Raw genomic sequence first — 412,321 nt, forward strand, 5'->3', positions numbered from 1 at the left:
AAAGGATACCTTTATGAAATTTCAATTTTTTACCCATTCATATACTTGGAAAAGAGACAGCCGCAAGGTGCACCATCAACACAATGCACTGCAGCAACTCACCAAGTTTGCTTTGATGGCACCTTCCAAACTCACAAAATTGGACTCCCTACAACAACAGAGGTTATAGATACGTGGAAATACCCAGCACCTGTGAGATCCCCTCACTCGATTGTGAAAATCTGGAAACACTCTTCCGAAAGCATTGTGGATGGACTTACACCACACGGACTGCATGACTCAGGAAGTTGGCTCATCACCACATTCTCAAGTGCAATTAGAGACGAACAGTAAGTGCTGCTCTTGCTCACAACACTCATCCGAAGGGTGAATTTTAAAAAGTTGCTCATATCCCAAAAGCTCCTCGATTTTTTAACATTCGTTCTTTCGTAAGATGTTAGTGTTCCCCACAAGACCAGCATGAATTGTCCCTATCTCTGTTGTTTGTTAATAGCTTTGATATTGCCTACAAAATTTTTATTCACTCATGGGACCTGGATTTCACTGCTTGGCCAGCATTTACTGACCACCATCGAGCTGCTCAGGAAGGTGTGCTACTAATCTATCATTTTCTTCCTTCAAAGCAGAGATTTGAATAAAAACCTAACTTTCTTTTCCAATAGCTGCCAAATGACCAAAGGGATGCTCACAAATTTTCTCTTCAGTATTATTGCTTTCAAATCTATTGCTGAAGTTATGTTCTTACAATGGGATTTTGACAAAAGGATTTACTTTGCGAACTGCTAATTGAGATGAATCAGTAGGAATACAGCTTTCAAGCATTAAAGTCAAATTGATTGATGGGGCTCACACTTCAAAACAAATGAAGATTCAAATTAACCAAGAACCAAAAGAACTGCGGATGCTATAAATTTCAGGAAAGCTCAGCAGGTCTGGCAGCATCTGTGGAGGAGAAAACAGAGTTTATCTTTCGGGTCTGGTGATCTTTTCCCAGAACTGAGGAAGTTCCCAGTTCTGAGGAAGGGTCACCGGACCCGAAACATTAACTGTGTTTTCTCCTCCACGGATGCTGCCAGGCCTGCTGAGCTTTTCCAGCAACTTTGTTTTTGTTCCATTCAAATTAATCATCGTGGAACCTCTAATTCCCAGGAGTCATCAAAAATCTATTGGCTTGTTCCCATCTCAACAGCACATGCTTGTTGAAACCACGGTAACCATCTCACAAATGAATAAAGCAGCCTCAGTCCACACAACCAATAGTCCTGAAGGCTCAAGTCAGAGAAAAGTAATCAATAACCTTTTCTGAGCATTTCTGTAGGGGCCACGTTCACACCTCCCCTCTCATGCACACAGTGGGCAAACGCGTTCTACTGCACAAAGTTGTGATTTGATTTGGTTTTAATACTATTGCCTTGAATGTTATCCAGAGAAACCATACCTCATCTAAGTACATCAGGATAATTAAACAGAATGTAGAAAAGGGTGTTACAGCTCCAGAGAAGGGGCAGAAAAAGGTGAACTTTAATATGTGAGCGGTCCGTTCACTTGTCTGATAACAGTGGGGAAGAAGCTGCTCTTAAATCCGTTGGCGCGTGTTTTCAAACTTTAGTATTTTCTATCCAATGGAAGAGAGTATAACCAGTGTAGGAGGGGCCTTTGTTGGCAGCTTTTCCAAGGCAGCATGAAGTGTAGGCAGAGTCAGTAGATGGAACGCTGGTTTCTGTGATTGATTAGGCTGGGGTTGCTGGCTTGCTTGCCGAGCTGGCTGGTTATCATCAAGACGGTTTGTCACCATGATAGGTAAGATCATCAGTATGGCCTCCAATGAAGCAAATTTGATCAACTCCACTTGGAATTTAAATGATCCGGTCTGTTAAGTTGGTTTGTGTCATTTTTGGTTCTGTTCTGCGGTGGTTTTGTATACAAGATCTAAACCCACATGTTTGTTGATTGCAGTATAGGTTGAAAACCAGGCCTCTAGGAATTCCCATGCATGACTGTGGTTGGCTACAGCTGAGATGTTCACATTGTACCAGTTATATTGATGGTCTTCATTGCCCGAGTGCACTGAGATGAAGGAAAGTTTGTCGTATCATTTTGTTGCGAGCTGATGTCCATGTATCTTCATGGCTAGTTTGGCCGATGTAATGTTTGTTACAGTCATTGCAAGGCATTTTGTAAACTATGTTGGCCCTGCATATCACGGGTATTGGGTCTTTGGCTCTTGTGAGTGTTTGTCGTAGAGCGTCTGTGGGTTTGTGTGCTACCGTGATTCCTAGTGGTTGTAGGAATCTCGTTGTCAATTCTGACATGTTCTTGATGTTGGGTAGTGTGGCCACTGTATTGGGACTTACTGTGTTCTTTTTAGGGTTGCCTATCCAATAAGCACCTGCAGATAAAGTTGTTGGGATATCCATTGTTAGCAAAGACCTTGTTTAGGTGTTCTTCCTCCTTCCTGCATCATTCTGGCATGTTGCAGTGAGTTGCAGCCTATTTGAAGAGTGTCCTAACACAGCTTTGTTAGTGGACATTGGAATGATTGCTGTGGAAATTGAGGACTTGGTCAGTGTGGGTTGCCTTCCATATAATGTGATTTGGAACTCCCTGTTGGTCATTCGTTCTGCCCTGACATGTAGAAACAGAAGTTGATTGTTGTCTTCATGTTCTCTTGTAAATTTGATCACTGTGAAAACATTGTTGATGAGTTAATGTGTCTCTTCTAACTTGGTGCGTTTAATGATGACAAATATGTCATCCACGTAGCGAATCCACATTTTTGGCTCTCTGGGGGTTGGGTTAAGTGCGTTCAAGTTTGTACATGACTGTCTCTGCAGTAAGCCCTGAGATGGGTGTCCCCACTGGTGTGCTATTGATTTGTTTGTAAGTTTGGCCATCAAAGATGGAGTATGTGGGAAGGCATAGGCCCAGTAGTCTGAGTATGTTGTCTTTGCTGATGGAGCTTTTTGGAATCAGCGTTTCTGCTGCATCCAGTAATGTGGCAAGCGTTTCTTTGGCTAGTGGTATATCAATGGGCCTGACATCAAAGGATACTATAATCTCATCACCATTGATTTTAGTGTTTTTGAGGTTGTTAAGGAATTTCTGGGTTGAGTGGTTGGAGTGGGGTGATCTGTTGACAAAATACTTTGCAATGACTGCAACAAACATTACATTGGCCTGACTGGAAGGAAACTAGCCATCAGGATACATGAACCCTAGCTAGCAGCAAAATGATATGACAAACATTCCCTCATCTCAGTGCACTGAACTAGTGAAGGCCATCAATTTAACTGGGACAACGTGACCACCCTCAGCCAACTGGAGACACACATGGGAATTCCTAGAGGCCTGGTTTTCAAACCGTAATGCAATCAACAAACATGTGAATGTAGACCCCGTATACAAACCCATGCAGAACAGAACTGGAAATGACACAACCCAACTCAAACAAACTGGATCATATAAATGCCAAGCAGAGTAGAACAACATTGCTTCATTGGAGGCCATACTGATGATGTTACCTGGCATGGTGACAAAACTTCTGTACAATAACCAACAGCTCAATGTTCCAGTGAATCTCTGTGTAAGATGTAAGAACAGCATCTCATTTTCCACTTGAGTAACCTGTAGCCTTCTGGACTCAATATTGAGTTCAATAACTTCAGGGCTTGAGCTCTCCCATGTCCTTAGCCCAGTATATCAGGCCTGTTATCACACAGTCTGCTATTACATATAATCCATTGTTAGGCACTAACAGCCCCCATTGATAGTTACTCACTCTCCTAGCCAGATTGATATCTACTCTTTTGTCTCTCCAACTATTCTTATCTCTCTTTGAGCTCTATCCCCACCCATCATTTACTCTTTACCCCCTCCCCGTACCCTATCTTCTGCATATAAACCAACATTTTCCTAGCTACCATCAGATCTGAGTAACGGTCACTCACCCTGAAATGTCAACTCTGATTTCTCTCCACAAATTCTGCCAGATCTGCTGAGCTTTTCCAGCAAATTCTGTGTTTGTTTCTGATGTACAACATCTGCACTTCTTTCCATTTTTATTTGCCAAAACCGTTACCTAGTTTGCACAAGCCACGTAGCTCGAATCTCAAAACTAACAGAATTTCTTTGGATGGAAACAAGCTGATTACTGCATGCTTGTGCTAGTTCTGTGTAAGAACTATCCAAATGCCCCCTTGCCCCTGCTGTTTCCATCCATGCAAAGTGCGGGGATGTGTAGTCAAGGTAACTGTGGGAGTCAGTCGGTTTGTCGTGGCCAGCCTATCCCCAGGAATGGAAACAGAGATGTGTAGTAAGGGAAAGGAGGAGTCTATCCAACTGTTCTTCTCTCTGTTTGGGCTCTATCACCATCTATCTTACTCCTTACATCCTCTCCCCCCCCACCCCATCTTCTCAATAAAAACCCACATTTCCCAGCCTTCAGCAGTTCAGTGGAAGCCTCATCACTGGGCCTGAAATGTTAAGTTTGGCTCCTCTCAACAAATGCTGCCAGATCTGCTGAACTTTTTCTGCAATTTCCGCTTTTGTGTCTGGTTTCAAGAATCTGCAGCTCTTTCGGTTTTCATTAGAGAACTAGTTGTGAGGAGGTTGCAAGCAGCCTTCAAGAAGTAAATGAAATATAATGCGATTAAGTGTGAAGCTACTCATGCTCGTGGAACAAAAAATTAGAACATGTTTTAAATGGTGAGAGGTTGGGAAATGTGGTGTTCAAAGGAATCTAGGTGTCTGTCCATGACTCACTAAAAGCTGGCATGTTGATGCAGCAAGCAATTAGAAAGACGAACAATATGTTGCAAATATCCATTTCAAGGGGATTTGAGTACAAAAGCAAAGATATCTTGCTGCATCAGAGATAATGGGAACTGCAGATGCTGGAGAATCTGAGATGTCAAAGTGTGAAGCTGGATGAACAAGGCAGGCCAAGCAGCATCTTAGGAGCACAAAAGCTGACCTTTTGGGCCAAGACCCTTCATCAGAACATTTCTGTTGTGTAGAGCCTCAGTGAGACTTCACTTGGATTAAGTCCATAAGACATAGGACAATAAGACATAGATTATTGTGCAGATTACATGTCTTCATTTTAAGAAGAAGATACTTACCTTAGAGGAGTTCAACTGAGGTTCCCCAGATTAATCTTTGTGAAAATGGGATTGTTTTTCAAGGAGAGTTTGAGGACACTGGTTCTGCATTCTCTATAGTTTTAAAGAATGAGGGGTGATCTCACAGAAACTTACAAAATTCTTAGAGTCTGACAGGTTGAATATAAATGGATGATAGTCTGCAAATGTCTGATTTTGGAAGCTAAGCAGAATTGGGCCTGGTTAGTACTTTGATGGGAGACTGCCTGGGATTATCAAGTGTGATAGTCTCAATGGACTCTCTTGTGGCACAGTGGTAGTAACCCTACCTCTGGACTGGGAAGGCTAGGTTCAAGTCCCACAATGTGTAATAACATCGTTGAACAGGTTGATTTGTAAAATAGGTTAAATTTTTTAAAAAAAGGATATCTTTTCCTGGCTGGTAACTGTGGACCCCAGGGACTAGGTTCTAAATTCAAGAAATAGATCATTGGCTTCTGGAGGTCAATGAATTAAGGATTATAAAGCCATAAGACATAGAAGACAAAATGGGCAATTCAACCCATTGAGTCTTTCCATGATTCAATAGGCTAATGGCTGATTTGATGATCCTCAACTCCACATTCCTGCCTTTTCGTTATTACCCTTGATGACCTTCCAGAACAGCTTTCCGTGGTAAAGAATTCAACAGATTCACTACTCCCAAAAGAAGAATTCCTCCTCATCCCTGAGGTAAATGTGCAAGCCCTTATTTGGACATTATATCCTCTGGCCCTGGACTCTCCCACAAAGGGAAACAACTTTTATGGATCTACCATGTCACATTCTCAAAGAGTCTTGTATGTTTGAATAAGATCCTCTCTCATTCATCTGAACCCCAATGAGTGCACCTTCTTTGGAGTGCCTTTAATAGTAGAGTATACTTGCTTAGGTAAGGGGACTAAAACTATCCACAGTATTCTATCTATTGTCTCACTAATGCCTAATGTAGTTTGAGTGAGACCTCCAAATTCTTAAACTCCATTCCCTACTTTAAGAGCCTTGACATGAAGCCAGTGTGGGCTCCTGGCCTCAGCACAGACTCCTAGCCTCAAAATGAATCCAGAATGGATCCCTGAAACTCTCAGCCTCAAGGCCTTTGTGGTGAAGCCAAGTCTGGTCTGGAGGCTGGGGCTGGCACAGACTGGAGGCAAGGCCCGGCACTGTCTGGAGGTGCAGACTCGAAGGACTGTTTTTCTGAATTAACAAATTTCTTCATTTTTCAAATTTATTCCTATGATTTTGTACTTTTGTACCTTCCATGGCACGAAGATGGTCTAGTAAGTGGCTACTTGTAAATTTTTTGCTGTACTCAGACCAATAAAGCTAATTCTAATTCTAATTTTTTGAAATAAAGGCCAACATTCCATTTGTTTTCCCTATTACCTGTTGAATTTTGATGGTGGCTTTCTATGATTTAGGCATGAAGATTCCCAAATCTCTCTTTACTGCAGCATTCTGTAGTTTTTGCACATACTCCTAACTGGACTGCTCCAGTTGGACTAACTGGATTCCTCTGCAGACTGTGTCATCCTCACTACTTGCCTTCCCATCTATTTTTGTGTCATCTACAAACTTGATTATTCACAAACTTGTTCTGAGGAAGGGTCATTAGACCCAAAACATTAACTCTGTTTTTACCTCCACAGATAAATGTTGCCAGACCTGCTGAGCTTTTCCAGCAACTTTGCTTTTGTTCTTGATTATGGTAGACTCACTTTCCTCATCTAACTCATTCATATGTTTATGGTGTGCGAAAATGGCATCGAGAAGCTGATGAGCCATGATCTAAAATGGCATGGGAGCTTGAAGAGCTGAATGGCCTAATCCTGTTTCTTCTAAGATGATTTATGCTCTGGTCTGCATGTAGTTTTGGCTGGGGGAGGAAAGCAACAGTGACTCAGTGGTATCTTCTGCCTCCCTTCCCAGTGATAATTAAGCAGTAGGGCATTCTGCCTGGGACAAAAAGGCAGAAGCCAGAGTGGCAACCAGGAATGAAACTACTGGCTTCATGGATGTGCTGCTGCACTCCAGTTTTGACCAAATTTCCAGTGCAAGGCTCTGCCATTGCTAATGGGCTAGGACTGATTTCTTGATGGTTGCAGGGCACCATGGGTACCCTGCACCCTCTCTTTCCCCAATGTGGGAGGAAAGAAATTCAGCCCAGTTTATGTTCAATGAACGCCATACATTTGCAGTGTCAACTGTGGCTTGTGGTAGACCTCTTTGAGTCTGATGATTGTGGTAAACTCAACATTATAAATACAAGTCTATCACTGAAACAACAAATGTCAGTTTTATTAGGCTGCATGTACTTTGAACAGTGGCCCTGACTGCAGCGTAGGCCCTTCAATATATAGCCTTAACTCCTGAAATTTCACCCCTTCCAGACCTTCCGCTGGTCTGTGTAAATCCTTTATACTGTTAGAAAATGCAAATACAATGCGAGCGATCTCTGAGAGTTTGGAATAATTATCGAATGATAAAAATTGTTCATTGTCCAGAACTCTGAATGCAGTAATTAACATTTTAATTGAACTTTTTGTCAGCCTCCCCTGTAGCAGAGTCTGGCTCACACCAAATGTCAGACACAACAGATGACAGAGAGTTATGTGCCTGTGCCTCACGAAGGGGTAATTCTGAGATTGCCTGTGTAGTTTGGATGTTGTCTCACAAAACTGAATTTCATTTGAAAATTCAGAATCTGAAATTAAGATGTTGAATGAGAATTACTACACAAAAACTAATTTAAAAATATTCTTAATGCTTTTTCGACATAACTTTGAGGTACCATGGGATCTTTATGATGTTAAAATTGCCTAATAGCCATCAGCTTTTGTTATGTTAGCCACTAGGGAATAATTAGTCAGCATCTTGTTCAAATTTAACTCAATTGTTTGGTATTTCCTCAAGCAATTTTCTCCTTATTAGCTCTATTTCCTCCTTTTTTTTTAAACTTCCCACAGGTGATTACCGAGCTACATAGGCTGTTGGTTTACAGGGAAGGTGTTGAGCAGAATGGGAGCAGCAGAGCAGGGAAGTCAAGTCATGATACTCCAGGCTCCAGTAGTCCAGTTTCCGGCTGATTTTTGGCTGCCCATTAGTTTGCCATAGTGGCATGTTGCAATCTTTTCCAGTTACCTGCAAGGCTTCCTCTTTTAACCATGACCAGGAAATCACCCGTGTTCTCCAATTGATTAATCTATGTGCAAAGTCCATTAAGGGCAAAGCAGGCCAGCAAACATGAGGGTGAGTTGGGGTTGGGTGACTAAATCAAAATGGAATTGGAAGGGAAGATAAAGCACTCTACCCCCTGCCATGCCCACCTCTCTTTAAAGACAGTGACAATATTCATGAACGTGGCATGCTGCAATGCCTTTGACCAAACATAATTGTGAAAAGGGACAGACAGTCAGCAAATGTGACACCCTCCACAGCCCTTTGCCTGAATCTGTAAATAGTCAACTTAGTGAGGCTAAAGAGCCGACCTGTGAGGAGGTCTACTGACTTGCCCATATCCCTCTGCACCAATGCCCAAAGATCAAGAGATTGGGACTGAGGTGCAACCAAAAGCACAACAAGAGATTTTTTCAAGTAACTAAAAAGGAAGTGCAATCGCCCACAATGAATGTATACATGATCCACAAATTCCGCAGTGCCAAAAATAAATAGTTAGGCTGGGAACCCGTGAACCTCCACAATCAGTACTTTCACGTGATGCTCCTGCATAGATAACCCTCCACAGGGGCGCCCCCTGCCAGTTGTAAAACAGCATGCTAATGTATATCCAGGCAACAAATGAAGGAGTCGAAGTGGATGGTATGCAGCAGCAGCCTGTACAAAAAGCACCTCTGCTCCAGGCAGAAGGACACATCGAGCTTTCCCATGAGGTGGCTCAGGCTAGCAGTGGGGGGGGCCAAAGCTGAGGGCGTGACCAGAGTTGGGGGACATGCTGGATGGCGGGGGCCTGTAGGAAATTCAGGAACTCAGGGCCGCTGTGAAACTCCATTCAAGTAGGAGTACACGCAGATGCACACCTGAGCATCCTCCAATTGGTGCACAACATTGGATCTGAGCACTACAATTTTTGAAACGACAGATGGCATCAGGCACAAGCTGGACATCTGCACTATTTACCAATTGCTGTGGCAGCATTCAACACAGGCCTCCGCCATCCAGCATGTCCTCAATCTGGTCAGCCCCATGGCTTTGCCCTTCCCTACCGCCTGCCACTCAAACCTGCAATAATACAGATACAGATTCCTGAGGAGCAGCTCTCTAACAATAGCCCCTACTCCTGGCAGTGAGAAGACTTGGGACTAGTCAACCATGTTCCAGATATTATAACAGAGAACAGTGCAGCACAAGAATAGGCCCGTTGGCCTACCATGTCTGTACTCATTATGATGCCATTTTAAACTAATCCGACACATGGGATTCCCTATCTGTTTCAGGATACCGAAGGAGGTGAGGGAGGAGATTGCTGGAGCCAAAGCAGAGATCTTTGTATCATCTTTAGCCACAGGTGACGTCTCAGTAGACTGGAGAATAGCCAACGTTGTTACTTTGTTTATGGAGGGCAACAGAGATAATACAGGAAATTGTAGGTTGGGGATCCTTGTATCAGTGGTGGAGAAATTATTCGAAGGGAGAGAAGTATTTGCATTTGAACAAGAATGGACTTACTATGGATAGGTGGCATGGCTTTGTGCAGCGGAGATTTTGTCTCACACATCTGATGGTGTATTTTGAGGAAGTGATGAGGATAACTGATGAGGTCAGGGCAATGGATGTTGCGCACATGAACTTTACAAGGTCCCTGATGTTAGGCTGGTCCAGAAAATTAAGTTGCATGAGATCCATGGTAAGTTGTTAAGGTGGGTACAAAATTGACTTGGTGACAGAAGACAGAACATTTCTCCTCAGCGTTCACGGAAGAGAGAATCATGGATGCGAAGTAAGTAAGGGAAACAAGTGGGTGTATGCACCACACATTACAAGAGAGAAAGTGTTTGCAGCCTTAAAGTGCATTATGGCGGGTAAATCCCCTGGGCCTGATCAAGTCCATCCTGAGACATTGTGGGAGGTGAGGGAAGAAATTGCGGAGGCCCTTGCAGGGATTTTTCCTTCATCTTTAGCCACTGGTGAGGTTCCGAAAGACTGAAAGGTGGCTAATGGTGTTCTGTTGTTTAAGAAAGGTTGCAAAGACAAGCCAGGGAACTACAGGCCAATGAGCCTGACATCAGTGGTAGGCAAGTTCATACATCACCTATAAAATCCCTACGGTGTAGAAACAGGACCTTTGGCCCAACAAGTCCACACTGACTGTCAGAGCATCTAACCAAGACCCATCCCCCTATAATCCACCTCATCGACACATCCCTGAACATTATGGGCAATTTAGCATGGCCAGCCCATCTAGCCTGCACATCTTTGGACTGTGGGGGGAAACCGGAGCACCCGGACAAAACCCCTGCAGACATGGGTAGAAAGTGCAAACTCCACACAGACAGTTGCCCGAGGCTGGAATCAAACCCAGGTTCTTGGCACTGTGAAGCAGCAGTGCTAACCACTGAGCCACTGTGCCAGCCCCAAAGCTATTGGAAAGGATACTGAGGGACAGGATTAACCAACATTTGGATAGTCAAGGTCTGACTGGGGACAGTCAGCAAAGATTTGTTCATGGGAAGTCATGTCTGACAAATCTTTTCGAGTTTTTTGAAGAGGTAACTAAGTGGGTAGATGAGGGTAAGGCAGTCGATATTGTTTATCTGGACTTCAGTGAGACCTTTGACAAGGTCCCGCAATGCAGATTAATCATGAAGGTTCAATTGCATGGGATCTAGGGAGAGCTCACTAATTGGATTCAAAATTGGCTCAATAGTAAGAAGCCGAGGGTGATGGTTGAAGGTTGTTTCTCGGACTGGAGGGCTGTGACTAATGGAGTTCCACAGGGGCCGTTGCTAGAGCCTATGTTATTTGTTACATACATAAATGATCTGGATGTGAAAGTATAACGGGTGATTAGTAAGTTTGTGGATGATCCAAAATTCGGAGGTGTTGTTGACAGCAAGGAAGGTTATCAAAAATTACAGAGGGATCTTGATCAGATGGAGAAATAGGCTGAGGATTGGCAAATGCAATTCAAGATAAGTGTGACATGTTGCACTTTGGGAAGTCCAACCAAGTATACAATAAATGGTAAGACCTGAGGAGTGTTGTGGAACAGAAGGAACGATGACTACAAGAACATAGTTCATTGAAAGCAGTGTCACAGGTAGACAGGGTGGTGAAGAAGGCATTTAGGATACTGGCCTTCATTGGTCGAGCCATTGAGTGTAGGAGTTGGGACATTATGTTATAGTTTTATAAGTCTTTGGTGAGGCCGCACTTGGAGTGTTGTCTACAGTTTTGGCCACCCAGTTGTTGGAAAGACACAGTTAAACTGTGCGAAAGTGTGAAAAGAAGATTTAAGAAGATGTTGCCAGGAATAGTAGGCCTGAGTTACAAGGAAAGGTTGGCCAGGAAAGGACTACATTCCTTGGAATGTAAGAGAATGAGGGGTGACCTTATTGATGTGTATAAAATCATGAGGGGCATAGTTAGGATGAATGCGTATAATCTTTTTTTCAGGGATGGAGAATTGACGACTCAAGAGTTTAAGGTGAGAGGGGAAAGATTTAAGAAGGACCTGAGGGGCAACTTCTTCACGCAGAGAGTGGTGCAGAAATGGGCTGCCAGAAAAAGTGGTTAAGGCAGATACAACAGCAATTAAAAAAAAAATTTGGAAGGACACACGGATGAGAAGGGTTTAAAGGGATATGGACCAAATGTGAGCAATTGGAACGAACTGAGTGGGCACCATGGTCAGCATGGACCAGTTTGGGCAAAGGGCCTGTTTCCAATCTGTATTACTCAATGATACTGTGGGTTTATAAAATAATAAGGGGTATAGATAGAGTCAATGGCTATGACTCTCTGACAGCGGGTAGTTGTGGAGAGGTGTTTTTCTGATTGGGGCTTTATGACTAGTGGCATTTTGCAAGGTTTAGTGCTGGTACCGCTGTTGTTTGTAACATATACAAGTGATTTGGATGACAATGTAGGTGTTCTAATTAGTACGTTTGCAGATGATATGAAAATTGGTGGAGTTGATGATAGTGAGGAAAGTTATCAAAGGGCACATCAGGCTATAGATTAGTTGGAAAGTTGGGCACAGAAATGGCAAATGAAATTTAATCTGGACAAGTGTAAGGTGGTGCATTTTGGGAGATCAAATGCAAGTGGAAAGTATACAGTAAATGGAAGGACCAAGAGGAGTTTTGAATTACAGAAGGATCTAGCGGAGCTATCCATAGCTCCCTGAAAGTGTAAATCAAGTGGATATGGTGGTTAAGAAGATCAATGGTATGCTTGCCTTTATTGGTTATGGTATTGTGCATAAAAGTTGGTTAGTCATGTAGCTGTATAAAGCTTTAGTTAGGCCACATTTGAAAAATTGTGTGCAGTGGGTAGGCGATGGTCTTACAGAGTTATCGCTGGGCTGTTAACCTGGAGACTCAGGTAGTTCTGGGGCCCGGGGTTTGAATCCTTACCTATCTGGCCTACATGTGGCTCCGGACCCATAGCAATGTGATTAACTCATAACTGCCCTCGGGCAATTAGGGATGGGCAATAAATGCTGCCTCGCCAGTGCTACCCAACATCTAGTCAATGAATAAAGAGAAAAAACACTGGTCACCACACTATAGGAAGGACGTAGAGGCTTTGGAGAGGTTTATCAGAATGTTGCCTGGATTGGAGTATATTAGCTATAAAGCCTAAGACCATAAAATGTAGGAGCAGAATTACGCAGTGCCATTTGGCCCATTGAGTCTGCTCCAGCATTCAATCATGGCAGATATGTTTCTCAACCCCATTCTTCAGCCTTCCTTCCCTAATTCTTGATCCCCTTACTCTATAAGCACCTAACTACTCTGTCTTAAATACATTCACTGATTTGGTCTTAAATACATTCACTGATTTGGCCTCCACACATCTGCATTCCACAGATTAACCATCCTCTGGCTGAAGAAATTCCTCTTCAAAGGTTTGTCCTCTCACTCTGAGGCTATGCCCTCTGGTTTTTGTCTCTCCTACTAGTGGAAATATCTTCTCCACATCCACTCTATCCAGGCCCGTCAGTATTCTGTAAGTTTCCATGAGATCCCCTCCATCGTTCTAAACTCCATCAAGTACAGTCCCAGAGTCCTCAACTGCTCCTCATGTGATAAGTCCTTTCCACCTGATCATTCTTGAAAGTCTCCTCTGCACCCCTCCAGTGCCAGCACAACATTCCTTAGATATGGGGCCCAAAACTATATTTGAAATGCAGTCTAACCAGTGCTTCAACAGTACGTGTCTGCTCTTGCATCTCAGCTATCTTGAAATGAATGCCAAAATTGCATTTGCCTTCTTAACTGCCAAATGAAAGTATATGTTAATCCTAAAAGAATTCTGAATTAGGACTCCCAAGTCTCTTTGTGCTTCATATTTCTGAAGCCTAATCCTATTGAGATAATCGTCTGTGCCTCCATTCATTCCTACCAAAGTACATAACTTCACACTTTCCCACACTCCACTTGGTCCTCAACCTCATCCTTCACTGATCCCTGGAACATCTGAACAACAACCACACCTACGTCAGACTTCTGCTCATTGACTATATTTCCGCCTTCAACACCATGATCCCTTCCAGGCAGATCTCAAAACTGCGTGATCTTGACCTCGGCTCCGCCCTCTGCAACTGGATCCTTAGCTTTCTGACCCATCGGCTACAATCAGTGAGGAAGGATCCACCTTCTTCCACAACAGTGCTCAACACTGGAACCCCCCAAGGATGCGTCCTCAGCCCTCTATTGTACTCCCTGTACACCTATCACTGTGTTGCCAAATTCAGAACAAATGTCATCTACAAGTTTGCTCTCGACACCATCTCATTGGGACGGATATCTAACAAGAACAAGTCAAAATATAGAAGGGAGATAGCGAGCCTGTGACATGGTGCATTGAAAACAAGCTGTCTCTCAATGTCGGCAACATTAAAGAACTGATCATCGATTTCAGAAAGAATGGGGAAGAACATGGGGTAGCGTGGTGGCTCAGTGGTTAGCACTGCTGCCTCACAGCACCAGGGACCTGGGTTTGATTCCAGCCATGACTGCCTGTGTGGAGTGTGCACATTCCCCGTGTCTACATTGGTAACCTTTGGGTGCTCTGGTTTCCTCCCACAGTTGGAAGATGTGCAAGTTAGGTTGGATTGGCCATGCTAAATTGCCAAGGGTGGGAAATGAAAGGATAGGGTATGGGATGGGTCTCGGTGGGATGTTCTTCAGAGGGTTAGTGTGGAATTGATGGGTCGAATGACCTGCTTCCACATTTTAGGGATTCTATGAAACACAACCCTATTTACATCAATGGAAGTGAGGTTGAGAGAGTGAAGAGCATCAGTTCCTTGGAGTGACAATAGCTGACGTCCTGTCCTGGACTTCCCACGTAAATGTGACAGTCAAGAAGATACAGCAATGCCTCTTCTTCGTCAGGTGGTTCAGGAAGGTTGGCATTCCAGAAGGCCCCTCACTAACTTCTACAGATGCACCACTGAAAGCATATTGTCCGGGTGCATAACAGCCTGGTACGACAACTGCTTTGCCCTGCACCATAAAAAACTACAGAAGGTGGTGTGCACAGCCTGGACCATCGAGGAAGCCAACCTTCCACCCATGGACTCTATTTACATGGCTCACTGCCATGGAAAAGTGGCCAACATCATCAAAGACCCATCGCACCCTGGTAATGATCCCCTACAACCTCTTCCATCAGCAGCTGGTATCGAAACCTGAACACATGCACAAGCTCGTAAACAAAGCTTTTCATTGTCTGGTATTGAAGTGGAGCTGGAGTCAACGAGCAGGAATCTGATGTAGGTGCCCTTGTTGTCCAGCTGTTCCAGGGATGAGTGCAGGGCTCAGGATATCATTCCTCTGTGAACCAGTTATGTCGGTAAGCAAACTGTAGGGGATCAAGGCAGGCTGGGAGACTGGAGTCGATGTGGGTCATGACCAGCCTCTTGAAGCACTTCATTATTGTTGAAGTCAGAGCTATTGTGCTTCATCATTAAGGCACACTGGATGTGTTTTCTTGGGTACAGGAATAATGGTGGTCTTCTTAAAGAAGTTTCCAATGTTTAGCAGCCACCTGCTCCTATTTTGTAGCTTCATCAGGTTGTGGCCTCATTTTTAGGTGTGCCTCATTGCTGGTCTTGACATGCTCTCCTGCACTTCATCACATGGACTGAAGCAGTTGAAGAAGGCATTTCACCAGTACCTTCTCAAGGGTATTTATGAATGAGTAATAATTACTAGCCTCACCAGCAATGCCTATGAAGGAATTTTATAAAAGTCTGCTTGAGCCAAGGTTTGTGTCCAACCTTTATGCTATTGGTAGAGTGAGGAATATGCAGGGCTGTTAGTTTACAGTTGTTACTGCTGATGACTTCAAAGATGTTCAGCTTTGACAGTCATAAGACCTGTCCTGAAATGTGAAGACAGGACTTCTTCTCTGCACACGCTGTGTGGTCGTCACTCCCTCAAATACTGTCATGGGCAGATGCATTCAAGAGAGGGAGATTGGTGAAGAGGAGAACAAGTAGTAAGTTCTATGTTTTAAGATTTACCTTCTTGTTGATTCCCTCACCATTTCCTACAGACCCAGTCTGAAACTGTTCATCAGGACACTTTTTAAATTCTTTCTTGGCATGAGGACATCACAGCATTATTACCTGTCCTTTGTTGCTTTTGAGAAGATGGAGACAAGCTGCCTTCTTGAGCTGCTGTAGTCCCTGTGCACCTCCCCAAGGGTGGTGATGGCCTCATGGTATTATTGCTGAACTCTTAATCTGGAGACCCAGGTAATATTCTGGGGGCCTGGTTCAAACCTTCCCATGATGGTGGAATTTGACAGCAATAAATATCTGGAATAATGAGTCTACTGATGGCTATGAACCTGTTGCCAATTGTCATGAAAAGCCCATCTAGTTCACAAATGTTCTTTAGGGAAGGAAACTGCTGTGAAGGAAACTATGTGCTTATCTGGTCTGGCCTACATGTGAGTCCAGACCCACAGCAATGTCATTGACTTTTAGCTCTCCTCTGGACAATTAGGGATGGGCAGTAAATGTTGGCCTAGACAGTGACATCCTCATCCTGTGAATGAACAAAAAAGCAACGATATCATTATGAAGTGAATTTCCAGGATTTTGACCCAATGGCACTGAAGGGACAACAATGTATTTCCAAGTCAGGATTGTGAGTGGCTTGAAGGGAAGTTTGCAAGTGCCCCTGTTCCCATGTATCTGTTGGCTTTGTCCTTCAAGATAGAAGTGGTCGTTGGTTTGGAAGGTGCTGTCTGAGGAGCCTCAGTGAATTTCTGCATTGCATCTTACATAGAACATTACAGCACAGTGCAGGCCCTTCGGTCCTCGATGTTGTGCTGACCTGTCATACCAATCTCAAGCCCATCTAACCTACACTATTCCATGTACGTCCATATGCTTGTCCAATGATGACTTAAATGTACCTAGAGTTGGCGAATCTACTACCGTTGCAGGCAAAGCATTCCATTCCCTTCCGACTCTCTGAGTAAAGAAACCACCTCTGACATCTGTCCTATATCTTTCACCCCTCCATTTAAAGCTATGCCCCCTCGTGCTCACCGTCACCATCCTCAGAAAAAGGCTCTCCCTATCCACCCTATCTAACCCTCTGATTATTTTATATGTTTCAATTAAGTCACCTCTCAACCTTCTTCTATCTAATGAAAACAGCCTCAAGTCCCTCAGCCTGTCATTGTAAGACCTTCCCTCCATACCAGGCAACATCCTCGTGAATCTCCTCAGCACCCTTTCCAAAGCTTCCACATCCTTCTTATAATGCGGTGACCAGAACTGTACACAATACTCCAACTGTGGCCGCACCAGAGTTTTGTACAGCTTCACCATAACCTCTTGGTTCCGGAGCTCGATCCCTCTATTAATAAAAGCGAAAACACTGTATGCCTTCTTAACAGCCTTGTCAACCTGGGTGGCAACTTTCATCTTGTAGATGGTACACACTGCTCTACTGAGCGTCAGTTTTGAAGGGAGTGAATATTTAGGGATGTGGTGCCAATCAAGGGGGCTACTTTATCCTGGATGTCTGAGGGCAACTAAGAGTTAATCCAAAGCTTCTAAAGAGGGATACAGGACTTGAGTGTAGTCCTGCATGGTGGTAGGCATTTAAATAACCTGGTTAACTCTTTTTAGAACGTAGAACATAGAACATAGAACAATACATCACAGCACAGGTCCTTTGGCCCTCGATGTTGCACCGACCTGTGAACTAATCTAAGCCCATCCCCCTTTTTTCTCCCCAAAGATTCTGCCAGATCTGCTGAGTTTCGACAGCAATTTCTGTTTTTGTTTGTTTCTGGTCTCCAGCATCTGCAGTTCTTTGTTTTATTATGTCAGAATTAATCATATTTGTATTGGGCTGGAATCACATTCAGATAAGCGTGGCAGATTTCCTTCCCTACAGAACATTTGTGAATATCAAGGGATATTGATGGTGGTGTTTGGCACGTTGATTATAAGTTATGATTCACTGAGTAAAATGCCAGATTTTTCCTTGATTCAGCTACACTGGGACAAGTCCCCAGAGGTCAATGAAAAGGACATTACAGGATTGATAGGAAGTGCCTTTGTCATTTCTGGTGTCCCAGTAAACAGCAAGGTGGTCTTTTCACTTTTATGCAACAGTTTGATCTACCTGGAATGAATCATGAGCTATTTCAGAGGGGAGGTCAGTGGCAGTCATATTATTATGGATCTGGAGGGAAACAACGGAAAGAGAACAGATTTCCTTCCCTAAAGGACATGATTGTACCAGATGGGCTTTTGCAACAATCCGGTAGTTTCATGATCCGAGATTAGATTTTTAATTCCAGATTTATTAGTTAAATTTAAATTCTACCAGCTGCTGCAGAAGGATTTGAACTCATCCTGTAGATCATTAGATCATACCTCTATCTTAGAAGTCCAGGAATATTACCATGCCTGCTACCCCAAGCCTCCCCTTCAGTCTTCACTGATACCGCACACAGATCTCCCACAAGTTTTTCTTGTGCAGAATCACTGGACTGTTGAGGGCCAGGAGAATAGCCCTTGCTGTGTGACAGTAGAACCTCCAATTTTCCTTTACGATATCAGTGTGCTGTGCCACACTTGCTGCCTAGCACTTACTCTTAAATGCCCATTCTCTGCCCAGTATCTATATCATCTGCTGGATCAGCTTCTCCCATCCCATTCTGAAATGCTGTGGTATGCAATTGATGCCCAAAGACTGATAGATGCTTCAGAATGCTACCAGGGTCATCTCAAATGTCCTCAATGACTTCAAATCACAAGAAACATTGAAAATAGGAGCAGAAATAGGCCAGTTGGCTCAATACTCTGTCCCACTTTCACCCTGTGTACTCTGATCCCTTTAGTCCTGGAACGAATTCTAATTCCTTCTTTGTCTCAGTTTTGGCCTTAATTGCTTTCTGTGACAGAGAATTCCACAGGCTCACCACTCCCTGGGTGAAGAAAACTCTTCTCATCTAATTCCTACATGATATACAGATGCTGGTGTTGGACTGGGGTGGACAAGGTCAGAAATCACACAACACTAGGTTATCATCCAACGGGTTTGAGAGGGTTGGATAATGAGGACAGAGTGAGTAGACTGGGATTATACTCATTGGACTTCAGAAGAATGAGGGGAGATCTTATGGAAATGTATAAGATTATGAAGGGAATAGGTAAGGTGGAGGCAGGGAGGTTGTTCCTGCTAGCAGGTGAAACTAGGGCATCGGGCATTGCCTCAAAATAAAGGGAAGCGGATGTAGGACTGAGGTCAGGAGGAACTTCTTCACCCAAAGGGTTGTGAATCTGTGGAATTCCCTGCCCAGTGAAATGGTTGAAGCTCCCTTGCTTAATGTTTTCAAGGCAAGCCTAGATAATTTTTTGAACAGTAAAGGAATTAAGGGTTGTGGTGAGTGGGCGGGTAAGTGGAGCTGAGTCTCAAATTTCAGCCATGATCTTCTTCAATGGCGGGGCAGGCTCGAGGGGCTGGATGGCCTACACCTGCTCCTAGTTCTTATGTTTATTTGAAATCAGAAGCTTTCGGAGTGCTGCTTTTTTGTCAGGTGAAGGAGCAGTGTTCTGAAAGCTTGTGATATCACATCAGCCTGTTGGATTATAACATGGTGCAGTGTAACCTCTGACCTCATTCCTTTATGGCCTATCCTGTATATTTAAACTGTGACCCCAGGTTCTAGACTGCAATGGATAGTGGGAACTGCCACTGCTGGAGAATCTGAGATAACAAGGTGTAGAACTGGATGAACACAGTGGGCCAAGTAGCAGCATCAGAGGAGCAGGAAAGCTGACATTTTGGGTCTGGACCCTTTTTCATTTCTGAAGAAGGGTCCAGACCTGAAACGTCAGCTTTCCCTCTCCTCTGATGCTGCTGCTTGGCTTGCTGTGTTCATCCAGTTCTACACCTTGTTATCTCTCTTCCTATATTTACCCTGCCTGATCATGTGAGAATTTCATAGGTCTCTACGAGATCTCTCCTCATTTCTCTGAACTCCAGTGGCTATATTCCTAACCGAGATAATAAAATGTGAGGCTGGATGAACACAGCAGGCCAAGCAGCATCTCAGGAGCACAAAAGCTGACGTTTCGGGCCTAGACCCTTCATCAGAGAGGGGGATGGGGAGAGGGAACTGGAATAAATAGGGAGAGAGGAGGAGGCGGACTGAAGATGGAGAGTAAAGAAGATAGGTGGAGAGAGTATAGGTGGGGAGGTAGGGAGGGGATAGGTCAGTCCAGGGAAGACAGACAGGTCAAGGAGGTGGGATGAGGTTAGTAGGTAGATGGGGGTGCGGCTTGGGGTGGGAGGAAGGGATGGGTGAGAGGAAGAACAGGTTAGGGAGGCAGAGACAGGTTGGACTGGTTTTGGGATGCAGTGGGTGGGGGGAAGAGCTGGGCTGGTTGTGTGGTGCAGTGGGGGGGAGGGGACAAACTGGGCTGGTTTAGGGATGCAGTTGGGGAAGGGGAGATTTTGAAACTGGTGAAGTCCACATTGATACCATTAGGCTGCAGGGTTCCCAGGCGGAATATGAGTTGCTGTTCCTGCAACCTTCGGGTGGCATCATTGTGGCAGTGCAGGAGGCCCACGATGGACATGTCATCGAAAGAATGGGAGGGGGAGTGGAAATGGTTGGCGACTGGGAGGTGCAGTTGTTTGTTGCGAACTGAGCGGAGGTGTTCTTCAAAGCTGTCTCCAAGACTCCGCTTGGTTTCCCCAATGTAGAGGAAGCCACACCAGGTACAGTGGATGCAGTATACCACATTGGCAGATGTGCAGGTGAACCTCTGCTTAATGTGGAATGTCATCTTGGGGCCTGGGATAGGGGTGAGGGGGGAGGTGTGGGGGCAAGTGTAGCATTTCCTGCGGTTGCAGGTGAAGGTGCCGGGTGTGGTGGGGTTGGAGGGCAGTGTGGAGCGAACAAGGGAGTCACGGAGAGAGTGGTCTCTCCGGAAAGCAGACAGGGGTGGGGATGGAAAAATGTCTTGGGTGGTGGGGTCGGATTGTAGATGGCGGAAGTGTCGGAGGATGATGCATTGTATCCGGAGGTTGGTAGGGTGGTGTGTGAGAACGAGGGGGATTCTCTTTGGGTGGTTGTGGCGGGGACAGGGTGTGAGGGATGTGTTGCAGGAAATACGGGAGACGTGGTCAAGGGCGTTCTCGATCACTGTGGGGGGAAAGTTGCGGTCCTTGAAGAACTTGGACATCTGGGATGTGCGGGAGTGGAATGTCTTATCGTGGGAGCAGATGCGGCGGAGGCAGAGGAATTGGGAATAGGGGATGGAATTTTTGCAGGAGGGTGGGTGGGAGGAGGTGTATTCTAGGTAGCTAAACCAGCATGCCCATCATGGGCCTCCTGCAGTGCCACAATGATGCCACCCGAAGGTTGCAGGAACGGCAACTCATATTCCGCCTGGGAACCCTGCAGCCTAATGGTATCAATGCGGACTTCACCAGTTTCAAAATCTCCCCTTCCCCAACTGCATCCCTCAACCAGCCCAGTTCGTTCCCTCCCCCCACTGCACCACACAACCAGCCCAGCTCTTCCCCCCCACCCACTGCATCCCAAAACCAGTCCAACCTGTCTCTGCCTCCCTAACCTGTTCTTCCTCTCACCCATCCCTTCCTCCCACCCCAAGCCGCACCCCCATCTACCTACTAACCTCATCCCACCTCCTTGACCTGTTCGTCTTCCCTGGGCTGACCTATCCCCTCCCTACCTCCCCACCCATACTCTCTCCACCTATCTTCTTTACTCTCCATCTTCGGTCCGCCTCCCCCTCTCTCCCTATTTATTCCAGTTCCCTCTCCCCATCCCCCTCTCTGATGAAGGGTCTAGGCCCGAAATGTCAGCTTTTGTGCTCCTGAGATGCTGCTTGGCCTGCTGTGTTCATCCAGCCTCACATTTTATTATCTTGGAATTCTCCAGCATCTGCAGTTCCCATTATCTCTGATACTATATTCCTAACTGATTTGGTCTCTCTTCATTCATCAGACCTGCCAACCCAGGATTCAGACTGATAAAACTTCATTGCATTCCACTGATAGCTAGAACATCCTTCCACATATAAGGAGACCAAAATGCACACCAATGTCTCACCAAGGCCTGTACAATTACAAGAAAATAGGACACTCCCAGCCATTGTGTATCATCTGCACTACCAGCCTCAACAAAAACAAAAACAACAACAAAGTTACTGTCTCTCATAAAATTTCCCAAGGTGCTTTTCAAGAACATTACTACACAAAAGTTGACAAAGTGCAAGTGCAACTGATGTTATGCACCTACAATGCAGAAGAAACACAAATGGATATTGCCGGTAAAATGATACCACCATTGAGTCAATTGGTGTCCTCCCAATCACATAAATGAGTAATGTAGTCGATGAATTTCTGTGACGGGTAATGCCTGGGTTTGAGTACCTGGTGGATTGTACCAAAGAGTACAGAGATGGTGGTGCTGTGGTAATAAAGTCACTAGAATCCGAACCTCATCCTAATGTTCTGGAGACAGTTTTAAATTCTGATGTAAATCCCATCATGGCAGATGATGAAATTTGAATTCAATGAAACCTGGAATTAAAAGTTAGCCTAATGCCAACCCTGAAATCATTGCAGAATGTCATTAAAACCCATCTGATTCATTAATGATCTTCAGTCCGGCCTACAAGTGATTTCCAGCAGTTCAGTACCACTTGGAAGAAGCATCGAGGATAGTAAGGATGCAGAATGTACCTTTATTGGGAGACTTTAATGTCCATCATTAAGAAGGCTTCAGCAGCTGCATTAATGACATCAGTCGTGGAATTCTATTCAACCATAAACTGTAACTCATAGTCTGGCATGTCTTCCACTCTGCCAACATCATCAAGCCATGAAATCAACCCAAGTTCAATGAAGAAAGCAGGGGAGCATGCGAGAAACAATACCATGCATCCAAAAAATAAAGTGTCAATTTACAATACAGCAGCCTTGTCTTTTACAGTTAAAAATTGTTCCCTTTGAAGTTTAGTATTATTGCATCTGTCCTGATGAGTGCAGAATGAAAAGCTCCAACAGCACATCTGTTTTCTTTCAGTAATGCTCTGTAGCTCTCTGTTGCTGCTTGTGTTGAGAAGATGTAACTAAACTTAGTTCAATACGGCAGCTTGTGGTTGAGCATGTGTTAGTCAATGGTAACACAACTATGTGGAGGAGATGGAATTTATTTTACATTTGATTTGAGAGTTTAAACACTGAAGAATAAGGGGCCATATTTTTTCAAAGTACAAGAGTTGATTTTAAGAAATTTGAAGTGATTTGGAAGATTGTGTATATTCAGTTATACCATGAGTCAGCAAGCTACATAATTTTTAAAATAAATTTGGATTTTCAGAAGGCTTTTGATAATGTGCCATGTATTAGGCTACTTGATAAGATAAAGGCCCATGGTATTAGAGTTTGTAGATTCGCATGGATAGAGGATTGGCTAACTAATAGAAGATAGTGCAGTGCCACAGGGATCAGTAGTGGGGGTCACAATTTTTTACAATGTATGTTAATGACTTCTATGAGGAAAGTGAATCTATAGCCAAGTTTCACAAAATTAGTTTGGAAGGCAACTCAAAGATTCTATAGCAGGATGTAAAACAAAGACAGAGAATGTTGCAGATACACAGCAGGCCTGGCAGAATCTGTGCAGACAGAAACAGAGTTAACATTTTGAGTCCAAAGTTGTGAGTTCTGCAGGGACTAAATCAATAGTGGATCTGCACATGCTGCTGCAGATGGGTGGGGTACTGTTTGAAGAAAGAGGTATGTTTTTTGCATCAGAAATAACAGGAACTACAGGTGCTGGAGAATCTGAGATAGAAGGGTCTAGGTCCGAAACGTCAGCCTTCCTGCTCCTCTGATGCTGCTTGGCCTGCTCTGTTCATCCAGCTCTACACCTTGTTATCTCATGTTTTTTGCATGATCTTTGCAATGTACCTCTCTCTCTCCGATACATACTGTTCATTCTTTCTTCTCAGACTCTAGCACATGGCAACTGACATCACTGTTACATCATATATATATACAATATATATGTAGATAGCGAGTTTTGAGAAGATTTGTAGCTCAGGTTGAGGTTCTGGATGTGAGTTTGCTCGCTGAGCTGGAAGTTTAGTTTTCAGACGTTTCGTCACCATTCTAGGTAACATCATCAGTGAGCCTCCGACGAAGTGCTGGTGTTATGTCCCGCTTTCTATTTATCTGGTTAGGTTTCCTTGGGTTGGTGATGTCATTTCGTGTTCTTTTTCTCAGGGGATGGTAGATTGGCTCCAAATCAATGTGTTTGTTGATGGAGTTCAGGTTGGAATGCCATGCCTCCAGGAATTCTCGTGCATGTCTCTGTTTGGCTTGTCCTAGGATGGATGTGTTGTCCCAATCAAAGTGGTGTCCTTCCTTATCTGTATGTAAGGATACGAGTGATAGTGGGTCATGTCGTTTTGTGGCTAGTTGATGTTCATGTATCCTGGTGGCTAGCTTTCTGCCAGTTTGTCCAATGTAGTGTTTGTCACAGTTCTTGCAAGGTATTTTGTAGGTGACATTCGTTTTATTTGTTGTCTGTATAGGGTCTTTTAGAAATAGAAAGCGGGACATAACACCAGCGCTTCGTCGGAGGCTCACTGATGATGTTACCTAGAATGGTGACGAAACGTCTGAAAACTAACCTTCCAGCTCAGCGAGCAAACTCACATCCATATATGTAGATATACATATTTATACTAGCTCTTTCTTCTACATAACTTTCAGCTACCCGCTACATTTCTTGATCTCAGGACAACACAAAGCACTTTACAATCAATATAGGATCTTTCTTACACGTTGAGTCATGTGTAGCTGTCAATGCAGGAAACTTGGCAGTAAAGTCATACACAGCAAGGTTGTTCAAATAGCAATATAATAAACAACCAGATAATTTGATTTTATAATGTTGTTTCTGGGAAAAGTAATCACACAGACACCAAGATGAATTCCCCATTTTTAAAAATTTTGTTATGGTGTTATGACCAAGATGAGAGTCATGTAGTTTCTTTCTCTGGCCCCAGTGCTCCATGGGTCATAAATAAAATGAAGCATTTACTCATTTCCCAATACGGGCAATCATATACTTTGGTTATATTGGACTTGAAATGAAAAGATCAACTAGCTTTTTTAATAAATACAAAACGTTAATTTATTATTTAAAAAACCCATTCAAGGAAGACGCAGAATTGATCAACACACACAACTTTCATTGTGAAAGTATAGATATTTACCTCTGTAAATAACCCAAAACATGCATTTTCAGATGGCAATGATAATGGTGTTCTCCCTTGTATAGATGGGTGTCACCAAACATAAGCACTTGTGCCTGGGATCTTGGCAGGTGCAGATTACTCGAAAGCATCGTACTGAGAAGTCTTCCTATCACTCTTCAAGAGGACAATCATGTTTCCAACTGAATTCATGATAAACTTGCTTCAGAAGCATCCTACATTTCTTGTAGCTTTCGTTTTTCTGCGGCAGGCTTCCCTGAACTGAAAATCCAAAAAAATGCCAAATAGCTGTTCAAATAGAACAGTCATAAAAATATCCAGGTAATTTCCCTGTGAGTTATAGAACATAGAACATAGAACATAGAACATTACAGCACAGTACAGGCCCTTCGGCCCTCGATGTTGTGCCGACTTGTCATACCGACCTGAAGCCCATCTAACTTACGCTATTCCATGTACGTCCATATGCTTACCCATTGACGGCTTAAATGTATCTAAAGTTGGCGAATCTACTACCGTTGCAGGCAAAGTGTTCCATTCCCTTACTACTCTCTGAGTAAAGAAACTACCTCTGACATCTGTCCTATATCTTTCACCCCTCAATTTAAAGCTATGCCCCCTCGTGCTTGCCATTACCATCCTAGGAAAAACGTTCTCCCTATCCACCCTATCTAACCCTCTGATTATTTTATATGTTTCAATTAAGTCACCTCTCAACCTTCTTCTCTCTAATGAAAACAGCCTCAAGTCCCTCAGCCTTTCCTCGTAAAGCCTGAAGTCACTCAGCCTTTCCTCGTAACCTCAAGTCCCTCAGCCCTTCCTCGTAATGACCATATCCAAAAAGAGAGAATCCAGCTCTTGCTTCCTGACCATCAATGTCATTACTATGTCCCTGATTTGCCCCTCAGTCAACATCCTGGAGGTTATCATTGATCAGAAACTGAACTGGCTCAGCCATATAAATACTGTGACTACAAGAGCAGGTCAGAGACAAGAGACTCCAAGACGACAAAGCGTGGATCAAGGAAACAAAATCAGATATTTTTTCATTGACTAGTTGTAAAAATAAAATCCAGACATTGACAATCGATTGAACTCAGTTCACAAAAATTATTTAATATGATGCCATCACAACAACAGAAGTGGATGTCACTGGTGAACCCATCACTAAATTCTGTTGAGAAGATGGTGGTGAGCTACCTTCTTGAACTGCAGTTATGTCACAGGATCTTTTCCATCCACACACGATGGGGCGTTATCTTTAACTTTACAACTATAATTCAGCAAATCAGACAGTGCACCACTTTTCATGCTGCTCTGAAGTATCAATCTAAATTGTATGTATCGGTCTCAGGAGTGGGGCATACAATACCCACAATATTATAACACAGAGGCAGGATTGCTACCAGTGAGCCATGGCTATTACTCTAACCCATTGTTGCTTTTTGTTTCCAATGCATCATACATACCTTGCATTTTCATGAAATCCTACAAAAACTTGTTTAATTATCTGAGGGTGGTGAGATGCTTGTGATACACTTCAGGAAAGATAAATCCTTCTGAGGTTTCAAGTTTCATCCCAATTTGAAGATTGGACCCTGACTTGAAATGTTAACTTAGCTTCACTCACCATACAAGCTGTCAAACTCCCTGAATATTTGAAGCATTTTTGTTTTATTCTGTGCAAATTTGGAATACCTGCAGTATTTTGATTTTGCAATATTCAACCCTAAGAAATTGTAGTCTGCAAAATATGTGATTGCAGTAAGTTTGAATATTTGATTATGACTTTTTGAATTCTTGCCCAGAGCCTTCAATTCTATCTGAACTAGGTATTTATCCACATGTATTTTTTTAGATTAATCAGTATGGCACTGTTTTGAATGAAAGCCTGCCCAATATCTGTTATATAAAAATATCTGTAGATAAAAATAATCCTCTAATCTCAGATCAGACTGACTAGTTTCCCATATCCAATAATCCCATGATCCCAGTTAATGCCAACTTTACATGACCTGAGTACTTTCACTGTAGGCTTACTCAGCAGTCCTAAATTCTTTTGGGTCTTCACTTTGCCAGTGGCCACCCATGCACTGCATGCATGTTTCCTTAACTAAATGTTGAATACTGGTAAATTTTAATCAGAGCACAGAAAGCCCTGAACCATGCCAGCAGTGATATGTATCAGAATTCAGGAGCATGCCACCTAATGATTTTGATGCATGGAGCACTGTCATGAATGTACATTGGAAAATATGAGTAGAAAAATTTCAGCGGCTAAAGTAGTTAAAGGAAAGGCTCTTCTTTTTTATGGTCCAGTGCTTGTCTAGATATTAGAGTCAATAAAGACTATCTCCAGTTCATGAGTGGTTAGGGCCAGCCAATGAGAGTAATATCAAATACTGAATCTGAAAAATCTCATAGTACCATAGTCATCTAATATTTCTGTGGGATCAAGAGGAATATTAAGGATGATTTTAGTGTTTTGAAAGTAATCTATGAGGAGCAAATCATTCTGTCACATAAAGAAATAATTTCTAGGAGCCCCAGGAAAAATAGAAACAGAAAGAGCCAGAAAAAAAGTATACAAGTATTTTATGAACATATTCAACATTGTGAAAGGTTTTAATAAGGCACATAAGAAATTTCTTCCATTGGTAGGTGGGTCAATAACCACAGATTGAAGACAATTGGCAAAAGGAAAGATCCAGGGATTATTTTAACACAAGTCCTTGTGATCTGGAATGCACTGACTGAAATCGTGCAAACAGGATGAATGTTAAATTTCACAAGAGAATTGAATACATATTTGCAGAGGAATAATTTGTATGCCATGAGGAAAGAGCAGGGAAGTGGGGGTCATTGCGTGGATCTTTCATAAATCCAACACAGACACAATGGCTGAATTTTCCTGGGCTATTGAGAGGGGTTTAGAGGTGGACAGGGGGCTGGAAAAGTAATGGGAAACCCTTTCAAGATAGAACAGCATTCCAGGTCCATCTCTAGCTATCTTTCCCAGAGGCAGGTTACTCTAGAGAATTGGCAAGACATTCCAAAAGCTTGGCAGGCAATTACAACAGTTAAGGCCCCAATTAAGAGCTATATTCTACAACAGCAGAACAACTTTATCAGTGTCACCTGCTCCCCCTTAACTAAACAAGTATGATAGATCTGAACCCTCTCTGTATCAGTGATAATGCAAACTGCAGATGCTGGAGAATCCAAGATAATAAAATGTGAGGCTGGATGAACACAGCAGGCCCAGCAGCATCTCAGGAGCACAGAACCCTCTGTATCACCTGGTTTTACATGGCCCAGCTGATTCCTGGAAAGATAGGTTTGGTGAAAGGCCAAGTGAACAACATGAAAATCGTAGTTGAGACTTCACAGTTCAAGTCTAAGTTAAACTGGTTTATTCACATCCAACTCAAAGACTCTCCACCAAGTTACTTAGTCCTGGCTTTTATACATAAAATACAGTGACATGTCCTAATATGGGTAGACAACCTACCACGAGCCTTGGAGCAAGTCACATGTCCGAACTGCAAATTTAATGTTTAAACCTGGCAATTCAGAGTCTGAATAGCCTTATACATAATACAGCTTTACCCCAGTTAAGCAGGATAAACTTATTCAAAGCTAAGTATATGTTCCCTGAAGGCAATAAAAAGTTAACACATTATTTTTGTGTGTTGAATTGCAGTCTAATGCCTACCATTTTGATTAGCTGTCACTCAGTGACACACAGTATTGTGAATGGTTAGAACATGCAAGCCCAACCCCTTGCTTCAGGAATTTGACCTCAGAGATACCCCAGTCAGTGTTGTGGAAATCTCCTGAGGTCAGTTGATTGGCACTGACAGGTTTTGAGTTGTATTGAAACCATGTGCAGACCCCACGTTATCTCTGTTCCTAAGCGTGTCTATATCCACAGACCGTAAACTCAGAGATTCCTTTTCCTTCTGACTGATAAGCTCATCTCTCAGTTGTGGAAGGCCTCTGCAGTTTCTCAATGGGAGAGGGTACTTCTTTGTGTCTTCCATTTCCTGCTCTTGGTCACTTGTAATTATGTGTAGATGCAATCTCTTGGTAGTTTTTCATGCTCCAGGCTATTCTACCTTTCTGACTTTGTGATCCTTCATGATGCTCAGCTATTCTTATCTTTTATTTTACTTTATTTCCACTTCTGTGGGGTGATGCCTGTGAAATTCCAGCCTTTATATCCATAAACCTTTAACTTCCAAACATGCCATTTATTGCCCCAGGTTTCCATTATTGTTGACAATAACAGCATTATGCACATACTATCAATATCCTGGGATTAGTATCGACCAGAAAATGAACTGGTTAGTAATATAAATTCTGTGGCTCCAACAGCAGTCAGTAAATAAGAATCCTGCAGGGAATAACTCACCTCCTGACTCTATAACCCCTGTTCACAAGTGTAGGAATGTGATGGATTACTCCCATATGTCTGGGTGAGTGCAGCTCCAACAACACTCAAGAAGCTTCCAGGATAAAACAGTCTGTTTACTTCGCACTGTCTCCAAAAATATTCACTCACTGTATCACCGACACTGAGTTACCAACAGTGTGTACCATCTGCAAGAAATGGCCATATTTAAAAGGCATCTGGATGGGTACATGAATAGGACGGGTTTAGAGGGATATGGGCCAAATGCTGGCAAATGGGATGAGATCAATTTAGAATATCTGGTTAGCGTGGATGAGTTGGACCAAAGGGTCTGTTTCCATGCTGTGTAGTTCTATGACTCTTTAAGCACTGCAGAAATTCACCAATACTCCTTCGGCAGCACCTACCAAACCCATGAACATTACCACACAGCACAATAAGGGCAACAGGTATTTGGCTACACCTCCACTGGCAAGTTACCTCTCCCCCACCCCCAGGCATTCACTCTCTTGGTTTGGAAATATATCACTGTTCTTTCAGAGTTGCTGGGTCAAAATCCCTCCCTTATGGCATTGTGTGTCTATCTACAGCACATGGACTGCAGCGATTCAAGAAGGCAGCTCACTATTATCTTCTTAAGGACAACTACGGACAGGCAATAAATGCTGGCTCAGCCAAAGAGCCTGTATTTCAGGAACGGATTTTTAAAAAAAACCTCCAATGTGGAAACCTGGGCTTAAGTTCACCAACCTATTTCTCACACTCCACGTGTTCACATGCATGCCCTGTTAACCAATTTACAGAATCTGTATTCCTTCCTATGCTGGCATCCACCTAATGCCTCATCTTTTCTTACTTTGCCACCATCCCTTTGTTTCAATTCTTGTAACCTCGTTTCTCCAATGCACATTTGTCATCCACGCATTTAATTAGCTTCATGGAAGATCAAGTAGATTTCAAATTACAGACCATCGTTTGAAAACCACACCGTCTTCACATGATATAATAAAATGTGGAGCTGGATGAACACAGCAGGCCAAGCAGCATCTCAGGAGCACAAAAGCTGACGTTTCGGGCCTGGAGCCTTCATCTCTTTCACAGCTTTAGAGGATTACAGGCTTGCTCGGAAGGAGCTCAAAAGTGGACTGAGGAGGGTCAGGAGGGGGCACGAGAAAGGCTTGGCAGGAAGGATTAGGGAGAACCCGAAGGCATTTTACTCATACATGAGGAATAAGAGAATGATCAGGGAGAAAGTAGGACCGATCAGGGATAGCGTAGGGAACTTGTGTGTGGAGTCTGAGCAAATAGGGGAAGCCCGAAATGAGTTTTTTTGCTTCAGTTTTCACAAAGTAAAAGGACCTTGTTGTGTGTGAGAACTTTGAGGAGCAGGAAAACAGGCTTGAATGGATCAAGATTGAGAAAGTTGATGTGCTGGAAATTTTGACAAACATTAAGATTGATAAGTCCCCAGGGCCAGACCAGATTTATCCAAGGTTGCTCCGGGAAGTGAGAAAGGAGGTTGCTAAGCTGCTGGCGAAGATCTTTGCTTCCTCACTCTCCACGGGAGTCGTACCGGAAGATTGGAAGGAGGCAAATGTTGTTCCTCTTTTCAAGAAAGGGAATAGGGAAATCCCTGGAAATTACAGACCAATCAGTCTTACATATGTGGTCAGCAAGGTTTTGGAAAGAATTCTGAGGGATAGGTTTATGACTATTTGGAAAAGCAGAGTGTGATTAAAGGGAGTCAGCATGGCTTTGTGAGGGGCAGGTCATGCCTTACAAATCTTATTGAGTTCTTTGAGGAGGTCACGAACCAGGTTGACGAGGGTCGAGCAGTGGATGTGGTGTACATGGACTTCAGCAAGGCATTTGATAAGGTTCTCCATGGCAGGCTCATTCATAAAGTCAGGAGATATGGGATACAGGATGATTTGGCTGTCTGGATTCAGAATTGGTTGGCTGACAGGAGGCAGAGAGTGGTTGTAGATGGTAAGTGTTCTGCCTGGAGGTCAGTGCTGAGTGGTGTCCCACAGGGCTCTATTCTTGGGCCTCTGCTCTTTGTAGTTTTCATAAATGACTTGGATGACGAGGTTGAGGGGTGGGTTAGTATGTTTGCTGATGACACAAAGGTTGGAGGTGCCGTTGATAGTATCAAGGGCTATTGCAGGCTTCAGCGAGACATTGACAGAATGCAGAGCTGGGCTGAGAAATGGCAGATGGAGTTCAACCTGGATAAATGCGAAGTGATGCATTTTGGAAGGTCGAACTTAAATGCTGAATATAGGATTAAAGGCAGGATTCTCGGCAGTGTGGAGGAACAGCGGGATCTTGGTGTTCAAGTGCATAGCTCCCTCAAAGTTGCCACCCAGGTGGATAAGGTTGTTAAGAAAGCATATGGTGTTTTGGCTTTCATTAACAGGGGGATCGAGTTTAAGTGCCGTGAGGTTATGCTGCAGCTCTACAAAACCCTGGTGAGACCACACTTGGAATATTGTGTCCAGTTCTGGTCGCCCTATTGTAGGAAAGATGTGGAGGCTTTGGAGAGTGTGCAAAGGAGGTTTACCAGGATGCTGCCTGGACTGGAGGGCTTGTCTTATGAGGAGAGGTTGACTGAGCTCAGACATTTCTCTCTGGAGAGAAGGAGGAAGAGAGGTGACCTGATTGAGGTGTACAAGGTCATGAGAGGCACGGATAGAGTCGAAAGCCAGAGACTTTTCCCCAGGTCAGGATTGACTGCCACGAGGGGTCATAGCTTTAAGGTGTTAGGAGGAAGGTATAAAGGAGACGTCAGAGGGAGGTTCTTCACCCAGAGAGTTGTGAGTGCATGGAATAGTTTACCAGTGGTAGTCGTGGAAGCGGAGTCATTAGTGACATTTAAGCGACTGCTGGACATGCACATGGACAGCAGTGAATTGAGGGGAATGTAGGTTAGGTTATGTTATTTTTGGATTAGGATTATTCCACGGCACAACATCGTGGGCCGAAGGGCCTGTACTGTGCTGTACTTTTCTATGTTCTATCCTCTAGGCCTGAAACATCAGCTTTTGTGCTCCTGAGATGCTGCTTGGCCTGCTGTGTTCATCCAGCTCCACACTTTATTGTCTTGGATTCTCCAACATCTGCAGTTCCCACTATCTCCGTCTTCACACAATGTTTCCCTTGTGGTATTGATACAATTGTCAGGTGTTGTTTTCTCCGTTCACAGTGTTCTCAGAATGTATGATTCTGTGCCTTTTCTGATGAGATAAGAAACGTCTTAGGCATTGTGCTAAATTTTATCAAAAAATTTGCTGAGTCAATTTCATGAACTTTTGCGGCAGGTTCCTCTGTGCATTGTCACATGTTTTCTCATGCAGTTCTCTGCTACTCACCTCCTAATCTATATTGCACACCTCTGTGGTAGCATTCTCACAACAGCTTGCATGCACAGTGACAGAAGTACTTGCTATTGTCAGTACTTTCCGGAATTTCTGCTGTTGGTGTCATTTTTAAATTCCAGCTGTGCCGCAGGTCAAAAGCTACAAGTCAGGGACTGCCATTCACAATGCATGGCTGCACTATTCTCAAGAACATGGTCACTAAAGGAAAATTGGTATCTCCTTAGCTGACAGGGGCTTGGACATCCTGGTAGGTGAGTGTTGGACAGGAGGGCTGTCTTTTCCTTTAGGACCACCAGAGGAGACCATGGCACCAAGTTCTGCTAGCCTGGTCTGAAGTTGTCATCAGGGTTGTGCAGTATCCACAGTTTGGAGGAGAGCCCAGAAATACAGGAAGTTCATGACCTTCTTCATGACCCTCAAGTGTAAGTGTTGCCACCTTTTCTCTGCTACCTCACATGCACTCTAAATCTGCCATTGCACCCACCTCCTACCAAGGCTCATGGTCTACCACTCTCACTATTGTAGCAGTCTCCCTCAAGCACATTCACCTACCCTACACAACTCACATAACTAACCCTGCATGCCCTCTGTACTTCCTATTCATTAACATTAACCTCACCACCTTTCCCAGATTGTACCAACATTCACAGCTGTGCCAGCCAAATTCATCTCACTCAGTTACTCCCTTTGTCTCATCTGAGCGAAAACAGCCTACAATTAGGCAGAAATAAACCAAGGCAGAGAGTGGGCTGCCTGGCCTTTGCCACCTCATTCCTTGCTCACCCACCCACCCACCAATGAGGAGGGAATCCTCACCTTAACAGGGGATGACAGAGGCTGCTCATCTGGTAATGTTAAGACATCCAGAACCTGGCAACCCAATTACATTCATTGTAAGCTGTTCACTACTCTGCCATTACCAGCTCCATGAATGCATTCTTAACATGGCCAAACCGATCAGTACTGCTCAGCTCAAAGATAATGGGGACTGCAGATGCTGGAGAATCCAAGATAACAAAGTATGAAGCTGGATGAACACAGCAGGCCAAGCAGCATCTCAGGAGCACAAAAGCTGACATTTCGGGCCTAGACCCTTCATCAGAGCTCTCTGATGATGGGTCTAGGCCTGAAATGTTAGCTTTTGTGCTCCTGAGATGCTGCTTGGCCAGCTGTGTTCGTCCAGCTTCACACTTTGTTATCCAGTATTTCTCAGCTCATTCCCTTTTTTGCTTCTGGCAGCTACAAGCAGTATCAGCACAGTCTGTACAGTTCAGACCCGAAGAACATCACCATCTACCGCTAAGGAATTAAAGACACTGATCCCTCAGAGGAAGTACCAGCAAAGCTGTCTGCTGTGCCTGCAAAAACCCAGGTATGGTCACTTTGGTTGCATACACCAATACTATTATTGCTGGACTGTTAATCCAGATTCCCAGGTGATGAGCTGAGGACCTGGGTTCAAATCCTGCCACAGCAGATGGTGGAATTTGAATTCAATATAATACATGGAATTGGTCTCTTATGATGGCCTTGAATTAATTGCCAGTTGTCGGAAAAACCCATCTGGTTCACTAATATCATTTACGGATGGAAATTGCTAACCTTACCTTGTCTGGCATCCATGTGACTCCAGACCTGCAGCAACGTGGTTGACTTATAACTGCCTTCTGGACAATTGGGGATGTGCAATAAATACTGGCCTAATGAGCGATGGCCTCATCCCATGAATGAATTAAAAACAAATAAATTCTGATGAGCACAATACTGCCATGACTCTGAAGCTGGCTGAGAAAGAAGCACCCACAGCTGCTGGTTCTTTTCAGAATTGTCCTGCTCATCCCCAGGCACAAGAGGATCCCATATTGTTGGCTATTAATAAGTTCATTTTAAAACACAAACTGACACACAGGAGCAACAGGCACATTTGTCGGAAACACTCTGGAAACTAGATTGAAGTTTTGCAGGACTCCATCAATGCTATCTGTATGATGCTCCCTTCAATATGTACATATTTGGTTGGTAGCTGCCACAGAAACCCGGATCAAACACACTCTGTGTATGCCAGACATACTTACAGAGCTAATGGGAACTGCAGATGCTGGAGAATCCAAGATAACAAAAAACACAAAAGCTGACGTTTCGGGCCTAGACCCTTCATCGGAAAAGGGGGATGGGGAGAGGATTCTGAAATAAACAGGGAGAGAGGGGGAGGCGGATCGAAGATGGATAGAGGAGAAGATAGGTGGAGAGGAAAGTATAGGTGGGGAGGTAGGGAGGGGATAGGTCAGTCTGAGGAGGATGGACGGGTCAAGGGGGCGGGATGAGGTTAGTCAGCAGGAAATGGAGGTGCGGCTTGAGCTGGGAGGATGGGGTAGGTGAGAAGAACAGGTTAGGGAGGTGGGGACGAGCTGGGCTGGTTTTGGGATGCAGTAGGGGAAGGGGAGATTTTGAAGCTTGTGAAATCCACATTGATACCATTGGGCTGCAGGGTTCCCAAGCGGAATATGAGTTGCTGTTCCTGCAACCTACGGGTGGCATCATTGTGGCACTGCAGGAGGCCCATGATGGACATGTCGTCTAAGGAATGGGAGGGGGAGTTTCATCCCATTGTTCTAGCCATTGACAGGGAGAAAAAGGACATTGACTTTAATCCAAATGATCCTTCCTGAAAAAACAGACGGGGTGCTGCTAGTAGGCAGTCAGCTGGATCTGGCAGCACAGGCTGGCCCCTAGAAGTCTTGTCTCACAAGTCTTCAAATGTGCCCTGGGCCCCACCACCTGTAACCTGCACCAACCCTGTGGGAGCTCATGCCTAAGTCAGTGTGTACCCACATCTAGTCAGGAAACTTTCAAAAGTCTGAATCCCGTAGGGCCCATAGCACCATTATAGGGCAGGGTCCTTCCATCCAGCTGCAGATCCTTCCAGAGTGTCGCTGGACACACAGGGTAAGAAAGGTAAAAGAAACATGGCACGGTGGCTCAGTGGGTAGTCCCGCTACCTCACAGCACCAGGGACCCAGCCTTGATTCCAGTATTGGGTTTGTATCCGCTGGTTGGCCTGTCTCCTCACACCAATAAATTCTGTGACGGTGTGGTCTTTTCTCTCAATTCACCCGAAGAAAGGGCAGCCCTCTGAAAACTTGTGATTTCAAATACACCAGTTGGACTCTAAGCTGGTGACTTCAAACTTTATTAAGTCACAGTCATGAAGAAAATAATTGCAGCACAGAATGACAAATCCTATAGACCTGATGACTTCCAACCCAAAGATTTAACGGGTGTAAGAGACAATATTGCAAACAAAAGGTGGAGGATGGGAACAAGCATTTGTTGTAAGGAAATTCCTGAAGTATATCATGTAAATTATGGTGACGCATTATAAATTTTCAGCTGATTGAAGTCAACGAACGAGGATTTGTAAAGAAAAACCGAAAGAACTGCAGAGGCTGTAAATCAGGGACAAAAACAAAGTTGCTGGAAAAACTCAGCAGGTCTGGCAGCATCTGTGAAGGTAAAAACAGTTAATGTTTCATGTCCGGAGACCCTTCCTCAGAACTGCTGTTGTTGATGATTTCTAAAGGGCGGGTTTTATGAAGTGGTGACCAGAGTGGACAGAGGAAAATCTATGGCAATCAGTAAGATGGATTTCCAGGAGGCATTTGATGTGGCCCTTCTTATCAGACTGTTGACTAATGTTGAAGCTCAAGAAATTAAAGGCAAATTATCAGGGTGGCTCAGTGGTTAGCACTGCTGCCTCACAGTGCCTGGTTCAATTCCCCCCGTGGGCAACTGTCTGTATGGAGTTTGCACACTCTCCCAGTGTCTGTTTGGGTTTCCTCTGGGTGCATTGGTTTCTTCCCACAGCCAAAAGTTGTGCAGGAAGGGTGGATTGGCCATGCTAAATTGTTCAGGGATGTGTAGGTTGGGGTGATGGGTCTGGGTGGGATTCTCTGAGGTTTGGTGTGGGCTTGTTGGGCTGAAGGGCCAACAGGGAGAATGTGCAAACTCCACACAGACAGTCGCCTGAGGCTGGAATCAAACCTGCATCCCTCATGCTGTGCAAACCACTGAGTTACTATGTGGGTTGAAATGACTTGATTGAAATTTTAATGGGGGATAATGATAGTGTACAGATTGCTATATGCTTTTTGGAAAGACTATAATTAGATAATGCAGCCTTAAACAATTGGCATCAGATCTTTCAGGAGTTAAATTTGGAAACTGTATTAGCTGGGTTCAGTTGGTAGCAGTGGCAGGCATTCCCCCTAATCACAAAGTTCTGATGCGGGATCTCGTAGAGGCAACAGAAAGCTGGGTTCAGTTGGCAAGTTCTGCATGTCACATCTTTTTGAGAGGTTGTGCCACATCTTGTGGCAATCAGGCTATTAACAGGTCAGTGGTGGACATGCCCCGGCAACAATGACGCTGGGGAAGAAAGTCCCTCCCATTGAGAGGTGATGGTCAATCAGAGGCGAACAGCTCTTCCTGTTCAACATTTGTGGGAGGTAGTGCATATTACACCCACCCAAAGGGGGAACCCAGGTACAGTCAAGTGATGGTGCTCTGTAAGCATGTGGGGGCATAGGTCATCGGGAGCGATTGTAAGTGCTTCAGCAGCAAGGGCAAGGCGTTAGATATCAGTGTGAAGTTAGTCTCGATTAATCCAGTACACTAACCCATTGATATAATTTGTAAATAGAACTAAAAATAAAATTGTTTGAAAATACGGCTTATGCTCTTGCTAACTTGTAAATTTGGATCCTTTGAGTTAAATATTTATTGATCAATGAGTTGTCAACTGAATGTGATATATAAACCTTACCAGAAAGAAATATTCACGTCAATCATTTAGATCCATAACTCTTGGAATACTAAAAATAAATAAATAATAATTGTGCAGGAAAGAAACAGCCACTTAATCTAAAGCTCCACCCATGGCTTCCTTGCCATCTAAAAATAGATTTTGCTCACACAGCAGCGTACTGTTCACTAACGAATGAAGAGTCTGAAAAAACTGGCAACCACTGGTTCTGTACAGCCTATCTTCAGGACCTTCCAAACTAATCTTACAACTAACATTATACGTAACGTTAAAGCCATTTCATTGTTTTGAGGTGCATAGATTGCATTGTTCATCTGTTCACAAGTTTAAAAATCAGTATGGAGAAGGTCATTAGGTCCATTTTGATTGCTCGACTCAGAATCAGATTGCAATTCATCGAAAGAAAATTCTAAATCTTCAAAAATTGATGAGTGTCACCTGGTTGAGAAATGCATATGTATATCTAAAATCTCATACGCAAACCACCTCGAACCCGTGTATTTTTTGGTTCTAAAGGTTTCAGGCAGAAAGCTGGGAGATCACACCGTTTGAGGGAAGTAGGTCTGGTACTGAAAGGAGGCTGAGTGACTCATTTTGTCAGAACTTCTACATTTCACCAATTGCATCTGGGTTTTCCAGGGAAAGAGGTTAGAAGGGCTGGATTCATCAAGTAAGCCGTTGTAGCATTGCTGTTGGGCCAGGAGAGATGAGAGTGTTTCCTTGTAATTAATCATTCAAATTACTCCCACTGTCTGATCCACCCATGGCTGTGGTCTTCACTCATCTCCAGTCAGCTTGTTCCATATCATATATTAGATTCCCCTCTCTCCCCCACCCGTAACATTAACCCACAACCAATTTCCACGTCTCAAACAATATGTCATTCCTGGAATCTTTCCAATCCCACATCGGGGATCTCTTCCAACGTGCTGTTCTGCTGCACTCCTGCTGCTGCCTTTTCTACGCAATAGGGAACCAGCCTGCCAATCTGCTGTTAGATTGGAAGCCTGGAGGGGGATAAAAAGCTGACATACTTTAATAACATAAAAGTTGCAAGATATTCTGGAAATTTGCACTTCCATGTTTCATGTCCACAAGTCTCTCTCTCTGCAGTAAAAGCATCTCAGTGATGATATCATCAGCCCAAGTACTTGATGGCTATTTTTTTGACTATTCTTCTGTGTGGCTATCTTTTGAAGATCTTATTTTGAAAATGCATTGTGAGTGTCTTGCATTTTCTAAGTTTTTAGACAGAAATGGTAGGATATTCATGACACTGTTGCAGTGTTATCAGATAGACACTATTTTCAGTCTGGATGTTTTTAATAAATAATAACATATAATCATGTAAAGGTTGATCTTATTGTTAGGGCAAAAACAAAATAAAAACTGTGAGGAATATATTCAAAAGTTAGTAATAGCCACTTTACACTCCTGCCCAGATATAACATATCCTTTATCATTGACACTCTTATTCTTCCCTTCTTTTCTCTTTCTGTGTGTTAGGGCTGTCCATTGTTCTTAGTTACAATAAAATGGCTGCCAATGGTTTTTAATTGTCAAAAAAGTGGTCAAAGAAGATTGTTAACTGAAGCAGCAACATGCATGGTCAGATCATGGCCTGTGTACTCATAGCAACACGATATAACGCAACTCTTAAAAATCACACAATTGGACCTTATTAAGAAGAAGCAAAAATGTAGCCATGGAGATAATTTTGATAACGGACATCCTTGAGGAGCACAGACTGAATTAGCTTGAAAGAGGGGATTTGAAGTTTGCTATTTACTGTGGGGTAGAAGGAGAAAAGCTTGACTCGCTTTAGTTAAGATCATTTAAGTGACTAATCACATGTACATATAAACATACATATAGATAAGAACATAGGAATTAGGAGGAGAGTAGACAGTTCAGCCAATAAGCATGATCATGGCTAATCTTATCCTGGTCTCAACTCCACTTTCCTGAATGCTTCCTATTGCCATTTTATGTCAGAAACATATCTATTTCTTTCATGAATTTGTTGATTGAATCTGGCTCCACTGCACTCTGGAGGTATAATTAATAGAGTTTTAAATGTAACAGACATTAAGGGATATAACTGAATTTCTGTGGACTGACAGCCTCAGTTAGAAGGGAGAAGCCCCCAGCCTGTTAGCAGACAGGATTGAATAACACGGTGTAGAAGTCAACAGTATTGGAATGTCGTTAAACAAGGTGCATTGTAAAAGCTCAAGGACAGCTGATAAAGGTGTTTGATAAATAGCATGAGATCACAGCAAGACCTATATCTGACCATCAGCTGATCACAGTCACATGATTGACCTGAATGGATGTGTATGTAATCAATCAATAACACAATAGTTTGCAATTGGTTTGTAAGGTGGGCTGAAAACAAATGTGCAAAAGTTTCTCTTCCCTTTGTTCAATGAAGACAAGTCAGGAGTGTGATGGAATACTCCCCACTTGCCAGGATAGGTGTAGCTCCAAAAACACTCAAGATGCTTGACAGTTTAGAGGGGTTTTGAGGGGGAAAAACACCCAGAGAGTTGTGGGTATCTGGAACTCACTGCCTAAAAGGGTGATAAAGAAGGGAACCCTCAAGACATTTAAGAATTATTTAGATAAAACATTAAAGGCCACAGCATACAAGGCTATAGGCTGGAAAATATGATTCGAATAGATGGATGTTTGATGACTGGTGTAGACAATGAGGTGCCGAAGGGCCACTTTGCATGCTGTAAAATCTCAACAACCAGCAGAAAATTCTTCCTGGATGCCATTGGCTACAGTTTTGTTCAGGATCACAGGACTTCTCTTGTCGCACATCTTGCCATGGCGCATGCTGTTCAGACCCTGTGTCCAATTTTGGGCCCCACACCTCAGGAAGGACATACTGGCACTGAAGCGAGTTCAGCGGAGATTCACACGGATGATCCCTGGAATGGTAGGCCTAACATATGATGAACGGGTGAGGATCCTGCAATTGTATTCATTCAAGTTTAGAAGGTTGAGGGGAGATCTAATAGAAACTTACAAGATAATGCATGGCTTAGAAAGGATGGATGCTGGGAGGTTGTTTCTGTTAGGCGAGGAGACTAGGACCCGTGGGCACAGCCTTAGAATTAGAGGGGGTAAATTTAAAACGGAAATGAGGAGACATTTCTTCAGACAGAGAGTGGTGGGCCTGTGGAATTCATTGCCATGGAGCGTAGTGGAGGCCGGGACGTTAAATGTCTTCAAGACAGAGATTGATAAATTCTTAATCTCACAAAGAATTAAGGGCTACGGGGAGACTGCGGGTAAGTGGAGTTGAAATGCCCATCAGTCGTGACTAAATGGTGGAGTGGACTTGATGGGCCAAATGGCCTTACTTCCACTTCTATGTCTTATGGTCTTATGGAGCCATTTCCTGAACCACTGCAAAATGATTAAGTGATTCTATCCTTGGGCACATATTGAATAATATTCTAATGTCCAAATTGCGCATGATCTAATATAAATTTTGCAAAGCATGATGAAGAATGTAGGACCAAGATATGTATTTTCAACGAAAGATACAGTAAAACCATGATGACGATGCAAAATAAAGAAGATATTTTTCAGAGCACAAACTTAAGCTAATCAACCTGGACTTGTTTTCTTGGGGGTTAGGGGTTCATGAAAGTTGGACTTAATTCTCATATCGAGTTGGTTTTGTTACAACTTAACCCTTAGACTGTTGTCAATGCAGACTGTTTAATGGTAAAATATGATATGGGGTCCCTGTGCATTGTATAGTTAATCATTAAAATGTTTACATCATGAAAATTTGTTTTTTGAAATAGTGGTGTTAAGAAATGCATTTCTGAAACATATCTTCATTTTGTTACAAGGGTGCTTTCATTATTCATATTTTCTTGAGGGCTCCTGTTTAAAAAATTGTGAAAACTGGTTCATTTGCAAGACTGTAGAATGCCTGGCCAAATTACTGGAAGATCAACTTGGACTTTTTCTCCACCTGCTGGAAGAGATCATTCAGCTAAGCAAACAGCTGGAGCTTTACAAACAATGGAAGATCTTGGTATTGTTTACAGAGAAGTCATATGTCTAGATTTATGGTGCCAGGAGTTTTCAATAATTTGGATGGATTTTTTGGGGTGTGGTTTGCCAAGAGAGAAGCGACCAACTCATTTCCCAGAAATCATGGGAACTGCAGATGCTGGAGAATCCAAGATAACAAAAAGCACAAAAGCTGACATTTCGGGCCTAGATCCTTCATCAGAAAAGGGGGATGGGGAGAGGATTCTGAAATAAATAGGGAGAAAGGGGGAGGCGGACTGAAGATGGATAGAGGAGAAGATACGTGGACAGGAGAGTATGGGTGGGGAGGTAGGGAGGGGATAGGTCAGTCTGGGAAGGACGGACAGGTCAAGGGGGCGGGATGAGATTAGTAGGTACGAAATGGAGGTGCGGCTTGAGGTGGGAGGAGAGTGAGAGGAAGAACAAGTTAGGCAGGCTGGGACGAGCTGGGCTGGTTTCGGGATGCAGTGGGAGGAGGGGAGATTTTGAAGCTGGTGAAATTCACATTGATATCATTGGGCTGCAGGGTTCCCAAGCGAAATATGAGTTGCTGTTCCTGCAACCTATGGGTGGCATCGATGTGGCACTGCAGGAGGCCCAGGATGGACATGTCGTCTCAGGAATGGGAGGGGGAGTTGAAGTGGTTTGCAACTGGGAGGTGCAGTTGTTTACTGCGAACCGAGTGTAGGCATTCTGCAAAGTGGTCCCCAAGTCTCGGCTTGGTTTCCCCAATGTAGAGGAAGCCACACCGTGTACAGCGGATACAGTATTCCCCACCATTTTTAACAAATCATTTTGGAGAGTCCAGCGTGAGGCCTGACGAAACTGAAGTCTTCCACCTGGGAAGCTTCTTGAAGGCATCCCCTCAATATCACCTGATCAAACTGCTTCTGAAAAAAATCTCAGCAACAAATGTATGAATCTCATCTATGTGTGCAAAGGTGTGAAACTGAAAGCTATCTTATCCTTGTTAAAATATTTTGTTTCTCTTTTTCTAACTGGTAGATGCATTTCCTTAAATAAAAACAGAAGGAACTACAGGTGCTGTAAATCAGAAACAAAAACACAAATTGCTGGAAAAGCTCAGCTGGTCTGCAGCATCTGTGAAGAGAAATCGGAGTCAATATTTCATGTCTGGTGACCCTTCCTCTGAACTGTTGGTAGCTATGAAAATGTTGGTTTATCTGCAGAAGATATGGTAGCCGGAGTGGGTAAGGAGTACACGATATGTGGGGTTAGAATTCAAGGAGAACAATAGTTCGACAGATAAAGGAATGGATACCGATCTGGCTGGGAGAATGACTGGAGACTGTCGGTGGCTAACAATAGGTAATGTGTAAGGCAGAATATGGGATAACAAGGTCTGGTGTGTGGAGTTGGAGGCTAGGACATGGGAGAGTTCAGGCCCTAAAATTATTCAATGAGATATCGAGTCCGGAGGGCTGCAGGGTTTCCAAGGATGAAATGAGGTGCTGTTTTCCCATCTTGTGCTGAGCTTTGCTGGAATACTGCAGCAAGCCTGAGACAGTGAGATTCCAGGGTATAAGATGTTGTGTTAAAATGGCAAGCAACTGGAAGTTCAGGTTCTTCTTTGTCGGCAGAATATAGGTGTCCTTTGAAGCAGTCCCCAGTTTTTGCTTCATTTCTCCAATGTAGAGGTGACTAAATTGTGAGCAGCAAATGCAGTAGAGCAAATGGTGTACAGTTAAAGTGCTGCTTCATTTGGAAGGTATGTTTGGGCCCTTGGATACAGAGGAGGGAGGAAGTAAATGGGCAGGTGTTACACCTTCGGCTAAGGTGCGTTGGGGCTTGTTGGGAGTGAAGGAAAAGTGGATCAGGGCGATCTGGAGGGAACGGTCCCTGCAGAAGGCAGAGGGAGAGGAGAGGAATATGTGTCTTGTGGTAGCATCCCACTGGAGGTGGCGGAAATGGCAGGTGATGCTCTTCTGGATGTGGATGCTGTTGGGATGGTAAATAAGGACAAGTGGAACTCCAACGCTTTTGTGGGAGAGCAGAGAGAGAGTGAGGGTTGAGTGCGGGAGATGGGTTGGACACAGTTGACAGCTGGGGAACCCTCAGTTGAGTTAGAAGGCAGACAGTTTGGAGGCTCCCTTGTCGAAGTTGGCCTCATTAGAACATATGTGGTGGAGACAGAGGAACTGATGAATGGATAGGAGTCTTTACAAGAAGCAGGGTGCAAGGATGTATAGTCCAGGTAGCTGTGAGAGTCGGTAGGTTTATAGTGGATATTAGTGGCCAGTTTATCCTGAGAAATGGAAACAGAGATGTCGAGGAAGGGAAGGGAGGAGTCAGAAATGGACCAGATGAAAGTGAGGGCACAGTGGAAATTCGAAGCAAAATCGATGAACCTTTCCAGTTCTGGATGAGAGTGGAAAGTGGCACCAATGATATCATCGATATATCAGAGAAAGAGTTGTGGGTGGCGTGCCAGAATAGGAATGGGACTGTGTGTTTTCTTAGTTGTTCAGAAGGATAATATTTATGCTTTCATAGTTCTAATTTCACACTTCAAAAGTATGTAAATCATCTTTGCATCTTTTAAAAAAGAACTGCAGAATCTAGAGTGCCAAAACTAACAAAAACAGAAATTGCTGGAGAAACTTCAGAGAAGTCTCTGCACTCAAATTATAAAAATTTGCCTTGTCTCCATAGACACTGCGAGACCTGCTCAGCTGCTTCCACAATCTCTATTACCTCTGCATCTTCATTGAATAAGTTTGGCTTTGGTAATAAATCAATACCTTTGTTTACTAACACACCTGGTTGATTTTTTTTGCCTTCTGAAATGAACACGGATGAAGTACATAATAAAACAAAGAACTGCAATGAAGTGCAGTATATGATTCTGAGGAAGGGTCATCGGGCCCGAAACGTTAACTGTTTTCTCCTCCACAGATGCTGCCAGACCTGCTGAGCTTTTCCAGCAACTTTGTTTTTGTTGCAGTATATGATTGCCCATGTGAGCTCTTGTGGTGCGGTGGACTGTCCCTAACTCGGGGTCAAAAGACACGGATGCAAGTTCCATCTGCTCCAGAGGTGTGTCAGGACATGTCTGCACAGATCGATAACTAGACAAATTGGTAACAAGGTAAAACAGTGCAGATTACGTCGCAATCAGGAGCGCGATGCAAGAAAAGAGGCTGTGCAGTCCTCCAATCTGTGTCGTAACTATTTTGAGTGGTACGGTGGTGACGTTCAACTTGAAGAGTACTCAACTATAAAACAAATCCACTCGACAGAAAGCAGAAGGGCATATTGTTAATGTCCCAAATCCACCCTCCGTCCCGGTTTTACTAGGACCCCCCCACTCGCCAAAGGGAGACACAAATCACGTTCCAGATGACGGGCGTGAGGAGGCGGGGCAAAAAGGGGTGGCCTCGACCATGTTCAGAAACGCTGGTGGAGGGGGTGGAACGTTGATTGTTTCAGGGCTTCGAAACATTAAAATCAGCGTCAGAATCCTTTATTTTCTCTCAAAAGTAGAACTGCAGTCTCAGATTCACAGTCACCGCAAAAGAAAACGTAAAGCGGAGGGAACCCGAGTTGGCGTACATTTCAGGAAAGCTGCCCACCTCCCCCGATCTTTCCCCATTCCTCGCGGTTGGTTTCTGCGCGATTGCCATTCACGATGAAGTGCCGGTGATGGCTCCCGCTGCGTGATTACCTCCTCCTCGATTATCTCTTCCTTGCACCACGCCTACCATTCAGCTAGACGACGATAACAACGGCAACAAAAACAGGGGCAAAGAAAAAGGCCGACCTCTGCCACAGGCACAGATTCGCAAACAAAAAAAAAATATATAAAGCAGAAAAGGACTCGCAATGTTATCGATGCTCCAAGAGGCTTCGGTGGGGAAGGCGCGGCCGATGCCTGGCTGGAGGAGCGTGCGGTCTGAAACTTTCAGCCCGTTTGTCAGGTACAGCGAGCGGCCGTTAACGTGACGCGATTCAAATATTCAAACGCTGGGGGCTCGTGCCCGCGGTGGCGAGGCGTTGGTGACCGTTAGCGGGCACCGGATTGCCGCAGCCCGATCATCTTTAAACCCAGGGCGCCTGGCAATTTATGCTGCAGAAATAACCATGTCTATAAGCACATCCTGGCCTTTTAGAATGATATTCGGTTTTTTTTGGCGTTGGTCTTTTTAAAAATTGTGTTCCTTCTGGTCGGAGATAAAACAAAACAAAAAACCACTTCTCCGGTTTTGTTCCAGTCAGATCCAAGCCCTTGCTCACTTGGCTGTCTCCAGTCATTGCATTGATGTGACATTCTCTTTGTATGGAAGTGGTTTTTCTCTTTCGTTCTGCCTTAGCGTTTCTTTTCAGAGCTGGAGGGAGATTATGTGTCATCTCTGTCGTTTCTTCCCACCCCATGAGATTTGGTGCCCATTCGCGGCTCTCCTGCATCTCCTCACGACTGTGGTCATCCTACTGTGCCCCTCTCCACATGCCTCCGGGCACCTTTTCGGCTCTTCGTCCCCTCTCTTTCCTCATCCTGACTCTGGTCACCTGGCAACTCCCTTCCTGCCATTTTCTCCACCACCCTCCCCCTTCTCTTGGTCTTTCTGTGATTTAGGTGGCAACCCTTTATTATGGCCTCTGGCCCTGGGCTTTCCCACAAGAGGAAACAAACTTTCCACATTTATCCTGTCAAGTCCCCTGTAAAGCGTGTGTGTTTCAGTAAGATTCATTCTTCTACACCCCAGTATTACATGCCCAACCTACTGAGCCTTTCCTTCCATACCTGGGATCAGCAAAGTTGAAGCTTCTGTGTACTGCCTCCAGTGCCAGTAAATCTTTTCTTACATAAGGGTACCAAAACTGCTTTGGTGGTTTGACTACTGCCTTGTGTAGTTTCAGAAAGACTTTGCTACATTAAATTAGATTCTTTTGAAACAGAAGCTAACATTCTATGTAAGCAGAGATAATGGGAACTGCAGATGCTGGAGAATCCAAGATAACAAAGCGCGGAGGTGGATGAACACAGCAGGCTAAGTAGCTGCTGTGTTTGTCCAGCTCCGCGCTTTGTTATCTCTAACGTTCTATGTACCCTCCCTCGTACCTGCCGAACCTAGATGCTGGATTTTTAAAATTTGCTGCAGCTTTTTGCAGTCTTTCTCCATTTAAATAATATTCAGCCCTTCTCTTCCTGTCACAGTGCCTTACCTCACATTTTCCTCCATTAAGTCTACTCACTACAGCGTGAAAAATGATATATGGAACTCAATGAAACACTGGTATTTGATAGCCTGTCAAAATAGTCACAAGATATGTAGGATATGATTTCTCTTGGTTGTTAGCTGATGGCAACCTCGGAGCACCAATACCCTCTTTTGTTTTTGACAAGTATCTATTTGTATTGCTGGCTGCCATCTTTGCTTATATGCAGCATTTAGTAACAAAATAAGTTCAAATCTGTAAAATACACCAGCTAATTATATGTTTAACATGGTCTGTTTTAAATGTGGCTTTGAACCTTCTGTTATATTTTCTATATTTAAGCTGTTGAGGCCTGAGGCACTGTGTGATTAGAGACTTGAAGACTAAGTCAAAAGAAAAATCAGGGCTTTCGTGTATTGAAAGGAATGATGCTGGTTGTCCTGAAGAAGTATTATACCCAAAAAGTTGACTTCTCTTTTCCTCTAGACGCTGCCTGGCTTGCAGTGTTCTTGCAGCCTGTAGTTTGTCTGCCTTGCATTCCAGCGTCTGCAGTTATTTTTCTCTCTAACTTTGTGAATTTTTTTTTGTCAGATGTCTTTGCTAATCAGGGTGAAAAATATTCCTGGGAATAGCAACTATGAGATAGCAAGGACTGCAGATGCTGGAAGCCAGAGTTGTTAAAATGTGGAGCTGGAGGAGCACAGCATCTGAGTAGGAAAGTCAACATTTGGGTCAAGTCCTTTCATTAGGCTTGGGGAGGGGGAAGGGAGATAAATGGGAGGAAATAAGTTGGGGGGTGCGTGGAGCTGGCAGAAGATAGGTGAGATGGTGATAGGTGGATGCCAGTAGGGGGTTGTGAATGGGAAGGATGGGGTGGATAGGTGAGAAGAAAGATGGACAGGTTGTGTCAGGTCAAGGAGGTAGGGATGAGTGGGACATGTGGAGCTTGGGGTAGGGAGAATTTGAAGCTGGTGAAGTTTGTGTTGAGGCCATTGGGCTGTAAGCTCCCAAGGCGGAATATTCGGTGGTATTCCTCCAGTTTGTGTATGGCCATATTATGACAATGGAGAAGGCCCAGGATGGACGTTCCACCAAGGAAGTAGGAGGGGAGTTGAAATGGCTGACAGTTGGAGTGTACAGATGGCAGATTCTCCCTGAATTAGTCACTGAGGAGACCACATCGGGAGCAACAGATGCAGTAAACCGGATTAGAAGATGTACAGGTGAATTTCTGTTGGATATGGAATGATTATTTGGCACCTTGGATGGAGGTGAGAGTGGTGGCACAGGGGCAGGTGTAGCACTTCCTGTGCTTGCAGGGAAAGGTGCCGGGTGTGGTGGTAAGGAGTGTGGAGCTGATGAGGGAATCGCGGAGTGAGTGGTCCTTGTGGTAAGAAGGTAAGGGTGGGGAAGGAAATATCTTTTTGGTGATGGGGTCTGATCACAGATGTCAAAAATGATGAAGGATGATGCATTGGATTTGGAAATTCGGTGGGGTGGCATGTGAGGACCAGGGGCCCGATATCCTTGTTGGGGGTGTGGGGGCAGATGTACGGGTTGAGGGCAGGATGAATCACTGGAGAAGGGGGTTATGGCCTTGAAGTAGGAGTACATGTGGGATGTACAGGAATGAAACGCTTCGTCCTGGGAGCAGATGGCATGGAGGCAGAGGAATTGGGAGTATGGCACAGTAATCTTGCAAGGGTGAGATGAGGTGTCGTTGAAGTAGCTGTGGGAATGGGTGTTTGAAATGGATGCCTGTGCTGAGTCGGTTGCTGGAGACACAAGTGGAGAGGTTCAGGAAGGGGAGGGAGGTGTCGGAAATGGTCCAGGTGAATTTTAGGTTGGGGAGAAAGGAATTGGTGAAATGGATGAATTGTTAGAGTTCCTCATGGGAGCACAAGGCAGCACTGAATCAGTCATCAGTGGAAGAGGTGAGGGATAGTGTCAGTGGAAGAGGGACTGTTCACGTATCCTACAAACAGCTCAATGGCCTCAACGTAGAGTTCACCAGCTTCAAAATCTTTCTACCCCCAGCCTCATCCCATGTCTGGCTCTCCCCCTCATCTCCACCTCCTTGATCTGACACAATCTGTACCACTTCGTTCTCACCTGTTGCTCTATCCTTCCCATTGACCAATCACTACAGCCTCCTACCTGCATCCATTTATCAGCATCCCACCTACCTTCCCTCTCTTTATTTCTGAGCTCCCTTCCCCCTCCCCAGTCCTGTCCCAAAATGTTGACATTGTTATTCCTTTGCTGTCTGACTTGCTGTGCTTCTCTATCTCCATGTTTTGTTGGAAAAAGTTGCCTGCCTGTCTCCAACTCCAGTATTTCCCTTCATTTTGATCCTGCAACATGTGATTAAAAAGGAGCAATGTGAGCCATGTTGGAGCATGTGCAGTTTTTAAACAAATCCTTTGCCCACATTGTTTAACCGTGAACGGCTTAGCCAACTACAGCCCGCTGAGTCGAAGGTTTATTTTGCAAATTATCTTAATTAATAAAAAATCTTTCATACTGTTTAAGTGTGCAACTGAAACAAGCCAGAATAGAACTTGATGATTATTCTCAGTTTTTTTCCTGACTTCTTTTGAGTTTTTAATAGTCTTTTCTTATGTTATTTAATAGTCTTTTCTTATGTTAGACAAGACCAAATCCCCTCAAAATATATTAGGGAGATAGCCTAGACCCTAATTTGTTCTTCTTTTAATGTGAAGTGAAAGGCATTGTGTTCCAGATGCAATTCGATTTGTCAAACTACTTGACTTTAAGCAAAACACACTTTGTTATGTCTGTTTTTTAACTGCATTGTGAAAATAAAAAGAATTGGCTTAACTTTAACTATTGAAATGCTTAACAACATAATATATTAACTAGCTAGTTAATAGTTCCAATATAGTAACATTGCATAGACATAGCCTTGGCAAACACAAATTCAGTAAAGTGGATTATCTCTCATGCACCTCTCTTCCCGCTGTCGGAACCCAAGGTTTAAGTTGTAACAGAGGAATAAGAGCTTTCACATCCAATTTCAAGACCCAAACAACTGCTGAAAGCTAAGACTGAAAATCTTAGTACTGTCTGACTCCACGCGTTCAGGCTGGTTGCATTGTTCCAATGATTCTTAAAGAAAAGCCCAGGTCTCTCAAGCTGTTTACTTGATTGGCTTTGACCAGACTGCCCGCTACCTTTGTCTCATATTATCGTCACAATAAGCATTGCTGGATGCAGTGGTGTATGTCCATAATTTGGTAGGTTTAATGTACAATGAATGGCTAAGGATCCTGGGATTGTATTCATTAGAGTTTAGAAGGTTGGAGGAAGATCTAGTAGAAACTTAGAAGATAATGTATGGTTCAGAAAGGGTGGACGCTGGTGAGTTGTTTCCATTAGGTGGGGAGACTAGTACCAGTGAGCACAGCCTTAGAATTAGAGGGGGTAAATTTTAGAACGGACATGAGGAGACACTTCTTCAGCCAGAGAGTGGTGGGCCTGTGGAATTCATTGCCATGGAGCGCAGTAGAGGCTGGGACTCGATGGGCCGAATGTCCTTCCACTCCTATGTATTATGGTCTTGCGTTCAGGTGCCATCTTGAAACAGAGTATAATACAAGATTTTAATGCAATCGAGTTTGTTGTCTTGTTCCTCCATCACTGCTCCTCCAATCACTGCTTGACATTGGTTGGAATGACAGAAATGGGTTCCTGAGTCTCTAATGAGCTCTGGGTTTTCAGTTACAGGCCTCTGCCATTCCCGTGATTGATGTGTCTGAGCTGGAGCCATGGCTCTGGTGATTCATGGGTTCCATCCCACTAAAGTTACCAAGCGATGTTGATAGGTTGGGTGAATGGGTAAATCTGGCAGATAGATAACCTCACGCTTGCTTATATTTGACTCTATTTTGGACCAAAAAATTATAAATCAGTGGGTTTTCTAGATGGTATATTGATGGAGTAGATGTCCAAAGAGACTTGGGGCCTCAGGTGCTTTGACTTTTAAAATGCCAGAAATGGGTACAGGGCAAAAAAACAAAACTGATGGAATGCTGGCCTTTCTATCGAGAAAACTGGGGTGTAAGAATGTAATAAGTTATGCTGCAGTCAGACAAAAACACTGATTTAGTCTCTTATTGGAGTACTGAGAGTAGATCTGGGCACCACACGTTAGGAAGGATAAATTGGCTTTCGAGATATGAAAAAGGCATTTAGTATGTTTGCCTTTATTGGTCAGTGCATCGAGTATAGGAGTTGGGATGACATGTTGTGGCTGTACAGGACATTGGTTAGGCCATTTAAAATATTGCATTCAGTTCTGTTCTGCTTGCCATAAGAAAGATGTTCCTGGGCAAAAAAGTGCAAGAAAAGTTTACAAGGATGTTGCCATGATTGAAGGCTTTGAGCTACAGGTAAAGGCTGAATAGACTGAGGCTATTTTGTTTAGCGCATCGGAGGCTGAGGGCTGGTCTTATGGAGGTTTATAAAATCATGAGAGGAATAGAAAGATCAAATGGCCAAGACCTTTTTCCCAGGTTTCAGGAGTCCAAAACTAGCGTGTGAGGCGTTTTAAGGTGAGAGGTGAAAGATGTAAAATGAACCTGACCGGCAACATTTTCATGCAGAGGGTGGTGGTTGTATGGAATGAGCTGCCAGAGGAAGTGGTGGAGGCTAATACACTTAGAACATTTAAAAGGCATTTGGATGGGTATATGAATAGGAAGGGTTTAGAGGGATAATGGGCCACTTGCTGGTAAGTGGGACTAGATTAATTTAGGATATCTGTTTAGTGTGGATAAGTTGGACCAGAGGGTCTTTTTCCATTTTGTACAGCTGTATGACTTAATCCTTAAATATGAATGCACATGTATCTCCACAGTCACTTTGCCAAACCTATATTACATCTTTTCTGAAGACTCCAAACAATATCTTATACAGATGGTCATAAGCATTCTTGGGCACTTAACAATCCTGTATACGAAAGGCAAGAGAAGTTGGAATTATTTTCCTGCATTGGTTGGTTATCAAAAAAACCCATGTAGTTCACTAATGTCTTTTAGGGCAGCAAATCTGCCTTCTTTACTTGTTGGGGCCTGCATGGGAATATGAGCCATTCAGTTGAAGGGCAGTTAGGAATAGACAAATTCTGACCCAGCCAGCAACACCCAAACATTAGACTAGAGTTTGCGCACACATGTGCTTGATAGAAAGGAAATTAATGACATTGGTTGGGGCCAGGGGGAGAGCAAGGAACAGGGAGTGGGCGCAGCTGAACACGTGGCTACGCAGCTGGTGTAGGAGGGAGGGCTTCAGATATGTAGATAATTGGGATGCCTTCTGGGGAAGGTGGGACCTGTACAAGAAGGACGGGTTGCATCTGAACTGGAAGGGGACCCATGTCCTGGGTGGAAGGTTTGCTCGAGTAGTTCGAGAGGGTTTAAACTAGTATGGCAGGGGGGTGGGAACCTGAGCTGTATACCAGAAGTGAGAGTTGATGCAGGTGAGGCAGTAGCAAGAGGTAGACCAGCTAGTGGGAAGGAACCAAGGGATCGGTTAAAGTGTGTTTGCTTTAATGCAAGGAGTATCAGGAATAAAAGTGATGAACTTACAGCATGGATCAGTACCTGGTGCTATGATGTTGTGGCCATAACAGAGACATGGGTTTCTCATGGGCAGGAATGGTTGCTGGATGTTCCAGGGTTTAGAACATTTAAAAAGAATAGGGAGCGGGGAAAAAAGAGGGGGTGTAGCACTACTAATCAGAGAGGGTATCACAGCTACAGAGGCTTCCATTGTCGAGGAAGATCTGCCTACCGAGTCTGTATGGGTGGAAATTAGGAACAGCAAGGGAGCAGTCACCTCGTTAGGGGTTTACTGCAGGCCCCCCAATAGCAGCAGGGAGATTGAAGAAAGCGTAGTTCGACAGATTTTGGAAAAGTGTGGGCGCAGTAGGGTTGTTGTAATGGGTGACTTTAACTTTCCTAATATTGATTGGAACCTGCTTCGAGCAGAAGATTTGAATGGAGCTGTTTTTGTAAGGTGTGTTCAGGAGGGTTTCCTAACGCAGTACGTTGACAGGCCGACGAGGGGAGAGGCCATTCTAGACTTGGTACTCGGAAACGAGCTGGGGCAGGTATCAGATCTTGCGGTGGGAGAGCATTTTAGTGATAGTGACCAGAACTTCCTCACATTATGCATAGCTATGGAGAAGGAGAGGATTAGGCAAAATGGGAGGATATTTAATTGGGGAAGAGGAAACTATGACGCGATTAGACATGAGTTAGGAAGCATGGACTGGGAGCAATTGTTCCATGGTAAGGAATGTGTTGTGCTGATGTGCTGAAAATTTTGTCAAACATTAAGATTGACAAGTCGCCAGTCACCAGATTTATCCTCGGCCGCTTTGGGAAGCGAGAAATGAAATTGCTTCGCTACTTGTGAAGATCTTTGCATCCTCGCTCTCCACTGGAGTCGTACCTGAGGACTGGAGAGAGGCAAATGTAATTCCTCTCTTCAAGAAAGGAAATAGGGAAATCCCCAGCAATTACAGACCAGTAAGTCTCACGTCTGTCGTCTGCAAGGTGATAGAAAGGATTCTGAGGGATAGGATTTATGACCATCTGGAAGAGCATGGCTTGATCAAATACAGTCAACACGGCTTTGTGAGGGGTAGGACATGCCTCACAAACCTTATCCAGTTTTTTGAGGATGTGACTAGAAAAGTTGATGAGGGTCGAGCTGTGGATGTGGTGTATATGGACTTCAGTAAGGCATTTGATAAGGTTCCCCATGGTAGGCTCATTCAGAAGGTCAGGAGGAATGGGATACAGGGGAACTCAGCTGCTTGGATACAGAATTGGCTGGCCAACAGAAGACAGCGAGTGGCAGTAGAAGGAAAACATTCTGCCTGGAAGTCAGTGGTGAGTGGGGTTCCACAGGGCTCTGTCCTTGGGCCTCCACTGTTTGTAATTTTTATTAATGACTTGGATGAGGGGATTGAAGGATGGGTCAGCAAGCTTGCAGACGACACAAAGGTCGGAGGTGTCGTTGACAGTATAGAGGGCTGTTGTAGGCTGCAGCGGGACATTGACAGGATGCAGAGATGGGCTGAGAGGTGGCAGATGGAGTTCAACCTGGATAAATGCGAGGTGATGCATTTTGGAAGGTCGAATTTGAAAGCTGAGTACAGGATTAAGGATGGGATTCTTGGCAGTGTGGAGGAACAGAGGGATCTTGGTGTGCAGATACATAGATCCCTTAAAATGGCCACCTAAGTGGACAGGGTTGTTAAGAAAGCATATGGTGTTTTGACTTTCATTAAGAGGGGAATTGAGTTTAAGAGTCATGAGATCTTGTTGCAACTCTGTAAAACTTTGGTTAGACCGCACTTGGAATACTGCGTCCAGTTCTGGTCACCCTATTATAGGAAAGATGTGGATGCTTTGGAGAGGGTTCAGAGGAGGTTTACCAGGATGCTGCCTGGTCTGGAGGGCTTATCTTATGAAGAGAGGTTGACTGAGCTTGGTCTCTTTTCATTGGAGAAAAGGAGGAGGCGGGGGACCTAATTGAGGTATACAAGATAATGAGAGGCATAGATAGAGTTGATAGCCAGAGACTATTTCCCAGGGCGGAAATGGCTAGCACGAGCGGTCATAGTTTTAAGCTGGTTGGAGGAAAGTATAGAGGGGATGTCAGAGGCGGGTTCTTTACACCGAGAGTTGAGAGCATGGAATGCGTTGCCAGCAGCAGTTGTGGAAGCAAGGTCATTGGGGTCATTTAAGGGGCTGCTGGACATGCATATGGTCACAGAAATTTGAGGGTGCGTACATGAGGATCAATGGTCGGCACAACATTGTGGGCTGAAGGGCCTGTTCTGTGCTGTACTGTTCTGTTCTATGTTCTAAAAGCTACCTTGACTTACTCAAAATTATCTCTAATTGACAGCAGTATGAACATAGAAAATCAGCATTCACAAGCTGTCACACCCTTCTCAACAAAAAGCACTATGAAGCAACTTAAAAGCATTCAGTTTTTTTGCCAGCAGTATGTTAGGGTTGGAGCATGATTTAGCATACCAGACCATGTGCACACTTGGAAAGATCTGTGCATCATGATATCTAACTAAATGCATCGTAACACTACGCAGTTGAAATGCATCATTTAAATTACATAATTGTGATATGATTTATATATGTACGAATTTGGATTTTAAAGAACAGATGAATGGACTTTTGATTTTAGTTCTGCAAAGGATAAATACAAAGCGGGACATAACACCAGCGCTTCGTCGGAGGTTCACTGATGATGTTACCTAGAATGGTGACGAAACGTCTGAAAACTAACCTTCCAGCTCAGCGAGCAATTTCACATCCATTTCTCTAATGTCAGATGGTCATTTTTGAACAGTGAGTCCAAAAACTTATGCCTTAAGCTAAATGACTCAGCACATAAGGTTCTTGAGCCTCTTCCACCATTCAGTGAGATCATAGCTGACCTGTGGCCCAACTCTACATAGCTGCCTTTGGCCCATATCTCTTGAACCTCAGGTAATTTTAAGTCTGAGGCTGCCTAACAAAAAATTAACAACTGATCTCGCATCCACTGCTGTTGATGGATGAGAGAGCTAAACATCTTACCACCCTGTGTGCATGGAAGTGCTTCCAAACCCCTCTCCTGAATGGTCTGGCCCTAAATCTCAGACGATTGCCTCTCGTTCTTGAATCTTCAACCAATGGGAAAGTTTCTGCTTATTCACCCTGACTTTTCCATTTTAATATCTTGAAGAATTTCGTTCAGATTATCTCTTAACCTTCTAAATGCTAGAGAAAACAGGCCAGACTTATATAATCACTCCTCATTACTTAACCCCTGAAATGGTTCAGTTTATTTAGCATCAGACCCCACAACCCTACTATGAAGTGTACAAGTCCTGCCCTGGTTTTCTTTTTCAAAATGCAGCAGCTCACGTTTTATCAAATTTAAAATCCATCTGCCACACCTCAGCCCATCAACCCATCTGATCAAGGCCCTGTTGTATTCTGTAGTAACCCTGATTGTCACTACATCACCGATTTTGGTGTCCTGTGCAAACATACTAACCATAACTCCTGTATTCATGTCCAAATCGTTTATATAAATGACAAAAAGCAGTGGACCCAGCACTGATCCTTGTGGCGCACCGCTGTTCACAGCCACCCAGTCTGAGAAGCAGCGCTCCACCACCACCCCCGTCTCGTACCTTTTCAGCCAGTTATGTATCCGGGTGTCTAGTTCTCCCTGTGTTTCATGTGATCTGACCTTGTTAACCAGTCTACCACGTGGAATCTTATCGTCTAACTGAAATCTATATAGACCGCATTCATTAGTCTGCCTTCAATAATCCTTCATTAAACTGTCAAGTTAGTGAGACATGATTTCGCATCCACAAAGCCAAGTTGACAATCTATAATCAGTCCTTGCCTTTTCTAAGCGCTGAGAAAGGGTCACTGGACCCGAAACATTAACTCTTTTTAACTTCATAGATTCTGCCAGACCTGCTGAGCTTTTCCAGCAACCTTGTTTTTGACTCTCATACCGTAAATGAACATTTTAAAAAAAAAGCACAAAGTTTGAGGTTGCATATTTGAAATGAAAATTTAAGCTGGGATATGTGAAGAAGAGCTTTTGCAGGCAATGGTGATGATATGGAATTTGCTGTCTGACAGCAGTGAAATTAGACATGCTAAGTTTTTACAAAGGAAAATAGCATCGGCACTTTGGGGAAATAGACTTGTGGGGATGCTGCAGTGTGTTGGGACTGACAACTGCTCTACAATGCGATGGCATTCATTTGATGGGCTAAACATAGCTTCCTGTGTTGTAGTAACTCGAAGAAAACATCGTTGAAATGAAACTTCGACTTGAAACGAACAGAATAGGTTTTAATGAGTATACAAAATGTGGCAAGGCCAAAGAGTGAAATGCTTGTTCCATGGATCAGAGATTTTTGTTTTATAACATTTGGAGGCTGAATTGGATTACAGATTTTCTGTTGTGTTTTCTTCTCTGTTTTGAATTGTACAGCTTTCTAAAATGAAATTTGTGGCTTTCATGCAACGTGAGTTAATCTTTGCCACAAGAAATAGATGTAGCAACTTAAAATATATTTGGAGTTGAATATGCAAACCATGCAAAGTCAGATATGTCAAATAACTGCCATGTCTAAGAGGATGGAATGTTTGTGTTGCCATGGTTGGGGTGAAAGCAGCATATTCGGATTTATTTCCATTCTGTTGTGAACCACTTATTGTTTAACATGATAATCTGCTGATGACCTGCATGTTGCCTGTAATTTCAGTGAAATGTTATTGGACTAGTCACTGGATAGAGACCGTGATTTAGTTTCACACAATGCTGCACATTGTTCTGTGGTGAGAAAGAGTATTCTGAAGGATTCTGAATTCAATGCAAGTATCATACTACATTTTACAATTTGTGTAATCCGGTTTCAAGTCGTGACTGCAACTTGTTCCATCCTGCTATAATCCCTTTTTTCAGGAACTTTGGTAGACATTATCAATTGAATTGAGGAACAAAATCCTCTCTCAATTTGTTAATAATGTCTGATTGGAAAAAAAGTGTTAAGAAGATGTCTGACAAGCAAAATCGAAAACCTCTGCAGATGTTGGCTGTTCCATCCTTTTTAATTTCGATTAATTTTGCAGTCTTGATTTTTGGGGGCGGTGATGGCCTAGTGGTATTATCGCTGGACTATTAATCCAGAGACCCAGATAATGTTTTGGGGACGTGGGATTGAATCCTGCCATCGCAGAGGGTGGAATTTGAATCTAATACATGTCTGGAACTTCATGATTTTGAATCTATTGTCGATTGTTGGAAAAACCCACCTGGCTCACTCATGCCCTTTTGGGAAGGAAACCATCCTTACCTTGTCTGGCCTACATGTGACTCCAGACCCACAACAATGTGGTTGACTCTGAACTGCCAGATGGGCAGTTAAGGATGGGCAGTAAATGCTGCCAAGCCGGCAACACCCATGAGTAAATTTTAACTAAACTGTATGCTGTAAAAGTATTTTGGAATTTGCTTGAAGAAATTGAACAGTGATAGGTGAAAGGAGGTTCTTGCAAGTTAAAATGGCAGTGAAGTTTGGGATAACCACAGCTTTTCAGGGAGAAGGATGCAGGAGATCAGCCAGTATGTTAGAATAGTTAAGATTTAAAGATAACAAAATAAGCTGTGTTTTGAATCAGTCTTGAGAGACTGTAATAAAGTCAGAGCAAGAGCGGACCAGCTGTGCAGCAGATCACCAAGATGTGACAGAAGTAAGATTATAGTTGTATAGGATTTCACATTGACTAACATTAGTGCTAAAGGATCAGATTGTGTGGTGTTTTTAAAGTGCGTCCAAAAGATCTTTTTGTGCCAGTCCTTCATAGTAGAAATGAGCTCGTGCTAGACATGAACCTTGAAAGTGAAACCATCAGAACTCCTAAACAGTAACTTGGAGACAGATGCTGGAAGCTAGAGTCAAAATGTAGAGCTGGTCAGATAGCATCTGAGAATAGGAACGTTAGTGTTTTGGGCTGAAACCCTTCATCAGGATGGTCGATTGGCAACACTGACTTCCCTGCTTGGATGCTGTTTGACCTGCTTGCCTTTCCAGCTCCACATTTATTGACTCCGAAACAGTAATCTGCTTTGTCTCCACAGACACTGCCAGACTTGCTGAATTCTTTTTTTCCTGCTAATTTTTGTGTGGTTTCTGATTTCCAGTGCCTGTAGTTCTGTTTTTATACTAGGAAATGAAGCTGCTCAAGTGGTTAAAGTTTCAATGGGCGAACATTTTGGGTATAAGTGACAGTCACTGCAAGTTTTAAAATCATTGTGGAAAGGAATAAGGATAGTGCAGAGGTTGTGTCCCAACTGGGGAAGGCCAATTTCCATATTGAGACAGGATCTGGCAAACATAGATGTGGAGTAGCTGGAAGAGAGAAGAAAGAAAATTACAGCACAGGAACAGGCCCTTCGGCCCTCCAAGCCTGTGCCGATCCGGATCTTCTATCTAAACCTGTCGTCTATTTTCCAAGGATCTGTATCCCTCTGCTCCGTGCCCATTCGTGCATCTGTTGAGATACATCTTAAATGATGCTATCGTGCCCAGCTCTGCCAGCAACGCATTCCAGGCACCCACAACCCTCTGCATGAAGAACTTTGCATGTGTATCTCCCTTAAACCCTTAAACTCCCCCCCCCCCCCCTCCCCCAACCTTGAAATCGTGACCCCTCGTAAATGATTCCCTCACTCTTGGTTTGCGGGGGGGGGGGGCGGAGGGAGGAGAAGAAAAGCTTCTTGCTATCCACCCTGTCTGCACCCCTCAGATTTTGTAGATCTCAATCAGGTGCTCCCTCAACCTCTGTCTTTCTAATATAAATAAAATCCTAATCTACTGAACCTCTCTTCATAGCTAGCACCCTTCATACCAGGCTACATCGTGGTGAACCTCCTCTGCACCCTCTCCAAAGCATCCACATCGTTTTGGTAATGTCGTGACCAGAACTGTACACAGTATTCCAAATGTGGTCAAACCCAAGTCCTATACAACTGTAACATGACCTGTCAACTCTTGTACTCGATGCCCCGTCCGAGGAATGAAAGCATGCCATTTGCCTTCTTGACCGCTCTATCAACTTGTGCTGCCACCTTCAGGGAACCACGGACCCAAACATGCAGATCTGTATGCATCAATGGCTTTTCCATTTACTGTATAGTTCACTCTCTTGAATTAGATCTTCCAAAATGCATCACCTCGCATTTGCCTGGATTGAACTCCATCTGCCATTTCTCTGCCCAACTGTCCAATCTATCTATATTCTGCATTTTCCAACAGTGCCCTCCACCAATCTTAGTGTCGTATGCAAACTTGCTAATCAGACCCTCTATACCTTTCTCCAGATGATTTATGTCGATCACAAACAACAATGGCCCCAACTCGGATCCCTGTGGAACACCATTGGTCACAGTTCTCCACTTTGAGAAACTCCCTTCCACGACAACTCTGTCTCCTGTTGCCCAGCCAGTTCTCTATCCATCTAGCTAGTACATCCTGGACTCCATGCGACTTCACTTTGCCCATCAGCCTACCATGGGAAACCTTATTAAATGCCTTGCTGAAGCTCACGTATATGACATCTGCAACCCTTCCCTCATGTATCAACTTTGTCACGTCCTCAAAGAATTCTATCAAGTTGGTAAGACATGACCTTCCCTACTCAAAACCATGCTGCCTATCACTAATCGGCCCACTTTCTTCCAAATGTAAATAGATTCTATTCCTCAGCATCTTCTCCAGCAGCTTCCCCACCACTGACGTCAGGCTCACCAGTCGATAATTTACCTGGATTATCCTTGCTACTCTTCTTAAACAAGGGGATAACATTAGCAATTCTCCAGTCCTCCAGGACCTTGCCTGTGCTCAAGGATGCTGCAATGATATCTGTTAAGGCCCCAGCTATAATTCCCCCTCAGACACCTGGGGACTTGCCCACCCTAATGCCTTTTAGAATACTCAACACTTCTTCCTTCTCCACCCCCGCCCCCATGCCAGCTTGACCAAGCGTAATGAAACATCTATCCCTAACCTCAGCATCTGTCATGGCCCTCTCCTCTGTGAATACCTACTTGCAGGTCAGGCTATGTTTGGAAATTGGAAGTTGTTTAAAAGTAGTATAGTGAAAATTCAGGGCTGACATGTTCCTCAGAGTGAAAGGCACGGGCAGCAAGTCCAGGGGACCTTGAATGTCAAAGAATATTGAATTTTGACTTTTTAAAAAAAGGGAGGGAGTATATGTCAGGTGCAGCACATTAAAACAGAGGTTGTCTTTGAAAGGTGTAGAGAGTTTAGGGAACACTGAAAAGAAATACGGAAAGCAAAGAAGGGCTACAAAATACCTTCTGGCGGATATGGTTAAAGACAACCCCAAGGCTACTATGTTAAGTATATTAAAAATAAAGAATGGCGCTTAATAGAGACCAAAGAGGCAATCTGTGCCTGTAGCCAGTGGATGTGGGTGAGTTCTTAAATGAGCATTGCTCACCTGCGTTCACAAGAAAGTCAAACCATGTTGCCATGGATTTCAGGAGGGATGTTGAGGTTAGAGTACAAGCTAAAATTCAAAATGGAATTATTTGATGTTTTAATGACCATGTTGTGGCATAAATCCCCAGACCTGATTGTATGTATCACAGACTGCTGTGGGCGGCAAGGAATGAGATTGCTGGGGTCCTGGCAGAGATATTAAATACTTAACTGGTTACATGTGAAATTCCAGATGAATGGAAGACAGCTAACGTGGTTCCTTCATGCAAGAATAGGCCAGGTAATTACAGACCAATTAATCTGCCATTCAGTGAGGGGGAAATTATTAGAAATGGAGAACAGCATTAGACAACACTTGAAAAGATGGGGATTGAACAGGGATAGGCAAGAGTGGACATTGCCAGCCTCGTTTTTCAGTGATCCAAAGTGGTAATGGGAGCAAAGAAATAGCGGATGAACTAAATAGGTGTTTTGCATCAGTTTTCATTGTGAAAGACACCAGTTGCGTGCAAGAACATCAGGAAAGTTGGGGTACATAGGTGAGTGTAGTGACCATCACAAAGGAGAAGGTGTTGGGGAAGCTGAGACATCTAAAGGTGGATAAATCGCTTGAGCTCTGAAGCAGATAGCTGAGGAGATTGTGGGGGTATTGGTAATGATCTTTCAAGAATCACTGGAATCAGGGGAGGGTCCCGGGGACTGGAAAGGATTGTGGAGTACTTGGAAGTGGATGGTAAAATAGGGCTGAGTCAGCATGGCTTCAAGAATGGGAGATCATACCTGGCAAATGTATGAGAATTCTTTTGAGGTAACAAGCAGGTTAAACAAAGGAGAGCCAATGGATGTGATTTGTTTGGATTTCCAGAAGACCTTTTGACAAGGTACTGCACAGCAGCTTGTTAAATAAGCTGACCACTGGTGTTAGGGGTAAAGTACTGGTATGTATGTGTGGTAGGGCATGGCTTAAGAGCATAAGTATTTGGGAGTTTTCGTGCATGAATCGCAATCGCTAGCATTCCAGTTCACCGGTAAGAAAGAAAGCAAATGGAATATTGACCGTGTTTCAAAAGGAGTATAAAAGTAGAGGTTTTGCTAAAACTAAACGAGGTAGTAGTCTGACCACAGGGAGAGTACTGTGAATAGTTTTGGGCTCTTATATGAGGGAAAAATGTACCGATATTGAAGTTAGTCCAGAGAACGTTTGCTAAGCTGAAGCTTGATATCGAGGGCCCATCTGTTGAGATGAGGCTCAGTAGGTTGGACCTGTACTTGTTGAGGCTTAGAGGTAGAGGTGATCTTACTGAAACAAGATTCTTGGGGAAATAAACAGACATGTACAACTGTAAATTCTGGAAACCTGGAAAAAACAGTCCATCTTTAGAATCCAGTGACTCTTTGTCTGAAACTTTGTTTTTCTCTCAACAAATACTGCCATACCTGTTAGGTTCTCTAGGAAACTTTTTTTTTTCCTCCCTGTTTCAGATTCTTGGACTTGACAGAAGCAACCTTTTCTATTTCTGTCCTATGTTGATTGTAATGAGGTCAGCCGGCTGGACTTCACAGAAAATGAATTCCCTGGTTAGGGCTCTTAATCTGGTCTAGTCAAGGAACCTTGCCTGACATAAAAAAGGAAGTGTTAGAGATTCTGATACTCTAGCACCTAGGTCTGAATGAGGCAATACTAAAGTCAAGGACTGTTCTTGTGGGAATACAGGGTACCTTGGTGATGGTGTACTGTCCTTCATGGATTTATCAGTGACGACTTGGTGTGCAGATACACAGATCCCTTAAAATGGCCACCCAAGTGGACAGGGTTGTTAAGAAAGCATATGGTATTTTGGCTTTCATTTAACAGTGGGATTGAGTTTAAGAGTCATGAGATCTTGTTGCAGCTCTATAAAACTTTGGTTGGATCGCGCTTGGAATACTGCGTCCAGTTCTGGTCGCCCTATTGTAGGAAAGATGTGGATGCTTTGGAGAGGGTTCAGAGGAGGTTTACCAGATGCTGCCTGGACTGGAGCGCTTATCTTATGAAGAGAGGTTGACTGAGCTCTGACTCTTTTCATTGGAGAAAAGGAGGAGGAGGGGGACCTAATTGAGGTATACAAGATAATGAGAGGCATAGATAGAGTTGATAGCCAGAGACTATTTCCCAGGGCAGAAATGGCTAGCACGAGGGGTCATAGTTTTAAGCTGGTTGGAGGAAAGTATAGAGGGGATGTCAGAGGCGGGTTCTTTACAGAGAGAGTTGTGAGAGCATGGAATGCGTTGCCAGCAGCAGTTGTGGAAGCAAGGTCATTGCGGTCATTTAAAGAGACTGCTGGACATGCATATGGTCACAGAAATTTGAGGGTGCGTACATGAGGATCAATGGTCGGCACAACATCGTGGGCTGAAGGGCCTGTTCTGTGCTGTACTGTTCTATGTTCTATCAATGCAAAAGATAAGAATAAAGCATTCGCAGCAGTCTTCTGCCAGAAGTGCCAAGTGGGTGATCCATCTCCTCTGCCTCCAGTGGTCCCCAGCATTAGTGATACCAGTCTTTAGCCAATTTTATTCACTCCATGTGATATCGAGAAACAGTTGTAGACGCTGGATACTACAAAGGCTATGGGCTCTGACAGCATTCCGGCAATAGTACTGAAGACTTGTGCTCCAGAACTTGCTACTTGGTTGGCCAAGCTGTTCCAGTACAGTTACAACACTGGTATCTACCTCGTAATGTGGAAAATTGCCTGAGTATGTCCTGTACACACACAGCAGGACAAATTCAACCCAGCCATTATCGCTCATTAGTCCACTCTTGATCATCAGGAAAGTGATGGAAGGTGTCATCAAAAATGCTCTCAAGCAGCACTTGCTCAGCAATAACCTGCTCAGTGATCTCAGTTTGGGTTCCGCCAGGTCCACTCAGCTCCTGACGTCATTGCAGCCTTGGTTCAAACATAGACAAAAGAGCTGAATTCCAGACATGAGGTGAGAGTGATACCCTTGCAATCAAAGCTGCGTTTGACTGGGTGTGACATCAAGGAACTTTAGCAAAATTGGAATCGAAGGGTATTGGGGCAATCTCTCCGATGGCTGGAGCCATACCTGACGTAGGAAGATGGTCGTGGTTGTTGGTCAGTCATCTCAGCTCCAGGACATGTCTGCAGGCGTTCCTCAGGGCAGTGTCCTAGGCCCAACCATCTTCAGTTTCATCAAGACCTTCTCTCCATCATAAGGTCAGAAGTGGGGACGTTTGCCAATGATTACCCGGTCTTCACCATTCTCCTCAAATACTGAAGCGGTCCATGTTCAAATGCAACAAGATCTGGACAATATCCAGGCTTGGACTGACAAGTGGCAAATAACATTTGTGCTACACAAATGTCAGGCTATGACCATCACCAATAAGAGACCATTTAAGCACCACCCCTTGATGTTCAAGTGTTGCCATCACTGAATCTCCTACTATCAAAATCCCGGGAATTATCATTGACTCCTGTACCACTATGTTTACGTAATAAGTCCACTTGAGTTTCTGATCAATCAGAAGCAAGGAATACTGTGGTGAGGAACTTGTCTGTTGACTTCTCCAAAGACTGTCCACCATCTACAAGTCAGGAGTGTGCTGGCATATTCTCCAGTTGCCTGGGTGAGTGCATCACCAACAACTCAAGAATTTTTTTCTTTATTCATTCATGGATTGAGGGCATTGTTGGCCAAGCAGCATTTATTGCCCATCCCTAATTGCCCCGAGGGCGATTTGAGCATCAAACACATTGTTGTGGGTCTAGAATCAGGTAAGAATGGTAGTTTCCTTCCCTAAAGATCGTGAACAAGCCACAGAACAAGTCTTTTTGAATGTGTTTGGGCCAGCTGAAAGACTTTGTTTTCTGAAGACTGAACTGAAGTGAAGCAATTGTGCAGAAGTGCACCCTTCGGTTCACCAACAAATCAGTGGAGCTCAGGTGGATTAAAGCTGTGGTCAGGTTTTGTGCTGAGGTTTTCTTTTCTGCGTAAGAGGAGTTAACTGCTCTTCACGAAGTGATACTTCTGAAAGGTGTTCAGGACTTAGATGCTGGGGAAACAGTCTGTATGTCTGAGATGGTCTTTGTTGAAGTATTGTTCATGTGTTCCATTAAATACAGTTTGCCTGGTAATCCACGTTTGTATATTGGTTTGCCTGTTTTATAGTCAAGGTTTCAAAGAGTGAAATTTTGTTTGGTGTTTTCTAACATTTGAGAGCTTCATTTCTGTTTGCTGGTTTCCATGGGGATTGTAACATACCATTTTAGACCGCACCTTGAAGCTTCTAACATATTTACAATGATAGAAAGCAAGTACAGAATTGCGTGTACTTCTTTGTGTGTTATTATTGATAGTTTATGGGCTCTAGAATACTTTTTTTGAAGAATTGCCACAGGTTAAGACTTGACAGAGACACAACGAAATAGTTTGCAAGATGACTCAATATTTAAATTTCTGATAATTTTCAAAGCATTTGATGCCTAAACTTTGTTTAACTTTGGCTTGTCCTCGTGTATGGCTTTGATAGTTACTTGTAGGTTTTGTGACTGTTGAATACTAAATCATTAAGTAGTATTTTTTGTTTTTTTTTCTGTGCAGCTGCAGTCGTCTTCGACAAGTTCAAGCAATTCTACGTTACAGCAGCAAATCAAAATCTGATGGAATTCTCTGTATTCTGGGTATGTCTGCTTCTGAGTGTTCTGTCTTGAAGTTTTGACCGCAATGATTTATCTCCAACTGCAAGCAATTTGACTAAAACATCTGCTTCCCTTGGCATATGCATGTCAAAAGAAGGTAGCTTGATAGTGAAGCCTCAGAGCACCTCTGTAGATTTATTAGAGGCAACCTTTTGCCCTTGGCCACCATTAAGTTGAAATTAAAAAAATTATAAGTGGAATATCTCTTCCACTAACATTAAAATGAGAAGATCATGGAAATGAGCAGGTGGTATTTTTGGTATAACAAGGTGTAGAGCTGGATGAACACAGCAGGCCAAGCAGCATCAGAGGAGCAGGAAAGCTGACGTTTCGGGCCTAGACCCGAAATGTCAGCTTTCCTGCTGCTTGGCCTGCTGTGTTCATCCAGCTCTATACCTAGTTTTCACGGATTCTACAGTTCTTACTATCTCTGAAACTATTATTTGGTATGAGCTTTGGTGCCAACTTGGATTCATCAAGCTGAGAAGTTTTTTTGAGCAAAATCATCATTTTTGCCCTTGGTGAAATCTGACTAGTATCCAAGTTTTTTTTTTTGGAGGGATTTTTTGCCTTGGGATTTCTTGCTGTATCTTAAACTCTCACTGTATTACCTCTCTGGGCATGACTAATTCTTGCCCCATCTTGCCCCAGCCACTCCAGAAGAACTAGACATTGAGCTAACATTTGGCAGCTGTGCACCCCAACTTCTTCCCCTCCCCCCTCCAGATAATCATGTTGTGCCTGCCTTGAATGCCTCAATTGAACCTGCATCCTTCATAATTCAAAAACTGCGTTCTATACTCTGACTACTGAGTGAAAAATGTGAAGACATATTCAATCATGTCTGACAAATAATTAGATTTCTTTGAGGAGGGAGCAAGCAAGATAAGTGAAATAGAAAGAGTGGAAATAATATTTGGATTTTTAGAAGGCATTTGATGAGGTGTCATGCATATTAGGCAATTTAATTCTTGTTGTACACATAGGTGGTGAGAGGTAGTAGTTGAGGAAATGGGGAGACTGCAGCAGGACTTGGGCAGATTAGCAGAATGGATGGAATACAGTGTGTGAAAATCTAAGTTTATGTGAGGTAAAGAATACAGGAATGGACTTTTGTTTTCTAAATGGGGTAAGGCTTCAAAAATCTGAAATACCAAGGGACTCGACTCCTAGTTCAGGATTCTCAAGGTTGACATCAAAGCTGAACTGGTAGTTAGGAATGCTCCTGAAGCTGTATAAAACTCTGCTCACAGTATTCCAATATGTGCTGAACCTTTTCATCTAATATCTACATAAGGATGTGCTGGTATTGGAGGGTATCCAGAGGAGGTTTGAGAGTGATCTTGGGGATCAAGGGCTTGCCACATGAGAAGCGATTGAAGACTCTGGTTTTGTATTTGATGGAGGTTAGATGCATGAGGGGGAGGGAATCTCATTGAAACGTATAAGAGACTGGATAGAGTGGACATGGCTAAGATGTTTCCACCAGTAGGAGAGACTTGATCCTGAGGCCACAGTCTGAATGAAGGGATGAGACGACATTTACAGAAATGAGACGACTTTTCTTCAGCCAGAGAGTGGTGGGCTTGTAGAATGGATTGCCACGGAGTGCAGTGGAGGCCGGGGCGTTAGATGCCTTCAAGGCAGAGATGGACAAATTCTTGATCTCACAAGGAATCAAGGGCCGTGGGGAGAGTGCAGGGAAGTGGAGTTGAAATGCCCATCAGCCATAACCTAAATGGCGGAGTGGCCTTGATGGGCCGAATGGCCTTACTTCCACTCCTAGGTCTTATCCTTGAGAATTGAAATAAGGGGGAATTTCTTCAGCCAGTGGGTGATGCATCTATGGTACTCATTGTGTCAGAGAGCTGTGGGTGAAGCTTCAGCACAGGGTTTTTGTGGTCCTGATGCACAAAATATCCTAGTTCAGTGGGTAATGTAGAAGGCAAACAAACTGGCATTTATTTCAAAGGGACTGAAGTACTAGAGAGTGAGAGAGAAATCTTGCTAATACAAATTACAAGGTAGGTCACACCTCGGATATTGTGAATAGCTTTGGAACTCTTATCTGAGGACAAGAGAAACAGGAGTAGGCTGTCGTTGTTTAGTACGGTCATGCTTTTTGCACAATCTCTATGGATGTAACACTGTATTTTGCACTCTGTTCTGCAACCCTGATGCACTTGTGACAATACTATAGCTTTCAGAGGTGCTTTTTGTTCTGGTTTCTTTCAGATAGAGATTGGAGAGAAAAGTGACAAGCAGTCTGAAAAGATAAAGGACTTCTGTTTTTTAGATGTTGGAACAATAGAAGCAGCCTACGTGGGTATGGTCAAGCGTGCTCAGATCCAGGATTTTTAGTTAGCTTTCGGCAGTTGTTCCTGCGGTTTCAGCAGGGTTGGGAGGCAGCCAATCTCTCCTGTCTACTGTACTGCTTTTACGTTTTTCTCTCAGAATTTGTCTTTTGATGTTCGTTCTTCCTGAATGTGGGATAGTCTGTTTTCTGACCTGTTCTTTTTGCCAAGGGTGTGTTTACGCGTTGTTAATGTATTGGAGCAGTTAATTAGTATTAGTTATTGTATCTGTTGTTGTAAGTTTTCTAATAGAATTGTTATTCCAAGTTCCTCTTTGCTGTATTTTAACTACGGTGTTTGAATAAATTGTGTTTGTCTTTAAGTTGCATGGTTTGACCCATCTAATTGCATCAGGAAAACAGCACCTCACATTGACCTTTTAAAATAATAAAAAGTTAGGATCTAGGCTGCCTCCGTTGATACATTTTTGAGGAGGTCAGGTCCATAACACACTCTCTGTATGGTATGATCTGCTTGTTTAAGCACATTAAAAAGAAACACTTCTCACTATCTTCTGGAGTGTGTTCAGCGGAGATTGAGAGAGATGATCCCTGGAATGGTAGGCCTAACATATGATGAATGGCTGAGGATCCTGGGATTGTATTCATTCGAGCTTAGAAGGTTGAGGGGTGATCTAATAGAAACTTACAAGACAATGTATGGCTTAGAAAGGGTAGATGCTGGTAAGTTGCTTCCATTAGGTAGAGAGACTAGGACCTGTGAGCACAGCCTTAGAATTAGAGGTGCTAAATTTAGAACGGACATGAGGAGACATTTCTTCAGCCAGAGTGGTGGGCCTGTGGAATTCATTGCCACGGAGCGCAGTGGAGGCCGGGACGTTAAATGTTTTCAAGGCAGAGATGGATAATTTCTTGATCTCCCAAGGAATTAAGTTTCTGGGGAGAGTGCGGGTAAGTGGAATTGAAATGCCCATCAGCCATGATTAATGGCAGAGTGGACTCCGATGGGCCAAATGGCCTTAATTCCATTCCTATGTCTTATGGTCTTTCTTGGTGCAAGCGACAACAATAAATCAAATTTAAACTGCCCTAGAATTCCAAAGATCAGCCCCCCCCCCCCCCCCCCCCCACCCCCACCCCCATAAAGAAGAATCCTAACCTTTTTCTTAAATAGCATCTTCCTTGTGGTTCTGGACTCTGCAACAGCGGAACATCTTGCCTGTATCTACCCTATCTGTCCCTTGAAGTACTTGGTAGATTTCCATGAGATTGATATAACACTTCAACTCCAATACTCCAATTCTCAAACAGTGATGACTGAAGTTTCATTAGCTTTTCTAATTGTTTACTGCACTCACTTGTGAGCATTCAGTGCTCTTATTGACAAGGGAACACAGTGTCTTTGGACATGTAACTTTCCAACCCCCTAACGTTTAAGGAATATTTTGCACATCTGTTTCTCCCGACAAAGCAGATAACCTCATTTTGTGCTGCCATGCTAGTTGGACTTGCTCTGCCACTAGAACAGGACATGATGGGTCTGGTGATTTATGGTGTCTAGGGCATTGACTACAAGGTATAATTCTGTTAGTATGACTGTGTCAGGCTTTCGCTTGACTGATCTGTGAGACAAACTCTTCCAAGTTTGGCAGTGGTCCCCAGACATTGTTAACAGCATTTTGCAGGTTGACTGGGCAAAAATCTGGTGCCTTGGTTGATGCTGGGGAGCAGTTTTGTTTCCTGTCTTTTTGACACCTTTTTCCTAGCAATTTGCTACAACTGCATGGCTTGCTACGCCATTTCAGAGGGTATTTAAGAGTCGGTCAAATTGCTGTGGATCTAGAGTTGCATGTAGGTCAGAATGGCAGTTTCTTACCCCAAAAGGAGGCATTAGTGAATCAGGTGGATTTTTCTGACAACTATTTCAGAGCCATCGTTACATTTTTAATTCCAAATCTTTATTGAATTCAAATTCCATTATTCAAAGATAACAAAGTGTGGAGCTGGATGAACACAGCAGGCCAATTTAGGAGCACAAGATGGTTCGCGACTGGGAGGTACAGTTGTTTATTGCGAACCGAGCGGAGGTGTTCCTCTACATTGGGGAAACCAAGCGGAGGCTTGGGGACTGCTTTGTACAAGAACACCTCAGCTCAGTTTGCAATAAACAATTGCACCTCCCAGCCGCGAACAATTTTAACTCCCCCTCCCTTTCCTTAGACGACATGTCCATCCTGGGCTTCGCTGTGCCACAATGGTGCCCCATGAAGGTTGCAGGAACAGCAACTCAAATTCCGCTTGGGAACCCTGCAGCCCAATGGTATCAATGTGGACTTGACAAGCTTCAAAATCTCCCCCTCCCGCCACTGCATCCCAAGACCAGCCCAGCTCGTCCCTGCCTCCCTAACCTGTTCTTCCTCTCACCTATACCCTTCTCCCACCTCAAGCCGCACCTCCACTTCGTACCCACTAACCTCATCCCTCCCCCTTGACCTGTCCGTCCTCCTCGGACTGACCTATCTCCTCTCTACCTGCCCACCTATACTCTCCTCTCCATCTATCGTCTTCTTTTCTCTCCATCTTCAGTCTGCCTCCCCCCTTTCCCTATGTATTTCAGAACCCTCTCCCCAGCCCCCTCTCTGAAGGCACTAGGCCCGAAACGTCAGCATTTGTGCTCCTGAGATGCTGCCTGGCCTGCTGTGTTCATCCAGCTCCACACTTTATCTCGGATTCTCCAGCATCTGCAGTTCCCGTTATCTCCATTATTCAAACCTGGGTCTAGGTCAGAAATGTCAGCCTTCCTGCTCCTCTGATGCTGCTTGGCCTGCTGTGTTCATCCAGTTTTACACCTTGTTATCTCTGCATCCCCATGTCTGTAGATTAATAGTTGGCGATTAATGCCACAAAGCCACCACCTCCCCCTATAGATTCCTGGATGCTGAACAGCGCATGCCAGCAGCTGAACTTTCAGCTTCATTTACTTTCTTTGTAATGCAAATTTTGTCTGTTCCTTGTTATGGCTAGTCAATTTGTTTTCTAATCCTGGGAATTTGTGTTTTCCTTCATGAAAACAGACACCTTTTAAGTGTTTAACTTCTCTATTTAAAATTTCTGTGCTGTCCGCTGTGAATTCTCTTGACTCTGTCTCCAATAGATCCGCACTTCTGAAAGCCAGACGTTTCTGTTTAAGGCACCTGTAGAATTATTATAAATCATTTTTGCCTTTTAACATTGTGTTCTTCTTCTCCTATTTCTTGGTCCTTATGTATTGAAAAAAACTTTTGTTATAGGTCACATTAGATTCCCTCAAAATATTTTAAGGTAGCCGAGACTCTGACTATGTTAAAAAGAAATATAAAGTGTCCATTCCAAGTGAATTGTTCATACAATAAAATCCCTACAGTGTGGAAACAGGCCCTTCGGCTGAACAAGTCCACATGACACTCGGAGCATCCCACTCAGACCCATCCCCCTATTCTCCACATCACTGAAGACTGTGTACAATTTAGCATGGCCAATCCACCTAGCCTGCACATCTTTGGACTGGGAGGAAACCCTCGCAGACAAGGGGAGAATGCACATACTCCTCACAGACAGTCGCCAAAGGCTGGAATCGAACCTGGGTACCTGGTTCTGTGAGGCAGCAGTGCTAGCCACTGTGCTGACTGGTCAAAGTGCTTGATTAAGTAAAACATCTTTTATTTAAACACTATAAGACCATATGACATAGGAGTGGAAGTAAGGCCATTCGTCCCATTGAGTCCACTCTGCCATTTAAATCATGGTTGATGGGCATTTCAACTCCACTTACCTGCACTCTCCCCGTAGCCCTTGATTCCTTGAGATCAAGAATTTATCAATCTTTGCCTTGAAGGCATTTAATGCCCTGGCCTCCACTGCGCTCTGTGGCAATGAATTCCACAGGCCTGCCACTCTCTGGCTGAAGAAATGTCTCCTCATTTCCATTTTAAATTTACCCCCTCTAATTCTAAGGCTGCGCACATAGGTCCTAGTCTCTCCGGCTAACGGAAACAACTTACCAGCTTTTAGATCTCCCCTCAACCTTCTAAGCTGTAATGAATACTATCCCAGGATCATTAGCTGTTCATTGTATGTTAAACCTACCATTCCAGGGATCATCTGTGTGAATCTCGACTGAATACGCTCCAGCGCCAGGAGCTGAGGTGTGTGGGGCCCAAAATTGGACACTGTATTCTAAATGGGGCCTAACCAGAGCTTTATGAAGTCTCAGAAGCAAATCATTGCTCTTATATTCCAACTCTCTTGAGATAAACGACAACATTACATTGGCTTTCTAAATCATGGACTCTACCTGCAAGTTAACCTTTGGAGAATCCTGGACCAACACTCCCTGATCCCTTTGTACTTCTGCTTTACGAATTTTCTCACCATTTAGAAAATGGTCCATGCCTGTGTTCTTTTTTCCAAAGTGCAAAACCTCGCATTTGCTCACATTGAATTTTATCAGCCATTTCCTGGACCAGACTCGTAAACTGTCAATCTTTCTCCTGCCTCCCCACCTCCTCAGTACTACCTGCCTGTCCACCTATCTTCGTTTCATCGGCAAACTTTGCCAGAATGCCCCCAGTCCCTTCATCCAGATCATTAATATACAAGGTGAACAACTGCGGCCCCAACACTGAACCCTGTGGGACACCACTTGTCACCGGTTGCCATTCTGAGAAAAGAGCCTTTTATCCCAACTGTCTGCCTTCTGTCAGACAGCCAATCCTCTGTCCAAGCCAGTAGCTCACCTCGAATACCATGGGCCCTCACCTTACTCAGCAGCCTCCCGTGAGGCACCTTAGCAAAGGCCTTTTGCAAGTCTAGATAGGTAACATGCACTGGGTTTCTCTGGTCTAACCTACTTCTTATCTCTTCAAAGAATTCTAACAGGTTTGCCAGTCACAATCTCCCCTTATTAAATGCATGCTGACTTGCTCTAACCAAACCTTGCACTTCCAAGGATTTAGAAATCCCATCCTTATCAATGAATTCTAGATTTTTACCAACAACCGAGGTTAGGCTAATCGACCTATAATTTTCCATCTTTTGTCTTGATCCTTTCTTAAACAAGGGAGTTACAACAGCAATTTTCCAATCGTCTGGGACCTTCCCTGACTCCAGTGACTTTTGAAAGATCACGACCAAAGCCTCCGCTATTTCCTCAGCCACCTCGCTCGGAACTCTAGGATGTAGCCCATCGGGGCCAGGAGATTTATCAATTTTTAGACCTTTCAGCTTTTCGAGCACTTTGTCTTCTGTAATGCTTACCATACTCAATTCTGCCCCCTGACTATCCTTAGTTGTTGGGACACTACTCACGTCTTCCACTGTGAAGACTGACGCAAAGTATTATTAAGTTCTTCAGCTATTTCCTTATCTCCCATCTCTATCCTTCCAGCATCAATATGGAGCGGCCCAATATCTTCTTTTGCCCCTTGTTTGTTTCTTGTGTATTGAAAGAAATTTTTACTATCATTTCTAATATTACTGGCTAGCCTACCTTCATCCTACCTTCATATTTGATCCTCTCCTGCCTAACTTCTCTCTTTGCTATCCTCTGTTTTTGTAGCCTTCCCAATCTTCTGATTTCCCAGTCCTCTTGGCCACTTTATAGGCTGTCTCTTTTTCTTTGATACATTTCCTGACTTCATATGTCAGCCATAACTGTCTAATCCCACCCCGGATAATCTTTCTTTTAAGATTAAGTTAGCACTAGTGAACATACAACCAAAGAAAGAAGAGTATATAATGAAGACTGTATAGGAAACTTAACAGGATTGTAGATATAATAACTATTACAAAATAGACCCTTGAGAAAAAGGAAAATTCAGAAAGGGATTCTCACATGCAGCTTTCCAATCCAGGAGGAAATGCCATTAAGAGAAAATTTAGAGAAAGTAGCAGCCAAGAGGCATTCACAAAAGCTTCCAATAGCTGCTGCTTAAAGCTAAAGCTTAAAAACAAGAAAGCCTGGCCACACCCAGACAGTTTTCATTGTTTCAGAGATAGTAGGAACTGCAGGTGCTGGAGAATTTGAGATAACAAGGTGTAGAGCTGGATGAACACAGCAGGCCGATTTGGGTCAAGACCCTTCTTCAGAAATGGGCCATCCAGCTCTGCACCTTGTTATCTCAGCTTTCACTGTTCCAGTTTTTTAAAAAGACACACCTCAAGGTGCCTCAAGTTGTTTCTTCAAGTAGTCTTCAGTAGCATTACTTAGGGCCTACAACCTCTCCAAAAATAACCAGGACCAAACAATCTTGTGAAAGCCACAGCATCGTCATACTTTGCAATTCTCAGATTTATGACGATTTCTGAAAGTTGAATAAGGCTTTTCTTTTCATGTTGTATAATCCATAACTTCCTATGTCAGCTGCACATGACTGACCTATTTTTGAGCTATTGCATCTCTCAGAATGTTTGTAGCAGTTGCAACCTATGCAATACTACTTTAAAGACTGCCTGTTGCCTCGGTACAGTTATGCTTTTTAGTGTATTCTCCCAACCAGTTTAGCCAACTTGTATTTCGTACTTCAATAATTTTCCTTGTTCAAATGTAACACATTTTCTTCGGATTCCACCATCCCTCTCTCAGACATAATGCAGAATTCAGTCATTGTGGTCACTCATCCTTTAAAGGCTCTTCTGCATGATATTGTTATTGAGCTTTTTCCATACATAACACTAGATCTAAAATAACCCAACTATTGTCTTCTAACCATGCGCTCTAGAAAGCATACCCTAGACATTCCAGAAATAGTTCATCTATAGCTTTTTTCCCATTTAGTTTACCCAGTCTGTATGCAGTTTGAAACACCCATGATTATAATGGTGTCCATGCTACAACCTTCGCTTGTCTCTTGATTAATGTCCTGCTCCATACTCTCATTATTTTTGCTGACCTGTAAAGAACTTCAGCCAATGCCTGTCCCCGTTGCTGTTTCTTACTTTCCCGAATAAGATTCTGCATATTGTTCGTATTAATGTACTGATGACATCCTTTATCATCACATTTCCATTTCCTTTTCTCTCTTTAATGTTGAATATCCTTCAATAATCATAGGAACAGGAGGAGACCATTTAGTCTCTTAAACCTCTTCAAATGTTTGGTAAGAGCATGATTGATTTGTGCTCTGCCTTTGCCCACATCCCTTAATACCCTTTGCTGAACAGAAATTGATCTAGCTGAGATTTAACATTATTTTTTCTCCACTGTCATTTGTGGAAGAGAGTTGCAAACAGGTACCGACCTTTTGTGTGTATAAGTGTTTTCTAACATCTCCCCTGAAACGTTTGGCCCCAATTTCTTGACTGTGCCCCATGGTTTCAAAATGCTGAGCTAGTGGAAATACTTTATCTGCCCTGTTTTTTTTCCTGTTAATATCCTGCAAACTTTGATCAGAGCACCTTTTTGACTTGTAAATTTTGGAGAAAACAGGCCTAATTTGTGTCATCCCTTCTCTTAACTTAACCTCCTGAAGATGAGGTATCATTCTTGTAAGCTGATGTTGTAGTCAGTCCAAGGCCAACGTATCCTTCCTAAGTTGTGGTGCTCACCCGTACCCAGCCCTGGTTTGCTCGGCAGTCATGTTTGTGCAATGGCAATTGTATCATAACTATTTCCCTGCATTTGTTCTTTTTTAGGTTAGCTATCTTACTGGTAATACTACATGCAGTCAAATAGTGTGTCCTTGACTTTGTCTTTATGACATCATTCCACATTTGAGGCTTTCCTGATGCTACGCTTAGTTTCTCCTGTTGTCTGTTTTTTCCTCATGCCTTTTCCACTTCCTGTCACCAATCTTTCTTCCTTCCAATTTGGGTTTGCCCTTAGGTTCCTGTCTTCCTGACCGGGAACCTGCAGCCTTGTGGACTTAGTATTGACGCCAATAACATTAGGGCTTGAGGTCTCCTATGCCCTTAACTGAACCCCCACAAACCAGGTCTTGTTATTACTCAAGATAATTAAAATGTGAGGGTGGATGAACACAGCAGGCCAAGCAGCATCTCAGGAGCACAAAAGCTGACGTTTCGGGCCTAGACCCTCCATCAGAGAGGGGGATGGGGTGAGGGTTCTGGAATAAATAGGGAGAGAGGGGGAGGCAGACCGAAGATGGAGAGAAAAGAAGATAGGTGGAGAGAGTATAGGTAGGGAGGGGATAGGTCAGTCCAGGGAAGACGGACAGGTCAAGGAGGTGGGATGAGGTTAGTAGGTAGGAGATGGGGGTGCGGCTTGGGGTGGGAGGAAGGGATGGGTGAGAGGAAGAACAGGTTAGGGAGGCTGAGACAGGTTGGACTGGTTTTGGGATGCAGTGGGTGGAGGGGAAGAGCTGGGCTGATTGTGTGGTGCGGTGGGGGAAGGGGAGATTTTGAAGCTGGTGAAGTCCACATTGACACCATTAGGCTGCAGGGTTCCCAAGGGGAATATGAGTTGCTGTTCCTGCAACCTTCGGGTGGCATCATTGTGGCAGTGCAGGAGGCCCATGATGGACATGCCATCTAAAGAATGGGAGGGGGAGTGGAAATGGTTTGCGACTGGGAGGTGCAGTTGTTTGTTGCGAACCGAGCGGAGGTGTTCCGCAAAGCGGTCCCCAAGCCTCCGCTTGGTTTCCCCAATGTAGAGGAAGCCACACCGGGTACAGTGGATGCAGTATACCACATTGGCAGATGTGCAGGTGAACCTCTGCTGAATGTGGAATGTCATCTTGGGGCCTGGGATAGGGGTGAGGGAGGAGGTGTGGGAGCAAGTGTAGCATTTCCTGCGGTTGCAGGGGAAGGTGCTGGGTGTGGTGGGGTTGGAGGGCAGTGTGGAGCGAACAAGGGAGTCACGGAGAGAGTGGTCTCTCCGGAAAGCAAACAGGGGTGGGGATAGAAAAATGTCTTGGGTGGTGGGGTCGGATTGTAGATGGCGGAAGTGTCGGAGGATGATGCGTTGTATCCGGAGGTTGGTGGGGTGGTGTGTGAGAATGAGGGGGTCCTCTTTGGGCGGTTGTGGCGGGGGCGGGGTGTGAGGGATGTGTTGCGGGAAATGCGGGAGACGCGGTCGAGGGCGTTCTCGATCACTGTGGGGGGGAAAAGTTGCGGTCCTTGAAGAACTTGGACATCTGGGATATACGGGAGTGGAATGCCTCATCGTGGGAGCAGATGCGGCGGTGGCGGAGGAATTGGGAATAGGGGATGGAATTTTTGCAGGAGGGTGTGTGGGAGGAGGTGTATTCTAGGTAGCTGTGGGAGTCGGTGGGCTTGAAAAGGACATCAGTTACAAGCTGGTTGCCTGAGATGGAGACTGAGAGATCCAGGAAGGTGAGGGATGTGCTGGAGATGGCCCAGGTGAACTGAAGGTTGGGGTGGAAGGTGTTGGTGAAGTGGATGAACTGTTTGAGCTCCTCTGGGGAGCAAGAGGCGGCGCCGATACAGTCATCAATGTAACGGAGGAAGAGGTGGGGTTTGGGGCCTGTGTAGGTGCGGAAGCGGGACTGTTCCAGAGGCACCCATAGCTGGGGCCCATGTGGGTGCCCATGGCCACCCCCTTAGTCTGTAGGAAGTGGGTGGGATCGAAAGAGAAGTTGTTGAGGGTGAGGACGAGTTCGGCTAGGCGGATGAGGGTGTCGGTGGAGGGGGACTGGTCGGGCCTGCGGGACAGGAAGAAGTGGAGGGCCTTGAGGCCATCTGCATGCGGAATGCAGGTGTATAGGGACTGGACGTCCATGGTGTTGATGATGTGTTGGGGGCCAGGGAATTGTAAGTCCTGGAGGAGGTGGAGGGCGTGGGTGGTGTCACGGACATAGGTAGGAGCTCCTGGACCAAAAGGGAGAAAATGGAGTCCAGATAGGTGGAGATGAGTTCGGTGGGGCAGGAACAGGCTGAGACGATGGGTCGACCAGGCCAGGCAGGTTTGTGGATTTTGGGAAGGAGATAGAAACGGGCCGTGTGGGGTTGGGGAACAATGAGGTGGGAGGTCCCCTTAGGTGATGAGGTCATGAATGGTGTTGGAGATGAAGGTTTGGTGCTCGGGTGTGGGGTCATGATCGAGGGGGCGGCAGGAGGTGGTGTCGGAGAGTTGGCGTCTGGCCTTGGTGATGTAGAGGTCAGTGTGCCATACTACCACTGCGCCACCCTTGTCTGCGGGCTTGATGGTGAGGTTGGGGTTGGAACGGAGGGCTGCCCGTTCTGCGGGGGAGAGGTTGGAGTCGGTGAGAGGGGTGGAGAGGTTGAGGCGGTTAATGTCTTGACGGCAGTTGGAGATGAAGAGGTCGAGGGAAGGTAGGAGGCCTGGGGGTGGTGTCCAGGAGGAGGACTTGTGTTGGAAGCGGGTGAAGGGGTCAGTGGAGGGAGGGTTAGGCTCCCGGGTGAAGAAGTCGGCGTGGAGGCGAAGGCGGCGGAAAAACTGTTCTGTGTCCAATCGTGACTGGTATTCGTTGATGTGTAGTTGTCAGGGGACAAAGGTGAGCCCCTTACTAAGGACTGACCGTCCGTCCTCAGTCAGTGCAAGGTCTGGGGGGATGGTGAAGATGCGGCAGGGTTCAGTGCGGCTCTCTTCTCTGGGGTTGCTGGCTGTGGAGGTTGTGGGCAGAGCGATGAGGGCGTCGGCCGTGGGCGGGGTTCCGTCGGCGTTTCAGTCTGCTTTACGCACCACCCAGTGTTAGCCACTAACAGTCTCCATGAATAGCTATTCACCATCCTAGCCAGATCATTATCCACTCCTTTGTCTGTCGAATTGCACTTGTCTTTTAGGGCTCTATCCCTACCGATCGTTTTTTTTATCCCTTATCCCCTCCCTCACCCTATCTTCTGCATATTTGACACTTTCCAAACTACCAGCAGTTGTGAAGAAGGATCGTTTGACCCGAAACATTAACTCTGATTTCTGTCCACGGATACTGCCAGACCTGCTGAGCTTTTCCAGCAATACCTGTTGGGTTAATTTAAACCAACAGTGTTGGCAAATGTTAATAGAGAAATGGTACTGGTAAAATTGTTGGGATTGAAGACCAATTAAATTCCCAGGGCCTGATAATCTACATCCCAGAGTACTTAGGGAAGTAGATCTGCAAGAAGTGGATGCCTTGGGGGTCATTTTCCTGGATTCTCTACACTCTGGAGCAGAACCTGCAGATTGGCGGGTGGCTAATATCACCTCAGTACTCAAAAAGGGAGGCAGAGAGAAAATGGAGTTATAGACCGGCGAGCTTAACATCAGTTATGGGGAACATTCTCGAATCCATTATCAAGGGTTTTTAAGCAGAGCATTTAGAAAGCAGTGGCAGGATCAGACAGAGTCAGCATGGATTTATGAAAGGGAAATCATGCTTGACAAATCTGTTGGAATTCTAAGATGATGTCAACTCTACTGGTTACAAGGGGGAACCTGTTGATGTAATATATTTGGACTTTCAGAAAGCGTTTGATATAGTCCCTCATCAGACATTAACGTACAAGATTAAAGTACATGGGACTGGGTAAAGTGTATTGAGATGGATAAGAAACTGGTTGGCAGAGAGGAAACAGTAGGACCTTCACTTGTGAGAAATGGTCATTTGACCTTTTCAAATTGGCACGTAGCAACTAGTGGGGTGCCACAGGTATCCTTGCTGGAACCCCAGCGATTCTCAAAATGTTTATGATTGGATCAGGGAGCAAAGTGTAACATCTCTAAGTTTGCAGATGATATCAAGTTGGTTTGAGGGTGAACTGTGGCAAGAATGCAGAGATCCTTCAGTTTGGTCTCAACAGGTTGGGTCAGTGGGCACATCAATGGCAGATGCAGTATAATTTGGATAAATGTGAGGTTATTCACTTTGGGAGCAAAACCAAGAAGGCAGATTACTACTTGAAAAGCTGTAAATTGGGAGAGGGGAGTGTGCAGCGGGACCTGGGTGCCCTTGTACACCAGTTGCTGAAGGTAAGCAAATAGGTGCAGCAGGTGGTAAAGAAGGCAAAAGAAAATTATGTTTCTAGGCTTGCTACTTTTAGATGAGGTTGGTCTTCGTTGTGAGAGATTTTAAGCACAGGAGCAGGGATGTGTTGTTGCAGTTATACAGGGCCTTGGTGAGACCACACCTGGAATATTGTGTGCAGCTTTGGTCTCCTTTTCCGAGGAAGGATCTTCTTGCTCTCCGGAGTGCGGTGAAGGTTTACCAGGCTGATTCTGGGAATGACAGGACTAACTTGAGGAAAGATTGGGATTGTGTTCTCTAGAGTTCAGGCAAATGAGGGGGCATCTTGTAGGGACTTAAGAAATTCTAACAGGCCTGTACAATGTAGAAGCAGAGAGGATGTCCCCAATGGTGGTGTGTCCAGAACAGGGGTCAGAAACTTGAGGTTTCGGTCTAGACTATTTAGGACAGAGATTGAGGTATTTCTTTACCCAAAGAGTGCTGAGCGTGTGGAATTCATTACCATGGGAAGTAGTTGATGCCAAAACATTGAGTGTATTCAAGAGGTGACTAGAAGTAGCACCTGGGGCGAATGGGACCTCAGATTATGGGGAGAAAATAGAATTAGGCTATTGAGTTAGATGATCAGCTGCAATCGTAAAGAATGGCAGAGCAGGTGCATGAACTCCTACTGGTATCTTCTATATTTCTATCTCCCAGCAAGAGTGAGTTGCAGTCCTGCTAAAATATAGACTGTCCAGCTACTTCAGGTCCCACCTGTCCCAGAACTGCTCCCAGTGCCTCAAATCAGTTCTCCAGCCACATGTTCAATTGTTTAATCTTTATTTTCTAATTCTAATTAGCACGTGGCATTGGGACTAATCCTGTCACTGCTGCTCCTGATGACCTGCTTTTGAATTTCCTTGCTAACCCATAGAGAGCTGCTGTTGTGACCTCATCCCTGTTCTTACCTATGTTGTTGGTCCAATGTGGCTCATGAATTCTAGATGATCGCCCCAAAGGATGGCCTGCAGTTTGTTTATTGTTATCCATAACACCAGCATCAGGGAAGTAACATACCATCCTGAAGTCATGTTTCCTGCTGCTGAAAAGCTTGTCTGATGCTCTTAATTTTAATCTCCCAATTGCTATTACTCTTCCATTCTTCTTTCTCCCCTCCTGTGCAACTGAGATGTCCATTAACCTCTGTGGCTGCATTCCCCTGGGGAGCTATTCCCTTTTGTAGTTTCCAAAATGGAATATTGATCCTCAAGCATAGACTGAGGAGACTGCTGCACTACCTGTCTGGTAGTTATACATTCCCCCTCTGCTTGTGCTCATCCAATCTGCAGTGTGACCATATCTGTATATATGCTGTCCATGTCATCCTCTGCCTCTTGAATGAACAACAGTATTCAAGCTGCTGCTCAAGTTCAGAGGTCAAGCTTGAGCAGCCGTGATACTTTCTGAAGATGCGTTTGTCTAGGATGCATGCAGCATAATATTGTCATGCCACTTGAGCCAATTGACTTGGCCCCCATGACTCTGAGCTGTTTATTCTCCTAGAATAAGTAGATATAGTGGCTGTGGAGGCAATCCAGAGAGGGTTCACTGTTTTGATTCTGGGGTATGGGTAGATTTTCTGACGAGGATTGTGTAAGTTGGCACTGTAGGTGGGCCTGTTACATTGGAGTTTAAAACAGCGAAGGATGACCTTAATATTTTTAGGGTGCTTAAACAGGGTTGATGTGGCGAGATTGTTTGTTGTTGGTTAGTGTAGGATCATAAGGGCATAATATGACTAATGGGTTACCATATTGAAACTGATGAGATTTGTTCTCTGAGGGTAATGAATTGCTGGAATTCTTTACAGCAGAGGGCTGTTGAGGCTGCGTTGTTTGTACATTTACACCTGAGATGGATGCAATTTTATTCACTGATGTATTGAAGGGTTGTTGGGAAAAGGCAGCGAAGTGGCTGAGGATTACCAAATCAGCCACCATGTCATTGAATGGTGGAGCAGACTTGATGGACTCTAAGGCCTATTTCTGCTCATACATTTTATGGTCAGTGTCCAGTTTTCAAAAGAGATGAATCGAAATATTTGGACTGCTTGTTTGTTGCTCACTTGGCACACAAGTCTATCTTTATCTTTATTTTTCGAAGGACTTCCCTTGGTTTCAAAGATCGGCTTGTATTCTGTGATGTACGTACATAATTTGCAGTAACTGTCCTTTTTCCCCCCCCAATGTTGGGTCTTTCTGCCTTTGGCTAAAATTGCATTTTTTAAAAATCATCTGTGTGTTTTTAATTTCCTTAGAGGCCACGCTAAAACGTCTGTTTGAATTTATTGCCTGACTGTTGGTTTGCATTGTTCTGATGTGACCTGCAAGCTTGCTTGTTTATGCCTTCATCTTTGGCAGTTTGCCAAGTTTCTTGGAGACTGATGTGAAGTTCCTCTTTGTTTCTGTCACAACTGCAAATTGGGCTTGCATGTACACTACCTCTGCTATAGTATTTTGTTTCTTTGCTGTTTGAGAGATTTTCCTGATTCAGTTGGGAATTCATTGCTATGCGTTCATTTCTCTATTGTCTTCTTTCATGGAATGCAAGCATGCACAGAAAACCTGCATTTAATTTCCCAAGAAATGATTGACTTTACAGGCGGCCGGGAGTCCCATTTAGGGCAAACTAAACGTTCCCTAAATGGAGATAATGGGAACTGCAGATGCTGGAGAATCCAAGATAATAAAATGTGAGGCTGGATGAACACAGCAGGCCAAGCAGCATCTCGGGAGCACAAAAGCTGACGTTTCGGGCCTAGACCCTTCATCAGAGAGCTCTCTGATGAAGGGTCTAGGCCCAAAATGTCAGCTTTTGTGCTCCTGAGATGCTGCTTGGCCTGCTGGGTTCCCTAAATGGAGACCAGCCAATGAAGTGGCTTTTTATGACAAAGATTTGATAATTGCATTGCTGAGACTAGCTTTATGTTCCAGTTATATTTTTGGGAATTGCATAACATGAAGAATATGGCCTCTGTTATTCCCTTTCCCCTTTCTCTTCCCCAGCGCTCTCTGCTCTGCTGCAGCCCGTATCCTCGGTCACATGTAATATGCAGTTAAAATTTCAACCCTGAATACGCAGAACATTTAATGTGGGATAATGGATTGTGGGATAATAGTTTGTGTTTAGCTACTACTGATGGTACATGTTGCTGTTTTCCTTTGACTTCTTCGTCGGTTGATAATTCTTGTTCATCCGTTTCCTCATGAAGTTCTTTTTCTTTTTGCCGAGCAAGACAAAATACTCAGCCTTCAAGAGCTGCATCTTTGATTTCATCTGTTCCCGCTGTAAAAAGGAGCAACTTGAAATACGAGTTTGCTTTTGTGTCACCAGTGAAAATTATGTTTCTAGGCTTGCTACTTTTAGATGAGGTTCCATTTTCAACGTGAACATTCTCATAAAAACGTAAATAAAAATAGATGCGTGCCTTTTGCACCACGTTCCCAGGGGGCTTGTTGCTTGTTTTCATTGCCTTTAGATGAAATGTTAGTTTAATTTCAGCTGTTTACTGTTCAAACCACACGGAAATTGAAATTTAGCATACAATACTGCTCTGCCAGAATGACATGCTGCAGGTGGCCTTAACAAACTGAAAGTGTCTTTGAGCACCAAATCTGATTGGCTAGCTGTTCTTGAAGTCTCAGCAATGCCAGAACACTTAATTGGGTTCAAGAAGTATCGTCAATGTTGGAGACCAGTCAGTTTTGTCTTTTTTATGGCCAAGTGGGGAGTCACAAAATGGTACAACTTTGGAGGAGAGCATCTGTTGAGTGCAAGCTTTGTCCCTCCCACATCTGACTGGGCAAAGAATGTAGCCCCTTTTTCTGCCTTTTGACCGACTTGGATGTAAAGTGACATTTTGACTATCCCCCACTGTCCAACACATTATGGCACTGTTCAAGCATTGTGCGCCTCAAGTCAGCAATAATTGGCCACTTCATGGTCTGATACATATGAAGGTTGGTGGGCAGGTTAGCTTGTGCCTTTTCCACCCCTGGAATATGGATCTGGATTGGGTGTAGGTAGGAGTGCAATGGGTTTGGACCAACACCACCCGAACATAGATTTGATGGCAGAAATGATGGATTATGATCGTTTGCATATAGAGGGTGATTGGGGTGAAACTTGTGGGAGGGAAGGGAAGGAACAAGGGAAAACTGCAGCAAATAAGTCAGACAGGATATCTGTAATATTGCTTTGTGCGATGCCTGTACCAGAGAACTTTTCTTTCCTGTGGAAATTCAGATCAGAATTCCAAGGTGTTCACCCCCACGTGTCCATGCTGAAACCATCCAAAATGAACTGAATTTTGTCCTATAAGGATTCAGTACTTTTTGCTGCAGTACTCCTTTCTGCCACATTGTTTTGAGCTCCAGCAGTAACTGACAGGAAATTCTAATCAGGAGTTCTGACAGACCAATAAACTGAAGCTCTGTTTCGATCTTCAGAGATTCTGCCTGACCTGAGTATTTCTAACATTTTTTTAAGGGTCTTTCAGTTTTACCACTGTTCAAGTGTATGTCTGATTTTGCAAGCCACCTCTTTCAGATAATCTGTTGTTTGCATCTCATTCTTCCTTCAAAAATACATTACTTGACACTTTTCACCTTAAATTACATCTGCATGGGTTAGACTGTTTCCCCAGTTAGTCTTTCACGTTGAGATCTGTTAGTCCAAGCTCTGTCATTAGCCACCTTTTGAAAATTAGTTAGTTTGTACCCATTCCATGTTACTAATGTACAGTAAAGCAGAACAGAAACTGTTTGACATGTTTTCTTCACCAGGTTTCTAACTTACTACTTTACTTTTATAGGTATTGATAGCAGATATAATGAAGGGTGCAGAGAATTGGCAAATTATCTGCTCTTTGACCTGTATAACCTGACAAACATTGATTCTGATGTGACTGACTTGCCAGAAGAAGTGCTTGATGGTAATTATGTAATCTTTAATCTAATTTCACAGACCAAATGACTGAATAATTGAATTCTCAAGGCATTCTTTTTGCACTTTCGATGTATAATTTTGTGACTATTGTGATTTAGGTGTGATACTTGTAGGTACAGCATTTCAATTAGTTCAGAAAACTTTGCATTTTGTGTACCCAATTTGGTATTTCATGAGTCGTTTTGGATGATAAGTGAAGGAGCGCCATGTCTTCGACACACAACAGTTAGAGCGTTCTTAGTTTAAGATTTCTATTCAGGGGTGTATTTGTTTTTGGAATGGCTGAAAGCTTTTGAGATTCATTTTAGGATCCTTGCAGGCAGATGACATGAACTTCAAGGGTTTGACAGGCTGAATTTAAATCCTGGTCCCAAAAGTGAACAGTTTAGATCTAATCTTACACAGGTATAGGAGGATTTGGTTGTGCTTGATGTATATCAACTTATCGACTCCCACAGTCTCTCTCTCGATATACTGTTGTCTTTGTGCAGGATTACTTTCACAGGTCTTATTGTTGATTTCTGGCATGTCAGAGTCACACTGACATTTGGATTAAATGGCACCAATTCTGGCAGACAACAGAGAGGTGCCTAGTACACTGAATTCTGTGTTTTTCAGTTGAATTGTTAAAGTTTGCATCTGGCTCATGCTCTTGGATGGTAAAAGAAAAAAAAACTGAAAGGACGTTGTTGCAGACAATTACGTTTTCTTGCAGCCGTTTGAAGGGAGAAGCTAAACCGGAGACTGATACCAGGGACAGAAGGTGTTTCGTCTGTTTGCAAGTGACAGGAATTTGTTAATCTCAGCCTTGTTTTTTCCTTTTTTAAAAGGAGAGATGCAAAAGAGAAAACTGCCCTGAATCAGCATCAACATCTAGCCCTGGAAGATATCTGATATCACTAAACCATGACACATTTTGAATGTGTGCTGGGCTAGAGCTGGCTTTTGTTGCACTAAGTGCATGAAAATTCCGTTTCAAAATGGAGGGAGAGAGAAAATGGGATATTGTAGGCTGTGCCCAGCACTAACATCAGGCTAAGCAATGTTGGAGTTAACTGCTAAGGATGTAATGACTGAGCATTTGGCAAGTGGTGACTGAGCCGGTCCAAGTCAACATAGATTCACTAAAGGTAAATCATGCTTGACAAATCTTCTGGATTTATTGAATTATTGAGGATGTGACCAGTAGCATGGACAAAGATGAATCAGTAGATGTGTATCTGGACTTTGAAAAGGTTTTTGACAAGTGTTGCGAAGTTGGGTCGAGCACTAGTGCATTGGGAGGCAATTGCCTGGTGGTGTTGTGGCTGAACTGTTGAGAGACTCTGGTCTTTGGGCGGCATGGTGGCTCAGTGATTAGCACTGCAGCCTCACAGTGCCAGGGACCCGGGTTCGATTCCAGCCTCGCGTGACTGTCTGTGCGGAGTTTGCACCTTCTCCCCATGTCTGTGTGGGTTTCCTCCGGGTACTCCGATTTCCTCCCACAGTCCAAAGATGTGCAGTCTAGGTGGATTGGCCAAACTAAATTGCCCATAGTGTTCAGGGGTGTGTTGGTTATAGGGCGATGGGTCTGAGTGGGATGCCTCAAGTGGTGCTGTGGACTTATTGGGCTGAAGGGCCTGTTTCCACACTGTAGGGAATCTGATCTAATCTAATGTCCTGGGGACCTGGGTTTGAATCCTGCCATGACAGGCGATGAAATTTGAATTCAATAAATATCTGGAATTCAGAGTCAAATCATGACCATAAATTCATTATCAATTGTCAGGAAAAAAACTTACCTAATGTCCTTTTAAGGAAGGGAACTGCCTTTCCTACATCATCAGACAGACGTGTGACTCCAGGGACTTTAGAAAATTATAATCCTATGATGAAACAATGATTTGTTTCCAAAACAAATACAGAAGTTACTGTTCCTGAGTGCTTTCAGCCTTCTTTCTTGATGGTACAGATGGTAGAAAAATTCTGAAGGTTTTGCCATGCATACTTGCAGTGTATTGTACATTGAAGCTATAATGCATCAAAGATAAGAGATTGGATATTTGAGGCGATGGCTGGGCAGCTGACGACGTGGCCTATTTTTTTCTGGGCATTTGGATTGCTTGAGTGTTGTTGTCGCTGACCCTTAGTATTTAAGGTATTGGATGGTATTTACCGCAGAACTAATTTGCGCCTTGTAAGTGATGGAGAGGTCTTGGAAAGTCAGGACTGAGTCACATGTTGTCAGGGTTCTCGGCCTGTCATCTGCTGTAGTATATACGGCTTGTCTAGTAGAGCTTCTGCTTGTTGATATCTCTTTGGTCATTGTGGTGAAGGAATTGATATGAATATTGTGATTAAAGTTACTGGGAGGTACTTGTTTGTTAGAGCCTGGGACTGTATTCGAAATAATAATTCTACTTGCAATGCCAAGTCTGGATGTTGTCTCGGTCTTGGCTGTAAGTGGATCCAGATTTCTTTCTTGATTTGAGCAATTGTCAGCTGAATGCTGTACAGGCATCAATTATGATTTTTGTGATGGAGGAAGACTCAGAGCAACTTCGATGCTGGGACACTGCACTATCCATTGAAGTTTCTGTTCCTTCCAATCTCAATCATGAAATTTGAAACATAGAATCAAATGTGATATTGGGACGTCTTTCTCTTCATCTTTAGCTGCTGCAAAGGTAAGAAGTTAGCAAGGTTCTATTTTGATTAAATCAGGCAACTGTGTTCTTTAACTCAATTTGACAAGTTTCTCTTTTGTGATGTGACTTTAGATTTTTGAACTCTGCAAAAGAACTGTTGCATAGCACAGAATGTTTTAAATTTTTAAAATATCTGTGCTTGCTGTGTTTAATCAAGATTATTCCAGTGGAAATTTAATCGGAAAACTCCGATCCAAATTTGACAACAGGAGTAAATCAAAATACTGCAGGTATTGAAAAACACAGAACATCTGGCAGAACTTGACCTCTGAAGAAGTCATACCAGACTTGAAATGTTAGCTGTATTGCTGTTCACAAATGGTGCCAGACCTGCTGAGTTTCTCTGTATCCTCATTTGACGTCAGGAGTATCTAGTTAATCAGTGACTCCCGATTGTTAAAATCTCTGTGCTAACATGATATTTTTCTGAGACTGTTTTGTGATCTAGTGTTTCGACTTCACAAGATCACTATCATTTACTGCTATTTGCCAACTTTCTGAAGTCGTTATCCAATGCGACTGTATTTGATAACTAATGATATAGTTGTAATAGCTGCTTCATGTTATTGCATAATTATTAAGGCTTGTCTGGTGTTACAGGACTTGAGCATTGTTTAGGAAAAAAAGAGATTTTGTCAAAGCTTTCATTTTGCACGCTTAGCAGGAAATCAATTCAGGGGTGAAACCACATTTATGCTGCAGTTACTTGTAATAAACCTGTTCAGAAATGTTATTACACACTTGTGGAACAAGTGGGACTTGAATGCAGGCTTCCTGGCTCAGAGCTAGGGACGTTACTGCAGTATCACGAGAGCACCCTGGGCCGAACAGTTATAATACATGAGAAGAGTGCTGATTGAGTGGCAAAGGGGCTCTGGTAGAAATGTTGTCATGGCAAATGCACTAACTAATGCTGATTGACAATTAACTGCCAGCTTTTGTTTACAATTTTGTTTTTTTAAAATTTTCCCTGATTTTTCTCGTCAACCTGCTCAGAGATGTTGTTACACACCTCTGGAGGGGGTGAGACTTGAACCCGGCATCTTGGCCTAAGGGTCTGGACACTGTGACTGGGCCACAAGAGGATCCACTTTGTTGACATTTTAAACTAGGTAGGTTTACTCTAGTCGAGGCATTGCCTTGAAAAATCAAGCAAAGAATGCTGTTAGCTGTCTTCGTGGGCTGTTGAGAAACAAGTGCCATGTATGTATGTTGTCTTACTGCCCTCTTCTTTGCAGACAGAGTTTATTGCGTGCGCCGGCCAGTCAGCACTGTTCCCTCATCTAGCACAGATGCTAGTTTTCTTTTTCTGAATTTGTATTCTTGCCACTTGTCCTGATGAGTGCAAACAGAAATGAATAGCAAAATGACTTTTTTTTCGAAATAAGCATCATTCTTTAGAATTATTACAAAAAGATTAGTTTCTCTGATTTCTTGTGATACACCTTAGCAAGCTTTTATTTATTATTTGCATACCTGGAAGCTCATTTGATCCCATGTACTTTCTGGTAGAGGTTTACAAAGTGGTGGTTAACTTTTGACGGTTGCTAAATGTCAGCTGATCATGGTTTTTTTTTGGTAGCCCCAAATGAAATGCTGATAATGTAACAAATTGTTATTCTATTCTTTTTCTATTTCAGATGTTATACTGTTAATCAAGCCAGAGAGCGTTCATTTGTACTGCAACCCTGTGAACTATAACTATCTTCTGCCTTATGTAGCATACTGGAGAAACCTACACTTGCACTGTTTGACTGAAAAAGAAGTAAGTTTTCAAGCTAAAGCAGAGCCAAGCATTGCAGTTGCTGGAAATCTGAAAAAAACAATTTACTAGTTAAACTCAAGGCCGAGGAGCATCTGAGGAGAGAAAGCAGATGTTAATGTTTTGGGTCCAGAAAGTTGTGAAGAAAGGTCACTGGACTTGAAATGTTAACTCTGCTTTCTCTCTGTAGATGTTGCCAGACCTGCTGAGTTTATCTAGCAATTTCTGTTAGTAAGCAGTAAATTTGTTGGATACCGTAATATTTTTGCTGAGCAAGTATACAAGGTTCATCAATGTTTTCTGATTTAGCAATTTTTTTTATGATTGATCTGGAAATCTAACTGGAAGAGGACAAATAACATTGAAATCCAACTCTGTATTTCTGTATCCAGAATATATGTACAAAAAATTATAGAACATTTGTAAGTTTGCTGCTTACATATTATAGGTACTGTACTCCCTTGCTGTTGTCTTAATTTGGGTCATCTCCTCCAACACTGCATTACACCACCCTGGTTTTTGCCCTTCCTATTGGCAAGTGGCAACTTGAAAGAAGTGAGACAAGAGTTCTTGAATGAGAATAGTAATAAGTGTACTTCCCATGTGAAGATATGTATAAAATAGATCCAAGTTGGGAGTGAGATGGTTTTAGAAGAACATGAAGGTATGGAGATGAGTTTGGGTTGTGGGAACAGATAGTCAGCAAAGGTGAGAATGCTTTTGTCATCTTGTGGCACAGTGGTAGTGTTGCTATCTCTGAGCCTGGAGGCCCAGGTTCAAGTTTCATTTGCTTTGGCGAGGTTTTACCAGCGCTGAGCAAGGTGATTCAAAATATATCTGCCCCGAGGAACTAGCGGAAATATTAAGCTAAACTCAAATAAATATTAAGCAGCTCTGAGTATAATATTTCTGAAACCGCTGTTGAATTACCTGCCACAGATTAAAGAAAACATTTCCAAATCCACCCATCTGGTTTGAACATTTCAGATTTAAATTTTCTGCCCTTTTTTAAATATTCTTTTTGGCTAGGTTTTTTTTTCTGGGCTAGTTACTGAATTTTCTTAAAATTTGTTATGAACAAACTGCAACAATAGAACATGGCTTTTCATCAAAAGAACAGCCAGCTTCAAATGCTGTTCAGATTTTATCAATATGCTCATAGATCACTCTGTTACTGTTACTGGTGAATAGAAATAATCTCACTTCTGGAAGGATGAAATATGAGCATTTACTATTCAGAGCATCCTTCAATACTCTTCAACTGAAGTGTAATTGTTGTACATTGTGGAAACTTTTTCTCTGTTCTTTGCAATGAAATGTATGTAAAATGTGTAATTTTATAACAATTCAAATTCCAAGAAAAAAGCCAAATATCAGAGAGTCATATGTTACTTTAAATTATGATGGTCACTGGTTTGGGAGTTCCATCAACTTGTTCATGTAAACGGCAATGTCTTTTGTCTTGAAAAGATTTTGTACTTGGCAATTCATTGATCTTCAATTTACTTCCTTAGTATGAAGATGAAGAAGCAGCAGAGGAGTTCAAAATTACCAGCTTTGTCGATATGGTGCGAGATTGTTACCGCATTAGAGTTCCATATAGCTTTCAGGGTAAAGACCAAGTTTATTTTCCAATGTGATGAACATAGCACAAAATTAGAAACAATTAAGCAAGCTGCACAAGCATTTCACTTTTTAACAAAGTGTGGAGCTGGTTAAATACAGCAGGCCAAGCCAGGATGCTGCTTGGCCTGCTGTGTTTATTCAGCTCCACACTTCGTTATCTCAGATTCTCCAGCATCTGCAGTTCCCATTATCTCTGATACATTTCTCTTTTTAGTCTGTTGTATTACTCTTGATCTTTAAAGTCCTTTTTTTTGATACCCTGCGAGATAAAATGTTTTGAGTAAAGATGTTTAGGCTACGGGGTTAAACAAATTGTTATTAGCTTTCTTTAGGCGTTAGCTTGTACATATTCCATCTCTACTGTTGGTCAAGAAATTGCTGTAAATCTGACCCTTTTGGAATTCTAGATGAATTTTTGATGAATGCTGGCTTTCCCGCAGTTCAGATTTTTAATCTGTTTTGCTGAGCCTCACTTTCTTGATCCAGATGACTATCTTAAATTTGTATAGTTTTGATTTTCCATGAAGCAATTATATTGCTTAGTTGGTACTTCATACTTGAATAAATTGATGTTTATGTGAGAATTTAAAGTTGAATGTAAGAACTAGTGTCACTTGAGCTTACTGTGCAATTTGATGATGGCTGATCTCATCTCTGCCTCAATTTCATTTTTCTCCCTGATCTCCCGAAACCCTTTAACATGTTGCTAAATAAAAATCAGTTTAAATCCTCCGTAAATTTATTCAGTGACCCAGCGTCCACTGCCGTCTGGCGTAGTGAATCCACATTTTCATGATCCTCTGAGGCAACAATTTGTTCTCTGAGATAGTGGGAACTGTTGAAGGTGGAGAATGTGAGATAACAAGATGTAGAGCTGGATGAACACAGCAGGCCAAGCAGCGTCGTAGGAGCAGGAAAGCTGACGTTTTGGGCCGAGACCCTTCTTCAGACATGGGGGAAGGGAAGGAAATTCAGAAATCAATAGAGAGACGGGGAGGCTGATACAAGATGGATAAAGGAACAGATAGGTTGAGAGGAGACAGACAGATCAGCGAGGCGGGGATAGAGCCAGTAAAGGTGAGTGTAGGTGGGCAGTTAGGGTGGGGATAGGTCAATCCAGGGAGGACGGACAGGTCAAGGAGGCGAGATGGGGCTAGTAGGTTGGAGATAGTGGTGGGGCTTGAGGTGGGAGGAGTGGATAAATGGGAGGAAGGACGGACAGGTTATGGAGGCACCGTTGTAGAATGATGCATTGACCTCTACGTTGCCGAGACCAGGCGCCAGCTCCGTGACACCACCTCTGACCACCTCCTTGATCATGACCCCACCACCGATCACCAAAACATCATCTCCAAAACCATTCACAACTTCATCACTTCAGGTGACCTCCCACTCACAGCCTCCAACCTCATCGTTCCCTAACCCCGCACCACCCATTTTTATCTCCTTCCCAAAATCCACAGACCTGACTGCCCTGATCAACCAATTGTCTCCGCCTGGTCCTGCCCCAACGAACTCATCTCCACTTAGCTTGACTCCATTTTCTCCCTTTTGGTCCAGGAATTCCTAACCTATGCCCGTGACACCACCCACGCCCTCCACCTCCTCCAGAACTTCAGATTTCCTGGTCCCCAACACCTCATCTTTAACAATGACATCCAGCCCCTATACACTTGCATTCCCCATGCAGGTGGCCTAAAGGCCCTCCGCTTCTTTCTGTCCTGCAGGCCTGACCAGTCCCCCTCCATTGACATCCTCATCCACTTAGCTGAACTCGTCCCCACCCTCGACAATTTCTTTTTCAATTCCTCCCGATTCCTACAGACAAAGTGGGTGGCCATGGGGACCTGTATGGGTCCAAACTATGCCTACCGCTGTAGGATACATGGAACAAACCCTCTTCCGAAGCTACACTTGCCCTCTTCCTCCGTTACATCAATGACTATGTCGGCACTGCTTCATGCTCCCAGAAGGAGTTTGAACAGGTCATCCACTTGACTAATACCTTCCATGCCAACCTTAAGTTCACGTGGACCATCTCCAATACCCCTCTCTCCTTCCTGGGCCCCTCTGTTTCCATCTCTGGCAACCACCTGGAAACTGGTATTCATTTCAAGCCTACCGACTCCCACAGCCACCTAGAATACACCTCCTCTCACCCACCTTCCTGCAAAAAGGCCATCCCCTATTCGCAACTCCTTTGCCGCATCTGCTCCCGAGATGAGGCATTCCACTGCCAGACATCCCAGATTTCCTTGTTTTTCAAGGACTGCAACTTCCCCTCCACAGTGGTTGAAAACACCCTCCACCATGTCTCTCGCATTTCCCGCAACTCATCCCTCACACCCTGTCCCTGCAATAACACCAAAACAGAATCCCCCTCATCCTCACATACCATCCCAGCAACCTCCAGATACAATGCAGCATCCTCCAACACTTCTGCCATCTGCATCTGACCCCACCACCAAAGACACTTTTCCTTCCCCACCCTTGTCTACCTTCCAGAGGGACCACTATCTCCATTACTCCGTTGTCTGCTCCACACTCCCCACAAGTCCCACCACTCCTGGCACTTTTCCCTGCAACTGCAGGAAGTGCTACACCTGCCCCTTCACCTCCCCCCTCACCCCCGTCCCAGACCATAAGAAAACCTTCCACATCAAACAGATGTTCACCTGCACATCTGCTAATGTGGTGTACTGTATCCACTGTACTCGTGGGCCCCTCTACATCGGGGAAACCAAGCGGAGGCTTGGGAACCGCCTTGTCAAACACCTACGCTTAGTGCGCAACAAACAACTGCACCTCCCAGTCGTGAACCATTTCACCACCTTCTCTCACTCTTTGGATGACATGTCCATCATGGGCCTCCTGCAGTGCCACAATGATGCCACCCGAAGGTTGCAGGAACAGCAACTCATATTCCACTTGGGAACCCTGCAGCCCAATGGTATCAATGTGGACTTCACAAGCTTCAAAATCTCCCCTTCCCCCCACTGCATCCCAAAATCAGCCCAGCTCGTCCCCTCCCCCCACTGCATCCCAAAACCAGCCTAGCTTGTCCCCGCTTCCCTAACCTGTTCTTCCTCCCACCTATCCCTTCCTCCCACCTCAAGCCCCACCCCCATCTCCTACCTACTAGCCTCATCCTTCCTCCTTGACCTGTCCGTCCTCCCTGGACCAACCTATCCCCTCCCAAACTCCTCACCTAGAATCACTGTTACTGGATCCCAACCCCACCTCTTTGACCTGTCTATGTCCTCTTCACCTATCTCTTCCCTTACTCATCTTCTGTCCGCCTCTTCCCCTCTCCCGTATTTCAGAATCCCCTTCCCCCATTTCTGAAGGGTCTGAAATTCAGCTTTCCTGCTCCTCTGATAGTCCTTGTCCAATTTGTTCTCCTCTGTTTTCAACCTGCTCCTCCTTCAGCCTAAGACTGACCTCTTGTTGTAGATTACCCACAAGAGGAAGCACCTCTCCACACCTACTTTTATATTGCAGAACCATGATTAAATGACTTTGGGTAAATGTTGCTATCTGGACTGTCCAATTCAAAATGAGTTCCGTGACCTTTGGTTAATAGAAAAGTGGATAAACCTGGCAGGTTTTTGTTTTCATTTGCGGTTGCATGTAATTGTCAGATGTTGAAAGCTACTCGAGTAAAAACAAATATAGATCTGTACTCCTTGGGTTTTGTTACATCTGGAAACATTACTTTCTTGTGTGATTTGCTATGCATGCTAATGAAATAGATATTTTCTTCACTTAATGAATCTGTAATTCTGTTTTACACTCACCTCATGCTTATTGTTATATACCCATTACTATTTTTAGGCCATGTTCAGAAGTTTGACATGTTCATTGTTGAGAAGTGGCCCATTGTACAAGCATTTGCGCTGGAAGGAATTGGAGGAGGGGAATTTTTTACTATGAAACATGAGGTATTTAATCTTCATGTGCGTGTTGTGCAAAATTATCTATATTAAAGTTCACAAATTTGAAAGGCATGTATGACATTTCTCCAAATTGAGATAAGCAGGCGAAAGTCATGGAGGTTTGACAAATGATTTAAATGTTACACGTTAACTATCAACAATGGGTCATAATAGATGGATGCTGAAGGGTGACCTTATTAAATCATGAGTGGCATGGATAGGATAAATATGCAAGGTCTTTTCTCCAGGATAGGGGACCCCAAAATGGGAGGGCATATGTTTAAGGTGAGAGGCAAAAGATTTAAAAGGGACCTAAAGGGCAACTTTTCATGCAGAGATGGTGCATATGTTGAATGATTTGTTAGAGGAAGTGCTGGAGGCTGGCGTGTTTCCAACATCTAAAAGGTATCTGGAGGGAGGAGCGAATAGGAAGGGTGTAGAGGGATATGGGCCACATGCTGGCAAATGGGATGAGTTTAATTTAGAATATCTGGTTGGCATGGATGAGTTGGACCAAAGGATCTGTTTTTGTGCTGTACAGCTCTATGACTCTTAAGTTCGTTTGAATTTTTTGAGGCACTGGAAACGACCATGCGATTGACTCGAAGTGGGTTAAGCATGTTAGGCTAATCTTGAGCTGCCTCATTCTCTCCTTGGTTTTTTTTTCACTGTCAGTAAATGTCAGGTTATGCACGTTGGTAGATAGCTTAGAGGAACTGACTGCTATTTAAATGGGGGAAAAATTGCAGGAAGCTGTATCATAGAGGGATTTGGGGTCCTTGTGCAGAAAGCTAGATCCAAACTGACTGGGTTCTAGGGAAAGCAAATGACCTTTTTTTTCCCCAAGGGAATAGAGTTCAAAACCTTCGACCTGTACAATGCTTTAGTCAGACCATATGTGTAATACTGAACAGTTTTGGATCCCCCACTGGCATTGGAAGCAGTCCAGAAAAGGCTGACTGATTAATTCTGTAAATGGAGGGATTATTTTATGAAGAGACATTGAGTAGATTGGGTCTGTACTTGTAATATAGAGGAACGAGAAGAAACCGTACAGAAACATACAGGATTCTTAGATGACTTGGCAGGATAGATGTGGAAAAGTTATTTCCTGTTGTGGAGAATGTATGATCGGGAATATAATCTCAGGGTAACTGGTCACCCTTTTGAGATCAAGATGAGCACTTTCTTCCCGAAGGGTAGTGAATCTGTGGAATTCTTTGCCTCGGCAGCCCTCTGTAATAATGTTCTTAGGTATATTCAAGGTTGAGATGGACAGATTAGGCAAATTCTTAAACTGGAAATGAATTGAGTGTTATAGGCTAAAGGCAGGAAAGAGGAGTTGCAGATTTTCAGATCAACTGTGATGGTATTGAATGGAACAGCAGGCTGAAACATGAGAGATTGGTTGGATCCTGAAGGTATTTTTCCTCATGAATCCGGAATAAAAAGAGTATTATTGTGGCTCTTGGTAACTAAGTTTCTGTGTTGCTTCAAGAAAAACATTAATAATAGGTCTACTTTTTATTATATTGCCTGTCAATTTCTTTCATTTGTAGTTGTTTGATGCTAGTGAGGAGCTGTGGCAGACTTACAACAAATTGGATCCAGTCTCTTTGGAAGTCTTGATTACTGAGGTAATTCTTAAGAAATTCTTGTGTTATAATGTTTAATTTAATTTCTAAATCTTAATTGGAGCTGCTTTGAAATGAGGGATGCTATTGGTGGAATTTCGAAAACCAAGGTGTTTAAGAGTAGGGTGAATTGTTGCATTCTTTGAGTAGTGCAGGCTAAAGTTGCATTTCATAAGTTACATAACAGGTCATCTTTCAGAATATTATCCTATGTTTGTTTTAATTGGATGGGAAATGAGTTTATGGATGTAAGTTTGCTCGCTGAGCTGGAAGGTTCGTTTTTAGATGTTTCGTCACCATTCTGGGTAACGTCATCAGTGAGCCTCCGGTGAAGCGCTGGTGTTATGTCCCACTTTCTATTTATCTGTTTAGGATTCCTTGGGTTGGTGAAGTCATTTCCTGTTCTTTTTCTCAGGGGATGGTAGATGGGCTCCAAATCAGTGTGTTTGTCGATGGAGTTCCGGTTGGAATGCCATGCTTCTAGGAATTCTCGTGTATCTCTCTGTTCGGCTTGCCCTATGATGGATGTGTTGTCCCAATCAAAGTGGTGTTCTTCCTCATCTGTATGTAAGGATACTATCGATAGTGGGTCATGTCTTCTTGTGGCTAGTTGATGTTCATCCATCCTGGGACAAGCCAAACAGAGACACGCACGAGAAATCCTAGAAGCATGGCATTCCAACCGGAACTCCATCGACAAACACATTGATTTGGGGCCCATCTACTACCCTCTGAGAAAAGAACAGGAAATGACATCACCAACCCAAGGAAACCTAAACAGATAAATAGAAAGCAAGACATAACACCAGCGCTTCACTGGAGGCTCATTGATGATGTTATCGAGAATGGTGACGAAATGTCTAAAAATGAACCTTCCAGCTCAGTGAGCAAGCTTACATCCAGAACCTCAACCTGAGCTACAAATCTTCTCAAAACTCGCTAAATGAGTTTATACCTAAAGTAGAAATATTTCTACTTCTGTGATACCTTTAGTGAAAATGGAAAATGCTGCTATTGGAAAACTGAATTATAGGAGCTTAACTTTTGTTTGCTGTATACATTTTTGGTTCATTTTGAATTTTTCAGGATTTGATGGCATTTGACAGACAATGGGCAAGCTTTTTTTCCAACTTTGACATTGAGGCCTCTTCGTCATTGCTGGAACTTTCAGAGGCACAGGCTGGAGAGGTGGGGAATACATAATTATTAAAGTATTTCTTATCCCATGAGCATTTATCCTTGAACTTGAATTACAGTTCCTCTGTTTAAAAATGATAAGCAAAAAATTGCCTGTGTTCTAAAATAGGCAATTAATTAGAAAGAAGGATTTCAATTCACAGAGCTGAATTTCTAATTCTGTGGACTGTCTGACCAAAAGTTGTTCTTATAAATTAAATGGTTTTGGAGCTGAGTAGAAGATAAATTTTGATCTGAGACAGGTGGTGCAATGCTTTGGGTTAAATCCACAATGCTCAGAGTTCTCATTGTTCTTTTAAAGGTTGATTTACATGGTTTTGGTTGTGATAGTTCCAAATGTTGTTTTGCATTAAACTGTTTTCCTGTTTTATTTTCCCTGAATTCTTTTACACTGCCCCTTTCACAGCCACTTGCCTCCACATATACTACTTTTAGCTGGAAGAGCAGACAAATGGGCTGCAAGCTACTCCATGGCTTTCAAAACCAATGCTCTTCCATGGATCAACTAATGAGAGGCATGATGGTAAGGGGTATGAAATTCAAAATGTCTTTTAAACCCTGCAGGGGATGCTGCAGTTGATTCCACTTGCTGCATTGTAGAAGCAGCTGCAAATGATGACAACTATTGTAGTTGAGTGTCAGCTGCTTATGTTTTATGGGATGCAAATTTTACAATTTAAATAAGATACTTCTTTGCCACCTCTACTGAACAAAACCAATGTTGAATTTAAAAATAACTTCCCAGCCTGACCACGTTATTTTGAGGAGGAGGGAGGTAAAGTGTGATAAAGTTGGTCGATCCACTTCCTTTGACATCCCCGCCACCCCACAGACACACTTGCACACTCATAGACATATGCACTAAGGTCGAAATTAGACAGCCACAATCGTATTGAATGGTGGCACAGGTTAAAATGATTGAATTGCCTAGTCCGTCTAGTTCTGGCACATAAGTGCATGGGAATTGATTTTTGGAAAGGAGACAAAAATGGTTCAATATTTAACAGTAATCACTGTTGTCTTCCTGCAAGTGTGTTGGAAGGCAAATAATTCTATGCAAGTACTTAAGTTTGATACAATTTCTGTGCTTCAGAGATGTGTCACTTACCGCGGATCAGCCTCTTAATTTAGTCTAACAGAAGGTGTAAAACATATTGATTATTTTGAGGCAGGTTGGCATTGATGAACTTAGTATTCCTTTGCTGCAGATGTTTATTCCCATCTATGTCAAACATTTTGTTTCCTTTTTCAGCCATTTCGAACTTACTTTAGTCATGGGTTGATCACCAGTCAAATTACAGAGAAAAGGTAAATGTGTATGTGTGCTATATTTTTATTTTGGTATTTTGTACAGCATCTTAGTTTTAATCTGTTATAATCGTTAAAGTATAACTGAGTTGGGAGATGATACATGACTTGCCAACTTATGTACTCAATGCCCAAATGTACTCAATGACCAAACATCATCTTTATTGTGCTAACAGTTTCAGGGATCTGTGGACTTCGACCCTGCGATCTCTCTGGACATCAGTGCTCCAAAGGGTCCTGCCATTTACTTATACCTCCCTGATAACAAAATGTGGAGCTGGATGAACACAGCAGGCCAAGCAGCATCTCAGGAGCACAAAAGCTGACGTTTCGGGCCTAGACCCTTCTGACTCTCTGATGAAGGGTCTCGGCCCGAAACGTCAGCTTTTGTGCTCCTGAGATGCTGCTTGGCCTGCTGTGTTCATCCAGCTCCACACTTTGTTATCTTGGATTCTCCAGCATCTGCCGTTCCCATTATTATTTATACCTCCCTCTTGTGTTTGACCCCCAGTTCTCCATCTAACTTTACAACTCTTTGATATCCTGCTGCATCCTTTGACAAACTTGCTCTGAGTTCACAACTTGACCAGTTTTTGTCATCTGCAAACTCACTATTCAGATGTTTGTTTTCATCCAAATCATCCATCTATATATGAGATATATATTACAAACAACAAATCCTAGCACTGATCCTTGCAGACATCACTGCTCACAGATCTCCAGTCTCCACAACTAATCCCTGTTTTGTATGACCAAGTAAGTTTTGGATCTAACTTAACAACTTGCTGTGGACCCCATATGACTTAATCTTCTGGATTGGCCTACCACAAGAGACCTTGTCAAATGCTTCAGGACAGTCCATGTGGATAACATCCACTGCCCTTCCCTCATCAATCATCTCTATTGCATCCTCAAAACTCCAAATCTGTAACGCAAGACCTTGCTCACACAAAACCGTGCTGACTATCCCTAATAAGTCCCATTCTTCTTCGAATATGAGTAAACCCTTTTCCTAAGAATCTTCAGTGATTTCCCGACCACTGGTGTGACACTCTCACTGGTCTGATTTTTCTTGATTCACCCTGTTGCCCTTCTGAAACAAGCAAACAAATAAGCTAGAACAGTACAACACAGCATAGGCCCTTTGGCCCATGATGTTATGCTGACCTATTATCCTACTAAGATCAAACTACTCTGCATACCCTACATTCAACTATCGCCCATGTGCCTATCCAGAAGTTGCTTCAATGTCCCCAATGTATCTGACTCCTACCACTGCTAGCAATGAATTCCATGCACCCACCACTCTCTGTGAAGAACCTACCTCTGATATCTCCCCTATAACTTCCTCCAATCACCTTAAAATTATTCCCCCTCTAAATGTCAGTTCTGCCCTGGGAAAATATCTCTGGCTATCTACACTATTTGTGCCCCATCATCTTGCACACCTCTATCCAGTTACCTCTCATCCTTCTTCACTTCAATGAGAAAAGCCCTAGCTCCCTCACCTTTCCTCATAGACCTGTCCTCCATTCCGGGCAGTAACCTGTTAAATCTCCTCTGCACCCTCTCCAAAACTCTCATATCCTTCCTATAATGAGGTAACCAGACCTGAACACAATATTCCAAGTGTGGTCTGACCAGGGTTTTATGGAGCTGCAGCATAACCTTAAACTGACTTCCCCTGCCAATGAAAGCTAACGCACCATACGCCTCCTTAGCAACCCTTTTAACTTCGGTGGCAACTTCGAGGGATCTATGGACGTAGATTGCAAGAACCCTCTGTTCCTCCACACTATCGAGAATCCTACCACTAACCCTGTATTCTGCATTCAAATTCGACTTCCCAAAATGAGTCACTTCATACTTACCTGGGGTGAATTCCATCTACCACTTCTTTGCCCGGCTCTTCATCCTGTCAATGTCCAATTACAACCTACATCAGCCCTCCGTGCTGTCCACAATGCCACCAACCTTCGTGTAATTGGCAAACTTACTAACCCACCCTTCCATTTCCTCATCCAAGTCGTTTATAAAGATCACAAAGAGATGTCCCAGAACACATCCCTGTGGAACACGACCGGTCACCAAGCTTCAGGTGGATAACTTTCCATCTGTTGCCATCCTCTGTCTTCTATTGGACAGCCAAGTTTCCCTGAATCCCATGCCTCCTTACTATGTGAATGAGCTTACCATGGCGAACCTTATCAAATGCCTTGCTAAAATCTACATACCCCATATCCACTGTGCTACCTTCATCAGTGTGTTTTTTTACATCCTCAAAGAGGCCAGTAAGGCTTGTGAAGCATCACCTGTCCCCCTCAAAGCCATGCTGACTATTTCTAATCAAACTGTGCTTTTCCAAATAATCATAAATACGATCTTTCAGAATTCCCTTCAATAATTTTCCCACCACAGAAGAAAGACTGACTGGTCTGTAATTCTCAGGATTATTTCTGTTCCCTTTCTTGAACAAGGGAATGACATTTGCCATCCTCCAATTATCTGGTACTCCTCCAGTGGACAGTGAGGACACAAACATTATTGCCAAAAGGGCAGCAATCTCTTCCCTCACTTCCTGTGGCAACTTTGGGTATATCCCGTCTGACCCAGGTGACCTAGCCATCCTCATGTTTTTCAAAATTTCTAGCACAGCCTCCTTCCGAGCATCAACCTGTAACTTCGGCAAATAGCCAATGTCTTTTGCCTGTGGCTAAAAAGGGTACGCAATACTTTGTCAAGGGCCCAGCAATTTGCTCCCTTGCCCCCCATCCTGGGATAGATCCCATCGACCTCTTGTGACTTATCTACCTGAATGTTTTTCAAGACACCCAACACCATTTTCTCCTCAATATTGACATGCCCTGAATATCAATTTTTCCTCTCCAATATTACTATCATCATGGCCTTCTCCAAGATGAGTACCAATGTCAAGTAGAGATAATGGGAACTGCAGATGCTGGAGGATCCAAGATAATAAAGCGTGAAGCTGGATGAACACAGCAGGCCAAGCAGCATCTCAGGAGCACAAAAGCGGACATGTCGGGCGGAGACCCTTCTTCAGAGAGGAGTATGGCGAGAGGGTTCTGGAATAAATAGGGAGAGAGGGGGAGGCAGACCGATGATGGAGAGAGAAGAAGATAGGTGGAGAGGAGAGTATAGGTAAGGAGGTAGGGAGGGGATAGGTCAGTCCAGGGAAGATGGACAGGTCAAGGAGGTGGGATGAGATTAGTAGGTAGGAAATGGAGGTGCGGCTTGAGGTGGGAGGAAGGGATGGGTGAGAGGAAGAACAGGTTAGGGAGGCAGAGACAGGCTGGGCTGGTTTTGGGATGCAGTGGGGGGAAGAGGATGAGCTGGGCTGGTTGTGTGATACAGTGGGGGGAGGGGATGAACTGGGTTGGTTTTGGGATGCGGTGGGGGAAGGGGAGATTTTGAAGCTGGTGAAGTTCACATTGATACCATTGGGCTGCAGGGTTCCCAAGCTAGCTGGACTCCATTTTCTCCCCTTTCGCCCAGGAGCTCCCTAACTACGTCCGTGACACCACCCACGCCCTCCACCTCCTCCAGAACTTCCAATTCCCTGGTCCCAAACACCTCATTTTCACCATGGACGTCCAATCGCTATACACCTGTATTCCTCATGCAGATGGCCTCAAGGCCCTCCACTTCTTTCTGTCCCTCAGGCCCGACCAGCTCCCCTCCTCCTCCGACACCCTCATCCGCCCAGCCGAACTCGTCCTCATCCTCCCACTTGCTATAGACAAAGGGGGTGGCCATGGGTACCCGCATGCCTGCCTCTTTGTAGGTTACGTGGAACAGTCCCTCTTCCGCACCTACACAGGCGCCAAACCCCACCTCTTCCTCGGTTACATTGATGACTGTATCGGCGCCGCCTCTTGCTCCCCAGAGGAGCTCAAACAGTTCATCCACTTCACCAACACCTTCCACCCCAACCTCAAGTTCACCTGGGCCATCTCCAACACATCCCTCACCTTCCTGGACCTCTCAGTCTCCATCTCAGGTAACCAGCTAGAAACTGACATCCATTTCAAGCCCACTGACTCCCACAGCTACCTAGAATACACCTCCTACCACCCACCCTCCTGCAAAAATTCCAATTCCTCTGCCTCCACCGCATGTGCTCCCAGGATGAGGCATTCCACTCCCGCACATCCCAGATGTCCAAGTTCTTCAAGGACTGCAGCTTTCCCCCTGCAGTGGTCGAGAAGGCCCTTGACCACATTTCCCGCAACACATCCCTCACATCCCGCCCCCGCCACAACCGCCCCAAGAGGATCCCACTCGTTCTCACAAACCGCCCCACCAACCTCTGGATACAATGCATCATCCTCTGACACTTCTGCCATCTACAATCCGTCCCAACCACCCAAGACATTTTCCATCCCCACCCTTGTCTGTCTTCTGGAGAGACCACTCTCTCCGTGACTCCCTTGTTCGCCCCACACTCCCCTCTAACCCCACCACACCCGGCACCTTCCCCTGCAACCGCAGGAAGTGCTACACTTGCCCCCACACCACCTCCCTCACCCCCATCCCAGGCCCCAAGATGACTTTCCATATTAAGCAGATGTTCACCTGCACATCTGCCAATGTGGTATACTGTATCCATTGTACCCGGTGTGGCTACCTCTCCACAGGGGAAGCCAAGTGGAGGCTTGGGGACCGCTTTGCAGAACACCTCCGCTCAGTTCGCAATAGACAACTGCACCTCCCAGTCGTGAACCATTTGAACACCCCCTCCCAATCTTTAGATGACATGTCCATCATGGCCTCCTGCAGTGCCACAATGATGCCACCCGAAAGTTCAAGAAACAGCAACTCGTATTCTGCTTGGGAACCCTGCAGCCCAATGGTATCAATGTGGACTTCACCAGCTTCAAAATCTCCCCTTCCCCCACTGCATCCCAAAACCAAGATAATAATGTGTGAAGCTGGATGAACACAGCAGGCCAAACAGCATCTCAGGAGCACAAAAGCTTAAACAGCCCAGTTCTTCCCTTCCCCCCACTGTATCACACAACCAGCCCAGCTCATCCCCTCCTCCCACTGCATCCCAAAACCAGCCCAGCCTGTCTCTTCTTCCCTGACCTGTTCTTCCTCTCACCCATCCCTTCCTCCCACCTCAAACCGCACCTCCATTTCCTATCTACTCACCTCATCCCACCTCCTTGACCTGCCCGTCTTCCCTGGACTGTCTTATCCCATCCCTACCTCCCTACCTATACTGTCCTCTCCACCTATCTTCTTTTCTCTCCATCTTCGGTCCATCTCCCCCTCTCTTCCTATTTATTTCAGAACCCTGTCCCCATTCCCCTCTCTGATGAAGGGTCTAGGCCCGAAACGTCAGCTTTTGTGCTCCTGAGAAGCTGCTTGGCCTGCTGTGTTCATCCAGCTTCACACTTTATTACCAACGTGAAGTATTCATTCAGAACCTCTCCCAGTTACTCAGGCTCCAGACACTAATTTCTTCCCGTGTTCGTGAGTGATCCTATTCTTACCTAGCTACCTTCTTGCTCCTTCTATGCATACGCCATACTCTGGGGTTCTTCTTTATCCTACTTGTTAATGACATCAACACTTCTAAATACTTCCTTAAGTTTCTTTGTTCTGCTCCCTTTCTGTTCTTCAAAGGCTTTGATTTCTGTTTCTTAAACCTTACAGCTGCTTGCTTTTTTTTTTGAGTAATCCTTCAATAACTCTTGTCATTCAGGTTTGTCTTCCCAAATCTTCCCATCCTCCCACTCCCCCTCCCCCTACCTCTCCCCCCTCGCTTACTGGTTCTGAACTCTGATCAATTGGCACTTAAAAGACTCCCGCATGTCAGATGTGGAATTATAGGGGAGTCGTTGGCATAGTGGTATGGTTATATGGTTTATGGCTAGACATTAATTCAGAGATGTCGGTTATGTTCTGGGGACCCAGGTGGAAATCGCATTCAATGAAGAAAACTATCTGGAATCAAGAATCTCATGACCACGAATCCGTTGTTTACTGTCAGCAAAACCCATGTTGTTCATTGCCATCTTGACTTGGTTTGGCCTAAATGTGACTTTGGACCCTCAGCATCGTGGTTAACTCTCAGTTCAGAATGGAAATAAATTCTGGCCCAGCCATTTTGTGAATGAAAAAAAAAACCCTCAAACAGCTACCCCCAATCTAATTTCCCCAGTGCTTGCCTAATATTGTTGTGATTGGCCTTGCCCAATCCAGCACTATTACCTGAGAATCAGTTTTATCCTTTCCTGTAACTGTCTTGAAGCTTAATGAATTGTGAACACCGTTCCCAAAATTTTCCCCACTGAAATTTTGATCACCTAGTTATGCTCATTTCCCAATATTGGGTCTCGTATGGCCCCTTACCTAGTTGGACTGTTGAAATATTGTCTCAAGAAACCCTCCTTTTTGTGCACTTGTGGGATTTGGACATTGCTGGATGGCTGTCATTTTTATTGCCTGTTTCTAGTTGCCCTTGAGAAGGTGTTGATGCACTGTCGTCTTGAACTGCTGTCGTCCGTATGCACTATGTTAATCCACACTGCCCTTGCGGGGAGAATTCCAGGATTTTGACCCAGCGGCAGTGAAGGAATGGAGAGTGGCTTGGAAAGGAACTTGCAGGTTGTGGTTTTCCCATGTATCTGCTGCTCTGTCCTCCTAGATGGAAACGATTGAGAGTTTGAAAGATGGTGCCAAAGGATCTTCGGTGAAGATCTTCAGTGTATCTTGTAGATAATACATATTGCTGCATCGGAACATTGCTAGTGGAGAGAGTGGATGCTTGTAGATGTGGTGCCACTGTGGGCTGCTTTGTCCTGGATGTTGTCATGTTTCCTGAGTGTTGTGGAGCTGCAGCTATCCAGGCAACTGAGGAATATTCCATCGACTTCCTGACTTGTGCCTTGTAGTTGGTGGGCAGGATTTGGGGAATCAGGAAGTGAGTTACTAACTGCAGTGTTTCTAGCCTTCTGGCAAGAATTACTGTAATTCCAAGGATGTTGGTAGTGGTGGGGGGAGGGGGGAGGGGGAGGTGGTTTCGTGATGGTAGCAGCATTGAATGTCAAGGGGCAGTGATTGTTTCTTTTGGAGATGATCATTGCCTGGCATTTTTTTGGCGTGAATGTTACATGGCAATTGACAGCCCAAACTTTGGTATTACTCAGATTTTGTTGCATTTGAACATAACTGCTCAGATCCTGAAGCAGTATGTGAATGGTGGTCAACATTGTCCAATCATCAGTGAACATTCCTGCTCCTGACCTTTACGATTTAAGATGGTCATTGATGAAGCATGTTTGGGCCTCAGACCATGAGCCTGAGGAACACCTGCAGAGATGCCCTGAAGCTGAGATGACTGACTTGCGACAACCACAACCATCTTCCTAAATGTGAGGTGTGACTCTAACCAGCAGAGAGTTTGCCCCGATTCCCTTTGATTCTGGTTTTACTAGGGCTCCTTGATGCCAAACTCTGTCAAATGCGGCCTTGATATCAAGGGCTACCACTCTTACCTCACATCTGGAATTTAGCTTTTTTTGGTCCATGTTTGAACCAAGGCTGTAATGAGGTCAGGAGCTGAGTGGCTCTGGCAGAATCCAAACTCGAGCCACTGGGCAGTTTATTGGAGCAAGCATATGCTACTTGATGGCACTGTTGATAACACCTTCCCTCACTTCACTAATGGTCGAGAGTAGACCTATGGGGCGTTAACTGACCAAGTTGGATTCGCGTGCTTTATGCGTACAGGCTGACCCACATTGTCAGGTCGATGTCAGTGTTGTCGCAACACTGGAACAGCTTGGCTAGTGGAGTGGCAAGTTTGGGAGCATAGGTCTTTCATTGCTGGAATGTTGTTAGGGCCTGTAGCCTTTGCTGCCTGTCATGCCTGCAACCATTTCTTGATGTTATGTGGAGTGAATCACATTGACTGAAGACTGGTATCTGTGATGGTGAGGACCACTAGAGGAGGCCGAGATTGAACACCCACTTGGCACTTCTGGCTGAGGATTGCCATAAATGCGTCAGCCTATATTCTGTAATTTGTGTGTTGGGCTCTTCCATCAGTTGAAGTTGCTGATTTTATGGAACTTCCTCTCCAATATGTTGTTTAATGATCCACCATCATTCATGACTGGATGAGGCAGGACTGCAGATCTTAGATCTGATTCGTTGGTTGAGGGATCTCTTAGCTCTGTCTATCCCTTGACACTTATGCTGGTTAGCACGCAAATTGTTCCATTTGGTAGTTTCATTAGGTTGACACCTTATTTACAGGTATGGTCCTGCTCCTGGCATGTCCTTTTACGCTCAGTGGTGAACTAGGGTTGATTAGCTGGCTGGATGGTAATAGTTGAGTCGGGGATGTATCAGGCCAAGAAGCAAGAGATTGTTCTGAAGTACAATTCTGTTGCTGTTGATGGCCACAGTCTTGAGTTGCTAGAGCTGTTTGAAGTCTGTCCCATTTAACATGGTGATCATGTCACACTACATGAGGGAGGTTATTCTCAATCTAAAGATGGGACATTGTCTCCACGAGGTCTATGCGGTCATGATTCTTACCAATACCATCATGGACAGATGCATCTGTAGCTGGCAGTTTGGTGAGGATGAGGTCAGGTATGTTTTTCTCTGTTTTGCTTTGGTTCCCTTACCACCTGCTGCAGACTCGGTCTGGCAGCTATGTTCTTTTGGACCCAACCAGCTCGATTAGTCATATGCTGCCAAGCCCCTCTTGGTGGTAGACATTGAAATCTCCCACTGAGAGTACATTTTGCACCCTTGTCACTCTATGCTTTCTCCAATTTTGCTCAACAGAGAGAATCACTGATCTGTCATGTAACGGAGGATGGTACGTGGTAATCGGCAGGAGGTATCCTTGCCCATGTTTAACCTGAAGTTGAGACTTCGTGGGTCCAGAGTCAATGTTGTGGACTCCCAGCATAACTCCATTCTGATGGTATACCATTACCAGTGTTATAGGATGTGCCCAAGGATGGTTAATGCTGTCAGGTATGATTCTATGACTGTGTCAGGCTGTTGCTTGACTCACGCCAGACAGTTGTCCCAATTTTGGCACCTAGTCCCCAGATGTTAGTGTGGAGGACATTGCAGAGTCAAGAGGTGTATTTCTTCCATTGTCGTTCCCAGTGCCAGAACTGATGCAAGCTGGTCCGGCCAGTTTCATCTCTTTCTTGAGGTGTAGCAATTGTGATAACTGAATCAGCCTTGTGATTCTGGTGTCAAATATAGGCTAGACTAACTAAAGTCTAGTAAGGACATTAATGAGCCAGATGGATTTTTCCGACCATTGACAATGCGTTCATGGTCTTCAGTAGATTCTTAATTCCGGATATTTTGTGTTGAATTCAAATTCCACCATTTGCTGTGGCAAGATTTGAATCCAGGTCCCCAGAACGTTAGCTGAGTTTCTGGATGAATAGTCTGGTGAAAATACCACTCTGCCTCCTAGGCACACCTAACAAATTGTGGCCCATCCAAGTCTATGGAACAAATGGAATCCCAGTCAGTGTTGGGAATGTTAAAATCCCCAATACAACAACCCTGTGATTTTGCATCTTTCTGTGATCTGTTCCTCCATCTCCCGCAGGCTGTTGGGAGGCCTATAGTGGAACCTGTCACACCGATTGCAGATAAGCTGCAGAGCTGGGCTGAGAGGTGGCAAATGGAGTTTAATGCAGACAAGTGTGAGGTGATGCACTTTGGTCGGAGTAACCAGAAGGCAAAGTACAGGGCTAATGGTAAGATTCTTAGTAGTGTAGATGAGCAGAGAGATCTCGGTGTCCACGTACACAGATCCTTGAAAGTTGCCACCCAGGTTGACAGGGCTGTTAAGAAGGCATACAGTGTTTTAGCTTTTATTAATAGAGGGATCGAGTTCCGGAACCAAGAGGTTATGGTGAAGCTGTACAAAACTCTGGTGCGGCCGCACTTGGAGTATTGTGTACAGTTCTGGTCACCGCATTATAGGAAGGATGTGGAAGCTTTGGAAAGGGTGCAGAGGAGATTTACTAGGATGTTGCCTGGTATGGAGGGAAGGTCTTACGAGGAAAGGCTGAGGGACTTGAGGCTGTTTTCATTAGAGAGAAGAAGGTTGAGAGGTGACTTAATTGAAACATTTAAAATAATGAGAGGGTTAGATAGGGTGGATAAGGAGAGCCTTTTCCCTAGGATGGTGACGGCGAGCACGAGGGGGCATAGCTTTAAATTGAGGGGTGAAAGATATAGGACAGATGTCAGAGGTATTTTCTTTACTCAGAGCGTAGTAAGGGAATGGAACGCTTTGCCTGCAACGGTTGTAGATTCGCCAACTTTAGGTACATTTAAGTCGTCATTGGACAAGCTTATGGACGTACGTGGAATAGTGTAGGTTAGAAGGGCTTGAGATCGGTATGACAGGTCGGCACAACATCGAGTGCCGAAGGGCCTGTACTGTGCTGTTCTATGTTTTTTATTCCTGAATTCTACCCGTAGAGCCTTGCTGGATGATGCCTCAAAGATGGCCTGTCTTAATGGAGCTGTGACATTCTCCTTAATCATTAATCCAAAACTTCCAGCTTTCTTCTACCCCTTTGTATCACGCCTGAAACATTCTAAACCTTTGAATGTTGACATACCAGTCTTGCTCATCTGTCAACTACGTTTCTGTCATATCTACCACATTGTAGTTCTGTGTGTTGATCCAGGCTCTAAGCTCGTCTGCCTTACCTGTTATATTCCTTGCTTTGAAGTTAATACGCTTCAGACTGCCAGTCCCACTGTTCATTTACCTGGCTGTGTGGATTCTTCCTAATAGACTGGATTTGATCTTTGCCTTCTCTTCAGTTACTCCACTTGCTGATAGCTTTCCTTTTTCTGATTGAATGATGAGCTGGCATCTGGTGGTAGAGCTGTTTTTCTTGAATTTGCTTATAAAAATTTATCTTTCTCAGATGTAATGTTAACAACTGCTCTTTGTGGAAATGCATTCCAAATCTCTAATGCTTTGTGTGTAAAAGTGCTTCCTAAGGTTTGATAGTTGCTCTTGGGAGGAGTTAAGCTGGTGTAGCAAGGGACAGGCACAAGAGCACTAGATCAGCAAGTAAACTGACCAAAGAAGAGACTGAGATGAAGGTCATCAAGGCTATGAGGAAGAACAGACACTTGGAAGCGACAGAACACAGAAGGGCTGGTGGCCTGAATTCGCTTTAATGCGAGGCGTATGACATGTAAAGCAGAAGAACTCAAAAGTTGGAATTTTATGTACGCTTATGATGTTGCAGCTATTATAATGTTGTCGAGACTTGGTTGATAGAGACGTAAGAGAAAGTTCTTTTCCCTAAAGTGAGGGAGGTCAAAACTAGGGGCCATATTTTTCAGTTGGCAAGAGAAAAATTTTAAAACGACGTGGGGGCAACTATTTCTCCACAGAGCAGTTAGTGTGTTCGCTGAACTGCCAGAGGAAGTGCTGGATACAGGTGGTCGGGAAGGCAATGGCCAAGTGGTATTGTTGCTAGACTGGTAATCTAGAGACCAGATAACGTTCTGGGAACTTGGGTTCGAATCCCACCATGACAGATAATGGGATTTGAATTCAGTAAAAATTAATCTGGAATTAAGAGTCTACTGATGACCATGAAATCATTGTCGATCGTCAGGAAAAACTTACCTGGTTCACAAATGCCCTTCTGCGAAGGGAAATCTGCCATCCTCACCTGATTTGACCTACATGTGACTCCAGACCCACAGCATTATGCTTGACTGTCAGTTGCCCTCTGATTGTAGGGATTGGTACAGAGTCGCAAAGAAATGAAATCTGATGGATCACCTGGCATTGTTCTAGGCACTGGAAAAGACAATGGCACAAACAGCCCTATCGACCCTGTAAAGTCCTCCTTGCTATCATTCGGCAGCCAGTGCCAAAATTAGGAGAGCTGCTTCACAGACTAGTCAAGCAACAGCCTGACAATCATACTCATGGAATCATACCTCACAGACAATGTCCCAAATACCACTATCACCATCCCTGTAAGTTTTCCGTCCCACTGGACGGACAAACCCAGCAGAGATGGCGGCACAGTGGTATGCAGTTGGGAGGGAGTTGCCCTGGGAGTCCTCAAACTGGACTGCTTGCATGCCAAACCACATAAGCATCAAGTGATAGACAGAGCTAAGCAAGCCCACAACCAGCGGATTAGATGTAAGCCCCGCAGTCCTGCCACATCCAGTCGTTAATGGTGTTCGATGATTAAACAACTCACTGGAGGAGGAGGCTCCACAAACACTCTCATCCTCAATGATGGAAGAGCCTAGCACAGTAGTGCAAAAGATATGGCTAAAGCTCTCGCAGCAGGAAATACTGAGTGGATGATCTGCCTCGGTCTCCTCCTCTGGTCTGCAACATTACAGATACCTGCCTTCAGCCAATTTGATTCACTCCAGTGGTTGGAGTCATGCCTGACACATAGGAAGATGGGTGTACTTGTTAGAGATCAGTCATCTCACCTTCAGCACACCTCTGCAGGAATTCCTCAAGGCAGTGTCCCTGGTCCTACCATCTTCAGCTGCTTCATCGATGACTTTCTTGCCATTGTAAAGTCAGAAGTTGGATAATTGCGCAATATTTGACTGGGTAAGGTGGTCAAGAAGGGTGGCACGGTGGCTCAGTGGTTAGCACTGCTGCCTCACAGCTCCAGGGACCCAGGTTCGATTCCAGCCTTTGGTGACTGTCTGTCAAATTTTCACATTTTCCCCACGTCTGTATATGTTTCCTGTGTATACTCCAGTTTCCTCTCGCAGTTCCAAGATGTGCAGTTTTGGTGGATTGGCCATGCTAAATTGCCAGTAGTGCCCACGGATGTGCAGTCCTGGTGGGTTAGCCAAGGGAAGTGCAGGGTAATAGGGATGGGGGGGTGGGGGGTGTCTCTGGGAGGGATGCACGTCGGATGGTTGGTGTGGACTCGATGGACTAAAGGGTTTGCTTCTACACCGTTGAGATTCTGTGAGGGCATATTGCATGCTCGCCTTCAGTGGCTGGGGCATGAAGTTTAAAACTCGCAAGTCATGTTGCAGCTGTATAGAACTTTGGTTCGACCGTATCTGGAATACTGTATACAGCTCTGGCCACCACGCAACCAGAAGGATGTGGAAGCTCTGGAGAAGGTGCAGAAATAGATTGCTAGTTTCTTGGTTTCAAAGTTATGATCTATGAGGAGAGATTGGACAAACATGGTTTGTTTTCACTTCAATATCAAAGATGAGGGGCGACCTGATAAAACTTTATAAAATTTATGAGAATCATGGATAGAACAGATGGTTGAAGTGTTTTTCCCAGGGTGGAAATGTGAATTACTAGACTCAAGGGCCTGTTCCTGTGCTGTATTGTTCTTTGCTCCAGCACTAGTCCTGAATTGCCTCACCCTAATTTCTGGATTGTGCACCTTCATTCTCCAACCGGCGAAAGTAAGTTGTCTTTATCTACCCTGTGTTTTCCTGTTATTATCTTGAAGACTTCAGCAGATGATCCCTTAACCTTCTATATTTTAGAAAAAACAGGCATAATTTACATAATCTCCTCTCAAAACCCAACCCTGATGTCTGGGTATTATTCTTGTAGATGTACTATCCTTAATGACCCAGTCTCTACAATCTTCTGTCATAAAGAATTCCACAGATTTACTGGTCTTTGATAGAAATTCCAGTTCATCTGTGTTGTTGAAGGGTTGACCCCTTTTACTGCCTTCAATACCAGTATGTTTTTCCTTAGATCAGAGGATCAGGGGAAAAAACCTCCACCTGGCAGGGAAGTTGTTCATTTTATGTCAATTGATTCTATGTTAAATAATGGCTTGGTAGTACTGAATCTGGGTAGTATTAGCATGTTTTGTCAAAGGTTTTTATTTTAAACTCATCAGGACAATCACATGAAAACCAAACATGACCGTAGCAACTTTTTATACTGCATGAGAGAAGTGTGCTGTTTGGTTTGCAGGCGAACTTCAGTCGAGGCGTTGTCATGGCGAATTTACTGTTTATGATGACTGAAAGCTCACTGCCAGACCTTCAAACGAGGCACATTGACACTGAATGGTCTGAGAAATGAACCAATTGGCACTGACTTCTCCTTCAGTATAAAGATTTTTGTTACCCTTGGTATTCTTGCAGAATGTCTTGAATCCGTACTGTAAATAGATTAGCTTTTGAATTAACATTGTTTTCATTGCAATTGAATTTCTTTTAGTATTTGAACGACCTAAGCAGGTTTTATAGCATTTAAATGAAAGAGTTTTCATGTGGATGGCAATTTAATAGTCAGTTTCAACTCTACTGAATGTCCAAGGATAGTAAAAGGAATAGCATATTTGTCAAGATAATGTTGCAATAAAATAGATCAAAATAGAATAGAAAATACCGAAGTAATGATGGCTTTCTGCTCAATTAGGATCAGTCCTGAATAGTCAGAAACTAGCTTAAGTCTTTCGATTTCAAGTCAAGTAAATACTGAGGTTTAGTTTTGGAACATGTAGAATGCATATTTTGTGCACGTACGATATCAAGACTACGAGGCTAGTGCATTGGAAATCAAGTCCTGCTATTCCTGGAGTTGTCACAAAACTTAACAGCTTTTAAAGTAACAACACAAAGTTTCCCAAATTACCTTATTTTTCAGCCCCAGATCGATCGCACAAACCGTGTACTTAAGAAGACTTGCTATTTATTTCATGTAATTAGACTGTAGCAAAGGTAAAAACTGAAAGAACTGTGGATGCTGAAAATTGGGAACAAAAACAGAAGTTTCTGGAAAAGCTGAACAGGTCTGGCAGCATCTGTGAAGAAAATATCAGAGTTAATGTTTTGGGACCGGTGACCCTTCCTCAGAACTGTTGAGCTATTCCAGCAACTTCTGTTCTTGTAGCCACAAGTAAACTGTTTTAAACCATTGATGTATAATACTATAAATTAATTCCCTTTTAAACTCAGTGTTTCCCACACACAAACACGGACAGGGAATGATATGTTCTGGTTCGAGGCTGTTCAGAAGTTCCTACTCGCGAGCAGTTGAGATGATCCTGTTGTCTTCATTTTTAAACAATCAACTGCTGGAGATGATATAGGCTTTATCATCGTCTTATTGGATCATTGCAAGGAGAAATCTGACCTCACCAAAGCTAAACTCTCTGAAGCGTTCAGAAAAGTTGATTATACTGTTAACATATAATCAGCCATATTCCAGTCCTCCTCCAAAGACAACACAAAACAGATGCCCCTGTTATGTTATAGCTTAATGTGTTTAGGTCTCTTTCACCCAAACAGGGAGTGAACAGTAAATCATCATCTTTGTAGAGCATGGAAGAGACCCTTCCACTCGTTGAATCTGTGCCAACGTATTTTTACTAATTCCACTAGCCGTCACTTGGCCAATAGCTTTGAATGTTGTGACACTTCAAGTGCTCATCCACGTTACCTTTTAAAGATGGTGAGGTTTCCCATTTCTACCACCCTTTCTGTGTCTCCAGATACTCATTACCCTGTGGGTGAAAATGTCTTCTTTTTTCCCTCAAATTCTCTCTCAACTTCCTGCCTTTCACATTAAACTTATGCCCCTTTGTTATTAACTTGTCAACTCAGAGAAAGAGCTGCTTCCGATCCACTCTGAACCTGTCATCGTCTTAGGTACTGGAATAGCTGTCTCTCAACCTCTCCAAAGCCTATTCAGCCTCTCTTCACAGTTGAAATGCTCCATCCCAGGCAATAGCCTACTAAATCTCTTCTGCATCCCCTCCACTGCAGTTGCATCCTGCCCTCCATGTTGCTGTCTTCTTTCATTCTCAATGTCCGTCCTACTCTGTTGCTTGTCCAGGGCCTTAGAGTGTTTTAATTAACGTTGTCTTCTGATTACACAGATGTATATAGAAATCCTGTTGATTTTAGCCTCTCAGTTGCTTTTAATATGAAGGTATCGTTCATCCCTTTATTGTCTAAAATCTAAATTTCCCCAAACGATCCTTAGAATTCTTGTACTTGCCAGAAAGTGCTCCGAGTCGCTTTTCTCTGGATGCTTTCACTTGTTTACAATGAACTCAAGGTGACTGGTCGCTTATAAAAGATCACTTGTAAAAGTTACAGCTTACAAGAAGTGCAGAAGGAAATGTGAACTAGTTTTCTTAAGGTTTAAAATTGATTTTGATTGCAGAGAGCTGAGAGAGAGCTTTTGATCTGGTAGAGATCAAAACCCTTCTCCATCAGGCCCAAGTGGCTCAGTCAAGCAAAAAACTTCCATCATTGATGAACTGGCTCCTGTTGCTACCCAGCTACATTTATCACAGAATCAGCTGTCTGTAAACACATGAATTACTGCTTGTTCACATGGCAGTTTACATTTTGCTTACCCCAAATGACAGGTTACTTGCTTTTCAAAACACGTGGCAATTTTTTTACAATACTAGTATTAAAACTGTTCTTCCCCATTTCTTCCACAATCTTTAAAAATAAAAGAAAGTTTTTTACAATGGTTGGGGGGCTTATCTGTTGTGGACTACGTTACAAAATACAGGGACGTTGTCTAAATGATCTTTGCAAAGATTTTGATAAGTTTTAAGTAGCTGTATCAATATTTGTAAGTGATTACTGTAGGATTGAAAATTAGGATAATACTTTTATTTTCCCTGAATTCTTTTCCATTTTAGCTATCTGCAAGTACAGAAATGCTTTTCAATTTTATGTGAATATGAAAACTGATTTCTGAATTGAGGAATTTAGGACCAGGTTCTGCTTAGATGTTTACAATATTTGGAATTAGATTTATTTTAAGGGGAATTAGAAATGTTGACTGACCTAAATGTTGGCTAAGTATAAATGTAAATTATTATTGAATTCACGATTTCAACTGAATGTCTCAGGTAATCAGACCTGTGCTAATGACCAGGATATCCTTTATTATTTATTAAATACTTAATTGAGTTGCAGGGTGGAATTTAGTTTGTGCAGCAGAGGTGCCTCCCACTGAACATAGAACATAGAACATAGAACAGTACAGCACAGAACAGGCCCTTCAGCCCACAATGTTGTGCCGACCATTGATCCTCATGTATGCACCCTCAAATTTCTGTGACCATATACATGTCCAGCAGTCTCTTAAATGACCCCAATGACCTTGCTTCCACAACTGCTGCTGGCAACGCATTCCATGCTCTCACAACTCTCTGCGTAAAGAACCTGCCTCTGACATCCCCTCTATACTTTCCACCAACCAGCTTAAAACTATGACCCCTCGTGCTAGCCATTTCTGCCCTGGGAAATAGTCTCTGGCTATCAACTCTATCTATGCCTCTCATTATCTTGTATACCTCAATTAGGTCCCCTCTCCTCCTCCTTTTCTCCAATGAAAAGAGACCGAGCTCAGTCAACCTCTCTTCATAAGATAAGCCCTCCAGTCCAGGCAGCATCCTGGTAAACCTCCTCTGAACCCTCTCCAAAGCATCCACATCTTTCCTATAATAGGGCGCCCAGAACTGGACGCAGTATTCCAAGTGCGGTCTAACCAAAGTTTTATAGAGCTGCAACAAGATCTCACGACTCTTAAACTCAATCCCCCTGTTAATGAAAGCCAAAACACCATATGCTTTCTTAACAACCCTGTCCACTTGGGTGGCCATTTTAAGGGATCTATGTATCTGCACACCAAGATCCCTCTGTTCCTCCACGCTGCCAAGAATCCTATCCTTAATCCTGTACTCAGCTTTCAAATTGGAGAATCAGTAGATTGGAGAGTCAGTAGAGAGTCAGGTTGGAGAATCAGTAGATCCAGTGTTGTATTGCCAGTGGACAGAAAGGCACTTTTACAAAGTACTATCTGGACAGTGTTGACCCCCCACCTGTTCAAGTCCTCAATATATACATAGATAAACAAGTAAAAGGAGTAGGCCACTTGGCCTTTTTGAACCTGCTCTGCCATTTAAATAGATCCGGCCGATTTAATTGTAGCCGCTACTCCATATTCCCACTGACTCCGATAATATTTCAGAGTCAACCATGTTGCTGTGGGTCTTGGAGTCATGTGTAGGCCAGCCCTTCCCTCAAGGGCATTCATGAACCAGATGGATTTTTCCGACCATCAGCTGTGGATTCATGATCATCATTAGACTCTTAATTCCAGATATATTACGGAATTTGAATTCCACCATTTGCTTCTGCAGGATTTGAACCTGGGTTCCCAGAATGTTATTTGGGTCTCTGGATTAACAGTCTGACAATAATATCACTAGGCCATCACCATTCCTCATTTCCTCCAAAAGGCATTGGAAGCAGACTTCCAAAGACTTAGGGCACTTTGTTGCAGACAAAATTCTCATCTGTCTTAAGTGGACAACCCCTTATTTAAAACAATGACCCCTTGTATATCCTCTCAAAAGAGGAGACATAGTTTCCACATCTATCCTGTCATGCCCATTTGGGATCTTGTACATTTCCGTCAAGTGACCTCTTATTGTCCTAAAATCCAGCAGATACAAGCTGAGCTTTGTCCAACCTTTCCTTATGTGAGAAGTCACATGTTAGTCTAGTAAACACTCTCTGAACTGTTTTGCAAAATGTTTACATCTTTCCTTTCGTAAGGAGATGAATGCTGTATACACTACTCCATCAGCCTGTTGATGAGGTAAAAAAGATCTCTTGCTAGTTTTTCAAAGAAGAGCAGCAGATTGATCCCTGCTGCCCTGGTCTGATTTTATCCCTCAATCAGCATCACAAACAAAGGTTTATCTGGTCATTGTCCCATTTCTGCTTGTGGCAGCTTGCTGTGCATATACTGGCTTCCCTGTTTTGTATCTTGGAATAATGACTACAATTTGGAAAGCCTTTTTAGTTGGAAACTGCTTTGAGATGTCTGCAATAATATACAAGTCTTTTGCTTCTTTGGAGGGATGTGCCCAATTTCATGGAAGTGACTTTTTGTTTTTGATTTTTCTTACTCCTTATTCAGCACTGATAGGCAACCTTTTGTTCTTTTTGGTTGTCACTCAACAAAAGAAAACTTAAACTCGTACAGCTTTACTTTTCCATCCGAGGGCCACCTTGTTCGAAACACAAACAACAGAGGAGGCACTGCCAGGCATATGGTAATTTGTTTTTCCCACTTCATATTTTTATACATTTGGTTATGCTTGCTGGTTTTTTTAATCGAAGTTGCTGTTAATTTCCTAACTGAAATGCTTTGTATCTCTGTCATTGGATACAAACAGAATTTATTCCTCAAGTCTGTTCATTTGGACTGTTCATTCTACTTGTTGTTGAAAGCTGAAGTTTCAGATGACAAAATACATTTATTGTTTAACACTGTTTAGAAATTCATGAATTTATTGGTAAAGTACAGCTGCTAATTGGTTTACGTTCGAGTCGCTTTGCAAAATACATCCCATAAAATTTGTTTTGTATCCAAGACTGACAGGCAAAGTGTTGTTTTAAATTAACCAACAAGACTGGCGGCAAGGTTTTTAAGCTTTTACAGGCTCATCGAAGATTTCTTCCATTGATCTAGACCTAACTTAAACTTGGTGTTTTATTAGATGGTTCGTTTTTCATTTTATGGGATAACATTTGCACCTCTGCCTTAATATTGATCACCTGGATTAAAAAGGAGCTTACATCAGTGTTTTGCAACACATAGTACAAGAAATAGGCTTGTCAAATTGTCAGGAAAATCCATTTATTGCAACAGGGAAGTATAAAAAGCTGGTAGCTGGCTTTGGACACCTTCCAGTTAATGGAGTTGTTCAATATTGGGCTATTGAAGACACCATAAGACCATAAGACATAGGAGTGGAAGTAGGGCCATTCGGCCCATCAACTCCACTCCGCCATTTAAATCATGGCTGATGGGCATTTCAACACCACTTCCCTGTACTCTCCCCGTAGCCCTTGATTCCTTCTGAGATCAAGAATTTGTCGATCTCTGCCTTGAAGGCATCCAACGTCCTGGCCTCCACTGCACTCTGTGGCAATGAATTCCACAAGCTCACCACTCTCTGGCTGAAGAAATGTCATCTCATTTCAGTGTTAAATTTATCCCCTCTAATTTTAAGGCTGTGCCCACGGGTCCTAGTCTCTCCGCCTAACGGAAACAACTTCCTAGTGTCCACCCCTTCTAAACCATACATTATCTTGTAAGTTTCTATTAGATCTCCTCTCAACCTTCTAAACTTGAATGAGTACAATCCCAGGATCCTTAGTCGTTCATTATGTGTTAAACCTACCATTCCAGGGATCATCCGTGTGAATCTCCGCTGGACACACCCCAGGGCTAGTATGTCCTTCCTGAGGTGTGGGGCCCAAAATTGGACGCAGTATTCTAAATGGTGCCGAACTAGAGCCTTATAAAGCCTGAGAAGCACATCGCTGCTTTGAAATTCCAACCCTCTTGAGATAAAAGACAACATTACATTTGCTTTCTTAATTACGGACGCTACCTGCAAGTTAACCTTTAGAGATTCCTGGACCAACACTCCCAGATCCCCTTTGCACTTCTGATTTGCGAATTTTCTCACCGTTTAGAAAATAGTCCATGCCTGTATTCTTTTTTCCAAAGTGCAAAACCTCACATTTACTCACGTTGAATTTCATCAGCCATTTCCTGGACTACTCTCCTAAACGGTCTAAATCTTTCTGCAGCTTCCCCACCTCCTCAGTACTACCTGCCTGTCCACCTATCTTCGTATCATCGGCAAACTTCACCAGAATGCCCCCAGTCCCTTCATCCAGATCATTAATATATAAGGTGAACAGCTGTGGCCCCAACACTGAACCCTGCAGGACACCACTCGTCACTGGTTGCCATTCCGAGAAAGAGCCTTTTATCCCAACTCTCTGCCTTCTGTCAGATAGCCAATCCTCAATCCAAGCCAATAGCTCACCTTGAACAGCATGGGCCCTCACCTCCCGTGGGGCACTGTATCAAAGGCCTTTTAGAAGTCTAGATAGATAACATCTACTGGGTTTCCCTGCTCTAACATATTTGTACCTCATCAAAGAATTCAAACAGGTTTGTCAGGCACGATCTCCCCTTACTAAATCCGTGCTGACTTGTTCTAATTGGACCCTGTACTTCCAGGAATTTAGAAATCTCATCCTTGACAATGGATTCTAGAATTTTACCAACTACCGAGGTTAGGCTAATCGGCCTATAATTTTCCATCTTTTGCCTTGATCCTTTCTTAAACAAGGGAGTGACAACAGCAATTTTCCAATCAGCTGGGACTTTCCCTGACTCCAGTGACTTTTGAAAGATCACGACCAAAGCCTCCGCTATTTCCTCAGCCACCTCCCTCAGAACTCTAGGATGTAGCCCATCGGGGCCAGGAGATTTATCAGTTTTTAGACCCTTTAGCTTTTCTAGCACTTCCTGTTTTGTAATGCCTACTGCACTCAACTCTGCCCCCTGGCTCTCCCTAATTGTTGGCATACTACTCATGTCTTCCACTGTGAAGACTGAGGCAAAGTACTTAAGTTTTTCAGCTATTTTCTTATCTCCCATCACTAACCTTCCAGCATCAGTTTGGAGCAGCCCAGTATCTACTTTTGCCCCTCGTTTGTTTCTTATGTATTGAAAGAAGCTTTTAATATTACTGGCTCGCCTGCCTTCATATTTGATCCTCTCCTTCCTTATTGCTCTCTTTGTTATCCTCTGCCTGTTTTTGTAGCCTTCCCAATCTTCTGATTTCCCAGTGCTCTTGGCCACTTTATAGGCTGTCTCTTTTTCTTTGATATATTTCCTGACTTCCTTTGTCAGCCATGGCTGTCTAATCCCACCCCGGATAATCTTTCTTTTCTTTGGGATGAACCTCTGTACTGTGTCCTCAATTACACCCAGAAACTCCTGCCATTGTTGCTGTCCTGTCTTCCCCGCTAGGCTCTGCTTCCAGTCGATTTTTGTCAATTCCTCTCTCATGCCCCTGTAATTACCTTTATTTAACTGTAACACCATTACATCTGATTTTGCCTTCTCTCTTTCAAACTGCAGACTGAAGTCTACCATGTTATGATCGCTGCCTCCTAAGTGTTCCCTTAATTTCAGGTCTTTTATAAAGTCTGGCCCGTTACATAGCACGAAGTCCAGAATAGCCTGCTCCCTAGTGGGCTCCATCACAAGCTGTTCCAAAAAACCATCCTGTAAACATTCCATGAATTCCCTTTCTTTGGATCCACCGGCAACATTATTCACCCAATCCACCTGCATGTTGAAGTCCCCCATGATCACCGTGAACTTGCCTTTCTGACATGCCCTATTTATTTCTCGGTGCATCTTGTGCCCCTGGTCCTGATCACTATTAGGAGGTCTGTACATAACTCCCATTATAGTTTTTTTGCCTTTGTGGTTCCTCGACTCCACCCACACAGACTCCACATCTTCTGACCCTGTGTCATTTAGTGCTGTAGATTTAATTCCATTCTTAACTAACAAGGCAACGCCACCCCCTCTGCCCACCTCTCTGTCTTTTCGATATGTTGTGAATCCTTGGATGTTTAACTGGCAGTCCTGAACTCCCTGCAACCATGTCTCTGTGATGCCTACCACATCATAATCATTCAAGAGGATTTGAGCAGTTAATTCATCTACTTTGTTGCGAATACTACGAGCATTTAGACAAAGTGTCTTAATGCTAGCTTTCTTATCATTATTAGAGAGGTTGGAAATCTCAAGATGTCCGAAGTTATCCTTCCTTTTTGCTGTATTCCTAGTCTGCCTTGAGCTTAAATCCACCTGTACACATGCTATCCTATTGCTTAGCTTTCCATTTAACTCCATACTCCCTGTCTCTTTCACTTTCCCTTCCCACTGACTCACTTGTTTAAAATCCTACTGACCACCCTATTTATCCTTTTCACTAGAACACTGGTTCCAGATCGGTTCAGGTGGAGACCGTCCCAAAGGTACAGATCCCCCTGGTTCCAAAACTGATGCCAGTGCCCCATGAAATGGAATCCCTCTTTCCCACACCAATCCCTTAGCCACGTGTTTACTGTTGTTTGTGATATATGTAAATCGTCCGGAGGAAGGTGTACGTGGTCTGATCAGCAAGTTTGCTGATGATACTAAGATTGGTTGAGTAGCTGATCGTGAAGGGGACTGTCAGAAATTACAGCAGAATACAGATCGACTGGAGAGTTGGGCAGATAAATGGCAGATGGAGTTCAATCTGGGCAAATGCGAGGTGATGCATTTTGGAAGATCAAATTCAAGGACAAACTATACAGTAAATGGAAAAATCCTAGGGAAAATTGATGAAGAGAGATCTGGGTGTTCAGGTCCATTGTTCCCTGAAGGTGACAACGCAGGTCAATAGGGTGGTCAAGAAGGCATATGCATACTTTCCTTCATTGGGCGGCGTATTGAGTACAAGAGTTGGCAGGTCATGTTGCAGTTGTATAGGACTTTGGTTCGGCCACATTTGGAGTACTGTGTGCAGTTCTGGTTGCCTCATTACCAAAAGGATGTGGATGCTTTGGAGAGGGTGCAGAGGAGGTTCACCAGGATGTTGCCTGCTATGGAGGACGCTAGCTATGAAGAGAAGTTGAGTAGATTAGGATTATTTTCATTAGAAAGACGGAGATTGAGGGGGCCCCTGATTGAGGTCTACAAAATCATGAGGGGTATAGACAGGGTGGATTTTTCCCAGAGTGTGGGACTCCATTACTAGGGGTCATGAGTTCAAAGTGAGAGGAGGAAAGTTTAAGGGAGATATGCATGGAAAGTTCTTTATGCAGAGGGTGGTGGGCGCCTGGAACGCGTTGTCAGCGGAGGGAGTAGACGCAGACACATTAGCGTTTTTTAAGATATATTTGGATAGGTACATGGATGGGCAGGGAGCAAATGGACACAGACCGTTAGAAAATAGATGACAGGTTAGACGGAGGATCTTGATTGGCGCAGGCTTGAAGGGCCGAAGGGCCTGTTCCTGTGATGTAGGTTTCCCTAATTTTCTTTTCCCTGTGCCAATTGGCACGTGGCTCCGGCAGTAATCCGGAGATTATGACCCTTGAGGACCTGTACTTCAATTTCTTTCCTAGTGCTTCATAATCCCTGAACATGTCCTCTACCCTAGCCTTGCCTATGTTGTTAGCCCCACATGGACCACAACAACTGGATCCACCCCCTCCCGCTCCAATATCCTTTCAACCCGGTCGGAGATGTCCTGCACCCTGGCACCGGGCAGGCAACACACCATGCGGGACTCCCGATCCGGCTTGCATAGGATACTATCTGTCCCTCTAATTATAGAATCCCCTGTAACAACTACCTGTCTTTTTGCTTCCTCCCTCTTGAATGACCTTCTGCGCCACGGTGCCGTGGTCAGCTGGCTCATCCTGTCCACAGTCCTTTACCTCAACCGTACAGGGAGCAAGAGTCTCATACCTGTTGCTCAAGGTCAAGGCCTGAGGCTCCTGCACTCCTGAACTCTGAATCCCTCTACCTGCCTCACTTACAGTCACACCTTGTCCCTGAACACTTATTGAATTTGAGTTATTTAATCTACCGGGTGTGACTGCCTCCTGAAACAAAGTGTCCAGGTAACACTTCCCCTCCCGGGTGTGCCGCAGAGTTTGAATCTCAGATTCCAGATCATTTACTCTGATCCGGAGTTCTTCCAGCAACCAACACTTGCTGCAGATGTGGTTGCTGCCGTTCACAATGGGATCAGTCAGCTCCCACATCATACAGCTACAGCCCATCACCTGTCCAGCTGTTACTACTTATTTAGTTAACTTTTACAACTTATGTATTAAATGCCTTCTAGTACTTCTCTGCTGCACTCTTTTTCAATTAAGCAATTAAACTTTTAATAAATTACACAATACACAAGGATAGAAATTGAAAAGCCTTACCTTAACAACAGACGAGAGTCCTCCTCGGTTAGAGCTCCCGCTCTTTGTGCTGCTGGAACAGGAATGGAGGGCTCCGACGGTCAAAGTAGGTATTTGCTAATCTTTAAAGCAGACTCACCCACCTGTAGGCCTCTGATCAACGCTCCCACTCTTCCTGCTGCGAGTCTGTGGACTTTTAATTAGGTTAGAGGAGGAGGGCGGGAGGCCCTACTGTGTAGGACCTGGGGCTTCGAGGTAAGTGTTTAAATAACGGTCGCTTACCTTCCCAACTGCCTCTCGGCTCCGACTTCACTTCCGCCCGGTTCCCGCCGCTCTCCGCTGAAGAAAAGACGCAGGCAATATCGCGTTGTTATCTAGTCATCTTGGAAACCAATAGACATTTTTCCTGTTTAAAGGAAAGGACGAAGGGCTAGCCGTAAGAACTACAGGCAAAATATCTGACTTTAGACTCTGCCAGTACTCATTGCAGCCATCGGTTCTCAAGACTGGTATGTTTTGTCAGTTATACTGAACTGGTATCCAATTTTAGCTTAGTAGAAAATAAATGGTTTCATCAAATCCCTCCAGTACAGATTTCAGCCATTTTACCCATCCAAACCTCCAAAGGGCATGTCACCCTATCCCTGTGACCCCATGTTTACCATAGTTAACCCACATAGCCTGCACATCCCTTAACAATATGGGGCAATTGCACGGGCCCAATCCACCTAATGTGCTCATCTGTTGGACTCTGGGAGGAAACTGGAGCATCTGGTGGAAAGCCACGCAGAAATGAGGGGAATGAGCAAATTCCCACATCATTGCCTAAGGCTGGAATTGAATCCGCACTCTTGGTGCTGTGAGGCAGCAGTGCCAACCATACACAGTTCAATTCTCGTAGTCCGGACATTAAGTATTTTTCTCTGTGTTCTGTCTCCAGAATATAGAATGTACAGCAGCCATTGATTTGATACTTACACTTCACAACAGTCTCTTGTTGTATGCATGGAAATTTTATAGTATTTTAATTTAAAATCTAAAGCATAATAAATGAGAATTGTTGCATTTTAACATTGAGAAAATTTGCTTTATCCACACTCCTAGTGGAATTTGTCCAAAATTACATGTTGACTTTTACTGCTATTACTCGGTATACAGCAGTTAACTGCATGCTTATTTCTCAGTCAGATGCTAAATAAGTTACTGTACTTGGCAAAGAGGTCAATTGCTTCACAGATGTTGCCAGATCTGCCAAGCTTTTCCAGCAACTTTGTTTTTGTTCCTTATTTACAGCATCCGCAGTTCTTTGGGTTTTTATTTCGCATTTAACTCACTTCTTTTGGCATGCCCAACTTGAAGTTCTCCCATGGGATTTCCATTCCAATTTCAACTCTTTGTCCAACTTCTCTTCAATCTTTTTAGGCTCTGTCCTATCGTTTATTCCCTACCCCATTCCCCCTCCCTATTTTGTGCATATAAACTGATGTTTTCCAGCCACCATTAGTTCTGAGGAAGGGTCACCAGACCTGAAATGTTAACTCTGGTTTTTCCTTCACAGATGCTGCCGGATCTGAGCTTTTTGAGCAACTTTTGTTTTTGTTTCTGATTTACGGCATCCGCAGTTCTTTAGGTTTTTATTCAGTTGATATTTTATCTTCAACATTGAAAACATTGTCAATAATTCTTTGAAAAGTTTCGATATATGAAGCTGTTTTTGTCACATGGATTTGGGTTCTTAATGTAGTTGTCCACACAAGATTCAGTAGGAATTGTGACAAAAATGCATGATGTGGAAAATACTATGAATCTGCACTCTCATACTTACGGTGTTTTTTTAATGGCCATGCTTGATTTGTTGTTAATTCTGAATCTTAAGTTATATTTTGCTTTTGTCTGAAAATGTGGAGAATCACTGTTTACCTGTTTGATTTCAAGATTGCCAGGTTTAGATGGAATAATAAAATACAATAACTTCTAGGTTGTGCAGTGCACATCTCCAAGAGGGCCTTTAGGATGCTCAAGGACGTACTTCTTTGGAAATTCACATGTACCTTATACAGGTAAGCTTAAATATTTAATTTAGACAGGATACTTATATATTTAATATGTTTCTATAATTCTAATGATTTCCAGAAATTAAGTGAGTGCCTATTTTAATTCTATTCTTACAGGCAAAGACAACAATCAACAGAAAAATAATGAACTGTTGTAAGTTTTACTGAGTTTCAATGTGATCTTTTAAAATAAAAACATGAATAATAGGCCAGGACCAATGTTAGCTGTGATGGCTATTAAAATTTCTTTTTTGTAATGAATCTCTGAAAAATGCTGTAAAATAATTAATAGAAATAGAATTTAAAAATATTAGGTTTTAATTGGAAACCAGTATTGCAAGGAGATAGTAAGAACTGCCAATGCTGGAGTCGGAGATAACAGTGTGGAGCTGGCAAAACGCAGCAGGCTAGGCAGCATCAGTGGAGCAGGAAAGTTGACGAAATCTTTCATCAACTTTCCTGCTCCTCTGATGCCGCCTGACTTGCTGTGTTCCTCCAGCTCCACAGTGTTACAACCAGCATTGCAAGTTATTTATATACTTTTCAACAGAGTACATTGGCCACTGCCCATGTCCAGTTCAACTTTGCACCAGTGGTATTGCATATTAGTGGCAAATTTAAACTTTCGTGGGAGAAAATATGCCTTAGTTGTTCTTTAACACCGATTATTTATCAAATGGCTTTTTCCATGGGATGGCCATAGACCTGGAGCTGAACTTGACAGCCATACACAGTCAACCCTCATAATCTGCGAGGGACAGGACACAGGAAAAAAAACATGGAAACTACTGTTGTGTACTGTTAAGGACCAGACAATGTTTACTGAAGCAGACCAGATGAGACACTGGGGAAAGTAAAAGATGGGACCTCGGGCTGATGTTGTGAGAGTGCTGATCTGTGGGTAGTGAATCACTGGATAATTAAGACTCAGTGTAATAACTGTAGCAACAAGAGCACGTTAGAGGCTGAGTGTTTTGTGGTGAGTAACTCCTTGATGCCCCAAAACCTGTCCACCGTCTCCAAGGTACAAGTCAGGGTGATGACAGATATTCTCCACTTGCCTGGACTAGTGCAGCATCAAAAACATAGAGCCTGTTCCTGTTTTCCACTCTTCGACCTACAATATCTGTGCTGACCGTGATGCTATTCTAATCTGCTTGCACGTGGTCCATATCGCTCTATTCTTACCTGTTCATGTGTCTGCCTGACTGCTTCTTAAACTTTGCTATCAGATCTGCTTCTACCACCTTTCCTGGAAACGTGTTTTTGTACCTACCATCCAGTGTTTAAAACAAAAACTTGCCTCGCACATCTCCTTTGAAGCTTTTGCCATCTCAGCTTAAACGTGTGTGCCCTGGTATTTGACAGTTTCCACTATGACAAAGAGACTATACACCCTGTCTCTGCCTCTCAGTTTTATGTACATCCGTCAGGCTAACCTCAGCCTCCGACACTTTAGCGAAAATAATCCAAATTTGTTCACCCCCTCCTTACAGCTAATACACACCAATCCAGGCAACGTCCTGGTAAACCTTTTCTGCGTCCTCTCCAAAGCTTCCACATCCCTTCAAATGGTGTGGTGACCAGAACTGCGCACAGTACTCCAAATGTGGCCTTACCAAAGTCTCTTACGTTGGAAAATAGCTTGCCAATTTTTATACTTTGTGCACTGACTGATTAAGGCAAGCATGTTGTATCCCTTCTTTCAGAGATGGTAGGAACTGCAGATGCTAGAGAATCTGAGATAACAAAGTGTAGAGCTGGCTGAACACAGCAAGCCAAGTAGCAGCATCAGAGGAGCAGGAAGGCTGACGTTTCGGGCCTAGACCCTTCAGAAGAAGGGTCTAGGCCGGAAACGTCAGCCTTCCTCCCCCTCTGCTGCTTAGCCTGCTGTGTTCATCCAGCTGTACACCTTGTTATTTCTGTATCCCTTCTTTATCACCTTATCCACTTGCGTTTGCACTTGTGGGGAGCTATAAACTTAAAACTCAAGATCTTTGTACTTCAGTACTCTGAAGGGCCTGGCCATTTACAATAGACCTTCCTCTTGGATTTGACCTGTCAAAATGCATAACCTCACGTTTGTCTCGATTACTATCTATTTGCTCTATCTGCGTCCAACAGATGAATATCCTGCTGCATCCTTTCATGTCCTTCCTCACTATCCACAACTCCAATCAATTCTCATGTCATCTGCAAATTTAGAATCCAACCACTGCCACTTTCATGCAAACCGATTATAAACAACAGAGGTCCCGTTGATGATCCTGTTGCCCACAGACTTCCAGTCAGAGAAATGCTCTTTTGCACAGCTATCTTCTGTCTTCTCTGGCCAAGCCAATTTTGTACCCAACTACTGGCTTATGGATTCCACGTGATTTGATCTTCTAGGTCAGTGTACCATGATGACCCTTGCCAAATGTTTTGGTACAGCCCATGTAGATAACATCCACTGCCTTTTCCTCATCAGTCATCTTTGTTACTTCCTCAAAAAAACTCAATCAAGTTTTACTCACTCATTTAGCACCCAGATGTTATTTAGATTTTTGTTTGTCAAGCAATAAATTATTGATAGTATTGTCAATTCATTTGTACTTTTTGCAAAAGAAGAGGGAAAAGACTGATTTTTAAAATCAGAAAGTTTAGCTTTAATTAATATCTGCTTTTGCACAGTGCAGATGGAGTGATGATATTTTAACTTCTGATTGTGTAAACTCTTATCAACTCATGATGTCAATCATCCAGGCAAATGGAGCACGTTCTATTACACTCGTGACTTGTGCCTTTGAATAGTGGAAATGCTTTGGCAAGACAAGGGTATACATTGCTCAACGCAGAATCCTCAGCCTCTGATCTGCTGTTCCAGGCACAATAATCATGTGGCTAGTCCAGTTCAGTTTCTGGTCTGTGGTAACCTTCATATTGCAGCCAGGAACAGCCACATGGTGTTACACAAGTATCAATTTGCTGCAAAGTGGAGCAGGTGATCTCGGATTGGCCACTTTGTTAAAAAGAAATTCAGTTAGGTATCTTGCAAGGCAGCTGATCTGATATCAACAGTTTGCTTTCATCAGCAGAGTTTAAACCTTCCCCTTGGGAGTGTTTGGTTGCAGAACTTTATACTACTGTTGCATCCATTTAATGTGAATTTGTTGAATGTGCTGTACTTCAGAGGGCTACAAAGTACCTAACTGAAAGAAGGGCTTCTATTCCTTCAACTGATATCGAGCACAGAGTCATAGTCATATAGTACAAAATCAAACTCTTCAGCCCAACTCGCCCATGCTGCCAAGGTTTCCTCAACTGAACCAGTCCCATTTTCCTGCACTTGGTCCATATGCCCCTAAACCTTTTCTATCCATGTACCTGTCCAGATGTCTTTGCAATGTTGTTCTAACTATACTGGCCTTGTCTGTTTGCTCTGGCAGCTCATTCCATGTATGTGCCATCCTCTATGTAAGAAAGTTGCCCATCAGGTCCCTTTTTAAATCTTTCCCCTCTCACCTTAAACCTGTGCCCTGTAGTTTTTAAACTTGCCTACCATGAGGAATAGACCTTGGCTGTTCACCTTTAGGCTATGCCCCTCATGATTCCAAAAGTCTGGGAGGTCAAAGACAAAGGCCATAATAAGTGAAGGTGAGAATTAAAATGACAGGAGATCAGAAACTCATAGTCATGATTACAGGCAGAGCTGAAGCTAATTCACAAAGTAGTCACTCAACCAGTATTTATCATAGAATCCCTACAGCGGGGAAACAGGCCATTTGGCCTATCAAGTCCACACTGACCCTCTGAAGAACATCCCAGCCAGACACAACCCCCTACCCTATCCCTACATTTTCCATGGGTAATCTACCCAGCTTGCACATCCTTGAACACAATGGGGCAATTTAGTATGGCACTTAACCTGCACATCTTCAGACTGAGAGGAAACTGAAACACCTGGCAGAAACCCATGCAAACATGGTGAGAATGTGCAAACTCCACTCAGATAGTTGTCCAAGGGTGGAATTGAACCTGGGCCCCTGATGCTCTGAGGCATCAGTGCTAACCACCAAGCCACTGTGTTGCCCCAAATTTAGTCTGTCCACTGTAGAGAAGGCTGCATCGTGGGATGAAAATATGGTGAACACAATTGGAACAAGAGCATTTAAATTGCTGTGGTACTTGGAAGGAACCTTTGGACCCTGGATAATGGGCAAGGGGATGGAAAAGGGCAAGTTTTGCACTTCTTTTGCTTGTATGAGAAGGGGTGACTGAAGGGAAGGAGTATCCATTTACTTAACGTCTTCCATTCAGTAACCAAATAACAAGGCACCTGTCGCAATAGAAAAACACTCACTCTGCTTTTCCTGTTACCACTTAATCAAAAACAGACGAAAGCATATGCATAGATATTACGTGCAATTGTGACTAATGCATGACCATGTTAGAGGCCTTTTACTCATTTCTAACTTTAATCAGAAATGTCAAGAACTTCATGTGGCTTGTGGATGAAATATTGGCAAACTCTGTGCTGAGCTGCATTGTGAATGAGTGTCTAAGTCTTTGATCTTTATTTCATAGGGTGTTGCCACAGATTTATGTAGCTGTAATAGAAGCAGTGCTGGCTAGCATCCGATGCTACGTGGAAACATCCAGCTCAAAAAGTGTAAGTGTCATTCATAAGATGGAATATAAACTGTTAAATAAAGGTTGACTTTTATTTTGGGGATACAGTCCGTAACAAACATGATGAGGCAAGTCAGAGGTAATGTCATAATACCCTGGCAAAAGAATTGCATCTTTGCAGCATCTGCCAAGTGGGTGAAGGAGAAATAATATGGTCGTTGGATTTTGACAGCTTTGAGTGCACAAGGGATATTCTTGCTCCATTTGTATTTTGGAAGCTTTCAGCACAGTGCTGTGAAATACATGAAAATATTGGCTAAATCAGTTGCTGATAATACCAGCAGACCCTAAAAAATAATAACAGAAGGATATCATTCTGGTGCCATGAGCCTGCTCCATCATTCGACAGAATCATGGCTCATCTGACATTACTCATGCCCACCTTCTTGCCCTTTCCCCATAATCATTGATTTGCCTACTGTTTAAGAATCTATTTCAACCTTAAATAAACACAAGGATTCTGCCCCCACAGCTGTCTGTGGCAAGGAGTTCCGAAGACACTCAACCCTCAACACATATTCATCCTCATCTCGGTCTTAAATTGGCACTCCTTAATTCTGAGACAATGCTGTCTGGCCTGGGTCTCTCCCTTAATGAGGGGAACCATCTTTTCATCATTTACCCTGTCAAGCCCTTTAAGAATCCTGTATATTTGCATGTGATCACCTTTCTCTCGTTTTTCTAAACTCCAATGAATGAAGTCATACAATCATAAAATCACATAGACAATCTCATAGACTGAGATAATCAGTGTGAAAACAGAACATTCAATCCAACAAGACCACACCAACCCCTCGAGCATTCCACTCAGACTCACTGCCCTACTCTATCCCTGTAAATCTGCGTTTCCTATGGCTAATCCACCTAGCTTGCACATCGCTAGAAGGTACAGAACAATTTAGCATAGCCAATCCACCTAACCTGCACATCTTTGGACTGTGGGAGGAAGCTGGAGCATTCAGAGGAAACCCATGCAGACGCAGGGAGAACGTGCACACTCAATACAGGCAGTCACCCATGGGTGGAAATGAATTTGGATCCCTGGTGCTGTGAGGCAGCAATGCCAACTGTTGAGCCTTCATGCCACCCAGATGAGTCCCAACCTGTTGAGCCTTTGATGATAAAATAATCCTTCCATACCATAGATCATGCTCATTAACCTTTTCTGAGCTGCCTTGAGTAAAATAATACCTTGCCTTAAATAAGGGGGCCAAAACTCTCCACAGTACTTCACAGTGGTCTCCTGATGACATGCACCCTTGTGCACCTTGGTTATTAGTACTTTGTATTTCAACTTTTAATCAAAGGAGTGTCTGAGATAATGTCGTAATATAAAGAAGCCTTATCTGTGTCCTGCTTTAAGACATTTATATTCAATCTTGTAACTATAGCCCCCTCATTCTTAACTCCCCGAATAGTGGGAACCCGTAATTCTATCCATTTAGAAATAATTCCGGAAATGGTTATATTGAAGAAAGAACTTTGATTAATAGGGCTTTTTTTTTACCTTATGGATGTCCCAAAATGCACTGCAGCCAATCAAGTACTTCTCAAATATTTTATTGTGATAGGGGACATTGTGCACACACAGTTCTGCATACAGGAATAAGAATTATGACCATATAATCTGCTTTGTGATGTTGACTGACACACTTGGATCAGAGACAAGTGCTTGAATATATATAGTACCTTTTTAGGATAGCAAAACATCAGAGTGCTAAACAAAATTTTGGCTTGAGATCTCTCAAGGAAATATATGGACAGGACGAGCTCAGTTGTAAACAGAAGTAGCTTGCGAGGGAATTTCAGAATTTATGGCCTAGACATGTGAAAAAATTGTAGTTTTGGAGGGAGTTAGGGGATGGATAAGCCTAAAGAGATTTGAAAATGTGCATGAGAATATTGGCTGGACCTAAGCCAATACAGCTTAGAAAGCTCAGGATTGCTGGTTAAAGGGACTTTTTCAAAAAAAAATTGGGATAATGCAACAATGTTTTAGATGAAGATAATAAAATGTGAGGCTGGACGAACACAGCAGGCCAAGCAGCATCTCAGGAGCACAAAAGCTGACGTTTCGGGCCTAGACCCTTCATCAGAGAGGGGGATGGGGGGAGGGAACTGGAATAAATAGGGAGAGAGGGGGAGGCGGACCGAAGATGGAGAGTAAAGAAGATAGGTGGAGAGAGTGTAGGTGGGGAGGTTGGGAGGGGATAGGTCAGTCCAGGGAAGACGGACAGGTCAAGGAGGTGGGATGAGGTTAGTAGGTAGCGGGGGGTGCGGCTTGGGGTGGGAGGAAGGGATGGGTGAGAGGAAGAACCGGTTAGGGAGGCAGAGACAGGTTGGACTGGTTTTGGGATGCAGTGGGTGGGGGGGAAGAGCTGGGCTGGTTGTGTGGTGCAGTGGGGGGAGGGGACGAACTGGGCTGGTTGAGGGATGCAGTAGGGGAAGGGGAGATTTTGAAACTGGTGAAGTCCACATTGATACCATATGGCTGCAGGGTTCCCAGGCGGAATATGAGTTGCTGTTCCTGCAACCTTCGGGTGGCAACATTGTGGCAGTGCAGGAGGCCCATGATGGACATGTCATCAAGAGAATGGGAGGGGGAGTGGAAATGGTTTGCGACTGGGAGGTGCAGTTGTTTTTTGCGAACTGAGCGGAGGTGTTCTGCAAAGCGGTCCCCAAGCCTCCGCTTGGTTTCCCCAATGTAGAGGAAGCCACACCGGGTACAGTGGATGCAGTATACCACATTGGCAGATGTGCAGGTGAACCTCTGCTTGATGTGGAATGTCATCTTGGGGCCTGGGATGGGGGTGAGGGAGGAGGTGTGGGGACAAGTGTAGCATTTCCTGCGGTTGCAGGGGAAGGTGCCGGGTGTGGTGGGGTTGGAGGGCAGTGTGGAGCGAACAAGGGAGTCACGGAGAGAGTGGTCTCTCCGGAAAGCAGACAGGGGAGGGGATGGAAAAATGTCTTGGGTGGTGGGGTCGGATTGTAAATGGCGGAAGTGTCGGAGGATAATGCGTTGTATCCGGAGGTTGGTAGGGTGGTGTGTGAGAACGAGGGGGATCCTCTTGGGACGGTTGTGGCGGGGGCGGGGTGTGAGGGATGTGTCGCGGGAAATGTGGGAGACGCGGTCAAGGGCGTTCTCGATCACCGTGGGGGGAAAGTTGCGGTCCTTGAAGAACTTGGACATCTGGGATGTGCGGGAGTGGAATGTCTTATCGTGGGAGCAGATGCGGCGGAGGCGGAGGAATTGGGAATAGGGGATGGAATTTTTGCAGGAGGGTGGGTGGGAGGAGGTGTATTCTACGTAGCTGTGGGAGTCGGTGGGCTTGAAATAGACATCAGTTACAAGCTGGTTGCCTGAGATGGAGACTGAGAGGTCCAGGAAGGTGAGGGATGTGCTGGAGATGGCCCAGGTGAACTGAAGGTTGGGGTGGAAGGTGTTGGTGAAGTGGATGAACTGTTCGAGCTCCTCTGGGGAGCAAGAGGCGGCGCCGATACAGTCATCAATGTACCGGAGGAAGAGGTGGGGTTTGGGGCCTGTGTAGGTGCGGAAGAGGGACTGTTCCACGTAACCTACAAAGAGGCAGGCATGCCTTGTAGGTTACGTGGAACAGTCCCTCTTCCGCACCTCCACAGGCCCCAAACCCCACCTCTTCCTCTGGTACATTGATGACTGTATCGGCGCCGCCTCTTGCTCCCCAGAGGAGCTCGAACAGTTCATCCACTTCACCAACACCTTCCACCCCAACCTTCAGTTCACCTGGGCCATCTCCAGCACATCCCTCACCTTCCTGGACCTCTCAGTCTCCATCTCAGGCAACCAGCTTGTAACTGATGTCCATTTCAAGCCCACCGACTCCCACAGCTACCTAGAATACACCTCCTCCCACCCACCCTCCTGCAAAAATTCCATCCCCTATTCCCAATTCCTCCGCCTCCGCCGCATCTGCTCCCACGATAAGACATTCCACTCCCGCACATCCCAGATGTCCAAGTTCTTTAAGGACCGCAACTTTCCCCCCACGGTGATCGAGAACGCCCTTGACTGCGTCTCCCGCATTTCCCGCGACACATCGCTCACACCCCGCCCCCGCCACAACCGTCCCAAGAGGATCCCCCTCGTTCTCACACACCACCCCACCAACCTCCGGATACAACGCATTATCCTCCGACACTTCCGCCATTTACAATCCGACCCCACCACCCAAGACATTTTTCCATCCCCTCCCCTGTCTGCTTTCCGGAGAGACCACTCTCTCCGTGACTCCCTTGTTCGCTCCACACTGCCCTCCAACCCCACCACACCCGGCACCTTCCCCTGCAACCGCAGGAAATGCTACACTTGGCCCCACACCTCCTCCCTCACCCCCATCCCAGGCCCCAAGATGACATTCCACATCAAGCAGAGGTTCACTTGCACATCTGCCAATGTGGTATACTGCATCCACTGTACCCGGTGCGACTTCCTCTACATTGGGGAAACCAAGCGGAGGCTTGGGGACCGCTTTGCAGAACACCTCCGCTCAGTTCGCAAAAAACAACTGCACCTCCCAGTCGCAAACCATTTCCACTCCCCCTCCCATTCTCTTGATGACATGTCCATCACGGGCCTCCTGCACTGCCACAATGATGCCACCCGAAGGTTGCAGGAACAGCAACTCATATTCCGCCTGGGAACCCTGCAGCCATATGGCATCAATGTGGACTTCACCAGTTTCAAAATCCCCCCTTCCCCTACTGCATCCCTCAACCAGCCCAGTTCGTCCCCTCCCCCCACTGCACCACACAACCAGCCCAGCTCTTCCCCCCCCACCCACTGCATCCCAAAACCAGTCCAACCTGTCTCTGCCTCCCTAACCGGTTCTTCCTCTCACCCATCCCTTCCTCCCACCCCAAGCCGCACCCCCCGCTACCTACTAACCTCATCCCACCTCCTTGACCTGTCCGTCTTCACTGGACTGACCTATCCCCTCCCTACCTCCCCACCTACACTCTCTCCACCTATCTTCTTTACTCTCCATCTTCGGTCCGCCTCCCCCTCTCTCCCTATTTATTCCAGTTCCCTCCCCCCATCCCCCTCTCTGATGACGGGTCTAGGCCCGAAACGTCAGCTTTTGTGCTCCTGAGATGCTGCTTGGCCTGCTGTGTTCGTCCAGCCTCACATTTTATTATCTTGGAATCTCCAGCATCTGCAGTTCCCATTATCTCGAATGTTTTAGATGAAGTCCAATTTGGCAACTGGAAGTGGAGGTGAAAGTAACAGAAGAAAAAAAGATTGGAGACAATGTTACAAGAGTCTGGAGATGACAAAAGCAACAAGTGAGTGAGGAATGTAGAGTGCTTTTAGTTTTGAAGATGTCAGTAAGTGATCTTGGTGATGAGAAAGTGAAATGGAATTAGTAGCTGGGGAACTGAGTTTGTGGCATCAATGTCTGTTGCTCCTTATGTAATTGATAGATAAAGTTGATGCCTCAGTTTAAAACTTTGTTAGAAAGGAAGTCTGACAATGATTCACACTGTATTGCTGTCATCTTGCGCAGCAAATAGGCCAGGCCGCCATCCTCGTTTGATGCTCCTGAACCGCATAAAATATTGCTGTACTTGATAGTGTTTGGAGGGATGAGTGGGTTTATTATTGAAACTTGGGAGTGCTGTTCAGGCCTCTTCAGAATGAAGTGGAGAAGATGTTGCTACTGGTGGGATAGATGAGGACTCTGGCACAGCCCTAGAGTGAAGGGATGGCCCTTAAGAATGAGGTGAGGAAGAATGTCATCTGCCAGCAGGTGATGAATGTTTGGAACTCTTTGCTGCAGAAGGCCTTGGACCAAGTCATTGATTCTTTTTAAGACAGAAGTAGGCTCATATTTTGATTGAAAATTATGGAAACTTTGAAGTGGGGAAGGCTCAGCAGAGGTTATTAAACTTTGCAGAATAATAATATGATAGAGATTATGGAAAGGGATAGGAATTTAACTTCAGACACAACATTTAACAGGACGGTGATGAGAAGTGGGAGCAGATAATGCAGGACTGAGATTGTTATACTTAAATGCATACAGTATATGAAACAAGTTATATGAGCTTGAAGTGCAGATTGAAATTGGCAGGTACAGCACAATGGACATCACAGAACTGATAGCAACAAGATCAGGCCAGCGAACTAAATATCCAAGACATATCCTGTCAAAAGGATAGGCAAATGGACAGAGGGGAAGGGGTTACCTTGTTAGTAAGAAAAGAAATAAAATCAGTAGTAAGAAGTGGGATAGAATTGGAATGGGTGGAGTTCAGGAACCTCAAAGGAAAACAAGGAGTTGTGTACAGGCCTCCTAACAGCAGTTCGGATGTGGGGAAGGAAATAGATTAGGAGAGAAAGGGTATGAAAGGCACTATTACCATGATCATGTGAAACATTAATATGCAGATGAACTGGGAAAATCAAGTTAGTAAAACATCTCAAGGAAAGGAATTGATGGAGTGTCTGAAATGGGTTTTTAGAGCAGTTTGTGGTAGAGTCCATTAGGGAACAGGCAATTCTAGATTTGATGTGCAACGAAGCAGGCTTGATTAGGGAGCTTAAGGTGAAGGGGCAGTAGCCATAATATGATTGATTTCATGCTACAGTTGGAGAGCGAGAAGCTCGAGTCAGATGTCACAGTATTATAATGGAATAAAGATAACTACCAAGACACAAGCAGCTCGAGCTGATTGGAAGGGAGCCGAGCCGGAATGTTAGTGGAGCACGTGCAGGAATTTCTGGGAGCAATTCGGGAGGCGCAATAGAAATTCATCCCATGGAAGATGAAACACGCTAAAGGAAGTTGGAGGCAACCATGGCTGACAAGGGAAGCCAGGATCAGCGTAAAAGCAAAATAAAAAGCATATAATGTGATGAAGATTGGTAGGAAGACAGAGGATTGGGAACCCTTGAAAAATCAGCAGAGGATAACTTAAAGCAACAGGTGGGTCCCAGGGTAGAGAAGATGTACTGTTAGAGTAAACTAGCTACTAATACAGAAGAAGATTACAAGAAGTCTTTTGTTAAGATATCTAAAAGGTAGGAGAGAGATGAGTGGACTTTGGACCACTGAAAAATGAGGCTGGACAAGTGGCAATGGGGAAATCAAGAAATCATGGAAGAACTGAATAGGTACTTTGCGTCAGTTTACACAGTGGAAAATGCCAGCAGCATACCAGAATTTCAAGAGAGTTGGGGCAACAGCTGAGTATATTGGCCATCACCTAAGGAGAAGGTAATGAGCAAGGTGAAAGGCCTGAATCTTGAAAAATTAGTTGAACCAGATGGACTGCACCCAGAGAGTTGACAACAACTGAGATTGTAGAAGCATTGGTGGTCATCCTTTAACAATCACTGGAGACAGGGAGACTCCCAGAGGACTGAAAAAAGGCTATTACAATACCTGTTTAAGATGGGAGGGAGGCAGAAGATGTGCCGTTATAGGTCGGTTATAGGACCTCTGTCATTAGTAAGACTTTAGAGTCCCTTATTAAGAATGAGATTGCAGAGTGCTTGGAAGTGCATAGTAAAATAGGGCTGATTCAGCATGGCTTTGTCGTGGAAAGGTCATGCCTGACCTAAATTCCTTGAGGAGGCAATGAGCAAGTTAGACAAAAGGAGATCCAGTGGACCTGATCTGTTTGGATTTCCAGAAGGCCTTTGGAAAGGGGCTACACAAGAGGCTGCCAAGTAAAATAAGAACCCATGGTACTTCGGGTACATTCTTGGCACTGATAGAGGATTGGCTGACTGGCAGAACACAGAGAGTAGGGATCATGGTTGATCTTTGTTTGGGGTCGCACCTAGTGACAAGTGGAGTTCCACACTCGTGTTGGGACCACAGCTGTTCATGTTACACATTAATGATCTGTATGAACGAACTGAGAGTATTGCTGCGAAGTTTGTAGGAAAGATGGACAGTGTTTTGGAAGCGAGGAGGCTGGAGAAGGACTTGGATCGGCTGGGAAAGTGGACAGAGAAGGAGCGGATGGAGCACAATGTGGGAAAGTGTGAGGTTATGCATGTTGTGAGGAAGAATAAATGGTGAAAGGCTTTTGAAATCCGAAGCACAAAAAGACTTGGGAGTCCTTGTTCAGGATTCTGTGAAGGTTATTATATTTGACAGGGTAGATGCAGAAAGGTAGTTTCTCCTTGTAGGAGATTTGAGGACCAGGAGGGGACAATCTCAGGATTCTTCTGGTATTCGGAAGGTAAGTGCAATGTTTGTACAGCTTCAGCAGCATTTCTCTGCTCTTGAATTCTAGACCTTTTGAACTGAATACAACATTCTGGTCAGTCTCCATTTCAAATATCGTGACCAGTTGTATCAAAGGATGGATGTGCTGGCTATGGAGGGGGCCAAGAGAAGTTTTAAAAGAAATAGCCCAAGGATGAATGGTTTGGCGTTTGAGGACTTTGAGTCTGCACTCAAGTGAGTTTACAAGGATGAGGGGGGGATATGTTTGAAACTTAGAGAATACTGATAGGCGTGGACAGAGTGTGTGCGGAGAAAATGTATTCGTATGTACTCTCTACAAAGCAGAGACGAGGACTACAGGGCACAGCCTCTGAGTGAAAGAATAGCCTTTCAGATCTGAGATGAGGAATTTCTTCAGACAGAAGGTGATGAATCTGTGGAATTCATTGCAACAAAAGGATGTGAACCCCAAGGCATTGTGTGTATTTAAGACAGAGATAGGTAGGTTCTTGATTGTTTAGGGGATTGAGGGTTACAAAAAACAGAACCAAGAAAATTATAGCCCAGGAACAGGCCCTTCGGCCCTCCAAGCCTGCGCCAATCGAGATCCCCTGTCTAAACCTGTCATCTATTTTCTAAGGGTTTCTATCTCTTTGCTCCCTGCCCATCCATGTACCTGTCCAGATCCGTCTTAGAAGACACTAACGTGTCTGCTTCTACCACCTCCGCTGGCAATGCATTCCAGGCACCCAACACCCTCTGTGTAAGGAACTTTCCATAGACATCTCCCTTAAACGTTCTTCCTTTGACTTTGAACTCGTGACCCCTAGTAATTGAGTCCCCCACTCTGGGGGGAAAAAGCTTCTTGCTATTCACCTTGTCTATACCCCTCATGATTTTGTAGACCTCAATCAGGTCCCCCCTCAATCTCCATCTTTCTAATGAAAATAATCCTAACCTACTCAACCTTTCTCTATAGCTAGCACCCTCCATACCAGGCAACATCCTGGTGAACCTCCTCTGCACCCTCTCCAAAGCACCCACATCCTTTTGGTAATGTGGCGACCAGAACTGTATGCAGTACTCAAAATGTGGCCGAACCAAAGTTACAGAAAAAGGCAGATGAATGGGGATGAGAAATGTATTGGCCATTATCAAACGGAGCAGATTCAGTGACCAAGATAATAAAATGTGAGGCTGGATGAACACAGCAGGCCCAGCAGCTTCTCAGGAGCACAAAAGCTGACGTTTCGGGCCTAGACCCTTCATCAGAGAGGGGGATGGGGTGAGGGTTCTGGAATAAATAGGGAGAGAGGGGGAGGCGGACCGAAGATGGAGAGAAAAGAAGATAGGTGGGGAGGTAGGGAGGGGATATGTCAGTCCAGGGAAGACGGACAGGTCAAGGAGGTGGGATGAGGTTAGGAAGTAGGAGATGGAGGTGCGGCATGGGGTGGGAGGAAGGGATGGGTGAGAGGAAGAACAGGTTAGGGAGGCAGAGACAGGTTGGACTGGTTTTGGGATGCAGTGGGTGGAGGGGAAGAGCTGGGCTGGTTGTGTGGTGCAGTGGGGGGAGGGGACGAACTAGGCTGGTTTTGGGATGCGGTGGGGGAAGGGGAGATTTTGAAGCTGGTGAAGTTCACATTGATGCCATTGGGCTGCAGGGTTCCCAAGCGGAATGTGAGTTGCTGTTCCTGCAACCTTCGTGTGGCATCATTGTGGCAGTGCAGGAGGCCCATGATGGACATGTCATCTAAAGAATGGGAGGGGGAGTGGAACTGGTGTGCGACTGGGAGGTGCAGTTGCTTATTGCGAACCGAGCGGAGGTGTTCTGCAAAGTGGTCCCCAAGCCTCCGCTTGGTTTCCCCAATGTCGAGGAAGCCACACCGGGTACAATGGATGCAGTATACCACATTGGCAGATGTGCAGGTGAACCTCTGCTTAATATGGAAAGTCATCTTGGGGCCTGGGATGGGGGTGAGGGAGGAGGTGTGGGGGCAAGTGTAGCATTTCCTGCGGTTGCAGGGGAAGGTGCCAGGGTGTGTTGGGGTTGGAGGGCAGTGTGGAGTGAACAAGGGAGTCACGGAGAGAGTGGTCTCTCCGGAAAACAGACAAGGGTGTGGATGGAAAAATGTCTTGGGTAGTGGGGTTGGATTGTAGATGGCAGAAGTGTCGGAGGATGATGCGTTGTATCTGGAGGTTGGTGGGGTGGTGTGTGAGAACGAGGGGGATCCTCTTTGGGCAGTTGTGGCGGGGGCGGGGTGTGAGGGATGTGTTGCGGGAAATGCGGGAGACGCGGTCAAGGGCGTTCTGGATCACTGGGGGGAAAGTTGTGGTCCTTGAAGAACTTGGACATCTGGGATGTGCGGGAGTGGAATGCCTCATCGTGGGAGCAGATGCGGTGGAGGAATTGGGAATAGGGGATGGAATTTTTGCAGGAGGGTGGGTGGGAGGAGGTGTATTCTAGGTAGCTGTGGGAGTCGGTGGGCTTGAAATGGACATCAGTTACAAGCTGGTTGCCTGAGATGGAGACTGAGGGGCCCAGGAAGGTGAGGGATGTGCTGGAGATGGCCCAGGTGAACTGAAGGTTGGGATGGAAGGTGTTGGTGAAGTGGATGAACTGTTCAAGCTCCTCTGGGGAGCAAGAGGCGGTGCCGATACAGTTATCAATGTAATGGAGGAAGAGGTGGGGTTTGGGGCCTGTGTAGGTGCGATAGAGGGACTGTTCCACGTAACCTACAAAGAGGCAGGCATAGCAGGGGCCCATGTGGGTGCCCATGGCCATCCCCTTTGTCTGTAGGAAGTGGGAGGAATCGAAAGAGAAGTTGTTGAGGGTGAGGACGAGTTCGGCTAGGCGGATGAGGGTGTCGGTGGAGGGGGACTGGTCGGGCCTGCGGGACAGGAAGAAGTGGAGGGCCTTGAGGCCATCTGCATGCGGAATACAGGTGTATAGGGACTGGACGTCCATGGTGAATATGAGGTGTTGGGGGCCAGGGAATTGGAAGTCCTGGAGGAGGTGGAGGGCGTGGGTGGTGTCACGGACGTAGGTAGGGAGTTCCTGGACCAAAGGGGAGAAAATGGAGTCCAGATAGGTGGAGATGAGTTCGGTGGGGCAGGAACAGGCTGAGACAAGGGTTCGACCAGGGCAGGCAGGTTTGTGGATTTTGGGAAGGAGATAGAAACGGGCCGTGCGGGGTTGGTGAACAATGAGGTTGGAGGCTGTGGGTGGGAGGTCCCCTGAGGTGATAAGGTCATGAATGGTGTTGGAGATGATGGTTTGGTGCTCGGGTGTGGGGTCATGATCGAGGGGGCGGTAGGAGGTGGTGTCAGAGAGTTGGCGTTTGGCCTCGGTGATGTAGAGGCCAGTGCGCCATACTACAACTGCGCCACCCTTTCCATCCCCTATTCCCAATTCCTCCACCTCCGCCGCAACAGCTCCCACGCTGAGGCATTCCACTCACGCGCATCCCAGATGTCCAAGTTCTTCAAGGACCGCAACTTTCCCCCCACAGTGGTCGAGAACGCCCTTGACCGCGTCTCCCGCATTTCCTGCAACACATCCCTCACTCCCTGCCCCCGCCACAACCGCCCATAGAGGATCCCCCTCGTTTTCACACACCACCCCACCAACCTCCGGATACAACGCATCATCCTACGACACTTCCGCCATCTACAATCTGGCCCCACCATCCAAGACATTTTTCCATCCCCACCCTTGTCTGCTTTGCGGAGTGACCACTCTCTGTGTGACTCCCTTGTTTGCTCCACACTGCCCTCCAACCCCACCACACCCGGCACCTTCCCCTGCAACCGCAGGAAAAGCTACACTTGCCCCCACACCTCCTGCCTCACCCCTATCCCAGGCCCCAAGATGACTTTCCATATTAAGCAGAGGTTCACCTGCACATCTGCCAATGTGGTATACTGCATCCATTGTACCCGGTGTGGCTTCCTCGACATTGGGGAAACCAAGCGGAGGCTTGGGGACCGCTTTGCAGAACACCTCCACTCGGTTCGCAATAAGCAACTGCACCTCCCAGTCGCACACCAGTTCCACTCCCCCTCCCATTCTTTAGATGACATGTCCATCATGGGCCTCCTGCACTGCCACAATGATGCCACCCGAAGGTTGCAGGAACAGCAACTCATATTCCGCTTGGGAACCCTGCAGCCCAATGGCATCAATGTGGACTTCACCAGCTTCAAAATCTCCCCTTCCCCCACCGCATCCCAAAACCAGCCCAGTTCATCAACTCCCCCCACTGCACCACACAACCAGCCCAGCTCTTCCCCTCCACCCACTGCATCCCAAAACCAGTCCAACCTGTCTCTGCCTCCCTAACCTGTTCTTCCTCTCACCCATCCCTTCCTCCCACCCCAAGCCGCACCTCCATCTCCTACCTCCTAACCTCATCCCACCTCCTTGACCTGCCCGTCTTCCCTGGACTGACCTATTCGCCCTCTTCTCCTCTTCCCCCCCCCCCCCCCCCCCCCCCAACCTATACTCTCCTCTCCACCTATCTTCTTTTCTCTCCATCTTCAGTCCGCCTCCCCCTCTCTCCCTATTTATTCCAGAACCCTCACCCCATCCCCCTCTCTGATGAAGGGTCTAGGCCCGAAACATCAGCTTTTGTGCTCCTGAGATGCTGCTGGGCCTGCTGTGTTCATCCAGCCTCACATTTTATTATCTTGGATTCTCCAGCATCTGCAGTTATCACCGATTCAGTGACCAAGCAGCTTATTTCGGTTCTTACATCTAATGGTCTTGTGGATTCGTAATTGGATCAATGGTTACAGTGAGAATGCAGGTTGAGAAACATACCAGCTCCGCTCGAATGGTATTGCAAACTTGACAGGCCAAATGGCCTAGCTCTCCTCCTCTGTGTTATGGTGAATACTGTTGACTACGTTGATGCACATAAGGCTATGAGACAGAAGGCTATCACCACAGTAATAATTAATGCTTTTTGTACTACTAGGCCAAAGAAGTTGCAGAAGAGGTTTTCCTTTCTACATTGGACTCTTGGAGTCTTACACAGTTCAAAACTGTTCTAAGGTATGCGTGACCAGTTTTATCTTTTGCTGACACTTAAACTTTTAACTTTGCAAAGAAAAATGAATAGTATGCTTGAGCAGGCACTCAGTGGTTAGTACCTAATAGGAAGCACAAGCATAATTGATGTTTCAAGCCCCTGAAGAATTTTTTTATCAATAATGTCACCTCTCATTCTTTTTTTATTCCACTGCTCAGCCTGTCCTTGTGACAGTTCCTGCATACCTGGTATCAGCCTAGTGAACCTTCTTTGGACAGTGTCCGATGCCAGTATATCCTACCTTAGATAAAGGGGTTAAAACTGTTAAAAGTACTCTAGCTGTAGTCTCCCTAGTGCTTTGCATTGTTTTCGGAAAACCTCCCCCCTTTCATACTCCATTCCCATGGAAATAGGGGCCAGCATTCTGTCTGCTTTTCCTATTACCTACTGAACTTGGATGCCATTTTCTTGTGATTCATGAAAGAGTCAGAGTCACAAAGTTCTACAGCATGGAGACATGCCCTTCGGCCCAAACTGGTGCAAGCCAACCAAAATGTCAATCCACACTAACCCCATTGCCCTGCACTTGGCCCATATCCTTCTAAACCTTTCCTATCCATGTGTTCGTCCAAATGCCTTTTAATTGTTGTTCATGTATCTGCCTCAACCACTTTGGCTCGTAGCTCATTCCATATGCATACCACCCTCTTGTTTTATTTAAAAAGAGTTGCCCCTCAGGTTCCCATGTATTCTTTTCTCTCTTACCTTAAACTGATGTCTTTTCGCCCTCGATTCTCCAACCCTGGGAAAAAGACTGAGTGCATTTGCCCAACCATGCCTTTCAAGATCTTATACACTTCTGTAAAATACCCCCTCAGCCTCCTGTGCTCCCAAGAAAAAGTTCTAGCTTGCCCAACCCCTCCCTGTGATTCTGTCCCTTGAGTTCTTGCAACATGCTTGTAAATTTCTTCTGCACTCTTTCCAGTTTAATAATATCCTTTCTATTGTATGGTGACCAAAACTGAACACAATACTCCAAGTATGGCTTCACCAATGACCTGTACAACTGCAACATAACTTTGTAACTTATGTAATCAATGCCCTGACTGATGAAGACCAGTGTGTCAAAAACTGCCTTCACTGTCTACCTAATGCTCCACTTTCAGAGAACCATGCACCTGAACTCCAAGATTCCTCTGTTCTACTACATTCCTTAAGGCCCTACCATCCACTATGAAACTCCTACCTTGATTTGACTTTCCAAAGTACAACACCTCATGCCTATCTTTTTAAAATTCCACTTGCATTCCCTGGCCCACTTGCCCAGCTGATTAAGACCCTGCTGCAGTTTCTGATTACCTTCCTCACTGTCCATGATACTGCCTATTTTAATGTCTATTGCAAACTTACTAATCATGCTCATTATCATCCAATTCATTGATATAGATAATAAATAGCAATGGGTCTAGCACCAATCCTTGAGGCACACCACTAGTCACAGGCCTCTAGCCCCACAAGCATCCTTCGACAATTTCTCTCTGCTTCCTACCATCAAGCCAGTTGCGGAGCCAATTTGCCAGCTTTCCCTGGATTCCATATGGTCTAATCTTCCAGAGCAGTCTACCATGTGGAATCTTAAGGCCGTACTGAAATCCATGTAGACTATGACTGTTGTCCTGCCCTCATCAACCTTCCTGGTTGCTTAATCAAAGAGGGCTCCCAAATTGCTCTGTTCTGGAGATTTCTGCCACCTTCCTCCATTGAAATTCTGTTGAATGCTTCTGTTCTTCATGGCAAAGTGCATAACTTTATATTTTCGTACCTTTTAATCTGGCTGCCAACTTTTTACCCCTTTGTGTAACTTGCCTACTGTGGGTCATCACTTACCTTCCCACCTATTTTTGTGTCGTCTGCAAATTTGGCTACAGTACATTAATGTCCCTTGTCCAAGTTATTAATGTATATCGTAAATAAATGTACCCCTTGCACTGATCCCCGTGGCACACACCACTAGTTACAGGTTGCCATTCCTGAAAGTGCTCACCCTCCCACTAATCCCAACTCCATCTTCTATTAATTAGCTAATCTGCTGTCCATTTTTATATACTATTTATAACACCCTGGGGTCTTGTTAAGTAGACTAATATACAGTAGCTTATCAAATGCCTTTTTGAAAATCTAAAAATGCCACATCCACTGCTTCCCTCTTATGCCCTGCTTGGTACCTTTTCAAAGAATTTCAGTAAATTTGTCAGGCATAATTTCCCCTTCATAAGGCCATGCTGACTGCTTTTCATTCTTCCTTGGTCTTTCCTCTCAAAGTTAGAATTATAAATGGAAACCTCCCCTTCAGTGCAACTCATCCATGTCAATCAGGTATTCTATGTTAATTCAGTCCCACTTGCCATCATTTGGCCCACATCCCTGCAAATCCTTTATTTGTAAAACCATCCAGATGCCTTTAAATATTGTAATTGTACTCGCCTCCACCATTTCCTCTTGCAGTTGATGCCATACATGTGCCACTCTCTGCCTGAAAAAGTTGCCCCTCAAGTCCCTTTTAAATCTCCCCCCCCCCCGCCTTAAACATATGCCTGCTAGTTTGGACTCCCCGAGGGGGAGGAAAAAGGACCTTGACTGTTCACCCGATCCGTATCCCTCATGACCTTATAGACGTCTATAAGATCACTCCTCCAGCTCCGACCTTCCAGGAAAAATATTCCCAGCCTATTCAGCAACTCCCTATAGCTTAAGCCGTCCAAGCCTGGCAACATGCTTGTAAAGCTTTTCTGAACCCTTGCAAGTTTCACAACATCCTTCCTAGAGCAGGGAGACCAGAACTGAATGCAGTATTCCAAAAGTAGCGTCACCAATGTCCTGTACAACCATAACATGACCTCCCAACCCTTTATATGCAACACACTTTATACTCAAAGGCAAGCGTACCAAATATCATCTTCTCTACTGTCTGCCTGTGACTATGCTTTCAAAGTATTTGGCGATATCTTCACAGATCATAGTAAATATTTGAAGCCATGGCAGGCAACAAGGTGTCGACAGTAAAGCCTAAGAAAGAGCAAACACAAAGGCACAGAAGCAGGCTATTCAGCCGTTTTTTTGGATTGGACTGCAATTGCTCCCTTTGTCTCAGCACTTAATCACCTCCAAGATATCATCTCCTGTCAGTATATCTTCACACACAAATGCACACACAGACAGACATGCACATTCTTCTGTGCACTCATGTTCTAGATGCTGGTTTTGTGTTGGAGTACTGTCCTAACCTGAACACCATCACCACCAACACTCCCTCGTCCGAAAACATGGCAAATTAGAAATTACTGCAAAAATTCCATGATTGTCACTTCTGACTCCAGTATGAGTCATAATTCCTTCACTAGCTATTCCTTTTCAGTGTGTTTGACAATTTGCTGTTGAGTTAACATGATGGATCTCATCCATAGACTTTTGGTTGCTTGATTTTCTAAAATATTTCCTTTGTGTTCCTCTGGTGTTTTTCTTCCAAAGTTTTAATGTATATACTTTATACATTGATTTCGTATCTTGAATAAAACAAACTCTTTGATTTTGCCCGCAGATCAAATTTGTCTTTCCTTATTCAAGCTGTGAATAGCCGAGGGAGGTTAGTATTGTGTTTTTGTTTGGAATGTTATATTCCAAAGCTGACAGATTTATATATGTGAAACTAAAGCTTCTGTTTGTAAACTTTTGGGTAGATCGGCTGTTCTGGTTTATTTGATATTTGATTTTTGTTTTCCTTGAAGCTCAGTAGTTACAGAATCTTAGTTGATTGGCTATTCTCAGTTGAAGATTTCCTCTGTTGATGTAAGAATGAAGTGTAACTTCAGTCTGAACACATATTCATTGATAAGTTCGGTTTGATGGTTTTAGTTTCTGCGCGAGCTATTTCACTTGTGCACAACTTTGAAGAAAACATTTGATAGAAAAAGCAGGTCTCCTTTATTGCTGATGATGTGGAGATGCTGGTGTTGGACTGGGATGGATAAGGTCTGAAGTCTCACGACACCAGATTACAGTCCAACAGGTTTATTTGAAACCTCAAGCTTTTGGTGCGCTGCCTGTTCTTGGGTGAAGTGAAGAAAAGCACCCAGGCACAGAATTCCTAAGCAGAGAATTCAAAAGATCTCAGAAATGGTCTGAGCAAAGTGTTGACAGCTGAATAGTAAGTTAAGGGATGATCCAAATTCCTGTTAATTGAGGCAGAGAGATAATTACAAAAAAATAAAAATCAGGTGCTGGAGTCAAACCAAACAGGAGGAATAGAATCATCGAGAAAGACAGCATGGAAAGAGGTCCTTCGGCCTGAACCCATCCATACTGACCATGGTACCCGTTCAGCTAGTTCCAAATGCCTGCATTTGGTCCATATCCCCCTCAACCCATTCCATCCATGTACCCATCCAAATCTTCTTGAAATATAGAACATAGAACATTACAGCACAGTACAGGCCCTTCGGCCCTCGATGTTGTGCCGACCTGTCATACCGATCTCAAGCCCATCTAACATACGCTATTCCATGTACGTCCATATGCTTATCCAGTGATGACTTAAATGTACCTGAAGTTGGCGAATCTACTACTGTGAAATGTTTCTATTGTACCTGCCTCAACCACTTTCACTGGCAGCCCATTCCAAATACCCACCACTCTGCATGAAGAAGTTGTCCCGTGGGTCCTCCTTTAAATTTATCCCCCCTCACCTTAAACCTGTGCCCTCTTGTTTTTAATTCCCCATTCCTGGGAAAAAGACTATATGCATTCATCCTATCTATGCCCCTCATGATTTTATTCATCTCCTTAAGGGCAGCCACAGAACCAAGTCCTATCTTGACCAACCTCTCCCGATAACTCAGGCCTCCTAGTCCTGGCAATGTCCTTGTAACGTTTCTTTGCACAGTTTCCAGTTTAACTATGTCTTTCCTATAATAGGGTGACAAAAACTGTACACAATACTCCCAAGTACGGCCCCACTAGTGACTTATACAACTATGACATAACGTCCAACCTCCTATCCTCGGTGCCTCGACCGATGAAGACCAGCATACTAAATGCTTTCTTCACTTGTGACGCTGCTTTCAATGAACTATGTACTTTTCCTCCTCGGCCCCTGTGTTCCACAACATTTCTCAGGACCTTAACATTTACTGTTTAAGTCCTTCCTTGGTTTGACTTTCCAAAGTCCAACACCTCACACTTGTTTGCATTAAATTGCATTTGCCAATCGTCAGCCCACTTCCCCATCTGATCAAGAACCCCCTTGAATTTTTGATAACCTTCCTCGCTATCAACAATACCTCCTTAATTTTGTGTCGTCCACAAACTTTGTAATCGTGTCTTGTATGTTCACATCAGATCTTTGTGCTTCGTTATTTACAGAAACGGTCCCAGCACTGACCCCTGTGGCACATCACTTGTCACAGGCCTCCAGTCAGAGAAATAACCTTCAACCCTCACCCTCTGCTTTCTACCATGGAGCCAATTTTGAATCCAGTTAGCTAGCTCTCCTTGAATCCCATGTGAGCTAACCTGCCATGTGGGTCATCAAAGGTACTGCTAAAGTCTGTTCAGACAAAACCCACAGTCTTATCCTCATCTATCATCTTGGCTATCCTTTCAAAAAATTCTCAAAGATTTGTCAGTTGTTAGGTATCATGGTCGCATGCATACCAAAACAACAAGTAACCCAAAACTGTACAGACTAATTAAGGTAACGAGATCATAACAAGCCATTGAGGTGATTGGTATCAAAACAGGACAGTAAGGAAGATTTTATAAATACAGAATGGTATGGTAGGATTACATGTAGTGCGACATAAACCCAAGGTCATGCTGAGGCTGTCTTCATTGATACGGAACTTGACTATCAGTTTCTGTTTGGCAATTCTGCGTTTTGTATCTTGAAGGATGACTTGGATGAAGCTTAGCCGAAGATCCTTAGTTGGTGGTTAATGTGTGGTACCGGAGAGGAAAAAGCATATTGAAAAATAATTTTTAGTCAAACCTGATTTCACTTTTCTTTCTTTCTGAATCATTGTGTCAAAGTGGAGAACTACAAATATGCAGCCATGTATTTCTATTACAGTTGTTTGGAGATGTGCTTTTCTGCCAGAGCTTCTCTCTATACTTGTGTAAAAGACACAGGTTTAGCAGCATACGATCATAAGGAAGCTGTTCAGCCAATTTGAATTCACCATTTAATACGATCTTAGTTGATTGAACATTCAATGCTTTTTACCCACACTAACCCCATAACAATTCGCACCATTGATAACCAACTACTTACCAACCTCCATTTGCAATATACTCAGAGTTCAAAAGTCTTTTGGAATTGAGAAATAGGCCAACTCCTGTACTCAGAGGCCTGAGCAATGAAGGTAAGCGTGCTAAATGCCACCTTACCTGTGACACAAATTTCAAAGAATTGTGTACCTGAACCCCTAGATCTCTCTGTTCTACAAAACCACCCAAGGCCCTACTTTTAATTATACAAGTCCTGTCTTTGATCGTTTCGCAAAATGCAATACCTCACATTTATCAAAATTAAACTCCAGTCTGCCACTACTTGGCCCATTTACCCAATTGATCAAGATCTCTTTGCAATCTTAGCCTTCTTCTCACTTCATTATGCCATTAATTTTGGTGTCATCTGCAAACTTACTAATCATTCAGTCTGTCTTCTCATCTAAATCATTTCTATAAATGACAAACGAAAGTGCACCCAGCACTCAGAAGATTCTTTCACAACAAGATTCTCAATTATCCCCTTTTCATTACATCTTTGGATGTTTGCAAATTGGCCACCCTGTAGTTACCTACTCAACATGCTGCTCCTGTAAATTATCGTGAACGCACTGCGGAAACTCATGCTCTGCAGCTTTGATACTAAATTGATTTATTCGGTTCATCTCTAAATTCAAGCCACCCATGAATACTGTTGTCGTCCACGGTATGAGCGTCTCTCATTTCCTGGTTATGCCAGACGATACAGCAACTACTATTATTTATTGGTCTATTAAAATCTCCAACTGCTGCTACTTGATATCTCTGTTTCACCAAAACAGATTCTCCACAATGTTCTTCCAATTTCTGAGATCCTCCTTTGCTAATACACTGATTACATCTTGTGATATCAGTGCAACTCTGCCTGCTTTTCTATCTTGTGTGTCTTTCCTTAGGATTGAATATCCTTGAATGTTTAGTTTCCAGTTCTGGTCACCATGCAATCATGATTCTGTTTGTTTATCAGAACTGGTATTTCTGTGTTGTTCAAATGCAGGGATGTTTTATGGATTATGATGCACTGAAAATTAATTGGTGAGGAACCTTTGAAGACAATATTGTCAAAGTGTTATCGGAAACTGAATGTTTCTGTGAACTTTAATAGTGAATGAACCAGGCTTTTATGTTGCTTGCTACCAATCTAAATAACTACTCCTTTCATAGTTTATGAAATGTTTACTCTCTCTTCTTTCTAGGATCATCTCATTGGATAGCCACATAAGCAAATTCCTCGTTAAAACGGTAAGTTACAAATGTGTGCCGTTCTCTTCACTTCACGAGATACCTGTTTAAAGCTTACAACTGGATGTTATCTTTCACTGTGCAGGTACAGTCATAAAACTGTAATGACAGTGAACCCTTGACGATATTTCTGTCCTGACAAAACACTTATTCGTGGTCATTTCAGTTTGTTTCATTTAAAATTTGCGAATAAAGAAGGTCGAATGCTGAATGCCATAATCCTCTCCTAGTGTTTCAAAGGAATTTCTGCTTGTAAAATTGTGTGGAAATCTATCTTGGAATTGTATGGAGGTTTTGGAAACTTGTATGGAGGTCTTAGACTTAAAAATATCTTGGCTAACACAGGGCGAATGCTAAATTATATAAATCACTAAGCAGTGACCATTGTCATAAAAACTCCTTTGAATTTGATTTGAAGTGGCACCTTTGAAACTTGCCTTACTCAGGGTATTTTTCTCACTTTTGGCCATTTGTCTTTCATCGCCAATTGATTGTTAACAGCGAAATTATAAGGGACAAATATGAAAATAAAACAAGAGGTTACATAAGACATGTTGAGTGAGCAAAGATGTGGAAAATGGAAAGTCTAAGATTGTCCTTTTTGTGGTTGGTTGGCTCGCAGAGCTGGTTCGTTGTTCCACAGACATTTCATTACCCTGCTGGGTAAGATCAGTACGGCCTCTGATGAAGCGCTGTTGTGTTTTCCCACCTATTATTTAAATTCTGGTGTCCGTTGAGCTGGGTTACCTCGTTTCCAGTTTTCCTTCGTAGAAGATGGTATATCTAGGGACTAGCTCTGTGTTTGTTGATGGCCTTAGTGGAGAACCAGGCCTCAAGGAATTCCGGTGTTTGTCTCTGCCTGGCCTGTCCCAGGATCCTGGTGTTGTCCCAATCAAACTGGTGGTTTTCCTTATCCACGTGGATAGAAATGAATGAATATTGGCCACGCCTTTTTGTTGCTCATTGCTGTTCATGTATTTTGTAGCTAATTTTCTTCCTGTCTGTCCAAATTCATGTTTGTCGCAGTCTTTGTAGGGGATCTTGTATATTACATTGGCCCTGTTCAGAGGAGGTAATGGGGCTTTGGTTCGGGTTAGCAGTTGACATGGGTTTGTGTGCTACTGTGATGTCCAGTGCTTGTAGGGGGTCTTGTGGTCAGTTCAGATGCCTTCTTAATAGAAGGTAGCATGATGAGTGTGTCAGGGTGTGCAGTATCTCCGTGGTGTCGTTTGTGTGATAAACCTCTTCATTGCAGTTTTTCAGGTATCCATTGTCCTTGATTACTTGGAGGTACTCTTCTTTGCGGTGTAGTTCTGTGTTGCTGCACTGTGTAGTTGCCCGTTTAAACAACATGCATAACCTGAGCTACAAATCGTTTCAAAAACCTTTGTTATCCTTTTTATTTGCTGATGACATCACTGTGGTTTGACACCATCAAAGTGATGAATCAGAATCAAGAAAGAGGACTTGGTGTTGTGGTGCAATGATACCCTGTCTCTCAATTATGAAAAAAAACAAGAGAACTGATCATTGACTTTGGCAAGAAAGGAGGAGAATGCGCTCCCATCTGTATCAATGGAGACCCTGCTCATCCTGGTAATGGTCTCCTAAAACCTCTTCCGTCAGGCAGAAGATAAAGAAGCTTGAACACATGTACCAGTGGGCCCAAGAGAAGCTTTTCTGCTGTATTAGACTAATGAATGGTCTCTGTAAATTTAATCTATGTTGATCTTGTTAATATTGATCTTGTTTTGTGCCCCCCTGTGCAGTGTAACCTGTGTGCCTTGGTCTGTCTAAACATCCCATGATCTGTACGCCCTTGCTGTGTCTGTACTACTCACAAACAAAACTTTTCACTGTACTTGGTTACACATGATTACAAAAAAATCAAATCCAAAAACAAGCAGGAAGAATAAAGCAGTAATACTCTTTAAATGGTGAGAGATTGCAGAGTTCAGATTCAGAAAGATCTGGTTGCTCTTGTGCATGATCCGCACACGATTATTCTGTAAGTAATAATTAAGAAAGCTTGACAGAATGTTATCATTCATTACGAGGGCATTGAATCTCATGTAGGGAGATTATACTTCAGTTTAACAATGCACTGGTGAAACTCTATCTGGAGTAGAGTATGGGTCACCACCTTTAGGAAGGGTGTAAAAATGTAAAACAATGTCATTCAGAGAAGATTTACTCACCCATAATTGGATCAAGTGAATTTTCTTAAGAGAAAAGGTTGGAACAGGCTTAGCTTGCGCCTGTTGGAATGTAGAGTGTAAAAGGTGACTTCATTGAAATGTAAAGCACTGAGGGATCTTACCAGAGGATGTTTCTGAAATAACTCCAAGTCTGGTATCCCGTCACCCTTTATTTGCACATGCTTAGTACTTAACACTGATCTTTTTCCTTCTGAGTGAACTCAGCCTTTGACATTCCTGTTTATGTCTGTCAGCAAGAGCTCCCTGATTGGGGCTGCTATCCTGGTCCAATCAGGAAACTCACATTCTGAGGTCCACCTGGCTGACCTCATGACAGTCACTCCATTCCTCCCCCTTTATGTCCATGGACGTAGCCTTGTTTTTTTTAAAATCATGCAGCCTTTCCTGTGGCGTTTTCACACCAATTCCAGTTCCGCCAGTTTATTCTTGGTTACAGGCAGTGTGTACCTGACTGTAGCTGTCCTCTTGTGCTCGGAATATCTTGGGAGAAATTTTTCTTCCTCTTCAGGTTGTAACGGCATCATGATTGCAATATCTGCTGTCTACATCTCGCACTCTGGTTTCTTTGATGCTAAATGGAGGGGTGGAACCATGGCTTCTGCAGGGCCAGGTATGTTTTGCTCCTGCCTTGTTTGTGAATTTGCAGCTTTCACATTCGGGACCGTCTCACCTGATGTGACATTTGACATCAGAAAATGCTCCAATTTCCTGCTTGGAAATGATGGCTCATTGTCTGAGACCAACACTTCTGGGAGCCTGTGTATTACGAATGAAGCGTGCAGTTTTTCTTTTGTCATCCCTGTGTTTTCAGAATGAACTGTATTCACGTCCAACCACTTTGAGTGGATGCCCACGATGATGAAGAATGTTGAGGTTATGAAAGGGCTGGCATAACTGATGGGCAACTGAATCCAGGCTTTACCTGACCATTCCCATGTGGGGCATCTTCTGGCGATACTTTTTGTCCTTTTTGGCATTATGGGCACTGCCTCACCAACTTGGCTATGTTGGCATCCAGTCCTGGCCACCAGACACAACCTTTCACCAGTATCTTTGCCCCTGGATGACCCTGGTTGAGTTCAGACATTATCTGATCTATGTATAGGACAATTGCTCTTGCTCCCTGTAATAAAATGCCGACCTCCATGGTGATATGGTCTTGCTGGGAAAGATTACAGTTCTGATTGTGAAGGCCCTTTTTGTTTCGTTCATCACCACCAGCTGTTTTAGTTTTGTTAGGGCCAGGTCTTTGAGCCCACCATCTGATATTGTCAATGGTGACTGGAGAGGTGTGTCTCAAGTTTAAAATCAGTAAGGACCTTGCAAGTGGTGGCATCATCAGTGGTGTATCTGTCATTGGGAGGTGGCTTAAGGCGATCTGCATTTGAGACATGACGTCCTGGGCTGTTAGAACTTGTAGTTATGTGCACTTAGAATGGAGCCCATCACTGAATTCGACGTGAAGTTACAGGCAGCATGGTCTTGTCCTCTGAATAGCCCCAGCAGGATATTTTGGTTTGTTACTATTACAAATTTACATCTTTAAAGGTATTTGTTAAATGTTCTCACACCAAAGGTGACCGCCAAACCTACCTTTTCTATTTGGGCATATCTGCACGCTGTATCAACTCAAGATTGGGATGCATATGCAATGGCGTTCCTCTCCTTTAGGCCATCTGTGAACCAGCACACCCTCAATACTGTACAGGGAGGCATTGCATGTCGGCACCAGAGCTCACTTGGGATCATGGTGTGCCTGCAACTGAGACGATGCACTGCTTCTTTTCCCTAGAAGGTGATGTTTTGGCTACAAGACCATGTCCAACGCTTGCTCTTATTGAAAAACAGATGTAAGGGTGACAGGGCAGAGGCCAGGTTACATAGGAACTTTTCATCATAACTCACCAATCCAAGGAAAGACGTAAGCTCCATTGTGGATGTGGGAGCCAAGGCACCTTTGATCGCTCTCACTTTATTTTCTGAGTGTAACCTGATCTTGTCAACTCTCTTATAGCCCAAGTGGGTCTTCTGTGATGCCTGGAACTCTGTTTTCCCTTCTAAAGTGTGTGCCTGCCTTGGAGAAATGTCAAGGGACAATAGCCAGGTTCCCTAAGTGCTCTTGTTGATCTTCCCTGTTGTCAGCTCATCATCTAGATAAACTGTGATCTTGGATAGGCCTTGTAGGTGATTTTGCACAGTTAGATCATTAATCCCACATACCAAATGGGGTCTTAGCATCTTGTTACGGTTAAGCCGAAGCCACATGCCCCTACCAGTCACCTTAACCTCATCAAAAATCTTGACATGGATTCCCCTGGTTCTCAACCTACTGAGTAAAACCGATAGTATCTCAAAATTAGCTGTGACCTTGGTCATAAGATTCCTTAACTAAATCATCAACTTTTTAAAGGTTTTACTGTCTGGAAATATTTCCTCAGGAAATATTAGGTGCCTAATATTGGAAGAAGCTCTGGATCCACAAGCTATCAGGAGAACTACTCGTATTTTATCTGCCCAAATGTCATTTGCTCTGAAAGAAGAAAGCATACTTTCCACATATTGGGCCCAGTCTTCTTCAGCAGTATTGAGTGAATTGAGCTCCTCAAGTAATGATGTGATGCCAGAAATGCTTATGCCGCTTCAAAGATAACTGTTGTGATTAAGTTTCTTCAGAAGCATTTTTTTTCTCTCCTGTAGCCACTGAAATAACTCCACGGAGGCTGGTTTCTTGTTGTCAAGTTACATTTTATTCACACATGCATCGTGTTTGATACTGGTTCGGCTTCCTTGGAGACAGCTTTGAGTGAACAGAATCTCTGTCAGTCCTGTTTATATCTGTCAACCAGGGCTCCTTGGTGGGGCCCCAATCAAGACGCTCCTATTCTGAGGTCCATCTGGTTGACCTCATTACAATTACGAGAATTTCCTCTTGTAGGATCATCCAGACCTAGGAGTCATGATTTTTAAATTTCTTTAAATCACCCATTAAAAACTGAGATCACATTAAATGTTTTCTTTTAAGGTATGATGTCTATAGGGTTTCCTCCCTGAATAGAGGGCAGAAGGAGAATCCTTGAACATTTGTGAAGCAGAGGTAGATTCTTGTTGACCGGTGGGCTGAAAGCTTGTCGGGGAGGTGGGTGTGTGTGTTTGAGATTTAAAAAAAAAATTAACCATGACCTGTTGAATGGTGGACCAGGCTGAAAGAGCTCATCGTCTACTTCTGATTAATGTGTTCTCTGTTAATCTGATAAGTGATACAATTTGAGATGGTCAATCAGCCTGACCAATTGCCACAGATGAAATTTGGAAAAGCGCATTGTACAGATCAGTTTACAAGTGATATATGCCACAGAAACAGACCTTGCTGCCCAGTTATTTCACATCAGTGATTCTGCTCCGCTTGAGTATCCTCTGTCATTTTCTCATCTACATGTATTTTGGTATAATCTAGGGAAAATATCTATATCCCATCAATTCTTGGGGGTATATCTGTTCACATGTTTGAGTATATGTTTTCAGTTTGAGAAATGAAAGATTAACAGCAAATGGGATAAATGCAATTGGAATACATGGAGTTCAATTACATCTAAAAGTTGGAGCCATCTTGCTTTACGAGGTGACTGCAAGAAAAGCAGGATCAGAAACAACAGGTGGACTTGCTGAGCTGGAAGTGTGATGACTGTCCAAAAAGATTTTGTTTCTGGAATTAAAATTAAATTGGTTAAAAACCCCACCACCTTTTTATCGGCAACAAGGGATGAGCATTAAGTGCTGGCCCACTTAGCGATGTCCACATTGTAAGATTGAACAGGAAAAGTAATGAGTGGTACATAACCTGAAATTCATGTTAAGGATTACTCCAAGCAGCCTGCATCATCATGGATAATAAAATGTGAGGCTGGATGAACACAGCAGGCCCAGCAGCATCTCAGGAGTACAAAAGCTGACGTTTCGGGCCTAGACCCTTCATCAGAGAGGGGGATGGGGTGAGGGTTCTGGAATAAATAGGGAGAGAGGGGGAGGCGGACCGAAGATGGAGAGAAAAGAAGATAGGTGTAGAGGAGAGTATAGGTGGGGAGGTCGGGAGGGGATAGGTCAGTCCAGGGAAGACGGACAGGTCTAGGAGGTGGGATGAGTTTAGTAGGTAGGAGATGGAGGTGCGGCTTGGGGTGGGAGGAGGGGATGGGTGAGAGGAAGAACAGGTTAGGGAAGCAGAGACAGGTTGGACTGGTTTTGGGATGCAGTGGGTGGGGGGGAAGAGCTGGGCTGGTTGTGTGGTGCAGTGGGGGGAGTTGATGAACTGGGCTGGTTTTGGGATGCGGTGGGGGAAGGGGAGATTTTGAAGCTGGTGAAGTCCACATTGATACCATTGGGCTGCAGGGTTCCCAAGCGGAATATGAGTTGCTGTTCCTGCCCCCTTCGGGTGGCATCATTATGGCACTGCAGGAGGCCCATGATGGACATGTCATCTAAAGAATGGGAGGGGGATTGGAACAGGTTTGCGACTGGGAGGTGCAGTTGCTTATTGCGAACCGAGCGGAGGTGTTCTGCAGAGCGGTCCCCAAGCCTCCGCTTGGTTTCCCCAATGTAGAGGAAGCCACACCGGGTACAGTGGATGCAGTATACCACCTTGGCATGGAGGTGGGTGGAGCTTAAGAAATTTCTTGATTTCCAATTTATCTGTGTGTTTTGGCTTGAAGAGTTTAGTTGTCGTTTGGAGCTAGGAGAAGTAGAAATTGCCCTTGGAGGTATGTATGCTGTTGTTTGCAGACATCGTGCGGTTAAGTCTCGAATTTCCAGGCTAACCGAGTTAGAGAGGCTTTGAGAGTATTTTAAGTTTAGTTTTAAAAGTGAAGAATTACAAACCTTTGTGAAGGAGACAGTGTTAATGAGGTTTACTAAACCTACAGTGTCACTAACATCTGAGTGGGATCTGTTTTGACTGCACTGGTCATTTGAAATGCAGTATGTAAAATGTTTGACCACAGTTTCAGTTAATTCATAATCTCCTGTTAATTCAGAGTGTCTGTTTATTTAGTGTATATGGTTTAGAATCACTATCTTGCTGTTGAAGTTTATACAGTAAAGACTAGTATTTCAATTTAAACCTCGAATCATGTCACAGATTTTCTTACACTTGGTCCTTCAAAACATTGATCTTGATAAGATTATGCTGTATCAAAGTTGGTCATAACAAAGATTCAGCTCCTTCAGTATTTTCATAACTGGGGTTGTAGCCTTGCTGCCTCAAATGCTTATGTTCTCATCAGTACAAGTTTGTGGTTTAGTTTGATTAGTGGTATTTTAATTCCATTTACTTAAGAGATTTATCACAATGGGTAATTTTGAATTAAGAACACTTTGGATAGGCAGTAAAAGTAGAAAATATTGATGTTTCCGAACCGGTCAAGCAGCATGTCTGGAGATGGAAACTCAGTTTATATTTAAGATCAGTAATTTGTCACTGGATCAGAATTGCAACACCTTCAGCATTTTACTTTTGTATTACTGGATAGGTTGTGTTTCTTGCCCGATAAATTAAAAATTCCTTCACAGGAAGTGGGTATTGCTGGCCTGGCCCAGTAACGTTGTCTGGTGGTTAGTTGTCTCCTTAAACTGCAACAGTGTTTGTGATATCGATGCATAAGGACAAAGCTGTTGGGAAGAGTTTTCCAAGATTTCTAACCCAATGACTACAAAGTCAGTTGGATCATTTAGAGGGTCAGATCGCAGAAAAGCAGTAAAGTGATTTATTTATTTTTCGATCATCAAGCCCTTTTTTTCCTGGTGGTAACAAGTTAATTCAGTTTCAGAATTTAACCTTGTGGGTTTGATCTCTAAGTACAATGCTTACAGTCTCTCATTGATTTGTATTTATGTGCACCTGACATCTCTTTGCCAGTCTAACAATCTGACAAAGTAATTCCACTTCAGCTTATTCAGAATTGTATTCACGGTTTACTTTTGTATCAAAAGCAGTCTGCAATACCCAACAGATCAGGTGCTGCCTGGCATGCAAAATCTAGTGCTTCGAAATAACAAGGGTCCCGACCCAAAACGGAAACTTTCCTGCTCCTCTGATGCTGCCTGGCCTGTGGTGTTCCTCCAGCTCCACACTTTTTTTCACACTTCTAAGTATTTCTGCTTTATCTTAGATTTCAACTGTATGTTTTGCTTTTCTATTTTTAACTCACCCTTTACAAATATCTTAGCTTTTGTTGTATCATTCTAGTTTTAATTTTAAGCTGGGTTCGGATGTGATTGAAGGATCTTGAAAAGTTATTTCAGTTGAATTCTTTGGCAGTCTGGTGTTTGTCCCACTTAAAGTGTGGCTGTGAACCTGCAGGGCTACAGATGAAGAGCTGGAAATTAATCTTAGGCTGCATATTTCTGACTGACACAGATCACTAATCATCTGTTATAGATTTTCTGTACTTCCATTTCCTTTTCTTGATCTGTATCATCTTTTCCACTTGGGAGTAACGATTTGTCAAGCTCCCATTTCCATGTTGATGTTTCAGGGAATTTGTAGAGTTAGCAGTTTAGGAGTGCCATTATAGCTACGCTCCTGTCATATCACAAGACAGAAAATGCAGAAAAGATTGTTGGCCAGGGAATCCAGAGATCACAGGTTAAGAATATGGGGTAGGCCATTTCAGATTGAGATGAGGATAAATTTCTTCACCAGGAGAATAGTGAAACTGTGGACTTCTTGACCAAAGAAAGCAGTATAGTTCTTAGACCTGAAAGGATCTAATAGTATTATAGAACACAGAACATAGAAAAATACAGCACAGTACAGGCCCTTCAGCCCACGATGTTGTGCCGTGGAATAATCCTAATCCAAAAATAAAATAACCTACGTTCCCCTCAATTCACTGTTGCCCATGTGCATGTCTAGCAGTCGCTTAAATGTCACTAATGACTCCGCTTCCACGACTTCCACTGGCAAAATATTCCATGCGCTCTCAACTCTCTGGGTGAAGAACCTCCCTCTGACATCTCCTCTATACCTTCCTCCTAACACCTTAAAACTATGACCCCTCGTGGTAGTCAATCCTGACCTGGGGAAAAGTCTCTGACTATCGACTCTATCCATGCCTCTCATTACCTTGTACACTTCGGTCAGGTCATCTCTCTTCCTCCTCCTCTCCAGAGAGAAAAGTCCGAGCTTAGTCAACCTCTCCTCGTAAGACAAGCGCTCCGGCCCAGGCAGCATCCTGGTAAACCTCCTTTGCACCCTCTCCAGAGCCTCCACATCTTTTCTATAATAGGGTGACCAGAACTGGACACACTATTCCAAGCGTGGTCTCGCCAGGGTTTTGTAGAGCTGCAGCATAACCTTGCGGCTCTTAAACTCGATCCCCCTGTTAATGAAAGCCAAAACACCATATGCTTTCTTAACAACCTTATCCACTTGGGTGGCAACTTTGAGGGAGCTATGCACTTGAATACCAAGATCCCGCTGTTCCTCCACACTGCCGAGAATCCTGCCTTTAATCCTATATTCAGCATTTAAGTTCAACCTTCCAAAATGCATCACTTCGCATTTATCCAGGTTGAACTCCATCTGCCATTTCTCAGCCCAGCTCTGCATTCTGTCAATGTCTCGCTGAAGCCTGCAATAGCCCTCGATGTTATCAACGGCACCTCCAACCTTCGTGTGATCAGCGAACATACGAATCCACCCCTCAACCTCCTCATCCAAGTCATTTATAAAAACTACAAAGAGCAGAGGCCTGAGAACAGAGCCCTGTGGGACACCACTCAGCACTGACCTCCAGGCAGAATACTTACCATCTACAACCACTCTCTGCCTCCTGTCAGCCAACCAATTCTGAATCCAGACAGCCAAATCACCCTGTATCCCATACCTCCTGACTTTATGAATGAGCCTGCCATGGGGAACCTTATCAAATGCCTTGCTGAAGTCCATGTACACCACATCCACTGCTCGACCCTCGTCAACCTGTCTCGTGACTTCCTCAAAGAACGCAGTAAGATTTGTGAGGCATGACCTGCCCCTCTGAAAGCCATGCTGACTCTCTTTAATCATGCTATGCTTTTCCAAATAGTCATAAACCTATCCCTCAGAATTCTTTCCAAAACCTTGCTGACCACAGACGTAAGACTGACTGGTCTGTAATTTCCAGGGATTTCCCTATTCCCTTTCTTGAAAAGAGGAACAACATTTGCCTCCCTCCAATCTTCTGGTACGACTCCCGTGGAGAGTGAGGAAGCAAAGATCTTCGCCAGCAGCATAGCAACCTCCTTTCTCGCTTCCTGGAGCAACCTCGGATAAATCTGGTCTGGCCCTGGGGACTTATCAATCTTGAAGATTTGTAGCTCAGGTTGAGGTTCTGGATGTGAGTTTGCTCGCTGAGCTGGAAGGTTAGTTTTCAGACGTTTCGTCACCGTTCTAGGTAACGTCATCAGTGAGCCTCCGACGAAGCGCTGGTGTTATGTCCCGCTTTCTATTTATCTGGTTAGGTTTCCTGGGGTTGGTGATGTCATTTCCTGTTCTTTTTCTCAGGGGATGGTAGATTGGCTCCAAGCCAATGTGTTTGTTGATGGAGTTCCGGTTGGAAGCATGGCATTCCAACCGGAACTCCATCAACAAACACATTGACTTGGAGCCAATCTACCATCCCCTGAGAAAAAGAACAGGAAATGACATCACCAACCCAAGGAAACCTAACCAGATAAATAGAAAGCGGGACGTAACACCAGCGCTTCGTCGGAGGCTTACTGATGATGTTACCTAGAATGGTGACGAAACGCCTGAAAACTAACCTTCCAGCTCAGCGAGCAAACTCACATCCAGAACTTATCAATCTTAATGTTTGCCAATCAATCGTAATGTTTTCCAATTATGGGTAATCATCTCAAGTTAATATTGAATGTAGCAACCAAAATAAGACCCTTCAAATAAGCAAATTAACACTCATAACTCATCTTGGCTATTACCTGATTAGTGGTGAAATTTAGCCAGTATTCCAGTCAACAGTATCTGTCTCTGAAAGTATTCAGAGTTTGATCCTTGTGCAGTGTTGTTCGAAGTTCTGCATATGAAAGGTTCTGGCTTTGAATTATACACACATTTTCACCCTATTATGTGATCCTATTGATGAATGTTTAGAATCTCTTTAAATTCCTTTCATCCAGAATGTTCTAAGTTTGCAGCTTGCTGCCTTCTCAGAAGTAACTTCCTTGTTTCTTGTTAATTTAGCATGATCCGTCTGTTTGAAAACTTAACTTTCCTGTGTTGTTAATTAACTCCTTAAATGCAGCAGCTGGGCAGTGATTTATCCTTATAGCATGAGGCAGCCTATTATCAAATAGGTGTCAAAACATTTTTGTTCATGTAGCTTTGACCCTTCTTTTTAAACATTTTTTTTGTTAACTTTTTTTTCCTAATCAACCTGTGAAGAGATGTTATTACATTCCTCTGAAGTAGGTGGGACTTGAACCTGGCCTTTCCAGCCCAAGGGTAGGGACTCTGCCACTGTGCCACGAGCTCTCCCACAGAAACATATCTCGACAAGGCCAGGCCTGAACTTTTGCTAGTATGCCAACATCATGGAACACATTTCCCTCAAACCCTGCTGGATTTTCTGCTGTACCAACTCTAGCTCTGGTTTCAAGTCCTTCTTTTCGAGACATGGCTGATTGCTTTCAGTCCCGATGTAACAGCTTGTCTTTGTCCCTTAATAGTTTATTCCAGACCGGGTTCTTGTTGCTGTTTTCCACATGTAACAGTTTCTGTTAATTGATTCAACCAATCCATTCTCAGTTGGTAAAATTTTGCCATTTACACTAACACAGTGATATGGGGATAAAGCAGGAACTGGGTACATAGTAGGATAAACAGCCAGGATCATATTGAATGGTAGAGCAGGCTGAAAGCACTGAATGGCCTACTGTTTTTTTCCTGTTTTTTGTTTCTATTCTTCCAAACATTACAGTTTGGATCACAGAATAATAATCGATTTCTAAGCTCTGCTGATTTAATTGCTTTTATTGCATCTGTTATTTTTGTGATTCTACTTGGAGTTTGGTGTCCCAACTTGGTTTTCATTCCTAAATGTTTTTCAGGCAACCATGACTGTGTATGACATTCCAGATTTAACAGGAGGAAAAGGAACCCTAGGGTCCATTGTCTTTTCTGAATCGTTCCTGGAATCAAAGCTGTTGCTCAAAGAAAATGGTAAGTGGAATAATTGGTTATGAATTAATTTTACAGCCCGTTTAATTGAAAAACAAACCAACAATATTTATTTATCTTGACACACATTTTCCCTCTGGGTAACAATGGGGAAGAGTTGAAGAGATCAGCATGTTTCTGTGATCACAGAGTTGAGGACTTGATCCAGAGTTTCTTGCTCCTCAGTGACTGAGATGAATGAATAGAGTCTTGCACATCCACATTAGCAGATAATGTTAACTAAGAGACAGGGAGAAGACTAAGCAGAAGCAAAAATTTATAAAGGTTTGTAGACTGATCAACTAAGAGGACAAACCTTTATTCAGTGAGAAGTATTGCACTTTGGATCCAAGAAATAACAAAAGGAATATTTTCCTAATGGTGAAGGACCAGCTACTGTTGATAAGAAAAGTAATTTTGATGTCATGCACACATTACCAAAAGCTACTTCCCAGGTACAAAAAAAACCTTACACAAACTTGTTTATGTACTTGATTTTAAAATGAGCAGACTTGAATGCAAGGGTGTAGAAAATATATTTCAATTATACAGAATATTGCTTAGATATTATCTGTAGGGCTCTTACACTCTGTTTTGGACAGCACACCCTAGAAAATATGTAATGATCTCTGAGGCCAAATTGCATGAAATTTATATTTCATTCAGCTTAGAATGTTCTGGGACAATGAAATTAAGAATTGGCTAGAGTACAGTCGGCTTTGCTGGGCAATCCAGAATGAAGTGGCTAATCAAAAATTAGAGCCAGTTCAGGGCTGAAATCGGGCACGTGTGAAAATTGACATGATCTCCCAAATTTGTGAGGTTGGCGACTGAAATTTTCAGGGCATAGAGCAACAGATTGTTATTGTGCCTGGTATTTAAAAAGTATCTAAAGTGATTCAGTGAGTTGAGGTACAAATCTTTTCTCATGCCTCTTTTGCCTTTGAAGTAAGGTTGGCAATGAGCTTGGTGGGGCCTCTTAATTACTTTATACAGATAAAATTGTAGTTGGAGATCATAAAATGACGGATTACTAAATAGCTCCTTGTATCAACTCCCGTAGTACATAATGTGGAGGTGCCAGTGTTGGATTGGGGTGGACAGGGTCAGAAACCAGACAACACTAGGTTATAGCCCAACAGGTTTATTTGAAAACAAGCTTTTGAAGCCTCACCCCTTCTGCACCTGACACATGTGTTATGTGACCTCTGAATTCATAGTGCATAGAACAAGGATAAGGTGCAACAAAAATTGAAAGTAAATGCAGGAGAGGAACTAATTAGATTTACAATAAGCTTGTTTTTAAAAAGTCAGTTGCAGAAATTATGAAGTTAAATAATGGTAAATTGCAAGTTGGAAATTGTTCTCTTGTAATGAGAAATTATATTCGATCTACTATTTGGAGAAAAGGGTGATAAACATGAAAGTGCAGGCCAATATTTGAGCAAAAGTGTTGGGACGTTAATACAATCTGTTTTCTAGATAGTGACTGAACATTTGGTCAGGTATGAATGAATTCAGAAACCAAGTACAGCCCTTCCAACTGATGAGAGAACTTTAAATGAAAATAGGTTAACCTCTCACTGATGTTTGAGTATCTGGAAGGTCATTGATAGGAAAGATGTTGAATTTTTCATTTGATAACTGTAGGAAGACTACTTCAAACATTTCTGTTGTGTGAAGCCATTTTTTTCCAATTTGAATGTAATCGTTGATGTCCATTTGTAATAACATATAGATCTTTTCAATGATTGATTACCATGTAACTAAATGGCAAAAAGTAAAACTTAATGGTCTGCCAAACCAGTTTGCACTCTGGGATCCGACTTGGAGCATGACCATCAGCTAGGAGTGTAGTTGTCATAATCACATTGAGATAAATGAAAATGGGAAAAGGCTTGAGTGGAGGACGTTTTGGACTGTTTGAATCAAACCGCCTACCTTTAGGCTTGTAATCATGTAACCACTTAGTTGATCAATCATAGACTTAGGTCCCATGACAATTTGCTACAATCTGCCTTAATCTCACCTGGAACATAGAACATTACAGCACAGTACAGGCCCTTCGGCCCTCAATGTTGTGCCGACCCGTCATATCGATCTCAAGCCCATCTAACCTACACTATTCCATGTACGTCCGTATGCTTGTCCAATGACGACTTAAATGTACCTAAAGTTGGCGAATCTACAACCATTGCAGGCAAAGCGTTCCGTTCCCTTACTACTCTCTGAGTAAAGAAACTACCTCTGACATCTGTCCTATATTTTTCACCCCTCAATTTCAAGCTATGCCCCCTGGTGCTCGCTGTCACCACCTTAGGAAAAAGGCTCTCCCTATCCACCCTATCTAACCCTCTGATTATTTTAAATGTTTCAATTAAGCCACCTCTCTACCTTCTTCTCTCTAATGAAAACAGCCTCAAGTCCCTCAGCCTTTCCTCGTAAGACCTTCCCTCCATTCCAGGCAACATCCTAGTAAATCTCCTCTGCACCCTTTCCACAGCTTCCACATCCTTCCTATAATGCGGTGACCAGAACTGTACACAACACACCGAGTGCGGCCGCACCAGAGTTTTGTACAGCTTCACCATAACCTCTTGGTTCCGGAACTCGATCCGTCTGTTAATAAAAGCTAAAACACTGTATGCCTTCTTAACAACCCTGTCAACCTGGGTGGCAACTTTCAAGGATCTCTGTACATGGACACCGAGATCTCTCTGCTCATCTACACTACTAAGAATCTTACCATTAGCCCTGTACTTTGCCTTCTGGTTACTCCTACCAAAGTGCATCACCTCACACTTGTCTGCATTAAACTCCATTTGCCACCTCTCAGCCCAGCTCTGCAGCTTATCTATGTCTCTCTGCAACCTACACCATCCTTCGTCACTATCCACAACTCCACCGACCTTAGTGTCGTCTGCAAATTTACTAACCCATCCTTCTACGCCCTCATCCAGGTCTTTTACAAAAATTGCAAACAGCAATGGACCCAACATCGACCCTTGCAGTACACCACTAGTAACTGGTCTCCAGGATGAACATTTCCCATCAACTACCACCCTCTGTCGTCTTTCAGCAAGCCAATTTCCGATCCAAACTGCTATATCTCCCACAATTCCATTCCTCTGCATTTTGTACAATAGCCTATTGTGGGAAACCTTATCGAACGCCTTGCTGAAATCCATATACACCACATCAGCCAGTTTACTCTCATCTACCTGTTTAGTCACCTTCTCAAAGAACTCAATAAGGTTTGTGAGGCATGACCTTCCCTTCACAAAACCGTGCTGACTATCCCTAATCAATTTGTTCTTTTCTAGATGATTATAAATCCTATCCCTTATAACCTTTTCCAACACTTTACCAAGAACTGAGGGTAAGGCTCACTGGTCCATAATTACCAGGGTTGTCTCTACTCCCCTTCTTGAACAGGGGAAGCACATTTGCTATCCTCCAGTCGTCTGGCACTATTCCTGCAGACAATGACAAGTTAAAGATCAATGCCAAAGGCTCGACAGTCTCTTCCCTGGCTTCCCAGAGGATTTGAGGATAAATCCCATCCGGCCCAGGGGACTTATCTATCTTCACCCTCTGAAGGATTTCTAATACCTCTTCCTTGTGAACCTCAATCCCACCTAGTCTAGTAGCCTGTATCTCAGTATTCTCCTCGACAACATTGTCGTTTTCTAGAGTGAATACTGTTGAAAAATATTCATTTAGCGCTTACCCTATCTCATCTGACTCCACACACAACTTAACACTACTATCCTTGATTGGGCCTAATCTTACTTTCGTCATTCTGTTATTCCTTAAATACCTGTAGAAAGCCTTAGGGTTTACCCTGATCCTATCCGCCAACAACTTCTCATGTCTCCTCCTGGCTCTTCTGAGCTCTCTCTTTAGGTCTTTCCTGGCTACCTCGTAGCCCTCAAGTGCCCTAACTGAACCTTCACTTCTCATCCTAACTTAAGCCGCCTTCTTCCTGTTGACCAGAGATTCCACCGCCTTCGTAAACCACGGCTCCCTCACTCTACATCTTCCTCCCTGCCTGACAGGTACATACTTATCTAGGACACACAGGAGCTTTTCCTTGAATAAGCTCTACATTTCTACTGTGCCCATCCCCTGCAGTTTCCTTCCCCATCCTATGCTCCCTGAATCTTGCCTAATCTCATAGTAATTGCCTGTCCCCCAGCTATAACCCTTGCCCAGTGGTATACACCTGTCCCTTTCCATCACTAAAGTAAACATAACAGAATTGTGATCGCTATCACCAAAGTGCTCACCTACTTCCAAATCTAACACCTGGCCAGCCTCATTACCCAGTACCAAATCCAATGTGGCTTTGCCCCTTGTTGGCCTATGTACGTACTGTGTCAGGACGCCCTCCTGCACACACTGGACAAAAACTGACCCATCTATAGTATTCGAACTATAGTGTTCCCAGTCAATATTTGGAAAGTTCAAGCCCCCATGACAACTACCCAGTGTCTCTCACTCCTATCGAGAATCATCTTTGCTATTCTTTCCTCTACATCTCTGGAACTATTCGGAGGCCTATAGAAAGCTCTCAACAGGGTGACCTCTCCTTTCCTGTTTCTAACCTCAGCCCATACTCCCTCAGTTGACGAGTCCCCAAACATCCTTTCTGCAACTGTAATACTGTCCTTGACCAACAATGCCACACCTCTGCCCCTTTTACCATCTTCTCTGTTCTTACTGAAACATCTAAATCCTGGAACCTGCAACAACCATTCCTGTCCCTGCTCTGTCCATGTCTCCGAAATGGCCACAACATCGAAGTCCCAGGCACTACATTTTAGTCCCAGAGATAGTAGGAACTGTAGATGCTGGAGAATCTGAGATAACAAGGTGTAGAGCTGGATGAACACAGCAGGCCGAGCAGGAAGGCTGACGTTTCGGGCCTAGACCTTCCTTTTTGCATGCATTGAAAAATTGAAGTTGGTGAATACAATTTCTTGGAAAACATTTTTATTAGTGAGTAATTAGTGCTGTTTGCCTATTATTGGTGCAAAATCTGTTCTATTGGGCAATCTCATTTCGTGACCACAATGTGGAGGTGCTGGTGTGGGATGCGGGTGGACAAGGGCAGAAGTCAGATGACACCAGTGATAGCCCAACAGGTTTGTTTGAAATCACAAGCCTTTAGACCGTTGCCCCTTCAAGAGGTGAAGTGAGAGAAAAGCACCCAGGCACAGAATTCATAGGCAGAAGGATCAAAAAATTATACACATGGTGCAAGTGGAGTGTCAACAGGCTGAATGATCGGTCTCTGCAGGTGATCAAGATTGTCACATGCTGTGAATAAAGTATCAACAGCTGAGTATCAAGCAACGTGATGACCTTTTAATCCGAATAAATGAGGTACAGAGATAATTACAGAAAATTTAAATCATAAGTGGTGCTGGAGACAAACCAAATGACAGGAAAATGTGCTAAGTGTAAGAGTCACCTACCGAGGGTCTAACCAGCGTAATAAGTAATCCAAAGCTGTTCAAACTACGTAAGGTAGAGAGATTATAAGAATTCATCAAGGTGATGGTATCAAAACAGAACAGTGTGGTTGGGGCCACTCGTAGCACAACATGAATCCAAAATCATGGTTGAGGCCGTCTTCATGGGTACGGAACTTGGCTGTCAGTTCTGCTCAACGATTCTGCGTTTTTGAATATCTTGAAGGCTGCTTGGAGGACGCTTACCCGAAGATTGGAGGTTGCATGCCCTTGACCACTGAAATGTTCCCCGGCTGGGAGAGAACATTTCTATCTGGTGATTGCTGCACGGTGTCCATTCATCTGTTGTCATAGTGTCTACACGGCCTCACCAATATGCCATGCCTTGGGACACCTTTGCCTGCAGCGTATGAGATAGACAGCATTGGTTGAGTCATCTGCTTTATCTGTCATGTATGTTGTGGGTGGTGTGATAGTAATATCCATATTGATAATATGACATGCCTTGCAGAGTTTACTGTTGTAGGGTTGTGTGGTGTTGTGGTCAATATTGTCCTGAAGGCTGGGTAGTTTTACCGTGAATGATGGTATGTTTGAGGTTTGGCGGTTGTTTAAAAGTAAGAAGTGGGGGCGTAGGAATGCTGTTGGCAAGATGCTTGCCATCATTGATAATATGTTGAAGGCTGCGTAGGACATAGTGTAGCTTCTGCACTCTGGGGAAGTACTGGATGAAAAAAGGTACTCTGTGGATCGTATCCAGTGTCTGTCTTCTGAGGAGGTTGTTGGAGCTTTTCGCTGTTGCACGTCGGAATTGGTGATCTATCAGTTGAGTATTGTAGTCTGATCTTATGAGGATGTCCTTCAAACTTTGTAGGTGCCTATCATGTTCTTCCTCATCCGAGAAGATCCTGTGCATGCGCAGGGCCTGTCCATAGGGAGTGGCATCTTTAAACGTTTTTAGTGTGGAAGCTAGAGAAATGCAGCAACATGAGGTTATTTGTGGGCTTCTGTTAGAGTGAGGTATGAAGGTGTCTGTTCTTGATGGAGATGCGTGCATCCAATGATGAGACTGATTCTGAAGTGTAGTCCATGATAAGTCTGGTGGGATGAAATTTGTTGATATCGCTATCTAGTTGTTTCAGTGATTCTTCGCTATGAGTACAAAGGAAGAAAATGTCTTTGTATCTGTTTCTGATGAATAGTGTTGGTCGGAGGTCCTGTGCAGCAAACAAGTCTTGCTTGAACTTTTGCATGAAAATTGGCATATTGGAGAGCAATTTTGACCCTGCGGTTGTTCCATGTGACTGGATGAAGAACTGGTTTTCAAAGGTGAAGACGTTGTGATCATGGATCAAGTAGATGAGTTAAAGGTTGGCACTTGGAAATTGCAGTTGGTATCCAGTACTGTTGCAGTGATGCTGTCATCGTTGGGGGCTACTGGTTTAGAGTGCTGAAGCAGCCATGTGCCAAGGAATGTTTCTGGTTCAACTGGTCAGTGGGTGCTGAGTTTCTGTCAGAAGTCTTGTAGTATTGTGACAGAAGCTGAGGGTTCCTTGTACTTTGGGTTTCAAGGTGTCCTGGACATAGCCAGAGAGGTTCTCACACAGGGTCCCGTTTCCTGATGTGATTGGCTGCCAGGTGTGATGGCTTTGTGTATGTTCGGAAGGCGGTAGAAGTTTCCTACGCTAGAAGTGGGATGAGAGTGTATCGTTTACTTTGAAGGCCTGAATCAAAGGTCTTGATCAGTCTGTTGAGTTGCCAGATTTGGTCTTTGTTTGGATTGGCAAATAGTTTTTTGTAATGTTTCTAGTTGCTCAGCAGTCGGTATGCCTCTCTGCAGTACTCCATTCTATTTTTATGATGGTGGCTCTGCGTTTGGCTTGATGACAATGTCATGATTGATCTTGAGAGCATGGATGATGTTTCATTGTGCTTGGGTGGTGTTCTGTGCTATCTTGAATGCACCTGATGAATCTGGCATTAATGCATTTCCTGATGGCTTGAGCACACCTGTCTAGTCTCAGACAGCAGTTTTCTGGAGGGATCCAATTCAACCCTTTCTTCTCTGGTCTCTGCACTGCGGATCTCTCTGTCCACTATTCCAGCTTATTGGTAATCTTATTGAGCTGTCCGTTGACATCGTCGAGTTTTCCTTAAAAGAGTTCCTGGAGCCTCATTCGCTGAATGAACTCCTCTGTTTGCTGCAAGACCAGTGGGGTCCATTTTAGTAGTGGGGCAGGAATTGAGTCCTCAGCTGAGAACTTTGATTTCATCTGGTTGATGGGTGTGGTCAGACAAATTGAGGGATTTCCTGTTGGAGATGCAGCAAGGATGCTATGGCAACCGATGAATGGACGTTGTTGCAACAATTGCTGGTGGAGGATGTTCCCTCCCAGTTGGGGAGCCCTTCAGTCAAGGACATTCAGTCTCTGATCTTCTGGTAACTGTCCTTCAAGGTGCCCTTTGAGATGCAAAACAATGCAGAATCGCGAGCGTAAACTGATAGCCAGATTTCCTACCCATGAAGACGGCCTTAGCTGTGATTTTGGGTTCATATTGTGCTACGCGTGACCCCACCACACTTCTGTATCTGTAAAATTTTCCTTACTAATCTGTTTTGACACCATCACCTTGACAAATTATTATGATCTCCCTACCTTAATTAGTTTGTACAGTTTTGGATTACCTATTACTCTGGTTAGACCCTTGTCTTTCGACTCTTATACCGATTTGCGTTATCCCAGTCATTTGGTTTGCCTCCAGCAACACCTTATTGTTTAATTTTTTGCAATTGTCTGTTTACCTCATTTAATTGAATTATAGTCATCCCTTTGCTTGATAGTCAGCTGTTGGCACTTCTTATTCACACCGTTTGATACTTTTGATCACCGCAGAGACTAATTATTCAATCTATTGACACTCCACTTTATATGAACTGTTGGTCTCCCTGCGAATTGATCCCTCTGCGTATGAATTCTGTGCCTGTCTGCTCACTTCACCTGATGAAGGGGCAGCGATTCGAAAGCTTGTAATTTCATTTAAACCTTTGGACTAGAAGTTGGTGGAAGTGTTTTTGTTTCCTGACCCGGGACAAAGACTCAGGAACCAGGCAGGATTCAGGCAAATGGAAGCTGTTTATTCAAGCAGAAACCTGTTAATGCAGGGAGAGGGCGAAAGGATCTTCCCTGAATCTGGCTTTGGAAGATAGACCTATGACACACCCTCTGCTTTTACTAAGAAACAACAACATTTTTATACATTTTGTGTTGTGATCATTAAATGTAACATATTCATTGCCCTTCTCTCTTCTCACCCCCCCCCTCCCCCTGCCCAGTCCAAACACCCAATCCTGTGGGATGCTGAATCAGTGATGGGCACTTCTGTGGACAGGCCCAGGTTTCCATGATCTTATTGTATTACCTCGACATTGTAATCTGCAGGCTTTGGGATTTTCCCATGCATCCAATTCATTCGAGTTCCAAAAGTTTAATAGCTATGCTCTTTCGGGTCTTTCTCAGGCTTGTTTATCTGTAAGGACAGCTTGAATTCTATTACCTATTGGAATTTAGTAATGTCTTTTCTCACATTCAGTTGCTCCTTTTATTTTCCCACTGATCCAATAAAAATATAAAAATGCAATGTCAGTTTATTTTAGCTAATTGCTATAAGGTTAACTTCTGTGAAAAATTTAATTGTAAGTGTAATGTTCTACAGCCACGACTGTCAGCATTATGTAACTTATGGATTGTAAGCAATCTGTCTTGTTTAGGGCACAAGAAAAGGCATCTCCCAATGCTAGTTAACCTTCACGTCTAAGCTTAAATGTTTTAAGGCTTGTATTATATCCTGTTCATGTATGGAACCAATTGGTACGATTTAGAACACTTTTTACCTAGAAAGTATTTAATATTGCTGGTAGCTTCGAAGAGGCCACTATTTAGTATGAAGTAACTTTAACTGTTATCCTTGTAGCTGCTTAAGGTCCATCTAGCACCTGATGTTATTCATTTACTGGGACAGTCTTTTGTTAATGAGGCTGGAGTTGGTCATTCATCTGTCCTAAGGCATCCTTTTGTTGTGATATGCATAAATATACATATACATCAATAAGACCATAAGACATAGGAGTGGAAGTAAGGCCATTCGGCCCATCAAGTCCACGCCGCCATTTAAATCATGGCTGATGGGCATTTGAACACCACTTCCCTGCACTCTCCCCGTAGCCCTTGATTCCTTGTGAGATCAAGAGTAGATAAATGATCTGGAGGAAGGTGTAGATGGTCTGATGAGCAAGTTTGCAGATGTCACTAAGATTGGTGGAGAAGTAGACAGTGAAGGGGATTGTCGGAGAATGCAGCAGAATAAAGATAGACTGGAGAGTTGGATGGAGAAATGACAGATGGAGTTCAATCCAGGCAAATGCGAGGTGATGCATCTTGGAAGATCCAATTCAAGAGCGAACTGTGCAGTCAATAGAAAAGCTCTGGGGAAGATTGATGCACAGCGAGAACTGGGCGTTCAGGTCCATTGTACCCTGAAGGTGGCAATGCAGGTTGATAGAGTGGTCAAGAAGGCATGTGGCATGGTTTCCTTCATCGGACGGGGTATTGAGTACAAGAGTTGGCAGGTCATGTTACAGTTGTATAGGACTTTTGTTCAACCACATTTGGAATACTGCTTACAGTTCTGGTCACCACTTTACCAAAAGGATGTGCATGCTTTGGAGAGGGTGCAGAGAAGGTTCACCAGGATGTTGCCTGGTATGGATGGTGCTGGCTATGAAGAGAGGTTGAGTAGATTAGGATTATTTACATTATAAAGATGGAAGGTGAGGGGGGATCTGATTGAGGTCAACAAAATCATGAGGAATAGACAGGGTGGATAGCAAGAAGCTCCCCCCCCCCCCACCCCGCCACAGTTGGGGAGTCAATTACGAGAGGTCACGATCTCAAAGTGAGACGAGAAAAGTTTAAGGGAGATACGTGTGGAAAGTTCTTCACACAGAGCGTGGTGGATGCCTGGAACACGCTGCCAGCGGAGGTGGTAGAAGCGGGCATGATAGTGTCATTTAAGATGTACCTAGACAGCTACGTGAATGGGCAAGAAGTAGACCGATACAGATCCTTGGAAAATAGATGACAGGTTTAGATGCAGGATTTGGATCGGCGGAGGCTTAGAGGACTGAAGGGCCTGTTCCTGTACTGTACGTTTCTTTGTTCTTAGTTCTGTTTGTTCTTTTATCAGAACTGTCTCGGATAGGAACATACAGCATTCTTTTACTGACATTTGAGCTATTCTGTTCAAAGATATAATTGTATTTCATTTTGTCAGCATGCTCCTTAGTCTTGCTTAGCCTCTCTCTGCCATCTTGTCAGCAGGCATGGGCCACTTAGTGTGGTCAAGTACAAGTCACCTTACATATATACGGATCACCCCTACACCTGGTGTTGTCTGACTTGTGATCATTTCTCATGGCAGCTGTGCCTTAATTTGAGGATGACTTCTACTCACGGTCATATGTTACTTTTGAGACTGAACAGGCCAATTCTCAACCTCCCAAGTTTGTTAGTTAGTTGGGGCAGGATATTCGATAAGTAGGATAACCCTTGAGTTCAGAATTTACTTTGCTTTCTTTCCTCCTTTGTCACCAGTATACATCATCCGTGACTCCCTTGTCCGTTCCACACTCCCCTCCAACCCCACCACACCTGGCACCTTCCCCTGCAACTGCAGGAAGTGCTACACTTGCCCCCACACCCCCTCCCTCACCCCCATCCCAGGCCCCAAGATGACCTTCCATATTAAGCAGATGTTCACCTGCACATCTGCCAATGTGGTATATTGTATCCATTGCACCCGTTGTGGCTGCCTGTACATTGGGGAAACCAAGCGGAGGCAGAACACCTCCGCTTGGTTCGCAACAAACAACTGCACCTCCCAGACATTTTAACTCCCCGTCCCATTCCTCAGATGACATGTCCATCATGGGCCACCTGCAGTGCCACAATGATGCCACCCGAAGGTTGCAAGAAGACCAACTCATATTCTGCTTGGGAACCCTGCAGCCCAATGGTATCAATGTGGACTTCACCAGCTTCAAAATCTCCCCTTCCCCCACCGCATCCCAAAACCAGCCCAGTTCGTCCCCTCCCCCCACTGCACCGTACAACCAGCCCAGCCTGTCTCTGCTTCCCTAACCTGTTCTTCCTCTCACCCATCCCTTCCTCCCACCTCAAGTCGCACCTCCATTTCCTCCCTACTACCTCATCCCGCCTCCTTGACCTGTCCATCTTCCCTGGACTGACCTATCCCCTCCCTACCTCCTCACCTGTACTCTCCTCTCTACCTATCTTCTTTTCTCTCCATCTTCGGTCCACCTCCCCCTCTCTCTCTATTTATTCCAGAACCCTCACCCCATCCCCCTCTCTGATGAAGGGTCTAGGCCCGAAACGTCAGCTTTTGTGCTCCTGAGATGCTGCTTGGCCTGCTGTGTTCATCCAGCTCCACACTTTGTTATCTTACATCATTCAGGAGTTTGTGCTCAAACTGCTGCACAACTTGTTGCCATTTTGAACAACTGATTGCAGAATGACCGGGAGATGCTTGCTGTGCTGCTCTTCTTTTAAAATGAGCTTCCATGTAGCTTTGCAATGATTTCTTAGTTCTTGCCTTGGAAAAAGTGGTGATTTAAGAGTTCAGAAAACAGGTCCTGGCTGGGGAGATATTTTCTGGCTATCTGAAGTAGTGCCCAATACATATAGTTAGTTTTCAATCCAGAAAATGTTTGCTGATTTGAAACTGGGTTTGCAGGAATTTTGTTCTCAGAAGAGGTGGAGCAGTTTGGGATTGTACATGGGAGTTGTGAAAAATGGAAGTACTCGTGATTCAAGCATACCAGATTCTTAGGATAGTTACACAGAACAGAGAACAGAACATTACAGCGCAGAACAGGCCCTTCGGCCCTTGATGTTGCACCGACCTGTGAACTAATCTAAGCCCCTCCCCCTACACTATCCCATCATCATCCATATGCTTATCCAAGGACTGTTTGAATGCCCCTAATGTGTCTGAGTTCACTACTTTGGCAGGCTGGATGTTCCACGCCCTTACCACTCTGAGTAAAGAACCTGCCTCTGACATCTGTCTTAAATCTATCACCCCTTAATTTGTAGCTATGCCCCCTCGTACAAGCTGACTCACATCCTCAGAAAAAGACACTCACTGTCCACCCTATCTAATCCTCTGATCATCTTGTATGTCTCTATTAAATCCCCTCTTAGCTGCCTTCTCTCCAATGAGAACAGACCCAAGTCCCTCAGCCTTTCTTCATCAGGTCTTTGCTCCAGACCAGGCAACATCCTGGTAAATCTCCTTTGCACCTTTTCCAATGCTTCCACATCCTTCCTGTAATGGGGTGACCAGAACTGTACGCAGCATTCCAAGTGAGGCCGCACTAGCGTTTTGTACAGTTGCAGCATGACATCACGGCTCCAGAACTCAATCACACTCCCAATAAAACCTGACACACCATAAGCCTTCTTAACAGCACTATCAACCTGGGTGGCAACTTTCAGGGATCTATGTACATGGACCCCACAATCCCTCTGCACATCCACACTACCATGAATCTTTCCATTGACCCAGTATTCTGCCTTCCTGTTATTCTTCCCAAAGTGAGTCACCTCACATTTATCCGCATTGAACTCCATTTGCCACATTTCAGCCCAATTCTGCAGTTTCTCCAAGTCTCCCTGCAATCTGCAACATTCTTCCACACTGTCCACCACTCCACCAACAGTAGAGTCATCCATGAACTTACTAACCTATCCACTTATACCTGCGTCCAAGTCATTTATAAAAATGAGAAACAGCAGTGTTCCTAAAACAGATCCTTGAGGCACACCACTAGTTACCAGACTCCCAGTCTGAACATTTTCCATCAACCACCACTTGTTGCCGCCTTAGAGAAAGCCAGTTTCTGATCCAAACTGCTAAATCTCCCTCAATCCCATGCCTCTGTATTTTCTCCAATAGCCTACCATGTGGAACGTTATCGAAGGCTTTACTGAAGTCCATGTACACCACGTCAACCGCCCTACCCTCATCCACTGCTTGGTCATCTTCTGAAAAAACTCAGTGAGGTTTGTGAGACACGACCTGCCCTTGACGCATCCATGTTGACTATCTCCAATCAAATTGTTGCTTGCTAGATGATTATAAATCCTATCTCTTATAATCCTTTCCAAAACTTTTCCTACAACAGATGTAAGGCTCACTGGTTTATAATTACCTGGGTCATCTCTACTGTCCTTCTTGAACAAGGACACAACATTTGCAATCCTCCAGTCCTCTGGTACTAATCGTGTAGATGATGAGGACTCAAAGGTCAAGGCCAAAGGCTCCGCCACCACCTCCCTTGCTTCCCAGAGAATCCTCGGAAAAATCCCATCCGGCCCAGGGGATTTATCTACCATCACACCTTCTAGAATTGATAACACCTCCTCCTTACTAACCTCAATCATTTCACTTCTAGTAGCCCATAACTCAGTCTTCTCTACAATATTCTCCTTTTCCTGAGTGAAAACAGATGAGAAATATTCGTTTAGCACCTCCAATCTCCACAGGGTCCACACACAACTTCCCACTTCTGTCTTTGACTGGCCCAATTCCTACCCTAGTCATCCTCTTATTCCTGACGTACCTATAGAAAGCTTTAGGGTTCTCCTTTATTCTACCTGCTAATGTCTGCTAATGTCTGCTCATGTCTCTTCCTTGCTCTTCTTAACTCTGTCTTTAAATTCTTCCAAGCGAATCTGTAACTCTCCATTGCCTCATCTGAACCACCTTGTCTCAATGTCACATAAGCCTCCCTCTTCCGCTTAACAAGAGATATAATTTCTTTTGTAAATCACGGTTCCCTTACCTTATCACTTCCTCCCTGCCTGACAGGGACATACCTATCAAGGACACGGAATATCTATTCCTTAAGCCATCTCCACATTTTGATTTTCCCCATCCCCTGCATCTTGCTACCCCATTCTATGCCTCCTAAGCCTTGCCTATTCGCATTATAATTGCCCTTCCCCCCCCATCTATAACTTTTGCCCTGTGATATGTTCCTATCCCTTTCCATCGCTAAACTAAACATATCCAAATTATGGTCATTCTGTCCACAGCGCTCACCTACCACTAAATCAAACACCTGGCCTGGTTCATTACCAAGTACCAGATCCAGTGTGGCCTCCCCTCTTGTCGGCCCTTCAACATACTGTGTCAGGAAACCGCCCTGCACACATTGGACAAAAACTAATCCGTCCGACCACTAGAGTTATAGCAGTGGAAAGGTTGTTTCTCCTTGTGAAGGTGACTACTACGAGACATCGTAATCTCTGAATCAGGGGTCTTCATTTAACACCGATGAAGAGTAATTTTTTTTAAGTCGAGAGTTTTTAGAATTCTTCTCTGTAGAAGGCTAGTTTGTGATATATTTAAGGCTGAGAAAGACAATTTTTTTTCACATCGGAAGGGAATCAAGGATTATAGGAATAAGGCAGCCACATGGTGTTCAGGATTATTACAGAAATTGTGATCCCAGTGAATTGTAGAGCAGACTTGATGGGATGAAAGGCCTGCTTCTACACTGTCTTCTGGTCTTTTTTTTTCAGACTGTGGACTGCAGATTGGGGAAAAAAATACTGTTTGAAATCAAGAAAATTAAGGAAGAACATGTTGCATAAAACAAATGAGTTACTGGTGCTCATTCAGAGTTGCATCTAGAATGTTCTTTTTCAAAGAGTGGGACGAATGCAGAATATATGACTTGATGTGTGTTTACAGGGCTCTTTTGCCCAGAGAAAGTCTTTTGATTTTTGGTTTTCAATCAAGACCAGTTGTCAGCTCAGGAGAGTTCAGCATAATAATATAGATTTGCTTGGGTCCTTCTAAAGTGGTTACAGTCTTGTGTTTGGACAATATCGGAGAAACATCCAGCCTGCAAAGAGAAAGCATCTAAAACTCTTTCTTCTTTGTGTGTAAGGAGTAACAGAAAATCTGGTAGCTGTTCTTACTCACTATTTCCCTATGAAGTGCTCTCTCTGAAAATTGCCTGTTGAAAGAGAAAAAGTAGAAAAGCTGCCTTCAGAGACAATAAAAAGGGCAAGTTTTCAACATGTGAAAGTAAAACAATATGTACAAACAACCTTATCTCACGAGTGAAGAACTGATAGGAAATGGAAGGAACGGAACGAAATGCATCTCATCAACTCATCTGGTATTTTTTTGGTGTCTCTTGTCTTTTCTGCTGAGTGCAGTCATTTGCACGTTGTTGGTGAGCCTTGTCTGCAGTTATCAATTTAGTTTTGGCATGGAAGCCAAATTGAGGTAAATATTTTCCATCTGTTTTTAATGCTGTCACCAGTTTATTAAGATTCTTCCTGGCTTTGAGCTACCATTTCTGTGATAAGATTAGTTACTTTGGATGTGGGTTGGTGTGATATGCAATAAATGATGGCATGGAGCATGCCCCAAACATATCTCTGTATTTACATGGTAGTTGGGGCGGCACGGTGGTTCAGTGGTTCGCACTGCTGCCTCACGCTGCCAGAGACCTGAGTTTGATTCCACCCTTGGGTGACTGTCTGTGTGGAGCTTGCACGTTCTCTCTGAGTCTGCATGGTTTTTCTCCTCGTGTTCCGGTTTCCTCCCAAAATCCAAAGATATGCAGGTGAGGTGGATTGGCCATGCTAAACTGCCCATAGTGTCTGGGTGGGATACTCTCAGGGTCACTGTGGACTTGTTGGGCTGAAGGACCTGTTTCCATATTGTAGACATTCTATGATCTGTGGTTGAGGATACTGTATTTATTGTCAGACCAGAATGCAATGAAATGTCATTCAGATGTCAAACTGTGGTTATGTGGTAAGTGCTGACCTTGATCCTGTTGAATAAGGGTAGGCGATGGCCTAATGGTATTAATCAGACTATCAGTCCAGAAACCCAGTAGATGTTCTGGGGATCTGAGTTCGAATCCCACCACGGCAGATGATGGAATTTGAGTTAAAAACAAAAGTATGGAATTAGGAATCTACCGATCAACATGAAATCATTACCGATTGTTAGAAAAACCTATCTGGTTCACTCAAGCCCTTCAGGGGAGGAAATCTGCCACCCTCACCTAGTCTTGCCTACATGTGATTCCAGACCCAGAGCAATGTGGTTGACTCTCAACAGCCCTCTGAAATGGCTTACCAAGCCACCCGGTTTGACCAATCACTACAAAGTCTCAAAGAAACGAAACTGGACAGATCACCTGGCATCAATCTAGGCACTGGAAAAGACAACGGCAGAAACAACCCTGTTGACCCTCCTCAAGAACATCTGGGGATTGTGCTAAAATTAGGAGAGCTGATTCTCAGATTAGTTAAGCAACAGCCTGACATAGTAAAACTCACAGAATCATACCTTACAGCCAAGGTAGCAGACAACACCATTACCATCCCTGGATATGTCCTGTCCCGTGGTGGCACTGTGGTATACAGTCGGGAGAGTTGCTCTAGGAGTCCTCAGCATTGACTCTGGACCCCATGAAGTCTCATGGCTTCAGGTTAAACATTAGGCAAGGAAACCTGCTGATTACCACATACTGTCCTCCTTCAACTGATGCATCAGTACTCCTCCATGTTGAACACCAGTTGGAAGAAGCACAGAGGATGGCAAGGGCACAAAATGTATTCTGGGTCGAGGATTTCAGTGTCATCCACCAAGAGTGGCTCGGCAGCAGTACAACTGATCGAGCTAGTCAAGTCCTGAAGGACACAGCTGTTAGACTGGGTCTGTGGCTGGTGGTGAGGAAACCAACGAGAGGGAAAAACATACTTGACCTCATCCTTACTATCTGTCAGCTGCAGTTGCATCTGTCCATGACAGTTATCAGTAAGAGTGACCATTGCCTTCATAATGAGAACAACCTCCATCGTGTTGTATGGCACTATCACTGTGCTAAATGGAACAAACTTCGCACAGATCTAGCAACTCAAGACTGGGCATCCAGGAGGTACTGTGGGTCATCAACAGCAGTACAATTGTACACTGGCACAATCTTGAACCTTGTGGTCTGGCATATCTCCCAGTCAACCGTTACTATCAAGCAGGGATCGATCCTGGTTCAGTGGAGAGTGCAGGAGGGCATTCCAGGAACGGCATACCTGAAGATGAGGGTTTCAACTTGAAGCCACCAAACAAAACTACTTGCATGACAAGCAGCGAAAGCAGCGAGTGAGAGACACAGCTAAGCAATCCCAAAACTAATGGATCAGATCTAATCTCCGCAGTCCTGCTAAATCCAGTCATGAATGATGGTGAACAATTCAAAAACTCACTGGAGGAGCAGGCTTCACAAATATCCCCATCTTCAATGATGGAAGAGCCCAGCACATCAATGCAAAAGATAAGGCTGAAGCATTTTTGGTAATCTTCAGCCAGAAGTACGGAGGGGATTATCCAACTTGGCCGCTTCCAGTGGCCCCCACCATTACACATTACCCATGCCAGTCTCAGTCAATTTAATTCTCTTCACGTGATATCAAGAAATGGTTGAAGAAACTGGAAACTTAAAGGCTATTGGCTTTGACAACTTTGCGGCAATAGTACTGAAAACTTGTGCTCCAGAACTTGCTCCCCTAGGCAAGCTGCTCCAGTATAGTTACAACACTGGTATCCACTCAACAATGTGTAAAATTGCCCGAGTATGTTCTGTACACAAGAAGCAGGACAAATCCGACCCAATCAATTGCTGCCTCATCTGTCTGTTCTCAATAATTAATAAAGTGACAGAAGGTGTCATCCACAGTGCTATCAAGCAGTACTTGATCAGTGACGGCCAGTTTGGGTTCTGGCAGGGCCACTCAGCTCCTGATCTCATACAGCCTTGGTTCGAACATGGACAAGAGAGCCAAATTCCAGAGGTGAGGTGACATCAACAGCCCTTGATATCAAGGCTGCATTCGACTGAGTGTGGCATCAAGTAGTCCAAACAAAATTGGAATCAGTGGGTATCAAGGGGCAAACTCTCCAGTGATTGGAGTCATACCTGACACGTAGAAAGATGGTTGTGGTTGTTGGCAATCAGTCATCTCTGCAGGAGTTCCTCAAGGTAGTGTCCTAGGCCCAACCATCTTCAGCTGCTTCATCAATGACCATCCCTCCATCATAAGTTCAGAAGTGGGGATGTTCGCCGATGATTGCACAATGTTCAGCACCATTCTTGACTCCTCAGATACTGAAGCAGTCCTTGTTCACGTGCAGCCATATCTGGACAATATCTAGGCTTGGGCTGAGAAATGGCAAGTGACATTCGCAACACACAAATGCCAGGCTATGACCATCAATAGATAAGAGACAATCTAACCACTGTCCCATGACATTCAATGGTGTCACCATCACTGAATCCCCCACTGTCAACATCCTGGGGGTTGACATTGACCAGAAACTCAACTGGACTCACCACATTAAGACGGTGATGACAAGAGTGGGCCGGAACCTGATAATAGAATGGCGAGTAACTCCCCTCCTGACTCCCCAAAGCCGGTCCACCATCTACAAGGCCCAAGTTAGGAGCGTGATGGAATACTCCCCCCTTGCCTGGATGAGTGCAGCCCCAAAAACACTCCAAGATTGATACCATCCAGCATAAAGCAGCCCATTTCGTTGGCACTACATCCACAGGCATTCACTCCCTCCACCACCGACGCTCGATAGCAGCAGTTTGTCCTCTCTACAAGATGCACTGCAGAAATTCACCAAAGATCCTCAGACAGTACCTTCCACACCGATGACCACTTCCATCTAGAAGGACAAGGACATCAGACATATTTGCAATACCACCACCTCCAAGTCACTCACCATTCTGACTTGGAAATGTATCGCCATTTCTTTACTGTTGCTGTGTCAAAATACTGGAAATCCCTCCCTAATTGTGGGTCAACCCACAGCAGGAGAACTGCAGCAGTTCAAGAAGGCAGCTCACCACCACCTTCTCAAGGGCAACTTGGGATGGGCAAGAAATGCTGGCCCAAGCAGCGACACCCACATCCTGCAAATGAATTGAAAAAAAACTAAACCATGTATGGTATTTACTCAGAATATTTGCCATTATTGCATTTTTGACATCCTTCACTTGTTTTGCCATTGGAAACATTTTTTTCTTTGGTGTTCATGCATGCTGCTTGCTTGTTTCAAATCTCCTCTCAACATTTTATACTCTAAGGACTGTGACTCAGCTTCTGTAGAATGAAAACAAAGTAGTTGTGGATGCTGGAAAATTTGAAATAAAAACATGAAGTGCTGAAGTTGGTGTCCAGTTAATTTTCTAGTACCTGATGCACTGTACTGACCAAATCTGACTCCAGGACATTGACTCTGTGCTGAAGATAATCAAACTGCAGTCTCTTCATGCGGATGTGGTTGTCGTAGATTACATTGGCATCCACCATTTCCCATTCATCACTGTTCTCTATCTTCTGTCCCTGAAACACATTTTTATCCATATTCGCACTGTCCCTTTAATCTTTCTGTCATATTGTGGATAATTTTTTTTAAGTGCTGGACTCAACTAGTACAATGCACATTTTGGTGGTTTCCCACTTTCTAACGCTGGTAAGCTTGAGATAAATCAAACCTCTGCTCCCGAGCAGGACCTGTTTCTCCTGTCACCCCAATGCCATCAAACCTACCTTTGCTCCTGGTCAAACAGTGTCTTCATTCTCATATCCTCATTCTTCCTTTCAAATACCTTCATAGCTTCATTTACCCCAACTTTAATTTCCTCCACCCTCGCCATTAGCCTGAGTTATTTACGCTCCACTCATCCTGGTTGCTTGTGTATACCAATTTTAATTGCTCCACCATTGGTTGACTGATTTTAGTAGTCTAGGCTCCAAACTCTAATGTGCTTCCTACATAGTCTGTCTATCTCTCTCTTTGCCCTTTGGGTCATTTGTAGAACCTTCCCATTTGGCCAAGATTTTGATCGTCTGACCTAACATCTCTTACATGACTCGGAGTCACATTTCTTTTGTCTTAGAAAACATTCTCGGATGTGATTTGTGCCTTGATATTAAATGTACTGTATTTATATAAGCCAGTAAGTATTTAAACGGAATAATGAGTTGTTGTTCTCTGTGCACTGCAGATGGCACCATGTCCACAGATAGCAGCTACATAATTCTTACAGCAACTGTGCCTCGATATGTGTCCTGGATGGTAAGTAACTTGAAAAAAGACATTTACAGGATATTAATGTCATGGTTTAAAACAGCAATCCAAAACTAATGGGTCTTATTTAGTTGTACTGAATGATTTACAGCTGTTCCAGTTTCTTCAGACATAATGGCCATTATAATGGACATGGCTAGCATTCTGCTCATTGATCACGCTTCCTATATCGCTGTTAACCAGATGATGAGTTGCCATCTTGAACTGCTGTAGCTTTTTGGGTGGACATGTACTCATTGTGTTGCTTAGCAGGGTCTTCCAGGATTTTGATTCAGTAGCATTGAAAGAGTAGAGATATAGTTCCATGTCGGGACGATCTTTGTCATTCATGGGATGAGTGTTGCAGTATAAGTTCCACCCTCGTTTAACTTCTGAGAATGTTTTGTTTAAAGTACTTTCTTGTGCAGCAGTGTAGTTTTAGCAGTTCATCCTACAATCGGTGTTTGAAAAGTAATTCTGTGTAATTCTCACCTAAACGGTAATAAAAAGTTGCTAGGCCACCATTTCTTGTCCGCTGCTTGTTGCCTTTGTAAAAGTGGTGCTGAGCTGCCTTTTTGCACCACTGCAGTCCTTTGACTATAGACACATCCACAATGCTGTTAGGAAGGCAGTTCCACTCTCTCTGAGGCAGTGAATGAATAGCAGTGTATTTCCCACACCGGATGGTGAGTAGCATGGAGGGGAACTTCCAGTTGGTGGTCCTCTACAACTGCTGCACTTGTCCCATATGGAAGTGGTTGAGGATTTAAGGAGAAGTTCTGTGTTACATTTGTAGATGATATACATTGCTGTAGCTGTTAAGCTTCGGTGGTGGAGGCAATGAATGCATGTAGGTATGATGCCAATCAAGAAATTTGCTTTATCCTAAATGGTTTCAGGCTTCTAGAATGTCGTTGGAGCTGCACATATCCAGGCAGAGGGGACTATTCATCACAAGCTTAACTTGTGTATTTGTAGATGGTGGACAAGCTTTGGACAGTCAGGAGGTGTGTTACTTGTAGCAGAATTCTTTGCCATAGTATTACATCCGCAATATTTGTAGCCAGTTTTTATTTTTAGACCCTTAGTGCAAATTGACAGGCCTAAGGGCTTATCTGCCTTAAGTTCGATTTTGGTTTTTTTTTCTGGGGAGTCAGTGGTAGAAGTTCCACCCTCATTTAATATCTGAGCATGTTTTGTTTAAAGTACTTTCTTGTGCAGCAGTGTAGTTTTAGCAGTTCATTCCACAGTCAGTGTTTGAAAAGTAATTCTGTGTAATTCTCACCTGAACAGGTAATAGAAAGATTATTAGACTGCAGGCTTCGTTGAAGCTGCAAGGCAAACTAATATTATGGAATACACACGCATTTGCGAAAGGAAATTTCGTATTTGTGATGTGGCCTCGTGCAAATTCTTGGGTTGCTGTACTTTCACCTGTTGTGCTTATTTTACTGCAGTTCTGTTCTGTTGGAGACACTTGATTGCCAAATGTGAAACACTTCTGTGTAGCCTCGCCCCCATATTCCTTTGCTATATTTTAAAACTTTTATCTGTTGTCTTTTGTGCTATCCTAAATATTGAGTGGTAAACTCAGTTATAAGGTGTCATATGACACACAGGTTGTTCGGCCCACCTTGTCCATATTCACCATAGAGTCATAGAGATATACAGCACAGAAACAGATCCTTCAGTACAACTTGTCCATGCTAACCAGATATCCTATAAATTTAGTCCATGTCCCTCTAACCTCCTCTTCGTTATACCCATTCAGATGCCTTTTTAATGTTGTAATCATACCTGCCTCCATCACTTCCTGTAGCTGCTCATTTCATAGATGCACCACTCTGTGTGGAAAACGTTGCCCCTAGGGTCCCTTTTATATCTTTCCCTGTTCATCTTTAAACGTATGCCCTCTAGTTTTGGACTCTCCCACCCAGAAAAAAGACCTTGCCTACTCACCCTATCCATGCTCCTCGTGATTTTACAAACCTCCAAAAGGTCATCTCTCGGCTTTTGACGCTCCAGGGAAAATGGCCACAGCCTATTGAGCCTCTTCTGATACTTCAAACCCTCCAAATGTGACGACATTCTCAAATCTTTTCTGAACCCCTTCTAGTTTCAAAACATCCTTCCTGTAGGAGGGAGACCAGGCTTGTGCACACTACTCCAGAAGTGGCCCAGCCAATATCCTCTACAGCTGCGACATGACGTCCCAACTCCTACACAAAACGCACTGATCAATAAAGGCAAGCATAGTGTCACCTGCAAACTTACTAACTCTACCTCCTCTGTTGACATTCAAATCATTTATATAAATGACAAAAAACAGTGGACCCAGCACCAATCCTTGTGGCACACTGCTGGTCACAGGCCTCCAATTCGAAAAGCAACCCTCCACCACTGTCCTCTGTATTCTACCTGTGAGCCAGGTCTGTATCCAAATAGCACGTTCTTCCTCTCTTTCATGTGATTGAACCTTGCTAACCAACAGACCCAATAAACACTAAACTACACTATTTTCCTGCTCTTGATCCAAAGCTGATTATGCCCTCATGTCTTAAGTATTCAGCCACGTGCTTTAAGTGTTGCAAAACTACCTGCCTCTGCCATTATCTCAGGCAGCACGTTCCATACATCTACCACTCTTTGAATGAAAAAGTTTAGAACATAGAATACTGCAGCGCAGTACAGGCCCTTTGGCCCTCAATGTTTTGCCAACCTGTGAAACCAGGTTTGTTTCTCAGATCTTCTCTGAACTATTCACCTCTAAGCTGTTCACCTTAAACTTATGATCTCTGGTTTTGGACATGCCTGTCATGGGGAAGGGACTGTCACAATCTCCTCTGTTTATGCTATCATAATTTTGTGTACCTCGTTTAGATCCCCTCCTCGTTAGCCTCGCCTGTATCAAGGGAAAACAGTCGCAGTCTATCTGGTCTGTTTTCGTAACTGAGACTTTTTATCCCAGGCAATGTCCTGGTGAATATTTTCTGCACCTCTCCACTACAATCACATCTGATCGTGTAGCTACCAGAACTGTATTCAGTATCCTATTTGTGGCTCAACCAATGTTTTATAAAGTTGTAATAGGACTTTCTTGCTCTGATGTTGTATGGCACAGGTAATGAAGGCAGTTATCTTGTATGCCTTCTTCACTACCCAGTCCACTAGTGCTGACACCTTCAGGGATCTGTGGAATTGTACATCAAGGTCTCTTTTTGTCCCTCAATACTCCCTAGGGATTTACCACTCATTGTCTAAAGCTGTCTCTTTTCAGATGTCCCAAAACGTATCACCTTGCACTTAGCAGGATGAAATTCCATCTGCTGTCGCTCTGACAAATTTGCCAACTGATCAGTATGAAATTGTAGGCTTAGACCATCCTCATCACTATCAATAGCACCCCCAATTTTTGTCATCTGGAAACTGACTCATTATTTTTATAGTCATATCCAAGTAATTAACGTATAAATAAACCATAAGACTCCCAGCACCGATCCCTGTGGTACCCCCCTGGTCACCAGGCTTCCAATCACAAAGGCAACCCTCCATTGTCACCCTTTGTCTTCCATTTATAAGCCAGTTTTGGATCCAGTTTGCCAACTTGCCTTGGATCCCATGGGCTCTTAACTTTTAGACCAGCCTTCCATATGGGACCTTTTTCAAAACTTTTACTGAAGTCCATGTAAACTAATTCAACTGCACGATACTTACCAGTATGCTTAGTCACCATTGCAAAAAAGCGAAGTAGATAATGATTAGTTAGAGACAGCTCCTGAGTCATAGAGCGGTACAGCACGGAGATAGGTCGTTTGGCCCAAACTGGACCATGCTGACCATGGTACCCACACAGCTAGTTCCAATTGCCCACATTTTGGTCCGTATGCCTCTAAACCCTTCTCATCCATGTACCTATCTGAATGTTTTTAATTGATGCTATTGTACCTGCCTCAACCACTTTCACTGGCAGCCCTTTCCATTTACGCACCACTCCCTGCATGAAGATGCTACCCCTTGGGTCCTCCTTAAATCTTTCCCCTATCACCTTAAACCTATGCCCTCTAGTTTTCGATTCCCCATCCCTGGGAAGAAGATGATATGAATCCATCCTATCTACGCCTCCCATGATTTTACACACCTCCGGCAGGTCGGCCCTCGTTCTACAACATTCCAAGGAACAAAGTCCTATCCTGGCCAACCTCTCCCTATAACTTGGGCCTACTAGTTCTGGCAACATGCTTGATATCTTCTTTGCACACTTTCCAGTTTTAACTATGTCTTTCCTATAACAAGGTGACCAAAGCAGGACACAATACACCAAGTGTGGCCTCACCAAAGACTTGCACAACTGTAACATGAAGTCCTAACTCCGACATTCGATGCCTTGACAGATAAAGCTTAATGCTTTCTTCACCACCCTGTCTCCCTGTGATGCTGCTTTCAACAAACTATGTACTTGTGCTCCTAGATCCCTCTGTTTCACAACACTCCTCGAGTCTTAGCATTTACTGTATTGCCTGCCTTGATCTGACTTTCAAAAGTGCATCACTTCACACTTAACTGTATTGCATTGCATTTGCCAGTCCTCAGCCCATTGCTCCATCAGATCGAGATCCCCCAGTAATTTTTGATAAGCCTTCCTCGCTACCAGTGATATCTCCTAATTCAGTATTATCCACAAACTCACCTGTCCACTAATTAGTATCCACTAATCACCCCTTATACATTCACATCTGGATCATTTATGTAAATAAGAAATAACAAAGGTCCCAGCAGCGACCCCTGTGGCACATCTCTCGTGACAGGCTTCCAGTCCAAGAAACCACCTTCAACCATCACCCTCTGCTTCCTACCATCAAGCCAGTTTTGAATCCAATAAGCTAGCCTCCCTTGGATCCCATGCAACCTCACTTTCATGACTAACCTGACCAAAAGTCCATGCAGACCATATCGACTGCCCTACACTCATCCACCCCATTGCTTACCTCTTCAAAAAACTGAAGAATTTGTCAGACATGACTTCCTGTCCAATACCTTGCCTGCCACTGATGTCAGGCTCACTGGCTTGTAGTTCCCTGGCTTGTCGTTCCACCCTTTAAGAAAGGTAGCAACGACATTAGCCACCTCCTAGTCTTCTGGAAATTCATTGGCGAGGGATGAAGCAAAAATCTTTGCAAGGGTCTCTGCGATTTCTTCCCTAGCTTCCCACAACATCTGAGGATGGACCTGATCAGGCCCAGGAATTTAATCCACCTTCGTGTCATTAAGGCTGCAAATGCCACCTCTCTGGTAATGTGTATCCGAACCAGAACATGCCCCATTTTTCTGAAGAAGGGTCTAGACCCGCAACGCCAGCTTTCCTGCTCCTCTGATGATGCTTGGCCTGTTGTGTTCATCCAGCTCTCCACCTTGTTATTGCACATATCAGGCTCCTGCTTATTGACGACGTCTCTGCGTTCAGCACCATAATTCCAAACAAACTCCTGTTTAAATTCCGAGACCTATGTCTTGGCTCCTGCCTCTAACTGAATCCTTGACCACCTGAATCACAGACCCCAATCAATAAGAATAGGCCACAACATCACCTCCACCATAATCCTCAGCACTGGTGCCCCGCAAGGCTGCATACTTGGCCCTCTATTATACTCGTTATACAGTCACGACTGTGTGGCCAAATCCTCCTCTAGTTTCATTTAAAAGTTTGTGATGATACCATTGTTGTAGCTCAGATCTTCAACAACGATGAGACACAATACAGGAAAGAGATTGAGTGCTTCAGTAAAGACAGCAATCTCTCCATTTAATGTCAGCAAAACAAAGGAGCTGGTCCTTGATGTGAGGAAACAGAGTGGAGGGCATGTCCCCTGTCTATATTAGTGGTGCTGAGATGGAGATGGTTGAGAGTATGTTCCTGGCAGCGATGATCACGAACAATTTGTCCTCGTCCACCCATGTTGATGTGATGGCTAAGGATGTACAACAAAACCTCTATTTCCTCAGGATGCTAAGGAAATTTGGCATGTCCACAAAGACTCTGAGCAATTTTTATAGATGTGCCATAGGAATCACCCTGGCTGGATGTTTCACAGCGTGGTATGGCAACTGGTCTTCTCAAGACTGCAAGAAAGTACAGACAGTTATGAACTCAGCCCAGTACACGATGTAAACTAGCTTTCGATCCATTGACTCCATCCCCCCTCCTTAGCCCTAGTCATATTCTCTTCTACCCTTTATTGGGCAGAGATGTAAAAGTTGGAGTACAGGCATGAATAGATTTAATTACAGCTTCCTCCCTGCTGTTATCGGACTTTTGAATGGACCTCTCAAATGGTCATGTTGATCTGCAGGGGTTTGGAAGTGGTGACAGTAGTCTGATTTGTAAATGTGACCTATCAATCAGTGTGGTGAATCCGCACTTGAAGAAAAAGAAAGACATACCAGAAGTGGTATTGAGATATTATTTTGAGGTTTTTATATTCATCATAATTTTCTTTCATAAGGTTGAAGATGCTGAGGTGAAACTTTCTGAAGAAGCACAACAAATAATAAAGGTAGGTCCACTAATCGGAATTTTTTAAGAAATGAAATTTATGTTCCTCATAACTTGTAATAAGTTTGCACAATAGGAATGTTTAATTTGTTGCTGGTAGAAATGCTGTAGCTGTTCAAATTATGAACAGAACCAGGAATAAGAGAAGAAATTTTTGAGACATTATGGTTTGATTTTGCAGTTCTAGTTCCATATCTACATATTGGTTTTGAATTGTTATGTGACTTTGCCAGTGTATATTCAGTATTTTAGCTTTGATAGGTTTGAAACTGTGCTTTGCTTCATTGGTCAATGTATATCAGTAAATATCTGAATAAATTTAAGTTTGTCCAGTGTTGTAGATCTTAATATAACGTGTAAGTCCATGTTGGTGTTGTGCAAATTAAATTGACAGGTTGAATCTTTGAAGTTTTCTTTAACAGATTTGACTATATTTTGCTTGCAAATTAACTTGTTTTATAATTACCTGATTGGCCAATTGTTTCTCATTTTCTGATTAGTTATTCATAAGTTAGAGAGAACTTCTGTTCCCAGAATCTGTTTTTTCCACCGACATTTGACCAATGAAATAGTATTGTGAATTATATGTATTAATAAGAAATTTGCCCTATTCTGTTCCCACAAGATTAATTACTCTAACAATTCCTTGTTCAGACCAGTATTAAACACTTAAGAAAATGTTTGCCATGGGATGTACAGTTCCGAATCCATCTGTGATCTCAGATTATAAATAGTGGCCTTCTTTCCACAGTTGTCGTCCTCTTACATCATGCCTCAAGGTCAAGGATGCCGTTTTTCCACTTCAAACATTGCAGTGCTCCATTTGCACACCACCTGAAGTGAGGAAGTTGGTGTTTGAAGAGGCAGATCCTTGGGTGGTTTTGGGGAGGTGATGGCCTTCTGGTATTATCACTAGACTACTGATCCGGAAGCTCCAGTAATGTTATGGGGATCTGGGTTCAAAACCCGTCATGACAGAAACTAATGATGACCATGAGATCACTGTCAGTTGCTGGGAAAATCCACCTGGTACAGTAATTTCCTTCAGGGAAGGAAATCTGCCATACCTACTCAGTCTGGCTGACTAGTGACTCCAAACATACAGCAGTGTGTTTGCCTGTTAACTGGTCTCTGAAATGGCCCTGCAAGCCAATCAGTTGTATCAAATGCGAGAAAGTCTCAAAAAGAATTGAAACTGGATGGACCACCTGGCATCAGTCTAAGCTCTGAAAATACAAAGGCAAAAACAGCACTGTTCACACTGCCAAGTCCTCCTCTCGAATATTGGAGGGGTGGGGGCGTTCTCATGCCAAGATTCTGAGAGCTGTCTTCGAGACGAGTCAAGCAACAGCCTGATTATAGTCCTATTCATGAAATTGTGCTTCACGGGCAATGTCTCAGGTGTCGCTGTCTCTGGATATGTCCTGTCTCACTGGCAGGATAGACCCAGCAGAGGTGGTGGCAGAGTGTTCTAAAATTAGGAGCAAGTTCTTCTGGTAGTCCTCAGCTTTGACTCTGAACATCATGAAGTCTCATGGCATCAGATCAAACATCGATAAGGAAATCACTGACTGTCCTGCCTTGGCTGATGAATCAGTAATCAGTACTTCTCCATGTTGAACAACACTTGGATGAAGTCCTGAGGGTGGCAAAAGTGCACAATGCATTCCAAGTAGGGGGAGCTCAACATCCATCACCAAGACTGACTCAGCAGCAATAGTACTGATGGAGCTGGTTTGGTGGTGATCCAACAAGGGGGGAAGTAACATACTTGACTTCCTTGTCACCAGTCTGCTTGTTGCAGATGCATCTGTCCCTGACAGCATCACTAAGAGTGACCACTGCACAGTCCTCGTGGAGACAAAGTCCTGCCTTCACATTGAGAATAACCTCCATTATGTTTTGATTTGATTCTATAATTTGATTTTATTATTGTCACATTTATGGGGTACAGTGTAAAGTTTTGTACTGTGTGTAGTGCAGGCAGATCTTACCATGCTTAGTGCATTAGGGTAATACAACAAAATGAAGAATGCAATGTTATGGCTGCAAAGAAGATGCCCGAAGAGTGGGATCAGCATTAAATTTAAATATTGTGTGGCATGACCACCATGTTAAAGGCAGGAGACGTCAAACAGATCTAGCACTCGACTAGGCATCCACGAGGCACTGTGGGTTGTCAGCAATAGTAAAATCATATTCCAACATAATTTGCAACCTCATTGCCCACCATATCCCCCATCCACCCATTACCATCAGCTAGGGATTCAGTCTTGGTTCAACAGAGTGCAGGAGCAGCAACAGGCATGCCTGAAAATGAGCTACCAACCTGGTGAGGCTACAAAACAAGACATCATGCACGCCAAACAACAAATGCAGCACGCAGTCGATACCGTCCTAGCAAAACTGGAATCGGTGGATATTGGAGGGCAGCCTCTGTTGATTGGAGTCACACTAGTACATAGGAACATGGTCGTGGTTAGTCGTTTTAGCTCGAAGAGACAACTGCAGGAGTTCCTCAGGTCCAAGATTCTAGGTCTTAACTATCTTAAGCTGCCACTGCAATGATCATCCCTCCATTATAAGCTCTGTAGTGGAAATGTTTGCACAATGTTCATCATCATTTGGGACTTCAGTACTGAAGCAGTCCACCTCCAAATGCAGCAAGAGGAATGGTAATATCCAGGCATAATTGAAAAGGGGCAAGAAACATTCCTGCCATGCAAATTCCAAACAATAACCATCTCTAATAGGAGATGATCTAACCTTGTTAGTCAAGAATCTATCTGGGGAGGCAAGAATGTGGAGGTTAAGCCACGTTGGATAATCCATGATCTTATTGAATAGTTGAGTGGTCTCGAGGCCAAATGATTGCTTCCAGGCCTGAGGTTTTGTTTGAATATTCTCCGCCCTGCTGACTGTAGATATTTTCCAGGAAATTTCTTCGTTAACACTATTGGAGTCTGTTGTTAATGAGTCTGTACTTGTTTGTTTTTGTTCTATTTGCACTTTTTACAGAGATGAGAGTTTAAAAACTGAAAAAGCAGAGATAAAAATTAGGGCAACATACCCCACTAGCTTCAATTTTTAAAAAATCCTATTTATAAATTGTCAAGACTATAAGTCATAGGAGAATAAGTTGGCCACTTGGCATATTGAGTATTCTATATGAGATCCTGACTGTTATAATTGTTAACTTCACTTTTCTTACTGTTCCACTTGACTCTTGATTCCCTTACTGATTGCAAATTTGCCTGTCTCCACCTTGAATATACTTAATGACCCAGCACGACAGCTGTCTGAGTTGAATAATTTCACGGATGTCATCCTTGCGGGAAAGAAACCCTTCATCTGTCTTAAATGGGTGACGAATGGGAAATAGAATAAAGGTTGCTTTTAAAAATTGCGTGCAGATAAAATAAAAGTTGTTTAGTGATAACTCGAGACAGAAATACCTTCAATGGTGTTTGGTCCATTGAAGGAAACATAGAACATAAAACAGTACAGCACAGTATAAGCCCTTTGACCCACAATGTTGTGCCAAACTTTACCATAAACCAGAGGTCTGTCTAACCTTCACCCCTATCTTTATATCGTCATCCATATGTCTATCTAATAGCTGCTTAAATGCCCCTAATGAGGCCGACACCACTACCCTCTCTGGCAATGCATTCTACACCCCTACCACTTTGAGTAAAGAACCGACCTCTGATGTCTCCCTATATCTACCTCCACCCACTTTAAAACTGTGCCCCCTCATAATAGCTACCTCCACCCTAGGAATAAGTCTCTGGCTGTCTATCTGTACCTCTGATCATTTTGTGCACCTCTATCAAGTCACCTCTCATCCATTTTTCGAAAGAGAAAAGTCCCAGCGCGCGCAACCTTTCCTCATAAGACCTTCCCTCCATTCCAGGCAAATTTACAAAAATCACAAATAGAAAAGGACCCAGAACAGATCCCTGTGGTACACCACTGGTAATTGAGCACCATGTTGAATATTTTCTGTCCACCACCACCCTTTGTCTTCTAAGGGTCAGCCAACTCTGAATCCAATCTGCCACATTTTCCCCCATCCCATGCCTCCTGACCTTCTGCATGAGCCTACCGTGGGGAACCTTATCAAACACCTTATTTAAATCCATGTACACCACATCCACTGCTCCACCTTCATCCACATGCTTGGTCACCTTTTAAGGTTTGTGAGGCATGATCTACCCCTCTCAAATCCATGCTGACTATCACGAACCAAACTGTGCCAACCCAATGATCAGAAATCCTATCTCTCAGAGCCCTTTCCAGTAACCTGTCCACCACGAAGTACGACTAACTGACCTGTAATTTCTGGGGTTATTTCTATTCCCTTTTTTGAATAAGGGAATGACGTATGCCATCGTCCAATCTTCTAGCACAATACCCATGGACGGTGAGGACGAATAGATTAGATCATCACCAAAGGCCCTGTGATCTCTTCCGTCGCTTCCCATAGAAACGTTGGATCGATCCCATCAGGCCTGGGGGACTTATTTATCTTCAAGTTCCTCAAAATTCCTAGTACATCTTCCTTACTAACATCCACCTCCTCTAGCCTACCAGCCTGTTTCACACTGTCCTCCCCTACAGCTAGGTCCCCCTCAGTTGTGAATACCGAAGAAATGTATTCATTAAGGACCTCTCCTATCTCTTAAGGCACCTTGCACAAATTCCCTTTACGATCCTTGATCGGCCCAGGCCTTTCTCTGTTCATTCTCTTATTCCTCACGTTTTCTGTAATGGCCACAAAATTGTAGTTCCAAGTACTGACCCATGCTCTAAGTTCATCCGTCTTATTTTGATACTTCGAGCATTTGAAGTATACAGACTTCAAACCATTCCTGCATCCACAATTATGCTCCATTGACTGCATTCCTTTACTAACAACCTCACTCCCTGTTGTGTCTGTTGGAAGGCTGAATACCTCATCCTCGGAATCACAAATCCGGTTCCCCACCCCTTGCCAAACAAGTTGCAATTGAGCAGGTATGATTTCACTGTACAACAGGCTGCTGGTGCTACTTTTTCCTACTGTTGAAATTACACCCTGAACTTTGACATTTGCTGTAATTTTTGCCTAACCTGCTTCTTGGCCTCACTCTCTGTCTGTCAAATTTCAATGGTAGAAGTGTCATTGGTACTAGGAATGGAATTTCAAACCAGACCTTGTACAAAGTTGGAGCCATTGCAATATTGAATAATTAGGGAGGGTGGGTGGAGACCGCACCATTTTTCAGCCAAAACCTGTGAACAGTCTTCCCGATCCACAGCCTGTTGAGGTCCCAGTTCTGTGGATTGCTTGTTGCTCCGCCCGCATTCAGTCTTTAAGGGCCTTGTTCTTTATCTGGTTCCTGCCTGCCTCACTTTTCCCTTCAGCCCACGGCATGTCTCCTGTTCTTAATTTAAAGTTTGAGGTATCAGTCACCACCACTGGGGAGTTTTGCAGCTCTTCAGCCTCTCACTCTGATCCTGCATTGTGGGCTGGCCTCCACCTAGTGGCAGACATTGGTCTGTGTGGGTAGTTCTGGATTTCAGCTGCAATTGCACCAACCAGCATCTGCCACGAGATGGTGCATGGGTAATTCAGATGAGTATAAATCAGAAAATAAGTTTCAACATATAGAAATATAAGAAATGTTTTGTTATAAAGGCTATTTTAATCATTAAAGTAGTTTTTAAGAAATCTATACCATTTCACCTGAAGCTGTGAAATATCTAAATTCATTTTACTATTGGAGGTCATGTTGTGACTATACTGGACATTTGTTTGGCCATTATTGGAATTCTGCAAGCAGTTTTGGCCTCCCTGCTATAGGAAGGATGTTGTGAAACGTGAAAGGGTTCAGAAAACATTTACAAAGATGCTGCCAGGGTTGGAGGGTTTGAGCTATGGGGAGTTATGGAATAGACTGGGGTTATCTTCCCCGGAGCATCAGTGGCTGAGGGGGGTGACCTTATAGAAGTTTTATAAAATCATCAGAGTCATGGATAGGGTAAATAGCCAACATCTTTTCCCCAGGGAGGGGAGTCCAGAACTAGAAGGCTTAAGTTTAAGGCGAGAGGGGAAAAATTTAAATGGGACCTAAAGGACAACGTGTACACACAGAGGGTGGTGTGTGTTTGGAATGAACTGCTAGAGGAAACGGTGAAGGTTGGTACAATTGCAACGTTGAAAAGGCATCCGGATGGATATATGAATACAAAGGATTTAGAGAGATCTCGTCCAAATGCTGGCAAATGGGACCAGATTAGTTTAGGAACAAAAACAAAGTTGCTGGAAAAGCTCAGCAGGTCTGGCAGCATCTGTGGAGGAGAAAAAGAGAGCTAACGTTTCGGGTCCAGTGACCCTTCTTCAGAACTGATGAAGTGATTAATTTAGGATATCTGATCAGCATGGACAAGTTGTACCAAAGGGTCTGTGCTGTATATCTGTCTGACTATATAGCAAATCATATTTATTTTAAGATTTTTCATTTTTCCTCCACTATGCTATTTAAAACCAGTTTCTTTTACATAAGACCATAAGACATAGGAGTGGAAGTAACGCCATTTGGCCCATCAAGTCCACTCCGCCATTTAAATTATGGCTGATGGGCATTTCAACACCACTTCCCTGCACTCTCCCCATAGCCCTTGATTCCTTTTGAGATCAAGGATTTGCCGATCTCTGCCTTGAAGGCAATTTAGCCAAAGTAACTTGCACAATTAAACACATCACTAATACACAGTATTGTGTGCATACAGTGGTATTTCAATCTGCACACTGTTTCTCTTTCAAAGCAAGAAGTGTCCAAAGGAATCTAATTCCAGTATTAACATTGATTTCTGTGGAAATCTTTGATTCACGTAGCCATTCCATTTAGAATCATGATTTCAAGGAACACGTTTGCAATGTTGTTTGTGTGCTGTCCTTGCTATTTACACCTCTTTCAAACTGTATGTATATTATATAACTTATCTTCCTTGTAGTGCTTTTTGAACAAGGTTACTTTTATTAAAAAAAACCGTAGTTCTGATCTGTAGCTTTGTAATGAAACCTAAATAGTTTGAGGGCATGATGAAAATTTTTTTTTTTCCTCAGGCTGAAGAAAGTCTTCTGGGAAATGTTCTTGCAAGTGGAGATTCTGTCTACCTTTGTTCAGGTAGTTCAGCGTCCAGACCAGAAGAAGGTAACTTCATTCATTCATCCAGTGGATCAAATTGTATTTGAATTTATCAGAATCACAGAATCCCTGCAGTGCTGAAAGAGGCCACTTGGTCTATTTGAGTCTGCAAGACTCTCCTAACAGTTTCCCATCCAGACCCAAAGCCCCACCCTGTACCTGTAACCCCACATTTGCCATGGCCACTCCACCGAACCTGCACATCTTTGGACTGTGGGAGGAAACTGGAGCACCCAGCTAAAACCCACGTGGGCAAGGGGAGTGTGTGCAAACTTCACAAGGGAAATCACCCAAGGCTGGAAACGACCCTGTGTCCTTGGCACTGTGAGGAAGCAGTGCTAACCACAGAGCTAGTGTACTGCCCCTAATTATTATTTGTTTTAAGGTATTTTCACTTTCCCTATGCTGGTGGAAAGGTGTTTAATTTTAAGACTGAGGTTGAAACGATACTTTAATTAAAAGATTTCTACTTGAAAAATAAAAATTAAATGCCATTAAGTACATTAGAGAAAATGTGCATTGAGTTGCAGTTGGTGACCAGAAGCAAAATCAAGATGGAATATTTTCAGCTTTTGGAGGAAGCTAGAACAATTGTAGTCAGACACAGAGTGAGACTATGAAAAAGAGTTTTGAAGTTTGATTTGGGAATTTTGAAATTACATTGCTCCAAGTCGTCAAGGATGACACTAGAGCAGGACCAAGTGCCAGAATGAATGTGAGCAGTTGAGCTTTAATCGAGGTGTTACGTTTGAAGATTGACTGGGAAGTGTATTTGGATGAATTAAGTTGACTAGTCAAATGTAGATTAGGGTTTTAGTGACAATCAGGATTAGAAGGAGCAGCAGTGTGTAATATGGCAGAGATTCAAGTAATTTTTGTTAAGGCTTGGAATTTTAGGCGCAGAACAGGATTATGTAGACCATGATTCAGATTGATCTTTGTAGTCATTTAATGAAAGCAGGCCAAGAATTTTCATCGGTCCAATATGTAAAACATATCGGTGAAATATTTAACCTGGTATTCTGCAAGGATGAGATCAAAAGAATTCGGGGGAGGCTATGGCCTAGTGGTATTATCACTGGACTGTTAATCCAGAGAGTGATGTAGTATTCTGGGGACCTGGTTTGATTCCCACTGTGGCAGATGGTGGAAATTGAATTGAATAAAAGAATGTAAAAATCTGGAATTGAGAATCTAATGATGACCAGAAATCCATTGTCGATTGTTGGAAAACCCGATCTGGTTCACTAATATCGTTTAGGGAAGGAAGATACCATCCTTGTCTGGTCTACAGTGATGTGATTGACTCTTCTGATCTCTGGGCAAGTGGGAAGGGCAAATAATGCTGGCCTAGCCATTGACACCCTCATCCTGTGAATGAATAAACAAAATTAAAGGGCTCTTCCTTGTAGGTCACCCTGTGAGGGCGGGGGAAAAAAAGTAGCAAAGAATGGGCGTGGATTAAATGGAAGATGAAAGGGATCAATGAAATAAAATTGGAATGAGTTAAAAGCACAGAGAAACCCAGGCAATAACTTTTTTCTCTCTCCATGGATAATGTTTCAGGTTAACAGAAGTTTCTGTAGCATTGAAAACTGAGTTGACTTAGTTGAAGCAAGTAGCAAGGTGAGGGGCAAGAATAAAAGTGAAGGTCTGTGACAGCTTACAACAAAGCAGTGATGTACATAGATTCCAGCACAGCAATTTGCTCCATTTCCCTTGGGCTGAATGCTTGTTTAATTATACACTTGTTCTATAAGTTGCTTCCCTCTCCATCGCTAATAAATGTCATTATCCATATTAGGTGTTAAACTCAACTGTATATTTCAAAGAGGGATATTTCTATGACAGCTCTCAAGAAGATGCAGAATCCAAGAAAGTAGTTTAAAACATTCTGAGCAGACCATGCTTCGCAACTGAACAGAAGCTGCACCAGTGTCAGTGGCTCATTTTAAATTTGGTGCAATTTGTTTCCTGTTTTTGTATAGAGTTTTAAAGCTTCAATAGGTGATTTGTTCACATTTTGAATCAACCTGTTCAGACATGTCACTATGCACTTCTGGGCAAGTAAGTTGCTACTTCACCTAAAATAGTACTTGTGATGCAAAATACTGGCTCTTGATAGGCCCTCAAATTATTTATTTTGTGTGAAGCAGGTCACGTTATGTAGAATTCTGTCTCGTAAGACTGCTGTGTTACGGTCATTTAATTTTTGCTAGTGTTTCTCTGCTACCTTCTGATCTTGCTGACAACTATAGTTATAGAATTTGTTGGTGTCTCAGGTTCCATCATCATTAATTATTCATTTGCATTCCCTTAAAGTTAGCGCATTTAGTTTTGAGACATTGAGTTGTCTATTGTAATCACAATGGACTAATACACCCACAATGCTGTGAAGGTGTTTCAGGATTCTGAAACTGTGACATTGAAGGTCAGAATGAAGTATGACTTGGAAGAGAACTTGCAGGGGAGTACCATGGCCTATGTTTGCTGTGGTTTTTTCTTGGTCATAGAGGCCATGTGTTTAAGATCCTCGTAAAGGAGTTTTGTTTAGTTGTTGCAATGCATTTTGTACATGTGCAAACTATTACCACAATATCCATGATGGGGGAGTGAATATTTAAGCTGGTGGTTGGGGCCAATGAAGTGAGCAGCTTTGTTCCGAATGCTATCGAGCTTCTTGACCGATTTTTGGAGCTGCACTCATCTAAGCAAATAGAGAGTATCTCTAAGGTTTTGTAGTAAATTTGTAGCTTGCGTTGTGGATGTTGTGGTTGGTCGGTTTGCCGAGCTGGTTCATTGTTGTTCTGCAGACGTTTTGTTACCCTGCTGGATAACGTCATCGGTATAGCCTCCGTTAAAGCGCCATTGCGGTTTCCCACCTAGTTTTTAGAATGTGAACTCCATTGAGCTGGATTATCTCACTTCCAGTTTTCCCTTCGCAGTAGAGGGTATATGGGGTTGAGCTTATGTGTTTGTTGATGGCTTTCTTCGTGGAGCACCAAGCTTGTAGGAACTCCCGTGCCTGTCTCTGCTTTGCTTGACCCAGGATCTTGGTGTTGTCCCAGTTGAATTGATCGTTCTCCTTATCCATGTGGATAGAGATGAGTGGATATTGGTCATGTTTGTTTGTAGCCAATTGGTGTTCGTGTCCCCTTGTTAATTTCTTTCCTGTTGTGCAATTTAGTGTTTGTCACAGTCTCTGCGGGAATCTTGTATATGTCATTGGTCCTGTCCATTGTGGGTAGTGGGTCTTTGGTTCAGGTGAGCAGTTGTAGGGTTGATGTGGGTTTGTGTGCCACTCTGGTGCCCAGCTATTGTAGGAGTCTTGTGGCTAGTTCCAATCTGTTCCTGATATAAGGTAGCGTTATGAGTGTGTCGGGCATGTAGTATCTTCCTGGTGTTGTTTGTGTAGGCATCCTCTGACCCAGTTTTTTGAATATGCATTATATTTGAAAACCTGGAGGTATTTCTTCTTGGTGTAGTTCTGGACAGCTGTAGTGTGGTGTTGCCCATTTAAATAGTGTTCGCACGCAGCTTTGTGTGCATGTTTTAGGATGGTTACTGTTGAAGTTCATAGAACATAGAAAAGTACAGCACAGTACAGGCCCTTCGGCCCACGATGTTGTGCCGTGGAATAATCCAATCTGAAAATAAAATAACCTAACCTACATTCCCCTCAATTCACTGCTGTCCAAGTGCATGTCCAGCGGTCGCTTAAATGTCACTAATGACTCCGCTTCCACGACTACCACTGGTAAACTATTCCATGCGCTCACAATTCTCTGGGTGAAGAACCTCCCTCTGACGTCTCCTCTATACCTTCCTCCTAACACCTTAAAACCATGACCCCACGTGGCAGTCAATCCTGCCCTGGGGAAAAGCCTCTGGCTATCCATGCCTCTCATTACCTTGTACACCTCGATCAGGTCACCTCTCTTCCTCCTTCTCTCCAGAGAGAAAAGTCCGAGCTCAGTCAACCTCTCCTCATAAGACAAGCCCTACAGCCCAGGCAGCATCCTGGTAAACCTCCTTTGCACCCTCTCCAGAGCCTCCACGTCTTTCCTCTAATAAGGCGACCAGAACTGGACACAGTATTCCAAGTGTGGTCTCACCAGGGTTTTGTAGAGTTGCAGCATAACCTCACGGCTCCAAATCTCGATTCCCCTGTTAATGGAAGCCAAAACACCATATGCTTTCTTAACACCCTTATCCACCTGGGTGGCAACTTTGAGGGAGCTATGCACTTAACACCAAGATCCTGCTGTTCCTCCACACTGCTGAGAATCCTGCCTTTAATCCTATATTCAGCATTTAAGTTCGACCTTCCAAAATGCATCACTTCGCATTTATCCAAGTTGAACTCCATCAGCCATTTCTCAGCCCAGTTCTGCATTCTGTCAATGAATCGCTGAAGCCTGCAATAGCCCTCGATACTATCAACGGCACCTCCAACCTTTGTGTCATCAGCAAACATACTAACCCACCCCATAATTTCCTCATCCAAGTCATTTATAAAAACTACAAAGAGCAGAGGCCCAAGAACAGAGCCTTGTGGGACACCACTCAGCACTGACCTCCAGGCAGAATACTTACCATCTACAACCACTCTCTGCCTCCTGTCAGCCAACCAATTCTGAATCCAGACAGCCAAATCACTCTGCATCCCATACCTTCTGACTGTATGAATGAGCCTGCCGTGGGGAACCTTATCAAATGCCTTGCTGAAGTCCATGTACACCACATCCACTGCTCGACTCTCGTCAACCTGTCTCGTGACTTCCTCAAAGAACTCAATAAGATTTGTAAGGCACGACCTGCCCCTCTCAAAGCCATGCTGACTCCCTTTAATCACGCTCTGCTTTTCCAAATAGTCATAAATCCTATCCCTCAGAATTCTTTGCAAAACCTTGCTGACCACAGACATAAGACTGACTGGTCTGTAATTTCCAGGGATTTCCCTATTTCCTTTCTTGAAAAGAGGAACAACATTTGCCTCCCTCCAATCTTCTGGTACGACTCCCGTGGAGAGTGAGGAAGCAAAGATCTTTGGCAGCGGCTTAGCAACCTTCTTTCTCACTTCCCAGAGCAACCTTGGATAAATCTGGTCTGGCCTGGGGACTTATCAATCTTAATGTTTGCCAAAATTTCCAACACACCAACTTTCTCAATCTTGATCTGTTCAAGCCTGTTTTCCTGCTCCTCAAAGTTCTCATTCACAACAAGGTCCCTTTCCTTAGTGAAAACCGAAGCAAAAAACTCATTTAGGGCTTCCCCTATCTGCTCGGACTCCACATACAAGTTCCCTATGCTATCCCTGATCGGCCCTACCTTCTCCCTGATCATTCTCTTATTCCTCACGTATGAGTAAAATGCCTTCGGGTTCTCCCTAATCCTTCCTGCCAAGCCGTTTTCGTGCCCCTCCTGGCCCCCTCAGTCCACTTTTGAGCTCCTTCCGAGCAAGCCTGTAATCCTCTAAAGCTGTGCTAGACCCTTGCTTCCTCCACCTTACGTACGCTGCCTTTTTCTTTTTGACAAGAAGCACCTCTGTACCCGTCATCCAAGGCCCCTTAATCTTACGCGACAACTGCTCCTTAAACAGCCTCCACATGTCTGCTGTGCCATTTCTGTGGAACAATTGCTCCCAATCTGTACTTCCTAACTCCTGCCAGGTTGCATCATAGTTTCCTTTTCCCCAGTTAAATATCTTCCCCTGGTAACTGCTCCTTTCCCTTTCCATGGCTATGGTAAATGTGAGGCTGTTGTGGTCGCTGTCGCCAAAGTGTTCTCCCACCACGAGATCTGACACCTGTCCTGGCTCATTGCCGAGCACCAAATCCAAAACGGCCTCTCCCCTCGTCGGCCTGTCCACATTCTGAGTAAGGAAACCCTCCTGAACACACCTGACAAAAACGGCTCCATCCAAACCATCTGCACTAAGGAGGTTCCAATCTATATTGGGAAAGTTGAAGTCACCCATAACAACAACCCCGCTACGTTTCCACTTTTCAACAATCTGCCGGCCGATGAGTTCTTCGATCTCCCTACTGCTATTTGGGGGTCTGTAGAAAACCCCTAGTGAGGTGACTGCTCCCTTGCTGTTCCTCACTTCCACCCATACTGACTCAGTCGACAAACCTTCCTCGGCAAGCTCAGCCCATACCACCTCAGTAGACGAGTCCTCATCAAAAGTTCTTTCAGCCACCGTTATACTGTCCTTGACCAACAGTACCTGGTCAGTGTGTGGTTTTTCTGTGTACTTTCATTTGGAGTTCCCATTTGTCCTGCACTCTACCGTGATTCTCAAGAATGGGAGCTGTTCTTCTCCTCCTGTCTGATGAATTTGATTCTGGTAAGGGTATTGTTTATTAGCTTGTCTGTTTCCACGTGAACGACACCTTTGCTATCATTAAACGGACCAAATTAGAGGAAACACATCCCTAATTGCCTGTTAGATTCTCAATTCCAGATATTTTATTGAATTCAAATTCCACAATCTGCCATGGCGGGTTCAAAGCTGAGTCCCCAGAACGCTTTCATCTGGGTGTCTAGATTAATGGTCCAGTGATAATACCACTAGGCCATCGCCTCCCCAGGTAACATATCGTATTGAACTCGTGCAAAACTTGAAACAACTTTTGGCTGGTAACATTGCCTCAAATGGATTGTGCCTTCGTCACACTTTAGAACACACGGGTCTGAAAATCTGAATAGATTTCACTTCAAGAGCAGTATTTTGATGAAAATTGAAAATTTGATACAGACGGAAAATAATTACTATTTAACAAGGAATTCCTAATTATTATCCACCTGGATGTGAGTTTGCTCGCTGAGCTGGAAGGTTAGTTTTCAGACGTTTCGTCACCCATACTAGGTAACATCATCAGTGAGCCTCTGACGAAGCGCTGGTGTTATGTCCCGCTTTCTATTTACCTGGTTAGGTTTCCTTGGGTTGGTGATGTCATTTCCTGCGTTGGTGATGTCATTTCCTGTTCTCTTTCTCAGGGGATGGTAGATTGGCTCCAAATCAATGTGTTTGTTGATGGAGTTCCGGTTGGAATGCCGTGCGTGTCTCTGTTTGGCTTGTCCTAGGATGGATGTGTTGTCCCAATCAAAGTGGTGTCCTTCCTCATCTGTATGTAAGGATATGAGTGATAGTGGATCATGTCATTTTGTGGCTAGTTGATGTTCGTGTATCCTGGTGGCTAGCTTTCTGCCAGTTTGTCCAATGTAGTATTTGTCACAGTTCTTGCAAGGTATTTTTTAGATGACGTTCGTTTTGTTTGTTGTCTGTATAGGGTCTTTATTATCCACCTGTAAAAATGTTGACTTTTCAAATGGATCAACTACAGCCTGATGGCCTAAACATAAGAATTCATCGGTTTTAAAATCTCCGCACCTTCACCCTCATCCATGTCCAACCCTCCTCCTCATCCCTGCCTCCTTGACCTGACCCTACATGTCCATCTTCTTTCCCACTAACCAATCCCCGCCACTCCCTGCCTGCATTCACCTATCGCCATCCCACCTAATGTCCCTAGCTCCACGCCCCCCCCTCTCTTTTTTTAATTTGGGAGCTCCCTTCCTCCTCCCCCATTTCTGAAGAAGTATCCTAACCCAAAACGTCAACTTTCTTGCTCCTCTGCCTGGCCTGCTGCGTTCTTCCAGCTTCATACTGTGTTGTCTCTGACTCCAGCATGTGCATTTCCTGCTATCTGTTTTCCCACCTATCCTTGTTTGCTGACTTGTACAAGTTTGTGTTCTAACATTGCTTTAAATTTAAAATTCCTCTAATATCAGGCCAATTCAAAGCCCTTTGTAAAGGTTGCTCATCCTTAATTCTCTTCAACTGACTGGTTAACAGCACTGCTTCAGAGGGCATTTCAAAGTTAGCCATATTACTATGAGCTGGACTCATATGCAGGATGGAAGATTTTATACTTAGAAGTGTATTTGTGAACCATGAACCAGGGACATTTTACGACAGTTAGTTATTGGTGGTTCAGTAGTCGTCTTTGTGACACTAGTGTTCAATCCAGATTTGTTGATTTGGATTTTATTACTGACAGCAGCCGTGATGGACTTGAACCTATGTCTAATAGCATTACCTGGGTCTGTGGATACTGGTCCAGTAACATGACCATTCTGACACCATCTCCTTAGGTATCCCTGTATGATCTTCTAGGATCTGTGATCTCTACAAATACTGGCTTTTTGAGCATCTTCTGCTTTTTATCATTCCATTGTTGATACTCACATCACCAGATCTTAAGATCCACAATTTCCTATCCAGCCTTTCTGCATATCAGTCTTTCAGAAATCCTTTAAAATATTCTGGGTCTATTTTTGACGATTTGTCCTAATGTTTTCTTCTGTGACTTGATGTCAAATTTTGCCTGATAAAAATGCGGTGAACTCTTCGATACTAAAGGCTTCCAAGACCGATTGAAAAGTATTCCTGAATGTTTCATAACTTTATAGAAAAGTGGGGAGAAGTTAATAAACCTTTAACCAATTGTCTATCTTTTGATTCAAGGTAAACTGTTTATTTTGTCAGAAGGCATCTTGTTTATTCATCCTCGGTCTGGCAGCATGATCATTCCAAAGAGCCACATGACTGCACTGAAGTATTATGATGGGGTAAGTACCATTAACAGCCATTTTAAAGGCAAAAAAACCTTGGAGCCACATGCTGCCTGAATCTTTGGAATTGTTGAATAACGCATCTGAGGTCAAGTATGCATGCACACATACGCGCTCTCCAAGGAAAATGCACAAGATAGTCGTATGGCTACAAAGACAGGAGTTGCTGAAACATTCAGCAGATCTGGCAGCATCTGTGAAGAAAAAGGTCAGGGTTAACATTTCAGGTGCTGTGTCCCCTCCTCAAAATCTAAAATGTTAACTCTTGATTTTTTTTCATTCATATATGCTATCAGACCTGCTGAGGTTTTCTAGCAACTTATGTTTTTGTTCCTGATTTACAGCATCTGCAGTTCTTTTGGTTTTTATAAAGGCAGTAGGCTAATTTTGTTTTCAAGGAAGAAGCTGTAAGGAGTAACAACAGATGTCAAAGGTAACTGTTCTGTAATTCCTTGGTTTCCCTGGGAAGAAGAAGCTTGTAGCATGGGCAACAACATCATGGATGACTTCAATCTGCGTACAGACTAGATAAACTAATTGAGCACAAAAGCTGTGGAGTTCTGTTTTCTAGACTGTCTTAAGGATAGAATTGTTGCAAAATAATTTTCTGTCAGAACACTTAGTGGATTTTTAATTAGAATAAATGATTCTTATGCGCAAACAGGTTAATGTTAGGAAGGAGGATGTGCTAGCAATTTTGAAAACATGAGGATAGTTGAGTCTACTGGGTCAGACGGGATATGCCCAAGGTTACTTCAGGAAGCAAGGGAAGTGGGTGTTGTACCTTTGGCAATGATCTTTGCATCCTCACTGTCCAATAAAGTAGTACCAGATGACTAGAGCATGTCAAATGGTATTTCCTTGTTCAAGAAAGGGAATAAGGATAATCCTGGGAATTACAGACCAGTCAGTCTGTCTTCTGTGGTGGGCAAATTACTGGAAAGGATTCAGAGAGATAGTATTTGATTATTTGGAAAAGCACAGTGTGATTAGAAATAGCCAGAAGGGCTTTGAGGGGGATAGGTCATGCCTTACAAGCCTCATTGAATTCTTTGAGGATGTGACGAAGCACATTGAAGGTAGAGCAGTGAATGTGGTGTAGATGGATTTTAGCATGTCATTTGATAAGGTTCCCCATTGATAGGCTCTTTCAGAAAGTAAGGAGGCATGGGATCCAGGGAAATGTGGCTGTCTGGATACAAAACTAGCTGTCCAATACAAGCAAGAGTGTTGTAGTAGATGGAAAGTAGTAAGCCTGGAGTTAGGTGACCAGTGGTGTTTTGCAGGGATCTGCTCTGGGACCTCTGCTCTTTGCGTTCTTCATCACTGACTTGGATGAGGAAGTGGAAGGGTGGGTTCGTAAGTTTGCAGATGACGCGAAGGTTGGTGGAGTTGTGAACAGGACAGAGGGCTGATGTAGGTTGCAGCAGGACATTGACAGGATGCAGAACTGGGCTGAGAAGTGGCAGAAGGAATTCAACCCAGAAAACTGTGAAGTGATTCACTTTGGAACGTTGAATTTGAATGCAGAATACGGAGTCAATGGCAGGATTCTCGCCACTGAAGTGTAAAATCCGTGGAACCATTTCATAGATCTCTTCTGCGCTCTCTGAAATGAATTTGTACTTATTCACAAAGTTAAGGCAACTTGACCTGATTGCGCACAGCATTCGTGACAAGGTAGATGATCTAAAAGCACTATTGAGGTACGTGTGTCTGATTTAATTACCATTATAGAAACATGACGACCTGATGACTCGGACTGGGAGATGAATGTTTGAGGATATTTAATATTTAGAAACGACAGACAAGAAGGAAAAGGAAAATAGAAAGAACTGTTAATATTGCTGAAACAAAAACGAAGTGCTGAAGAAACTGGTCTGACAGCATCTGTAGAGAAAACAATAGAGTTCAGGTATTGTGTCAAGGGACTGCATGTCTGTGGTGAAGAGAAGACTGGAAATTTTTAAACTGGAAATTTTTAAACTGACATAAAGTATCAGATTTTTCACATATGGAAGTAGGAAGGACTGCACAAGAAGAAAGAAAATGGAGTCCAGGTGGGACAAAAAACATTTCATGGGGCAACAACAGGCTGAAACAGTAGTTCTTGAATGAGCAATTTTATTTGCGCTGGGAGTGTGTGAAGGAGGATGGCAGGGAGTGCCCAGGTGAGGGAAAGTTACTGATGGTCATGAAGATAATAGCTTGATGTTCAATGGTGGAACCATGGCAAAGGGGGAGATAGCAGCAGGTGTGTGAGAATTGCTGCTCAGTTGCTGCAGCATCATGGTCAGTACACCAAAGCAGTGCCATCCTTGTCAGCAGACTCAATTACAATTTTAGGGTAGCATCTAAGAAATTAAGGTAACTCATGTCACGTCTCCAGTTCTCAATGAATAGGTTGAATTTCAGTAAAAGGCCAAAAGGAGGGCTCCAGGTGGGAGAAGTACGTTGAAGGTGGATGAAGGAGACTGTGGTACAGGGAGAAGATGCCTGCCCAACAGAAATGGGTTCCACATTGTCATTTCCAAAACTCATTGAGGTGGGGGAGTAAGGGGATAAAACTAAGTCTTTTGCTGAGTACAGATTGAGAAGAAGAGAGCAAAAGGTCAGAAAGTGTGGTAAATACTCATCATGAGGTGGGTAAGAGGACGGATGGAATGAGATGGAAAGGGAGGAGAGGAAGATTCCAGAGGGGTCTTCGCACCCTTGAGTTGTTGCATCTTACATTCCTTCACACTTGCAAGAAAACAAGAGGACGTCAAGTGAGCTGGGGACAGGACAGCTTTGAGACAATATGAGATGGTGCTCATGGAGAGGTGCATTTGGCAGCATATTGCATTTGAGTGTGAATCACAGGATGGGGCAAGGACAATTGTCTGAGAAGTGAGGAATAAAGTTCCAGGCCTGCACTATTGTTTGCACTGTAACATTTCTCCTCAGTGGCTTGGCCCTAATTCTTTGATTACACACCAGGTTCCAGAACCTTCAATCAGTGGAAATAGCTTATCTTTATCCACCTGTCTTTCCCTGTTAATATCTCAAAGACCTTGATTAATCACCCTTTAACTTTCTAAATCCTAGAGAATAAAGGCCTCATTTGTTCAATCTCTCCTCATAATTGCCAGCGGAGGTGGTAGAGATGGGCACGATAGTGTCATTTTTGATGTACCTAGACAGATACATGGATGAGCAGGGAGCAGAGGGATACAGATCCTTGGAAAGTAGGCGACAGGTTTAGATAGAGGATCTGTATTGGCGCAGGCTGGGGGAGCTGAAGGGCCTATTCCTGTGCTGTAATTTTCTTTGTTCTTTGTTCCCACTACTTTTCAAAGGAAATGGTGTATAAAAGTAGGAAGCCTTAATAAAACTATTTAATGCACTTGTTAGACCACAACTAATATGCTGGCATTGGACACAGTCCAAAGGAGGGTTGGAGGACCTGTCATTTCAGAAGAGGTTAATTGGGTTGGGCTGATACTCATTGGAGTTTAGAAGAATGAGAGGTGACTTTCTTAGAAGATTCTTCAGGAACTTGACAGGCTCCATGCAGAAAGGTGGTTTCATCTTGTGGGAGAGCCTAGGAAAAGAGGGCATCAACTCAGAATAAAGGTATAGTGAATATAATGAGGTCAACTGGGTGGACATAGTAGAATAAGAGTTCCCTGACTGGGGCTGTTACTCTGGTTAATCAAGGAGTTCTGGCTGACAGATAAGAACAGGAGTGGCAGACATCCTGTTCATTCTGAGAGCTGGCTCTGATGGAGCTGGATCAGTGACAAAGACTCTTCACATGTAAGTAAAGGGTGACTTAGCGATGGGATACCAGACTCTCTGAAGTTATTTCAGTAGCGACAAATAAAAAGCACACTCCTGAAGTTATCTTTTCTGGCATCATGCCAATATTTGGGAAGCTTGATTCTTGCTGTTGAAGACTAGGCACAGTATTAGAAAGCATGCATAATTTTTTCTGGGCAAATGACATTAGTGCGGATGAAAACCAACATGTGCATCCCAAAACCAGTCCAGCTTGTCCCCGCCTCCCTGTTCTTCCGCTCACCCATCCCCTCCTCCCACCTCAAGGCGCACCTCAATTTCCTACCTACTAACCAGCAGCAGTTGTGGATGCAAGGTCATTGGGGACATTTAAGAGTCTGCTGGACATGCATATGGTCACAGAAATTTGAGGGTGCATACATGAGGATCAATGGTCGGCGCAACATTGTGGGCTGAAGGGCCTGTTCTGTGCTGTACTGTTCTATGTTCTATAACTTAATCCCTGAAGTTCAGATATCATGCATGTAAACCTTTGTTGAACACACTCCAGGGCCAAAAAATCCTTCCTAAGGTGTGGTGCAAAGATCTGCTCACGGTACTCCATATGATGTCCAGCTATCGTTGTGTATACTGACAGTATAATGTCAGCATCCCAATGCTCAGCCCTTTAGGTATGAAGACTAGCATTCAGTTAGCCGGCTTCAAAATTTTGAGCACCTGTTTGTGACATTTTTCAGAGCTGTGCAACCTGAATCTTGACATTTGCTGTATTTTACTTTGTCTTTTTGAAAATACTATGATCTATACTTTTTCAGTCCAAAACGGATTACCTCACACTTATATTAAAATCCATTTGCCTTATCTTTGCCTATTTACCTCATCTGTGGATATTCTATTGTAGGCAGTTGTCAACATTCTTCTAAAGTGCAATTTGGATTTTTTACTTTTTATGCCATTATTCAAGTTGTTGATAAATTGTTGGTGCATAACTAAGGCTCCAACACCAATTCTTGCAGGGGGAATACTTGTCCTGCCAGCTGGAGTGTTTGTCCATTATTTCCAACTCTTGCTTCCTGCTGTTCAACCAAGTTCCTATCCATGTCAGTAATTTGCTCCTAGTTCTATGGGCTTCCTTAGCTAACTGTTTAGGACTTCAGAAGCTTGTAAAAACAACATCCATTGAATTCTCTGTCCACCAACTTTTGCACTGCTTCAAAAAAAATGTTTATCAAGCATGACCTAGCCTTCGTGATTCCACGCTGATTCTCTCTGATTAACTGAAATGTTTCGAGGTGATCACGCACCTAGTCTTTGACTGTAGAATCCAACAATTTCCTCACCATAGAGGTCATGGTAACTGCTCTGTAATTCCTTGGTTTCCCTCTTAGAAGAAGTAGTTTGTAGCATGGGCAGCATAATCATGGGTGACTTCAATCTGTGTACGACTGGATAAACCAACTGAGCACAAAAACTGTGGAGTTCTGTTTTCCTGACTGTCTTCAGGATGGTTTCCTAGAACGGCATATTGGACACATTATTAGAGGATAGGCCGTTTGGGATTTACCATTAAGTAATGATAAAGGGATAATTAACAACCTTGTTGCAAGAGAATCTTTAGGTGTGAATGGGCACAATATGAATGGAAGTTTGTGTTATAGAACATAGAACAGTACAGCACAGAACAGGCCCTTCAGCCCACAATGTTGTGCCGACCATTGATCCTCATGTATGCACCCTCAAATTTCTGTGACCATATACATGTCCAGCAGTCTCTTAAATGACCCCAATGACCTTGCTTCCACAACTGCTGCTGGCAACGCATTCCATGCTCTCACAACTCTCTGCGTAAAGAACCTGCCTCTGACATCCCCTCTATACTTTCCACCAACCAGCTTAAAACTATGACCCCTCGTGCTAGCCATTTCTGCCCTGGGAAATAGTCTCTGGCTATCAACTCTATCTATGTCTCTCATTATCTTGTATACCTCAATTAGGTCCCCTCTCCTCCTCCTTTTCTCCAATGAAAAGAGACCGAGCTCAGTCAACCTCTCTTCATAAGATAAGCCCTCCAGTCCAGGCAGCATCCTGGTAAACCTCCTCTGAACCCTCTCCAAAGCATCCACATCTTTCCTATAATAGGGCGCCCAGAACTGGACGCAGTATTCCAAGTGCGGTCTAACCAAAGTTTTATAGAGCTGCAACAAGATCTCACGACTCTTAAACTCAATCCCCCTGTTAATGAAAGCCAAAACACCATATGCTTTCTTAACAACCCTGTCCACTTGGGTGGCCATTTTAAGGGATCTATGTATCTGCACACCAAGATCCCTCTGTTCCTCCACGCTGCCAAGAATCCTATCCTTAATCCTGTACTCAGCTTTCAAATTCGACCTTCCAAAATGCATCACCTCGCATTTATCCAGGTTGAACTCCATCTGCCACCTCTCAGCCCATCTCTGCATCCTGTCAATGTCCCGCTGCAGCCTACAACAGCCCTCTACACTGTCAACGACACCTCCGACCTTTGTGTCGTCTGCAAACTTGCTGACCCATCCTTCAATCCCCTCGTCCAAGTCATTAATAAAAATTACAAACAGTAGAGGCCCAAGGACAGAGCCCTGTGGAACTCCACTCACCACTGACTTCCAGGCAGAATATTTTCCTTCTACTACCACTCGCTGTCTTCTGTTGGCCAGCCAATTCTGTATCCAAGCAGCTAAGTTCCCCTGTATCCCATTACTCCTGACCTTCTGAATGACCCTACCATGGGGAACCTTATCAAATGCCTTACTGAAGTCCATATACACCACGTCCACAGCTCGACCCTCATCAACTTTTCTCGTCACGTCCTCAAAAAACTCGATAAGGTTTGTAAGGCATGACCTACCCCCCACAAAGCTGTGTTGACTGTATTTGATCAAGCCATGCTCTTCCAGATGGTCATAAATCTTATCCCTCAGAATCCTTTCTCACACCTTGCAGACGACAGACGTGAGACTTACCGGTCTATAATTGCCGGGGATTTCCCCATTTCCTTTCTTGAAGAGAGGAATTACATTTGCCTCTCTCCAGTCCTCAGGTACGACTCCAGTGGAGAGCGAGGATGCAAAGATCTTCGCAAGTGGCGAAGCAATTGCATTTCTCGCTTCCCAAAGCAGCCGAGGACAAATCTGATCCGGGCCTGGCGACTTGTCAATCTTAATGTTTGACAAAATTTTCAGCACATCAGCTTCGTCTGTCTCTATCCATTCCAGCATGCACACCTGCTCTTCAAAGATTTCATTCACTACAAATGTTTTAAATTGAGTTTATTTATTTTGAAGTAAGGCTGTTGTATTTGAATGAGGGAAATTATGAAGGCATGAGGAATAAATTGGCTGCAGTGGATTGGGAAAATCCATTAAAAGATATGACTGCATTAGCAATGGATAGTCTTCAGAGGACTATTACATGGCTTGCAGCAATTCCTTTCAGAAGGAAGCTCGGAAGTATATAAGTTTTAAAAATGATTCAAAGCTGCTGTGGGTCCGTAAAAAGGAAATGTTTGGCTAAAAAGAAAAGCTGAAATTATAGGCACAGGAGAATTTGTAATGGAGCACAGAAGAACAGCTGCAAAGTTAAATCTCTCTGATGAAGGGTCTAGGCCCGAAACGTCAGCTTTTGTGCTCCTGAGATGCTGCTGGGCCTGTTGTGTTCATCCAGCCTCACATTTTATTATCTTGCAAAGTTAAATGACCATTTTGTCTGTTTTTTAAGGAAACCTCTCCAGAACAGGGTGAATGAGAAGGAAATTAGTAGTAAGAACACTGTACTGGAGAAATTACTGGGGCTGAAAATCGATAAATACCCAGGATCTGAGTAGTCTACATATCAAGTGTTGAAGGAGTTGATGTAGGGATTGTCTACAGGTGATGACCTTTCAAAAAAATTCCACTGATTTTGGAATGATTCGTACAGATTAGAAATTAGCAAATGTCATCCCGATATTTAAGAAAGGAGTGAGAGAGAAAACTGGGAACTACAGCCTTGCACTGATGGCCAAGAAAAATGCTAGAATCTGTTGTGTTGGTTGGGATGAATAACCACTTGATGATAATTTGATTCAGAGTAGTTAGCATAGATTTGCAAATCTGAAATCGTATTTCATGGACTTGTTGGAACTATTCATAGCTGAGATGTGAAGAACTTCCTTTACTTGGAGTTGCTAAACTTTGGACGGCTACGGATGCTGAAGCTTTGAGTATGTTTGAAGTAGAAATTGAAATTTTTCAGATTGCTAATGGCATCCAGGATTATAGGAATGAGGTGGGTAAAATTAATTGAAGCGTTTCATCAGAAATAGTAGGAATTACCGATGCTGGAGAATCTGATAAAACAAGGTGTAGAGTTGGATGAATATAGCGGATCAAGCAGCATTCGAGGAGCAGGAAGGCTGACGTTTCGGGCCTAGACCCTCCTTTAGAAATGGGGGCCGGGAAGGGGATTCTGAAATAAATAGGGAGAGAGAGGGAGGCAGATCGAAGATGGATAGAGGAGAAGGTAGGTGGAGAGGAGACAGACAGGTCCCTCCACACCTTCCCTATTCATGAATTTATCCAAATGCCTCTTAAACATAACTGTACCTGCATCCACCAGGTCCTTTGGCCGTTCATTCCACACACTAAACACACTCTGTGCTTAAAAATGTTGCCCCTCGTGTGCTTTTTAAATCTTTCTCCTCTCACCCTAAAATATGCCCCTTTTGAGCTCCCCCACCGTAGGAAAAAGACCCTTGTCGTTCACATTACCTGTGCCCCTCATAATTTTCATAAACCTCCGATAAGGTCACCCCTCAATCTCCAACACTCCAGTGGAAAAACAGTCCCTATTTTTCCAGGATAACAAGGTGTAGAGCTGGATGAGCATGGCAGGACAAGCATCATCAGAGCAGCAGGAAAGTTGATGTTTCAAAAAATTCTGAAGATTTTCTGAAGGGTCCAGACCTGAAACGTCAGCTTTTGTGCTCCTCTGGTGCTTGGCCTGCTGTGTTCATCCAGCTCTACACCTTGTTATCTCAGATTCTCCAGCATCTGCAGTTCCTCCTATATCTCCCCTCTTATCTATGCAGTCTATTTTTATCTCAAACCCTCCAGTGCTGTTTTAAGTGAGTATTGGTTATTGCAAATTACTTATTATTTGCTCATGGGATAAGTTCCTTTCCTGATCATTGGTTCAAAAATTTATTTAATAAAAGTGAGAAATTCATATAGAAGTATGGCAGGAGTTAATGAACTACAGTGATAGGAGATAGAAGACAAATGCTACTTTGCAGATCATTGTGTTGATAATCTTGAGTCTTTTGAAGTGAATAAATTCAAAATGCAATTATTTTCTCCTCTGCTTGTGGTGTATGCTCACTTGGCTCTCAGGGGAACCAATCGTTTGGAGAACTTATTGCACTAGATCTGGATTTCGGAAAAAAGGGTATAAATTGGAATTGTCACAATAATTTATTTCTGTTTACTGGTTGGTTTTATTATTTGCAGACTTTCTAGTTTCTCTTTTTAGATTTCCTCATTTGCAGTTTGTCCATGGCATTTCACAAGTATGAAAAGTTTCTCACTTTCATCTTTGTGTTCATAATTCAAAAGGTAATCATTTGAAATAAAATTCATGAGGTAAATGATTAAAAACAATGTTAAGCTGTAACACACACTTTTATCATTAGATCTGTACAGTCAAATTCCAAAGATCCGGTTGTGGAGCTGGAAAGCATGCTTGCAAATTTAACTTTCTCACTACTTTTGTCAGATGCCCATGTTTATTCCTTTTCCTGAGAACTTAACTTGGCATCCCTTTAAATTCAGGCTTACACAACCACGTTACTTCTTTTGGTGAATTACGAATATTAAAATCTTAGATTTGAAAGATGTCAGCTTATTTTGGATGAGCTGAATAGGCACGTTTGTGGAAAGCTGGAAAAGAGACTGTACAAAGATGTGTTTATTTTAAAATACACATGGAAATTTTTACTTGAATTCTTGAGTAGAAATGAAATGATTGGTTGACATCCATGTACAAATGGCAATCTTTCAGAGGAGACATTCGGTTCAGGCTTCATTGATCCACTCGAGTGAATCATGCACTGCTCAGAAAAGTGGAGGAGTATCTAGACCAATATGTCTTTCTTAATCAACTTCACAAATTGCTTGTGGGTTCTTGTGGACAAATTGGTTGATACATTTCCGACAAGCAGCTACACCTTGGAATAACAAAGTGTGAAGCTGGATGAACACAGCAGGCCAAGCAGCATCTCAGGAGCACAAAAGCTGACGTTTCGGGCCTAAACCCTTCATCGGAGAGGGTTCTGAAATAAATAGGGAGAGAGGGGGAGGCGGACTGAAGATGGATAGAGGACAAGATAGGTGGAGAGGACAGTGTAGGTGGGGAAGGGATAGGTCAGTCCGGGGAGGACAGACAGGTCGAGGAGGCGGGATGAGGTTAGTAGGTGGGAAATCTCCCCCTCCCCCCAATGCATCCCAAAACCAGCTCAGCTCGTCCCCACTTCCCTAACGTGTTCTTCCTCTCACCTATCCCCTCCTCCCACCTCAAGCCGCCCCTCCATTTCCCACCTGCGAACCACATCCCGCCTCCTTGAGCTGACCTGTCCGTCCTCCCCGGACTGACCTATCCCCTCCCCACCTCCCCACCTATACACTCCCCTCCACCTATCTTCTCCTCTCTCCATCTTCGGTCCGCCTCCCCCTCACTCCCTATTTATTTGAGAACCCTCTCCCCATTCTCCTCTCTGATGAAGGGTCTAGGCCCGAAATGTCAGCTTTTGTGCCCCTGCGATGCTGCTTGGCCTGCTGTGTTCATCCAGCTTCACACTTTGTTATCTTGGATTCTCCAGCATCTGCAGTTCCCATTATCTGTGCACTTTGGAATGGTTGTTTTCGGTATCAACTTTGGGACACCCAATGTTTGTTGAAATAGGTAAACAAATGCACATCTTTTTAAATATTATTTCCTCAGCTCTATCAACAGAACCACTGTTTAAATATTTAGCTGCTCAATAAAGCCAGAGACCCTCCGGCCGGACTCGTCCATGCCAAATAGGTTCCCTAAATTCAACTAGCCCTATTTGTGTGTGCTTGGCACATTTTCTCTTTAAATTTTTTCTATCCATGCAACTGCCCAAATGCCTTTTAAATGTTGTAGTTGGAATCACCTCTATCACTTCTGGCAGCTCGTTCCATATGTGCACCATCTTCAGTGTGGAAAAAGTTGCTACTTAGGTCCCTTTTAAATCTTGCTTCACTCACCTTCAACCTATTCCCTTAGTTTTGGACTGTCCACACTATTCACCTTATCTATGCCCGTCATGATTTTAAAAACCTCAAAGGTTATTCCTCAGCCTGCTTTGCTCCAGGGAAAATAGTGCCAGGCTATCAAACCCCTCCTTATAAGCCAAACTCTCCAGTCTCAGTAACATTCTTCTAAACCTTCTTTGCACCCTTTCCAGTTGAATAATATCCTTCTTATCGTAGGGCCATTGTTATTAAGTGGAGGTCAACCCTCCTCTGATAAATAAAATAAAAACATCTGGAGAGGCGTGCCGTGTCCTGTAATCTGTTAAAAGAGCCCCCAGTCTGTTGTAAAGGAGGGGTTAAATAAAATCAATCCCTGACGCTCACTTTATAATCAACAAGTAATAATTTATTTATCTAAGTGTAACAGTGAACAAATTAACTAAACTATCAGCAAACCAAATAAATTGTTTCTAACTCCTGACTGTTGCTGAATAAATCAAGATTCTAATGGTATTCTGTTCGAATAAATATAAATCCCACTGAAATGAACTGCAGAAATTCACCAAAAATCCTCAGACAACACCACCCATACCCACGACCAGTTCCATCTGGAAGGACAAGGGCAGCAGATACGTAGGAACACCACCAGCTGTGTGTTCCCCTCCAAGCCACTCACCACCCTGACTTGGAAGTATATCCTGGTTCCTTCACTGTCTCTGGGTCAAAATCCTGGAATTCCCTCCCTAATTGTATTATGGGTCAACCTACAGCAGGTGGACTGCATTGGTTCAATAAGGCAGCTCACCGCCACCTTCTCTAGGGCAACTAGAGATGGGCAAGAAATACTGGCCAGCCAGTGATGCCCACATCCCACAAATGAAGAGAAAAAACTGAAGTTTGAAAAAAACCTAGAATTTAGTCTCTCAAAAATTATAACCAAGCTACGTCTTCTTTAACAACACGAACAAAAACAGAAGTTGCTAAGAAAGCTCAGCAGGACTGGCAGCATCTGTGAAGTAAAAATCAGAGCTAACATTAAGATTGACAAGTTGCCAGGCCCGGACCAGATTTGTCCTCGGCTGCTTTGGGAAGCGAGAAATGCAATTGCTTCGCCACTTGCGAAGATCTTTGCATCCTCGCTCTCCACTGGAGTCGTACCTGAGGACTGGAGAGAGGCAAATGTAATTCCTCTCTTCAAGAAAGGAAATAGGGAAATCCCCGGCAATTACAGACCAGTAAGTCTCACGTCTGTCATCTGCAAGGTGTTAGAAAGGATTCTGAGGGATAAGATTTATGACCATGTGGAAGAGCATGGCTTGATCAAATACAGTCAACACGGCTTTGTGAGGGGTAGGTCATGCCTTACAAACCTTATCGAGTTCTTTGAGGATGTGACGAGAAAAGTTGATGAGGGTCGAGCTGTGGATGTGGTGTATATGGACTTCAGTAAGGCATTTGATAAGGTTCCCCATGGTAGGCTCATTCAGAAGGTCAGGAGGAATGGGATACAGGGGAACTTAGCTGCTTGGATACAGAATTGGCTGGCCAACAGAAGACAGCGAGTGGTAGTAGAAGGAAAATATTCTGCCTGGAAGTCAGTGGTGAGTGGGGTTCCACAGGGCTCTGTCCTTAGGCCTCTACTGTTTGTAATTTTTATTAATGACTTGGATGAGGGGATTGAAGGATGGGTCAGCAAGTTTGCAGACGACACAAAGGTCGGAGGTGTCGTTGACAGTGTAGAGGGCTGTTGTAGGCTGCAGCGGGACATTGACAGGATGCAGAGATGGGCTGAGAGGTGGCAGATGGAGTTCAACCTGGATAAATGCGAGGTGATGCATTTTGGAAGTTCGAATTTGAAAGCTGAGTACAGGATTAAGGATAGGATTCTTGGCAGCGTGGAGGAACAGAGGGATCTTGGTGTGCAGATACATAGATCCCTTAAAATGGCCACCCAAGAGGACAGGGTTGTTAAGAAAGCATATGATGTTTTGGCTTTCATTAGCAGGGGGATTGAGTTTAAGAGTCGTGAGATCTTGTTGCAGCTCTATAAAACTTTGGTTAGACCGCACTTGGAATACTGCGTCCAGTTCTGGGCGCCCTATTATAGGAAAGATGTGGATGCTTTGGAGAGGGTTCAGAGGAGGTTTACCAGGATGCTGCCTGGACTGGAGGGCTTATCTTATGAAGAGAGGTTGACTGAGCTTGGTCTCTTTTCATTGGAGAAAAGGAGGAGGAGAGGGGACCTAATTGAGGTATACAAGATAATGAGAGGCATAGATAGAGTTGATAGCCAGAGACTATTTCCCAGGGCAGAAATGGCTAGCACGAGGGGTCATAGTTTTAAGCTGGTTGGTGGAAAGTATAGAGGGGATGTCAGAGGCAGGTTCTTTACGCAGAGAGTTGTGAGAGCATGGAATGCGTTGCCAGCAGCAGTTGTGGAAGCAAGGTCATTGGGGTCATTTAAGAGACTGCTGGACATGTATATGGTCACAGAAATTTGAGGGTGCATACATGAGGATCAATGGTCGGCACAACATTGTGGGCTGAAGGGCCTGTTCTGTGCTGTACTGTTCTATGTTCTATGTTCTATTTCAAGTCTAATGGCCCTTCCTCAGAAGGGACATGACACCAAATTTCTCCTCTTCCGCCATCTTCGCCTCCATGCTCATTAATTCATTTCTCACGTCTCCTTTGATGTTCTGTGTCTACTCTATAAAACTCTTCTGTCGAGAAATGTTTCTCAGGCAAATTCTTTTGTGAGCAACATTCACGATTTGTGTTGTTGGAACCTTGAATTTAGATAGAGCTTACTGTAAGGCTTAGAGAATTCTGTGAGAACCAGTGACTCTTTCTTTTAGAACTGAGAGCTGTTCTCTTGGTAGATGTTGGTGCTGCCCTGATTTTTCAGATGACCTCATTTTATACCCATTATGACAAATCAGTTTCTTACAATACAACTGGCCCTATGCTGTCAAAACTATCAGATTTAAACTTAGGAATAGTAGGAACTGCCGATGCTGGAGAATCTGAGATAACAAGGTGTAGAACTGGATGAACACAGCAGGCCAAGCAGGATCAAATGGGCAGGAAAGCTTCTTCGGGGTATAGACCCGAAACGTCAGATTTAAACTTGATTGGTTTTTGGGCCTGACTTAAGTTGTTTGGCTAAATTTGAAAACCTGTCGACTTGGTAAAAATGCTGCTTTACCTGCTAGCAGCATAACCTTTTGATACAAGTGTTTCACTTCAGGTCCTGTGTGCACCTGGAATCCCACAGACATCCTTTTTGAATCTCTAAACATGGGAAAAGCGCATCATCTTTTCAAGGGACCACTGCTTTCCCCCATAGCATTTTACAAACACCAACAGTTCACAAATGCCCAATTCCAATGTCCTGCCTTCCAATCCACAAGTATTCTACCCAACTTTGCTACATCATAATTGTATGCCATACTCCAAATGTGGCCATACTGATGTCTTGTACAGCTGTTACATGACATACCAACTGCTGTACTCAATGCTGTGACTGATAGAGGTGAGTTGCCACATACCACCTTTAGAATCCAGTCTACCTGAGATGCTACCTTCAAGGAACTATGTGCCTGCATCCCTTGGTCTTTCTGTTTGACAGCACTCCCTTGGACCCTACTGTTAATGGCGTAAGTCCTGCCTTGGTTTGACTTCCCAACATGCAACACCTCGCATTTATCTGAATTAAAATCCATTGACCCAGTTGATTGAGATCCTGTTGTACTCTTAGATGTCCTTAATTCACTGTTCACAATATCACAAATTCTGGCATCATCCACAGACTTAGTAATCATGTCTCCTATATTCACATACAAATCTTTTGTATAAACAATGAAAAGCCGTGGACCCAGCATCAATTCTTGTGGCACAGCGCTGGTCACCGGCCTCCAGTCTCTAAAAATCGACCCTCCACCACCACTCGCTGTCTCCTATCTTTAAGCTAAATTTGTATCCAATTGGCAAGCTCTCCTTGGATCCAATGTGTTCTAACCTTACTAACGAGTCAACCATGTGTAATCTTGTCGAAGGCCAGTTCTTGTCGATTATATGTACCGTTTTGCCTTCATATTTTGGCTTGGTTACCTCTTCAAAAAAACTCAACCAAGTTTGTGAGATGCACTATCCTTAATCAGTCCTTGTCTTTTCAAGTACACACAAATTCTGTGTCTCAGAATCCTCTCCAACAATTTCGCCCACCGCTGATGTCAGGTTTGTTTGTCTGTAGTTCCCTGCTATTTCTTTCTTAAGTAATGGATCAACATTAGCCACCTTCCAGTCTTCCAGCACCTTAACCATGGCTGTCAACGGTACAGATATTTTTGCTAGGGCCTGAAATTTCTTCCTTAGCTTCCCCCAATGTCTTAATCAGATCTTTTTTGAATTAAGTAGTCTAATTTGTCTTGGAGATTTTTCATTTTCCAACTAGTTTGGCTGGGTGTTTTAAAAACTCATTCATTGCTGTTTCAATATCATAATTTCATTAAAAGTGCTGAGATTGATTTTTTTTTTATCCCCCACCCCATTGTGCACCTATTTATGCTAGTTACCCTTTCTGTGACTTCCATGGTAAAACTATAAAGTCCTTTTTCCCCAGTAGTTATTCTGTATTGCAAGATCCAGTTTTTGGTTTTTCCCTTTAAAATTCTCATCCTTTTGACTAAATCCCGGGCTTCTTGATTTGAGCAGCGGGGGAGGTGAAAATGCGGAAGTGGACTTTTATAATCGAGCATTGTCTAAACCCAAAACACTACACATGTAGCATCTCTTGCCCGTCGTCCTCCTCTAACCAAAAAAAAGACTGTAGAGGATTGGTAAAGTGAGGTTTTATTTTGTTTATTCTCCTGGCAATCTAGAGTGGAGGGAGAGTGCAGGGAAGTGCAGTTGAAATGCCCATCAGCCATGATTAAATGGTGGAGTGGACTCGATGGGCCAAATGGCCTTACTTCCACTCCTATGTCTTATGGAATGGAAGCTAGGGCAGTTGCATGCTCATCATGTAGGATGTGGGAGGTAAGGGCCACTACTGGTGTCGCTTCTGACTTCGCCTGCGAAAAGTGCACCCAACTCCAGCTCCTCTCAGACCACGAGCTGGATGGAACTCTGGATGATATGGGGGCTGAGGGGATGATAGAGAGGAGTTATGGAGAGGTGGTGACACCCAAGTTACAGGACAAAGGTAGCTTAGTGACTGTCAGGAAGGAGAATGGGAATAGGCAGACTGCAGGAATCCCTGTGGCCATTCCCTTCAATAATAAGTATGCAGTTTTGGATGTTGGGTTGGGGGTGGGGTGGGGCAGGGGGGCGTGGGGGAGGGAGAAGACCTACCAGGGGAAAGCCATAGCAGCCCGGTCTATGGCACTGATCCTGGCTCTGTGGCTCAGAAGGGAAGTGGGATGAAGAGGAGAGCGACAGTGATAGGAGATTCAATGTTTAGGGGAACAGACAGGAGATTATGTGGTACCAGACAAGACCCCTGGATTGGGGGCTGCCTCCCAGGTGCCAGAGTCATGGATGTTTTGGATTGAGTCTTCAGGATCCTTGAGGGGGATGGAGAGCAGCCAGAAGTCGTGGTACACATCAGTCTCAATGACATAGCTAGGAAACGGGATGAAGACCTGAAAAGTGAATGTAGAGAGTTAGGATGGAAGCTGAAATTTTGAAAACCATGAGGATAGATAAGTCTCCTGGGCTATACGGGATATCCCCAAGGTTGCTAAGGGAAGCAAGAGAAAAGATTGCTGCTCCTTTGGCAATGATCTTTGCATCGTCACTGTCCACTGGAGTAGTAACAGAAGTTTGGAGGGTGGTAAATGTCATTCCCTTGTTTAAGAAAGGGAATAGAGATAATCTTGGAAATTACAGACCAGTCAGTCTGAAAACTCCATTCCTCCACTCTGTTGTAGAAGAAATAGTATGTAGTTTCAGAAGGAACGGCAATCCATTTGGTGCCTCGTGACAGTAGTTTATACTGATAGACTAAGTTGTGATAATTTGAAATGTACTGCCTTTTACAGTGGCAGCAGCAGATTTCAATCAGAATTTTCAAAAGAGAAATCTTTAAATTGGAAAAAAATTGCAGCCTCTGGACGAAGGACAGGAGAGTGGAACAAAACTGAGCAGCCTTTCCAGAGGGTTGTCACAAGTACAGTTGGCTTAATGGCATGCGATGCATCATCATTGTCATTGCTAACTTTCTGCAAGAGAAATGTTCTTTAATGCCATTCCTTGGACTTTTCACTGTTTGTTCCCCCTTCTAACTGAGCACTTCAGTGGCCCTAGTACCAGTAGATGCATTGTTGGTCATCTTCTAAGTTTCTATTAACTTTAGAATAATTTCTTAAGATAGGAAGTTAGCTCACATAATTCCTCTATTGAAGAACGAAGGTAGAAAGAAAAATGGGTATCATAGGCCAGTCAGACCGACATTGATAGTGTAGGAAATGCTAGAATCTCTTATAAAAGAATTAACAGCTAAATATTTGGAAAGCAATGGCAGTATCAGACAGAGTCAGTATGGATTGATGAACAAAAAAGCCCCGCTTAACAATTCGTCGAGGATGTAACTTGTAGAATTGATGATGGGGGAATCACCTAGATTTGGACTTTCAGAAGGCTTTCAATAATGCTCTGCATTTAAAATTAAAGTGCATGTAATTGGGGTGTACAGTTTTTGAGATGGATAGAAATTGATCAGCGGACAGAAAACAGGATATGAATGAAATGAATCCAAATGCGGGAAATGACTGGGATATTGCAGAGATCAGTGGTAGGCCCCAAACTATTCAGAGTATGTATTAGTGATTTGGATGAGGGAACTAAATGTAATACCTCCAGATTTACAGGTGATTCAAAGCTGGGTGGGAGGGTCAGCTGTGAGATGGATGCAGAGATTCTTCTCTGTGATTTGGACAAGTTGAGTTGAGTGGGTAAATGCATGGCAGATGAGGTTTCATGCAGATAATTATGATGGTATCCACTTTCAGTATATAAACAGCAAAGTTGTTCACTATCTGCCCGTAAATTGAGAGTGTACGTGCAATTAAAAACCTCATAAAAACCGATGGAATGCCGATGCTGTAAATCAGGAACAAAAACAGAAGTTGCTGGAAAAGTTCAACAGGTCTGGCAGCATCTATGCAGAAAAAGTTAACGTTTCAGGACTGGTGACCCTCAGAACAGTTCAGAGGAAGGGTCAGCAGACCTGAAACTTTAACTCTGATTTTGTTTTTCTTCACAGATGCTGCCAGACCTGCTGGTGTTCTCACATAAAAGTTGCTGAGGTAACAAGCATGCAGGTTCAGCAGGTGGTAAAGATGGTATGTTGGCCTTTGTTGCAAGAGGTTTTGAGTACAGGGCAAATGGGAACTGCAGATGCTGGAGAATCCAAGATAATAAAGTGTGAATTTGGATGAACCCAGCAGGCCAAGCAGCATCTCAGGAGCTCCTGAGATGCTGCTTGGCCTGCTGTGTTCATCCAGCTTCACACTTTATTAGCTTGAGTACAGGGCTGCTTTGTTGCAATTGTATAGGGCCTTGGTGTGAATACACCTGAAATGTTGTGCACAGCTTTGGTGTCCTTATCCGAGGATGGATGTTTTGTTGTCGAGGGTGTGTGGTGAAGTATTACAGACTGGTTGCGGGGATGGCAGGACTGCTTACCAGCCGAGGTTGAATTGGTTAGGATCAAATTCACAAGACCTCAGCAGAGTAAGGGGCTGGACAGAGTTGGTGCAGAAAGGATTTTTCCAATGAGGGGAGTCCAGATCCAGAGATCACAGTGGAAGGATGTGAGTGAATCAGATGAGCAGAAATTTGGAGACCCAGAGAGTGGTAAGTCTATGGAATTTACTTCCACAGAATACAGCCAAGGCCAAAATATTTCATGGTTTTCAAGGAGTTTGATGTATCACTTGGAACTAAAAGGATCGAAAGATATCAGGGAAAACCAGGAACAAGCTATTGAGTTAAATGATCAGCCATGATCATAGTGAATGGTGAAGCAGGATTGAAGGGACGAGTGGTCTACTCCTGCACCTATTTCTGTTTCTATTTCAGTGACTATTGAGATTCTTTCCTCACTTAGTAAAAGTTTCTAATGTTACAAATATGTCAGTATTTGACAGAATAAACCAGACATTGTCATGCATGTTTAACATTTTTCTTTTAATGGATTAAATTAGTTGTAAAAACATTGAATTCCTAACTTGATTTTATTCTTCCTGGAGAAACACTTAAATCGCTATTCTGCCCCAGATCAGATACTGATTCTTAGAGGCTACATTTAATTAATGTTTCTTTTAATGCTCTAGAATTCCCCAGGTGTTGTCACTGTACTTATCATTGAATACAAGAAAATGCTGCTTCCACACCTGCCCATTCATTTACACACTGCATCGAACTTCTTGATGTTTGCACTTATGCCAAGATCAAAAATCTACAGATCCTTCTACTGCCAGGTAAGAGTGTAAGGACAAAAATTGTGGATGATTTTCAATAATCACATTTTGTATTATGCCTGCTGTTAGAAATTGATACAATTTCCAAATGAGTGTATTACAAGAACTCATTTTAAAAATAGCCAACATCCTTTCTATATAGATATTTCCATAACCAACAATTAGCCAAAGAAACAGTTGGCATTTCTGAATAAAAACAAACTTCTTATCTATCTGTAAACGTTATAATCCCTTTAAGATTTAACTGTTGTGTGCAGGTGATTTTCCTTTGATTCTTTTTGTGAGTACTCAATTTGGCTTTAAACTCATGGCATTTATCCTGGAATGGGGCCAAGTCAGTACATACCTTTGAGCTTGAAGAACAAAACTTCTTCATCCTTGTAGTTATAGCCTTCAGTTGGGGTAGCCTCACAGCACCAGGGAACTGGGTTTGATTCCAGCCTGGGCTGATTGTCCTTGTGGAGTTTGTGTTCTTCGCATGTCTGTGTGGGTGTCCTCCAGATTCTCCAGTTTCCTTCCACAGTTCAGAAATGTGTAGCTTAGATGGATTGGCTTCAAGTGTCCAGGGATGGACAGGTTACTTGGATTAGCCATGTTAATTTGGGGTTTATGCGGATATTGTGGGAGGCCTGGTTCTGGGTTCTCTTCAGGCCGGTGGGAAATCAGTGGGCCAGATGGCCTCTTTCAACACTTGAGGGATTCTAAGCTTCTCTTATGATTCAGGACTCAATACTGAATTTTAACAACTTCAGAACATCCTCCTTTTATGTTCCTTTCACTTTCCCTAGACCCCCTAGGTCCTGTTTTGTGTAGGTTACTTCCAGAGTAGCCAAACTATTTTCGACCGTTTATATTTTAGTATTTTTTTTCTAGCCTAGCGTTTGTGTGTCCTTTGCACTCACACTATCTCCCATTTCCACATATTTTATCCACTCACCCCAGCCATCATCAGTATAAACACCACCCCTTTCCCAGCTATTTTCGGTCACTGGACTTGAAACGTTCTATTTTTCTTCCTAACAGTAGTGACCTAAATCTACTGACTTTCTCCAGCACTTGGATTTTGCTTCACATGTATACATTAGTGGCTTTTATACGGACCTAGAGAAGTGCCATCGGTGATTAATTGTCCCTCCCTGTTTTCCCTCCCCATTTTATCTGAAGCTGGTGCAACTATAATACCTTTCCAAATAATTTTACTCGCGGGGACCTGAAGTAGGAGCTGTCTGAAAATAGTGGTGTTCAGATCCACACGTGGAAAACGTGGAGCTGTACAGCACAGGAACAGGCCCTTTGGCCCATAATGTTGGGCCATTTCTGATGCCAAATGAAGCTAATCTCTTCTGCCGACCATTTGTCCATATTTTTCCATTGCTTGCAAATTCATGTGCTTATCTAAAAGCCCCTTAAATGCCTCTATTGTACCTGCCTCCATCGTCACCCCGGCAGTGCGTTCCAGACTTATGTCATTTTCTGCATATCTTGCCTGTCACGTTTCCTTTGAACTTTCCCCCTCTGATCTTTAAATGCATACCCCCCTAGTATTAGACATTTTATCTCTGGCAAATGATTCTGCCCATCAACCCTAGCTAGGCATCACCTAGTTTTACAGACTTCTGTGAAGTTTTGTTAGCCTGTGCCGCTGAAGAAAACAACCTGAGTTTTTCTAGCCTCTCCTTATGCCTCATAGCCTCATAACCTCTCATCTCGGCAGCATCCTGATAAAGCTCTTCTGCACCCTCTCCAAAGCCTCCACATCCTTCCTGTCATGTGGCAACCAGAATTGAATGCAGTACTCTAAATGTGGCCTAATCAAAAATCTTCTAAAGCTGTAACATGACAGGCTGAGATAACAAAGTGTGTAGCTGGATGAACACAGCAGGCCAAGCAGCATCTCAGGAGCACAAAAGCTGACGTTTCAGGCCTTGACCCTTCATCAGATCTGATGAAGGTTCTAGGCCCGAAACGTCAGCTTTTGTGCTCCTGAGATGCTGCTTGGCCTGCTGTGTTCATCCAGCTACACACTTTGTTATCTTGGATTCTCCAGCATCTGCAGTTCCCATTATCACATGACAGGCTGACTGTTGTACTCAATTCCCCAACCATCAAAGGCAAGCATGCCATATGTCTTCTTTATCACCCTCTCTACTTGCTTGGCTACTTTCAGGGAGCTTTGGACTTAAACCCCAAGATCCTTCTGTGCATCAGTGCTGTTCAGAGTCCTGCCATTAACTGTATACTTTTCTTTAACATTTGATCTCCCAAAATGCAGCACCTCACACTTACCTGGATTAAACTCCACCTGCAGTTTCCCTGAGGACTTTGGGTAGTTTGATTTAATTTTTTTCACATTTGCAACAGCTCTGGGAATAGCCTTACTTGATTTCCAGCAAGGCATCCCAGTGAGTCATGACTCTATTTGCCCTATTCCTCCTGTTCGTTTGTTTTGTTTAGAATGCTACTTGCGTTCAGACACAGAGCCTTTTATTCATTCTTTTTTGATTTCCTCATAGTTCTGTGCATTTTAACCTTTGCTGTCACTCCATCCCAGAGCACATGTCCTGAACCCTGGCACCAGCCAGGAATCACAGCTTTCTGGACTTTGGTTCTTTGCAGACAATAGTGTCAGCCCTCTCGCTAACCTGTCCCCAACTGCCACTCCATGTCTAGTTATAGACCCCACTTGAATGGTTTCCTGTATCATAGTAACAAGATCAGAAACAGAAATTAGGAGCAACTGTGTCATCTACCTCTGTACGTAGTGAAAGGCAACTATTTCGCATTATTTGGGTGCTCCTGGTTGCTGAAAATTAAAGTTAAAATGGGAAGGCTGCCAGACTGAAAAACAAGTTTGCTGGAGATTTTGGACAGGTATAGGGATATCTTCAAAAAAAACCATGACAATGAAAGGAGTAGAAATTAAACTTGGACACTGCCCTGTGGAACTCTTGCGGAGATGTCCTGGAGCTGAGATGACCTCCAACTACTATAACCATCTTCCTGTGTGCTAGTTATGACTCCAAACAGTAGAGAGTTTGACCCCTAATACCCATTGATTCCAGTTTTGTTTGGGCTTCTTGATGTCGCATTGAAAAATGTGCAAAAAAAGAGTAATTAGGCTAGCTTTTAATTCCAGCTTTTATTCAATTCAGGTTTCATCATCTGTCTTTGTGGAATTTGGACCTATATTTCCAGTCAGAAGCTTGTGATTCTGAATTCGTACTCCAGTGGCATTACTACTTTGTGATTACCTCCCCTTGAAATATCCTCACTCTTGAGCACTATACTGTCCTTTGTCAATGCTGCTGCTCTTCCATTTTCTCCTTGCCTAACTTTCTTGAATGCTTTGTGCTGGATTTTTACTTCCTAGTTGTGGTGAGAATGAGTCTGCACAATGCTGAAGTTAGTTTTACTCTGCCTGAATAATTGTTTCCCTCTACTTGATTGAACCCATACCATTTTCTTGTAGCCTTTTGGCAGATTTGGATGTCTTGAATGTAAGTGGCTGGGCACCTCTTTTGAGCTCAGGTTCCCATAGTGAGAGACACAGGAGAATTGTGTTTCTTTCCACATGCTATTTTCATCTGGTGTAGGGATTTTGTTAGCGCTCATGGGAGAAAAAGAGAAGCACCTGTTGGGAGAGTTTCTGACTGTTGGAGAATCCTTCAGAAAGGTTTTTAAAAGTTCCTGTCACCCTTAGGTGTCATGTTTTTGTTGCGACTTATATTGATGGTTTTCGCTGGCTGTTTGAAAACACATCTCTTTCACAAGTTCAAAAGGGAAAGCAACTCTGCACCAACTCCACTGATTTACATATGCTCTGTTTTTCTTGGTGTTATGAAGACACTTTATTATTAATACTTTGAGGATTGTTCCAAGGTTTGCGGGCAGTAGTTCATTTGAAAAGATGGAGTAGAGATAAATGTACTGAACGTTTTCTTAGGAACCACAAGAAGGACAGATGGTCACTTTTTATAAATACGCTTCTTGGAAGTCAGAAGATTTTAGTCCGTTGCTTAGACTTGAGACCTGAAGACTGGTGCAACTGTTCACCTGAAAAGCCTCTAACTCTTAATACCTGAATGGACAGCGTCCGTGTCAGTCCCATGATGTCTACTTGTTTCATGACACCTGTCTGCACTTGCTAGAGCTCAAACTGAAAGTGATTTTGAACATTTCATAAATGGGAGGTCAAGGGTGATCTGATAACGTACATTGGATGAGGTTTCAGGAACCTTTAAATGATATAAGCAGATGGCTGCTGTTTTGAAGGACATAGGTAGGCTTCGAACAGCTGTTTTCATCATATTTTGACTCTCAAAATGTGCAGCACGTGTTAGGATCGTTTTCGGAGACCCTCACGGACTTGATGCAATAACAAGACACTGACCTGTTTAGAAAAACACATAACCTTTATTACAAAGCAAGTACAAGCTGTGAAGGATCACTGTACTCAACCCGGCACAGAATGCAGAGTCTCGTAAGCGATTCTCCCAGAGCAGCGGACAGTCCCTCCTTTTTATACCTTATCGAGTGCATAATACATGAAACAATTTTACATCTCACGATGGCATGATACATGAAACAGTCATGTCATCAGACAGTGACATGATACAAAAACAACTACTACATCGAAAACATAAAGAGAGCAGGATACAGTATTGATTGTTTGCAAAGTGACTGCTAATAACAGGAAGCGATTTCAAGTTGCCGAAGTGACAGAATGTAATTTCAAGCCGCTGAAGTGTCTGGCTTGACCAAAAGTCAGTGCCTTGGCTTCTTTAGCAGAAACAGAAGTTACATATTTTACAGGATAAGTGTCACACATTTTCAAACGCTTTCCACTTAATCTTGTTTGAGACAGTTTCCACATACCCTGTGCAGGAAAATAAAGATTTACAAAGTTTGTACATAATCCTAGTAGGGCAGGAAGTTTTTTTTAAGGCAGTGTCTGCATACCTTTGTGTAAGCAGATAAAAGAGCATTAAATTTTGGAGAATATAGAAATCAATGGAATGTTATTCCAGTAACATCTCATTCCTCCCTTTATCATTTCATGATAGCCTATATTGGGGCCAGGAAAGGAGCTGCTAGTCTGCCAAACACAGGTCTGCAGCAAGAGTTCAGGCATACAATAAGTATACAGCAGACAGCTGTAATAACTAACCCATGCAGCAGGTATGAGCCCCAAGAATTGCTCATAAGCCATCTCAACAAGCTTCACACCACCACCTTCCCGTCTGCCTCCTTCCCCCACCCCACCCAGGTCAGGGTCCCTCTCTGCACTGTTCCAACTCCCCCTGTATGGCTTGCATAGTCTGGGTAATATTAAAGGACTCGTTGGTAATATGGGTAATGCACTTGTCCACTATAATAGTATATACACTCCTCCTTTCTGACCCAGTTGATAGTCCACTACATACCAGGTTTGCTGAGCAATAGAGCCAAAGTTCGGCTAATTCTTGGTTGACTGCCTCCAATGCCTTCGTTGTGCTGTTTCCCAGGGCGGTGAGCCCACATAAGGTAACTTCTGTTTTCTTGTGGCCACCACCCCTTGGGAGCCTCCCAAGCTAATAGTTCCCAGGAAGTCGTATCCCAAGGAAGAGCCCAAGGCAGTCGGGTCCCAATGGTCCCAACAGCAAACAGCACCGACACAATTGGAGTGGCAGTCGTGAAGGTCCCTTTAAGAAGGAAAACAAAATCCCTTCTTAACCCAGTAGCAGGTAACAGACTCACGTATTCCTTAGAACGTAAGAACTAGGAATAGGCCATTCACCCCTTCGAGCCTGCTCCGCCATTCAATAAGATCATGGCTGATCTTTTCATGGACTCGGATCCACTTACCTGCATTCTCACTGTATCCCTTAATTCCTTTATTGTTCAAATAATATTGATAGCTATTCCAGGAGGACTGACCCTCATATGGATGGAAATCTGCGGAGTTAAACGGAAACGTCCCGTAGTCCGTTTCTACATGGGTGCCATTACAATCCTCACGAGTCCACTGTATGCCCAGGGTCACAGTTATTGGCTTAGATTCTAAACAGAGCAGTTCAACAGTCCTCCTTTTGTTGTGCAAGTTCTTTTTATGCAATGATGGGGCCAGAAAACATTATGGTTGTGATTAGTGACGAGAGCATGCACACAGCAAGTCCCAGTTCCATTAAAGCAAAACAGATAGGAGTTGGGATTTGTACAGTTAACCCCTTCCTTCCCATACCTAGGTTTCGTGCCTGTACAATCCGAGGGGCCATTAACTACCTATTCCACACACCTACCCTGCACATCTCTCATCCAAGTTCCCCTCTTCCCTCGGCAAGGTTTACCGGCATACTCTACTTCATAGATAATAAAATGTGAGGCTGGATGAACACAGCAGGCCAAGCAGCATCTCAGGAGCACAAAAGCTGACGTTTCGGGCCTAGACCCTTCATCAGAGAGGGGGATGGGGGGAGGGAACTGGAATAAATAGGGAGAGAGGGGGAGGCGGACCGAAGATGGAGAGTAAAGAAGATAGGTGGAGAGGGTGTAGGTGGGGAGGGTAGGGAGGGGATAGGTCAGTCCAGGGAAGACGGACAGGTCAAGGAGGTGGGATGAGGTTAGTAGGTAGCTGGGGGTGTGGCTTGGGGTGGGAGGAAGGGATGGGTGAGAGGAAGAACCGGTTAGGGAGGCAGAGACAGGTTGGACTGGTTTTGGGATGCAGTGGGTGGGGGGGAAGAGCTGGGCTGGTTGTGTGGTGCAGTGGGGGGAGGGGATGAACTGGGCTGGTTTAGGGATGCAGTGGGGGAAGGGGAGATTTTGAAACTGGTGAAGTCCACATTGATACCATATGGCTGCAGGGTTCCCAGGCGGAATATGAGTTGCTGTTCCTGCAACCTTCGGGTGGCATCATTGTGGCAGTGCAGGAGGCCCATGATGGACATGTCATCAAGAGAATGGGAGGGGGAGTGGAAATGGTTTGCGACTGGGAGGTGCAGTTGTTTTTTGCGAACTGAGCGGAGGTGTTCTGCAAAGCGGTCCCCAAGCCTCCGCTTGGTTTCCCCAATGTAGAGGAAGCCGCACCGGGTACAGTGGATGCAGTATACCACATTGGCAGATGTGCAGGTGAACCTCTGCTTAATGTGGAATGTCATCTTGGGGCCTGGGATGGGGGTGAGGGAGGAGGTGTGGGGACAAGTGTAGCATTTCCTGCGGTTGCAGGGGAAGGTGCCGGGTGTGGTGGGGTTGGAGGGCAGTGTGGAGCGAACAAGGGAGTCACGGAGAGAGTGGTCTCTCCGGAAAGCAGACAGGGGAGGGGATGGAAAAATGTCTTGGGTGGTGGGGTCGGATTGTAAATGGCGGAAAGCTCGAACAGTTCATCCACTTCACCAACACCTTCCACCCCAACCTTCAGTTCACCTGGGCCATCTCCAGCACATCCCTCACCTTCCTGGACCTCTCAGTCTCCATCTCAGGCAACCAGCTTGTAACTGATGTCCATTTCAAGCCCACCGACTCCCACAGCTACCTAGAATACACCTCCTCCCACCCACCCTCCTGCAAAAATTCCATCCCCTATTCCCAATTCCTCCGCCTCCGCCGCATCTGCTCCCACGATAAGACATTCCACTCCCGCACATCCCAGATGTCCAAGTTCTTTAAGGACCGCAACTTTCCCCCCACGGTGATTGAGAATGCCCTTGACCGCGTCTCCCGCATTTCCTGCGACACATCCCTCACACCCCGCCCCCGCCACAACCGCCCCAAGAGGATCCCCCTCGTTCTCACACACCACCCTACCAACCTCCGGATATAACGCATTATCCTCCGACACTTCCGCCATTTACAATCCGACCCCACCACCCAAGACATTTTTCCATCCCCTCCCCTGTCTGCTTTCCGGAGAGACCACTCTCTCCGTGACTCCCTTGTTCGCTCCACACTGCCCTCCAACCCCACCACACCCGGCACCTTCCCCTGCAACCGCAGGAAATGCTACACTTGTCCCCACACCTCCTCCCTCACCCCCATCCCAGGCCCCAAGATGACATTCCACATTAAGCAGAGGTTCACCTGCACATCTGCCAATGTGGTATACTGCATCCACTGTACCCGGTGCGGCTTCCTCTACATTGGGGAAACCAAGCGGAGGCTTGGGGACCGCTTTGCAGAACACCTCCGCTCAGTTCGCAACAAACAACTGCACCTCCCAGTCGCAAACCATTTCCACTCCCCCTCCCATTCTCTTGATGACATGTCCATCATGGGCCTCCTGCACTGCCACAATGATGCCACCCGAAGGTTGCAGGAACAGCAACTCATATTCCGCCTGGGAACCCTGCAGCCATATGGTATCAATGTGGACTTCACCAGTTTCAAAATCTCCCCTTCCCCCACTGCATCCCTAAACCAGCCCAGTTCATCCCCTCCCCCCACTGCACCACACAACCAGCCCAGCTCTTCCCCCCCACCCACTGCATCCCAAAACCAGTCCAACCTGTCTCTGCCTCCCTAACCGGTTCTTCCTCTCACCCATCCCTTCCTCCCACCCCAAGCCACACCCCCAGCTACCTACTAACCTCATCCCACCTCCTTGACCTGTCCGTCTTCCCTGGACTGACCTATCCCCTCCCTACCTCCCCACCTACACCCTCTCCACCTATCTTCTTTTCTCTCCATCTTCGGTCCGCCTCCCCCTCTCTCCCTATTTATTCCAGAACCCTCACCCCATCCCCCTCTCTGATGAAGGGTCTAGGCCCGAAACGTCAGCTTTTGTGCTCCTGAGATGCTGCTTGGCCTGCTGTGTTCATCCAGCCTCACATTTTATTATCTTGGAATCTCCAGCATCTGCAGTTCCCATTATCTCCCTCTACTTCATAGAGCTGGTTAGGCTTCCAGCCTGGTGTTGCCACAAATAACGCCTCTACAGACCGTGCTAACGGGTAACACGCTGTCCGATTTCCATGCAGCTGGATGAGTGTTCTGTAAAACAGATTGTCCTGCTGGCCATGAACGGTCAGAATAATATTCAGTCCAATGGTTAATTGCAAGCTGATGAGGGAACCCATCATTTGCAGTCACTTAGGTGGATCCAGCAATTCTGTCCTTTAAGTTTAAGAGCTGCCGGAGCTTGAAGAAGCACTTGAAATGGTCCTTTCCACCTTGGTCCAAGCTTGGGACCATCCCAGTCCCAGACAAGTACAAAATCTCCGGTCTGTGGCCATGAGGAGCAATCCTGGCCCTTAAGGTCTTAGTCTGGTGTCTGCGAAGTTGGCCTGAAGGCACACTTCACCTGTGAATGGAGAAACTTTAGAGATGACGTTAGTTGCCGGAAGTACCTTTGCATTTCTTCTCCCATCACGTTCAGGTCGATTTGGATGGGTGGGCCGGTATTGGTATCCCAGGGTGTTCTGCTGGGTCGGCCACAGACTATTTCTGCTCCTGAGAGTCTAGGAGTAGAATGGGGTGTTGTTCGCATGTGGTACAAAGCTGGGGGAGAAACCTTTAACCAGTTAAGGCCAGTCTCTAATGTCAGCATGGTCGTCAGTTTTGCTTTTGAGTGTTCTGTTAGCTGTTTCCACTATCCCTGCTGCCTGGGGGTGGTAGGCACAGTGGAATTGCTATTGGATGTGTAATGCATCACATAGTTCTTTATTAACCTTTCCTATAAAGCGAGGGCCATTGTCTGAACTAATTTGTTGAGGCATTCCAAACCTTGGTATTATTTCAGTTAATAATAATTCAACTACTGTTGAGGCTTTGTTATTTGTCGTTGGAAAAGCCTCTATCTACCAACTGAATACATCTACGATGACAAGACAATATTTATAACAGATAACGTGCGGTAACTCAATAAAATCCAGCTGAATGCATTCAAATGGTCCACCTGGCCAAGGGTGTTTTTCCTGGTGAGCATCTTCTCCACCCCCCCCCCCCCCCCCCCCCCGACCAACATTGTTCCGCTGGCATGTTGGACATGATGCTGTACGAGACTGGGCTGCTTCAGCCAGTCTGGGGTGCCACCAGGTATGGAGCATGGTACCAATCATTCCCTCCTTGCCGAGGTGGGTGTCAGAATGCAGACAGTCAACAGCATTGGTAACAAAGCATCAGGTATACACACTTGGCCGATTGAGGTGACCCAAAGGCCTGAGGACACAGAATATGAGCATCCGTGCACCTTCCAAATATCCTTTTTCAGAAGCAGGGTCATCCTCTGTAAGTGTTGAACAGTGACTATATATGGCATGCCCGTCTTGTCCAAAAGAGGCATGCGATTTACTGCCTGCTTGTTCATAGAGGGCACAATAAAAGTTCAATCTGCAGCAGCCTGTTTGGCAGCCTGATCAGCCCGAGTGTTGCCTTGAGTAACTATAGAATCATCAGAGGCATGGGCAGCGCATTTGATAATAGCCAATTGTTTAGGGAGGAGGATTGCCTGGAGAAGGTTTTTAACATATAGGGAATTCTGGATGGGTGTACCTGAGGACGTTTTTTCAGGCTTCCCTAGTAAGTTTTAAAAGAATCCTACCCTCCCTCCTTTTGTGCACTAGCAGCCTGTTCTGTACTCTGTTTCCTGTTTAGTTTTAGACCTAATATGACAGGAAATAGGCCCTGTACAAGTCGCAGGTTTGTCAGGAGATTCACGTGGGCTGATTACTCAAGGGCTTGAAGATTCTATAGCAGGAGGTTTGGTTTGGTCACCGTGTGGTGGCGGCGATAGGGCTATGGGCAATTGTTGGGGCTGATGGCACTGTTGGGGCGCCTGTAGATGTAGGTTGGCCAAGGACTGGTAGAGTTGTGGAGGGTGTAGTGGTCACGATGGGGCAGAGGGGTGCCTTCCCCAGTCCTCCTCATCTGTATCATTATTTTGGAGCCAACATTGGCAAGCCAGACAGTGGTTTCTGCCATACACAAATGGGTTAGATGTGTATTTCAAGAGCTGTGAAAGTACAGAGGTCAGGATTTACCAAACCTACTTGAAAATCTGGTTCTGTTATCCAGAAATATTTGGTGAGCAGTTAGTTTTTTTTATTGTGCTTCTGTTGCCATGTTTCACTCCCATATGACTGGCTTTGCCTAGAGATCTTAACTATAGTTTTCCAGAATGTCATATTTGATTTTTCTGCCATCCCTCTCATTCAGTGTCCTCTGGTTCCCAAAACAACCGCAGTGGGGATCAATTTCATTCTGTTCTTTTTCCAACCACTTTTGATTTGAACGCGATCACATCATCATCTCACTTCTCAAGAGGAGATCCCCAGCTGCTTCACTCGCTCCAGTTGTCAGAAATCTTTCATTGCTGAAACAATTCTCAAACTTTTCTGTCAATCTTGAACATCCATTTTAAGATGTGGTGCCCAGAATTGTATGCAGTACTTCAATTGTGGCTGAACAATTGTTTTATGGATTTATTCATATTTTTGACATCTTTGTACTATATAGCTCTATTTATAAAGCCGAGGATCTGGTCTATGTTGTTTATGGAATTCCTGAAGCACCCTAGACCCTTCAGTAATAAGTAAAAATGCAGAAGGTCTTCTGATCTGCACTTGCATTTGAGTTGCTACTTTATTCTATATTGGCTCCAGCTGCTTCCTATTAGTGTGACAGTTGTGCATGAAATTTAATTTGCTCAGTTTCTGCCTATTCTACAAAACTGTTTTGTGTCCTTTTGAACTTTTATTACATGTTCCCAATACTTTAAAGTGTGTCATTTGCCAATTTTGAATTTATGCCCTGTATGCTCAAGCTTGTGTCATTAACATCTCAAAAACAGCAGTCCTAATATTAATTTCTATTTTTGTTTACTCAATTGACCTCAAATCCATGCTGCCAATAAATCTCATTCAGTTTGCTGGCAAGTTGATCAAACACTTTCTCAGATGCATTTTGCTAATCCTGATAAACATCTTCTGCATTACTTTGATCAAATTATCTCCCTTAGCTCATTTTAAAAAAATTCATGTTTGACTAAGTTGATTATCTTGAACTAACCATGTTTGCCCAAGTGACTGATTATGTTACCTCAGGTTATTGCCTATAGCTTTCCTCTCCTTTAGGTTAAGCTGACTCGCCTATATTTGCTGGATCTATTTTACAACCTTATTCAAGAAAAGTATATAATTTTCAATTTGCTTGTCTTTGGGCATCATCTCTTCTGTCAATGAGAATGGGAAAATTATGGCTGGATGATTACTGCAGAACATGTGCAGAATTACTTGTGTATATTATTGACTTTAGATGAATGTCATCATTCTAGTATCAACTCAAATTCCTCTTTGATAGTTTTCAAAGACATTTTTTTCTTGTACTTGATATGATGACTTATTGTAAACTCAATTGCAACAATATTGGTGACAGTAATGTAGATTCAAGGGCCAAATGGAAATGATATTTCCACTCGTCCTCTTGAACTTTCAAGGATCATGATTATCGCATTATGATGTGACTAACTTATTCTCAATTTTAATGTTGCTGTTTGGATCAAAGTACTTAGGCAACAAAATCATTTGTGTATTTTTGTTTCTTTCTTTGAAAAATAATTTTAAATTTAAACTTGATTTTACACCATAGGTCATGTCTCCGTGGCAACAGGTGGGAGAGTCTGGGATTGTACTGAAAATGTGTCAGAGTAATCAGTTATCTGAGGAGCAAAGAAAGCTGTAAGTTGTTGTTGTTGTTGTTGGTCCACATCTCCAAGTTTGAGAACATACAGCATTTTGTTCTCTATTCCAAAATGCAAGTAATTAACACTAATCACAAAAGCATTGATCATGGTACTCACCTTGGAAAACACCACCTTTGTTCAATGGTAAAACAGCAGTTTACCAGGAATTGCTCCTACTGACATGAAGGATTTTTTAAATTGAATTGATTCTGATACTCCTATTCCACGAGACTGAATTCTGCCAGTTAGCCCTTTGTGTACAATAATATTGCAATTTATAATATTGAAAATATTATTTTGATACTGATCTTTATTCTCTGTCAGACACTTGAACCTAGAGAAACTTTTTGAGATCCAATCTATACCTAAAGATCAGCAATGCAACCATTTAAAAAGAGTCAGTGCTGACATACCAGAGCTTGACTCGTAAGTATTTCTACCAGTATATGAAATTACTGAATGAAAAACAATGGGTGAAGAATCAAAGCTAGATCTGTCTCTCTAAATTCTCTTGATTACAGGTTTCTGCAGCATTTTGCTGTGAGTAGTGTGAGTCATGAACCAGTAAGAAGATCTGATCTGTCCATGTTATTACGACAGCCAAAGTTACCCTCCACAATCAGTGAAGACCAGAATAAGGTGATAGAACATGTTTTTCACCTTTAAAGATCAATGCGTAAAATGTAATGTATTTATTCTTTATCAACTTGATAGGAGCGTACAAAATTGAAAGGCACGGATAGAGTGGCTAGTTCAAGTATTTTCCCAGGGTGGTAATGTCACACGTACCAGGGGTTATTAGATTTAAGGTCCAAGGGGAAAAGTTTAAAGGAGATGTGCAGGGCAGGTTTTCCCCAACTGGAGGTAGGTGTCTAGAACACTGTGCTAGGGGAGGTGGTAGGAGCAGACACGATAGCAACATTTAAGAGGCATTTGGACGAACAAATGAACAGGCAAGAGATAGTGGGATCTGGACCACGTAAAGGCAAATGTTGTTAGCTCAGAACGGCATCGTGGTCAGTGCAGACATGGTGGACTGAAGGGCGTGTTCCTGTGTTGTACTGTTTTATGTCCTATGTTCCATTAATTCCAAATCTGTAGGTAAAAACTACAAATGAGCGAATGTAGATATCTGGCTTGAATGGCCAGCTGGTATTATCAGAATAGCATAAATAATGTTCGGCCAATTTGTTCTCACTTAAAGTAATCAGACTGTATAACTTGCCTTTACATTGATTTAATTTTTCCCAGCGTAGGCCTGCATAATTTTAATCCAATTGTACATCGGTATTAATATATTAATGTATTGATCCCATTTAACTTTTTTCAAAAATGCAGTGCTAATACGATTAAAACTACACCTTCTGGCTATGAGAGTTATAATTTTCATTTTCATGAACTGCTCAGAAGAATTAGAAAACAGAAATAGACAAATGCTGGAAATGCAAAAGAAAGAAATCCGAAGCACTCAACTTTCATGTCTGGCAGTATCTATGGAAAGAGAAACTGACTTGAATCAGAAATCCTGCTCTGGAAGACCATAAATCGTTAAATAGTAGGAACAGGAGTAGGGTATTTCGCCCGTCGGGCCTGCTCTACCATTCAGATAGGATCGTGACTAATCCAATGTGCTTTATCTCCACTTTTCTGCCCTTTCCCCATTACCACTAATCTCCTAATGGTAAAGAATCTATGTATCTCAATCTTAAATATACACAAGGACTCTGCCCCCACAGCTCTTTGTGGCAACCCTGAAGAAATTCCTCCTCACTTCTGTCTTAAATTAGTGTCTTTAACTAGGGGATTAGATTTAGGTTTATTGTCACATCTACTGAAGAACAGGAGTATAGTGAAAAGTTTACAGCATTGCCCCATATGCCTTATCTTAGGTACAGAGTACCGAGGTACAAATCTTCGCTACAAAATAGAGAAACAAAGAAAGAAAAATTACATCACAGTTTTTCAGAGTATATAAGTTTGAAAAATAAGGATTAAAATTAAAAAGATAAACTTTGCAGCCTTTCTACAAAGGACTGCACGCGATCAACGCAGGAATCTTCCGCGCATTGTCTGACCATGTTTGCAAGCTGTTGACTGCCCACACTGGTCCCCAGTCCAACAACCATACCTGCTCTGTTTCAGGCCCACTGGCCATCCCCGCTCTGCTCAGGCCTCCTGGTCCACTGGCTATCCCTGCACAGCTCAAGCGTCCACCCTGCTGGCCATCCCATCCTACTCCGCTTGGGCCTTCGTTGGCCAACAATATTCCCTCTGTCCTACATTCTCCCAACATTTACTCTGTCAACTCCTTTAATTCAATATGTTTCAATGAGATCAACTCTTTTTCTTCCAAAGAGTAGAATCTCAACTTTAACTTTGCTCAGAAGACAGTTCTTCCATATTAGGATCAGCCCAGTGAACTATGGTAACAAAGTGTAGAACTGGATGAACACAGCAGGCCAAGCAACATCTTACGAGCACAAAAATTGATGTTTCGGGCCTAAACCCTTCTTCAGAAATGGGGGGGGGGGGGGCGGGGAGAGAGTTCTGAAATAAATAGGGAGAGAGGGGGAAGCGGATTGAAGATGGATAGAAGAGAAAATAGGTGGAGAGGAGACAGACAAGTTAAAGAGGCAGGGATGGAGCCAGTAGAGGTGAGTGTAGGTAGGGAGGGGGTAGGTCAGGCCGAGGAAGATGGACAGGTCAAGGGGGCGGAATGAGATAAGTAGGAAGGAAATGGGGGTGTGGCTTGAGGTGGGAGGAGGGGACAGGTGAGATGGAGAACAGGTTAGGGAGGTGATGGAGGCTATCTCGACGGCAGTTGAAGATGAAGAGGTTGAGGGAGCGTAGGAGGCCTTGGGATGGTGTCCTGGAGGAGGGGTTGTGTTGGAGGCGGGAGAAGGGGTCAGTAGAAGGAGGGTTAGGCTCACAGTTAAAGAAGTAAGCATGGAGGGGGAGGCAGCCGAAAAACTGCTCAATATCTAAACGTGACTGATACTTACTACCCCCAGTGAAGATGTTATGTTAAAGATATGCTGGTTGTGGTCTCACCTTTATTTGATTTGATTTATTGTGGTCACGTATACCTCTGTAGAATGCAAAGCTTTGTAAGCAGTACATGCGGATCACTTTAAGCAAGAATGTGCAGAGCACAGGGTGCTTGGACAGAGTGAGGCATACAGATTATACTACACACAGTGTGCAACGCAACGTCAATATTAACAAGATCAACATTGTTTGAAGCTAGAGAGTCCATTCATTAGTCTAATGACAGCAGGGAAGAAACTGATCTTGAACCTGTTAGTGCTTGTGTTAAAGCTTCTGTATCATCTACCTGATGGAAGAGATTGTAGGAGAGCGTGACCAGAGTAGGGAGGGGTCTCTGATATTGGTGACCTTTCTCCGGCAATGGGAAGTGTAAATGAAGTCATTGGATGGGAGGTTGGCTTCCATTATGGTCTGGCACAACCTTCCGTAGTTTATGGTCCTGGGCAGAGCAGTTGCTGTACCAGGCTGTTATGCACCCAGATATTGTACTTTCTATGGTACATCTATACAAGTTGGAGAGGGTTCTTGAGGATATGCCAAATTTCCTAAGCTGCCCGAGGAAGAAGAGAAGTTGTTGTGCCTTCTTGACCGTTGCATCTACATGGGAAGTCCAGGACAGGAGATCGGTTATTGTCACTTGTATGGATCTGATGCTCTCAGTGCCTGCTCAGTTGAAGAAGATAGGAGTGTGTTCTCTCTCTTGCTTTCTAAAGTTGACAATCAATACTTCTGTTTTACTGACCATTGAGAGAGAGGTTGTTGTCACTGAAGCATGACACCAAGCCCACTATCATCTTCATGTATTCTGACTCATTGTTATATTGTATATGTCCTGCCATGGTGGTGTCATCAGCAAACCTGTACATAGTGTTCACTCAAAATTCGTCAACACAGCCGTGGATGTACAGGGAGTACAGTAGGGGGCTCAGAATGCATTGTTGGAGGTGCCTCCAGTGTTGATGGTTATCATGGAGGAGGTGCAGTCATCTGTCTACACTGATTGCGGTCTGCAGGTCAGGAAGCTGAGGGCAGCGCCAAGACTTGGGTCTCAGAGTTTTGAGATCAGTCTGGAGGAAATCAGTGTTGAAGACAGCTGCAGTCGACAAGTAGGAGTCTGATGTAAGTGTCCTTGTTGAATGATATTTTGTAAACCATGTTGGTTCTGTATGTCATGGGAATGGGGTCTTTAATCCTTGCAAGTGTTTGTTTGTCATGGAGTGGCTGTGAACTTGTGGGCCACCATGATTTCTAGTGGCCTTAGGAGTCTTGTTGTCAGTTCTGATATGTTCTTGATGCATGACAGTGTGGCCAGTGTGTTAGAGCATACTGTGTCCTCCTGTGATGATAAAATGTGAGGCTGGATGAACACAGCAGGCCAAGCAGCATCTCAGGAGCACAAAAGCTGATGTTTCGGGCCTCGACCCTTCATCAGAGAGGGGGATGGGGAGAGGGAACTGGAATAAATAGGGAGAGAGGGGGAGGCGGACCGAAGATGGAGAGAAAAGAAGATAGGTGGGGAGGTAGGGAGGGGATAGGTCAGTCCAGGGAAGACGGACAGGTCAAGGAAGTGGGATGAGGTTAGTAGGTAGATGGGGGTGCGGCTTGGGGTGGGAGGAAGGGATGGGTGAGAGGATATTCAGACCCCCCGTGTCCTCCTGTTGCCTGTTTAGTAGGCATCCGCCCTAATACACTAGCCACAAGGATTCCCACAACATGCAGAACCAACATGGTTTACAAAATACCATGCAACGACTATCACAAACATTAATTCGGACAGACAGGAAGGAAACTAGCCATCAGAATACATGAACGTCAGCTAGTAGCAAAACGGCACGACAAACCCTCATTATCTGTACACTCAGCCAATAAAGGCCATCAGTTTAACTGGGACAAGGTAACCATAGTAGCCCAAGCCAAACATAGACAAGCGCGGGAATTCCTAGAGGCATGGTTCTCCACCCATAATGCAATCAACAACGCCTAAAATTGGACTCCATAAACAAACGCATACAGATCCAGCCTCACATTTTATTATCTTGGATTCTCCAGCATCTGCAGTTCCCATTATCACTGATACGATTTTAACCTCACTGCGAAGCCTCTTCCAGGGATGCCTAAACCGAAGAAGTTACCCTCCTCCCTCCGGACCAACCTCAGGGAATCTCTCCCTCCGGACCAACCTCAGGGAATCTCTCCCTCCGGACCAACCTCAGGGAATCTCTCCCTCCGGACCAACCTCAGGGAATCTCTCCCTCCGGACCAACCTCAGGGAATCTCTCTCCCATTGCAACTCTCTTGTACTCTCCTCCCCACCTATCTTCTTTTCTCTCCATCTTCGGTCTGCCTCCCCCTCTCTCCCTATTTATTCCAGAGCCCTCACCCCATCCCCCTCTCTGATGAAGGGTCTAGGCCCGAAACGTCAGCTTTTGTGCTGCTGGGCCTGCTGTGTTCATTCAGCCTCACATTTTATTATCTTGGATTCTCCAGCATCTGCAGTTCCCATTATCACTCACGCATACAGAACGAAACTGGAAATGACACTACTCACCAGAGTGGACCAAATGGTATAAATTCCAATCAGGGAGTAGAAGAACACTGTTTCATCAGAAGTTCTCATGATGTCACCTAGCATTGTGATGAAACATTTGAACGAGAACAAGCCAGCTCAGCAAGCAAGTCAGCAACCTCACCTATAACCCAAGCCTTTCCCAAAACTGATATGTGTCCTTGTTGTCCAGATATTCCAGGGATGCATGCAGGCTGAGGGAAATGGTGTCCACTGGGGATCTGTCACGTTGGTAGACAAATTGTAAAGGATTGAGGCAGAGCAGGCTTGAGTTAATGACTAGCCTATCGAAGAACTTCATGGTTATACAGGCCAGAGCCACTCGGCTGTATTCATTAAGCCATGTTGCTTTTTCTACACTTGCTCTCATATTTCCCTTGAAATAGGGGCCAACATTCCATTAGCCTTCCTGATTACCTGCTGTACCTGTATGCTAGCTTTCGGTATTTCTTATACAACGACCCCCAAGTCCCTTTGTATTGCAGCTTTTCTCCATTTAATTAATATCCTGTTCATTTGTTCTCTTCCAAAATGAGCAACCTCACATTTTCCCACACGATACTCCATTTGCCAACCTTTTTTTCCTACTTATTTCACCTATCGGTATCTCTTTAAGCTGTTTGTATTCTTCTCTCAACCTGCTTTCCAGCTATTTTAGTGTTGTCTTTAAATTTGGCTACAGTACATTCGCTTCGTTCCTCCAGGTCATTCATTCATAATGTAAACTGTTGCAGTCCCAGCATTGATCCCTGTGAAACCCTGCTGGTCAAAGATAACTAGTTAACAAACTACCTACTAAACTGCTGACCACCAACCTCCTTATCATCCCCACATTTGTCAATGAAAGAAACACTTTCTTAAAAAAAAAACCAAGAGCTGTAGAGACAGTTTGGCACAACATCGAGGGCTGAAGGGCCTGTACTGTGCTCTAATGTTCTATGTTCTATGCTGGATATCCGTTCTGATGAAGGATCACTGGACCCAAAACATCAACTCTGCTTTCTCTCCACAGATGCTGCTTGACCTTTTGAGTTTCTCCAGCAATATCTGTTCTTGTTAACTGGGGGAATTCAGTGATGGTAACATCATTGAATGTCATGGGATAGTGGTTCGATTGTCTCTTATTGGAAATGGTCATTGTCTGGCTTTTTTTGTGGTGTGAATGTTAGTTGCCACTTAACAGCCCAAGCTTGGATATTGTTCAGATCTTGGTCCATTTCGGCATGGACTGCTTCAGTATCTGGAGAATCACCACTGGTATTGAAAATTGTGCTGTGATCAGTGGATATCCCCACTACTGACCTTAAGGTACACCAAAAACCACAACTGTCTTTCTTTGTGCCATATGTGACTCCAGATAGCACAGTGTTTTTTGCCCTGATTCCATTGAATGCAGTTTTGTTCAAGTTCCTTGATGCCACACATGATTAAGTCATGATGTCAAGCACAGTCACAGTCACCTCATCTTTGTAATTCAGCTCTTCTGCCTTTGTTTGAACCAAAGGTGAAAACAGGAGCTGAGTGCCCCTGGTGGAATCAAAACTAGACGTCAGTGAGAAGATGATTTCATTAATTATTATGTGACTTCTTTGTAAAGATTTTTTTCACTTTATGTAGCTGTCAATGGCTAAGCCAGGTTTGTTGTCCATCTCAAATTGCCTGGAGGACAGTTAACAGTCAATGGCATTGCTGTGGGTTTGGAGTTGCCAATAGGGCGGGCTAGGGAAGCAGAGTAGAATCAAAAATCAGAAGTTGCTGGAAAAGTTAAGCATATGTGTCAGCATCAACGAAGCGAAATCAGAGCTAACATTTTGGGTCCAGTGACCCTCCTTCAGATCTGATGGTAGCTAGGAAAATGTTGGTTTTTCTGCAGAAGAGAGAGTCAGGGGAGGTGTAAGGAGGAAATGATCGGTGGGGATAGAACCCAGAGAGAGAGAGAGAGGTGCAGTTGGACAGAGAAAGGATAGATAATAATCTAGTAGGAGGGTGAATAAAGTAGGTTCTGCTATAACACAATGTTGTGTTCGTGTGCAGCATTGAATTATAGAAATTCGCACTAGAGAAATAACAGGGCCTATGGAGAAATAGGATTGGGGCAGACCACCAAAAACTATCACTCAATCACTCAAAAATCCTTCAAAAGCCTAACAAAAAGGATATCACAGTTTGAATAAATGTTTAATTCCGACCTAATAATGAAATAAAAGTAAATCTAACACCTTATCTTGAAAAATGTCTGAATGTGTACTGGTGATTGTCAAAGACAACAAAGTGGAGAGTGTCGTCTATCAACTCAAACTGAAAACTGTGCCATTTGACATGAAATAGTATGGAGGAAATTTGCTTGACACTGTTGAAATTATCAGCTGAGACTCACAAAGACAATTCCAGGACCTGGGGCTGATGTCAAATTCCAACCATATGGGGATCAGTTCAGACGAACATAAACCTGACTATTGAGCCACCACTGAAACAGATGCAGGTCAGGACTGTGTGCTATTTCATAAGACTCTACTAGCACAAGTAATTATGAAATTCATGACCTCCTCTTCTACGCTATAGAACTATAAATCAGTGAGCCTTCTATCAGTTGTGGGTAAGTTGGTGGAGGGGATTCTAAGGGACATGATTTACATGCATTTGGAAAAGCCAAGGACTGATTAGGGATACTCATCATGGTTTTGTGTGTGGGAAATATGTCTCTTTAACTTGATTGAGGTTTTTGAAGAAGTGACAGACGACTGATGAAGGCAGAATCGTTGACGTTATCTCTGTGGATTTCAGCAAAGCATTTGACAAGGTTCCACATCGTAGACTGGTTTGTATCTGGGTGTTCAAGTCCATTGTACCCTGAAGGTGGTAACGCAGGTCGATAGAGTGGTCAAGAAGGCATATGGTACGCTTTCTTTATCGGATCGGGTGTTGAGGTCAAGAGTCGGCAGGTCATGTTATAGTTGTCTCGGACTTTTGTTCAACCACATTTGGAATACTGCGTACAGTTCTGGTCACCACTTTACCAAAAGGATGTGGATGCTTTGGAGAGAGTGCAAAGGAGGTTCACCAGGATGTTGCCTGGTATGGAGGGTGCTAGCTATGAAGAGAGGTTGAGTAGATTAGGTTTGAGTAGATTTTCATTAGAAAGACGGAGATTGACAGGGGACCTGATTGAGGTCTACAAAATCATGAGAGGTATAAACAGGGTGGATAGCAAGAAGCTTTTTCCCCAGAGTGGATGACCCAATTACTAGGGGTCATGATTTTAAGGTGAGAGGGGAAAAGCATAAGGGAGATGTGCGTTGAAAGTTCTTTGCGCATAGCGTTTTGGGTGCCTGGAACGCATTGCCAGCAGAGGTGGTAGAGGCGGGCCCGATAGCTTCATTTAAGATGTATCGAGACAGATAAGTGAATGGGCATGGAGCAGAGGGAGACAGACCCTTGAAAATAGGTTTACATAGAGGATCTGGATCGACACAGGCTTGGAGGGCCAAAGGGCTTGTTCCTGAGCTGTAATTTTCTTTGTTCTTCGTAAGATTAGATCATATGGGATCTTGGGGGAGCTAGTCAATTGAATACAAAATTGGTTTGAAGGTCGGAGACAGAGGGTGGTGATAGAGTTGTATTTTGGATGAGAGGCCTCTGACCAGCAGTGTGCCGTACAGATTGGTGCTGGGTCCACTGCTTTTTCTTATTTATGTAAATGACTTCAATGCCAGTATAGGCGGTTTGGTTAGTAAGTTTGTGAATAACACTAAAACAGGTGCTGTAGTGCACTGTGAAAAAAGTTTGTCAAGTACAAAAGGACCTTGATAGAGAACTGGGCCAAAGAGTGGCCGGTAGATTTTAAGATAAATGTGAGATGTTGCATTTTGGGAGGAGAAACCAGGGCAAGACTTACACATGTAATGGTAGTGCCGTAGTGAATGTTGCTGAACAAAGGGATCTCTTGAGTACAGTTGCATAATCCCTTGAGAGTGGAGTCGTAGTTAGACAGGGTCATGAAAAAGGCATCTGGCACACTTGCTTCATTGGTCAGAACTTTGACCATCGGAGTTGGGATTTCACACTGTTGCTGTACAGGACATTGGTGAAGCCACTTTTAGAATACTGCGTGCAATTCTGGTCACCGTTCCATAGGAAAAATGTTGTTAAAACTTGGAAGGGTGCAGAAAAGATTTCAAAGATGTTGCCGGGACTGGAGGGTTTGAGTTATAGGGAGAGGCTAAATAGGCTGGTGCTTTTTACACTGGAGCATTGAAGTCTGAGGGGTGACTTTATGCCCCTCATGATTTTATAAACCTGTATTGACAGGATGAGTGGCCAAGCTAGGGGAGTCCAAAACTAGAGGGCATATGTTTAAGGTGAGAGGGGAAAGATTTAAAAAGAACCTGAGAGGTAACACTTTCCGCACAGGATGGTGTGTGTATGGAATGAGCTGCGAGAAGAAATGGTGGAGACAGGTAAAATCACCACATTAAAAAGGCATCTGGATAGGTATATGATTAGGAAGGCTTTAGACAGATATAGGACAAATGCTGACAAATGGGATTAGGTCATTTTGGGATAATGGTTGGTGCGGTTGAGTTGGACCAAAGGGTCTGTTTCTGTGACTCTATGCACTGAACCTTAATTTATATAGAAACATGTGGAATGAAAAAAGTCACATCATTTGCTGGAATCTTTTCATGTAAATGTTTACTTTTTTTGGAATTCGAAGTATAATCTAGTTTTCCAGGTTGAAATGGGCAGTACCTGCAAATTGGCACAGACATGATGGACTGAAACGTGTGTTCCTGTGCTGTAATATTCTATGTTTTTATGTTAAATTAATTTATTTTCTCAATCTTTGTTTAAGATGGTGATCACTATTATTGCGGGACTTCCTGGTAGTTATAAAGAAGACCTTTGTACCGATATTGTCAATCTGAATCAAGAACAGGGAAGGTCAGTATGTGAAATAATTTGACAGTCATTTTTATTTTACAACTTAGAATTGAAAGTACATTTTACTAAGTGAAGAAGTGTCCTTCTCTTTAAGGTTAAATGTTGATGTTTTCTATTCCTACACGAAGGTTTTCGCCAAGAGCCTGCATTCTTACCTTGAGAGACAGTACCTGCAAAGGTGGAATGTTTTTTCTGGAAGACAGGACATGTGCTCAAATTAGGCCTGAGGCAGAGCAACAACCGAATAAAACCAGAAAAGCATCTATTTACCTTTCACAACTTGACCTGCCCCTCCATCTGTGACACTCCATCCACCTCCATAGGATCATCATATGTTCTGAGCCAGATGTTGCTCTTGTCCACTTCATGACCATCCATAGTCTCCATGATAAGTTATGGCACTCGCACACCCATTCCTAGGGCTAACACTGTAGATGCATTTGGTTGGCTGGACAGCTGGTATGCAATGCAAAGTAACACCAACATAGGTTCAATTTCCTCACTGGTTGAGGTTAGCATGAAGAACTGTCCTTCTCAACCGCTCCCCTCACCTGAGGCATGGTGACTTTTGGGTTAAAGCACGACCAGTCACCTGGATGAGAGACCGGTGCTACGGTCATCTGAGAGTACACTGTTGACTTTACCTTTCCCTTTCCTTGTACTCAACAGAAACCATGAACCCTGCAGTAACGTAGAAGCAGAAAAGCAAATTATTCGTTCGCTGATGATACATTGGGAAATGTCGTTGTACGAAAGGATCTATATGTCCTTGTACACCAGTTCTTAAACATAGACAGGCAGTTGCAGCAAACAATTAGAAAGCATATATTAACCTTCATTGCAAGAGGATTGGAGCTCTGAAGTAGGGATTTCTAACTGCCATTATTCAGGGCATTTTGAGACTGTATCTCTGGAGTATTACATAGTTTTGTCTCTGTACCTAAAAAAGCATGCACTTGCCACAGGGGTTAACTGGGCTGATAGCAGGTATGGCAGGACTAAGATATCAGGAGAGGTTGGTTTAATTGTGTATACAGTCACATGAGTTTAGAAGGTTGAGAGGGGGTCTGATTGAAATGTATAAAATTCAGCAGAACTGGACAAACTTGATTTCGGAAGGATTTTTCCCTGGTAAGGAAGTCTGGAATTTGGAACAATCCCAGGAAATGGGACGGACCATTTAGGACATAGAAACATAGAAAATGGGTGCAAGAATAGGCCATTTGACCCTTCAAGCCTGCACCAACATTCAAAATGACCAGAATGGCTGATCATGCAATTACAATATCTCGTACCCACTTTCTGTCTGTACACCTTGAGCCCTTTAGCCACAAGGGCCACGTGCATCTCCCTCTTGAATGCATTTAATGAACTCACCCCCAACAGCTTTCTCTGGTAGAAAATTCCACAGGCTCATGACTGTTGGTGAAGAAATTCTTCCTCATCTCAGTCCTGAATGGCTTACCCCTTATTCTTAGACTATGCCCCTTTAGTTCTCAACTTCCCCAACATTGAGAACGTTCTTTCCATATGTGTCCAAACCATAAGACGTAGGAGTGGAAGTAAGGCCATTCGGCCCATCGAGTCCACTCTGCCATTTAAATCATGGCTGATGGGCATTTCAGCTCCACTTCCCTGCACTCTCCCCGTAGTCCTTGATTCCTTGTGAGATCAAGAATTTATCAATCTCTGCCTTGAAGGCATTTAACGTCCTGGCCTCCAGTGCACTCCGTGGCAATGAATTCCACAGGCCCACCACTCTCTGGCTGAAGAATTGTCTCATTTCCGTTTTAAATTTACCCCCTCTAATTCTACGGCTGTGCCCACAGGTCCGAGTCTTCCCACCTAATGGAAACAACTTCCCAGCATCCACCCTTTCTAAGCCATACATTATCTTGTAAGTTTCTATTAGATCTTCCCTCAACCTTCTAAATGCTAACGAATACAATCCCAGGATCCTCAGCCGTTCATCGTACGTTAAACCTACCATTCCAGGGATCATCCGTGTGAATCTCTGCTGGACGTGCTCCAGTGCCAGTATGTACTTCCTGAAGTGTGGGGCCCAAAATTGGACTCACTATTCTAAATGGGGCCTAACTAGAGCCTTATCAAGCCTTAGAAGCACATCACTGCTTTTATATTCCAACCCTCTTGAGATAAACGACAACATTACATTCGCTTTTGTAATCACAGACTCTACATGCAAGTTAACCTTTAGAGAATCCTGGACCAACACTCCCAGATCCCTTTGTACTTCTGCTTTACGAATCTTCTCACCATTTAGAAAATAGCCCATGCCTGTATGGTTTTTGCTAAAGTGCAAAACTTCGCATTTGCTCACATTGAATTTCATCAGCCATTTCCTGGACCACTCTCCTAAACTGTCTAAATCTTTCTCCAGCCTCCCCACCTCCTCAGTACTACCTGCCTGTCCACCTATCTTCATATCATCGGCAAAAGTTGCCAGACTTCCCGCAGTCCCTTCATCCAGATCATTAATATATAAAGTGAACAACTGCAGCCCCAACACTGAACCCTGCGGGACACCCGTTGTCAGCGGTTGCCATTCTGAAAAAGAGCCTTTTATCCCAACTTTCTGCTTTCTCTCAGACAGCCAATCCTCAATCCAAGCCAGTAGCTCACCTCGAACACCCTGGGCCCTCGCCCTACTCAGCAGCCTCCAGTGGGGCAACTTATCAAAGGTCTTTTGGAAGTCTAGATAGATAACATCTGGTTTCCCTGGTCGAACCTACTTGTTACCTCTTCAAAGAATTCTAACAGGTTTGTCAGGCACGACCTCCCCTTACTAAATCCATGTTGACTTGTTCTAACCCGACCCTGCACTTCCAAGAATTTAGAAATCTCATCCTTAACATTGGATTCTAGAATTTTACCAACAAACGAGGTTAGGCTAATCGACCTGTAATTTTCCATCTTTTGCCTAGATCCTTTCCTAAACAAGGGGGGTTACAACAGCAATTTTCCAATCATCTGGGATTTCCCCAGACTCTAGTGACTTTTGAAAGATCACAACCAAAGCCTCCGCTATTTCCTCAGCCACCTCCGTCTGAACTCTAGGGTGTAGCCCATTGGGGCCAGGAGATTTATCAATTTTTAGACCTTTCAGCTTTTCTAGCACTTTCTCTTTTGTATTGCCTACCATACTCAACTCTGCCCCCGACTCTCCTTAATTGTTGACATACAACTCATGTCCTCCGCTGTGAAGACTGACGCAAAGTATTATTAAGTTCTTCAGCTATTTCCTTATCTCCCATCACTCAGAAGAGCCAGGAGGAGACATGAGAAGTTGTTAGTGGATAGGATCAGGATAAACCCTTAGGCTTTCTATAGGTATTTAAGGAATAAAAGAATGACGAAAGTAAGATGAGGGCCAATCAAGGATAGTAGTGGGAAGTTGTGTGTGGAGTCAGAGGAGATAGGAGAAGCGCTAAATGAATGTTTTTCAACAGTATTCACTCTAGAAAATGACAATGTTGTCGAGGAAAATACTGAGATACAGGCTACTAGACTAGGTGGGATTGAGGTTCACAAGGAAGAGGTATTAGAAAATAAGGGAAAAGAAAAAGTACTTACTAGTCACCAGCACTGGCCGAATCATGGTCCTACCGCTGCACTGTTAATCCAGAGACCCAGACAACATTTTGGTGACGCAGATTCAAAACCCGCCGTGGCAGACGGTGAAGTAAAACTATCTGAAATTAAGAATCTAATGATGACCATGAATCCATTGTCAATTGCCAGCAAAACCCATCTGGTTCACTGATACCCTTTGGGGAAGGAAACTGCCATCCTTACCTGGTCTGGCTTACATGTGACTCCAGACCCACAGCAATGTGGTTGACTCTCAACTGCCCTCTGGGCAGTTAGGGATGGGCAATAAATGTTGTCTGGCCCGTGATCCCCTCATCCCATAAATGAACAAAGCAAAAAAGCCTTACTCCTCCGAGATAACAAGGTGTAGAGCTGGATGAACACAGCAGGCTGAGCACGAAAGCTGACGTTTTGGGTCTGGACCTCCTTCAGTATGTTTTCATCCAGGTCTATACCCTTGTTATCTCAGATTTGCCAGCATCTGCAGTTCCTGCCATCTCCACTCACTCATCTGCTGGTTATGACTTGCCAGTTTTAATTTCCTTCTACTTCACCTTTACCCTTGTGCCTTCAGCAGCTGCAGTAGTTTAGTCCTCCTCCAACTGCCTTACCTGTGTGCTGATCAACCCTCTTCATAAAGCCCGGTATTCGCTTAAATCTCCAGCAGCACATAAAACAACCCTTCTCAAACTGGCTGCTGTACTAAAGCCTGCCATCCTTTTATTTAGTCCTGGGCACTAACTGAGAGAGAACTCCTCCGAGAACCCTCCTTGGTCACTTCTCAACAGCATCCTCTGTTGGATGCACTACTACCATTTGCTGACACCAGCTCTCCTGTGCTCCCCTCCTCATCGCAGTGATTGAGATGACTCGTCCTCAAATCCTCCTGAGTTGCTTCTCAACAGTGCCCTCTACTGAGGACTGAGATGCAAAAGCATTTCAGGGTTGTGAACCTGTAAAATTCTCTAACATGGAAGGCTGAATATATTCCTAAAAGAGAGAAATCTTTAGATTTTAAAGGCATCGAGTGGTACAAGGAGAAAATCCCATATCCTTACTGAGGTAGATGATCACCCATGATCATATTGAATAGTGAAGCAAGCTTGAAGGTCTGGACAGGATGACTTGGATGTATTTCTATTTTCTATGTGAAGAAGCTTCTGGATCAGTCAACCAGATCCTCTTTAACTTTCAATAGTGAGAATTGCCAGCATTGACGCATCTTTATCGTGTGTAAATAGATAAAAAAAATCTAATTGACAGATCAAGAGCTGTTAATCCAGCAATGTTTTCCCTGGATGCAGCTGTTCCAATAGACAAGCAGCCATGTATGAATTAGAAGTACGAGTAAATTATTCTGTCCTTTGATCCTTCTCTATCAGTGTGATTGCCACTGATCGAATTGTGGTTTCAATGCAGTTTTCTTATCTGCACACTACTGTTAGGAATCTTTCTATTAAGTTTAAATATACACAAGGAATCTGGGCCCATAGCTCCGTGTGGCAAGGTTTTCCAAAGAGACGTTCCCCCAGTAATGGCACGGATAAAAGATTGGCTAGGTAAAAGATAGGGATTAATGACTGTTTTCTGTACTGCCTAACATAATTGCTTTTTTTCTTCAAAAAAGGACACCAAAACTACACAGTACTCCAGACCCTGCAGTAAAATGTGTATTTTTATCCTACATTCCCCTTGCAATAAACTTCAGCATTCCATTTGATTTCCTCCTCATTTGCTAAACTTTTAACTTGTTGTGATTCATGTGCTAGAATGTGCTGATCCCATTGTACAGCAGATTTCTAATGTTCCTCCAGTTGATTAGTATACTGCTTCTCTTGTCTACTTTGGCAGGAAAATAGTAAAGTTTTCGGCATGCCAACTTTAAGAAAAAATCCTATTGCTCTTACTCCCAGTTTGCTGTTTAACAATCAATCCTTTAGCCACGTTAATATTCCACAATAAATGCCAATACCTTGTGTACCTTAATTTTAGAAATTCAACTTTGCTACTTTAGTAAGTTCCCTTTTAACCACTTTGTTCCTTTTTGAAAAAGTCCACTAAATTAGCCCATAAGAAATAGGAACAGGAGTGGGCCATTTGACCACTGAGCTGGAACCTTCATTCAATTTGTTCGTAGCTGATGCGACGTTCCTCATGTCCACTTTCCTGAACTCTTGATTTCCCCCAGTAATCAAGAATCCATCCATCTCAGCCTTACATTTACACAAGGTCTCCGCCTCTGCTGTTCTCTGGCTAGGAGTTCCAAAGACACTAAAATCTCTGAAAAGAAATTCCTCCTTATCCCAGTCTTAAATTGGTGCCCTACCACACCCAGCACCTTTCCCTGCCACTGCAGAAAGTGCTACACCTGCCCCTACACCTCCCCTCTCACCTCCATTCAATGCCGAAAACAAACTTCTCATATCAGACAGGAGTTCACCTGTAAATCTACCAACTTGGTCTACTGTATCTGCTGCTCCTGATGTGGCTTCATCTAAATCAGTGAGACCAAGTGTAGACTCGAACCATTTCGTAGAACATCTGCGCTTTGTACGTGACAAATGACAACACCTTCCGATTGCCGACCATTTTAACTCCCCCTCCCGCTCCCTGGGTGACATGTCCATCTGGGCCTCCTCCAGTGTCACGATGACACCACCTGCAAATTGGAGGAGCAAAACCTCATATTCCACCACAGGACCCTACAGCCCGATGGCCTAAACATGGAATGGAATTCACTAGTTTTAAAGATTTCCCAACCCTCCCTCTCATATCTTCTTCCTTGATCTGACACAACATGTCCATCTTCTCCCCACCCATCCCACTGACCAATCCCTACCTGCACTCACCTCTTGATGGGCCAATGGCCTTACTTCCACTCGTATGTCTTATGGTCTTGTCACCATTCCACCTACTCTCTCTGTGTCTGCCTGCCCGCCTCCCACTTTCCCCCTCCGCTGCTTTCACACCTCCTCGTCTCCTCCTCCTTTCACACCTCCTCGTCTCCCCTCCTCGTCCTCTTCTCTTTCCCTTCTGCCTCAAGCCCCCAGCCCCCTGCCCCCTCACTCTCTCTTCCTCCCCAGGCCTCCCTCTGTCTCTCTCTGTCTGTCTGTCTCTCTCTCTTTCCCAACTCCCTTCTTCCTCCCCATTTCTGAAGAAGGGTCCTAACCCAAAACATGAACTCTTCAGTTACTACCTGGCCTGCCTTTATTTTGAGACTAAAATTAGTTAAACACACTTCCCTACACCATCTCATGCCAATTTTTAAGTAAAAAAGACCTGAAAGAACTCCGGATGCTGGAAATCAGAAACAAAAGCAGGAATTACTGGAAAAAATGAGCAGATCTAGCAGCATCTCTGGAGAAAAATCAGTTAATGGTTCAGGTCCAATGATCCTTCATCAGAACCTGCTTCTGAAGTAGAATCACTGGACCCAAATCTTTAACTCCGATTTTTCTCTACAGATGCTGCCAGATCTGCATAGTTTGATTTTCTTTAAAGTATCCCGCTGTAATCTCCTAAATTCCAGCAATATCCCTGTGATAAATATTTCGCCAACTAATCTCTAGTTTCTTGTTTTTTTTTCCTCCCTCCTTTCTATCGTAATTGTGTTACATATTTTTAAATCAGCCAGGAACTTGCATAACCTAAGGAATCCTTGAGAAATACAGCTAGTGCATCTTCTATCTTGACAGCTACCATTTTAAGACTCTAGGAATACAGGTCATTTGGGACTTGTCAGGCTTTAGGTCTGGTATTTTGCTCAGGACCTTTTCCTGATGATATTAAATGGGTTCCGCCCTCTTGTTCATCTCTTGATTTTCAAATACCATTGGGAAATGTTCCGAGTCTTCTACAGTAAGGATAGACACAAGAGAACTGCTGAATGCCTACGCCAGTTTCCATCCTTCTATGATCCATTCCCCAACACACACCAAGGATCAGTGCTAACTTTCACTGTCCTATGTGAATAATTGTCAAAGGTCTTACTATTTATTTTTATATTATAAGGTAAAATTTTCTCATACTCCATTTTCTCCCTTTTGTTTAGTCGTGATTTGGTTAGATTTTAGTAACCAGTAATTTGTGACTTGTCTTTGAAGATTTTGAGAGTTTTTTATTCCTTTATGGAATGTGGGCATCACTGCTGGCCAGCATTTACTGCCTGTCCTTAGTTGCTGTTCAGAAGATGGCGGTAAGTTGCCCTCTTCAACTGTTGCTGTCCATGTGATATAGGTTGACCCATAATGCCTTTAGGGAGGGAATGTCAGGATTTTGACCCAGCAACAATGTTGGAGCAGTGATCTATTTCCAAATTGGTATAATGGGTAGCTTGGAGAGGAACTTGGAGTTGGTGGTGTTCCCAAGTGTTTGCTACCCATTGAAGTGGTCAGTGGTTTGAAAGGTTCTGTCTGAGGATCTCTGATGAATTTAAGCTGTGCATGTTGTAGGTAGTACAGCTCGAACTTCGACATCTGGGATGTGTGGGAGTGGAATGTCTTATCGTGGGAGCAGATGCGGCGGAGGCGCACTGGACTGCTCCTGCCCCACCGAACTCATCTCCACCTATCTGGACTCCATTTTCTCCCCTTTGGTCCAGGAACTCCCCACCTACGTCCGTGACACCACCCACGCCCTCCACCTCCTCCAGGACTTTCAATTCCCTGGCCCCCAACACCTCATATTCACCATGGACGTCCAGTCCCTGTACACCTGCATTCCGCATGGAGATGGCCTCAAGGCCCTCCGCTTCTTCCTGTCCCGCAGGCCCAACCAGTCCCCCTCCACCGACACTCTCATCCGCCTAGCTGAACTTGTCCTCACACTCAACAACTTCTCTTTTGACTCCTCCCACTTCCTACAGACTAAGGGGGTGGCCATGGGCACCCGCATGGGCCCCAGCTATGCCTGCCTCTTTGTAGGTTACGTGGAACAGTCCCTCTTGCGCACCTACACAGGCCCCAAACCCCACCTCTTCCTCCGGTACATTGATGACTGTATCGGCGCCGCCTCTTGCTCCCCAGAGGAGCTCGAACAGTTCATCCACTTCACCAACACCTTCCACCCCAACCTTCAGTTCACCTGGGCCATCTCCAGCACATCCCTCACCTTCCGGGATCTCTCATTCTCCATCTCAGGCAACCAGCTTGTAACTGATGTCCATTTCAAGCCCACCGACTCCCATAGCTACCTAGAATACACCTCCTCCCACCCACCCTCCTGCAAAAATTCCATCCCCTATTCCCAATTCCTCCACCTCCGCCGCATCTGCACCCATGATAAGACATTCCACTCCCGCACATCCCAGATGTCCAAGTTCTTTAAGGACCGCAACTTTCCCCCCACAGTGATCGAGAACGCCCTTGACCGCGTCTCCCGTATTTCCCGCAACACATCCCTCACACCCCGCCCCCGCCACAACCGCCCCAAGAGGATGCCCCTCGTTTTCACACACCACCCCACCAACCTCCGGATACAACGCATTATCCTCCGACACTTCCGCCATTTACAATCCGACCCCACCACCCAAGACATTTTTCCATCCCCTCCCCTGTCTGCTTTCCGGAGAGACCACTCTCTCCGTGACTCCCTTGTTCGCTCCACACTTCCCTTCAACCCCACCACACCCGGCACCTTCCCCTGCAACCGCAGGAAATGCTACACTTGCCCCCACACCTCCTCCCTCACCCCCATCCCAGGCCCCAAGATGACATTCCACATTAAGCAGAGGTTCACCTGCACATCTGCCAATGTGGTATACTGCATCCACTGTACCCGGTGCGGCTACCTCTACATTGGGGAAACCAAGCGGAGGTTTGGGGACCGCTTTGCAGAACACCTCCGCTCAGTTCGCAACAAACAACTGCACCACCCAGTCGCCAACCATTTCCACTCCCCCTCCCATTCTCTAGATGACATGTCCATCACGGGCCTCCTGCAGTGCCACAATGATGCCACCCGAAGGTTGCAGGAACAGCAACTCATATTCCGCCTGGGAACCCTGCAGCCCAATGGTATCAATGTGGACTTCACCAGTTTCAAAATCTCCCCTTCCCCCACCGCATCCCAAAACCAGCCCAGTTCGTCCCCTCCCCCCACTGCACCACACAATCAGCCCAGCTCTTCCCCCCCACCCACTGCATCCCAAAACCAGTCCAACCTGTCTCTGCCTCCCTAACCGGTTCTTCCTCTCACCCATCCCTTCCTCCCACCCCAAGCCGCACCCCCAGCTACCTACTAACCTCATCCCACCTCCTTGACCTGTCCGTCTTCCCTGGACTGACCTATCCCCTCCCTACCTCCCCACCTATACTCTCTCCACCTATCTTCTTTACTCTCCATCTTCGGTCCGCCTCCCCCTCTCTCCCTATTTATTCCAGAACCCTCACCCCATCCCCCTCTCTGATGGAGGGTCTAGGCCCGAAACGTCAGCTTTTGTGCTCCTGAGATGCTGCTTGGCCTGCTGTGCTCATCCAGCCTCACATTTTATTATCTTGCATACATGCTAGGACTCATTTTTCCAGGCCACCTTTTCCAATTTGATTTTGTCCAATCTCTATGTAGATTCAAATCTCATTATTATTGTGGTACCTTTGTTACATGCCCTACTTATTTCTTCCTGTCTGCTCTGTCTTAAAGTGACTACGGTTAAAAGGCCTATAAGTTGCTTCCTGAAGTTATCCTTGTCCTTCTTTATTTCTTGTCTATTCAAATCAGTTTTACATTTTGTGCTTTGAAGGTAAATTGCGAACTCACTACGGTACTAGTGATGTTTTTAATCTACTGAATTACCTCCCCATCCTTGTCCTAGTTGCCTACTACTTCAGCATGTCAAATACTCTTCCACGTTCACATCCTAGACTTGGTCACCCTGCAACCTGTAATGGCCATAAGGTTACATATAATTTTATTCCATCCATATTTTAAAAATTATCAGTGCTTTTTAGCAAGTTTTTTTTTTGTTTTGCAATTTCTGGACTTGTGCTGTCTTCAGTTTGTATGCTGCATCTCTTTGTTCCACATTTGCTACTCAAATTGCCACATCTCCCACATGATGCCTTCCCCCTGCTATTTGGTTTACAATTTATGGGGCACAGGAACCATGGTAAGATTACTCTTCTGGTGAGCTACAGAACAAGGATGGTAGAGAGGACCTGAAACTAAATTGTTCTTCCACTCCAATCTTAAACAATATGCTCATCTTTACAGATGCCTGGACTCCAGATTATAGCTTCACATTTTGAGAGGATGGAATGCCAATTTATCATTTGGTTCTAAAATATCAGTGTTAAACACAAATAATGAACAAGTTGAGGTTGTAGTCTTGTTTGTCAAGCCTGTGGATTTGGTTGCAAACGTTTCATCACCCTGATAGGTAGTATGGTCAGTGTGCCTCTGGTGAAGCTTTGGTGTTCTGACCTGCTTGTTATTTTTATGCCTCTGTTTGCTGGGGTGGTTAGTGTTATTTCCGGTTTTGTTTCTCAGTGATTGCACACACAGTCTCATCCAATGTGTTTGTTGATGGAGGTCCGGTTGGAATACCAGGCTTCCAGGATTCCTTGGCATGTCACTGTTTGGCTTGTGCAATTATTGATGTGTTGTCCCAGTCAAGTTTGCGTCCCTCATTGTCCATGTGTCCATTTCCATTGAACTCGACCCTGTGTACAAATCACTGTGGGCAGAACACTGATGCTTCACCAGAGGCGCACAGACGATGTTACCTAGCAGGGTGATGAAACATTTATAGCCAAATCGACTGGCTTGGCAAGCATGCCTACAACCTCCTCCACAACCCGAGCTACAAATCTTCTCAAACTTTAATGAACAAGTTAGTTGCCACATACAGAAGGAAGATACTGTCTGGTACTGTACGCTGGTGTAACACCATTTGTGAGCTGGAAATAAAGTCATTGACCTGAACTGTTAGAGATAATGGGAACTGCAGATGCTGGAGATTCCAAGATAATAAAATGTGAGGCTGGATGAACACAGCAGGCCAAGCAGCATCTCAAGAGCACAAAAGCTGACGTTTCGGGCCTAGACCCTTCATCAGAGCTCTGATGAAGGGTCTAGGCCCGAAACGTCAGCTTTTGTGCTCCTGAGATGCTGCTTGGCCTGCTGTGTTCATCCAGCCTCACATTTTATGACCTGAACTGTTAACCCAGTTTCTCTTTTGGCATGCTAGATTGGCCAAATATTTTGTTTCAATAGCAGCATGGCTTAAGTATACAATAATTGTCTGACAAAAGCAAATCTGAAGTGTTTTAATCAATCTTGTAACTAATTATGGTTTTGTTTCATTTAAAGGTGGTCAGTTTACCGTCAGATGCCTGATAATTGTGAGCTATTCAATGTTGGCCAAATCCATCGCTTTCTTTCGAGTGTTCTTGAAGCACAACAGAATCGGACTGTTCGTCAATCTGTATACTCTAGAAAGAAAGTGAGACTGCTGATTGTGACACCAGGGTGAGTGCAATTCAGCATAGCTACAATCTACATGGAAGCTGCACACACTAGGTCAGAGTGTGGGAGTCATCAGAATGTGATTTGTAGCAAACCTTTATGCTGGCTCAAGTACATTAAGTAATGCAAGACAAGTTTCCCATTCAACTGTTTGATTAGTGAATGACGTAGATCTCCACCTTGCCTTTCCCAACCACAAAACAAACTCCTGTTCCATGCTTCTTTTTGCCTATTCCACGTTATATAATAGGAATAGTCCTTTCAGCACCTTAAGCCTGTTTGACGATTCATTGAGATCACATTTGATCTGTAGCTTAACTTCTTCATACCTCTGCTTAACAAAGGTTTATCCAGTTCGCCTTTAAAATGAGCAATTGATCCAGCATCCGCGCTCAATATGAATGCTGAAAGTTGCCCTCAAGCTCACAGTCAGACTTTGATCTGCCTCATTTTTACCAATTGAAAAAATTCCATATACATGAACATGTCTGCCAAATTTAAAAGCCAAAGGTAGTTCAGTGGCTCAAAATAAGAGGACCACATTTTTGCAGAGCCAGGCCAAATCTGGAGGTTTTCTTAAAAGAAAAAAGAAAATGGGGGCTCCAGATTTGGAATCTAAGTCATTAGATTTATAATTATATTTATTATATTTATAGTCATAAGGCAGGCACAAGCTGGGCTGGTTTTGGGATGTGGTTGGGGGGGGTGAAATTTTTAAGCTTGTGAGGTCCACATTGATACCATTGGGTTGCAGAGTTCCCAAGCGGAATATGAGGCTTCCCCAATGTCCCTGCGTCCCTAACCTGTCCTTGCTCCCACCTATTCCCTCCTCGCACCACAAGCCCCACCTCCATCTACTGCTTACTAACCCCATCCCACCCCTTGACCTGTCCATCCTCCCTGGACTGACCTATTCTACCCCCCCCCCCACCCCGAAAGGCCCTTGCCTCAATTCAATTTTACAATTGTTCAAATTAAAAGTATCTACTAAGCAACTTCTGGTGGCAAATACTAAATAAAAACGGAAAGAACTACAGATGCGTAAGTCTGGAATAAAAACAGAGGTTTCTCAGTATTCTGAGGAAGGGTCACTAGACCCTAAATGTTAATAATGGTTTGTTTTTGCCACAGATGCTGCCAGTCCTGCTGAGCCTTTCCAGCAACTTCTGTTTTTGTTCCTGGTGGTAAATGTATGAGACTGGTTCAGCCTTTTCTCGGTCCCTTCAACTTCTCATACTAGAGTTGGATATTGTTGCTGGTCTAGTTATTAATTTTCAATTCCTACATGCACCTTTTATTTTTCATAGGTACACAGACGTTATTGATGTTGTGCAGGCTATCCAGATGCATCCTGACACTGAAGTTCAGTCTGCATTTGTTATTGGTGCTATCACTACTTGTATTGACCCACAGTGCTCAACCATGGAACACAGGTGCCATTAAAATGCTAACTTAGTACTGTAAATCTCTTCTGAAATTTGTGTTTACTCTTCTTTAACAAATGCATTACGTGTATATCTAAAAACATTTTGCATGTGTGGATCTGTTATACTTAAATGTAAGTTTTATTTCACTTGCAGCATTATGGTGATTAGATTTTTACTGCTCGACTTTTGGATAAGTGAGGCTAATCTGTCAACAGCAAACGGTGTGCTGAGAGATCTGACATTGAGCTGATGCATGAACTTTCTTATCTCACAGCAAATGCCATATCTACTGAGTATTTCCACCACTTATTGTTTGGATTTCTGGTTTTCGTCATCTGCACTAAATTTACTTCTGTCTTCTCATTTGTACTTGTTCAGACATCACCAGAGAATCATCATCAGTACATTTTTTCCTGCCTTCATACAGTCACTTTTGATGTATCGTTTATCTCTCCTGTTTCTCACATATATGATTCAAAAGCACACAATCTGTTTCCAACATGGTTGCTTATAACACTCAAGTCTACTTCACAAGCCTATCTTTCAGAACTTTGATAGTTGAGATTATCAAATTGCCTGTTTGACATTCAATGAGAAACTGTTTCATGTTAAATAGAAGTTTATAAAGCCATACGGGACATGGATAGGACGTCTAGTCACGGTCTTTTCCCCAGGGTAGGGGAATCTGAAACTAGTGGGGAGGTTTTAGAGAAGAGGGGAAAGTTTTAAAAGGGACCTCTTAATGGCAACTTTTTCACACAGCTGGTGGTACATGTATGGAATGAGCTGCCAGAGGAGGTGGTGAAAGCTGGTACAGTTACATTTAAAAGGCATCTGGGTGGGTATATGAATAGGAAAGGTTTAGAGGGATATGGGCCAAATACTGGCAGGTAGGAGAAGATTAGTGTAGAATATCTGGCATGGACAAGTTGGACTGAAAGGTCTGTTTCCCTGCTGTACGTCTCTATGACTCTATAACTCTGTAAATATAGGGGTGAGTGAAAATATAGTTTTTGGTATCTGACGGAAACTCAGTTCCCCAGTCACTAATTCTGTCCTTGTTCCTCAATAGCTGTGTGAAAGAAGTGCACCCTGTCCCTTCCCTGGTGTTGAATTTGTAATTGAGATGCATTCCTGACAACATGTCTGTAACATCAGTATGACCTATTTTCATCTGCTATAGCGTTTCTTTACTTTGCCCTTGTCCCATCTCACCTGATTTTCATTCAGGTCACTTTTATCTGTAAACATGATTATTCCAACACAGGTCCCCACGTTGCTATCGTTGGCAAATGTTAATGCTTTATCATGCCCCATACTTATGTTGCCTAAGGCATCATGGTTAGACATTGCTGATCCCCAGGAAAATGCTGTCCGGGAATGGCCAAAAAACCAAGGAAACAACTCAAAAGACAAAAAGAGAAATAAATTGCAAAAATGTGTTCTCACCTCCTCCAGAAGACTACATTTGACAATGCTTCTGTTAACTGATAAATTGCTTATCAGTATTGAGATGCCTTTTCTTCCCCAACCAAGATCTGGTCCAAAAACAGAAGTAGCTGGAAATGCTCAGCAGATCTGGCAACATGTATGAAGAAAAAGTCAGAGTTGACATTTTGGTTCCGGTGACACTTCTTCAGGACTGCAGAACTGGTCCAGTTCTCTTCTGAAGACCAAAAGAAGATTGGCGCAAACTGCTCAAGTGAGCAACTCATTTCAGAGACTGAAATGCAATTGAAAGAGCAAGGTATAGAGTTCTGAAGAACCAAAAGTTATGTCACGAACAAAATCAGAAACTGCTGCAAAATCTCAGTAGTTCTGAATGTGGTTCACTGGACTTGAAACATTAACTCTGCTTTCTCTGCATAAGCTACCAGACCTGCTGTGTTTTTAACAGCAATTTGATAGAATAGAATCATAGAATCCCTACAGTGTGGAAACTGTCCACACTAATTAGCAGAGCATCCCACCCAGACCCAACTCTTTCCCTGTAACCCTGCATTTCCCAAGGCTAACCCACCTAACTTACACACTCCTGGACACAATGGGCAATTTAGCCTGGCCAATCCCACCTAACCTGCACATCTTTTCACTGTGGGAGAAAACTGGAGCACCCAGTAGAAACCCACACAGACACAGAGAGAATGTGCACACTCCACACACAGTCGCAGGAGAATGGAATCGAACCAGGGTGCCTGGTGCTAACCACTGAGCTGCCATGCCAGCACCCACATGTCTTTGGTTGTTTTGTTTACCAAAAATTGTTCTTGGGCGAAGTAGAATAAAATTCAGTTTATTGTGACATGCAAAAGAAGCAAGGATGATGTCGAAAAAAACTTTCATACAGTGAGTAGCTAGGATATGGAATTCTCTGCCTGGAAATCTGGTGGAGACAGATTCACTTGAGGCATCCAAGAGGGCATAGGATGATTATTTAGGTATTAATGGAGAAAAGGCATGAAATTAACAATTGGTAATAGAATCAGTGCTAAGGCATGCTAAGCCAAATGGCCTCCTGCACCGTAACTATTCTGTGTTGGTTATGAAAGATATAGGCATTTTAGGCTGTAGAAATGAAGATTAGAGTGCAAAAGCATTTCAACCTTTTAATCTTTGGACTGTAATTCAGAGGTCAGTAACCTGAAAAAGCCCTTTTAAAACATTCATCTAAAATAAAGCTACTGGAAGTCGCAAGAGGATAGTTCAGTATTTCTAAGTTAAATACTTGGTAATTCATGAGTCTCTCAGTTAGGACACGCTACATATATCATATATAAATTCAATGCATATACTTGATTTGTTCATTCAATTAACTAATGAGTTTTTTAACTTTTTTTATTATAACTTAGCTTGGGGGAGAAAGACCTGAAATTGATAATTAAGGCAACTCTTTGCTGTTTTTTTTTGTGATGTAACAAAAAACCAAATAACACATTCAACACAATTTTGTCAGCTGCAATAGAATCCATAATGGCTGCAACTGTAATATTTGAACCCATGGCATTTTTCTAATCATGGTTAACTTTTAAAGCAGCAATAGCACGATCGGAAGGTGATGGCCTCATGGTGTTATTGCTAGTCTTAATTCATAGACCCAGGTAATATTCTGGGCACTTGGGTTTGAATCCCACTCTGGCAGATGTTGGAATTTAAATTAAAAAAAAATCTGGAATTAAGAGTCTAATGATGACCACGAATTCATTGTTGGTTTTTAAGAACAAACCCAACTTGCTCAGTAATGTTCTTTTTAGGAGAGGAAATATCCTTAGCATATATTGTGACTACAGGCCCACACCACTGTGATTGACTCTTCACTGCTTTCTGGGCAATTGAGGGAGGGGCATTAAATGCTGGCCTAGTCAGTGAACCCCTTATCTTGTGAATTAATCAAAAAAAAACTTTGAACTGGCTTGGATCATGATGATGCTTTTTAGAGTCCTTGGGTTGTATGGCACGGAAACAGACCCTTCAGTCCAACTCGTCCATGCCAACCACACATCCCAAATAAAGCTAGTCACATTTTTTCAGCATTTTGCCCATATCCGTCTAAATCCTTCCTATTCATATACTCATCCAGATGTCTTTTAAATGTTGTAATTGTATCAGCCTATTCCACTTGCTGTGGCAGCTCATTCCACGTATGCATCAGCCTCTGCATGAAAAAGTTGCCTCTCAGGTTCTTTTTAAATCTTTCTCTTCTTGTTTTAAACCTATGCCCTTGAGTTTTGGACTCCCCACCCTGGCGAAAAGACCTGACTATTCACCCCTTTCCATGCCCCTCATGATTTTGTAACCCGCTACAAGGTCACCCCTCAGCTTCCAACGCTCCAGGGAAAATAGCCCCAGCTGAATCAGCCTCTCCCTATTGCTCAAACCCGCTAATCCTGCCAATATTCTTGTCAATCTTTTCTAAACCCTTTCAAGTTTCACAATATCCTTCCTCTAGCAGGGAGACCAGAATTGCATGCAGTATTCCAAAAGTGACCCAGCCAATGTCCTAAGCAGCTGCAACATGACCTCCCAACTCCTATACTCAGTGCGCTGACCGATAAAGGAAAGCAGACCAAATGCTTTCTTCACTGTCCTGACTACCTGGACCTTCACTTTCAAGGAACTATGAACCTGCACTCCAAGGTCTGATTGTCCAGCAACATCTCCAGGACCTTGCCATGAAGTGTATAAGCCCTGCCCTGATTTGCCTTCACAGCACCTTTCATTTATCAAGATTAAACTTCGTCTGCCACCCTTCGGCCCATTGGCTAATCAGATCAAGATGGAAACATAGAAGAAAGGAACAGGAGGATGCCATTCAGCCCTTCCAGCCTGCTCCACCATTCTTCACGATCATGGCTGATTGCCCAATTCAATAGCCTAATCCTGCTTTCTCCCCATAACCTATGATCCCATTCACCCCAAGTGCTATATCTTGTCTCCCCTTGAATATATTCAGTGTTATGAATTCCACATGCTCACCACTCTGGGTGAAGAAATGTCTCCTCATATTCTTCCTAAATCATCTACCTCAAATCCTCATACTGTGACCCCTGGTTCTAGACCCACCCACCATCAGGAACATCCTCCCTGCATCTACCCTGTCAAATCCTGTTAGACTTCTATAAGTCTCCGAGACTCCCCCTCATTTGTCTGAGCTGTACTGAAAACAATCCCAACCTAGCCAATCTCTCCACATATGTCAGATCAGCCATCCCTGGAATCGGTCTGGTAAATCTTTCCTGCCTTCCCTCGAGAATAAGAGCACCTTTCCTCAGAACAGGAGACCAAAACTGCACACAATATTCTAGGTGTGGCTAGTATAACTGCAACAACACATCTCTGCTCCTGTACTCAACTGCTTGCAATGAAGGCCAACATACTATTTGCCTTCTCTACTCCTTGCTGCATTGTACTCTGAGGTAACTTGCTTCACTGTCAACTACACCTCCAATTTTGGTGTCTTGTCCATACCTACTAACCATACATCCTATGTTCACATCCAAATCATTGATATAAATGACAAAAACCTGTGGACCCAGAACTGATCCTTGTGGGTCACCGCTGGCCACAGGCCTCCAGTCTAAAAAGCAACACTCTGCTACTACCCTCTGCCTTCTACCTTTGAGCCAGTTCTGTATCCACATGGCTAGTTTTCCCTGTATGCCATGTGATCTAACCTTGTCAACCAGTCTACCATAATGGACCTTGTCAAACGCCTTACTGAAGCCCATACAGATCATGTACACTACTCTGTTGTCTGCAGTCCTCTGCATTCCCCTGAGAGCCCATCGGTCCCTACATTTCTCAAAAACAGCATACTTGTTTGAGTTAATGGGAACTGCAGATGCTGGAGAATTCCAAGATAATAAAATGTGAGGCTGGATGAACACAGCAGGCCAAGCAGCATCTCAGGAGCATTGTGCTCCTGAGATGCTGCTTGGCCTGCTGTGTTCATCCAGCCTCACATTTGATTACTTGTTTGAGTTGGTTGGCCACAGGAGAATCCTGCACGACCTGCCTCCCTCTCCTGCTTTTCTTGGAGGTAACCCATCGAACTGACTGTATCTTAGGTTTATCTCTGTTCCTGCATCTGCCATTCATCACACCACCATCCCCCCCCCCCCCCCGCCCCCAAAGCTCCTGTAAGATCCTCATTGCCTCTAACTGCCGCTCCAACCTGTCCATGTGAACAACTGGGATTCGCAACCAAACATACTTCCTGCAGATGTAATCATCAGTAACATGGAAAGTCTCCCTAATCTCCCATATCTGACAGAAAGAGCACATTTCTCAAGAAGGGTCCCGACCCGAAACATCAACTTTCCTGCTCCTCTGATGCTGCCTGCCCTACTGTGTTCCTCCAGTTCCACCACTGTTATTTCACTCTACTAAAGGTCGTCTTTGCACCTTAACAATCTACAGACTCAGAAAATAGCAATCTTTCTGCTCTTTTTAACATTTAGTCAAGCCAAGTCTCAATAAAAATGTCATCAAGAAAGAACCCACTCTACTCACTATTGTTTACAAAGGAAAAACAGTGATGTTACACTTTTAAACTAGCCACTTTGCAGCTTCCCTGCTGTGGGCTTTCCTACACAGATTTCTCTGAAGTCAACCGTGACTTTTGTTGTTTGTTTATTTTTCTCAGACATTCTGCAATGTCCAGAGATAGTTGAAGTCAAAAAGGAGGCAGTCAGGTGTGTGAGTTCACTGCTTGGTCGGAGAGCTGTACAGGTTCTCTGCTGGGTCAGACAGCTGTGCAGATTTATTTATCTGTTTGACTCGCTTCCCAGTTGGCCCATTGTCTTTGTCTCTCTTCCTCTTTTTTTAAAGTGCTGTTGTTACAATCTTTTTTTGGAAAGTTCGAAAACAATGCAACAGCTTATAAAACTGATGACTGCATCTGGAATTCCAGGAAATCAGCTCCAGCTCTGAAAATACCTCAAAAAAGGAGCAGAGCTTAGAGCCACAATTTGTGTGCTGTACTCCATTTTAGATTATTCAGATTTCTGTTCAAATAATGATTGAAAACTATATTGTAAAACATAATAACTTGCATTTTATCCTCACAATAAAAGCATAGCTTTGATTTAAAAAAAATGTTGTTCTCATTAAAGTGATCCAATTGGAAAATGTTGTGAACCACAAATGAGATGGTAAATGGCTACATATGACTAGAATTTCAGGTTGCTAATGCTGTCATAGTTTAAGCACTGCACCTTTTAAGAACTAATTTTAAAAACAATTATATTCTTGTATACATGCTAAATGCAATAGTTTCAACTTGGGTGAACTTGTGCTTTTTTTCCAATTTGATTGTTTGAAAATACTAAAAACAGGATCTCGTATTTACTGTCTGCATCAGATTGCTTTGTATTGAGCCGTTTCATGGGACATGAAAATTCAGACGTCAGACATTCAGCGCCATCTTTTTTATATGAGGCAGCAAACCACACATTTAGAATCATTATAATAGCTAACATCATATTATTTTTCTTACAATAGCCCACAATTGGCAGATTCACTGAATTTTGTTCTTAAACATACTATGGTTGAATCAAATTCCTAACATCTGGGTTGTTATTCAATTGCTGTAACTGGGATGCTGTTGTATCCCCATGAAGACAGTTGTAAAGGTGATAATATTCACTGGGCCTTTGAAAATTAAAAGCATTAGTTATGCTCTTAAAATAGAGGCACATGAATAGTCAAGACTGTCATGAGAATTTTCTGTTTGAAAACTGAATGATATTCTTCAAGATTATGAAATTCTTTCGGCCCGATTTCCCAGCATTCTGAAAGAATTATTGACACTGTCTCGTAGACCTTTTTGTGATGTAAATTTACAATGTCGCATCTTTTAAGGTAATCCTTTTAAGTATTTCTTCAGGAAGCCACTCTCGTTTAGCAGTTAATTAAAGAATCATTTCCCCTGAGGACTGGGCCAATCAGGCCCTCAAGTATCAGGGATAATGGGAACTGCAGATGCTGGAGAATTCCAAGACAATAAAATGAGAGGCTGGATGAACACAGCAGGCCAAGCAGCATCTCAGGAGCACAAAAGCTGACGTTTCGGGCCTAGACCCTTCATCAGAGAGGGGGATGGGGAGAGGGAACTGGAATAAATAGGGAGAGAGGGGGAGGCGCACCGAAGATGGAGAGTAAAGAAGATAGGTGGAGAGAGTATAGGTGGGGAGGTAGGGAGGGGATAGGTCAGTCCAGGGAAGACGGACAGGTCAAGGAGGTGGGATGAGGTTAGTAGGTAGATGGGGGTGCGGCTTGGGGTGGGAGGAAGGGATGGGTGAGAGGAAGAACAAGTTAGGAAGGCGGAGACAGGTTGGACTGGTTTTGGGATGCAGTAGTTGGGGAGGAAGAGCTGGGCTGGTTGTGTGGTGCAGTGGGGGGAGGGGACGAACTGTGCTGGTTTAGGGATGCAGTTGGGGAAGGGGAGATTTTGAAACTGGTGAAGTCCACATTGATACCATTGGGCTGCAGGGTTCCCAGGCGGAATATGAGTTGCTGTACCTGCAACCTTCGGGTGGCATCATTGTGGCACTGCAGGAGGCCCATGATGGACATGTCATCTAAAGAATGGGAGGGGGAGTGGAAATGGTTTGCGACTGGGAGGTGCAGTTGTTTGTTGCGAACTGAGCGGAGATGTTCTACAAAGCGGTCTCCAAGCCTCCGCTTGGTTTCCCCAATGTAGAGGAAGCCACACCGGGTACAATGGATGCAGTATACCACATTGGCAGATGTGCAGGTGAACCTCTGCTTAATGTGGAATGTCATCTTGGAGCCTGGGATAGGGGTGAGGGAGGAGGTGTGGGGGCAAGTGTAGCATTTCCTGCGGTTGCAGGGGAAGGTGCCGGGTATGGTGGGGTTGGAGGGCAGTGTGGAGCGAACAAGGGAGTCACGGAGAGAGTGGTCTCACCGGAAAGCAGACGGATGGGGATGGAAAAATGTCTTGGGTGGTGGGGTCGGATTGTAAATGGCGGAAGTGTCGGAGGATAATGCGTTGTATCCGGAGGTTAGTAGGGTGGTGTGTGAGAACGAGGGGGATCCTCTTTGGGCGGTTGTGGCGGGGGTGGGGTGTGAGGGATGTGTTGCGGGAAACACATCCCTCACACCCCGCCCCCGCCACAACTGCCCAAAGAGGACCCCGCTCGTTCTCACACATCACCCTACCAACCTCCGGATACAACGCATCATCCTCCGACACTTCCGCCATTTACAATCCGACCCCACCACCCAAGGCATTTTTCCATCCCCACCCCTGTCTGCTTTCTGGAGAGACCACTCTCTCCGTGACTCCCTTGTTCGCTCCACACTGCCCTCCAACCCCACCACACCCGGCACCTTCCCCTGCAACCGCAGGAAATGCTACACTTGCCCCCACACCTCCGCCCTCACCCCTATCCCAGGCTCCAAGATGACATTCCACATTAAGCAGAGGTTCACCTGCACATCTGCCAATGTGGTATACTGCATCCACTGTACCCGGTGTGGCTTCCTCTACATTGGGGAACCAAGCGGAGGCTTGGAGACCGCTTTGCAGAACACCTCCGCTCAGTTCGCAACAAACAACTGCACCTCCCAGTCGCAAACCATTTCCACTCCCCCTCCCATTCTTTAGATGACATGTCCATCATGGGCCTCCTGCAGTGCCACAGTGATGCCACCTGAAGGTTGCAGGAACAGCAACTCATATTCCACCTGGGAACCCTGCAGCCTAATGGTATCAATGTGGACTTCACCAGTTTCAAAATCTCCCCTTCCCCAACTGCATCCCTAAACCAGCCCAGTTCGTCCCCTCCCCCCACTGCACCACACAACCAGCCCAGCTCTTGCCCCCCACCCACTGCATCCCAAAACCAGTCCAACCTGTGTCTGCCTCCCTGACTGGTTCTTCCTCTCACCCATCCCTTCCTCCCACCCCAAGCCGCACCCCCATCTACCTACTAACCTCATCCCACCTGCTTGACCTGTCCGTCTTCCCTGGACTGACCTATCCCCTCCTTACCTCCCCACCTATAGTCTCTCCACCTATCTTCTTTACTCTCCATCTTCGGTCCGCCTCTCCCTCTCTCCCTATTTATTCCAGTTCCCTCTCCCCATCCCCCTCTCTGATGAAAGGTCTAGGCCTGAAACGTCAGCTTTTGTGCTCCTGAGATGCTGCTTGGCCTGCTGTGTTCATCCAGCCTCACATTTTATTGCCCTCAAGTATGCTCTGCCATTCACTGTACTGTGCTGTAATGTTCTATGTTCTATGTTCTATTCAATAAGATTGTGACTTAAATGCATTCCTATGTACCTTTTGACCCTTCACTCAAACTTGACACCTGACCTTGGAAATATTGACGCCTGGTTCTAGATTCTCGCATAAGAGGAAACATTGTCTATCTATCTATTCTATTAACACCCTTTGGGACCTTGTATGTTTCAATCAAGTCATCTCTTACTCTCATAAACTCCAGCAGTTAAATCCTATACGGCCCAAACTTCCTTCATAACATATCCCTGTCATTTCAGGCATTAGTCTGGTAAACCTTCTCTGAACTGCTTCCAATGCATTTATGTCTTTCCATAGATATAGTAACCGGTACTGCACCAGTGCTGTATATAATTGAAGTGTAACCTTTACTTTTCGATTTAAGTTCCTTGTTCTATGACATTATTTTAGCTTTCTTAATTCTTGCTGCACCTCCATGCAAACTTATTGAGGACGTCCAGACTCATTTGCATCTTAGAGCAGTCAAATCTCACACCATCTTAATATAACTCCAAATGGTGCAGCGCGCGACAATGTATTAAACTTTTCACTATTTATTTGTTAAATACAAGTGACAGTAAACTATTTAATTCAATTCAGTTTAGATAATATGCTGCCTTGTTACTTTGCAAAATGAATAATTTTACAGTTTCGTACATTGTGCTCCATTTGCCAGATCTTTGCGCACTAACCTAACCCATAGAACATAGAACAATACAGCGCTGAACAGGCCCTTCGGCCCTCGATGTTGCGCCAACCTGTGAACTAATCTAAGCCCCTCCCCCTACACTATCCCGTCATCATCCATATGCTTATCAAAGGACTGTTTAAATGCCCCTGATGTGGCTGAGTTAACTACATTGGCAGGCAGGGCGTTCCATGCCCTTACCACTCTCTTAGTAAAGAACCTTCCTCTGACATCTGTCTTAAATCCATCACCCCTCAATTTGTAGCTATGCCCCTTTGTGCGAGCTGAAGTCATCATCGTCTGAAAAAGACTCTCACTGTCCACCCTATCTAATCCTCTGATCATCTTGTATGTCTCCATTAAATCTCCTCTTAGTCTCCTTCTCTCCAATGAGAACAGCACCAGGTCCCTCAGCCTTCCTTCATAGGGCCTGCGCTCCAGACCAGGCAACATCCTGGTAAATCTCCTTTGCACCTTTTCCAACGCTTCCACATCCTTCCTGTAATGGGGCGACCAGAACTGCATGCAATATTCCAAATGAGGCCACATTAGCGTTTTGTACAGTTGCAGCATGACATCACAGCTCCAGAGCTCAATCCCTCTACCAATAAATTCTAACACACCATAAGCCGCCTTAACAGCACTATCAACCTGGGTGGCAACTTTCAGGGATCTATGTACATGGACACCAAGATCCCTCTGCACATCCACAGTACCAAGAATCTTTCCATTGACCCGGTATTCTGCCTTCCTATTCTTGCTCCCAGAGTGAATCACCTCAAATTTATCCGTATTAAACTCCATTGCCACCTTTCAGCCCAATACTGCAGTTTATCCAAGTCTCCCTGCAACCTGCAACATTCTTCCACACTGCCCACCACTCCACTGACTTTAGTGTCATATCTCCATCCTTTTATACCTTCCCTATGTCCTTTTTCACACCTCCTTATTTTCTGACCCATCATTGTGCCATCAGTACGTTTTGCAACCCTACTTTCAATGCCTTCACTAAGTTGTTTTGTATAAATTGTAAAAAATGCAATTTTTTTTTCTGTAGCACATTATCAAATACTTTCTAGAAATCCTAGTACAACACATCCACCAATTTCGTTTACTCAAACAACGTGTTACCTCATTAAAGAAGCCCAATGATTTCAGAAGACCATAAGATATAGAAGAAGAATTGTGCCATTCAGCTCATCGAGTCTGCCTGCTGTTCGATCATGGTTAGTGTGTTTCTAAACCCCATTCTCCTAATAACCCTTGATCACCTTATTGACCAAGAACCTATCTCTGTTTTAAATTCACTCAATGACTTGGCCTCCATAGACCTCTGAGGTAATGGGTTCCAAAGATTCACCATCCTCTGGCTGAAAAAATTACTCCTCACCTCAGTTCCAAAGGGTCGTCCCTTCATTCTAAGGCTGTGCCCTTGGGTCCTAGTCTGTTTTAATAGTCTCTATCATAATCTACATGTCCACTCCTGCCAGCCCTTTCAGTATTCTATGAGCTTAAATTTTCGCAAGACAATGTTGCCTTTACTTTACCGACTGACCTGCTATTACTTCATTATTAATCTAGAATTTTCCCTATGACAGATTTTTAAGTTAACTGATCTTATTTTTCATGCTTTCCACCTTTCCCCTTTTTGAGTAAGGGCGTTCTATCCACTATTATCCAATCAATGGGACCATCCCCTGAATCAAGGAAGTTTTGGAAAATTAAGACTCGCGCATCAACTGCTTCGTTAGCTACTTCTTTTAAGACCCTAGGATTTAGTCCATCAGAACCTTGTCAGCCCATTGCTCCAACAATTTATTCAGTACTACTTAAAAACTCGGCGGGTATGGCAGCATTTGTGAAGAGAATTCTGAGTTTTCATCATTCATGGGATGAGGACATCGCTAGCTAGGCAGCTTTTATTGCCCAGAGGACAGTTTAGAGTCACCCACATTGCTGTGAGTGTTGAGTCACATGCAGGCCAGACCAGGTAAGGATGGCAGTTCCCCTCCCTAAGGGGCATTAGTGAACCAGATGGGTTCTTCTAACAATTGACAATGGATTCACGGTCAACATTAGACTCATAATTCCAGATACTTATTGAATTCAAATTCCATCATCTGCTGCGGCGGGATTTGAATCTCGGTCTCCAGAATGCTGTCTGGGTCTCTGGATTAATAGGGCAGCAATAATACCCCAAGGCCATGGCCTCCCCTTTGTTAACGACTCGGGTCTGGTGACCCTTCCTCAGACCTGCTGACCTTTTTCAGCAGCTTCTGGTTTTGTTTCAGTACTACTACTTTGGTGATTAATTTCTCTGTGTCATAGAGTCATGGCGATCTGCACCACATAAAAGGCCCTTCAACCCATTGTATCCATGCCAGTCAAAAACAACAGTTGAACTGTTCTAATCCTATTTTCCAGCATTTGGCTTTATAGCCTTGTATGCCTTTGCATCACAACTGCACATCTACATTTTACTCAAATGTTATAAGGGTTTCTGCTTCTACCAACCTCTTAGGCAATGAATTCCAGATTTTACAGTTCCAGAAGTACAGTTTTTACAGTAGCCTCTTTATACTCAATTCTTACATACCATACTGCTAGGATTTTAATGAGTTATTTAATTCTATGTACTGTACACAAAAGTTTGCACAGTATTAATAAATATGGAGTGCTTGAATGGGTTGGTAAAAAGACCTATGATACAATATCTCACTATTGAAAATTAATGCAAAATATCTGTTGAATTCATTTGCCCTTTTCCATTATTAATTCTCCGGTCTCACTTCCTATTGGACCAGGACTTGAACCTTGTCAATTTTTTATTTGTTCACTGTTTGTAGAAACTATTGTTATCTGTTTTTATATTTCTGGCTAGCTTTCTCTCCTGCCTAATGTTATCCTCACTTTGTTTTGTCCATTCCTTGCTATAATTTGATTCTGTCCAGTCTTCTGACCTGTTACCTGTGTTTGCACATTTATATGCTGGTGATTAGATGGATGCTGAGTTTATTCTTTGCATTAATTCTTACTTACTAGAATGGTCTATTTTGGTAGGCCAAATTAGGGTAGGGCTTAAACACTTAATGGTAAGGTCTTGGGGAATGTTGCCAGACAAAGAGACCTTAAGATGTGGGTTTGTCGTTCCTTGAGTGGAGTTGCAGGTTGACAGGGTAATGAAGAAGGCATGTATTGGTTGTTATGTTGAATATTGAAGTTGGGAGGCTATGTTGTGGATGTACAGGACATTGGTTAAGCCACATTTGGAATACTGTGTTTTCAATTCTGGTTTCCCTGCTGTAGGAAAGATGTTAAATTTGAAAGGGCTCAGAAAAGATTTAAAAGGATGCTGTCCAAGTGGGAGGTTTTGTGGCTGAATAGACTGGGACTATTTTCCCTGGAGCTTTGGAGGTCAAGGAGTGACCTTTATAGATATTTGTAAAATCACGAAGGACATGGATAGGGTGAATAGTCAAGGTTTTCTCCCCACAGTAAGGCAGTCCAAAATTAGAGGGCAGAGGTTTAAGGTGACAGAGGAGAACAGACCTGAGGGGCAACTTTTTCATGCAGAGGGTGATGCGTGTATGAATGAGCTGCCAGTGGTAGTGGTGGAGACTGGTACAGTTGCAACATTTAAGAGGCATCTGGATGAGTATATGAATAGTGGGATATGGGCCAAATGCTGACAAATGGGACTAGATTAATTTAGGATATCTGGTCAGCATGGAGGAGCTGGACCTTAGGATCTTTTTCCATGCTGGACATCTCTATTGCATCTCTATCTATTCTGTATTTTCTTAAATATCTGCCACTTTCTCTATATGTTTCAACCTAATTTGCCAATTCACTGTAGCCAGCTGTAATGTCATGCCCACATAATTTCATAAAATTAAAAACAAAAATGTCAAGTGCTTTTACCCATCAAAGTGAGTGAAATCAAATCATATTATGGTTGCTGCTATCTTCGCCTGCCTTCATACTGATATCATTTATTAACCCCATCTCATTGCCTAATACCATGTCTTGTATTGCCTGCTCTCTGGTCAACTCCAGAATATGCTGATCTCAGAAAATGTCCCAAAAATATCCTTTGAACTCCTCATGTCGGCTACGTTTGCCCCTCTGACTTTTCCAGTCTGTATGCAGATTAAAATGGATTTCTGAAGACCACAGGTTTAAAGGGGCATTGGTAGACAGTGGGAGTATGGCACTGAGATGGAGGATCAGTTGTGATCACTTGGAAAGGCTTGATGGACTGAATGGACTGCTCTTGCTCTTATGTATTCCTAAGACATCCATACACTTACTTTCCAGCAGGGGTCATTGGGCTGCCAATAAGAGATACTCTCCACTGCACAGATACAGTTTAGATTAATTACTTAAACACTGGAGAGGTACCATTGTGGGAAGCTACTGTTTTATATAATGTTTAAGGAACAAATAAAATGGTGAACACATCTAATATAACGAAGTGTGGAGCTGGATGAACACAGCAGGCCAAGCACGATCTTAGGAGCACAAAAGCTGACATTTCAGGCCTGGACCCTTCACTGGAAAAGGGGGATGGGGAGAGGGTTCTGAAATAAATAGGGAGAGAGGGGGAGGTGGATAGAGGAGAAGATAGGTGGAGAGCAGAGTATGGGTGGGGAGGAAGGGAGGGGATAGGTCAGTCCAGGAAGGACGGACAGGTCAAGGGGGCGGGATGAGGTTAGTGGGTAGGAAATGAAGGTGCGGCTTGAGGTGGGAGGAGGGGATAGTGAGAGGAAGAACAGGTTAGGGAGGCGGGAATGAGCTGAGCTGGTTTTGGGGTGCAGTGAGGGGAGGGGAGATTTTGAATCTTGTGAAGTCCACATTGATACCTTTGGGCTGCAGGGTTCCCAAGTGGAATATGAGTTGCTGTTCCAGCAACCTTTGGATGGCATCATTGTGGCGCTGCGGAGGTCCAGGATGGAGATGATGTCTATGGAATGCGAAGGGGAGTTGAAATGGTTCACGACTGGCAGGTGCAGTTGTTGACTGCGAACTGAGTGTAGGTGTTCTGCAAAATGGTCCCCAAGCCTCCGTTTAGTTTCCCCAATGTAGAGGAAGCCACATTGGATACAATGGATGCAGTATACCACATTGGCAGACGTTCAGGTGAACCTCTGCTTGATGTGGAAAGTCATCTTGGGGCCTGGGATGCGGCTGAGGAAGGAAGTGTGGGGCAGGTATAGCACTTCTTGCGGTTCCAGGGGAAAGTGTCGGGTGTGGTGGGGCTGGAAGGAAATGTGGAGCGGACAAGGGAGTCCCGGAGAGAGTGGTCTCTCCAGAAAGCAGACAAGAGTGGGGATGGAAAAATGTCTTTGGTGGTGGGGTTTGCTTGCAGGTGGCGGTAGTGTCGGAGGATGATGCGTTGTATCTGGAGGTTGGTGGAGTGGTACGTGAGGAGCGGGGGATTCTGTTTTGGTGGTTATTGCGGGGGTGGGGTGTGAGGGATGAGTTGCGGGAAATGCGGGACGCACGGTCGAGGACATTTTCGACCACTGCGGGGGGCGCAGGGAGGGTGGTAGTTGCAGTCCTTGAAGAACGAGGACACCTGGGATGTACGGGAGTGGAATGCCTCATCCTGGGAGCAGATGCGGCGGAGGCAAAGGAATTGGGAATTGGGGATGGAATTTTGCTGGAAGGTGAGGTGTATTCAAGGTAGCTGTGGGAGTCGGTGGGCTTGAAATGGATATCGGTTTCTGGGTGGTTGCCTGAGATGAAGACAGAGGTGTCCAGGAAGGTGAGGGATGTGTTGAAGATGGTCCAGGTGAACCTGAGGTTGGGGTGGAAGATGTTGAAGTGGAAGAACTGTTCAAGTTCCTCTTGCGAGCATGAGGCGGCGCTCATACAGTCATCAAGGTTGCAGGAACAGCAACTCATATTCCACTTGGGAACCCTGCAGCCCAATGGTAGCAATGTGGATTTCACACGCTTCAAAATCTCCCCTCCTCCCACTGCATCTCAAAACCAGCTCAGCTCATCCCTGCCTCCCTAACCTGTTCTTCCTCTCACCTGTCCCTTCCTCCCACCTCAAGCCGCACCTCCATTTCCTACCAACTAATCTCATCCCGCCTCCTTGACCTGTTCATCCTCCCGAAACTGACCTATCACCTCCCTACCTCCCCACCTGTACTCTCCTCTCCACCTATCTTCTCCTCTATCCACCTTCCATCCGCTTCCCCCTCTCTCCCTATTTATTTCAGAACCCTGTCCCCATCTCCCTTTTCTGATGAAGGGTCTCGGCCTGAACTGTCAGCTTTTGTGCTCCTGAGATGCTGCTTGGCCTGCTGTGTTCACCCAGCTCCACACTTTGTTATCTCGGATTCTCCAGCATCTGCAGTTCCCCTTATCTCTAACGCATCTAATATCTTCTGTTTCCGGTAAACCACTCATCAAGCCTGGTTTTTTTAATTAGTTCAGCATCTTATTTCAAGTGTTATATAATTTCACGCTTATTATTTCAATTATTAAACTCTCTTGTTCCCTCCTTCCTTATCTTCAGTTTGCCGTTGTTCACTTCTTGCTTCTTTCTATAACATTGCGCCTCCAACTTAATTTTTCCTCAGCTTGTTTATATATTAGTTTGCCGATGTGTGAAACCATTGTTTCCTGTAGTAGTGAAATCTAAAATTGCAATTGCTATCACTATAACTTCAAGCATTTAAAATTTACATACACACCATGATCTGCAGAAACTTATGCAGCTGTAACTATAAACAAAAACAACTTTTACCAGCAAGCCATCTCCTTCTGGATTGACTTCTATGTCTTTAAAGATGAAGTATAAATTTGAATTGTTTCCAATTAAATCATTTGGTGAAACTGCTGTCTTGAAATATAATTGTTTTATTTATGCTAGGTATTGTCAATATGATGTATTCAATATTGCCAAATTTTGTTTTTAGTATCAGAAATTATTGAAAGATATCTGCATTTCAGTAGCTGACCAAGTTGACTGGAGACTGGCATTCAAGAGAGTCTTCGATGATTATTTGGACAGAAGTAGTTTGCAAGGGCATAGTGAAAAGTCGGGAGATTGGCACTAGATAAAACTGCTCACTTGAAGAACTGGTACTGTCTGGCTGTATAACTTTCCATCTAATTTGTCAGCTCTAATTTCATGACCTAGTGATTTCTTTTTTTTCGAAATTTTTTTTTAAAAAATTCACATTTTCCCCCCAAATGAATGTAAAATTCAATTGTACTGAGGTTACTGCTATATAGGGTTGCCTTCACTTTGAGATCATTCATTACTCCTATCTCATTGCATAATACAAGGTCTTGTGTTGCCTGTGGTCTGGTCAGCACCTCGGCACCATAGCAGCTTTGTGACTGAAACGGTCTTAAATTCTCGCTTTCTTGAGAAGAACGTTTATTCTGTTCAGTTTGCAGATGATTCTGGACTGTCAAGCTCGTTATTATTGCCATATACCTTTTAAAAGTCTGCAGGGCAGGAGGAGACTATTGCACACCCAGTGCTGTTAATAATTGACACATTTTGTAAGGAAGAATAGACTTACTCTTAAAGCAGCCTTCTTTATTTTAATGAAGTCCCCAAAACACTTCACAGTATAATCTTTTTAAAGCTGAGTCTGCAATAACTAGAGCATCTTGAGCAATAGATTCCTTCCTGCCACGCACCTCTGGTGTTCCTCAAGGATCGACCAACAATTACCTCCTTTCCTTATTCAAGTGCTGCCCCTTAATGGCGTTATCAGAAGACAGCGAATCAAGTTGAACATTTACCTCCAATTCAGAATTCTTCGGTCATATTCAGGTCTCTTCCTGGTCTCATCCATCTCCAATCTCATGTAATCTACTTCTCAACTTCATAATGACTATAGTACTTCAAATCTTTTTTTCTTGTGCATCTGAAAATCACTTTGCCTCATCATTTGAGCCTGTACCTTTAGTTCTATGGATGTTAGCTTTAGAATTTCTCCCTATACCTCTATGCTGCTTCAGTCTTATCTGGATATATCAGAGCATCACAAGCTCTTCCCAAGGCCGAAACTACAGTGTGTCATGAATGCCGCACAGTCCATCATGTAAACCAGCCTTCCATCCATTGACTCCATCTGTACTTCCTGCTTCCTCGGGGAAAGCAACTAACATAATCAAAGACCCCTCCCACCCTGGTTGTACTCTCTTCTATCATCTTCTGTCAGGCAGAAGGTATGAAAGTTTGAATACACGTATGAGCAGATTCAAGAACATCATCTTCCCCACTGTTATCAGACTTGTGACCGGGCTCTCTCAAGTTAATTCTGATCTCTCTGTCTGCAGCAGTAACACTGTATTCTGCACTCTGTTCTGCTACCCTGACAGATATGTATGGAACAATCTGTCTGTAAATAAAAACACAACACTTTTTACTGTATTTCAGTACGTGACAGCAATCAATCGCTGATGTAAAACTCCATTCTTACTGCATAATGTTGACTTATGTCAGATATCACCTTTGTGACACATCTTTAGATATGGTTCTATATTAATTTTTTTTAGTAGCATTTTTGCCTTTGAGTCACAATATGCTGGAATGTGAAACATCCCAGGTCACTAATTCAAAGAATAGCAGGAACGGTATTCCTGGTGTCATAGCCAACATTGATCTCCAATTAACATAGCCAAAAAATAAAATTGTTCCTCGTTCGAACGTTGTTGTTTGAGGAATTTTGTTGTGCCCAATTTAGTTGCAATATTTTGTGGAATGCAGCAGCGACTGCATGTCCAGAAGTGTTCATTGGCTATAAAGTGCTTTGAGACATTTGATTGTCATGAAAAACACCAGATGATATCAAGTTCTTTCCTTATCCTTCCATTCCTTAGTATTGTGCCAACAATTTGTGAAAACCAAGGTTAGACAATGACAATTGGTTTGTTTTTGGGAGTGTTGCAGAAGGAGAAATATTGGGATTGATAGAATTTCTTATATCATTTCAAATTTGTTTTTCTCACCTCTTGATAAACAGGTCCTCAATTGAACATTTTATTCAAACCCAGCAGTTCCTTCTTAATAAAGGGCCACGGATCTTGCCAACTGAGCCAAATCCTTCAATGTAAGATAACGAAGTGTGGAGCTGGATGAACACAGCAGGCCATGCAGCATCTTAGAAGCACTCCTAAGATGCTGCTTGGCCTGCTGTGTTTATCCAGCTCCACACTTCATCAGATTCTCCAGCATCTGCACTTCCCTACATTATCTCCTTTAATGTAATGTGGTTGAGATAGTTTTATATGGATTTCAGTAAGGCCTTCAACAAGATCCCAAATGGGAGACTGGGCTGGACAGGTGATAAGTTTACGAATGACAAAGATTGGCTGGGTGGTTGACAGTGAGGAAGGAGGTCTTTGGGTTACGGGAGGGTCCGTGAGGACTCCATGGGCCAAATGGCCTGCTTCCACATAGATTCTATTAATTTATTTTTTTGTTCCTTGTCTATTTAAATTACCTTCATATATTTTGCAGGTTGTCGTAGCTCTTTCATTTTACAAGTGAAAGTGTGTTTTGTTTTCTTGTCAGTATTTCTTAATTTAGTTCATGCTGGATCTTTTGGTAAGATGTCTTAATTTCTCTTAACCATGCGGTGAGACAGCAACGTTATCAGTTTTTGAAAAAAACTTCATCTGCGTTAGTTAAAGTTGCAATTGGGAGCCATTCTACTTCAAGAAACTGCCTTTAATTGTTTTTGTCTCCCAGCACGAAGATTCTTGGTGTCAAGTTTTATATTTTTGAAGAATTTTATATCATTATTGTTTTGAAATAAAAAGCTTGTAATTATTGCAAAACTTTGAAAAGTTTCACTGCTTCCATGTGAGTTATATAGTCGTGTGACACTGGTATTAAGGTTGCTTGTAATACAGTAAAGTGAATGATAGCAAAGAATGGAATGTGAACATGATCAAAATGTAAAAACCTCAAACTTGCAAGTTGTAGAGACAACAGAGAGGTTTTTTGAGCAATATTTCTTTGTATGACATTTCACTGATCAGCATATCATTTTTTGTCTAAATATCTGTTTCTTGAAATTTTAACATAAGTATTCTTTTTCCAGGTTATTTTTCCCAAAATTATTGGATCAGTGCTCCCAAGGTATGCAAGATTAATATCTAAGGCTGTGCACGTTGCTGAAAATAATTTCCTCCTTGTTACTCAAAACTTCTGTTGCAACCACTGCTAATGTGCATTGCATTTCTTTATGATTGAAAAGGCAGGAAAGTGGAGTTAAGTATAATCAGATCAGCCGTGATCTCATTGAATGGGCCAAACGCCACAATTCTACTCCTGCATCTTATGATATTTTAATTTTGTCCATATAATGATTACATGTTGGCACTTAACCAGTCCCCCAATTTGCATTTTAACTCAGCAGTAATGTCTTTTGATATCAACTATCTGAGCTTTGAGAGTTTTTGTTACATTTAAATAAGTTTTTACAGTTTATTTCCACTTCCTTTTATTTTTCATTCTCAACAATATTAGCTAACAGCATTTAAATAAAGTCTATTCTTCCTGGCATTTTGGTTCACTCATCTACCTATCTATCTGAGGGACCTTTCTCTTTTTACAGCATGCATTGATCATTGATAGTTCTATAGTCAAACTCAGTCCTCCTCTTCGATGGTATCTCTGAGTTCTCTTTCCAGCTGAAATTATGAGAAGGAATTTGATTCTTAACTATTAAGAAATGTGATAAGACTTTAAATCAACTGAACTGTTATTTGCTCTTACTCGTGACATGGTCCCCATAGAGACCAATAACTTTTAAAAATAAATACATATTTCCAGCGGCCATGGTAAAGTGATAAAGGAATGTTGTCGCTTAATGTCATTCTAATTTCTCCAGACGCTGCGTGGACCGCTGAGGTCTGTGATCAGCAGTGGCTGAAGAAGCCTATCACCAAGCCGTGGTGTGCACAGGCCCACAAAGCAGCTGCACAGTCTAGAAGAAATATTTATCGTGATAAATATGAAGCTTGAGAATTGTAGTGTAATGTATAAACCAGAAGTAACTAAACATTGTTTGATGTGCATCTCAAATTGATCCCAGCCAGTGTTATTATTGGATGAGTCGGATTCCAGACTGACATTCAGCTTGATAAATTAAGGTCTTGCCCTGAAACGCAAACAAGCAACGCTGCAGCTTTGGTTTTAACAATAAAACTGAAGCTAATCATGCAAAGGAAATGAAAACAAAATTGAATCAACCAAACCAAACTATTTGCATATTATCTATGAAGTTTTGGACAATGATTACCAATGCATCACCTATCCCTTCAATTTATTCCCACTATAAATTCTTTTTATTATGTTTTTAATGATCCCATGTTTGTTTGAGCCAAGCATTCCCATTATACATATTTGTAAAAGCATTCACAACCCATTTTTATGTTTTTTTGCGAGATTGCATTAGTATCCTACTTTTCCTTTCCTTGCCAATTTCTTGGCCCTCCTTTGCTATATTTTACATTTTCCCTATCCTCCTGTATTTATGACTTCTTGGCAACTTTATAAGCTTTCTTTAATTTTCTCCAGCCCTTAACATCCTTTATCAGTCACATTTGACTGACCTTTTATTTAGTTCTTGCACCTTGAAGGAGTGTTGCTGTCAGTGTTGTAAACCATTTAATAGTTATTTAAACACTGTCCATTTGTGTAAAGTTGTGCCTATCAGTGTATTTTCCCACTTAGCTCAAACAATGCTGCTCATTTTTTTCATAATTTATGCTATTCAAACGTAACATATTTGCTTTACGGTGAACTATCTCACTTTTAGTCATGTAAAATTTCATAATGTTCATTCAGTCACAACTCTTTTTACAGCAGAATTATTAAATAACTCTCTTTCATCACATAATGTTAGATCTGAAATAACGACCTCTATTTGACCCTTCAGATTGCTGCTCTGAAACTGTCCCAGCATTTTGTTTGGTAAACCTTCACTGCACTCCCTCTGTTACAAAAGCATCCTTTCTCAGATAAGGAGACCAAAACTGCACTCAATATTTCAAGTATGGTCTGACGATACCCTGTATGATTGCAGCAAGATATCACTGCACCTGTACTCAAATCCGCTCATTATGAAGGCCAACCTACCATTTACCTTCCCGACTACTTGCATCATCTTCAAGTTTCCCTCCAAGCCACTGACCATCTTGACATGTTGCCATTCCTTTAATATCACTGGGTCAAAATCCTGGCAGTTCCTCCTTAATGGTATTGTGGGTTTATCTACAGGACATGGACTGCAGTAGTTCAAGAAAGAGCACCTTTTTCAGGGAAAATGGGGATGGACGATAAATACTGGCAACGTCAGAGACGCCTGTATTAGTTTTTTGAAAAAACTGAGCTCGATATGTTGTCTTTGATTTGTTTGATGCTTTTCTGTAGGCGTGGTCAGTAATGTTGTTTTTACAAGCTTGACTTCAGAGCAAAGACATCCACTTCTGATGCATCTGCAGAAGTTAATTCGTGTAGCAAATCCCAACATTGGATTCATTCTTGCAGAAAAGGGAGCAGTGACCAGGTACTCAATTGTTGCTCAATATCTTTTTTTGAATTCCTACATTAATTCAAGGGACACATACAATGAATAACAATAAAAATTCCTTATGTACAGTTGTAGAGGAATACATTTAAAAATAATCTATAAAGTTAATTCCAAGCAAAAATGCCTTACAAGTACCACATTAAAAGCCAGTTTGACATTTCTGTTCATGACTAATTCTGAATTAATTTCTCATTCCCCCCCACCACCCACATTCATTCTGTCCACCACGGACACCAATAGTAGCAGCAGAGTGTATTGTCAGCAAAATGCACTGCAAAGAATTTGCCAAAGCATCTTAGACAGTACCTTCCAAACCACTACCATCAAAGGGATAAGGGCAGCAGATACATGAGACCACCTTCACCTTCATGCTCCCCTCCAAGCCATTCACCATCCTGACATGGAAACATATTGCTATTGCTTTAGTGTCACTGGGTCACAATCCTAGAATATCGTCCCTATTGGCATTGTAGGTCTACCTAATCCAAATGGACTCATTGGTTCAGGAAGACAGATCACCACCATTTTCTTGAGGACAACTAGAGATTGTGCTTGAGAGATAGTAGGAACTGCAGATGCTGGAGAATCTGCGATAACAAGGTGTAGAGCTGGATGAACACAGCAGGCCAAGCAGCATCATACCCTGCTCCTACGATGCTGCTTGGCCTGCTGTGTTCACCTAGGGATTGTGCTTCCCTCGCTAATGAATCCAAATTCCATAAATGAATAATTTTAAGTTTAATTCATTCCACATGACAGGCAGAACACAGTGCCCTCTTTGTGAGTTCATTGCCAGGGAGGCATTTAAACCAGCAGCAGTGTGAGGACTCCACCATCTTCACACCTCTGCTCAGATAAATCCATGGCAGAAAGGTCCCAAGCATAGAATTCTTCCTGTACTGCCAATCAGCCCCTTAAAGTGGCAATTAATACCGATGGTGTCAGGATGAAGCCTCTCGTATGGAGAACATGAGAAACTGCTGGTATGTTTGCTTTCTGGCTCCCAGGCTGAAAGTTCCTTGCTCCTAAGGTGAGAGTTCCTTGCTCAAAAGCACTTGGTGTCTGATTGAGGAACCTGGTGTTGGGAAGTTGAGGTGGGAGGGGAGTGCTGATGATACAAGTCACATTCCCTCCCCTCGCTGTCTGATTGGCCAGCAGTTTTTGGAACCAGTGACATGTGCTTCCAGGGTCCTAGACTACCAGGATGGCCATCTTCTGCCCAAGGGACATGTGATGCCGGAAGCCTTCTCAAACAATGGTGACGCACGAGTCTCTTGGATTCTCTAGCTAGCCAGCGAAACCCCCTTTGCCTCCACTCAACAATGCTTAGACAATAGGGTCATGAGCCCCTTTTTGTTCTGATAAGTAAGTGAAATGGATACAATATTAATGAATCCGAAGGAGTGATCGAATGGGATGCTCAAGACTTGCCTTTAATTTCTCCAACTGAAAATAACTGTACTGCATGAATTCAACAATCTGTCAAGCAACTAATCTCCCGCATAAAATACTTACCTCTTACCCAATTTCTTATCCTTTTTCCCCAAAATACAGGAATGCTGATGTTGAAATGATTTTGTCTGAAAACAGTTTTTCAGAGCCCTCAATGTTAAGAGCACGATATTTGATGTTTCCTGGCTGGTAAGCATGAGATAAAATTGTGTCCGGTTCAATGCTTTTGTTTCTTGAGGTGCTGACGTGAAAAATGGATCAATCTCAACCTGAGGAAATTGAGGATTCATGGCAGGATCCTCGGCAGTGTGGAAGAACAGAGGGATCTTGGGGTCCACGTCCTTTGATCCCTCAAAGTTGCCACCAAAGTTGATAGGGTTGTTAAGAAGACGCTTGATGTGTTGGGTTTCATTGGCAGGGGAATTGAGTTTGAGAGCCACGAGGTTATGCTGCAGCTCGAGAAAACCCTGGTTTTGTGTTTTGTTCAGCTCTGGTCGCCTCATTATAGGAATGATGTGGAAGCTTTAGATGGGGTGCAGAGAAAATTTTTTGGGATGGAATAGAGGGCAGGTCTAATGAGGAAAGGTTAATGTAGCTATTATGAAGGGGCATAATTTTAAGGTGGTCGGAGGAAGGTATGGGGCGATGTCAGAGGTAGAATTTTTACACACAGAATGGTGGGTGCGTGGTATGCACTGCTGGCAGTGGTAGTGGAGTTAGATACATTAGGGACATTTAAGCAACTCTTGGATAGGCACATTAATGATAGTAAAATGTAGCATATGCTGGTTAATTAGATCTTAAAGGATGGTAACAGATCGGCACAACATTTTGGGCTGAAGGGCCTGTACTGTGCTGTTCTGTGTTCTATGAAAGTGTGGACTTTTTGGATACTTGAAAATGCAAGTGATAGAAGTTTTGGGAATAGACTTGCATTCCTTCTAAGAAAAATATATGTGAATGTTGAGGTTTTCTAATTAAATAAAGGTAAATAGCCTATGGTGAAACTTACCATCACCGTCACGAGCTGACTTCTGTGAGCAGTAGCAACAAGCAGGATGTTTTAATTGATGGAATAAAAAATTACTTCAGAAAATGATTTGATTTTAGTCAGAAGGAATGTATTGCATTGTTTGTTTTTATTTTTTTCTTAAGGTGGAATGGCAAATTCAGATCAGGTTCAGTTTTCCCACCAATGACTCAGATCTGTATCAGGTTTAACCGTCCACTTGAAAAGGCCCGATTTGTAACTAGGTGTAAAGGTAAGTTTAAGTTTTATAATAAAATGTAAGTGCCATTCTCCTTATGTTCAGTTCTAGTCTGGTTGTGTTTGAGAACAAATGTATCAGTTGAATGAAACTACAAATACATTCTCTTGGGATAAGAAACAGCAGTGGCCTGAATACCTAATATTTTGGTTTTATATCTGAAAGACATGTATCCCGGGTTAAGTTCGTGCACAGCTGGCTGCAATTGATGTTTCTGGCATCAGCTGGGGTTTACATTTGAAATGGTAAAAATTCATATCTGGTATGTTTACTGTGCTTGGACCTAAACTATTATGGAACAGCAGTCTAGAAATTTAAATTTTTTAAAAAGTCGTTTAATATTTCTCTGGCATATTGTTTGATGGGTTTCTTAGTTGGGCACTTCAACTAATTTTCTTAACATTATATTGACATTAAGGTAGCATCATATATCTGGAAATCTAAGCAAGTTCTATCACTTGGCTATTCCATTTGAGCTTTATCATGTTTTAATGCAACACCCATGATGAACAAAGCTGATCTTCAGCCATATGTTCACCAAGCTGTGGAATTTCCTCACTCAGCCCATTTTTTTCCTCTGCAACTGTTTTAAAATTTATCTCCTCCTTCTGCCAAGCTATTGATCACCCAACCGAACATTTCACTTTGGCTATGTAGCTGTTTCTTTTGAGAAGTTAGTTAACATGGTTTTTTTCCTTTTTCCCTCCCCATTACATATTCACCTGCCTTTCACCAGTCTAAAGAGTATTAGCATCAAACTATCCTATCAAACGTCCCAGGTTTAAATCTGCTCACCCAAGTTTTACTTAACGTTGGCTTTTTTAAAAGTTACACACCTGATTCCCTCTCCTTGTCAATCTTTCTGAATCCAGTGCAGCGGTAAAGATGTTGCAACTCAAATTTCCCATGCCCTTTCAATCTTTTATCGTTACTCAGTTAAGATGTGTGGTACACTTTGCAGTTTGGCAGCATCTGTGAAGAAAGATAAACAAAGTTAACGTTTCGGGTCTAGTGACGTTCGCCCTGTTCTGAGGAAAGGGTCACCGGACCCGAAATATTAACTCTAGTTTTTTTCTTCACAGATGCTGCCAGACCTGCTGAGCTTTTCCAGCTGATAGTAGGAACTGCAGATGCTGGAGAATCTGAGATAACAAGGTGTAGAGCTGGATGAACACAACAGGCCGAGAGGAGCAGGAAAGCTGACGTTTCAGGCCTAGACCCTTTCTGAAGAAGTGTCTAGGTCCGAAACGTCAGCTTTTCAGCTCCTCTGATGCTGTTTGGCCTGTTGTGTTTAACAAGGTGTAGAGCTGATATCTAAGCTTTTCCAGCAATTTTGTTTTTGTTTCTGTTTTACAGCATCTGCTGTTCTTTTGGTTTTTACACTTTGCAGTTTCCCTGATGCACTTGTTCATGAAGCAGTTGACCAACCTGGCAATTTAGCAATGTTCAGCAACAGCCAGGAAGGTTAGTTCAGAGACTGAATGCATTTCACAAAGTTAGGCACTTTATTGGAAAAGGAGTTGATATTTAGAAGGGTCAGATTAAATGAGCTGAAGGAGCTTTTTTTAAAAATCTAAGTTCTGGCTTTTTACATAAAAATCAGTGTGTACCCTCAGAATGATCCTTAGCCATCTTGTCGTGTTTGTTGTTCTTTAGCTTTGAAAACCACGTTGAAGTCATTTCCTTTTGATGGAAATGTATATCACATACGAGCACAAGTGAAATTTTCAGGTATTTACACTTTGTGATATTTGTAAAATGCTTTGTTGAAATTGACCTCCTATATTTTACGTATATTACTGTCTTCTCAGATGGCAGGCATGTTTTTAAACCAGCAGGAATGTCTAATATGTAATATTTACGACATTGAAAAAGTGTGTGCATGATACATTTTCAATGCTATTCAGAATGGGCCATTGAGCTTGTAAAACCACTTTTGTATTTTGTTAAGTCACACCTGATCTGTCATGCAACTCAATTGATTCAACTTTCTTCCATTTTTTATCGGACTAAAACCTGTCAGCCTTGATCATCAAAATTTCAATTGCTCCAGCGAACACATTTGTGGGGACTTGAAAATATCCATTTCTAGCTTTCTGATTTCACTATGAATTATTAATGCAACATTTAAAAATATGCCCTCTTTGTTATAGATTCTACAATGAGTTGTTGAGGGAGATCTAATGAGTTGCTGCAGTGCATCTTGCATATGGCGTACATGCTGCCACTGTAACTGTTGTGGACAGAGTGAAGGTCTAAGTTGATGCAAAGTGTACTAATGAAGCAGATTGTTTTGTTTTAAATGGTGTGCAGCCTCTTCAATGATGTTGGAGCCATCCTTATCCAAGCAAATGGAGAGTATTTTATCATATACCTGACTTTTGCCTTGTTAATGGTGAGCAGCTATGAAGAGTGTTATGATCAAGTTAGTAGGGAGGAAATGATTTTATTCCATGCCCCATTCTTCCACTGATCACAACAAATCTTGAATTTGAAGGAGGAGGTGATATCGTTGGTAATTCATATAGCCTTTCTCAGAAACAGGTCAGCCAGGTTCCTTGTGTTTAACAAAAAACTAATTTATTACAAAGAAAAAACACACACACACACACACACACACACACACACACACACACACACACACACACACACACACACAAAATCAGGGGGATGAGTGGTATCGTAAACTTTGGCTGATTACACCTCAGGCAAAAAAATCCATATTTTGGTCTGTAGCCAAACTCAAATTACACACAAGGTGGTAATGCCAGGAGTGCCCTCCTGGGTTATTATGGCTGGCTAACCTATCTTTTCAGGAATTGTCGGGGGGGGGGGGGGGGTGGGGGCAAAGGCTGTTGCTTGAGACAATTTATCTCCCTGATTGTGTTCAAATCTACTGTGTTTTATTCTACCCAATATTAGGTCATCGACACATTTCTGAAAGTGTTGTACACTTATCTAAGCAGCTTGTGTTTTTCAAATACAACATTGCTGCCACTAGTTTTTTGTTTGAAAAGTTCTCGTAAATATGGGTGTTGCCTATTATATTAAGAGTTGGTACTTTGGGTAACACGGTTTCACAACATGATTGAGGAGATACATGATACACTGCAGACTATACTCCAACCACTCATCTCAGACTTTGATCAGCATTTTAACTTGCTGAGGCAGGTTAATCTTTATAGTTATACCTTTCGAATCGGAAAATGTTTTCTGTTATTAATTAGCTCTTTATGCATGTTTATATTATTACCAATTAAATGAGCCCTAATTTTATGTAGTGACAACTTCTGCAAGGTTCTGTTGAATGTTTTGGAAAATGTGAATATGTTATGTCCACTGGTGCCACAGAATTTCTTCTATTTGTTGAATTATCAGACATCATTTCACTTTCATAAAGTTAACTCTGATTTATCTCTGTCCTTTTATGGGATAGGGACATCTTTGGTTTTTGTTGTCCATCCCTTGCTGTCTTTGAACGATTCTGTTTTCTCGGCCATTTCAGAAGGCAGTTGAGTTGATCCCATTGTTGTGGGTTTGGTGCGCATGTAGGCCAGAGAGGCAAAGACAACAGACTTACTTTTGCTGGAGACCCTTTGTCAACCAGATGGAGTTCTACAACAAATGAGAATGATTTTGTGGTACCATTGAGGGGGAGGTGATGGCCTACTGGTATTATTTATTGCTGGTCTGTTATTCCAGAGGCCCAAGTTCAAATCCCACAATGGCAAATGGTGGAATTTGAATTCAATAAATATCTGGAATTCAGAATCTAATGATGACTGTCAGTTTATTCTCAATTGTTTGAAAAGCCCAGGTGGTCACTAATGACCTTTAGGGAAGGAAACTGCCATCCTTACCCTGTCTGGCCTACACGAGAGTCAGACCCACATCAATGTGGTTGACTCTTAACTGCCGTCTGGGATGAGCCATAAATGCTGCCTAGCCAGCATTTGATGCCCTCATCAAATGAATGAATAAAGAAAAAAACATTAAGACTGGCATTTTTAAATCCAGATTTTATGGAGTCACATTCCACCTCTTTCTGCACTATGAGGATTCTGTGATTCAATGAAAAAGAGTCATGAAATGTTTCTGAAAGCCCTCCCAACAATTTTTCATTACATCTTTGCAGCTTACCACTGAACATAGAGCATAGAAAAGTACAGCACAGTACAGGCCCTTCGGACCACGATGTTGTGCCGTAGAATAATCCTAATCCAAAAATAAAATAACCTAACGTATATTCCCTTCAATTCACTGCTGTCCTTGTGCATGTCCAGTAGTCACTTAAATGTCACTAATGACTCTGCTTCCACGACTACCACTGGCAAACTATTCCATGCGCTCACAACCCTCTGGGTGAAGAACCTCCCTCTGATGCCTCCTCCCTCTGATGCTCACCATTAACAAGGCAAAAGTCAGGTATATGATAAAATACTCTCCATTTGCTTGGATAAGGATGGCTCCAACATCATGATGTAGGATGTCTCCTACCTTCCTCCTATCACCTTAAAACTATGACCCCTTGTGGCAGTCAATCCTGCCCTGGGGAAAAGTCTCTGGCTATCGACTCTATCCATGCCTCTCATTACCTTGTACACCTCGATCAGGTCACCTCTCTTGCTTCTCCTCTCCAGAGAGAAAAGTCCGAGCTCAGTCAACCTCTCCTCGTAAGACAAGCCCTCCAGTGTAGGCAGCATCCTAGTAAACCTCCTTTGCACTCTCTCCAAAGCCTCCACATCTTTCCTATAATAGGGCGACCAGAACTGGACACAATATTCCAAGCGTGGTCTCGCCAGGGTTTTTTAGAGCTGCAGCATAACCTCGCGGCTCTTAAACTCAATCCCCCTGTTAATGAAAGCCAAAACACCATATGCTTTCTTAACAACCTTATCCACTTGGATGGCAATTTGAGGGAGCTATGCACTTGAACACCAAGATCCCGTTGTTCCTCCACACTGCCGAGAATCCTGCCTTTAATCCTATATTCAGCATTTAAGTTCGACCTTCCAAAATGCATCACTTCGCATTTATCCAGATTGAACTCCATCTGCCATTTCTCAGCCCAGCTCTGCATTCTGTCAATGTCTCGCTGAAGCCTGCAATAGCCCTCGATACTATCAACGACACCTCCAACCTTTGTGTCATCAGCAAACATACGAACCCACCCCTCAACCTCCTCATCCAAGTCATTTATAAAAACTACAAAGAGCAGAGGCCCTAGAACAAAGCCCTGCGGGACACCACTCAGCACTGACCTCTAGGCAGAATACTTACCATCTACAACCACTCTCTGCCTCCTGTCAGCCGACCAATTCTGAATCCAGACAGCCAAATCACTCTGCATCCCTTACCTTCTGACTTTATGAATGAGCCTGCCGTGGAGAACCTTATCAAATGCCTTGCTGAAGTCCATGTACACCACATCCACTGATCGACTCTCGTCAACCTGTCTCGTGACCTCCTCAAAGAACTCAAAGATTTGTGAGGCACGACCTGCCCCTCTGAAAGCCATGCTGACTCCCTTTAATCACGCTATGCTTTTCCAAATAGTCGTAAATCCTATCCTTCAGAATTCCTTCCAAAACCGTGCTGACCACAGACGTAAGACTGAACCTGAGGTCTGGAAGTAATTTGAAAACCCTTGTCTGCACTGTTGCAGTGTGCATCATGTGCAGAAGAAAGAAAATATATTGACTGATACTTTTTCTGAATGATGGCTTTCTGTCATATCATAGGCCACATGCCTTTTGAAAGTTTTTACAATGTTTTTAGTCATATTTTAGAATCATGTTTTGTAAATGATTATCTTACTTTTTAACTGTGCCTTACAGATTCTGATAAAAAAGTTGAGGTTTACCACAACACACAGACTAATATGTTCAGCATGGCCTCCTTACAAGATAGCCCTTCTCCACCTCCTTTACAAGGTGATGGGAAGACCAATGGGTGCAAGCTTGACAGCTTTGTCGTATTCATCGGCTGCATGCTGAAAGAAGAGACCATGAAAGATTGGCTGCGACAGTGTGCGAGCCAGGTAGATTTTAGAATGGAAACCTGCTAAATATATTCAAATTCTCGTGAACATATATTTTTAATTCTTTATATTATAGCTGCATCATTGTATTGTGAACATCTGAATTTGGAGCAAAAAGGTTTGGCCCATCAAACCTACTCTGCTATTCAATCTGATCATTTGTAATTCTGATTGTGGCCTCCACTTCAAATCCCTGTCTTCTCCTGATAACCTTTAACAATATTGTTAGTCAAGAGTCAGGCTACTGACTAACTTACCTTAAAAAAAAATTCCTACCTCTGAGAAAGTGAGTTGCATCAATTCATGACCTCTAAAAGAAAAGCTTTCTCCTTATCTCCTGTTATTTTTTACACCCGAAGACTCCTTATTTTTGCACTGAGTCCCTTTGTTCTAGTCTCACCCGGAAGAGGAAATCTCATTTCAGCGTTTTCCAGCTGCAACAGATTTATCCTGTTTTATACCTGTTCTGTATTGGATACTTTCTTTTCATTAAAATCATTATTTTTTACAATTAGAATGCTGTGAATATTTTACCATTGTCAATCTTGTTTTCTAGAAGCTTCAGAAGAAACCTCTCAAGACATTTGACACCCTCACCAAACAAGAAATAAAGAATGTCCATGTAAGTAATCTGTCAGTTGACTTGATAACTTGTGTTTCATTGTAAAATCAGAATGTAATGAAGCCTGAGCCGCTTAGGTATGATTTGCATTACTTGAAAGATATAATTGTGGCAGCTAAATGGCAGAGCATGCTGATGTACAGTTGCTCTGTACATTCTTGAATGATTCCTATGGGGGAAAGGTGTTGAACCAAGACGTCCTATAACTCATGGAACTGAATTTGGTGATCTATTGCATAATGACCAGTTGCAGAATACTGTGACTAGGTCAGCATCACCTCCCTGTTATCTTTTAGGATCTTCTAGTTCAAAAGGAGGCCATTTGGCCAGGCCTGCCTAAGTGGCTTTTTGTTAATACTTGTGAAACCTCCTTGACCATAATCATTGACAATAATACAGGTGCAGCCTGCAGCTTTGAGATTTCTATTTCTGTCAGATTTCACTCATTGTCGTCAGCATTAACATAAATCACAGTTGGCTGCCAAGACATAGGTGTGTCAATCATCAGTCACCTGGACAGTTTCCCACACATCATAATACAAGTATTCAAATTTTAGCACTTCTCAACATACAGTATTAACATCCATGATAATGCCTGTTTATGCCGTGGAGGTTGCCATTTCCTGCCTGAACAAATTTGCAAACAAGATGGCAGAGAGCAATAACATAAATGAACAAAGACAACTGTAGATGCTAAACATCTGAAACAAAACACACTGCTAGGGAAACTCAGCACGTCTGTCATTCTGAAGAAGGGTCACAGGACCTAAAACATTGACTCTGCTTTCTCTCCTCAGATTCGGGGGAAAAAAAAATGAATGTTAGGGTAGGATTTAGCCCATACCTCTATAGAGGAGACAGAATTTTCCATGCTTAAGCAAGGCAAGGCATCACATTCTTTAAGCCTGGCACTCCGATTATTTGGTCATCCTGACAACTTTACAGTGTTACTCCCAAGTATCGAATGGGGAGCTTGGAATGTGATAACCAGTCCATTACAGAAATAATGTGCCGCAAAACCCTGTTCAGTCCACTCTCAGCTTTCTCCCTATAGCTCTGAATATCTGTTTTTCCCTTTCTTTTGGAGTCTGATTGCATAGGCCTGCTGCTGTTGTGATTAATATTTTTCTACATCACCAAATATTTTCCTTAAACTTAGAAAATGTACTCCCCATGTTAGAGGCTGTCTGTCATGTTTCAATTTCAATAAATCTTTAGACTTCACTATGAAGAGTCGAGTGCATGTAGATTGGAAATCAAAATATTAAATATTCACGATATGAAATAGTGAAGGGCACTTTCTTTTCATTCTTGGTTGTTAACCCTGCAGATAAAACGGCATTTGGAATTACCTCCACCTGGATGGTTTTATAACGGAAGCCAGTTTGTTAACTTCTTTGGTGAAAAGAGTGACTATCACCCACGTATCCTTTCAAGTTTGTACTTTAAAAGTAGCAGTTTTCTTATGGTTGATATAACTGAATGGCTACATTATAAAAATGAGTATGCTTCAAGAAATACTTTAAAGGTAGTAAGGCACTTTGAGATGTATGGTTTTTGTCACAATATTAAATGCATGTCTTGCTGTGCCTCTCTTCCTGTGCTAATTTGTCTCCCATTGTCTGCCAGTCCAGCTCCCTCCCTCCCAATGCGCCCACTTTGCTTGCTCACTCTATGTGTACGTGCCTCACTTGCACATTCCATGTGTATGCTCCTCGTTTGCTCGCTCCTCTACACACAAGTTTCACTTGCTGCCTCATGCACACATGCTTCACTTGCTCCCACCCTCCTTTCCCAATTTGTGCACCTTTCTCGCTCCCCTTCCCTCTCCTGTTCGCACCTCCCACCCCCTCCCCTTCTGCCCACCTCCCTTGATACATGGCCCATGCACCTCTTGCTCACTCTTTGTGTGTGTCTCTGTCATATTAGCATATGTAAAATTCATATGTAAATGATTAAATAATTAATAATTAAAGTTTTCATAATTAGATGGAAATAATTGACATCCATGGACAAGCAATTTTAATTACAGTTCTTGTAAGAAGATTGTATAGTGAGTAATTGACTTTCCTTAAATCTGCAAAATCAGTAATGAACACATTCATAGAAGAATATCTGTCAGAAGTCAACAAAGAGATTGAGAAATACAACAGTGAAATTGAAAAACAAGAGTGTGTGGATCTGTTTGAGCCATAATTCTGGTGTCCACCTAAGTCCTTGATCTGATATGCTTTGAAATAGATTGGGACAACAGATTACATTTGGTCAACAAATTGCCTGAAGCTGGATAAAGCTGGTAACAAGACAGAAGTTGCAAAATAAAAATCAAGTAAAAAGCATGTAAGAATTTACGAATGTTAACTATATTCAAATGCAACAGGTGGAATTCTGATTTCTCACTGTTGACTTAGTTGACCCTACTCATGGGTGTTAAAACAGTAGTTACACAGAACATTTTGTTTGGCTTATTGGGTCTGCTCCAACACAATTCCCAGTTGGTTTATTTAACTAGACAGTTTTTAACATGGAAAAACTCAAAGCTTGACACTTTATAAATCTTCCCAGATCCTGAATTAGATATGTCCTGTCCCAGGTTATTTGTGAAATTGCTATTTGTGAAAGGACATATTGTACATGACTTCAGGTTGGAATGTTAAGCAAATATACCTACAAAAGTTCACTGCAGAGGATCACATGTCAGAATAAAAACAAAATACTGCTGCAAAATTGAAGCCTACAGTGCTGGAGAAACTCAGCAAGTCTATGAAGAGAGAAACAGAGTTAATGTTTTGAATTTGGTATGACTGTAGAGTTCTGAAGTAGTCATGTTGAATTGAAATATTAACTGTTTATCTCTACCCATAGACATTGCCGGGCCTGCTGGCTTTCTGTATCATTCTGTGTTTGTTATGGTATGACAGAACTTATGGCAAATCAACATGCAAGAAGAATTTTAGTTTTATAAGCTGCCAATTCCACCAAGCCAATGAGAATCTAGTTTTAATCAATTTTTTTTGTTGCAAGATTCAATCCGCCTGTAAGCCCTGGACTTTATATTTTTTTTAATTGTTTCACAGTTAACAGTTCACTTTTGTTTAGTTATTCCATAGAATTGATCTATGCAATTTTGTTTAAAGATCCTTTACTATAAATTTGATCCGTGCAAACATTAGCAAAGTTATAAGTGGGTACACAGTCGTGGTGCCTCACTGAATGAATGTATAACAATTAATCACTGGTTATACATTTAGATTAATTTCTGGCACTAAATGTGAATTCTACATCACAAATAACATCTGTGTACAGTAACATAATTTCCATAAAGAAGGTGTATTGATATAGAATATCAAGTTTGTGTGAACTTGAAAATTTATCCCAGAAAAAGATAGAGTATTTATGTTTGTCTTCCTTAATTTCTCCTGTCTCTCCAATCCGACCATTGTGTTCAGTCCATCATGAGCTTGTGGTCAGTTGTTACGTTGATCTTTGGAAAAATGAATGCAAGTTTGGGGCAAAGAGTGTTGCCTTATGTGCAGGAAATGATTGCCAGATTTTTAATGCTGCATAGGAACCCACTCAGTTTTGAATACGAGTTTTTTTTATTCTTTACTTCAAGCTGTCCTTAGCTACTGAGATTTCTGGAATTCGAAAAGTAAGAGAGAACTGTAACTTTCTGTGTGGCATCTTTCCTATCAGTGATTTTCTACCTTTTATGCACTGCTGTATTAACCTGCAAAGGAGTGAAAGTAAGAGTTTTGAATCTACCATATACAGGATAAAGAAATCTGCATTAGAAATTTTGAAGCAATCAGGTGTTACTGAGTAGTTGGTTTGGTGGAATAACAATTTTTGCAAAGTAAACTGAAACATTTGCACTTAATCTGTTTCTGTTTTCTGCAAACAAGAATTAGTGATAGTATGGAGAATTAAACTTATGGCCTCTGTAGTGGAATACCGTGTTCAGGTTAATTTGTTTACTGATTCCATATTTTCACTACTTCTGGAAAATTGTGCAGAACAAACTTTGTTTTGCTGCACTTTGAACTTTAAGGCCTATGTAAGTGAGTTTGACAATTACTGTGTATAGCCTTGGTTCCGACAGTTTGGGTGTTCCTAAAAAATAAGTCCTTAGTCTTCGCTAAACAAAATTTGTGGCATCAGTGTGCAGAACGTCTGAAAATACTCGAGTACTAAAGCCATTCAGCAAGTCAGTAATGTTAGCCACATTGTTGCAGAAAAATTATGCTGAACAATGGTTTTATTCCTCAAGGACTTGGCTCAACTGCACTCTTGTACGTTTTAATTATAGCTATACAAGAAGACAGACGTTTGGTTTTGTACACCAAATCAAACGGCTGTTTTTTTTATTACAAGAAAGTAAGACGATAAACATCATTTGTTTCAGTTCTGTGAAGTAGAAAACACAACGTGCTGAAGTATTGCTCAGCTTACGTACAGTTAACGTACCTCCAATTAATATAGTGTAGGGTCATTCTCTTTGGATACCAAGTTTTCTTTGTTCTGTAAAATTAGCCACACAAAGAATAAGTAACTTTTTTTATATTCCATTTGGTTATATAAAAGGAAAGAGAGGGTTTTCCAGAATTCAGTGCATTCATGCTGTTGCATGTTGTTTTTGGATTCTTCTACCATCAAGCTATGCATGTGACTTGCCTTTATGCATGAAAAACAGTGTATGGTGCAAAGGGATAAATTAACCAGTAGATACATTCCAGGGGATGGCTGTTGGTAAATTGAAATGCTGCCATTTACTTTTACAGTGGTGCCTTTGTAAAATGCACGACTGGGTCGCCAATCATTAAATACCGTTGATTTTCTTCTAGTGTGAAGACTTCTTTAGCACCACTTTATCACATTGATGAAGAAGCAGGGGGTTGATATAACCAAACTAATTTGCTCCTTAAATATCTTGTTGATTGAAGAGAATGAAATTTGAGTATTTCACAAGCATCGAACTTATGATTTTGAGGTGTGCAACCAGCAACTTGATTCCAAAATTCAGTAACCTTAAATTTATAATTGACTCCCTTTATTGTAGAAGATGATTTTCATTTGCTAGATGAAAATTATTGTTCGAAAGTCTTCCTTCATGACTTAAGTTGTAGTGTGGCACAGTTCTTTCAAAAAATTTGTGGAAAAATTTAAAATAGGTGAAAATTTATTAACAAAATTTGCGTTCCACCTATCTGATCAATGTTAAATTTTAACTGATGAGATGGTTGCATACTGATTGCTAATGCTTGCAGTCAGCACCTCAGGTACTTTTCGTGTTTTGCTGTAGTCATGGTGAGGTGATTAGGAAAGCATTTATCTATATCACTAGCTATATATGGAGCAATGTAATTGAACTTAAGTGGAAAACTAAGTCAAAGGAACATCTTTTTATAAGTCTAATGAGTAAATGGCAGTTAGACACATTTAGCTGAGAAAGCAATTAATATCTGTAATAGAAAAGTAGAAAACTATAGAAACGCTTTGGAGCCTTCCCCAAAAGTAGCTTTTAACAGCTATGCTGTGTGATATCCTGGTAGGTCTGAGTGTTTGTTTACTAGTATAACCTCACAACTAATGTTAAGATGCTAGTATGGCAAATAAATAGTTTTTGTGTGTCCAAACATAGAGTTGTGATTGACGACGTGAACTGTTTTTGAACAAGTTGTTTGTATCTGAGATAGAAACAACAGTGCCTAAACATTATACCAGCTCTGTAATTTTTTTCTAGCTGGAGCTGTGTTTAAACTCAGTGAGCTGGTTTATAGCTGGCTGTTGAACCTTGATTTGAGGGTTAACTTGAAACTAAGTTACAGTGCTGCACTGTCATAAAGTCTCTCTCAAAGATATCATGCTTTAGTATGTTAAAAAAAAACTAAACTTGTGCCTTGCAGTAATAAAAGCATGTGGCCAGTTTATGTTCATCAATTTAAAAATTGTGCTGTTGTATTACAGGGTTTTGCAAATGTCGTCCATCATAATCTATGATTAAGTTAAGCTACTTTAATATTACTAAGATGAAGTTCATCTTGACCGCATTAAAATGTTAGTTTAACATCAGTGACTTCTGTGATTATAGAGCCAGGAACATAGTTAATATAAATGTGGCCAGCCATTGTATTTGTATTGCACGTTGAAAAGAATAGATTCACTGTGAAATTGATCCAGTATGGTGTCCAGATGGCAATAGCCCTTTCACCAGGTAATTCTCCGCCATTGGATCCTCAAAGATTCTGTCAGTCTTATTGCTCTTGGTTTGGGCTGTGCTGATTTTTGGCAAGTGTTTTGCTGCTATATTACCCTGGATTAAACTAAAATAAAATATGCTGGAGAATATTATGCAATCATAATTTCTTACACTGCTAGAAGTACAAGTTATTTAATTGTAAGCAACCTAACTGGTGGCTTATTAATTCTCTTATTGTAAAAGAATCTGGAATGTAAATCACTTCTGGATTTTAGAAGAAAACATGTTGTGTATGTTACGTTAAATCAAACCATACTAGCAGTATATTGTACAGTAACATTTGCAAGTTCAACTCGGAATATGAGAAATCCATGTTTTGAATTTACTTGTAAAATTGTCTTCATGCCAAAATGCCAGCAGGTTGTTGGTATAAATCATAGTGATGGATTATTTAAAATCTCACTTAAGTCTATTTAAAAACTTGGAGGACTTTGTTTCTCGATGTTTTAGGGAGAGTTATTAGAAATAAATTGTGTTGATTTAGATTCTTTGGAAGTCAATGGTATTACAGAGCACCATAATAAAAATAAAAATTTTAGTCGACATCTTTTGGGCAATGATACTGCTGTGGTTTATCAGTGATTATTTGGTGTTTCTGCCATTTAACTGAATCAGGATATAAAAGATAATTTAAAAGTAATACTATTGAAGTCGTTCTTCAGTTAAATGGTTAAGGCAGTCACATTAAGATGCTTTGGGTTTCAGGGTCTCCTGTTAATTTTGGTCTTTTGACCCGTTAAAAATGGTGTTGGTGAAGGGGATTTGGTATCAAACTAGTAGGAGTATTGCAAAAATGAAATCTGAATGCTAGGCAGTTGTTTTGATGTTAAACTATTAGCAGGCCTTAACAAAGTATGCTTGTATCATTATTGTTGAGAGAGTGTCTTGTGCTGGTCGCTGAAGTTATGGAGCATACATTCATTGAAAGGGAACACAGCAGATTGAATTAGCTTACATTCCCTGGTCTACTTGACTTGTGGGTTAATTTAAGTTCTAGTTTGTGTTCCTATTTGGAATTCTGATAGTATTTGCACATAAGAGTTCAGTTAACAAATTGGTATTTTAAAAGGGAACAATATTATTTGTTTGAGAACAATGACTTTACTGTGATTTGCTACAACCTACGATGTAATTATAAACATCAGATCATTAGCAAAGTAATTTACCTCATAAATTGAAGCTATAACATAAATTTTTAGACAATTACTTGCTGAATTTTTCAAGCAAAATTCTTCAGATTAATGAAGAGTGAATTCAGGAATTTATTTGACTTGAAAGCGTGCCAAATTTGTCATTTTGATACTAACTTTAACCACTTTAGCTTGTGTTTTGGAAGGGGGAGAATATCTATAAATTTAAAAAAAATTGATGTGTATTTGCACAAAACTACTGTAACTTCAGTTAAACTGGTTTTGCGAGTGACTGAAGCTTTTTTGCATACCTTGTATTTATTACACTGCAAATGATATAATTAATCCAACAAAGTGTATAGAATAATTAATAGTTTTACCATTTATTTTTGTATTTGTTGGCATATTTTTACCTGTAGTTGTGATGTTTGCAATTTTTACATATGTAATTTTCAGCAATTGCGTTTAAACTTCAATAAAGTTTATATGTTTCACCAATTAAAGTAGTCATCTTCAATTCAACATTATTCAGTTCTGGATTCTGAAATAAAATATCCCTTTTATTTCAGGGAAAGAAGGAAGATCTTGATTCTTCTAGATAAATGCATTGGTTTATTGATGGTTAATGTCCACAAGAGCTGCTTCATGTACTATTTCATCTTCATCCTACAGCTATACTGGTTTTTTAGAGCATCAAGATTGCAAAAGTTCAATTGAAAAGAAGTAACTTGAGGCTTGTAAATAAAATAAGGACATGGTATTTAAATGCAAAAACAGGGCCTGTCAATTTGTTGGAATGTGAATGATGGGAATTGTTTTAGGGAAAAGGGCATGAGAATGAAATTTATGATTGAAGATCACTGCTGATATACGTAGTAAATGTTGAGGCACCATATGTTTTGTTTATTGTATACAGCAGGAACATGTAAAATGGTATCAGAGATAATGGGAACTGCAGGTGCTGGAGAATCCAAGATAATAAAATGTGAGGCTGGATGAACACAGCAGGCCAAGCAGCATCTCAGGAGCATAAAAGCTGACGTTTCGGGCCAAGACCCTTCATCAGAGAGGGGGATGGGGTGAGGGTTCTGGAATAAATAGGGAGAGAGGGGGAGGCGGACCGAAGATGGAGGGAAAAGAAGATAGGTGGAGAGGAGAGTATAGGTGGGGAGGTAGGGAGGGGATAGGTCAGTCCAGGGAAGACGGACAGGTCAAGGAGGTGGGATGAGGTTGGTAGGTAGGAGATGGGGGTGCAGCTTGGGGTGGGAGGAAGGGATGGGTGAGAGGAAGAACAGGTTAGGGAGGCAGAGACAGGTTTGACTGGTTTTGGGATGCAGTGGGTGGAGGGGAAAAGCTGGGCTGGTTGTGTGGTGCAGCGGGGGGAGGGGGCGAACTGGGCTGGTTTAGGGATGCGGTGGGGGAAGGGGAGATTTTGAAGCTGGTGAAGTCCACATTGATACCATTAGGCTGCAGGGTTCCCAAGCGGAATATGAGTTGCTGTTCCTGCAACCTTCGTGTGGCATAATTGTGGCACTGCAGGAGGCCCATGATGGACATGTCATTCTAAAGAATGGGAGGGGGAGTGGAAATGGTTTGCGACTGGGAGGTGCAGTTGTTTGTTGCGAACCGAGCGGAGGTGTTCTGCAAAGCGGTCCCCAAGCCTCCGCTTGGTTTCCCCAATGTAGAGGAAGCCACACCGGGTACAATGGATGCAGTATACCACATTGGCAGATGTGCAGGTGAACCTCTGCTTAATGTGGAATGTCATCTTGGGGCCTGGGATAGGGGTGAGGGAGGAGGTGTGGGGGCAAGTGTAGCATTTCCTGCGGTTGCACGGGAAGGTGCTGGGTGTGGTGGGGTTGGAGGGCAGTGTGGAGCGAACAAGGGAGTCACGGAGAGAGTGGTCTCTCCGGAAAGCAGACAGGGGTGGGGATGGAAAAATGTCTTGGGTGGTGGGGTCGGATTGTAGATGGCGCAAGTGTCGGAGGATGATGCATTGTATCCGGAGGTTGGTGGGGTGGTGTGTGAGAACGAGGGGCATCCTCTTTGGGCGGTTGTGGCGGGGGCGGGGTGTGAGGGATGTGTTGTGGGAAATGCGGGAGACGCAGTCAAGGGCGTTCTTGATCAATGTGGGGGGGAGAGTTGCGATCCTTGAAGAACTTGGACATCTGGGATGTGCGGGAGTGGAATGTCTTATCGTGGGAGCAGATGCGGCGGAATTGGGAATAGGGGATGGAATTTTTGCAGGAGGGTGGGTGGGAGGAGGTGTATTCTAGGTAGCTGTGGGAGTCGGTGGGCTTGAAATGGACATCAGTTACAAGCTGGTTGCCTGAGATGGAGACTGAGAGATCCAGGAAGGTGAGGGATGTGCTGGAGATGGCCCAGGTGAACTGAAGGTTGGGGTGGAAGGTGTTGGTGAAGTGGATGAACTGTTCGAGCTCCTCTGGGGAGCAAGAGGCGGCGCCGATACAGTAATCAATGTACCGGAGGAAGAGGTGCGGTTTGTGGCCTGTGTAGGTGCGGAAGAGGGACTGTTCCACGTAACCTACAGAGGCAGGCATAGCTGGGGCCCATGCAGGTGCCCATGGCCACCCCCTTAGTCTGTAGGAAGTGGGAGGAGTCAAAAGAGAAGTTGTTGAGGGTGAGGACGAGTTCGGCTAGGCGGATGAGGGTGTCGGTGGCGGGGGACTGGTCGGGCCTGCGGGACAGGAAGAAGCGGAGGGCCTTGAGGCCATCTGCATGCGGAATGCAGGTGTATAGGGACTGGACGTCCATGGTGAAAATGAGGTGTTGGGGGCCAGGGAATTGGAAGTCCTGGAGGAGGTGGAGGGCGTGAGTGGTGTCACGGACGTAGGTAGGGAGTTCCTGGACCAAAGGGGAGAAAATGGAGTCCAGATAGGTGGAGATGAGTTCGGTGGGGCAGGAGCAGGCTGAGACGATGGGTCGACCAGGGCAGGCAGGTTTGTGGATTTTGGGAAGGAGATAGAAACGGGCCGTGCGGGGTTGGGGAACAATGAGTTTGGAGGCTGTGGGTGGGAGGTCCCCTGAGGTGATGAGGTCATGAATGGTGTTGGAGATGATGGTTTGGTGCTCGAGTGTGGGGTCATGATCGAGGGGGCAGTAGGATGTGGTGTCGGAGAGTTGGTGTCTGGCCTCGGCGATGGAGAGATCAGTGCGCCATACTACCACTGCTCCACCCTTGTCTGCGGGTTTGATGGTGAGGTTGGGGTTGGAGCGGAGGGCTGCCCATTCTGCGGGGGAGAGGTTCGAGTGGGTGAGAGGGGTGGAGAGGTTGAGGTTAATGTCTCAACGGCAGTTGGAGATGAAGAGGGATGGTAGGAGGCCTGGGGGTGGTGTCCAGGAGGAGGACTACTGTTGGAAGCGGGTGAAGGGGTCAGTGGAGGGAGGGTTAGGCTCCCAGTTGAAGAAGTAGGCATGGAGGCGAAGGCGGCCGCGAAACTGCTCTATGTCCAATCGTGACTGGTATTCTCAACATTTGTTCCATCTCCTTCATTTTATCCAATCCGCTTTTCCTTACATTTCCCTCATAGGCTTATCTAGTTTCTCTTTAGCCAATCGATGCTGAAAGCCTTGTGCAAATAATTTCCATATTTTTATCTCACTGAGTTTTAAAAAACAATTACTCCTGAATTCTTGTGGATTCTTTTGCGACTCACTTAAAATTATAACCTCTGGTTTTGTATTCTTTAATTCCTACTATTAGTTCTCCTATTTTAGGAACATGAAACTTAAAAGCAGAGGTAGCCATTTGGACCTTCAAGCCTTTTCTATCATTCAGTAAGATCTGATTGTGGCCTCTACATTCTTTGCTGCATCAAAGAACTTCAGATTCCTTTTTCAATCAAAAACTGTCCAGCCTTATTACTGATCCAGCCTCCATTGTTTAAGGGGAAGAGAATGCTTGGACACTGACCACCCTGAGAGAAAGCAATCCTCTTAGGAGGGAAACATTTTATTGTTAAACTGTGCACCTTGGTTCCATTTTCTGCCACAACAGAAAGCATCTTCTCTATATCCACGCTATCAAATCCTCTCAGGATTTTACATGTTCCAATAAGACTACCTCTCATTGTCCTAACCACTGATGTATAAATGCACAAATTGTTCAATTTTCTCTATTTTCTCTTTATTCCAATGAAAAGGAAGGACTGTAAGAAGAAAAGGGGTAATCTGCCATGGGTGCCTAAGGAAATAAGGGAGTCTATCAAATTGAAAGAGAACGCATACAAAGTGGCCAAAAACAGCTGGAAACTAGAAGATTGGGAAAACTTTTAACGGTCAACAGAAAGCCACAAAAAGAGCTATGAAGAAAAGCAAGATAGAACATGAGAAAAAAACTAGCACAGAGTATTAGGACAGAGAGCAAAAGTATCTATAAATATATAAAACGAAAAAGAGTGGCTAAAGTAAACGTTGGCCCTTTAGCGGATGAGAAGGGGAATTTAGTTATGGAATATGATGAAATGGCTGAGGCATTGGACAGGTATTTTCTATCGGTCTTCACAGTGGAGGACACTAATAACATGTTAGTAATCGACAAAAAGACGAAGGTAGGTGAGGACCTGGAAGCAATCATTATTATGGAAGAGGTAGTGTTGGGCAAGCTAATGGCTAAGGATTAATAAGTCTCCTGGCCCTGATGGAATGCATCCCCAGGTACTAAAAGAGGTGGCGGGAGAAATAGCAGGTGCACTGGTGGTAATTTTCCAAAATTCATTGGACTCTTGGGCAGTCCCAGCAGATTGGAAAATAGCAAATGTGATGCCATTGTTTAAAAAAGGAGGTAGACAAAAGATGGGGAATTATAGACTGGTTAGTTTAACCTCTGTAGTGGGGAAGATGCTGGAGTCTATTATCAATGAAGAAATAACAAGGCATCTCGATAGAAATTGTCCCATTGGGCAGATGCAGCATGGGTTCATGAAAGGCAGGTCATGCTTGACAAACCTTTTGAAATTCTATGAAGGCATGACGAGCAAGGTGGACAGTGGATGTCCCAGTGGATGTGGTGTACCTAGATTCCCAAGAGGCCTTCGAGGTGCCGCACAAGATAAGGATGCATGGATTTAGGGGTAAAGCATTAACATGGATAGAGGATTGGTTGATCAACGGGAAGCAAAGACTGGGGTTAAATAGGTGCTATTCTGGCTGGCAATCAGTGACTAGTGATGTGCCGCAGGGATCGGTGTTGGGACAGCAATTGTTTCCAATTTATATCAATGATTTTGGAGTTGGGGACCACGTGTAGGGTGTCAAAGTTGGCAGATGACACTAAGATGAGTGGCAGAGCAAAGTGTGCAAAGGACTGTGAAACTATGCAGAGGAACAGAGATTCAATAAGCGAGTGGGCAAAGGTCTGGCAGATGGAATACAATATAAATAAATGTGGTCATACATTTTGATAGGAGTATTAGTAAAAGGGATTATTACTTGAATGGTAAAAAGTTGCGGCATGCTGCTAAGCAGAGGGACCTGGGTGTCCTTGTGCAGGGATCACAGAAGGTTGGTCTGCAGGTATAACAAGTAATTAGGAAGGCAAATAGAATTTTGACCTGGATTGCAAAAGGGATTGAGTTTAAAAGCAGAGAGGTTATGTTGCAGCTGTACAAGGTGCTGGTGAGGCCACACCTGGAGTACTGTGTGCAGTTTTGGTCTCCTCACTTGAGAAAGGATGTACTGGCACTGGAGGGGGTGCAGAGGAGGTTCACTGGGTTGATTCTGGAGTTGAGGGGGTGGTTTATGAGGGGAGACTGAGTAGATTGGGATTATATTCCTTGGAATTCAGAAGATTGGGGGTGGGGGGATCTTATAGAAACATATAAAATTATGAAGGGAATAGATAAGATCGAGGTAGAGAGGATGTTCACACTGGCAGGTGAATCTCGGATAAAAGGGCATAGCCTCAAGATTAGAAGGAGCAGATTTAGGACTGAATTGAGAAAGAGCTTCTTCACTCAGAGGGTTGTTAATCTATTGAACTCCTTGCCTGGTGAAGTAGAACAAAGAACAAAGAAAATTACAGCACAGGAACAGGCCCTTCGGCCCTCCAAGCCTGCGCCGATCGAGATCCTCTGTCTAAACCTGTCATCTATTTTATAAGTGTCTGTATTCCTTTGCTCCCTGCCCATCCATGTACCTGTCCAGATACGTCTTAGTAGACACTAACTTGTCTGCGTCTACCACCTCCGCTGGCAACAAGTCCCACGCACCCACCACCCTCTGTGTAAAGAACTATCCACGCAAATCTCCCATAAACGTTCCACCTCTTACCTTGAACTCATGACCCCTAGTAATTGAATCCCCCCTCTGCGGGGGAAAAGCTTTTGTTATCCACCTTGTCTGCACCCCTCATGATTTTGTAGACCTCAATCAGGTCCCCCCTCAATCTCTGTCTTTCTAATGAAAATAATTCTAATCTACTGAAGTTTTCTTTATTGCTAGTGCCTTCCATACCAGGCAACACCCTGGTGAACCTCCTCTGCACCCTCTCCAAATCATCCACATCCTTTTGGTAATGTGGCGACCAGAACTGTACGCAGTACTGTAAATGTGGCCGAACCAAAGTCTTATACAACTGTAACATGACCTGCCAACTCTTGTACTCAATACCATGTCCGATGAAGGAAAGCATGCCGTACGCCTTCTTAGATAACAAAGTGTGAAGCTGGATGAATACTGCAGGCCAAGCAGCATCTCAGGTGCACAAAAGCTGACGCTTCAGGCCTAGACCTTTCATCAGAGAGGGGTATGGGGACAGGGATCTGAAATAAATAGGGAGAGAGGGGGAGGCAGACCGAAGATGGAGAGAAAAGAAGATAGGTGGAGAGGAGAGTATAGGTAGGGAGGGGATAGGTCAGTCCAGGGTGGACGGGATAGGCCAAGGAGGCGGGATGAGGTTAGTTGGTAGGAAATGGAGGTGTGGCTTGAGGTGGGAGGAGGGAATAGGTGAGAGGAAGAACAGGCTAGGGAGGTGGGGACAAGCTGGGCTGGTTTTGGGATGCAGTGGGGAAGGGGAGATTTTGAAGCTTGTGAAGTCCACATTGACACCATTGGGCTGAGGGTTCCCAAGCAGAATATGAGTTCTGTTCCTGCAACCTTTGGGTGGCATCATTGTGGCACAGCAGGAGGCCCATGATGGACATGGATGGGAGTTAAAATGGTTCACGACTGGTTGTTTGTTGCGAACCAAGCGGAGGTGTTCTGCAAAGCGGCCCCCAAGCCTCCGTTTGGTTTCCCCAATGTAGAGGAAGCCACAACGGGTACAGTGGATACAGTATACCCACATTGGCAGATGTGCAGGTGAACATCTGCTTAATATGGAAAGCCATCTTGGCGCCTGGGATGGGGGTGAGGGAGGGGGTGTGGGGGCAAGTGTAGCACTTCCTGTGGTTGCAGGGGAAGATGCCGGGTGTGGTGGGGTTGGAGGACAGTGTGGAGCGAACAAGGGAGTCACGGAGAGAGTGGTCTCTCCAGAAAGCAGACAGGGTTGGGGATGGAAAAATGTCTTGGGTGGTGGGGTCGGTTTGTAGATGGCGGAAGTGTCGGAGGATGATGCGTTGTATCCGGAGGTTGGTGTGGAGGTATGTGAGAACGAGGGGGATCCTCTTAGGGCGGTTGTGGCGGGGGCAGGTTGTGAGGGATGTGTTGCGGGAAATGCCGGAGACGCGGTCAAGGGTGTTCTCGACCGCTGCAGGGGGAAAGTTGCGGTCCTTGAAGAACGTGGACACCTGGGATGTGCGGGAGTGGAATGCCTCATCCTGGGACCAGATGCGGCGGAGGCGGAGGAATTGGGAATAGGGGTTGGAATTTTTGCAGGGGGGTGGGTGGGAGGAGGTGTATTCTCGGTAGCTGTAGGAGTTGGTGGGCTTGAAATGGACATCAGTTTCTAGCTGTTTACCAGATATGGAGACTGAGAGGTCCAGGAAGGTGAGGGATGTGCTGGAGATGGCCCAGGTGAACTTGAGGTTGGGGTGGAAGGTGTTGGTGAAGTGGATGAACTGCTCGAGCTCCTCTGGGGAGCAAGAGGTGGCGCCAATACAGTCATCAATGTAATGGAGGAAGAGGTGGGGTTTGGCGCCTGTGTAGGTGCGGAAGAGGGACTGTTCCACGTAACCTACAAAGAGGCAGGCATAGCTTGGGCCCATGCGGGTACCCATGGCCACCCCCTTTGCCTGTAGGAAGTGGGGGGAATTGAAAGAGAAGATGAGGGTGAGGACGAGTTCGGCTAAACTGATGACAGTGTCAGTGGTGGGGGTCTGGTCAGGCCTGCAGGACAGGAAGAAGTGGAGGGCCTTTCGGTCATCTGTATGGGGAATAGAGTCAAGATAGGTTTTCGGAGGGACCACTCTCTCCATGACTCCCTCCAAGGGTGAGGACGAGTTCGGCTAAGTGGATGAGGGTGTCGGTGGAGGGTGACTAGTCAGGCCTGCGGGACAGGAAGAAGCGGAGGGCCTTGAGGCCATCTGCATGAGGAATACAGGTGTATAGGGACTGGACGTCCATGGTGAAACTGAGGTGTAGGGGGTAGTATGCCCTCTTGACCACTCTATTGACCTGCTTTGCCACCTTCAGGGAACAATGGACCTGAGCGCCCAGATCTCTCTGTACATCAATTTTCCCCAGGACTTTTCCATTTACTGTATAGTTTGCTCTTGAATTTGATCTTCCAAAATGCATCACCTCACATTTTCCCAGATTGAACTCCATCTGCCATTTATCTGCCCAACTCTCCAGTCTATCTATATTCTGCTGTAATCTCTGACAGTCCCCTTCACTATCTGCTACTCCACCCATCAAAGTAGTTGGCACTACTTCAGTAAACATTTTTAAAGCTAAGGTAGATTTTTCTTTTGAACAATAAGGAATTACTGGATATGGTGAGAATGCAGGTAAGCGGATTTGAGTCCATGAAAAGATCAGCTATGATCTTGTTGAATGGCAGAGTGGGCTCGAAGGCCCGAATGGCCTACTTCTGCTCCTTGTTCTTATTTTCTCTGTCTATCCTGTAAAAACTTTTTCCATCGTCTTGAAGATCTCTTGGGTAATTTCCTCACCCGCCTTTTTCCATTATTACAAAAATAAACGCTCTGTTTACCCTTGCAGGCAGTTCTCCTGCAACACAGTAGTTGTGTTCTTGTGTGACCTCACACTATGGAAAATTAAATTATAGGGAAATTGCTATTGATAATCACTATACAGTAGAAAGTTTGCATTATCCAAGCTGAGTTCACTATTCGGCAATTGTGTTACAGCCAATCAGTGTTGATTAAGCATGCGTCATAGCAGAAATATGTGTACTTAACATGGTATATTCTATTCGTTCTGGTAACAGCTTGTGAATCTTTTATCCGCTACCTTCAATGTGACAGACGGGGTGAGGAGATGGAATATAGACATAATGGCATAATTCAGAAGCAAATCCAGGTGTAGAGGCACCTGAGGGTGCACATGCATTGATTTTTGAAGGTAGCAGAACATATGGGATTTGGTCTTCCGAAAAAGAAGTTAGAACATAGAACATAGAAAAGTACAGCACAGTACAGGCCCTTCAGCCCACGATGTTGTGATGTGGAATATTCCTAATCCAAAAATAAAATAACCTAACCTACATTCCCCTCAATTCACTGCTGTTCATGTGCATGTCCAGCAGTCGCTTAAATATCACTAATGACTCCGCTTCAACGACTACAATTGGCAAACTATTCCATGCGCTCACAACTCTGAGTGAAGAACCTCCCTGTGACGTCTCCTCTGTACCTTCCTCCTAACACCTTAAAACTATGACCCCTCGTGGCAGTCAATCCTGCCGTGGGGAAAAGTCTCTGCCTATCGACTCTATCCATGCCTCTCATTACCTTGTACACCTCAATCAGGTCACCTCTCTTCCTCCTTCTCTCCAGAGAGAAATGTCTGAGCTCAGTCAACCTTTCCTCGTAAGACAAGCCCTCCAGTCCAGGCAGCATCCTGGTAAACCTCCTTTGCACCCTCTCCAAAGCTCCCACATCTTTTCTATAATAGGGCGACCAGAACTGGACACAATATTCCAAGTGTGGTCTCACCAGGGTTTTGTAGAGCTGCAGCATAACCTCACAGCTCTTAAACTCGATCCCTCTGTTAATGAAAGCCAAAACACCATTTGCTTTCTTAACAACCTTATCCACCTGGGTGGCAACTTTGAGGGAGCTATGCACTTGAACTCCAAGATCCCGCTGTTCCTCCACACTGCCGAGAATCCTGCCTTTAATCCTATATTCAGCATTTAAGTTCGACCTTCCAAAATGCATCACTTCACATTTATCCAGGTTAAACTCCATCTGCCATTTCTCAGCCCAGCTCTGCATTCTGTCAATATCTCGCTGAAGCCTGCAATAGCCCTCGATACTATCAACGACACCTCCAACCTTTGTGTCATCAGCAAACATACTAACCCACCCCATAATTTCCTCATCCAAGTCATTTATGAAAACTACAAAGAGCAGAGGCCCACGAACAGAGCCCTGTGGGACACCACTCAGCACTGACCTCCAGGCAGAATACTTACCGTCTACAGCCACTCTCTGCCTCCTGTCAGCCAACCATTTCTGAATCCAGACAGCCAAATCACCCTGTATCCCATACCTTCTGACTATATGAATGAGCCTGCCGTGGAGAACCTTATCAAATGTCTTGCTGAAGTAAAGTTCTGATACAAAAGTAGGGAAGCTTCAAATAGAGAACTGTGTTTAGTTTTCATCACCTCCTTAGGGCAAAGGAAAATTTGGCAAATTTGATACAAGTACATAAGGCAAAAATAGTTTCAAAAGGAAATTGTACAGGCATTCATTGGACGCAGACTTGTATAACCACAGGAAATGGGATTGACTAGATTGTTCTAGGGGAAGCTGGAAAGCACTCAAGCTGAATGGTTCCGTCTGCCCAATGATTAACTTTGTAATGTGTGTCTTTATTGTTTCTACCTCTGCCTGTGACAGACCAATACTTAAAGCGGTCAGACATAGAAGCAGAGTTTGGTCCATCGTGTCTACCATTCAATCATGGCTGATATGTTTTTCAACCCTATTCTCCTGCCTTCTCCTCTCACGCTTCATTCCGCAAATAATCAAGAACCTACTTTTTCTGTCTTAAGTATACTTCATGACTTGGCCTCGAAAGCCTTCGTTGTAATAAGTTCCACAGATTCACCAGTAATTCATCCTCATCTCCATTCGAAAGATCATCCCTTTGCTCTGAAGCTGTGCCCTCGACTCCTAATCTCCCCTACTGGTGGGAAACATCTCCATGTCCACTCTATTCCAGGCCTCTCAGTATTCTGTACATTTCAATGAGCTTCTCTCATCCTTCTGAATGCCATCAAGAACAGACAAAGAGTCTCTAATCTCTCCTTGGGCTCATTCTTGTAAACCTCTTCTGGACCCCCTCCAATGCCAGCATGTCTTTCATTAAATATTGCTTTCCTTTCTATTTTCTTGTAAAACTCTGACAATGTGTTTGCATCATCAATGTCATTCTGTTTTTTTTCCCCTCTTTCTGTCATTTTAAAGCACTTTCAACACTCAGTCTTTTTATTATTTCTTTGCAGCATTATTTAAGCTTTTTAAACAATGCTATTCTTAAAATCTCTGCAAAACCTCCAGGGTAACTTCTTGCTGAGAGTTTTTTTAGATCAGTGTAATTTTCTTTAGTATTAACCCAGTTCTTTGTACTGGGTCAGTGGAAAGATTCTTGGTAGTGTGGATGTGCAGAGGTATCTTGGTGTCCATGTACATAGATCCCTGAAAGTTGCCACCCAGGTTGATAGTGCTGTTAAGAAGGCCTACGGTGTGTTAGGTTTTATTGGTAGAGAGATTGAGTTCTGGAGCCATGATGTCATGCTCCAACTGTACAAAACGCTAGTGCGGCCTCACTTGGAATATTGCGTGCAGTTCTGGTCACCCCATTACAGGAAGGATGTGGAAGCATTGGAAAAGGTGCAGAGGAGATTTTCCAGGATGTTGCCTGGTCTGGAGCGCAGGCCCTATGAAGAAAGGCTGAGGGACTTGGGTCTGTTCTCATTGGAGAGAGGAAGGCTAAGAGGGGATATAATAGAGACATACAAGATGATCAGAGGATTAGATAGGGTGCACAGTGAGAGTCTTTTTCTGAGGATGATGACATCAGCTTGTACGAGGGGGCATAGCTACAAATTGAGGGGTGATAGATTTAAGGCAGATGTCAGAGGCAGAGAGTGGTAAGCGCGTGGAACGCCCTGCCTGCCAGTGTAGTTAACTCAGCCACATTAGGGGCATTTAAACAGTCCTTGGATAAGCATATGGATAATGATGGGATAGTGTAGGGGGATGGGCTTAGATTAGGTCACAGGTCAGCGCAACACCAAGGGCCAAAGGGCCTGTTCTGCGCTGTATTGTTTTATGTTCTATGTATTTTGAATTGTTTCTTTACATGGTTAACACTCATCACTTTTCACTTTCTTAATCCTTTTCCAGCCCTATGCTCATACCAATGTAATTGGCCTTTGTTAATTTGTTAATTAAATTTATCTCATTACACAAAATAGCATCTAAAATAACTTTATCACCAGTTGGTTCCACAATGTATTGCTTTAAAAAGCAATTGCAAGAACATTCTACTAAAACAATCTTTGTCAGTTTGATTTATTTAGTCCATATGAAAATTCAAGTTCAACAAGATTTTTACGTTGCATTTGTTTGAAGTCACAATTGTTTAGTGCTCTATCCATTGGTGTAACTAGGAAAGAGGTTCATGATATTTTTCCTTGAGAATGTGGATTCTGAAGGAATAACCTATTCCTTATCGTCAATTCATACTTTGTCTCAACCATTCAGCTCCTGACATTATCACAGTCTTAGTCCACACGTGGACGAAAGAGCTGAAGCCCAGAAGTGAGGTGATGGTGACAGTGACGGCCTTTGACATCAAGATTTCATTTGACCAAGTTTGTCATGAACTAGCAAAATGGGGTTCAAGGAATTTTAGCAAGTGAAAGAATGGCAATACTGTTCCCAGCCAGGATGGGATACAGCTTAGAAGGGATCTTGCAGATCATGCAAGAAAACCCTCCACTGGTTGGAACATCTCTGCAGGAGTGCCAGCCATTTTCATCTGCTTCGTCAAAGAGTTTTCCTCCAATGTTAAGATCAGAAGCAGGGGATGTGAAATCAATGTTTAGAAATATTTATGACTCCTCAGATACTGAAGAGCCTGTTGATATGCGGCAAAAAATGGGTATCTAAGTCGGTCTAATAAATGACTGGATATTTACAGCAGACAAGAGCCAGGCAATGATGGCCTGCAGCAACAGGGAACTAATTGTTGTTCATGTGGCGTACCGATATCATTGAATCGCCCACTATCCACATCCAGGGATTACAACTAGCTCAAAACTGAACTGAACTAGCCATTTCAAGACAGCGGCTACAAGAGCGGATCAGTGTGTGGGAATCCTGCAGTTGGTGACTCATCACTTATCTCCCCAAATTCTGTCATCCAAGGCACAGGTCATGAGTGTAAAGGAATATTCTCTACCTGCCTGGATGGATGTAGCTCAAATAGCACCAAAAAATCTCAGTGGCATGCAGGATAGAGTGGTCTGCTTGACTGGCATCATCTCCACCATCTTCACTATTCCCTCCTTTCACTACTGACACTGTGGTGCAGTGTGTAATCACCCACAAGATACTTTGCAGTAACTCACCAAGACGTCATGCAAAGCATCTTTCAAATCCTCAACGTCTGCTACTGGAAGGACAAGGGCAGCAGATGCATGGGAAATCATGATCTGCAAGATCCCTTCTAAGCTGTATCCCATCCTGGCTGGGAACAGTATTGCCATTCTTTCAATTGCTAAAATTCCTTTCTAACATCTGTGTAGGTTGGATATTGAAGTCGTTGCCTTTGAGGTAGAGAGTCATACAGCACTGAAATGGACCCTTTGGTCCAACCAGTCCATGCCGACCATAATCCCAAACTAAACAAGCCCCACCTGCCTGCGCTTGGGCTATATCCCTCCAAACATTGCTTATTCATGTATTTATCTAAATGTCTTCTAAACATGCTAACTGTACCCACATTCACCGCTTCCTCTGGAAGTTCATTCCACACATGAACCACTCTGTTTTAAAATAAAATTGCCCCCATCTCTTTCTTTTTTAACCCACCTCCTCTCACCTTAAAAATATGCTTCCTGGTCTTGAAATCTGTTACGCTACAGAAAAAAACTACTGCCATTCACCCCTCATGATTTTACAAATTTCACCCCTCAATCTCCTACGCTCCAGTGAAAAAATGTCCCTGTCCTTTATCTCAAACCCTTCATTCCCAGCCACATCCTGGTAAATCTCTTCTGAACCCTCTCCAGCTTAATCCTTTTCTTCCGATAACAGGGAAACCAGAACTGCACACACTATTCCAGATGAGGCCTCACTAACATCCTGTACAACCTCATGACATTCCCAACTCCTATTCTCAAATAGAAACATAGGAGCAGGAGGACACCATTCAGCCTTTTGAGCCTGCCCCCCTCCCATTATTTGTGGTCATAGCTGATTGTCCATAACAATAGCCTAATCCTGCTTTCTCCCCATAACCTGTAATCCCATTCACCCCAAGGGCTGTATCTAGTCACGTTTTGAATAGTCTAGGCCCGAAACGTCAGCTTTTGTGCCCCTGAGATGCTGCTGGGCCTGCTGTGTTCATCCAGCCTCACATTTTATTACCTTTTGAATACATTGTGTTTTGGCATCAGCTACTTCCTGTGGTAATGGATTCCACAGGCTCACCACTCTTTGGGTGAAGAAATGTCTCCTTATCGCTGCTCTAAATCATCTGCCCTGAAACCTCCTACTGTGACCCCTGGTTCTGGACATACCAACTATCGGGAACATCCTCTTTGCATCTACTCTGTCCAGTTCTGTTAGACTTTTATAAGTCTCTGAGATTACCCCTCATTTGTTTGAACTCTAGTGAAAATAATCCCAACCTAGTCAATTTATTCAAGCATGATTTCCCTTTCATAAATCCATGCTGACTCTGTCTGATCCTGCCACTGCTTTCTAACTGCTTTGCTTTAAAACTCTTAATAATGGATTCGAGAATGTTCCCCATAACCAATGTTAAGCTCGCCGGTCTATAACTCCGTTTTCTCTCTGCCTTGCTTTTTGAGTGTTAAAGTGATACTAGCCACCCTCCAATATGCAGGGTGTTCCAGAGTTGACCAAACCCTTAAGATGACCACCAATGTATCCACTCTGCCTAGAGCTACTTACTTAAGCACTCTGTGATGTAGATTATCCGGATGTTTGACATCCGGATATAAATTGTCCCATTGGGCACGCCCAGCATGAGTTCATGAAGGGTAGGTTATGTTTAACTAATTTGGTGGAATTCTCTGAGGACATCACTTGCATGGTGAACAATGGGGAACCTGTGGATGTGGCGTATCTGGATTTCCAGAAGGCATTTGACAAGGTGTCACACTAAAAGCTGCTACATAAGATAAAGTTGCATGGTATTACAGGTAATGTATTGGCATGGATAGAGGATTGGTTGAGCAGTAGAAAGCAAAGACCAGGGGTAAATGGGTGTTTTTCTGGTTGATGGGTCAGTGACCAGTGGTGTGTCTCAGGGATCAGTGTTGGGACTGTAATTGTTTACAATTTACATCGATGATTTGGAGTTGGGGACTAAGTGAGGTGCGTCAAAATATTCAGATGACACTAAGGTGAGTGGTAGAGCAAAGTGTGCAGAAGACACTGAACGTCTGCAGAGGAATATGGATAGTCTCAGTGAGTGGGTAAAGGTCTGGCAGATGGAGTACAATGTTGATAAGTGTGAGGTCATCCATTTTGGTAGGAATAACCGCAAAATGGATTATGTTTTAAATGGTAAAAAATTGCAGCACGCTGCTGTGCAGAGGGACTTGGGTGTCCTTGTGCATGAACCGCTAAAAGTAGGATTGCAGGTACAGCAGATAATTAAAAAGGCAAATGGGATTTTGTCTGTCATTGCTAGTGAGATGGAGTTTAAAAACAGGGAGGCTATGCTGTAGCTGTATAGGGTCCTGGTGAGGCCACACCTGGAGTACTGTGTGCAGTTTTGGTCTCCTTACTTGAGAAGAGATATCCTGGCACTGGAGGGGGTGCAGGGGAGATTCACTCAGTTGATTCCAGAGTTGAGAGGGTTGGATGATGAGGAGAGACTGAGTAGACTGGGATTATACTCATTGGAATTCAGAAGAATGAGGGGAGATCTTATAGAAACATACAAGATTATGAAGGGAATAGATAAGGTGGAGGCAGGGAGGTTGTTTCGCGAGCAGGTGAAACTAGGACTAGAGGGCATCGCCTCAAAATAAAGGGAAGCAGATGTAGGACTGAGGTCAGGAGGAGCTGAGTCTCAAAAAGGTCAGGCATGATCTTATTAAATGGCGGGGCAGGCTTGAGGGACTCTTGCTCCAAGTTCTTATGTTTTTATTATTAGGCACTGAGGATTTATTGGCCTTCAATCCCAACATTTTTCCCAGCACCGTTTCTGTACTAATATGGATCTCCCTCAGTTCTTCCCTGTCACTAAATCTTGCTCCCTCCAACTATCCTGGTATCTGGTTTGTGTCCTCTTTTTGTGAAGACAGAACTAAAGTGTGTCAGTCATTTCCTTGTTGTGCATTATACATTCACCCACTTCTGTCTTTAGGGGACCTACATTTGTCTTTACTCATCTTTTTCTCTTCATGTACCTATAGAAACTTCTAGAATCAGTCTTTGTTCCCTGCAAGCTTATTTTCATACTTTATTTTCCCCTTTATCAATCCCTTTGTCCTTCTTCGCTCAATTCGAAATGCTCCCAACCCTCCATGCAATTAAGTTAATTAAACTAAATAACTCTGGCATCATCTTATCTACATGTAATGCAAACTTTAAGCATTGTGCACCTGAACCCCTAGGTGTCTGTGTTCTACAACATTACTCAAGGCTCTACTCTTAATTGTAGGGTCACTGTCTGTGTGGGTTTCCTCTGGGTGTTCCAGTTTCCTCCCACAGTGCAAAGACATGCTCGTTAGATGGATCAACCATGCTATATTGCCCGTTGTGTCCGGAGGTGTGCAGGCTAGGTGGATTAGCCGTGGCAAACGTCAGTTTACAACGATAGGGTATGGGGATCGGTCTGGATGGAATGCTGTTCAGAGTATCGGTGTGAAATCGATGGGCTGAGTGGCCTCCTTCCACTCTAGGCATTGTATGATGATTCTAAGTCCTGCTCTTGTTTGTTTCACCTAAATGCAATACCTTGTGCTTATCTTAGTTAAACCCCATTGTTTTACGCATTGAGACTTTTGCTTCTTCATTGCTTCTTCCAGTTTGTCTTTATTCATCAGCTGAGCAAGATGAAGTAGGCAGTAATCAGCAGCAATGTTCCTTGCTGTGGTGTCAGTTACTGCCATGTGACTTCTTCATGTCCAGAAATAATAAATCCAGGGCAGCTTCCTGCTGACTGTATCACTGTGCTGCTCTCTGTTGTAGTCAAGGATGGTAATTGTCAAATCTTGGACATGGTAGGTTTTTCTTTATTCATTCACTGGGCGAGGGTGTCACTTTTAGGCAGCATTTATTGCCTATCTGAGTTACTCGGGCAATTGAGAGTCAACCATGTTGCTGTGGGTCTGGAGTCACCTGTAAGCCAGACCAGTTAAGGATGGCAGTTTCTTCCCCTAAAAGACATTAGTGAGCCAGATGGGTTGGTAAGTTGAGATTGAGAGTATGACTGACAAGCCACTATGATATAGTGTCTTGGGTCACGTACCATCCTGCATGATAAATTTTGAGAGCTGGCTTAAATGTTAGCACGTATAATGTGTAAAGCAAAGAATTAGGTGGTTTTTGAGTCAGATCAAAAGCTCATGGTTTAACTGCTGGTGCATGTAGTTCCAAGGCTTTTAATGAGAGATGTCTAGGACAGCAAAAATTGACAGCCCATGCTAAGGTCAATGACAAGGTGATGTCTGTAAGATTTCTCATCCAACTCAGATCTGCAGTCTTGAGATCACTCTGTGCTGCCTCTTGACAAACTGTTCCACGTTCCTCCTGTGTGTGACACTCCAGGATTGATTGAGTTGCACTACCATGTATCAATACCAGTGTCGATTCTCGCTGCGTGGCTGGCACACTGACTGTCAACTGGATAAGCATCTGGACATACATGGAATAGTGTAGGTTAGATGGGCTTCAGATCGGTATGACAGGTCGGCACAACATCGAGGGCCGAAGGGCCTGTACTGTGCTGTAATGTTCTATGTTCTATTTACAACACTTAACTATTTCCAGACTATAATAACTCAAACTTGTACTCTGGGTTCAATACTTCAGCAATATTATTACATATTACACAGCTGTCTGATTCAACTATATAGAGAGTATGACTGCAGGCCAGGAGGGCACCTTTATACCAGAACATAACATGACATGGGGCTATGTAACTCTCAAAGGTAGTTACATACCTGTCTGGTCTGGAATCTGTGCCACATTATATTTCCCGTTACCCTTTAAAGAATTACAATCAATTTCCAACAAACATGCAGAAGGATGCATTTAGATATTGTCTCTGTACATTAAGGTGATGCTTTGGATGGTATACCATAATTAGACCTTGTTCTTGCAGCATGGGTTAGTACCTGGGACTTCGCTGTTGTGGCCGTTTCGGAGACATGGATAGAGCAGGGACAGGAATGGTTGTTGGAGGTTCTGTGATTTAAATGTTTCAGTAAGAACAGAGAAGATGGCAAAAGGGGCGGAGGTGTGGCATTGTTGGTCAAGGACAGTATTACAGTTGCAGAAAGGATGTTTGGGGACTCGTCAACTGAGGTAGTATGGGCTGAGGTTAGAAACAGGAAAGGAGAGGTCACCCTGTTGGGAGCTTTCTATAGGCCTCCAAATAGCTCCAGAGATGTAGAGGAAAGGATAGCAAAGATGATTCTCGATAGGAGTGAGAGAGACAAGGTAGTTGTCATCGGGGACTTCAACTTTCCAGATATTGACTGGGAACACTATAGTTTGAGTACTATAGATGGGTCAGTTTTTGTCCAGTGTGTGCAGAAGGGCTTCCTGACACAGTATGTAGATAGGCCAACAAGGGCCACATTAGATTTGGTACTGGGTAGTGAGCCCGGCCAGGTGTTAGATTTGGAAGTAGGTGAGCACTTTGGTGATAGTGATCACAATTCTGTTATGTTTACTTTTAGTGATGGAAAGGGATAGGCGTATACCACTGGGCAAGAGTTATAGCTGGGGGAAAGGAAATTACGATGAGATTAGGCAAGATTTAGGGAGCATAGGATGGGGAAGGAAACTGCAGCGGATGAGCACATTAGAAATGTGGAGCTTATTCAAGGAAAAGCTCCTGTGTGTCCTAGATAAATATGTACCTGTCAGGCAGGGAGGAAGCTGTAGAGTGCGGGAGCAGTGGTTTCCGAAGGAGGTGGAATCTCTGGTCAAGAGGAAGAAGAAGGCTTATGTTAGGTTGAGATGTGAAGGCTCAGTTAGGGCACTTGAGGGCTACAAGGTAGCCAGGAAAGACCTAAAGAGAGAGCTCAGAAGAGCCAGGAGGAGACATGAGAAGTTGTTGGCAGATATGATCAGGGTAAACCCTAAGGCTTTCTATAGGTATTTAAGGAATAAAAGAATGATGAAAGTAAGATTAGGCCCAATCAAGGATAGTAGTGGGAAGTTGTGTGTGGAGTCAGATGAGATAGGGTAAGCGCTAAATGAATATTTTTCAGCAGTATTCACTCTAGAAAACGACAATGTTGTCGAGGAGAATACTGAAATACAGGCTACTAGAATAGGTGGGATTGAGGTTCACAAGGAAGAGGTATTAGAAATCCTTCAGAAGGTGAAGATAGATAAGTCCCCTGGGCTGGATGGGATTTGTCCTCGGATCCTCTGGGAAGCCAGGGAGGAGATTGCCGAGCCTTTGGCATTGATCTTTAACTTGTCATTGTTTACAGGAATAGTGCCAGACGACTGGAGGATAGCAAATGTGGTTCCTCTGTTCAAGAAGGGGAGTAGAGACAACCCTGGTAATTATAGACCAGTGAGCCTTACCTCAGTTGTTGGTAAAGTGTTGGAAAAGGTTATAAGGGATAGGATTTATAATCATCTAGAAAAGAATAAATTGATTAGGGATGGTCAGCATGGTTTTGTGAAGGGAAGGTCGTGCCTCACAAACCTTATTGAGTTCTTTGAGAAGGTGACCAAACAGATAGATGAGAGTAAACCAGTTGATGTGGTGTATATGGATTTCAGCAAGGCGTTCGATAAGGTTCCCCACAATAGGCTATTGTACAAGATGCGGAGGAATGGAATTGTGGGAGATATAGCAGTTTGGATTGGAAATTGGCTTGCTGAAAGAAGACAGAGGGTGGTAGTTGATGGGAAATGTTCCTCCTGGAGCCCAGTTACTAGTGGTGTACCGCAAGGGTCGGTGTTGGGTCCACTGCTGTTTGTCATTTTTATAAATGACCTGGATGAGGGTGTAGAAGGATGGGTTAGTAAATTTGCAGACGACACTAAGGTCGGTGGAGTTGTGGATAGTGACGAAGGATGCTGTAGGTTGCAGAGAGACATAAATAAGCTGCAGAGCTGGGCTGAGAGGTGGCAAATGGAGTTTAATGCAGACAAGTGTGAGGTGATGCACTTTGATAGGAGTAACCGGAAGGCAAAGTACAGGGCTAATGGTAAGATTCTTAGTAGTGTAGATGAGCCGAGAGATCTCGGTGTCCATGTACACAGATCCTTGAAAGTTGCCACCCAGGTTGACAGGGCTGTTAAGAAGGCATACAGTGTTTTAGCTCTTATTAATAGAGGGATCGAGTTCTGGAACCAAGAGGTTATGGTGAAGCTGTACAAAACTCTGGTGCGGCCGCACTTGGAGTATTGTGTGCAGTTCTGGTCACCGCATTATAAGAAGGATGTGGAAGCTTTGGAAAGGGTGCAGAGGAGATTTACTGGGATGTTGCCTGGTATGGAGGGAAGGTCTTATGAGGAAAGGCTGAGGGACTTGAGGCTGTTTTCATTAGTGAGAAGAAGGTTGAGAGGTGACTTAATTGAAACATATAAAATAATCAGAGGGTTAGATAGGGTGGATAGGGAGAGCCTTTTTCCTAGGATGGTGATGGCGAGCACGAGGGGGCATAGCTTTAAATTGAGGGGTGAAAGATATCGGACAGATGTCAGGGGTAGTTTCTTTATTCAGAGAGTAGTAAGGGAATGGAACGTTTTGCCTGCAACGGTAGTAGATTCGCCAACTTTAGGTACATTTAAGTCGCCATTGGACAAGCATATGGACTTACATGGAATAGTGTAGCTTAGATGAGCTTGAGATCGGTATGACAGGTCGGCACAACATTGAGGGCCGTAGGGACTGTACTGTGCTGTAATGTTCTATGTTCTAGGGCAGCTCACCATCACCTTCTCAAGGGCATAGAACATAGAACATAGAAAAGTACAGCACAGTACAGGCTCTTCAGCCCACGATGTTGTGCCATGGGATAATCCTAATCCTAAAATAACCTAACCTACATTCCCCTCAATTCACTGCTGCCCATGTGCATGTCCAGCTGTCACTTAAATGTCACTAATGACTCCGCTTCCACGACTACCACTGGCAAACTATTCCATGCGCTCACAACTCTCTGGGTGAAGAACCTCCCTCTGACGTCTCCTCTATACCTTCCTCCTAACACCTTAAAACTATGACCCCTCATGGCAGTCAATCCTGCCCTGGGGAAAAGTCTCTGACTATCGACTCTATCCATGCCTCTCATTACCTTGTACACCTCGATCAGGTCACCTCTCTTCCTCCTTCTCTCCAGAGAGAAATGTCTGAGCTCAGTCAACCTCTCTTCATAAGACAAGCCCTCCAGTCCAGGCAGCATCCTGGTAAGCCTCCTTTGCACCCTCTCCAAAGCCTCCACATCTTTCCTATAATAGGGCGACCAGAACTGGACACAATATTCCAAGTGTGGTCTCACCAGAGTTTTGTAGAGCTGCAGCATAACCTCACGGCTCTTAAACTCGATCCCCCTGTCAATGAAAGCCAAAACACCATATGCTTTCTTAACAACCTTATCCACCTGGGTAGCAACTTTGAGGGAGCTATGCACTTGAATACCAAGATCCCGCTGTTCCTCCACACTGCCGAGAATCCTGCCTTTAATCCTATATTCAGCATTTAAGTTCGACCTTCCAAAATGCATCACTTCTCATTTAATCCAGGTTGAACTCCATCTGCCATTTCTCAGCCCAGCTCTGCATTCTGTCAATATCTCGCTGAAGCCTGCAAAAGCCCTCGATACTATCAACGACACCTCCAACCTTTGTGTCATCAGCAAACATACTAACCCACCCCTCAACCTCCTCATCGAAGTCATTTATAAAAACTACAAAGAGCAGCGGCCCAAGAACAGAGCCCTGCGGGACACCACTCAGCACTGACCTCCCGGCAGAATACTTACCATCTACAATAACTCTCTGCCTCCTGTCAGCCAAACAATTCTGAATCCAGACAGCCAAATTACCCTGTATCCCATACCACTAGAGACCGGCAAGAAATGCTAACCAGCCAACCACACCCATGGCTCATGAGAAAATTAAAACATTTTCCATGTTTGCATAAAATAGAGGAGCAAATCATAAGGTTTTCATCTGTTGAACAAATAATATTTCTGATCTCTGCTAATCACAAAAAAGATTAAAAAATGCAATGTCAAGCATACAGAACATTTGCCCCTCCTTGTCCCACCCCACCCAACACACACATGCACTCACAAGTTTTGAACACGATTATTGTCTAGTATGAAAGAAGATAAAATAATAAACAGGAAATTGCAGGAAAGATGTGGAAGCATTGGAAAAGGTGCAGAGGAGATTTAGCATGATGTTGCCTGGAATGAAGGGAAGGTATTACGAGGAAAGGTTGAGAGAGCCAGGGTTTTTCTGTTTAGAATGATGAAGGATGAGAAGTGACTTGATAGAGGTGAACAAAATGATCGGAGGTAAAGATAGAGTGGACAGCCAGAGACTTTCTCCTTGGGTGGAGGTAGCTCTTACGAGGTGACATAGTTTTAAAGTGAGTGGAGATAGATATAGGGGAGACATCAGAGGTAGGCACTTTGCTCAGTGAGTTGTAGGGATGTGGAATGCATTGCTGGAGAGCGTAGTGGCCTCATGAGGGGCATTTAAGTGGCTATTGGATAGGCATATGGATGATAGTATAAGGTCGGGTAGAGGTTAGATAGACATTAGGTTTAGGGTAAAAGTTCAGCACAACATCGTGAGCTGAATGGCCTGTATTATGCTGTACTGTTCTATGTTCTATATTCTAAACACCAGGGCCATTTAAGAGTTCATGAGGTGTAGTGTTTTAGTTTGTTAGTTGGTTTCTTAGACAGAGTCAGCGGTAATGAATATTGAAGTTAATGTTTAATCAATTCTCTGATGCTTCTTTTCTGTTCAATGCTTTAATCTGGGCCTGGTTCTTCTTGGGAGGGAGAGAAAGTGCCTTATCAGCCTGAGCTCAGGTCTGCATTTTTAAATTTATCTTCCCTGGTCTGGCAAAAGAATTTCTTGAAGGAGAAGCTGTTTGTACATTCCAAGTGTATGTCTTTCTAGACTGCTACTTGATATAGGAGTTTCATTTCCAACATGTGAAGATTCTCACAACAGTGTAAAAACAAATTGTGATGATGACCTTTTCATGCTTATCGTGAAACATGATTCATTAGTTTAGTTGCCTTTGAAGAAAATATTAATGTCAGCTCAGACTATTTGAGTCTAATCCACATTGATTTATGAAACTCAGCCAATCTTTTGTGGACCAGGTGATCTCTATAGTCAATTTAAATCCATGTTTTGGTCACTTATTTAAACATAGTTTCCAAACATGAATGTCCCCTGTATTAAATCAGCTGATGGTATAAATTGAATTACAGATCAGCTATCGCATAATATCCTGACAGTATCTGAGAAGAGGAAGGCTGCGATGTCAATCACCTGTTCATCAAGAGAATTAAAATGCTGTTCTGAACTACCTCATTTTATCTCATTCAGAAGAAAGGTCAATTGACAAATCCTTCATTCCGTTTCTCTCTCCAGCGATGCTGTCTGACTGATTAAGTAGTTTCAGCTATTTTCTTTTCTTTATCCATTAATTTGCTTCTTTTTCAAGTTGCTGTCTAATTCCCTTTAAGAGGAGTTTAGAGGCCCTCATTTAGTGCGGTCTTTGCAGAGTCTTCTACAAGATCTGGATAAAGAACAACCTTTCTTTGAGTCATTTTAGCCACTGAATGATATCATTCCTCTATATTATCAGTGAGCTGGGCCTTGCTAGATCAAATGGTCTGTTCTTGACCATAAGCATTAAAGATCAACGTTATCTGAAATGCCAGGACAGGCTTGAGCCACTGAATGGCCTATTCTTGTTCCTACTAATGATCAAAATACATGTCCTGGAATGATATTTATACAATTTGTTTTACAGAACCAAAATAAAGAGGTTAGTTTTCAACTAATCAATAACATATGTAATTACATTGTAGAATGAAAGAAGTTGGGAAACTGGAAACAGAAATTTCTCTAGCAAACTATGACATAGTAGTCTTGACAGAAATGTGGCTCAGATCAAAACAGGACTACATACTTAACAAAAATCGAGAGAACTACAGATGTAGTGAGTCAGGAACAAAAACAGAAGTTGCTGGAAAAGCTCAGTGGGTCTGGCAACATCAGTGGAGAAAAAAATCAAAGTTAACGTTTTGGGTCCGGTGACCCTTCCTCAGATACTTTACAGCGCATGAAATAAGGCTTTTTGTAGAAACAGTCTGGGTAAAGGGGAAACAGTTCAATGATCTTGGTCAAAGGCAATATCCTGGCCCTTGAACAAGATACAGTTCCTGAGTTATAGCCTATACGGCTGGAGGTAAGAAACAGGAAGGGAGCAGTGACCTTGTAGTGTATTAATTATTGACCTCCAAATAGCAGGGAACAAGCAGAGGAGAACATCCGTTGGCACATTATGGAAATCCGCAGGACAGCTGGAGTTGTGGCTAGTTGGTGATTTCAGTTACTGTAGGGTAGACTGGGAAAAAGATAGTGTATGAGGCACAGAAAGGGAGAAATTTGTGCGATGTGTGCAGGAGAAACTTCTGGAACAGTGCATTTCCATCCCAATCAGGAAGGAAGCCATGCTGGATCTGGTCCTAGGAAATGAGGCAGGCCTGGTATAGAACACCTAATTGGGGTTGGGCAGGAGCATTTGGGAAACAGTGATCGTAACATAATAAGGTGCCATATTAAGTTGGAAAAGGATAAATATTAGATCCTATTTTGGAAAAAGGCAGATTTGAGGGGTTGAAAAGTTAAATTGGAGCAGATTAATTGGAAATACATTTTGGTGGATAAAACTGTGGAAAGATATTGGGAGCCTTTCAAAAGAGAGATACACAGTGTGCAGTGATAATGGGAACAGCAGATGCTGTAGAATCCAAGATAATAAAGTGTGAAGCTGGATGAACACAGCAGGCCCAGCAGCATCTCAGGAGCACAAAAGCTGACGTTTCGGGCCTAGACCCTTCATCAGAGAGGGGGATGGGGAGAGGGTTCTGGAATAAATAGGGAGAGAAGGGGAGGCAAACCGAAGATGGAGAGAAAAGAAGATAGGTGGAGAGAGTATAGGTGGGGAGGTAAGGAGGGGATAGGTCAGTCCAGGGAAGATGGACAGGTCAAGGAGGTGGGATGAGGTTAGTAGGTAGGAGATGGAAGTGCAGCTTGGGGTGGGAGGAAGGGATGGTGAGAGGAAGAACAGGTTAGGGAGGCAGAGACAGGTTGGACTGGTTTTGGGATGCAGTGGGTGGAGGGGAAGAGCTGGGCTGGTTGTGTGGTGCAGTGGGGGGAGGGGACGAACTGGGCTGGTTTTGGGATGCAGTGGGTGGAGGGGACGGGTTGGGCTGGTTCAGGTTAGGTTATGCCAATGAGAAATAAATACGGGATATCCAAAGCTAGAGTACTCTGGATAACTAAGGATATTGATGAGATAATAAGGAAGAAGATGAAGCATGTGATGCATTCTGGAATAATAATAGCAGCAGAAATTAGAAGAGCATCTCAAATACAGGAGAAAGGCTAAGGGTGGAGTGAGGAAGGTTTTGAGGAAGTAAGAGGAAAGGATGGCATGGCTGCCCAAAAAGAAATAGTGAAATGTTCTTCAAACATATTCGTGGTAAAAGATTAGTGAAAGATAGAGTGGGGTCCATAAGGAAATAGGATGGTAAACTGCTCGCTGAAGTAAAGGGTGTGGCAGAGGTACAAAATGAGTACTTTGTTTCCGTCTTAGAATTGTTTCCGTCTTAAAATTAGAAAATGGTGATAATGCCCCAGTTGAAAATGTGGTTGTTGATAGATAAAGAAGAGGTGCGAAAAAGGCTGGCAGCACTCCAGGTAGCGAAGTCCCCAGACCCAGATGGGATGTATCGTAGATTTCTGGGAGAGGTAAAGGAGTAAGCTGCAAGATCATAGAGAGAAATTTTTCAGGTTTCTCTGAACACAGCATTTGTTCCATGGTAATGGAGGATTGCAAATGTGACACAGCTGTTGGAGAAATTGGCAAAGGATAACCGAGGAAACCACAGACCTGTCAACTTGACATCAATCATGAGAAAACTGGAGAAGACCATAATACAGGATACAGTAAATGCATACTTGGGGAAACATAAGTTAATACTGGATAGTCAACATGGTTTTGTTAAGGTCTTGTTTGACAATTTAGTTGAGTTCTTTGATAAGGTGACACAGGCAGTGGGTGAGGGCAGTGCTGTGTACATGATATGTTCGAACTTACAGAAAGCATTTTATATGGTGCCACATGGTAGGTTGGTTAGCGAATTAGAAATGTTTGGGATTGGTGGGTTCTTGGCAGCGTGGCTTAGAAGTTGGTCAAAAAGTAGTAAACAGTGAGTGTGTATTCATAGGTATTTCTCAGATTGGAGATGAGTTGAAAGTAATGTTCTGCAGGAATCGGTGTTGGGACCCTTGCTTTTTCTGATTTAAAGGAGCAATTTGGAAATGGGTGTTGAGGGCAAAAGTCTCAAAATTTGCAATGATACTAAACTATGGAGACTAATGAATGGTGAGGATAGCACTGAGTGACTTCAGAGGGACATTGACAGGTTGGTCAAATGGACAGACAGCTGGCAGATGGATTTCAATGCAGAGAAATGAGATGCAATGCATTTTGATAGAGGAAACAGAGACAACCCAGGCTCAATGATATAACTTGTAGGATCCTTGGGTTTATAAATAGAGGCATTGAATATAAAAGCTAGGAAGTGAGGCTACACGTCTACAAATTTTTTGTTTTATTAATTTTGTGAGATGTGGTGGCACTGGCTGGTCAGCACTTCTTGCCCTTAAGAAGGTGGTGGTGAGCTCCAGCCACTGGTGCATTTGCCCCCTGATACCCATTGATTCCAGTATTGCCAGGGCTTCTTGATACCGTAGCCAGTTGAATGGAGCCTTGTTGTCAAGGGCTGTCACTTACCACTGAAATTCAGCTCTTTTGCCCATATTTGGAGCAAGGCTGTAACGAATTCAGGAGCTAGGTAGTCCTAGCAGAACCCAAACTGAGCAGGTTATTGCTGAGCAGGTGCTGCTTGATAGCACTGTTGCTAACACCTTCCATCACTTTGTTGATGTTTGAGAGTAGTCTGATGGGGCTGGGTTGGATTTGTCCTGCTTTTTATGAACAGGACATTACTGGGCAATTTTCCACATTGCAGGATAGATGCTAGTGCTGTAACTGTACTGGAGCAGCTTGGCTAAGGGAGGGGCAAGTTTTAGAGCACAAGTCTTCAGTACTATTGCCGGAATGTTGTCAGGGCCCGTAGCCTTTGCAGTATTCAATGTTTCCAACTGTTTCTCAATATCACATGGAGTGCATAGATTTGGCTGAAGACTGGTATCTGTAATGCTGGGGACCACTGGAGGAGACCAAAATGGATCACCCACTCAGCACTTTTGGCTGAAGATTGTTGCAAATGCTTCAGCCTTATCGTTTGCACTGACGTGCTGGGTTCTTCCATCCTCAAGGATGGGATATTTGTGAAGCCTCCTCTTCCAGTGACTTTTTTAATCATCCACCACTATTCACCACTGGATGTACAGGGACTGCAGAGCTTAAATCTGATCTGTTGGTTGTGGGATCGCTTAGCTCTGTTTATCACTTGCTGTTTTTGCTGTTTGGTGGCTTCACCGGGTTGATACTTCATCCACAGGTATGCCTGGTGCTGCTCCTGGCATGCCACCCTGCACTGTTCATTGAACCAGGGTTGATCCTCTGGCTTGACGGTCATGATTGAGTAGGGGATATGCCAGAGCATGAGGTTACAGATTGTGCTGTAGTACAGTTCTGCTGCTGTTGATGGCCCACAGCGCCCCATGGATGCCCAGTCTTGAGCTGCTAGATCTATGCGAAGTCTGTCCCATTTGACACGGTGATAGTGGCATACAATATGGTGGAATTTATTCTCAGTGTGAAGGCGTGACATTGTCTCCACAAGGACTGTGCGATGGTCACTCTTACTGACACTGTCATGGACAGATGCAACTGCAGCTGGCAGATTGGTAAGGCTGAGATCAAGTATGTCTTTTCCCTCATGTTGGTTCCCTCACCACCTGCCGCAGACTCACTGTAGTAACTACGGTCTTTAGACCCCGGTCAGCCAGATCAGCAGTACTTCTGCCGAACCACTCTTGGTGGTGGACATTGAAATCCCCCATCCAGGGTACAATTTGTGTCCTTGGCACCCTCAATGCTTCCTCTAAGTGTTGTTCAACATGGAGGAGCATGGATTCATCAGCTGAGGGAGGACGGTATGTGGTAATCAGCAGGAGGTTTCCTTGCCCATGTTTAACCTGAAGCCATGAGATTTCAAGGGGTCTGGAGTCAATGTTGAGGACTCCTAGAGCAACACCCTCCTGACTGTATCCCACTGTATCTTCCCCTCTGCTGGGTGTGTCCTACTGGTAAGACTGGACATATTCAGGGATGGTGATGGGTCTGTCTGGGACATAGTCACACTCATGGAATCATACTGTACAGACAATGTCAGGGCTGTTGCTTAACTAGCCTGTGAGTCAGCTCTCCCAGTTTTGGCACTAACCCCCAGGTGTTAATGAGGAGGCCTTTGCAGGGTTGACAGGGCTGCTTCTGCCGTTGCCTTTCCTGGTGCCTGGTTTGATGCCAGGTGATGTGTCCGGTTTCATTTCTTTGAGACTTCGTAGCAATTTGTACAACAGAGTGACTTGCTGGGCAATTTCAGAGGGCAGTTGAGAGTCAACCACATTTCTGTGGGTTTGGAGTCACATGTAGGCCAAACCAGGTGAGGATGGCAGATTTCTTTCCCTGAAGGACATTTGCGAGCCAAATAGGTTTTTCTGACAATCAACAATGATTTCAATGAATTAATTCAATCTTTTTAAAATTGAATTCCAATTCCACCATCTTTCAGAACATTAGCAGAGCTTTTGGATTAATAACACAGCAATAATACCACAAGGCCATCGCCTACCCACTGTTCTGACCTCATTTGGAGTATTTTTCAATTCCATACACCTTTTTCGAGGAAGGATGTTAAAACCCCTGAAGAGAGTTCCAAGGAGATTGACTAGAATAATAGCAGGGGATTTAAAATAGTCACATTGTGCTCAGCCTCCTTTGTACAAAGATGATTAAGAGGTAACCCTAAGCAAAAACTGAAAGAACCGTGGATGCTGGAAATCAGAGACAAAGACAGAAATTGTTGGTAAAGCTCAGCAGTTCTGGCTGCATCTGTGGAGACCATGTTTAATTACTTTGCTGGCACTTTTTGAGGACATTATGCACACAGTGGACAATGGGGAACCAATGGATATAGTGTAACAGGATTTCCAGAAGGTTTTTGATAAGGTGCTGCACAAAGGGCTACTGCATAAGATAAAGGTGCACAGCATTACAGATAATGTATTAGCGTGGCGAGGGTATTGGCTAACTGAGAGAAAGCAAAGTGTGTGGATAAATAGGTGTTTACCTGGTTGGCAATCATGGCTATGTTATGCCTCAGGGATCAGTTTTGGGACTGCAACTGTTTACAATTTATGCGGATGATTTAGAGATGGGGACCATGTGTAATGTGTCAAAGTTTGCAGATGACACTAGAATGAGTGATGGAGCAAAGTGTGTAGAGAGCACTGAAAGTCTCCAGAGGGATATAAATAGGTTAAATGAGTGGGTAAGAGTCTGCCAGATGGATCACAATGTTCGTAAATGTGTGGTCATCCATTTGGTAGGAATAAGAGCAAAATGGACTATTATTTAAATGGTGAAAAATTGCAGCCTGAGTGTCCTTGTGTATGAATCACAAGAAGTTAGTTTGCAGGTGTAGCAGGTGATTAAGAAGGCAAATGGAATATTGCCCTTTATTGCTAGAGGGATGGCGTTTAAAAACAGAGAGGTTATGCTGCAGCTGTATAGGGGCTGGTAAGGGACTTGGTGTCCTTGTGCATGAATCGCTAAAAGTAGGATTGCATGTGCAGCAGGTAATTAAAAAGGCGAATGGAATTTTGTTGCCATTGCTAGAGGAATGGAGTTTAAAAACAGGGAGGCTATGCTGCAGCTGCATAGGGTTCTAGTGAAGCTACACTTGGGGTACTGTGTGTGGTTTTGATCTCCTTACTTGAGAAAGGATGTACTGGCACTGGAGGGGGTGCAGAGGAGGTTCACTAAGTTAATTCATAAATTAAGAGGGTTGGCTTATTAGGAGAGTTTGAGCAGACTTGGATTATATTTGTTGGAATTTAGAAGAATGAGGGGGGAGTCTTTTAGAAACATATACAATTATGAAGGAAGTAGATAAGGTAGAAGCAGGGAGGTTGTTTCCACTGGCAAGTGAAATTGGAACTAGGGGGCATAGCCTCAAGTAAAGGAGAACATATTCATTACTGAGTTGAGGAGGAACATCTTCACCCAAGGGATTGTGAATCTCTGGAATTCCCTGCCCAGTTCAGTTGAGGCTACCTCACTGAATGGTTTTAAGGCAAAGGTAGACTTTTGAACAGTAAAGGAATTTAGGGTTAGGTTTAAGTTTAGGCAAGTGAAACTGAGTCCATGAAAAGAGCAGATGGCTTACTGCTGTTCCTATTTCAATGATTGAATGACGCAATTACTCAGTGCCCGGTCTGGTCTAAGTGTGATTCCAATCTTTTGAAATTGATTTTTAAGCCCCTTGGATGAATACGTGTGGAGTTTGTACATTCTCCCCGTGTCTGCATGGGTTTCCTCCAGGTGCTGTAGTTTCATCCCACAGTCCAAAGATGTGCAGGCTAGGTGGATTGGCCATGCTAAATTCCTTTATTCATTAACAGGATGAGGGCATTGCTGGCTAGGCAGCATTTATTGCCCATCCCTAATTTCCCAGAGAGCAGTTGAGAGTCAACCACATTGCTGTGGGTCTGGAGTCACATGTAGGCCAGATCAGTTAAGGACAGCAGTTTCCTTCTCTGAAGGACATTAGTGAACCAGATGGGCTTTTCCTGACAATTCGCAATGGATTCATAGTCATCGTTAAATTCTTAGGTCTCGATATTTTATTGATTTCAAATTCCACCATCTGCCATGGCAGCATTTGAACCCAGGTCTCCAGAATATTATCTGGTCTCTGGATTAACTGGATTCCAGTGATATAACACTAGTCCATTGCCATGGTGTGCAGGGATGTGCAGGCTGGGTGGGTTAACCATGGGAACTGCAGGGTTTCAAGAATAGAATAGGGAAGGAGTGATGTGTCTGGGTGAGGTGCTCTTCAGAGAATTGGTGTGAACTTGATGGGCTGAAGGGTCTGCTTCCACACTTTAGGGATTCTATGATTCTATGATTCTCCTGAAGGGGGCTAGTTATTTGTGAATTTCTATGCGGGTTTCCCAGATCTCCTGGCATAAACTTGACTTCAGATCATTTGACATCATTCCCCTGTACAAGCATGTCTCAGGAAATCCAGGGTGATTGCTACTAATAGCCACAAAATCCCATGGTTGGGCTGAGGGCACTACCCTGGGGAACTCCCAGAGGGCTGCTAAGAGTAAACCACATTGCTGCAGGTTTGAAATCACAAAAAGGCTTCAACCACACGAGGTTTACAGATTTCCTTCCTGAAAGACAATTAATGGCATATTGTTTTTTATAACATTGGTTTCATGATCACCATTTCTTGCAGAAGTGGCGTGCAGGACCCTAACAACAGCCACATGGTAGGAATGAGAACGTAGGAAGAATTAAGTGAAGTTTGTTCAAATAAAGGAATTGAAAAAAAGGCATTCAAAAAGGAGTTGGCAAAATGTTACTACTATCCATCCTGAAAGACATATACCCGAGCGAGTCGTGCTCCATAGTACAACCTACAAAAGACCATCTCAGAGAATATCACCAATTCCAAATATTGGCAGAATAACTCTGCTGACATAGGCTTGATAGACTGAATGGTTTCCGTCTGCACCATTGCAAATTCTGTGAAATTAAATTCTCACCTATAACATTAGCACATTAAATTCGCTTGTACTATGGCACAGAGATTTTTGTTGCCCCAACTGGGCACTTCTTTGCTGCTATTCCCCTGCAGTTCAGTGTAACTCCTTGGCACAAAGCTCAAATTATCACTCATAGTCCCCTTGATGAAGGATAAAATACAAATCAGCAATGAACTTGTCAAAAACAGGTTGCAAGTCTTGAATAAGTATAAATTGTCAAATCTGGATGGGAAGCATTTAAGGAAATGAGAACTATAAGCAGAACATGGTTAAATTTTGCAACTCATTAAGTACAGTGGCAGCATGAAAAGACTGGAAAATAACTAATGTTTTTGAAACTTTTTACAAAGGTCAAACCCAGGGCCCTGGAAGTTGTAGAGTTGTTACATTGACCTTAATTGTGCAAAAATTATTACTAGCTATTATGAAAGAAGCCATTTAATTGCCATTTAATGATCTTACAGGAAGTATCTACAAGTCAGCATGGCTTTTGGAAAGCCAAGTTGTGCCTAAACAGCTCTGCAGAACAGAGTAGGTCAAGGTGCCATGGTAATTTGGATGCTTTGCTTTTTATTTCTTTCCAGAGGCTTTTTTGTTCAATGTGGCTAATATTGGAAAACCTGCATTTTCCCACTCAATCACGGTCTTGAGAAGGTGGCAGTGGACTGGCCTTTACAACTGCCTGAACCTCTCTCAATGATGTTATCCAGACAACAACTCAAGAAAGACTGTTGAACTTTTATCGTTTTATGCCTTTACTTTCCCACTTAATTCCAGGGAAGACTGTGATGTTAACTTTTAACTTTATTTCTTTATTTTTCTGCTTACTTTAAGAACAATGGTAATGCTTTACTTTTAACTTTGTATCTCTTTGGGACTACTTGTACCTAAGTTTTTGTATACTTGGGTACCTTTGTACATAAGATGGCATGATGTGTGGAGACATTGTACACTTTTTATTGTACTTCTGTATATCTGTACATGTGATAATAAAACTTCAATCAAAATCAAGATCAAAAGGTTCTGAAATAAACAATTTTAACATGGACAAAGTGAAGGAACTAGGATATATGACGAAGGTTAGTAACTAGGAAGTGCCAGTGTTCCAATGCCGTTGCCACTCCTGCTATTCTTGATGATAGAGATCGCATACTGCCTGGTTGTGCAGAAATAAGCAATCAGCCTTCATCACCCTGAATGCATATGCTCTCTCTAAACCTCTTTGTTTGTGTGGTTTTCTGCCGAAGTCTCAGAGTTTGTGTTCAATGCAGACTGTCAAGTACAAGACAAAATCTAGTTCAGGAGTTCCTCAGGATAGTGTCCTCGGCCCAACCATCTTTATCTGCTTCATCAATGATGTTCCCTCCATCATAATGTCAGAAGTGGGGATGTTTGCTGATGATTGCACAATGTTCAGCACCATTTGTGACTCCTCAGATACTGAAGCAGTCTGTGTTCTACTGAAAAAAGATCTGGATAATATCCAGGGATAATGGGAACTGCAGATGCTGGAGAATCCAAGATAATAAAGTGTGAAGCTGGATGAACACAGCAGGCCAAGCAGCATCTCAGGAGCACAAAAGCTGTCGTTTCGGGCCTAGCCCCTCCGAAACATCAGCTTTTGTGCTCCTGAGATGCTGCTTGGCCTGCTGTGTTCATCCAGCTTCACACATGATTACCTTGGATAATATCCAGGCTTGGGCTGACGAGTGGCATGTAACATTCATGACACACAAGAGAAGGGCAAGAATGGTGATCGCCATGAGCGAAAACACTAGACCCATGACTAGAAGGACAAGAGCAGCAAATACGTGGAAACACTGGAGATTTCTCTCCAAGACATTCAGCATCCTAACTGGAAAATATATCACTGTTCCTTCAGTGTCACTGGCTCAAAATGAAACTCTTTCTCAATCAACATTGAGGATACCAACACTGCATGATCTTCATTGGTGTAAGAAGAGCAGCTCACCACCAATGTCTCAAGGATAATTATGGATGGGCAATGCTGGCTCAGCCAGTAACGTGCACATCCTCTGAATGGATTTTTAAAAGTATATAGTAAATAGTACAAAAGTAACATTTGCGTATGGTAGGTCAGATCAACCCAGTAGAAAGTCCATCCTGCAACATGTGGGGAATTATGGGTGCTTCATGTGACCTTGACAAGCATGTGTCCAGGAAGTATGACAAAATCTTCAGGTATGGGCTCTACAAAGCAGAAAACCATGTGGATGGCATGTTCAGAGAAGTGGTCTTAACTGGGGTAGGGAATCGATGGCTGGCTAGGAAATGATGAGATCTAGACAGGTAGAGCAGGACTCCCCTTTTACTCTCCATTTTCTGTTTTGATTTGTTTGGTCATATTGTGATTGGTCATATTTTGATTTGTTTTATTCTTAACTAAGTGGTCTGTCACTGGAACGTAGGCATGGAATGCTACAGACTTTGCTTTAACAATAAGTGTATTAACCAAAGAAATTGAGGGTGAAGTAGAATAATCCAAAACATCAATTTGTAATACTAATTCAAAGATTTTTAAATGCACATTAGAAATACAATTGCCAATGATCCCAAAACACTCTTTTATGAATTGAAATGAAGCAAAACAGCTTTTGTGTAGTACCCAAAAGATCACTTTTACAATACTCATACTAGAGTGTTCTTATCAGGCAGTCTGTCGGTTTATGACACCTGTGACTTCAGCTTTCAGACTGAAACCGCAAGTACTTTCCTCTATCTGTGACACAATGCACCTCTCAATCTTGTCACTAATAAAGTCTCTGTGACCCAATTTGTATGTAGCTGATAATGGCCTTGAAGTCTGCAAGGACACAGTGCCCACCTGTCAGGTGCATTGATAAAACCTTCTGAGCAGCTCCAACGCATTTGGTATTACAGTGCAACCTCCAGAAAGAGTACAGGTTGTCTGGGAGCCTGTCATTCTGGGCAGTCCAACTGAAAAGGACAGATGCAGGTGTAGCTCTCCTCAAAGTTCCAGTGGCTTTGCCGAGATCCGCACAGACATGGGGAGGATGTGCAAACTCCACACAGACAGTTGCTTGAGGTTGGAATTGAACCTGGGTCCCTGGCGCTGTGAGGCAGCACTGCTAACCACTGGGCTACCATGTCACCCTAAACTCATTCCTTTTCTAATGCATTTTACTCTTTCATTCACTAAATGGTGAAACTGCAGTGTGGTTGGGAAGTATTTGACCTGTGGAGATGAGTTACAGTGTAATGCAGTTCAGTGAGAGCCAGTTGAGGAACGTAGATGCTTTCTGTGAAATAATGAGAGTGGCAACGAAAAGGATGAAGCTCGGAGTCATATCACCATCACAGGGCAGTGTTTCCGCGCTAGATGATTCAATGACTCCATGATTTATTATTGTAACATGTCCCAGGATACAGTGAAAAGTATTGTTTTACATGCTAACCAGCCAAACCATACCATTACATCATTACATCAGGGAATAGACAGAACACAAAAAATAACTTTTGCTCTTTTTTTAAGTTGACTTAATCAATATACATTAAACCTTAAACTAATACATTGTGGAGCTGGAGGAACACAGCAGACCAGGCAGCATTAGAAAAGTTGATGTTTGGGGTCAGCAGAAGTGTCCCAATCCGAAACGTCAACTTTCCTGCTCCTCTGATGCTGCCTGGCCTGCTGTGTTCTTCCAGCTCCACACTGTGTTGTCTTTGACTCCAGCATCTGCAGTTCTTGCTATCTCTCTTTTAAAGTCCCGTTGTTCAAACTCTCCCAATGTAATCATGGCATCCATTAGTTGCCATTTTTGATCATATGGCCAGTGAGAATCTCCAATTTCTTCCGGGTCTGTCAGGAAATAGTGATCATCATAGCTGAACAAAAAGGAAATGCACACAAGATGACTAATATTTTGGTTTTATCACTCTCAACGAAAGTATATTACAAAGAAAGAAAGGATTGACAAGGATTATCTATCACTACCTTAGGAAGTTAAGGGTGGTATCACGCTGAAAGAAACGATGTACAATGGAGGAGACAAAATTGGGAATATTATAGAAACTGCAAAGGATGCCAAGCAAAAGGTAAATACCGGAATATGATTAAACAATGCTTGCATTAAATAATAAAACAGATAGTAAAACTTCTAAATGTGCACAAGAAGTAAAAGAGTAACTGATGCGAATGATGGTCTTGTAGAGAGTGAAAATGTATAATTAATATTGGGAAATAAGGAAGTGACAGAGGTTTTGAACAAGTACGTTATATTTTTCTCCAAAGTAGAAGACATAAAAACCATTCTGAGATAGTCAAAGGGGCAACATGGAGAGAGGAGCATAAGGAATTCTGATCACTAGAGAAAATTTATTTGGAAAACAAATGGGACTAAGACCTGAAGGATTCCCTAGACCTGATAAAAAACTTAAAAAGATTTTGAAGAAAGTGACTTTTCTTAATTCATTCGTAGGTCATGGGCATTGTTGGCAAGTCAGTATTTATTGCCTGTCCCTAGTCGCCCTTGCCAAGGTGTTGGCAAGCTGCCTTCTTGAACTGCTGTAGTCCATTGGCTCTAGGTAGATCCACAATGCCCTTTGGGAAGGAATTCAAGGATTTTGACACTAGTGACAGTAAAAGAATGATGATATATTTGCAAGTCAGGATGGTGAGGGTGTTGGAGGGGAATTTGCAAGTGATGGCATTCCCATATATTGGCTATAGAGATATCGATGCATTAGTTATAATCCTCCAAAATTCCCTAGACTGCAGTCTTACCAGATTGGAAAGTCATAAATGTAACACAAAAATGAAAAATCATGGAGTTGGAAATCTGAAACAAAAACAGAAAGCTGGAGAAAATCAGTAGGTCTCACAGCATGGGGAGAAAGAGGATTCACAATTTGGATCCAATGACCCCTCTTCAGACTGTAAATATAACACCTCTATTGAAGGAAAAGAGGAAAAAACATGACACCATCGACCACTATCTATGTTCCACAACCGGCTCTCTCTGAACTGCATTATACTGTAACTCATCTCCACAGGTCAAATACTTCCCAACCACACTGCAGTTTCACCATTTAGTGAATGAAATAGCTGTTATTGGAAAAATGCTGGACCGTATTTTTAAGGATTATTAGCAGCAGCTATATAAACTCTTAATCTAATCAAGCAGAATGTAAAAAGCAGAATGGATAATGTGAAACCAGTAGATGCAAGTGTATTTGCATTTTCAAATGGTCAAAAGTTGAAGATGTTGCTGATGAGTACACAATGTTCAGTAACATTCACAACTCCTTAGATAATCAAATGCAAAGAAACCTGAGCAATATGAAAACTTGTCCTAAGAAGTGGCACGTTAAAATTCATGATGCACAAGTGCCAGGCAATGGCCATCTTCAACATAGAGAATCTAACTATCGCACTATGACATTCAATAACATTACTCTCGATGAAACCTGCACCATCACCATACCGAGTGTTATCACTGACCTGAAATCGAACTGGATTAATCATAGAAATATTCTGATGGAGGAAGCATGCAAAGCAAACATAGATAAGTGACTGACTGCAATGTTAGTATGTCAACAAAAGACTATTATTAAAATATACCAAAATCTGACAAAATCATTTATAAAGACAAAATCCTCGAATCATGCTTACTAGAAAGCAAGAGTTCAGGTTAAAATTAGCGCAGCTGTGATTTTCTTCAGTGGTAGAGAAGGGGCACACTTGTTGTATTTGGAGGTTTATAGTTGTTTTGTCCCAGGATATTGTTGCAGGAGTTCAGCTATAGAATTATTGAGTCATCCAGCATAGAAAAAGACCCCTCAGTCCAACTTGTCTCTGCCGACCAAGTTTCCCAAACTGAACTTGTCCCACTTGCCTGCATTTAGCCTATTTTCCTCTAAGCCTTTCCTATTCATGTACCTGTTCAAATGTCTTTTAAATGCTCTAACTGTACCTACATCTACCACCTCGTCTGGAAGTTCATTCCATACATGCACCACCCTCTGTGTGAAAAAACTTGCACCTTCGGTCCCTTAAAAATATTACTCCTGGTTTTGAGCTAGGGTAAAGACATTTGCTATTCCCTTATCCATGCCACTCGTGATTTTATGAACCTCCACCTCCTACATTCCACTGAAAGAAGCCCCAGCCTATTCTTGTAACTCAAACCCTCCACTCCCAGCAAAATCCTGATAAATCTTTTTTTCAGGCCTCTTCAATTTAATAAAATCCTTGTATTGCAGGGTGACCAGAACTGTGCACAGTGTTCAAAAGTGGCCTCACCAACATCCTGTACAATTTCAACATGATATCCTAACTTCTATATTCAATGAACAACAACAACGTTGTTGGAAAAGCCCAGCAGACCTGTTGTGACCATTCTGAGGAAGGTTCACCGGACCCAAAACGTTAATTCTGTTTTTTCTTTCACAGATCCAGCCAGACCTGCGGGGCTTTTCTCGCAACGTAGTTTTAGTTCTTGATTTACAGCATCCTCAATTCTTTCAGTTCTTATCCTATATTCAATGGTCTGAGCAATGAAGATATGCATGCTAAATGCCATCTTTACCACCCTGTCTACATGTGATTCAACTTTATGTGTATCTGAACCCCGAGGTTTCCCTGTTTGACAACACTACCCAGGGCCCTACCATTAACCATGTAAGCCCTGTCCTTGTTCTTTTTAATCAAAATGCAATTCTTCACATTTATCCAAATTATATTCCATCCGTCAGTCCTTGGCCCATTGGCCCAATTAATCAAGATCCCTTTATTATCTTAGATAACATTGCTTACTATTGACTATACCACCAATTTTGGTGTCATTCCAAACATACTGACCATGCCTCCTAAATTCTCATTTAAATAGTTTATATAAATGACAAACATAAGTGGACCCAATATCAATCCCTGTGGAACACCGCTGGTCACAGGTCTCCTGTCCAAAAACCAACCCTCCGCTACCACCCACTGTCTCCTATCATCAAGCTAATTTTGTATCGAATTGGCAAGCTCTCTCTGAATCCCATGTGATCTAACTTGACTAACTAGACTGCATGAGAATCTTGTCAAAGACTTTACTAAAGTCCATGTGAACTGCATCTACTTCCCCGCCCTCATCAATTTTCTTGGTTACATCTTCAAAAAACTCAATCAAGTTTGTGAGATACAATTTCCCATGCACAAAGCAGTTGTTTCAACAATAAACTTCCTTCTATCATAGGGTCAGAAATAAGCTTTTTCACTGATGATTATCAGTGTTCAGCACTATTCATGACTTGTCAGATACTGAAACAGTCTATGTTCATACACAGCAAGAGCTGGACATCATTCAAGCTTTGCAGTATGAGTGGCATTCATACCACACAAATGCCATCGCTGACAAGATACAATCTATTTCCCCTTGATAATCAATAGTATGACAATCACTGAATCCCCCACTATCAACATAATTGACCAGAAACTGAATTGAACTGGCTATATCATCACTGTGGCTACAATGGCAGGCCAGAGACTAGGAATCCTGCAAAAAATACTCAACCTCCTATATCCAAATGCCTGACTATCATCTACAAAGAGCAAGTTAGGAATGTGATGGGATGCTTGCCTGGCTGCTCCAACTAGACTCAAGAAGCACAACATTACCTGGGACAAAGCAGGGAGATTGTTCAGCACTCCATCTACCATTGACACATGTACCACTTTAACATTCATTACCTTCACCACTGCTGTATGTTAGCAGTACTGTGTACCTTTGATGCACTGCAGCAAATTACCCAGACCATGTTGACAGCACCTTCCAAACCTGGGACTTCTACCACGTTGAAGGACGTGGGCAGCCCACTCTCGAGAAGACCACCAATCTCAAGTTCCTCTCCATGCCACACACTGTCTGTGTAGTGGAGGTCATGGGTTTGAACGGTTATGCTAACAGGTCTTTGGTGAGTTACTGTCATGCATTTTAGAGATGGAATGTAGCCACGGTGCATTAATGGTGAGGGGAACTAATGTTTAAAACTGCGTAAAGTTGATTTAAGTTGCTTTGAGTTTTCACAGTTGAGCAGAATCTAATTCAATAACTGATGGGCACTAAAATTGTAGTTCGACTATAGAAAAGGTTGAGAGTAAGGTGGTCACAAATAAAGTTTCAGGGAAGGAAGATGGCATCGGCAAGCAAGAAGTTGGATTGAAGTGTGTCTACTTCAAAGCCGGGAGCGTCCGGAATAAGGTGGGTGAACTTGCAACATGGGTTAGTACCTGGGACTTCGATGTTGTGGCTGTTTTGGAGACATGGATAGAGCAGGGACAGGAATGGTTGTTGCAGGTTCTGGGATTTAGATGTTTCAGTAAGAACAGAGAAGATGGTAAAAGGGGCGGAGGTGTGGCATTGTTGGTCAAGGACGGTATTACAGTTGCAGAAAGGATGTTTGGGGACTCATCAACTGAGGTAGTATGGGCTGAGGTTAGAAACAGGAAAGGAGAGGTCACCCTGTTGGGAGTTTTTGAGAGGCCTCCGAATAGTTCCAGAGATGTAGAGGAAGGGATAGCAAAGATGATTCTCGATAGGAGTGAGAGAGACAGAGTAGTTGTCATGGGGGACTTCAACTTTCCAAATATTGACTGGGAACACTATAGATCGAGTACTATAGATGGGTCAGTTTTTGTCCAGTGTGTGTAGGATGGCTTCCTGACACAGTATGTAGATAGGCCAACAAGGGACGAAGCCACATTAGATTTGGTACTGGGTAATGAGCCCGGCCAGGTGTTAGATTTGGAAGTAGGTGAGCACTTTGGTGATAGCGATCACAATTCTGTTATATTTACTTTAGTGATGGAAAGGGATAGGTGTATACCACTGGGCAAGAGTTATAGCTGGGGGAAAGGAAATTACGATGAGATTAGGCAAGATTTAGGGAGCATAGGATGGGGAAGGAAACTGCAGGGGATGGGCACATTAGAAAGGTGGAACTTATTCAAGGAAAAGCTCCTGTGTGTCCTAGATAAGTATATACCTGTCAGGCAGGGAGGAAGCTGTAGAGTGCAGGAGCCGTGGTTTCCGAAGGAGGTGGAATCTCTGGTCAAGAGGAAGAAGAAGGCTTATGTTAGCATGAGATATGAAGACTCAGTTAGGGCACTTGAGGGCTACGAGGTAGCCAGGAAAGACCTAAAGAGAGAGCTCAGAAGAGCCAGGGGGAGACATGAGAATATGTTGGCGGATAGGATCAGGGTAAACCTGGCTTTCTATTGGTATTTAAGGAATAAAAGAATGACGAAAGTAAGATTAGGCCCAATCAAGGATAGTAGTGGGAAGTTGTGTGTGGAGTCAGATGAGATAGGGGAAGCACTAAATGAATATTTTTCAACAGTATTCACTCTAGAAAACGACAATGTTGTCGAGGAGAATACTGAGATACAGGCTTCTAGTCTAGGTGGGATTGAGGTTCACACAGAAGAGGTATTAGAAATCCTTCAGAGGGTGAAGACAGATAAGTCCCCTGGGCTGGATGGGATTTATCCTCGGATCCTCTGGGAAGCCAGGGAGGAGATTGCCGAGCCTTTGGCATTGATCTTTAACTTGTCATTGTCTACAGAAATAGTGCCAGATGACTGGAGGATAGCAAATGTGGTTCCCCTGTTCAAGAAGGGGAGTAGAGACAACCCTGGTAATTATAGACCAGTGAGCCTTACCTCAGTTGTTGGTAAAGTGTTGGAAAAGGTTATAAGGGATAGGATTTATAATCATCTAGAAAAGAACAAGTTGATTAGGGATAGTCAGCATGGTTTTGTGAAGGGAAGGTCGTGCCTCACAAACTTTATTGAGTTCTTTGAGAAGCTGACCAAACAGGTAGATGAGAGTAAACCGGTTGATGTGGTGTATATGGATTTCAGCAAGGCGTTCGATAAGGCTCCCCACAATAGGCTATTGTACAAAATGCGGAGGAATGGAATTGTGGGAGATATAGCAGTTTGGATTGGAAATTGGCTTGCTGAAAGAAGACAGAGGGTGGTAGTTGATGGGAAATGTTCCTCCTGGAGACCAGTTACTAGTGGTGTACCGCAAGGGTCGGTGTTGAGTCCACTGCTGTTTGTCATTTTTTATAAATGACGTGGATGAGGGCTTAGAAAGATGGGTTAGTAAATTTGCAGACGACACTAAGGTCGGTGGAGTTGTGGATAGTGACGAAGGATGCTGTAGGTTGCAGAGAGTCATAGATAAGCTTCAGAGCCGGGCTGAGAGGTGGCAAATGGAGTTTAATGCAGACAAGTGTGAGGTGATGCACTTTGGTAGGAGTAACCAGAAGGCAAAGTACAGGGCTAATGGTAAGATTCTTAGTAGTGTAGATGAGCAGAGAGATCTCGGTGTCCATGTACACAGATCCTTGAAAGTTGCCAACCAGGTTGACAGGGCTGTTAAGAAGGCATACAGTGCTTTGGCTTTTATTAATAGAGGGATCGAGTTCCGGAACCAAGAGTTTATGGTGAAGCTGTACAAAAGTCTGGTGCGGCCGCACTTGTAGTATTGTGTACAGTTCTGGTCACCGCATTATAAGAAGGATGTGGAAGCTTTGGAAAGGGTGCAGAGGAGATTTACTAAGATGTTGCCTCATATGGAGGGAAGATCTTACGAGGAAAGGCTGAGGGACTTGAGGCTGTTTTCATTAGAGAGAAGAAGGTTGAGAGGTGATTTAATTGAAACATATAAAATAATCAGAGGGTTGGATAGGGTGGATAGGGAGAGCCTTTTTCCTAGGATGGTGATGGCGAGCACGAGGGGGCATAGCTTTAAATTGAGGGGTGAAAGATATAGGACAGATGTCAGAGGTAGTTTCTTTACTCAGAGAGTAGTAAGGGAATGGGACACTTTGCCTGCAACGGTAGTAGATTCGCCAACTTTAGGTACATTTAAGCCGTCATTAGATAAGCATATGGATGTACATGGAATAGTGTTGGTTAGATGGGCTTGAGATCGGTATGACAGGTCGGCACAACATCGAGAGCCGAAGGGCCTGTACTGTGCTGTAATGCTCTATGTTCTATGTTCTATGTTCTATGATGTGATTAAAGAGAATCAACAGGATGGATAGACAAACTAGACCCTCTGGTAAAATTAATCTAAAATGAATTGGCACCATTGTAAAATTAGGAATAAAAGCATGAGACACTTTGTCAGACAAAGGGTCGTGGAAATCTGGAACCCATCTCCCAAAAGGTTTTAAGATAACAAAATGTGAGGCTGGATGAACACAGCAGGCCAAGCAGCATCTCAGGAGCACAAAAGCTGACGTTTCATCAGATGAAGGGTCTAGGCCCAAAACGTCAGCTTTTGTGCTCCTGAGATGCTGCTTGGCCTGCTGTGTTCATCCAGCCTCACATTTTGTTATCTTGGAATTCTCCAGCATCTGCAGTTCCCATTATCTCTCTCTCTCTCTCTCTCCCAAAAGGTTTTATTGGAGCTCTAAAGACAAAAGGCAAAATAATTTTGTTGAGATACAGATATCAAGGGACATATTTCAAAAATAATGAATGAAGTTAAAATATGTGATCTACATGAATGTTGAAAATGGCTCAAAGGGTTGAAAATCTTGTTCCTTTGCAAAAAACAACCTGCTCTCTTTATGTTAACACAAAGAATTGTGGATGCTGGAGTTCTGAAACAAAAGCAGAAAATTCTGGAGAAACTCAGCAGGTCTGGCAACATCTGTGGGAAGAAAGCAGAGTTAATGTTTTGAGTCTGGTGACTCTCTGTTTTGTGGCTTCATAAAGAGACTGATGGGCATTTTGTATCCCTTCACCCTGCCCCTCACTCCACCTCACCCTCTTCTCCATTTGTTCCATCTACTCTCCAAAACCAATATTAGAGTCAAGCAGTGGAACAATCCCTCTTCCATAGCTAAACTGGCCCTAAACCCCAACTCTTCCTCCATTACATTGATGACTGTATCGGCACCACCTTGTGCTCCCACAAGGAGCTCAAACAGTTCATCCACTTCACCAACACCTTCCACCCCAACCTTAAGTTCACCTGGACCATCTCTGATACCTCTCTCTCCTTCTTGGATCTCTATGTTTCCATCTCTGGCAACCACATGAAAACCGATATCCATTTCAAGCCTACTGACTCCCACAGCCACCTAGAATACGCCTCGTCCCACCCACCTTCCTGCAACAACACCATCCCCTATTCCCAATTCCTCCGCCTCCGCCGCATCTGCTCCCAGAATGAGGCATTCCATTCCCGGACATCTCAGATTCCCCTGTTTTTCAAGGACTGCAACTTCTACCACCACCCCCCCCCCCCCCCCCCCCCAGTGGTTGAAAAAACCCTCAACCATGTGTCTTGTGTTTCCCGCAACTTATCCCTAACACCCCCTCCCCACAATAACAGCCAAAACAGAATTCCCCTCATCCTCTTGTACCAACCCACCAACCTCCCATCCGCTTCCAAACTAATAGTCCCCCAACCCTGCACAGCTCATTTCTACCGCCTGCCAAACGGGACTGTCCAGGTGGACCCATTGTTTCAGCCTGCTCATGCCCCACAGAACTCACCTCTTCCTACCTTGACTCAGTCTTCTCCCCTGGTCCAATCCCTACCCACACACATCCCTGATTCATCTGACGCCTTACGCTGGTTTCAAAGCTTCCAGTTTACTGGCTCCAGCCACCTCCTCTTTACCATGGATGTGCAATCCCTTTACACATCCATTCCCCACCCGAAGGGCCTTAGGGCTGTCTGCTTCTTACTGGAGCAAAGACCTGAACCGTCCCCACCCACCACCACCCTCCTCCGCTTGGCCAAGCTTGTCCTCACCCTCAACAACTTCTGTTTCAACTCCTCTCATTTTCTTCAGGTAAGAGGGGTTGCCATGGGTACGCGCATGGGCCCTAGTTATGCCTGTCTCTTCGTAGGGTACATGGAACATTCCCTGTTCCAGTCCTATTCCAGCCCCACACGCAACTCTTTCTCTGATACATCAATGATATCATCAGTACTGCTTCCCTCTCCTGTCAAGAATTGGAAAATTTCATCAATTTCGCCCCCAATTTCCATCCTGCCTTTACTTTCACCTGGTCTATCTCTTACTCCTCCCTTCCCATTCTCGACATTTCTGTTTCTATTTCTGGGGATAGACTGGCCACTAATATCCACTACAAATCCATTGAATCCCACAGCTACCTGGACTATGCATCCTCACACCTCACTTCCTGTAAAGGCTCCATCCCATTCTCTCAGTTCCTCTGTCTCCGTCGCGTATATTCAGATGAGGCCAAAGTTGACAAGGGAGCCTCCGAAATGTCCACATTCTACCTCAACCGAGGATTCCCCAGCTCCGTTGTTGACAGGGCCTTCAATCGGGTCCGACCCATCTCCCGCACTTCTGCCCTCACCCCTTCTCTTCCCTCCCACAACAGCGATAGGCTCCCCCTTATCCTTACCTACCATCCCACCAGCATCCACATCCAGAAGATAGTCAGATGTCATTTCCGCCACCTCCAGCAGGATGCCACCATCAGACACATATTCCCCACCCCTCCCTTGTCCGCCTTCCGCAGGGACCGTTCCCTCTGGGACACCCTGGTCCATATCTCCTTCACCCCCAACACCTCCCCACTGCCCTACGGCACCTTCCCCTGTAACTGGCTAAGATGCAACACTTGCCTGTCTACTTCCTCCCTCCCTAGTATCCAAGGGCCCAAACATACCTTCCAGGTGAAGCAACATTTCATCTGCACTTCCAAGAATCTAGTCTACTGCATTCGCTGCTCACAATGTGGTCACCTCTACATTGGGGAAACAAGGAGCAGACTTGGAACTGCTTTGCAGAACATCTACGTTCTGCTCGCAAGAAAGACCCTGAACTACCTCTTGCCTGCCACTTCAATCCACCACCCTGCTCCCAGGGCAACATCCATGTTTCTGGCTTGCTATAGTGTTCCAGCGAAGCCCAATGCAGGCTGGAGGAACAACACTTCATTTTCCGCTTGTGGTTCTTACAGTCCTCCGGACTCAATATTGCGTTCAATAATTTTAGGGCCTAAACTCCCTCATGTCCCAGCCCCCCACCCCACACCAGGCCTTGTTACCACATAATGGCCTCCTCTACACCGGTTAAACCAAGCGGAGGCTTGGGGACCGCTTCGCAGAACACCTACGCTCAGCTCAGACTAAACAACTGCACCTCCTAGTCGTGAACCATTTCAACACCCCTCCCATTCCTTAGACGACATGTCCATACTGGGCCTCCTGCGGTGCCACAATGATGCCACCCGAAGGTTGCAGGAACAGCAACTCATATTCCGCTTGGGAGCCCTGCAGCCCAAAGGTATCAATGTGGATTTCACAATCTTCCCCTGCTGCATCCCAAAACCAGCCTAGCTCGTCCCCACCTCCCTAACCTGTGCTCCCTCCCACTTATCCCCTCCTCTCACCTCAAGCCCCACCACCATCTCCTACCTATTAACCTCCTGAACCTCCTCCCACCCCCTTGACCTGCCCATCCTCCCTGGACTGACCTATCCCCTCCCTACCTCTCCAACTACACTCACCTTCACTGGCTCCATCCCCGCCTCTTTGACCTGTCTGTCTCCTCTTCACCTATCTCCTCCTCTATCCATCTTCATACCGCCTCCCCCTCTCTCCCTCTTTATTTCAGAAACCCCTCCGTCTCCCGCATTTCTGAAAAACGGTCTAGGCCTGAAACGTCAGCTTTCCTGCTCCTCTGATGCTGTTTGGCCTGCTGAGTTCATCCAGCTCCACACCTTGCTATCATTCAAGTCAAGCATCCAGATTCCCCAGTGAAAGACAGAACCAATTTTTTGCATGTGGTTTCTTAGTCATAGCTCCCTGCAAAGCTCAATAAGCTTTTTCTCTTGAAAACCCAGTGATTTGACTCAAACTTGTCCCATTAACATTGCACTCTGCCTTAATGGTGTGCTGTTCTGTTCTCCCACTTGCTGTAGCTGGAAATATTCAGCTGTGGTGGCCTGGGATTCCTGGTGCTGTTGCCATATTCCAAGGGGAGTTGTTTACCAGGTCAGTTCTGAACTGGCCCACATGGTTTGTGTTATTTGTCCTGGGTATGGCCAGAACAGAAAGGAAAATTGGTGCTTCACCCCCCGACAGGGGTCTGGAGGTCATGATGGGCTGACCACTGCCGAAGAGGGCTGTCATCCCAGCCCCTGGGATCATCAGACCCTGCCACCCTGGTCTGAGTTTGTCAACCAGTTCAGTGTGGTCTCCATGGTACACCAAAATGCCCAGCAGTGCTGCTAGTATGTCAATGATGTTATCTGCTCTGCCAGGGGATGTATAGGTGCTTTTTCTTCCATATCTCAACACTTGCTCTACCTCTGCTAGCAAAACCCATGCGCCACCACTCTCATGTCTTCCCTCTCTCATTCTAAATCATGCAAATGGTCCCCAAACAACTAACTCTGCATTGCCTCCTCCCCCATTTGCGGCGGCTTACTCCCAGCACCAACACTTTGCCTTCCCTTTGTCTCATTTCAGGAGAAAACGGCCCATAACAGGATAGGACGAGCCAGAATGGGTGATGAAGCACCCATAAGTCACCTCTTCAACACCCCCCCACCCTCTGAGAGGATCTTTTCTGTTCTATCTCCAATTCCCTTTTTGAAAGTTGCTGTGCATCTGCTTCCATCCCCCTGTTTCCCTGTGGGTTTCAGCCTCACTTCTGATCAGCTTTTCGTCTTTTTTTGGAAAGGAATGCTTGACACATCATCAACTGCACTTATTCCACGTAAGTGTTACTCAATAGGAAAGTGCTATTTTGTTCCAAGCTCGCTTGAGGTTTATTAATCTTGAACCCATGAAATCCTTTGTCCACAGCACCAATGAATTCCTTTTGACAGTAAGCATTAGCACCTCGCTATTGCTTTTTCCATGCCTCAAGGAAGCATAGCTTCAAAAGATTACATGGCCCATTTCGTCATTTCTCAAGTCTATGTTGGATGAATAAGATTGGATCAATAATTGAAGTTGACCTGTAACACCCCTGAGAGTGACACCAGCACGCAACATTAATTTGTACCAAGCAACACATGCCTATTTGATGTTTCCTCCAGCAGAATCAACTGTACCACATATTTCATAGAAACTATGGCATAACCTCCTGCCTTTGTGTAGAAAAAAGTCCATTTTCAGTGCTGGACCAACACATTTCTTGGCACAGGCTGGAGTAGCAGACGCCCTTCCCTGATAGAACGGCCTGTTCAGGTATATGCATATCCTCTGACAAACCCAGGCAGCCATTGATGTCATATTCTGAGGGAGAAGAGAACAAGCAGAACTGGGTAAAAAAAAGTTCACCTAGGGTGATCTCACTGAGGGGCCTAAGAAAGGGCACCACTGGAGGAACAGCATTATCCCAGATGTCTACAGTAACTTTTCAGAGTAATCCCATTCTTGCTGTGTCCCAGCTCCCATCTAACTATAGAACCATAATGAATAAAAACAGGAGTAGGCCATTTGGCCCCTTCAGCCAGTTCTGTCATTCAATAGGATCATGGTTGATTCAGCATTCCTCACTTTCCCACGTTTTGCCATAATCCGTGATTCCCGAACTGATCTGCTGTTCTAACCTGGGCACGAGTTATCTCCCTTACGTGCTCAACACTTGCGACTGATAAGTACTAGGTAGCCCTGCCCTTCAACACAGATTATCTTACTTCCTAATTTCATTTACATTTTCTAATCCCTGGCTCACTGTTGAATAAATCTAGAATACTGAGATTTGTTTGCGGAAACCTCACTGCAAAGTTTATTCTACACACCTCCCACCACGCCCCTCCCCCACCTCCCCAGTAGCTTGCAGTATCAAGATATTGATTTACACTTTGTGCATGACCAGCACCCTGGAAACGTAGAAATATCAGGAATGTGTAGTGGCCATTCAGCCCTCAAATCTATTTTGCTATCCAATTAGTCACATGACACCAATTTATGGTCCAACAGTCTTCACCTGACAAAGATGCTACGCTCCGAAAGCTTGTGATTTCAAATTAACCTGTTGGACTATAACCTGGTGTCGTGTGACTTCTGCCTTTGTCAACCCCAGACCGGCACCTCCACATCATGGCTATCAAATTAGACCAGGGCTGATCAATACCTCAAATCTATTTTGTCACTTTTCCTCCATATCTATTGATTAAGTTACAGAAATGTACCAATTTCAGTTTGGCTTGTCCTATGATAGTAGTGTTGTCCCAGATGAAAGTGGTTTTTCTCATCTGTGTGTATTGAAACCGAGGACATCTGGTTGTGCCCGAGATAACAAAGTGCGGAGCTGGATGAACACCTGCCTCACATTTTATTATGTTATATTCCTGTTATTTTTCTGAAGTGTCTAGGCCTGAAATGTCAGCTTTCCTGCTCCTCTGATGCTGCTTCACCTGCTGTGTTCATCCAGCTCTACACCATGTTATACTCCTGTCCTTATTTTTGACCTAACATCAGAGGCGGACAATTTTTAATGTTTGTAGGTGTCTGCCAACTGCTATGTTGCACGAAATGAACAACCTCAGTGCCTGGGATTTGCATGGTATTTTTATTGCCTAACATCACTGCACGAATATGACATTTTGATTTTTCATAAATGTTTTGCTTGCGGGGATACCCAATGAGTTTGCGCATTAATCATGGTTGTTTCTAAACAATTTTGCATCATAGGTTCAAGACGATCTAAATCCATTTCATGTACCAGGGTAATGAATTTCTGTTAGGATTTGATTTGATCTCTGGTGTGAAAGCAATGTTATAAATCGCAGTTCCAGTGAAAGAGAATCTAACCTTTAGTCTTGACATTCAATGGCATAACCATGACTGAATCCTCCACCATCAATATTCTGGGTAGCCTTTGATCAGAAATTGAACATATAAAATATGAAGCTAACAATGTAAGAGCAGCTCAGAGGCAAGGAATCTTGCAATGAGTAACTCATCTATAACTCTGCAAAGCCTGTCCACCATTCACAAAACATGAGTCAAGGGTGTGATGGAATACTCCCAACTTGCCTGCATGGGCAGGTCCAGCAACACTCAAGAGGCTTGACACTATTGAGCACAAAGCAACCAACTTGATTGGCATCACATCGACAAGCATCCACTCCCTCCACCGCCCACAATCAGCAGCAGCAGTGTGTACTATCTATATGATGCAATGCAGAAATTCATCAAGTTTCCTTAGATAGTACCTTCCAAACCCACAAACACTTCCATCTATAAAGAGAAGGATAGCAAAAACATGGGAAAACTACAACATGTATGTTCCTTTCGAAGGGACTCAATATTCTGACTTGGAAATATTTTATCCTATCTTCAGTGTCACTGTACCTCACTCCTGGAATCCCCTCCCTAATACCATTGTGGGTTTAACTATTCTAAAGAGATTGCAGCAGTTCAAAGAAACAGCTAAACACCACCTTCTCAAGGCTAAATAGGGATGGGCTGTAATTGCTGGCCCAACAGGGACACCAGCAAAAGGAAATCGCTGTTCTCGCCACACAATACTGTTTCACTTGTAGCAATTAGCTGAGTCATTTTGTTTCAGATTTCTGTGCTGATTTCTATTCTTTCGCTGGTTGATGACATTAATAGAACACATAAGTCTTGATAGCGGTCAGTATCAGATTCAAGGATATCACTACTGAGACTGAGATTTGCATTCAAAGTTGATTAAGTTAGTTTAAATCCCACAAAATGTCCATGGTGAGTTTTGATCATATGAACCCAAAACATTAGCCTGGTATTTTGGATTAAGGGGACAGTTACCAGCATGACACCATCTCCCTATGTTGTGGTTGTTGGAAGTTAGTCATCTCAGCTCCAGGACATCTCTGAAGGAGTTCCTTTGGGTAATGTTCAAGGCCCAATCGTCTTTAGCTGCTTCATCAATGACCTTCCCTCCATCGTAAGGTCAGAAGTGGGGATGTTTGCCGATGATTGCACAATGTTCAGCACCATTCATGACTCCTCAGAGACTGAAGCAGCCCACGTTTACATACAACAAGATCTGGTCAATATCCAGGTTTGGGCTGACAAGAGGCAAGTGACTTTCGTGCCACACAAATGCAAGACTATGACCATCACCAATAAGAGACAATCTAACCACCCCTCCTTGACATTCAATGGTGTTATCATCACTGAATTACCACAATATCAATGTCCTGGGGGTTATCATTGACCAGAAACTGAATGGACTCACTAACACAGTGGCTACAAGAACAGGTCCGAGACTAGGAATACTGTTATGAGTAATTCACCTCCTGACTCCCGAAAGCCAGTCCACCACCAACAAGGCACAAGTCAGGAGTGTGATGGAATACTCCCCACTTGCCTGGATGAGTGCAGCTCCAACAACACTCAAGAAGCTTGAGGAAGGTTCTGAGGAAGGGTCACCGGGCCTGAAACGTTAACTCTGTTTTCCCCTCCACAGATGCTGATCTTTTCCAGCAACTTAGTTTTTGTTCCTGATTTACAGCATCCACAGTTCTTTTGTTTTTTTTTATTTAGTATTTAACTTTCTGCCACATCTCTTCCAGGCATTCCCACCCTGAAGAACTTCTGCTCCTCACTCCGATGGGATTTCTGTTCCAACCTCTCTTCTTGCTCACCGAAATTAATTTCACTGTCACTCCTGGTGTTTGACCAGGTATTTGCTAAAACTCATTTCCTCAACTACATCACATTCCTCAGTGACTGCCTCCGGCTCAGACTCGCCGCACGTGGATTCCAACTCAAGTTTCATCCCTCGTGTTTTGAATCCTCCCAGGATCATAGATACAACCATGATGTTCAATGTTCCACGGATAGCTGTTCTTGCCACATCCTGAGATCCTCCCTCAGTGCCATGCAGCGTCACATGCGTACTCTCAACCTCTCTCTCCAACAGCAACGTAACACACTGGCTCAGGGCTGCACCACTCCGCAGTTCCACTTCATCCTCTGGCTCACTCGTCGTGTTTACAAAAAACTTTTTCTTTTCCTTTCAGGTATCAAGGCCCACAAGATGCACCAACTCAAAAATACCCACGGCCCTCTGGAACCTACCTCTCCTCCTCTTCCCTCTGACTCTATCCCCTCCCCCAATCCTCCCACCTCCTGCTGGGTATTCACCATCCCTCCTAACCTTCCGCTCTCCGATGTTGAACGCGCTGTACTCAGCAAAGGCCTCAGCTTTAACCCTCAGCATCCCCACCTTAACAAATTCCGGGCATGACATGACGCCGAACTGTTCTTCCACCGTCTTCGCCTCTGTGCTCATTTCTTTGGACGGGAGTCCTCTCCCCGTTGCACAGGCCCCTTTGCCCAACTCTAACGCTCTCCCTCCACCTGGACCCCTCGCTCTGGCCTATTACCTGCACTTGATCTGTTCATTGAGAACTGTCGACGTGACATCAGTCGCCTCAATTTCACTGCCCCTCTCAACCAATCCAACCTATCATCCTCTAAGCTGACAGCACTCCGTGTTGTCAGATCTAACCCTAACTTTGTCATCAAGCCTGCTGACAAGGAAGAAAAGAAAAGTTCTGAGGAAGGGTCACCAGGCCCGAAATGTTAACTCTGTTTTCTCGTCCACAGATGCTGCCAGACCTGCTGAGCTTTTCCAGCAACTTTATTTTTGTTCAAGAAGCTTGGCACCATCTAGAATAAAGCAGCCCACTTCATTGATACCACATCCACAAACATCTACTCCCTCCACCACCTACACTTAGCAGCAGCAGCAAATACTATTTACAAGAAGCATGGCAGAAATTCACTAAAAATTCTTAGGCAGCACCTTTCAGATCCACAACCACTTCTATCGCGAAGGACAAGGACAACGATACATGGGAACACCAAGATAATAAAATGTGAGGCTGGATGAACACAGCAGGCCAAGCAGCATCTCAGGAGCACCTAGGCCCGAAACGTCAGCTTTTGTGCTCCTGAGATGCTGCTTGGCCTGCTGTGTTCATCCAGCCTCACATTTTATTATCTTGGAATTCTCCAGCATCTGCAGTTCCCATTATCTCTGATACTATTTTAACCTCACTGCAAAGCCTCTTCCAGGGATGCCTAACCTGAAGAAGTTACCCTCCTCCCTCCGGACCAACCTCAGGGAATCTCTCTCCCATTGCAACTCTTGTAATCTCTTCGGCCTTGAAACTGCTCGACCATGTCCTGAAGCAAACCAGGTACCACAGCCACATCACCTTCCTCAGCACCTGCCTACGGAACCAGATCATCCCCAAGGGACTACTGTCCACATTTCAGCCTTCCCAATTTTGCCCCAACCGTGACCACCTCTACACCCAGAATATTCAGACCCTTCAGAAGCGGTTCTCCCTGCGAGTCCTGAAACAGACACTCGCAGCCATGCGCCGGCACCTCCAGGCACTGCAATCCAGCCTGCCCCAGCTCAGAGCCTCCCTCTCCCAGACCTGTAAAGGACCTCTGCTGTTTTTCATACTCCGCAGGATCCACAGACTGAACACCCAGTTCCACTCAGCTTTACTGGATACCAAAAATCGTAAGTACAACAAACTCACTGGCCCCTGCCACCCACAAGAGGATTCCTGCGCCTCCCAAATCCCGACTCTGTCCCTGCCCCTCCCCTACCATGCACCCGCCGCCATTGACCATGAGGACACGGCCGGAGACCCCACCGATGACGTCTCTTCCGCCTCCGCCGGCCACAGAACTTCCAGAACCGCTGCTGCAGTCACCACCTCCACGTCCAGGTACAACACCCCACACACCACCCTCACCGCAGCTGCTGCCGCCCACCCCGATCCTCCAACCGCCGACGGAACCCCGCCCACGGCCGACGCTGACGGAACCCCGCCCACGGCCGACGGAACCCCGCCCACGGCCGACGACCTCTTCGCTCTGCCCACAACCTCCACAGCCAGCAACCCCAGAGAAGACAGCCACACTGAACCCTGCCGCATCTTCACCATCCCCCCAGACCTTCCACTGACTGAGGACGAACGGTCAGTCCTTAGCAAGGGGCTCACCTTTGTCCCCCTACAACCACACATCAACGAATACCAGTCACGGTTGGACATAGAGCAGTTTTTCCGCCGTCTTCGCCTCCATGCCTACTTCTTCAACCGGGAACCTAACCCTCCTTCCACTGACCCCTTCACCCGCTTCCAACACAAGTCCTCCTCCTGGACACCACCCCCAGGCCTCCTACCCTCCCTCGACCTCTTCATCTCCAACTGCCGTCGAGACATTAACCGCCTCAACCTCTCCACCCCTCTCACCCACTCCAACCTCTCCCCCGCAGAACGGGCAGCCCTCCGCTCCCTCCGCTCCAACCCCAACCTCACCATCAAACCCGCAGACAAGGGTGGCACAGTGGTAGTATGGCGCACTGACCTCAACATCGCTGAGGCCAGACGCCAACTCTCCGACACCACCTCCTACCGCCCCCTCGATCATGACCCCACACCCGAGCACCAAACCATCATCTCCAACACCATTCACGACCTCATCACCTCAGGGGACCTCCCACCCACAGCCTCCAACCTCATTGTTCCCCAACCCCGCACGGCCCGTTTCTATCTCCTTCCCAAAATCCACAAACCTGCCTGCCCTGGTCGACCCATCGTCTCAGCCTGCTTCTGCCCCACCAAACTCATCTCCACTCCTCCATTTTCTCCCCTTTGGTCCAGGAACTCCCCACCTACGTCCGTGACACCACCCACGCCCTCCACCTCCTCCAGGACTTCAAATTCCCTGGCCCCCAACACCTCATATTCACCATGGACGTCCAGTCCCTATACACCTGCATTCCGCATGGAGATGGCCTCAAGGCCCTCCGCTTCTTCCTGTCCCGCAGGCCCGACCAGTCCCCCTCCACCGACACTCTCATCCGCTTAGCTGAACTCGTCCTCACACTCAACAACTTCTCTTTTGACTCCTCCCACTTCCTACAGACTAAGGGGGTGGCCATGGGCACCCGCATGGGCCCCAGCTATGCCTGCCTCTTTGTAGGTTACGTGGAACAGTCCCTCTTCCGCACCTACACAGGCCCCAAACCCCACCTCTTCCTCCGGTAAATTGATGACTGTATCGGCGCCGCCTCTTGCTCCCCAGAGGAGCTCGAACAGTTCATCCACTTCACCAACACCTTCCACCCCAACCTTCAGTTCACCTGGGCCATCTCCAGCACATCCCTCACCTTCCTGGACCTCTCAGTCTCCATCTCAGGCAACCAGCTTGTAACTGATGTCCATTTCAAGCCCACCGACTCCCACAGCTACCTAGAATACACCTCCTCCCACCCACCCTCCTGCAAAAATTCCATCCCCTATTCCCAATTCCTCCGCCTCCGCCGCATCTGCTCCCACGATAAGACATTCCACTCCCGCACATCCCAAATGTCCAAGTTCTTTAAGGACCGCAACTTTCCCCCCACAGTCATCGAGAACGTCCTTGACCGCGTCTCCCGTATTTCCCACAACACATCCCTCACACCCCGCCCCCGCCACAACCGCCCTAAGAGGATGCCCCTCGTTCTCACACACCACCCTACCAACATCCGGATACAACACATCATCCTCCGACACTTCCGCCATCTACAATCCGACCCCACCACCCAAGACATTTTTCTATCCCCACCCCTGTCTGCTTTCCAGAGAGACCACTCTCTCCGTGACTCCCTTGTTCGCTCCACACTGCCCTCCAACCCCACCACACCCGGCACCTTCCCCTGCAACCGCAGGAAATGCTACACTTGCCCACACACCTCCTCCCTCACCCCTATCTCAGGCCCCAAGATGACATTCCACATTAAGCAGAGGTTCACCTGCACATCTGCCAATGTGGTATACTGCATCCACTGTACCCGGTGCGGCTTCCTCTACATTGGGGAAACCAAGCGGAGGCTTGGGAACCGCTTTGCAGAAAACCTCCGCTCGGTAGGCAACAAGCAACTGCACCTCCCAGTCGCAAACCATTTCCACTCCCCCTCCCATTCTTTAGATGACATGTCCATCATAGGCCTCCTGCAGTGCCACAATTATGCCGCCCGAAGGTTGCAGGAACAGCAACTCATATTTCGCCTGGGAACCCTGCAGCCTAATGGTATCAAAGATAATGGGAACTGCAGATGCTGGAGATTCCAAGATAATAAAATGTGAGGCTGGATGAACACAGCAGGCCAAGCAGCATCTCAGGAGCACAAAAGCTGACGTTTCGGGCCTAGACCCTTCATCAGAGAGGGGGATGGGGGGAGGGAACTGGAATAAATAGGGAGAGAGGGGGAGGTGGACCGAAGATGGAGAGTAAAGAAGATAGGTGGAGAAGGTGTGGGTGGGGAGGTAGGGAGGGGATAGGTCAGTCCAGGGAAGACGGACAGGTCAAGGAGGTGGGATGAGGTTAGTAGGTAGCTGGGGGTGCGGCTTGGGGTGGGAGGAAGGGATGGGTGAGAGGAAGAACCGGTTAGGGAGGCAGAGACAGGTTGGACTGGTTTTGGGATGCAGTGGGTGGGGGGGAAGAGCTGGGCTGGTTGTGTGGTGCAGTGGGGGGAGGGGATGAACTGGGCTGGTTTAGGGATGCAGTGGGGGAAGGGGAGATTTTGTCCCCCACTGCATCCCTAAACCAGCCCAGTTCATCCCCTCCCCCCACTGCACCACACAACCAGCCCAGCTCTTCCCCCCCACCCACTGCATCCCAAAACCAGTCCAACCTGTCTCTGCCTCCCTAACCGGTTCTTCCTCTCACCCATCCCTTCCTCCCACCCCAAGCCGCACCCCCAGCTACCTACTAACCTCATCCCACCTCCTTGACCTGTCCGTCTTCCCTGGACTGACCTATCCCCTCCCTACCTCCCCACCCACACCTTCTCCACCTATCTTCTTTACTCTCCATCTTCGGTCCGCCTCCCCCTCTCTCCCTATTTATTCCAGTTCCCTCCCCCCATCCCCCTCTCTGATGAAGGGTCTAGGCCCGAAACGTCAGCTTTTGTGCTCCTGAGATGCTGCTTGGCCTGCTGTGTTCATCCAGCCTCACATTTTATTAGCCTAATGGTATCAATGTGGACTTCACCAGTTTCAAAATCTCCCCTTCCCCTACTGCATCCCTAAACCAGCCCAGTTCGTCCCCTCCCCCGACTGCACCACACAACCAGCCCAGCTCTTCCCCGCCACCCACTGCATCCCAAAACCAGTCCAACCTGTCTCTGCTTCCCTAACCGGTTCTTCCTCTCACCCATCCCTTCCTCCCACCCGAAGCTGCACCCCCATTTACCTACTAACCTCATCTCACCTCCTTGACCTGTCCGTCTTCCCTGGACTGACCTATCCCCTCCCTACCTCCCTACCTAAACTCTCTCCACCTATCTTCTTTACTCTCCATCTTCGGTCCGCCTCCCCCTCTCTCCCTATTTATTCCAGTTCCCTCTCCCCATCCCCCTCTCTGATGAAGGGTCTAGGCCCGAAACGTCAGCTTTTGTGCTCCTGAGATGCTGCTTGGCCTGCTGTGTTCATCCAGCCTTACATTTTATTATCTTGGAATTCTCCAGCATCTGCAGTTCCCATTATCTCTGATACATGGGAACACGTTCACTTTCAAATTCCTCTCCAAGCCACTCCCCATCCTGACTTGGAAATATATTCCCGTTCTTTCACTGTCACTGGGTCAAAATCCTGGAATTCTCTCCCTAATACCACTGTGGGTCAACCTACAGCAGGAGGACTGCAACGGTTCCAGAAGGCAGCTCACAGCCACCTTCTCAGGGGCAACTAGGGATGGGCAAGAAATGCTGGCCAGCCAGGGATGCTCACATCCCACGAGCAAACAAAAAGAGAAGTTATTATCTCTGTATGATAAATAAACACATGAAAATTGGATTTGTTCCATCTGTTGACTCACAAGTAGGATGTGCTTATCTATTTGCATGATAATCTTTGGATCTGAAAAGAGATCACTTTTACGCCTTGTCTGAGCATTCGCAGCCTTCATACAGACCAGGTGCTCTTAGTCGATCTCAACCTCATTGACATCGGAGCCACCAACTTGGAGCGAAATCCCTTCCATGTGACATGATCTAAGGAGACCTCTCTAAGTGACCTTCTCGTCAAGCCAATGGGTTGCATCCTGCCAGTCGGGTTGCCATTTTGGAATATGTTAGGGTCACAGTTGTTATCTGCTCTTTCAGTTTATTTAAGTTCCCAAAATTGAAACATTTCTCTGAACAAATTCAAGACAATAAAATGTGAGGCTGGATGAACACAGCAGGCCCAGCAGCACCTCAGGAGCACAAAAGCTGACATTTTGGGCCTAGACCCTTCATCAGAGAGGGGGATGGGGTGAGGGTTCTGGAATAAATAGGGAGAGAGGGGGAGGCGGACCGAAGATGGAGAGAAAAGAAGATAGGTGGAGAGGACAGTATAGGTGGGGAGGTAGGGAGGGGATAGGTCAGTCCAGGGAAGACGGACAGGTCAAGGAGGTGGGATGAGGTTAGTAGGTCGGAGATGGAGGTGCGGCTTGGGGAGGGAGGAAGGGATGGGTGAAAGGAAGAACAGCTTAGGGAAGCAGAGACAGGTTGGACTGGTTTTGGGATGCAGTGGGTGGAGGGGAAGAGCTGGGCTGGTTGTGTGGTGCAGTCGGGGGAGGGGACGAACTGGGCTGGTTTTGGGATGCGGTGGGGGAAGGGGAGATTTTGAAGCTGGTGAAGTCCACATTGATACCATTGGGCTGCAGAGTTCCCAAGCGGAATATGAGTTGCTGTTCCTGCAACCTTCGGGTGGCATCATTGTGGCACTGCAGGAGGCCCATGATGGACATGTCATCTAAAGAATGGGAGGGGGAGTGAAAATGGTTTGCGACTGGGAGGTGCAGTTGTTTATTGCAAACCGAGCGGAGGTGTTCTGCAAAGCAGTACCCAAGCCCCCGCTTGGTTTCCCCAATGTAGAAGAAGCCACACCGGGTACAATGGATGCAGTATGCCACATTGGCAGATGTGCAGGTGAACCTCTGCTTAATGTGGAAAGTCATCTTGGGGCCTGGGATAGGGGTGAGGGAGGAGGTGTGGGGGCAAGTGTAGCATTTCCTGCGGTTGCAGGGGAAGGTGCCGGGTGTGGTGGGGTTGGAGGGCAGTGTGGAGCGAACAAGGGAGTCACGGAGAGAGTGTCTCTCCTGAAAGCAGACAGGGGTGGGGATGGAAAAATGTCTTGGGTGGTGAATGTCTTGGGTGTTTTCCATCCCCACCCCTGTCTGCTTTCTGGAGAGACCACTCTCTCCGTGACTCCCTTGTTCGCTCCACACTTCCCTCTAACCCCACCACACCCGGCACCTTCCCCTGCAACCGCAGGAAATGCTACACTTGCCCCCACGCCTTCTCCCTCACCCCTATCCCAGGCCCCAAGATGACTTTCCACATTAAGCAGAGGTTCACCTGCACATCTACCAATGTGGTATACTGCATCCACTGCACCCGGTGTGGCTTCCTCTACATTGGGGAAACCAAGCGGAGGCTTGGGGACCACTTTGCAGAACACCTCCACTAGGTTCGCAATAAACAACTGCCCCTTAAGGATATCCAGGCTAGGTGGTTTGCCCATGGGAAATGTGGTATTATGGAATGTAGATCAAGGTTTGATGCTTTTCAGAGACTTAGTGCAGATTCAATGGGCCAAATGACCTGTGCACTGTCGGGATTTTGTGATTCAAATATGATCATGGTTGGCCTTCTATCTCAATGCTGCATTCCCACTTTCTCTTCATACTCCTTGGTACCTTCCAAAAATTAATCTATTTCTTTCTTGAACATATTCAGTATCTCGGCCTCCACAATCTTCAGCATTTCAGTCCAAAAATTATTTATTCCTTTTTTTAAATTCACTCATAGGACATGGGTGTGGCTGTCTGGGCCAACATTTATCACCTGTCCCTTGTTGCGCTTTAAAAGGTGATAGTGAACTGATTTTTTGAACCACTGCTGCCCATATGTGCTGAGAGAAAGAATTCCAGGATTTTGACTCAGCAACAGTGAAGGAATGGTGATATATTTCGAAATCAGGATGGTGAGAGGTTTGGAGGGGAACTTGGAGGTGGTGGTGTTCCCAAATGTCTGATGCCCTTGTCCTACTAGATGGAAGTGGTTGTGGGTTTGGTAGATGCTGTCTGAGGGTCTTTGGTGAATTTCTGTAGTGCATCTTGTAGATAGTACACACTGCTGCTGCTGAGTGTCAGTGGTGGGGGAAATGGATACGTGTGGATGTGATACCAATCAAGCCAGCTGCTTTGCCCTGGATGGTGTCAAGCTTCTTGAGTGTTGTTGGGACTGCACTCATCCAGACAAGTAGGGAGTATTCCATCATGCTCCTGACTTGTACCTTGTAGATAGTGGACAGGCTTTGAAGAGTCAGGAGGGGAGTTACTCACTGCAATATTCCCAGCTTCTGGCCTGCTCTTGTAGCCACTGTGTTAATGTGATGAGTACAGTTGAGTTTCTGGTCAAAGGTGACTCCCAGGATGTTGATAGCGGGGGGATTCAGTGATGATAACACCATTGAATGTCAAGGGACAGTAGATAGATCATCTCTTACTGATATTGGTCATAGCCTGGCTTTTACGTCAGCCAAGCCTGGATATTGAACAGATCGTTTAGCATTTGAATGAGCGGTGCTGAGCATTGTGCGATCATCGGCGAATATCCTCAATTCTGAACTTGTAATGGAGGGAAGGTCCTTGATGAAGCAGCTGAAGATGGTTGCGTCGAGGAAACTATCCTGTGATATTCCTGCGGAGATATCTTGGAGCTGAGATGACTAACTTCCAACAACTACAACCATCTTCCTTTGAGCCAGGTATATCTCCAACCAGCAGAGAGTTTTCCTGCTGACACTCCAGTTTTGGTAGGGTTCCTCAATGCTACACTCGGTCAAGAGCAGCTTAGATGTCAAGGGCTGTCCCCGTATCCTGAGATGGTGAGCCCTGCTTTTAGTCTCCCAAAGAAAGAAAACACTGTCCTAGCTTTGTGCAGAGTTATAGTTTTGTACGTTTCAATCCAACCCCCTTTTATTGTTCTAAACTCTAGAGAATACAAGCCCAGTCGAATCAATCTCCCTCATAGCATAATCTTGCAATCCCCAGTGTCTGACTATTGCACCTTCTCGGCCTTCTGTCTATGGCAAGTACATCCTTAGTTAGGAAGACCAGCACTGAACAAAGTATAATCTCAAAAACCCCATGTAAAACTGCAGTAGGACTTTTGAATTCAAAACCTTTTGAAATTAGTTAGACCAAAATTAGAGTGTGTCACTCATTTCTAGTTACGATATCTTAAAGAGGCATTCCAGAAGCTTTTTAGAAAATGCAAATATTTGTTGAAATGGATATAGGAATTGAACATACATAAGAAAGATTTAAGTTCTGAGAAAGGGTCACCAGACCCGAAACTTAACTCTATTTTTTCCTTCATGGATGCTGCCAGGTCTGCTGAGTTTCTCCAGCAACTTTGTTTTTATTGTTGTTGTTGAGAAAGATTTAAGAGGTTGGGTCTCTTTTCTCTTGAAGAATGAAGACTGAGAAATGACTCAATAGAGATCTGTAAAGTTCAGAGGGGTTTGGACAGGGAAGGTGTGCTTCATACAGTTTAAAACTAGGGGTCATAAATATGGGCATAAGACAAGATAAATCAGTGTTAGGGGCAATAAGGAAAACTTTAATCAGATAATAATGGTAACATGAAACATGCTAGTACATGGAAAAATTGATGAATAACATTGAAAAATTTAAGAGGGAAATGAGAACAACAGTTATGATGACATAAAATTGGATTTTGACCCTTGCATTCTAATGGCCAATTTAATAGGTGGTTGACTTGCTCGCCGAACTGGTTTGTTTTCATTCAGAAGTTTCATTACCAAGCTAGGGGACTCCACACCAGCTGGTCTGACAGGATCTGAGTGCATGGCTGGAGACTCCATCCAGTCCAGTTTCTTTCCAAAGTGTTCACTGTCAAGAAGGCCTATCTATTGTTTATGGTGGTGACCGTGGGTACAGTGCATCCAAAGTTTTTGGGATAGGTGACATCATTTCACTGATCTTCTGTTCAAAGCAAGTGTAAGACCATAAGACTGTAAGACATAGGAGCAGAAATTAAGCCATTCGGCTCATTGAGTCTGCTCCACATCTCAACATGGCTGATAAGTTCCTCAACCCCATTCTCCCGCTTTCTCCTTGTAATCCTTGGTCCCCTTGATAATCAAGAACCTATCTATCTCAACCTTAAATGTACTCAATGACCTGGCCTCCACAGCCTTCTGTGGCAGTCAGTTCCATAGATTCACCACTCTTCAGCTAACAAAGAACAAAGAAACCTACAGCACAGGAACAGGCCCTTTGGCCCTCCAAGCCTGTGCCGATCAAGATCCTCTGTCTAACCTGTCATCTATTTTCTAACGGTCTAATTTGCTCCCTGCCCATCCATGAAGAAGTTTCTCTTTATCTCCATTCTACAAGGTCTTCCCTTTACTCTAAAGCTGCGCAAATGGGTCCTAGTCTCTCCTATCAATGGAAGCATCTTCCCAACATCCACTCTGCCCAGGTCAATCAGTATTCTGTGACTTACAGTTATATCCCCCCCTCATCCTTCTAAACTCCTGTGAGTATAGACCTAGAGTCCTCAAACATTCCTCATCTGTTAAGCTTTTCATTCCTGGGACCATTCTCGTGAACCTCCTCTGAACCCATTCCAGGGCCAATACGTCCTTCCTGAGATTTGGGGTCCAAAACTACACACAATACTCCAAATGTGGCCGGACTTGAGCCTTGTAAAACCTCAGTACTAGTACATCCCTGTCTTTATATTTATGTCCTCTCAAAATAAATGCCAACATTGCATTTGCCTTCCTATAGAATGCATTGAACTCATTAGGTACAGAGATACTGTTGCCAGTGATTCTATTCAACTTCACCTTGTCACTAACTGTGCCATGTAAGCCTTGTCACAAACAACAGTGGTCCGTGTGGTTGGTCTAGATCTCAAGCTTACTTTGGCATTGCCTCTTGGAGTCTCTGATGGCCTTACGAATGTTGAACCTAGGTAGATCAGGGCTTCGCGGCTTGTTCATTTTAAACCTAGACTTTAGTAGGGAGTGGATATTCCAGTTCATCCATGGTCTCCTGCTGGAGGACATTTGGATTAACTTCTTTAGCACACAGTCGCCTACACACTTACTAATGAAGTCTACGATGGTGGTGTCATACTTGTTTAGGTTGGCTGCTCTTGAATGTAGACGAGTCCATCAACTCTCAGAAATCCCATAGAAGCCTTTCCATTACCTGAGATTAACACTACACTACTTTCTGCGCTGGGTCCTCTCAGTTAGCTTGTAAATCGGGAGCAGGACCGCAGCGTTGTGGTCGTATTTTCCAAAATGCGCACTGGTGATGGAGCAATGGACATCTTTGAAGGTAGTGTAGCAGTGTGAGGTTGTTCAGACTTCTGATGGAACATGAGACATGTTGATGGTATTTTGGTAGCGTGCTCTTGAGTTTGGCCTGATTGAAGTCACCAGCAACGATGAGCAAAGCCTCAGGGTATTCTGTCTCAAGACTGTTTGTAGCGTCGTTCACATTGTCAAGTGGGCTTTTCATGTGCAGATGGGGTGGGATGTAAACCGCTGTCAGGATTAACGGAGGTCAGCTTATGTGACAGGTAATACATACAGCACTTTATGGTAAGAAATTCCCAGCTCGGGGAGAAGTAACTTGGCAGGGTCACCACCTCTGAGCATCAGAGCCCTTGATTGGGAAGCAAACCCTATACCATTTGCCTTGCCAGAGGATGCAGAGTGGTGAACTGAGAAACCCTCAGGTTGTAAGGCATGGTCAAATGTAGCAGGGGTAAGCCGTGTCTGTAAAACAGAACACACGGTAGTCCTCTCAATTCCCTTTCAAGCTAACTTTAGAAGATAGGTCTTCTTGATAGTGAACATGTGGAACGCAATTGGCACACATAGAGTCCACAGCCATGTGCTCAGGTCCTGTCAGACCAGCTGGTGTGGAGTCTCTGGCCATGTGCTCAGGTCCTGTCAGACCAGCTGGTATGGAGTCCCAGGCCATGCACTCAGGTCCCGTCAGACCGGCTGGTATGGAATCCCCGGTCGTGTGCTCAGGTCTTGTCAGACCAGCTGGTATGGAGTCCCCGGCTATGCGCGCAGGTCCTGTCAGACCAGCTGGTGTGGAGTCTCCGGCCATGCGCTCAGGCCCTGTCAGACCAGCTGGTATGGAGTCCCCGGCTATGCGCTCAGGTCCTGTCAGACCAGCTGGTATGGAGTCCCAGGCCATGCGCTCAGGTCCCGTCAGACCGGCTGGTATGGAGTCCCCGGTCGTGCGCTCAGGTCTTGTCAGACCAGCTGGTGGAAGTATTTGCAGGCATCTTTAACAATTACTTACAACAAGCTTCATCTGCTTCAAGAAGACCACTATCATCCTGGAGTCAAAGAAAAATCATGCAGTGTGCCTCAATGCCTACTACCTGGTGACTGTGGCCTCCATGCGTATCAATTGCTTTGAGATGTTAGCCAGGGCTCGGATCAACTCCAACCTTCCAAATTGCCTTGTTCCTTTGCAATTTGCCTACTGGTTTAACAGGTCCATAGCAAGTCCTATTTCCCTGGCCCTACACTCATTCCTGGAACGTCTGGATAACAAGGATACCTACGTCTGGATCCTCTTATTGAACCACAGCTCCACCTTCAATGCTATGAATCATAAATAAACTCATCTCCAAACTCTGAGAGCTCCTCCTTTGTAACTGGATCCTTGACTTCCTGACCCATAGACCACCATCATTAAGGGTAGGCGACAACACCCGCTTAACACCAGTGGCCCACAAGCCTGCATACTCAGCCCCCTGCTATTCTCCTTGTACACACATGACTGTGCGGCCAAACTCTGTCCTCAACTCCATTTACAAGTTTGCTGATGACACCACAGTTATAGCTTGGATCTCAAACAACTGCGAGACAGAATACAGGAAAGAGAAGTATCCAGCCAACATCCTCTCCCTCAACATCAGTAAAATGAAGGAGCTGCTCATTGACTTCAGGAAGCGGAGTGGAGGGCACACCCCTTTCTGCATCAATGGTGCTGAGGTGGAGATGGTCTGCTGCTTCAAGCTCCTGTGAGTGATGCTCACCAACTATATGTCCTGGCCCACTCACATTGACGTGACGGTCAAGAAAGCACAGCACCATCATTACTTCCTCAGGAGGCTAAGGAAATTCGGTATGTCCACAAGGACACTTAATGATTTTTGTGGAGGCGCCATAGAAAACATTCTGTCTGGAGACATCAAAGTGTGGTATGTCAACTGCTGCTCCCAAGAATGCAAGAAACTAGAGATTCATGAACACAGCCCAGTCCATCACATAAACCAGCCTCCTGTCCATAGACTCCAAATACACTTCCTGCTGCCTCAGGAAAGCTACCGTTATAATCAAAGGTCCCTCCCCACCTCGGTTATACTCTCTTCCACCCTCTTCCATCTCACAGAAGATACACAAGTTTGAAAAACACATACCAACAGATTCAAGAGCAGCTTTTTCTCCACTGTTGGTCAGATTTTGAATGCACTTCTCAAATGTTGGTGTTGATCTCTCTCTCTCTCTACACCTTCTCAGTGGCTATAATACTGTATTCTGCACCCTGTTCATAAACATATTCATAGAATCCCTACAGTGTGGTAACAGACCCTTCAGCCCAACAAGTCTGCACCAAATGTAAGAGCATCCTACCCAGACCCATTCCCCTGTAATCCACCTAATCTACACACCCCTGAACACTACAGGTAATTTAGCATGGCCAATCCATCTAGCCTGCACACCTTTGGACTGTGGGAGAAAACCCACACAGACACAGGGAGGATGAGCAAACTCCACACAGCCACCTGAGGGTGGAATCAAACCTGGGCCCCTGGCACTGTGAGGCAGCAGAGCCAACCACTGAGCCATTGTGGTGCCTACCCTTTTGCACTTTGCATGGTATGACCTGCCTGTATTACATACAAAACAACACTTTTCACTGTACCTTGGTACATGTGACAACTATCAGTCAATCAACCATTGTAAATGATCCGAATGGAGGAGCAGGAATATCCCTCTGGACTCAGACAACATAAATTTTGATTTCTGCTATTCATGCTGCCATCCTGAACACTCAATTTGTTTTATTCATTCACAGGTTGAGAGCATCGCTCACTAGGACAGCATTTATTGCCCATCCCTAATTGCCAAGAAAGCAGTTAACAGTTGATCACATTCCTGTGGGTTTGGAGTCACATGTAGGGAGAACCAGGTGGCGATTGCAGTTTCTCTCCCAAAAAGGCCTCAGTGAACCAGATGGACTTTTCCCAAAAAACAGCATTGGACATGAGGTCGTCGCTAGGCTCTTAATTCCAGAGTCTAATTTTTTGTTATATCAGTTTCAATTCCACTGTCTTCCATGGCAGGATTTGAACACAGGTCCCCAGAACTTAACCTCATTCTCTGGATTTAACAGTCCGGTGATAATACCTCTAGGTTATTGCCTCCCCATCTGACTCCATACCTGTGCTGTCCATGGCACCCTTTTTAACACCCATGCCCATTCATCCTGCAATGCCACTCCTAGCATCTATCTAAGCACCAGCCAGCAACCAAGAGACAATCAATTTTCAAGAACCATGCTAGTTGTGATCTGCAGCTTTGGATGGGGGTTTGGTCAGAAGGAGTTAGAATTGGTCACAGCACCCATTACCAATCCTGACTGGGCTTCCCTGCTTTTACAAATCCCTTGGCATTTCCCAACAGCCTTTTGCAAAACTTTTCATAATAGAAACTGATATTGAAAGGTTTCAGCTGCTAGAGTTCACTCTCTCACCCATGCAAATTTGTATGTTGCTAACAAGAGAGCCAGGCTGCCAAAAGCTACTCAAGAGCACTGTCATATAAATTGTTGTGATTGTCTGAAATTTGCCATTCTAGATGTATGTTCTGATGAGTGCAAGGGAAAATGTTTGAACCTCATGTCTCCCTTATCAGTAATACTTTAGTTCTGAATTACAAAGGGGCATGCAAATTACTGTGCCACATTTGAAACAAAAATGCAAAAAAGGCAAAAAGACCCCATACATACCCCAATGCACGATGCTCCTGGCCAATGTAAAATGAATTTTAATTTACCTAGAAAAGTCACAGTTTCAAAAAGATGAGCATCTATATTATGAGACGCTTAAATAATTCACTTCTAATTGTTGCTCAAAAGCACAATATCATGGTCTTAAAGAATCAGATAAAGTATACACAGAACAACACATTGTGCATTTACAGCTTACAGCGATTACAAACAATTCTATCGTTTGACTGACCATCTGTAAGAAATACGATGCAGAATACTGTCAGTGATCTGCTGTCACAAGGAATACCTACCGTTCATTCGGTGTACAACTCAGATCCTATGCATAGTCCTAAAAAGACCACTGACCAAGTGAAATCTTTATTTGCCTTTGTCACTTTACCAATGGCTGACTTGCCGTCAGCCTTGTTTTATAATCATAGAGCCGTGTTTATTCTCTGGGATTTGATCAGACATCCCTGCTGCTCGGTGACAGCTCTCAAAGCGGCAACACAGAGGAATAAGAACTTTCCACTGATCTGAGTACTCAGAGTGTTTTTGGGCAGTTTCATTGAACTACTGTTGAACTCTGCTACATGTCATATCACTGGCTTAAATGGCTTTAAGCACAAGCAAGTTGCCAAATTGGCAATGGTACTACAAAGCTGTCTTCTGTTTCTTCAAAGCTTCCAGTCCCAGTAATGGTTGACCTGATAATAGTTCCACAAGTAAAATCCTTGTTTTGATGGCTCCTGCTGAAGAGGTAGGTGGGAGGAATAGGTGGAACCAAATCAAACTTATTTCTGCCACACAAAAAAAAATTGACGAGGTATTTGGGAAGAAGTTTAACTACTATCTTTCCATTGCTCTTCCTTTGAGGTTGGAAAGGACTGATGTTATCAATCAGAGACAGTAAGAACTGCAGATGCTGGAGTCAGAGATAACACAGTGTGGAGCTGGAGGATCACAGCAGGCCAGGCAGTATCAGAGGAGCAGGAAAGTTGACATTTCAGGACAGGACCCTTCTTCAGAAAATATCAAGTAATCTTTTTCAAGGAGTTCCTTGCTGGCTGTTGAGATTTCGCTCTTCAGGGAATGAGCATCTATTTGCAGATTAAGCGTAATTTTAGTTAAAGCAGTAATTGTTCCTGAAATAGGTAGCAACTGAATACAGTACCTGTTGTGGTACTGTATAGTAGAAGAATGATAGAAGAGTTAACTGTTACTTAAACAGAGAAAGACTACAGAAAGCTACAACACAGGGGAATTTGGAGGTTCTTATCAATGAATCCTAAAAAGCTAGTATCTAAGTAATGGTAATTGGGAAGATAACTAGAATGTTGGCCCTTTTTCAAAGGGAATGGTCTGCAAAAGTTGGGAGGTTTTTCTAAAACTATGTGAGACACTAGTCTGGGCACAGCTGGAATTCTGTGAATAATGTTGGGCCCCTTATCTAAGGAGAGATATACTGGCATTGGATGCAGTCCAGAGAAGTTTCACTAGGCTAATACCAGATATGGAGGTCATTCTTATGAGGAGAGGTGAGTAGTTTGGGCCAATACTTGCCGGAATATAGGAGGATAAGAGGTAACTTTGTTGAAACATGCAAGATTCTTTAACAACTTAACAGAATATATATTTGGAGAGGCTATTTCCCCTTGTGAGACAGTCTAGGACCAGAGGGCATAATCTCAGAATAAGGGGTAGCAGTTTTAAGATGGAGATATGGAATTCCTTACTGCGGAGGACTGCTGAGGCAGTATATTCAGGATGATCGTAGTATTAAGTATATTCAAAAATGAGATAGGACAGATTTGTAATCTATACTGGAATCAAGGGTTATTGGATGGAGGCAGGAAAGTGGATTTGAGGATTATCAGAATCAGCCATGATCTCATTGAATGGCAGAGCAGATCTAGTGGGCTGAATGGCCTATTTTTGCTCCTGCCTTTTATGGTCTTATTATGATCTTAAGTATTAATTTCAACCTGCAGCTGTGTTAGCAGATCTAATTGACCTCGATGTCCAGCGCAGGGAAAAAATGAAATCATTTCACATTCTTATTCAAAGAGAACCATAGAATGGTTTCAGCAACGAATGATGCTGTTTGTCCTCTCCTTGAAATCCATCAAGACTCTCACTTCATAGAATCCCTACAAGAGTGGAAACAGGCCATTTGACCCATCAAGTCCGCGCCAACCATCCAAACAGAATCCCACCCAGAGCTACCCCTCCTCTGACACTGTAACCCTGCATTTCCATGGCTAATCAAACTAGTCTACACATGCCTGGACACTCTGGACAATTTACCATGATCAATCCACCTAACCTGCACATCTGCGGTCTGTGGTCGGTGGCCTGTGTCTACTCTCCAAAAAGGCCAATTAACCAGTGCCATTCTCTGCGGTCCTGGAAGTATCTCCTCTTCAGGTAATGATTCGATTCTCTTTTGAATGTTGTTACTTTAAAATGCCACCTCCTCACTCTCAGTTAGTGCATTAATTGAAACATAGTGCGAGGGGATGCCCTTCAGGGAGGGAAACTGCAATCCTTACCTGGTCTGTCCTACGTGTGACTCCAGACTTATAGCATTGTGGTTGACACTTTACTGCCCTCTAGGCAATTAGGGATGCGCAATAAATATTGGATTGGTCGCCAATGCCACATTATCATGACTAAATAAAAACAAAGAGATTGATGTCTAAGATCCAGGATGAATCCACAAGCTATCTATGAACATATGAAGAGTACAACAATGCTGAAAGGAGAATTGGGCTAATTATGGGCCAAAGAGGGGATTTGGGCAGAGTCCACGGGTGAGGTAAAGGGTATGAAGGAGACGATGTCTAAGTCAAGTGCATAGCTCCCTCAAAGTTGCCACCCAGGTGGATAAGGTTGTTAAGAAAGCATATGGTGTTTTGGCTTTCAAGTTTAAGGGGGATCAAGTTTAAGAGCCGCAAGGTTATGCTGCAGCTCTACAAAACCCTGGTGAGGCCACACTTGGAATATTGTGTCCAGTTCTGGTCGCCCTATTATAGGAAAGATGTGAAGGCTTTGGAGAGGGTGCAAAGGAGGCTTACCAGGATGCTGCCTGGGCTGGAGGGCTTGTCTTATGAGGAGAGGTTGACTGAGCTCGGACTTTTCTCTCTGGAGAGAAGGAGGAAGAGAGGTGACCTGATCGAGGTGTCCAAGGTAATGAGAGGTATGGATAAAGTCGATAGGCAGAGACTTTTCCCCAGGGCAGGACTGACTGCCACGAGGGGTCATAGTTTTAAAGTGTTAGAAGGAAAGTATAGAGGAGACGTCAGAGGGAGGTTCTTCACCCAGAGAGTTGTGAGCGCATGGAATAGTTTGCCAGTGGTTGTCGTGGAAGCGGAGTCATTAGTGACATTTAAGCGACTGCTGGACGCGCACATGGACAGCAGTGAATTGAGGGGAATGTAGGTTAGGTTATTTTATTTTTGGATTAGGATTATTCCACGGTGCAACATCATGGGCCAAAGGATCTGTACTGTGCTGTGCTTTTCTATGTTCTAAGTTCTATGATGGTGGGAGGGGAGGATGTATAGGAGGAAGGATGCTGGAAGAAAAGGAAGCTTTTAGCGAATATAATATGGGAGGAGGTGGTGGTGGCATGGTGGCTCAATGGTTGTCTATGTGGAGATTGCACATTCTCCCTGTGACTGGGACAAAAGCAGAAGTTGCTGGAAAAGCTCAGCAGGTCTGGCAGCATCTGTGAAGGAATAAACAGAGTTAATGTTTCAGGTCCGGTGATCCCTTCCTCCTCATGCCTGCGTGGGTTTCATTTGGGTTGCCTCCAGTTTCCGCCCACAGACCGCAGATGTGCAGGTTAGGTGGATTGATCATGGTAAATTGTCCAGGGTGTCCAGGAATGTGTAGGCTAGGTGGATTAGCCATGGAAATGCAGGGTTACAGTGTCAGAGGAGGTGTAGCTCTGGGTGGGATTCTGTGTGGATGGTTGGCGTGGACTTGATGGGTCAAATGGCCTGTTTCCACTCTTGTAGGGATTCTATGAAGTGAGACTCTTGATGGATTTCAAATTGATGCAGAGGGTGTGCCACCAGACATACTAGAGATACATCCAAGGATATTGATCGAACTAAGTGTGGAAATTGCTGAGGCATGAGCTGTAACTTTCTAGTCCTTCTATCATGCAAGAGCATTGCCTGAAGGCTGAAGATATGTGAACATTTGTTGAAAACGATTGTAAGGATAAGCCCAGCAACTATCAACCAGTCAGTTTAACTGCAGTGGAATGGAACCGGCAATGACGGGTTACAATGTTGGATAGAGCACTTGTAGATTGGGAGGCTGGAAGTGAGAATCTGGTTTTGTAAAGTGCTTGGGGGGGGAAAGCATTGTGTGGTCCCTTTAAAAGATCATGTGCTTTTTGTATGCTTAGATATTTAAAATGGATGTCTTCGAGCAGCATCTTGAAAGTTTGCAGGTACACAGAGAGTATCCAAAAGGAAGCATTTATATCAAAAGGCCGTACAGTTAACAAGCCAAGCAGCAGTATAACAAAGTGTGGAGCTGGATGAACACAGCAGGCCAAGCAGCATCTTAGGAGCAGGAAAGCTGACGTTTCGGGCCTAGACCCTTATCTCTGATCACAATTTTAACCTCTCTCAAACCAAGCAGCAGTGTTTAGTTTTACTAAAACAAGAAGCTTTTGAATTTAGCCGATCAATTTGAACCAGGCACTTACATACCAAAAACCTATTAAATTTAAGTCTGATAGTTTTGGTAACATAGGACCAATCCTATGAAATATTGATACGTCATTGAGGGTATAAAAAGAAGGGGGCAATCAGACAAAGCCCCAGAGTTAACTGCCATCCACTAGAGCTAACGGCCCTCAGCTCTCAAGAGAGTATCGCTGGCTCTGACAGCCTCTTCTACAGCTTAGAGAAAGCACCACCTAAATAACAGTGGTATCAATGGTGCAAATAGTTAATAAACTTGACAGAAGAATCAATGGAGAAGGCATTCCTGACTGAAGAAGTGTTAGAGAAGGCACAGGACTCTTAACCTTGTTTAAGTGATTCTGAGGGTTGAAGATGCTTCCCACATTTACCATGAAAGTTTAGAAAGACAGAAAAAGGAGACACTTGCAGAATTAGCAAACAGGCTTATAATTGGGTTTGAATAGAGGTAATAAGAAAGCTGAAATTAGCCAAGCATTGAGGTATATCAGAGAAAGTCAAGTGCAGTGGAGTCAGAAAAAAATAAACTTCAAATGAGACAATTGGAGTTAGAGGATAAAGAAAGGGAAAGAAGATTCCGAGCTGAAGAAAAAGGAAGGATTCGCAGGGCAGAAGATAAAGAAAAGTAACTAAAACAGTTTGAATTACAGTTAAAGGCAGAGCAAATAGAAAAGGAACGAATCACCCTAGCAGAAGAAAGGGAGAAAGAGAGAGAATTTGAACTTCAGAAGTTGGCAATTAGACAGAAAAGTCGACAAAACTGGATGGAGAGGAAGGCATAAGGTGGGCTTGGTGAGGAGGGTAGTGATGGTGAGCAAAACCATCGTAGCAAAGGCCTGGTAGGGATAAATACAAATATGTCCAAACATTACCTAAATTTGATGAAAAGGACCTAGAAGTCTTTTTCATTTCCTTTGAGAAATTGGCTAAACAGATGAACTGGCCCGATCCTGTGTGGGTAATGTTAATTCAGACCAAGTTACTAGGCAGGGCTAGTGAGGTGTTTGCAGCACTGTCAGAGGAGGGGTCAGCAGAATATGAAGAAGTAAAACAGGCTATTTTAAGTGCCTGTGAATTGGTACCAGAAGCATATAGACAGCGGTTCAGAAATGTAAGAAAGTAAACAGGTCAGAGTTATATCGAGTTTGAAAAAATTAAAGAGCAACTTTGTCAGATGGATGAGAACAATAAATATAGAAGGTCAAATGAGGTTCTTAGAGACATTATTCTGCTGCAGGAGTTTAAAAACTTACTTCCAGAGATGATCAGAACTCACGTTAAGGAACAGAAAGTTAAAACAGTGAGAAGAGCTGCTGAGATGGTGGATGAATACAAATTGAAGTTTAGCTTCCGACAGCAATTTCATTCCGGGAGAGATAGAATATGGGAAAGAGGGAGATCTTTCAATGAAAAACAAAAAAGTAGATCACACTGGGAACGGTTTACCACATGTGAAAAAAGAAACCCAAGGGGGTTGAAAGAGATGAAAGACCTCAGGTGTTTTTACTGCAGTAAGATGGGACACACAAAGTTACAGTGCTGGTGGTTTAAGAAAGGCACTGGGAAAAAGGATGTGGTAAGAAAGGCTAAATCAGTGGGATTATTTCAGGTAAGAAAGAAGATCCCAAGAGAAGTTGAGGAGCTGCAGGAGAGTGCACTAGCCACGGGCTGGATAGTAAGATAACACCCGATCTTTTCAAAGACTTCACCTACATGAGTAATATTTACACAGGTAAACGAGGGAAGTGAGTAAAGAAGTTGAAATATTCAGAGATGAGAGCTAGTCTGTCTCTAATAGTAAAAATGAAAATATATGCTCTCCTTCTGAAATATCACCTGAGAGAGTGGTAACCTGTGGCGTAAATGTAGAGAGGAGTAGTGCTCCCTTGTGTTAGCCATGGCTAGAAAGTCCAATCAAGGCTGGGGAAGTGATAGTGGGAGTGATGGAAAAATTGGATGTTCCAGGAATACTGTTTGTTCTTGGAAACAGTGTAGCTGGGAGTGGTGCCCATTGTAGTGGAAAAGCCAAAAGAAAGCCATGGAACTGAGGATTTAAAAGAAAAAAGACCCTGGAATTTTTCCTGACTGTATGGTGACAAGATCCCACAGCCTTAAGTAAAATCAAAAAGGAAAAACAAAAGAGAAATATGAGGGAGTTGAGGTCCAGCTAGCTTACACTCAGTTTGATGAAATGGTAAAGGAAAAACTTTAGCAGGTAGAGGATCAGGCAGAGGTATTTATTTCTGAAAGATTAATGGATTACAACAAAAAGATGAGGTGATAAAGGATTAATATCATAAAGCCTACCAGGAAAAGGATTCAGAGTATATTCCAGAATGTAATTACCTTAAGCATAAAATCTTAAGACGGAAATGAAGACTTTGGCAGGTTAGTGCAGTTGAGAACTGGGCAGAGGTTCACCAGATTGTGTTGCTGGTAGAATACAGACAGAAGTATTGCAGGTAGCACATGATTTACCTGCAGGAGGTCAGCTACGAGTGAGGAAGACTCAGGCTGAGATATAGAAGCATTTTTATTGGTCTGGATTACATAAAGATGTGGTTGAATTTTGCCGAACCTGTCATATGTGCCAGATGATAGGAAAGCCACAGGCAGTAATAAAGCCAGCAGCTTTGATGCTAATGAGAGATAATGGGAACTGCAGATGCTGGAGAACCTGAGATACCAAAGTGTGGAGCTGGATGAACACAACAGGCCAAGCAGCATCTCAGGAGCACAAAAGCTGATGTTTCGGGCCTAGACCCTTCCGCCTCCCCCTCTCTCCCAATTTATTTCAGAACCCTCACCCCAACCCCCTTTTCTGATGAAGGTCTAGGCTCGAAACGTCAGCTTTCCTGCTCCTAAGATGCTGCTTGGCCTGCTGTGGTCATCCAGCTCCACACTTTGTTAGCTTTGACACTAATTCCTACATTTGAAAAACTTTTTACATGAGTTTACAATTGATTGTGTAGGACCTCTCCCTAAAACCAAAAGTAGGAAATAGCACTTGCTAACCATAATGAATGTGTCTGTCAGATTTCCAGAGATGATTTCATTGTGGAATGTTAAGCAAAGTTGGTTGTAAACTTGGCAAAACGAGAATTTGTAAAGATGGAAGTGACATTCTGAGGGCACAACATTGGGTACGGATGGATGACACCGAGAAACATGAAGACAAAGGCCATTGAGGAATTTCCAAGACCATTCTGGAAGAAATAAGTGATATGCTTTTTAGGATTGAACAGGTACTTCAGGAAATCTGTACCAAACTTTTGTAGCATAGGAGCACCGTTGATGAATTTGTTAAAAAGAGATCACAAAAATATAGTGGACAGAACAATGCCAGGAGGCATTTGCGAATTTAAAAGCAGTTTTAACCATTCCATCAGGTTTAGCCACGCCAAATTTTTTGAAACGCTTCAAAGTTACCAGCAACACATGATGTAAGTGTTAGATGTTGCAGGAGGATGATTGTGGAATTGAAATGTCAATTGGTTATTTAAAAATAAACTCTATCCACCAGAAACAAAAATATTTAACAACAGAAAAAGAGTCATTGAGTTTGGCATTGGTCTTACAACATTTTAATGCTCACATTGCAAACACTGCATCAGAGACGATTGAGGTTAATGGTCATAATCCTTTGACATTTCTGGAAAGATTAAAGGGCAAGAACATCAGATTACTTCGTTGCAGTCTCGTGCTAGGAGCATTTAATTTTGCAGACTGTACATATTGCTGGTTGTGAAAATATCACCACGATACTTTAATGAGTTTAAAAGAAAAGTGTCTGTATAAGATGGAAATGGTAGTGTTCAATGTTATATATAAATGGGACTTGTATAAAATGTGTAATCCTATGTTAATGAGCTATGGATCTGGTAATATAATGGAGCATAATGATGGTTCATTTTTATTGTAGGGGAGAGATGTTGCAAAGTTGGTAGGAGTACTTGTAGATTGGGAGGCAGAAGTTTGAATTTGGTGTTTGTAAAGTGCTGGGGGGAAGCATTGTGAGGTCCTTTACAAAGATCATGTGTTTTTTCTGAGCTTACAGATTTAATACAGATGTCTGTGAGCAGTATTTTGAAAGTTTGCAAATAACAGAGAGCACCTGAATTGAAACATTTGTTTCGAAAGGCCATACCATTAGCAGGCCAAGTAGCAGTGTTTTTTAACCAAAACAATAGGCTTTTGAATTTAGCCAATCAATTTGAACCAGGCACTTACATACCAAAAACATATTAAATTTAAGTCTTATGGTTTTGACAGGGTAGGACCAATCCTAAGAAATATTGATACGTCATCGAAGGTATGAAAAGAAGGGGGCAATTGGACAAAGCCCCAGAGCTTGCTGCCATCTGCTAGAGCCAACAGCCCTCAGCTCTCAAAAGAAAATTGTTGGCTCTGCAGCCTTTTCTGCATCTGACGGAAAGCACAATCTAAATAACAATGGTGCCAATGGCATAACTAGTTAATATTCCTGATAGAAGAATCGACAGAGCAGGCATAGAACATTTGGAAGACATAGCTATAATTCGAAGAGACTAAATTCTATATTTTATATAAGTGGGGCTTGTATTTATTGAGTGATAATGGGAACTGCAGATGCTGGAGAATCCAAGATAACAAAGTGTGAAGCTAGATGAACACATCAGGCCAAGCAGCATCTCAGGAGCACAAAAGCTGATGTTTCGGGCCTAGACCCTTCATCAGAGAGGGGGATGGGGTGAGGGTTCTGGAATAAATAGGGAGAGAGGGGGAGGCGGACCGAAGATTCACTGAGGTTGGTCCGGAGGGAGGAGAGTAACTTCTTCAGGTTAGGCATCCCTGGAAGAGGCTTCACAGTGAGGTTAAAATTGTATCAGTGATAATAGGAACTGCAGATGCTGGAGAATCCAAGATAATAAAGCGTGAAGCTGGATGAACACAGCAGGCCAAGCAGTATCTCAGGAGCACAAAAGCTGACGTTTCGGGCCTAGACCCTTCCTCCGGACCAACCTCAGGGAATCTTCGGTCCGCCCCCCCCCCCCCCCACTATTTATTCCAGAACTCTCACCCTATCCCCCTCTCTGATGAAGGGTCTAGGCCCGAAACGTCAGCACTTGTATTTGCTGAGACAGCATATCATTAGAATCTTGTTTTATTTGGGAATAGTTAGAAGGGGTTTTTCAATTTGTTAATATTTAAATTAATTTATTCATTGTTGGAGTTAGATAAGTAAATTGTTACTTGCTGATTTTAAAGAGAGTATCAGGGTTTCATTTTATTTAAAGAATAAATAAATTTTATTTATCGCTGAAAAGAAGGTTACACTGCTTTTCACACTCCTTCAGCAGATTATAAGGCGAGGTGTTTCGCTTTAGATGTTTCAGTTTTAGTTCTGAGGGCTCAAGCTCTGCTTTATAACAAATGATAACATGGGACAAAATTCATAGAATTAATTGGGGAAAATATTGATTAATTAAGGAAAGCCAGTTTTGGTAAGGGAAAATCATGCTGAAATAATTTGCTTGAGTTTTTGATTAGTTAATAGAGAGGGTTGCTGAAGGTAACACTGTTGACGTGGTGTGGATTGACTTCCAAAAGGCATTTGGTAAGGTGCTACACAACAGATTTTGGAGCAAAATTGGAGCCTGTGAAACAAAAGGGCATAGTAGCAATATAAATAAGAAATTGGCTGAGTGATAAGAAGACAAAATGTTGTTTTGCAGATTGAGGAAGGTTTATTGTGAAAATTCCCAGAAATCAGCATTAGGATATTTTCCCAATAACAGGTGTTAAGCTCACTAGCCTTTGCTTACCTTTTCCCTTGTCTTTTGTTCAGAAAAAGAATTAGAATTAGAATTAAATTTTATTGTCATTTGTGAGATTAGGAATACATTGGGAAGTTTACAAAATTGCTACTCTTGGCACCATCTTAGATACAAATGTCGCTGGATACAAAATCTTACATACAAATTAGAAAACAAATAAGTTAAAAGTTAAACATTACAATTCTTCCTAGTATTAAATTTTTTTAAAAATTACAGTTCTTCTTTAACCATTGGCCTTCAGGCTCTCCACACGGGGCTTTCCCCACAAGAATTTTTTTAAATTCACTCATAGGATGAGGTGTCACTGACCAGGCCAGCATTTTTTTGCCCATCCGGAATTGCCCAGAGGGCAGTTCAAAGTCAGCCATATTATGTGGGTCTGGAGTCACATGTAGGCCAGACCAGGTAAGGATCGCAGTTTCCTTCCCTAAAGGACATTAGTGAACCAGATGGGTTTTTCCAACAATTGGCAATGGATTCATGATCATCATTAGATTCTCAATTCCAGATATTCTGTTGAATTCAAATGCCACCATCTGTCGTGAGGGGATTCGAGCCTGTGTCTCTAGAATGTTATCTGGGTCTCTGGAATAACAGTCCAGCGATCATACTACTAGGCCATTGCCTCCCCTTGCACTCCCCATGAGGGCTCAATCTGCTCTGCGCTGGGCTCAATCTCTCCCCTGCGCTGAGCATACACTCCTCCGTGATGCCAGCTTGCTGCCGATTGCTAGAGTCCAGTCTGGCTCACCAGTCACTTCGCTGCCGATCGCCATTCAGGCTCACCAGCTGCCTTGCCACAGATCGCCAGAATCCCGGTCTGGTACAGAACTGAGCCAGAACTGGGATGGACTTCAAGCTGGTTGGCAACAGCTAGTATACTGAGGGCAAGTAAATAAAGGGTGGACCTTGTGATGGGCTATCAGCCTCTGTGCATTTATTTCACTGTGGCAGTGTCGCAACGGGTACCTCGTGCCAAAGGCCCTCTTTGGACCCACAGCCGATGCCAGCGCTGCTGTCTCCCAGACTGAGCTCCTTCTAGGTAAGGTGGAGAAAAAGAAGAGCCAGAAATAAACTAATAAAGAAAAGCCAAAAAAATGGTAAGAAGAAAGAAAGGAAAAGCAGTCAGAACAGACGAGCCCCGGCTCAGGAACCCTGGTCCATCATTATCTTGAAGGATGTTATATCGGCAGATTTCCAATCTTCCTGGATATTTCCAGAATCTGAGCGCTCTTGGATGATTACTACCAGAGCACCCATTATCTCTGCAGCAGCTTTCTGTATAATTCTCCCACTAGTCCAAGGGACATAACAACTTTTAGATTCATTTATTTCTTCTATTAGTTATTGTATTTACTTGCTCACTCCTGTTCAATGCTTGATTTTTTGAAATGTCTCTACTGCCTTCTACCACGAAGACCACTTATTTATTCAACTGCGCTGCCAATTCCTGGTTCTTCTCTAGAAATTTGTTTTACTCAGTTATGGGATGTTGGCATTACTGAGTGGGCCAATATTTGTTAACTGTATCTAGTTGCCCTTGGAAAAGTGGTGGTGAACTGCCTTCTTGAATCACTGCAATCCACGTGCTGTATGTAGACCCATCAATGCTGAGATAGAACATTTGGCTGAAAGTGGCATCAAGGAACCCTAACAAAAGTGGAGTCAATTGGATTCAGAGGAGAAAACTCTCTGATGGATGAAGCGATACCTGGAGTGTAGGAAGATGGTCATGGTTGTTGGAGGTCAGTCATCTCAGCTCCAGGATATCTCTGGAGTTTTTCAGGGTAGTGTCCTTGGCTGAACCATCTTCAGCTGCTTCATCAATGCTTCCTTCTGTTATAAAGTCGGAAGTGGGGATATTTTCCATTTGCATAATGTTCAGTACCATTTGCTGAGAGATAGAGAGAGAGATAGAAGGTGAGATAGTGGGAGAGAGAGAGTACCATTTACTGCACCTGGAATTCCCTCCTTAACGGCATTATATCTGACTGACGTATTAAAACTTTTCAAGGAGTGAGGTTGAGGGGTGCCAGGTGTGTAATATCATAATAATAAAAATCTGTACCTAATACATTGGGGGAATTGGGGGAAATGGGTTTGAAACCCTCTAACCACGCCCCCCCCCCAACCACCATTCACCCACAGCAAAAGCTTAAGTTCAGTCAACAAGATAACCTCATGGCTACCATGACGATCATAAATTTAGGCTTTAAAATTCCATCTCATTCACAAAATGATTCAGGAACAGAAGTCTTCTGTCTTTACCTATGACTCAAAAATTACCAGAAAACTTCAATAATGCAGCTGGGACATTGCCAAGGCTCACAGCCTTTGCAGCATTTAGTATCTTCAGCTGTTTCTTTTATCACATGGAGTGAATCTATGTGGCTGAAGAATGGTTGAGGTTGAGATGGATCATTGACTGGGCACTTATGGCTGAACAAGGATACAAAATCTTCAGTTTTGCTTCTACAATAATGTGCTGGCTTCACCCATCATTGAGGATGGAGACAGAAACAGTAGTTGCTGTAAAAGCTCAGTTGGCCTGGCAGCATCTGCGAAGAAAAATATATATCAGTGTCAATGTTTCAGGCCTGGTGACCCCCAGAGCTGATGGTAGCTCGAAAAGCATCAGTTTATATGCAGATGTCAGGGAGAGGGAAGGGGTAGGAAGTATCCACCATCAGTTCTGAGGAAGGGTCACTGGACCTGAAACATTAACTCTGATTTTTTTCCTTCAGAGATGCTGTCAGACCTGCTGAGCTTTTCCAGCAACTTTCTCTTTTTGTTCCTGATTTACAGCGAACACACTTCTTTCAGATTTTATTGAGAATGGGGACATCTGTAGAGTTTCCTTCTCCTCCTATTTCTCCTCCTATTAGTTGTCTAATTGTTCACTATCAGCCATGATTGGATGTGGCAGGATTGCAGAGCTCAAATCTGATCCATTTTATATAGAATTTAGCTCTACCTGTTACTTGCTGCTTGTGCCGTTTCCTGTTTTGTAGCTTCATGAGGTGGACACCTCAATTTTAGGTATGCCTGGTGCTGCTCCTGGCAGGACTCCCGCGCTCTCCACTGAACCAGGGTTGACCACCTGGCTTGATGGTAATAGCTGCTTGCGGGACATGCCAGCCTATGAAGTTGTAAATTGTGGTCGACCACAGTTCTGCTGCTGCTGTTGTCGATGGCACACAGCACCTCATTGATGCCCAGCCTTGAGTTGCTCGATCTGTTCAAAGTCTGTCCCATTTAGCACGGTGATAGTGCCACACAGCACGACGGAGGTTATTCTCAATGTGAAAGTGGGGCTTCATCTCCAAAAGGACTGTGCGGTGGCCCCTATTACTGATACTGCCTTGGTCCGATGCAACTACGGCTGGCAGATTGGTGCTAATAAGGTCAATTATGTTTTTTCCTCTTGTTTGTTCTCTCACTACCTATCACAGACTAAGTCTAGTAGCTATGTCCTTTAGGACCTGACCAACTCAAACAATACAGCTGCTGCTGAGCCACTCTTGGTGATGGACATTGAAATCCCCCACCCAGAGTTTATGCTGAGTCCTCACAATCCTTAGTACTTCCCTCTAGTGGTGTTCAATATTGAGGAGTGCTGAGTCATCAGTTGGGTGGTAATCAGTACTTTGCCTGTATTTGATCTGATGCTATGAGACATCATGAGGTCCCAAGTCAATGTTGATGACTCGCAGGGCATCTCACTTCTCACTGTATACCACAGTATCGGCACGACTGCTGGGCCTGTCCTAGTCAGGCATCAGCGTGAACCCAGGCATAGTGATAGAACTCTGGAGTCGTCAATGAATTTTATTCTTGGAAGTTCGACTATCAGCTAGGCTTGGCTTGCAGTATTTCCATCCATAGGTGGAACTCATACAGTGTGGAAACAGGCCATTTGGCCCACTATGCCCACACTAACCCTCTGAAGAGCATTATGTACAGACCCATCCTCCTATGCTATACTTCCCATGGCTAGCATTTCTAACCTACACATCCCTGGACACAGCAGGGAAATATAGCATGGTCAATATACCTAATCTACACATACTTAGACTGTAGGGCTAAACTAGAGCACCCGGAGGAAACCCGGGCATGTGGAGAATGTGCAAACTCTATGTGCAGCAGTGTTAACCACTGAGCCACTGGGTCACCCTGGAGTGTTGGTTGTAAGTTACATTCTAAGAATATAACTATGTCAGAATATCACTTGATATTGGGTGGTATAAGCCTTTCATTTTAGTAGAGGTTCCTCATTGTAACTGATCTGTTATCTTTCTCCTGATTGAAACTACACAATATCTCAAGGACTCTGGGTTAATCATTCTGGATAGCTTTGCATTATGTTTTACAGCCACTGGTACTCATTCTTCCAGTCTGAAGTTACATTTACAATCCTGCATTTAATTGTTCCATCATCGCAGGTTATGTATTCCTGTGCAAGCTGTAGATCTCTAGTTTAACCGAAATAATCATAAGTCCTGACTCTGTTTAAAATCATAAGACCATAAGACCGTAAGACATAGGAGTGGAAGTAATGCCATTCGGCCCATCGAGTCCACTCTGCCATTTAATCATGGCTGATGGGCATTTCAACTCCACTTCCCTGCACTCTCCCCGTAGCCCTTGATTCCTTGTGAGATCAAGAATTTATCAATCTCTGCCTTGAAGACATTAAACATCCCGGCCTCCACTGCGCTCCGTGACAATGAATTCCACAGACCCACCACTCTGCCTGAAGAAATGTCTCCTCATTTCCATTTTAAATTTACCCCCTCTAATTCTAAGGCTGTGCCCACGGGTCCTAGTCTCCCTGCCTAACGGAAACATCTTCCCAGCATCCACCCTTTCTAAACCATACATTATCTTGTAAGTTTCTATTAGATCTCCCCTCAACATTCTAAACTCTAATGAGCACAATCCTAGGATCCTTAGCCATTCATCGTATGTTAAACCTATCATTCCAGGGATCATCCGTGTGAATCTCCGCTGGACACGCTCCAGTGCCAGTATGCCCTTCCTGAGATGTGGGCCCCAAAATTGGACACAATATTCTAAATGGGGCCTAACTAGAGCTTTATAAAGTCTCAGAAGCACATCACTGCTTTTATATTCCAACCCTCTTGAGATGAAGGACAACATTACATTCGCTTTCTTAAAAACGGACTCTGCCTGCAAGTTAACCTTTACAGAATCCTGGACCAACACTCCCAGATCCCTTTGTACTTCTGCTTTACGAATTTTCTCACCATTTAGAAAATAGTCCATGCCTGCATTCTTTTTTCCAAAGTGCAAAGCCTCACATTTGTTCACGTTGAATTTCCTGGACCACTCTCCTAAACTGTCAAAATCTTTCTGCAGCCTTCCCACCTCTTCAGTACTACCTGCCTGTCCACATATCTTCGTATCATCGGCAAACTTTGCCAGAATGCCCCCAGTCCCTTCATCCAGATCATTAATATACAAGGTGAACAGCTATGGCCCCAACACTGAACCCTGTGGGGCACCACTTGTCACTGGTTGCCATTCCGAAAAAGAGCCTTTTATCCCAACTTTCTGCCTTCTGTCAGACAGCCAATCCTCAATCCAAGCCAGTAGCTCACTTCGAACACCATGGGCCCTCACCTTACTCAGCAGCCTCCCGTGAGGCACCTTATCAAAGGCCTTTTAGAAGTCTAGATAGATAACATCCACTGGGTTTCCCTGGTCTAACCTACTTGTTACCTCTTCATAGAATTCTAACAGATTTGTCAGGCATGACCTCCCCTTACTAAATCCATGCTGACTTGTTCTAACCCGACCCTGCACTTCCACGAATTTAGAAATCCCATCCTTAACAATGTATTCTAGAATTTTACCAACAACTGAGGTTAGGCTAATTGGCCTATAATTTTTCATCTTTTGTCTTGATCCTTTCTTAAACAAGGGGGTTACAACAGCAATTTTCCAATCATCTGGGACTGTCATCTTCTCTGTTATTTCCAAGTTCACACCAGGTGTAGTTTTTGTCTCTTGCTTCTACATCCTTCTTCCACAAATACAATCATAGGACGATACAGCACCCACTCACATAATTTGAGAGACTATGCTGTTATATTTGTGCCCAGTGAATTCGCACAAACAGCACTGTGACATTTTGCAGATAATCCATTTTTTAAATCTCATTTGAGGGATAAATATTGATCAGGATTCCAGCCTCAACTGGCCTACTTTTCTTCCTCTGGGATCTTTATGTTCACCTGCAAGAGCAAGCAGGATATTGGTTTAATAGCTCAACTGGAAGACACAACCCTCCTCCCTCTGGACAAAGCTCAGGGGATCTCTCTCCCACTGCCTCTCCACCTATTCTCTCCTCTACCCACCTTCGATCCGCCTCCTCCCCTCTTACTATTTATTTCTGAAACCTCATACATCCCCCTTTTCTGATGAAGGGTCTAGGCCAGAAACGTCAGCTTTTGTGCTCTTAAGATGCTGCTTGGTCTGCTGTGTTCATCCAGCTCCACACTTTGTCATCTTGGATTCTCCAGCATCTGCAGTTCCCATTATCTCTGACACAATTTTAACCTCACTGCGAAGCCTCTTCCAGGGATGCCTAACCTGAAGAAGTTACCCTCCTCCCTCCGGACAAAGCTCAGGGGATCTCTCTCCCACTGCCTCTCCACCTATTTTCTCCTCTATCCATCTTCGATCCGCCTCCCCCTCTCTCCCTAATTATTTCAGAACCCTCTCCCCATCCCTCTTTTCTGATGAAGGGTCTAAGCCCAAAACATCAGCTTTTGTGCTCCTGAGATGCTGCTTGGCTTGCTATGTTCATCCAGCTCCATACTTTGTTATCTCACAACTTCGAACTGTTCAGCATTCCCTCAGCAATGACAAATTGCCATTTTACAGCACCACCACCATTGTAAAGTGTCTCAAAGTGCTTTGTAAGAACATTACCAACTGAGATACAGTAGGAAAACAGTAAGGACGACCAAATAAACCAAGAGTTGGTAACTGAGAGTGGGAGCGTAGTTGGTAACTGCTCCGCCTGGGCCACAAGAAATTACAGAGGGTTGTGAATGCAGTGCGGTCCATCCCACAAACCAGCCTTCCATCTATTGACTCTGTCTACACATACGGCTGCCTTGAGAAAGCAGCCAACATGATCAAAGACCCCTCCCAACCCGGCTATACTCTCTTCCACCCTTTTTCATCGGGTAGAAGAGACAAAAGTTTGAAAACAGGTGCTAGCAAATGTAAGAACAGCTTCTTCCCTGCTGTTACCAGAGTTGTGAATGGACCTCTCAAGCTTATCTCAAGAGGTTTGGAATATAAAAGCAGCGATGTGCTTCTGAGACTTTATAAAGCACTAGTTTGGCCCCATTTAGAATAGTGTGTCCAATTTTGGGCCCCACACCTCAGGAAGGACATACTGGCACTGGAGCGTGTCCAGCGGAGATTCACACGAATCATCCCTGGAATGGTAGGCCTAACATATGATGAACGGCTGAGAATCCTGGGATTGTATTCATTAGAGTTTAGAAGGTTGAGAGGAGAGCAAATAGAAACTTACGAGATAATGTATGGCTTAGAAAGGGTGGACGCTGGGAAGTTGTTTCCATTAGGCAGGGAGACTAGGACCTGTGGGCACAGCCTTAGAATTAAAGGGGGTAAATTTAAAATGGAAATTAGGAGACATTTCTTCACCCAGAGAATGGTGAGCCTGTGGAATTTATTGCCACAGAGCGCAGTGGATGCTGGGACGTTATACATCTTCAAGACAGAGATTGATAAATTCTTGATCTCGCAAGGAATTAAGGGTGATTGGGAGAGTGCGGGTAAATGGAGTTGAAATGCCCATCAGCCATGATTAGATGGCGAGCGGACTCGATGGGCCAAATGGCCTTCCTTCAACTCCTATGTCTTATGGTCTTATGGTCTCTCATGTATTAGATTTGATCTTCCTCTGCACTTTCACTTTAGCTGTAATGCTATATTCTGCATTCTGTTCTTTTACCTTGATGTAATTATGTGAGGTATGATTTGTCTGGTTAGCATGCATAACAATACTTTTCACTGTATCTCGGTATACTTGAGAGTAATAAATCAAATGAAATGAAATGAAATCAAATCAGCATGAAGATTTGGTAACTTCCTCTTTAACCTCACAGCAATGGCAAGATCACTTGCTGCCAGAGGATACCAAATACGGACACAATATGGCAATAATCCCAGGATTCACAGCACATACACATTAGGCAAAGATGTGGGTGAGAGGTTGGTGATAGTGATGGAATAATTATGTTTCCCCTTAACATGCTTAACAGTAATATGCTCGGTGCTCATCACCCATCCTGTGGTATGTATTAGTCGCAGTAAGAAATCTGGCAAGACCATTTTAATTATCTTATCATTATTTATTAACTGCTCATGTTGTATACTGTTTTGAGCCATATAGAAATTATAGTGAGTTCACCGGGCTCTCAGATCTTTTTAAAGGCTTTTCTTGCTATTTTAGTTCCTCAGTTCTGGGTTAATGTGTAATCCGTCATAACTGCAGTTGCATGACAAATTCATGGCATTAAAACCCTGACTTTCTAATGCAGTACGCCAAATGTATGCAATGTAAGTTTTGTAAATGGTTATTTTGACATATGAATTTTCTCAAAAGGATGAAGAAACTACTGACTGTTGTAAAAATTCATCTGGCTCATTAACGCTCTTTAATGAAGAAAATCTGCCATCTTTGCCTGGTCTGGCCTACATGTCATTTTCAGGCCCTTATCAGTACCTCAGAGAACTGCTTCTTTCAATATTATTTTCCAGTACTTTTATTTCCCCACTATTTCCCAATAGACTTTCCCATACTGATATGGCGTCACCTATTTAAGACAAAGATGAGGAGGCAGTCTTTTCTCTCTCAGGGTAGGCAATCTCCGGAATTTTTTGCTGTAGTTGCCTGTACAGGCTGTGCAGTTAAGTATATTCAAAGTTGAGACAGACAGGTTTTAAATCAAAATGGGAATGAAGGGTTATAGGGAAAAGGCAGGTATGTGGAGGTGAGGATAATCAGGTCAGCCAATGATCTCATTGAACCATGGAGCTGACGTGATGGGCTGAAAGGACTACTTCTGCTCTCACCTCTTATGGTCTTGGGTTCCATCACATATGCAGCCTGCTCACTCACTTTGAAGACCCTAGACTCCATAACCAGCTGTGGGACCTCAATCTCATCGTTAATGGATGGACTGTCAAGTGTTTTCAGTCACTCCTGAAGCTGTCCAGTTTCCTGCTCATTGGCAAATGTAAAAAATATAAAAAAGTAAATGATTACAAAAATGTTACTAAATCTACACGAGGCTGTAGTGAGACCACATCTGGAGGACTGTGAACAGTTTTGGTATCCTTATCTAAGAAAAGATTTACTGGCACTGGAGGCAGCACACAGAAGCTTCACTTTGCTGATCCCAGGTATGGAAGGAAAGGCTCAGTAGGTCGGGCATATAATACTGGGGTGTAGAAGAATGAATCTGACTGAAACTCACACGTTTCACAGCGGACTTGACAGGGTAGACGTAGAAAGTTTGTTTCCCCTTGTGGGAAAGCCCAGGACGAGGGGTCATAATCTCGGATTGAGGGATTGTCCACTTAAGACAGTGTTGAGGAGAAATTTTGTTTTTTGCAGGGAATGAGTCTGTGGAATTCTTTACAGCAGAGACCGATCAAGGCCCGATCATTAATTGCATTCAAAGCTAAGAAAGGCAGATTTTTAATTCGTCTGAGAATCAAGGGCTTTGGAGAAAAAACAGGAAAGAGAAGTTGAGGATTATCAGAACAGCCATGACCTCATTGAATGGGGGAGGAGGCTCAAAGGTGCTGAGGTGGAGGTGGCCAAGAGCGGCAAGTTCTCAGGAGTGACGATCACCAACAATCTGTCTGAGTCCACCCATGTTGATCCTATGGTCAAGAAAGCACAATAATGCCTTTGCTTCCTCAGGAGGCTAATGAAATTTGGCATGTCCATTACGACACTTAAACATAGAACATAGAACATTACAGCACAGTACAGGCCCTTCGGCCCTCGATGTTGTGCCGACCTGTCATACCGATCTCAAGCCCATCTAACCTACACTATTCCATGTACATCCATATGCTTATCTAATGACGGCTTAAATGTACCTAAAGTTGGTGAATCTACTACCGTTGCAGGCAAAGCGTTCCATTCCCTTACTACTCTCTGAGTAAAGAAACTACCTCTGACATCTGTCCTATATCTTTCATCCCTCAATTTAAAGCTATGCCCCCTCGTGCTCGCTGTCACCATCCTAGGGAAAAGGCTCTCCCTATCCACCCTATCTAACCCTCTGATTATTTTATGTGTTTCAATTAAGTCACCTCTCAACCTTCTTCTCTCGAATGAAAACAGCCTCAAGTCCCTCAGCCTTTCCTCGTAAGACCTTCCCTCCATACCAGGCAACATTCTAGTAAATCTCCTCTGCACCCTTTCCAAAGCTTCCACATCCTTCCTATAATGCGGTGACCAGAACTGTACACAATACTCCAAGTGCGGCCGCACCAGAGTTTTGTACAGCTTCACCATAACCTCTTGGTTCCGGAACTCGATCCCTCTGTTAATAAAAGCTAAAACACTGTATGCCTTCTTAACAGCCCTGTCAATCTGGTTGGCAACTTTCAAGGATCTGTGTACATGGACACCGAGATCGCTCTGCTCATCTACACTACTAAGAATCTTACCATTAGCCCTGTACTTTGCCTTCTGGTTACTCCTACCAAAGTGCATCACCTCACACTTGTCTGCATTAAACTCCATTTGCCACCTCTCAGCCCAGCTCTGCAATTATGTATGTCTCTCTGCAACTCCACCAACCTTAGTGTCGTCTGCAAATTTACTAACCCATCCTTCTACACCCTCATCCAGGACATTTATAAAAATGACAAGCAACAATGGACCCAACACCGACCCTTGCAGTACACCACTAGTAACTGGTCTCCAGGATGAACATTTCCTATCAACTACCACCCTCTGTCATCTTTCAGCAAGCCAATTTCCAATCCAAACTGCTATATCTCCCACAATTCCATTCCTCCACATTTTGTACAAAGCTTATTGTGGGGAACCTTATCGAACGCCTTGCTGAAATCCATATACACCACATCAACTGGTTTACTCTCATCTACCTGTTTGGTCACCTTCTCAAAGAACTCAATAAGGTTTGTGAGGCGCGACCTTCCCTTCACAAAACCATGCTGACTATCCCTAATCAATTTATTCTTTTCTGGGTGATTATAAATCCTATCCCTTATAACCTTTTCCAACACTTTACCAACAACTGAGGTAAGGCTCACTGGTCTATAATTACCAGGGTTGTCTCTACTCCCCTTCTTGAACAGGGGAGCCACATTTGCTATCCTCCAGTCATCTGGCACTACGTACCTCGAGGCACTACTTGACTCTTGCCAGAATTATAGATGCATCATCGAAAGCATTCTATCCGGATGCATCACAGCTTGGTACGGCAACTGCTCTGCCGGGACCGTAAGAAACTACAGAGGTTGTGAGCATAGCCCAGTCCATTATGCAAGCCAGTCTTTCATCCATTGATGAAAAAAAAGTTGCTGGAAAACCTCAGCAGGTCTGGCAGCATCTGTGGAAGAGAAAACAGAGTTAAGGTTTCGGGTTCAGTGACCCTTCCTCAGAACTGATCGTGGCTGGGAACACATCAGTTTATGTACAGAAAATAGGGAGGTGAGTGGGGCAGGGAGTAAATGATAGGATAGAGCCCAAAGAGAGAGAAAGACAGTTGGACAGCCAAAGGACTTGCTCACAATCAGGCTGGGAGAGTGAGTAGCAGTTAATGGGGATTGTTAGTGACTAACAACAGCGGGTGTGTAGTGGCAGACTGTGGTAACAAGGCCTGGTATGTGGGGTGGGGACTAGGGCATGGGAGAGTTTCGGCCTTAAAATTAATGAACTCAATATTGAGTCCAGAGGGCCGTAGGGTCCCCAAGCAGAAAATGAGATGTTGTTTCTCCATCTTGCATTGGGCTTCACTGGAACACTGCAGCAAGCCTGAGACAGAGATGTTGGCCAGGGAGCAGGGTGATGCATTGAAGTGGCAGGCAACAGGTAGTTCAGGGTCTTTTTTGCGAGCAGAACGTAGATGTTCTGCGAAGTGGTCACCAAGTCTGCGATTCGTTTCCTCAGTATAGAGGACACCACATCGTGAGCAGCAAATGCAATAGACTAGATTCTGCGAAGTGCAGGTGAAGTGTTGCTTCACCTGGAAGATATGTTTGGGCCCTTGGATACTGGGGAGGGAGGAGGTAATTGGGTAGGTATTCCACCTTCGCTGGTTACAGGGGAAGGTACCAGAGGGCTGTGGGGACATGTTGGGGGTGAAGGAGGTATGGATCAGGGTGTCCTGGACGGAACGGTCCCTGCAGAAGGCAGACAAGGGAGGGGAGGGGAATATGTGTCTGATGGTGGCATCCTGCTGGAGGTGGTGGAAATGGCATCTGACAAACTTCTGGATGTGGATGCTGGTAGGATGGCCAGTGAGGATCAGGGGGACCCTATCGCTGTTGTGGGAGGGAAGAGAAGGGGTGAGGGTGGAAGTGCGGGAGATGGGTCGGACCCAATTGAGGGCCGAGTCAACAACAGAGCTGGGGAATCCTTGGTTGAGAAAAAATGTGAACATTTCAGAAGCTCCCTTGTCAAAGTTGGTCTCATCTGAACATACGCGATGGAGACGGAGGAACTGAGAGAATGGGATGGAGCCTTTACAGGAAGTGAGGTGTGAGGATATATAGTCCAGGTAGCTGAGGGAGTCGGTGGGTTTGTAATGGATATTAGTGGCCAGTCTATCTCCAGAAATGGAAACAGAAATGTTGAGGAAGGGAAGGGAGGAGTCAGAGATAGACCAGCTGAAAGTGAGGGCAGGGTAGAAATTGAAGGCGAAATTGATGAAGTTTTCCAATTCTTGATGAGAGAGGGAAGCAGCACCGATGATATCATCGATGTATCGGAGAAAGAGTTGTGGGTGGGGGCCAGAATAGGACTGGAACAAGGACTGTTCCAGGTACCCCACAAAGCGACAGGCAGAGCTAGGGCCCATGTGGGTACCCATGGCAACACCTCTTACCTGAAGAAAATGAGAGGAGTTGAAAGAGAAGTTGTTGAGGGTGAGGGCAAGCTTGGTCAAGCAGAGGAGGGTGGTGTTGGGTGGAGACGGTTCAGGTCTTTGCTCCAGTAAGAAGCAAACAGCCCTAAGACTGTCCTGGTGGGGAATGGATGTGTAAAGGGATTGCACATCCATGGTAAAGAGGAGGTGCTGGAGCCAGTAAACTGGAAGCTTTGAAACCGGCATAAGGCGTCATATGAATCAGGGATGTGTGTGGGTAGGGATTGGACCAGGGGAAAAGACTGAGTCAAGGTAGGAAGAGCCGAGTTCTGTGGGGCATGAGCAGGCTGAAACACTGGGTCTGGACAGTCCTGTTTGGCAGGATGTAGAAACGAGCTGTGTTGGGTTGGGGGACTATTAGCTTGGAGGCGGATGGGTGGAAGTCACCAAATGAAATGAGATCCATAACCGTCGAGGATACAATGGCCCGATGTGCCATGGTGGGGTCATGGTCCAGGGGAAGGTAGGAGGAGGTATCTGAGAGCTGGCGCTCAGCCTCTGCAAGCTAGAGGTCAGTATGCCAGATTACAACAGCACCACCCTTGTCAGCAGGCTTGATGACAAAGTTAGGGTTAGATCTGAGAGCACGGAGTGCAGTCAGCTTAGAGGGAGATAGGTTGGATTGGTTGAGGGGGGCAGTGAAATTGAGGCGACTGATGTCACGTCGACAGTTCTCAATGAACAGATCAAGTGCAGGTAATAGGCCGGAGCGAGGGGTCCAGGTGGAGGGAGAGCGTTAGAGTTGGGCAAAGGGGTCTGTGCAACGGGGAGAGGACTCTTAAGACCATAAGACATAGGGGTGGAAGTAAGGCCATTCAGCCCATCGAGTCCACTCTGCCATTTAAATCATGGCTGATGGGCATTTCAACTCCACTTCCCTGCACTCTCCCCGTAGCCCTTGATTCCTTGTGAGATCAAGAATTTGTCGATCTCTGCCTTGAAGGCATCTAACGTCCCGGCCTCCACTGCACTCCGTGGCATTGAATTCCACAAGCCCACCACTCTCTGGCTGAAGAAATGTCTCCTCAATTCCGTTTTAAATTGACCCCCTCTAATTCTAAGGCTGCGCCCACGGATCCTAGTCTCCAAAGAAATGAGCACAGAGGCGAAGACGGCGGAAGAACAGTTCGGCGTCATGTCATGCCCGGAATTCGTTAAGGTGGGCACACAGAGGGATAAAGCTGAGGCCTTTGCTGAGTACAGAGCATTTAGCATCGGCGAGCAGAAGGTTAGGAGGGATGGTGAATACCCGACAGGAGGTGGGAGGCGATAGAATCAGAGGGAGGGGAAGGGGAGGTAAGTTCCAGAGGGCTGTGGGTATTTTTGAGTTGGTGCATCTTGTGGGCCTTGATGCCTGAAAGATAAAGAAAAAGTTTTTTGTAAACACGACGAGTGAGCCAGAGGATGAAGTGGAACTGCGGAGTGGTGCAGCCCTGAGCCAGTGTGTTACGTTGCTGTTGGAGAGAGAGGTTGAGAGTACGCATGTGACGCTGCATGGCACTGAGGGTGGATCTCAGGATGTGGCGAGAGCAGCTGCCCATGGAACATTGAACATCATGGTTGTATCTATGATCCTGGGAGGATTCAAAACATGAGGGATGAAACTTGAACTTCCATCCATTGACTCTATCTACACTTATCACTACCTCAGGAAGGCAGCCAACATCATCAAAGACAGCTCACACCCAATTATAATCTGTCCCACCTCTTCCATCATGCAGAAGATACCAAAGCTTAAACATATGTACCAACAGATTCAAGAACAGCTTCCTCCTTGCAGTTGTTAGACTTCTCAATGGACCTCTCAAATTTTAAATTTAATGTTGATCTTGCTCTTTGTGTGCATCTTCTCTGCAGCCTTAACATTGTACTCTTTGCCTGTTCTATAACCCTAATGCACTTTGTATGATATGATTTGACTGCACTGCATGCAAAACAAAATTTTTCGCTCTACCTAGGTACGTGTGACAATAATAAATTTCAAAATTTGTATCAGAAACCCAGACAAACATATCTGGAATTTGAAAGAACCAAGTAAGTTGCATTCAACTGCTGAGTGAGATCTCTATGAATGGAACGTGCTTGTGAGGGAATAAGAGAGCTGGTGTTGATAGAGGAGCCCAAATATTGTCTCCCTAGGAAAAATAATTTCTGTTGAAGGGTCTGGGCCCGAAATGTCAGCTTTCTTGCTCCTAAGATGCTGATTGGCCTTCTGTGCTCATCCAGCTCCACACCTTGTAATCTCTGCACCACATAAACTCAGGTTACCACAACATGGACAGCTGCTGTGCAAGTTAGACTCTGGACCAACCCAAAGACTGCTGAATCACAGGCATGGGTAATCGAGTTTAAAACCAAAAGAACTGTGGATGCTGTAAATCAGGAACAAAAACAGAGGTTTCTGGAAAAGCTCAGCAGGTCTGGCAGCATCTGTGAAGAAAAATCAGAATTAATGTTTCGGGTCTGGTCATCCTTCCAATTCATCCATTACAAGGGTGTTAAATTTGAAACAAAGTATCCCAATTTCATGGTAGGAGAGCCACTTTGCTTTTGAGGTGGGCAAGGAAAGAATAAATAGGGAATTACAGACCAGTTGTCCAATGGTGGGGAAGTTTTTAGAGTCTGTAACCGAGGATGGGGTATCTGCAAGCCTTGAAAGTTTTCAGTCAATCAGAGAGAGCCAACATGACAGTTAAAGTCAGGGAAATGTCTATGGGCGTTATTTATATAGTTTTCTTCACTCACTTGGGCATCTCTGGCCTGGCAGCATTTATTGCACTTCCCTAATTGCCTAGAGAGCAGTTAAGAGTCAACCACATTGCTGTAGGCCTGGAGTCAAATGTAGGCCAGGCTGAGGAAGGATGTCAGGTTTCTTTCTCCAAAAGGGGATTAATGGGCTAGATGAGTTTTTTTACCCCCAATGATTGCATTATTGTCATCTTTTGTCCCTTAATTCCAGATTCTTTATTGAATTCAAATTCCACCATCTGCTATGATGGGATTTGAAGTCAGGCCCCCTGGACATTAGCTGAGTTTCTTCATTAATAGTCTAGTAAGAATGCCACTAGGCCATTGCCTCAATTATTCGCATTGTTTACTAACAATGTGAATAGTAATGTGGATAATGGTATAGAAAGTCATAGATCCAAATTTGCTGATGACACAAAAGTTAGGCAGCATTGTTGACAAGTATAAATGATTGCATAAATTTACAAAGGAATATTGATAGACTAAGTGAATAGGCAAAATTTTGGCAAGAGAAGTTCAATGTAAACAAGTCTGAAATTATCCCTTTTGGACTGAGAAAGGATAGTTCAGTGTACCCTCCAGAAGGTGTGAAGTTAAATACAGTGGAAGAGGTGACAAAGAAGATTGATGAAGGCAAAAAGTAGACATTGTCTATATTGATTTCAGCAAAGTGTTCGAAAGGTTCTACATGGTAGGCTGGTTAGTAAGTTTAGAATTCATAGGATCTAGATGGAGCTAGCCAATTGGGTACAAAGTTGTCTTTAGAATAGGTCACAGATGGTGATGGTGGAGGATTGTTTTTTGGATTGGAGGCCTGTCACCAGTGGTGTTCCACAAGGAACAGTGCTGGGTCCGCTGCTTTTCATCATTTATATAAATGATTTGGATGCGCATATGGGAGACATGGTTAGTAAGTTTGCAGATGATACCAACTTGGTGATGGAGTGGACAGTGAAGAAGATTATCTTAGGGTACAATGGGATCTTGATCAGATGAGCCAATGGGCTGAAGACTGGTAGATGAAGTTAAATTTAAATTTAAATAAATGTGAGGTGTTGCCTTTGGGAAGGCCAATCAGGCCAGAGCTTATACAGCTAACGCAAGGGCCCTGGGATCATTGCTGAACAAAGAATCCGAGGGGTGCAGGTGCATAGTTCTTTGAAAGTGAAGCTGTAGGTAGATAGGGTGGTGAAGAAGGTATTTGGTATGCTTGCCTTCAATGGTCAGAACATTGAGTATAGGAGTTAGGATGCCATGTTGTGGCTGTACAGGACGTTGTTTTTGGCCACTTTTGGAATACTGCATCCAATTCTGGTTGCGCTTCTATAGGAAGGATGTTGTTAAACGTGGGACCACACTGGTGTCTAGTTTCTAGTTTGCACTGAGCCCTGGCTCCAGACCACACTGTGCTTCACCTTGAGGATCATGCGGCTAGGAGATCACTTCAGACTGCTGCACAAGGCTGAGAGGGCGCCATGCTGGGAGGCCACCCTGGAGGGCTGCTACAATAGGTGGGGAGGCTGCCATGCCATGCCAGGAAGCTGCTATGCCAAGTTAGCAGGTTGCCAAGCCAGGCAGTGAGGCCACAACGAGAAGTTGCTATGCTGTGCCTGAACTTGTCAGAGTTTGGGACATATAAGGCATAGTCTGAGAATTAGGACCAGACCAATTAGGAGAGATGTTAGGAAGTTCTGGCCTATTGGTATTATCACTAGGCTATTAATCCAGAAACTCAGCTAATGCTGTAGGCCTTGGATTCAAATCCTGCCATGGTGGAATTTGATTTCAATTAAAAAATACAGTCTGGAATTATGAATCTGATTTACTGTCACTGTACCTAAGTGCAGTGAAAAGTTTTGTTTGCAAGCAGGACAGGCAGATCATAGGGTGCTTAGACAGAGTGAGGAATACAGGTTACACTGCACAGGAGGTGCACAAAGCATTATTTGCAGGTAGAGAGTCCATTCAGAAGTGTAATAACAGTAGGGAAGTAGCTGTTCTTGATCCTGTCAATGCATGTGTTCAAGTTTCTGTATCTTCTGCCTGACAGAAGAAGTCGTAGATCATTATTGGGGTGGGACGGGTCTTTGGTGATGTTGGCAGCCTTTCTGCGGCTTTTGATGACCATGAAACTATTATTGGAAAGACCCATCCAGCTCACTAATGTTCTTTGGGAACTAAAATCTGCCATTCTCACCTGACCTGAGCTGCAGTTGAATTCAGACCCACAGCAATGTGGTTGGCTCTCAACTGCCCTCTGAAAGGGCCAAGCAAGCCTTTCAGTTGTATCAATTGCTACTGGGGACAGGCAGTAGTCAATCTCTACAGGCATGACGAAAGCTGGGTAACTCTTAGAAGGGGGAAAAAGCAGTCAGTGCAGGGATCCCCTGTGGTTGTTCCCCTGAAAAAACAAGTATTCCGTTTTGGATATCGTTGGGGGGGATGAATCCCAGGGGCACGCACTAGGGTGCAGGTCTCTTGCACAGAGTCTGTCCCTCTTGCACAGAAGGGATGGGGGGGGGAAAGGAGGAGCATGTTAGTCATTGTGGACTCAATAGTGAGAGGGTCAGATAGAAGGTTTGTTGGGAACGAAAGAGGCTCACGGTTGGTGTGTTGCCTCCCAGGTGCCAGGGTCCGTGATGTCTCGGATTGTGTCTTTGGGGTCCTGAAGGGAGAGGGGGAGCAGCCCCAAGTCGTGGTCCACATAGGCACCGATGACATAGGTAGAAAGAGGGATAGGGATGTCAGGCAGGATTTCAGGGAGCTAGAGTGGAAGCTGAGAGCTAGAACAAACAGAGTGGTGATCTCTGGTTTGTTACCCATGCCACGTGATAGCGAGGCAAAGAACAGGGAGAGATTTCAGCTGAACACGTGGCTGCAGGGAGGGCTTCAGGTACATGGACAATTGGGGCTCATTCTGGGGAAGGTGAGACCTCTACAAACAGGACGGTCTCCACTTGAACCAGAGGGGCACTAATATCCTGGGTGGGAAATTAGCTAGTGCTATTCAGGTGGATTTAAACCAGCTCAGAAGGGGGATGGGAAACTGAGGTGCAGATCCAGTACACAGGACAGTGAGCATAGGGAGGACATGGACAGGATTTCACCATCACAGGAGTGTGCTGGCAGACAGCAAGCTGGGTTGAAGTGTGTCTGCTTCAACGCCAGGAGTATCCGGAACAAGGTGGGTGAGCTTGCAGCATGGATAGGTACCTGGGGCTTCGATGTTGTGGCCATTTCAGAGACATGGATAGAGCATGGTCAGGAATGGAAGTTGCAGGTTCCAGGGTTTAGATCTTTCATAAAGATCAGGGAAGGTGGTAAAAGAGGGGGAGGTGTGGCTTTGTTAGTCAAGGACAGTAGAACAGTGGCTGAAAGAACTTTTGATGAGGAGAGTCACACTGCTGGGAACTTTTCTACAGGGCTCCGCAAAGTTCCAGGGATGTGGAGGAGAGGATTGGCAAGATGATTCTGGGCAGGAGTGAAAGGAACAGGGTGATCATTATGGGAGACTTTAATTTCCCTACCATTGACTGGAAATGCTATAACTCTAGTATATTGGATGGATTAGTTTTTGTCCAATGTGTGCAGGACGGTTTCCTGACACAGTATGTCAAAGGGCCGACAAGACGGGAGGCCACACTGGATCTGGTACTTGGTAATGAACCAGGCCAGGTGTTTGATTTAGTGGTAGGTGAGCACTTTGGAGAGAGTGACCATAATTTGGATACGTTTAGTTTAGCGATGGAAAGGGATAGGAACATACCACAGGACAAGAGTTATAGAAGGGGGAAGGGCAATTATAATGCGATTAGGCAAGACTTAGGAGGCATAGAATGGGTTAGCAAAATGCAGGGGATGGGGACAATCGAAATGTGGAGCTGGTTTAAGGAGCAGATATTCCGTGTCCTTGATAGGTATGTCCCTGTCAGGCAGGGAGGAAGCGATAAGGTAAGGGAACCGTGGTTTACTAAAGAAATTGTATCTCTTGTTAAGCGGAAGAGGGCGGCTTATGTGATGTTGAGACGAGTTGGTTCAGATGAGGCAATGAAGAGTTACAGATTAGCTAGGAAGGATTTAAAGAAAGAGTTAAGGACAGCAAGGAGGGGACATGAGCAGACATTGGCAGGTAGAATAAAGGAGAACCCTAAAGCTTTCTATAGGTATGTGAGGAATAAGAGGATGACTAGGGTAGGAATAGGGCCAGTCAAAGTCAGAAGTGGGAAGTTGTGTGTGGACCCTGTGGAGATTGGAGAGGTGCTAAACGAACATTTCTCATCTGTTTTCACTCAGGAAAAGGGCGGTATTGTAGAGGAGAAGAGTGAGTTACAGGCTACTAGACAACACATCCATCCTAGGACAAGCCAAACAGAGACACGCACGAGAATTCCTAGAAGCATGGCATTCCATCCGGAAGTCCATTAACAAACACATTGATTTGGAGCCAATCTACCATCCCCTGAGAAAAAGAACTGGAAATGACATCACCAATGCAGGAAATGACATCGCCAACCCAAGGAAACCTAACCAGATAAATAAAAAGCGGGACATAACACCAGCGCTTCATTGGAGGCTCACTGATGATGTTACCTAGAATGGTGACGAAACGTCTGAAAACTAACCTTCCAGCTCAGCAAGCAAACTCACATCCAGGCTACTAGAATTGAAAGGATTAAGGTTAGTAAGGAGGAGCTGTTATCAATTCTAGAAGGTGTGAATGTAGATAAATCCCCTGGGCCAAGGATTCTCTGGGATGCTAGGAATGAGATGGCAGAGCCTTTGGCCTTGATGTTAGAGTTTTCATCGTCTACAGGTTTAGTACTAGAGGACTGGAGGATTCAAAATATTGTGCCCTTGTTCAAGAAGGGCAATAGAGATGACCCAGGTAATTATAGACCTGTGAGCTTTACGTCTGTTGTAGGAAAAGTTTTGGAAAGGATTATAAGAGACAGGATTTATAATCATCTAGCAAGCAACAATTTGATTGGAGATAGTCAGCATCAATTTGTCACGTGCAGGTCGTGTCTCACAAACCTCATTGAGTTTTTTGAGAAGGTGACCAAGCATGTGGATGAGGGTAGGGCAGTTGACGTGGTGTACATGGACTTCAGTAAAGCCTTTGATAAGTTTCCACATGGTAGGCTATTGGAGAAAATACAGAGGCACGGGATTGAGGGAGATTCAGCAGTTTGGATTAGAAACTGGCTTTCTGTAAGAAGTAGTGATTGATGGAAAATATTCAGCCTGGAGCCTGGTCACGAGTGGTGTGCCTCAAGGATCTGTTTTAGGACCGTTGCTGTTTGTCATGTTTATAAATGACTTGGACGCAGGCATAGGTGGATGGGTTAGTAAGTTTGTAGATGACACTAAAGTCGGTGGAGTGGTGGACAGTGTGGAAGAATGTTGCAGGTTGCAGGGAGACTTGGATAAACTGCAGAATTGGGCTGAAAGGTGGCAAATGCTGATAAATGTGAGGTGATTCATTTTGGGAAGAATAATAGGAAGGCAGAATACTGGGTCAATGGAAAGATTCTTGGTAGTGTGGATGTGCAGAGGGATCTTAGTGTCCATGTACATAGATCCCTGAAAGTAGCCACCCAGGTTGATAGTGCTGTTAAGAAGGCTTATGGCGTGTTAGGTTTTATTGGTAGAGGGATTGAGTTCCGGAGCCGTGATGTCATGCTGCAACTTTACAAAACGTTAGTGCGGTCTCACTTGGAATATTGCGTGCAGTTCTGGTCACCCCATTATAGGAAGGATGTGGAAGCGTTGGAAAAGGAGCAGAGGAGATTTACCAGGATGTTGCCTGGTCTGGAGGGCAGGCCCTATGAAGAAAGGCTGAGGGACTCGGGTCTGTTCTCATTGGAGACAATAAGGCTAAGAGGGGATTTAATAGAGACATACAAGATGATCAGAGGATTAGATAGGGTGGACAGTGAGAGTCTTTTTCTGAGGATGATGACGTCAGCTTGTACAAGGGGACATAGCTACAAATTGAGGGGTGATAGATTTAAGGCAGATGTCAGAGGCAGAGAATGGTAAGCGCGTGGAACGCCCTGCCTGCCAATGTAATTAACTCAGCCACATTAGGGGCATTTAAACAGTCCTTGGATAAGCATATGGATGATGATGGGATCGTGTAGGGGGAGGGGCTTAAATTAGCTCACAGGTCGGCACAACATCTGGGGCCAAAGGTCCTGTTCTGCACTGTATTGTTCTATGTTCTGTGGTAGGGATGTGGAATTCTCTTCCACAAATGGCAGTGGACGCTGGATCAGTTGTTGATTTTAATCTGAAATAGATAAATTTCTGTAAAGCAGAGGTATTAAGGGATATTGGCTGAAGGCAGGTGTATGGAGTTAGGCCACTGATCAGACATGATCTCGTTGAATGGCAGATAGGCTGAAAGGGCTGAATGGCCTACTCCTGTCCTTATGTTCCTGCACCTAGTCTACAGAGGCAGTGGACCCACTGATAAATGTGTTGTTCAAAAGCACGCCCGATGTTTGTCAAAAATGTTAATTTTTGATTTAATGCTCTTTTAATGAACTTTCTCTGAATGTTCTTGCCATTGAGTGGGCCAGCCCCACTTAAGTACACTTTTCATGGTGCAAAGTTCTGGGAGGAGACATGGAGGCAAATGGTTAAAATGGTCAGCCACCAGCTACTCTGAATCCTCAGTCTGGACCTAATTTATTGTCATCGCTTTGTGCCCAAGGCCTACTTTCGGATTAACCTTGAACCTCTCGTGGCCCCGATTTCAAACCCGAGAGCAACTTTTTTCTGTACGATACCGAAACTACAGATACTAGAAATCAGAGACAAAATCAGAAATTGCTGGAAAAAGTGGGCAGGTCTGGCAGCATCTGTGGAGAATAAAACAGAGTTAACAGTTCGGGTCCAGTGAATGGATGCTGCCTGACCTGTCGAGTTTTTCCAGCAATTTCTGATTTTGTTTCCTTGACACTGTGTTCCTTAATTTAGAAGGCACAGTCATCAGGGACCTCCTAGAAGGAAGGACCAGTCAATGTTTCGGGTATTACCCTTCCTCCTGAAGAAGGGTAATACCCGAAACATTCACTGCTCCTTTCCTCTAGATGCTGCCTGGCTTGCTGTGTTCTTCCAGTCTCCTGTTTGTCTACCATGGGTTCCAGCATCTTCAATTCTTTTTATCTCTAATCAGGGACCTCTTGACCGTTTGACTGAGAGGTTAGAGTGCTAGCCACTGAATTGGAGTCAATCCACTGAATGTAGTTGACTGCACAAAGATATATTCACCACGACCGCAACAGACTATAGATTGTTCAGAGACGTTCATTGGAGGTTAGAGAGAGACAGTTGATTGAGTTCTACCTGGCTTTGACAAGGGGTGAGCATGAAAATTCAGGGCATTCTTGGTATCTTTAGCTGGTATGGAAATTGAACCCACACTGTTAGTATCACTCAACATCACACGCCAGCTGACTGAGCTACCTGATACACCCTCAATTCACTGCATCACCTCTGACAGAACTAATGTACCACAACTCAAAGCTAGAAGGTTTCCAGCCCTGGCCCTCAGCAGCACTGCTAAACTCGGGAACTTGTCAAGGTCCATTGGCGATAAAGGTCTTATTCGGTTTGGAAAATTACAGAATGCAGTTACATGGAAAAGGCACAAAAGTCATCAAGTTCTCAAAGGGCATAAGATCACTGAAACTTCCGAAAGCAATCATTAACCTATCACCTACCACCTCCCAAATCTACCACTGCCGAGCTGGGGAGTAGGTACATTATTGCCACTGTGAATTAAAAGTACATGAATGTTCGGAGCCAGTTAACAATTAACAGAGTGATAACTCTCCATCTTTTGCTGTTTGGATGCTGGGGAAGGATTTTATAGCCCTACTGCCTTGTCAATTACATTCTACCCCAGGTTTCCAATCTATAAGAGATGGCAGGGAGAGGTTTAACTGTTTAGCTGCCAGGTGTTGTTGTTTTGCACAGTTTGGCCCAAGTCACAAAGATTTAATATGCAGGTGAGGCATGTAATCAAGAAGGCTAGTGGGTTGCTGTCATTTAAAACAAGAGGAATCGAACACAAAAGTAAGGATGTTATACTTCAGTTATGAAGGGCATTGGTGAGATTGCACTTCAAATACTGTATACTGTTTTGACCTCCTTATTTAAGGAAAGGTGTAAATTCTTTGGAGACAGTTCACAGAGAAGCTCTGCTATCTCATTACCTGGAATAAATGGGTTTTCCTTTGAGGAATGGCTGGACAGGCTGGGCTTGTTTTACTAGAGTTTAGAAGATTGAGGGGCTGAAGTGTAACTATACAGACACGATGGCTCAAATGATCTCCTTCTACACTGTACAATTCTGTAATCTGATATTCTGAATGGACTGGGCAAGGTGGATGTGGAAAAGATGGCTTTCCTTTAGAGTCAGTCCAGAGCTGTAGGGAATTGTCCTTTTTGAAGGGAGAAATTTGATCATTTTGTCATTGAATATTTTTAAGGTGGTGGAGACGGATTGAATTTTGTTGACAAGGGGTTGGGGGAAGGGGTGTCCGTCAAAGGTTGTCAGGTAAATATCAAATATACAATTCAAAACAAATGCAGACGAGCCATGATTATGTTGAACAGCCCAGCCATGATCATTTTGAACAGAAGTCTCAAGGGGCCACATGACCTTCCACTCCTGTTTTATAAGTTCAGCAGTATCGAACTGCTTTCCTATTTACAGCCTTAATTTCTATTCCTGTTTGGAAAGACCAATGGAGTAAATAGTCTCTGCTTCATAATCTTCAGGCCATCCATTGTGCTTTAATCCCATTTTACGTGGGAATGATACAGATTGTACAGAAGAATAAATAGAGGATAAAAAGTAGCAGTGATAAAACTTTAAGGCTCGAAGAGCACAGAAAGGAGGGGGTTTCGATATCTAGATCTTTAGCAGTAAAAGGATGTTGATAAACCAGTTGAATAGTTATTAATTAGGAATTCTCAGTTATAAACAAGATTATAGAATGCAAAAGAGATAGTTAGGTTTGCTATTTTGCGCTGAGTTCTATTAAGCATCCCCCTGTAAAATGTCAAGGCCTTGGAGAAGTGGCAGGTGCGTAATTGAGGCGATAATCTTTGTTATCAGTAAAGATCAGAGATTGTTTCAGTCAATTCCACTTCTCTCCTTGTCAGCAGTCTGAGGTTAAGCCAGCCTTTTTACAACCTCAATGTTACATTTGATCATGAGATAAGCTTCTGCATTTATCTCTGTGCAATCATTGAAAGTACCTATTTCTGTTTCAATAGCATTACCCAACTTTGCCTCTGTTTCTGCTCCCGGTGGTCAGTTTGCTCAGTTAGCTGGTGAGTAATGCCAATTCTGTTCAATTCCTTCTCAACTCTCCTTCTCAACCTCTCCCCTGCCAGCGATGTGGTGACCCTCAGTTTAAACCACCACCAGTCATCTCTCTCTCTCTAACATGAGAGCTATGGCTACTTATTACTGAAACCCACACCCATGCCTTCATTTGAGACTTGACAATCACAAGGCTGTTGACAAGTCTTAAATGAAAATTGAAAGAACTGTGAATGCTGGAAATCAGAAACAAAATAGAGATTTCTGGAAAATCTCAGCTGGTCTAATAGCATCTGTGGTGAGAACCAGAGATAACACTTTGGGTTGTATGACCCTTCCTCAGAACAGTCTTCCACATTCTACCCATCTTGAATTGATATAATTCAACAATGTTGCTCTGGTCGTAGCTCTCTATAAATCTTCATTCCCTATCACTGATTTATTTTTCCTTTATTCATTCATGGGATGAGGGTGTTGCAAACCAGGCAGCATTTATTGCCCATCCCTAATTGCCCAGAGGGCAGTTAAGAGTCAACCATTTTGCTGAAGGCCTGGAATCACATGTTGGCCAAACCAGGTAAGGATGGCAGTTTCCTTCCCTAAAAGGGACATTAGAGAACCAGATGGGTTTTTCCAACAATTGGCAACGGATTTACAATCATCATTAGACTGCTAATTCCAGATATCTATTGAATTCAAATTCCATGATCTACCATTGTGGGATTTGAACCCAGGTCCCCAGGGCATTATCTGGGTCTCTGGATTAACAGTCTAGTGATGATACCACTAGGCCATCGCCTCCCCCCAAAATATGAGCTATATTGAGCTGCTAATCAAGCAATCATTTGATTTTAGAAGGAAGTCATAGAGGTTTTGGTAGTGTGGATAATGGACTTTCAACCCATTATGTCAGCACCAGTCACCAAGCAATATCTATTTCTAATCCCATTTTCCAATACTTGGCCTGTAGCCTTGTAGGCAATAGCATTTCAAAACGCTTTGTACAAAGTCATGAGTGTCTACAAATGTCTTAAATTCTGATCATTGTTTTCAGATCGGAGACGGTTTAAGGAACAGTTGTTGGGAGTGATGAGTAAATATGTCCCTCTGAGACAGGCAAGAAGGGGTAAGATTAAGGAACCTTGGATGACGAGAGCGGTGGAGCTTCTAGTGAAAAGGAAGAAGGTAGCTTACATAAGGTGGAGGAAGCTAGGGTCAAGTTCAGCTAGAGAGGATTACATGCAGGCAAGGAAGGAGCTCAAAAATGGTCTGAGGAGAGCCAGGAGGGGGCACGAGAAAGGCTTGGCAGAAGGAATCCGGGAAAACACAAAGGCATTTTACACTTACGTGAGGAATAAGAGAATGGTCAAAGAAAGAGTAGGGCCGATCAGGGATAGCATAGGGAACTTGTGTGTGGAGCCTGAGGAGGTAGGGGAAGCCCTAAATGAGTTTTTTGCTTCTGTCTTTACGAAAGAAACCAACTTTGTAGTGAATGAAACCTTTGAAGAGCAGGTGTGCATGCTGGAATGGATAGAGATAGACGAAGCTGATGTACTGAAAATTTTGTCAAACATTAAGATTGACAAGTCGCCAGGCCCGGGTCAGATTTGTCCTCGGCTGCTTTGGGAAGCGAGAAATGCAATTGCTTCGCCACTTGCGAAGATCTTTGCATCCTCGCTCTCCACTGGAGTCGTACCTGAGGACTGGAGAGAGGCAAATGTAATTCCTCTCTTCAAGAAAGGAAATAGGGAAATCCCCGGCAATTATAGACCGGTAAGTCTCACGTCTGTCGTCTGCAAGGTGTTAGAAAGGATTCTGAGGGATAAGATTTATGACCATGTGGAAGAGCATGGCTTGATCAAATACAGTCAACACGGCTTTGTGAGGAGTAGGTCATGCCTTACAAACCTTATCGAGTTTTTTGAGGATGTGACTAGAAAGGTTGATGAGGGTCGAGCTGTGGATGTGGTGTATATGGACTTCAGTAAGGCATTTGATAAGGTTCCCCATGGTAGGCTCATTCAGAAGGTCAGGAGGAATGGGATACAGGGGAACTTAGCTGCTTGGATACAGAATTGGCTGGCCAACAGAAGACAGCGAGTGGTAGTAGAAGGAAAATATTCTGCCTGGAAGTCAGTGGTGAGTGGAGTTCCACAGGGCTCTGTCCTTGGGCCTCTACTGTTTGTAATTTTTATTAATGACTTGGACGAGGGAATTGAAGGATGGGTCAGCAAGTTTGCAGACGACACAAAGGTCGGAGGTGTCGTTGACAGTGTAGAGGGCTGTTGTAGGCTGCAGCGGGACATTGACAGGATGCAGAGATGGGCTGAGAGGTGACAGATGGAGTTCAACCTGGATAAATGCGAGGTGATGCATTTTGGAAGGTCGAATTTGAAAGCTGAGTACAGGATTAAGGATAGGATTCTTGGCAGCGTGGAGGAACAGAGGGATCTTGGTGTGCAGATACATAGATCCCTTAAAATGGCCACCCAAGTGGACAGGGTTGTTAAGAAAGCATATGGTGTTTTGGCTTTCATTAACAGGGGGATTGAGTTTAAGAGTCGTGAGATCTTGTTGCAGCTCTATAAAACTTTGGTTAGACCGCACTTGGAATACTGTGTCCAGTTCTGGGCGCCCTATTATAGGAAAGATGTGGATGCTTTGGAGAGGGTTCAGAGGAGGTTTACCAGGATGCTGCCTGGACTGGAGGGCTTATCTTATGAAGAGAGGTTGACTGAGCTCGGTCTCTTTTCATTGGAGAAAAGGAGGAGGAGAGGGGACCTAATTGAGGTATACAAGATAATGAGAGGCATAGATAGAGTTGATAGCCAGAGACTATTTCCCAGGGCAGAAATGGCTAGCACGAGGGGTCATAGTTTTAAGCTGGTTGGTGGAAAGTATAGAGGGGATGTCAGAGGCAGGTTCTTTACGCAGAGAGTTGTGAGAGCATGGAATGCATTGCCAGCAGCAGTTGTGGAAGCAAGGTCATTGGGGTCATTTAAGAGACTGCTGGACATGTATATAGTCACAGAAATTTGAGGGTGCATACATGAGGATCAATGGTCGGCACAACATTGTGGGCTGAAGGGCCTGTTCTGTGCTGTACTGTTCCATGTTTTATGTTCTATGTTCTAGATCCTTCCATGGCCTTGCCCCCCTCTTTAGCTTTGTAGTCTCTGTCAACCCCATAGTTTCCCCGGGGATCTACACTTATCCAATTCCGTCCTCTCATGTATTACACCCTTCTGATAGTCTGGCAACCAGAGCTGCACACTGTATTCCATCCGTGACCTAATCAGTGTTTAATTCGTTGTAGCACTTGCTGCTAATGAATAAAAGCATCCCATGTGCCTTCTTTTTCACCACCCTGTCTCCCTAACCTAACACCTTCAGGGGTCTATAGACTTGTACACTAAGGTCCCTTTGTTTCTCAGTACTCCCGAGGGATCTACCTTTCGTTGCATATATCTTCATGGCTCTTTTACTTTCTCACTCCTCACCAACTTGTCCTTGCACTTTTTTTCTGATCAAAGGGTTGCTTTCTGCTAGTTATGTCTTTCGTTTCTGTTTGCTACCTCCGTCACTTTTTTCAGATAACAGTTGATTGGAAGGCCATGAATTCACAGAAATATGACTAATCAGTCTGCCTGTGCTAGTGTCAGCCATCAGCTCAGTCTGAGATAATTGACAAGAAATTGAGAAAGTTTCCATTTGCTTCCACTGGTTACTTCAGCTGGTGTCATTGACGCATTGAACTGGGCTACCTATCAGTGGTTAGCACTGCAGCCTCACAGCACCAGGGACCCGGGTTCGATTCCAGCCTCGGGACTGTCTGTGTGGAGTTTGCACATTCTCCCCGTGTCTGCATGGGTTTCCTCCGGGTGCTCCGGTTTCCTTCCACCGTCCAAAGATGTGCAGGCTAGGTGGATTGGCCATGCTAAATTGCCCGCAGTGTTCAGGGGTGAGTGGGTTATAGGGGATGGGTCTGGATGGGATGCTACAAGGGGCAGTGTGGACTTGTTGAGCCGAAGGGCCTGTCTCCACACTGTAGGGAATCTAATCTAATCTACTCATGGGAAAAAGTGGCAGGATCAGACAGAGTTTGCAGGCAGGAAACAAAGGATAGAAATAAATGGAGATATCAAGGTGTAGAGCTGGATGAACACAGCAGGCCAAGCTGCATCAGAGGAGCAGGAAAAGCTGCTGTTTTGGGCCTAGACACTTCTTCATAAATGGCCCATTTCTGAAGAAGGGTCTAGGCCTGAAACGTCAGCTTTTCCTGCTCCTCTGGTGCAGCTTGGCCTGCTGTGTTCATCCAGCTCTACACCTTGATATCTCAGATTCTCCAGCATCTGCAGTTCCTACTGTAATAGAAATAAATGGGTCTTTTTCTGCGTGCCACACAATGGCTAGTGGTTTTACAGAGGGTATCAGTGTTTGAATCCCAGCTAATCACTATCTATATTAATAATTTAGATGAGGGAAATAAATGAAATACGTCCAAATTTGCAGATGCCACAAAGCTGGATCGGAGAGTGGGCTGTGAGGAGGAAGCAGAGAGGCTTCACTGTGATTTGGACATGTTGAGTGAGTGGACAAATGTGTGGCTGATGAAGGATAATGTGGAGAAATGTGAGATTGCCCACTTTGATAACAACGATAGGAAGGAAGGTTATTATCTGCACTGCAGTCAATTGGGAATGGGGGAGGCGGAACGAGGCCTGGGTGTTCCTGGTGCAGTTGTATACACCCCGTTGGCATTGTCTCCTACTTTGCTACAGGCATTGGTAAATGTCCCAACTCACATCCATTCTCAACGTGCCTTAGAGTCATAGAGGTCTACAGCACAGAAAAAAAGGCTTCCAGCCCATTGAATCTGTTCTGGTCTAATTATTCTATCTCATTTTCATGGACTTGGACAATAGCTTTTTGCTATCTCAAAGCCAGTTAGTTGCCTCATCTCGTTCTTGAGAATAATTTACCCATGGTGGGGGACCCACGCCTACCAGGTGGTGTTGGACAATGGCAGAAAGACACCTTTTTCTACTAATTCATGCAATGAGGGTTTGCTGACCATCTATTGCCCATCACTAATTGTCCAGAAGGCAGTTCACAGTCAACCACATTGCTGTGGTCACATGTAGGGTAGGCCAGGTAAGGATCTCAATTTCCTTCCTGAAAGGGCAATAGTGACCCAGATGAATTTTCCTGACAATCAGCAACGTCCTTATTAGACACTTAATTCCAGATTTTTATTGAATTCAAATTCCACCATCTGTTGTGGCAGGATTCGAACCTTGGTCCCAAAACATTACGCTAGTCTCTGGATTAACAGCCCTGCAACAATACCACTAGGCCATTGCCTCCCTTAATTGGCCACCTTCATATTCATTAAAGGCATGCCTTGTGATTATAACTAGCCCATTAATTCTCCTCTGCCTGTCCTCTGAAACCCAGCACTAGATCCCTCTCATCCTGTGCTGGGGCCAGACAGCTGGGCACTGGTGGTGATATGCCCTGGTTTTAACACCAACCTCCTTCAGCTCCTCACCT

General features: G+C 43.9%; 1 protein-coding gene across 3 annotated transcripts; it reads left to right on the plus strand.

The window, feature by feature from the left end:
* Nucleotides 1–45,232: 45,232 nt before the first annotated feature.
* dnaaf9 (dynein axonemal assembly factor 9) lies at nucleotides 45,233–303,609 on the plus strand. Of its 3 annotated transcripts, none has more exons than XM_059650397.1 (38): nucleotides 45,233–45,744; nucleotides 65,694–65,773; nucleotides 68,027–68,117; nucleotides 84,885–85,004; nucleotides 89,346–89,470; nucleotides 90,982–91,078; nucleotides 94,928–95,034; nucleotides 96,588–96,665; nucleotides 97,749–97,850; nucleotides 99,112–99,167; nucleotides 118,159–118,294; nucleotides 126,013–126,094; nucleotides 126,206–126,242; nucleotides 130,655–130,739; nucleotides 143,955–144,031; nucleotides 147,607–147,651; nucleotides 151,526–151,571; nucleotides 163,889–164,000; nucleotides 184,662–184,732; nucleotides 191,224–191,274; nucleotides 198,388–198,475; nucleotides 207,006–207,109; nucleotides 226,524–226,670; nucleotides 239,226–239,314; nucleotides 239,644–239,745; nucleotides 239,841–239,958; nucleotides 249,786–249,874; nucleotides 261,794–261,952; nucleotides 263,257–263,382; nucleotides 283,910–283,947; nucleotides 286,246–286,381; nucleotides 287,960–288,046; nucleotides 289,013–289,119; nucleotides 290,782–290,856; nucleotides 294,963–295,165; nucleotides 295,722–295,787; nucleotides 297,118–297,211; nucleotides 297,877–303,609. In XM_059650397.1, the coding sequence occupies exons 2-38, from the start codon at nucleotides 65,753–65,755 to the stop codon at nucleotides 297,981–297,983; spliced, it is 3,474 nt and encodes a 1,157-aa protein (XP_059506380.1). In that variant the 5' UTR covers nucleotides 45,233–45,744; nucleotides 65,694–65,752; the 3' UTR covers nucleotides 297,984–303,609. The 3 variants fall into 3 exon arrangements, with proteins under 3 accessions (XP_059506380.1, XP_059506372.1, XP_059506378.1); XM_059650389.1 differs by having other exon boundaries at nucleotides 68,031–68,117; XM_059650395.1 differs by lacking the exon at nucleotides 68,027–68,117 and having other exon boundaries at nucleotides 45,234–45,744.
* Nucleotides 303,610–412,321: the final 108,712 nt, after the last annotated feature.

The sequence above is a fragment of the Stegostoma tigrinum genome, chromosome 1, assembly GCF_030684315.1.
Source record: "Stegostoma tigrinum isolate sSteTig4 chromosome 1, sSteTig4.hap1, whole genome shotgun sequence".
In the NCBI taxonomy this organism is placed as follows: Eukaryota; Metazoa; Chordata; class Chondrichthyes; order Orectolobiformes; family Stegostomatidae; genus Stegostoma; species Stegostoma tigrinum.

Coding starts and splice junctions, on each gene's coding strand:
- dnaaf9 (XM_059650389.1), top strand. CDS start 45,650: ATGTTATCGATGCTCCAAGAGGCTTCGGTGGGGAAGGCGCGGCCGATG. Junction 95,035..96,587: donor TTTTTACTATGAAACATGAG/GTATTTAATCTT, acceptor TTTCATTTGTAG/TTGTTTGATGCTAGTGAGGA. Junction 239,959..249,785: donor TCAGTGAAGACCAGAATAAG/GTGATAGAACAT, acceptor TCTTTGTTTAAG/ATGGTGATCACTATTATTGC.